At 47.4% G+C, this 410,561-nt stretch overlaps 3 protein-coding genes across 15 annotated transcripts; all 3 read right to left on the reverse strand.

Annotated features, from left to right (window-relative positions):
• Positions 1-37,307: 37,307 nt before the first annotated feature.
• On the reverse strand, positions 37,308-178,220 carry LOC118884252 (mitochondrial intermediate peptidase). The gene is made up of 19 exons (XM_036831773.1): positions 177,660-178,220; positions 174,644-174,817; positions 171,573-171,661; positions 169,075-169,161; positions 162,007-162,070; positions 157,834-158,016; positions 157,137-157,293; positions 152,964-153,012; positions 151,468-151,528; positions 147,575-147,627; positions 131,447-131,600; positions 129,837-129,914; positions 127,804-128,008; positions 126,186-126,295; positions 99,076-99,150; positions 96,112-96,231; positions 64,301-64,422; positions 62,444-62,517; positions 37,308-37,566 (listed from the first exon to the last, which is right to left on the reverse strand). The coding sequence occupies exons 1-19, from the start codon at positions 177,795-177,797 to the stop codon at positions 37,469-37,471; spliced, it is 2,091 nt and encodes a 696-aa protein (XP_036687668.1). The 5' UTR covers positions 177,798-178,220; the 3' UTR covers positions 37,308-37,468.
• Positions 178,221-180,773: 2,553 nt separating this feature from the next.
• On the reverse strand, positions 180,774-199,988 carry C1QTNF9 (C1q and TNF related 9). Of its 4 annotated transcripts, none has more exons than XM_036831303.1 (4): positions 199,914-199,988; positions 187,112-187,293; positions 183,200-183,262; positions 180,774-181,748 (listed from the first exon to the last, which is right to left on the reverse strand). In XM_036831303.1, exons 2-4 carry the CDS (start codon positions 187,275-187,277, stop codon positions 180,976-180,978), a joined length of 1,002 nt encoding a protein of 333 aa, XP_036687198.1. In that variant the 5' UTR covers positions 187,278-187,293; positions 199,914-199,988; the 3' UTR covers positions 180,774-180,975. The 4 variants fall into 4 exon arrangements, with proteins under 4 accessions (XP_036687198.1, XP_036687196.1, XP_036687197.1 ...); XM_036831301.1 differs by lacking the exon at positions 199,914-199,988 and adding an exon at positions 191,244-191,274; XM_036831302.1 differs by lacking the exon at positions 199,914-199,988 and adding an exon at positions 188,023-188,074.
• Positions 192,242-409,108, reverse strand: SPATA13 (spermatogenesis associated 13). 10 transcript variants are annotated; one of them, XM_036831292.1, is made up of 15 exons: positions 408,986-409,108; positions 293,678-293,800; positions 264,737-266,329; positions 241,179-241,544; positions 239,372-239,516; positions 211,149-211,285; positions 209,905-210,084; positions 209,469-209,654; positions 207,931-208,110; positions 206,044-206,276; positions 202,521-202,650; positions 200,422-200,794; positions 199,914-199,988; positions 196,520-198,141; positions 192,242-192,278 (listed from the first exon to the last, which is right to left on the reverse strand). In XM_036831292.1, exons 3-14 carry the CDS (start codon positions 266,168-266,170, stop codon positions 197,963-197,965), a joined length of 3,618 nt encoding a protein of 1,205 aa, XP_036687187.1. In that variant the 5' UTR covers positions 266,171-266,329; positions 293,678-293,800; positions 408,986-409,108; the 3' UTR covers positions 192,242-192,278; positions 196,520-197,962. The 10 variants fall into 10 exon arrangements, with proteins under 10 accessions (XP_036687187.1, XP_036687190.1, XP_036687185.1 ...); XM_036831295.1 differs by lacking the exons at positions 192,242-192,278; positions 196,520-198,141 and adding exons at positions 194,169-194,368; positions 195,785-195,882; XM_036831290.1 differs by lacking the exon at positions 192,242-192,278 and adding an exon at positions 194,169-195,882 and having other exon boundaries at positions 196,673-198,141.
• Between the last annotated feature and the right edge of the window lie 1,453 nt (positions 409,109-410,561).

Raw genomic sequence — 410,561 nt, forward strand, 5'->3', positions numbered from 1 at the left:
AGAAAGAAAGAAAATAGAAGATGAGGGAAAGAAAATTCACAGCAGCCGTTTTCCAGGACCAAGTGTGCATCTCTATAGTCATGCCCTTAGATCCAGGAGAGCAGGCACCCTGCCCTGGGCCCTGCACCTCAGGGAGCCCCGGGGCTGCCAAGTGCCTTCCTCAGGGTTTTCTACACCCCCTCCAGAGGCGAGGACGAGCAGGGCTGGCAGTGTGTAGTCAGGATGCCCAGCGCCTGGAACAAGCCAGGGTGGACCACAGGCCTGGTTCCCCCCTTCAAGGCACTCTCTGGCTCTCTATCTGGCTTATGGGGACATCGAGTCTTCCCCTCTGGGTTGTCCTGGGGCATAATTTAATGCCCAAAATGAACACGCAGGCCCAAAGGTGCACTTGAGTGCAAGAACATCGGTATATGGCATTGCAAGACTCAAACAATAGAATCAATCAAACCACGTGCAGCGTAAGGAAGTCGGGAGGCGAATGATTAGTAATTGAGTTGCGAAGCCTCAGGACTTGGGGCCCACGCAGGATGCCGGCTGCTGCTGGAATAACCAGCCCCCGGCCCCCGGCTCCGGAGCTGATGCAGCTGATGGACGGCTCTGGAGCTGATGCAGCTGATGGAGGGCGGGGGGGGCGGCTGCAGCCACACCTGCACCGAGTACCGGCCATCAGCGAGCCCGGATATCCGGCCCCTCGGCGGCCCCGGAGGAGCACTGCCAAGCGGGCGGGGGCCAGCAGGCCTTCTCCCCGAGGTTCAGGCCGGGGGACGCGGCCTGGGAGCGGCCCCGAGTCCCCACAGAGACCCACACCCGCCGGCTCAGACCCCAGCACTGGGACGCCACGCACCGAGAGCTGCCGGCCAAGCCTTCTCGGCAAGACTGCTCCAACGCTGGTAGGGAAGAAAAGTTGTTTGTTTGTGGGTTTGGCTGCTTTTCTTTTGCTTTTCTTGGGGCAGAAGAAGGCGGAGAGCAGGCAGAGAGAGCCCGCTGGGGACACTGACCTGTCCGGGTCCCTTCCCCATCACCCGCCCTGTGCCCACCCTGCGGGGACCCAGCGCCCTCTCCTTCTGGGACACCGTGTCGGACTCGGGGCGCCAGCTCGGAGATGGTGACTGAGCCGGCCGGACGCCGGAGGTCCCCCGGATGCCTCTGGTCCTCCCGAGGGTCCTGCGCGCGGGGTGCCCGCCCGCCCCGGGGAGCAGCCTGGGTTCGGGCCTCGAGGCAGCAATTAACTCGGCGTTCTTGCAGCTGCTCCTCCCCAGGTGCGCTGCGGGGCTTGATCTGATCCGGGTCCTGTAGCCCGAGGTGGGGGGAAGAATTTCTCCTTTGCTGTGGCTCCTTTGAAGGCCTTGGGCTCGCATTCCTCCGAAGTCCCTCCGGGCACAGCCCGGCTCCCCTGGCCTCCCTTTCCCCGACTGCGGGGCTGAAGCTGAGATTCCATCTCGGACGCGGCTGTTTTCTCACCCAAACGAAGGGCCCCCGGAGCGGGGAAGAGGGAGCAGGCCCGCCCAGTAACCACAGGGCCCCAGGCCCCGGTGTTGACAAGCCCGCCTGGGCCTGGCCCGGCTGCGTGGCTTCTGGGACCATGTCCTGGGGTCGGGCAGCTTCGAGGCTGTGCCGCCCGAGAGCCCCACACGGCCCTGCTCGCTCGCAGGAGGGCCCACGCTTGGTTTCACCCCCTGTTTGCCGTCAGCACCTTGAAACTCTCAGTACTTGTTTGAACAGGGACCCCTGTGTTCACTCTGGATCGGGCCTCAGTGGGGTAGAAACTTGGGCCCAGCCCGGAGCACGTTCACGTGACTACTTGGGGGTGAGCAGACGCGGGGAGACCGAGGGGGAGGGGGAAGGGGGTGGAATCGGAGTCCTCCCCACACTCCTCCCCTGCCCCGACCCTCCTGTGTCTCTCATTCTAAGTGTCCGTTGTGCCTGCTGGGACCAGGGCCTAGAAGGGTGCCGGGCAGCCCTGTCCCCGTGAGCCAAGTAACCCCCGCCCTGGGGACAAGGAATGGGCCCCCTGCCTCTGGTTTTACTGTGTCCGACGCATCTCAAATTACGGTGCCTTGAAAACAAAGATGAAGCTTCCTTTGGATTTCCTGGTATAGGCTAATCAGAGAAAAGCAAATGTCTTCTGAAATGTAGCAGAAGCAGTCAGTGATGGCTTTAAATGCCTGGCGTGACCCTCCGGAGACTGAGAATGGGAGGCGTTTGTGATGCTTTGAGGACAGCAGTCCAGGTTCTCCCAAGAAAGCCTGACTGGTGACTCCACTCTCTCTGGGGGTGGGTTCATGATCTCCGCAGTCTGGGAGAAGGTTGGCCTCCGTATTTACTAACCTGGTCTTTACAAACAAGGGGCCCTGATGACCAGCATGGGGGGCGCAGTGTGGGGAGAAGGAAGGAATGGAAATTGGGGGAACCTCGGAAGACTGGACAAGGGAACCCTAGAATCCTGCCTCTTTCTCTGACCTTACGATGCCTCGGCTCATTCTTTTTTTTTTTTTTTTTTTTATTGGAGTATAGTTGATTTACAATGTTATGTTATTTTCAGGTGTACAGCAAAGTGAATCAGTTATACATATACATAGCCATTCATTTTTAGATTCTTTTCCCATATAGGCCATTACAGAGTATGAGTAGAGTTCCCTGTGCTATATGGTAGGTCCTTATTAGTTACCTATTTTATATATAGTGGTGTGTACATGTCAATCCCAACCCCTCCCCACCCCCAGCTCCAGCTCATTCTCATGCAAACATAAAAAGGCTGGAAAAGTAGCGCTTTAGGGAACATATAGGATTTTGGAAAATTTAGCCCATTCCATGAAAATCCATGCCATTCAATGAGCCTTGGTCTGGGTGGGGTGGGGTGAGAGGTGTGCCTTGCCAACTCAGACGTATGGAATAAATCTGAGAGTTGGAAAGGACTTATGTGTAATCAAGTCCTGACCATAAAAAATCAATATGGGAAAAGTCCTGACTATATTTATTTATTTTTTTATTGAAGTATAGTTGAGTTACAGTGATGTGTTAATTTCTGCTGTACAGCAAAGTGATTCAGTTATATATATATATATATATATATATATATATATATATATATGATTCCTTCTTTTTTTAATGTTCTTTTCCATTATGGTTTATCATAGGATACTGAATATAGTTCCTTGTGGTATACAGTAGGACCTTGTTGTTTGTCCATTCTTTATAGAGTAGTTTGCATCTGCTAATCCCAAACTCCCAATCCATCCCTCCCCTGACCCCCTCCCCCTTGACAGCCACAAGTCTGTTCTCTGTGTCCATGAGTCTGTTTCTGTTTTATAGATAGGTTCATTTGTGTCATATTTTAGATTCCACATGTAAGTGATATCATATGGTATTTGTCTTTCTCTTTCTGGCTTACTTCACTTAGTATGATAATCTCTAGTTGCATTCATGCTGCTACAGATGGCATTATTTCATTCCTTTTTATGGCTGAGTAGTATTCCATTGTATATATGTACCACATCTTCTTTATCCATTCATCTGTTGATGGACATTTAGGTTACTTCCGTGTCTTGGCTATTGTAAATAGTGCTTCTATGAACACAGGGGTGCATGTATCCTATTGAATTATAGTTTTCTCTGATGTATGCCAAGAAGTGGGATTGCTGAATCATATGGTAATTCTATTTTTAGCTTTCTGAGGAACCTCCATATTGTTTTCCATAGTGGCTGTACCAACTTACATTCCCACCAACAGTGTAGGAGAGTTCCCTTTTCTCCACACCCTCTCCAGCACTTGTTATTTGTAGACTTTTTAGAAATGGCCATTCTGACTGGTGTGAGGTGGTATCTCGTAGTTTTGATTTGCATTTCTCTAATAAAACAATGTTGAGAATCTTTCCATGTGCCTATTGGCCATCTGTATTTCTTCTTTGGAGAAATGTCTATTTAGGTCTTCTGCCCAATTTTTTGCTTGGGTTGTCTGTTGTTTTGTTGTTGAGTTGTATGAGCTGTTTGTATATTTTGGAAATTAAGCCCTTGTCAGTCATATCATTTGCAAATATTTTCTCCCATTCTGTACGTTGTCTTTTCATTTTGTTAATGGTTCCTTTGTTGTGCAAAAGCTTGTAAGTTTGATTAGGTCGCATTTGTTTATTTTTATTTTTATTTCTATTGCCTTGGGAGACTGACCTAAGAAAACATTGGTAAAATTTACATCAGAGAATGGCTTGCCTACATTCGCTTCTAGGAGTTTTATGGTGTCATGTCTTATATTTAAGTCTTTAATCCATTTTGAGTTTATTTTTGTGTATGGTGTGAGGGTGTGTTCTAGCTTCATTGATTTGCATGTGGCTGTCCGACTTTCCCAGCACCACTTGCTGAAGAGACTGTCTTTTTCCCATCGTATGTTCTTGCCTCCTTTGTTGAAGACTAATTGACCGTAGGTGTGTGGGTTTATTTCTGGGCTCTCTATTCTGTTCCATTGATCCACATGTCTGTTTTTGTGCCAGTACCATGTTGTTTTGCTTACTGTAGCTTTGTAGTATGGTCTGGAGTCTGGGAGGGTAAAGGAAAGGTCCTGACTATAAACAATTAATATGGGAAAAGTCCTGACTATAAAAAATCAATATGGGAAAAGTGAGACCCAGAGGGGAAAACACTGACTTAGGACCACTTCTGTCATCATGTTATCATCACCATTGACCATCCACACATTCACCGACCACTTAGTCTGTTTCATGCGCTGCATTTGCCACATTTCCTGCGACAGCTGTCCCAGGACGCAGGCAACTGGGGTGTAGTGTTAAGTGTCAGCAGTGTAGGGGTTCAGCTCAAATTGTGCCCTCAGCTGAGATCCCTCCCCGGAGTTGCTGACGGCCAAGACGGTTGATCCTGAAACTGTCAGTTTAAGGTGAGATTTGATCACCGAGGAGGGTGGTTACATGGTTTGCGTGTAAACCATCTTCAGAGTCCGAGAGCAGATGCGTGGAGATCAAATAAGTTTCCAGGATCAAGCACGCCTGTTGTAAACCTGCTCCTTTGTAATTTACAGTGTGCTCCTAAACCAAAATAACTCTGGAGATACTGAGATAAACAGTTACATAGAACAGAAGGAGAGAGTATTATTGAGAACAATGTCCAAAGGGCTGGAATCAAAGCCAGAAGATGTTGATCTAGTCTAAATGTATTAAGGATCCCATTTGACAAGCCTTGGACTTGAGCCCTCCTGATAGAAAAATCTCCATTTTATTTCTAAAGATCATGCAGGAAGAGACTCTCCCTACCAGCACCCGCACTCCCACCCCAGGAAATCTTTCCTTGGCTCCCATCCCATGCCTCAGGATTAACTACGGAGAAACTTTATCTCAAATCTTGTTCTAGTACTAACCCATCTGCATCATGTAAAAGAGATGGGAAACACAGCTAATTTCTGCCCTCGATAGAAGAATGCCTCACCCCGGGAGGAACACTTGGGCCAGAGCGTGAGATCCCAGTCACGCGGTTCTGGTTATTTTATGTCTTCATCAGAGCTCACGTCTCTGTGTCTTCGCAGGACTTCCCCGAGGCCCCAGCGGGCAGGGCCTGGAGGCAGGAGGAGGAGGGGTGTCCATGGTAACATCCATCCCTCTGGCATCGCCTTCCTGCCCAGAAGACCCGGGGAGGCAGCTGCCCATTAACCGAAACTCCATGAGCCTCCCAGTTGAGGATGAGAATAGGATGCAAAAAGCAAGGGGCGATCATTAAGGGCAGTAAATAAAAGGCGGTCCAGGGTGGAAAAAATGCAAGGATTACCCCAAGGAGGACAAGAATCCCAAACATAGTTATTAATGGCAAGGAGATAAAGTGTTTGGAAATGGCAAACACTGAGCGAGAACTCAGGGGAATGAGAAAAGGCCGACAAATTATATGTGAGCTCGTAACGGGATCCAGGGAAACAACCGCACGGAGCACAGCAGTTGTGAATCGCATAGTTGAGGTATCACGTCATGGACCAGGGAAGAGGGCCGTCTCCCCGGAGCCCCCGGAGCCCACAGGCCGGCCCGCAGATGGCGGAGATTTAGCTGAGGTGGAGGGGATGGAAAGAGGGCCCTGCAGAGGGCGAGGGGGCAGGGCTGGATGGAGAGAATTCCCAGCAGAGCTGGTCCCGTGCGGACAGGCCAGCCAGGCCCAGCCCCAGGGGATGGGGAGGCCCACAAGGGCGGGGCAAGTCCTCACCCAGTGCGTGCAGACCCCGAGGCCGTGGGACCACTGGCCGAGCAGCTCTTCTAAGCATGTTGGGGAACAGGCAATACCACAGCCCGTGGGCCTTTGGGGGGTCTGCAGAGCAGCCGTGGCCGTGGCCCCCTAGGAGCCTTGGGTGAGCTCCTCGGGAAGGGATGGGCATTTTCTCAGCCTCTCCAGGCAGCCCTGCCGATGCCATCAAAGGCTGAACTTGGCAGGGACTGGGTAGCCTGTTCCCACCTCTGTCCACCGAGACCCAGGCCTGGTCTTTCTGTCATTTCTTGAGGTCTATTGTCTGCCCATGTTTCAAGCTGAGAGAAGGGCTGGCAGCAGAGGAGACTGGGGATGACAGAGGGAAGCAGAAGCCAAGAAGGCCCCACTCAGGGTGGCCACAGGGTGGGCACAGGGGCCAAGGCGGGGTTCGGGGTAGCCTCCAAGGGCATCAGACAGCGGGCTGAGGCCAGGAAACCATCCCCGGGGCCTGGGCCCGCTTTCAGCCACAAGCAGCTGAGCGCCTCATCCACTGTGTGATACAGGCCTGTCTCCCATGCCTTGTGCAAATGTGTATTGATCCCCTGCACTAGACTCAAAATGCAAAATGACCCATGTGGACCCCGGTAGGGACATGGAATAGGGGGAGATAGACAGGGAAGCAGATGATCATGCTCGGGGTGGTGGGTGCATGAAATGAGACCCCTGGGGTGGGAGTGGCCGCTCGGCCCGCAGTGAAGACCTTGTTGGGGGGATGCGTGGGCTCCTGCAGACCGAGCAGGGTCTGGCCAGGCAGGGGCAGGGGTGAGGGCAGCTCTGCACAGGTGTGGAGTATAAGGTTGAGGCTGGATTCACTCGGCCTGACTTTGAAGCTGTGTGACCTCAGGCAAGCAACTTAACATCTCTGTGCCTCAGTTCCTCATCTGTAAATAAGGATGGAAAATGGTACCTACCTCCCAGGGTCATCCTGAGGATTACACGTGTAGGTGTATGTAAAGACCTTAGATGCGTGTCCGGCACAAAGAAAGTGCTCTTTAAACAGGAGCAGCTGTCTTTTGTCATGTGTTGGGAGAACTTGGGGAAATTCAGTGTGATTGGACGGGACAGAGAGACACACAAACTCGAGGGCTGGGAGGGGGCGGACAAGGAGGGCGACGCCCGAGAAGTCACCTCGGGCAGGCACAGGCCTTGGCTCTTTTGGAGGCTGAGATGAGAAATAGCTTTCTACCTCTCATGTTATAGATTTCTAAGTATATTACTTTCTTCAATATATTTAAAATCATTTTCCAATTCCATGACCTACAAACCTAAAATTAAAACACGCTGCTGTTTTTATATTGCGTCATTCGAGAGCTGTACAAAGCTATTGCTCAAATGTGTATTTACTTGCGGCCAAAAGAACAAACAAAAATGAATGTCAGAGTTTATTATTTGGCTCCAAAAAAATGCATCATGCTAGGGGCAGCTGAAGGAGAAAAAATGAGTTCTACAAAAATAGGTGACCCCAGATGGTAAGATAAGTAATCAAAGCAAAAATCGTTGGCATTTTAGTGCTTATGAAATCCTTCACCTAAATGCAGTGCAAAAAGGTCCTGCTGCCCTTTTGGGCTCTTGGCCTGGGAGGTGCCGGGCAGAGGTGCTCAGGACCCAGGAGAGGACTTGGGGTCAGAAAAACCCAGGGAGAAACCTCAGTAAATCTCTTAGGTAAGGAAGAAGACACTGATTTTTAAATTAATTTATAATAAATTCACCTCTGTTTCTTAAAAATATTATATATACAGACCTTCCCCAAAATTTCTTCAGGTGAGAGATGGGATGTCGAACTTCTGTGCACTCCGGGCCTCTGTAGGGGGCTCGGCCCCCCTCCTCCAGGCTCTTGAACCAAGGCGCAGGAAAGCCGGAGGGGCCAGGTCTCAGTGCGGCCACACGTTGGAGGAGTTGGGCAGTCACTGTTTGTCCTCACCTTCTCCCGTGCGACGCCCTGCCTCAGGCACGGTCCTGGGTGGGCCTCGCCGCCTCTCTCTCTTCTGGGCTCTCAAACACACATGAGCCCTCATAACCTTTGTCCTCCAGTGAGCTAACCCTGGCCCTAACCCTAACCCTAGCCCTAGCCCTAACCGTAACCCTAACCCTAACATTAGCCCTAGCCCCAGCCCCGGCCCCATAAGGCCTCAGGCCCCAGCCACACGCCTGGTTTCCAGAGGGCTTCGCAGCCCAGCACGCAGTAATGTGCTACTTTTGTTACTTGGCCATCGTATTTGGGCAGAGGCCTCCTTCCCAGCATTCCTGCCCAGAGACGGCTGGGACGAAGCCAGCTGCGGTGTTCCTGTGGCCGTGGCCATAACGGCCTCTAATACCAGCAGAACCACCCAAACTGAAGCACCTGGGTCCCCGATCACCACTGGCCCCTCCTCCATCACCTAAGTGCTATGATGGGCAGGCGAGAGGGACACAGGGGATCTGGAAAACCGGACTCCTCTGCCCCACGTTGTCACCGGCGTCGGCCTCAGCTAGCCGCACCGACCCAGAGACCCTGCCGTGCTCTGACGACGCCCACCCGCCAGGCCCTCACACCCTCGGAGCCAAACCACGAGCCCCGTGGGAGCGGCGGCTGTGACCGAGCTGGACGAGCATTTGGAACACAGTGGGCGTCACCAGGGCCTGGGGGGGGATGGACGGTGAGGGGCGCAGGTCAGGACGGCCACGTCTCCCGGCGGTTAACAGACAAGAAGCGGGACCGGCTCCACGGATGCCCACAGGGCCAGACCTCCCTCCGGCCTCTCCTGGGCCACTTAACACGCAGCCTTCATAAAAACTGTGAGCTACTTTATCAGGGATGCTTGGAAATTCTCGAGGCCTCTTAAAGTGCTGAGGTTTGGAGCAGTGACTCCAGAAGCCGGGAGGGGTCTGAGTGACTAATCAACAGGTCGCTGATTTCCAGGCGAAATCCTGGGTGTCCTGATGCCTTCAAGGTGAGATGACAGCTGAGAAGGATCCCTCCTTTGATGGCAGCAGCCGAAACGTAAAGAGTTAAAAAGATGCTCCAAGGTCAGGAAATTCTACCCTGGATTTCGACAGCAGCTCCCCCGCCCACACTTGCCCACTAACCATCTGAGGGCGGCCAGAAGGTCCTGCCAGAGGCCACTTGAAAGAGAGCGGTTTGCTCTGCGTTCCTAGAACTGCAAGTCTGCAAGTCCAGAGTCTCTGATAAACATTTGGCTACAGACTCCCGCTCAGCAATCCCCGCTCCCCCCGGCCCAGATGAAGCGCAGGGCCCGGGTCTCCTGGGGAGGAAGGAGCCTCTCGTTTCCCCCCCTCCCCGCCTCGATGTGGGCCAGAGGCACGTGTGGCCAGAGCCCTGGCCGTGAGACCCGGAGGACTGAAGGTTCCTCCCAGCACACACGTCCAGCAGGGCCTTGCGCCAGGCGCCGTGCGGGGAACTGGTCATCGGTCGCCCACTCTTTCTGGAGGCCTGTCATGCCTGGTGCTGCTCTCCGTGCCGGGGACACACACAGATGAAAACAGTGCTTTGCCACCAAGGGGCTTAGTGGAAAGTGGAGGGCTGTCATCAAGTCCCAGACAGACAGACAAGGTAGATGATGTTTGGTACTGAGGGGGAGATGGGGGACAGGACACGGGGCGGAGGAGAGGGAGCGCCGGGTGGGCGGCAGCCGCAGGGATGCTGGGCCTCCGGTTGGGAGGAAGCAGTCAGCGGGGACCCGTGGGCAGAAGCGAAGCCAGTGGGGGCCCCAAGACAGGCTATGGTTGAAGCCCCGGGAACCGGGCTGAGACGCTGAGAGGAAGGGCTCCTGGGGGTGTGTGGAGAGTGGGACCTGCGGAGGCGGGGTCACGGGCTCGGACCTGACTCTCCCCTGGCTTCGGGGACCCACCGCGGGCCCCCAGTGGACGTGAATCAGGGGTGAAGGAGGCTCGCAGACAGAGAGGACGTGATTCAGGCGGCGCTGCCCATCCCCCGCGCCGAGCTGGAGCCCACACCCAGGCCTCCGTGACGCTGACACCCAAGGGGGCCACTCGAACACCGGACACGACCCTGACTCACACGGACCCCACTGTGACGTAACCCGCCGGGGCCTGGCCGGACCTGCAGTGAGCGGCGTCGGGTGGAAGCAAGTCGGGAAGCGAGGAGGACGGAAGCCCGTCGTGCAGGGCGAAGGGTGAGAGGCGGCAGTCGTGGGCTGGTGGTTGCCTGGCAACCAGGATGCAGCCCTGCTCTGTAGCCGACTCCCCCGCTGTCAACACTCCCATCGGGGCGGTTTCTAGTTACCCAGGGGAAGCCACCGAACGAGGAGTTGGGAAGAGATGTGCACAACTGGCTCTTTGGAGCTGTTCCTACCAATGCCAGCTCGCCGCTGGTGGGGACCAGGGCCTGGAGAGTGCAGAGGTGAAGGGCGTGGACTCTAAAGCCAGGCAGACTGGGTTCAGATCACAGCTCTGGTGTTGATTAGCTGTGTGATCTTAGACAAGTAACCTAACCTCTCTGTGCTTCAGCTTATCCCCTTGTAGAATGGGGATAACAGTAGTAGCTACCTGAGGATTGTTATAAGGATTGAGTGAGTTTATATTTATAAACACCTAGCATGTAGTAAATATTTAAATGTTTTCCAAATAAAATATGGAAGAAAGACGTCTGAGTTCCTGTTGTGAATGTTTCTACGTCCAAGGACTAGTTCACAAACAGGTGCTCACGTACCTGCAAAGAATGTTAGACAGTAGTTAAGTGCGGAAGGAAATAGTTTATTGTTTGCTTTTTAAAATATACTGTTAGTAGTTAACAGAGTTTAGTGCCTTAATATAGACCTCTACAGCCTTCAAAGAGTCAGGCTTATCTCCACCACAGGGCCTTTGCATGTGCTGTTCCCTTGGCTCTTCCCCCAGACACCCCACAGCTCTTTCACTATCCTGTTTGTTTGTTTTTCTCTCTCTCTCTCTCTTTTTTTTCTCTCTCTTTTCACTGTCCTGTTTTAAGTCACTTTCCCAGTGAGGCTGTCTCTGATCGCCCAATTTTCCATTGCATGCCTCTCCCAGATTCCATATTCCCTTCCCTATTTTCCCATAGATGTTGTTACCTTTTAACCTACTACTTATTTTATTTTCCATCATTCCCTGCTAGGATGTAAGTGCCATGACAGCAGAGAGTTTTCACTGTTTTGTTCAACACTGTATTCCTAGTGCCTAAAAAGTACCAAATGCACAGCAGGTGCTTAGTAAGTATTTGTGAAATGAATAGAGGAATACGTTTGTCTCTTTGGGCTCAGCTAAATTCTCAGACTGATTAACTTCATAATAATCATGCCAAATTGCACTAAAGCTTCAGCTGTGAAGTTTAGTAAGTCTGGGTTTTAACTCAAATATCAAGGTGGTTTGGTAGGATTCATCAATAAGATTGTTATCGTATGATGTGCCCTTTGCTTCAACTCAGATAACCCTCCATCTGTGTTTAGTTACTTCTTTGAACATTTATCTTACGGACTTTTCTTCGTACTTATCCCTGCAACTGCATCTGGGCATGAATGACTGTGTACCAGTGTTTCAGGCACTGAGGAAGCAGATTTTTCTCTGACCCATCAAGGTAGTTTCAAAACCCTAGTTTTCCAGACAAGGAGCCTGACTCTGTCCAAGGGGGCACAGCTAGTAAATGGCTGGTTCAGGAATTTGTCCAGATCTACCCAGCTCTGAACCTGTGTTTTGCTGCTCTGTCACGTTACCTCCAAGTGCAAGTTCTAGCTTACTCTAGTTTGCTTCTTGGTTTTTACTTTCTTTTCTTCCACAATAAAGTTAAGTTGATATAGTCAAAACCCAATGTGGTTTTCCTCCCAGAAATATGTTTAGGTATCCACCTAAGTAAGTTAATTAGATAAATGTCACATTCCTCTTTTCTCCCATTATTCATAGGCCTCAAGGTCTTTTGGTCCTAGTATCTTTTAATTTATCTATTTCTCTTGATAATTAGTTTTTAATTTATCTATTTCCCTTGATAATTAGTTTATCTCTATCATTGTAAGTGTGTGTGCAAGGCGTACCTAGCAGGCAGGTGTGCAGCGATCAGCAACAGCCAACTTCTCACAGCCTTTCATCTACAGGTGAAGGAAATTGTGCCTCACGTTCACTCATTCATTCGTTCGGTCATTCAATCCTTTGTTAATTTGTTCATTCATTCATTCACTCATTTGTTCGTTCGTTCATTCATTCTACAAAGTTCTATTGAATGCCAGCTGTGTTGTGTTAAATATGAAAGTTACAAAGACACGGTCCTTAGCCTCAGAAGTGTTCTACACAGTAGGTGGATGTGTAAAGAATTTAATAGCATATCATAAAATTTCTGCAGATTCTCCAAATCAGCAAATTAATAACAAGTGATAATTATTGTACTTGCCATTTAGGTAACAGAGCTTTTCTGCAGCAGAGTCCTCAGGAAATCAGGGCCCCTGCCTCTGGGATACCAGGAAGGCTCACACACACACACACACACACACACACACACACACACACACACCCCACATACATATCCCCGCACACACACACACCACATACATATCCCCGCACACACACACACACACACCACACACACACACACCACACACACACACACACACACACACACACACACACACCTGAGCAGTAATAGAAATCAAGTCAGGATTCCTTTTAATCTATCAAGTGAATGATGTGCACGGCTCCTTTCTGTATGTGCTCGCTTTCAATTAACACATTCTTAAGACATTTACAGTGTCTATAAAGCACTCTGGTCTCACCATCAGATTTAGATGTAAACTCCCATGAAGTCCTTCAGTAACAACCGTGACTAATTCAGAATCATTTAAACTCATTCATGACTTCTGGGAAGGTCAGCTCACACTCTCTGTGGTACATTTCAGATGCTTTTTCAAGATTTTCATAACATAACAATGGCCAGATTTTAAAACCAGGCCCTGACTTGGAAATGTACCAGCTGCTTGAAATTTTAGAAACTCATCCTGAGGTCTTGTCCTGGGACATCTGGGCACCATCGATGCCATCAGCTAGAGACCCACGTCACCAGCTCGGTGCTGGGCGGGAGGCTCCTAACAACCCAGGAGGTCCAGGAACCCCTGAAAAATGGCAGCAGGTGGGGGGCATGTCTTGCAAAGTCCAGGCAGGTACAGGCTGTGGGGCTAGGCTTCCTCTCGTCCTATTCCTTCTTCTCTCACCAGAACATCCAGGGGCCACTGTCACCGCCACCAGCTTGGCTGCAAAGGGGCCCGAACACTCCCTCTTGAGCTTTCATTGCGGAAGCCACCTCTCCTGTCCTTGAGGAGCCCACAGGGTTGTTTGGGGTTTTTTTCTTTGAAGAGTTACCTAGAAACTACAGGAAATTAGAAAGCGATAATAACAGGGTTTAGCACGGGGCTGGAATGACGTTTCACAAAGATATTCTGGCCCGAAATTCATCTTACTGCATTCAGAGCTGGAAGAATCTTCCAACACGTTTTAGACATTTTCAAGTCTGATTTCCAGGTATGGAAATGCCATTGGTCCCCTGGGATTTTGCATGGCCCAGGGCACCACCCCACCCCCGACGTGGCCTCTGCTGTGTGAAACCCCCATTTCCTGTGCAAGGAACTTGACTCCACCCAAGGGGCACAGCTAGTAAACGGCTGGTCCAGGGATTTGCCCAGATCCATCAAATTCGGAGCCTGTTTTGTCGCTCTTACCATGTTGCCTCCAAGTACAAGCTCTAGCTTACCTTAGTTTGCTTCTTGGTTTCACTTTTTCTTCCACGATAAAGTGGAAGAATAAATGTGTCTCTGTTTGGCTCTGTGACCTGCCCTCCCCCCTCAGCCAGTCCTCGAGAGTCTCACGGGCGCATAGAACACCCAGTCAAGCTGGTTGTCAGGCCGGTTCGGCCCCTCGGCGGTAGCTCGTGTCTGATCTGGAGGTGGCAAAAGTCTCAGACCTTCCACCTCATCTGACGCCTTCAGATTCCAGAAGCCGACTCGGTACTTCCCCCCTAAAGCAAATCTCCAGTCCTCTGGTTGGACCCTTGGTGGCGGCTAAGTTACGACATCTTCTGTGACTCTCACATCACCTGCAGGGGAGAGAAGGCACCTGCCTTGTTCTGAGCTTTTGGCAAAGGACCTCGTCCTCCAGCTCCGACCGCCAGCTCCTCTCCCCACCCCCCAGCCCCGTTCTTTTTGTGTCGCGGGTCCCTTTGGGAATTTGAAGCTGCTCTCATCTCAGGCAAATGCACATCCACACAAAGCGCCGCGTACACACCTAGGCGCTCCACGGACCCTACGAAGCCCAGCCACACAGTTAACCTGCATCACATGTATGAAAACTGGTCTCCTTTAATGTGAGGTTGTAGGTGAGACACAAAGAAATCATTCCTTTGCTGAATCAATCGCTTGTGAGTAACCATGATGAGTCAGGTACTTTTCTCGATGCTGGGGATTCGACAGGGACCCGGACAGATGAGACCTCTGCATTAGAGAGCTTTCATTTTAGAGCAGAGACGAGAGGCAAGAAGTCAAATAAATCACATGGTGATCTCAGCCCCTGATAAATGAACGTAAAGGTGTAACCGGTGGTGCCGGGAGACGTGGCACTGCTCCTACAGACGCAGGCGGGGAAGGGGCTCCCGGGCGACGGCATTTGAGCGGAGACCTCAAGGGTGCTGGGCCGTCCAGGCCGAGGGAACAGCCAGCGCGGGCGGGAGAGAAAGGGCCGCAGGGAGGCGCGGCTCACCCCCGGCGTGCGGGACCCCTGGGGGAGGCCAGGCCCTGCTCCGCGCGCCCACGTGAGCAGGGAGGTGCCCCCCGGTCTTCGGCTCCACCCCTTGGAGGCGGGGCAGCATCTCGGCTCCCGCGGCGCCGCCTGCCGGGACCCTGGGGATGGTGGGTGCCGTCAGCGCCTGTTGGGAGAGACCGGCCGGCGCCCCCGAGGCCCAGGCCTCGGCCGGGTCGGTGTCGGGGTCACGTCTGACCAGCCTGAGGTCGACTCGCACGAACGCCAGGCAGAGCGCGCCGTCCTCGGGGGGCCCCGAAGGATGCGCGGCTTAGTGGGTGATTCCTTACAGGTGTGGGTTGAAGTGTTTTGAATATGTACTCGCGCCACGTGGTGAATTTTTTAACCCAAGTTTGTTCACTATGTAAACGATGAAACGTGTAAGCAGGTAAACGTCTGGTGTCGTTTGTGGCAGAGATTCCCCAGGGAACAGAGTGGTGGATCCGGGCCCGCGGCGTTCATGACGATCCTGCCTGTGGCCGGCATCACACACACACAGACACAGACACAGACACACACACACACACGGACGGACGGACGGAGCGCACTGCTCAGGCAGCAGCAGACGGCGTCAAGCGCTCAGTGAGCCCCAGTCACGAGCCGCAGGCCGGTCACCTCCCGCTCTGCCCCCTCCACGCGGAGGCCGGCCCCGCGCCCGAGCTGCTCTGACCTTCCATCCGCCTTTGGGCTGCTCGCCACTGGGCTTTAGAAGGGACCTTTGTCTGTCGGTTTCCTGTCTGCTCTTCCTCGCTAACTTCGAGAAGGAAACAAAGGGGACGAAGACTCAGCCAAGCAGCTCCCAGAGAGAGGCGGGCCCAGATCAGTGAACGAGGCCGGGTCGGGCGCGCCTCCTGCTGCCGGGCCCCGTGGGCTGCTGGCCGTGGAATCGGAGACCTCTTCTAAGGCCTCTGTCTGAAGACACAGGCGAGTCAGAGGTGGGGAACCAAAGACGAACCGAGGGCAACGAGGACGGTGGGCCCTCCCCTTGCCTGGTGAGGGTGGGGAAGGGGACGGGAGGAGCTGACCTGACGAGACGCCACGCAGGTGCGGGGCACACCCTGAAGGACCCTGAGAAAGACCCCAGCGTGAGGGACGCGGGGCACAGAGAGCCCAGCGATGGGCTGATGAGCCAACCGCCAGGTGCTAGAAATCCTGGTGGCCCGGGAGGGTTGCTAGGTGGTGTTCTGGGCAGAAGTCCCCAGAATGCCCAAACCACCCTGTAAGTTACCGCTCCTCCCTGCGTGGCCCCAGGGAGACAGATACATAAACACAAAGATGCGAGGGAGAAGGGCGGCAGCTTTCAGATGTGTCTACCCCACCCTCCTCCCAGGGGCTCTAAGGTGATTCCACAATGGTTACAATTTATTCACTGCCCACCACGGGCCAAGCAATGTCCACACGACTCTCATCCAAAAGGTAGGGACTATTTAGTCCCATTTTATGATTAGGACGTTTAGGCTTATCTTGCCCCAGAACTACTAAGAAATTGTATTTTCTAATGGAAGGCTCCCTTAGACTGCTCAAAATTGAAATAACACTGAGGTGCAGACATTTTGCCATCAAATTCACAAAGATCAACAAGGAAGGACTGACCCAGGGTGTGTGTGTGTTAAGGAAACATGTTCTCACATACTGCTAGTAGCAACGTCCAGTAACACAAACCTTCCAGAGGGAAACGCTAACATCATTTGGTCCAGGATTCCACTCCCAGGACTTTATCTTGAGGAAATTACCATAAACATGGACAAAGATTAATTACAAAGGTATTTAATGTCTATGTTGTCTGGAAACAACCTAAACATACAGCAATAGAGGGTTGGTTCAATGAGTAATGGGACCTTCGTATGTTAGAGGGGACGCCTCCATCCCAGCTGCTGGTTTTGTAGGCTTCTCCTCAATCCTCCTGGCTTCTCTCCCCACCCCCTCCTCTTACCCAGAGAGGGTTGGGAGTTGCAGCCGCTGGTGAGTTATGGGCAGCAGGTGGGGGTGAGCAAAGGCCCTCTGCATGGAGAATTTGTCCCCTTTCTCCATCCCTCTGCACTTGGGCCGATGGGACGCCGGGGGCCTGGGGAGTTGTCTGCTCTGCGCTTTCCCTGGGGTGGGTTCTTGCAAGGTCTGAGCAGAGACTTGCTTCCCCTGGGCTCCTCCAGGCAATGACCACACTGGCCCAGTTTGTTTCTCGTTCTGGGCTCTGCCTTCCATTTAGCCTTAATTAGGAATAGGGTGATATTCTGGTTCTCCACCAGCTGTCTTATCTCTCGATTGATTTGGGTAGGGAAGATGGGGGCTACTCACTGGTTTCTCTCAAAGACCCTCAAAAACATTCGGTAGAATACGACGTCACCATGAAAACTGGTCCCGAAACATACTTATGATTAAAATGGTTATATTTTTACAGCAAAAGAGTCAGTTACAAAGCAATATGTAATAGCTGAGAAAAATGGGGAGATACCCATAGATTGTGGTTATTTTCTTCTTTCTTATTCTGCATTCTCTAAGTTTTTTAAAACAAGTCTTTAAAAATAAGAAAATCTATATTTAACACCTTGCTCCGCTTGAACAATCCGCTCTGAAGCCCTTCTCCGGATCTTCCTGGCTCGCCGGCCTCAGCACTCCTTCCTCTGAGGCCCCGCACACCCGCGCTTGGACAGGTTATTACGTCACTATGGAAGCGTTTATGCAGATACTTCTTTTCCGCTAGGTTGCAAGCTCCTTGGGGGCAGGGACCTTATCTTTTCCATCTCTGACCACAGTCACCAGCAGGCATTGGCTGGTAATTGGTGCTCGCTCAGCTGACGTCCGTCCCGAGTATCTGAGAAGGACAAGGTTCCCGTACCTAAAGGGCGGTGACAGAGGAAATGGCGAGCAGGTGGCTCTTCTTCAGGACAGGACGGAAGAAAGGGAGGGGCGCTGTAAGTAGCTCTAGGGAAGGCTGGCCTCCTCTTTTGCAGACGGTAAACCCAGAAAGCCTGTCACCCACGCGGGGCAGTCTGGGCGTGCCTCTGCCTGAAGGCGTAGTGGGGGTGGCGGCCCGGTGAACACGGGAGTCCCTCCCCAGCTACGATTCCAAGGTGAGGCAAGGGAGACCTTTCCTGCTCATCTCACGGCGCAGCCCCACGCTTCGGCCGCTGTGTGCCGCCCCTTGCACACTGTGGGCAAGCGTCTCTGGGTGGAATCAGCAACCTATGACCCCACCGCTCCCAGGCTCTAGGGGGCTAAGCGTCGTGGTCTCAGGGCTGAAGAAGAGCAGCCGAAGCTGGACACTGTCCATCCCGGCAGAGCCTGGCTTCCCCTTTGCGGCACTTTGTATCACCTGGTCTGCCCCGCAAAGCCGCCCAGCGGGGCCCCTCCACCAGGGCGGTGAGCACCGACCGCTTCCTGCCCGGCATCCAGTCTGCTAACATCACCCACGGTGACCTTTTCTCTCTGCGCGGCCGCTCTGGTCTCGCTCACTCCACGTGTTTCGGATACCCTGCGGCTTCTGCCTCAGGGCGGGGGGGTGGGGGGGGGAGGGGACACGTGGCCCAGACCTCGCGAGATCCTCACGCGGCCGCCGGTGAGCTCGGCACCTCTCCGAGGCAGTGCTTGGCTGAGCGGCGAGCACGTGACCAGGGCTGGTCCAATCGAATCCACCCAGGCGTGGCTCGCGTGGTCTAGCTGGCGCGCATGCTCCATCCTTCCGGCTGAACCTGGGTTGACACCTGCGGCTGCGGCTGAGTTGGTGGTATGGGGCCACCCAGGAGCGAGGACGCAGGACGGAGACAGTTGTTTCGGAAAGAGTAGAATTTGGAGGTTGGTAATGACCTTTTATTGGCTTCTTTGATTTTGGGCAAATGTAAACTATGTAAGCTTATCCTTGGTTAGTAGTGGTAATTATCGTGAAGCGCTGTGTGAGGATCAGATAAACCAGTGTGCATGTGTGAAAAGCCTCTTTCATTTAACATTAGCAGTGATTGTAACGTTGGGAGAAGGAAAACCTCGCGAGGAATTGAGCCCAGGAGGTCGTTTCTTTCCCCAGCCGCGCTAGGGCCTGATTCATAGCAGGACACTGGGTGTGAATTGATCTCTATTAAATGAATGAACATGAAATTGCAAAAGAACAGTGTTTTCTCTGAAGATCATTGCATGCGGATGTCATGTGGTGGTTCTTGGTTTGCATGGGGCTGTGGAAATGTGCTGTTGTCTTCTTCAAGAGACTCTGTCGTGGGGATTCAGCTGACTGGCAGCCCCTGACGCTGTGTTACTGAACCAAACTTGGGTCCCTTTGCCCAGCGTGGTAAAGCCTATCTATGACACCTGTTTGCGGTGAAGGAAGGGGCAGCCTTTCTGGCAAGGCAAGCAAGGAAAGGTTTTTAAAGACAGGGTGAGGGAGAGGGGTAGGGGGGTGCGTGATCAGCTGGTGCACATTCTTGTGATTGGCTGGTGGTGAGGTAATCAGGAGTCAACAGCATCAACCTGGTTCCAGCCCATCTGGGACCTACTCGCTGGTGGTCAAGCAGCAGTTAACTTCTTCCACCTGATGGGGGTTTCAGTATCTGCAGAACAACTCAAGGATGGCTCAGAATATTATCTACAGCCCTGAAGAAGGAACTAAAGGTCTTTGACTTTGTTTAATGGCTAAACTATTACTGTTTGGAATTGCTTGACTGTGTTCCTTTGTTTCTGCATTTTCTCACTTCTCTGATTAAATTTGCTCTTTGGAACCCAGGGAAGACCTAGGAGGCTAAAGTTTTTCTACAGACAAGAAGGCATTTGGCGGACATGGGGGAGAGGGGTCTGCCCCAGGAAGGCCCCATAGGGTCCTTCTCAGTTACAATCTCACCTTTTCTTTGATACTCCTCAGTCTTGAAGGGGAACAGGTGTGGAACAAGAAAGGGAATAAAGTTTTGGATAGAGAGGTTAATCATAAACTCGGCAGAGTAACTTCGTTTTAGGGGGACTCAGTTTCAGCTGAGCTTTGAGGTCCACCGCTGTGTTATTGGGCCATGTTTCCCCTGGGCTCCTCCAATCAGTGAGCATGGACCATTTCTTTTAAAATTTTGAACAATTTAATAGAGGTATAATGCACATACCACAAGATTCAGTCATTTCGCGTGTATAATTCAACGGTTTTTATTATATTCACAGATTTATGCAACCATCACCACTAATTCTAGAACATTCTCATCTTCCCTAAAAGAAACTCCGTACCTATTAGCACTCACTCCCCATTTCCTCCACACCTAGCCCCAGGCAACCACTAATCTACTTTCTGTCTGTATAGAATTGCCTATTCTGGACATCTTATATGATTGGAATCACACAGTTTGTGGTCTTTCTTTCACTTGGCATTACATTTTCAAGGTGTTGTAGCATGTGACAATACTTTGTTTCCTTTTACTGCTAAATAATATTCCACTATATGGATCTACCACTTACCAGTTGATGAACTGTGGGTTGGTTCCACTTTTTGGCTCTTATGAATAAAGTTTCTGTGAACATTCATGTACAAATTTTGGGGTGGACATATTTCACATATATATATGAATGGGTTATATTCATATAAATACCAAATATATTTGATATACTCAATATATTCACATTTCATTTTCTTGGGTATATACCTAGGAGTGGAATTTCCGAGTCATATAATAACTCCATGTTTAACTTTTTGAGTAACTACCAAACTGTTTTCCAAAGCAGTTTTACCATTTACATTCCCATTAGTAATATATGAGGGTTCCAGCTTCTCCACATCCTCACCAACACTTGTTACTGTCTTTTTTATTGTAGCCATCCTATTGGATGTGAAATGGTATGCTATTGCAGTTTTGATTTGCATTTCCCTGGTGGTTAACTATTTTGAGCATTTTTCACGTGCTTATTTGTATACCTATTTGTATGGCTATTTGTATATCTTCTTTGGAGAAATGTCTATTCAGATCCTTTGCCCATTTTTAATTGGGTTGTCTTTTTATTATTGAATCATAAAATTTCTTTATCTATCTGGATACAAGCCCCTTACCAGAGATAGGATTTGCAAATATTTTCTCCCATTCTGTGGATTGTCTCTTCACTTTCTTGTTGGTTTAATTTATAGCAAAATTGAAAAGTTTAAAATTCTGATGCAGTCCAGTTTATTCCTTTCTTTTGTCTCTTGTGCTTTTGGTGTCATATCTAAGAAGCCATTACCTAACCCAAAGTCATAAAAATGTATAGTTATGTTTATAGTTTGAGCGCTTACATTTAGGACTATCATCCATTTTCGTATATGGTGTGAAGTAGAGGTCCAATTTCATTCTTTTGTGTGTGGATATCCAGCTGTTCTGATTTGTTGAAAAGACTATTCTTTCCCCCATTGAATTGTTTTAGCACCCTTGTCAAAAACCGATTGGCCGTAAATGCAGAGCTTTATTTCTGGACTCTCAATTCTGTTCTGTCAATCTATATATCTGTCCCTATGCCAGTACTACACTGTCTTGATTACTGTAGCTTTGTAGTAAGTTTTGAAATTGGGAAGTGTGAGTCCTCCTACTTTGTCTTTTTCAAGATCGTTTTGGTTATTGGGAGTCCATTTCCATACGAATGCTGGGTAATTTCTGTGGGATGCAGAACCCATCTAATGGGCAGTTTTGACTTGGGGACTCCACATTGGCCTGCCTGAAACTTTCTCAGAGCTGTGCTGAGACTCTTCTTGCCTGATATTCCTTCACCCCTCTCCTTTCACAGGGGTCAGACAGACCTTCATCAGTGTCTAAAGGTACTTCCTGCCTCCTTCTGCTATCTCCGGTTTATCCTTTACAGGCATTTCCTCCAGTGCATCTCCTGTCTCAACATCTACTCCTCAAAGAAGCTGAACTGACTCAAGTCCTAAGCTTGGAGTTTCTAAATCCAGTTCCAAACCCTTTTGATATACAGTACTTGGAAATACATCAGTCAATTAGGGAAGGGAAATGTCAACTTCTAGAAAACACGCCTTCTTTTAAGAGATAGGGGCCCAGGACCCTTTTCATAAGGAGAGTAAGCAGGTACAGCTCTGAATGTCCCACCTGTAGCCCTTCAACGGTGAGAGTTGAAGTGGCCAATTTTTCAGTATATGAAGATGAAATACTTTAGGGCTGTTTTTCACTTGATCACCCATGACCATGTGGCATGACAATTTTTTCCCTTGTGGTTTAACCCAGTTTGATTCTAGAATTATGTTATTTGCAGCCAAAGCATCCTAACTATTGCTGACTGTCCATGGGTGGCTTGAAGACATTCTAGCAGTATCTTTATAAGAGATCATCCATTTTATTCAAGGTAGTTCAAGTTTACCTTCTATCATTTGCTATCAAGTGAGTAAGCAAAGTGTTCATGTTTCTAAAAATCGTGTAGGAAGAAGAGAAATTGACAGTTTGCATAGCAAGAGAAAATCAATCTTCATTCTAACTTTCTCTATGTGACAATATTTCATCTATTTCTGAAGGTGTTAAAACTAAATAAAAAGTGGTTATGTACCTTGAAAAGGGAGAATTATGAGCATTAATATGTACTAGGTACTTTCAGGAAGTTATAATTTCATAACAAAATGGAATTGTTTCATCATATACAGAAACAATCACACCTCCAGTCAAACACTATGTTTTGGAGCTTGTTACCCACAGAATAGAGAAAGGAAGTAAACATATCTACCACTTTCAGGAAGAAAACTGTTATGGCAGAAGATCATTTAGCAAGAATTTCCTAATCATCAGTGAAGCTTTGATAAAGATGCACCCAGCTGGGCTGCCATATACAAGGCACTCTATTATTTACTGAATAAATAAAGATGAAAGGATACATATCTGGCTTCACAGTGTAGTGAGGAGATAAATATTGATAAAGTATAATTATAGATTTATTTTTTAAACAGCTTTATTAAGATATAATTCACATACCATAAAATTTACCCATTTGAAGTATATAATTCAGTGGTTTTTAGGCATATTGCATAATTATTTAACTTTATTTTGAATGTCTATATTTTATTTTATTTATTTTTTTATACAGCAGGTTCTTATTAGTTATCCATTTTATACATATTAGTGTATGCATGTCAATCCCAATCTCCCAGTTCATCCCACCACCACCACCCCCCGCCACTTTCCCCCACTGGTGTCCATACGTTTGTTCTCTACATCTGTGTCTCTATTTCTGCCCTGCAAACCGGTTCATCTGTACCATTTTTCTAGGTTCCATATATGCGTTAACAAAGAATATTTGTTTTTCTCGTTCTTTTTTTTCTTTAATTTTACAGATTTATTTATTTATTTATTTTTGGCTGCGTTGGGTCTTCATTGCTGCGCGCAGGCTTTCTGTACTTGTGGCGAGAAGGGGCTACTCTTCATTGCGGTGCGCGGGCTTCTCATTACGGTGGCTTCTCTTGTTGCGGAGCACGGGCTCTAGGCGCACAGGCTTCAGTCGTTGTGGCACGTGGGCTCAGTAGTTGTGGCTTGTGGGCTCTAGAGCGCAGGCTCAGTAGCTGTGGTGCACAGGCTTAGTTGCTCCGCAGCACATGGGATCTTCCCGGACCAGGGCTCGAACCCGTGTCCCCTGCATTGGCAGGCGGATTCTTAACCACTGTGCCACCAGGGAAGTCCTGTTTCTCTTTTTCTGACGTACTTCACTCTGTAGGACAGTCTCTAGATCCATCCACGTCTCTACAAATGACTCAATGTCGTTCCTTTTTATGGCTAATATTCCATTGTATGTATGTACCACATCTTCTTTATCCATTCGTCTGTCGATGGGCATTTAGGTTGTTTCCATGACCTGGCTATTGTAAATAGTGCTGCAATGAACGTTGGGGTGCATGTGTCTTTTTGAATTATGGTTTTCTCAGCATATATGCCCAGTAGTGGGATTGCTGGGTCATATGGACATCTGTTTTTAGTTTCTTAAGGAACCTCCATACTGTTCTCCATAGTGGCTGTATCAATTTACATTCCCACCAACAGTGCAAGAGGCTTCCCTTTTCTCCACACCCTCTCCAGCATTTGTTGTTTGTATTTTTTCTGATGATGCCCATTCTAACTGGTGTGAGGTGATACCTCATTGTAGTTTTGATTTGCATTCCTCTAATAATTAGTGATGTTGAGCAGCTTTTCATGTGCTTCTTGGCCATCTGTATGTCTTCTTTGGAGAAATGTCTATTTAGGACTTCTGCCCATTTTTGGATTGGGTTGTTTCTTTTTTTAATATTGAGCTGCATGAGTTGTTTATATAGTTTGGAGATTAATCCTTTGTCCGTTGATTCATTTGCAAATATTTTCTCCCATTCTGAGGGTTGTCCTTTCGTCTTGTTCGTAATTTCCTTTGCTGTGCAAAAGCTTTTAAGTTTCATTAGGTCCCATTTGTTTATTTTTGTTTTTATTTCCATTACTAAAGGAGGTGGATCAAAAAAGATCTTTCTGTGATTTATGTCAACGAGTGTTCTTCCTATGTTTTCCTCTAAGAGTTTTACAGTGTCCAGTCTTACATTTAGGTCTCTAATCCATTTAGAGATTATTTTTGTGTATGGTGTTAGGGAGTGTTCTAATTTCATTCTTTTACATAGGCTGTACAGTTTTCCCAGCACCACTTATTGAAGAGACTGTCTTTTCTCCATTGTATATGCTTGCATCCTTTGTCATAAATTAGTTGACCATAGGTGCGTGGGTTTCTTTCTGGGCTTTCTATCCTGTTCCATTGATTTATATTTCTGTTTTTGTGCCAGTACCATATTGTCTTCATTACTGTGGCTTTGTAGTATAGTCTGAAGTCAGGGAGTCTGATTCCTCAGCTCCGTTTTTTCCCCTCAAGACCACTTTGGCTATTCGGGGTCTTTTGTGTCTCCATACAAATCTTACGATTTTTTGTTCTAGTTCTGTAAAAAATGCCATTGGTAATTTGATAGGGATTGCATTGAATATGTAGATTGCTTTGGGTAGTATAGTCATTTTCACAATATGGATTCTTCCAGTCCAAGAACATGGTATATCTCTCCATCCGTTTGTATCATCTTTAATTTCTTTCATCAGTGTCTTATAGTTTTCTGCCTACAAATCTTTTGTCTCCATAGGTAGGTTTATTCCTAGGTATTTTATTCTTTTTGTTGCAGTGGTAAATGGGAGTGTTTCCTTAATTTCTCTTTCAGATTTTTCATCGTTAGTGTATAGGAATGCAAGAGATTTCTGTGCGTTAATTTTGTATCCTGCAACTTTACCAAATTCATTGATTAGCTCTAGTAGTTTTCTGGTGGCATCATTAGGATTCTCTATGTATAGTATCATGTCATCTGCAAACAGTGACAGTTTTATGTCTTCTTTTCCAATTTGTATTCCTCTTATTTCTTTTTCTTCTCTGATTGCCATGGCTAGGACTTCCAAAACTATGTTGAATAGTAGTGGCGAGAGTGGACATCCTTGTCTTGTTCCTGATCTTAGAGGAAATGCTTTCAGTTTTTCACCATCGAGAATGATGTTTGCTGTGGCTTTGTCATATATGGCTTTTATTATGTTGAGGTAGGTTCCCTCTATGCCCACTTTCTGGAGAGTTTTTATCATAAATGGGTGTTGAATTTTGTCAAAAGCTTTTTCTGCATCTATTGAGATGATCATATGGTTTTTATTCTTCAGTTTGTTAATACAGTGTATCACATTGATTGATTTGCGTATATTGAAGAATCCTTGCATCCCTGGCATAAATCCCACTTGATCATGGTATATGATCCTTTTAATGTGTTGTTGGATTCTGTTTGCTAGTATTTTGTTGAGGATTTTTGCATCTATATTCATGAGTGATATTGGTCTGTAATTTTCTTTTTTTGTAGTGTCTTTGTCTGGTTTTGGTATCAGGGTGATGGTGGCCTCACAGAATGAGTTTGGGAGTGTTCCTTCCTCTGCAATTTTTTGGAAGAGTTTGAGAAGGATAGGTGTTAGCTCTTCTCTAAATGTTTGATAGAATTCACCTGTGAAGCCATCTGGTCCTGGACTTTTGTTTGTTGGAAGATTTTTAATCACAGTTTCAATTTCATTACTTGTGATTGGTCTGTTCATATTTTGTTTCTTCCTGGTTCAGTCTTGGAAGGTTATACCTTTCTAAAAATTTGTCCATATCTTCCAGGTTGTCCATTTTATTGGCATAAAGTTGCTTGTAGTAGTCTCTTAGGATGCTTTGTATTTCTGCGGTGTCTGTTGTAACTTCTCCTTTTCATTTCTGATTTTATTGATTTGAGTCCTCTCCCTCTTTTTCTTGATGAGTCTGGCTAATGGCTTATCAATTTTGTTTATCTTCTCAAAGAACCAACTTTTAGTTTTATTGATCTTTGCTATTGTTTTCTTTGTTTCTATTTCATTTATTTCTGGTCTGATCTTTATGATTTCTTTCCTTCTGCTAACTTTGGGTTTTGTTTGTTCTTCTTTTTCTAGTTCCTTTAGGTGTAAGATTAGATTGTTTACTTGAGATTTTTCTTGTTTCTTTAGGTAGGCTTGTATAGCTATAAACTTCCCTCTTAGAACTGCTTTTGCTGCATCCCATAGGTTTTGGGTCGTCGTGTTTTCATTGTCATTTGTCTCTAGGTATTTTTTGATTTCCTCTTTGATTTCTTCAGTGATCTCTTGGTTATTTAGTAACGTATTGTTTAGCCTCCATGTGTTTGTGTTTTTTACATTTTTTTCCCTGTAATTGATTTCTAATCTCATAGTGTTGTGGTCAGAAAAGATGCTTGATATGATTTCAATTTTCTTAAATTTACTGAGGCTTGATTTGTGACCCAAGATGTGATCTATCCTGGAGAATGTTACGTGCGCACTTGAGAAGATCGTGTAATCTGCTGTTTTTGGATGGAATGTCCTATATATATCAATTAAATCTATCTGGTCTATTGTGTCATTTAAAGCTTCTGTTTCCTTATTTATTTTCATTTTGGATGATCTGTCCATTGGAGTAAGTGAGGTGTTAAAGTCCCCCACTATTATTGTGTTACTGTCGATTTCCTCTTTTATAGCTGTTAGCAGTTGCCTTATGTATTGAGGTGCTCCTATGTTGGGTGCATATATATTTATAATTGTTATATCTTCTTCTTGGATTGATCCCTGGATCATTATGTAGTGTCCTTCCTTGTCTCTTGTAACATTCTTTATTTTAAAGTCTATTTTATCTGATATGAGTATAGCTACTCCAGCTTTCTTTTGATTTCCATTTGCATGGAATATCTTTTTCCATCCCCTCACTTTCAGTCTGTATGTGTCCCTAGGTCTAAAGTGGGTCTCTTGTAGACAGCATATATATGGGTCTTGTTTTTGTATCCATTCAGCCAGTCTATGTCTTTTGGTTGGGGCATTTAATCCATTCACGTTTAAGGTAATTATCAATATGTATGTTCCTGTGACCATTTTCTTAATTGTTTTGGGTTTGTTTTTGTAGGTCCTTTTCTTCTCTTGTGTTTCCCACTTAGAGAAGTTCCTTTAGCATTTGTTGTAGAGCTGGTTTGGTGGTGCTGAATTCTCTTAGCTTTTGCTTGTCTGTGAAGCTTTTGATTTCTCCATCAAATCTAAATGAGATCCTTGCTGGGTAGAGTAATCTTGGTTGTAGGTTCTTCCCTTTCATCACTTTAAGTATATCATGCCACTCTCTTCTGGCTTATAGAGTTTCTGCTGAGAAATCAGCTGTTAACCTTATGGGAGTTCCCTTGTATGTTATTTGTCGTTTTTCCCTTGCTGCTTTCAATAATTTTTCTTTGTCTTTAATTTTTGCCACTTTGATTACTATGTGTCTCGGCGTGTTTCTCCTTGGGTTTATCCTGTATGGGACTCCCCGCGCTTCCTGGACTTGGGTGGCTATTTTCTTTCCCATGTTAGGGAAGTTTTCGACTATAATCTCTTCAAATATTTTCTCTGGTCCTTTCTCTCTCTCTTCTCTTTCTGGGACCCTTATAATGCGAATGTTGTTGCATTTAATGTTGTCCCAGAGGTCTCTTAGGCTGTCTTCATTTCTTTTCATTCTTTTTTCTTTAGTCTGTTCCGCAGCAGTGAATTCCACCATTCTGTCTTCCAGGTCACTTATCCGTTCTTCTGCCTCAGTTATTCTGCTATTGATTCCTTCTAGTGTATTTTTCATTTCAGTTATTGTATTGGTCATCTCTGTTTGTTTGTTCTTTAATTCTTCTAGGTCTTTGTTAATCATTTCTTGCATCTTCTCAATCTTTGCCTCCATTCTTATTCCGAGGTCCTGGATCATCTTCACTATCATTATTCTGAATTCTTTTTCTGGAAGGTTGCCTATCTCCACTTCATTTAGTTGTTTTTCTGGGGTTTTATCTTGTTCCTTCATCTGGTACATAGCCCTCTGCCTTTTCATCTTGTCTATCTTTCTGTAACTGTGGTTTTTGGTCCACAGGCTGCAGGATTGTAGTTTTTTTGCTTCTGCTGTCTGCCCTCTGGTGGTTGAGGCTATCTAAGGGGCTTGATGGGAGGCTCTGGTGGTGGGTAGAGCTGACTGTTGCTGTGGCGGTCAGAGCTCAGTAAAACTTTAATCCACTTGACTGTTGATGGGTGGGGCTGGGTTCCCTCCCTGTTGGTTGTTTTGCCTGAGGCAACCCAACACTGGAGCCTACCTGGGCTCTTTGGTGGGGTTAATGGCAGACTCTGGGAGGGCTCATGCCAAGGAGCACTTCCCAGAACCTCCGCTGCCAGTGTCCTTGTCCCCACGGTGAAACAGAGCCACCCCCCGCCTCTGCAGGAGACCCCCCAACACCAGCAGGTAGGTCTGGTTCAGTCTCCCCCAGGGTCACTGCTCCTTCCCCTGGGTCCCAATGTGCACACTACTTTGTGTGTGCCCTCCAAGAGTGGGGTCTCTGTTTCCCCCAGTCCTGTCTAAGTCCTGCAATCAATTCCCACTAGGCTTCAAAGTCTGATTCTCTAGGAATTCCTCCTCCCGTTGCTGGACCCCCAGGTTGGGAAGCCTGACGTGGGGCTCAGAACCTTCACTCCAGTGGGTGGACTTCTGTGGTATAAGTGTTCGCCAGTCTGTGAGTCACCCACCCAGCAGTTATGGGATTTGATTTTACTCTGATTGTGCTCCTCCTACCGTGTCACTGTGGCTTCTCCTCTGTCCTTGGACGTGGGGTATCCTCCTTGGTGAAGTCCAGGGTCTTCCTGTCAATGATTGTCCAGCAGCCAGTTGTGATTCTGGTGCTCTCGCAAGAGGGAGTGAGAGCACGTCCTTCTACTCCGCCATCTTGGTTAATCCTCCTGTAGTTCTTCTTGCTTCTGCTGTGTGCCCTCTGGTGGATAAGGCTATCTAAGAGGCTTGAGCAAGTTTTCTGATGGGAGGGACTGGTGGTGGGTAGAGCTGGCTGTTGCTCTGGTGGGCAGAGCTCAGTAAAACTTTAATCCGCTTGTCTGCTGATGGGTGGGGCTGGGTTCCCTCCCTGTTGGTTGTTTTGCCTGAGGCGACCCAGCACTGGAGCCTACCCGGGCTCTTTGGTGGGGCTAATGGCGGACTCTGGGAGGGCTCACACCAAGGAGTACTTCCAGAACTTCTGCTGCCAGTGTCCTTGTCCTCACTGTGAGACCCAGCCACCCCCCACCTCTGCAGGAGACCCTCCAACACTAGTAGGTAGGTCTGGTTCAGTCTCCTATGGGGTCACTGCTCCTTCCCCTGGGTCCCGATGTGCACACTACTTTGTTCCCCCCCGTCCTGTTGAAGTCCTGCAATCAAATCCTGCTCTGTTTCCCCCCATCCTGTTGAAGTCCTGCAATCAAATCCCACTAGCCTTCGAAGTCTGATTCTCTAGGAATTCTTCCTCCCGTTGCTGGACCCCCAGGTTGGGAAGCCTGACGTGGGGCTCAGAACCTTCACTCCAGTGGGTGGACTTCTGTGGTGTAAGTGTTCTCCCATTTGTGAGTCACCCAGCCTGCAGTTATGGGATTTGATTTTATTGTGATTGCGCCCCTCCTACCATCTCATTGTGGTTTCTCCTTTGTCTTTGGATGTGGGGTGTCTTTTTTGGTGAGTTCCAGTGTCTTCCTGTTGATGATTGTTCAGCAGTTAGTTGTGATTCCGGTGTTCTCGCAAGAGGGAGTGAGAGCACGTCCTTCTACTCCTCCATCTTGAACCAGGCACTATTTAACATTTTGAGAAAGCATTTACAACACAAAATTTTCCATTTTAACCATTGTTACGTGTACAATTCAGTGGCATTAATTACATTCATATTGTTGGGCAACTATCACCACTCTCTATTTCCAAAAATTTTGCATCACTTGAAACAGAAACTCTGTAACTCTATGATATTTGCCTCATTACCCCACCCCAGCCCCAGGTAACCTCTATTTTAATTTTTGTCTCTGATGAATTTGCCTATTTTAGATATTTCATGTAAGTGGAATCACACAATATTTGTCCTTTTGTGTCTGGCTTCTTTGCATAATTTTTTGAGTTTCATCCATGTTGTAGCAGGTATCAGAACTTCATTCCTTTTTATGGTCACATGATGTTTCATTATAGGGATATACCATATTTTGTTTGTCCATTTATCTATTGATAGGCATTTAGGTTGTTTCCACCTTTTGGCTATTGTGAGTAATGCTACAATGAACATTGGTGCACAAATATAAATTCGAGTTCCTGCTTTCAATAACTTTGGGTATAAAACTGGGAGTGGAATTGCTAGATCATATGGTAATTCTATGTTTAGATCTTAGAGGAACAGAATTATACGTTTCTGGTAATGGTGGATTAGGCATTTGAACTACCCCACAGAAAACAGTTTTTAAAAACTAGATCAGATGTTTCTTGAAATCTTCTTAAAAACATTCAAGACCTCACCATATGACATGAAACTGGTTGAGATCTGGGGGAGAATAGGAAATTAGAGGGGTGAGCTTGGGCACTCAGGGCATCTTTGCTCTGGAAATATTTGCCAATCTGGAAAAGATAGTTGTGAGATTGTACTGCACTTCTGACATCCCTGCAGGCCATTCTAAGGAGTAAGGGTCAGCTATAAGTATGGGTAGCTCCTCTGCTTTAGAATTGGATACTGAAGGGAGAAAGGAGAACTAGAAGTAAAGTAGCTCCTGTATGGATTTCAGCCCACTTTTGAGTCTTCTGAGTTGCTCACAAAATCATTAGTCCTAAAGTTGGAAGCATGTGATCCAGAATACTAGTATTTGTGTGCTCTCTAGAGAAAGATGGCATTATCATAGGACTCAAACTCTTTCTAGAAATAATTTTGCAAATATAATCTCCAGTACTCAGTGGAAGACAAACAGGCATACATGAAGAAGAACCAGAGAAACAACAGATGTTGGAATTATCAGACAACACTGTAAAGAAACTGTGTTTACCATGTTCAAGAAAATAAGAGTTGACTGTGAAATTTTCAGAAGGAAATTGGAAACTATTAAAACTGCCATGGCAGATTTGAAAAAGAGAACCAAAAACAAACTCCAGAATGGAAAACACATAATTAAGAACTTAGATAGATTTAATAGCATATTAGACACAACTGAAGACAGAATTAGTTTCTACCTGGTGTGTCTTCAAATTTACTATCTAGAATGAAGCAAGGATAGACAAAGGATGGAAAAAAGAGAAGGGAAGGGAAGAGACACAGAAGGTCTAACACACATTTAATTGGAGTCCCAGAAGAACACAGTCCAAAACAATGTTTTAAAAGACAGTGACTCAGAATTTTTCAAAAACAGATGAAAAAATAATCCACAGATGTAAGAATCTTAGTAAATTCCAATGGGCTTAGTAATAAGTAATAAACAAGTCTATAGCTAGGTATTGGGTTGGCCAAAAATTCGTTTGGGTTTTTCTGTAAGATCTTACAAAAACCCGAACGAACTGGTCAACTCAGTACATCATAGTGAAACTACAGAATAACGAGAGAAGAATCTTAAAAAGAGCCAGGCAGGAGGGAATAAAAAGATTACCTTCAAAGGAGTAAGATTCAGACTGACAGCTGACTTTTCAACAGCAGTAATGGAAGCCAAAAGGTAGTTGGCACGGTATAGTTAATGTGATGAAAGAAAAGAACTGCTAACGTAGAACTATCTACCCTGTGAAAGTATATTTTTAAGATGAAATGAGACATTCTTGTAATAAAACATTGGGGAAAAATAAAGACTTCATGATAAATGAAAATGGAGAGAATCTTCAGCAGATCCACATTAGGAAATTCTAAAGGTGATCTTCAATTGCAAATGGAAAGTGAGAGGTGCAGGAAAGAATAAAGAGCAATCAAAAAGGTAAACGTACTTGAATCTTAATACCACCTATATAGATAATAAAAATTATATATATATACACACAACAGAGAATGTATAGTTTCCAAAATAATAGAGGAGATAATAAAAATGGAATAATAAAATAAACAATGTAATGACAAAAAATATCAATAAAGGAATTCAAGAAAGGAGAGAAAAGAGAACATAAAATAGGTGAACCAAACAGAAATCATATAGTAAGATGATTGATGTAAACAGAAATGAATTAGTATTTTATATAAAACATAAATGACCTAAGTGACCCAGTTAAGAGACAAAGAATATCAGAATAAGAAGCAACATAGCATGTATAAAAGACACACCAAATAATTAATGAGATAGTGAAGGAACAGAAAATACATCATGCAGATATTAAACAAAGGAAAACTTGTGTAGTTATAATAAATCAGGCAAAATAGGTTTTAAGCTAAAAGGTACAACTAGAGATAAAGAGAATCACATCATAATTTAAAAATTTACCAGGAAGATATAATAATTCTAAATTTGTTTGTAGTTAGCAATATGGCCTCAAAATCTATAAAGCGAAAACTGACCAAATTACAGTGGTAAATAGATAAATATGCAATTATGGTAAGAGATTTTTAGTACATCTTTCAGATGTTTTAAAACAGATTAAGCAGACAAAAGATGAAGAAAATGCACCTTGCACCTAACAACTAAAAAATACACATTCTTCCCAAGCACATCTAATATGTTTACAGTCAGTATTGACCATATACAGGGCCCTAAAGTGGGTCTCAATAAATTGCAAAAGACTGAAATGGTACAGAATATGTACTCTGACCACAGTGCAATAAAGATACACTTCTAAATTACCCATTAGACTACATTAGATATTTTGAATGAATAATAATGAAAATACTCCATGTGAACACTTCTGGGATGTAATTAAAGCACTACTTCGAAGAAAGTTTATAGACTTGAGATGCACATTTGAGAAAAGAAAGGCTGAAAATTAAAAATTAATTAACCCAAGACGTAAGAAAATGAATAGGAAAATAAACATGATGAAAGTTGGAGGAAATAATAAATAGATCGGGTGCCTGTGGAGAGCAGTTACCCTTGGCCCAGTGCGTCGGGACTGCAGAAGGGCACCTAACATGGTCCTGCTGGTTTCTCTGTCGGTGAGATGGAGAAAGGGGCCTGGAGAAGAGCTCATCACTGCTGGACAGTCCTACTCAAAGGATGCGGATTAAGCAGTTTATCAAACTAAAGGACCGTCACAATGGCCACCCGAGGCTTGTCCTAGCGCTGATTCCCACAGTTTTCTAAAAACATCGAGTCACGACTTAAAGAGTACAAAGCTGCCACCCGCCACCTGCCACCACCCAGTGGATGGCAAGTTCTGTGGAAAACTTTTTCCAGATGGCCTCTCCTCTCTCTCCTCCCACCCCTTGTCCCTCCTGGTCTGATGCTGTGATGTCTCATCGTCTGTCTGTCCACGGGCACAGGCGTCCTCAAGCAGAAAGGCCACACGCGACATCAGGCCTGGTGGGCCCTGTAACCACCCAACACTCTGTCTGAATGTGCACCTGAGCCCCTGCAGGAGATCCACATCCTCTCCTGGAGACCCGTGTGCAGGGGAGGGGGCACAGTCCAGGAGTCCTGCATCGGCGTGACCAGCTCAGCGGCCGACGCATCGCCAGCCTGTCTGCCCCACTGTGGCGACAGAGTCCTGACACTGCCTGCGCCCTGTTATCTCTTGGGTGATGGGTCGCACCTGAGACGACCACGTGATAAAGTTCTTCGTGAACTGAAAAATGCTAAATGAATGTCAAGCACTACTGCTATTCATGTTTTTATCTCAGTTGCTTTGAGCAGATCACGCTAACCCTTGGGTATTAGTAAAGTTTCTGACTGTACGGGTTGTTCCCTGAATGTCTCAGAAACATTTTCTGAATTTGCCTACATCAGCCAAGCATTCCTTCAGAATTGGAAACATGCTTTGAAGTTTAGCTCTGTCATGATTAAACTTTTTGTAAATTTTAAATTATATTAAAGTGAACACGTTGCCAATTTTTTTTTAATTTGGAAATAGAAAATAAAAGGCCAGAATCTCAACACTAAGGACAATCACATTAACATTTTACTCATTATCCTCCAGTTCTTTCTCTAGATTATTATTTTTTTTTAGCGTTTACATATTCATAAGTAGTTTAAACTGGATTTTTGGAAGCTGCTCGTAAACCGTAAAGTACTGGAGAGAATTTTTCCCAGAGGAATTGCTGTGTGTTGTGGGCTTATTCCCATCATAAGGAAAAGCATTCATAATAAAATAATTTGCTGTTATGATTTATCCAGCTGTTGTTGAGAAAAGAGGCAATGACCCCTCAGCATTCTTACAAGTTCCTTAGGGATTTCCTTTGCTTTGACTTGATCTAAATTACTTATTCTTCTAGTGATTTTTAAAGAAAGGTACAAAGCTGAGATGTCTCCTGAGCCCTCGTATATCTGAGAACGCCATTCTGCATCTCAGCCTTTACCTCTGAAAACTTTGTTTCCTTGTGCTTTGGCTTTCACAGCGATGAACAGTTGAATTCTGGGAGCGCTGTCCGTTTTGTTCCTTTCTGTGTAAGCCTGTTGTTTCTAGCTGGAGGCTTTCAGCAGTTAGTCCCCAGCGTTCTGACAAATGTCATCAGCAGGTCCTCCAACAAAGAGGGCAGGCCCCCTCCTCAAACACGTTTGGGAAGTAGGTGTTGTGAGCGCAGGACTGCTGGTGTGCACATGGTGAAAGACAGAGTTAACTTGTATTTTACAAATGTATTTAACACCGGGACCCTTTTGAGTTCGTGGAACACCAGCAGCTCCTGGGAAATGCCCAGTTTGGGATCAGTTGGCTTATAATTTTCATTGTATTTATATTTAAGTTCTCAAAACAAAAGGCAGAGTCTGTCTAGGTGGGGGGTCTCTTTTTACTGTTTTCTTTGTTCGTTTTGATCTGGAATGCAGGATTCTCTTCTCTCTCTTTGCTTGCATTTATTTACTTTGCTTTAAAAAATTGTGGTAAAACATACGTAACAAAAACTTTACCGTTTTAACCATTTTTAAGTGTACGTAGTTCAGTGGCATTAAGCACATTCACATTGTTGGGCAGCCGTCAAGGACCCCCTTTTAAATTACACATCCATTTCTTCCATCTCAAAAGAGTTTCCTTAAATTCGCTGACTCGCGTGTCTTCACCAGAGCTCCTACTATGTGCTGGTCGCTGTTCTGAGCACTGGGAACACAGGAGGACACGAGAATTTGGGTTTTGTTGCTGTTTCTGTTCCAGCCGTCCTGGCTTTGTCCTTGGGATTCTGGGCTGCTTCCTGGCTGCCAGCTTTCCCTGTGTCCCTGAATTTAACCTGTACTCTGAGTGAGATGCTTCTCATTTCTCCTTGGCAGTTTTGGTCTTTTCTGCTTTGATCATGTTTTAAATCACTGCACTATGTTTCAGTTTCTCTGCATTTCTTTTTTTCTTATTCTGCCTGTCTTCTTTTTTAGATTAGCCTATTTTAAATTTCTGCTTGTTCTTTCTTTATGGCTTTCGGCTTCATAAATACCATGTTTCCTCAAGTCTCACTGAGAATGGAAGAGGTGTTTTCTACAGTGTGCCTTAGTTCCTTTTAAAAATAGTGTTCAGAGTTGGGATCTTCCCAAATCTTCCAGGTGATCTTCCCTTCCTTGTTCTGAAGCTCCGCACAGATTTCCTTTTTTGCTCACTCACCCTCAGCTGAAAAGGGAGGATAAAGGCCCAGGGGCTGGTGGCTCGGTACACCTGGGGCTGTTAAAGCACCTTTGCAGACTCACCTGTAACAGACGGCAGGTTGGTGTCAGTTTCTCCGGGCCGTTTCCCAGATGAGAGTTAGCGTCTGTGTCAGCAAGAGCGTCGCCTCCCTCAGCTCACAGACGGTGTGGGTGGGGACAGAAGCAGCTGCTCCTGCCCTGGGCGCTGGCACCCGGCTGTCCCTGTGGCATCACCCCACACCTCCCACAGGGGAGCGACTGCTGCAGGCCTGCCCTCCTTCCCACCCAAGGATTCTCTGCGCTGTGGTTTCCACGTGTTCAAGACTGAGAGAGTCAAACGGGAGGGAGGAGCCGGGAGAGGACAACAGGCCCGCATGGCTAACGCAGAAGCCCCACAGGAGGTGCGCGGGGCCGCGGCTCCTGGGCTGGGGCACGCAGCGTGTTATCTGTGTGAGCAGGAGGTGGGGCGAGAACGGGAGGGTCGCCCCTCCCCTCACCCCAGCATCCAGGTGGACCCGGCACGCGTGGGTCACTGACGTTTCTTCATCCTGTCTCGTCTGTTTCTAGCTTGTAGAAATTCCTCCAGATTCTGTGAGTAGGTTGGACATGTGTCCTAGTTTGGGGGATTTTTTAATCCCGCCCTTTTGCATCATCACTGGTCTTTTAGTGAGAAGCAGGAAGAGGCCGCTAGCAGGTGTCATTTTAAACGAAAGCCTATAATTAAATTCTTGACTTTGAAGGTGGGAAAAACCTATTAAACAGTGTCTTTCTTTCTTTTCTGTTATTAACACATGGTGATACGGTATGCAGTAATGTTTAGGATAAAGACCGGGTTTGAATCCCAGTTTCCGTATTTATCAGTGGCTGCACTTGACACATCATTCACTAATTGTACCTGCACTTATTTTTGTATATTCATCGTCAGGTCAGAAAAGTGTGAGTTCAGGTCCCCTCTGTTCTGAGTCCATCTGTATAGTATACTCCTAAACACACAGGAAAAGCCAACGCCATCGCTTACAAATACTTTGGAAACCACACTTGGTTTCTTGGTCACTGTAACTGACTATTCCAGTTTCAAAGCCACCTGTAAGAAATCATGCAGAGGAACTATATGTGTAATCGTTCTGAAGACTGCTTCAAACTAATTTTGCTTTTTATTACGTCTCTAACCAAGTAAAGGTCATCGGACAGGGAACAGTTCACCGGGAGTGGGGCTGGGCTGCGGGGGTGTCCGGCCCCTGACTATAACACCTCTGTGTTCTGGTTTGTACTCGCTCACTGAATGGATTTCCTTATGTTCAAAAATCTGCCAAACAAACAGGCTAAAAGCCAGCATAATTTTAAAAAATTATTTATTCCAAGTTCCACTGGTTTAAGGTTTTTCATAAGTTATTACAGAACTGAATGCTGAAATCAGAAACAAACGTTCAAAGTTGTAGCACTTACAACAAAACTGATACCTCCGTGACTGATTTAAAGGATTCACGGTGTTCCCATCATTTAGAATCCGTGAGGAAAGTTTCCAAGTCCATATCCAAGTCAGAAACAAGGGCATTTACGAAGTCATCGATAGAAGGACACTTCTGAAGCACACCTGCGAACGAAGAAAAGATCAGCTGACTCGTTCTCTGCAGACAGTACACGGGGACGAAGACATACATCAAATCTGCGCGGTCAGGGGACATTCGGCTTTGTGAACCGAGAGCTTGACTGCGAGGACGTTTCAAAAAGTCCCGGGCAGCGCGTGGGCCCCGAAGCTATTTCTTGTTTTAATGCCTTTTTTACTCTCTAACCAACTCGTAGCTTAGAGATTTAGAGCCAAATATGTTTCCCGGGGGTTTTTATTTTGCACATATTACTATACACTTGGAGTGATGTCAGAAGACTTAATTTTTCAGCTATCTTTGGGCTGATTCAGAATTTAATATGTTTAATTACCTGCCAAGTGTTATTATCAAGTTCTGTGCACTTTAAAATCATTCAACTGTTAATTATCTTGCAGAAGTCTTATATCAGACACAAGTTATTGGCTTTCCTCCAGACTTGCCTGTCTTGGAGAACTCCTAATGTCTGGTTCTCAAATTTCCTCATCTGACATACAAGGTTGCAATAAAGCTAGAATAAGAAGCTGTATTGGAAAGCAGTGAGGCACCCTGTCTAGCGTATAGTAACAATTCAATAAAAAGCTGAATTTATCTCCACTCTTCACTCAAAGAAGCCAAAGACAACATTCAAGCAATCAACCCTGTGGCCCCGACCTGTGCTCTTGGCACGTAATGCTAACTCAAGGTTGGACAGGGCTCTCTCACCAGTATTTAATTTGAGGGATGGATCCTGTAAAATGAATTCCAACACCAAGACATTAAAAGATTACCAGAGTCCCTATTTCCTCTAAATTGTCAGTGCAATTCAGTTAACATGCCTTGAGTGTTTGCTGTGTGAAGGACCAGGCCAAGTCACAATATGAGGGCAAGAAGGACACAATCACAAAAGTAAACCATGTGGAACTGGATAGCCATATGGGGAAAATTAACCTTGACCCCTGTCACATACTGTACATAACCGTTAATGTGAGATGGGCACAGACCTAATTGTAAAAGCTAAAATTATTAAGCATCTAGAAGAAAATATAGAATATGTTTGTGACTTTGAGGTAGGCAAAGGTCTCTTAGGACACAGACGGTAATAACCATAAAAGAAAAAAAGATACATTAGAGTTCATCAAAACTTAAAACTTCCAGCCTTGCAAAAAAACCATTAAAAAAAATGAACAGGTAAGTGACAGAATGGGAGAAAATACTGACACAATACATATGTCACATAGAACTGGTAGCCAGAATATATAAAGGACTCCAACTCATCATAAAAATACTTTTAAAAATAAAAAATGGACGAAAGATTTGAGCAGACCTTTCACAAAAAAGATATCTGAATAAACACGGAACTAACAGGCCCTGAGAAGACACACATCACTGTCATCCAGGAAAAGAAAACTAAAGCCACAAAGAGACACCATGATGTTCCACCAGGATGGCTGAAGTCCCAGGGCTGAAGACACCAAATGCAGTCAAGGCCTTTGGTGCCATGGCTTGTCGTCCAGCAGGGGCAGAGGGTGAGACACGAGAGCCCTTTAGAAAAAGGTCCAGCAGTTTCTATAAAGCTCAGCACACACCTGCACTGTGACCCAGCTGTTTCCTCCTAGGTATTAAACAAGAGAAATGAAGGCACGTTCCCAGCAGCCTAAAGTGGAACAACACAAGTTCCCATTACCAGGCTGCAGATGGACGTTCATGGTGTCTTCACACAATGGAATGGCACCAGCAACGAAAAGGAAAGAACTCCTGACCCAGACAACACCTCGGGCGGGCCTCAGACACAGTGCATTGCACACAAGGGCCCACACAAAGCACATGCTGCCTGTTTCGTTTATATTCACTTCCAAAACGGGCCGGACTAACCCATGGCGAAAAAAAATTGGAACAGTGGTTGCCTTTGGGAGTGGGGATGGCGACCGACCCAGAAGGTCCTGGTGTGATGGGAAAGTTCTCATCTGGACAGTGGTTTGTGACACCCAGGTATAGACCTCGTCAAAATTCAGTAAATGGAACATTAAAGATTTGTGCATTTCACCATATGTAAATGTTACCTCAAAAAGAAACATAACCGACACTGAACTCTAGTTAACGCTATGCACACAGAAGTGTCTGGGGTAAAACATACTTATGTCTGCACCTTGTTTCGAAAAAATATATATATGATGTGTGGATGGAGGAATGGACAGATGGATACGTGACAAAGCAGAGCAGAATGTTAATTGTAGACTCTAAAGGGCAAGTATATGAGTGTTTACAGTTCACGTGACTTTTCTGAATGCCTGAAAAATTTCCACATAAAGCGTTCGGGGAAAAGTCAGTTTGGGGTGTTAATAGCACACAAATCGCAGCCAGTGGGAGAACAGAGGGAGAAGGACGACTTGCAGTGGAGAGATTCCGGAGGCTCCGTGGAGCAGATGGGATCCTGGAGAAACGTGAGAGATGCGGAAGGTTCAGGCTCAAATTAGGGCCTTTGCGGTGGAGAGGGCGGCCTAGGAAAGGCACCCGGTGGGCGGCGCACAGAGCGTCTGGGGTCTAGAGGGAGGTGACCGGGAACAGAGCACCGGGGAACCAACCGCTCATGACGTTTGGGTGCCATCCGCAGTGGAACGCAGAGCTTGGGGCAGGCGCAGGGCTGGACCCACGGACACGGTCATTCCCCCTGGGGAGCACGGCCGTGGCGGAAACAGACCAAGGACTGGCTTGTGCAGTGGACATAAAGCAGTAGCTCCAACACGTGCTTGTCAGCCGCTAACCAGACCTGGTGCAGTTAACAGCAAGAATACTGTACGATTGGAAACTGCTGGCCAAAGTAGTTTCATCTTCGTTCAAGTTCAGATGATCATATCTCCATCGCAGGGAGTATTTGAGGAATAAGGAGTGGCTACTGGAAGAGAATTTCATTGCTGTGTCTTTATTGGCAAAACTCAAGTTTCAAAGCAATTTTCTTTCCACAGTAAAATAATCTTTATGGATGAGAAAGGCCTCTCCTCTGGTCCCGCTGTGTCACTAATGACAGGAATGTGGCAGCTTTGACAATGGCTAAAGCGGCGCATTTCACTTCGTGTCTCTGAGATGCGGGTTTTCACTTAAACAGATGCAGTCAGAGTAATAAATCCGGTTTATGCTTTTCCTACGTGCCAGGTTTCTTAATGCAGAGAACAGTTGTAGGGAAAACACTGAAACGTGGCTGGTCAAATGTGTTATCCTGTTACACCATTTCCTTCCTTGTAATGTTCGAAACATCCCATAATTACAAAGGACTGGCTGTTTGTAATGAAACGGTTACAGAACGGTCAGAGGTGCAGCCGACCGTGCAGTCGAGCTTGGCCCTCCCGCCCTGCGAAGTGTCACGTCCACTCCACAAGCTACCACGTTCACAGGGCCCTGCTCGGTCCTCCGCGGCCGCGCCTCGGGCACACGCCCCCTGCGAGGCCCACCGCCAGCCACTTCTGCGTCTCAGAGAACGGCAGTCGTGGCGACGGAAGGGGAAGAACATAACACGCTCAGGGTAGTTTTAAATAAAATCCGGTCAGAGACGAATGGTTCAGTAATTGTGTGTGTGATGTGACTGGTAAAGCTGAAGGTTCAAAAAGGAGGGAACCAGACCGAGAGGGATGGGGGAGTTACCGGGGGAGGGATTCTCCTGGAATATGGCTGCGGTGTCCTCGCTTTAATTAGATCGAAGTGTTTGGCAAGTGTCAACCTGAACTAACTTCCGCACAGAGAATTAAAAGAGAAACACAATGTTTTCAGGCAGTTCCACAAATAAGAAAAATTGAAATTGGCTTTTATGTATGTGGATGGTAAAAAGATTCCAAGAACTCTGAGGTTTTTACAAAAGCCGACAAACATGTCCCCTTTGTCTTCAAGTCTTAGTCTTAAAAGGGTGGTGATGAGACGTGCAATTTCGCAGGAGCCCCGGGAACCCGGCTGGAGGTGCCGAGTCCACGAGCGGGCGAGTTTACACACGTTTCTCTGTGCACGTCACCTGAGTCGGGGGTCGGGGGGCTGAAACAGTAAAACAAAACCGAGGGCAGCTTCGCACCTGAAAGGGGAAGCGTGGACGGCGATGTAAGAAAAGCAGGTGTGCCGGGCCCGCCGGCCGAGTCCTCGCGGGAGGACGGCGGCTCCATCTGTCCGCCCTCCTCGGAGCCACGGCAGTTGCGGAGGACGACTCAGTTTCTTTTCCTCCTCGTTTTACCAGAGAGGCAAGTGTGCTGATAAAAACTGGGACAAGCCCGAACCTTTTGGTCCTGACTGCTCGCCCAAACCACGTGTCCCGGGGCCTCGAAGGACGGGGCAGCTGCCCTGCAAGGCCTGACGGCCCTGAGCTTCGGTCTCGAGGGCTGCAGGCTGCGTCGCGAGGCAGGAGGGGCTTCTGCCCTGCGCCGGCACGGTGGTCCTGCTCGGAGGCCCCGGCACTGGGGCAGCTGGGGGGCAGGCCTCGCTGCCCAGCTCGGCGCCCGCCGTGCCCCCCCGGGACCTGCTCCTGGGGCGGAGGACGAGCGGCCGGGGACCACGGGGCGGCTGAACGCGGCACCCGGCCGTCCCGAGGAGCTCGTCCGCGCCCTTCGCCGGCCCCGGAAGCCGCTCGCTCTCAGCTGTGTTTCGGCTTCTCCCTTTGACTCCGTGGTGACCTCTGCACTGCTCCCCCAAACTCCTTTTCTGCTTGGTCAGTCTAAGTTGGTTCTGTTTCTTTCAAGAAGATTGCCAGTTGATGAAAAGATGAGTTCACACGTTATGAAGAGGGACTGAGCGATGCCCGGGGGACACTGATATTTTTGTCTGATTAAGGACCAACTTTGTAGACTCAGGGTTTAGACTAGAAAGAAGCAGGTGGTTTTTGTTTCTTCTTTTTTCATTTAAGTGACCATGTCTTCTTTCCCACAGATAAAGTAAACAGGTGACACAAGCAGGCTTTCCTCTCAGATTCCCTCTCTCCAAGCCCACTGGTGGGGAAAGGAGAGCGGCCCTGGCCCGAGAGGGGAGAAAGACAGCTCTGCCCGCAGCCCTGGCCGCTGCAGTGGGAGGTGGGCACGGCGAGGGGGCAGGAACACTGCCCCAGCAGCTCCAGGGTCCTCCTGAAATGGGTGCCTTCCTGGTGGGATCGGGAAAGGGAACACCCTTCTGACTGTAGGCCTCAAGGTGCAGTGGAGGCCCCTGGGTTGGGTGTGTGTCCCCGGCTGCCCCAGAGAGGGAGGTGGGTGTGGTCCTAACCCCTCTCAGGCCAGGCCCTCAATGCCTGAGGTGGTCGGGACACGGAACTCCCCCCCAGTTCTTTTTTTTTTTTTTCTCACATACACAGTTTTTTATTTTTACAAGAGATAAATAGACTGACACCAAGCATTGTACATGGATGACCACAACAAAAGCAACAATGATTGCAATTACCAAACATGAAACACACTCATACTATGTCATAATATTGACATTCAGTCCAGTAATCCTCCACTGTAGCAGCTCCTTTCCTTTGCAGTGAAAATTGATTTGTATATTCTTTTCCTCTGAGCCCTTGTGGGATTTTTTTTTTTTAATTCAAACAGAAAGTCACAAAAATTATACTCATCCTCATCAGTTCACTCAGTCCCATGTAATTAATTTTTTTTTTCATCTTGATCTTTTGTTAGCACTTTTATGAGTTCATCAGTTTTTCATTAGAGTTCTGAAAATGCTTATTCATTCAGTTCAGCAGTACCGTCAGTTACCAGAAACCTGTACTTGTCAGTCTTTTCCATGAATTTCTTGAAGATGAAACCCTTTTATAGGAACATATTTGCAAAAGCATCAGACTACACCCAGAACTGTCTGTAAATGACAAAAGACTTAAAAATGACCATGGTTAAAGATTTGATGAAAGTTCATAATAATGCAGTTGACAAGAAAATTAGTTATTTCTGATATACATTTTAAAGTAATAACTAGGATTATGACTTATAACATTATACCAGAACACATAAGATTTTTAGAAATTTCATGTAATGTCTGAAACATTTATATTAACATATTTCCATACAAATAACCCAATGAAAGTTTAGTATTAGTTGTTTTGTTTGTTTTTTTATACTGCAGGTTCTTATTAGTCATCAATTTTATACACATCAGTGTATACATGTCAATCCCAATCGCCCAATTCAGCACACCACCATCCCCACCCCACTGCAGTTTTCCCCCCTTGGTGTCCATATGTCTGTTCTCTACATCTGTGTCTCAACTTCTGCCCTGCAAACCGGCTCATCTGTACCATTTTTCTAGGTTCCACATACATGCGTTAATATAAGATATTTTTCTCTTTCTGACTTACGTCACTCTGTACGACAGTCTCTAGATCCATCCACGTCTCAACAAATGACTCAATTTCGTTCCTTTTTATGGCTGAGTAATATTCCATTGTATATATGTACCACATCTTCTTTATCCATTCGTCTGTTGATGGGCATTTAGGTTGCTTCCATGACCTGGCTATTGTAAATAGTGCTGCAATGAACATTCGGGTGCATGTGTCTTTTTGAATTACGGTTTTCTCTGGGTATATGCCCAGTAGTGGGATTGCTGGGTCATATGGTAATTCTATTTTTAGTTTTTTAAGGAACCTCCATATTGTTCTCCATAGTGGCTGTATCCATTTACATTCCCACCAACAGTGCAAGAGGGTTCCCTTTTCTCCACACCCTCTCCAGCATTTGTTGTTTGTAGATTTTCTGATGATGCCCATTCTAACTGGTGTGAGGTGATACCTCATTGTGGTTTTGATTTGCATTTCTCTAATAGTGATGTTGAGCATCTTTTCATGTGCTTCGTGGCTGTCTGTATGTCTTCTTTGGAGAAATGTCTATTTAGGTCTTCTGCCCATTTTTGGATTGGGGTGTTTGTTAATTTAATATTGAGCTGAATGAGCTGTTTATATATTTTGGAGATTAATCCTTTGTCCATTGATTCGTTTGCAAATATTTTCTCCCATTCTGAGGGTTGTCTTTTCATCTTGTTTATGGTTTCCTTTGCTGTGCAAAAGCTTTGAAGTTTCATTAGGTCCCATTTGTTTATTTTTGTTTTATTTCCATTACTCTAGGAGGTGGATCAAAAAAGATCTTGCTGTGATTTATGCCAAAGAGTGTTCTTCCTATGTTTTCCTCTAAGAGTTTTATAGTGTCCAGTCTTACATTTAGGTCTCTAATCCATTTTGAGTTCATTTTTGTGTATGGTGTTAGGGAGTATTCTAATTTCATTCTTTTACATGTAGCTGTCCAGTTTTCCCAGCACCACTTATTGAAGAGACTGTCTTTTCTCCATTGTATATCTTTGCCTCCTTTGTCATAGATTAGTTGACCATAGGTGCGTGGGTTTATCTCTGGGCTTTCTATCTTGTTCCATTGATCTATGTTTCTGTTTTTGTGCCAGTACCATATTGTTTTGATTACTGTAGCTTTGTAGTATAGTCTGAAGTCAGGGAGTCTGATTCCTCCAGCTCCGTTTTTTTCCCTCAAGACTGCTTTGGCTATTCGGGGTCTTTTGTGTCTCCATACAAATTTTAAGATGATTTGTTCTAGCTCTGTAAAAAATGCCATTGGTAATTTGATAGGGATTGCATTGAATCCCCCCCAGTTCTTTTAAAATCAGATATGAAAGCAACCATACTCTTACATTTCAGACACAGCGCCAGTGCTTGGTTTAAATGAAGGTGTGTCTGTCAGGTTTCTGTTTGAGGTCCACAGGTATCATTTATTTAGGAGACAACAACCCAGCTCTGAAAGGCGGCAGAAGAGCTGCCGTGCAGGGCGGGGGGGGCGCTGGGCAGGTTAGGGTCTTAGGCCGAGTGGAACATTCCCTGGCTCAGCACAGCATCTTATAATTTAAAATTTCAGTCCATTCTCCTCTCTGACTATCCCGAAGTTTTCCTCTGAAGGATTACCAAGGAGGAAAAGTGTGGAAAGATAACTCTTCCTTAGAAGGCACTGATGCAAGGGCTTGAGCTGCCCCATCAGCCACCTGGTTAGGGACTTCAGACCAGTCACGTAACTTCTGGAACTCCCTTCTTCCGCTAGAAGCAGAGGCAGACTGGTAGAGTGAAATATAATGTTTGAAGATCATAAAATTTGGCATAATGTCATCTACTTTGCTGGATTGTTACAGGGATTAAATAAAGTGCATTTAACTCATGGAAAATGCTCCATAACTGGTAACGGTAACCATCAGATCGCAAGTTCAAGAGCTGAAGGATGAGGCTGCTTACTTTTCTGCACAAGTTCAATTTCAAAACTCTGGTCTTTGATTAAGTATTTAGGGTATTATCATCAAACACAGTCACAAGCTAACTACCCAGCTAATGAATCATTGCTTGCTTTGCTTTTTTCTGGCTTTCGCCATCTGCTTTTTATGAGATAACTGTTTATCTACGGAAAGGTGGAAACAGAAGAAGTAACTAGAGTCGATCCATTTTCTGCCTGTCAGCAGCTGTGATAGAAGGTTTATCAGGAAGAGATCACTGGACAGCAGTGATGATCACACAGGGCTGTGAATGGCAACCACGGTAAATTTTATGTTCTATACACTTAGCCACAACTTAAAAAAGAAGTGATCGCAACTACTGAGCCTGTGATTCGCCTACATGTTCAGCTACCGTGGCTCCGTCCTCTGTCACCAAACATCGGGTTGTCCCCACAGACTGGGCAACGAGCGAGGGGTCTGCATGTCTCCAACACCACCTCGGTTCTAGAACCCATCGTGACAGTTCACGGCTGCTTTTCATGCTGAAATAATTGCGTGTGTCAAACTTGGCTCCGACTGATGAAGGATTCCAGCGCAGAGGCTGGCCTGGCATCTGAAGAGGCTCAAGTGAACTTCACGCGATCAGAGCTCATCCCAGAGCTGCCTCTCCCGGGCCTCGGGCGGCTGGCTCATCTTTCTCTCCTTTGAAGTCCTGGGCTGCAGCTGCTACACCTTTTCCTAAAGGTGGTTCCCACTATCTGCAGTCAGTTCTCGGGAGAACAAGGATGTCAGCCAGAAAGTGAAATTCCTTTCCTCCTCTGAACTCAAGAACTCTCCTGCCCCCTCGGCTGGGCTAATACCTGTCACACTGGAGCCATGGCTCTGCCTCTGGGGTCCCTGCCTGCAGGGCTTCCTGCTGGGTGGGAGCTAACCCAGCAAGGGGAGCCCACGGACGTGCTCTGTTTACTAATCAGTTTATTCTGATTTCATAGTCAGATTCAACAATTCCATTTACCAGTTACATTTCTGGGTTACAAAACATCTTGCCTTTTGAAGCTCCATGTCTTCCTTAAACAAACACACCCACACATTAAACACGTACACACCCTCTGAAAAAATCAGCGCGTTTACAAAAGGGAGGCCTCGGCCTTGGGAAGCCAGGTGTCCGCTTCCACTGCTTTCTTCCAGAAAGCGCTCAGCTACTGCAGAGGCCACGCTGAGTAAATATCCAGACACGCCAAGGCGGAGGGGTTCTATTTACTTGGCTATTATTCAGGGTGCCATCCACCCTGTTACTGAACCTGTGTGGTAGGTCCTGTAGCACCACTAAATGCTAGGTCTGCTTCCCTGATGTGCTTTCCTCACGTATTCCTGTTACTGTGTGCAAGAAAAGAAGGTTTCTGCCAGTGAGTGTGCTGTGAAGTACCACAGCCGGCCCTGCGTTCATGCATTCTCACTCAGCAAATCTTATTTTGCCATAAAACCACTACTATGTGGAAGGCAGCTGACACCTTGTCAGGTCTAGTTCGCATGTGCGGCCTTTCAGATCTGTCTCTGTGATGTCCTGCCCGGAGAACGCAACAGTATCTTCTTTGAGCATCAGTGTACCAGGCAACTCAGTCACCGAAAATTATGAAAGAGCAGAGGGGAGATACAGTGCAACATGCATGCAACTACTTCCAAAGCAAAAGCTTCCTGGTCTGACCTGAATGAGAAGTTTAAGAGACTAGCAGTGCACACAAGACGGGTCGGAGCGCCTGAGTTTGCATACTGGTTCTCCTGCTTGCCACGGTGTGACCTCGGGCAGGAAGAGGTCACCTAAGCGCCCCTGGGACGGCTGAGAGAATGAAACGGGGGAACGCGTGCAACGTGCTTAGCACAGCACCTGGCAAAGCGCCCAGCACGGGGCACAGTGGTTCTCGTTACCGCTACGTTGCCAGCACCGCTCTCCCTCCTGTCCGTTCAACTGGAGAACACCGAAGTAGCAGAGGTTAGTCTTACTGGTAATATACAACAATAAAGTATCTTAGGAAAATCAGTACACAAGGCTACTGCAACATGTTAATAAAATTCCCACCCTGAAGTGAAAAAAAACGTGCAGGAAGAAGACAAAAATGTATGTGGGGCTGAAATTCCAATTATTTTGAGGGTGTGATTTAAGATTTCAAGAATTTTTTAAAGCTCTGTTTTGTTTAAACTGCTTGAAGGGAAAATGTAAGTGGAGTTTAGCTATTGTCCTGACCCTACAGCTTAAACTAAACATACTCAGTGCTATAAGAAGAGGGATTAAGAAACTAAATGTGTCTTATTTGACGTACCCTGACATGTGATGGGGTCAAAAAGGAACTTGATCATGGTAGTCAAATGTTTTGAGATGTGCAAATTCTGAGATTAAGGAGGGATTATTCTATTTTACAAACTTTAATGTAAAGATGAACTGTTAAGCAAAGAAGAAAATTAGGTTTAGATATAATCATGCCTTAATCTAGTTTCATTATTAGTGATGTTACACAATAGTCACAAGGGAAAAGTTTCTTTTAGAGATAGCTGAAAAGACTCAAACACTAGAAGATACCTTGCAAAGGATCTTTCAGGAGATGAACCAGTTAAACCAGGAGAAACTTTCCCATCTCCATGCTCTCTGGCAACATTTCAGGAGGTGCTTAGCAAATGCCAGTTTCAATTCTTCCACTGAAATCTGCTCGAAGTCTCTACCAGTGCGAGTTTGCCCTCATCAGTGGACTCTGGAGTGCAGATTCCTCAGTGGGTGCCCAGCATCAGCCCCGCCAAGGCGCTTGCGGCCCCGAATTCCTTAGCCCTGGAAGCTCTGAGCCCCCTCCTGTCAGCTGGGAGTCTAGGGTGAGAGCTTTGAGGAGGTGACACCTGCTTTTCTAACAGCACACTGGTACCCATGCGCCAGGAACATCATCTGTAACGACCGTCTGTAAAGAACACGTTATGATGTTTCCCCTAAGCAGTCAGAAGACTCCGGAGAATACTGTCTACGTTCCTGTTAGAAAGTTGTCTACGCACCACGATCTGGAAACAGAAACGTTGGTGTTTCTTGGAACGCGTCCCCTACAGGGTACCTACCCAGAAGAGAAAGGCTCTGAGACCTCAGTGCAGTCAGGCTGCAGGGGCACCGTCCCGGATGCTACACAAGGGGAGACGGCCCGTCCCACGCACGCAGCAGGCAGAGAGCAAGTCCGCTGCTGTTCAGAGAAAACGGCCAAGAGGAGCACGGCCCACCCAAAGTGAACAGCGGCTGAAAGCCTGTCCAGGGGGACGGGTGCTGGTAAAGGGCTCTGCACCACCGAGGGGGCCCATCGGCTTCTCTCGGCCTTACCTCTGTTCCCGTGAAGGGAGTCGCACGCCCCCCAGAGCAGCGCGGGTGCATTAAGGGGCCACTGTCCCCGCTCCTCTCTGGAGAGTGGCTCTCCTTGTGGCATGCTGTCATCTGTTATAAACCTGTTATAAAGCAGACTATCTGGAAGCGGGAGGGCAGGAGCAGGGGCTGGACCATGACCGCCAGTGAGCGTGCAGTGGACACACTCGTTCGCTCAGGGCCAGAACCACGCGAGGTGTGCAATACAAAGTGCAGTCAACACGTTACAAGTTAAAATTCTGTTTAAAACTTACTTTCCCAGAGGCTTTTCATCATCTTTGCTAGCAAAAATTATGTTGGTTGAATTTATTCACTGGAACATTTGACAATAAAATAGGGGGGAAAATCCAAGGGTAGTAGAGGCTTCTGGGCTAAGTTAATAGAAGGAAAGGCCTGTCGCTTCCTGGTAAAGGCCGACTCCTCCTACCCAGGTGAAGAGATCAACGCGCATGTGGTTCCCACCACCCTACACCCCAAATTATACAGAATGCCCATCGGTTTCTAGCATGCGGGACGCGGTTATCTGCCTGATGTGTCAACAAGACACCGTAACCCACAGGAGGTGCTTACTCCTGGGGTCCCAAAGTGCATTTGTTCAGAAAAGTGAAAAATGGCACTCTTTCCAGGAGGGCATTTCCCACGTGTTCTCGGGGTTTATCGTGTCTTTGAAACGCCAGCCTTGTGTTTCAGCCTCAGCTCTTCGCATCTCTAACTCTACTATATGTTCTTTCTAAGCTTGACCTTTGCTATTTATAAGCAAAGAATGTGATGAGCTCTAGGAAGGCAGCGGCCCGCCTCCAGAACAGACTGGACACATGTCGGGGACAGGGGGCAGTGGACGCGGCTGCAGACTCGGGTCCGAGGCCTGCTAGCGTGAGGGGCGTGTCCAGAGCCCCCCGAGGCAGGCGGCCTGTCCTGCCCACTTAGGTCTGCACCCTCCGCATGGCCCCTTCCCCCAGTGCTCACGGCCGCCTCGTCCACCGGTGCAGAGAACACGGGTGCAAGGTAGCTGACAGGTCGGAGGGCTGAACCCCCGGAGTCCTGAAGTCCCCAAGCCGTGGGCCCAGTCTCAGCCTGCACGGCCCAGAGGGGCTCCTCTGCGTCATTCCTACAGGACGCTGCACCCCTCAAGTAAATGCAGGATCGCTATCGTTCTTACTTATTTCTGTGTCCCTGAAATGCCTGCTTAGCAGCAAGTATTGATAAATATTTGCTAAGTTAAATGAATTAACTTCATCAACGACTATCATAAAGCTTTTTTCATTCAATCAGATTACTTACTGGTCACTAACACAAGGACACTGCAGTAACACATTTGAACGAAAGCCAGCGCCCTGGACAGCGGTTTCAGTCTCAGGCCCGGAGGTGGTGTGTCTGAGAGCACTCGGCCCCGGAGGTGCCGGGTGGAGCGGGACGGGGTGCGAGGGCTGCGGCCAGCGTCTGCTGCAGCAAAGCCCCGAGAGAGGACTCACCTTCTGTAACAGAGTGCAGTGCCCAGTGCCGGGAAAGAGGAGGCAGAATGTATCTCTGACCTCCCCCAGTAGGAAGTATTCTCCACTTTAATGTCCGTTCCTTAAGTAACTTCAGTAATCTACCAGACTGACCTGGCCCTGCATTAGGTGAATTATAAAACACCAGGGCAGGCCTGTCTTATTACGCCCTGTAGGACGCCAGGTGTGTGTCGCGTAGGAAACACACGCTGCTTCTAGAGGCAAAGCTCTGCAGGGGGCAGAGCACCTCACAGAGCAAGTGGATGGTCTGGAGGGCGGCTTCCTCCTGCCTCCCGAGGGACTGAGGCCAGGGAAGCAGGAGTCCTGCTGTGGGCGAGCAGGGCACAAAGGCAAAGCTGGTGTCCAGACTTCTGAGCAGACGGGGGGACTGAAGTCAGGGCAGAGGGAGACGCTGAGCTGCTGGGTGACAGACGTCTGTCCTAGACCTGTTTCTCTTTTGTGTTATAAAAGTTATATCACAAAAAATATTTGGGCCAACAAAATATTTAGAAAAAATTTCATAATAAGGTGAATAAAAACCTGTCCCTTTTCTAATAATCATCACGATTTTTTTGAAGTAGAGTTGATTTACAATATTATAGTTCAAGTGTATAGCATAGTGATTCGGGATTTTTATGAATTATACTCAAAGTTATTACAGGATGATGGCTGTCAGTCCCTGTGCTGTACAGTGTATCTTTGTTGCTTGTCTGTCTTATACACAGTAGTCTGTATCTCCTAATCCTCTAGCCCATCTTGCCGCTCCCTCCCCCCCACTGGTAACCACTAGTTTGTTTTCTGTATCTGTGAGTCTGTTTCTGTTTTGCTGTATATGTTCGTTTTAGTTTTTAGATTCCACATATAAGTGATATCATACAGTATTTGTCTTGCTCTGTCTTATTTCACTAAGTATAATATTCTCTAGGTCCATCCACGTTGCTGCAAAGGGAAGAATTTATTCGTTTTTATGGATGAATAATAATCCATTACGTGTGTGTGTGTATCACATCTTTTTTATCCATTCATCTGTGGATGAACACTTGGGTTGCTTCCATGTCTTGGCTATTGTAAACAGTGCTGCTACGAACACTGGGGTGCACGTATCTTTTCAAATTAGTGTTTTCGTTTTGTTCTACATATATACCCAGGAGTGGAACTGCTAGATCATATGGTAGCTCTATTTCTAGTTTTCTGAGGAACCTTCATACAGTTTTCCATAGTGACTGTACCAATTTACATTCCCACCAACAGTGCATGAGTTCCCTTTTCCCCACACCCTCTCCAATATTTATTTATACTTTTTGATGACAGTCATTCTGACCAGTGTGATGACATTTCATTGTCGTTTTTATTTGCATTCTCTTAATAATTAGCGATGTTGAGCATCTTTTCATGTGCCTGTTGGCCACAGGTCACAGATGACCTGTATTCAGGTCATCTACCCATTTTTTGATTGGATTGTTTGTTTTTTTGATACTGAGTTGTATGAGCTATTTATATATATTAACCCCTTGTTGGTCATACCATTTGCAAATATTTTCTCCCATTCTGTAGGTTGTCTTTTTGTTTCACTAATGGTTTCCTTTGCTGAGACTGTCTTTTCTCCATTATTTATTCTTGCCCCCTTTGTTGTAGATTAATTGACCACAGGTGCGTGGGTTTATTTCTGGGCTCACTGTTACACTGATCTATGTGTCTGTTTTTGTGCCATTACCACAGTGTTTTTATTACTGTAGCTTTATAGTTCAGTCTGAAGTCTGGGAGGGTTATGCCTGCAGCTTTATTCTTTTTTGTCAGGATTGCTTTGACAATTCTGGGTCTTCTGTGGTCCTATACAAATTTTAGGATTATCTGTTCTAGTTCTGTGAAAAATGTCATAAGTATTTTGATAGGGATCGCATTAAACCTGTAGATTGCTTTGAGAGGTATGACCATTTTAACAATATTAATTCTTCCTATCCAAAGCACTGGGTATCTTTCCATTTCTTTGTATCATCTTCAGTTTCCTTCATCAGTGTTTTATAGTTTTCAGTGTCTAGATCTTTCACCTTCTTGGTTAAATTTATTCCTAGGTATTTTATGCTTTTTGATGTGATTTTAAATAGGATTTTTTTGTTTTGCTTTCGCTTTCTGATAGTTAATTATTAGTGCATAGAAAAAGCAACAGACTTCTGTATATTAATCTTGTATCCTGCAACTTTACAGAATTTATTTATTCTAATAGTTTTTTGGTGGAGACTTTAGGGTTTTCTATATAAAATATCATCATCTGCAAATAGTGACAGTTTGACTTCTTCCCTTCCAATTTGGATTCCTTTTATTTCTTTTTCTTGTCTGACTGCTGTGGCTAGGACCTCTAATACTATGCTAAATTGATGGCAAGAGTGGGCATTTTTGCCTTGTTCCTGAATTTAGAGGAAAGGCTTTCGTCTTTTCACTGTTGAGTATGATGGTAGCTGTGGTTTGTCATAAATGTTCTTGATTATGTTGAGATATATTTCTTCTATACCAACTTTGATAAGAGTTTTAATCATGAATAGATGCTGAATTTTGTCAAATTCTTTTGCTGTGTCTTTTGAGATGATCATTTGATTCTTATTAATGTGTTGTACCACACTGATTGATTTGTGAGTACGGAACCATCCTTGCATACCTGGAATAAATCTCACTTATGGTGTACAATCCTTTTTACGTATTTTGGATTTGGCTTGCTAATATTTTGTTGAGAATTTTTGCATCTATATTCATCAAAGATATTGGCCTGTAATTTTCTTTTTTTGTATCGTCTTTGGTTTTGATATCAGGGTAATGGTAGTCTTGTAGAATGACCTTGGGAGTGTTCCATTCTCTCAATTCTGGGGAACAGTTTGAGGAAGATAAGTATTAGCTTTTATTTGTATGTTTGGTAGAATTCCCCTGTGAAGCTGTCCAGTCCTGACTTTTGTTTGCTGGGAGTTTTTTAAAACTACAAATTCAGTTTCACTACTAGTGATCAGTCTGTTCAAATTGTTTCTTCTTGATTCAGTCTTGGCATGCTGTATGTTTCTAGAAATTTGTCCATTTTTTCTAAGTTGTCCAATTTATTGGCATAGTATTTTATGATTTTTTATCTCTGTGGTATTGGTTGTTATTTTTCCTCTTTCATTTATTGTTTCTTTGGGTCCTCTCTCTTTTCTTCTTGGTGAGCCTTGCTAGAGGTTTGTCAATTTTATCTTTTCAAAAAAAACTCCAGCTCTTGGTTTTACTGATCTTTCCTATTTTTTTATCTCTATTTTATTTATTTCCTCTCTGATCTTTATTATTTCTTCCTTCTCCTGATTTTGGGCTTTGTTGGTTCTTTTTCTAATTCCGTTAGGTGGTAGGTTAGACTGTTCATATGAGATTTTTCTTGTGTTTCAAGGAAGGCCTGTATTGCCGTGAACTTCCCTCTGCTTTCACTGATTTTGGAGAGTTGTTATTTCCACTTTCACTTGTCTCGAGTTATTTTCTGATTTCCTCTTTGCTTTGTTCACTGACCCACTGGTTTTTATAGTGTCCACGTGTTTGTTCTTTTCCCATTTTTCCTTCTGTAACTGATTTCTAGTTTCATACTGTTGTGGTTGGGAAAAAATGCTTGATATAATTTCTATCTTCTTCAATTTTTTGAGAATTGTTTTGTGGCTTAGCATGTGATCTATACTAGAGATCATTCCATGTGCACGTGAGAAGAATGTGTATTCTGCTATTTATGGATGGAATGTCCTGTAGATATCTATTAAGTCAGACTAGTCTGTTGTGTCATTTAAGACCACTGTTACCTTATTGGTTTTCTGGTTTTCTGTCTGGATTATCTGTCCATTGATGTAAGTGGGGTGTTGAAGTCCCCTAAGATTATTGTATTATTGTCAGTTTCTCCCTTTATGTCTGTTAGTATTTGCTTCATGTATTTAGGTGCTCCTGTACTGGGTGCCTATATGTTAATGAGTGTAATATCTTCTTCTTATATTGAGTTCCTTTATCATTGTATAATGCCCTTCTTTGTCTTTTGTTATAGCCTTTATTTTAAAGTCTGTTTTATCTGATATAAATATTGCTATGCCCACTGTCTTGTCATTTCTGTTTGCATGAAATATCTTTTTTCATCCCCTCACTTTCAGTGTGTGTGTCTTTAGCTCTGAAGTAAGTTTCTTGTAGGCAGCATATAGAAGGGTCTTGTTTTTTTTATCCAATCAGCCACCGTATGTCTTTTGATCAGAGCATTTAGTCCATTGACATTTAAAGTAATTACTGATAGCTTTATACTTACTGCCATTTTGTTATTCATTCTCTTGTTTTTTTAATTCTTCTCTGTTCTTTCCTTCTTCTTTTAGTTTCTTCCCTTGTGGTTTGATTATTTTCTTTAGTGGTATGCTTCTGTTCCTTTCTCTCTAGTTTTTGTATATCTATTGGAGTTGTTTGATTTGTGATTACCATGGGGTTTATATATATATTGATCTATAATTTTACCTACTTGTTTGAAACTGACAGTCATTTAACTTCATATTCTAGAAGATCCACATTTTTTACTCCTCCCCCCATTCTGTGATTCTGATGTCATACTTCATAGTTCATGTTTATCACTTAACTGCTTATTATCGTTATAGTTGCTTTTACATTTTTTTTGTCTTTTAATCTTTGTACTGGCTTATTTAAGTGGTTGATCCTCAGTCCTTACTATAGATTTGCCTTTCCTATTGGAGTTTTCCCTTTCCTGTAGATTCTTCTTTTCCACTTAGAGAAGACTCTTTAATATTTCTTTTGGGGTAGATTTAGCATTGATGAACTCTTAGTTTTTGCTTGTCTGAGAAGTTCTCTCTCCTTAGATTCTAAATGAAAATCTTGCTGGGTAGAGTATCCTAAGTTGCAGGCTTTTCCCTTTCGGCACTTTGAATATATCATGCCACTCTCTTCTGGCCTGCAAAGTTTCTGCAGAGAAATCAGCTGGTAGCCTTATGGGAATTCCCTTGTATATGACTGTTTTTTTCTTGCTGCTGCTTTTAGGCTTCTCTCTTTTCTTGCCATTTTAATTATAATGTCTTGGTTTGGGTTTATCTTGTTTGGGACCCTCTGTGCGTCTGTATCTGGATATCCGTTTCCTTCTTCATGTTTGGGAAGTTTTCAGCCATAATTTCTTCAAATACATTTTCAATACCCTTTTCTCTCTTCTGGGACCCCCTATAATGTGAATGTTGGTACGCTTTTATCCAGAGATCTCTTAACCTTTTTTAATTTTTTTACATTTGTTTGTTTGTCATTTTGTTGTACTGGTCAGGTGATTTCCATTATTATATCTTCCAGATCCCTTAAGTGTTCTTCTGTATCACTTAGTCTGCTATTCATTCCTTCTAGTGTGTTTTTTGGATTTCAGTTATTGAATTCTTCATTTATGATTGGGTTTTTTTCATATTTCCTAGTTCCTTGTTAAAACTCTCACTGTGCTCATGTATTCTTTTCTCTAATTCAGTTAACAATTTTATTACCAATGCTTTCAATTCTTTATCTGATAAATTGGTAGGGGGGTAGGGCTGGGGGTGGAGGGGCTAGAGCTGGAGCTGGGTGTGAAGCAAGACTTCCCTTCTGCTCAGTGGCCATCACTGCCCTACTGGGGGTGGGATCTGGCCCCAAGGGTCAGGCCTGAGCTGGCTCTGTTCCCTGTACGTGTGCGCTTTCCCTGCTCCCTACACTGGGACCCTTGCTGCAGAGGCAGGGGTGCTGAAGCAAGGGGGCCTGTGCAGGCTGTCGGCACTCACTGGCTGCAGCCAGAGGTCTGGGCCGTCTCTGACGCACGGCCTGTGCAGTGCCCGCCGTGTTCCCTGGCTCTGTGGAGAAAGCCTCAGGCGAAAGTCCCCTTTGTCCCTCACAGCCGTCCCTGTCCGTGTAGGGCCACACTGCAGGGCGGATGGGGCCCGGGGGGAGCCTCAGTGCACACCGGGCTGTGAGCTGTGGCGGAGCAGCTGCTCTCAGAGTTCTGGGCTTCGGGGGGACGGCTCGAGTAGCTGCCAACACCCCGCCCAGGCTCTGTCCTGGCCCTGGTGGCCTCTGGGTCCCACGTGAGTCCTCTGCCGTAGACCCTGTGCTGCCCTGTGACGTGGAGTATGCGGGGCTGGAGCGTGTGCCGAGGCGGCCGTCGGAAACCTGGCAGGCAGCAGAGCAGCCTTCAACCCGCCCTTTCCTCTGTGCCTCGGGGCTCGTCTGCCCTGTGCTGGATGCCAGGACAGAGGTGCCCAGTCTGTGGCTCTCACCGCTCACTGCCCAGAGCAGGTCTCTGCCTGTGCCATCTTTTCCTCTGAGTCCCCTCCCAGGGGCACAGGCCCAGACCTGATCGCTTTTCTTCCTTTCCTACCCCGTTACCGCCTTGGTCGTACAGGAGTTCTTCTGCCAGTTTCCAGTTAGTTTTCAGTGAGACTCGTTCCACACACAGATGTGTCTTTGATGCGTTCCTCGGCGGGGGTGAGCTCCATGCCCTCCTCTGTCCCACCATCTTGTCCGATCCCCCATAATCACCTTGTTAATGGCACAGGAGACCTCTGCCCTTCCAGGTGAACTCTAACAAACACTTAAGTATGCATTAATGCAGCAGGTACCCACGGATGGTGCGCACAGCGCGGGCCTAGCCGTTTCCTCCTCTCAGAGAGCCGAGGCTCGACTCTGGTGCCCCTTGTCTGTGATGACCTGGGAAGGAAGACCCCAGAGGTGAGGTGCCCTTCTCATCACACCGAGGGTCGTGACAGCACGACTCGCCTTGCCGGTGCTGACCCCGAACACCTGGCCGAGGCAGCGTTTCATGTAAAGTCGCTCTCCCTTCCTTCCAGAGCACGGTATGAAAGGGGGAGGGTCACCGTGTGGCCCACACTCGGCAGGGTGGGGGGGCACCTACAGAAGCCATCTGAACTCTCCTGCACAGGAGGTCTGCCCTGCTGATTCATTCGAGCATTCCTATCAGGGCGGGCTCATGGATACACACTTTATACTTTGTGTTATATCGCAATGCTGCCTTATTTTTTTGCTCAAATTGTTGAAGTTTTGGCTGTTGAGGGTTCGTTTATAGTGGGAGCCTGTCCCCCCTGACACACATGCCCATCCTTGTGTGCATTCCTGAGCACCTTCCTTCCTGGTGCTGCAGGCCAGCCCTGGAATCAGCCCTTCCCCCAAGGAGCCCTGATTCCTCTAGGGGAGAAGGTGTCAAACCAAGCTCCAGGCGCTCCCTGCTCCTAGGACCAAGGAGAGGAGTTATCATTGTACACTGTTTGTAGTAATCTCCTTGGGGGACGAGGGTGACCATTTGGAATATACACCACAAATTTCTGACTTGTTTCTTGAATAAGAGTACTATGTAGTAAGAAGAGATGCTATAGGATAGTTACAGCAACGATGAAGGAGCTTTGAAAGCCACGAAGCTGTGCAGGAGCGTGAGCTCTTGTGATTTTAATCAGCTTACGGTGAGGCCTGGGGCGTCTAGACGCTGGTTCCACAAGTCAGTGTGGCAACACAGAAGAACAGACTGAAGGGAACTTCGCTGAGAATTTATCTACGATTTCTTTTCATCTTATCTGATGCTTCGTCCTTTTTAAAACTCTGTTAAGTTATAATGTTATATCTCTACTTGCCTACTGCTTTTGGCCAAAAGTCATAAAGCTAAGAATTTCTTTTCTGGAAAGGAGAACAGAAATAAAGTTGTTTAATATTTAAAAATAACCACTTGGAACGCTAAAATCTTGGGCTTTAACCTTTCCTTTCCCCACAAAATTCTTTGTGCCAAGGCTGCAGGCGAGAGCACACAGGATCATAACCAGAGGTGGAAATGTGAAACTCGGCGGGCACCGTGCTTACGCGGCTGCGGTGAGAATCATCCCATGGGAACGACTGTGACTAAAAGGGATCATGAACCAAGTTGATAGCTTTGCCACGAAAGTCTAAAGAGCTTACATAAAAACAGATTACGGAAAATTTTACTGCTCGTCAGTGGATGTCAGGCAGGCCTCGCCAGTGTCAATGGGAATAGTTAGGATGTGACATTAAAAACACACACAAACTTTGGGGATCACTGAGGCCTCAAGGCTCAGGCCACTGACATCTTCACATTCTAAAGACCAACTCAGTCTCAAGTCAGCCTTCAAAGATCAACCGAGGAAGACGCGGGCATCAGGAGGAAGGCGGCAGGGAGGAGAATGAGCCTCGTCATCTATGGAAATGGGGAAATAAGACCTACTTTAGAGGGAGTAAATGAGTAGCAAAACAGGAAGCACCTGGCAAGCGGAGATTTTGCAATGTGTTGGTTTTTTCCTAGTTATTTAAAGATAAGTAACATCTGAACCTAAAAACTCAACAAGGGCCATTTACTCAAGAATTTTGGATAACGTAAAAGAAAGATAAAGCAGTCTACAATGGAAGAGATAAAATCCTGCAGGGACTTCACCTGTTGTTCCTGAACTGCTGAAATAATACAGCTCCGACCCCCAAAAGCTGTATAAATCCCCCTCTTCTACCTGCTGTGGTAGAAACAATTCTCGTTCCAGGTGGGTACCAGGTATTTCCACCTCCCTGTTACAAACTCACTGAATGTTTATCTTTCTAGAGAGACATTCATTTTCTGAAATGGTTTTGCAGAAACTGAACTCTGGGTCGTGTTCACCACAGCACACCTAAAAAGTTTTCTAGTATATGTTTTTAAAAATGGCAAAATGAATGAAAATGTCGTATCATCCTGGTTTATTTTAAGCAAAAACTAAGTTCTCTTATTACTAAGAAATGTGATACTTAAACCAGAAAACACTGTATGCAATGTACAAAGAGTTCAACTCACCCCAGAATCCTCGGCAATTAGGAGAGTTGAATTCAGTCAGGTGTGTTGCCACCTTTGTTTTAGTGGAGGATTAAGTAACTGAATATTCTGCTTATAACATCCTTATATATGCTATGGATGTGTTTAAAACTAGATAAGGACACAATTTCAACCTGCAGATTAGAAAGAAGTGTTTTGAAGTCAAATCACATTTTGTGTCCCTTAGGGAAATTGACTTGGTCGAGGAATTTGGCAAGTACCAGAGCTGGCAACTGCAAATCCAATTCTGTTTTACCGTGCGATGTGACCGCTCCCCCACCCCGCCCCCCGAGGAAGGAAATACTTTCTTAACCACTATTTTGTTTTCTTCCAATGGTGTTTAGAGTTTTGAGAGGAAAACACTATGGGCCCTTTAAGAAAAGTCTGTGTTGCCGCACGTGGAGCTTCCCCGAGGCTCCCGGGCACGGAGGTAGGAGTCAGCGCGGGGCGAGGAGGCTGCCTGCCGGGGGCGGTGCTCCCTTCAGACCTGACAGTGAGTCTAAAAAAGGCGAGCAAGCTCAAGGCTCACCTGTGAGGTGTTTATCGTCCAAAGATCAGAAGCACTGTTGCGTTGAGTAGATCGTACAAAGAGCACCAGCAGGACGCACGCCTCCTGACTCTAAGGAAAGGGCTCGGCGTTCACCTGAAATGCTGTGTCTTAAGGAAGGACGTCAACAGAGGTGGCATCTGGTCACAGAGGTACGGATTCTGTTCTTTACCTTCTGCTACTTAATATAATTCTTTACATTTACCTAGTGAGTAGTTAAATACAACAGATGAAGCACCTTTAAAAATTACATTTTCATAAAAAGAATAATACCAACTAGAATGTTTATGCTTTCATATCACGACGCTGAGTAATTTCACAGTCACTCCTCCTAGGGCCACCCCGATGCTATGAGCCGTCATGCAGGACGCTCCTGCTTTGGGGGTGCAGGCTGGCCGGTCACACACAGGAAGAGGGGACGCCACTGCCGATCTTGTCTTACAAACCCAACCCTACGGAGTGACAACTGGCGTAGCACCTGCACATGGCCCCATTCATCCGCCGTGTAACAGATCACGTGAATTAAGGAGGTCCGGCAGAACAACATTAAGGACAATGGTAACACAAGCCGAGCAGTTCTATCGCTGGTGTTAGCTGCGATCTGAATACTTTCTCATTTCTAGTTTGAACCACAGGCTTGTTTTTCTCTCATGAGTGTGAGTTTCAGTGTGGAAAAATATTTTTTCTTCACACACACAAAAATGTTTCATATGAAGAACAGAATTTCCAGAGAGATGATACAACCATCTTGGAAGCAGAGTAGAAAAATACACCAACCAAAAGACAAACACTGAAAAGGATTTAGTATTTTTCTTTTGCTGGAGCCATATGTAAGCTAATATTTATGTGCAGACGGCGTTTAGACCCTGGTGTCAGGAAGGATAAACTAAGCACCACTGCTGAGAGAGCTTTCCCACCAGAACATCCGCATGAGAATGAACCCTGGAGCCTCTTCTGCCCCCACTCACAGCGGGCTGTCCACACAGCACCACAAACTACCAGCCCAAAGGGCGCCATGTAGACCATCATCAGCCAAGTAATTTCACTGTTCCCGAGTCCACAAGGGGCCTGCGGCCAGCAGTCCTACCCAGGGAGCTGCTCAGAGCTCCGTCCCTGTGGTCGGAAGTCCCAGGCTCCAATCCTGGTGGGGCTCCCTCTGTCTCTGCTGCACCACAGGGCCGGGACCTGAGCTGTTCCACCATCGGTAGGAGGGTACGGATCACCCCACCTCAGAGGGTTGCTGGAAGATTCCATCAATCAGTACACGAAACCCACTTAGAACAGTGACTGGACGTGGCAGAATTCAACGAGGGCCGGCAGGATCGGCCAGAGAAGTGGGGGGCATCACAAGCCTCCTCGTCGAGAGGGTGACCCGAGGCGCAATCACTGATGGGAGGACCAGGCGTCACCCCCAAAGCACAGCGGGGCTGGGCTACAGGAAACTGCAGGCAGTCTGGGCTGGCTGACCCGCTTTATACACTGCCTGCGGCAGTGGGCAGACCGAGCCTGGACAAACAAACCCTCCCAGAAAAGCTGACGGAATCGAGGTCCCCAGTGGGACTTTGTCACCTCCAGTGCCTGGCATGTCAGCAGCTCTCAGCCACTGGGCTGGATGAAGGAGCAGCTACAGCCCTGCCCGAGAGGACAGCAGGTGCAACAGATGTGCACAAGGGACGTCACCTCAACCCATCAGAGCAGAACTGCTCTGTTACCACTAGGAAGACAGCATCCCCCTAAGACTGGGAGTCATCTCCTAAATGCACTTTCATCAGATAGTCAGAGGGACCAGCTGCATAGAAATGCCGGCATCCTGAGAGCACCCAATATCACCCACATTTCCTTGAAATATTTGTGAGAACATTCTAAGAAACATCATGACGGTCACTTCCGTTCACAATTAAATTTTCAGTGGAAATACTTAAAAAATTATCCAAAACACATAGGAAAACAAGCATCGTGAGATGTCTAAGAAGACTGAATTAGGTTCGTTTAAGTAAAAAATCCATCCTGATGCCTTGGAATTTCTAACAAATGTATTGCTAGGCTTTCATAAGGGAATAAGAAATGAGTTCTTTAGGCCAGAGAAACACACTGTAACCTATTAAAATCCGAAGGCAAATTTTCTGAGAATTTACAGTAACTTAACAGTTTCCTATTAGAGTGTTAGTAACACTTCGAGAGTTAAAGCCTGAAATTTTTTCTCAATCTAAATAAATCACAGTCACTAACTTATTTGGGACACAATGAAACAGACGCTCAGAACAAAGTGCACAGCTGAAGCGTCGTGTCTTTAAAAGAAAAACAGACAAATAGGAAACATCTTTCATTACAGATGACACGAAACAATACCCAAAGTGCTAATGTTAACACGTAAACCTTAAAAAAAAAAAAAGCGCAGCTCATGTTGGCTTACCTTGCACCATGAGCAGGGGCTCCTTGCCCCCGCCGTGCGCCAGCATCTCCCGGCGGTAGCGCTCCCCCGCCGCCCTGGGGAGGAGAGAACTGTCACTGGAGCCTGCACGCGCCCAGCCACACCCGCCGGAGTCCCCCAGATGAAGCCACACTGATGTCAAGTTCAGAGAAGCTGCCCTTCATTATCTTCTGGCTTCTAAAAATCTCATTCTGATTTTTAACCTACTCTACTAAGACAGACCAGCGGTGATATATTTACTATAAGAGCAAGCATGCTCTTTCTAGAAAGGATTGTTTAGTTTATGTGGTACAGAACAAGCAGAAAATCATACCCCATTCTCCATCATCTTTAAGATTATTTTAAAGTGAGATTTAAAATCATTTATGCTCTTCTCTCAAAAAAGAATTTGAAATGGCACCCAACAGAGAGAAAAATAACACTCGGACCTAAGAGTAAAGCCACAAAAGCTGTCAGGAGAGGGTTAATTACGCCAGGAAGCCTTGGCTAGGGATAACAGAGGACACTTTTGCTCCGTGCTGCTCTTCATCAGCCGGATTCGATAAGGAACAGTGTCCATAACACTCGAAGGCTAGACAGAAATTCTCTAAATTACTGGCTACTCTCTTTTTTTAAATAGAAATGCAATTCCTTAAATGCAAATAACTGAAGTTAAATAAAGTATGTTTTCATTCCACTATTTCTGGAGGATCTTTACGTGGGCAATTTTGTGAACGTGGTCTCTAATTGGAAATGTTGCCAGCACTTCACTCTCAGAAACAGGATGACATCAAACGCTAATCCTGGCTCCACCCTGAAGCGAGCACCGAGGCACCGTGGGCCCCGAGGCAGGCAGCGTGGACAGGGCAGCTGAGAGGCCCCGCCCGGCCTCAGCTCTGCTGCTTCCAACCGGGAGACTTCCCAGAACGGGGATCAAAAAGGATCTTTTGGTAGAGGTTAGAAATTTTCTCGTCCCCTGAGTATTTTTACTAGCTTACTTTTACATGCCCATAGAAGTACAGCAACTGCATGTCTAGGCGAGAATGCATACATAAACAAGATATAAATACTGGGGAATACATGTATTTAAAAGTATGTGGTTTTCTAGTAAAATGTGATTCCTTTAAACAAGATAGTATTTTGCCTATTTTATAGAAATCTTCAGTAAAGAATTATAATCCCCAGAATTGATTTATGGTACTCAATTTTGGCTTCAGAGCCTTTGAAAATAATAAAAATTTAAAAAGCAGACCAAGTGTCTACAGTTCGCAGAGGGTGGAAGACACAGCAGCACGTGGGCACCGAGCTGCAAAACATTAAACATTCGATTACATCAGACTCAAGTTCAAAAGAGCCTGGAACGGAATGTGATGATTAACTGCTGAGAAAACCCAAGCCTTTGCCAAATGACATGAAGAGCTGAGGGGGGGGCGTGGGGTGGAGTGGGGTGGGTGGGGGGCAGAAAGGACCAGGAATTAGCAGACCTGGTTCTCATCTTAGTCCAGTTGGTTCGCTGTGAAGCCTTGAACAAATCACCCCCTCTGAGCCTCAGTTTCCTCTTATGAAAACTCCTGCTCCGCCAAGGCTGCTGGGACTAACATAGTAACCTGCGTGGGAGACTCGAGGGCACTCCCGGCATCTGAGGGGCCACGAGCCTCAACCTGCGCAGTGAGGCCGCCTGACCGTGCGACCTGTGCGGCGCAGACAGGCCGCTCTGAACGGCTGTGAGACCAGGTCTCAGTCAGTGCTTTCAAAGGAAGCTCCTTCTAAGGACCCGTGGAACCAGAAGCCGCTTCCCCGGGCTCCCGCTGGGGAGGAGGCCCAGGTGCACAGCAGGCCGTGAAACCCCCGTCTTCTTACCTGTTAAACGGATCCCGGAGAAAGCACTCCCTCCAGACCATGGACGCCACTGCCCGGGACACCAGGTAGGAGTAGTATTTGGCACCGTAGCCCACCAGGTGGCTGAAGCGCAGCTGCCAGGCCTGCGGACAGACAGGGTACAGGCGGCGCTGAGGCTGCAGCTGGACGCCGTGCGGGCCCAGCGCAGGGAGGCACGCAGGAACTGCAGACGTGCCCGTGACGTGGCACCCTCGGGGGCGTCCCGCACGGGTGGTCACTTCTCACGTGGTGCACACTGAGAGGGCTGCAGTGAGTCCCCTCAAAACCCTCACGCTGAGCCCCGATCCCCAGGCCCCCGGAGTGAGACTGTTTGTGGAGACGGGCCTCTAGAGAGGTGATGGAGGTAAAATGAGCTGCCGGGGCGGCCCTAGGCCACCAGGGCTGGATATGTAGGTCCCCGTACGACGGGGGAGACCACACCGGGACAGGGCAGGAAGGCGGCCTCAGGAGAACCAACCCTGACACCCGACTGTTCTGTACAAGTTCACTGCCACCGGACTCGTGTCTGGCAGAAACAGAGGGAGGACGCCCAGACACGCAGCGCAGCGTCAGGAACGGGGCGGCAACGCGTTGTCCCAGGGTTCCGGCCTGCGGGGAGCCTGGCCGCTGGGTCGGGGGAGGGCGCTCTGGCCTGGCACCGGGTGCCGTCCTTTTCGAGGACGGTGACGTCGTTACTGTAAGAAAGGCCACGTGAGTTCCCAGGGAAGAACACCCTCCCACTGGAAGACTCTTTTCCTGCAAATGCTGTTCTTTTTCTGGACCTAAAAGCTGAAAACAAGTACGTTCTGGGTGGTTAGTAGGAAGAGGGTATCCAAGTGCAAAGGCATAAGCTGCCCACAGCACAGTCATGGCACCACTGCTAGAAAAGCCAGAATTACAGAAGCCATCATCCTCAAATGACACGGTTGTAACTTAAAAATTTTTACTTTACTGAAACAAATCTGACACGCAGTAATACTCTACTGTCTTTTAATGTGTGCTTTAGCTGACGGTAAAATTTTTAGGAAAAAAAATTGAAGCCTAAGTTTTTAAACTAAGGTAATCATTATCTAATAAATCTTTTCACCCCCTGGAAGATAAAGTATAAAGTTTAATCACCACAAATGTTTAATCACCACAAATGTTTAACCACATAAACAATTTCCACCTAATTGATTAAGCCACAAACTAAGCCAACAGACAGTTCCCTGCTGACAGCGGGGCGGCGGATCCGAGGACACCTCGACGTCCCCCACGTGGCCCACAGGGGCCCGGCGCTCTGAGTGGTGTCCAGCACCTCACGAGGGCGCTCGGCCTGGGCTGGGCGTGGGGCAGGCAGGCCAGCTCTCAGGCTAGAGCTGGAACAGGAGGGGTCGGCGGGGGGAACGGGAACCCTCGGGATCCACCCTCCCCTTTCCAACCGGGATGCGACTGGAAGCAAGGGGGGCTCGCGAGCTGTGTCCCTCCATCTGTGTGGGACACCTCGCCCTGCCCTCTGTGAAGGCGAGACCCCAGGGGCGGGGCACCACAACCCAGGGCGGTGGTCCCCGACTCCACACGGCCACCGCTGGTGCTGGGCGGTACACTCGCGAGGCTGTCACAGTAACCAGACCCCCAGGCACAGGTGCTGCCACCAGCAGAGCAGAGGTGCCGAGGCCCTGCAGCTCGCCTGGCACGATCCACACCTGGATACCTGGACACACAGAGTCCACAGCGTCTGCCTGTCACCAGCCTCCCACCTGGACAGAGCTACTCAGGCATGGCGCACACCTTGCTGTCTTGTGCTTAGATGACAGGTTTCCATACCTCAAGACATGCCAAATAAATGATACCGCCTGACACCCTTCATCAGCGGTCTGTAAGTTTATGGCACACCAAGACCTACAATCCCATTGCTGTGTGACCACACATAGCTGAACTCCTGATAATTCAGCCTGATGTTAAGTCCTTGTTACCACTCCACTCATTCACCTGGAAAAATAATAGACAGCATCTCATTTTAAGCTCTGGAATTATGTCATCCTCTTCCTTTTATCTCCAAGTTTCCTCCTTCCGAAAGGGACCTTTGCCAGATGAACAAAAGTTTTCACCCGTCCTTTGAAGCGCCAGGTGAGGAGCTGGTCTTAAGAACAAAGGACTCGGGCTTCCCTGGTGGCGCAGTGGTTGAGAATCTGCCTGCCAATGCAGGGAACATGGGTTCGGAGCCCTGGTCTGGGAAGATCCCACATGCCGCGGAGCAACTAGGCCCGTGAGCCACAATTACTGAGCCTGCGTGTCTGGAGCCTGTGCTCCACAACAAGAGAGGCCGCGATGAAGAGAGGCCCCCACTTGCCACAACTAGAGAAAGCCCTCGCACAGAAACGACCCAACACAGCCATAAATAAATAAATAAAATAAATAAAAATTAAAAAAAAAGAACAAAGGACTCAGAAGCCTTTGCAGTTTCTCTTCTGTTCTGACTAGAGGTGTGGGCCGTCCCATCCTAACGCGAGCCCTCCGTCTGTCTGTCCTGAGTGAGACAATCTCTGTGATCCGGACGTAAGACAAGAACGGGAGCAGGAGCGCGGCCGGGGCCCCGCGAGCGCAGAGTCACCAGCTGGAACCCTGGGGGGAGGCCCTCCGAGGATCCCCATCCGCTACAGCCCTGTTCTCACCCACGACACTCGTCCGTCCACATCAGAGACGGGCCCAGGGATGGAAAGGAGCAAAGCAGCCGTTACTTACACCTGTTTTCAGTTTCAGACCTAGATGAGGGGCTCGTGCAGAGCCAGCACCCAATAGCTACATGTCAGAAGTTGAATGACCAAGCTAATCATTTCTATTATCGTCTCAAATAGCACGTCATTTCTCCACTTCCAGTTACACATGTATAAGTGCATTTAACTAAAATTTTAAAACAATCTTACTACTAGACTATTAAACCACATGAGAACAGAAACAACATCACTGCTTTCTGGGTTTGGGTCACACAGAACTGAAATTTCCTTCAGAGCAAGGTCCACGAGGCCATGCCTGTGTCTGGCATGGGGCCAGCACGGGGCCTGGAGCACAGCAGGAACTCAACAGCTGTCTGCTGGACGGGTGGACGGACAGGTGGACAGATGGATGGACACTGCAGGATTCTGTCACAGCGATGCTCCGTGTTCCCGACAGACTGGACTTTGGACTGAGATGAGGAATCACGTCCAGATCACAAGCAAGAGGACGTCACAGCGCTACAAACACATTTTGGATCTCAGGCTATTAAAAATAGTTCTTTTGTTTTTTGTTTTTTTTAAAGAATTCTTTGACTACATTATATGACAGTTAAGACTTCTGAGGCTAGTTTTGGCACCAAATGTACAGCATCTGTGTGGTGTTTCCTCACGTGTGATTCAATCTCTGTCAAGTTTCACAGACTCAAAACAAGCCATGGGCCAGCAGTACCCCACAGGCTTCACGGTGCAGCTGCTGTAATAGGACTAAAGGACAGCAAGGCAGAAAGCAGCAAACTCGTGAGCTAGGCTCTGTGGGCAGACCGCCGGGCTGTTCACATTCTCCGAGCACAATACTGTTGGCTTGTGGATTATGTCCTATGGTACCCAAGCCTGGGCATCCAGAAGTGTCCACTTAACCACAGTCGGGAGCAGGAGACCCTCCCCCACCTGCCTTCTCAGGTTCGTATTCTCTCTTTCTTAATGTGTGTGTATATATGTTTTCCATGAAGTAATATAGACGAGTACTTCTAATTTAATAAAAAGTCCCCGCTGACATTTTACCAAAACCCATGAAACAACAATGCCAAACAAACAGGAATTCTCAGTTTGGAATAAAACTGAGAATTTATTTTAGATGAAACACAGCCGTTGTGGTGGACACACTCTCAGGTGGCCTCCGTGGATGCCGGTGTGAAATTTCCTCACCGTGAGTGTGGGCAGGACCAGAGCCTTGCTTCTGACCACCAGAACTGGCAAAGAAGGCGGGATGTCACAGCCACAGCGAGTTACTTACTTGATATGTCTGCCAGGCTGCAGACCCACTGCAGAAACCCTCCTGTTGCCCGAGGTCAGCGGCCCTGGTGGGAAAGCCCACCAGCAGGGACCCTGTGGGATCTGGGGGTGGGGATTTAGGACCTGGGGGTGGCCTCTGGGGCCCAGGGGTGTCCAACAGCTGACAGGCAGCAAGAAGTTGGGCACCTCCATCCTACAAGTGCACAGATAAGAATTCTGCCGAGCAACTTCCCTGGTGGCGCACTGGTTAAGAATCCGCCTGCCAATGCAGGGGACACAGGTTCAAGCCCTGGTCCGGAAAGATCTCACGTGCCACAGAGCAACTAAGCCCGTGCGCCACAACTACTGAGCCTGCGTGCCACAACTACTGAGCCCGTGTGCCTAGAGCCCATGCACCGCAGCGAAGAGTAGCCCCCGCTCGCCGCAACTAGAGAAAAGCCCGCACACAGCAACGAAGACCCGATGCAGCCAAAGGTAAATAATTAAAAAAATGAATTCTGCCGAGAACCCAGGTGAAGCAGCCAAGCCCCCAGGTGAGACGTGGGCCCGGCCAACAGCCCGACTGCAACCTTGGGCCCCGAGCACGGGGCGCGGCCACACAGGGCTCCGCCTCCTGACCCGCGGGTGCCGTGAGCTTTGTGCAGCAGCTTTGTGCTGCTGCAGCCACTTGGCGCGGTAATTTGTTCCACGGCGATAGAAACTAACACCGTTATGTATTTCAGCATGAGAGCTGTGTCCAGAAATACTAACAAGAGAAGTAAACGGAAAATATGGAAGGGCACCTATATTTATTAAATGTATACCCCTGTGTCTTCATGGATATCTTTTGAGGAAGGTATTTTTACAAATGCTTCATAATTTTCAGCAGATATTTTAACAGCTTACATTTTACAATAGACTCAAAAGCGTAATTTGGTCAAGGCTGCTGGCAGAGACTGCCCAGTACCCCTCGTCCGTTCAGAAACAGAACTGCCCCTCCGCCGCTCGGCTGGAGCAAGGCCTTGGCCACTGTTCTCCAGGCTTCCTCTGGGCTCAGGGCGGCTGTGCACCTACTTCCTGCAACCCAATGTGAATGGAGATAACGCACTTACCAGGTGCTTCACAAGAAAGCTGCTCGCGCCCTCCACCTCCTTCCCCTTCCTGCTCCCCTTAAAGAAGTAAGACCCGGACCCACACCTGGGACTCAGGTAAGCCACATGCTGAGGAGCCGCCAGCCCACCGGCCTACCTGCCCACCTCTGCCTTGCTGGGCAGGAGGAAAGGAGCTTTATCTTACTGAAATCACTGTATTTGGGGGTCTCTGTCACAGCAACTTAGCCTGTACTCCAACAGACGATCACACAGGATTCAGACCCGGCTGTCTTTCTAATTCAGAGCCCCTGCTTCACTGCTCCTCTGCACTGCACACCCCAAGTATCTAATATGGGACCTACTGCTCCCCACAAATGTGAAAGTTGCAACCGTCTTGATTTCAAATTCCTGAGCCCCCCAGCAGATCCCCATGCCATATTCCTGTGTTTATATTTGACACCTACAACTTGTAAATTAATTTCCATCACGTCAGCTTCAACACATATCAAAACACACCACATAGCTATTTTTACAGTGAAAAAGGAAAGCCCCTATACAAGTTGATGTAAAAGCGAGTATTATACTAAGAATAAGTTAAAATGCTGACACTGCTGGACCCGGGGGAGGACTCGGGGACATGCGGGTGGCTCAGTGCCGACGGCGGCGAGAATGTGGCTGAGGCATAGTGACACCAACCCTAAGCAGAACGGCAGCTACAAGGTTAACGCCGCTCTCCAACAGACAGAGACACGCAGCAGCCACAAACCCCTCCTTCACGTTGCCACAAAGGTCTGAGTAACTTCCAAAGTGCCAATATGAGAATTTTATACGGTCTCAATGACAACTAGAAGCCATTTTCTCTGCTAACGGTGGACTCACGGCTTATTTTAAGGAGACTAGCTAGACCCAGTCTTATAACAAATGACTTCTAACTACCTGACCAAATCTCTTTAGGCAATTAATAGTAACACAAAACATTAACCGTCAATTCTATTTATATATAAATATTGGAAAAAAAAAAAGCTCTGCAAAACAAAATTTAAAACCCCCTGGAAATACCAGTATGTGTCTATCAAAAGCAAATCCATGAGCAGAACAAAGATGTAACCAATTCAAATGGAAATGCATTTATTAGATGAAACATGGGAAGGTAACGTTAATCTAATTAAATGAGATAATGAGGTGAAAAGCAATAAACAGAACTGGAAACTAGACATGCTGGGTTTTTTCTTCCTAATCAAAGCTCCTTAATATTGTTTTTCCCATTGCCTGTAACATCTCAAGGAAAAAATGGCAGATTCTTCATTTTAAAGGAACCCGTGGTCAAGTAATAAGGACTTCCACAGAAAAAGAGAGCCTCTGTGGTCAGGAGGGCAGCCCAGGGGAGCAAGGGGAGCCTCCACAAGGACAAGACACAATCCGGAAGCTCTGGTGTTGGTACTAAAACCACCAAAACACACTCACAAAATGGCAACAGTAAGTCCGTACCTATCAATAATTACTCTAAATGTAAATGGATTGAATTCGCCAATCAAAAGACATAGATGGGCTGAATAAACTAAGAACAAGACCCAACAATATGCCGCGTTTAGCTTTAGTCTTTTCAAGGAACTAGAAAAAGAAGAACAAATTAAGCCCAAAGTCAGCAGAAGGAAGGAAATAACAATCAGAGCAGAAATAAATAGAGACTAAAAAGATGATAGAAAAGATCAGTGAAACTAAGAGCTGGTTTTTTGAAAAGTTAAACAAAACAGACAAACTTTTAGTTAAATTCACTAAGAAAAAAAATGCACAAAGGAGTCAAATAAAATTAGAAATGAAAGAGGAGACACTACAACTGATGCCACAGAAATACAAAGGATCATAGGTGACTACCATGAACAATTAGACACCAACAAAAAGGACAACCTAGAAAAATGGATCATCCATAAAACTCCAAGAAGAAAACATAGGAAAATACACCTTGAATTGGGCTTGGCAGTGATTTTTTCAATTTGATACCAAAAGCAAAGGCAACAAAAGCAAAATTAAACAAGCTGAGCAACATCAAACTAAAATGCTTCTGTAAAGCAAAGGAAACCATCAACAAAATGAAAAGGCAACCTGTGGAATGGGAGAAAATATTTGCAAATCATATAACAAGTGATATATGATATTATATAATATCTAAAATATGTAAAGAACCATACAACTCAACAGAAAACAAACAATCTGCTTAATACAGGGCCAGAGGATCTGAAGACATTTTCTTCTAAAGGAGACAGACAAATGGCCAACAAGTACACGAAAAGATTCTCAACATCGCTAATCATTACGGAAATGCAAATCAAAACCACAATGAGATATCACGTGACACCTGTCAGAATGGCTTAATAATACATACATTAAAAAAAACAAACAAGAAGAGGGACTCTGCTACTGTCTTCATGACCGCGCAGTTCAACAAAGGTGGCGGGGCCACCGTGGAGGCCAACTGGAAAAGACAGGCGTGTCCTTTGTAGACTACGGGACTTTCTGCTCGCGCACGAAGAAGGAAGCACAGAACAGGAACTCCTCGGTGGGGAGACGAGCCAAGAGCAGGGGTGCAGCCCTGGCCTCCGCACCCCGGGGGCGGGGCCGGCATCGAACCGGTGGGAGCAGAGGCTCCTGCAGCTCCGCCTTCCCCCCTCCCAGGGACCCTCAGAGATGTGTAACTATTGTCTCCAACCTACAGGCCGGCAGCCCCCTCTCCTGTGAGATCAAGCTGAGGTACAAAGAGGGGAGGACACCTGGAACCGTCTGATGTCGACTAGGGCTCAGCACCTTCCTGCAGCAAACAGGCCAGGGACCCGGGAGCTTCCCTTGGAGCCCCGGCTTCCCCTCCTCACCCTGCATGCCGGCAGTCAGGAACCTGTGCGGCGCCCTCCCTACTTCCCTCCGTTTCCATTCCGATGACACTGCACCACAGGGCCTTCTCCAGAGGTGATGAAGGGGCACTGCCGACGGTGGGGGACACGCGAGGTCTCCCCCCAGCCCGCCTCGTCCTCACGGCAGCGGGAAGGCTGTGCTGCCAGCTCCCTCCTCTCTTGCTGGTTGGGGCCCTGGCACGGTGTGTCCCCGGTGTCAGACTAGAGTTCTGGGCTCAGGGCCGCCGCCCCCAGCACGGTGGCCCTCTCCCCTCTATTCTCTGGTCAGCACCTGGATCATCCTTGTGGACGGGCTGGGGAAGGTGATCTGCGGACGGGGGAATGAAAACACACTTGCTTCGTATTTTCAAAATACTCCCCCAGTTCCAAAAGAGTTTTATCGTGCCCTTAAAGTCTCCAGAGAGAAAACTGGAGAGGCCGTTCCTCCTTCCCGGACCTCCTGGAGCCCTTGGCGTCTACACCGGCAGCGGCGGCCGGCACCTTAGCCACAGGTGCGCACGTGCTCGCGCTCCCCACCTGGGGTGGGGAGCTTTGGTGTGATGGCTCCAAAGTCGTCCACCTCTCCACGCACGGGGAAGCCTTCACGGACGCCGCCCGCACGGCCACACTGCGGCCGGGGAGGCGGACACTACACAAGGGCCACCCGGCCTGGCACTGATCACTGTGAGGCTCCCGGACCCTCACCGTGACCGCGCCCGCCTGGCAGGGCCGCCGTGCGGATTACACGAGGGCAAGCAGGGAAGAGGCCCGCACTGTGCCGGCCTGGCGCGGCCTCCATTTCTCAGCCACAGACCTGACCCTCTGCATCGGGGACAACACTGTGACCAGCACGGTGTCCTCAAGAGACAGTCACAGAAAGCGGGTAAAAAGGCAGGAAAATTAGAACCAAACTGCTGTAATCTGGACATAACTGACATCTCTAAGTCCAAATTCTCTTTCTGTAATTAACTAGTTTCAATAATCCCTGAAATTATTAAGATGTCAACAGGTAAAAAAAATAATGTACTGACTATACACACACACACACAGTCAATTTCTGAAGTGACAAAACAAAAGATATGTACCCAACTGCCTTGGTTGGAATAACTGCTACTTTGCAAACTCATTTCCTAACTCGCATGGTGAAAGATCCCTCTGCATCACATTAAAAGTATACCTGCTGTTAACTTTCATTTGTGTTGCCTACGATGTGTTAATACAAAAGGTAGATGTGTGCAGTGAAGAAATACGTCTCACTAAGGGTGACGCTCCTGGTGAGATGAGACTGAGTTACAGAGATAGGAACACCCCCCGCCCAGAGCATGCAGCCCCTGCCCCGCGTGTGAGGCAGGCCCTGGGCCCCTGCCAGAAGTTCCTTGAGCGGCAGCACAGAAGTGCAGCCCGGGGCTCACGATGCCATGTCATCTGCAGGTCGTGTCACTACCTGCATTTTGTACAGAGTAACTGACAGAAATAAAGTTCGTGACTGATCCACTGAAATTACCAGGGCTGCCTGCTTTCAATCAACATGTCATCAGTCCTCCCAGATTATCTCGTCTGAAGAATGTCCAAAATTCCTGATGTAACAGCTTTTAGCAATTTCTTACCAAAAAAAAAAACCCCAAAAAACCCCTGCTATATTTGTGGTTGAAACATATGGAAAACCTGGGTAATGCCCAACAGTGCACACTACTGCAACTCAAAACAAGTGCTGGATAAAAAGAATCAACACCTAAGTATTATTACAACTTTCATATAAAAATACTATCAACTAGCATTACTTCACAATGCTGTAATAATAGGTGCTACGGGGAGGCTTTCTTCTCATATTTCCTGAGTTTGAAAGTTCAAGGTGGGATCTTCCAAAGGGTCAGCTGGGAGCAGTGGCTTGTTTAAGGCTGAAATGGACTGATGGCCTTTTACTTCCTTCCAAATCTCTAGGGTACTAAGGCTCACTCCACGTCACAACAGCCAGCACACCTTCTGCGCTAGCTGACCTCCAGCTGGCCTAGGAGTTCAACGTCCTCGTGGGAAGGAGCACAGCCCACCAAGTGTCCCCCATCACAGCCCTGCCCTGCTCCCCGGCGGCTGCCGGCATTCGCTCTGTTTAAAAATTCAGATAGGGCTTCCCTGGTGGCGCAGTGGTTAAGAATCTGCCTGCCAATGCAGGGGACACAGGTTCGAGCCCTGGTCTGGGAAGATCCCACATGCCGCGGAGCAACTAGGCCCGTGAGCCACAACTACTGAGCCTGCGCGTCTGGATCCTGTGCTCTGCAACAGGAGAGGCTGCGATAGTGAGAGGCCCGCGCACCGCGATGAAGAGTGGCCCCCGCTCGCCGCAACTAGAGAAAGCCCTCGCACAGAAACGAAGACCCAACACAGCAAAAAAATAAAATAAATTTCTAAAAAAAATTAAAAATTCAGATAAAATTCACACCATAAAATTTACATTTTAAAGTTATTTTTAGTATATTCACAAAGTTGTGCAACCATGACCACTATCAAATTTTCATCATCCCCCAAAGAAACCCCTTACCCACCAGCACTCACTCTGCACTCCTTCCCCAGCCCCTGACAACCACGTTCTACTTTCTGTCTCTATGGATTTGCCTATTCTGAATATTTCATATAAATGGAGTCATACAGTAACTGGCACTTTGTGTTTGGCCTCTTTCACTTAGCATACTGTTTTCAAGAGTCATCTACGTTGTACTATGTGCCAGTACTTCATTCCCTTTTATGGCAGAATAATATTCCACTGCATGGATATACAATATCTGTATATCCGTTCATCCAAACGTCGACTAAAGTACATTTGGTTTGCTTCCACTTTTGGCTATTATGAATAAAGCTGCTGTTAACATTAGTGTACAAATTTGGGGATAGACATACGTTTTCATTTCTACTGAGTATATACCTAGGAGTGGAATTGCTGGGTCATACGGAAACTCTGTTAACTTTGAGCACCGGCCAAGCTGTTTTCCAAACCTGCTGCACCACTTTGCATCCCCACCAGAGGCGTACTAAGGCTCCAGTTTCTCTACATCCTTGCCAACACTTGTTATTGGCTCTTGTTATTATATCCATCCCAGTGGGCAAAAAGTGGTAAATCTCATTGTGGTTTTGATTTGCACTTCCTTAAGGACTGATGTTGTTGAGCATCTTTTCCTGTGCTCATTGGCCATCTGTGTATCCTCTTTGGAGAAATGTCTATTGAAATCCTTTGCTTCTTTATGTATTCTGGAGATTAATACCCATCAGATGTCTATTATCCCATTCTGAGCTGTCGTTTCCCTTTCCTGATGCTGTCCTTTGAGTACAAATTTTTAAATTTTGATGATTCCAAATTATCTTTTTGGTTTTTTTGGTTGTTTGTGCTTTAGCTGTCAAATCTAAGAAACCACTGCCTTATCCAAGGTCACAAATCATCAAACCTATTGAGATGATCATGTAATTTTTATCCTTCATTGTGTTAATATGGTGATTACACTGATTGATTTGCAGATATTAAATCATCCTTGCATCCCTGGAATAAATTCCACTTGATCATGGTGTGTGGTCCTTTTAATGTACTGTTGAATTTGGTTTGTTAATATTTTGTTGAGGATTTTTGCATCTATGTTCATCAGGAACACTGGTCTCTAATTTTCCTTCCTTGTGTCCTTGTCTGGCTTTGGCATCAGAGTAATGCTGGTCTTGTAAAATTAATTTGAAAAGTGTTCCCTTCTTTTCTGTTTTTTTGTAAGAGTTTGAGAAGGATTGGTATTTTTTTCTTTAAATGTTTGGTAGAATTCACAGTGAAGCCATCTGGTCCTAAGCTTTTGTTTGTTGGGAGAGTTTTGATGCCTGATTCAATCACCTTACTAACTAGTAGCTGGTCTGTTCAGATTTCCTATTTCTTCATGATTCGATTTTGATAGGTTGTATGTTTCTAGGAATTTATCCATTTCTTCTGGGTGGTCCAATCTGTGCGTAATTGTTCATAGTCTTCTTATGATCCTTTGTATTTTTGTATTATCAATTGTAATGTCTCCTCTTTCATTTGTAGTATTATTTGAGTTCTTGCTTTTTCTTGGTTAAGTGTAGCTAACAGTTGTCTATTTTGTTTTTCTTTTCAAAAAACCAGCTCTTAGTTTCATTGAACTTTTCTACTGTCTTTTTAGTCTCTATTTCATTTATTTCTCTCTCATCTTTGTTATTCCTTTCTTCTGCTAACTCTGAGTTTAATTTTGTTTTCTTTTTTTTGTTCTTCTTTTTCTAGTTCCTTGAAGTTTATAGTCAGGTTGTTTATTTGAGGTATTTCTTTTTTCTTAAATGTAGGTGTTTATGCTATAACCTTCCCACTTAGAACCACTTTTGCAGCATCCCATAAGTTTTGATATGTTTTGCTTCCATTTTTGTTTCAAGATATTTTAAATTTTTTCTTTTGATTTCTTTGACCTGTTGGTTTTCCAGGAGTATGTTGTTTAATTTCCACATATCTGTGCAATTTCCAGCTTTCCTCCTGTTACTGATTTCTAGTTTTATGGCATTTTGGTCAGAAAAGATAGCTGGTATGATTTCAGTCTTCTTATATTTGCTAAGACTTGTTTTGTGACCTATCATATCGTCTGTGCTGGAGAATGTTGCACGTGCACTTGAGAAGAATGCATATCTTGCTGCTGTTCAATGAAATGTTCTGTGTATGTCAGGTCCATCTGTATAAAACATGGCTCAAGTCCAGCGTTTTCCTGTTGATTTTGTGTCTGAATGATCTATCCATTGCTGAAAGTGGGATACTGAAGTCCCCTATTATAAGGTTGTCTATTTCTTCCTTCAGATCTGTTAGTATCTGTTTAATATAGTTAGGTGCTCTGATGTTAGGTGCATATATATTTATGACTGTTATATTTTCTTGATGAATTGACTGCTTTATCATTATGTAATAACCTTCTTTGTCTCGTTACCATTTTTGGCTCAAAGCCTCTTCCGTGTGACGTAAGTATAGCTACCCATGCTCTCTTTTGTTTTCCATTTGAATGAACGTCTTTTTCCCATACCTTCACTTTGAGTCTGTGTCCTTAAAGCTGAAGTGAGTCTTTTGTAGGCAGCTTATTGTTGGGTTTTATTTTTTTAATCCTCTAGACACTCTATGCCTTTTGATTGGAGCATTCAGTCCATTTACATTTAGAGTAATTATCGATTGGTAAGGAGTTTTTCATGCCATCTTATTGTTTTTCTGGCTCACTTGTAGTTTCCTTCTTCCTTTTCTGATTAACTTCCTTTGTAACTTGATGATTTTCCACAGCAGTATGCTTTGATTTCCTTCTCTTTATCTTTTCTGAATCTACTGTAGGTTTATGCTTTATGGTTACCATAAGGTTTACATAAAACATGTTAGAGATATAACTGTCTATTTTACACTGAGAACAATTTAACTTTGATCACATAAAAACATTTACCCTTCTTTTACTCCTTTTCTTATATGTTTTTGATGTCAGAATTTACATCTTTTTATATAGTGTATCTATTAACAAATTACTATAGCAACAGCTATTTTTAATACTTCTGTCTTCTAATCTTTATACTCGAGTTAACACCCTGTTGCAATATTGAGTATTCTGAACCTGATCACATGCTTGTCTTTACCAATATGTTGTATGTTTTTATGTTACTAATTAGCCTTATTTCATTTCAGCTTGAAGAATTCCTTTCAGGTTTAGTGATGCAAGGCAGATTTAGTGGGGATGAATTCCTTCAGCTCTTGTTTATTAGGGAAAGTCTTCATCTCACCTTCATTTCTGAAGGACAACTTTGCTGGGTAAAGTATTCTTAGTTGGCAGTTTCTTTTAGCACTTGGAATATTCATCCCATTCTCTCCTTGCCTATAAGGTCTCTATTGAGAAGACTGCTGATAGCCTTATGCGGTTGATTTCTGTGCATGAAAGAATTTTTTCTCTTGTAGCTTTAAAAATTCTTTTGTCTTTGATTTTAGACAGTTTTATTATTATGTATCTTGGAGAAGATTGTTTTGGATTGAAATTTCAGGGTGGCCTATTAGCTTCATGAACTTGGGATATCCAGATCACTCCCCAGGATTGGGAAGTTCTCAGCCATTAGTTCTTTAAATAAGCTTTCTACCCCTTCTCTCCCTCTCTTCTCCTTCAGGGACTCCAATGATAACTACATTACTTCTCTTGATGGTGTCCCATTAAGTCTGTAGGATTTCTTCAGTCTTTTTTATTGTTTTTACTTTTTGGTCCTCTGACTGGATAATTTCGATTGATCTGTCTTCTGTTGATTCTTTCTCCCACTTGGTCAAGTCTGCTGTTGAAGCTCTCTATTGAATTCTCCAGTTACGTTCTCTCTTTGTTGAACTTTCCATTTTGCTCTTGTATTGTTTTCCTCTATATCATTAAATTGTTATTCTGTGCTCTCTTTTAGTTCTCTGAGTATCATTACAATTATTTTGAGTTCTCTGTTGGACAGTTCCTGGATCTCCATTTCTTTGGGGTCAGTTACTGAGCCCTGAGGCATGCATGGCAGTGGAGGTCAGCCCCAGGGATCTAGGCTGGCGTCTTGCACTCACGTAGCTGCAGAGGCCTGAGGTGCAGTTCCCAGGCTCCACCAGGAGGGGTCAGAGAGGAAGTAGAGGGACTCAGGTGTCAGGGCACATGTGTACCTGTGGGAGAACACTGGCAAAACCTACAGGGGTCTGTGCTGTGCTGCCCGTGGTTCTTTGGGTGGCAGAACGTGCTGGTTTGTCTGCAGAGCAGGTCTGTGATCCGCCATCACTCCTGCGACACAGCTGCTGTTGGCGGCCCCAGCTTCTCTTCCTGGCTCCTCGCCATCTCTGTACATCTCACCTTTGCTGGTCTGGGGTGGGTGAAACTGAAGTGGACCTTTGCATGCGTCTGAAAGGCTGAGGAGGCTGGTCACCTCCCCTCCCCTCCTTTCCCAGTGAGGTGCACGCTGTCCGGCGGGGAAGCTCCCTCCGGACGTCGAGTGGGGCTGGCAGGATGCAGCAACGTGCAGCTGCTCCCTTCTCGTCTTGTGAGGTTGTTCTAAGGCTTTTATTTCACTGTTTCTGAAATTTCTTAGACGTTTTCGCTCATGGAGAGCTAACTGTTGGTCTCCGTGGGGGACTGAGACTGGGATCTCCCACGTGACCATTTTGGTGGCTTTACTCTTGAAATTCCAGTCCTGATTACTACTGCTTTGTAGTAAGTTTTGAAATTAGGTAATGTGAGTCCTCCCATTTTTCTCTTCTTTTTCAGGACCGTTTTGGCTACTCTGGGTCCCCTGCATTTCCATATGAATCTATAATCAGCTTGTCAGTTCTGCAAAAAAGGCAGCTGAGATTTCAATAGTGATTGTATTGAATCGCAGGTCAATTGGAGAGAGTGTTACCATCTTAACCGATAAGTCTTCTAATCCATGAATGCAAGACATCTTTTCATTTATTTGGGTCTTCTTTAATTTCTTTCAATGATATTTTATGGTTGTCAGTATACAAGTGTTAAACTTTTTTGTTAAATTTATTCCTAAACATCAATTTATTTTTGATGCTATTGTAAATTGAACTGTTTTCTTAATATTGGGGGTTTTATTGCTGGAGTACAGAAATACAACTGATTCTTGTTATTGATCCTATATCCTATAACCTTACTGAACCTGTTTTTTAGCTCTAATAAATTTTTGTGAATTTCTTTGGATTTTCTATGTACAAGACCATGTCACTCACAATAGAGATAATTTTACTTCCTCCTTTCCAGTCTGAATGTCTTTTATTTCTTTTTCTTGCCTAACTGCTCTGGTTAAAACCTATAATACAATATTGAATAGAAGGCAGACAGTGCTGTCTTACTCCTATCTTAGGCGAAAGCTTTCAGTCTTTGACCACTGAGTAGAATGTTAGCTGTGGGTTTTTCCTAGATGCTCTTTATCAGATTGAGAATCAGCACTGACCCTTGATTCCTTATCCCCAGGTACTGATCAATCCTCAAGTCCTGACAATTTTATCTCAATACATTTCTTATATGTTTCCCTTATATACATACCTACTGTCAATGCCCAGATTTAGAAACTCATCATCTCTTGCCTGGATTGTAAGAGCTTTAGGGCAGGATCTATGTACATTTATTTTTGTAACCAAAAAAGTTGCATTCATTAAACAAGATCAAGATGCTATGAAAAAGAAAGAAGAAGCATCAGCTACTGGCAATAAAAATATAATCATGAAAATCAAAACTAAAACCAACCAAGCCAAAAACAGTAGGAAGAAAAAAAAATGAAGGCAATCTCCCAATATAACATTAAACAAAAGCATAATAGGAAGACCTGAAGGAAAGAAAGAGAAACTGGACGGAGGGACCTCAGTTTTGCTGCACGATGAATGTGGTATTTTGAATAACCCTCCTGAATGAAACAACTGAAATGCTGGATAAAAATATATTTTGTAAAAAGATTTTGTAAATGCATTGCTGAGACAGGAGAGAATGAAATATTGTCAAGATGATCAAGCAGATCATTTTTACAAATAAAAATGGATGTGTCTAAGTATATGGTAAATTCACAAATTATATTTGTTTTCTCTGTTACTTGGATAGATTCTTTTCTCCCTGCCTTCAATCTCTGTACCCTCCACTTCATCCTCTGTATTGAAATCCTAACTTTTCCCTTCTGTTTATATCTGCTCACGTCCCTGCTCCGCTCACAAAGTTCAGACCTCTCCTCTCAGGCCTCCCTGTCCCATCCAGGGGCACATATAAGCCTCTGTGCAGACGTAACATGAAGGACTCTTGACTACCGGATCCTCGTCTGATTTTCAACCCTGAACGCTGCCCCTCCTCCCACACAGAGCCCCCTACTGTCAACAACCCCAGACCAACACATTCTCTACCCTCCTCCTGTCACACGTCACTTGTCCCTCTTCGCCTCCTCCTACCCCGGCTTCAGCTGGGGCAGACTCTGAATGAGAAGTGAACAGCCCAGGTAAGAGGTTATTTCGTACTCCCTGAGGCAAACCCGAGCGCTCCCCGCTCTACAACAGAGCATCCCAGACTGCGTCAGGTCATTTTCCACACTATCTTATACACACACATATCTTTCCTAAAAGACAGTGCCTGTCAGATGAAGTACCACATGAGGAGAAACGGCGCGGCTGGGATCAAATGGGAGTCGTAGTTTATTTCTAAATGACTTAGTTGTAAAGCATCTCTCTCTGAAATGGTCTTCTGGTTGATTTGGGAAAGAAGGGTAGAATAAGCAAAATAACGGGACAAGATCAGTTAACATGGTGTTCTTCAGACTGTGGGACCATTTTCTACAGTGGTTTGTGAAACCAATACAGCAGGTTGTTAACGAGCATTTTAAAAATTTTTTTAAAAAGGGAAAATACTGCAGTACAGTGCACATAGTTAGAGTAACTTTTAGTCTGTGGTACTTTTGCTTCAGTTTTACATACCTAAACGTACATAAACATTTCTATAAAGGACCATAACGTGATGCATTTTGTATTATGGGTTTGGTCAAAATGCTTGAAAGTCAATGAGTTAACAGTTCAAGGACACTGATAAGAAAATCAGTGCTACTGTAAGTAAAGAGAGATGCCAAGGATATAACAACAGATGAAAAAGCTTAAGATGGGTGATCTTAAGATAGTGGATTTCCCCCAACAGGGAAGCAGATGATGAAGAGATAAAGAGCCCCTCCTCTCCGCAGCGCTCTGCATTTAGTGCTCGGCACTCTAGTGATTAGAAAGCAGGCTCTCGGATGATGGGCCAGTCTCTCCTGATCCTGCTTCTACTGTCCTGTCTCCAGGGTGATCATGAAGCCTGGTAATCCTCTAAACTGAACACAAGGAGCTGTAGGTTATAGATTAGGCTCATGAGCCATAAGCGTTCTGAGGTGCACCACCCTGGAAAATGAACGACAGTCAATTTCAGGAGTGACCACAATGAGCAAATGCAGACGTGAAAGTAACTCAGATTACCGAGTAAGGACCGTACCAACGTCGCTTCCCGGACTGGACGATGTACCATGCTAGCACTGGACATCACCATCGGGGAAGTTGGGGGAAGGTACATGGGAGCGATGCCTGCAACTTACGAGTAAACTATTTCAAATACGAGGTTATCAGATATCATCAGGACGAAGTGTTGTGGGTCCTCCCAGGACCAGCGGCCGTGGTTCCCCCAGTGGACAGACGGGCTGGTTACTCGCTCACCCCCAAGACCAACCACCTACAGTGGTTCCCTCATTTCAAACGAGCCCAGCAGCACTTGCTGTCACGCTGCTTTTTCGCGATACTGTGCTTTTCTAAACTAAGCTGTGGCCGGATATTATTCTCCAAGATCTTCTTATGTATTTACTTATTCACTTTAATTTAAATTCCATATAGGACTGGTCAAAATTTTGGAGGATATACTAAGTTTTAAGAGGGAAAACAAGTTAGAAAAAGTGTTATGAGATAAATGTAAACGATCATTTGATTTATAGACCTCCATTGCTTTCATTTAAAGGACTGAGCGTGAAAGAGCTGTTTAGACTGTACGCTGGCTTAAGTGGAAAAAAGTTATTGCTGAAATTGTATAAATCATTTCAAATATTGTTTGATTTCAGCTTTTAAGTGTCGGAATTTTTCTAAATGTTCTGAGAAAGTCTGGTTCACTTTTTACTCTCCATAAATCAGCAAGTATTTCAAAGCTTCCCGGAGACTTGAAAAAATACACACATGTGAAAAGAATGATTACGTCATCACTTAGTTAGGGACCTGAAGAGAAAGTATATTAAATAAAGCAACTAGCTGGGTGCTTGCTTTCATAATTATTAATTATATACATTACAAATCGAGACGTAAACAACTCCAAGGTAAACTATTCTCCTACATGAATAACCTGGTCGGGGAGACAGTGCTGGAGCACATGGCCGTGGGCGCACCACTCCAGGGACGCAGGTGGCCTGGCCCACAGCTGTCCTTGCGGAGCAGGGATCAGCCTCAACATCCTGACCAAACAATGCCGAACACACAGGGATGTCCATCTGCTTTAATGTATTAACTTGCTTCTGCTCTCAGCCATCCTACATGCAACCGATGAAATTATCTTTCCCGCACACCATTTGTATCATTGAAATCCCCCCTTTCAATAATCATGTATTACACTGACAAGAATAGGAACAGCAATGATACTTAACATTTGTTGTGAGTTCACTACGTGCCAGGCACTGGGCTAAGTGCTTCTGACATGCATGATGTCACTCCCTCGCCACAATAACGGCACAGGTCAGAGCTCACCGTCACAGAGGAACATCTGAGGCCCCTGAGCGGGCACCTGAGCCTAGAGGTCCACACGAGCATCGCGCCTGCACACCCACCACGTGGGGTGGCCTCACCCTGGGGGGGCCTCTCTTGCTCATCCCCCCCGCCCCCAAGAACTCCAGCCTCCCTGCCTATGTCCACACCTCACTGCCTCACTCCTGCCTTCATACTCTGAATACACACTCTTGATCCAGGAGTAGTCTCAAACACACGTGCTGGCTCACTTTCAAATCACAGATCCAACCAGAAATATGCCACTGAGACCGTGAACACAACCAGGACGCTCAACGGCCCTAGTATTACTTGGTGCGATTGTGAAAGTTCAAGCCCCTGGACCAGTGAAGGACACCAGGGTCACAGAAATACTGAAAAGGGGCAGCAAAACATTATTTATACATGTTGTGAGGTTTCATCTATACATGTAAATACATATTTAGAGAGAGAGAGCAGTATCTGGAAAACCTCCAAAATCCAGTGAATATGTATCAAAAACAGTAGGCGTTCATTAAGAATGCCAGCCACAAAATTAACAAACTAAAGTAAATAACTTTCTATGTGCCAATGATAAACAGCTAGAGGAAGTGGGAAAGAGGGACTAACAGACCCATTCACAACAGCAAAAAAAAAAAAAAAAAAAGTCATACAACAGGAATACATTTAACAAGATGTATGAGGCACTTCTAAGAAGAAGACCAGTAAATATAAAACGGTGTGACAGGAACAGGCAGATCCATAACAGAGCAAGGCATCTGTGTAAAAAAAACAAAAACAAAACAAAACCAACTGATAATCAACAAAAAACTTGACAAATGATTATCCAGCCTCGGCAGGAGCTCCGAAACGGAAGCTCAGACACAAATCTTGTATACGAAACTCAGCATCTCATAAAGGAGGCCTTTTCAAATCACTGGGGAAAGTGGGTTTTCAAAAACCAATTAGAAAAAGTAAAGCTGGTTCCGAATCTCATACCTTACACCACTAGAAGATTAAATAATCAAAGATTTAAAAGTAAACAATAAAACCACAAGAGTCTAGAAGAAAATATTGGCAAAAATTTAAATATTCTCAGGCTAGCAAGTTATTTTTAAGCGTGACAGGAAACTCAGAGAAAAGCCTGATAGATTTAACTAAAAACAACAATCACCACCATCAAGCAAACTGACAATAAAACCTTCTGAATGTTTAAAAAAAAAAATTACACACGAAGTTGAAAGCTGAATAACAAGATGTGGGAAATATTTACAACAAAAAAGATAAAAGGTTAACATTCCTATAAAAATCAGTAACAACATGGGAAAATGACAAAAATAGGTAGTTCACCCCCTAACTTCCATACAGATGGAAAAATGTCATAGGGGAAGATGTTGGTTTTACTGGTAATAAAAGAATTACAAGTAAAAATAAGTCAGTATTTGTGGCCTATCATACTGTCAAGGGAACGCTATCTGGACTTTAACTTTGCACGTGTGCTGGAGATAAACTGTGCAGCAGCAATCCCACTCTGAGGAATTCACTGTGAGGACAGAGCAGCCGGGCGGGCGCACACAGGTCGCTGTGTCCACAGGGTTACCTGCTCCATCACCACCACCGCCCTGTTGGCTCAGGGGCCACATGACGCCCCCCTCCGTGGGTCCCACTTCGCGCCCTCCCCTCTCTCCCGCTCACTCTCCACTGAGCTCTCGTCGGGAGCAAAACTGCCTGTATTTCCACCTGCCCCCTTGACGGCCCCCTTCACTCTTCTGCTGCAACAGGAACCTGGCTCTCCGCGCGACCTCGGCCCCTCCCCGCGGTGCCGCCCAGCTCCCCGCTCCCGCGGCTGCGGCCACTCCTTGCCGGGGGCTCTCACTTCTGCCTCAGATTGGCTCTCGCCGAGGCTGCTCCTGTCGCAGTTCTGAGGACGCCAGTGACCGCACAGCGACTCCTTAAACGCCCCTCCCCCGGCCTCAGAACCTGCAGCTGCCCGTCCCGTGAGGGAGCACCCCGGGTTACGTGAGTGGCCCCCGAATGCCACCGCCCGCGTCCCTGCAGGGGGGAAGCAGGCAGCTCAAGGGTGGAGGCGACGTGAGAGGGCGGCGAGGTGGCGCCGTGCGGCCTCCAGGAGCAGCCGGCGCACGAGGGGGCCGGCTGCCGGCACGGTGACTTTAGCGCGTGGCTCCTTTCGGCCTCCCGACCTCCAGGACCTCCAGAACCGTGAGAGGAGAAACGCCTGTGCTGCTTTAAGCCACTAAATGGGCAGAGACTTGTGACGGCGGCGACAGGAAGCTCACGGCGCCCGGGCCTCCTGACTCCTTCCCTCCTTCCTCTCCTTGGGGGACGCCGTCCGGTTACGCCTGCGCCATCGCTGTCTCCGCGGCCCTTCCCTCACTCTAGGAGCCGCTCCCAGACGCCGCCGGGACTCGGGACCCGCTGAGCCCGCCGCCTGCGCACAGGCCGCAGCCCCGGGACTCACGTTCTCTCTGCCCGGCAAGCCCACGGTGGGTCACCAGGACAGCTCCGCCCACTCCAAGGCCACCACCTCCTCCCGTGCCGCCGGACCCACGTGGCAGAGCCACAGCTCTGGCCAGAGCGCGGCGCCTGAGCCCGCACGGCCGTGCCCGTGGCCCGGCGGGCCTCGCCTGCCTCCCGTGGGCCCCGGGCCCCTAACGCCGCCTTGGGAGCTAGCAGCGCCATGTCCCCACTCACTCCCTAACGCCCGCGTCCTGAACCACAGCACAAAGCAACCAGAAGGGAACGTCCACCACGGCCCCTGCCGCCCCGGCCTCTCCCCGCGTGCCCCGCACCTGACTACGCGTGCGCCGGCGAGGCTGACCCTGCGCGTCCGTGGAAGATCCACCCCCGGCCACGTCCCCATCACTCTTGGGCAGCGTTACTCGTCAGTCTCTGCAGATCCTTCCCCCCAGCCTCTGCGTGTCATTCCTCTCCTTAAAAACCAAAATGAAATCCAACAGAGAAACAGCCTCTCCGCCCCACGCCCCCTCCAAGCCCCATTCCTCTCCCCTCGCAGGAAACCACCAGAGCGTCCCCAAGTCCCCTCCCTCCGCCCTCTCCTGCCCCGCACTCACTGGGCCTTCACTCCCACGGCTCTACCGGGACTGTTCTCACCTGGGTCACCAAGGACCCAAGAGTACAAACCACACGACAGCCCTTGCACGAGGCTCAAACAGGCAGAGCGACGGGTTACCTCGTGGGGAAGGTGCATCGACTGAGGGGTTCAGTGCCTTCTGAGGTCCTGGAAATGTTGGTCTCCTGACCTGCGTGGTGGTTACAAAGGTCTGTACGTATATAAAAATTCATGGAGCCGTACATCAGGATTTGTGCACTGTATGTAAGTTATGTCCAATAAAAAGGTTAAAAAAATCTTCAATAAATATTTGCTGGGCGTGTACCTTGCATACCGTGCGGGGCCCTGGAGAAGCGGTGAATAAATGAAAATGGGCCTTGCTCTTAGGGAATTTCACTCCCACTGGGACGATAGGAATTAGTCAAATGACATCAAGAAATGAGAACCTGGGGTGAAGGATAGGGAGGGCAGACCTGCTTTCTGTGAGACTGTGCGACAGAGGAAGGCCGGGGTCTGGAGAAGCGGCCTTTCCGGGGAGGTGAGTGTGGAGAAGAGAAGGGGGCTCCGGGCAGGGGCAGGGGGCGCGCCGCAGCCTGAGGCCAGAGTGCAGGACCCGCAGGACGGCGGCAGGAAGGCCCACCCCTGAAGGGTTTCCAGGGCGCACTGAGAAAAGGTCTCGCTGCAGAAGACAAGGGCTCCTCACTAACTGCCCCGTGTAAGGCTGGCCCACCCGGAGCAGAGGCAGATGAGACGCATCTCTGTGTCTGTGGGAGCTGGTTCCATCTTCAGGTGCGTGTGAGAGAACAACGTGACACAGGGTGTCCCAGGGGATGGGGCCAGAGTGGGAGGGAGACCAGCTGCAAACCCTTTCACGCCATCTGATTTTTGGTCACATGCATGCATGACTCAAACATACTTAAAATGTAAGATTAGCATCACTCAACCGGCGGCCTCTTACAGGGGGCTGGTGCTGCCCCCGGAGTCCCAAGGGCACAGGTTAAAAAAAGACACCAGGACAAGCCCTCTGGGCCCCGAGCTCCCTGCATCCTGCCCACGCTCACCATGGACAAGAACGTGACTCACTCAGACGATCACTAGGGCGGAAGCTTCTGGAAATGTAAACAGCATCAAATCTAAAAGACACACGTGTATTATTTAAAACGCAAAGTCTACCTGGTAAAGAACAAATGAATATTCTGGATTTTTAGATTTCATTTTATCTAGCCTATGTGAATTCTATGTGAATTTGCAGGCAAAAAAAAAAAAGCATAGCACTATTCATGAAAAGCAAGATGAAAATGAAAGTCGGTGACTTGGCTCAAAGGACTACATTATAAAAACAACTGGGTAGTCACATAATTTCCTCATGTTTTAAATCAGTGAAATCTAGAGTTGCAGCTGTCCCACAAACTGAAACCATATAAATTTTTAGAAAGTGAGTCAATTGTGAGATTAAAGTTTCAATTTATAACACTTCTGTGTTTTAGTTACAAAGTCATAAATAAATCTAGCATGACAGAGAAGGTAAATATTTTCTCAGTTGTTTATGCAGCCAAAGAGGAAAGGAATTTAACATGCAATTAACCACTTAGGTTTTTCTAGATATGTGCCATATGGTCTTTGTATTTAAGATAGAGAAAAAAATAAATATTGTTTTGTTTAATCTAACATTTGCTTAGCAACGTCAGATACTCCAAACTGTGCCACCTGGGCATGCCTTTACCTCCCAGGAGACTTTTTTCATTTGTACAAGAGCCAGGGCATAAGAATAGGAGGAAATGTAACTTCTTCCGCAGGGGGAAAAAAGAGCTAAATAGGAGAAATGAGAATTTCTACCAAATAATTTAAGTTGAATTCTCTGGAGAGAAAATGATGAACTTTTTAACCACCTTGGGGTCTAGTTCTACTGTTTAATAGACAGTTGTTTTTTTTTTTTTTTTAACACATCGAAAAAAAGAGACCTTTATGCCATTCTTTGAACCAACATCTGAGCAAGTGTGAGGTAAGAATAGCCAAAGGTCAAAAAAAAAATAAAAGAATAGCCAAAGGTCAAAAGCAGCCCTTGGATTTCTATATAAAGGCTCCCACGTGATCAAAGCTTTCTCTCACCAGGCTTTCTTTAAAAATAACTAATAAGAAAACATCTGATTGCCATTTTAATCTAGATAGTAGAAATCATTTAATAGATAACTATTTCCTTATCTTAGTATTTTATCAGTTAATCTAAAATTAGAGCTTTTAAAATAAACTCATTAATGCTTGACGCCACATAAAGTCAATAAGCTGATACAATTTTATTATGAACTGAACTTGTGACATCTCCTATGAAAAGCTTTGAAATATACATTCAAGATTAAAGCTATAAAACTGTAATTCTTCATGTGCTTGAACGCACACACGTCGGGTATCTGCATGCATCTCTATACACACTCACATATATATTTTGAAGAAAGAAGTTCTTCAGTGAGCAGGAGAGAAAATAACCTCCAGCGGTAGCACACCCCAACCGTGGGGAGCAATGACGTCCTCTCGTGGCGAGTGTTTTTTGTTACCTTTCTCCTTTTTGAGACTCTTGCAAAACCAACCAAAGGGAAACACCACAAGGCAAGCACACACAGCCTCTCCCGCTCCCTCCCCTCTGCGGGCTCAGCCCTCCGGGGTCAGCGGGCGGCGCGTGAACGAACACTGACCTGGGTGAGCACCCTGGACAAACAACCGGGTCACCCCTGACTGCACTCCAACTCCCAACTGGTCAACTAGCGGCTGCTGTCCTTTGCACATGCGATCATGACAGCGGCAACACCAGCTTAAGAATCTGCTCGACAACGTGAGCAGTTTCAAGACGGGAAGCCCTCAGACCACGTGTGAGTTGTCTGATGAAAGTTTATCTATCAGTCTGTTCTTTGGGAACTCACAACACACATCCACGATAAATGTCCTACAACTGATGGTCCAAGCTACGTAGCACAATGTAACCCTAAATTAATAGAAAAGGGCACAGCGTTATACTGTAGTAGTGGTAGAAACAGAAAATACGTTTAAAATGTCAGTTTTTGCTGGTATTTGAGGAAAATCTATTTCAGTCAGAAGATCTTCCCCACCGACACCGGCTGACCCGGGTGTGCCGCCTCTTGCAGGTCCCCCCGCTCAGGGGCGCTGCCCCCCTCCACAGCGCACAGCATCCCCTCTGTAGGCGAACGCCGCCCGAATCTACACGGCTCCCGCCAGGATCTGCTTCCTGGCCTTCAGACCATGGATCCAACAGCATCCTCACCTCACACTAAACCCGTCACCTCTGCGCCCCTCCTGTCTTCCTGTTTCACTGAAGCCACCCCTTCCCACCGCGGGGGCCGCCCCCCCCCCCGGCTGAGGGAGCACCAGCTCCAGGTGGGTCTGTGGGCTCCTGAGCCGCTGACGCGCCTCTGCCCGCCCAGCCACCTCTTCCTCCTGGTACCTAACCTCACAGTGTCACCGAGCTGCGCCTGAGGGGTGCTCAGCCCCCAGGGATGCTGGCCCAGCAAGGGGGCCTGATGAAAACGAAGGCGCCTCTTCTCCTCACCCATCCTTCGGGGGAGAAGCCGGCCTCTGGAAATGAAAACTAATACCCCAGCGTAACCTTTGTACCAGCTGTACAACGCATCGGAAAGCCTCAATGTGCTGTAGGTTGTCGTATAGATTATATTTTCCTTTTCTCATTGTTTAATTTGAGGAAATAAAATGATCCGTTGGAGAAAAACAATCTCTGGAGATGAGTAGAGGGGAAAACTGCCCCTCCTCTGGTCTCGGGGGACTCGAGAAGTCTCCTGCCCATCTCACGTTAGAACCTGGCAGTCGCCCTGAACCCAACTTCCCGCCCCGGCCCCGCCAGGCTCCCCACCTTCCACACTGTCCCCGAACCCGCCCGACCCCCCCCCCCCCACGCCCCGGGCAGGGCTGCCAGCAGCGCTGTCCCAACGCGGGAAAAACTTTCCAGCTGGCCCCCCAACCCCTCTCTACCCCATACACGGCAGCCAAAACAGCCTTTCAACATGTAAGGTACGTTCTACATACCAAGAATATATTCCTATATTCTATAGAATAACCAATTTATCAACCACAAGCCTATTAATCAGTTTAAGAAATAAAATATTTCTAAGACTTCTGTGCTCCCCCCCCTTCCTTGCTCCAGCGGTTAGCACTGCCTCAATTCTGGGCTTACTATTCCTTCATTTTCTTTATAGTTTTACTACGTATGTAGAGATCTATGATAATGCACTGCTTAGTTCTGCATGATTTTGAACTTTATATAAATGTACAAAATCTATTTCTTCTGAAGCTCATTTTTTTTTTACTTTATATTTTACTTCTCAAGCTCATCTTCACGATTTCCCTGCTGCACAGTATCCCAGCCGATGAATATGCCCGAAATCAGTCATCTATTTTCTTGCTCACAATCGCGTGGGTTCTTCCCAGAAGCCCCGTCCTTTTCCCCCCATTTACAGACAGTGCTGTTGTACACATTCCTATCCTCAACGCTTAGGACCTAAGACAACACTTTCTCTGGGTTCCATGTAGGAGGTGAACTGCTGGGTCACAGGGTCCATCCTCAACTTTAAGAGGTGACACCCGGCTGATTTCCAAGTAGTCACGGCAAACGCAACTCCGCCCGCGTGTGACTGTGACTCCACAGCCTGGGCAGCACTGGTCACTGTCCGGGGTTTTCTCTGTCGCCTGACGGGTAAGTGAGATGGCATCCTGACGTGGCTTCACCGCATGCCCCAAGGAATGCCAAGGTCATCTTACGCAGTGCATTCAAGGCACCATCTTTTCCAAGATGGTACTTTTTTTTTTGGCTAAATGTCTAAAATTGTACCTACTTTTTTTTTTTATAACATCTTTATTGGAGTATAATTACTTTACAATGGTGTGTTAGTTTCTGCTTTATAACAAAGTGAATCAGCTATACATATACATATGTCCCCATATCTCTTCCCTCTTGCATCTCTCTCCCTATCCCACCCCTCTAGGTGGTCACAAAGCACCGAGCTGATCTCCCTGTGCTATGCGGCTGCTTCCCACTAGCTATCTATTTTACAATTGGTAGTGTATATATGTCCATGCCACTCTCTCACTTTGTCACAGCTTACCCTTCCCCCTCCCCATAACCTCAAGTCCATTCTCTAGTAGGTCTGTGTCTTTATTCCCGTCTTGCCCCTAGGTTCTTCATGACCTTTTTTTTTTTTTTTTAAGATTCCATATATATGTGTTAGCATACGGTATTTGTTTTTCTCTTTCTGACTTACTTCACTCTGTATGACAGACTCTGGGTCCATCCACCTCACTACAAATAACTGAATTTCGTTTCTTTTTATGGCTGAGTAATATTCCATTGTATATATGCCACATCTTCTTTATCCATTCATCTGTTGATGGACACTTAGGTTGTTTCCATGTCCTGGCTATTGTAAATAGAGCTGCAATGAACATTGTGGTACATGACTCTTTTTGAATTATGGTTTTCTCAGGGTATATGCCCAGTAGTGGAATTGCTGGGTCGTATGGTAGTTCTATTTTTAGTTTTTTAAGGAACCTCCATGCTGTTCTCCATAGTGGCTGTATCAATTTACATTCCCACCAACAGTGCAAGATGGTTCCCTTTTCTCCACACCCTCTCCAGCATTTATTGTTTGTAGATTTTTTGATGATGGCCATTCTGACCTGTGTGAGGTGATATCGCATTGTAGCTTTGATTTGCACTTCTCTAATGATAATGATGTTGAGCATTCTTTCATGTGTTTGTTGGCAATGTATATCTTCTTTGGAGAAATGTCTATTTAGGGTCTTCTGCCCATTTTTGGATTGGGTTGTTTGTTTTTTTCATATTGAGCTGCATGAGTTGCTTGTATGTTTTGGAGATTAATCCTTTGTCAGTTGCTTCATTTGCAAATATTTTCTCCCATTCTGAGGGTTGTCTTTTTGTCTTGTTTATGGTTCAAGATGGTACCTTTTATGTCCTGTGTTTTTTGTACCACAATCAAAATTAATTTAAAAAGGAAGAAAATCCTTTTCCAGTTACATGTGTTGAAAACCTCTACTTCCAGTCTGTAGCTTTTCACTGATTTTCACCTGGTTTTTGGATGAACAGAAGACTCAGATTTTAATACAGTGGAATGTATCAGTCTTCCGTTTTACAGTTAATGTCTTTTGTGTTGTCTGTATGACATGAGAGTCTGAGCAGGAACAGAAAGGAGCTATCAGAAAGACACTCCCATCATCTCTACAAATTTAAACCTTTACTTCTCACAGAATGAGACAGATCCAAGTTTCATCTTTTCCATATGGACGATGGATAGCGACAGCACCATTTAAAACAAACCAATCTCTTCTCGGCCCACAGACCTGCAGTGTTATTCAGCTTATGGTCAAGAGGCCGTAGATGTGCTGAGCCAGCTTTCAGGTTCTGGGCTCTGCTCCACCATCTGTCCCTGCAGCCCTTGCAGCATCGTTACACTGTCCTAATTCCCACAGCCTCCTCTGAGTACTAATCCCGACGGGGCAAGCCCACCCACCTGCCACTGTTCTTCAAAGCTGCTCCTTGGCCATCACGCTTCCACATAAAATCATACACTCAGCTCGTTAGCTTCAAGCCAACAAACGAGGAGAATCACATTACATTAAGTGTATAGATTAACTGGAGAAAAAGTGATACTGTTTTTATATCAAATCTTCCTATCTATAAATATGATTCAGTTCATTTATTTAGGATCTGGAAATTAAAGATAATATGCTTTTTTAAAAAGATGTTTGGGGGGGGCACCACCTTATATTTTTTTCTTGCCTTAATGGTATCTTTACACTTTTCTTCTTTGTTGCTGGTAAACAGAGATGGATTAAAGTTTTATGTATTGTTTATCCAGAAAAGTTGCTAACTTCTCATTAATTTTAATAATTTACCTGTACACACTCTGGATTTTCTCAGCAATCAATCATCTGCAAATACTGACAGTTTTGTATCTTCCTTTCCAGTGCTTCTATCTTTTCTTCTCCTTGTCTTACTATCCTGATGGATACTACACTGAAGAATTCCAGTGAGCACCCTGGTCTTATTCTCTATGTTTATGGGAAGGTTTGTTACGGGTCTCATGATGAGTTGACAAATGGATGAGAGGCAGAAGTTGCTACGCAGGAAGAACAGAATACTTGTGCAAATCTAAACCGACCCTCAGACATTAAAAAAAAAAAAAAAAGAAAAAAGACAAGGCTTTAAAGAATGCCTTTTTTCTCTAAATGTAGCTATGCTTCTTCTAAAGACCTCCAAAAACAACTGACACAAAGAGCTACAGCTACTGACCATGAATGGGGGAGGTAATCCCAGTGAAGAGATAAACCTTTATATTTTCTCAAAGGAGTTAGAATAAGGAGAGTGGACTTAATAACAACATCCTTCCTCAGAATAAGAATAGTGGACTTAATAACAACATCCTTCCTTTTAAATTAAAAATAATTTACTGATAGTTGATGCAGAATTGGGTACCAATGTCACCTCATCTTTGTATACTTAATTACTACACAAAAGAAACCTGCATGGTGAGGAAAACTGAGTTCTCTTCTTTTTTATTTTTCTAACATTGTTTTTATTTTTATTTTGGCCATGCCACACGGCCTAGAGGATCTCAGTTCCCCGACCAGGGGCTGAACCCAGGCCACAGCAGTGAAAGCACCGAATCCTAACCACTGGACCACCAGGGAATTTCCTGGGTTTTCTTCTAAAAAGAGACACAGCTCAATTGTTATAAGACTTAAGATAAAGAAAGCTGGGGGCGAGCAACTCAGCCAAGCTGAAGTGGCTTCAGAAAGCATCCCAGTTCCTCCTAACTTTGGTGTTCTATGACTTTACTACCCACCAGTGATATAACCACATGGAATTCAAGTCACACTGATTTTAAAACTAAGCAAAGAAGAATATAAAATGAGCACAAAACCACACAGGCACAAAAGCACGTGGATCAGGCAATGCTCCGTAAACTGGGAAACACCCTTAAACAATGTCTTTTTTCTCTAAATGTAGGCAGTTGATGAAGAATGAGATTATTATTATTACAGATTTTCACTAATATAGATAATTCAAGTACACAATAGTACACAGCACTGGAACAGTAGATTTTTTATACATATGGTCAAAAATAGGTAGGTAATGTGACTAGCATTACGTATCACATATAGATGATGCAGCTTCTATGACAATCAAACCCTGCTGATAAGGAGTCTTATGAAGATGAAATTTCCTGTGACTTTACTTGTCTGGTAAAGATGAACAGTCCCACATGTTCAAGTATTAGGACCTGAAGATCTAGTGGACAGTTACAGTTTACTGATTAACTTAAACTCAGCACAACACATGATGGTATCCAACACTGTAACAAATGAAACCACATTTATTTGGCATTTTACGGCTTACAGAGCGTTTTCAAATGAGCTTTCTTTCTATGAGATGGGCTAAGCTAGACCTTTTGGTGGCCACCATGCCACCAAGTCAGGGCCATCTCCCTGAGAACAAGACAAATCCAGAGAAAGACAGAGCTGAAAGACGAAACAAGGAGAAACATTTCTAACAATACCGTGTAAGAACTAACTCAACCCAGCTAACCGGCAACCAAACAGACCGACCCCTGCACCTTCCAGCCACGGGGCTCAATAAACACCCTTTCTGCTTAAGCCACTAGGAGTCGGGTTCCCATCGCTTGGACCTGAGGTCCCGAGTGATATGAAAGCGCCAGTCTCATGCCCGGACCCAGGGGCACTCTTCCCCGCCACGCAGTTTCCTCACGGAACCTGGGCTGATGAGGACACACGGCTTCAGGGTTGGGTGGGAATCCCAACACCACCGCTCACTACCCACGTGACCCTAGACGAGACACGTAACTGGCACAAGCCCCCCATGCACCCCGATGACGGGTAAGCATCGAATTCATAGGGTCCTTCTGAGTCAGGGTTTTTGCCAAGCAATCGGACGGAGTCTGGCACCTAGTCCTCAGCGAATGGTAGCGATGCGCCGCTCTCCATCCCGACAGGGCACCGAATGACGCCCGTCACGGTCCCAACACGGCACCGAATGACGCCCGTCACGGTCCCGACACGGCACCGAATGACGCCCGTCACGGTCCCGACACAAGCGGGTCCTCAATCAGTGTGGATTCTCTTTGCAGTGAGAGCGGCTGGGGACCGATCATCACGTTCATCTTACATCGCTGTTTTTCTTGTCACAGATAAATAATGAAAAAGAACACAAGACTAACTCCAAGGGCCTTTCCCTAGGAATCTAGAAAAACCCTGCTGGCAGGAGGAAAATAAGTACATGTAAACGGACGGCTGGGGGCAGTAAGTGAGTCGGACGTTTCTAGCACTTGCCCCACAGGAAACCTCAACGTCCAGGAGAGGATTTCACACCCCGCCCACTTGACACGTACACCCATTCAATGGCACACAACAGGGTCGGAACGCCAGACTCACAGTGTTTGGGACGTACGGTAAGCCATAGAACTTCTCCTGGGTGTCCCTGAGGATGTCTGTGGTCGAGCTCCTCAGGGGATGCTTCCCGTGGTAGATCTGATCCAGAGCAGCATAAAAGACCTGGACAGAAGAACGCACCTATTTAGTTTGGGTACCATGCTTACATCTATGATGTAGGTGACCAAAGATGTTACAAGTCTACCAGAATAATAACTGCAAGTCGCAGCTAGGCAGTCACAAGTATAAGTGTATGTGGCTTGAGATGTATTTTGTATTTCATACCACATTTAAGACCATGTTAATGACGAAAAGGAAAGCTCTCAACCTCTTCATGATTAAGGATATTAAAGAATTTTGAACACTATCTATAAGGTACTCTTTCTGTACAGTGTAGTAAATTAAATTTGTGACCACAAAACTATATATATACACACACACACACATATATGGAAATATATATATATAGCTGGAAATATGAAAAAATTAAGTTATAACCCGTGACCCGCTGGAGCTAATAAATACTGTTTGGCTTCTTCCTAGAATCCTGATATAATTAAATGAGAGAAATGACAGGGTGAGAATCCTAGTTTGTTGATGAGAGGTGAAAGGTGGGGTGAGGTGAGGTGAGGAAGCAGGAGTGTCACAAAGGATTCAGGAGCAGCTGTCGGAGAGTCTGAGGCCAGGACCAAAGCAGCCCCCAGCCCTGCTGTCAGGGCACAGAGGAAGCAGCTGCTGGGCAGGGCGACCCTGGCTTAAGGAGGTGACTGGTAGGGAAGGCTCACTCCCCTCCAAGGAGAGGACAGAGGCCACTGAAACATGACAGGAGAGTAAAGCATTAGAAGGAGTTTAAACATGAACCCTGCTGCGTATTTACCAAGCTCTGAAAGCTAAAATTTGCACAGAAAACCTAAAGTAAAGTGCTTTTTCACTGCAACATTTGACTTATTAACATTGTTTGAATTTTACCTGAAGCAAGCGAGTAGAGAATGTTTTATTTTAAAGGAAAAAATTCTGTCATGTGATTATGTTTCCGATACATATCTTTCTGATTCAAAATGGGAATTTGTAGAGAATGTGCAGCTGTTGACTTGAAAGAAGTGAGATTAGTTTGTATAAAAGAAAAAATTTAAATGACCTCTAACTTCTGGCTTCATCTAGATACAGAATTATGGTTCTAAATTATAAAGTCAAGTTTAAACCTTCACTGGAAAAATACAGACATTTCCTAAATATTGCTTTGCTCTAACTGGCAATCTAAACATATACTAAATACAGCTCTTTCCATTCTATGTTCTGTAATGAGTAACAATGCACAGAGAGAATCAGAGGGGCCCACATTACTCATCCATGTCCATATTCTAACAGAATAAATCATTAGAAATTGAAATTCTAAAACTCTAACCTCAACTGAGATGGGGTTTTTTTGCCCCAATCTATAAACAAATCAGAATTTAAGAGTTTCGTTCCTTCAGTTACGCCTTTCACAAACGAAAGATATAAGCATGGAATGCCTTTTTTAAAAAAAATGATAAAAACAGCAAAATAAATGTGTATTGGGTTGGCCAAAAAGTTCGTTCGGGTTTTCCTGTACGCTGTAACGTCTTGCAGACAAACCTGAACGAACTTTCTGGCCACCCCAATATTTCATGCCCATTTGCTGATGAACCAAACAATTCTAAGTGACAAGCCCACCCAGAGGGTCCTGCGTGCTTGGGACCAAGAACCTTAGAGCTGCAGAAAAACAGGTGCTATTTTTAAAATAATGCACAGCAAAAAATAAATAAATAAGAATAATTTTAAAAGGCACAATTTAAAAACCACTATTGATACCTGCTTAGAAATCTGCAGCAACTCCCTTCCGCCCTGGGGTGTCCCCACGGCTCGGGGGACGGCTGCGTGACAGGAAAGCAGCAGGAGCGGCCCTTCGGGCGGGAACTTCCTTCCCTCCCTCCTCCTCCAGCTTTTCAACCCCCCTCTCCCTTTCTCTCCCTCTCTCTCCTTATTCTTTTTGGAGGGCAGGCAGAAGTACAGAAAGGTTGGTTTTCCTTTTTAGAAGAAAATCACTGCAACAAGTGTTGCAAAGGATGCCAGGACACGGGCTTTTAAAAGGTAGGACTCCCACGACAGGTACCAGTAAATCAGAAGACTACTGCCAAGTAATGTTAACCTTTCAAATAATCCAGAAATCTTTTTTGCAATTGTGTGATACAAATAGACACTAAATAATGTAAATCCATGGTTTCGTCTATAGCAGGCATCTTCTTCACTGAAACGTGTATTTTAAGGTCCAAAAAAACAAGAGCACATTCATTACTTTCTAGGAACTGAACTTTATACACCTATAAAGCAATTCAATAGTGACTATACTTCTAAACAGGTGACTGGATCATTAGACAGTGAATACTGCCTGAGATGAAAGATGGGTGTTTAGGCTGTGTTTACATAACACTCAAGATCTGATGAAGAGGAAGAATTCCATAAACAATCTCAGAAATTACAAATAACCTAAACATCTGGTATCACACAGACCTGACATCCAGATGGTTTATAAAATGTTTCTCGTCTTTATCTGGAAACCTGGAACACTGGCTTTGAGTTTTACGAAAAACTAAGTCGTTACTGTTTAAACTTCACATGTAAAAACACAAATTTAAAAAAAGATACAAAGTGAACAAAAAGATACAACTCGGTTGCTGAAATGCACCATTTAGAAGAAGTCAGGTAAAACTTTTCCACGCTTTTATTTTCCACTGAAATTGGGAAATAACCTTTTTTGACACCTACTTCCTTAGGACGGTTGGAAGACCAAATGATTAGTCAAGGTCAAGTTCTCTGAACTCAGAGGAAAGACGTTTTGGAAGCATAACTGTTATAATAAATGGGTAGCACTGGCAAGAATTTAAAGTTATGCATTTACTTTGAATAATACCTGTGGACAACTTCAGAACAAAGGCGCACACCCACCTGAAGCTGCACGTCCGCTGCTGCACAAACCTTTTTAGATTCGCAAAGGCGAGACACCATATTTCTGGGCAGTGACTTGAAAAAAAAAACAATATGTATGTGAGTAAACTGCACTGTGTACTTTTGAGGCAGGAAGGTCAAAAATAACATCAAATGATACAATTTCATTTTTTTTTTTTTTTTTTGTTTTTGTTTTTTTTTTGGTTTAATAATAACGTTGAAATATTTTCGAGGACAAGATAAAGGATGAATACATTCCACTGAATTTCAAAAAGTGCTAATTATCAAATAGGGGTTTGTATGTGAAAATACAGGATTGTAGGGAAGTCAGACATTGGCACTGTTCCTTAAAACTCTAGTTAAAACGTTAGGAAGTTAGTGCTTTTTCTCTTCGTTTGTTAGCAATGAAAGTCCGTTCAAGTGCTCTGTTGACCTTTAAGAGCACGTAATGACTGATGACAGGAATCAAAGGTCACAAAGTCAAGAAATAAACTCTAGTCCATGGTGCCAGTCAGTACTGGAGCCGAACTCATATCCTGACAAATAACCATGATAATGAACTGTGCCGCCTTTTATTTTCCAACCTGAAAGAATTGCAGTGCTTGGAAACTCAGTCTGATTAATGTCCCTATACAATTTAGGGCTTCCTCTCCGAGACTAATTAGGCGTAATCATAAAACATCACGTATTCTCTTACAACTAAACTAATAATGTAGCTGAAGAAGTGCTGTAGCCAATCTTACTCTACTGTTACTCTGCACTACAGCTGTATAGACTAACCATTGGTGAGTGGTCATGTGAGCTGTGAGCCGGAAGGGGAAGCAGGCACTGCCGCGTGTGTGTGCACGTGTGTGCACATCTGTGTCTATATATCTATAAAGATATCTCCCCAGGGCCTAGAACAGTGCCTGGCACACAGCAGACACTCAGTACATAGCTGCAGGAGGAGTGAACTAACGCAAGAATGATCCTGACTTCTGTAGCACAGGATGAAGGCTCAGACAACAAGGCCTTTTCTCTTCTCTTTCCGTTTGGCTATAAGAAAAGCAAACCAGCCAAAAAAAGGTAATTTTTCAAGAGTTAAGACACAGACTGAAGGAAGCTGCACAGTGTAACTTCTGGTGCAGGGAAAAGGCCTGGGTCTTCCCGACATAAAACGAAAATTTCCTGCAACAGCATTTTAAAAAGTCAAGGTTCAGTGAAGTCATACACGCCAGCAGCTTGTATCAAGATGTTCAGGTTTCTTTAAACCTTACTTTATAGTATACCTTCTGTTGACAGGACTGCTGCTGCACTTGGGTTTTTCATGCTTCACAAAGCTTTAATGGTTTTATTTTCATGTAAAAAATCGTACGTGTGGAAGGATTATCAACAAACAATGGGAACTCCAGTGGGCAAGCGCTTTATTAGACCTGAGGGACAGAAAGAGGGGGAGATGGGGTCCCAGCAGCACTGCCCATGTGCGCAGAACCATAAACAGAGCTACAATGAGCAAGAGGAAGGAAAACCCTGCACATGAGTGGGAAACCATAAGCTAGAAGGGCTTGACTGAGGGAACAAGGTAGAAGTGGGACCTACAAAGTGAACAGGCGTGAAGCGGGGATGTGGGGCTGCAGGGAGAAGGGCCCTGAGCAGAGGCACGGAAGAGGGGACCCGGGGGCTCAGCCAGGCAAGGATGGGGTGCCCACCCTCAGATCCTGCAGGAGGCCACTGGTGAGTTTTGACCGAGGAAGTCACCTGGTCCAAGTTGTGTTCTGAAAAGATTCCTTTGGCCGCAGTGTAGACACGCCGTAGGAGGGGGCCAGGAGTGGGGACCAGTGAGACACACACACCACCAGTGACCTCAGCCACAGCAGAGTGAGCAGCCGGGGCATGACTGGGGCTGGACTGAGGGGGAAGAGAGGCAGGGCCGGTCAGGGGGTCAGGGGGTCGAGGTGGATGGGGAGGAAGGCCAGGAGGGAAGGCCCAGGCACTGAGCGGGGAGCGGAGAGGCGTCCATGGCCGTGGTCCCGGCTCTCTGTAAGGTTTACAAGTCCTACCTGGAGACAGTGAGGAGGAAAGCCAATACTGGATCTAAGAACCAAACCCAACAGACCCCTTTCATTTGTAAGTACTTTACTTTGAGGCCAGTGTCTCCCAAGATTCAAACCCATCTAGCAAGGGCAAACAAAGGGACAAATTTAAGGAGGCTTAATTCTTTCCTGGTCAGGTTTACAATAAAACAAAAGACGCAAAGAAAAAGAGCCCAAAAAGACAACTGAAAACAGTTTATCAAAAATTACATATTCAGGACTTCCCTGGTGGCACAGTGGTTAAGAATCCGCCTGCCAATGCAGGGGACATGGGTTCGAGCCCTGGTCCGGGAAGATCCCACATGCCGCGGAGCAACTAAGCCCATGCGCCACAACTACTGAGCCTGCGTTCTAGAGCCCGCGAGCCACAACTACTGAAGTCCGTGTGCCACAACTAACAAAAAAAAAAATTACATATTCAAGGGAATTCCCTGATGGTCCAGTGATTAGGACTTCACACTCTCACTGCCTGGGGCCTGGGTTTGATCCCTGGTCGGGGAATTAAGATCCCACAAAGCCAAGTGGCACGGCCAAAAAGGAAAAAAATTACGTATTCAGAAAACCCACATGTGCTACATAGTTCTATAAAACGTTGGGGGAAATGAAGGTTACATGGGACTCCTGGATTACTTTTTGCAACTTCCTATGAGTCTACAATTATTTCAAAATAAAAAGTACAAAAAAAATCCCCAAACTATGTATTCAAGGCCCACTGTACATATAGTAGTGAATACAAAGAATGTTTACCAAAAATGTAAGGAAACATTTAAGTAGAAGTTAAATACTGTCCTAGTAGAACAGTTCAAAGGAAAGAATTATTAACCCATCAAATCACAAATTAAATAATACATTTATACCATGTGTGGTGTAAACAGGAAAATAGATGTTCTTTTTTTTTTAATCTAGTTGGGTTGTTAATCAATTGGAATTAATAAATGTACTTCAGCTCACGGAAGGGAGTTATATATTTACTATATATACTTTTGAAAAAGTACTGCCTTTTTCAAAATTAAAAAACAATAACAATGATAAAGTAGAACAAAATTTAAATAACATCCAAACTGACCTTAAGTTCTATACAATTTTTTTTTGGCTGCACCACATGGCTGTGGGATCCTAGTTCCCTGACCAGGGACTGAACCCGAGTCCATGGCAGTGAAAGCGCCAAATCCTAACCAATGGACCGCCAGGGAATCCCCTATATACAATTTTTTTTTTAAATATACAATATTTAGAAGTTAAATCTTAAACTTCAAATTAGAAACAATGTTTCCTGGTCAAGATTTTCTTCTGTAAATATCACTTTACCAACCAGAGTCATGGCAACCAATACTGACACCAATAATTCATCCAAAGGTGGATGTGTCCACAGAGTAGCACAGATGTTTCACAGTATTGGCTCCTGAAGTCAAAGTATGGGCTCACTTCTAGTATCAATATATTGAAGAAAGACAGAATGAATACATCCAAGCCAGCAGGCAATGAGCAACCACATAGAAAAGAAAACGCTTTAAAACACCTGAACCTCAAACAGTATTTTTTCATTATGTTAAAATGAAAATTTAACGAAGTCCAAGGCAGTAGAAATAATAATGACTCTCTCACCATATAATCAGCTGTGTGTTTTACCAGCTTCTACTACGATCTTCATAATTTCCAAAGTAGGAAATATCCCTTCTACTGATCACTGAGTCTCCTATCCCAACCATGATGTGAAGTTGTCTGCTCCCCTTCAGATCTGGATGCTGCCGTGTTCATCAAAGAGTGAAAAGCATACGGAGGACGCTACAGATCACGAACAACCTTCAGATTAACCAGTCACAGCGGAGAACCAATCACTGAATTCTCTAAGCCACGTTCTCCTCACTTGTAAAACGTCCATGTTACAGTTTCAGAGAATTAGATGACAATTGAACAAGATAACGTACTTTAAAAGTGTATTATGCCAGGTTTAACAGAGCAGACGCTGACTAAATGGTAGCCAGTGCTGTGCACGATTACAGCTGCTCTACGTGACACAGTAACCACTGACTTTGACCACTTTATTTACATTTTACTGTTTTACCTACATATTCTCTACATATGGTCTGTTTCAGATTTATAAATTCTTAGGAGACAGGAATTATAGCTAAACAGTTCTCTCTCTGTAGCACCTAACAATCAAATTCTTAATAAGAAAATGTAATTTGTTTCCTGTTTTTTTTCTTTTCACTTATAAAAGTCAAGTATGCTTAATGAAATACATGTCTCCTCAAATTACTCAGCTTTAGCAAAGGACACTTTCTCCACTATGTGATCATCTTAAGGCTTTTAGAAGAACAATGAAATCTCGTTTCACTGCGTTACTAGTGTATCTTCCCTATTTCAACATCTGCCACAGAACTTGGTCCTTAACTCACGTTCCGAAAACATTTTCTCACTTTAAGCAGAACTAGCTATCAAACAGTGGGTCAGTTCCTCATCCGCAGGGTCCAGTTCATGTTTAGCGAAGACTGGTGCTAATGAGGAAATGCTCCTTCTGATGATGTTTTAATCAAACATGTCTCATGCTGTGGACCTTGCAGTTCAGACTTTGTCTCTGACGAGCGTTCCTCTATAATCTCTGTCTGTGTTCCTCTGTTGGTAATGCGTCTTTTTTTCTCTGGCTCCCTTCATGGTTTTCTCTTTATCTTTGGTTTCCAGCAGTTTGACTACTATGTGTCTAGGTATATACTGTTTTCATTTATACTGCATGGGGTTCTCTAAGCGTCTTGGATTGCTGGCCTGATTTTCATCATTTTTGGCAAATTCTCAACCATTATCCCTTTGCCTATTTCTTATGCCTTATTTCTCTCATCTCATTTGTGGAATTCCAACTACATGTATGTTACATTGTCTGATATTGTCCCAAAGTTCCTTGGATGCTCTATTTTGCCTTCCCTCCCCCTAACATTCCCCCTGCCCTTGTATTTCTGTTTGGACAATTTCTACTGACCTGTCTTTAAGTTCACACTTTCCTCAGCTATGTCAACTACATGGATGATCCCCTCAAAGGGATTCCTCACATATGATACCATGGCTTTCTTTCCTGCATTTCCACTTGACTGTTTCTCACAGTTTCCATCTCTCTTCTCCATCTGTTCACACATGTTGTCCGCCTTACCCATGATATCCTTTAACACAGTTATTTAAATCCCCGTCCAAGAGTTACTTTAAAATTATCTCAGTTACTAGTTATTTTAAAGGCCCTGAATCTGACTCTAATGGTTTCTTTGTCCTTGAGTGGGAGGCAGGGTTGTGTGCTGCTGAGTGATAATTCACTCAGCACACATTTACTGACTGCCCATTATGGTGATATATCAGTGAACAAAACAGATAAAAATCCCAGTTCTCAAGGGGTTTACATTCTACGAGACTTTGTTAACTTAAAAATTACTATTGATGGAAAAAAGGACATTTTTCTTTATTTCAGTTCCTACAGGTTCAGGAATAAAAGGACAGAGATTTAATGCATTGCCTCCTTTAGGCCACCCAAAAGGATCAAACTGTACTAATTACAATGCTGTTTACATATGCAATCTTTACTCATTTTAAGTTCATTTGCGAGTTTTCCGCGCCATACATTTAGACAATAGCAGGTAGTCAACAAACAGTGTGTGAAGGTTAGCTATGCCTGTCACTGACATTCACACGTTTCCAGAGGGAATGAAGTGGTAAATGCACAAACACATTATCTCAGCATACGCTGACAACACCAATACCCATCCTTCATTCAACAAATTCTCAGCATAAGAATTTAGGTAACACAGGAAGAAGAAAGACAAAACACCATCTCCTGCCCTCAAAAGACTTAAAATTCTGATATCTGCTTTACACGGTGAAGTTTGTGATGCATGTTGTAGTTGTGTGACTTCAGTTTTGTAGATTTATTTTCAACTTATTTCTGTACCCCTCAAAATTCAACACCTCAATTAACGCACAATACCACTTGATAAAGGTAATAACCCTTTGCAAAATCTGTTTTATTACTACTCCAAGTTCCCCCCAAAAATGGATTAGCAGTGGTAATAAAATTTTCAGTGACTATTGATACTAAATACAGGTATTTAATATGTAATTAGAATACAATGAATAGATGAGGAAGTTAGAGACGGGAAATGGAGGTGAAAATACAATGAGGTCAGAATTGGGGTTAGGCACATAAAACTTAAAGTTTCATTCAACTTTCACAGCTGGGCCATGGACAGAGCAGAACTCGGTGATGTCCCTCATTCAGACTGCTCTGACTACAGGACTAGATCCTTCCACTGGAATTCCACAATCCAGAAAGTCTGAGGACTGAAAGTTCTCACCAATTTGACACAAACACATTTGACGGCAGTGCCTGCTTTGCACAAACGTGGACCTCTTTGCTCCAAACCGCCTGTGGATGGGGCCTGAGCCCCATACACTGCCAGCCCCTGACAACCAGGCCACGCTGACAATGTCCACGGCCAGCCCCAAGCCCCCCAGTCTTCTCTTGCAAGGCTCCTTTTCCACAGTAAAGACAAGCAGATTTCCACTGTGCTCTGTTTCAAGGGTCTCCTGCTATCACTGCTGTTCTCACTGAGCCACTTCATTTCAATACAAAAGTACTTCGAGTTATACCCTCAACCACGCTCAGCAATTCGCACCCCTTACAAACTCAGTGCAGAGCTGTTCAGAAACAATTTTCTCAAACAGTCTACACCCCTTTTTCAATGGGGTTGGAGAACATTACTGCAAATTCACTTCAAAATAACACTGACTGAATGAACTTCGCACTTCAGATAATTTACACCCTTGCCTGAGTTTCTTTTATTAAAACACCTGCAGGAGGATTGGTTCAAGATGGCAGAGTAGAAGGACGTGCTCTCACTCCCTCTTGCGAGAGCACCGGAATCACAACTAACTGCTGAACAATCATCGACAGGAAGACGCTGGAACTCACCAAAAAAGATACCCCACATCCAAAGACAAAGGAGAAGCCACAATGAGATGGTAGGAGGGGTGTAGTCACAATAAAATCAAATCCCATAACTGCTGGGTGGGTGACTCACAAACTGGACAACACTTATACCACAGAAGTCCACCCACTGGAGTGAAGGTTCTGTGCCCCATGTCAGGCTTCCCAACCTGGGGGTCCGGCAACGGGAGGAGGAATTCCTAGAGAGTCAGACTTTGAAGGCTGGTGGGATTTGATTGCAGGACTTCGACAGGACTGGGGGAAACAGAGACTCCACTCTTGGAGGGCACACACAAAGTAGTGTGCGCATCGGAACCCCGGGGAAGGAGCAGTGACCCCAGGGGAGACTGAGCCAGACCTACCTGCTAGTGTTGGAAGGTCTCCTGCAGAGGCGGGGGGTGGCTGTGGCTCACCGTGGGGACAAGGACACTGGCAGCAGAAGTTCTGGGAAGTACTCCTTTGGCGTGAGCCCTCCCAGAGTCTGCCATTAGCCCCACCAAAGAGCCCCGGTAGGCTCCAGTGTTGGGTCGCCTCAGGCCAAACAACCAACAGGGAGGGAACTCAGCCCCACCCATCAGCAGTCAAGCAAATTAAAGTTTTACTGAGCCCTGCCCAACTGAGCGACACCCAGCTCTACCCACCACCAGTCCCTCCCATCAGGAAGCTTGCACAAGCCTCTTAGATAGCTCATCCACCAGAAGCAAGAAGAACTACAGTCCTGCAGCCTGTGAAACGAAAACCATATTCACAGAAAGATAGACAAGATGAAAAGGCAGAGGGCTATGTACCAGATGAAGGAACAAGATAAAACCCCAGATAAACAACTAAATGAAGTGGACATAGGTAACCTTCCAGAAAAAGAATTCAGATAGTGAAGACAACCCAGGACCTCAGAAAAAGAATGGAGGCAAAGATGCAGAAGATGCAAGAAATGTTTAACAAAGACCTAGAAGGATTAAAGAACAAACAAACAGATGTGAACAATACAAAAACTGAAATGAAAAATACACTAGAAGGAATCAAGAGCAGAATAACTGAGGCAGAAGAACAGTTAAGTGACCTGGAAGACAGAATGCTGGAATTCACTGCCACAGAACAGAATAAAGAAAAAAGAATGAAAAGAAATGAAGACAGCCTAAGAGACCTCTGGGACAACACTAACACAACAACATTCACATTATAGGGGTCCCAGAAGGAGAAGAGAGAGAGAAAGGACCTGACAAAATATCTGAAGAGATTATACTGGAAAAATTCACTAACATGGGAAAGGAAATAGCCACCCAAGTGCAGGAAGCACAGAGAGTCCCATACAGGATAAACCCAAGGAGAAACATGCTGAGACACATAGTAATCAAACTGGCAAAAATTAAAGACAAAGAAAAATTATTGAAAGCAGCAAGGGAAAAACGACAAATAACATACAAGGGAACTCCCATAAGGTTAACAGCTGATTTATAAGCAGAAACTCTACAACCCAGAAGGGAGTCACATGATATACCTAAAGTGATGAAAGGGAAGAACCTACAACCAAGATCACTCTACCCGGCAAGGATCTCATTCAGATTCGATGGAGAAATCAAAAGCTTTACAGACAAGCAAAAGCTAAGAGAATTCAGCACCACCAAACCAGCTCTACAACAAATGCTAAAGGAACTTCTCTAAGCGGGAAACACAAGAGAAGAAAAGGACCTACAAAAACAAACCCATAACAATTAAGAAAATGGTAACAGGAACATATGTATCGATAATCACCCTTAAATGTGAATGGATTAAATGCTCCAACCAAAAGACACAGGCTCGCTGAATGGATACAAAAACAAGACCCATGTATATGCTGTCTACAAGAGACCCCCACTTCAGACCTAGGGACACATACAGACTGAAAGTGAGGGGATGGAAAAAGATATTCCATGCAAATGGAAATCAAAAGAAAGCTGGAGTAGCAGTACTTATATCAGATAAAATAGACTTTAAAATAAAGAATGTTACAAGAGACAAGGAAGGACACTACATAATGATCAAGGGATCAATCCAAGAAGATGATGTAACAATTATAAATACATATGCACCCAACATAGGAGCACCTCAATAGATAAGGCAACTGCTAACAGCTATAAAAGAGGAAACTGACAGTAACACAATAATAGTGGGGGACTTTAACACCTCACTTACACCAATGGACAGATCATCCAAACAGAAAATTAATAAGGAAACACAAGCTTTAAATGACACAATAGACCAGATAGATTTAATTGATATTCATAGGACATTCCATCCAAAAACAGCAGATTATACTTTCTTCTCAAGTGCACACGGAACACTCTCCAGGATAAATCACATCTTGGGTCACAAATCAAGCCTCAGTAAATTTAAGAAAATTGAAATCATATCAAGCATTTTTCTGACCACAACACTATGAGATTAGAAATCAATTACAGGGAAAAAAACATAAAAAACACACACACAGGGAGGCTAAACAATACGTTACTAAATAACCAAGAGATCACTGAAGAAGTCAAAGAGGAAATCAAAAAATACCTAGGGAAAATGACAATGAAAACACGACGACCCAAAACCTATGGGATGCAGCAAAAGCAGTTCTAAGAGGGAAGTTTACAGCAATACAATCCTACCTCAAGAAACAGAAAAATCTCAAATAAACAATCTAACCTTACACCTAAAGGAACTAGAGAAAGAAGAACAAACAAAACCCAAAGTTAGTAGAAGGAAAGAAATCATAAAGATCAGAGCAGAAATAAATGAAATAGAAACAAACAAAACAATAGCAAAGATCAATAAAACTAAAAGCTGGTTCTTTGAGAAGATAAACAAAATTGATAAACCATTAGCCAGACTCATCAAGAAAAAGAGGGAGAGGACTCAAATCAATAAAATTAGAAATGAAAAAGGAGAAGTTACAACAGACACCGCAGAAATACAAAGCATCCTAAGAAACTACTACAAGCAACGGTATGCCAATAAAATGGACAACCTGGAACAAATGGACAAATTCTTAGAAAGGTATAACCTTCCAAGACTGAACCAGGAAGAAATAGAAAATATGAACAGACAAATCACAAGTAATGAAATTGAAACTGGGATTAAAAATCTTCCAACAAACAAAAGTCCAGGACCAGATGGCTTCACAGGTGAATTCTATCAAATATTCAGAGAAGAGCTAACACCCATCCTTCTCAAACTCTTCCAAAAAATTGCAGAGGAAGGAACACTCCCAAAACCAGATACCAAAACCAGACAAAGATACTACAGAAAAAGAAAATTACAGACCAGTATCACTGATGAATATAGATGCAAAAATCCTCAACAAAATACTAACAAACAGGATCCAACAACACATTAAAAGGATCATACACCATGATCAAGTGGGATTTATCCCAGGGATGCAAGGACTCTTCAATATACACAAATCAATCGATATGATACACTGTATTAACAAATTGAAGAAGAAAAACCATATGATCATCTCAATAGATGCAGAAAAAGCTTCTGACAAAATTCAACACCAATTTGTGATAAAAACTCTCCAGAAAGTGGGCATAGAGGGAACCTACCTCAACATAATAAAGACCATATACGACAAAGCCACAGCAAACATCATTCTCAATGGTGAGAAACTGAAAGCATTTCCTCTAAGATCAGGAACAAGACAAGGATGTCCACTCTCACCACTATTATTCAACATAGTTTTGGAAGTCCTAGCCACGGCAATCAGAGAAGACAAAGAAATAAAAGGAATACAAATTGGAAAAGAAGAAAACTGTCACTGTTTGCAGATGACATGATACTATACATAGAGAATCCTAAAGATGCCAACAGAAAACCACTTAGAGCTAATCAATGAATTTGGTAAAATTGCAGGATACAAAATTAATGCACAGAAATCTCTTGCATTCCTATACACTAATGATGAAAAATCTGAAAGAGAAATTAAGGAAACACTCCCATTTACCACTGCAGCAAAAAGAATAAAACACCTAGGAATAAACCTACCTAGGGAGACAAAAGACCTGTATGCAGAAATCTATAAGACACTGTTGAAAGAAATTAAAGATGATACCAACAGATGGAAAGATATACCATGTTTTTGGATTGGAAGAATCAATACTGTGAAAATGACTATACTACCCAAAGCAAGCTACAGATTCAATGCAATCCCTATCAAATTACCAATGGCACTTTTTACAGAACTAGAACAAAAAATCTTAAAATTTGTATAGAGACACAAAAGACCCCGAATAGCCAAAGCGGTCTTGAGGGAAAAAAACGGAGCTGGAGGAATCAGACTCCCTGACTTCAGACTATACTACAAAGCTACAGTAATCAAGACAACATGGTACTGGCACAAAAACAGAAATACAGACCAATGGAACAGGATAGAAAGCCCAGAGATAAACCCACGCACCTAAGGTCAACTATCTATGACAAAGGAGGCAAGGATATACAATGGAGAAAAGGCAGTCTCTTCAATAAGAGGTGCTGGGAAAACTGGACAGCTACATGTAAAAGAAAGAAATTAGAACACTCCCTAACACCATACACAAAAATAAACTCAAAATGGATTAGAGACCTAAATGTAAGACCGGACACTATAAAACTCTTAGAGGAAAACATAGGAGTAACACTGTTTGACATGAATCACAGCAAGATCTTTTTTGATCCACGTCCTAGAGGAATGGAAATAAAGACAAAAATAAATAAATGGGACCTAATGAAACTTAAAAGCTTTTGCAAAGCAAAGGAAACTTCAAACAAGATGAAAGAACAACCCTCAGAATGGGAGAAAATATTTGCAAATGAATCAACAGACAAAGGATTAATCTCCAAAATTTACAAGCAGCTCATGCAGCTCAATATCAAAAAAAACAAACAACCCAATCCAAAAATAGGCAGAAGACCTAAATAGACATTTCTCCAAGAAGACATACAGATTGCCACCAAACACGTGAAAGGATGCTCAACATCAGTAATCATTAGAGAATTCCCAATCAAGACTACAATGAGGTATCACCTTACACCGGTCAGAATGGCCATCATCATAAAATCTACAAACAATAAATGCTGGAGAGGGTGTATAGAATAGGGAACCCTCGTGCACTGTTGGTGGGAATGTAAATTGATACAGCCCCTATGGAGAACAGTATGGAGGTTCCTTAAAAAGCTAAAAATAAAACTACCATATGACACAGTAATCCCACTACTGGGCATATACCCAGAGAAAACCATAATTCAAAAAGACATATGCACCCCAATGTTCACTGCAGCACTATTTACAATAGCCAGGACATGGAAGCAACCTAAATGCCCATCGACAGACGAATGGATAAAGAAGATGTGGTACATATATACGATGGAATATTGCTCAGCCATAAAAGGGAACGAAATTGAGTCATTTGTAGAGACGTGGATGGATCTAGAGACTGTCCTACAGAGTGAAGTAAGGCAGAAAGAGAAAAACAAATATCGTATATTAACGGATATATGTGGAACCTAGAAAAATGGTACAGATGAACCGGTTTGCAGGGCAGAAATTGAGACACAAATGTAGAGAACAAACGTATGGACACCAAGGGGGGAAAGTGGTGGGGTGGTGGTGGTGGGATGAATTGGGAGACTGGGATTGACATATATATATATTAATATGTATAAAATGGATAACTAATAAGAACCAGCTGTTTAAAAATAAAATAAAATAAAATTGAAAAATAAACCAAAGCACCTGCAGTTTCTGTCCCTGTAGCGGCCCACGAGGCATGAACAGCCCAGGCGGACGCCGGCCCTGCCTCTCTCTGGAGGGACAGAGCAAGCCCAGCAGGCCAGGGAGCAGGGAGGCCCACTGAGCTCCCTGTATGAAGCACCCACTGTGTGCACGGCGCCCTACCCTGCAGCCAGGTACACTACAATGGACCCTTGATCCTGCTGCCAGGACCCAGAAAAGGGATGCATGTCAAAATTAATCACAAGGGGAAACGCCCTACATGCCACAAAGGAGGTACAGGCGAAGCTACGTAGGAATTCAGATGACAGCAATTACTGAAATGACTGAAAGGCAATTACCTTCACAATTATTTATGCCTCTTGTATTACTGTAGAGGAGGTTATTTCTATTTCAAAGATCCATTTTAGCTATAAAATGTAGAAAGACATTGTAGGTTTCCCCCCAGTGAGAAACAGAAAAACAGCAGAATTATTATTCCTACAATTAGAACATAATATGCCAACAGTTAACTATGGTGACCTAATTTGTTCTAATTTATTTTAATAATTCAATATGAATTTTTCCACAATTATCTTTGTTCCTTATTTAAAAACAAAAATGCTGTGCTGAGTTCTGAAGAATTGAGATCTGGCTTTGTGTGACTACGGCAATGACAATGACAGTGCCGCCTGTCAGCAGTAAATGCCAAGGCTCGGCGTCAACACCAAAGACCCCAAGGATCTGCTGGGTGTTTAGTTCCTATTTCTAGCATTTAGTTAATGTCTTCCTCCCAATCCACTGATGCATCTGTGTCTCAAATGTAAATTTCTGGAGCCCCAACCAGACTCTGAGGCGCAGTCAGCTGTCATGGTGTGATCTGGAAGCTTCTTGGAAATACATCGTCTCAGGCTGCTCCACGCCCACCGAGTTAGAATCTGCATTTTAACCAGATCCCAGATGATTTCATGCATATTAAAGTTCGAGATGCCCTGACTCAGAAAAACATAATCACCACAATGATTTGAAAAACAAAGGTGAGCAAAATGAAACCGTCCTAACCTTATGAGAGAAGGAACTGGCTATAGGAAGGCGGCACAGAGGCGGCGGCCGCAGCTGGAGGCTGGCATTTTCTGAGGCTGCTCGTTTGCGTTCTGACAGCAGGCGAGGCTCTGGGCATCCTCCTTTCTCATTTGTAAGACGAGAATTTTTTAAAAAAAAGCTGCAAAAAATTACTATGACAATCTGGTGAGGTAATAGCTAGTCAATCAACTTGTGCAAAGTATTGCCTGATTGGAAGAAACTGAAGTCCCTGCGGGTAGCTCAGGTGTCTTTCTCAGCACTGCCAAAGGGTAACCATGTGTACAGGTGGGCCTGGCGCCTTCAGGTCAGGGTACTGTCATGTGAGACAGAGAATGGCCCTGTCTTCCTTCTTCACAGTGTTCAGGCCTGGAGAACAGATCACACAGCTGCCCCTGTGCAGCGAACTTTCCCCAGAACTTCCTGACTGCCCCGCCTCACAAGGAAGGGCGCGGTTCACTGTATTCTCGGGGTAAACACAGCTGCACTGTCTGCTGACCACACGTGGGAACAGAAATGTTAAAATACTAACAGATTTCCTATTATATTCAGAAAGCACAACATTTTTGGTAAGGTTTCTGAAATACTGTCAAAAGTGCAACTGTGTTAGCAAACTTGGCATTGCTTGAATTCTCTGAATGCTTCCCTGTGTGCTTAACTTGTACACACACAACCCCATACATCTGTCAGACATCTGCGCTCACGTGACAACTCACCAGTCTGGTTTAAATAGTGTCACGTTAAAAGTTTTGGCATCGGGCTTCCCTGGTGGTGCAGTGGTTAAGAGTCCACCTGCCAATGCAGGGGACACGGGTTCGAGCCCTGTTCCGGGAAGATCCCACATGCCGCGGAGCAACTAAGCCCGTGCGCCACAACTACTGAGCCTGCACTCTAGAGCCCGCGAGCCACAACTACTGAGCCCGCATGCCTAGAGCCCATGCTCTGCAACAAGAGAAGCCACTGCAATGAGAAGCCCGTGCACCGCAGCAAAGAGTAGCCCCTGCTCGCCGCAACTAGAGAAAAGCCCGGGTGCAGCAACAAAGACCCAGTGCAGACAAAAATAAAATAAATAAACTAAATAAATAAATGAAAAAACACCATTCACTTAAAAAAAAAAAAAGTTTTGGCATCAACTTCTTACAGAGCCAAGTCACTGCAATAAAATATCTGGCTTATTTATGAGCATTTAGAAAATGTATTACGGTAGAAGCTGCACAAATATTCAAAATTAAGACATCCTCTGGTACAAATCCTTGTTTTCCTACCACCGAAATCCCCTGGGAACGTGCTGGATCTAAAGACACAAACTTGTTGAGACACGGTCCCCTCAAACAAGAAAAGGCTTCAGAGGCAGCAGGCCAAGCACCAAAGCCATCCAGCCCACGAGTCAGCAGCTTCGATTCGCAGCTTGATCCCAGCACCCTGAGCCCTCGACCTCGGCACATGTCTACGGCGGGGAAACCACTGGATTTGGCGTGTCTCAAGCTGCCTGCTTTGCTGGCAGTCAATAATCCGATGGCACATCATCAATACAATGAAAATGCTGCCAGGCCCGAAGAGGCAAAGTCTCAGCTCTAAACCCAGAGCAAACAGCATCACTTCCTACTTACTTTTAGTGGTTTAGTGTTTTCTTACGAACTGAGATGGCATCAAAGAACCTTTAGAAATGCTTGCATAGTATCACAGACTCACCTGACGGACGGCACAGAGAAAGTCGTACAGGGCTCAACATGAAACACTGTAATGTGTAAGAGTCTAACTTCTATTTTTTTCCTAAAAGAAACTGCAGTCATACCTTGATTACAGTTGGCATATATTATTAAATTTGACTGACTAGAATTTTTGATGTGAGTATAGAGCTATTCGTTTTTAGTTTCTAACTTTAAAATTTTTATTTTATACAAAAGAGCAGAGAAGTCTCAGATAAGTTCTGTGACTGATCTAGGCCACCTGCACTGGCAGTGGGGCTGGGGTCAGACCTGTCTCTGCTCTCCGGTTCAACGGTCTTGTCTAGACATAACTGAGAAGCATTAAAGCCGAAAATAAGAAACGTTTCAAAACAACTTAAACTTGCCAAAAGGAATCTAGTTCTAGTTGCACTATAATTTTTACCTTCAATCCTTATTCATATCTCCTGGGAGGATGACAGGAGAAGATTTATTACAAGGCTGTATGTCTCCTTGGAAATACATCTTAAGCAATTTTAGCCTTGGGCTAACTCCCACAAATGAAGGCAACAAGCTAAATCTTATGATGACGCAACACACAACAGTTCTAAAATGAAAGCACTAGAGCTGTGCTAAAAATAACACTTACTATGGAAATGGGCCTGTGTTTTTTGTGAGACGTACTGTATACGAAGCATAAGCCATTTCCTACGATATTAAGGGATTTTTAACTAGGAAAAACTGGAAAAAGAAAACACCCACAATGTTTTAATACTGATTTGAGTACCACTGTGTGACCCCTTAAAATTACTTAACCTGTCTGAGCTTCAGTTTCTACAAAGTGTGGGTAACTATGTACCTACTTCATACACTGCTGGACAGATTAAATAAGAAAAAACTATGAAATAATAAATGTTAATTTCTATTATTTATTGCTTGGTAAGTATTTTGTGAGAAAGATAACTAGAACAACAAACATTTCAGTGTAGTGGCTAATAGACAAAATTATGCAAAAAAATTTAGGTTCTCTTGAAAGTCAACTGACTATATCTCTGGTGATTAGTAATGCAGCTGGGGGTTACAAAATTACCAGAAAAAAAAGAATAAACTTGAAGGCAAGAAGCATTATGAAGATTAAAAGGCTAACAACTGAGGAAGAAAGGAATAGCTCAACTCTATACTTTTGCGCATCTAACAAAATATTCTCAAAATAGAGCAAAAATCAATGAAATTATTTATAGGGCATTGAAATTACTCTGTATGATACCATAATGATGGATACATGTCATTACACATTTGCCCAAGCCCACAGAACGTATGGTACCACAAGTGAACCCCCATGTAAACTGTGGACGTGTCAATGGAGGTTCATCAGCCGTTACAGATGCAGCCTCCGGTGAGGATGCTGATGATAGGGGAGGCCATGCATGAGTCGGGGCGGGGGGTTTATAGGAAATCTCTACACTTTCCCCTCAATTTTGCTGCCAACCTAAAACTGCTTTAAATAAATAAAGCCTTAATAATTTTTAAAAAGAGACAAAACTAAGGGGAAAAAATGATACATCCAGCATCCTAGTGGAAGCCTTACATCTCTCAATTTTTGCTAGGTCATAAAAATTAGTCATATATCAAAGATTTAAACAACACAATTAAAAGGCTAACTTAACAGAAGGGTTTGAAACCCCAAGCCCAACAATTAGAAAATATACAATGTACGCAAGCACAAACAGAACATTTCCAAAAACTGATGACACACTAGGCCATAAAATAAATATCAACAAAATGCAAAATCAATACCAGTCAGACTAATTAATTAGATATCAATAACAAAAAGATAAACAACTCCTTTACAAAGGTTTAAAAATTGTAAACTACACTTCAAAAAAAACTCATTAGTCAAAGAGGAAATTACAATGGAAATTAGCAACATTAGAAACATTTTGTATTAAAATCATGGCATGCAGCTAAAGCACTGCATCCCACAGTTTAAAATTTATAGCATTAAAATGTAAATGCACATGTTAGATAAAACTGAAACTCAGTTAGCTAAGTGTCCATCTTAAGAAATTGGGGGAAAAAACCAAGGAGGGAGAGAATAATCATAAAGACAGAAACTAACGGACTAAAACAAACAAAAGAGGGAGGATAAACAAAGTTTGCATTAGTTCTTTGTAAATACTACTGATACTTATCTTCTGCCAAGATTAATAGAGAAAAAAATGAGAGAAGAATATTAAGGATGAAAAGGACATAAGCCCGGATGTGGCAGGACGTGAAGCATGAAAGAATGCTATAAATAACTTCATGCCAATAAACTTGAAAACTTGGGTTAAATGGATAAATTTCTCGAAAATTACAAGTTAGCAAAGCTTACTTAAGAAGAAAAAAAGGCCAAAGACTCCTGTGACTATTAAGGAAATCAGTCATTTAAAAAATCTTCCCACAGAGAAAATGATAGACCCTGAATGGTTTTATGGCTGAATTCTGACAAAGTTTCAAGAAACCGATTATTACAATTTCATAAAAGTGCTTGTAAGGAAAAGAAGGAGCTCTCAGCAACTCATTTTATGAAATGGGATACACTTAATACCAACACCAGCAAGAGTGGGAGGACCAAGAAAATCACGAGCGCATCTCTCTCATAAACACAGATACAAGAAATCCTCCACACACAAAATATTAGCAAACTGAAGCCAGCACCGTATTAAAAAAATAACATTAAGTTAGGACCAAAGTCATTCAACCCTGGCACGCAAAGGCTGCTTAACATTAATATCAACATTCATGACATTACCAGATAAACAGAAAAGAACCACCCAATTACCTCAAAAGATGCAGAAAAAGTCTGATAAAATGCAATAACTGTTAGCGATTAAAAAGAAAAACAAAACCTTAGTAAACTGGGAATAGGAAAGAATTGCCTTTTCCTGTTATCTCCACTAAACCTACGACAACACACAGCTTGCTTTATGGTAAAACATGAGAAACATTTCCTTTAAAAATCAGGATAAAGGCAAATGATGCTCATATTACAACTTCTATTCCACGTCACTCCTGTACTGGAGGGTCCCGTAACTCGAGGGGGACAAAATAAAGACATAAAAGACCTATGAATGGGAAAGGAAAAATATAGCTTACTATTTGCAGCAAGAGTAACTGTTTGGTTAAAAAACTTTAAAAATTCCATAGACAAGTTATTAGAATTAATAAGAAAGTTTAGCAAGATTGCTAAAAATAAGATACATCCAATAAAGGATAAATTGCACATTTAAACACCAGCAACAAACAAGTAGAAACATAATTTTTTAAAATATACGTTTATAAAGCTATCAAAAAGGTAGGGCATCCAGGACTAAATCTAATAAAAGTTAAGCAAGACTCTTTGGAAGGAAGTTTGAAAACACTTTAAAAGGCTTTTTAAAAGACCTAAGGAAGGGAGAGGTGTGTCACAATTGTGGCCTGGAAGACTCAATATTCAAATATCAGTTCTCCCTAAACTGACCTACAGATTTAATGTAACCCCAACCAAACTCTTACCATAGTTTTTTTCAAGAAAATGGGTAAGCTGACTCTAAAATGTGTAGGAAAAAAGACAAAGGCCCAAGAGTTGACAAGAAATTTCTGAAAAACAAATAAAAAAAGATGTGCCCTATCAGGTGTCAAGACTTATTACAAAGCTGTAGTGATGCAGACAGCACGGCACTGGTGTCGGGTCAGACAGAACAACGGGGTACGGGGACCCCGAGCAGGTGAGGGCACACAGGCGGGCACTGGGCACCCATCCCCCCAGGTCACTGGACAGAGTAGTGGACCCCAGAGCAGGTGAGGGCACACAGGCGGGCACTGGGCACCCACCCCCCAGGTCACTGGACAGAGTAGGGGGCCCAGAGCAGGTGAGGGCACACAGGCGGGCACTGGGCACCCACCCCCCAGGTCACTGGACAGAGTAGGGGACCCCGAGCAGGTGAGGGCACACAGGAGGGCACTGGGCACCCACCCCCCAGGTCACTGGACAGAGTAGGGGGCCCAGAGCAGGTGAGTGCACACAGGCGGGCACTGGGCACCCATCCCCCAGGTCACTGGACAGAGTAGGGGACCCCAGAGCAGGTGAGGGCACACAGGAGGGCACTGGGCACCCATCCCCCCAGGTCACTGGACAGAGTAGGGGACCCCAGAGCAGGTGAGTGCACACAGGAGGGCACTGGGCACCCATCCCCCCAGGTCACTGGACAGAGTAGGGGACCCCAGAGCAGGTGAGGGCACACAGGTGGGCACTGGGCACCCACCCCCCCAGGTCACTGGACACAGTACACGGTGCTCAGACAACTTGGTCATCCACCAGGAAGAAGGGAAACGGCATTTCCACTTCACACCAAACACAAAGAGCAGTTCCAACTTGATTAAAGACCTAAAGATAAGGGAAAGACACTAAAACTTTCAGGAAAAAACAGAAGAATCTCTTTATGACTTCGAGGGAAACAAAGGTTTTTAAAAATAGGATATTTAAAGCATTCACTAGGACGAAAAGATTGCTGGATTCAACAAAATTAAAATGAAGTTAAACCCATCAAAAGATTCCATAAAGAAAGTGAAAAGACAAGCTGTAAACTGAGAGCAGACATGCAGCTGACAAAGGATTATTATTCCAACATGTCAAGAAATCTGAGAAATCAATAGAGAAAGGCAAACGTCACACAGGAAAATGAGAAGAGAAACAGGCATGCGAGAGGAAACAAAGATGAACAATGAAAACATAAAAAGATGTTCAACCTAGACGTCCTCTACTAGGGGGGTACTGCTGGCAGCTGAGGTCCTCGCAGCATTCCATTTCACAGCCACAAAACTGGCAAAATTACAACTTCTGACAGCATCAGACATCGATGAGGATGAGGTGCGAGGGGAACCACTGCCGAAAAGGGTCAGTAAGCATGAACGTTCTGGACGGCAGCCTGGAGAGGGAAGCGGGTCGGAGGAAGACAATCTCCCCGTGATCTCATTTTGGGTGGAATCTTAAGAAAAAAACAAAAAAACTGAAGAGACTGGTGGTTGCCAGAGGTGGCGGGTAAAGTGTACCCACGTCCAGTCATAAGGTGGAAGAGTCTGGGCATGTCATGTACAGCATGGTGACCACAGTTAATAGTACTACATTGTGTGTCTGGAAGCTGCTAAAAGAGCAGATCTTAAAAGTTCTCTTCACGAGAAAAAAATCTTAACTATGTGAGGTGATGGATGTTAACTAAAATTACTGTGATCCTTTCACAATATGCACACATAGCAAATTAAGTTACATACCTGAAACTAACACAGTATGCCAAACATACCTCAATTAAAAAAAACAACATGGCATCACCTCATAAACTTGAAGACGCACACACCTCACAAACCCAGCAATTCCAACCATGCACATGAATATGAGGAGAAAAGTAAAAAAAATGTTCACAGCAGATACACATGAACTGGTAAAAACCTGGAGGAACCCATTTCAATGACAGAAGAATGAGTACATAAATTACAGAATATTATGCTGAACTGAAAGTAAATACACTGCATCTACGTGCAACACTGATGAATCTTAGGCATACCAGGATTATAAAAAGAATCACAGGGCTTCCCTGGTGGCGCAGTGGTTGAGAATCTGCCTGCCAATGCAGGGGACACGGGTTCGAGCCCTGGTCTGGGAGGATCCCACATGCCGCGGAGCAACTGGGCCCGTGCACCACAATTACCGAGCCTGCGCGTCTGGAGCCTGTGCTCCACAACAAGAGAGGTCGCGACAGTGAGAGGCCCGCACACCGCGATGAAGAGTGGCCCCCGCTTGCCCCAACTAGAGAAAGCCCTCGCACAGAAACGAAGACCCAACACAGCCAAAAATAAATGAAAAACAAAAACAAAAACAAAAACAATCACAGAAGGTTAGAAACCGTGTAATACCATATTTTTTTAAAACTCAAATACAAAACTAAACACTATGTTGCTGAAGAATAAATAACGTATGTGTAAAAACTATTTTTAATCAAAAAACTAATAGGAATTCAAGACTGTCCTTACCTCCAGAGAGGAGCATTTGGTAACACTTTACTTTTTGAGTTGGGTGCTGGTTTCCTAGATGTGCATTCTACAGTATGATTTTGCAACATTAAGCATTAAATAAAAACATACTACTTTCAGAGGCATCTCCTTTCCGATCATTTTTGAGATGAATCTACTGGGCTGAAATCAGCTTTATTTGATTCCCATCCACTGTTCCCAGTAATACTGTCTTCTGGAATGACACAGCAGATACATTTTCTTCCTCTACATGGTATCCTTCAAATATTACAGCAGACTGCAGCTTCTTTTTCTGGTCTAAAACCATATTCTTACAACATTCCTAAGAGGAAGGGGTTCCCAACTTTACATGATGTGGCAGCCTCTTCTCAGGGTGCTTTCTAGATCACCGATGTCACAGTCATCCCACAAGGAACAAGAGTCCCCGTAGCCTGAAATGCCCTGGGCTTGGCAGCCCTGCTCCCTGTGGTGCGCTGAGGGCAGAGGCGTGTTGGCGGGGAGGGGGGACAAGGCAGGAGGAGGGGGGTTGGAAACTGAGGACCGAGGACAAAGGGGACGGACGACGCAGACCCTGCGAAGGGAGACAGGGCGTGTGCTCCTGGGATCCAGGAAGAAATATACCTGTGGTCTTCATCCCCGGTTCCTGGCACAGGGCTTCCAAAACCCTCGGAACTTCCTGAGGGGAGGAGTGAGAGAAGCGTCTTTGTTACTCATCACGCCCCTTCCAACCGCACAGGAGTTTATGCTGAGTGATGACCAGACTGTAGCCGTGACACAAGCCGCTCCATCTTGAGCAGTACCGAATCTCTGGCTAGCACAATTCTAAGAACTGGCCTCAAGAGAATAGGATTAACACTATTTCTCATAATAGTCTGTATCTTTGTGGGCATCAAAATAACCGTAGCTTGCTCTGCCCGTACATGTAAGCAGACAACACTGTCAGCAAAGAGATGGTACAGACCCATCTTCTGCTCCGAGAATACAGCGCCCTGTGTCAGCATGAAGCAGTTACAGAAGACGGACCTTAGCCCATAATCCCGCAGAAATGGAGTGATGTCTGACAGTGGGGATTTGTAAGCAGCTTTTTGCAGGCCGCTCCTCGTAGGAAAGAGCTCTCTGCAGGAGGTCCTTTTTGTCTTGTCACTTTAGCAAAGCTATATTTTAACTAACCTCCAGCCCAAGCACACCTTTCAAATCTTTTGATCGCATGATACTTTTTGCCTAACCTGTTGGTTCTTTCCTTAAAGTAGTAGAAATGAAGAGTAAGTAATTAACAGATGACCAGCCCTCTCCCCCAGCTCCCCGGGGGTTCAGTAATCGCGTGAGCAGACTGTGTGAGTAAGACCGCACCTAAGGAAAGACCACAAGGAGTCGACACGGCTGCACGCAGTAGGGGACAGCGACGGCTCTGACCTCAGTGATTAACGGACACCACTTCCCCTTTCCCTTTAAAAACCTTCACGGTTGAGCAGAATCTTCAGAATTGGTTCCGGGACACGAGTCCGCCTTCTCCCCAGGTCGCCGGCCTCGTGAATAAAGCAAACTTTCTGCTCCTACCAGCACTCGTCTCTTAAGTATTGGCTTTTTGAGCGGTGAGTGGCCAAACCTGAGTTTGGTAACAACGGTAGCTGAAAGGTGGAAGCAACCCAAGTGTCCATCAACGGATGAATGGCTGAACAAAATGTGGTCCATCCACACAAAGAAAATCACTCAGCCTTAGAAAGAAATTCTGACACAGGCTACACCTGGATGAACCTTGAAAACATCATGCTAAATGAAATAAACCAGCCACAGAAGGATAAATACTGTATAATTCCACTTATATGAGGTCCCTAGAATAGTGAAATTCATGGAAACAGAGCAGAGTGCTGGCTGACGGGCTGCGGGAGGGGAAATGAGGCGCTCGTGTCTAATGGGGACAGAGCGCCAGTTGTGCAGGATGAACAGCGTTCTGGGGATGGCGGTGGTGAGGGAAGCAGAGCAACGACAATGCACTTAACACCCCTGAACAGTCACTGAAACACGGTGAAGCTGGCACGTTGTACGTTATATGTATTTTACGACGACTAAAAAAGGAGCTGTGTATGAAAATGTTCAAGGGAGGACAAAGCCCGTGCTTCCAGAAGCGTGGAACCGCTGGAAGCAACTGGAAGGGTTAGGCTGAAGGCCAGAACCAACGAGCATGGAGAAGAAAGACAACACCCCCTTTCCTCAGATCCCACAGGTCCTGCGAAGCAGCCTAAGGTCAACCGAGGTTTGGGAGGAACTCCCCGAGACCGCTGATTCACATCAAGTTCACCACGTCTAAAAACCTGGATGTTTCCACGGGAGCTGCTACCAAGTCTGTATTTCTGCTGTACTTGTGCTACTGATTTTAAGATTGATTTACAACTAATTCTGCTTCAGCTTTGATGCTGTAGCTTGTCAAGACGGTTTGAACCTCGAATGAGCACCTCTGGTATTTGTTTCCTGACAGCTGTATGGCACCTGCAGATCTGAGAGGCATACTTCTGATTCTGTGACCACAAGGAATCCACTGGCTCTGGGACGCTCAGGTTCAGATAAAGTACTTTTTAGGTGTTCATAAGTCACCAATACCTTCTCCCTAGGCGGACGGCTCTCTGGAATAGACCACATGACGGGGAAAATTCCTTCCCTGATGTGCAGCAGGCCAGGAAATGAAGCAGAAAGGTGCACCCTGCTACTCCTCTTCTGCTGTCCCTCTCTAACGTCATTTCTTCACAGAGTTAGATTCGAGGGGATTAGCTCCTGCCCTGAGGCTAGAACTGCCCTTACAGTGAAAGCGTCCAGCCAGTTGGTGTTGGATCAGCGACAAGAAGAGGCGAGTCCGCTGCGAGGCTCGAGGGGCCCCGTGCCTCCGGCGCCCTCTCCAGACTCCACGGTCCCCAAACGGTTCCTGCTTTGGAGGCTGCGTCTGCAGTCCCTTCAGCCCACTGGACGCGCCTTCTGAGTCCGAAGCGGGAATTAATCCACAGCAGCTCGCTGCTCGCTTCCCATCTCATCTCGTCTGAAGTGGAGTTTTGGACTTAATATTCTTTTCTTGAAACGATCTGTTCAAAAATGGTTCCTCTGACTGAAGAATTCAGTAATAAACAGGAATTGTCTTTTTTGGGGACATTACACCACCCTCCCAGCAGTGGTCCTAGCCCTTCCTGGCTCTTCTCATTGCTCTGGAAACAGACGACATATTTTTAAACTGGCCTCAGTATCGTGGTGCGTTTCAGCCCAGCACTCGGGTCCGACGCCGACAGGGTCTCGCCACCGTCCGGCAGGCGCCCCGCTCCGCGCGCCCTCGGGAACCCGAGCCCCCCGGCAGCCCCTCTCACGGGCCGCTTCTAACCTCCCCACACGCCGCCCGCCGCCTCCCCACCACTCGGCCCCACACGCCCGCGTGTCCACTTGACTCTGGGTTTCAGGCCGGCGCCGCGAGCCGCCGCGTGGGCAGCAACGCTGTGCAGCGGACATCCAAGGCGAGACCCGTCCTCCTCCCTCAGACGTGGCCCTCCTCCCGGACTCCCTGCTCCCGGACCCTCCCCGCCATGTGACCAGCCGCAGGCCCTTCCCGCCAAGCCTCCAACGGCTGCTCGTCTCCCGGCCCCGCTGCCAGCACGTTGGCTCTGGCCCTCGTCACCGCTGACCGCAGCAAAGGACGGACGAGCCCTCGGGTCCAAAGGTGGACTCCAGGGAGGCTGCCGGCTGGAGGCTAATGAGAAGGGGGGCTGGGGCAGGCTCACAGGAGGGACTCGGCCCCGAGGGGAAGCCCGGGACACAGGAGAACCCCCCTCGTCACCAGGCGGGCGAGCAGAGGGGCCGGGACTCCCGGGGTGTGGGCAAGGCGGGTGCACAGGCAGATGGGGTGCAGGTTCTGAACACGACGGGCGCACAGGCAGATGGGGTGCAGGTTCTGAACGCGAGGACATTCCCGCGCTCGTCCCTGTCCGTCCCCCTACCCCCCCTCGCTGACCCTGCCACACGCGCCGTCCTGCCTGTCTCGGGGTCTCTGAGCCCCGGGGACTGTCCCTCGGCTGGAGTCGCCTTGCCCTCAGCCCTGCTCTGCGCCCCCTGAGACGCGAGGCCACGAGTGCAGGGGTGCTGTCGCACTTACTCCCGGCTGCTTCTCAGGCGCTGAGAACGGAGCCCGTTTCCTGATGGAGGGACTCACCTACGGCCTCAGTGTGTCCTCAGTAAACGTCCTGCAACGAGACGGATGAGGGCTGTGCGAGCTCACTGGCAAGTTGCCACCCGACGTACTTTTTCACGACCCGGTTCCTCCAGGAGCTCCTGGTGAAGCCCGTCCCGAGGCCCCAGCAGAGGGCCGGCTCCCCGCAAGCCTGCGCCCTGTGCCCGAGCACATCCGTGCCCTCGAGGATGGGCACGGGGCGGTTACGGGAGCAGGAGCTGCGCCAGGCCATCCTCCTCCTTCCCAGACCCCAAAGTGTGGAGCCGGGGGAACCAGGCTATTGCCTGATGGGCTATGTGCTTCTATGTCGTCGGCTAAGTTGACATAATCCCCAGAGCAACTCTGCATGTTGATGGGCAGGTAGCTGACTGGATCACAGATATTTCAATTCTGTCCTCTTAACCACAGAAACAGATTATGATGGAGACTAACTCAGATTAGTTCTCCAGGAACTCACCCATTATTCTACAGTTGACAGTAATAGTTAAAGTCAAGTCCAAAAAATAGAAATCGCCAATTCACATTACGCATCCAGAGATACAACCGGAAAGAGAGTCACAAATAAAGGTGGGTTTTGGCCCTTCTTTTTCTGATTCCATTCAGTCCTTCCTTTAATTTCTTTTAGTGCTTTTTTTGTGTTAGGCACAATTCTAAATGCTGAAGATTAAAAGATGAATATAATTGTACACACAGGCACTCAGCGAGGTACAGTTTAAGGAAGAAACACACTACCTAATGTAACAGTGTATCACCAAAATTCTGAGAGAAGAATACATTTTCCATGGGACACGCAGACAGTAAACATACAATGTTGACAGTTAGATTAGAGCTAACTTACCGTAAAGTATCGCTCACTTAATCCTACCTTACAGAACTTAAAAATCTTTAACATTACAAGGCACTATTTAAACCTAAACCTCAAAATTAAGGAATTTTCAGACTTGGCATCATGTAGATGCTACCTAAACACATCGGGGAGATATGGCATCATAGCTTACCAAACAACACACACATTCAGACCTAGAGAATATTCAGAAGCATAAAGGGTAGAGGAAAGAGCAAAGGCTTTTTTGAGGTGAGACAGGCTTTGAGGCTTGTTTCCCCCTCTGGCAACAGGACACAGCACCTTCCTCAGGGGGCAGCTCTGGGGACTAGACGGGACATTACTGGGCATATAATAAAGGGCAGCTACTTGTTGCCCACACATGACTGTAGCTACAGCTGAAGAAAGGGAATCAGGAGATGGTAGAAGGATTCTGGTTCGGAGAAGGTTCTGAAAAAGCAGTAAGAGTACCGCGCTACCCCGCAGGTCACAAAAGCCACCCCCGTGCCCCAGAGGACGGTACAGAAAGTCAATGCTCCCTACCTGCCCCGTCTGATAATGTCGGGCAAACTGGTGAACCACTCGGTAATCATTTGCAAAGTACTCCATCAGAATAGAAGGGACCTCGGCAAAGTCAGTGGGGCACCTGGTCCCTAAAATGGGGGAGAAAGAAAAAAGTTGGCATGAATCACATCAACACGATCATCCTACTACAAACACTCTTTTAAAATTTTTTATTTGTACTTCTGATGAACTATGATAATCTTTAATTCATTAAGTCAATATTTTACTTCTATAAAATTATTGCACATATTCACAGAAAAGTTTGTAATCATCTCATGTATTTTCCCACGTATCAGAAGTAAAACAAAGTATTTGCACAGCTGGATAGAACACCTTGTAAAGCAACGGCTCACACCCTCTACAAACAAAACTGTCTTCAGCTATGCGGGGCTATACCTGAAACACACATTACAACATTCTTACTTAATTAACACAGCAATTGAATTTAATTCATGAATTCCATCACCAAGCGCCCGTATCCTTCATTTGTTTTAAAAGTACTTTATCTGTTGATTGCTTCTGGTAACAAGGTCAATCCTCAATACAGAAAAGCAACATTTCAAACTCAAAATTATTTAAAGAACAAATCCTGGGCTTCCCTGGTGGCGCAGTGGTTGGGAGTCCGCCTGCCGATGCAGGGGACGCGGGTTCGAGCCCTGGTCTGGGAGGATCCCGCATGCCGCGGGGCAACTGGGCCCGTGAGCCACAGCTACTGAGCCTGCGCGTCTGGAGCCTGTGCTCCGCAACAGGAGAGGCCGCGATAGTGAGAGGCCCGCGCACCGCGATGAAGAGTGGCCCCCGCTCGCCGCAACTGGAGAAAGCCCTCGCACAGAAACGAAGACCCAACACAGCCAAAAATAAAATATAAAATAAATAAATTAATTAAAGAAACGTTAAAAAAAAAAAAAAAAAAAGAACAAATCCTGTAAGCACGTCTTGGTGACACTTTATGATTCTGTCCGGCCCATCTACCGCCGTCTTTTCAAATACCTCCTCCTCCCCCAAAATACTGTGTGTAAAGTTAGTTACTAAATACTGAAGACCAACACTTGCCCAGGTGGTCTAAGGCTGACTGACCCTGTCTGACCGCAAGCTTAAGACTCGGAGAGGATAAGGAGGAGGGAAGCCTGGGACGTCACCCGACACAGCAACCCGTCGGCAGGGGGACCACAGCTTTTACACAGGGGAAAGCAAAGGAGAAATACAAAGTACCTGGTCATACCTTTTCAACATGCCTTGAGGTTTTCTAACTGGTTTTGGATAAAAAGAGGCAACGGTTCATTGACTCATTCACTTGCTAAGTCTGTGCTCCTGCTAAGGAGATACGCTTATTCATACCCACGGCCACAGACTGAAATTCCACATAATATACAACAAAATGTAAAATGGTACAAACTGAAAAGACAGGCAACTGAGACGTTCCTTGGTGAGAACTGTTGTCAAGGATGGAAAAATGTAACGGAGATCGGGTAGCATCACAGTTGGAAGGACGAGATGAGGCCATCTGCGATAAATGACCACAGATTTTCTAAATGAAAAGCGTTTTCCCAATTTAAAGTGAAATGTGCATGTTTAAAGTCCCCTCTTCTTGGCTCACCAGTGACATGCTGATAACGAGTCCGTCCCAGCATGGAATGCATGGCGTGTCCCATTTCATGGAAAAGATTTTCCATCATCCCAGGAGTTAATAATGTCGGCAAGTTCTTTGAGGGATGGGGAAGATTCAGCATAAGAACGACAATGGGGAGCTGATAGTCGCCGTCTTCCTTTAATCGGCCTCCACGGATGGTAAAATGGCAGTCCTTTAAGAAAACACGGCAAGTGAGGAGAGGCTGAGGGAACCCCAAGGGTAATATAAAGTTGTATCAAAATGTGTGAGTACAAATTTTACCTTAATTCCATTCTTCTATTTATTTAGTTACAGACACTTTTATCCCAATACTTTTTATTTTGCTAACATATTAATTTTTTTAAAACACCAATAATACATTAAGCTTGTGCTGATGAACTCATTCCTTCGCTCCAAAAGTATGTGTTGAGTGATGCTATACCAGATACCGGAGACAGAGTCACCACTAAGCTTAGCCCTACGCCCTCAAAGTGCTCATGGCAGGTAGGAAGGGACAGCCGTGGACCGCGGTGGGGCACTGATGTTAACGGAGCCCCTTCTGTGTCAGGCGAGGAACCAGGTGTCACTTTCCACACCACCGTCTCCATCACTTGGAGGTGGCGAGCTCTCAACTGTCGCAAAGCAAGGAACCTGGAGTATCTTTCTCAGTTCGCATGCACTTCATCACTTACTCTTCACAATGAGTCTATAAGGCAGGTATTTCATTTTTCAGATGAGAAAACAGAGTCTTGGAAATACTAAGTCACGTGTCCAAGGGCACACAGCTAGGGCTGCGGCATCTCAAACCTGAACCACCCAGGCTGGCAACTAGGAGCTGGGGCTCAGATCACTAACCCGGATTCTCCAGCCTTTCAAGCAGAGAGAAGGATCAGAGGACGCAGAGGTCAACGACCCAGACTCTGGTCCCACCGTCCAGATCTACCAGCCAAATCACCTTGGAAACTGGTTCACCTCCACCAGACTCACCTCCACCCTGTCAAACGCCAGAGCAGCTGCCCAGATTCATAAGCTCAATGTCTGCTAAAACTGCTTTGGAAATTGTGAAATCACTATTTAAATATAAGGTACCATTATTTCTGTTGTAACTTAATAACCCGAATTCTTGACAATTCCAATCAAACCGCCCAAAATTGCTTGAAGCTGATCGACCAGGAAACCTGGTTTGCAGCTCGAGGAACTGAACCTTACTTTATTGTGTAAGGAGTGAACTGGTGGTTGATAGGGTCTCCACAGGGACACATCTTGTGCAATCTGAAACTAGGTCCACGTCAAGTATGGAAAGTGGTGTGTGTGTGTGAAAAAAAAAAAAAAAAAAAAAGTATGGAAAGTGGCTGAGAGCTGGGGCTCTAGTCAGAAAGTCTGGGTTCAAACCCTAGTGCTTCTAACTGTGTGACTCTGGGCAAGGAGGAACCTTACCTCTCTGACCTCAGCTTCCTCACAATGTCAGTGTCCAGTTCAAAAGGCTGACGTGAACTTTCAAAGGTGTGACATGGAAAAGGGCTCAGAGCGCTGGCGGGCACACAGAAGGGCTGGTAAAACGTCAGCTCTCATCATCACCAGCGTTACCATGACCCAGATAAAAATGACACATACAGATTTATGCAATTACCTTCCTAAGTTTTATTAGCTTTAAATTCTATCCTAGTTTCAAATTTATATATTTAGCCACCATCAGTAATGCCTTTTTTTTTTTTTTTTTTCAAAGATTTTTTTGATGTGGACCATTTTTAAAGTCTTTACGGAATTTGTTAACAATACTGCTTCTGTTTTATGTTTTGGTTTTTTGGCCACAAGGCATGTGGGATCTTAGCTCCCCGAACAGGGATCGAACCCGCAACCCCCTGCATTGGAAGGCGAAGTCTTAACCACTGGACTGCCAGGGAATTCCCCAGTAATGCCTTTTAAATATTAGGAACTACAAAAGTGAGGTATAAAGTTCACATCAATACAAATTAACTGCTGATTACTTTAGAGAGACCATTTTGTAAACAAAGCATCACCTGGTGAGGTTTGTCTGCTCGCTGAAAAAAATCACAGTAAATGTACCCCAAGAGTCCTTCAGATTCATGAACCACGGCCTAGGGGGAAAACAAAATGAATTTAGTGGAGAATGAGGCCTTTAGAAACTCTAAAAGAAGAAACACATTCCTAGCACAAGAACCTGTTCACAAAACACCAGAGCCACAAATATAGACGTTTCATTACTTCCTACGTCTCATGTGACCTCGAGGTGGCTTCCCCTTTGCCCTCAACCTCTTCTCCTGCATCTCCAGGACAACTACGATTTGGGAATTCTGTCGGAAGGGGACACCCTCCTCCGCAAGCCCTGCGTCCTGACTGGCAGTCCCCAGCGACGCGGCTCTGCCACTGGGCCCACACCACCCGCAAGAGGTGGGAAGGGGTGCTGGCGGGACCATTTTAGCAACAAAATTATAGCTCCTCCCATCTTAGGATGTAAGGATATGCGAGCACACCAACTATAACCCTGGGACATAGGAACAATACGCAGCGTCTGCCTTCAGCTGAAGAGCAGAACGTGATACCACCACTGACGTCCTTCTCCCAAATCAGGCTTCCAAGAGGCCCAGCTCGCAGGAGAGCTGGTCTCCATCTTTGCACAACCTGGGGCCTCTGCCATAAAGAACGGCAACCTCATGCTTCAGGGCTTCCTGCAAGCGTATGTCCATTACTCCAGCAAACGTCTACCAAACATCTACCTGGTGTCAGGGACTGCTCAAGGCTTCTGGGGAACGGCCGTGAACAAAGCCGCAAGGGGCTCCCTCCTGAGCTGGGGAAGCTCTTCATTGCCCGCATCGTGCCCTTTCCCTCTTTTCATGGTGTGTCTGCACATTACCCACCGCTGTCGTTTTGTGAAGCGCACAGAAGGACGCGCAGTGACGACCACGCTCCCCGCTGATCTCCCGACTCCACCACCACCTGCTCTACGATCACAAAGCGCAGCCAAGAGGCCACAAGACGGTTCACGTTTCTTGTGAACCGTGCGCTAAGCACGTGAGCAAAGAGTAAAACAAGAGAACACCACCACCTAAGGGCCCATAAAGCCTCAAGATCTTATCAGGAAAAAACAACGGTAGTCGCAGCTCACGTGAAGCGGGCCCTGACAGAAGGGTGGATCCCAGGCTCGGAGCGACTGTCCAAGGAGTCTCACCAAGAACACAGGCCACAGGCTAGCATCTGGCGTGAACCTGAGCCCCACGGGCGGGCGGGGAGGGGTAGGAGGTGCCTAAGGGAGCTGGAACTAACAGATGCGACACCTGGCACAGCGGGGACGTGAAGGGCAATGACAAACGTTCGTTTAACCAGGGTTTGTCAACATAAAAGACTCAACCTTCTATTAACTTCCTTAAAAACAAATTTTTTTTTCAGAGAAATAACTCTGCTGTTAAATGTTTACATTAATTTCAGGCAACAACTGATGTTTAGAGAAAAGTGTTTCTTTTGTAGCATCAGAAGTGGCGATTTGGATCTTTCATCAAGCAATGACAAGCGCCACCGGGGCAAAGCTAACTTGAGATGAAACTGCTGTTAACTCAGTACCAAACCCGGGAGACAAGGAACGCGGCTTCTTCACTCCAACCGGGACGCTTACCAGTTTCCGAACATCTTCACACCACACCTCTCCCTTTGCAGGCTGTTCCACATACAGCGAAATCCCAAACAGCCTGTTAAACAAGATATTCAGGCCTTCCATGCACGCTCCCAGGGAGAAAAACGGGCAGTATAAACTGGGCTCGCTGTTGTACCTACAGAGGAAAAGAAGCTCAATCACACTTCCGTTTGCTTCAGTTTCTTGAGGTAAATTCAGCTAACTTTTCATTGACAATTTACGAGCCAAGAAAGGATTGAAAACCTATGGGAGGTTTCTATCTTCTGAGGGACTTTCAGATTCAGTCTTCTTCAGAAGAACAGCAGTCTAATTATAACTGTAGTAAGAGTAATACTAGTTGGAACTATAGTGGTAAAACTCACTCTATGAAATGAGTTATATTCTAAAAAAAATGTCACATGTCACATCCGGTAAAATATTTGTTAATGGAAAAAGCTCCGAAGCTCTGTCATATAAACAATCAGATCTTAATTTATCTTTTTGTTATATATCTTAAATGAAGGATAATATTCTCATAATATTAATCATTCTTCACCCCAAAACAACTTTTTTATGTTTTTTATTCCAACATAAAGCAAAATACACCCAGAATGCGTGATGTGAATGTTTCTGAATCATCACGTCAGGCCAAACCTTATAACCACAGCCAGAAAGAAGAGCTCTAGAATGATAGTAGGTACTGAATCTATTTCTACTTCCTGGGAGTAACCAAATATGTACAAACTTATACTTCTTACTAACTGGGGGACCGGATTTAGTGAGTGAGTATAAACTGCACCACAAGTGAGATTTCGGTACAGAATCCACCAACTTACAACTTAATTTCTGATCACTTTTTCATAAAAGCAGACTCAGTGGAGTAAGAGACTTGAGTGGTCCAGCGCCCTCGCTCACTGATTCGTTCACTCACGCAGCCGTCGACTGGCCCGCTGGACGCCGGGAATGGAAGGGGGCAGAGAAGGAAGGGCCCAGAGCAGCGGGCACCCAGTAGGCTCAGGGGCCGGTGTTGAGGGAGAGAGGGCAGGGCATGCACAGTGGGGCGGCGAGGGCTGTGGCTTCCTTGTGCAGTGGAGATGGGAGGGGAGCCCAGGAGAGGCCACGGTGCCACCAAAGTACGAAGGCACGAGGCAGCAGAGCCACTGCAGTAACCAGGGGGTTAAACAAGAGCTCAGGACGCAGGTAGATGGGAAAGAGGGGGAGAGACGCTGACACCGTGCGTGGGGTCCAGGGAACCGAGAGCCTGGCCCGCGAGCCTGAGGAGGGGGGACTGTGCACTCAGGCACAGGGTCTCCCAACATTCTGATTGTGCATCCCTCTCAATAAAATAACTGGAGTATTCAACCTTAATATGGGTATGTTTATAAATTATAGGCATGGGCTACTGATCTATTACATTTCAAAACAAGACATTTTTATAAGTTGAGATTAAGAAAAATAAATCTAAAGAGGACTAGTGGATTATCCTAAAGAGGATAATCTAATATCTTATGGGGTTGCTTGCAGCCTGGGAGACGTGGGACATCACTTCTGCAGACACCAGAGGAGTGACCTGGTGCCTGGAACCTGCCAGGCTGACGGTGAGGAGAGTGGACGCAGCACAGAGAGGGCGGGGGTCACCCAACGAGGGTCTGAACAGGGGCAACAGCAGGGGCTCTAAGACCAGGAGCCAGATCTAAGTTTCTTTTTCTTTTAGATGAAAAAGTTCCAGGACTGTGCGTGACTGGATTTGGAGGCTGAGGGAGAAAGAACAGCCTAGACTAACATGCAGGTCTCTGGCTTGAGCAACTGCGTGGGTAGGAGCCATTTAATCAGAGCAATGAACACATGCGCGAACACATGCACACACAAAGGCGCGCACACACACACACAAATTGAAGAGGGGAGGGTGGGTGTGTTTGTAGGAGAAGAAAAGAGATTCAGTTTTGAAGACACTGACTCTGAGGTCCTGGGAGAAGTCAGCACAGAGGCTGTTATGGCCGAGGAGAGTGTGAGCTGGAAAAGGAGAAGGGGAGGGGCCGACAGGAGGGTCAAGGGCAGGTCCCTGGACTTCCAGGCGAAGGGGTGGAAAGGAAGACAAGGAAGAAGAGTTAGAGATGGCAGACTGTCATACAGAGTGAAGTAAGTCGGAAAGAGAAAAACAAATATCGTATATTAACGCATATATGTGGAACCTAGAAAAATGGTACAGATGAACTGGTTTGCAGGGCAGAAATAGACGCAGACGTAGAGAACAAACATATGGACACCAAGGGGGGAAGGGGGAGTGTGGGATGAACTGGGAGATTGGGATTGACATGTATACATGAATATGTATAAAACAGGTAACTAATGAGAACCTGCTGTATAAAAAGTAAATAATAAAATTAAGTTTAAAAAAAAGTTAGAGATGGCAGAGAATTGAAAGAAAGGGGTATCACAGAAATGGGGAACGGGGATGTGCTGTAAAACAGGAAACAACTGCCACTTCTGGTCTCCGGTCCAGCACATAAGGACCCTGGAGGGCACCACTGTCCTAAGGACAAGTAAAAGCTGAACAAACTGAAATCGGCAACTCTTCTCAGACCCAGCAGAGAAGTGAGGTCACAGAGCAAATCGCTGTGCCCCAAAACTGGAGAGGCAGGCAGGCAGGCAGATCCAGAGAGCCACAGTTCACAGGAGGCTCCAGGGGAGACGAGTACCAAGGTAGGAAAACAAACTACAAGCGACAAACTGTCTGAGAGTTAAAAATTCCAGGGAGGCCCAGTTTAAGGGGGAATCCCTACACTTTTATGAGTTTTCCCTCCAGGAGCCCCACCAGGTTCTCCCAGTGAAGGTGGAGAACAATTCCCCCATCTTCCAGCAGAGGGAGGAAAAAGTAGCCATTATGAACTACACCAGCACGTTCTGCTCTTCTTAATAAGGCCTGCCCTCCAGAGAGACTCTCTCACCAGAGGGAATATCCACCTCGTGCCCCCCAGCCTTCCCATCTCATCAAAGCGGAGGGGACCGGAAAGCACTTGTGAAAGTCGCAGCTGAGACGCAGGGCCCCTAACAGACTGAGACGTAACCACAGGCCTGCAGATCACATCTCTTCGTCCACACTTCAGCACCACATCAGCGGGGCTCCCGCAAAACAACACGGGACACAACCCAGGCCAGCAGGTCCCAGACCTTAGTTAAGCAGAAGTCTCCGAGAAACCCAAACAAACAGGGGAGACAAAGAGGAGCACACCAAAGGAGAGTTACCTCCAGCCCCAGGGTTAATGGAAAAAAAAGCAAGCAGAGCATGGCCCCCTGGCCAGATAAACATCTAACCTCACAACCAAAGCCCTAATTATCTCAGTTCCTTTCACCCAGTATACCACGTCCAACCTTCAACAAAAAATTTCAAGTCATGCTAAAAGACAAAAAACACAGTTTGAAGAGAAAGAACAAGCACCAGAACCAGATTCAGATATGTCAGAGATGTTAGAATTAGCAGATTGAGAATTTAAAACAACTGTGATTAGTATCCCAAGCACTCTGAAGAAACAAGTAGAAAACATGCAAGAATACATGGGTAAGGTAAGCAGAGAGATGGAAACTCTAAAAACGAATCAAAACGAAATGCTAGAAATTAAAGCCACTGCAAAAAGAAATAAAGAACGCCCTTGATAAGTCATCAGTAGACTGGATACAGCCAGGAAAGGATCAGTGAGCTTGAAGAAACGTCAACAGAAACTCCAAAACTGGTATGCAAAGACAAAAAAGAAAAACAGAGACAAAGAGGATACCCAAAGAACTGTAAGGACAATCATAAAAGGTGCAATGCACACATGATGGGAAACCAGAAGACGAAAGAGAGAAAGGAATTGAAGGAATATTTGAAGTAATAATGGCTGAGAAACTTTCCACACTGAAGACAAACACCAAACTACTACGGATCCAGGAAGGTCAGAACACCAAGTAGGAAAAAACAAAACACAACACTTAGGCAGATCATATTTAAGCTGCAAAAATCAAAGACAAAGAGAAAATTTTCAAGAAGCCAGAGGGAAAAAAGTCACCTCACCTAAAAGCAACGATAAGAATTATGTCAGACTTCTCTCCAGAAACCACGCAAGAGGAGTATGGAGTGAAATGCTTAAAGTTCTGAATAAAAACCCACAAACCTAGAATTCTGTGCCCAACAAATTATCCTTCAAAGTGGAGAAATAAAGGCTTTCTTGGACAAACAAAATGAGGGAACTTCTCGCTAGTAGACCGGACTTATAAGAAATGTTAAAAGAGAGTTCTTCAGGAAGAGAAAAAATGATGTAAAGTCAGAAACCTGGATCCACGTAAATAAGGAGGAGGGTTAGAAGAAATAAATGAAGATATTAAAAACTTTCTATTTCTTGTTTAATGTTGTTCAAATAGTAATAGCAAGGATGTATTAGGTGATTCTAGCTTATGGATAAGTGACACACTAATGACAGCATTGTTAGGAGGGGCTGGAAAGAAGACCTAGGTGCCTGTCACTAACCAACAAGCAGTAAGTACTACTGGGAAGGAGACTCACCACTACTTGTGAATGGATACTGTAAACTTAGGGCAACTACTTCAAACAGTGAAAAAAGGAGAAAAGCTGGAATCATATAACATACTCAATTAAAACCATAAAAAGGCAGAAAAAGAGTGGAAGACAAAAAAAGAAAGAAAAAAAGAAGGTACAGGCAACGGATAGAAACAGTAACAAACATGGTAGATTTTAACCCAATAATATGACTAATCACTTTAAACATCAATAGTCTAAATGTAACAAGTACACTGCAGAGGACTATGGGAATGGATTAAAAAAACAAGACCCACTATATGTTGGCTGTAAGAAACTCACTTTATAGAAAAGAAACATAGTAAAGCTACAACCACACAGCCTATCCATAACCTAAAAATAGGTACTGACTTGCCTAATGCCCACGACACCTACACATGGTAATCAGGCGAAGCTCAATGAGACAATTTAGCTTGGAGAAAATAATTTAAGTACAGAATATAGGCTTCTATAATACTCCACATACTAGTTCAACTCCTGTATACACTAAATGGAACTATTATGAATGCTGAAAAGCAAATGGTATTCATTTGAAATGACTGAGAACAAAGGCATAAAAAGTAATATAAACTCCCTATTTTTTAAAAAAACTCTCAATAACATCCCTGGCTCACTAGTCCCACCATCCAGAAGGTAACCACTTCTTGTGTATCATCATTTTATCTGTGTAACAAGGCTTACGTGTGTGCGTGTGTATACACATCTACAGGTACAGAAATACACATAGATATATATACGTAGACACACATATAGAATCATACAATTCCTATCCTGCAATTCTTTTAACACACATTTTAACAAAAATATGTTTTCCTATAGTTTTCACAAAAATGTACTTTTAAATACTGTCCACTTCGCACATAAGCTCTGGTCCACAACAAGCACCTGCAATAACTTCTCCAAAGCGTCCACTCCCCGGTGTGTGTGGCCAGTGAGAGTCTGCACCTTGTAAGGGAGCGTCCCATCCCTGACATCGTCTGAACGGCCCACACACGGTGATAGAGGAGCTGGACTTCTGGTCGTTTTTGCATCAACTTTAACTTCTCTACAGACAATGCACCAGAGCTGTGCAGTTCAGCTGCTGTTAGTTGCTGTTAGTTCACCTCGGCTAACAACAGCCTACAAACACCCTGCCAGACAGGCGCAGACCCCTCTGTGGAATCCATCCAGAAATGACGACGCTGCATAGGGGATGAGATTCTAGATTTTAAACAGGTGTTGCCAAATCATCGTGCCCACCCCCAAGCCGTGACAAAGTGCATCCGTGCCCCCACGCTGAAGGCGTGGCCCTGGCGCTTCAGGGCTCCCTGCCTCGCTTCCTTTGGCTCTGCGGGCCGCATCTTCCTTTTCTCTCTGGCAATTTGGTTTTGCTCCTCCACCACTTTTAAAATACCTAACTATTTCTTACTGGGCTCACCTTTAGATAACGCTACTGATCCCGGTACAACACGCCGCCGCATGCACTTCACCCTCCTGAATTTGTCTGTTACACAGAGACGGGCGGTGCAGCTATAACTGATGGCCTTGTTCGTTACCAGGTGTCGGGGGGGTAGAGCTCAAGGCCTCCGTTCTTGCCACCTTTCCTGGGTCCCCCAAGAATGCACTCAGTGCAGCAGCAGCCACACTGGTAGCCAGGAAGACGAGGAGAGGAACTCAGAAATGCTGAAGACGGGCCTGGCACGGTGAACGGACACGGTCTAGGAGGCAAAGATTCATTACTTTGGCAAGAGAGGACTCCTTATGGCAAGTATGTCCATATGCCCTAAATTTAGTCTACAAAATGACAGCTTACCCGCTGTCATGTGGGTGATGCTGCGGACGACAAGTGCTCACGAGGACCCTGGGCTCAGCCCTTTATATATATCTCACCTAGCAGCAGAAGCAGCCCTACAGGTCACACTATTACCCCCACGTCACCAGTACGAAAACAGGTTCACACAGAGACAAGTCATCTCCCCGAGGTTACGACAGGACTGAGCAGGAGGGCTGAGGCTTCTTTTTAACTGGACGACGGCAGTCCGGGAGTAAACGATGCCAAGAAGAGAGCTGCGGGCCTGCTTTGTTTGGGCCCAGGCACTGAGGTCCCTCCCACAAGTGTGTTACCAGTGGAAGTACTAAAGGAAGCACTACACCTGGATGTTTGTCCTCAGTCACGTTTCCCAATAGTCGGGAGTCAGAACCCTGAGTTCACTGCTAAAAGCTGCACCCGCGAACAAAAAAGTGCTGCCAGTTTAGAGAAGAAACCAGAAGGGAAAATGAGCAGTGGTGAGAACGTGAGGAGCAGGGGCTGAGGGTCCGTACTGAAGAAGGAACTTCAGGGAACAGGAAATAAGTACCATCGGGAACCGCAGAGGTCGGGGTGTTGAGGGCTAAAGCAAGTGACCGAACTGTACGCGTGGCAGGTGGCGGGTAACTCGGAGAGACCATCTGATCGGCTGTCAGGGCCACAAGTCAGACGACAGAGACCAGAGACAGGAGGCATCCAGTCTGGACTGCTGGGGGAGGTTTGGCAAGAAAAAACGAGGACTTCAATCTCTGCAAGGGTCATGGGAGGGGCGACTGTCTGTTTCATGACAAGGAATATCTCAGCACCTCTGCAGGCAAAGGGAAAGAAGTTAATCAAAAGGAAGAGACTGATGATACACAATAAAGTTAGAATAACTGCTGAAGCAACACCTCTAATGGTGTGAGATAACATTGTCTTAGACTTGCACAGTGCTTCACATTTGCCAAGCACTTTCACATCAGAAGCCTCCCATATTCCTTACATAATCCTGTGAGACAGGTGAGGCTAGAATTATTACTCAATTTTACTGGAGGAAATTGAGACTGGGAGAGGCTGGTGACAGCCCAAGGCAGTCTCAGAGAAAAAGCCCTGGGTTGGAAGTTAAAGCCTTGGCTCTATCTCTTTCTGTGCTTTGAGAGCAAGTTTTTTTTTTTCTGGTTTTTGGGGGCCTCAACTTCCTCACCAGGAAAATGAACTGTTGGGTTTGCCAAAAAGCTCGTTCGGGTTTTTCCATAAGATGTTACGGAAAAACCGACATGAACATTTTAGGCAACCCAATACAATATGTCCCAGGCTCCGCTGATGATCAGACAAATGCACGCAAAGAAGCTGGCACTGTGCCTGGAGAAAAGCAGGCACTCCGTCCATCACAGCGACACTCTGTCAGGGAGCGTGACTTAATGCTGCGAATTAATCACCTACTGTGTGCCTGATGACACTCAGTGTGGACATAGTAGGGCCCCAAAGCCATAAAGAGCACCTAATGCAAGTGACAAGGGACGCGAGTGCAGAGGAGATGAAGACGAGAAGCAAGGGGGGGGGGGGGGTCGGGGGAGACGCATGGGGAGGGAGGGTCAGGGAGAAGCACGGTGGGGGGGAGGGTCAGGGAGAAGCACGTGGGGGGGGAGGGTCAGGGAGACGCGTGGGGGGGGAGGGGCAGGGAGAAGCGGGGGGGGGGGGGGGGGGAGGGTCAGGGAGAAGCACGTGGTGGGGGGAGGGTCAGGGAGAGCACGTGGGGGGGGAGGGGTCAGGGAGAAGCACGTGGGGGGGGAGGGTCAGGGAGACGCGTTGGGGGGGGAGGGTCAGGGAGAAGCGGGGGGGGGGGGGGGAGGGTCAGGGAGAAGCACGTGGTTGGGGGGAGGGTCAGGGAGAAGCACAGGGGGGAGGGTCAGGGAGAAGCCAGGCCGCAGCTTGGCTTGGAGGGAAGGGCGTCAGGGGGAAGGAGCCCCAGGGGAGGGAGTGGCTGCACAGGGCACCACAGGCTCAACTACAAAGACCACCCGCCTCACTCAGCGGCCTCAAACCACAAGGAAGAGACCCCACACGCCGGTGCCCCACCAGGCTCTCCATGACCCTCCCAAACAAGAGGCTATTCCCTCCTGCAGAGCAGCCAGAAAAGAGAGGCCCAGAGAGGCTGTGAGGGATTCAGGAAGCTCCAAGGTATTTCCAGCAGCTACACCCCTGCCAGAGGCGCCCTGACGACCAGGCCCTGCCTTTGTGGGCTCAGCTTACATCCGCAACCCATAGGATGTTCAGCGTCACGGGTCACTGAGCCCCTCCAGGATGCCAGGCTCAGGAGGCAGCCACCCCCGGAAGAACCGAGGGGCAGGACTCGTTCCCCACCCCCGTGCCCCTGGGGCCACCACGCCGGTCACCCCCGCTTGCCATGACACCTGCTCACAGCATGGTCCCCACGATTGTCTTACTCGAAGAGAAACTACTGAGAAAAAAATTTCCTCCATCATCTAGAGACCCCCCCCCCAAACAGGGGAAAAGCACAACAGGTGACACATAAAACCTCAGAGTGCGCCAGAGCCACAGCTCAACCTAAACACAGTAAAATTTAAGTATATTCGGAGGATTTGGTTTCATCACCTCAAACTCTTTCCTAGTTTTGCAAGAAGTTTACTGCTATTTGTTGTAAAGGTGTTCCCCTGACTTGAATGCAGAAATAAGAGATCTCTAGAATCCTCAGAAAAAAATTGGAAGAAGATTACTGTTCATCCACCATGGTTGATAAGTGAAGCTCAGTAAATTCTCTGCTATTTCTTCTGGTTAAAAATATGCTATGTGTGGGTTTACAAATTTTCAGTTATCAAAGAACATATTATAATCAACATGGTAAATGGTATAAATTAGGTCTTTCTCATTAAGAACAATAGAATTTAGCAATATCTCAAAATCCTCATCAGGAACACTATCATTAAAATAAGTACAGAAATACTAGTCAGTAAGAGACTTTCCACTGAAGAATTCATTCATTGTAATTTAAGTTTTTTAAAAAAATCAATGTATCAGTGTCTCTCTGAAGCACGCTCTGTGAGTCAGACTTATATGTCAACTTCTGATGCACCTGGGATGAAGGTAAAGAAAGAACTTGGACTTTACTTCCAAAAGCCTTGGCGCTGAACTTAGTGAAAATACAAAACACAGTTCAGTACCATCAGTGAATCCAGGTTGAAACTGCAGGTACCACAGGCTTCAGTCTCACCCTATTCTATTCAGTAAGTTAAGGCAAGTGTGGGAATCTGCACAGCGGGCAAGTGCTTACAGAGGGTCCCTGCAGGATGAACACGACAGATAACAGACACTTAGGAGGCGCAGACATATATGTGTGACGACACCGTCAGAGGAGCTATTTTCAACTTCACCAAAAGAAAATGAAACACATAGAATGTTTCTGGCATCAGGAATGATGTTCTCGGCAGGATCACAGTGTGACAGCTGGATGACACCGTGAAACGTGTAATCTTGAAGCCACAGGGAGAACGACTGTTTTCTCCAGCTAAATAAAGGTAAGGTAGCAATGAAAGAACCGAAAGGTAGTAGGAACCTGTTTCCCTTTCAGGTAACCACACACTGAAAATATCTTTTTCGTCTCTGTTTCATAAAGAACTGGCCATCGTCTGTTTGGTCCTATCTTGCCTCTGACTCCAGAGGCAAGAAAACAGCTCCAGCCAAATTGCCTGGTAAGGAGGGGGCTCTTTTCCTTACGGTGGAGATTAGATACCGGTTCACTGGAAACTGCTTTTTTTTTTCAAATTATTTACTTCATTTATTTTTGGCTGTATTGGGTCTTCGTTGCTGCGCGCGGGCTTTCTCTAGTTGCGGAGAGCGGGGGCTACTCAGAAGCAGTGGCCTCTCTTGTTGCGGAGCACGGGCTCTAGGCGCGCAGGCTTCAGTAATTGTGGCACGCAGGCTCAGTACTTGTGGCTCGCGGGATCTAGAGCACAGGTTCAGTAGTTGTGGCGCACGGGCTTAGTTGCTCCGCGGCATGTGGGATCTTCCCGGACCAGGGCTCGAACCCGTGTCCCCTGCATTGGCAGGCGGATTCTTAACCACTGTGCCACCAGGGAAGTCCTGGAAACTGCTTTAACACAGATCACAGTACAATTTCATCCTCACCCTAGAGAGGCAGGAAAGGGAACCTTAGGGGAAAGGATGACCACAGTCACGCTGACATGGCACCAGGTGAAAGGATCCCATCATAGAGGCTGGAGCCAAATCCCAGGAGAGCAGGGAGACCTCTATTATGACAGCCTCTCACTCAGCTTCTTCAGTTCCATCAATATGTAAAATCAAATAGCCACACGTGAAACACAAGACAGCGTAACCAACACAATAGGGGGGGAGAGGGGCACAAGATCCATAGTACAGGAAGACAGGAACCAGAGAAATGACCCCACGTGAAGGCAACCAGATCAGTCCACGAGCTCGGAAATTCTGTAGGACCAACGACCTGGTCTCTTTACCAAGTGGCAATGTGAACAAGGTTGGCTGGGGCATGACATGTGGGGACCGGCTCTGGAGCAAGAGACTCAGACAGAAAGCCCAGCAAGCCAACTGGGAAGAAACAGACTGGAGAGCATCAAGGAAACAGGGGTGTAGTCGGGGTACGAGATGACACCCATGAACTGCTGCGAACTTTACTGGGTTCTGGTGGTTCTGGAGTCATATAAGAAAACAGCCACGTACTGAGAGACGGAAAGAACACACAAGAGTGACATGACACAAGGGCTAGGATTCAGCTTAAAATACTTTAGTAACAAGAAGGAAGGGAGAAATAAAACAGACCAGTGAAGCAAACATGGCAAAACCTTGATAATTACTTCACCTGGGAGATGAGTATATGGGGGTTACTTATATTATTCTCCCTATTTCTGTTTATTTTGAAAGTTTTCATTATAAAGGTTAATTTTCTTAAAAATTGAAAGCAACGAGCTCAGTATGCATATACTAACAAATAAACTACACAATTCCACGTATCAAGCAGTTGTATTATCTTGAAACACCACACCATCCTTCTGTGGAAGTCCAATGTCTTATGAATAGTTTAAAACACAAAACATTCCTATTTCATTATGTGAACGCTCCCGACATTTCAGAATATACCTTAGCAAGGAATAAACTATACTGAATCCCACATCCCAATGACATCATTCTATAAAACAGCACCAAATAAGTGAAATGTGATTCACTGAAATTCATCCTTGGCAGAAAAGAAATAAAGTCCTCGAGCATTAAAAACAAAAATCAAATACTGGAAGGATGCATGGAACACGGTGAGAATGATTATTCTAGGGGCAGGGGTGGAAGGAAGGCTCTGAGCAGCATTCAAAATATCTCTCAGTGGAGACATAATGTTGCTTTCAGTTTCTTCCCAACCACGTGAACGTATTAACTCTTCAAAAATAAAAGTTGTAAATAAAATCATTGCACATACACGCTTTTCATAAAGAATTACTTTCACTCTTCCATGAAGAGTTTAAAACTTGAAAAAGAAAAAAAATTAAGGTATTTTTGCTCTTTAAGATTCCCCATCAGCTGCTTCTGCCACTGTTTTCCAGGACTCACCTCTCACAGTTTTAAAACACAATTTCCTATCTTTCTAATAGGTTCTCTCTTCTCTTATGCGAAAATTAAGAAACTTGAAAGAAATCTTAAATGTTTAACATGTAAGCCAAAAAAGTCCCTGGGTAGCTTGAAAAAAAACTCAAATCAAGGAAAGCCCCTTCTGCTTTTCATTTCATGTCAAACCACACATTTTAGTCTTTACTTGCAAGTAGAGGCATTTAACGAGGATTTAGAAATCTTCACTTTGTTTGACCCTTCTAACCTCAAACCCAAACTATTACATTTTCCCTTTCTTTTCTCCTCCACTACCTGCGCCTCTCAGCCTACTCTAGTCAATCAAGATGATTGACACTGCAAACCAAAACTCAATCCTCTGCCTCTTAAGTTACTCAAAATAGATGTTTTAAACCCCCAATTCTTACAATCCCATCTAAAGCATTTCTGCATCCCTTTTTCTGGTTCTTTTCCTGAGTTAACAGCCAAATAAGTGAACTGAAGTCCCCTGTGGCTGTCAGGTGGGTTACACTGTGTTCCCGGAAGAGTGGCGACTTCTACTCTAAGAACCGGCCAACCTGGGGGAAACTTCTCAACAAAGGAGCTTCGTGAAGACCTCCAGAGGTCATGCTGCCTTCAACAAACCTGACCGACGAAAAATGCCACACACAGAAATATGTTTACCAAAACAGTGATCACTGGGTTGCTTTTACTCTCCGGATCTCCAACCACTGGTGTGGACACAGGCTCCAACAACGGCTGCCAACCAGAACGCATTTCCTGGGCCCAGAGCGTGTTCCCCACTGCACTTCAGAGGAGACAAGGCAAACGTTGCTCCCCGCTTCCAGGCGTGGCTGACAGTGAGGCCGAGAGGACGCAGTGAGTGCCCGGCCGTGCGGCACTTGGGCTGTAAGCACAGGCCGCGAGGACACAGTGAGTGCCCAGCCGTGCGGCACTTGGGCTGTAAGCACAGGCCGGGGCTTCAGGGACTCCAGGCACAATGTCACAGGTAGGGCAGGGCAGGAAGCCGCAGCCTCTGAGACAGAAAGGGACCAGGCAGGGGACAGGGTTCAGTTTGGCCGAGGTAACCTGAGGAGGACGAGGGTGGTGAGGGAGAACCAGAGGGCGTGTGTGTATCTTTCGTTAGAGCCACGCGGGCCTTGAGCGATGCTCCAGCTTCATTTTAAAGGCGGTAGTGGGCCTGGGACCTTGAAGACGGAAGGGACCCCTGTGTGCTGTCCTGCCGGCCACAGGCTCCCCCGCCCTGGACACGGCCACCGGGATGCACAGGCAAGGTGGACCCCTGTCCAGTGCTGTCTCTCTCACCAAAAGCTCTCTGATGAGTATTCTGCTACTGATTTAATAGTCATTTACATTTCAGATGAGTGTTTTCTCAGAGAAGCTTTAAGGCAGAACTGAACCTCCTTCAAAAGATTTGAGAGGACAATTACAAAGCATCTCTTAGAGGGGACCATTCTCTAGAAGATGGCCAATTCCACATAATAATGTTATTTTAGTACTAAAAATACAAGCTGGCTGAGGATAAGTCACTTTCCCAGACTGTGCGTAGCGCGTGTCACAGGGGAGCCAGGCCTGTCCGGGGCCTCAGCCCTCAGGGACTCCTGGCCACAGGGCCACGTTGCCCCCGATCCTCCCATCTGGACGAGACCCCATCTCTGTGGTGGGTGCAGAGGGGTCAGAATTCCCAACCTTCGGGGGGCTCGGGGAGCTCTAAGTACTGAGTCCGGAGTCAGGCAGCAACCTAAAGACTTTCCAGTGGTGCATTTTTGGTATAAATGGAGGACTCACTCCCCTTTATTCAATAGCTTCTGTTTAAGATCACTGTCAAACTTCTCAGGGATCGCACACCCTGATTAATGCATACGTATACTTCATAATTGATTCTATCTTTCCAAGTATTCAAATATCCACATGTAATTTCCATAGAACCACCACTTGTGTATGCTACACTTACAGAGCACAGTTAAATGACAAAAATATCGCGTTTAAATTTAAGGCTAAGGTTTTAAAAAATAAGGGATGGGAGGGACTTCGCTGGCGGTCCAGTGGTTAGGACTCGGAGCTTCCACTGCAGGGGACACGGGTTCGATCCCTGGTCGGAGATCTAAGATCCTGCATGCTACGCAGCACGGTCAAAAATAATAATAATAATAGTAATAGTAATAATAAGGGGTGGGGGACATGATGCAGAGGAACACCACATAAAAATCACAGTGGCAGGGCTTCCCTGGTGGCGCAGTGGTTGAGAATCTGCCTGCCAGCGCAGGGGACACGGGTTCGAGCCCTGGTCTGGGAAGATCCCACATGCCGCGGAGCAACTAGGCCCGTGAGCCACAACTACTGAGCCTGCGCGTCTGGAGCCTGTGCTCCGCAACAAGAGAGGCCGCAATAGTGAGAGGCCCGCGCACCGCGATGAAGAGTGGCCCCCACTCGCCGCAACTAGAGAAAGCCCTCGCACAGAAACGAAGACCCAACACAGCCAAAAATAAAATAAATTAATTAATAAAAAAATCACAGTGGCAAAAATTAGAAAGAAACAAGGACATCTAATTTACATTACTTTCCAATGTCAAAAATACAACTAAAAACTTTACATAAATAAGGAACATATTAATAAAAAATTTAACATTCCTGTATGCTACGTCTTTGAAAGGATTTTAAGAGAGAAATGCTATTTTTTTAATGCAACTGTAAGAGCAGGACCTGAAGTCTTGCAGCCATAAAACACAACTGTGAAGTAATGTCTTATTACTAGCATATCTTATGTTAAGCTATAATATACTCTGAGCGCTCACTGTTTATCAGGATCAAATTATTACAGATTCTGAACTACAGTTTACGTGCTTTCATAGAGAAGGTGACTGATGCTGAATTTGGGACACATGTATAAGAAATACCAGCTGACAAAGCATTATTACCTACAGGTTAGGAGACAGACACCTATGCTCTGTAAGTAAGACTGGTGTGGGGAACAGATGCGTAAGGAGAGGCCACAGAGGGGAAACGATGGGAACTCAGTGGGTCAGTGGCTCAGCTCTTGGACACAATGACTGATCTCAGGCCACCTCCTGCTGCCGGGGCAGAAAGAACAGGGAAAGCTACGGGTTTCTGCTTCTATGACAAATGCCAAAAGAAACCATTAGAATAAGCGGCGCCTAATTTTAGTGAGGTGCTTACTACCCCTTGCTTGATGCTTGAATATAATGCATGGTAACCAAAAGACTTTAAAGTTTAATACCAACTGAGTAAGTATATTATCATGATATATGCCAGCACGCTTTAGTAAAGAAAGCGGCTCAAAACTTTTATTCTCCTCCAGGACCTAAGTCAATCTTAACTGCATATCTAAAAAATGAACCATAAGAGAAAAATGTTAAGGATTTGTTAAAGGCTAAGATTCTGAGATTCTTAAAAAATATATTCCTCTTGCAGATATAAAGTTGCTTGGGACATAAACATTTTTGTGTTCACTCTGAACAGGCCTCCATATTTTGTGGGTTTACAAGCAAACATAAAAATGACAGAAATAGGGTATATTTAGGGAAAAAAGCATAGCTCCTAGTTTGCCACAGTTTAATAGACACAGAGGAATACAGAAGCCAGAGGAGTCCCTCTATCAACATAAGTTTCCCAAAGCCTTATTTCATTTATATCCTCCCAGATGTGCCAATAACATGCTGACATGTCCCAACAAAAATTAGAAAACATAAGAAAAGCACACTGTGCCATGCCAAGTACTACCGTATTCCTCTACTGGTTCAACAAATATTTGCCGAGCACCCACCTTGGGCCCGAAACGGGACACGACGAGGGTTCTAGCAAAGTCCCAGCCCCTCCAGCTCAGAGTCTAGAAAGAGCCTGGACAGCACCCACAGGAGGCGGCGGAGGGGCCCGGATTCCAGCCTTTCGGGAGACACTCACAAGGTGTAAACAGGAATGACAGAAGCCACAGAGGGCGGGCTATGGGGGAGGGACCACTACAGGCCTGGGGGAGGGGCTTCCCAGCCCGGATAAGTGACCTGAGGGCAGATGCTGGCCACGCCGGCACAGGGCCTGAGCCTGAGGGGACGCAGTTTGTAACATGGGCACCGAGTGAAGGGACGGCTGCCCAGTTAGCAAGCAAAACGCTCAATACATATGTCTTTCTTCCTTCGCACATACGAGTATTTCTCAAAAAACGTACCTCTCTGCACGAAGCACACCACTGTAGTAGGGGGGATCCCAAGGCATTAATTCCTACAATGGAAAAATTCACTGTTATGAAAGCTGTTGACTATTTCACAATTTCAACAATAATTTAGCCAACTTATAAAATGTATACCTGTTATGATGTCGGAAAAAGTTTTAGAAAAAGCCTAAAAATTCATGACTTGGCAGGAAATACGTGCCTTTTTATTTTGACTTCCCTGCAATCAGTGAGTTGAGAGGTATAAATAAGGCATAATCGCAGAATTTGGGTAAAAGGTAAACAAATGTCATTCTAAAATGTAAACTAATAAAAGTCAAAATTGATAGATTAAATTAGCCACGCTGAAATTTTCCCCAAAATGTAACCCATGTATTAATCCATAAAACATACTGCAGGTAAGATTAGGGAACTAAAGGTGAGACTAGGGTTCTTTCTAAATCTAAGCAAGAAGCTTAGGGTGGATCCCAGAAATGAAAGCAACAATTTAAAACGTAACTAAGGCAGAATTAACTCTAATCTTGGCAAAGAAAATGTCATAAAGAAATACGAGAACCACCACTTTTGACAGCCGGTACGGAACAGTGACGGGAAGCGGGGTAGCTGTGCGGACCACACGCCCCGCAGGCTGCCAGGTGACCGAGAGCGGGGCAGACGGTGGGCCGGGACGCAGGCGGCCTGGGTCCAGGCCCACGTTCCACAGCACGCCGACTCCCAGCGCCCCCCCGCCTGCCTTCTCCCCCCAGCCCTGCCGGCCTCCTGCTGCTCCTCCATCGCAAGGCAGAGCCCTCCCTCCGGCCTCTGCCTAGAGGGCTCTTGCCTGGCTGTCGCCGGCCCCTCACTTCTTCAGGGCTGCTCGGGCGTCATCTTCCCGGGGGGTCTTCACCGCCCAACCCCTGTAAGACAACAGCCTCCATCCGCTTCTCCTGCATTATTTCCCCACAGTCCCTATCCCCACAGGACCAGCACAATCCTGATTTTGTCCATGTGTTTACTATCCCTTTCCTTCCCCTACGACGCAAGCTTCCTGAGGGCAGGGATTTTGCTTGCAATTCCCCCGTTGTATCTTGGCCCCTGAATTCTGCCTGGCACACAGTAGTCCCTCAAGAGTCATCTGCTGAATGAATCAGCAGCGTCTCCCAGACGGTACTGCTAAATGCACTTCAACTGCAAAACCAAACACCTGGCACTGAGAAGAGCTCCGTGAACGAGGCGTCCATCCTTTACCAAGGTCCTTTAAAGGTTCAGTTTAGACATTATCTCCTCTGCCGACAAGGTATTCTTTCTCATGCGCCATGCTCACACTTTTATGAGGGAAGGGAACCAAGGTAAGACACGGAGGTTTCCTTTCTTTCTGCCCATGAGCTCCTGAAGGGCAGGGACAGCACCCCTGGGACTCTGGCCCCTGAGTGATCAGTTCCCGGCACTCATGGCCTCCAACAGATGACTGTTTACTAACTGCTACGTGCCAGACAGAGCGCAGGCTCTAACGCAACAGAGACAAGACACCATCCCTGTACCAAGAGCTGACAACGGTCCAGGCAGCAGGAAGACAAGCAGCCCGCCAATCAGAGAACAGTGTGCCACGTCTATGACGTTGTACCATGCCAAACAGCCCATGAAGGGTGTTAAATCACAGGGGAGGGCAGGAAACGTCTGGAGGAGACAGAGCCTGAGTTGGGTTGTGAAGAATGGGAGCACATAATCCAGATGTACGGCATTTGCTGGCACATAAATGTCAGTTACAATTTAAAAATAAAAGAAAGCACAGCATGGTAAATCAACTATACTTCAATAAAAAATAAAAATAAAGTAAAAGAAGGGAAAGCAAAGCAAAAAAGTAAGTGAAAAGCACACACGAGCATCAGGCAGGTGTCAGTAGTGAGCAGAGAACGCTGACCGGGCTCCCAGGCAGAAGAGGAGGCGGCCAGGAAGATTGCGAAGGGCTTGGTGGGAAAGCTAAGAAATGGGAAGGTGAATCTAATGATTACCTGAAAATGTTAAACAAAAGAGTGCAAGGCCCTATCAGTCTTTTAGAAAAATCCCTCTGGCGGCCCTGCATTCCTTCATTCCCATTCCGAGTAAGTGCACAGGACCTTCTCCGCGTCCAACGTGGGCCAGGCACCCAGCAAAGCAGTTGGAATGCAGGACAACTTCGAGGGGAGCAGAACAAAAGGCTAGAAAACCAGTCACTGTCGTCTTGGGGAGAAGGAATAATGACCTCAGCCAGGGCTGTGGCAATGGGCACAGACAGGGGACAGAGTTCCCAGGAAGGCAGAAGCTGCAGGCCTCGGTACCTGACACTATGGGCGGGGGCGGGGTGTGAACACCTGCAGGGCTCACTGACACACAGCACGTGGCGCCCGAGAGCCTGCCTTTCTACCAAGTGCCCAGGTGCTGCCTCCCAGGGAGCAGTTTCAGAACCCCTGGTCTAGACTTAGTCCAGGGTTTGGCTAGGGGAGCAGGGTGAACGGTGGTACCTTCACCAAAACGGGGGCTTCAGGAGGAGACTGGGCATTTCCCAAACATCCTCAGAACAGCCGGCATCAGTAGCTACATAACATGTCCAGGGCTTCCCTGGTGGCGCAGTGGTTAAGAATCCGCCTGCTAATGCAGGGGACACGGGTTCGAGCCCTGGTCCGGGAAGGTCCCACATGCCGTGGAGCAACTAAGCCCGTGCGCCACAACTACTGAGCCTGTGCTCTAGAGCCCACGAGTCACAACTACTGAGCCTGCGCGCCACAACTACTGAAGCCCACATGCCTAGAGCTCGTGCTCCGCAACAGGAGAAGCCACTGCAGTGAGAAGCCCGCGCACCGCAACAAAGAGTAGCCCCCGCTCGCCGCAACTAGAGAAAGCCCGCGTGCAGCAATGAAGACCCAATGCAGCCAACAAACAAACAAACAAAAACATGTCCAGGGAGAACAATTTCGAGTCATATTAATGAATTAGCTTTTGGCAACACACTTCACCTTTTCTGTTCCTGTGCTCACCAAGCTAAACTCTGATCCACGACCTAGTTTCCCAAGTGGACCTGCCTACCAAGCCGAAGTGGGCGGATGGCTGACCCTAGCTACTCCGCTAGATACAGCTCTGCCTACCAGTTAACAATCTCACGTGCCGCTCCAGAAATCAGTGACCGTGACGGAATTACTCCACTTCATGGTGGCTGGATCTGGGAAGCCGGTCAAGAGTTCCTAACCCTGCTCAGCAGCCACCAGCAGCTACAGGAGAGGGCCCCGACACCCCAGCAATCCTGTGGCAGCCCCGAGCCGGATGAGGACCCGCGTCCCGACACCTGGGATCTCCCCCCTTTTCAGGGCACCCTCTGGCCCTAAGGACACTCAGGCTGACTGGGAGGATCACGCAATCGTTTGATCTTAGGAGTCGGTGTTTTCAGGATGGGTTTCACTTTGCCAGTCAACACTGATCTACTTCACTGAGCTCCACAGGTCAGCAAACAAACGTGTCAACTGCGAGGTGAGCACGGATGCTGAAGCTGCCACCGGCCAGGTCATCCCCCCACGAGCCCCCTAAAGGTGCTTCGCACAGAGACGCCGACTCTCTGTAGAACAGAGGCAACCTCTGTGTGAGCAGATATTAACACAGGTTGTGTTAACAGACAGTATGGGTGCGGGGTGTGTGTGTGTGTGTGTGTGTGTGTGTGTGTGAGATAGCAACTAACCAACAAAAACACTGGATTTCCTGGAATGTCAGACTCGGACATTTGGATCAAATATTTCAATACTTTATTCCCCAAATCCAAGGATCAGAAACTAGACTATATACACCTTCAGCAAATCAAAAGAAAGTTCTAGAGTCAAAAGATAAAGACCTCAGCTGACAGACTGTTTATGTTATAATAAAAATATCCCAAGATGGTCACTTACAGAATTTTGAGGATTTAGTTTCATTTTCATCCCTCGTATCATCTCAAAATCTTTTATAGTTCTGTAAAACAGGTTTATCATTAATTGTTAGGACAAAATTTTCATAATTACATTATAAAAGAACTAGTGTGCTTATATTACTTTCCAATATTCATGATAAAATTAGAAGTAATTTGTAGTGCAAATGCAACCAGTACTAATCCAAATTTTACATGTGCTAGAAGAAATGATAATATATACATCAGTAAATTACTACAATTTCTACCTTTAAAAGCATCTTGGCAGAGATATGTCTTGAAAGTACTAAAAGCCTGGAAAAACTAGCAGTGTTAACAGAAACATGCGAAGTGCAAAGTGTTAATCAGTAAACTTTAAACCACTGCTTTTTGCTACACCTTAAAAAAGAGGCTAACAAATTACTTCCTATAAAAGAATATTAACATAGATTATATTTAAGATTGCTATTCATAATTTTTCCCCTACCAAAAAACTCCAGCTGGGCAATAATCAAATATGCACTTAATATTTGCAGAATATAAAATTTCCATCAGAATGAACTCCTATATACCACTGTAAAACTCTGAAGATAAGTTTGCTCAAAATATAATCTATAGCTACATACAAGGGAAAAAGAATAGTAATGCTTAACCAGCAAGGCAAAGTAGAATAAAGTCTCAAATAACTGCATAATCAACACTACTTCATAATACCAAAGCCACGACAGCTCACTGCATTGAAAGATAACTTTAGAATTTATAAATATAACCCAAACTGGAGAGGCCTGTGTTCTAAGGCGTGAGTTTGTAAAAGAAAATGGAAATTGGAGCTAAAATTAACACACTGGTGCAGTCAGGCAGCAAATGAGGTTTTAGGCAGCGCCACAGAGAGGTCACGGTCTCTCACAAACGTGCCATGCCTCGTCCTAGAGCCAGCGTGTCTGAAGGCTCCTGCGGGGCTGGCCCCCAGACAGAGCACTACCAGAGTGGCCCCGAGGACGAGGGCCAGCCCAGGGGGCTGGGCAGGGAGAAGGCCGGCGGTTGTGACAGAGGGACCGCTGAGAGCGCTCTTAAAGCACACAGCGGGGCAAACAGATCCATCTACCATCCCCACCAGCCGCGCACACTGAGGCCGAAAGAAGGGAAATGCTACATCTCCAGCTGATGAGAAAACTGATGGTACAAGCCAAAACATATAGTGTCAAAAGGTTTGGGAAACTGTAAGAAGTCCCTATCGATGATGAGCTCCTCAAGACGGCTGGCTGGCTCAGCAGAGGGGACGCCCAAGCTTCCGAGACTGTCACCTTCGGGGGACGACTGCACTTTCACAGTAGGGCTCACTGCTCCTCTAATCTCTTGAACAGTCCACAGATCTGACGCAATATTCCAACACTTATATTCTTAACAGGTCACTTACTAATTGTTTTTTTATAAATCAAGTCTTAAAAAAAAAACTAACTAAATAACACGTACTCTAAAGAGTAGAATAAAAAAACAAACCTTTCAGAGAGTTTGTCAGATAGCTTCTCAAGGAACTGCATGACAGTCTCTAAAATGAAAATCCAAAAGAAAATACCTTTAACTACATAAAATAAAATGTACATACCTGTTAAAATTATAATGTGGTGATCATAAATCCACACACTACAATGTCTTTAAAGTGACAATTCTCAAAGGGAAGCTGGGTTGCTAACATATACTAGGCATTTCTGGATGATGATGATCTTTATTAAATAAACAAAATTAAACTGACATAGTAATAATCAAAGCTTTAAATGATACCCCAAAATAAAGAGTTAAGGGGAAACGAAAGAAAAGAATCCAAAGTTTAATCTATTTCTATCTATTCATATGTATAATGGAAAAAAATGTCTGTCAGACATGTCTAATTTTTTTCTGAGTTTTCAACAGATAGCTAGACTCTGACTTGTTCATAAAAATCACTACAACTTAGAAACATCAGATTTTAAAAATCAGTGTTTTTCTGGGTAAATATTTTTATTTTTATATACACAGCAGAATAATCTATTTAGGATCAGTATCCAAAGGAACTATTGCAAAATTAGAACATTAAAAATTTAGGCTCTATTGGAATTTTTTTTTTTTTACTACTTAAAATACTTCAGCCATAAGTCACTATATGGTACAAACCCATAAAGGCAATGTAGTGGATTTACTGTTGTTTCCCATGATAGGAAATTTTTCATGTGACTTTTTGAATTTAGCACTTTTTGCCACTATTTAACATGTACAGAGCTTTCATATGTATTTGAGAGTGCGCTACACACACTGTTTTTCTATTTTCCAGATGGTCTTTTATATGTTTCAGTTTCTTGTTCAGTTTCTCTCTTTTCTGAGTAAAATAAGAGACTGGGGAAAGGACGGACCTAAACCAGGAAGCCAGGGGTCTCCCCACCATCAGTGCTGAACCAGCCCGTACCTCGTAACCTGAAAAACGCTGCCTCGTTTTAGATGGTGTTAAGAAAAACATCTGTTATTTAGTTTAAAATAAAGTCTTTATTTCCAGATATCAGACCAGCTAGCATAGAAAACTGTTTTCAAATATATCTCTGTGTGTGCTTTTTATTTCAAAATAACCATTTTTTACTAACTTTCACCTATTTCGTTTTCCTAGCTCTCTTACATAGGAAACATCTACCTCAATTAATCTACCTGGAATACTGTCGTAGTATTCAATAAAAAGGAATGAGTTTGAAATGGCCTGAGGGCAAATGCATGCCTCGCCGGAAGATGACCCCCTGACACACCTGTCACCTGGGGTCCACCTTAACCGGTGCCCCTCCCACCTCCCTCCCCCTCTGTCGACAGCTCACTGCTCCTCAACACCACTTTCACTTCCCTCATGAGACTTTCAGCAACCATCCAAGCACCTGCAAACTTCCTGTGCTCCTAAAATCCTAGGGCATTGTTTTCCATATTCTATGCATTTGGAACTAAAAAGACACTGACCTGTATTAAGGTTTATCTTTATACGTATACGTCTAAGCTCCCCAACCAAATGTTAAATCCCTCGAGGACACAGGTCACATTTGACACAACTACGCACACAGAGTCCAGCTCCAAGACATTTCCATGCTAACCACCTTGTGAGCCGTGGATCTGAGGGCCATCACCCTGGGCGCTCGCTACTGCGGGGCCGGTGACCTCCAGTGCGCGTCACTCAAGCCGGGGCTCAGTCCCCCACCTTCCCTGGGCCCTGGCTGCCCCCAGCGTCCAGGTAAGCCGACCAGTCTCGTCCCGGCGTGTGTGTGTGCTGCGCCGTCCATCAGTGTTTCCACCTGCGCTGACCACCTGGCATCTCACACCTAACTCAGACCCACCGCGCTCCTGCCCCGCCCCCATCAGCAGGAACTGTCTTCCCGGTGGCTCATGTCGAAGGCCTGGCTCTCCCTTCGGTTCCACACGCCCCAAACGTGACATCCCACCACCTGCACAGCCGCCGTCGGCCTGGAGCAGCCGCGTCCCTCACTGTGGCCACTGCGAAGCACCTCCGGATGCCCCTCCCTGTAGCAGTTCTCAGCCCCCTCGGCGGGGCCACGACCACTGAAGTCCCGGCTCAAACCCACCTCCCCCAAGGACGAGCCTCCTTCACCTGTGACCGCCCCCGCCCCGCCCCGCGGGCTCCTCCTGCTCCTCCTCACGTCCTCACACCTGGGCCCCCATCTGGAGCCTCCGCTCACAGCCTCATCCACGAGCCTTCGCGGACCGTGCGGGGCCGCACACCTCCTGACACGCGCAGTCCTCCCTCCCCTGTACCACTTTCTCCACAACCTGTAGCAGCCAGGAACAGACCGGACTCTTCTCCTGCTTTTCTGTTCTCCTGTCACCTGCACACAAGCAGGGATTCCCATCTGTCCTACTCGGATTTATCTCCAGCGCCTAGAATAACATCTGGCACACAGTGGGCACTTAGGGCATATCTGTCGAACCAATGAACTGAAAGAGCCGATGCAGGTGACACAGAAAAAGGGGCATGTGGTCTCAGGTGGCCTACGGAGGAGCATGAATCGAGAGCCCGGGTTTGGGCTTGAGCTCTGCCACTTCTTAGCAATCAACCTGACCTGCGGTTCCTCATCTGTGAAGTGGATACAACCGTCTATCTCGCACGGCTATAGAGGAATGAAAGGAAATAATGGCCCAGAGTAGGCATTATATAACTATTACATATAGTATAAAATAATAAGACGTCGTTATAACAACGTGGTGACAACAGTGACTACAGAAAAGCACCCGAGGGGACAGAATACCTGTTTGGGAGCTAAAATATATGACACAAATTTTAAGTGTTCTAAGAGCTCAGGGACGAAGGAGTACAAGGGACGCGGAAACGTTTTAACAGGCTTCGTGGAGGGGCGGCGGGAGCCCAGCCCCGACACCCTGGAGAGGATTTTGACAGACAGACACGCAGGCAGCAAGCAGGCCTCGAGCGAGGGAGACGTGCCCACGGCTGACGGGGGGTGAGGCCAGGCCAGGGGCGGCGTGCCCGAGACAGAGAGAAACAAGGCGGTCTGGCTTCAACAAGACCTCCGAGGAGCTGCGGACACCGCAGGGAACACGGGAGGGGCAGAGACAGCACAGAGCCAGGGTGACCCTTCCCGCAGAGCCCCTCCCAGTGTCCCCCGACCCCGCGATCGGCACGTCCGTCCCGACGCACGGCCAGAGGCCCCGGGTGTCCACGGCCGTCTGCCCCTCCCACTCGGCCCGTCACCGAGGCATGCAAACCCAACCCCTAAGATACACCTGGGTCTGAACAGCCCCACCACCGAGGCCACCCTACCCTGGACTCAGTGTCTAAAATGTAACTGTAATCTACTACACACCTTTGAACGATATGCTATATACATTTGTATCGTTTTCACTGCAAAACATTTTCCCTTATACATCATAAATCGTAGAGAACTGAACGGAGCAAACCCAGGAGAGATGCTCCCCCCAGGCCCGCCCCAGCACCAACTTTGCAAAGCAGCCCCCTTCTCTCTGAAAGGAGGGGTTTTTACATGACCCGGCCTACCCTGAACCTTGACTTCAGCAGAAATATTCCCTCTGACACTAATTCTAACCAATCTGGTCAGGCTCAGCACAGAAACCAGCTGAGTTAAAAGGAAAACAATTCAAATCACCATCAGTGAAATTTTAAGTATGATGTGCTCTCAATGCGCACATAAAATACATAGGTCGGGCAGAATACATTCCAAACTATTAGCTCTATTTAAAACTTCTTCCGAGCTTCCCTGGTGGCGCGGTGGTTGAGAATCTGCCTGCCAATGCAGGGGACACGGGTTTGAGCCCTGGTCTGGGAAGATCCCACATGCCGCGGAGCAACTAAGCCCGTGCGCCACAACTACTGAGCCTGCGCGTCTGGAGCCTGTGCTCCGCAACAAGAGAGGCCGCGATAGTGAGAGGCCCGCGCACCACGATGAAGAGTGGCCCCGCTCGCCGCAACTAGAGAAAGCCCTCGCACAGAAACGAAGACCCAACACAGCCAAAAATAAAATAAATTAATAAAACTTCTTCCTAATAAAGAAGCAGAAATCTCAGTAACTGGTCTCTGATTATATGAAAAATAGAACAGTAATTTATAGCTATTTAAAATCATAAGTTCAGCTTCATAAAAACTCTACTTTGTCCTTAAAGTTGGATAAACAGGCTTACCTGGATTTTTAGCCATTGTTCCTTGGAGAGCTCTGTGGGAATATGTAGAATACCCCACTAACTTTGCCAGAAGATCTCTGTTGCTGAGCAATTCTTCTAAACATTTCAATTGACCAGCATTGGGATAAAGAAAAATTTTATAAGCGGCTTCTCGCACCTATGTTTAGAAAGTGAAAGGTAAAAGACATCCGTACACGGTACAAAGTCCTACACCATAATAATATAGGGTACCTCCCCCACTTTGTTCTGCAGGCGAGCAACGCTTTAGAATAATGGTCTCCACAAGGTGAATAAAGCTTCTGGATTCATCACTGGTATGGGAGACACATCATACTCGACTGGGTTCTCTACTATGGGGCAGGGTGGCACAAATTTTAGCCAACACACGTGCCATGAAGCCCCTTTAACCAGGTGACGTGCAAACTACCTGCATTAAAGTCTGAGTCCCTAGAATGGCCATCACTGCTGCTGTTCATCATACTTTGAAAATGAGGAGCCCTTTATGATATAGGAGTAATCAAACCATTTTCATTATTCAAAGCATTTACAGAATTAATCACCCCCAGTTCAACTTTTAGCGCTCAGTGACACTAACGTATTTTTAAAGGTGTGACTATCTTATCACTAAATTTGGGGGTCACAACAGACGTGGCCCCAGTATGGGGACCAAACTGCACGGAGGATGGAGCGCACGTACCAAGTCATCCGGCACTTCTGCACGCAGACCATCCACCAGCACGTGGTCCCCGGCCAGCTCGAAGTGATGCCGAATGTGTTCCGGCAGGAGATGCTTCTCAATCCTGCTGGGAAGGTGGGTTCCCATGAGAAACGCGCTGCTCAGATCCAAGATTTTAACGTTCAGGTCCACCGCTCTTTTACGCTGCACGTGGGGGCAGTAATAAAAGTTATTTAAGTAATATTTCACAACTAACTTAATAGGTAATCTATGAAGACAGCAAATCAACATATATAGCTGAATTATAATTTAATAAGATACTAAATATATTATGTGATAAAATGAATACTGAATATAATTTGTATCATAAATGTTTAATACACAGTAATGTACTACAAATGTTAACTCTACTTTTGACAGATATTTAATATCCTGACCAAAAAGTTATCCTTACGGTTTTTTAGTGCTTCTAGGCTTTAAGACGTATGTAACTTCTAGAGTTCTATTCGAAGTCTGGGTTATACAACGCATCTGTGAAATTAACAATATTGGGAAGTACAGGTCCTCCCCTGGCCCTGAAAACCTCTTAGTTAAGTGAGCTAGGGAGTAGTTGAATCTATTTGATATGATACTTAGAAGTATTTTGAGACTAAAAACATGAAGTATTTGAAGGGCAGATTAGAAAATATTCTCAGTCTTAAAAGATCAGGTACAAGGGCAGGGGAAGGAAGGTATAATTAACGCAGTTCTTCGCTGAAGTGCAGCGAAGGGGCACTTCCGAAGCTCTGCTGGGCACCCACTTGCGGGGTTACAGCAGGACAGCAGCAGAGAGGCGAGGAGGGCTGGAGTCGGGGCTGCTGGGGCAGGACCGCATCCCCCAGCCCCACGGCTGGCACCATCAGGCCTCAGGCCGTCAGTGACAGTGACAGAATGGGGTGGGTTTTCTCGTCAGTCACACCCCTAGGACACCATCTCCTGAGAATACCTGTGCCATCAAAGGGGCGCCACAAATATTTGGGATGAAACTTAAAACTGAGGTCCACATAACTGGTCAGGTCCTCCTGGGGACAAGGGGTGTATTTTCAGGCACTTGTTACAGGAAAACTACACAGGCATCCAGACCTGGGCTCAGGACAGGCTTCAGGTGAAATCACAGGCAAACTTCCCGGCAAGGGGGTCAATAGCTATTAACAGGTTCTAAACTACGCTATGACCCTAAAAAATGATTAGGCAGCACTAGTATTTTTTAAAAGATAACTATGTATGATGCAGATGTACCCTTGATAAGCTGCTGGAAAAAACTTAGTGTATTTTAATAACAAAAAATTTCAATACAGAAAATTCAAACTTCATAGGAAAAATAAGTTTTCAGATACTCCTACATCTTTATCATCCAGACTTCTCTTTGCCTATTTTGTTTCTGATATGGCCATTTGTCACCCCCTAATGGTGACCAGTGGAATAACAAAAAAGAAAGACATCTGGAAATTATACTATAGTTCCAAAAACTTTCCTCAAAGCTTTTACTACTTAAAAAAAAAAAAAAAAAAAGTGATAAAATTAGTTATTTCAAGGAGTTTATCACCTGTTACAATCCCTGGAAAAATAAAAACTGTTTATTTCCCAACTTCACCAACAGTCTGCTAAGTATATCATTTCATCATTTGGACATAATTAAACATGCGGTACTCAGAGCTCTAAGAATGCTATGAAATTATTGTATTTATTAAATGATTGCTGAAGAACACACTTCCTTTAATTTTTAATTATATTCACGAGACCCTGTAAGTAAGGAATAACCTAGAAAGAACGTAGGCCTTTACGGTTTGTAGGTTATGTTAGTGGCTTCATTTCAAGCTCTCTTAAAGTGTGCTATGTCTCCCTTGCCCCCTGTCCTAGTGGAGCACCTCTGACAACAGACACTGAAGTGACAACACAGGAGTTCAGCAGGTTTACGTTACTGCATCTTCAATGTGGGTGGGCTCGCAGGGAGTTACCTGCTAGGAGGGGCAGCTGTCCTATTAAGAACACACATTCGATAAAAGCAGCAAAGTCAGTGCTGGTGAAGCTGACCTTAACCTGACATGTTACTTTTTAATAAAGTTTCAAAAACATCTTTCATGAAGATTCTACAAAATAATAAAACTATTCTCCCAGATTCTCTAATAGCAAACTTCCTCATGAAAATATCGAATCTGATTAATGTTAGTGAGCATCGCTATGATTCTCACACATTCATTATTTTATTGAGTCTAAAACTCCTGTGCATGAAAAGCGAGAACCCACACTCCCTGTCCTTGAGAGGCCTGTGATTTAGATAAGCAACGCGGTAATAACAACCTAAAGATAAATGCCATATGTGTGAAATAAGTAAAATGTGAGTTTGGATGAATACAAAATTCCACCTGGGGGGTTGAGAACAGCTTTGCAAACACCATGGCCTGAAGATGAAGGCTTAATGGGGATTTCAGACAGGCAAACCCAGAGGGGACAGAGGACCAGAGCAGGGAGGGCAGTGCCATGAGTAACACGGGGGTAGGGGCAGGGAGAGCTGGGGATTCTACGTATTAATTGCCATTTATACTCTTTCAATAGGCAATGGGAAGGCACTGGAAGGTTCTGGGTGGAGTGTAACAATTGAATCAGCGCTTTAAGGAAAGTACTCCAATGGTCACAGACAGGTTAGACTGACCGCCAGAAGGCCTGCAGCAGGGCAGCTGGGCAGGCCCTGGAGTCGGCCTGGCTTATGTAATAGCCTCCTCCACCTACAAGCTCTGTGACCTTGGGGAAATCACATGACCTCTAGGTGCCTCAGCGTCTTCACCCATGCAACAGGAATAGTAGTAGTACCAGCCTCAAAGCTGTTATGAAGATCTGATGAGAAATATGTGATTTAAAGAGCAAATGCTTAATCACTGTTACTTATAATGGGTGTAGGAAGACAATGGCTTTTAGGATGGCCCAGGTATTTGGTGATAAGGATCAAGGTGAGTTGTTTTGGGGATGCAGACAGATGCAAGTGAAGCCCTACAGAAACAATCCAAGGACTTGGTCACTGAGATGTGAGAGCACTGAGAATGGAAAAAATGCAAACTGACTCCAAAATTGTATTTGGGTGACTCAGAGAATGGTGGCATTATTGGTACAGAGAAGTATTAATAACAAACTGGTCTGGAAAGGGGCAAATGTGTCCATTTCAGGCAATCTGAGTTTGCAGTAGAGCCTATTAGCCTTGGGGACTGCTGGGTTAGGCCAGGAGTCACGTGCTGAGCCCTTAAGGCCACATAAGCACACAGACATGTGAGCGGCCTCAGAATTACTCACGCTCAGCACCAACCAAAATGATAGCATCTATGTATGTGACACGTATTCTCAATACCCTGCCTTCTACTTTCCAAGACACTTTGATAAACCAAACTCTGTTAATAGGTAAGTGGCTTTATCGTATATTTATCAGGAGAAACATATTTATCTAAAAAAGAAAGCAGCACCGTAACAGTCTAGGCTACAGGCAGGCAGGGTGAGACACTGGAGCAGGCAGCTCTTTGGGTGCTGGTTGAGCCATCCCATTCTTCCAGCCCTGAGCTTAATACTGAAGTGAATAAGCATTCATTGGGATGTCATGTTCTAGAAGAGCAGTGGCCAGGGTGAGAGATCCTGAGGACAAAGGATGGGAACTTGAACAGATCACTTTGCCTTGTTCCCACACCTGTAAAATCAGGGGTCTGGACAAAGAAGGCCCCTCTCATCCCAGTTTCAACACTGTATAACCCATGCTTACTGCTTTCAGAATGAAACTATGGGGGTCTGTCCAAGATAGTTATTACATCAACAAACACACCTGCACTGGGTCTCAACAATACTTCCTGTACTTCTGCAACCAGACCCTAATCTTCAACAGTGCCAGCTTTCCTACTCACTAGCTGGTCTTCCTGATACGGCCCATCTCATCCCACTTCCATGACACCTAAAACGCCCCAACTGTCTCAAGTCATTTCTTAACTCTGAATTATCTTGGGTGACAGGCCAACCTCCAGAGAGCGCTATGTTCAAATACAACTTACAGAAGAATTTCATAACATAAACGACCTAGGTGTCTTTATAATATGGAAATTCAAGCAACATACAAGAACCGCATCAACAATATACCAACTAGATATCAGTAAAACAAGAGGAGCCAAAAAACAAAGTTACCTTTTCTCTGTCTAGATGGATTCCACTGATTTCAAAATCAAACATAAACAGTTCGGCCACTCGCCTGTAAATAAAATAGGTGCCAGGTTAGAACAGGTAATAATAATTATGAACAAAAATCAGTTTTTTGCAAAATAAATCCATCTTTTTCAACCTTACTGCCCAAAAGCCAGATGTTTCCACACACACACACACACACACACACACACACACACACACACACACACACACACACACACACACACACACACACACACACAGTTTGTTTGCTTGAAACCAGAAGCTTAACATCTTAGAAGTCAGGCAAAACAGCTGGCTGACTGACTGGGTTTTAAGCTCTCCTATGGATGATTTGGTATCAGATACACCGTGCTAACTATACAACAAGCCTTAAACTGACAATGAATGACAATTACTCCAACAAGGCCAAATTTTCTGCTTTTTTCTAGAAAGGAAAAAATGGACATCTTTTCAACTGTCTTTCCTTCAAGAATATCTGCTGCAAACCATACACAACGCACCAAATTAAGTCCTTGTGGGACACACACATGCTGCCTGAACTCTGCATGAAGGTGTGCATGCATAACTGTAACACATTTCCTACTCAGCATGTGTACTGAACAGAACGATACTCTGCTCACCCATGAGGCGTGGCCCAGACGGGGATAAGTACTGTTTCAATGAACGAACACAAGGCAAAAGAAATAATAAGTTTCCTAACAGGGGTACAAATAAAGTGCTTAGGGAGTTCAAAGACCATCAGGTGCGCGGGCTCAGTACTTGTGGCTCGCAGACTCAGTAGCTGTGGTGCACGGGCTTAGTTGCTCCATTGCATGTGGGATCTTCCTGGACCAGGGATCGAACTTGTGTTCCCTGCACAGGCAGGCGGATTCTTAACCACTGCACCACCAGTGAAGTCCCCATCTTTCCCTTTTTAGTTATAAGCTAATTTAAGATGATTTACTTTCCCATTAGGGACCAGGGGAATCAAAATACTGAACTCGTGGGCTTCCCTGGTGGCGCAGTGGTTATGAATCCACCTGCCAATGCAGGAGACACAGGTTCAATCCCTAGTCCAGGAAGATCCTACATGCCGTGGAGCAACTAAGCCCAGGTGCCACAACTACTGAGCCTGCGCTCTAGAGTCCGCGAGCCACAACTACTGAGCCCGCATGCCACAACTACTGAATCCCGCGCGCCTAGAGCCTGTGCTCCGCAACAAGAGAAGCTACCACAATGAGAAGCCCGCGCACCACAAAGAAGAGCAGCCCCCGCTCGCCACAACTAGAGAAAGCCTGCGCGCAGCAACAAAGACCCAACGTGGTCAAAAATAAACAAAATAAACAAATTTTTAAAACAGGAAAGCATCCACCTATTCTTTAAAAAAAAAAAATACTGAACTCGTAACATACTAAATGAAAGAAAAACCTGTGTGACCTGGAAACAAGACATTACCATGCTGGGCCACAAAGGCATGGGCTGGGACACACAGCTCTTCAGATCTATTAGGGTGGAAACATGGTCCCTGATGCCCAGGAGACAATGATCTACCATCACTCGTAAGTAGATGTGACTGATAAACATCGGGGGACCAGGAAGCAGAGGTGTACCTCACAGCGCTTCTGTCAGTATTACTAAAATGTAAGTCATGTATAACTGCATATCACAAATTTACTGGCATATGAAAACAGCTCAGCAAATAGTAGCTGTTTACTGGGGGGTGGGAGGGCAATCAGCCAAATTGAGCCCTCTAAGCTTCTCTACCACCATCATCCTAGTCCAGAACGTACTGCCATCACGCTGAACGGGCCACCGTGCCCCAAGTCCGCCACCTGCAGGAAGGCCCTCCTCATGTCCGAAGTCCCTGCGTCGTGAGACACCCTATCCGCCACGGTGAGGTCTCTAAACACTGTCCCCCACCTCCGACCAAATCTGGGGCCTCTGCTACGGGCTCCAATAGCGTTCATGATTTCCACTCCACAAGCTTAAATGTTGGGCAAACACAGAAATGTTTTAATGGTTGTGTTGAGGCCATATGATGCCAAGTCATGTGGCAGGAGACTTCACTGCTGGGTTATAAATGCTTTATGGGAAGCTGAAGCATAGCAGACAAAGAGGGAACAAAACCCAGCTTCAACCAACGTTGAAATAAGCCCGTATAGGTATTGCAGAACATGAAAAACAATTACGATTAGCAGTTCATGTAGGAGCTTATTCTTTTATTCACAGAGGGCAAACCTGTGAATGCCACCGTGATGACTGATTATTTCAACTCCATCCAAATCCCAATAATTAAAAACATAAAACAGTTTATACTTGGACAGTTTTTCAAAGGCTTTCTGCATGAGATTTTCAGTTTTGCTTCCAACTAGTGGCAGCCACTTAGAACAGTAAATTCTCTGATGCTGTACCGTAAGTGGAATCTCTGGGCTAAGGAGAACTGTTTTCTTCCTTCTTAACCCTGCTGCATGCTGGGAACCGAGCTCAAGTGTAACTAACACTCCTTGCTTTCATTAGTTTTTTTCTTTGTTTGTTTGTTTTGTTTTGTTTTGTTTTGGCTGCATTGGGTCTTCGTTGCTGCATGTGGGCTTTCTCTAGTTGCAGTGAGCGGGGGCTACTCTTCGTCACGGTGCACAGGCTTCTCACTGCAGTGGCTTCTCTTGTTGCGGAGCACGGGCTCTAGGCGCTTGGGCTTCAGTAGTTGTGGCACACGGGCTCAGTAGTTGTGGCACGTGGGCTCTAGAGCACAGACTCAGTAGTTGTGGCGCATGGGCTTAGCTGCTCCGCGGCATGTGTGATCTTCCCGGACCAGGGCTCGAACCCACGTCCCCTGCATGGGCAGGTGCATTCTTAACCACTGCACCACCAGGGAAGTCCCAGTAGTATTTTTTTAAAACTACTTTTTTCTGGAATTAAGTTATCCAAATATATGATCTATTCTCCTGCTTTTCTTGACTTTTTATAATGGATATATTCATCTTCCTGATTATTGTGCCAATATACTGAATGAACAGAATTTAAGTTCTTCTAAATTTCTGAAACTTCAACAGACCTTCTTTCTTAAATAATGTAAAGGGCTCCACTCAAGCCCCAGACTGTCCTCGTCATCTCTGTCTCCCATCCATCTCCCATCCTCAACAGTCAACCTAGAACACACCCCTCCTCTCTTCCAGCAAAGGTGGTTTCTGTTTGTTCTAATAAGAGAAAAGAAAGACGGCGGGGGGATCAACTAGGGGTGGGAATTTACTGGGTAATATAATTTTATCGTGTTACATAACATAGGTTTATCATGTAACAGCTTTACTGTAGAAATGCATGAAAAAACTAAAATCACTAATCCTACCAAAGATAACCACTATTAAAATTCTTGTATTTCCTTCCAACATACGACTTTTTCTTTCTTCTTTCTCTTAAGGCTATGAAGAACATGCTTCATTAAATAAGATAGGTTCCAGAAAGCAGCTTGGTGCCCAGCACATAGTAGGTACTTGAAAAAGTTTGCTGACTTTCTGCGTGGACTTAAGGAGCAGTAACTTGATTCCTGGGCTCTGAAACAGCCACTGTCCCCGGGGGCCAGGCTAGGTGGTCTGGGGGGACACCCAACAAGACCCTTATCCTCAGAAGCACAGTCTGAGGTGCATCTTTGGTCTTGTGAAGATACTATCTCCATGGCAACCAACTGTGGCTGATACCACATCCCCCAGCTTCTATCCAATCCACTTTCAACGTGTTACACCAGGACTCCCGCTGGGATACAACTACACAGACTTTTGTATCTTGCTTTTTCTTGTAAAATTATATCACAAACATTGAACAGTTCTCTGTATCTTTAAATATTCTTCAAAAGCATGGCTTTTAGGGCTTCCCTGGTGGCACAGAGGAGAAAACTAAGGCCTGGAGAGCTGGGGAACCAATATCCAGCCAAGGCCTCTAACTCTGGAGACCCATCTCCAGCCATGACATCCCACTTAGTACCAGTGTCACACTACACACTGTTACACGTTCAACAGCCATATGTTGCCATTCCTTACTTTGTGAAATAAGAGTTTCAGGAAGAGAATCCTTTACCCATTTTTCTATAAGAGGGTTCGCTTTTTTTCTTTTTCGGTAATTGGTAACACCTCTAAACATAATAACTATATTAACCTTCATCATGTAAGTAACATCTGTCCCACTGTTTATTCTGACTGAATGTGGAAGGGCTCTGCCAGACCAAAGCCTGCAATTTGTATACGATCAAATCAGTCTCCCCTTTTGTGCTCTGGTTTTGGTATCCTCTGAAGAAAGACCTTCCACATTCCAAGTTATCAATACTTCTAGGATTTCTTTTTAAAAGATATTTAAATCTTAAATTAATTTACTTTTCCATTGGCCTAACATCATCGACTGAAAACCAAGCCTTTCCCTACTGATGAGAAACGATACTTCTATCCTGTGTTAAATACAGTCACACAGACATTTGTGTCTGTGTCTGAAATTTCTCTATTCTCTCATTGACCTTCTGGCCGAAGTATAATGCTCTTAATGCTCTTTTAAATACGGTATTTTTATAATATGTCTTACTATCTGGTACAAATCCCTCTGTAGCATTTTTTCTTTACCAGATCTTTCCTGCCTATTCTGGTATATTTACTGTTTATGACTTCAAAATCATTTTAAATAACAACAACAAAAATCTTTAGATGTAGAATGGATAACATCAAACTTACAGACCAGTAGAGACCACTGAGTTTTCTTTTTCTAATCTAAGAATACAGCATGCTGCACCATTTAAATATCATCTTTCATGCCTTGGGTGGGGGGTGTGCATGTGGAGGTTCTGCACTTTGCCCTCCTGAGGGTACTCCAAGCTGTATCACAGCTTTGCTGCTCTTGTGACTGGGACTTTCCCTCCATTATATTTTCTGGAGTGTGTTTGTTATATTCTTAGCAAACAAGAAAGCTCTTGATGGTTCTGGAAAACCCCAAGTGAAACAGGTTTCTTTATGGCTGGGCTTCCCAGAGACTCTAATACACTGAAATTCTCCAAGAGAGGAAAATTCATTAATATGTCTGATTTCCAAACTTACTGATCAATGGGACCCTTCTGGGAATACTTTCTAATATCTCACAAAACTAGTATTCCGAGGAATGCACCTAAGAATATGATGATGATGGCATTTCTTCTATACGTCATCTTCTCATGACAAAGTAATGTATTAAATCTCTAATACTTTGTTTTAGCCATTGACTTCTCCTTCACCATATGCAAGGTGCTTCCTGGGTTCCAGTCAACACTCCTGATGATATACAAGTGCCATGACAGTTTGATAATTATCACTTCCAATTCTTGTTTCCTTCCACTCACACGTAACCTTTCCTTTCCAGAATATTGATCTTCTACCCAGATTATTTTTCCCAATGTGTTTATCATTCTGTTAGTTTAAAAATCCTGGGCTTCTCTGGTGGCGCAGTGGTTAAGAATCTGCCTGCCAATGCAGGGGACACGGGTTCGAGCCCTGGTCCAGGAAGATCCCACGTGCCACAGAGCAACTAAGCCCGTGCGCCACAACTACTGAGCCTGCACTCTAGAGCCCGCGCGCCACAACTACTGAGCCCACGTGCCACAACTACTGAAGCCCGCGTGCCTAGAGCCCGTGCTCCGCAAAAAGAGAAGCCACCGCAATGAGAAGCCCGTGCACCGCAACGAAGAGTAGCCCCCCCTCGCCGCAACTACAGAAAAGCCCACGCGCAGCAACAAAGACCCAATGCAGCCAGAAATAAATAAAAAATAAATACTTTTTAAAATAAAAATAAAAATCCTATTGGCATCTTAGTAACATCTAGAAATGTGGTACATGTCCAATTAGCACAAGTCCTTTGTACCTCAAATGGTCTGCCAGTCTACTTCCATTTTTATACATTAAATATGGGAAAGCAAATCTGTAGTAAAGTCAGATCATGAACAACCTGTTGTTACTCAAAGTCAGCAGCAGCTCAGTATAAATCCAGCACAATTAGCAGGCATTCAACTTTTACTCATTTTGCTAACGAAGGTAATAATGCTCAAACCTAAAATTATAATAAGACCCATTGCTGTGATTGTACAGCCAGCTTTACCCATATCCTGAGCATCAGGATCAATGAACTGAAACAGGAGCACAGGTAACTGCTTACAGGCAGACAGGTGAAGACAACCCCTCCCTGCTTCTCACACGGCGTGGTCATTCCTACACCAGATCAACATGAGACACCACCACTGACTGATCCCTGCGGGCAGGGCTTCACTTGGGGTCACAGGCCACGTACGGAGACAGACAAGAGAGGAGGAAGCAGACGGGGCCAAGTAAGCACCCCATAAAGAAAAAGGAGATAAACAAATGCAAGAAGGCAGGAAAAGACATTCGTCTCTGTGCCATGACACAAATAACATATAGGCGGGTTAACGACAAACTCTACCACGTTTCATAAACAAATAAATCTGAGCAAAGAAATATAATATCCACAGTCCTGTATCAAATATATTTGTGCACTGAGTTAGAATGAGGTCTTTTCAATTCAGAATCATAAATGGTATGAACCAAAGCCAACCATTTCAAGGATCTTGACATCCACCAGTTAAATAAAACCACTCTGCTTTCAGCTCCTGCTGCAGCAATGACGGAACTTTAGGAATGCAGCTAAATGGCACCGCCAACTGCTCACAGGAATCCATTCCCTGGAGAGGGCCCTGCTGCAGGCCGCGGCTGTGGGGTGCTGAGATGCAGCAGTGAACAAATCAGACCAGGCCCTGCCCTCGAGGAGCTTCCCGTCCAGTGGGTGGGGAAGCTGAGCCGACAAACAGGCAGAGGAGAGAAGGCTGGGAGCGGGAGGACTGAGAGAAGCGGAGCTGGGCAGGAGGCCGGGGTGAGACAGGCACAGAGCTCTCGGAGGAGACACCGTCTGAGTGGCGTCCAAGGAGGGCGCGGGACTCGTCGCCTGGGGAGAAACCGTCCGGACAGAGGGGCCGTGAGTGCAGGGACGCCGAGGGGATGGCTTTCAAGCTCAGCTCCACAGTCACAACCGCGATGAAAGCAAAGGAAGCAGTACCTGGTTTCTGGATCAAGGGAATCCACAAGTTTTTTATCAGCTAATAGTTTTTGCAGACTTTGATATAATTCCACATTTGTGTTCAACCTAGAAAAATTACAAATAAAAAAAGTTAAATGATTTTCTAGTACCTTCTTTTTTTGCTTTACGTGAAGAGAATGGTGTCAAGTTCCAGCATCCACACAGCCAGAGGCCAAAGGTCTGGGGTATTGTTTTGTTTCTTCCTTTGGACCAGGAATGGCATAACCGCAGCTAGTGAGGGACGGGAAGCGTGTTAGTACTAACTGTCCCGGAAAGAAAAAGCACAAACTTAAAGCCACAGTTCACAGCTGGGGACAGAAGGGCAGACAGGACGTGACCCCACTTCCATCGAGAACCAGCGTGTCAGCAACGTGCCGAGGACCATGGCTTCTCTAACAGGAGAGGAGCGGGGACGGGCGGGGAGGGTCAGAGGCAAAGACCCGCAGTCCTGACTGGGCGCCGGGCCTGGGCTGCCTCGGCTCCCCCGGGGGAGCGGCGGGTCCACACCGGGGACAGCTGGAAGGCACAGGCTTCGGAGCCGCACCCTGCAGCCACGTGGGCCCCAGCTACCGTGCCCTTGGTCTGAAAGGGTGAGACCCTTGGCGGCCCCCAGGGTTCAGCGAGACGCTGGGCACGGCCCCCACTCCCAGAGGCAGCGGCTACAGTCCGCGGCTGCACTCGGGCCCGGCCCACCCAGCACTGCCCGCCCGCCCGAGGCACCACCGACAGCTCCCGAGTGCCTCTCCCGAGAGCACCAGAGGCCCGGTGCCCTCAGGGCCGCACGGTGCCTCGGGGAAGGGCAAGGGCTGAGCGCCGCCCGCCAGGTCCACTCGGGGGCTCGCGGGCGGTCAGGTTCCCCAGGCAGCTCACAATCAAACCCCTGCAGGTTCATACGAACCGAGGGGCCTCTGTCGCCACGGTGCTCACGGGCCACCCTGAACCTGAGGGACCAAGGCAGCCCCGGGCGCCGAGAAACGCTCAGCAGGGGGACAGGCTCGGCCTCAGGAACCAGAGAAGGAGAAGATCAGCGCGGACGGCCGCCTCCTCTGGCTGCTCGGCGCCCGGCCGCCCACGTCCAAGGGCAGCCGTTCCGAGGTGGCCGGCCGGACCCACGTCCGAGGTTTGAGCACATCTCCCACGTCGTGTCCTACGTTGCAGGACTCTGAGATAAAGGCTGTATTCTAGTCTGTGTTTGGCATTAATTCTAAACCAATACGTCCAGTTTTATGCTTGCTTTTCCACCACTGGAAAGTCAGTCGATTCTCCTCGGCACCGGAAGGCATCCTATTCAAAGCTGCCCTGGGCAGTTAGGGTGCGGCTCAGGCTACGGGGGAGAAGGAGCCAGCGCCCGGGAGGGCGGAGGGCAAGGCTCTGGGCTCTGTCCGGGGACGACGGCCAGGTCCCTCGGCAGCACCCACGCCCCACCGGGGGGCAGGGCCCGGTCCCAGCAAAGGGCTGAGCTGCGCTCCACGGCCAAGGGGGGACCGCGGGCCAAGCCTCCGACACCACCTCTCTACCGACCGTGGCGCCGGCTGTCCCCCCGCGGAACCAGGAGCCCAGGTCCGCCGACGCAGCACGCAGGCCCCGGGCAGGGGCCCGGGGCTCTCGCTCACCTCCCCAGCAGCCCTCGGCTCCAGCGCCTCCAGCACGCTGGGGTCTGGAGTCTGCAGGGACCAGCTTACCCGTTCAAGGAGCCGAATTTCGCACGCACCGTCCCAAAAAGGCAAACGCTGCCGGGGGCACCGGCCAGCAGCAGCCGTACACCCCACGCGAGCCCCGGGGGACGGAGGGGCCTCCGCTGGGCCGGGAGACACAGGTCCCGAGGTCTTTCCAGCCGGGGGGCCGGGCGCCCGCACTGGCTGACCCCCCCTCCTGGTGGGCACCCTGCCCCCTCCCCATTACTCTGACCAGCATGCTTACATTTACTCCGAATCCCTTTAAGGTGACCGATTTCACCCCAGCCTGCGCCTGCCGCAGCTCCCAGACTGCCTTTACGATGTGCCCAGACGCCCCCAATCCCAGCCCCCAGGGGACCGCAAGGCCACCGGGCAGGGGTGACCACACTGGCCTCTCGCCCTGCGGCCACAGCTCCAGGGCGACAGCGATTCCACCGCACGGCCATCTGCCAGCTCGCGCTGCCCCCGAGACGCTGAAGACCCCTTCAACGAGGAGAACGAGGACCCCGGGCATCCGCCGCGCGCCCCCAGCATCACAAGCCCTTTGCATTTACCGTCTCATCCTCCTCCCAGCAGCCCTGAGACGCGGACCACTCCACCACCCCCGTGACCAGTGAGGAAACTGAGGGACAGCAGACAGGGAGGCGGCCCAGAGTCAGGCCGGGGCAGCCGTGCGGCTCACACACCGACCCCACGCCCCATCCCCCGCCGGGCAGGGACAAGCCCTGCAGACAGACGACCTGGGGCACAGACCCGGGGGCCCCGCGGCCCAGCACGGTCCGGGAGGAGGGGCAGACGTACGTCTCCACCATGGCGCCAATGCTCCGGCAAGCTTCCTCCGCGGCCTCCCTGAATGCTGCCTCGGGGTGAGCGATTTTCACAAAATCGGCCTAAGGGAGGGGAGACAAAAGCAAAAGGGCGTTTGATGGGAAGCTTGCTTCCAGGGTCTGAGGGCGAAAATGAAAACCTGAGCTTTAAAATGTGCCATTTGCCTTGACCCAGCATTTCCATTACTGGAACTTTCCTAAACCAGCGGGAGGAGCAGCTTCTTCCTGAACACTCATTAATTCTGTTATTTCCGGGAACCAAGTCCGTTTCATTTCCAAATACATTCCAAAATACTTTTACTGACTTTATTTTAGAGAAGTCTCCCTCCTGCAAATGTAAAAACCAAGTGAATTCTTCCTACTTCTATCATTCAAAAGAGCAGACTCTCGCTTCAAATAATCCGGAGCTTTCTACCTAAGTGTTCCTACCAGGCTCCATGGAACATCGCTTGGAGGCGCTTCCAGTTAACACTCACACCTGGTGTCCTTTCAAGGCTGCGTTAACTGCATTCCAGCCTTTGTGCAGAGAACAAGGACTGCCTTTAAGTAAATAGGAATCCCCAGCTGCAGCCCACCTGGCGCAGGGCTAGAGCTGCTATTCTGACCTTAGAATTTAAGCCAGAGTCCCTTTATTTTTTTTTAATGAAATCTCATAAAATCTCTAGATTTTAGTTTTCATGTTAACTGCAGTACACTGCAAAAGAGAAATGCAGGGAAACTACAAAATACTGCATATTTTCTTCATTCTCGTGAAGACAACATGTACGGCTATAACGTGAAATAAAATCACCACAAAGTAAAATGTCCTAATTTTATTATCAAATAGTTCTTAATGTAGAAACATATAAATCCATAGTTTGATACAACATTTGACGTAACAGTAGGATAACATCTGCACTAAGGCACCTGAAAAGTGAGCTGTGTAAACTTTAAAAGATGCTATATAAATTACTCATCTGCATGGTGCACAATTTACAATCAATATTAAAATTCAAAACACCAGCATACGTTTTAAAACTCGTTTGTGATAGTGGTGAGGAAAATAATACAGTTCCACAGGGACTGTATTAAGAAAGAAAAACAAAACAAAATGACCAGTTTATAAAACTCATGCCTTACATGGTATTGATCTCACTAGTCGGTAAAATCTTAAAAATTCAAAAAAGGAAGAAGATTCTTTGAGCTTTTTGACCCAAAGATTTACATGTATAAATCACATCCTAGTCTTTTTGAATGAGATATTATCAAACTTCATAAATATAAAAAACTTCAAAAATAGGGCAAGCTGTGGGGCAGAGAAGTTAAAATCTTTTCGTGAAGAGCAGAAGTAGAAATGTGGAAAAAAATGCTAGAACACCGGTTAATTAAGACAGAGGCTAAGACAACAAACAGCCAGTAAGTTCTGGGATTTCTGACCACAAAAGCCAATACTTGATTACAAATAAGTGAAATCTGCTGACCAGCGCTTTCCTTTCAGATTTCAGTGGCACCGTTAAGCAGAGACGGTTCAAAACCTCTTTTCTGACAGTACGTCTCCCACATCCCCCAACAAGACGAGCCCTCGCTGAGCACATCCTGGAGGGGCAGAACCCAAACCCAGAAAAAGCAGGAGCTGACTGCCGGAGCCCTCAGGAAAGCCCTTCAGGATGGATACCCTGCCTATCTCTTTACAACTGGGAAACTTGCAGCAGTGAGTCTAGGACAGCGGAGGTGTTACTGGCTCAGCGCAGAAGCTGAGAGCGAGAAGGCTCTCGAAGAAGGAAAGCACAGACGGGGAGCTGCCACTCTGGTGAAGAAAGTCAGCCTCAGTCGGGAAATATGATTCCACTTAGCTGACACTTAAGAAAGGACAAACTACGGGGATGGAGAACAGGTGAGAGGTGGCGAGAGGCGAGGTGGGCGCGAGGCACAGGGAGCGTTCTGGGGGTGACGGAAGAGTTACACATTCTGACCGTGGGGCGGCTACGTGCGCACAGAGTCCACGTTCACAGACCTGCACCATCCCTTAGGAGAAGTCGATTTTACCGCCCAATAACTGTGAAAAGAAACACTTTCTCACAAGATGGGAGGCGACCTTCCTGCCACGCCAGGTAAGGTTCCATCCGGCCCGGGCGGCAGCAGCCCTGGAAGCGTGGGGAGCGAGGCCTCTGCGGCCAGACGGCCCGGACGCGAAGCCCAGCTCCACCACTCACGGGCCGGGGAACGTAACCTCTTAGTGCCTTTCTTTCCTCGTCGACGACAGGTGGAGACATGCCCAGAAGGTTCAATCAGTCAATCCAGGTGAAGCTCTTACCTGGGTCCAGTGCCAATAAGAGCTACAAGACAGCCAGCACCAGAACATAAGCTCCACGAGGTCGGAGTCTGTGTCTGTCTCACTCGTGGCCGCACTCCCAGTGCCCGGCCAGGGTGGGGCTGCGTGCAGAGTGAACGTGAAGCAAGAGCTGTGCAGACAGGAGCAGGCGTGACCACGACTGGGGACTGGCGTGCCGCTACGATGTCGCGGCCGCCCTGGGCTGCGAGGGGATCCCGCTTCCACCTCGGCCGCGGGCGTCTCAGCTGGCGGAGAGACCTGCGGGCACTTCTATCTCAACTTCAAAACGTGGGGAAAAGACGCCTTTGATACAATCAGTTTGATGTCAAAACCTTATTTTCGATCAGAAAAGACATTCCTGAAAAGGCTTATAAAAACTAGTTTTTTATAAGATTAATTTTATTGTAAAGGTACAGATAAATGTTCTACTAGGATTTTGGTAGACATTTTCATAAATGAAGAACCTCTGTCACATGAAGAATCTTTGCCATGTGCGTCATCATTCTTCCATTACATATTACATATCTACTTTATTAAATATACACGTTAAAGTACGAATACTAGATCTGACCTTTCCTACACGTTCTTCCCATTCAACAGCCCACTTCACTTTAACAGATTACACCCAAGAGCTCTCAAGCATTCCTAACTTTACCATCCAGTACTGAACCTAACACACTGAGCTTAACTTGCAAAAGTGAGAGGTGGTCTGCGGCCCACGCCCGGCGTCTTACCAAGTCGGCCACCCTGCACAAGGAGTCCGAGAGCTCGTCAAAGATGAGCACGGTCTGGGGCCCGGGCGGCGCGGAGCACACGCGGCCCACCAGCTGCTCCGTTTTCCTCAAGGCCTTCTCCTGGGCGACACGGAATCCTTCTGGGGCGCTGAGCTCAGGAACTCCAAACAGGCCCTGAAACCCAAAGAACAGTTCCCATTGATAACTAAAAACATGACCTGGGGGTATTCAATACAAATACTTTCTTCATAAACAAAATCTTGGTTTTCGTTGATATTTCATATCGTGGTGACACCTGTCATCACAGGTATCGCTTTCACATTCCCTGCGACATTCCACATATGACACTAAAAATGTTTTAGAATGTAATTTTTCTTCAATTTTTAATTATTTTATAAAAAACAAAAATAGAACGATATGGGTTCAAAATCCAGCTCTGCTACTACCACAGAACCTAACTCACAAAGTGGCAAGGATTAAACGATACACTTTTTAAAAAAAACATCTTAGTGCCTGGCACACAGAAAGCATTTAACAGATGTCAGCTGTAACCACTATCAGCTGTGTGAGCCTGGTCGAGTTCTCTCTCCTCCTCGGCCTAATTTCTTCATCAGGCATGAAGGGATGACAATATGTGCTGCGTCTCACAGCACGGACACAGGAACAAGGTTAGTAGGTTCTCAGGACCCTGCCCGGCACTGAGTGAGGTCCAGGGCACAGCATCAAGCACTCCACAAAGTATAAAACAGGGACGGTGAGTTGATTTCTGAGCACATATATATTTTAGGAAGATTCAGTAAACAGGCTAAACCAAGTCATAGGCGGAAACTGGCAGCAAATTTTATACCTTCCAAAAGCATTTCAACACCTTGATAAAGATAAAAATCACTAATCTAATGGGAAGGAAGGACCATCTTCTTGTACCGGTTCGATCGCACTTGTTATGACGCCCAGGAAGGCAGACAAAAACCACAAACACTTACTACACATCCACGGCATGCCAAAAGTGTACCATGTACTTTACATAGGTTCTCTCATGTAAATCACACAATCCTACAGCACAAACTATCAATCTCCTTTTTACAGATAAGGTAACACTTTCACAGGTTAAACGAACATGTCCGTGGTCACTAGCGAACAGTGGGAAAGCCGCAACCTGAACTCGCTCCAAGCACCCCTAAAGCCCACATGTTCTCCACGCTCGCGGACTGCAACTGGCATTGGAAAGTCTTGTCTCCGCAGGAGGCCAGCTCCAAGAACTAGGAACCCCGCTCTTCGCCATTTTAACCAGCTGCCCAACGCAGGGCCTAACACAGGCGGGAAACTCACGAATGAGGCAAATTAACAGGGCCAGACCACTGTGTAGACAGCTTTGTATCAAGAGATGCTTAACACGTCAATTGCGGGAAATACCAAGAGGCAAAGCTTTCAGGCCTGACAAGGCCCACTGTTTCTGCAAGAAGGAATGCACGAAGTTGTTAACTTCTTTTCAAAATATATTAACAAGTTGGAGAAAATAAAGACAGGCAGCGGCAGAGCAGAATTAGGAACAAAAATATAGTTGGTTTTTACAATGATTTAGTATGATTCAATTACAGACTTTACTTTCACTTCTCAGCACACCTCCCCTCACTCCTCTTGGGAATTCTAAATCTCAGCCTACCAAGTTATGGTAATACTAGAAAACTACATAAGCCTTTGGGTTTCTTTTTTTAATCAAAAACCAATTCACGTATTTGAAAATCTGATATCAGCACCTAAAATTAAGATGTACAAAAGAAAAATTAATAAAGCTAAAATTAGATCTATTTCATCCACCCATAACCAAGCTTACCCCTCACATCTTTTTGCTCAGTACCCACAGGCTGTGCTCGTTCTCACACCAATTATGTCAATACCAACGTTATTTACCCCCATGGAAGTTGGTGTAGCAAATTTCATTCAAAAATAATTTTAAAACAAAGAAATTTGGGAGTTAAATAAGAAAAACTCACATTATTAGACTCACTGTAATTATATCCCAGACTCATCTTTCCAAGAAAGGCAATAGTAGAAATAATGAAAAAATTTAAAAGGCAAAAATAAAAGTAACCATGCAAAAGTGAGCAAAATCCATAAATGCAAAGTAAAGCAGGCACAGGTAAATCCCTTCCAAGCTTTCCTTCCTTTCACCTTTAATTCAGTCATTCATTCAATAATGAGTTTCAGGAGGTGGGCGGTGGAGGAGGGAAGGATTGGGAGTTTGGGGTTAGCAGGTGCAAACTATTATATACAAGATGAATAAACAACAAGGTCCTACTGCAGAGCACAGGGAACTATATTCAATATCCTGGGCTAAACCATAATGGAAAAGAATACGAAAAGGGATGTATATAACAGTCACTTCGCTGTACAGCAGAAATTAACACAACATTGTAAATCAACTCTACTTCAATAAAATAAATTTTAAAAAAGAAAAAAATAATGAGTGTCTACTGAATGCCAGACACCGAGCGGGCCGCGTGGATACACAAACAACTAGGAACAACACACGAAGTCAGTGATTTTCTGCGGGAAAAATCTACGTGATGGGCTGCACCGCCTTAGAGGACAGCAGACTCTTCTCCAACTCGGTGTTTTAAAGGAAAAAAAACAAAGCCGAAAAGCTTGGGAAAGTATTAATGACGGCACTTCGGGCACCAATGGAAAGACTAATTACACTAATTGACAGAAGCGGGTCCTGGCATCAAGACACCGAGACCGTAGGTGAGCTCACCGCGCGGCCCGCGCCTCACCGGGGCCGGGTCTGAGCTGCAGGGCTGGGAGTGCGGGGGACGCGCTCAGGCCCACTGCACCTGGGGCCCTCGCTGGGCAGGTGCTGGACCAGCACCTGGGGCCGCCCCGCCCCCCGGCACCTGCCCCTCAGAGCGGGGGCCGCCCGCAAAGTCACCCCGGGCAAACGACACCTCCCTCCCGCGCGAGGAGGGCTCGCCGCCCGGACCCCGACGACCCCGCCCGGGCCCCGCGGGCCGCTCACCCGGCGCTCGCCGAACAGGTCCAGGCGGCGTCCCTGGGGCTGGACGTTGAAGGCGGCGCCCACCGGGGACCAGCTGGTGCTGACCCACCGGACCCGGAGCCCGGCCCCGAAGCCGCCCAGCCGCCGGGCGCACAGCATCGCGCCGCTGCAGCCACTCCGCGCCGCGAAGGCCCGCGAAACCGGACTCCAGAACCCGGCCCTCAGCCCCGCCGGAGAGCGCGCCGCGTCTCCACGGCAGCGCCCGCCTGCCACGTGACCCCGCGCTTCCGGGAAGGGCACTAAGCCGCGGGGCCAGCGCACGTCGGCGTCCCCAGGGCCAGAGCGTCGCCCGCCGCTTTCCCGGGCCGCCGCCTCTAGCGCCCCCGCGCGCCTGGAGGGGGAACCGCAGGATGCCCCGCCCTCCCAGGTGGCCGGGCGGGTGGCAGGGTGTGCGGGGGGCCCAGCCTCGCACCCGCTGCCGGAAACACGCGTGGGCGGCGGGCCGACCGCTGCCCGGCACCCTGAACCGAGACCCGTCGCCCTCCGTCGGCCTCCGCTCCAGGAGGGTGCGAGACGCAAGGCACTGCGCCCGCACGTCCCAGCCCTGCAGTCAGAGCTGTCGGTGGACCTCCATCCACCGACTGTAAACTCGCAGTGATCGATAACATAATCGACAACGCAGCTTGTTGGGGGGTGGAATCTGACAAACTGCAGTCACCGACGGAGGGAGTACGGGGGCGGGAGGGCAGCGTCGGAGAGGGTGAGGGGTGGGGCCGGGGGGCGCCCTCCGGGTGTCCGCGAGCGGAGGCTGTGCAGCGCTCGGAGCATCCCCTGGACGGCCCGTGAGGATGACCCTGTTGGAGGACAGCGCGGAGGCTGGCGTGGGCGGGCGGGGAGCCTGCTGCTGGGCCTCGGCTTCGGGTGGAACCGGACGCCCCGGATCCAGTCCCCCAGCGCCCGGCGCGCAGGGCATTGCGTGCCGTGCCGAAGGATGCTTCGCGTCCCTGTACCAAGGACCAGCGCCGACGGAACCTTGTATCTCACCTGAATGCGTGGGCCTGCGGTAGAGTCTGCTCCTGTGAACACCTGTTGGGTGTGAGCAGCCCCGGAACCTTCTCTGAAGTTCCAGAGAGCCAGAAGCGATGGCCAACTGGGGCGGGCTTCTAACCCGCCCCTTTCCGTCCTCACAACAATTTACTGTTAAATGGAGTTTGTTTTCAGTGTAGCCTGGTGGGGAGAAAAAGCCCCAGTGATAAAAAGATAGAGAACAATGAAAATTTAGTAAAGGCAAGTGCCAGGGTGCGCTTACACAAGTCTCTACAGCTTAACTATGAATTCTGCGTTTGTTTGTCTACATATGGTAAGTCGTGATTTCATCTTCTGCTGACTTTTTCATCAAAGATTCCAAATTATTTAAAATCCCCAAAGTCCTAACTCCGTGGTGATTCATACCGCATCATCTGTGGCTGGTTGGTCCTTGGGGCGGCCACCCCACATCGCAGGCCTGCATGGCAGGCCCTTACACAGATGTCAAATCTGCCATGTAAAAATGTTCATCAATGTATGTGATAAAACTACTTACTTTATCATATTTTTTAAAAGGAGTTTCAAATCTGAGAGCTTTTCTTTAGCCCAGAATGGTTCCTAACCATTTTTAATGCAAACACTGAAGCGTAAAAACACCCTCAAAGGATGCTGACTTGTGCCACGTTAACAAGGTGTCTTGTGTCTCAGGGAGCCTGGCGTAGTTAGACTTGTAAAAACTGCAGACCAGATCCACAGACAGCAGATGAGAGAGAATTCCAAATGGCAGATCAGACACCTCCCCAATCAACTTTATCCTTCTGAAGTTCTTTATAACATGCTTTAACATTTCATCTTCTACATTTGCCCTGCAAAAAAAAAAGAATTTTACGAAAGCTTGTATCCAATGTTCTGGTCATAAATTGTACTTTTTTCCTTTATGCCTATCTCACCTATAAAGTTCTGACCCTAAATAGTAGGGAGTTAGTACACGTATCGTTTGGTCCATAACAACACCAGACTTAACACTGGGGAAAAACAGCTTGGCTTATTGCAATTGAAAGAAGCCAAAGCATAAGGACACTCTGGCTCAATAAAGAAAATGATCAGTCCCTACAGCTGGGCCAACGTTAGGGCACCAAGGCAAGTGGGGGACTTGGGGTGTCTCACGTGCTTCACCCGAGTCCTGGCTCTGTTCTAGAAGAAACATATGTTAAGGAAAGCCAATAAAATACCTATAAACAGAAATGATTTCCACATATATCCAAAGTCTTCCAAAACCAAGTAATTTTTCACCTTTTCATCCATAGCAGTGCTGACTGCTTATAATGATAATTCAGAAAATTCCCATTCTCCCAAGGAATGAAGATACTGTCACAACTGCGCTGACTTGGTTGACATGTGGAGAGAATGGCCGTAAGTCCGTCAGAGTCCCAGGCTGTGGTCTGGAAGATGCTGTCGGTTGAATATGCACCGGGCTTGTCTCCTCTTGCTTCTTTATTAGTTGCTCTCAGCTAATGGAAAAGTGTATGGAGTTAACATAAGCATAGTTAACGCTTCCAGAATTTTAGGAGGGGATTATTCGCTGGACCACCGGGCAGTTCCCCTCTAGATTACTTAAATTACCTAGTACAGTGTAAATGCTATGTCAGCAGTTTCCAGGTTGGCAAATTCAAGTTTTGCTTTTTGGAACTTCCTGATTTTTTTTTTTTTCAAATATTTTCCAACCATGGTTGGTTGAATCTGCAGATATGGAACTGTGGATACGGAGGGAAACTAAAACAGAGTCAAGTTTGGCAAACAGTTTACTAACAACTGTTTGTTGAGTTGAATGGTGATGAAAACCCAAGAGAGAAAGCGAGCAGAGTGCCCTGCAGGTTCCTGGGCTGCGCCATTGTCACCAGCCCAGACTCTGATTAGTCACACATGGAATAAACACTTCCTTTTCTTTCCCTGTAATATCCTCAGGAATTCAGATGGGAGATACATCATCACACGGCTCCTTTGAGCACTAAAATGATATCAAAACACTCCCCACAAGGAACGCCCGAGCAAAGGATTCTTCAGATCATGGGAATGAGGGAAAATATCAAATACACTGTAATAAACAGAGCAGGTATTTTTACATTCACTCTTGGAAGGATAGCGAGTTCTATAGACTCAGTTTTAGGAATAACTTTCCCACTTTCACCTTTTTATGGTTATGACAAGTGGTGATATAATTAACGTGGTAAAGTCATCAAACAATGTCTTCACCGAGCTGATTCGGGCGGACGGAGAGACAGAGCTGTAACCGCTCCCCGCCCCCGACCCGTCACGCGCTGCAGAACAGGAGGAGGCCCGTGAACGTGGTGTCGTCGTCCTCATCCGCAAACAAGCCGTTGAACCTCTCCCCTCCCGTCACCTGCAGCCACACCTCGTCCCCGAGCTTCAGCTGCAGGACGATGCCACCCGACGCCTGGTCCTCGGAGCTCATGTAACCGTCCTTGGTGTGCAGGACTTTAACCCCGTTTTTGACCAAAGACACCTGGACGTTCCTGGAGAAAACGGTGACGTGGTAGGTGAAGTAATAGACGCCGGCGACGTGGCAGGTGAATTTCCCCGTGGCCACGTCGTAGTGGCCAAACTCGTTGTACAGGATCCTGTCGAACTTGACGGGCGCGTCTGACGGAGGGAACTTGCTCAGCACCGTGAGCCCCACGGTGAAGGCGCTTTTGGGCAAGACTGGCGTCTCCCCAGTTTTCCCTTTTTCTCCTCGATCCCCTTTCCAGCCTCTCATTCCCCGGGCTCCAGGCTCACCCTGGGGCCCCAAGGGGCCGGCATCTCCCCTGGGACCCGGCTTTCCAGTGGGGCCCACGGGGCCAGGTAAACCAGTTGGGCCCGAAGGTCCAGTGCTGCCCTTTGGCCCTTCTGGACCAACGGGACCCACGTCGCCCTTCTCCCCCTTCTGCCCTTGGGCGCCGGTCTCTCCTCTGAGGCCTTTCTCTCCCATGGGGCCCACAAGTCCCTGTGGCCCGTGTTTCCCTGGGGGGCCTCTTGAGCCCTGATCACCTTTCACGCCCTTTGCTTCAACGTTTCCATCGGCTCCTAGGTAGGACGAGAAAGAACGGAGGAAGAGACGATTTGTGAAACTTTGTTTGTGAAAACACCTTTGGTTTTTCTATTATTGAGCAAGCGAATGAGATAAGGCAGTGCACAGGTTCAGCATATGCTCAGGGTTTGAAAGTTAATTTACTCCTAAACTGTGCAGATACACACGTGTGCACAAAACACCCTTTGACGCTGTCTACTATATCAGCGTCGGGGCTCACGTTAGAAATGACAGTTATTTGGGACTTCCCTGGCGGCCCAGTGGTTAAGAGTCTGCGATTCCAATGCAGGGGGCGCGGGTTCGATCCCTGGTGGGGAACTAAGATCCCACATGCCGAGCGGCCAAAAACAAAAGAAAGAAATGACAGCTCTCTGCCCGTCCCTGAGGGGACACATCTTTGGAAGAGGGAAGAAGGCAAACAGCAGATTCACCGGGGCTGCTTTGGTAGCTGACACGCAGCCCTGATGACGTGACGCCCGCCGAGAAGACCCTCACTGGAGTCAGGTCGTCCTGGGTGGGCGCTCACTGCTCGCCGCGTCTGCCAGCCTGTGTGCCCCGCCAGGCGCGAGGCGCTGTCGTGGTTCTGCCTTCCCCCCTCCCCGGCGCCTCCCGCTTCCCACGCCCTGACTGGACAGCCGTGGTCCGAGCCCCGGCTCTGGAGACGCCAGGATCCAGCCCAGTCTCCACCGCTTATGCACAAGCTGATTCCCCAGCTACACCTGGTTCCTCACCTGTACGGCTGGGATAATAAAGTGCCTCCTTTATAGGCTGTTGTATTGAGTGAGTCAACACATGGAAGGCACTTAGAACGACCCAGTGGGGCGAGAACACTCTTCGTGTTGCCGTGGTAACCATCCTCCCTCCCCCTCGGCGACAGCTGCCAGCAGCCTCCCTGCCTCCAGGGCCCGGCTCAAGTGCCACCTTCCGCTGCAGTGCCACCCGGGGCGCTGAGTCAGAATCCAGCGTCCCTCCTCAGGGCCCAGCGCTAAATCAGGCTTCAGCAAACCATGGAGCGCGGGCCACGTCCAGCCTCCGCCTGTTTTTGACAGCCCGCAAGCTAAGAACAGTTGACACTTTTTAATGGTCACAAATCATGTTCCGAGATTTGTGACAATTATGTAAAATTCAGGTTTCACTGGAACGCAGCCCCACTTACTAAGGCATCCTCTACGCAGCTTTTCCCTATGACGGCAGAGCTGAGTAGTCGTGACTGAGACCCTGTGGCCCGCAAAGCTGAAAATATTTACTATCTGGCCCTTTATGGAAAGTTTGCCCATCTCTGCAGTGAACCCTGAGCTTCTGGAGAGAAGAACCGTGTGGCCTTTATCACTGGAGCATCCTTGGAGCCTCGTAAAGGGACTTGTCCTTGGTTAAGCACTTAATAATTCCTATCCTATCATTGACGGCTCCGGCTGCGGGCACAGCAGGACGGAAAGCCATCTCTGACCTGGTTCTCCTTTCTCTCCGGTCATCCCGTCCTTCCCTGGGCCACCAGGATGTCCTGGTTCGCCTGATGGAAAATGAGAAAATAGGCAGAAGTTAAAATTCTAGCTCCAGTTTCCCTCGATGTGGGTCCCAGTCAGCGATGGAGGGTCCCGGGGAGCCCCAGCCTGACCCGCACACCCCACCCCTCACAGACCTGCGGGGGGAGGGCAGGCAGGGGCAAGCAGCAAGGGTGCTGAGTGTGCCAAGACGCGGGTTGTGAAGTGGATTGGTGGGCTTCCCAAGCAGCCGGCTCGGATGATGATCACGATTGCATGTTTCTCACGCGACAAGGACTTGGGGGGGTGGTTTTGTCATTTGTGCTCCTTTTCCATCACTCTGTGGGGAGTGGAGTGGAAGTACCAGCCTCCTATGAAAGCGCAGATGACCATGGCTACACCACACTACTTGGGATGGGAGAGGGGGTTCCAGAAGGATCTCTCTAGCGCCTCACAGTGGTGGTCAAGGTGCCGTGGAGACCCACTGGGACATCAGGCCATGAGGTTCTGCTGCGCCCAGGAGTCCTGATGCTCAGAACAGGCTGCCCCGAGCACCAGCATCCTATGTCATGTCCACGCGTGTATGTTTGTAAGCTGTGTATGGGTAATGTTCTAAAAACAAGTTCATTATAAAACATACACACGGGACTTCCCTGGTGGTACAGTGGTTAAGAATCTGCCTGCCAATGCGGGGGACACGGGTTCAATCCCTGGTCCGGCAAGATCCCACATGTCACGGAGTAAGCCCGTGTGCCACAACTACTGAGCCTGCACTCTAGAGCCTGCGAGCCACAACTGCTGAGCCCGCGTGCCACAACTACGGAAGCCCAGGCGCCTCGAGCCCGTGCTCCGCAACAAGAGAAGCCACCGCAATGAGAAGCCCACGCGCCGCAACGAAGAGTAGCCCCCGCTCGCCACAACAAGAGAAAGCCCGCGCGCAGCAACAAAGACCCAACGCAGCCAAAAAATAAATAAATTAAAGAAAAAAAATAAAACACACACACAAATACATTTGAAAACGGTAAGACAAAGATTAAGTTAATTTTTAGTGTGAAAAATGTGACATAATATCCTTCTAAGAAACGTGTGTTGTATATAATCTAAATAAACTATATATGTAGCGTGCAAGTCTTAAGGAAGTATGTGAAACCTGAAAGAACGGGGACCATGGAGGAAGAAGGAGAGAGAATGAGTAGCGGAGAGGTAGAGAAATTTGGTGTTGGATACAGGAGCATGTGTCTTCCTTCACTCTCCATCTATCTTCTTCTGTGTGTATAAAATATTTTATAACGAGCGTTTTAAATTAAACCTCCCAAATTTGCAGATAGACCACCCCAGCGCACACATCCGCCCTTGAGCCGGAGAGAGAGGATGAGCGCCAGACGGGGGCCTGTGACCTGGCCCCACCCGCGCGCGCTTGGCCTGCAGAAATGTTGCCTCGGCTCTGGAGCAAAGGGGACTCAGACGTTTGTAGAGAAAGCGAGGCTGTGAGCCCGCAGTCTGAGTCACGGAGACGGATGCGACACTTCCACCGAGAAGAGTGGAAAGGAGAAGCCTCTGCGCAGCGCCGAGGTTCCCTGGGCGGCGGGAGCCTCCGCGGAGCCGGGTGAGAAAACTGCGGCCGCGGAGAGCACGTGCCCCAGCCCCGGGGGTGCAGGCAGCGAGTGCATCGTCCACTCCGAGGGACGATACAGGAGGCCCACAGAGAGCCGCCCAGGAGAAAGGCCAGCATCGGGCCGTCACGCTTGGAGAGCCGCGGAGCCAGATTCTGACAGCATCATCTGAGCGCTGCCTTCCTGCGCCTCTTCTCCCGGCCCAGCCCGCTGGTGGGTCCGAGGCGGTCCTCGCAGTGAGGAGGGGCGTGGGAGTGACGGGGGGGGGGAGGGATCTCGAAGACACAGGGTATCCTGTGCGCATGTGCGGGCACACGCACACACGTGTACGCACATGTACACATACATGTACACACGTGGTCCCAGCGAGAGGATAAGGGATGGATTTCAATAAGATGGAAGGTTTGCCATTCACTTGGACAGGGCCTTTCACTCCCCAGAAATGAGACGGGCCTAATGCCCCAAAGCGGCGTGGACTTACTGGAGGTGTTATCCGGTAGGAGAGCCCAGCGCCGAGCGCAGGGCGGGGCTTGGTGAGAAGGGACACTGCCCCTGGTGACCCTCTGCCCCATCCAGCCCACGCAGTAAACGCTAGACCACAAACGCCCTGAGCAGGGAAACGCCTACAAACACCTGGAATGTCACACATCTGTACAGCAGACTTCCCACACTGAGTAATTCTTGTTTCTCCAAATCTTAAAGGCTTTTTCAAAATCCATATTCTAACAGCATTTGCTGGCAAAGCATTAATTTCAGTCCATCCTGAAATTGCTTTCTGTGTATTATGCCGTTTTAATATTGCCAGAGGAATATCTAATTCCCTGGTATGATTAAGAAATATCAAAAGAGGCTTCTAAATGTTTATCATTAAGTTTGGTGAAGCTTTCATACGACGTACTGAGAAAAATGACAGCGGCTTGTGTTCACGCTTCTCACGAGTCCTGAAATGCCTTACTTAATTGGTGTGCGTCTTCCTATGAGTCTGTGATACCCTTGGGACATCCACAGTCAGGACAAGGGCATCTCAATGAATGTAAATGTAAATTCACCTGCCCACAGTTATAATAATTTCCAGGTTGGGGAAGCAGACATCTTGACAGATCTGACTGACGTTCATCATTATTTTTTCCTTCTAATGCACATTTGAAGAATTCACATTAAGAACAGAAATGGCAGCTCTGCCCTTCTCAGGATTCTTTACTGCTTGCATTATCAAGTTCACCTTCAACCATCAGTTTTTTTGCGGGAGTATTTTCAGCACCCATCTCTTTGTGATAGTTCAACAGCATAATCTGAGAACCCCCTGGTCCAGGCACACTTAGTGCAAAACATCCCAACACGCTGAAGGTCAGTGAACACGGGAGGGTCCCGGCCAGCCTGCTTACACTGTGGGCTGCCACTCTTCCCATGGGACATGGTCCACGCCTCAAATGACACGTGTGTATCTGCAAACCGACCAAGTGAGGCCATTCACATGGATTCATATAGCCAACGTTTTAAAAGCTCAATTTTTTCTTCACCTACATTTATCTTTTAAGATGTCACTAGAAGTTCCGATGTTTTCTTCCTGCACCCAGATAGGTCCTCTGCTTACATCTCAGGTGTATGACCCTATGGTCAGACCAGGGCTCAAGAACCCCATTCAGAAATCAAGCCTACAGATTGTTGTCATGGAAACCACTCACACATCCTGGCTTTTGGGACTGTCCCTCCCAGAGGCTGGATCCTGTCCCCAAGTCCCCAAACCATGGGGCAGGTCCTGGGACACAGCACAGACACCCGAGGAGCGGCTGTGTGGCTCCAGGACCCTTCCTGTTCTCTGGCGTTCTGCACCGCCGGCCTCACGGCAAGGCCTGCACCGTGCTGCGTGCTCTCTGCCAGAGACCTAGCCGCCGGATGTCTCTCCAGGACCCGGTGCCAAAGATCCCTCATACCTGTCGCCTGAGGCAGAAAGATCTAGGACATCACAAGCTCCTGAAAACGGCCCTGTAGTATCGGAGATGGTGGCCAGCAGAGAGGCAGCCCTACTCAACGGGAAAGCCCACGAGGACAGGGGTCCTCATGGCTCGTGCTGCCCTGTACCCCACACCCAGCCTGGATGTGGCCGGAGCAGGCTCTCCATCAGTGTCTTCTGGGCAATGGATGGATGGATCGATGGATGGATGGATGGATGGAGAGGGGTGAGCACACAGGCGATGAATGAATGAATGAGGTGAAAGGAAGGGGGATGAGCGGAGGGCAGCTGCCGGCACAGGTGGTGGGCACCTGCGTCCCCCTTGTCGCCCTTTGCTCCATCTCGCCCACCTCTCCCGGGCAATCCACTGTGACCCGGGTTCCCGGGGACGCCAGGGTGGCCCTGCCCGCAGGTGTCCTGTGAGTTCACCATCCCTGCGCAGACTCCGGAGACGAACAGGAGCCACCAGATCCTCATGGCTCAGATGACAGAGCTGAACGGAAAGAGGGAAACAGACTGAAGGGAGAAACTCTCGTCGCCGGGGCCACGGACAAAGCCTCTGCTCCTTGCGGCGGTCAAGCTTGGACAGCGCGGTCAGGGCGGGTCAGGGTGGCAGCTGGGAGCAGACTGGCCGCTCACAGTCGAAGGACACTGTCCTTGGAAGCGTGTGACTGGGGAGACTCCAATGGTGGGCGATCCAGGAGAGAGCCACGTTCCAAGCCAGGAAACCCCTGCTGACTGTTTCGCTTTGGGCAAAGAAACTCCAGCTGACCATTTCCCTTTGGGCAAACGCCTTTTTGCAGCCAGAGAAGAGATTAATGCTTCCCTCACAGGGCTGCTGTAAAAACCAAATGTGAGCACGTTGTGCATGAAAGCACATCTTGAACAGTAAAGCAAACATGGAATCAGCATTTGCTCCAGCAATCCCACTTCTGGGTATACACGCAAAAGAACGGAGGGCAGGGACTCCCGCAGATATTTCTACACCCACGTTCACAGCAGTAATGCTGTCCACAATCGCTAAAAGATGGAAACAAACCCACGTGTCCATTGATGCATGAGTGGATAAACAAAATGTGGTCCATCCACATGATGGATGTGATTCAGCCTCAAAAAGGAGGGAAATCCTGACACAGGCTACAACCTGGATGAACCTTAAAGACACTGTGCTCGGTGAACTAGGCCAGTCACAAGTGGACAAACGCTGTGTGATTCCACTTACGTGAGGTGCTGAGAACAGTCAAATTCAGAGACAGTAGAAAAGTTGGTTCCAGAACCACTGCAATAAGGTGAAGATCAGAAACAAATTGAGTCACACAAATTTCTTGGTTTCCAGGGCATATAAAAGTTATGTTTGTACTATACTGTAGTCTATTAAGTGTGCATAGCCTTATGTTGAAAAACAATTTACATACCTTAATTTTAAAAATACTTTATTGCTGAAAAATGCTAACCATTGTCTGAGCCTTCAGCGAGTGGCAGTAGTAACATCAAAGATCACAGATCATCAGAACAAATGTAATGGTGATGAAAAAGTTTGAAATATTGCGAGAATTACCCAAATGGAACACAGAGAGACGAAGTGAGCAAATGCTCAATGTAGGGTTGCCACAAATGTTTAGTTTGTGACAAAATGCACTGTCTGTGAAGCGCAATAAAGCAACGTGTGCCTATATGCATAGTAACAAAAACTAGAAGCAAATATATCCAGATGCACATGGTTGCTTTGGAATGGTGAGGTTATGGGAGCTTTTCTTTTTTAAAAATGCTTTTTTACAGTGTCTGTAAAACTATTTCTACATATACATTTTTAAAACCCAGCTAGACTGTCATCCAAAGGATCGCATCGCCATCGTATAGAAGCCTCTATGTGTCTTAGGGTGCAGTTTGATGCAAATAAAAGTATTTTGGGACGGAAAGGCAGATGTTTCCCTTTAAAATCACAAACTTACGCCATTTCAGGAAATTGACTTGAGTTTTCTTAGAGCCAAATTCCATAAATAATCTACACCTTCCTCTTCTATTTAACTCAGAAGTGACTGGTCGTAGTCAAATCTAAATTGCACAGACCAACCTCTGTAGGGGGTTTATATTTTTCCCTTTTAATTTTTTCAAAATGTGTTACAATTATTCCAGTAATAAAAAAGATCAGGAGCTCATATAGGTGTCAAATTGGGATAAACTCCATTTTGCTCTGCAGCCAGAGGAGAGCTGAGATAAAAGCAAACATCCATCCTTCTGTGATTCTTCCCCTGGTTCTGCACACTTGACACGGGCGGAGATGTATCACCCCAGACCCGGCAGCTAGACAAACTTCAACAAAGGATCATGAATAAAAGGAACGCGCTTTGCTCCCAAAGAAGCAGTGAGATAAGCTGTGGCACCATCTCTAAAGAAAAAAATTTTTAGAAGAAGGACGTGACCGTTTGCCCAAGGAATAGAGTAGAAATTACATTCGTGTGTTATTTTTCAAAATAAAAAGTTACATTTGCGTTTCTCACAAAGCCTCTGGCTGGCTCCTCAGTGTCAGTGTTTAATTCCTACTTCTGGTGTTTCTCCAGAACGCACTGGAGCTGGGACCCCGTCTGTCTCCCACCTTGCCCTCCCCCGCTTCCACCCTCCCTCTTGTCTTCTCTGGGTCACTGCCCCCCCCCGCCCCGCCCCCTCTCCACGCAGCACCTAGACTAGCATCACTTATAGGTAACAGCTTGCTGAAGACAGCAACTGCATCTTCCTACTTTCTTATCTTCAGCACTCACAGTCAAATATTTGTTGAGTGGTTGAAGGAATGAATGACAATGAATAAAGAATAAATGAATAAATATTATCCTGGTTCCAACCACATGCAAATCATCACCAGGGAGGTGGCTGGATGTTGAATCCAGTCCTTGTCAGTGCTCTTGGTAGAGGTCGCTAGTCTCTCCAACGCCCCTGCTCACCATCATCAATGGTAACAGAAATGTTAGTTGGCACGTGGCTGCCCGCAATAGACTCATTTCCCAGCCACCCTCGCAGCCCAGGTATCACTGTGAGACTAGATTTTGGCCGGTGGGAAGTGGGTAAAAGTGACACGTGCACCTTATGGACCAGGACCTTCACGGGAAGGGGGTGAGCCCTTCCTCACGAACTGGAGGGCAACACTTCGGGGACAGAGAGATCCTGGTCTCTGATGACAGCACAGACCAGGCCTGCCCTCCCAGCCCATCTTTGACGTGAGAGAGAAATACACGTGCTGCTAACTTGCCCAAGCCCCTTATCTAGGTTCCCTCCTGGAGCTAAGCCTAAGTTTTGATGGATGCAAGGCTTCAGCTGTCAAAGGTGTGGGTGCTCATCCAAAGTGAGGAGGGTTCGACATCTCTAGTCACTCAGCCCAACAAAGTTGCTGAGGACCCACTGGGTCAAAAACCCTTCAGGTGATACATTAAAAATCCCACAGCAGGCCCTGCCTTAGACAGAGCAATACAGTCGGTGTGAACGCAAAGAGAATGGACACAGTCCTTCTGTTGAATGTCAAGTCGGGGGGAAGGAGGGACCCTGGGAAGCCCCTGTGACCCCACAAACCTGACATACGGAAATGGTTAGGGGCAGAGGGATACAGACTGCAAACGGCTGTGGAGTTGCAGTTTGTTAGACCCAAATAAAATAGGTTCTTACTTCTTATTTCTGGGTTGTTTCTCCTATGCTTGATCTACATTCTCCTTCACTACTGAATTTCTTTCTGAAACGTTACTCAGGGCCCCTCCTGATTAATTTTCTCCAAGGACATGTTGTCCCTAATTCACAGCCAAGATTAAAGGTTTCTACTATTCAAGATTCTTACTTGCCCAAATATGAAGATTTAATAAAGACCTGCCAGAACCCAGCTGAGCAATCTTTACTGGGTCTCCAAACCTCTAGCCTTTAAAGGTTGCAAAAAATGCAAGGGATGAGTGAACCCAGCATCCCTCCCAGGCGTGACAGTCCAAGAACCTAAATCTCCAAATTGCCTTCATTGAATACATTTTATTCCACTTTCTCTATACTTTGTACATACGTATTTCTTCTTCAACATATGTTGAAGGCCTTGTTTTAAACTACACTGGGTAAGTTAGTATTGCCATGAATATAAAAAGGTACACGTTAACATTTGTGCAAAATAATCCATGGGCTTCTCTAGAAATCTCTCTAGAAAGGTCTGCTAATTCTCATGATTTATTCTATGGTATCATCCCTCCTCGCAGCCAGTTTGCAGAGTTCTAGCAGAAGAACTTCAAAATCTGCTTCTGTCTCCTGTTTAGCCTCTTAAGAATGTATTTCGGAACTGGCTTAACCCCTTTACTACCCAAAGCCCTGTAGACAGCTACCTACTTAAGCAGGATTATCACACACCAGTAATACAAGTGCTGCTTTAGGACTCTGATGCCTTAAATTGAATTTAAAGAAATTGTTTCCTAAGGCTCTTACCTGAACCCCAGGGCTGCAGGCGGCACCCAGGTGCTATGCAAACAAGGAATCAGGAGCAAACTAAATAAAATCACACCTTCCTGCCACGCAATTCCCTAGTGGATAGATCTGCAAAACAGCAGGAAGGGGAGGGAACAAGTAAGCACAAGGTGTCTTGGAAGAACTTCAAAAGTTGAGGCAACACTTGAGCCAGGGGCATCTTCCAGCAACACCACTTAGTTCGGCCAATTTAGCTCCTTCTTTCCGTCCTTTTTATTTTTCGATTTATTTTATTATAATTATTATTTTTTAAACAACTTTATTGGAGTATAATTGCATTACAATGGTGTGTTAGTTTCTGCTGTATAACAAAGTGAATCAGCTATACATATACATACATCCCCATATCTCCTCCCTCTTGCGTCTCCCTCCCACCCTCCCTATCCCACCCCTCTAGGTGGTCAAAAAGCACCGAGCTGATCTCCCTGTGCTATGCGGTTGCTTCCCACTAGCTATCTATTTTCCATTTGGTAGTGTATATATGTCCATGCCACTCTCTCACTTTGTCCCAGCTTACCCTTCCCCCTCCCCGTGTCCTCAAGTCCATTCTCTACGTCTGCGTCTTTATTCCTGTCCTGCCCCTAGGTTCATCAGAACCTTTTCTTTTTAAGATTCCATATATATGCGTTAGCATACGGCATTTGTTTTTCCCTTTCCGACTTACTTCACTCTGTATGACAGACTCTAGGTAGCGAGAGAAGGTGAGGCAGCTTCCAGGTGGGTCTGGAGGGAGAAGTCCCCATGGCAGGCCCTTCCCCTTAGAGTGACGTTTGTGCCTTTGCTTCTTCTCCGCGATCAATCACGAGCTAATAGGACCAAACTGAAGACGATGCTGTCAGGCCTCGATCGGATCCCAGACCCTTAGAACTGACATCACTTAACTAGATCTCTCTGACTCTGTGTAGTTCCTTTTAGTGTAGGCATTCGTGTGCCTAAGAGTTTAATGCCTGTTCTCTTCTCACACACACACACGCACACACACACACACACACGGCACTAAGAAAAACATGGTGAAACTGTTTTTTCAATCCCATGTGATCACTGATTCTTATCTTTTCCCACCAGTGTCTATTAACATTGATTTCTGACTTAAAAATAGCATCGAGAGAACAAATGCACCCAATGCTGTTTCTCACAGAACCAACTCTGAGAGCCAAGCTGGAATGCAGAGGCCCCCTACCCTCACTGTGCCTCAGTTTCCTTCTCTGTATGCCAGGCAAAACAGTACCAGCGTCACAGGGCAGCGGCGGGGTTTAATTACGTCACAGGTTAAGGACCTGGCCTCTTGACCCCTAACTCCGCCCGGACACCTGGGTCCTTTCTCAGGGGCAGGCGTGTGGGCAGCATTCGGCCCTGTGGACAGTCTCTTCCCTCTGCCCTCCTGTCCCCTTCCCCACCCCGGGCCCCTTCCCCCTTCTCTGCCTCGCTCAGGGCTGAGGCTGGGGCCCCAGGTGCATCTTCACCCCCAGCTGCCTGCTCTCTGCTCAGCCCTCCCCCATCTGCACCCCACCCCGTGCTTCCACCGGGTGGTCCAGACAGTCTCAGATCCACCCTCCACGCCATCCCTTCCTGTATCCGATTATGGCAGCAGCGCCCAGCACCCAAGGCAGAAGCGGGCAGCCACCCAGGTGATGACGGGACCTGCATCCTCGCCGAGCATCCTGACAGCAGCCGGCCTTCTCTCCTTTCTCGTTGTCTCTTTGCTGGATTCTGTCTCGCCAGTCATCCCCCTGCCTCTGGTTTTAAGTCCGCCCTTTCTCTGCCCCTGGAGCAGCTCTCCTCGCCTAGACTCCGCCCGGTGCAACCCAGCGCCCCGGCCCGCAGCCCTGAGATGGACCTTCCACCACTGGTGTCTCAACTCCCATCGCACTTGGATCCCAGCAGCTCACCCAGGGCTGCTCGGGGCTCCCCCTCGGGGGTCTGCGTGGGCCCTGCCTCCTGCCCCAACCCCCCAGGAAAGGCCCCCATCCCTGAAGCCCTTCTAGAACTCAAATGCTTACAATGCACGCTGCGTTCCAGTGATGCCCTACGTGCTTGTCGCCCTGGAGCACACGCCCCATGGGAGGAGAGGATCGCCCGGTTCACCGTCTGTCTGGTGCCCGGTGGGAGGGCGGCTCCCGTGCTGGGCCGTCTCCCCAGAACCCCTCCGAGAATGGCCCTACCCCCAGCCCTCTCCTCCCTCCACGGGGTGCCCTCCTGGGCTGCGGGCACTGCCCTCCGAGGGGGTGTTAGGTTCCAGTGCTTCCACAGCCCCGGCCCCCAAGCAAAGCCCGTTCAGTCCAGCCCAAGGAGGGGAGCAAGGCCGAAAGAGGAAACAAACCGAGCAGGGGCGCTGGGCGACCTCTGCGGCAACGCTTTCCTGATGACGTCACAGCAACAATGGGCTATTTGCTTAACTTTGCTAAGCCGTTAATTAGGGAAGGAAATTCTCATCCAGCCCACTCACCAAGGCTAAGTGAGCCGGGCCACCTGCGGATCTGGAACCCCTGGGAGCCAGAGCTGAGCTTCTCACTGCAGCTTTGGCTTTGCCCGTCTCATTCCGATATTTGGTGGCTTCTTTCAAGTCGAGTGGCCCCTCTCTGTTCCCCTCAGAGCCTTCCTTCTCCCGCACTCACCCCAGCAGTTTTCATCAGTTCATTCATGGATGATTTTTTGCTGAAAAGAAACCTGTCAGTGTCCAGGCAGGGAAGGAGCTGCAAATTCCAGAAACCCTCCTAGCACTCACTCTCCATTTAAAATATGTTACACACACACACACACACACTCCAATGCATTACTAGAGCCAGTCTGGCAAATTAACTTTAATATACAGATACAAAACAACAAATATAGATTCACAGCATTTACAAGAAATCATTCAAATAACATTGTAAATATATATATATATTTTTTTACAAAAACTTCAGAGAAAACACATATCAAGTTACAGCGATCTTGTACAACACAATTCAGCTGTCAACAGCCACTTCGTCTGGAAGCTGTCACTTGACCTATACAGATAACATCACCTTGATGCTGGTGAGTTAGAATTGAAGGAACAGGTCACCAAAAGCCTTGCGAAGTAGGTAAGTCAAACACCGTGGATGCTAATATTTACAAAAAGAGACCAACTGTTAAATTGCAGAATCAGTTACAGTATTTTCTAAATTCAAGTGTCAGATACCTAATAAAAAACTAAAGACAGTAATGTTAAGTTTGTGGTTACTAAATTTGCATCCGATATTTATGCTCCTGGGTTTGGTTTTTTTTTTCAAGATCACACAGTTTCTACTTATTATTTTCAGAATCCTTTGGACTCCACCTTCCTTGCATCCATCCTGAGAAAAGCAGCGTCAGCCAGGTGAAATTTTAACAGGGAGAACAACTTGCGGGCCAAGCTTATTACGGGGACAACTGCTTTGGGGCAGTTTGGCCTTCTCGATGTGTGCCCGGCATCCCTGGCCTGTGAGCCACATTTATCCACGCTTGTTGGCACTGAACTGTGAGGGACACGTCTGTTTCTCCTCTCCTCAATAAAATATTACACCGCAATTTCTTCCCTAACTCAGGTGGTCGGGTTTTTTCTATTCTGGCTTGGTAACTAAGTTGATCTGCACTGAGGAGAATCAGCGGTCTGGGCCTGTAGAGATTTCCAACCGATAAAATGCTGGCGCATGGCTTTTACAAAAGATTTCTATTGTGAAACAGGTTTTGAATTAAATGCACTTTTGCTCTGTGCCTAGACAACAGCAATGTAGGATTGAGGGGATTTTCTGAACAGGCATGGAGCTCAGTCTTTGTATTATGAATAAAAAGGCACGACGATATTCAGAAGGAGCGTGGAGATGGGGGTGAAATGTTTTCAACTACAAAATCAGGTCTACGGCAGGGGGGTGGGAAGAGATCAGATGTACCGAGAGCAAGAGACACAGAAGGTGTCCCAGGAAAGCCCTGGCAAATCCCTGCCACTCTTCTTCCAGTTTGCAGGCCAAAGACAAAGAATGCCATTTCTCCAGGACTTCACAGGTATTCTGTTGTACGATTGCTTACAATCTACTGCAAGGCTGTTATACATGTTAGGCATCATCAAAAACCGAGAAGGCTGCTTTGGACCTCAGGCCATTTCAAAGGTCTTTCAACAGAGTTGGCAAACTCTGAAACATGATAGGGTAAATGAAATTCATCAAAATGTTATGCCATCTTTTTGGGGGGGGGCGGGGGGGCGGTCCACCGATATCACGCAGTGTAGTGTTAAAAAGAGAAAAAGACAGAGAAAGCGAGATTCCCAGTGAAATTCATACACAACCTGTACAGGGGGCTTTTCGTTTTTTCTCTTTTTCTCTCCAAGTGGAACATGTGAGAAATCAAGAAGGAAGTTCGGCAAATGTAAAAACAGAACACCGAGCCATCTATTCTGTAGAGAACGCAGGCATTTGCTAATAAACCCAAGCTAGACACACAAATTTAAAGAGGACAAAGGACGTTCTATCCTTGTAAACGCACTTTAGCAGTTTTCAAATCACCTGGAAATCCAAGCAGGAGCCACCTAGGATGGACATCTGACCAAGGGACTGTCACCACGTGCCCTGGTGTCCGTGCTTCCTGTCCCTCTGTTGGGAAGCTTGAGGGGAGGAGGGGGGAGCCAGGAGTCAGGGCTCGGCCGAGAGACAGACCAGGGCTGCCGACAGCACGTCCAGCCCTTTGTCCCTGTGCTCTGGACAACGGGGGAGATGGAGGGAGATGGGGAGATGGGGAGATGGGGGGAGATGGGGAGATGGGGGGAGATGGGGAGATGGGGGGACATGGGGAGATGGGGGAGATGGGGGGAGATGGGGGGAGACGGGGGAGATGGGGAGGGGGGGGAGACGGGGGAGACGGGGGGAGACGGGGGTAGATGGGGGTAGATGGGGAGATGGGGGAGACGGGGGAGATGGGGGGAGACGGGGGCCCTCTGGGTGCTTCTGCACTGGGGGTGAGTCCTCACTGGAAATATAACATGAGCAACTGATTCTCTTTACTTCCTCAAAGTAATTCTATTAAAAAAAAAAAAAAAAAAGCAACCCAACTGTTCACAACTGCCATATATACAAACAACTCTGTTTAGCACAGAGGCCCGACAATGTTTGCTGAGGCGGCCCACGAAAAGCATATTAAGCATAGTCTTCAAAATTTATCATTATATCTTGTTAGTAAAAAGGTCAGTTATATAAATGCAACGAAAACTGAGAAGCCTATTCAGAAAGGAAGCACACACACACGAGCACGCGGACCCACGGCACCTCCTGAGAAGCTTCCTCACAGAAGCGGCTTCCGTGCCGGGACCTGGGCCCCGAGGTCCCCAGAGGCTGCACCGCCTGGGTCCCCCCCGCCCCCCGGGAACAGCTCTGGGTGTGAGGAGGAGGGGGGCACACCTGGAGTCTCAGGTGTCCCCTCTGTTAGGACCGTACAGGTGTGTTTATTCTCAAGCAGGAACTGGGTAGAAAAGAGAACTTTCGAGGTTTCAACACCAAGAAGAGATTCCCGAGTAGAAAACCACAAGACATGTAACAGGACCCCCGCCCGGTGCATGAGGTCAATGGAAGGGTGACTCTCTGGCAGAGCCTGTTTCCTCCCGGCACGTTTAAAAGCCGTTTTCATCAGAATTTACCATCTAGAAACGGCAAGGAGGTTGCCGCTGACCGGCGTCTGCCGCGTGGCTTTCGCTAGAGAAGGCTGCTGTCTCTGAGTCTGGGTCTATTTCGTGAGGTCTCTTCCATACGGAACCGATCTTCAGAAACCTGTCGACATGCTAATCATGGCACGGCGGACACTACTGCTCGGGGCTGTGGGACAAAGTCGGCTTCAAACATGGAGGAAGCAGGACCCTGGAGCCTCTGGTTTTCAGTGGAAGAAGGTACGTGTCACTGTCACTTGACCGGCGAGGACGGAGGCAGAGGGAGGAACAGGCACGCGGACGCTCTTTTAAGGACACGTTTCAGCTGGGAGGTCTGCACGTTCACTTCGTCATCAAACTACAGGAAATGGGTTTTCCTACTGGAAGTGCACGTGCGTGAAGTTTCTCAGGTTTCTGCTCGGGGAGTGGCACGCGGGCGGGGACAAGCGTACAAAGCCAGCAGCTGGCTCTCTGCCCCGCGAAAGCAACGGCGTCTTGGGAGCGCGTGGGTCTCTGTGCACCGCGGGCCCCGGACCACGTGCGCAGGAGCCTGCGGGAGAGGCCCGCCCACCATCTGGCGACTGCGTGAATGCGGAAGACGCCAGGGGACCCCAGGGCCCCGACGGGGCTGCGGTCACCGCCCGCCACCCCCTGACCCCGGCGCTCCCCTCCCCTTCAAGACCGAAGGCAAAGTGGCCCCGCCTCTCCTCCTCGGGGAGCCCCGCCCGGGACGTGGACCGCAGCTCATCCTCGGCCATGCTCCCGGCTCCCCGCCCAGCATCTCCAGAGCCCACCCCGGTTCCCCGGCGGCGGCCGCCTCGGTAGGCTCACGGCGGCGGGGAGCGGCCCAGGCGACACTGGAGCTGTGCGTCATGCCCCCCTCCCTCCCGAGAAGGCAGCTGGGCCTCTGCGACCGCCGGCGAGGCCAGGTCTCCTCACCGCGTCCCCAGGGGAGGTTTTCAGCACCGGATCCCCATGCCCCGTGCGGAGTAGACTCCTTGGATGGGGCCCAGGAGGGGCACGGCGCCCCCCTCCCCGGCCCCCCGCGTCACTTCCTGAAGGGGGTGAGCTTGTTGAAGGTGTGCCAGAACAGCGACGGCTTCCTCTTGGGCTCCGCCAGCGCGAACACCTGCTGCTGCGGCAGGCTGGCGGGCACGGTGACGTGGCGCTGGTGGACCGGCCGCAGGCTCTGGAGCGGGGGGGCCGAAGGGCATCCTCCGCCGTAGCCTGATGCGGGGGTGGGGAGGGCAGAGGGCCACGGACTCAGCGCCGGCGGCAGCCCCCAGGGAAAAGCAAGCGCCGGTCCCCACGCCCCAGGCCGACCCTCCAGTCACCTCCCCCAAAGGGACCCGGAACAGCCGTCCTGACACTTACACTCAGACCCTGTGTGCCGATCGGACTACCACACTGAATCCTCACTTAAAACCCTCCCAGGATGGTACCGTGACAGCCAAGTGACCGGGAAGGAAACAGAAACCCAGGGCCACTGTGTAAATGTCACCGGCAGGACGTCTGTGCGGGATGAGAAGCCGTGAAGTGCTTTCTGTGAGAGCCCGGAGTTCATACTGCGTGCCACTTACGGGATGCAAGTATTTGGTGCCTCTGAGCCTCAGTTTCCCAATGTCTAAGACCGGGTAACGGTGCCCACTGGGTTGTTACGAGAATTAAATGAGTGAATACAAGTTACGTGCTTAGAGTAGTGCCCTTGATACCTCATCGAATTAACCAAAGCTGTTTCTTTGGAGCTGGCATACAAAACCTGCCCACAGGTGGTCAGAAAGTTGTGTTAAATGAGCTACAAGACCACACGCTAACTGTGAAAGTCAGCATGAAAAGAGGAGAGAGTGGGAGTTTGGGAAGAAGAGAGGCCTGCGTCCACAATTCCTCCCTGCCCCCGACCTGCTGCAAGGCTCTCCTCCTCTTCCAGGGCGGCAGAGAGGATGACATGGGAGAACTCATGGGAAGTGCAGGACAGGCGACCCCCAGAAACATGAGTGCTCCTTCGAACTAGCTGCCTGGCCGCTGAGCCAGTGACCCTTGGAAGATATGGACGGGAACTAGTGAATCCCAGCAAACTGATATTTACCAGTCACCTGCCATCCAAAGTGGAGATGCAAGAAATACTTAAAATGAGATTTTCTGCCTTGAAGATATCCGTTAACTCTGTGTGTGTGTGTGTGTGTGTGTGTGTGTGTGGTGGGTGGGGTGGGGGTGGGGGCGGGAGGGAATTCTGCATTTGAGCAGAGGAAGCAGGGCTTTGCTAAATGCTGTTCTGGTAATAAATTCTTCTCAGCCCATCAGTCCTGGGCTCAACTGGTCCTTGTTTTTGCATTTTCGGGTAGGAAAATACCGAATGGGATAAATTTCACATGAATAAAGTTTGCAAAAATACAACACGTAGTTTTGGAATAAGAATCCTTATTGTTTCATTTCTGTTGGGCTAGAGTATCTGTACTATGCATGTGTGGACTCTGGGGTCCGTGTCCCGGGCCTTGGTATTTTGTAAGAGCTGCCCAGGTCATTCCCTCGGAATGTGCCCGCAGGGTAGAGAATCCAGGCTCTAAAGAAGCCAGAGGATCTTCTTTTGCTTTCGCTCCTTGCTTGACACAGTGAACTTTTACATCTTTTTTCTCATCTGAACTAGGACATGCCTTCAGCTGACAAGCAGTCTGGGGTTGGAGATTTCCTCCTCACATGCCCCAGACTCCTGGGCTGGTTGGCCTGTGGATGGATAATCCCTCCCTCCGCAGGGGAAGGCTCAGAGGGCAGGGCAGGGGCGTCCAGAAGCTCCTCGGCCCCAAGTCAAACACGTTCAGAACCAAATGCAGATTTGGTTTTTAAACCGTCCACTGCTCTGAACTATCATCTTGTTTTACCCACATTTCTCTCCTTCACTTAAGAGTCGGTCATACCTAACAGCTTCGGGCATTTCTCCCCATTTTAATTCCAGTACTGACACACACACACTAAGGAGATGAAAAACCTTCTCCAAAACTTACCTTTTGACTTTCCGTGTCCTGCCTTTTGAGCATTTAACATGGCGAGTTTCTTCTGATTTTCTGAAATTTCCATTCCTGGATTTAGAAACAAATGTGATATGTATTCAAAACAAGTCAAAACATTTCAGAATAAAACCTGCACCGAACCCACATTAACCCTGAGGTCTGCTCCATAACCCGAAGCAAAGAGCCTTAATCCTTCAGGAAGTAAGTATAAGGGGTCGAAGAGAGTGGAGAAGGAGGAGGATTAGCACCAGGACGGCCACATCACCACTCTCCCTACCGGGACACGTGAAGAGTGACAACCCGCCTTCTAAGAGTGGGCGGGTGCCTTCAGCCTCAGTTTCCTCATCTGTGAAATGGGTCCAACAATAGGACCCACGGCACACCTGTCCCTGTCGGTCTCGTAAGCAGGTTTAGGAATATCAGGACCTGCAGTTCCCTGGTCTGTTTCCCGCGGGGAGTGAACCGGGAGAGGCGGGGGAGGGGCCGAGACCCCAGGGCTCACCCATCGCCCGGTCCTCCTGCACCCGCCTGCGCTCGTCCCTGCAGGCCTGCAGCCACCGCACCTTGTCCTCAGGCTTCTTGGCACAGAACAGGTGCGCCTCGTCACCCGTCCTGCTGACCAGCTTGAAGGCGTTTCTGACGCCAAGGGTGCGGGCACCGTCGCGGCCGTCCTCCAGGTCCACGAGTTCCACGGCGTCCATGTCCGTGCGGCCGCGGTAGTAGAGCACGTCCCTCCGCAGCAGGTCCTTCTTGCAGGCCACCAGCTGGTGGTCAAACAGGAAGAACGTCCGCTGCTGGCTCTTGCCCTGCCGGGTGACCCTGGTCAGCTCCCCGGAGTGGATCAGCTCCGAGCTGCGCTCGAGGATGTCCTGGCCCTGGAGGGAAGGGTGGACACATGTCCTGAGGTCCCCCGACGCAAGGTCTCAGGGAACCGGGCATCGGGCGGAGCTGGGGGTGGGGAGGCCCTGGCACGAATCCCCACGGGTGGGCCAGTTACACGAGGCCCAAGCGCAGGGCAGGGCCTCAAAGGCCGGTCAGACCTCGGCCGTCAGGCTCCTTGTGCAGGAAAACTCTTCTCTTCCCTATTCCATGGGAAAATGTGATTGAGCCCCTATGTTACCTGAGGGGTCTCCCTTATCAGAAAGATCTGGTGAAAAATTCTGGATGGGTGGGATCCAATCAGGATCCGAAATGGCAGCTGGCCTGGACCGACCCCCGAGAACAAGGAGACCCCCTGTGGCGAGGGGCTCAGTGCTGCAGACTCGGGGGGCTTCTATGCAGCTCCCCAGCATAACTAGCTCAGGGTCTTGGAAACAAGAGGCCAGATGTCAAACTGCCAGCAAGAAATTGGTGAACTTCTGACAAGAAATTATCCCCTAAATGTCAGAGTCCAAGAACAGGAGGAGAAACACACTTCTGTAATACTTAGGTCGGGTCTAATCCAATGTAACTTTGTGGTATTTGGTATGACACTGGCCTTTGATTTTAAGATTTTACTCTCCTCTAGTCCCAGTTATTCACAATAGTTTTTGGAGGCAAAAGATCTCGACTCCGAAATAGCTTTTCTATTTACTTGCCTACAGCGATTCTGTGCCCTGGATTCTTGGCTCACAGGAGACTTAGACCCACGGGCCCCAAGGTCCCGTCTGAACTCCCAGAGTCCATGAGGTACTTGAAAGAAGAGTATTTCTCTCCAGTGTTCACTGCTGTCACCTGCTTTAGTTAAAAACCTAACTTCTCCATCCAAACTTTCACAATCCTTGGGGAGAGTGAGCTCTGACCAATTGATCTGCTGCAGGATGACTCTTGCTGTGTCTGAAAACCATCTGAACAATGTGGGCTTATTGTCCTCGGTGATGGCCTCAGGTGCAGTGGTCCGTGGGTCCCATTCTGCTCCCTCACCTTTCTGTGCTTCAGTTTCCCCATCTGTTAAATGGGGTAATAATAGTTCCTACTTCATAGGACTATTGAGAGGGTTAAATGAGTTCATATATTTAAACGACTCAGACCAGAGCCAGGCATGTGTGAACACAGTACAGGCACTAGCTACTGTCACTAATGTTTTAATAAATAAAAGCATGTGTGTGTGTGCATGTGCGCACTAGGCCATCACCACAGGCTGTGTATCAAGCGCTACGTGGCACTGTCTTACGCGATCCTCACAACAGCCCTACGAGATAGGTAACGTTTCCCTCCCCATCATGCAGATGGACTATCAATCTCGCCCAGATCATACAGCAGTCGCACGCCCACCGTGACGTAGCCTGCGCTGTCACCGTTCTCCAGCTGCTCTCACGGAGCCACAGTCAAGCAGGAGAGACGGGGTGCACGCAATCAGTTGGTTACAGACCCTCTTCAGAGTACTCCCTGGTGGAGGTGGAGGGTAAAGCGTTTGACTGCTAGCTTTAACAATGTGCATCCAAACATCATGCCATTAAAGCCAAGAGCACAGGGCGCCAATCACGGGACACAAAGTGAGCCGTCGCCTTAGACGACCACAGGTCGGGGGTGTGTGGGTCGAGCTGCGCGCTGAGCAGGGAGGGTTCCCAGGTGCCCCACAGCCCACGATGGACCGCAGGTCGGGGGTGGGCTCCCACGTACCTCCCAGCCCACGATGGACACCTGCCACCGTGCTATCTTGTCTATGCTTTCCAGCTTGCGTTTTCGCTCATTGATCAGACAGGCGACGTTCTTCATGGCCTCGTACGCTGCCTTTATGTTGCTGTAATCGCTGCAAAGTGAGGGGTTAATTTTAACCACGTAATGGGCACCTCGCAAATGAGGACCCACGAAACAATACATTCCATCCGTGACTGTACACTGACAGTCTAGACAAGATGGCCTTTAAACAATAGCCTTTGTTCCCCTTCCCTTGTTCCTTCGTGAATAGGCTACAGTTCGCATAGGTTAAGGGAGCCGACCGAATGCCACCCAGAATTCTGTGGAATAAGAATGTTGTCGTTCGTTTCCCAGAAACCACAGTGAAATGAAGCAAAGGCCACAAGAAATAAGTTTTAGTCACAGTGACGACGGATTATTTTCCTTAATAAAGAAACGACAGGCCTCTGTTATCGCTCTGATCGTCACAGAGCTAGTTCTGCCATATAAAGTACTTTAATGATCCCCACCCATTCTCAAGAGTGGTCATTTGCTCTGAGTCAGGGAAGGAGGGGAGGACACAAGTGAGTTACGTAACTGCGGACACGACATTTCCCTCATCCACGCATCTTTACTTCTGGCGCCTTCCACCGGCCACAGTCAAATCAGACTCACATGTCTCCCCCAGCAGCTCCTCTAACCGTGGAGGCACCAGGAAAACTGAAGCTCCGACCTGCACACAAGCTGCCAGAGAGCGTGTCTGGGGCCGGAAAGGTTTACATTCAAGTCTCGCTTCACGTTAATAATTCAGGGACATGTAAACCGGTCGCCCAGCTAACGAGCTAAGTCTTTTCTTTCCCCCCACACTTTCCTGTGTCTTCCAGTACACACAGAGCCTCTGGGTCCAGCCTCTGGACTGGACTGCAGTCCTCCTGCACAGCCAGGAAAAAAGCCTTGGGAGCAGACTCTGCTGTCCACGCACCAAACACCGCTCAGCTGCACTCCTGGGAGGTCCCTGGGCATCCCCCCTACCCCATTCCCGGACAGACCAGACCCCACTGTCTTCAGACAGAAGCGGAGCAGAAAAGGAGAACAAAGTGACACACAGGGGCTGCCAAAATAATGGGAGCAACCCCCCCACCAGAAAGGGCTCCAGCAATGAAGAAAGTGTGCATAATAACTGTATTTTTTTTCTACAAGTTTTTCTGTACAATTCCAGGAAAGAGGCAGCGTGTAATGGTTTTCTAAAATATTTTGTTTTACTTCAGACAAGGAAATGGGCTTTTTGTCATTTCTTTTAAAATGATTTTTTTGGAAACAGCCAGAGTATGCAAATGCCTCATAGTGAAAAATGCCCTTAAAAGAGAAAAATGAAGCGTTGATGGGTGATGAGTACACTCCTGGCATAGCTTCCCTGACTTTCGAGATGTCCTGCTTCTTAATTTGCTTGTTTCTTTTCTCAGGTTCCTCACCACGATGACTTTTTATTCTTTTTAAAAAAATTTCTTCAAATTTGTGACTCGCTTGACTTTGCTATTTTCTTTCTGTCAAAGTTTTCTGATTTTTCCATCAGAAAAAGAAAAACATACATAGCTCTTTCCTTTTATTTATTTCAATCAACTCCTTTCTCTTATTCCTTTCACCTTAATTCTTGAAACTAACATCATCATCTGGGTATGTTGTTTAGCGACCCAGCTCTTTCTTTCGACCTTCTGATCTAATTGCGAAAAGACCCCTTTCCCAGCCCCGGCTCTCCGCAGGAGTCCGGGCGCAGAGGACAGAAGAAGGACCTGTCCCCCGCACCCTCCAGAGCAGGCGCTGCCGTGGAGAATCGTGCTGCTCTCGGGGCAATAGTTAGATGTTAAAACCCAGAGGCGTGCGGTTTGCTGCAGCAGATTTCCTCTGGGCACAGTTTCTCCCCGCTCCCTTTTCCCACTAGACCCCTTCAAGACTGTCCTTCCAAGGGCTGCAGGTGGAGTGAAAGCTTTGCGCCGTGACACGGATGTCACGGATGAGGTCTGGTTCTCATCGAAAGCAATGAGCTTTGCCCTAAAACCTTGCTGGACGACGGCTGTGTCCCCACTGGCCCGCCAGCTCTGGGCTGCTGAGAACACAGCGAGGACCCCACGGCTGCCGGCGAAAGGGGCCCTGTGGTGGAGACCCTTCCCCACATCTCAGAGAGGGGGCAGGCCTGCTCCTGCACATAATGGGTGACAGCTCACGGACAGTCACAGCACGATCAGACGTTGCTCTGTGCACACGGGGAAGTGAAGAGTTGCTACTCGGTAAGCAGAGGTCAGTGTTTTTGGGTCCCTCAGAAGAATTCACAAAGTAAGCCCCAAAGGGAGATGAAGCATTCCGGTAACCGTGACGAGAAGCCCTACGCTCAGAGCCAGAGGGAACAGGGAGGACGGGACTGGGAGACAGAGCAAGCACCGAGCTGGACCAGAAAGGGCTCAGGGCCCAACAGGATCTCAGGAGGATGTGTCCCCCAAGTAGAGCCCGCACACTACGCCACGCCCTTGAGACTCCCTACTCTTTCGGAGTTCAAATTTTTCTGTGTCCTCACCCCTCTGCGAAGGAACTTTTTGTTCCAGCATATAACGCAGTCAGCCCTGCATACCTAGGGGTTCTGCATCCGTGATTCAACCAGCCGCAGATTGAAAATATTTGGGAAAAAGATTCCAGAAAGTTCCAAAGAGCAAAACTTGAATTTGCCACAGGCCAGCAACTATTTACACAGCATTTACATTGTATTTACAACTATTTACATGGTATTTACATCGTATTAGACATCAGAAGTAATCTAGAGATGAGTTAAACTATCTGGGAAGCTGTGCATGGGTTAGATGTAAATACTGAGCCGTTTTCTATAAGGGACTTGAGCATCCTCAGATTTTAGTGACCAGGGGTCCTGAAGCCAATCTCCACGGATACCGAGGTCTGACTGTACTGCTCTGAGGGTGAGCTGGCCTGAAATATCTTAAGGATAAGTAAGAGGAAAGAAAATATTTCTGAAACTGTATTCACACCAATCTATTTTTTGTTAATTGTTTTTATTCACTACTGAGTAACTACAAAAGAGTATTTATAAAACATATGTCAATTATAATGACAGACAACACAATAAAAATCCCCCACCTGCTCATGACACAGTTTAAGAATTAATTCTTATTTTCTAATATCTCTAGAAATGGATATTCAGGAGCCTCTTCAATGACCCCACTTCAGTAGTTAACAACCTTAAACTTTCTAAACGACCTGGAAACGTCTTCCCGACAGCTGACTGAGAGCATCAGGAGGGCACCGCAGCCCACCCGGCACCGGCACCGCTGCTCTGCGCTCCCGCTGCGCGCCGCCCCCCGCCCCCCGCCCCCCGCCCCCGCGCCCCCAGCTGCGTGCCGCTCCCCCCCCCGCCCCCGTGCCCCCTGCGTGCAGGCGTCCAGGGGAAGCCCCTCCCCTGCGCCCACCCCCCGCGCCCCCTGCGGAAGCCTCACGTGACCCTGCATCCTCTTGGGTGCCTCACCTGTGCTCCTGAGTGGTGTACTTGAGCAGCTCGGCCAGCTGCAGCGGGTACTTGCAGATCTTCTGCACGGGCGTCAGCAGGAAGCCGTCAATGGCGATGTCGATCATCTGCTGCAGCAGCCGGCAGGCCTCGAAGAAGTGTCGGTAGCGGCCCTGCTTCATCAGGCCCGCCAGCTCGGCGCAGGCGCCCGGGTGGTTGTTGCAGTACTCGGAGTAGATGGCGAAGCCCTCTTGCTGGGAAGGGGGGCACAGCTCCGTCAGGACAGGGCAGCTCTGGACCCTGACGAGGACGGACAACACCCAGCGCCCCACCCCCGACCCCCGGGGAGGTTCCTGGACGGGGGGCCCGTGGGAAGGAGCCACATCCAGACCCTGGGGGTGGAGGTAGAGGCTGCCGAGGACGCAGAGCCCCGGCCCATGCCAGGCCCGTTCCACAGACCCCGCCCGAAAGGGCGTGTCGGGCGCACAGGCCGCCCTGGGGAGCGGCGCCCTCTGTGTCACCCCCTGTGTCGCCTGATCCAGGAGAAGAGGGAGGTGCTGTCCCTGCGCCTAGCTGCCGCCTGTCCCTTCTCCTCTCCCGGGCAGGTGGGCTTCTCCACGTGAGCAGGAGGACGCAAAGCCCCATCTCCTGGTCACAGGTCTCCTTCCCACCCTGCCACCTGCCATCCACGTAGGGGCCACCTCCCCCGCCCCAGGCTGCCCCGCCCCCTCTGGGACTCCGAGGGGGCCCCTCCCGGCCCCCCGAGGCTCCTCAGCCCCAAGGCCACCTCCTACACACACGTCCACCTGCCCGCAGCTGCGGTGTCTTCGGCCTGGGTCCTACCCCAGTTCATACCTGGCTGTCCTCTGGCTCACCACCTCTCCAGCCAAACCCCTCTTTCTCCGTCCCTGCTGCTGTCACCCTCGCCCAGGCCCACCTCCCTGTCTCCCCAGAAGCAGTGACACCTCTGTCCCCAAGCTAGGCTCTCCTGTCCTCCACAGCAAGATCCGTGTGCCACTCTGCAGCCTCACCTTGGTTGACCTGGAAGCTTCTCTCCTACGGCTTGTTCCCGTGAACCTCCTGCTCTGGCCAAACAGTTCTCCTACGAAGTCCCAAACAGGCCCAGAGCCCTCACGGGCCCACCCCTCCAGCTGGAGACGACCACCAGCAACAGCGTCTCCAGCCGTTTAAAGACAGTCCACCCGAGGATCGGCCCCTGTTCCACAGCCACCGTAACGCTGCTGGGCCCAGAGGAGCGAGTGCTACACTAGCCCGGTCACTGGTGTGACCGCTACTGGTACTGCGCCCTGACTGGCTGGGGGCGGAATCTTCTTCCTCTGAAATCTGTTGTATTAAAAAGTGACAGTCAGTCACCAGTTAGCGAGCTCAGGCCAGCATCAGGAGACTGTTCTGAGGCAGGTACAGGCTTGGGTCCCAGAGCCGCACGCCTTTGGCCTGAATCCACTTCTGCCAATTACTAATGTGTGACCCTGCGTCACTTACTCTCCGGGTGAAGCCTAGCTTCTGCATCTGGAACACGGGGAAAATAATCCTACCTGCGTCACAGCAGTACAGGAGCTGACATATAGCCCTGAACACGGCGATTAACATACAATAGACACCTGGTAGGTATTACTAGAAACTACCCCAAATACAACCCCTAAGTCAAAACCGCATAAAATTGAAAAGATTTTGAAATAATGGACTTGGGGCACTCAGGTAAAGATCAACCATATATAGCAGTCCCCTTAATTTACAAGTGACACCCTCATCCTGCAGGAAATTAATCCAGCAAACAAAGAAAGAAATTAAAGCGGAACAAAACAAAAAGGACCCCTGTGCTTCAGGGAGAAACATTTGAAAATGATTTAGCCGGACGCTATCAGTAAGAAGCGGAGGGTGACGTACGTGTTGAAGAAAGCAGGACCCTATTTCACTCAGGTGAGGCTCCTCTTTATTGTACTGTTTCTCAAGGTCTTTCAGGAACTTTCTTTGGAATTTGTAAATATCTTCAATGTTTCCAAAAATGGTGGCGAGCTGTGCGACCGTGAACATCGCCGTGTGCTTGCGGCACTGTCGAATGTAGCCCTACAAAATAGGAAAGCGATGCCTGGCTTCAAATATTAGAGCTCAAAAATTGGTACTGTCACACTTCTCCTAAACTCTTAAGATAACCATTCTCTCATTCCGAAGTCCACTTCACAGCCGAGAAGGCCTGTCCAATACAGACGCCATCACTGGCTGGGCCACTCAGTGAGCAACGCTCACTGTCACGGCCCAGAGCCAAGAACGGCTTAGCCGAGGGTTCCACCATCACCCAGTTTCTACAGGACACAACACAGACCCGTAGACATCTAATCTGAGGCCTGCGCTAATCAGAGCACCACTAATTCTCTACGCCCAGCGCCCTGGTTGTACGCGGCTTGGGTAGGATACGGAGGTAGGAAGGAAAGGCCATAAAAACGTGTAACAATTATCCCCAAATGGGCACCGTGTCATTACACAGACTGAACTGACTATACGGTAAAACACAGACCACTGACTATTGGGGATGAATTTTAACAGGCTGTAGGCCAGCGGGTCTGGTTTACGTCTGGGCTTCCTCATCCGTAATGGGGGCGCGTGGGACCTGCCCGTGAGTGTCATGGGGTCGAGTTACGCCAGTGAAGGGCACGGTCGTGCTCAACAGTTATCAGCAGTGACTGTTTCCCTAAAATGCCACTTCAGAGGAACTCCCTCAACCGCAGGTTCACACGGAACAAGACGGCTGCCACAAATACGCGCAACGCCAGGGGGTCCTCATCTGGGGGTCAGTCCAACCACACAGCGGGGCGGGGGCGGGGGGAGCACGGCCCGCACTTGGCCTGCCTCCTGCTGGACCCTCGCAGCTGAACGGAAGGCGCAGGCATCAGCATTCACGGCCAGGATGCCAGAGTGACCAGGCGGGGCGCACGACGGTCTAGCGAAACACTCTACAGAATCCACAGAATCGAAAAATACCACAGGGGAGAGACTTGGTTGCCGAGCGGGATCCCAGACCCTGTAGGACAGAGCCCGGGACGTCACCAGACGTCTGCACCTGAATGACTCAGGGTCTCGCTGTGCATCAGAGATGAGATGCAGTGGTTGGTGGAGGGTGACAAACCTTCGGTTCTTTGTGAAGTCAGCTGGGTCTCACTTAAAGGTGCCGCCTCCCCGGAATGTCACTCCCTCTGAATACCCGTGGCAGCTAAGTCCCGCAAGGAGGTCGCTGCATCTCACCCTGCAAACGGCCGGCCGCTCACGCTGCCCAGGGTGGACCAGCACCTGGTGAGCGAGTGGCCTGTACAGGGACCACGGGCGGGGGTGGCGATGGGGCTCCAGGAACACGCGTGCGCAGAGGGTCTGGCTGGGCGCCGAGGGGCCGCACGGCACGTCACTCGGCGCCACGAGGCCCCCAAGCTCACCTCGCAGATGTCCCGGAGGTGCTTGATGTACACCCGCTCGGTGTCCATGATCTCCTGGATGACGTTGGTCCGCATCTGCCGCTTGCTCTCAGGGTGCTTGTGGCGGCCCCGGCCCGCGTCCTCCGCCGGCTCCTCGCCCGGGCTGCCGCTGGCGCCCTCCGAGAGCTCCTCCTGATTGACCCGCAGCTGCGGTCACACGCAGGGCACAGGTCAGCGGGCGGCACCAGGCCCGCCCCCGGTTTCCACGGTGAGGGGGGGGGGGGAGGGGGCCGGGCCTGCATGCGCCGAGCTGAGCATCGCAAACGCCAAGCCGCCCCGCTGACCCCGGTGGGAGGTCTCCCTTCCCCCACCCCAGCCTCCAGGGAGTCTGGTTCAGAGGATGACGAGGGGACAGTGGCTCTTGCCCCTGAGCCCCCAAAGCCAGGAAGACACTCACTCGGACGAAGCTGGCGGGGAACCAGGCCTCCCTGTCCGCGCTGCGGCCCCACCACCAGTCCTTGTGGGAAGCTTCCAGGACCTGGATGACGTCGCCGGCCTTGAAGCCCAGCTCCTGCTCATCCATGGTCACGTGGTCCCACAGGGCCTCGGCGCAGACCACGCTGCCATCGCTGATCAGCTGGAATGGAGAGGCGGGCGCTCAGCACGGAGCCCGGGGACCCTGGGCTCGCCCGGCCCCCAAGTGTTCACACCGATGGCGCTCAGCGTGTGACGTCACACGACAGGGATGCGGAAGAGTACCAGGCGGGCGCCCCTCCTGTGCTCTTAAAGGAACCCCCAGGTCCACTCATCTGTGCATCAGTCATCCAGCAAGTGTGACTATCTGGACGGTTCGCCCCGGAAAGGGTTTCTGAGCAGCCAAACTAGACGTCGTGGAGCCGAGCCGTCAAAGGCCAGCACACCCTTTCCCGCAAGCCCCTCACGGCATCACCCAGGACCTGCTCTTCGTTCTTTCCTCACAATCTGAGCAGACTCTGCATCTCACTGTGTCCTTTACTGCAATTAGAGAGAACACAGCATGACGTCTGGATGTTCAGCAGGTAATCTAAGCTCGTCCGTGAGCCGGCTGTAGGGGCGGAGGACCGTGCAAGCCCTCAGCTCCCGGGATGTCACGGGGACACCGTGGATCCTACAGCAACAACTGGTGATGCTGCCACTGAGAAGTTACACGCCAGGCGCTCTGTTCATGAGCTCCAAAGGCTGGAGGCGCCTTCTGGAAAGACTGCTGTAAAAAGGCCTAACGATGCCGAGGGGCAGGGAGAAGCGCAGATCCGTGGTGAGAAGCACGTGGTTAACTTCAGCTCTGCCCTCTGCTAGCAAGTGGTTCAGCCTCTTAGTCTCAGAGCGTTTGCTAAAATGTGGACAGTAATGTTCACCTCCTAGATTTATCATGAGACAATAAATGTAGGGAGGGCAAATCCTGAACTGACGGAGAAGCCCTCTCCAAGCATAACGGTGGCTGCTCTGACCAGGAGGGGTGCCTTTAGTTAGCTACCTGCGACACTTAATCACATAAATCATCCTTGAAAATACAAGAAAACCATAACGGTTTTCTAACCAGACTTCTAGGTTTTAGCATATGTTCACTAAGAAATAATCAGAGAGCGAAGTACGAGTGGGTTCCGGGCCCTGAAAACCGGGCCTCCTGCCCCGGCTGCGGCCGTGTGGAATTAAGCCCCGCACCTCGTTGATGGCCAGCTGCTCCCCGCCCGGCTGCAGGTACCGGGGGCTGGCCCGACAGAGGTCTTCATAGCTGTAGTCCTCCTCGCTGCCATTGTCATCCGCTAGGGCAGACGGCTCCGCACCGCCATCAGAAGAAACTGAGAGAGAGAGAGAGAGAGACGGTGCAGTTTAAAGGACCCAGCTAATATCAAAAATATAACCACGAAACCTATGACCTCTGAGAACGTGCCCTCAGCGGAAAGTAACCATTTGTATCTAACCCAGAATAAGAGACCATTAGAAAATGTCCACTGATCTGTTAATCCAAAGGTAGCAGTCGAGGCTAAGGAGAGCCGGGGTTGAGTGTCCCCATCGGTAAGAAAGGGGACATTTCAGAGACTATTGCCAACGGTGACGCACAGGGTTATTTTGCGAGTCAGGATACTGAGTGAACGATGTGTGATTTAGTTGGAAATTTGTGCTCCAAAGTGGATATAAAAAATATAGATAATGTTCAAGTCATGTGTCAATAAGCTTGAGGCGGAAACGAAAGTGGAAAATATTGATACAATCCTTTTTTTAAAAAGTGTCCTGCTTCCCTCGTTTCCCTGCCAGGCACAGCGAGGTGCTGCTAAAATCAGAAGCTGCTGACGGTATCGTATGTGAAGTCATGCACCATGCTTCCTGGTTGTCACAGAGCGAAGGGCCAGAACTCAGTGTCAGAATGAGGAGTTACCTGGCACCTTTACCAAAGAAAGAGAAAGCCCTTAGGAGGATGGGTGTGGCATTTTGGACGGACCACCTGGCACTCCGATCTCCTGCTGGGACGGTAGGCTCCTCACCAAGGCTCGTCGGTCACTGAACGTCCCCTGTGAGGACAAGGCCCCATGGCGGAGGCACCTGCCTCTTGCCTGAGGACGCAGTGTGGCTGGCCTTGGGCACGAGGGCATCTGACAAAGGATGGGGCCGGAAGGCAAGCCTAAGGGTTAGAGCATGCACCGGCGCTGCTCTCGCGGGGCCTGAGCAAGGGAGTGGCAGGTTTGAACAGAGGTCCCCTGGTACCACAGAAAGAAACCAGGTGTTAGAGTCACGAGGCCGGGTCTGAACCGTAGCCCCGCCCCTTCCGGGCGGGGACCGGAACCAGGCAACTCAGACTCTCCCAGCGCCACACCCTTCTGCTGTAAACGGCAGTTTCTTTCTTTTTGCAGAATTAGGTGGGATGATGTGTGTCACGTTCCCAGCATCCCTGGTCCGTGGCTGGGACTCGCTCAAAGGAGCCACCGTGGTGACGGCAGCGAGCGCGGTCGTGGCTGGGCTGAAGGAGAGCGAATGGCCTCAGCACGCGGCGGGCGGGGCGGACGCTGGGCCCCGGAGACCGCAGGGAAGGCGGGTCAGCTGGATCGGGAGGGCCCACCGTGACGCAACACGGAACCGGCCGCCGGAAGCGCCGTGCAAGGACCCGCACGTCCAGCTGACGTGGCAGCAACAAAGAGGGGCAAGTCAACGATGAATCGGAAACTCCCGAATTACTGGGCGAACTTCCCAGAGCTGGATGCTGGTGGGATAGCTCCGTGCGCCCTGCTTCTTTCAAGGACCTGAGAGTCGGGATTTCTAGTAACTTTATTCTCGGGGGATAGGTCTGCTTTCTAAACTGAGGAACCTGTTTTTAAAAATGAGAGATTTTCTTTTTATTTTTAATTTGTGTTTTATTTTATTTTTTAAAGTGAGATATTTCCTAGTCTTTATTTTGTACTGAGTCTTCAAGATCTGATGTGCGTCTTACATTCCCAGCCCATCCCCTCTGGACGAGCCACGTTTCGGGTGCCCTGCAGACACCTGTCCGTCCCAGGACCGGGCTCCCAGCTCTGCACACCAGGCCCCCAGGGCTCTCCTCCTGCCCTCACTCCGGCCCTGCCACTCGCTCGATGCACACCTCCCAGGGGTGTGTGTGTGTGTGTGTCTGTGTCCATCCTCAGGCCCCGTGCAGCCCCTCCTGCCCTGCGCTGTGGTCACAGCGCTCTCAGGCAGAGGACACGAGGTCACCTGGCCGTTGCTGGGGTGCGTCTGGGGGGTGGGGAGAAAGCCCAGAGGAAGCAAACGCACTTGCGGTAAAGGCACGAGCCTTTCTCATCAGGCCACCAGGGAGGTAACGGTAAGGCTGCAACCCTCCTCTGACCGGGGCCCTCGGGGGCAGCTGCCCCAGCATGCGCCCACTAGCACGGTGGCTAACGGCGGGCCTGGTCTGTCGGGGCCCAGAGCATCCCTCCTCCTCCCGTCTCAGCGGGACCGCTGCGCTCAGGAAAGTCAAACACCTGGGCCCCTCCCCACATGGAGTCAGAAACCGCGCTGTCCCTAAAGACCCTCCGAACTGCGTTTCCCAGGAGAATTCTTTACCACCTCGTCTGGCGTTGCTACGAAAATCAGTAAAGGGGAAAAAAGCCAGGTGATAACGTGCAAAGCCAGAGTTCACAGGAGTTTAATGAAAAAAGGATTCCGTCAAAAAAAGGCTGAACCTTTACGGGAGGCAGAGGGTAGAGTTATCTGAAAACAGACGTGAACCTCGCATGCTGGACGGTGTCTGACCGCATCACGAACGCCTGGAAAAGAGGTCCGGCCGAGGGGCCTCATGAGAGCGTTTGGGTCCCTCGGGTCAGCGTGTCCTGAGCCGCGGAAACGAGGTGGTCCCCGTGCTGTCAGCCCGCTCGGCGGGGCAGGGCGGGGGGCCCGGGCGGGAGAGACGCCGTGTGTCCGGGGACCAGCGAAAGAATCGGAGCAAAAGCACCTAGCAAATGTCCTAGCTTGACCAACTTTCCAGCTAAATGAGCTCGAGCCAGCCTCTGGGCCTCTTCCACCCCACGTGCCCATCTGTATGATGGGCACAAGTCCACACGTCCCATCTGTTCAGAGGTCACTCTTCCGCCTCACGTCCCACGTCTGACCCGTCCGCAAATCCGGACCCTCCCCTCAGCGTGTGTCCAGAACCTGCCGCTCCCCACGGGTCCCCACGACTCAAGCCTCAGCCACCTCGAGCTGGGTCACTGCAGCAGCCCCTCTGCGCCCCCGTCCCGCCCCGCCCCCTCCACGAGTCTCACCAAAGCGGCCAGAGTGATGGTGCTAAACCCCCCAGACATCGGACCACTCAGGACCCTGCCCCAAGCCACCCACGGGGGACAAAGCCCAGGTCCTTGAAGACCCCCCAAAACACACACCGTATCTCCCCCCCCCCGACTCAGCTCTGACCCTGACGGCTGTCCGCTTCCTGCACCTGGCTCCCCTCCTCAGGGCCTGCTGTTCCCTCCCCCAAGGCCTTCCCCGACATCCCACCGAAAACGGCCCCGTCTTCTTTCCCGGTTTATTTTCCCCACAGCATTTATCACCACCTAAGATACTTTGCTTGTCATCTGTCTCCCCCAACTAAAAGGTAAGCTAGCCCGTCATTTTTGCCTGCTTTGTTCTCCACTGTACTCCTGGTACCCGGACCACTGCCTGGCACGCAGGCAGCCAGCACTGCCTGGCTTGCAGGCTCGGTAGTTGTGGCACATGGGCTCAGTAGTTGTGGTACGCGTGCTCTAGAGCGCAGGCTCAGTAGTTGTGGCTCACGGGCCCAGCTGCTCCGCGGCACGTGGGATCTTCCCGGACCAGGGCTCGAACCCGTGTCCCCTGCATTGGCAGGCAGATTCTTAACCACTGCGCCACCAGGGAAGTCCGACAATGGGAGTCTTATAAAAAAGGCCAACGATGAACGTGTCCACACTCCTTGGGAGGGTGACGTTCCTCTGTCTGAACCTGGATTTCACGTCTGTGAGGGGACAAAACCTGACAACTGATCCTCAAGGTGAGTTTTTAGGAGAGGACACATCACACATCACCAACAACGGAAAACTTTATCCTGTAACACGCGCCGGAGGTTAAGGCCTTCCTACAGGATCCTGAGTCCCACTCGCGGCAACCAGGCCCCCAGCCCGTGTCCCGGCAGGAATTTTTCTCAGGAAAAATCAGATCTCTCCTGTTTGGCTTAATTTTGCACGTTTAAGGACTTTTGGTCAGAGGGATGGGATTTCAAAAGCACAAGACCTTGCTGGGACCCCAGCCAGGCCCCGTTAGAAAAGGCCCCGAGCTTTCCCGAGCCTTCCTTTCTCTTTGCAGCTGGGGAAAACTGTCCCCTTACCTGTCACACGGGGTCGGGGAGGGCAGGGTACAGATCAGGGGAAGGTAAGAGCTACCACGGCGGGTGTCACAGCCGGGCACCTGCCGTGCAGGCCACGTGGGTGTGGACACCCATCGCCTGACCGGCACAGCATTCTCCAGGGCTGTCCCACTAAAACAAGGGTCGCTTCAGGGAAATTCCCGTACTTAGAATGATCCGTTAAAAACACGGACGTTAGGAAACCTCCTGCCGGTCACTCAGGCTTCCTCAGGTTGGACATAAGCTGTTCTCACGTGCCATCCTAACAGCAGAAACGGCAAAGCCAGGCAGGCGGGCGGGTGGGCGGTCTGAGCTCAGAGCCCAGGGCGGCCTTCACGGGGAGCTGCTGCGGCCGTGTCTGGACCACCGGCCAGGTCCCTGCACCCGGCGCGGCCCCCGAGCCCCAAGATGCAACAGAGGGCATGAACCCGGCCACAGGGGGCCCTGGATGTCAGAACACGCCCCCCGACTCCAGGGCCACTCCTCTAGGGTGGATGGCGTCCCATCACAGGGGGGCGTTCAGAAAACACAGATTCCTGCGCCGGACCAGGGAGCCAGGCTCTCCTGGGGGAGGGGGGCAGGAGGGGGTGTTTGCTGAGAATCTCTTTCCAAAGCTCCCCAAGCGATTCTGACGCCTGGCTACATTTGTAAGCCACAGGCACTCAAGCTAAACTTCCTTCACCCCACGTGCAGGGGTCTGCCCTGGGATGTGCGCTGTGTGGCCCGTCTACACAGCGACAGAAGCTGGAGAACAGTGGATTCTGATCTCGTTGCTTGAACACCTCCGCTTTAGCCACTTTGTGAGCGTTCCCTGCGTTCTACAAAAAGGACGCGATCCTTCGGTCCACACTGACCTGTCCACCGGGAGCGATGTCCCCACCCAAAGAGCCCATCAAGTTCCCCCTTCTCCTTCGGGGCGGCCAAGCCCTCACTCCCTGGTGATGGGTGATGATTTTCCACTCTCCTGCCTACGTTCCCTGCCCCTGTGCAGCAACGGTCTCCGGTTTTAAAACGTTCACATTTACACTGTCATTGTATTTTAGCCGTTGCACTACCATGTCCTCCTTAGCTGTGCGTGTGTCTCTCCTCACACCTGCCCCACTCTTGCCCCAGCGCTGACTTCCTCAGGAACAAGGACCGTGCTTATTAGTGTCAGTTCCCCAATTAAAGCACGAAATTCTTCCTGTCTAGAATCTAACGTTGCTTTTAGGAAAGTCACTATTAGCCTAATTTAGACTTTCAAACCACTTTCCATACATAGTATTTTTGACTCTTTTAAACATGCTGACATTAAGAAGGTCAAAAAGGTACTAGAAATGGACATGCTACCCTTCACTGATAACCTTTTATAATGTCCACGGGTCTTCTGGAAATAGCCCTCCCAGCAGAGAACTTTACATCTGGACTCAACTCAGGGCCTCGGCCACCTCCTGATGCCCGAGCAGTGACGGGAGTCATGTCACGGCGGAACTTAATTTACACCAAACCTCCAAGGTGCACTGTTTCTACAACGAGTTTAAAAAGGTTTGTTTTAAACCACTAAAAGTGAAAATTTTTCCTTCTTCTCAATGTAAAGGCAAATCCTGCCCTAGAGGTGTATCCTATATGCTCTCTATCACCTGTGGAAGGGGCACTCCGAGCCCTGAGACAGGCAGGTTGGGGTTTGGGCCGGGAGCCCCGGGCAGGCACCGCCCCCAGGGTCTCTGTGCTCCTGGGGACGCAGCAGCTGGACAGTCCTCAGCCTCCAACCCAGACCTGGGTTTAGGCTCTGGGTTCCTCAGTGTCCTGCCACGAGCCCTGGCGTTCTACCCTGGGCTTGTCCCTTGCAGTCTGTTTTCTCCTCTCTTCCTTGGGTTTGGCTCTGACCGTGGCTGCCCGTCCGTCCCAGCCTCGCCCCTCTCCTCCGCTCGGCCGCCCCCTGGCAGCTCGAGGCTGCTCACCACGCCCCTCCCAGCTCCTGGCAGCTGCCTTGCAGGCTGGCTGCACAAATCCTGAGGAGGAACCCTTCCAGTCTCACCGCATCCCCGGAATGAGCTCACAATGTGTACCAGGCACTGTGCTAAGCGCTTAAATAAATCATCTCATCCAAGCCATGTACGCCTCCTGGAATTATTACTGTCTGTAAATTAAACAGGAGGAAACTGTGGCTCAAAGAGGTTAAGGAACTGCTCCCCGGCGGTGGGGCTGGAATTCAACCCCAGATCTGTCTGTCTCCCAAGCCATCCTGCCGTGCACCTGCCTGGCCCCGGCCTCTCTGAGCCGCAGTGACTGGACAGCTCCCGCCCCCAGTCCCTGCAGGACAGCCCTCCCGGGAGCCGCCAAGCTGTTCCGTAGGCCCCCTGGCCAATCAGGGATCTCAAAGAAAACAGAGCCCCCCCATTCGGCAAGCTCTCCGCTTTATTTTACGCTGGCATGTCACTTAAGGCTGATTAAACATTGCGTTTGCATCACACGCACATACACGCTTCGTACAGCGAGTACATGAAAGACGGTCCCGGGAACACACCGAACCAGCGGGAAAGAGACGATTCGGGCCGAGCTGCCTCCTTCTTTCTCTGCACAGCCAGGCTCCTCAAAGGCCGGCAGGGCTGGAGTGCGGGAGCCCGAGGGCACACGGGGAGCGGGGCGCGGACCCCACGCAGGAGGCCTGACCAGCTGCGCATCCCAGCGACGGGAGAGCATCCCGCTCAGCGTGGAGGCTGCGTCTAGCCTCCCTCGGCCTCCGCACACTGGGAATGAGGACTGGGACCCGTGCCCGCCCCGGGAGCAGAGGAATGCGGGGGGGCGGCCTCCTTCAGGCCCGGCTGCCCTGGAATAAACACAGGCGCGCACACACCCCTCCCCCGCCCAGGGTGAGGCCGGGCGGCCAGCACTCCTCCACGCCGGACAGTGGGACCACCGGCCACTCAAGTGACAAGCACAGCCACTTGGCAGGCAGGCCTGTGCTCTGAACGCAGGAATATCTGGGCTACTTCTTTTTCTTTTTCTAAATTTTTGTTAGTGAAGAGGCCAGAAGTAGAAGCCCTAACCACATCCCTGTCTGCTGTCAGCCTGCACAGAAAGCCAACCAAAACAAGGAGGAAGCACAAAATACACCCTGCATTGCAAGGCCCAAGGCTGACTTCAGACTCACCTATAATTCCCATTCATTTCAGCCTGAGCTACTGATTTAAGGCAAAAACAGCGACAAGACTTTTTTTTTTTAAAGCATCCTACTGCATCCATGTGTAGCAGTCAGCCAGAATTCTTTCTGTGAAGCATTTTTTCTTACTCCTTTTAAAGAATACATGGGTTCCAATTGATAACTTCCTAGTATCAGAGAACCATGTTTCTTTCACACTTAAATAGGAATTAGTCTAGCTGACAACACTCGCAAAAACACTGACAAGCAAGGTGGGATAAAGCACCATACAGTAACTGAGTCTTGGGCAATAACACTTTTGCAAACAGTCGACAGTATTTTTCAAAAATCAATTCATACCCTTAAACCTCACACACCCCAAATTAGCAAGGAACACTGTTACGGACCCCAACAATAATCTCCTGTATAAAGAAATTTCATGTAACAGAAGCAAAGACTAGCACAACAAAAACCAGATCCGTAACTCATAACGGATAGTCCACGTTTGATTCTTAGTACTTTCTATTTCACACCAACGGCTGTGCTGTAACCCAAACCAGCTTCTCTGATTCACTGTGCCCATGCCTAGAACTGCCCTCAGGACCCCGGACCGGGACAAGTGAGCTTTCTCTCTCTCTCACACACACACACCCGACAAGAAGCAGCGGAGAGAGCCCTGCAACTTGCAAGGACACAGAGAGGAATCGGCAACATGGCCAGACACAGGAGTCCATTCTTTGCACACGTACCCAGGTGAAGGCTTTCCAGACTCCAGAATCTTGCAATTTCCCCTCTAGCCACCATCCTTCTGTTTGGAAAACAGCCACGTTCAGAGCGGGGCTGGGGGTTGACTGAGCATCACGGAGACTCGCACAGGCTCTGGCTGCGGAGACGACAGAATCGCTTATTCACTGCTGACGCCTGTGCCTGCCCGGCCAGAGCCTCACTGCTCACAGCGCCCGCCCACGGGCGGCTGAGGTTACAGCCTCAGACTGGACGGCGGGGAGGAAAGCCTAAACGCAGGCCAGACGGCCACCCAGGAAACCAGGCACCGCATCTGCCTACCAGGGGCCCCAAGGGCCTCCGATGACCGTGGGAGAAAGGCAAGGCGCCTGCTGCTATTCATTACAATCCCAAAGCCCGAGGCAGACCCGAAGAGAACTTTCAAGATGTAAGCTATTATATACAGGATGGACAAACAACCGGCTCCTACAGGGAACTATATTCACTATCCTGTGATAAAGTATAATAGAAAAGAACACTTTAAAAGAATGTATGTATATGTATAACTGAATCACTCTGCTGTACAGCAGAAACTGACACAACATTGTCAATCAACTGTACTTCAATTAAAAAAAATAAAGGGGCGGGCTCAGAAGAAAAAAAAGAAGGAAACTATTTCATGGGGGAAGAAGCAGAGAGGTCACTAGGTTCAAAACTGGAGTTGGGATTTCACGCTAAGGCACGACAAAAATTTCAGTTGTGATGTTACACTATGTTAACTGCAAATCTGTAAACTCATTTTAAAAGTGGGATTTGGGGCTTCCCTGGTGGTGCAGTGGTTGAGAATCTGCCTGCCAATGCAGAGGACACGGGGTTCGAGCCCTGGTCTGGGAAGATCCCACATGCCGCAAAGCAACTAGGCCCGTGAGCCGCAATTACTGAGCCTGCGCGTCTGGAGCCTGTGCTCCACAACAAGAGAGGCCGCGACAGTGAGAGGCCCGCGCACCGCGATGAAGAGTGGCCCCCACTTGCCGCAACTAGAGAAAGCCCTCGCACAGAAACGAAGACCCAACACAGCCAAAAATAAATAAATAAATAAATTTTAAAAATAAAAAATAAAAATAAAAGTGGGATTTGTTTAAAAACACATACGTAAATGTGTGTACCTTCTACGATGTGACAAGGCTATGCATATCTTTTACTATATAAAGTATCTGTTCTATATATTATGATGAGAATTGTCTTTTTTTTAAAAGAGGCTCTCTCTAGCTGACACGGGTTATTTATTTCCTGTATACTTTTTTCCCAGTTATCTACAATGAGCAAGTCATATTGTGAAACGACACCTATTAACAAACAGCTTCCTTCAATTTCCTCACAACACGAAGATGCTGACTTTTTAAGTTAACGAGCAAGGAGACGGTATACACTGAGTAGTGATCACATGGTCGTCCCCCAGTAAATGGCGAAAAAACTGAGCCCGTGAGCGCGTGCCGGCTCTGGGGTGATGGGCGCCCTGGCATCACTGCACCAGTTCAAACCCCCAGGGGCTCCGTGTCTGGTCTGTACAGCGGGGACAACCAGGCTCCGACAGCGCTCTCAGGGTTCCCGAGAACATATCACCAAGTTTAGAACAATGCGGGCACTTTCTTGGGGATAAATGAACAGGACAGATCATGCGGCAGCTACTCTGACAAACCTCAGGTCCACTGACCATGCTCGATGGACAAAGCTGCGTGATCAGTTACGACACCCACGCCGACCATGTGCTTTATCATAGGCTTTTCTCATCTTTAACTATTTGTGGCTGTTTCTGTTGATTTGGTGCATCCCACCTTTAAATCCAGCGAAGGTTTCAATAAACCACACCAAAGGCGAAACCTGCGAGCACACATACACCACTCACAAAACCGATCGGCTTCGAATCTACCCCTTGCAAGTGTTTTTAAACAATGATTGAAAAGAGTAACATTTTTAAAAACGATTAATAGACAGTTCATTCAATAGGGGTACACCTATTCTTTCTTTTTTCTTTCTTTCTTCCTTCCTTTCTTTCTCCCTCCCTCCCTCCCTCCTCCCTCTCTCCCCCCATATATATATATATATATATATATTATATATATATATATATATTTTTTATTGGCCGCACTGAGAGACATGTGGGATCTCAGTCCCTGACCCCCTGCAGTGGAAGCATGGTGTCTCGACCACTGGACCCACCAGGGAATTCCCAGGGCATATCTATTCTTAATAAAGGCAGTGCTTCATTAAATGACAGACTCAAAAGATTCCTTGAAATTGTTTTTCAGGGCAGACCACTCTCTGTGAGGCAAGGTTTCCTACATCCCATGTGGAATACTAGTATAATATGGTCCATGAAAAACGTTTGAAAACCACTGAACACTATATCTATTTCCTGGAAATCCAGAGGATACATCAGTCCCCACAGGCTACAAATCCAGATCGTGACATCTGTGTCACCTTGTTTAACACAGAATTTCCCATAAGGCCACAAAACTCTCTGTTTACAATAACACGTATTACTGCCCCAAAGGGTGCGGTCCGGGGACCAGCGGCGCCGGGTGACTGGAGAGCCGGTCCCTGGTGGGGAGTGAAGATTGCGGACCCCACCGGCCTGTGGAATCACAGCCTGACTTTAACCAGACCCAGGGATCTGGGATCAGAGGCACACTCAGGCTTGAGAAGTGTTAATTCAGAAATGAATGAAGACCATGGAATGCAAGGGTGGACCTGGTTTTCGTTAGAATGAACAAGTGAAACGCTGAATATTGAGACACAAAGCAGTGAAACGGATATTAATTCTGATGAGCATCCTTTCTAACAAAGCTTAAAATCCAGCAGGAGGTAAATAAAATCCAGAGTGTTTTCATTTTCTTAAAATTTTTTTCTGGTTAAAATTGCAAGTTTTCAAAAAGAAAAAGCTCTCTTGGCCACATTTCCTTGGTATTGTCTTAACTTGGTTCTACGGCTCACTTTCACTTTCCCTGGGCAGCTGGTACAAAGGGCAGCTTCTGTTTCCCAAGGACTTTTTCTAAATCCAGAGATGGGGTCAGGGTGCTAGATTAAGGTCCTTGGGATTTTAGGATCTTAAACCAAAGGCACTCACTAAGTAAACTTACTCTACTGCACACAGACTCAAAACAAACATAAAGATAAAAAGAAGGAAAAAAGTAAACAAAAACTGCATTTCAATGGGGCAACTTCTCAAAGGAAGATGACCCAAAAAATGCTTCCAAGATATTTTTGGAAGAAGCTACAGAGAAGGTTAGACTTTAGGTCTGGAAAGTTCTTTAGCGATTAGAGCCTATATTTACCAGATCAATAAGAATACTGCAACAAAGACCTTAAGCATAGTTGAAGGAAGTCTTAACCTCCTCCACCCCCCCAAACCCCTCCCTCCCCCCAACCCCTCCACCCCCGGCCAACACACGAATCTATTCTCCTTGGATAAGATGCTGCCGTATGGTCAGGACTAGGCTGTCACCAACCTTGACTACTGGTACCACGAAAAGAATTCAGCAAGGGATTAAGTCCCACGGGAAAGTGGAGAAATCCAAATTATACATTAATATCAAATATTCAGAAATCAGAGATGATAAAATAAAAGTCAGAATCACGTGGGATGTTACGATCATTTTTACTCTACAGTAAGGCTATTTTCGGCCCAGTGGCCCTAAGACCCCTACGTAGTTACATCCATATGTATGGAAAAGGAGGCTGCTGGCGAGGTAAGTTAGCGGTGGAACCTCAAACTCAAACCAGTGCTCATCCCGCCACCCGTCCAGGACCGGTTCTTGAGATGAGCAGGTGGTCGTTAAGGTTCCATTCAGCTCTGAATTTCTGGTATCTTCTTAAGTACAATACGGTACAGGTTTTCTTTTTCTTTTTTTTTTCTTTGGCTGCATTGGGTCTTCATTGCTGTGCATGGGCTTTCTCTAGTTGCGGCGAGCGGAGGCTACTCTTCATTGCAGTGCGCAGGTTTCTCATTGCAGTGGCTTCTCTTGTTGCGGAGCACGGGCTCTAGGTACGCGGGCTTCAGTAGTTGTGGCTCGCGGGCTCAGTAGTTGTGGCTCGCGGGCTCTGGAGCGCAGGCTCAGTAGTTGTGGCGCACGGGCTTAGTTGCTCCGCGGCATGTGGGATCCGCCCGGACCGGGGCTCGAACCCGTGTCCCCTGCATTGGCAAGCAGATTCTTAACCACTGTGCCACCAGGGAAGTCCAGGTACAGGTTTTCTTACATGGCCACCGTCTGATACTGGGCAGAAAGATCACCAGCACTGGATATCTACTCAGCAACAAACATTTCCCAGCTGTTGCTGCCTCACCAAACTGCAGCCTCCCTGCTTGGTTCAGAGATGTCCTTAACCTGGGAAGATTCTAGAACTTCCCCTCTTTTCTGGGCTTGGGTAAGGCCCCATTACCAAGAGCTACAGGACAGGCACAGGGCGGCAGGCGGCCCCAAGGACAGTCATGCTCTTCTCCAGCCCAGCACTACTGCCAATTTCAGAAAATGAGCTCAAGGCTGGGTGCACATCAGAACCGAGGAAGCCCCTGCCCTCGGCTGGACTGAGCCCCAGCCCAGACCCCCACCTGAGCAACAACCCCCCAGAATCAAGAGGAACACAGCGAGGGTTCTGAGTACACTCCCTCGCTGTCCCCGTTGCTGATACAGGGCTGCAGCTCCCAAAGCTGCGGGGGGGGGGGGGCATTTCTGAACAGGAAGTAATCAGCTACATTTGCCATCAGTTACTCAGACCCACGTTCCCTTGTCTATTAGCATAAATAATGGAGTATCCAGAGGGATGCCTTTATTCTAAATGGATTAAAGACAAACATTAGTACTAATCTACAGGTCACAGTTATGCCATTTTCCAGAGAAACATAAGAAAACGCCACCAGAGACAGTCAACGCAACACATAACGTTTTCGAGCACATACTGACGTAGAACCGTAGACCCCGTTTCGGTAAGCTGCCTGCCCGAGTATGGCTAAGGTAGGCTCCATTTAGGCCTTCCTGAAATATCGTTCAGCAGCCAGACTCCTGGACGCAGAAGGCAGGCCCCGTCACTTAGACACACAGGAAATGGAGCAGGGGGAACATGAGCAAGCCGTGGAGAACCAAAGGCAGAGGATGAAGAGGTGTGTCTTCAAAGCTATTGCTCTTTCACCCGAGGTACCGTGTGCCTATCCACCCTAACTGATGGAAGATGTGCTCTCAACGCCTTAGTGAGCCCTGCCATCCACCCCACCCCATGCCCCCCACTCCAAAACCGCCCCAAACAAGATAGTGGTCCTGGGCTCTGACTACAACTTTTAGACTAATTCAGAAACAGATACAAAATTGTCCTTTAAATGATAAGGTGCCATCTCTACGTTAAGACGGAGGCCTTTCCTGTCTTCTGTAAACAACCATGTGGGGTTTCCATCCTTCAAGGCCTGGGACACATTTCACTTCTTTTCTGTATTTATTTGTCTTTGGATCCTTAGGATATGGTTCAAACATAACAAGAGCAAAACAAGATAATGGATGAATTTCACTTTTTTCTTTGTTGTAATCAAAGGCAATTATTAGGGTGTGGACTTAAAAACTGACACATGGGTAAACTTCTGTGCACATAAATGAAATAACTTTGTGCTCTGTTCCTGCAAAAGCACAGTGCCTGGGAGACAGCAAGTGGAATGGAGCAATGTGGGCTTTGGGGTCTGTCTGATCTGCTTTGATCGCTGGTTTCACTGTCTAGGACTTAGATCTCGATTAGAGAGCGAGTAAAAAGCATGGCATGTTTTTAAGCCTCAGATTCCGTCCGCAAGACCAGTGACACGAGCGGAGGCTGGGTGCTTGGTGGTGGTTTGCTCCAAGTTCAGTTCTCTTGCTCTCCTTCCCCTGACTTTTAATGTTTTCTTTTCCTTTTTTTAAAAAAAAAATTTATTTTATTGACGTATAGTTGATTTACAACGTTGTGTTAGTTTCAGGTGTATGGCAAAGTGATTCAATTGTACATGTATATATAAATATTTTCTTTTTCATATTCTTTTCCATTGCGGTTTATTATAGGATACTGAATATAATTCCCTGCTCTTTTCCTTTTAAAAAATCCAATTTCTGAGACTTGGCATTAGACACATGATATTCTGAAAACTTTTTTAACTCTGTAGTTTAGAATGATTGGAACAAATACACGTCTTAGAACCGAGAAGCTTTTAAATGTTAGAAGATGAGAATTTCAAGAGTTTGCTGGAAAAACGTTAAAGAAACGTTATGATGTTTTTCTGAGACAGGAACTAGAACGCTGTGTTCCTTTAAAAAAAAAAACCAACTCTTGATTCTGGGCACTGATAAGGCTGAGACAGCAGCTAAGTGCTGCTGAAGCCCACACACCTCTCAGACGTGCAGGCCTGCGGTCTAAGGCCCTGGTGTCTGTATCTGCAGGGCCTGTGCCTGCAGATGGAACCCTTTCCTGGCTCTAAATCGGTCTGACCGAGGAGTCCACGTGGTCTCATGGCGTGGTCAGCAGGGAGAGATTTTAGTCAGGACGGTGTTAGGAGGCAGGAAGACACCCGCCTAAAGACAAGAGAACAGAATCATCTTGTTTCACAAATAAATACACCCAGTGCCCGCCATCACGGGCAGGAGAGCGTGAAGCGGACTGGAGATGGGAGAGCTCCAGACCCGACGCACGTGCACACCTGACCATCAGGGCTCGACGTGACCGACACTTCAACCAGCCTCCCGAGAGCTCCGCTACAATCACCCTCCACAGGTCCTGAGCAAGGATGATCCAACTAAATATTTTCTCTCTGATTCATCACTGAAAGAAAACTTTGGAAAAGCAGATGCAGAAAGAGCTCATCCAAACAATAAGAGATCAGACAAGGTTTGGTTAAAATAATCTCAAGGCATCACACACACCCCTCAACACCTGCCATTCCTTTTCTTTTCTTCTTTCCTTTTAACAAAAAGTTGAGAGGCGTCTCTGGGTGATACGCTGGAAAATCTTTGGTAAGGCCTGAAATTCTGGATCAAGAGAGTCAACAGAAAACATTTGAGTTACCTTCTTTTTTCCTATAACCTGAGTGTTTGCATTTTAGATCAGTTTAACCTATATTTGGATAATAATTAAACAGAATATTGCTCTGTATAGACTCCTGGTGCCCTAGGGCCTTAGCGATTAGATCAAGTGACTTGTCAAAGGTTGAACTGCTTGTTAGCACAGTTGAGTTAGGAACTCAGAACTCTGGTTGCAGACGCAGGTCACCACTCACCACTATCCTTGTCGCTAGAACAATTCGTGCTTCTCTTTAGGTCTTTGTAATAATTTACTGCACACCTACTGTGTACCAGGTCACTCTCACCCATCTGTGGGATGGACAACAGTAATATTTCCTATTACAGAGGAGGACACTAAGACTTTGAGGTTAAATAACTTGCCAAGGTCACATGGCTAGTCAGTAGAGGACTGGGACGTCACTGTTTTTTTGACCCAAAGGCTGGTTCATAAGAAAATTAACTTTCATAACAATTATTAGAATAGAACAACGCCAGAATAACAAATTAGAAGTAGGATCAACGACAACAAAAAACTAAGGCAAAGGGAAGAAACCTATATTCTTTGTCTTGACCAAGTAAAAACTAAAATTAAAGTCTTAATAAAGTTATTAACTTCACTGCAAGACTTTAAAAAAAATATGCTTCAGTAATTTCTTACAATGTATTTAATTTAAAAACATCAGAGTTGAAATGGCATAAACCCTTATGATTAAACTGCCCCCAGTTCCTTCATGTTGGGGTATTAGAACAGAATGCTAGATCAAGGAATGGAACTTTCTGGTGTATATTTAACAGACTATTTCCTTCAAAAATATTTAGTACAAATGAACATTGACACAGTCAATTAACGAGCTTTCAGATACGGTAATATAAAGCCAAAATAGTTTTTTTAATATGATAGCAAAACAGTTTTTAATTAGCTCTAGCACCTATGGGAAATTTTCAGCTATCAAATCAGAAAACCAACACCAATAAACAGAATAGATAAAATCCCCCCACACTCACACATGAGGTCTGGACTCCCCGCACAATCTTGCAGACACCCTCCCGCATCCTGGCTCTGCCCTCTCACTGAACTGAAACCGCTTTTCTCAAAACCCACAAGTTCCTAATTGCTGCTGGAGCCATGCGTATGGTTCAGAGCATCCGACTTGACCCTGGGCACAGGTGACATCGTAACCACCACCTCCCTGGAGCCCAGCATCCTTGGACATCTGGACACCACTCACCTATCTGGCCACTCCTTTTCTTTTTTTTTTTAAATTTATTTATGTATTTATTTATTTTTGGCTGTGTTGGGTCTTCGTTTCTGTGCGAGGGCTTTCTCCAGTTGCGGCCAGCGGGGGCCACTCTTCATCGCGGTGCGCGGGCCTCTCACTATCGCGGCCTCTCTTGTTGCGGAGCACAGGCTCCAGACGCGCAGGCTCGGTAATTGTGGCTCACGGGCCTAGTTGCTCCGCGGCATGTGGGATCTTCCCAGACCAGGGCTCGAACCCGTGTCCCCTGCATTGGCAGGCAGAATCTTAACCACTGCGCCACCAGGGAAGCCCCTCCTTTTCTTTTTTTTTTTTTTTTTTTTAAAAAACAGAGTCACAGATTGATTGATTGATTGATTTAATTTTTGGCTGCATTGGGTCTTCGTTGCTGTGCACAGCTTTCTCTAGATGCGGTGAGCAGAGGCTACTTTGATGAGGTGCGCGGGCTTCTCCTTGCGGCGGCTTCTCTTTGTTGTGGAGCATGGCCTCTAGGTGCACGGGCTATAGTAGTTGTGGCACACGGGGGCTCAGCAGTTGTGGCGCACAGGCTTAGTTGCTCCGCAGCATGTGGGATCTTCCTGGACCAGGGCTCGAACCCGTGTCCCCTGCATTGGCAGGCGGATTCTTAACCACTGCGCCACCAGGGAAGCCCCACTCTTTTTCTATCTTCTTTGTGGATTCCTTTCTTTACTGGCTCCCAAATGCTGACCCTCTTCTCACTCCACACACACCGTGGATGGTACCCCTCCCTGAATCAGCTTTGAGAACAACCATCACTTGCTGTTGACTCCCCAGTTTCCCCTCTAGCCTGGGCCACCTTCTCATGAGACCCTCATGGTGAAGGCCAGGGGATAAGATCTCCACCTAGCTGTCCCACCTGCACCTCCAACTTCAATGCCTGGAATGGACCCAAGCCCCCCACTCATGTGCTTTTCTCCTATGCTCCCCCCATCACCGGGCCACCGGGGTGTCTGCCCCCCAAACATCCGGACAATTGTTCGACCTCCACATCTTCGTTTTTCCAGGAGAACCGTCGTGTTCCTAGTTCAGGGCTCTGCCCACTGACTGTCTCCTCTGTCCCCAGGCAGGTCCACAATCTAGCCAGTGACATCACCAAAATGCAAACCTGACCATCGCACTCCACTTAAAACCCTTCTGCGGCTCCTGCTGCCCCCAGGATAAAGTCTGACCCCCTTCACAGGAGGCCCTGAATGGGCAGGCTCTGTCCGACCTCTGGTAGTCTGATCCTTCGTCTGGACCCGCCTCTCAACCCTGCCCCTCAGCTCATCTCGCTACAGCCTCAGGGGCCGCTTGCAAGGCCCTCCCACCAGGTAGTCCGGCTGCCTGAAAGGCCCAAGTCAAAAACATGACACACACATCATGCCCAGAACACCTCAACTTCAACGTACAAAGGTGCAGCTGATTCACCTCTGTTATCATCGAGGACCAGAGGTCTCCCCCTGTGATCACGGGACAGGAATTCTGCATGTCACACCCATGATGCGTCAACTATGATCGCCAGTTCTGGATGCTTTAAAGTAATGACCAGAAGCATTCTGAGTACAGATTCCCTGATTTTTCCATGTTTTACAGCTCTCAATTTTTATCTGACTGAAAATAAGTTTTTAGCAATTCACCTTGATTAAGCCTCTTCAAAGTGTTTAGTTTTCATAAATATGAATCTCTTTTGAGTCTCATATTTACATTTCATTTGTTTACGGAGCTGAACTTCTTCCGTGACTACAGTAATGACTACAGCTGCCAGAGCTAGCTTGGAGCCATGCCCTTGACTCCCAAGAAGGACACAACTCCACCCATGAGAGTGGCATAGAGGGCGCCGCCCCCCCAAGCGAGCCCTGGGCAGGCGCAGGCCTTGTCCGCACCAAGGACACTTCCATCTGATGAGCGCATGGCTGGGTTAAGAAAGTTTCTGAGGGTGACCCAAACCTGGGTTTCTCAAGTTTCTCTCCTCTGGCTCCTACACTCCGCACATGCTGCTCCCCTGACATCTGGGACCCTTTGCTGCCAGGGCTTCAATGCTTGCACCTGGACAAACCTCTCCTCCAGCAAGAAAATACAAAGAAACTTTACGGGACTAAAAATAACTGCATGCACACGCAGTTGGTACAAATTATGGACAAAAAGATACAAAAGACTGAAAAAACTCAGCTGCCGCTTTTGAAGAGCCTGGAGCAATGGCAGGGTACCGCGCATGCCCCCTGCACTGAACACCACCTAAGCGGTGGGCAAACTGCCTAAGCCACCCCTCCAGCCCGACCCCTGGACACACCTCTACCCTCAGCCCATATAAGGAACCAGCTCGCCCCCCGCCCCTCGAGGAATGAGAGAGCAAGGGAAACTGTTACGTGTTCTCAATCCCCCCTGCTGCAGCAGGGGCCTCAGTAAAGCCCTGCCTGGATTTCTCATCTGGCCTTTAACCAATTTCTACTGATTAAGGAGGCCAAGAACCCTGGTCAGTATCACCCCCAGCCTGGAGTACACCTTCTCCCAACAACACACTTCATCTAACTCCAGCTCAGCCCTCAAGTCTCAGCTTTGACGTCATTTTCTGGGGAAAGCCTGGGGACTCCCCAGACGGGATTTGCCTGCTCCGCGGCTACACTCACCTCCTTTGCTGTTGCAGTGGCTTTCCGGGTCTGGACACCAGCCGGGAGGTTCCATGGGCCCAGTCTCGGCTTCCTGGGGGCAGCAGCCTCCACAACGTGCCTCACTTATCAGAGGGCTCATACTGCTATATACATACGTGTTACACAACAGCAGGTGTATGTGTCCAGTGGGTCAATACAAATGAGGTGTCTCCTAACCCAAGAGCATATTGAAAGCTCAAGTCAGAAAGGCTTCGGCGCACCTTGGACGCGTCCTGAAATGCCACTGTTTGACTATGTCCTAATGGCACGTCCTACATCATTTCCTAATGATATTAAGATTATCAACTTCATAATGAGGTTGGATAAACTGGCCTTTACAACCAATACTAGTTCCTAAACGCGGGAAAGTAAATAGGCACATACGTAAGGAAATCTCTCCGTGTCTGAGAAAATACATCTCTGCACAAAACCAAACGGAGGGCCTGGAAGGTGCGGGGGGGGAAGGACATCCCGAGTGATGACCTCAGTTGCCCTTTCAAACTACTGGGCTTTAAAGACACTGCACCGTCCTGACACACGCCTTTTCCCCGGAGACAAACCAACCTGAAAGCTGTGTGGGAACCTTCACCAGAGGAAAGCCAGGCCGGCGTGCGGGCGGCGCGGGGGCAGCGGGCGGCAGTTGCCGGAGGCGCGCGTGCAGCCCCACCCCCACCCCGCGTGCAGGACCCCGTGTGCAGCCCCGCGCGCAGGACCCCACGGATAGCCCCCCCCCCCGCGTGCAGGACCCCGTATGCAGCCCCGCGCGCAGGACCCCAGGCCCTCCTGCGCCGCGGACGTGCGGACGGGGGGCGCGGCCGTGGTTCAGGAGGAGCCCCCAGACTCGGGCTGCTCCCCCCGGGGCCCCGGCGGAAGGCAGCGCCCGTGCGGGGCTCGGGAGTTTACGGGTCCACCCCAGAGAGGTCGCCGGGCTCATGATGGGCTAAGTGGGACCGGCCCGGACCCCCCACGGGAGCTCCTGCCAGGCCTTTCCGCGGACACGGACGGAGGAAGCAGGAACCCACTCGGGGGGACACCTGCCATCCCCTTTCAGACCTGGACGCGTCTCTAAAACGGGCCTCAGTGTGTTCTCGGCGAAAGGAAAAATGCAGCATGCTGGATTTCTCGTCATTAAGTACATTAGTTTGGAAATTTCTAAGTTATCCAATTCCCCACCCTTATCTCTAAATTTATATTCTCGTGGTAGACCCTGATCAGTAGCAGTGCGGTCTGTAGCATTGTTTTCGTGCTTCCTCACTGACGGCAGAACTAGAAATTTCTAAACCTCAGAGTAGGTTTTCAAAATAGCTCCTCCCCCCACCAACACTGGCCAGACCGATGTGCTTCACACCTAGGCGGCCACTTGTGTAATTTGGGTCATTCTTTTATAGAACAAGATATTATTCATATACATCATGCCCTTAAGGACTGGATTTTTTGGTTGTTTCCTAACGAAAATATAATGTACACAGGTGGTTATGAGTTAGAGTTTTACAACGCCATGGGTGACGGCTTAAATGATGACATCATTCTGCTGCAGATCCAGCAATGCTGGCCCAGGTCACTGGAGGGCTACACTGGTTTAACATGATCCTCTTTCCTAGCGTGCAAAGTGACTATATTCATAAGAAATTAAGATGTGAAAAAAAAAATCAAATCAAGCAATCATTTGAGTAATTTTGAAATTTTTTTTTTTAATTCTATTTTTTGGCCGTGCCACGTGGCATGTGGGATCCTAGTTCCCCGACCAGGGATTGAACCCACGCCCCCGGAATTGGAAGCGCGGAGTCTTAACCACCGGACCGCCAGGGAAGTCTTTTTTTAATTTTATTTTTTTGGCCGCTCCACACGGCATGTGGGACGAAATATTTTAAACAGCCATAAAAAGTCCATCAAGTCAACTCATGTTGGTGTCTCCCCAGAAAGTCATATTCTCTATTTTTTATAATAAGTTTTCATTGGACCTAATCTTGCCATTTTCTTTCCTCTGTTGTCTGGCATTATTACAAAATACTCTTAATACTTTTTGGTTGAGTGAAAGCCTTATTGAAAATGTAACAAATATATTTTTAAATGGCATACCCAAATCTACTGGTTCAGTGGCATGCTGTATTCCTTTGCTTGTGACCCTTTAAGATTCCATCCAGCTAAGGAAACTGGATGTCGTTCTTTCTGGGAGACAGTTAAGACAATCACTTCGTTTACATCACAGGAGAGAACTAATCTGAACTCGATGCGTGGGAGGGGTAGAAAGGGAAGCATGAGTAGACCTGAAAATAAGAATTCTGAAGGGCGATCAAATCTGACATGGCAGGAACGGAAATAAGTACGGGAAAATCAGGCTGTGACGGAATAAGCTGCCTTGGATGTAAGAGAAAACATAAAGGCAGCTCCCTAGGAGAACGTCAGCACTGCACAGGCACACTTGCTCAGACCCAAGGAAGAGCAAGGGGCACAAACACTATCGCCAACAAAGCCATGGGGTTTTTATAGGCTGGCACCCTCCCAGCCGTGAACTTGAGGAAAGCACTTCTGAGTGCCACTGTGATTCACGGTGGAATTCTATTATTCCAACACCACACCCGTGCAGCGGGTAAGCGTGACCAAGGATTGCTCCATGTAAGCTCTCCTCAGAGACATATGGGCCAGGGAGGAGGTGAGACAATGAGCTCTAACAAAGCCAGAGAGAAGTAACTGGTTCTGGAAAAGAGCCCAGCACCGTGCCGCAAAGTACTGAGAAGGAGGACCTCACTTTCACCTAAAAGGATTCGGTCTTCATTTCTTAAGAAAAACTAAACTGCTAATGTTCACATTTCTACATTTTAAGAAAATGTTAGTTGTGGGCACTTCTGGGATTTGGAGATTTTGAGAACACTTGACCAGGGCAAAGGAAACATCCTTTTCATTATTTTTAAAAGCTTTTATTCTACGAAATTGCAAACAAACATGAAAGTAGAGAAATTATATGATGAACCCAGAAGGATCAATATTTTACCAATTTTTCCCAACTAGTTCCCAACAATTTTGGGGCTTAAAGCAAATCTCCCATGTATCATTTCGTGCAACAAATACTAGTATGTACCCAAATGAATAAGGACTTAAAATAACTATACTATCATTATCCCAATGAACAAAATTAACAATAATTCCTTTTCTGAATACTGATTCCATGTGAAAATGTCCCCCCTTGTCTCAAATGACCCTTTTTACAGCCGGTTGGTTGGTATCAGAATCCAAACAAGGTTCACACACACTGCATTTACTAAACATAATTCAGATCAAACCGAATCTGTCCACCTGGGCGGCACGTACCAGGGATTTTGCATTCAACACGTGGGCTCCTGAGGCGGGGTTGCCACTCCAGCACATTGGTGGGATGGGAACCGGGACCCGGTGCTGCCCACTCGTAAGGCAGCTGAGAGGCCAGCTCTCGGAAGATGAAGAAGAAGGGGTGCGAAGTCTGGGGACAGAAACGCTGGAGCTGGTGTCAGGTCCTCACCCTCCCCTGGGCTTACCTCCCAAACCAGATGACGGACGTGGCAGCTACATTATAATCAACCTGCTGCTAATCTCCCTGGGCCCAGGGAGCCAGCGGGAAAGGCTTCTATTTCAAGGAGTCCAGGACCCCATGGAGGTGGGATGTCCACCTGGGAAAGTGGGCGTGGCTTCTGCCCTAGGCAGCAGGGCCTGCTCGGTCACTGGGACGGTCTGACCCACCAGATCTCCGGCTGCGCTTCACTTATACAGGGTCCCTGGGGGACAAAACTGATGAGGGCCTCCATGAAGGTACTGCTTGACTCGTGTAGCGGGAAATGGCCAACTCTGGTCAGCAGAGGGCGCACCTGAGTCACCACCACAGGGAATCGAGGGACCTCACTCAACTCCCAGATCTAAGTGGGTTCCAGACTCAGGGCCTCCTCAAGGAGCAGAAGCCAGGGGACCTTGGGGTCGGGGGTCCCATTACTGCAACTCTTCCTTCGAGCCCTCCCGTCACTTCCCTGGTGCCCCCGGAAACGGAAGTTCCCCAGCAGTAAAATCTAAGCGATACTCTGGCCTCAGTGAGGGGTCAGCCTGTGTGGATTCACGGTCAGAGCAAATGGCTTGTCTGAGGAGCCACTGGGGGAGCTTGGAGAGAACAAAATGGGTTAATGGACGGCTTTGGGGAAAGAGTGTGATTGGATACGTCAGAATACACTCAAAGCATGGGAAATCATCTGTCCCACAGGAATCCCACTGCAAACGAGGCTGTTTGACAACCGTGTGACATTATGTCCCACGAGGCAAATGTCCATCTTTGTTCCTGGTCGTCTTGATGCTGACTCAGTGGGTTAAAAAAATAAAATGGCTCTGGTGGCAACCACAGATGCCAAGCCTGGGCTAAACCACAGGGTGTCCCCTCAACAAAGTTAATGATACGGTTCCTTGAAGGACCCAGACGACTACTTGTGGGGAGTTGATTACAGTGGACCCTTTCCATAATAGAGGGGTAGATGGTTTGTCCTTACTGGAAGAGACACTTATTCTAGATTCAGATTTGCCTGCCTTACCTATCAGGCCCCTGCTGGAATCTCCCCGGAGAGAGGGTGATGTTCACTATAGCCCAGAAACGAAGAGGTCAACACAGGGGTTTGGGATCACTTAATAATACATTGACAAAGTATTTTATTTCCATCCGGTAACTCAGCTCTGTCAAAACTGAATTTCTTCCCCCAAGAGAGAAGGTACTTCCACCAGAGCCCCCAGCCCTGGCCCCGCGGACCTCAGAGCCAAGGACTCGCCTTTTAAACTGTCCTCGGTGCTCTGGAAAATGAGCGCCCAGGGAACACATGGGTGTCTTTTGTGGTCGCCGCCACCATCATTTCCCAACTGACCAACGCAATAACCTTCCAATCAGCCTCCTTCCTCTGCCTCCTCTCCCCAGACAGCCTTCCTCTCTGAAGCCCAGCTGGCAACGGCTTCCCCGTTTCACTCGGAACAACCCCGACTCCTTCTTGAGACCTGCGACGCCCCTTCTATCCAGCTTCTCTCTAACCTCCAGGTCTGCACCGTCTCCTCCCATTGTTGATTCCCGAGCTCCAGGTGCCCCGGCCTTCTCGCTGAACCTCAGGCACACCAAGTTCCTGCCTGCTTTGGGCATCTGGTGCTCCTCCGCTGGACCTCTCCTCTCTCAGATCTTCCAGGTCTCGGCTCCAACGTCACCTCCTTAGGGACATGAGGACGCCCTCCGCCACTCCCCACTCCTCCTCCGCCTCGTCCAGCTTCACCTTCTCCAGAACGATCATTAGTGCCTGAGTTAATGCTACTACCCACTTACTGAATCTGTTAAATGCTGGAAGGTAAATGCTTTGTGATGCTTTGTTCTCTGCTTTTCTCCAAATGGTGAAAGTGGTGCCTGGCTCAGAGCGGATGCTCCACTTTTTTTTTTTTTTTTGTAGACTGACTGATTTTTGACTAAGAGAGGGGAATACAGGAGACATGGTGACTCTAAACAAGCAGGACCACTACCAGCTGAGAGCCTGGAGTGAAGGCTTGGAGCACCTCAGCTGGCAAAGACCAGCACAGGCAGGGCTCGGGGCAGAGGCTCCGGGGCAAACAAAGGGGGTCAAGTCGGGCAGAGTCAGGAGTAGCACGTGTGCCTCGCAACCAGAGGCAGAGGAGAGAAGCGTCCTGTCCTGGTATCAGGTGTGTATGTACACACAATATTTATGTATTTTCTATTTCCTTTCCTCCACCTCTTTCCACTAGGGAAGGGTGTGTTGCTTGGACTTACTTCTGGGCATAAACACTGACGAGGCTTTGCAGTGGGGCTGGAGCACAGATGGAGGTACTCAGAGGCCCTGGACTTGGGAGACGTTTGCAGTGACTGGTGAGCCTCCGGGTTGTTTCCCTCCACGGAAGGAGTGAGAGGGTTTTAATTAGACGTGGAATAGGTGCGTCATTGTTAAAACGATGTTCTTGTAAAAACGAATACCCTCTACCTGCTTTATCTTTCTTTACGGTGTGCCACCTGCCATGTTACAGTCCCTTGTTAATTTATCATCCCCGCACTAGAATGTGTGTGAGGTAAAGGGCTTTGCTGTGCTCATGGATGTCACCTGGCATATGGCAGGTCCTCAACAGACACTGAATGAATGAATGAACAAATGGGGCGTCTGTCCAGAATCTACTCCTACTTCCAACACCACTTCGATTTCCTTTGGGGGAACGACCTCCCCTCCATCGTGGTCAGGGAATCCATGCACCTGCCTCCTTGTACCGAAGACAAGGGGTCCATCCCTGGAGGACCCCATCCTCCACTCTGTCCCAGTGCCCCCAGGTGGTGGACACGTCACCTGAGCTGGGGAGTTGAACCCCATCCTGGGACTTTGCCTCTTGAGTGACTTAAGAGGCAAAGACGGACAGACTGTGCCTTCCTCGGCTCCTTGCATGTGGCTCCTCGACTCCCGGGAGCCACCCTGACTGCCACCCACTTCCTAGACAGGTTCCCAGCCACACCATCAATTCTGGGAACACCTGACACCCTTCCCAGACGTTCTCTCTTGCTCCAACTAGATAGAGCTGGTTTTTGTTGCTTCTCAACAAAAGAACACTAAACTCAAAACAAAACAAAACACAGAAGGTGCAGAAATAAGCTGTTTGTATGAGTACAGGGTTGGAAGAAAGACCATCTATATTCCTACCCGCCTAACTACACTATTTTCACTTTTGCGTATTTTGCAAAGGTAAACCTTTGACCACACGTGTACACGCCATATACGGCTGCAATCATGGTATGTTATGGGTTGAATTGTGTTCCCCCTGCGCCAAAGGATGCTAAAATTCTAACCCCCAGTACCAGTGACTGTGGTCTTATTTGGAAATAAGGTCTCAGTAGATGATCAAGCTGAGATGCGATCATTAAGGTGGGCCCTGATTCAACAGGACGCTATGTGAAGATGAAGGCAGAGATAAGGGAGATGCATCCAGGTGCCGAGGCACAGGGGACCCAAGGCCGCCAGGAGAGAGGCCGGCAGAGGGTCCCCCTCACCCTGCTTCCAGCCTCTAGAACTGAGACAATTCATTCCTGCTGTTTAAGGCACCTGGTTTGTGGTACTTTGTGACGGCAGCCCTAGCAAACGAATACAACATTATTTCCCTTTTTCTCACTTTAATATTACATCGGTCATTTTCCACGTTGTTACGGGCTTTCCCTAATGATGCTGTAAACTGTCTGCAAGTGGTCGCCCATATGACACTGCCCTATCCCACTGAAAGTGGACATTTCCATTGTTTCAACTTTTTTTCCATCGCAAGTAACGTTTTGAAGGCATCGTGTGCTCGCAGCCTTTTCTCTCCTTTTGAACAACTTTCTCGAAACGCATCACCAGACGCTGACGACTGGGCTGGAGAGAAGCAACTGCTGTGCAGAAGGATGATGGTGCATCTGTCTCCCAGGGTCCCCAGGGCAGTGGGTTTTGAATCTGGAGTGGAATGAACGTTGCCTATGTAAAGGGAAGGAAGGGGAATCTGTTTGGGCAGAGCGAGTGAGACAGCCGGGCGGTGAGTGAGCGCCGGAGGAGACGTGAGAGGAGCAGACCGTGGCGGGCAGGCGGCAGAGAGCCTGCAAACGCGCTTAAGGGGCTGGGACTCCATTCCAGTGACGCCGGGGAAAGTTCACAGGGAAACAGCAGTAAGAACTGAACAGGAACCCTGACCAGCGTGGGCGGAAGCCTGGCCTGAGGAGGTGGCGGGGGAGCCGGAGGGGCAGGGGCCCCGGGATGAGAGGGAGTGCGATCCCAGGGGCCCCACCTGCTCGGCCGAGAGGACCACACAAGCAAGAGATGCTCGAAAACTCCCTCGGCCTCCAGCTGCCCCCCGGTTCCTCTCTCCTTTTCACCCTGTCTGACGAGAGTCCAGCCTGGATTCCTCCTGAGGCAGAAGCCAGGCGGCACCACGTGGAGGACAGACATTCCCTCACCCTCGCCGTTCACGACTCCCTGACCGCCCAGCGCCGGGCGCGGCCCTCCCAGGACACCCTCTGCCACCATTTCTGGGTCACAATCCATCAGCGACCTTCTCGTCACCATCTCCATCGTCTAGTCACCTCCTCCATCCTCTTCAGGGGGAGGATGAGTGGAGCCTCACCCCGCCTGTTCCCTTTCTCTTCTCCACCCTCTGTGGTCCCCCCTCCACTCCCTCTCCCTGAAATGTAAAGTGGCACCGAGTGACGCCCTCGGCCTCCTTCAAGTCTCTGGAAAGAACTCCTTAAATCCCACCCCTTCTCGCGGCTCGGCTCCGGTCACCACCGTCACGTGGAGGTCGTGCCCGCTGGCCGGTGGGCGGCAGCGCGGCCCAGAACCCAGGCGTCCGAGCGCCCCGTGCGTCACTCACGCTCACCGCACGACGCTCCTTTTCAACGGTAAGACAGCAAACCCGGCAACCGAAGGTCTGGTCACTGGCAGTCTGCTGGGTCTCTTTAGAGCCAGCACAGTCCAGTGGTTAAAAACATGGGCCTGGAGTGAAAATTCTATCTGACTGTAGATTCACGTCCCTTCTCTGCCACATCCTGGGTGGTTCACCTATTTGCACTTGGGGTTCCTGGTCTGTAAAAGGAGGGTAACAACAGCATCCGCCAGAGCATGGAGTTCGCACGGTCAGACGAACTAACCAGCAGAGCACATGGGGCGGTGTCCGCCCCACGGTAAGCGCCGTCCTATTCCTGCCCCGTGCACCCGGCCAGGCCCCTGTCCAGCCAGCGGGCTGGCTCGGACGTCAGCGTGCTCTCTCAGGAACCTGAATCATTCCATAAATTCAGGTCAGCACGTATTTACCGGGTAAGAACTAAGGTAGCATATGAACAACTCTATTAGATAAAAAAACTCTTCCGTGCTGCTCAAACAGTACTGGTGAATCTCAAACACCCAGAAAGAGCTTTGAAAGTCAGGTTAAGACAAATGCTCCCCGGGAGCCCATTCACTGTCAGGAGCTCATTCCTCCACAATAGGAACTCGGTCCCCAGACCTTCTCAAGGTCAGGGTCACCGTGATGGCTCAGAGCCCACAGGGCACCCTCCCTGGACAGGGGGCGATACGCCGGCCCCTGCAGGGGCAGCTCCAGACAGCCGGTGAGTCCTCCCCACCCCGGGCCCAGGGCAGGCGGACGGGGCGCAGCGGCCCGGGCTCCTGCGTTGAATGGAGACCGCCCGGTGGAGGACTCCACCCCCACCTCCGGGAGCGGACCAGGGAGGCCCGCGCCAGCGAGACTCACTGTTGGATGCTCTCATGAGCCGCCGGCGTCCCACGCGGTCCAGCCCGATGGGGGTGCTCTGGGAGAAGGCGCACGGCCGCAGCCGGGCCGACACCGCGCGGTAGGGCGGCACCTGGTGCGCGGGCACGGGCGGCCGGGCAGCCGGCTGCAAAGGAAAGGAGAGGCGGTGAGAAGGGGCAGGAAGTAGGGGCCCCGTGAGCTCAGCATCCTCACCTCGAGGCCCCGATCACAGCCCCGGCCCGGGCTGCACAAGCTCAAGGACGACCTTCCTCTAACCGGAAACTCCAGTGCCGACCCCTCAGGGCATCACGTTTTGGCCACCTGCCAGGACACACCCTCGGGGGACACTCAGGAAAGGCCAGCGTGGAGCAGGGGAAGCCGGGGGAGGAAGTGGTGCCCCCCCTCCGCCCGGCAACCCCCAGGGAAGCAGAGACAACGCCAGCACCCGCGGCCCCCGCCCTACACCCACCCGCAGGCAGGGACCAGCGTTTGCGGAGCACGGCTCTCGTTCACCTGAACTAACAGGGCAGTGGAGGCTTGTCTAAGAGGACAGTTGGTTTTCCACAAATTTAGAATCAGCTGTATGCCCTTGTGACCTTCCATATGAATTGTCCCTACAACTACACTCAAGGCCAAGTCAGTCCCTGCTTTCCGTAGGTTTTCTCAGGATTTTTCTACCCAGTTCCCTAAATGAGCTTATTAGAGTGCACAAAATTATCTTACTCCATTTCTTTTGGACGCTCTGAAGTGAAAAAAATGTCTGTAATGCTTTAGATCTCCCCTAGGCTGTGTTTCAAGTTAAAATAGATTACAGTTTGCTTTCGTTCAGAATTATTTCTTGTGAGCAGAGCCGCCTTCCAGAATTATTTCCTAGCATGCAGACCATCTTAACACAACAAAAAGTCTGAGGTATTCTTCAACATAATTTGTTTTTTACCTTAAGAATTCAGTTTAGTTCAATTAAGCAAGAGGTTTTTGGGTATTTGCTATAAATAAGCATTGTGCTGGGCTTATAGGGAGAATGTAAACATAAAATCCAATACCAATATAGAATTGCCCTTTTAAGAGAATTTATGGGCTATCTGTGATATCAACTAGCAAATTAAAAAAAAAATGAAACTGGCACTTAGTCATGTATGGTTCTGTGAACCCTGGACCATGGCTGGGGTATGAGTCTCACCAAATAACAGAGACTCCTTCGGAACAGGGCCTTTATTTAAATGTTTTGTAGCTTCAAAGGGTTCTCTGGGTAATTGATAAACACTTGTTGAATTACTAAAGTATACTAAGGGAATAATAGTAAGATTTTAATCTATTGTCAAAACAGTTACTGCTGCAACTGATGTGTAAAGAGTAAGAAAAGCTGTAACTGATGTGTAGAGTAAGAAAATGGTAGAAAAAATTATTTTCTCATCTCTAGAAAAAAATTGGTTTATTTTCTTCGTATCTTTACATTTTAAGGATAAGCGACACTTTCTCTTTCCAGATTTCTTCTTTCAGGAAGCTCACTAAATATGCAAGGCTACTTTCCCCAGAAGATTCAGAACAAACAGCAAACCAGCTTCCCGTATTATTCAAGATCCCAGAAAGACAGAGGATTAGTAAGAGACATCCATATGTCAGTGGGTTAGTTCTAATTCATGCATGTTTTCAAAGTCAGGAAGAAAGGCTGTGAGCAGATGACGTCATCCTCGAGGCAGAGAGAAGAAAGGAAAGCGTTAAGTATCCTGGTAAGTTTGCAGCCAGAGGACAGAGGCCAGGCGGCTGGAGGGCTAAGTGGCTTTGGTGGCAGCGTGCCCGGGCTTACTTGGGGCAGAATGGCCTCCCCCTCCTCCGCCTGGCTGCTCCCATAGAAGCCGACCCCGCCGATCACGGAGATGGGGCGTCTTCTCGGCGCCCCCCGGGGGCAGCCCCCAGCAGGGGTCTGGTCTGCAGGGTCGATGGGGGCCCCGTTGGGCTGGTGGTCACCGTCCTCAGTGTCCTCTTTCTGGGGGTCTACGGCGATCGAGTCTTCAGGGATGGACAGACTTAGGCTGACCGGCTGGCCGTAGTCAGAGAGTGGTCGGGGCCTCGGCCTCCTCCCGGGTGCGCATCTCCTCCTGGGGACCCTCTGAGCCTCCGGCCTCTCTTCCTCTGGTGCGGAGGTCCGCCTCCAGGACCCCTCGGTCACAACCTTTTCAAATGCGAACAAGTTAGGTGAGGGCGACTTCCAGGAGGGTAAAGAAAAGGTACGAGCCAGACATCCCCGACCCCTCCCCAGCCCCCCAAGTTGTCTGCGTACCAGAAAGATGTGAGACGTGGATGAGAAGAAGCAAACCCGTCTTTAATCGGAGGCTGAATTAAAACCCTAATTTCATTAGTGATGTTTGGTGACCCATGATGAGCCATGATACAAGATACTAAGAAAATCAGCACCACGGTGAGTTAATAAAAATGACTTTTAACTACAGCGGGTGTCTCCCCAAATATACATAACAACAGGCGGGGTAACGCAGGCCCGTAGGAGAAATGGCCCTAAGGCTGCACTGTGCAACCTGAGGCACCTTCTCTCAGCTACGTTCACAGACAGAAGGTGCTTCGAGAGGATGGAGTCTGGGCTGCTCAGCACGATACTCACGCCTGGGGACTCAGTCTGCTGGGGCGAGCACTGAACTAGGGGCTCCAAGGACGAGATCAGCCGACTAACCGGCCGTGTGCGCTGGGACTAGTCACCACTAACCTGTCAGGAGCTCAGATTCCAGACTAGACAATCCCACAGCTGGAGAGTCTGCAGCCCTGAAGTCGGCAAGACTTTCTAAGTTTTCAAGTAACTTTTTCAGAGGCAAGGCAACGCACTAGGAAAAAGACCACGAGGTGTGGAAACGGGCGACTTCTGTGTGACTCCGGCTGGGCCCCCAGCTGGCTCTGTAGGCCCAGGCAAGGTGCCTCAGGTCTGCAGGCCTGCCTCTGCCCCGTCCCCTCCCGGGTCCTGGGAGGATGAGCCGTGAGCACGGTGAGCCAGAGGGCCGCCCACATCGGCCCTGGGGGATCGCTGCTCGTAAAACACTGTGCCAGGGAACAACCGTCCCAGGCCTCAGCCCACCCGGAGAGGAGCTCTCCCTCCGCGGATCCTCCAGGTCTGGGCTCAGGAGAGGCCGCTGCGGGCTCTGTGGGAGGGAGGGGGTTAGCGGAGCGTGCAGGCGCAGGCGCAGGCGCAGTCCCGCGAGCCCCGTGCCCTCCGCTCCTGCATCCCGAGACGTTCCGTAACGACCAAGTGAAAGCAGGACACAGCCCAGCCCGGGGAGGGCTGGGCTAACCAGGCAAGTCACGTGACTGCAGGGCAGGCAGAGCGGGCCACGCTGGCCGAGTGCCCAGCGGGGCGGATGTCCCGCTGCAGCCCTGCCCTGAGCACTGGCCCAAGGACTCTGGGCTCTCGCCAGTCAGTGGCAACTGAGACCAGAAATGCAGGTCCCGTATTTCCAAGCTGAGACCCGGGGAAGCGAGGTGACTTGCCCAGGGCCACGCAGCCAGCTAGCGGCAACAGAGACACCAGGTATGGGCCTTGTAACCTCTGTCCCCACTAAGCCACGACACTTCCCAGGTAGCAAGTCACCTCTGCCAGAGAGACAGAGGGCTCTAGCAAACACCACTCCCTTGCTACCTGCCAATTCGATTCTTACAGCTTGGACCACTATCTTTAATTCAAGTCACCAGGGATGGGGTCCAGAATACACCACTGTAGCATAAACACCATTTTGAGTGGAAGGCACTTAAGAATAGGATTTTCTTCTGCGTGAAAGCAGAGCTCAGTTGTCGTAAGTCCCCTCCCTTGGGACGGGATTCTCTTTCTTCCAGCCAGGGAAGAATGACTCTTGTCACTGAGGAGAAGCCCTCACCGAAAGAGACACAGGCACAAAACTATCCTGTCTCCCAGCTGTTCACCTACAGGCCCCTTATCTTTCCTAAAAGTCACTTGTTTTCCCGCAAGTGCCTTTCTCCACCTCCTTTCCCCTATTAAGATGTTCTGTAAGCTCCTAGTGCTAACCACTTCCTGGGTCACATTTTCCTGTGAACTCCCACTTACTCACATGAATAAAAATCTGTCTTTTGTCAGTTTAATTCGCACATCTCCAGAAAAGAATGTATAAGAGGGTGTATTAAAACATTTTCCTCTGACACCGTGGGAAAATATGAGAGTAATCATGGAAAAGTTAATATTGTTTTTTTGCAGTACATACATATAAAAAACAGGCTATTATGGATTATTTAACTCAATTACTAAATCAAACGGCACAGACAACTTAAGCACACAGTGAGAATAAACCCATTTATATCATCACCCAGTGATAAAAAGGTTTGGAAACAACATGCTAGAAAAACAGTACAACAAAATTGCAGGCAATAAAGTGGTCACAAATCTATGTGCAGTTGTTGTTTTTGTTGGTGGTGGTGGGGTTTTGTGGGTGTTTTTTTTTTTTTTTTTTGCACGTATGCAACTTGCAGCCTGCTTTCCTCATTGATGCCAAAAAAAAAAAAAAAAAAGAGACAGAGAGAAAGAGACATGGGTTTAGGAAAGCCAGCAGTTGTCTTAGTTCTCAGGTAACAAATCCTTCTGAGAGCAAACAGGCTCCAGGAAGTGATGGGGGCGGGTAAAGGGAGGCGTGCAGAGGGCAGGAAATGAGACACTGATTGCGTAAACCCTCATGCCCACAGGGCAGCACGAGGAGAACCAACTGTGATTCTCGTGTGATACATCAGCACCGTACAGCCTCACGCGAGACCTGAAAGGAGAAAGCATGCCTTCTGAGTGGTACCGAATGTCCCAGGAGGTGCAGAAATTAGTTAATAGAATCATAATATATAAAACTGAAATGTCCATTTTATTCAAAGCAAAAGTACAGAGGGAGGGACAGAGGGATGGGGGGAAATCCCTCAGATTTAAGCTCACATTCAAACAGTGAGGCTTTGCCAGAAGACAGGTACATTCAAATAAAACAAATGTGAACTTTCCTGCAAATTCTAAAGCTGAATCTTCTTTTAGCAAACATTATGTGCTTCTGAAATACACCCTTGGTTCGTCCCGGGGAACACAGCTTGAGTGCGACTCTTCCCGGAAATACAAACACCCAGCAAAGGACGCTCCGCACCCAACGAGCCAGGACCTACCCCAGACTCTGCTACAGGCAGTGGCCCCAGACGCTCTGAAGGGACAGCAGGTGACCACATCCATGCCCTCCAAGAGTTTCTTCCTGCTTTAAAAACACCCTCATTGGGTGTAAGTGGCTGGGCTGGAGCTCTGTTGGTCCAGGTTCTCCTCGCAGCCCAGCAGCCCAGCGCAGACCCACCCGGGACCAATTCACACCCAAGTCACCAACGTCTGTGAACAGACCTGTCCGTGGCCTCGTTAATTTGTGCTTCCCAGCATAGTTTTCAAATACTTTCCCTAGTTGGGGGGCGGTTTGCATTTTTTTCTTCTATGCAAGTTCCCTCCTTTACATTACAAAAGTAAAAGCCAAAATAGATCTCATTACCTCTGCTTAGACACTTCAAAACATATTTTGAAACCACAGTGAAAAGTGAATCGTTAACCTGAGGGAAAAACCCTGATCCCACACACGTCCCTTCAGAACCCCGTCTAACATGAGTCTCCAGGGCCGACAGCAAGAGCTGGGGTTGAACTGTGTCCCCTGAAGATCTACTGGGAGTCCTCACCCCCATACCTGTGAATTTGACCATAGTGGCAGGTACGGAGTCTGTAGGTGCAGTGGAGTTAAGATGAGGTCATACTAGTAGATGAGCCCTAATCCAATGGCTGGTGTCCCTAGAAGAAGAGGGAAATTTGGACACAGAGACAAGGGGAAGAAAGACGTGAGGCCCGAGGCAGAGATCAGAGCCACGCACCAGTGAGCCGAGGCCCCGCAGGGAACCCTGAGGCTGGAAGAGGCAGGGGTCCACCTCTTGGGCTTACAGGGGTGGAGCCCTGCCTACCCAGCCATGACTGCAGACATCTGGCCTCCGCAGCCACGACGATAAATGTCAGCTGTCTTACCCCCCGTGGTAACTTGTTACAGTAGCTCCAGGGAAGCAGCACAGCAAGGTAACTCAGAAGAAAATATTACAGGCAAGCATATTCAGACTGTGTGAAGATTAAAAAATAAAATAAACTAGAGCAAGGAGACTTTCCTCTGGATGAGCCAGAGGTACTGTGAAGATGCAGATGAATACAAAGAGCAAAGTCAGGTTTTCACAGGTTGTCAGGGTCCTGGGTTCCACAGGGGACCCAGCACAGGCACCGGGGCTGGAGGGGGAAGGAAAAGCATCTTGACAATGAACGTGGCAGACTGTGGAACAAGGGTAATGACAGCTGTGACTCTGGAACACCTGTGACCTGCTGGAACCACACCAGGCGCGTCACCGTATTTAATCTTCACAACCACCCTACGAGGTAGGGGCCACATTTTACTGATCAGGACACTAGGGCTACAATAAATAAAATTCCCTGCTCACATTACTAGAGCCAGAAAGGGGAGGGGCCCATTTTATACCCCAGTCTGTCTGATTTCAAAATTTCTGTCTTTTCTGCTCAGCCACCTGCATCCAAGGCATGTACCATTACAGAAGGAAAACAGAACTCTGTAGGTTTTCCAGCCCTTGGCTGTTGAGTGTTTGGAGGGAGCGGAGAGGAGATGGCAGTTATGAGAGGCTCTGATAACTGTGCCTGGGGAACCCACAGACCGCTTCTCAAAATCTCATTTTAAATGCATAAGATAAGATAAAAAGTATATTCCATCAACAGATGGAGGGATAAAGAAGATGTGATAAACACACACACACACACACACACACACACAATGGAATACTATTCAGCAGTAAAAAAAGAATGAAATTCTGCCATTTGCAGCAACATGGATAGACCTAGAGAATATCATACTAAGTGAAGTAAGTCAGACAGAGAAAGACAGATACTGTATGATATCACTTCTATGTGGAATCTCAAAAATAAAACAAAACTAGTGAATAGAACAAAAAGAGACCCGCAGAAAGAACAAACTAGTGGTTACCAGTGGGGGGGAGGGGCAAGATAGGGGGAGGGGATTAAGAGACATAAACTACCATATATAAAATAAATTAGCTGCAAGGATATATTGTACAACACAGGGAATACAGCCAATATTATATAGTAACTATAAATGGAATATAACCTTTGAAAATTGTGAGTCACTATGTTATATACCTGAAATTTATGTACTATTGTACCTCAACTATACCTCAATGAAAAAAATATATACACATTAAACATTTACAGAAAAAAAGACAGATAGTATTATGAATGAAGCTGATTATTTTGAAATGCAATTTTCAAAATATTAAAAGAATCTTGATATAGTAGTATAGGTAATATGAATTAAGAGGACTGGAGATAGGTCTAAAAGCTGTCACACTTTGAAGTACTGTACTGAGGAGTACAAGATATTTTAAGAATATCAGCAAAAACTGTCGTAAGATGTGAAAAAGATCTGTGATTTCCATGGTGATTATATCACAGGTGTTGCTAAAATTGCTCTGGTTTGATGCCTACATTCATAATAGAAGGAAATGCTATCTTTTAGTGAGAAAATAGTGAAAATAATAAAATCCCCACTTCCTGATTTCCACTGATGTAGTCCTTGGATGAACATAAGTTAAAACCTCCTAGTTTAAAATGCTGGAGAGGGTGTGGAGAAAAGGGAACCCTGCTACACTGTTGGTGGGAATGTAATTTGGTGCAACCACTATGGAGAACAGTATGGAGGTTCCTCAGACAACTAAAAATAGATTTATCATATGATCCAGCAATCCCACTCCTGGGCATGTAACCAGACAACTATAATTCAAAAAGATACATGCACCCCTATGTTCATAGCAGCACTATTCACAACAGCCAAGACATGGAAGCAACCTAAATGTCCATCAACAAATGAATGGATAAAGAAGATGTGGTACCTATATACAATGGCATACTACTCAGCCATAAAAAAGAATGAAATAATGCCATTTGCAGCAACATGGATGGACCCAGAGATTATCATACAAAGTGAAGTCAGAAAGAGAAAGACAAATACCATATGATATCACTTATATGTGGAATATAAAATATGACACAAACGAACCTATCTAGGAAACAGAAACAGAATCATGGACATAGAGAACAGACTTGTGGTTGCCATGGGGGAGGGTGGGGAGGGGAGGGATGGAGCGGGAGTTTGGGGTCAGCAGATGCAAACTATTACATATAGAATGGATAAACAACAAGGTCCTACTGTGGAGCACAGGCAACTATATTCAATATCGTGTGATAAACCATAATGGAAAAGAATATTTTAAAAATGTAAATATATGTATGTATAACTGATTCACTTTGCTGTACAACAGAAATTAACACAACATTGTAAATCAACTATACTCCAATAAAAAAGAAAACCTCCTAGTTTACGTAATATCACTTCAGAGTAGCCTGTGGGACCAGTGGTGGGCTCCAACTCCAGAAAATGACATTTTAGACCTTATCTATTATAAAATCAAAATACTAGCATCTCACCGTTTAGATAAATGCTACACATCATTACCTTATTTCCCTTAAGTGAACATGAATGTGTCACAATAAAAAAGCACCTGTGCAGGCCCGTTATATTCGGCTCGGGAGAGTCCCGGGAATGGGGTGTGTTGTCAACACGTGTCCTAGGAATTTAAGTGAGGAGGGAACTCATAAGATCCCAGATCAACTACCACATTTTGAGAAGCTGAAGGCAAGAACAAGGACATATTTACACATTTAGAAAGAGAAAAGTTTGAGCCCTAATACAATTTTTTCCCTTTTTTGGTTACTTTTAAGACCAAAGGGATAATATCTTACATTTACATAAAAGCTATTTTTCCCCCAGTGTTACTGAGATAGAATTGACATACAGCACCGTCTAAGTTCACGGTGTGCAACATAACGACCTGACTCACATATGTTGTGAAATGATCACCACAGCAAGTTTGGTTAACGTCTGTCATCTCATACAGACACAAAAAAAGAAGGAAAAAGAACTTTCTGTTCCCCTGTGAACTTTTAGGGTCACTCTCTTAGCAACTTTCAAACTTACTGAACAGCGGGGTTGACAAGCGTCACCACTGTGTCCACCCCTGGGGCTTATTTATCTTTTAACTAGACATTTGTACCTACAAATCTGAAATTGTCATCAACTTGCTTTCACATCTACCTAGAGTTGTATGTTCACATCAGTCAGGAGGACATTATGCCCCCCATTTTGGAGCTGAGAAGCCAGTCACAGAGCAGGCGATGGGCTGAATGGAGAGAGTTCGGGCACCTCATTTGACGTCATCTCTGCAAGGCCCGGAGACACGAGCCCTCCCTTTGCAGCTGCAGGGAAGAAAAATGCCAACGCGTTTTATGGTTTATGGTGAAAACCCTTTGCAGCAACTTCCCAAAACACTAGACGGCGTGAGGCTGCTCCATCGCGCCCACATCCCTCCACGTGCGGCCCACCTGCCCTGTGACCCCTTCCCCTGCCGGCAGCGAGCACAGCGCTTCTGCCGCCCCCTCCGTCCCCCGCCCCCCGGTCCCGCCCGCAGCCTCTCACCTCCGCTGGCTTCTCTGCTCCCTTCCTGCTCTCTCTTCTCCTCCGAGCCCGAAACTTTCCCTTCACCCATCACACCTGGACCTCAAATAGAATCGGTTTTGTTTCATGTACGGAATCCTACTTGGTTTCTGGTCCTTAGTCTTTAGAACAAGCAGTGCGATAGCCTTTCTCTCTCCGCAGCTGCCTTTTCTCTTCCTGTCCTTAGCGGTAGGAGTTGGGGATCATCCTGGCAGGTGAGTCGCACTGGACACACCTCCCACCACACAGGCTTCCCAACCCAAACCCCGAACTCCTTCAGGGGGTCGTGGATCTTTTCTGACATCACTTAGGTGAGTTAAGGAACAATCAGTGTTGAAGAGGGACTTCTGTAAAAGCGAAAATGCCCAAGGCAGGAGGAGCCCGGAGGGGCAGCCGCTGACTCGGTTCTGAAATAAGTGGCCAAACGCCCTCCGCTTAGCGAACGACCCCCTAAAACCATGCCTGTTCCCTGGCTCAGCTCCACCCGCCACTGGCTTCTCCGGTTCAGGGCCATCTTGGGAGGGGACAGGCATCAACTCGTCTCTCCCCTCCTCAGGCCCCAGGTTTGGACTCAGCCTGGCTCTGGATGGGCCTGAGCAAGAAAGAGATGGGAAAGTAGAACGTACTTTACTGGGTTATTCCTTCCCCAGCTTTTCTACAGGTAAAGCAGCTATGAACGCGGGGTTACATTCTACATTCTTACCACTGTGCTGCAGCTGTGATTTCAGATGCCAGGTTCTAAGCTGTAAGAATCTTTAGTGGCTGTCAGAATTCCAACAGCAAATGAAACGCAAATGGCCAGCCAAAAGCTGCTCTGATTTTTATGGAATGGGATGATACGTGCACCAGTAATTTTGACGTAGCTTTTAAAAATTCGAAAAAAAAAAAGAAGACAGAGAGAAATGCAACGAAACTATTGTAATCTGGAAAGCAGTGGCCTTGTCCCTTGGATTCAGGCCATTTATTTAAAATACATAAGCAATTAATGCTTCTCGTCTCCCTGGAGAGCACAGTGGTGGTAACAGATACTTGAGTTGCCCTAACATGTGGAAAATTGATGATAAAATGTGCTGAAATGAGTTTGTGAGCCTACGGACTTTGTAACTTGTTTGACAGGCAGAATAGGTAACTCATTAAAAATGCAAAATTAACACGCATGCGGACACTTAATTTACTACTGTCCAGTTCTCCGAGCATAAAAAAACCCTTAATAGTAACTATGAAAAATCTGGGCTCTGGAAGTCCCCCCGCCCCTGCCTTTGTAATAATCATTCACAGGAATTCCATTTCTGGGCTTAACTAAAACCCCACCATCCTACCATCTCAGAATCAACAGCAGCACAATGCTAGTTTGACATCCAGGTAGAGAAATGATAAAATTGTAGGTTGTTCTTTTACGTGTGGACTCATGAAAAGTGAAGAGACAGTTTAAAGCCATCATATTATGAAATAAATGCACGTAATGATTCCACCTTAAAACGTATTTTATCTGAAACACATGTTGAAGAATAGAGGTCTACTCAAACTTTTCTTCTTTCAATTAATAAAAAGTATGATTTTGTAAAAATGAACTTGCTTTCCTCTTTAGAAATTGTTTAATGGTTGAGGACAACTGAATATTCCAAATTCAAGAACCATGTTTTGGAGCTGAATATGTCAGAAGCCCACTGTTTTTCTAAACCTTTTTATTTTCTAACATCTTTATTGGAGGATAATTGCTTTACAATGGTGTGTTAGTTGCTGCTGTATAACAAAGTAAGTCAGCTATACATATACATATATCCCCATATCCCCTCCCTCTTGCGTCTCCCTGCCACCCTCCCTATCACACCCCTCTAGGTGGACACAAAGCACCGAGCTGATCTCCCTGTGCTATGCGGCTGTTTCCCACTAGCTAGCTATTTTACATTTGGTAGTGTATATATGTCCATGCCAAGCTCTCACTTTGTCCCAGCTTACCCTTCCCCTTCCCCGTGTCCTCAAGTCCATTCTCTACGTCTTCATCTTTATTCCTGTCTTGCCCTTAGGTTCTTCAGAACCTTTTTGGTTTTTTTTTTTAGATTCCATATATATGTGTTAGCATACGGTATATGTTCTTCTCTTTCTGACTTACTTCATTCTGTATGATAGTCTCTAGGTCCATCCACTTTACTACAAAACTCAATTTCGTTTCTTTTTATGGCTGAGTAATATTCCATTGTATATACATGCCACATCTTTTTTTTTCCAAACTTCTACTCTTTTTATACAGCAGGTTCTTATTAGTCATCCATTTTATACATATTAGTGTATATATGTGAATCCCAATCTCCCAATTCATCACACCACCACCCGCCACTTTCCCCCCTTGGGGTCCATACGTTTGTTCTCTACATCTGTGTCTCTATTTCTGCCCTGCAAAACGGTTCATCTGTACCATTTTTCTAGGTTCCACAAATATGCGTTAATATACAGTATTTGTTTTTCTCTTTCTTACTTCACTCTGTATGACAGTCTCTAGATCCATCCACATGTCTACAAATGACCCAATTTCATTACTTTTTACAGCTGAGTAATATTCCATTGTATATATGTACCACAACTTCTTTATCCATTCGTCTGTCAATGGGCATTTAGGTTGCTTCCATGACCTGGTTATTGTAAACAGTGCTGCAATGAACATTGGGGTGCATATGTCTTTTTGAATTATGTTTTTCTCAGCATATATGCCCAGTAGTGGGATTGCTGGGTCATATGGTAATTCTATTTTTAGTTTCTTAAGGAAACTCCATACTGTTCTCCATAGTGGCTGTATCAATTTACTTTCCCACCAACAGTGCAAGAGGGTTCCCTTTTCTCCACACCCTCTCCAGCGTTTGTTGTTTGTAGAATTTCTGATGATGCCCATTCTAACTGGTGTGAGGTGATACCTCATTGTAGTTTTGATTTGCATTTCTCTAATAATTAGTGATGTTGAGCATCTTTTCATATGTCTTCTTTGGAGAAATGTCTATTTAGGTCTTCTGCCCAGTTTTTGATTGGGTTGTTTGTTTTTTTAAAATTGAGCTGCATGAGCTGTTTATATATTTTGGAGATTAATCCTTTGTCCCTTGATTCGTTTGCAAATATTTTCTCCCATTCTGAGGGTTGGCTTTTCGTCTTGTTTGTAGTTTCTTTGCTTTGCAAAACCTTTTAAGTTTCATTAGGTCCCATTTGTTTATTTTTGTTTTTATTTCCATTGCTCTAGGAGGTGGATCAAAAAAGATCTTGCTGTGATTTATGTCAAAGAGTTTTCTTCCTATGTTTCCCTCTAAGAGTTTTATAGGGTCTGGTCTTACATTTAGGTCTCTAATCCATTTTGAGTTTATTTTTGTGTATGGTGTTAGGGAGTATTCTAATTTCATTCTTTTACATGTAGCTGTCCAGTTTTCCCAGCACCACTTATTGAATAGACTGTCTTTTCTCCACTGTATATCTTTGCCTCCTTTATCAAAGATAAGGTGACCATATGTGCGTGGGTTTACCTCTGGGCTTTCTATCCTATTCCATTGATCTATATTTCTGTTTTTGTGCCAGTACCATATTGTCTTGGTTACTGTAGCTTTGTAGTATAGTCTGAAGTCAGGGAGTCTGATTCCTCCAGCTCCGTTTTTTTCCCTTAAGACTGCTTTGGCTATTCGGAATCTTTTGTGTCTCCATACAAATTTTAAGATTTTTTTGTTCTGGTTCTGTAAAAAATGCCATTGGTAATTTGATAGAGATTGCACTGAATCTGTAGATTGCTTTGGGTAGTATAGTCATTTTCACAATGTTGATTCTTCCAATCGAAGAACATGGTATATCTCTCCATCTGTTTGTATCATCTTTAATTTCTTTCATCAGTGTCTTATAGTTTTCTGCATACAGGTCTTTTGTCTACCTAGGTAGGTTTATTCCTAGGTATTTTATTCTTTTTGTTGCAATGGTAAATGGGAGTGTTTCCTTAATTTCTCTTTCAGATTTTTCATCATTAGTGTATAGGAATGCAAGAGATTTCTGTGCATTAATTTTGTATCCTGCAACTTTACCAAATTCATTGATTAGCTCTAGCAGTTTTCTGGTGGCATCTTCAGGATTCTCTATGTATAGTATCATGTCATCCACAAACAGTGACAGTTTTACTTCTTCTTTTCCAATTTGTATTGCTTTTCTTTTTCTTCTCTGATTGCTGTCACTAGGACTTCCAAAACTATGTTGAGTAATAGTGGCGAGAGTGGACATCCTTGTCTTGTTCCTGATCTTAGAGGAAATGCTTTCAGTTTTTCACCATTGAGAATGATGTTTGCTGTGGGTTTGTTGCATATGGCCTTTATTATGTTGAGGTAGGTTCCCTCTATGCCCACTTTCTGGAGAGTTTTTATCATAAATGGGTGTCGAATTTTGTCAAAAGCTTTTTCTGCATCTATTAGGATGATCATATGGTTTTTCTTCTTCAATTTGTTAATACGGTATATCACATTGATTGATTTGCGTATATTGAAGAATCCTTGCATCCCTGGGATAAATCCCATTTGATTGTGGTGTATGATCCTTTTAATGTGCTGCTGGATTCTGTTTGCTAGTATTTTGTTGAGGATTTTTGTGTCTATATTCATCAGTGATACTGGTCTGTTTCTTTTTTTGTAGTATCTTTGTCTGGTTTTGGTACCAGGGTGATGGTGGCCTTGTAGAATGAGTTTGGGAGTGTTCCTCCCTCTGCTGTATTTTGGAAGAGTTTGAGAAGGATAGGTGTTAGCTCTTCTCTAAATGTCTGATAGAATTCGCCTATGAAGCCATCTGGTCCTGGACTTTTGTTTGTTGGAAGATTTTTAATCACAGTTTCAGTTTCATTACTTGTGATCTGTCTGTTTATATATTTATATTTCTTCCTGGTTCAGTCTTGGAAGGTTATACCTTTCTAAGAGTTTGTCCATTTCTTCCAGGTTGTCCATTTTATTGACATAGAGTTGCTTGTAGTAGTCTCTTACGATGCTTTGTATTTCTGCAGTGTCCATTGTAACTTCTCCTATTTCATTTCTAATTTTATTGATTTGAGTCCTCTCCCTCTTTTTCTTGATGAGTCTGGCTAAAGGTTTCTCAATTTTATTTTTCTTCTCAAAGAACCAGCTTTTAGTTTTATTGATCTTTGCTATTGTTTTCTTTGTTTCTATTTCATTTATTTCTGCTCTGATCTTTATGATTTCTTGCCTTACACTAACTTTGGGTTTTGTTTGTTCTTCTTTCTCTAATTGCTTTAGGTGTAAGGTTAGGTTGTTTATTTGAGATTTTTCTTGTTTCTTGAGGTAGGATTGTATTGCTATAAACTTCCCTCTTAAAACTGCTTTTACTGCATCCCATAGGTTTTGGGTCATCGTGTTTTCATTGTCATTTGTTTCTAGTTATTTTTTGATTTCTTCAGTGATCTCTTGGTTATTAAGTAGTGTATTGTTTAGCCTCCATGTGTTTGCATTTTTTACAGATTTTTTCCTGTAATTGATATCTAGTCTCATAGCATTGTGGTTGGATAAGATACTTGATACGATTTCAATTTTCTTAAATTTACCAAGGCTTGATTTGTGACCCAAGATATGATCTATCCTGGAGAATGTTCCATGAGCACTTGAAAAGAAAGTGTATTCTGCTGTTTTTGGATGGAATGTCCTATAAATATCAATTAAGTCCATCTTGTTTAATGTATCATTTAAAGCTTGTGTTTCCTTATTTATTTTCATTTTGGATGATCTGTCCATTGGTGAAACAGGGGTATTAAAGTCCCCTACTATGATTGTGTTACTGTCGATTTCCCCTTTTATGGCTGTTAGCATTTGCCTTATGCATTGAGGTGCTCCTATGTTGGGTGCATAAATATTCACAATTGTTATATCTTCTTTTTGGACTGATGCCTTGATCATTATGTAGTGTCCTTCTTTGTCTCTTGTAATAGTCTTTATTTTAAAGTCTATTTTGTCTGATATGAGAATTACTATTCCAGCTTTCTTTTGATTTCCATTTGCATGGAATATCTTTTTCCATCCCCTCACTTTCAGTCTGTATGTATCCCTAGGTCTGAAATGGGTCTCTTGTAGACAGCTTATATATGGGTCTTGTTTTTGTATCCATTCAGTCAGTCTATGCCTTTTGCTTGGAGCATTTAATCCATTTACATTTAAGGTAATTATTGATATGTACGTTCCTATTACCATTTTCTTAATTGTTTTGGGTTTGTTATTGTAGGTGTTTTCCTTCTCTTGTGTTTCCTGCCTAGAGAAGTTCCTTTAGCATTTGTTGTAAAGCTGGTTTGGTCGTGCTGAATTCTCTTAGCTTTTGCTTGTCTGTAAAGGTTTTAATTTCTCCGTCAAATCTGAATGAGATCCTTGCTGGGTCTAAACCTTTTTGAACATGAGACTTTGTTAATGCTGTTTGACTTCCTTTGTACAGAGAGAGAGAGGAATCAGGAGGAGGGGGAAAGGGACTTCCCTGGCGGTCCAGTGGTTAAGACTCCGAGCTTCCACTGCAAGGGGCGTGGGTTTGATCCCTGGTTGGGGAACTAACATCCCGCTCGCTGCATGGCATGGCCAAAAAAAAAAAAAAAAAGTTATCTAGAGATGATTTAAAGTATATTGGAGAATGTGAGTAGGTTATATGCAAATAATACACCATTGTATGTAAGGGACTTGGGCGTTCGTGGATTTTGGTATCTGTGAGGGGGAAAGGAGAAGGGGAAGCAGGGCCCAGGTTGCTCTCTGTGGAGGACAACGAAGGCTGATGTCTGTGTTCCCGGCATCAATGCATTTCAAGCCACGGTTGGCAGCACAAATATGCAAATCAACAGCCCAGAATGCCTTTAGAATCAAGGAAACTAAGGGCCCTTGGAGTAGAAGGCAGAATAGCACCTTCATAGTCATGACTGCCTCTGTGTTCTAGCTGAGGAGATCCCGGGTGCCCAGTCGCCCCACGCTGGGCGCCCCTCAACGCTTCCCTCTCCCTCCCCAGCCACAGCTACAGTTAACCTTGGGAGGAATCTAGTCCATCACGCCCCATGGAACAGTCCCCTAACGCTTCCTTGTCTCCAACCCACTCTCCGTCCTACCACTAAAACACACATCAGATCGTGGCTGGCCGTCGCCCAGAACGAACCCGGGGTCATTCAGAACCTCATCCGATGTGCCTTTCCAGCTCTGTCTTCACACGCAGTTATTCACCAGCCACACCACACAACTCGCCTTTGCCGCAGACCACCTGAGGCAACCGGAAATGAGGGGAAGGCTGCCCCCCTACGCTACCTTTCTGCCCGTCAATCCGGAAATTGTATCCTTCAGCATTCAGCTGAAACGTCACCTCCTGCAGGAAAACTTCACAAATCCCCCTGGGCTCTGCGCTCTCTTTCCTGTGCCTCTGCTAAAACCACTGCAATATTTTTACAGCCTTGATTTATTTATCTGGGTGTCACATGACAGCAGCTACTTACATTCTTTCCAAATTATCCAATACCATAGTCACATCCCCAGAGTCTGCAGCCTGGGAAACTGGCAGTTTAAGAAGCTTCATGAATGGGTCAAGGGATGAATGGGTGACTGGTGGACAAAGGAGCAAATAAGTGAGCAGTTCTGGGTGGCAAGGAAGCTGTCCTCAACTTACATTTATATGTGATTTTATAAAAATGAACTTAAGTTATCACTTGAGGATAACTAAATATCTCAAAACCTAAAACAATATCTTAGATCAGGAAATCAACCATCCCATTTCTGTCTCTTTCATAACCGATTTGAATTCCATGTACCCTGGAAACAAGCTGACTTCAATTTTCTTTCCCCCATTGTCAACAATCCTGTTTTAAAGTCTCCTATTTGGGACTTCCCTGGTGGCACAGTGGTTAAGAATCCGCTTGCTAACGCAGCAGACACAGATTTGAGCCCTGGTCCAGGAAGATCCCACGTGCCGCGGAGCAACTAAGCCTGTGTGCTACAACTACTGAGCCTGCGCTCTAGAGCCCGCAAGCCACAACTACTGAGCCCACGCGCCACAACTACTGAAGCCGGCACGCCTAGAGCCTGTGCTCCGCAACAAGAGAAGCCACCACAATGAGAAGCCCGCGCATCGCAATGAAGAGAAGGCCCATGTGCAGCAACGAAGACCCAACACAGCCAAAAATAAATAAATAAAATAAAAATAAAAATAAAATAAAGTCTCCTATTTGGTACCAGACACGTGAGAAGCAAAGTAATACATCTTTTCTAACCAACAAGTTTCCTCTGCTGGTGACAGAGTGTAAAAGGAAAGATTTAGGCCTTTTCAAACGTCTCTTTTCCATATTTTAGGCTCAGCGGGAAGCATCGCTGCATTGGGAGGAGAAAGGGGCCTGGGACGCAATGACAGGAGGCAGTGGATGACAAGGGCGTGGTGACGGGACGGTGGGAAAAGCACTCCAGAGGGAAGTCAGAGGAGTGAGGGCTTTGTGGGGACCTGCTGTTCCTTTTGGTAACACTCACTGACGTCAAATACACTCTGTAACCCCCATCTTTACACTTGAAAGGGTCCAGCCCATGAACCTGAGGAGTCAAGGAAACCCCGAGCCTGATTAGATCTGCTGGTCCCCAGGGCGCTCTGGGTAGAGCTCCTGGGGCTGTGGGAACAAGGGCCACCCCAGAGGGAAGGAAGACCACGTGGCGGCACCAAGGTGCTCCGTGAGAATCGAACGCGCGATGCTGCAAAAGATCTCGAGGATGTTTAGTTCAAAACCTGCAGTAAAAGAATTACAGATGAATAATTTATACTTCAGAAAGAGAAGAAACAAATCCAGACTTACAACGGAACCTGCTCTAAGTAAATATATAAAACATTCATACTGTGCGTTAGGGACTGGATCAGTCACGCACTGTGTCTAAGGCTCCCCGCCCGAGGCTCTGCCCTTCCAGGCACGACAGGGCTCTGGCCCTGGAGTCACAGCCCCTCCACTGTCCACAGCGGCTTCCTGTCCTGTGCCATCGGGTGACCCACCCAAACTGCCAGGAGAGGGACTGAATGAAGGTCCTCAGTGAGCTGCCCAGCCCACCCTAAGCGGCCGAACCCCCCCCGGAAAATCAAGAGGAGGGGCTCTGCTCCGGGCAGGGGCCAGCTGTGGCAGGCGGTGGCCCGAGCTCCGGGGAAGGGATGCTGGACTCAGAGTCAAAAGAGGAAACGGAGAGGAAACGCACCGGGCAGCGACGACACCGGCGTTTGAAAACTGGCCTTTGCCGATCCCGTCTCATTGAACCTTAATAGCCTTGCAGTGGACACTTCAAATTCTGTTCTACAGATAAGGAAGATGAAGAGATTCCACCAAAGGTCAGGAAACCAGCAAATGGTTAGAATTTGTCTGCACGCAGCAGACACTTCCCCTGGGCCTTGGTCCCCATCAAAGGCCTGGCTCCAGCCCCACTGCGGGGCTTGGGAGGGGCCTGTAACCTTGCCAGGCCTCAGTTTATTCACTGTTTAAAAACAGAAATCCAAATCCAAAAATGTTGACCTCCTTGACAGGGTGGCCGAGAAGGATCTTTATTCACTGAAAAACCATCAGATAAACATGAGCGGTTGCTATTAATACTTTTAGTTGTAAGAGCCAATGACATTTTTAAAGTTCCAAAGGGAGTTGGTAAAACTCCAGTCCCCAGCAGAGGGTGTAGCAATTTCTGGTCAACATATTTTAGACCAAATGCTTTATTCCACCATTTATTTCTTGCTTGAAAGGTTTTAATTTCATTCCTGGGGAACTGCTGTTTGTACTCTATAGAGATTCGTATCCAGTTAATAGAGTTCAATGAAAAAACCAGGATTACAAGTCATGTTTAACTCTTTCAGGGGTTAATGCCTCTCTTTCCTAAACCAAGAGTTAGCGTGGGTAGATGTGGAAGAGAAATGCCCAAACCTAACATACAGGATATTAGTACCTAGAGGAGCCTTGGCCTGGACAGCAGGTCTCAAGCTTCGGTGCCTGAGATATTTCCCTGGGTATTGTGTTAAAGGTCCAGATTACTGCTTCTGATTCAGTAGCTCCAGGTGGGGCTCAGGACCCGTGCCTTTACCTTGCATCCCGAGTGGTCCGATTCCAAACTGTGAGAAACTCTGGCTACAAGATGGGAAGTAATTTGCAGAATTTAACTGGTTTGTACTGAAGGGTCTGACCAAAGGTGGCAATTTTAACCAACAATGAATATGATAAAAGCTAATATTTATGCTTTATTGTTAATATTAATGATTACTAATAATAACCAATTGTATAATTTTAATTATAATATATAATATGTAATATAGTGATATTTTAATTTTAATTATAAAATTAATATAATTTTTATAATATTGTTTAATAATATGTAATATTATATGTAATATAATAATATAGTATATAATATAAGATAAACTAATAAGATTAATAATAATGATATTAAGCGTAATAATATTCTACTATGTTCCAGGCACTGTGGTATGTATCTTATACGCATTATTTCATTTACTCCTGATAGGTATTATTACCTGCATTTTTAAAGAAATGAGGCTTAAATAGGTCAAGTATTTTTCTTAAGGACGTACAGCTGGTTAGCAGCAAAGCCAGGACTTGAACTCGGGCAGCCCTCCCACAAAGCCCGACTATTCCACACCAGAGAGCCTCCCCACCACTCAGAAACGCTGGCATCGCTGGCTGGCAACCAATCCTGGGGCTCCCCCCCCATTCCTGAACCAGGGGCGACCCCCTCAGCTGCCCTGTGCTCTTCCTGAGTGAATGGCGCGTTCTAATCGTCCTTGTGTCCTCACACTGTCCCTGGTGGGAGAAACAGAGGTAACAGTCGGTTTATACAGGGACGTGTGACAAACTGTGCTGATGTTGTTCTTCTGTCAATTCATGCCTACGGCCTTCCTTCCGACAGTCACCGCAGACACATCAACGTGAACATGTGTCACCGGGCCAAATGAAAAGTAATTCCCAACCCTGGACGCTCTTTCCTCTTGATTATCATAGGGAAGCTTAAGATGAGAAAAACAGAACAGGAGAAAAACATAGATACTGCCATCAGTTTCTTAATCATCAGGCTCAAATTTCCCCTGAAGAATACTGACACTACTTTTCTACATTTCATAACTTCATTAAGGCCTTATTATGCCTTTGTTAGGCACAAATTAAAACAAGGCACCAAATAAGCAAAAATACTAAAACTTTGACAAATACACTGTGATACTGGTTCATATCATTTCTTTTAAGAATTTCATATACTTTAGAAAACTTAAAATTCATAGCAAATATGATATAGCATATCATTTATACTTGATTACAAACGGTTATTACAGTAATTTTTATAAAAACTAGGCTCTTGCGCAGGTATATAGGTATACCTACAATTGGTGAATTTTGTCATGAAAATTATACCTCAATAAAGCTCCTAAAAATCTTGGGCAGGTTTTCTAGGGTCACTACATTTACCTCTATGTAGGCAACCTCATCTTTCTGGAATTTCTAGGCTCTGTGAAACAGCTGTGGATAATTCTAACCTCTAGCAGAACTGTTTAAATCTCCCAACTACCTATGTAAGTAACCTGGAGAGTAATGTCTAAGTAATCTGCAAAGAGTCAAAATTATGCAATATTTGTGTCTCTGACTAAATTACAGAAAAAACCAGTACCTCAGAACCATCATTATGTATGAAGTACCCCTCGTGATCACATAAAGTTCCAGAGTTCCTAATCCACGCTGAAAATAGGCCTGATTTAGCCCCTACTCACCTACTGGATTGATTATTCCAGTACTAGAAGCTAGAGAGAGGCTTTATTTTAGTGACAGTGTACCTGGTGATGCCACAGAAATCCCCTCCTTTTTCAGAGGCAGCAGCAGAAAGCGGGCAGTGGTCCAGGGGCGGGGGCCGGCGGAGCACATGAAGTCCCCAGGCGCCCAGGCCGGACAGCGCCGGGCGGGGATGGTGACCTTGGCGGGTGGAAGCCCCAGGCAGGAATGACACTGTGCATCCCGCAGAACTAAAGTCTCCCAGTCCAGCGCTCAAATCGTCTCAACTGCATAAGGCTGCATACTGCAAGGGCTTCCAACGATTTTGAGGGCACAAGTCCCTGAGGAAGAAAGCTACAAGACCCTCAAACATTTGAGTGCTGGAGCCAACTGTAAGGCTTGGCTTACTCTATTCAGAAACATCTTTGATTCCTCAATGTTTACCAAGTAACGTATAGACTATCTGGAATCCAAGAGTCCATGATCTGAACCTAACAATTTCATCTTAACTGGGATGGTGCCGCAACACCAGATCAAACTTATATCCTGTTCTCTCAAATCACATAAAATCGCTGTACATCTGACCACTGAAATGCCCCACCTTCCTCTCCGTAACTACCTGCAGAAATCTCACCTTCTTCAAATCAGATGTGATCACCCCTATTAAGCTTTCCTTCATTTGGTACATGGGTAAGAACTACAACTCTTGTGAAATCCCACAGCATCATGGTTTTACCTCTTTTGAGGAATTTAATCCATTCTGCATGTTCTACTATGATTTAGATACATCTTGGGTCATCAATAATCTTCCTCGACATCACCCACTATTCCTTAGAGCTACACCTGAGTGTCTTACACCTGGGAGGTACTCCACAATTTGATGTGACGTGTTACTGAATAAACATATAAATCTCACAATCCTCCAGAAGCCTGTAACACGGTGAGTGTTAACAACCAGTTTTGGAAAAAACTGACCTTAACTGGCCACTGTCTGAAGAAGTCAGGCAATCTAGGATGGAAAAATCATTAAACGGATAGTGAACACCAGACAATGTCAGCCAGTGTGAAGCACTGGGCTGAGTGTTCACCACATAATTTCCTTGGTTCTTACAAACCTCCAAGGCAGAGAAAGCTCTTCCACATTCTATCTTTGAGAAGTTCAAGGGCTTGCCTAACGTTTGGCATCTTTGGAAGGCAGAGCTGGGACCCCAACCAAACTAGAAACATTTACCAAAAGAAGACTTAAGCTCCCTGTAAAGGAGTTACAATGGATTCTCATCACTTAAAAGAGCTTCATCTATGGTACATTTCAGCACCACCAGGAACTAGGGCATCCATACCACAGGACTAAGGACAGGGCCCCCTCCCGCTGACCTAATTCAGCCAGTGAGTTACTGTGTGACTCTGTAGGAACACCAGCAGCGACACTAAACGCCTGTGTCTGCACCTTTATACGGGAACAGGTATAAATGCTCAGCTGCATTTCACAACCAAGTAACAATTTCAGTCTCATTCCCCAGATCATCGTTGTTACAACAAAGTTTACCACTAGGTGGCAGGAGTGCAACGCTAAGGAGGCTATTTTTGGACACAGTCTTGTTAAACAGTGTGCAGTTTTTCAAAGATTTTGTCCCTTTAGGAGTAGTATGTTACAAATGATTCTAAATTTTAAAAAATTATTCTCCCTTATTGAAAATTTCATGATGCTTATGCATCTTAAATAACATAATACACACAGGTTTCAACTTTTTTAAATTCAACCATAACCACAGCTCAAAATAGCTTTAAACATATAGATGAAACCATACTATCAATAAATTAAAAAATAACACAGTGTACATTAAAATATAGTAAAGACTGTTATTTAGTTTTATGGGAGGCTATATAAGACTGATAAATACTGCTTCTAACCCATGAAGGCTGGAACTGTCGCATTTCGCAAGGTGCTTTTTGGTTTGTTTTGTTTGCTTCATTTGGTTTGTACTTTGTTTCTAAATGTCAAAATAAAAGAGGAGGTTTCAGATTGTATTTTGCAAGTACTCTGCAAGTAACACTAAAGACTACCAATATATACAATGCAAACTGGGCAAAATCATCACTATATTTTCTCTTTCTGACATTTACTCTAAAAGCACAAGAGGAAGCTTGATGTGCTACATGAGAATTTTGCGGAAATGAATGCAACCTAAAAATGTAATGAATAGCTTAAAGAAAATCCGTAGAATTATCAACATGCATGCCCTATTAATAACTTGTGTCTTTCTGCTTTCTCTCTTTGGTGATCCCTTGTGGGTAGAAACTAAATGATATAAACTACGAACAGCAAATATGCATGTAAAAGTATATAATGGTCAAAAATTACCCTGGGAAGTAACTAAGTTAGAAACTTAACTCTTGAATATGTTTAGTTAATACGTGTTCAGGAATAAAATATTTTAATGATTTTTTTTTTTTTTACTGGTTTTGTTAAGCAGAAAATAAAATCTCCACCTTAAGCATAAAGAACCCTCTAGAACTAGGCAAATCCCTCTTTTGAAGGAGGAGGGGGGTGTCCTGAACCATCAGTGTGGCAGGACGGGGTGCCTGGGGTAAGGAATTACACTTCATCTCATCATCCAGGGAGACGTGAAGCCCAGACCGGCTCAGGCCTTGATCAATAACACAAACCAGAGCAGAGTCGGGACTCCTTCCCACGGCTGACACCTAGTCTCGTGTCCTTACAAGTGTTCCATGGACTTCTTTGGAAATATGCAAATGAGCAAGTGGTCATCAACACACAGGACCTCTGGAAGACAGACTGGCCGCCCGAGGTCTCCATGCAAACCCAGATCCAGAAAAAGTGAGGCAGCCTCCCTTCTCTGGCTACCCAGGGACCCATGAGGCAGATTTAGATGTCCTGAAAGTGATCTGTGGTAGGCTCTACCTTCTAAGGCTCCCTGCAAAGCAAAGGTTAAAAACAGTCCAGAGGCTGCCTTGGCTTCCAAGTTTGCTGTATCATTACTCATCTGCAGGCAGCAAGGCAAAACTGAGGTCCTCTCCGGGGATCAGTGGGAAGCAACCGTTGCAAGCACCAATTTATACCTGTGATATAGTCTAGGAACTTACGGAGAGAACAATTTGCAATATGGACACATGCATGCATCTCCTCGGCTCTCAGCTCTGTAAGGGACCATTACTGAATGCATTTATAAAGTGAAAATTACACAGTAAGGTTGCCCGGATTCTTGACAGGATATGAAAAGACCTTTGCTCTTGGAGCCTTGACAGTTATTAGTGAATTCAATTCATGAAATGCTTATGTTCTACTCTAAAAATAAGTCCATGCTACTTTACATAAATAGGCTATTTTTAAATTAAAGTATGTAGTTACCAGTAAAAAATAAATAAAAATAAGTACAATAACCATCATAAAAATTCCTTTGAACCATCATCACTCAGGCGTTGACAGGTATCACACTGCATGTTTCTAATTCACTCCCGGAAATAAAGCAGACTTAGAATATGTAATGGTTTCTTCATAAAGAATCTCATTCATATGAACTCTGCTGGAAAGGATATAGAAACACTTTAAAGTAGAAAGAGAAGAAAGTTCTGGGTAATAAAAAAAAAATGTTTCAAAAATCAAGATTTTGAGAGCCCCTATCAGCTAGCTGCATGGACTACAAAAGAGATGTTTTCAACTTTTCTCCCCAAATCTAGCACACGGCTGGGGCACCTGTCTTCGGAAGGAACTGTACGGTAAATGCCATCTCAAGGAGTTTCACACAACAGCAACTCATTTCAGAACAGAGAAAGACTACTCCTGAGCCTGGTGAACAGCAACTTAACAAGAATGATCGTGAGGCCAAGAGAATCAGCTCAGGATCCCGGCCTCCAGGCAAGTGAAGGGACCCGCTGTGCCACGGGCCGTCTCCGGGGAGGGAGGGAGGGAGGGTGGCGCTGTGACAGGCACCCGTCACGTGGCGGGTCACCAAGGATGCCCCGCTCGGCCCTTACCTCCTCCGTCTTTTCTTCTGGACAGTTCGCCCCTCCGAGGCTCTGCTGCGGGTGGCTGCCGGCGCCGCTGTTCTCACTGCCCAGGTCACAGGCGGTTTGCAGCGCATCCTGGAAGGACCCGGGACCTTGCTCCCTCTGGACGGGCCCCTCTGCCCTTTCCTCGCTGTCCACTGAACTCAGGGACAGCGCGCTGACACTGTTGGGACACTTGGCAGGGGCTGCGTCGGGGCTCCGAGGGCTGGGGGGCTTGGGCGTGGTGGGCCTCGCAGGGCCGAGAGGAGGCTCGGGCTCCAGGGGAGACCGGTCGCCAGGGCCCGGTTCCTTGGAGCCTCTGTCCGACACCTCCCGGGCCGCGGGCCCGGAGGAAGAGCCGGGGGCGCGAGGAGCGGCACCTCCGGCAGCCGCGTCCCGGGCCGAGCCCCCAGCACCCGCCAGGCCGGGGTCCGGGGGCTCCGCGCCCCTCCGCCCGCGCTCGGGGCCGGCGACCGCGCGGCGGGAGTAGTCGTCGTGCAGCCGGCTGTACGGCCGCGGCCCGGGCGGGGCGCCCCCGGGGTCCCCCAGCCGGCCGGCCGCGCCGCCGCCCACGAGCCGCAGCACCCGGGCCAGGTCCGGGGCCCGCAGCGGGCTCCTGCAGCGCCTGGGCCCCGCGGGGGCCCCGCCGGAGCTGTCGGAGTCGGCGGACGAGCCGCTCAGCGTCCTCCGCGGGCCCCGGCTCTCGGGCGCGCGCCGCAGCTCGGCCAGGTGCGAGGCCGACTTCCGCCGGAAGGAGCTCTTCTTGAGGAAGGTCAGGCTGTCCGTACTCTTGCTCCGCCTGCAGAAGCCGTTCCTCTCGGGCTCCCGCGCCGGGGCCTCGCGCGCCGCGGGCTCCGGGGCGGGCGGCTCCGGGTCCAGGAGGCGAATGCGCCCCAGGCCGTAGGCGCGGCGGATGCTGCGGGACCGGAGGGCGCCGCGCGCGAAGCCGTCGTCGGGCTCCTCGGGGTCCGAGCCGTCGGACGCGAAGCCCGGCCCCGGGGAGCACCGGCCCGCGGGGGCTCCGGCCGCCGCGCCGTTGGGGACCGCCTTGCCCAGGTCGCGTTCCTCGGCCCCCTCTTTGGCGGCGTCCCATCCCTCCCGGTTCTGAATTCCCTGGAGGACCGAGGTCTTCAGTTTTTTGAAAGACCCCATTTTCCGGAAGGAGGCCAGGGCGTTCCACGTGGAGGAGCTGCCCACGAGGCCGGCGGGCCGGGGCCGCTCGGGGTCGGCGCGCGTCCTGTTCGCGCCGGCGGAGAAGAGGCGCAGGAGGCGGGCCGGGCTGAGCCGCGCCTCCCGGGCGCCCGCGCCGCCGCAGCCGCCGTGGCGACACGCCGGGTAGGTCACCATGCCGGGGTCTTTGGGATCAGAGATGGGACCGGGGACCGCAGCTCTGCGCCCGTGGCCGTTCTGGGCCGTGGTCATGGTCTGGCGGCCGGGAGCCCACGGGCACAGGGCAGCGCGGTTCAGACCCACGCGCGCCTCCGTGTCCCCCGGCTCCGCGCGCACGCCTTCCTCCCCGAGGCCGCCGGCCTGGCCTTCCCGCCTGCCGTGCACATCGGGCTCCGCGGTCGTGGTCACCGCCTGCAGCGGAAAACAAAGCAGAGAGTTAGCGTCTGCGCCCACGAGAGACTCCCTCTATCAACGGGGGCTCATCTATTTTGTTTAATAATTGCTAACAGAAAACCAGGCCTGCCCCCTGACAGGGCCGATCACATAAAACCTATTTTAAATTAAGTTAAAATGTCACTTTTTTCTCCTAATTCATTTCGCATTAAATGAGAGGGAAGAATGCAAATTATGCATTCATTAAAAAAAAGATAATTATAGGTTGTGCATTCAATATGATGGTAAACCCTGAAATCCACTGGAACTCGTTAAAGGAAACTTTTGAAAAACTTCTAGAATGAAAAAGCCAAGGCATCATTCAAGACTATGTCTTCTCTTTATTCGAAATAGAAGACATCTTCAGTTATCTCAGACACACACACGCGCACACAACAAAACCCAACACTATCTCAAAATGTGTCACAGGGAAACGCTGAACTAGGTTAAATTTAATGCAGCTCATAGGAGGCTGAGTGCTTAGTATACAAGAGGCCTCAGGCAAGGATGAGTTGTGATGGAGACCAAGACACTTTTAGCTGCATATTGTCTACAAAATACCCCAAAACTCTAATGGCAGAGCTACAAAGCGCCACAGGGCCACGAGAGCAGGAGGGACCACGCTGAGGTGGCCTCAGGTCAGGCTCTGTGAAGGAAACCGCATTAGAAGGGCCTCTAACTGGCTGGGGAACGGAGGTGAGGATAATACTGAAACATAAGAAATTCAGACACAGAAATTCAGATTAAACAAATACCCGCACCGTCTACCTCGCTCCCTCAGACCCAGAAGCCCACCGCACACCTGCGTCTGTGCTCTCCCCCAGGTGCAAATGCTGCTCCCTTGGCCTTTGCCCATCAGGCCAAGACCTGCTCAGCCCTCAAGGGCTAGCATGCTCCCCTGCACTCACTGAACGATTAGGGAAGGAAGGGAGGAAGGGAGGAAGGGAGGAAGGGAGGGAGGAAGGGAGGGAGGGAGGGAGGAAGGAAGGGAGGAAGGGAGGGAGGGAGGAAGGAAGGGAGGAAGGGAGGGAGGAAGGAAGGAAGGGAGGGAGGGAGGAAGAAGGAAGGAAGGAAGGGAGGGAGGAAGGAAGGGAGGAAGGGAGGGAGGGAGGAAGGAAGGGAGGAAGAAGGAAGGAAGGAAGGGAGGGAGGAAGGAAGGGAGGAAGGGAGGGAGGGAGGGAGGAAGAAGGAAGGAAGGAAGGGAGGGAGGAAGGAAGGGAGGGAGGAAGGAAGGAAGGAAGGGAGGAAGGAAGGAAGGGAGGGAGGAAGGGAGGGAGGAAGGAAGGGAGGAAGGGAGGAAGGAAGGGAGGAAGGGAGGGAGGAAGAGAGGGAGGGAGGAAGGAAGGGAGGGAGGGAGGGAGGGAGAAGGAAGGAAGGGAGGAAGGAAGGAAGGAAGGGGGGAAGGGAGGGAGGGAGGGAGGGAGGAAGAAGAAGGAAGGAAGGAAGGGAAGAAGGAAGGAGGAAGAGAGGAAAGGAAGGAGGCAGGAAGTGAGGGAGGGAGGAACGGAGGAATGGAGGAAGGGAGGGAAGAAGGAAGGGAGGGAAGGAGGAAGGGAGGGAGGAAGGAAGGAAGGAAGGGAGGGAGGGAGGGAGGAAGGGAGGGAGGAAAGGAGGGAGGGAGGGAGGGAGGAAGGGAGGGAGGAAGGAAGGGAGGGAGGAAGGAAGGGAGGGAGGAAGGAAGGAAGGGAGGGAGGGAGGGAAGAGTATGATCATAATCCGAAAAGGCTACCATTTATGAAGTGCTTACATGGCAGGCCCCTGTACTAAGCGCTTTCAAAACATCATGACACTGAGTAGTCATGCAAACCTACAAAGTCCACCGAATGATTTCCATTTCATACACAATCAAATGGACGCTTGGGCAGGTTAGGTAATTCATCTGGGGGTCCTGCGGCTCCCCCACCCCAAAGCCTACGCGCTTCTTCACTGCTTCAAACTAATGAACAAAGACAGAGGCAGAGCTGGGATTTGAACACAGGCATGATTCCAAGTTCAGTGCCTTATGACATAACCCGGACTTAAGTCAAATCCCGGAAGGCCTCACGACGCCAGTCAAGGCCGTTATTCCAAAGGCAACATTAAAGGCAGAAGAGAAGGAGCAAGTTGTATAAAGACCTGAGGTCAGGCCCCAATTTGGCTTATTCCTCTCACTTGCAGAAAAAAAATCTGACCTCAAGCAAAGAGGTCTCATCTGCTTCTTCTCCCCAAATCCTCTGATGGGTTCATTTTCATTTGCCCCTACCTTGTGCCCACTGAGGAGGGATTTCCAGGGAGAGTCATGGTTAAAGCATTAATTCCATCCAGGACCAGGAAGGCTACACGGATGTAGACCCTGGAGCCTTTCTGATGTCCAGTTACCCAGTTCCACTCATCAGAAGATGGATGGGGTGCCCACATGCCCTCTGCAGTCTAATGTTCAAACAGAGAAATGAGGGGCCTGAAGAGCTGTGGGTTGTATTTGAATGAACCATATCAGTAAAATCTCAAATCATCCCGGCACCGAGGGTGGATGTGAACCCTACAACCAGCTGCAGAACGAATCCAACACCCAGCATCACCCGTCCATCCTCACCTACCCTGGGAGGGACAGGGCATGGGGGTTGTTGCAGCTTCTCACAATCTTGAAATGAAGCGGATAGTTTGTGCCAGCTGTCAAGTCCAGTCGCAAGTCAAGTCCACTGACTGCACATTACATAATAATAGTAGTCTTGTTATGACCTGCCCTGGACACAGAAGAGCAGACAGGATCCCTGCCTTGTAGTCTGGCTGGACGAAGACAACATACCGACACCACAAGCAGAGGGCGCTATGAGACCTTCTATAACCAAGGACCCAACTGTTAAGCTGACCCTAAGGGCTCAAGGGGTGCAGGGAAGCGTTGCTTTACTGTTGGGTGGTTAATGATCTGTGGAGGACCAGGGGCCAGGTCTAGGTCTAAGCTGCCACCTGAATCTTGAGTAAAGTCATTTCAGTAATCTGTGCTTCAGCATCGTCTATAAAATAAGAGGTGCCAACATTATGTGTATCTCAAACGACCAATCAATTCATGAGCCTCTGTTGGCCTGTGTTGGATGTGTGTAGGCCCCATGATAAATTCAAGGCGGTGACGAGGTGATTGCCCATTCTAGGGGGAAAATGGCATGGGTACAGGGAGATTGGGGGGCAGTAAGTTCGGGTGACCAGCCCAGTTGGCCCACGGATGGGGTGTCCTCCAGGATATGGGACTCTCAGGGTGAAACCAGGAAAGTTCTTGGCAAGCCGGGATGACTGTTCACCCTACATTAAGGAGAACAGTGTAGTTAGAAGGATGGCTCGATGTAATAGTGGAAACTCGGTGAAAACAGCTTTAGAAAAACCTACCTCCCCTTAGTCTAACTCTGAGACCGTCTGCAGGTGTCTGTCACCCTCTTTGAGAACTCCTTGCTGATCCCCCTAAAGTGAATTAGACCCCTTACTCTGTGGGTTCCAGGCATCTCACCAAATTGCTTTATAAAAGCATATTATACTGATCTGTATTTGTCATTTTAACAAGTTTATGTGGCTGCCTTCAGAACAAGACCATTAACTCTTTGAGAGTAAGAACTGTGATTTGCACACTAAGATTATTTAAGTTTATCTGGATGTGAATTTTGTATCCGTTATCCTGCCTTGTCAATAACGGTACCAAGGCTAACAGTTCATCATTACGCACCACCATATTATTCCAATGTGAAGATGTTCACATTTTTACAACACTCAAAAGTCTAAGTATGTACTTAAAGCTTATACAAGTTTTAGGATACAGATCCAGTAAAATACATGCATATCTGAGTTTCTAATTGGGGCAACATGCTTTTTAAAAGACCAGTGACTTACTATTCCGTGAACAACGTGATTGTTGTCTGCTGCTTGGAATGAAACTGAAAATCACGGAAAAAAGCTTTTCCTGGAATTTCCGAGTAACATACCAACTTGCATTATTTAGAACTAATACTTTGACCTCTATTCACTAACAAGGGTTGCAATTCAATCAGTGGTTTTGTAGCAAGTCTTGTAAATTGTGGGAGCTCAGCCAGAGATATTTATGAACATAACTACAAGAAAGAATTTTAGATGGGAATATTGTGAAATCCATTGTCTAGCAGCTGGATTCTGGATTGTTTGAACTTTAGAAGGGAACATTTCATTCGTAATGAGAATTCTCTGAAAACAACCATGACCAATAATTTTTAAATAAGAACTTGTACTTGAATTTGAAATTCAGGAATACATACCAGGCTAATGTACAAACAAGGAGGTTTTCGTTACATGTTCGGGTAAATTATAGGAAATGGGACACTGGAAGCAAACACTGAAATCTGGATGCTAAAGGGGTGAAAGCACAGAGCCTTGAATCACAGCATGGCAGAACATGGCCTCAGGGAACATCCAACTCCTAAGCGTAAAGATCAGGACCCTTCGTCAGGCTACAACAGGTGAAGGCACAGGCTGGGCAGCAGGGGACTGGGTTCCAGCCCAGGCGCCGCCACGTACTGGCCAAACCCCAGGGTCATCCTAGCCCTCTTCCTTTCCCTCCAGACCTCATCGGTTAGCCTAAGAGATCAGACTGCGCATCTCGACAGTCCTGGCCTGGCCCCCCGCCATCAGTGCGTCCACCTGGAAGGCTTCCCTGCAAGTCTCCTGTCCTGCGGTCTAACTCACCTCGCATTCAGCCGCAGTGTCCTTCCCGGAGTGCAAACGGACACGTGTCACTTCATCTAGGGATGCTGGCTGCCTCCAGACCTCAGAAGGTGTCACATCTCAGCCCAGCACGCCATACCTTTCCCTCCAGGGATGCGGAGTGACTTACAGCCACCGTCCCTCGCACTGCGAGGCCCTGGGCCATTTCCTTGCTGGCTCTCAGAGTCTCTCGCAGCCGTTCTTGTCTCTCTGTGTTAGGGAACCACGGTCCCCAGGCTCCCCTGACCAGTGGCTTCCGGTGAGGTTGGCCAGTGGGAAGCACCGGCGGGAGACGCCATGTGCGGGAAGAAGGGAGATGACGGGGCGTCCCCTCTGCCTGGGCCGCTGCCGGGCTCGTCCAGAAGCTGCTGTGCCCCTCCTCGGCTCTCGCTCCTGCTGGGGTCCCTGCCGGTCCTCGCTCCTGTGCGGGAGGGACACTGGCACCTGTCCCCCGCTTTCCCTCCAGCCTCGGGAGACAGCACCTTCCTGCTACTGTCCGTCTGAGCTCTTCTGGCTTCTCTCGTTTCTCAGCTGAGTAAAATCATCCCTCAGTTAGGGTCTCTTTGGAGTATCTAGAGATGCTTCTCTTTTCCTGATGGATAAACATGGACCCCGCCCGTCTCCAACTCAAGTCAGCTCTTCCCTGGAGCCTCTCTCCTTCCTCCCCAACTCAGATGCCCGTCCTCTGTGGGCTCCTGTGTGCGCTGCTGTTTCAGCACTGGCCACGCTGCTCTGCAACTCTGGTCTCTCTGCTCTCTCCACGTAACTCCGGTGAGGTTGAAAAGTTCTTTGAAGGCAGAGACCAGGTCTTACTGAACTCTGCATCCAGCCAGTGACTGACTAATGAAGGATGGGAACCCCCCTCCTCTTGCACATCCAGGGCCAGATCATCCTCGGCTGTGAGGCTGGTCTGTACATTGTAGGATGTTCAGCACTGTCGTTTGCTGAGCCTGCCCATTTTATTCTCCCCTTTCCCTTCCTGGTAGGTCCTTTCCTTCTCTTATTCGTTCCAAAATCTTTCCCAGAACCTCGCTGAAGTCAAGACTCTGACCGGAGCTCAAATTCTAGCACCCGCACCTTATGAACAGGTTGTATTCTAAAGGGTTACTTATGGGCAATCTATTTCCCCGTAGACTCTGTCCATCAAACTACATTTAACTGTTAATATAGTGAATTTAACCATAATTTATAACATTTCCATAGGAAAATGTATCTAAGATTCAATGGTGGGTTCTAGTTCCAAGGATGAAGTTCCTTTCCCCACTGCCTGGTCCTTAATACAAAACCCTCTCCCTCTCCCTTTCGACCCCCGTGTCCACACCTCAAAGGAAGACTGTCCTTCCCTCATGGATGTGGCATGCTCGGGGTCTCTCCAGGTGAAGACGGGGGAGGATGCTTCAAAAGAGCAGAGCTCTGCCTTCATTTAAATACCGAACCATTTAAGTGTCTAAAAACTGCAAGTATACATAAAACCGTAGCTCGGACAAGACTGAGTCACTGTATCTCTGGGAAGGGTGTCGATTCTATACAAGGTGTGACTGGCTGGCTGGCCTTATCTGGGTTACTAGGCTAAACTGCATTCCTGCAGGTGAGCATGGGGTTTCCCAGTAGGGAATGGATGTTTGCTTTGTCAATTCTGAGGGTTTGCAAAGGCAGGCCTTGGGCCAAAGAGAGGAGAACCTTCCTCTGGTCTCTGAAGTCAGGGGCGGGCAGGTCTAGCCAGGCGTGCTAGGGTAGGTCTGCACCTGAGCTGTGCTTCCTGGCCGTGACCTCAACGCTCAGTAAAGTGCCAGCCTCTGAACCCCCGTCCTGCACCCCACTCTAAACCCCGGGGCTGAAAGAGCCTCGGAAGACTTCAGGAGAGGCACGCCAAGGAGAGAGCTGCAGATGGCCTGCCTTGGTTCCTGCACCCCCTCCCCGCCCCCATCTCTGTCACGTAAGTCTGCAGCAGTAACCTCCCAAGTTCTCAGTGAGGACTACCTCGTGCCAGCAGCCAGTGCCAAAAAGGATGTCACCATAGCAACGGGGCCTGCCCTGCACTGACGGTTCAGAGTAAAGAAAGTTTTCCAGATGGGTGGCCCTAATCTTGAAGGCACTTTGAAGGTCACTGAAGCAGAAGCAACGTTTCTGCTTGCGAGAGGCCGTTCAGCAGAAATCTGGGGCTGTGCGTCACTGGGCTCACCCGGCAGGCTGCACAGAAGCCCCGCCAACGATCAGCACAGCTGATCCCCAGCATTTGGGAAAAACCGTCTGTAAGGGTATATGTGTCGGTGTTGTGTTTTCCCTGAACTTACGCTACCGCTCAAGGTTTTTGGTCTTGTCTTTTTGCATCAAATGTCTTTCTGGGCATAGAACCCCAGCTGATAACACTGCCTTTTGGAGGAAACAAGATCAGCCTTCCACTCCGTTTCCATCCAGTCAGGTCTCGGTTTAGGGCTGTGGGAGCAGCACGTCCTGCCGTCACTGCGGACAGGGGCCCAGGGAACACCTTCCCCGGCTCTGTTCAGTCGGCATCCCGCGTCCCCACACTGTTCGCAGCAAAGCAGTTGCTGAAATGCCCTGTCTGTCGAATTGAAACGTCTTCTTCTCACGGAGCTGACGTCTGGCTGCTGTTTCACGGACGTCATCCCGCAGGAGGCACGCCGGGTACCCAGGTGAACGGAGCAGAGGCGACCGGCCACTGTCCCTGAGCAGGCGCCCGCAACCATGCCTCCACAGCGGGGCGGGGCGGGGGGGCCCAGCCCCACAGGAGCTGCGCTGGGGCCACTCTGTTCCAGGAGGGCCCGTTGTGACGAGGCCGCCCCAGGGGACATCAGCGGCCCCTCTGAGGCTTGAAGAAGGGACGCTGAGGGCCTCAGACACTGTGCTCGAGCACAAAGGAGACCTCCTCTACTCAGGGGGCCCCGGCCTCCCTCTCCTGCGGCTCAGCCCCCAGGCCCCCAGGGCGAGGAAACGTTGACGGAGGAAAACGCCACACGCGTCTCAGGCCCTCGCTCAGTGCGAACTTCTCAGGTCACGTTTCTCCTTCGGAAAGGGACCCGCAGGCAACTCAGGAGAGCTCCTCGGCAGCTTCTTTGGGCTTTTACCGTTCTCTCTACGACAGAGACTTGGGCCAGAAGCTTCCACGGGATCGTGTGGCCTGCTCCATCGCTCGGCTCCTTTGCCACGGGCCCCTGCTACAGGAAGGGCGCCGCTCCCGGGGTTGCGCACACCAAGCCCTCCCCGGACAGCGATGGGTGACGCCCCTCCTGCGCCCACTCTCTCTACCAGCCCACCACCTAGCAGTGCAGGAGACAGGCCGTGCGAAGAGCTCCGTCCCCTAATCTTGCCCCAGACGCAGCCCGCGGGCATCTTCCTCTCCTCCCAGGTTCAGCTCTGACCTCCTCCCCCGCCTGTCCGCCTAACCCGCGGGCGCTCACACCCCCAACCTCAGCCAGCCTCCAGCTCTGCCCGTGGGGAGACCGGCCACCCGGTGGCTCCGTCCCGCTCCTCAGCTCCATTCACCCGACGGGATGCTTCTGGCGCTCTCGTGTCAGAAGCTTCCGGAAGCCCAACGGAAGACAGGAGCATGTGTCAGACTCAGGAAAGCCCCGGCATCACACCCCACTGACACAGCTCCCTTGACACGAAGCTTAATAAGGTTCTAAATATGTCAGACGCTCAGAGGACCTGACATGAAACGAGCATTATATTCTGTCTTTCGTGAAAAGTTCAAAACCAGTTTAGGTGCTAAAAAAAAACTAAAGAATAACAAAGACGGAACTATCTTGAACCTAAAAAAAGGAGAGTGGAGGAAGGCGGGAGATGAGCAAGGTGGGGTGACTTTCCAGGAGGCTTGGGGAAGGTGAGCCCCAGGCGACCAAGAAAGGACACAGGTCTGCTCCCCGCCCCGCCCCCAAGAGCCGCTGCAAAGGACCCAGCGACCACAGACAAGGCCAGGCGCATTCCTCAGTGAGACCAGCCTCAGAGAGTTAGGGGGTCCCCGGGCTGGGGTAACAGGACCCCAACACACCTGAGAGCACCTCACAGGTTGTCAGGAGAAGCAAATGCATCCCAAACAGAATATTTTCATTGGAATATCAGTCACGCTCATAACAGGACACCTCTCCCTGTAGAGCATACATTTTATCGTTATAGGTTAATGTGAAAAAGGTAAACAGGAAATGGAATTCTACATCAAATTTATAGATCAGAAAGAAATGCAATACTTCTCTGTTGGAAATTCAATGGATGTAAGCCTCTTAGAGGCGAATCTGGACTGAGGCAAAAGTAGCATCTCTCATGGGGTCCATGGGGGTGCAGAAAAGGCCCCACCTGCACAGGTCACTGCTTTGTGATCCAAGATCAGAGCACCTCCTCCGCCCTCCAGCCAGCCTGCCCGGTCAAAGGTCACTGCCAGACCGCAGTGAAGGACCAGAGAAGGGATGTCTAAACGTGGATGTGGGGGAAATGCCATTATTTCATTTTTAAACTAGTTCTATCTTTTCTCCCTACAGATGGATAATATATGCTTCAGGACTCCTTTCAACCCTGACTATGACTTGTAAGTAACTGACAGCTCCAATCTGGACACGTGGTATTCTGAATGTCAATGTAGAAGTCAATCGTTCAGAATTTAAAACACATTTTCTTGTAAGATTCTATCATCTGCTCAACCCCCCTTAATTCCTAATGTAAATAAACTATGTTACCAATAGTAAGGAATGTGCTCGCTATATTAATTATCGTTAATTATTAGTGTATTATACTCAATTCATAATAGGAATTAATAAAAAGATGAACCTGATTTCTTTGGCTTAGGGGCTCGTATGGTAGCAGAAGTAGACGAAGGATGGGAAAGCCCCTCTGCGGTACTGGGAACAGGTGGGTTGTCCTTGGCCTCCTCCGGCCTCACACGTCCCCTGCAAAAAAAACACCCTGCCGAAGTCTGCTGGTTCATTTCTTTGCTAACAATCATTTCAGAACTGTAATGATACAGCAGTCCCCGTCATCCCTCCTAGACCGAACGCTCTGATGCAAGAAGCTGTGCTTTGGCAGAAATCTGTCCTCACTGCTTCCGGGCGGTGACACAAGCAGCTCAGGGCCACGTGCAGGTAATGGCATCACCTGAGTGCAGAAGCACGGATGGCTTCCATTTAAATGGGCTTCCTGCGGCTTGTTTTGAAACTTCATCTGGTAACAAGAAAGAACCTCATGTGAGGCATCATCCGTTCCTTCCATCGTTCCAGGAGGTTCCCCTGACGCCTCCTGTCTGACTGGTGTCGGGACAGACAGGGGAGGAGAGCGGGGAACAGCAGACACCGTTTCAGCCACCCCAGACCTCTATCCACTGGGGAGACACATGATTAAACAAGCAATCGTAATGAAGTCTGCATCGTTATGACACCTGGACGGGCTCCTTCAGAAGTGACATCAGTGCCAGAACTGAAGCTGATGGAAGGTGGGAGCACCTGACAAAGGTCTGCATTTTACTCTGCTGACTTGCCCTTGGCAAGAACCGTCTTTCATTCCCTCGCCCCACGCCTTAAGTGTGACAACTGAGTTTCAACTAATCTTCTAAGATTAGAAATTAAATGAAGTCAAAGCCCCTGTCCTCTGGAGACAACTGAGAACATAACTGGGTTTTAACAGAGAAACGGGAATGGGGGCCTTTACGACAATTACTGTTGATGTTTTGGCGATCACACTGCATTTTCAAGCTGAATTCCTAAGTCTGCCTTGGCCCTAAGGATAGCTCTTGATCCCCTCGGTTAGGGTTGGGACACTTCTCACTGTGTCTATCGCTGTCCTAACGGGTCCCTGCGTGTGTGCTGAGAGCTCACCGGTACTGACGCCAAGGTCCACACAGGCCTGTTCTGCAGGAGATTATAATCTTGTCCAGAAAACAAGAAAAACATCATCAGAGATTCCTATTTTCTGGGAATACTGTGTTTTCCACATAATTTTGTAAAACTTTAGGTTAAAAAACCCCCTATATCCAATCTTCAACAAAAAGTGTGTATTCATGTTGAGACTTCTGCTTGCCTTCAAACTAAACCAAGCAGACGAATTTCTGAAATTTCTAATTTTCTTCTCTCTCTACACTTAGAAACAGCCTTCTCTGGATGGCTACTTAAAAACGACTTAATAAATGGAATATTTAGGTGTTTCTTTTGGCCGAGGGGCTGCTTAAGAGACTTTCTGAGAAACCGGGACACATGGACTAAGGAAGTTTGGGACCCTCTGGACCAGGGTTGAACCTGCTCGCAGCAGAGATGAGCCTGGACGGCACCTCCCCCGACGGGGCCTTCATGACCGACTCTGGGAGTGGCTCGCTTAGGAACGTGCATGTGTCCTTGAGGACGGGCCTGTCCTCATCGCCCTTAGCGTCCATGTGGACAGGGAGTCGCTGGCAGCTATCAGCAGCTCAGTAACTATCTGATGAAACATTCAGGGCCTCCTTGTAAACACTGAGTCTGGATGCCTTCAAAGCAACCTTACCCTGTGGGAGAGGCTGCCAGGTCCTTCTCCTGAAGTAACTGGGCACTGTAACATCCAAAAAAATCTTTCTGGCTTCTCTTCCCACCTCTCTACCAAGAAAAATGAGAAATAAGTCTGAAACTTGGAGGGGGCCACTGAATTTAAGCTGCAAAAAATTCCGTATCCCAATTCTCGCCTTTAGGAACTGGCCCTGGAGTGAAGGGAAGGCCCCACGTTACTGAGATCAGGCTCTTCCAACACACACATGACTGTCACCCGCTGGTCACACTCGGAGACCCACACAGGGACCCATGGCCCATCCTTGACAACGGAATTCAGGGAAACCACGCAAAGGGCCAGGGAGGTCTGCCCTTTGCTGAATCTGACACCTGACTCGTCACCAGAACAGACAGTGAAACGAAGCTCGCGTCTCTGTGATGAACTGAGAAAAAGATGGAAAAAGCCGCAATGTTGGCATGGCTTCCTTTCCTGCTGAGGGGTGAGGATGGCCAGGCACCAATCTACATCCTGCCCAGAAGCGTCCTCTGCAAAGAGCCAACTCCAAACGGGTGCTCTTCGGAAGTCCTCACAGAATAAACCCGTGCACGATTCCAGGGGCCGTTTACTAACTCCTAAATAAGTGAGGGTTTACTGTTCCCTTCTCAGCCACTCTACGGCCACAGTGGACAAGCTCGGGGATGCTTTAGCGCACAAAACTGGTGGAGTTCCCTCCACTGTTCTCATCTCCGGTGGGGGGCTTTGTTACCTTTGCGCAGTGAAAATTTCTGACCTCCAGTCATTAGAGATGTACGTGGAGACGCAGAACAGAAGACAAAACCGGTCTAATGAGAGCTGTCAGTGTCCCCACCTGTGTCTTCTGACAGGAATAGCAGCTCTGTTGTCTGTTACCTTGCGAGATCCTTCCTCCTACTCCCTTCAGGTATTAAATCCCAATTTTAACTTTCTTCCCCAATTTGCACATACACACAAAGTCACAGGAGCATTCTAATATTGTACCTCAAAGTACTGGTGAAGCTAAAATACAGGAACTTATTAGGTCTCTGATGGAGGCCAGTGCTGGGGGGTCTATGGACCGTGCTGGCTGGGTCCCCCCCGGCCCAGGACTGGGCTGTACGAGCTTGCTGGCCGGGTGCCCCGTCCGCTCGGGTGCAGAAGAGACACTTGTCCCAGGCTGGTCTCAAGAACGTGCTGTTCCCTGTGGGACCAGCACCCCTTTATGATCATGGGCAAAATATTTACGGCTGTTGGCCACCTATTTAGGGTGACTGTGCAGCTTTACAACCGAAAGAGGGCTTGGGGTCCCCATCAAAGGAAGATCAAACTCTTCTCCACAGTGCAATTATTCATGTCCTTCTGAAACTGAATCCTCGAAGAATTAAGAAACAAACTTGCAAACACACAGCAAAGTGATTATCTTTTAAAAGGAAGAATACACTCAGATGTAGCAAAGAATATAGGAGTCAAGTATTATATAGAGTTACTTATTGTAATTGTATAAAAATAAATGTTACTACAATATGGACAGACTTCAAAAGCTAAATGAAGCCTTAAAGGGCAAAGTGAAGGAAGTCAGCACAGAGATGGCATGCTGTTGGGTTCTGGCGACACTGAGGTGTCCCGGAAGGGTGACTCTACCCAGCAAGTCGAGGGCTGTAGCTGGGGGCTGGGGAGGAAACAAGCAGTGACTAAAATGGCCACGAGGGTCCTTCTGGGGATGATGGTTGTTGCACAGCTCTGTAAAACTTGCTAAAAATAACTGAATCATACAATTGCAGTGAGTGAATTTTATGGTAGGTAGATTATATCAGTAAAGCTGTTAAAAGCACAAAATTGACGATATTAAGCATAATGGCCTCGGGAATAGTCTAATAAACATTCTGAAGAGGATTTAGACACATAATTCAAGGCAAAGCATGTATTTACTCTAAGTATCCAGAGCATGAATTTCGGTCAAAAGAGCCACAGTAACTTCCCAAGTCCCCAACTCAGAAGAGTCACAAGGTTTCCGTCCTCATCACCAACGACCTCAGGAAAGGCCTTCTCTCCTGATGGTTCTTGCATCACTCTTTTTAGGGACTTTAAAACGAAGATTTTGATTGCTCAGTGTTTGCCTGTTTGGACTTCCTAAATTACACAGGAGAGCGACCTCCCTTCCTGTGACCTTCCTGTGACCAGCAGCGAATAAGCCACGAGAGAGACCCTCACAGCAAAGCGACCAGGAGCTCTCAAAACTGGGTGTGAGCCAACGCTTCTCCTCTGAAAGCCAGGCTCCCGGGCCGGCGGGCCCTCCGGGCGTGCACGCAGGAGGGACCATCTCCCTGGGCATCGAGAGGGGCTGCCCGCGTGGGTGCCAGGGCCCGGATGGCGGGGCTGCTGCGTTTCAGCTGATGTGACACCACCCTCAGCCCCCGCCCCGCTAAGCAGGAACATTCACCACGTCTGCCCACGTCCCAGGCCCTGCTGGTCAGCTCCACGCGTGACATCAGTTACAGGCTGAAAACTAGTCCCGTAAACCGAGCAGTCCCCAGAGCTCCTCCACCTCCACTGTCTGCTGCTCTGGGTTTTGTTTTCCATTTTGAAAGACTTCACCCCCATCCTCACGCTCTCGGCTCCGTCCAGCCCGTCTTCCTCCTCCTTCCCCTCCCGCGTCTCCTCCTCTTGGGGACCACAATGTCTCCCACCCTCCTGGTCCTGTTCCTAGTTCTCAGCCGTCTTCACAGACGGGATTTCTGAGGGTTGGAAGCGATAAAGAGTTTTGTCCAATGTCTCATTTTTACCCAAGAGAACAAATCGAAATAGCTGACATGTTTATAGCAGTTTTATTCACAGTCGCCAAAACTTGGAAACAATCAAGATGACCTTCAGGGGGTGACTAGAGAAATGAACTATGGTGCATCCAGATGACAGAATAGTATTCAGTGCTAAAAAGAGCTGAGCTACCAGCCATTTAAAAAAAAACATGGAGAAACCCTCAAAGCATAAAGCTAAGTGAAAGAAGCCAATCCAAAAAAGCCACATACTGGATAGTTCCAACTATATGACATTCTGGAAAAGGCACAGCCATGGAGACAATGAACAGATCAGTGGTTCCCAGGGGTTAAGGGGAGGGAGGGAGGAACAGGCGGAGCACAGAGGATTTTTCAGACAGTGAAGCCACTCTGTGTGACGCTGTCATGGCGGCTACCTGTCACTATGCACTTGTGCAGACTCAGAATGGACAACCCCGGGGGTGAACCCTAATGTAAACCACGGACCCTGGTGATGACAAGGTGTGTCAGCTTGCGGATTGGAACAACTGTGCCAGGCCGATGTGAGATGTTACCAGCAGGGGGAAACCGTATGTCAGGCAGAGGGGTGTTTGAGAACACTGTACTTGCTGATCAATTCTTCTGTAAACCTAAAACTACTCTAAAAAAGGGTATAAATTTAAAACATAAAGAAACAAAGAGCTGCTTAGTAAGTGGGACGGTCAAGCCAGTGACACAGACCTTTCCTGCTTGAGAGCTTTGTGCACAACACAGAGGGTCCCCGCTCATCCAGGTAAGTGCCCAGAAACCTGCCCCTTGAGTCAGTGATCGTGCTCACCTGACCAAGGTCTTGTAAAGGGAGAACCAGCACCATTACATCACCAAGACTCAAGAACACCTCCATCAACGTCCAGACTCTGCGTGTGTCACCCCAACCTGCTGATTTTAAAGTTCACACGGAAGAACAAGGGTTGGGGTGCCTGCCCTATTCTGGGTGGAGGGGGGCAGGGAGGTGCCAGGTCAAGAGCCTCGACTTTATCACAAGGTTAAAATTGGATTATTACACGAAACCGAGCATTTTATTGCAGAAGTGAGTAGTTTGTGTAAACTGGAAGTGACTGTGAGATTCTTATGACCCACAAGTGACAGGGAGAGTCAGGGGACCTACCTGGGTTTTCGTGGAGGTCAGGGAAGGAAAGAAGCACAGAATTAATTCACAGGCCCCATGGGGAGCAGGAAAAACAACTGCCTTATAGTCACATCTCAAACGTTATGCTTATTCAACTAGGAAATTATAAAGAATAAAGTATTACTGAGGAATATTTATCTATGTGGAAAACCAATAATGCAAAGTTAAGGAGTGATAAGCCCAAAATTCAGAGTGATGGTTACCTCTCAGGAGGGGTTGTTAAACTTATACATGTTACAAATATTCTTTGTATAAATTAAATATTTAATGAAGTTGTCTTTTAGAAGATATACCAGTGTTAGAAGGATGAGTCAGCAAATACTAATAAAAATAACATATCTAATAGGACTAAGTAGCTGTACCAATCACTTGGCATCAGACAGACCCATGTTCAAATTCCTACTGCAGATTCAGCAGCCATATAGCCCTGAACAAGTGACATAGTTCCCCCATCTGGAAAAAGGGGGAAAATAATGGTATTCTTCAAGTTGGAGTTGGGTTAAATAGCAAAATGCCTGTTGAAGAGCTCAGAGGAGTTGGGCAAAGAGAATAACCGCTCCCATTCAGATCACTGACCATGTGCCAGGAGCCCTGGGAAGTACCTTACAGGCACAATCCCACTGAATTATCTCAAGGTCATATAGTAATAAACAAAGGAGATAGGATTTGAACCCATAGACAGTCTGACTCCGGTGCTAGGCTAGTAACCATCATGCTACTCTTTCTGTCTGATAAAACTCCTATATTATTATTATTAATGGTGTTGCTTACCATCATAACTATTCACGGTTTAAAAAAATTAGGTTTAAAAATTACCTATATGTGGCTAAGATGGGACTACTTGACACAAAGAACCCAAAGATGTAGAAAGCCGGGTGGCCACTGTGATCCGACATTGTCACGCGACTCTCAGAAATTCCAGTACATTCAACTCCACGCACAGGATAGGAGCCGAGCTCGATCAAAGAGGCAACGGTCTTTCCCAGCCCTCCCCTAACCCGTACCCTGGCCAGTTAACCTGGGATAATACATCCAGTTCTAAGCACCACGTCTTAAAAGAACAGACACACTGCAGATCGGTTTGGACAATGACCTGGTACCCACGTCCTTTCACAAACAGTAGGAGGATCCTGGGATGCTCAGCTTTTAACACAAATTTTAGGGATTTTCCTAGGGAAGGAGTACAGGTTTACTCACATGTGCACCCTCTGGGAGAATCAGTGCATAGAATATGGTTGCTTTCCTTCTGGGACAAAGAATTTACGAACAATCAAGGAATCAGGAACATGCGTCTAGCCCCCAGGACGGCCCAGCGGCCACAGACCGCAGAGGGCCAGGGGGCTGGATCCATCACCTCTGAGGTTTCCTCCACCTTTACGGTTTGGTGATCCTGAAAATACATACTACATCTCCTAAAAATACAATCCTTCCATAAACAGCAGACAGGGCCCTTTGGGGAGGGCACCGCCCACCGCGGACGCCCTCGGGTCATCACTTGGTTAAAGCTCCTCTGACTCTGCGGAGCCCCAGTCACCTCCCAGCGTCCACATCCTCGTGACCACAGGTGGGACAGGCCACACAGCTCCGGGCTTTGCAGAGCAAGGACATGGAGAAGAGACTGGAACAAATGCAGCTGCTCACTTGCTGAGCCAGACGTCCAGTTTTAAGTTCCCGCAAGACTTAACTTAGGAAACTGGCGTGAACTGAGCTGCCCCAAGAATGAGGCAGCACGATGCTTCCACGGTGACCCCAGGCCACACTTCAGCAGACTTAACCGGGCATCGAACCACACGTATCCAGGCCCTGGTGGGAGACGCCTGCAACGTTGTTACTGAGTCTAAAGGATTTCATGACAAAGGGTTTGAGAGACCACTAGCCATTTTTTTCTTGTTTCTGGAACATCCAGCAAAGCCGTCTGTCTCTGAAATAGGCCTGCTGCTTTATTCCTGAGTCCCTGCCTGTACGGGGGGCAGGGATGCTGTGAGGACCTGACGCTGAGTACAGTCAGTTTAGAAACAAAACAAGTGAAGAGGAGAGGATGGGGTGGGGGAGGGGAGGAGCTGGAAGAACAAGGGCTCTGCTTCCAGGAAACTGAATCCATGTCACTGGGCGGCTTGAGCCAGGGACAAAGACCTGCCCCCAGGACACCCCGTGCACGCTGAGTCCCAGGCATCCTGGTAATTTCAGTGATATTAATGGTCCCTCTCTAATCCTTATACACATTTTAAACGCCCAGAAATGGAAACCCAGCAAAGGGTGGCACCTTTCACACCAGAGAGGGTCCAACAGGACCACCCAAAGGCCATTTCATTCTCTAGGAGAATGTGCCTTATTTTGACGTGCTATTTTGTGCTGATCTGGTAAGTTACAGATTAATTTGCAGATTATCTGTGGCCAGTAGAGATGCAAATTATTTCTGCCATGCAAAAAAGATAACCACAAAGGTCACGGTTTTACTGCCTGTAAGGCATTAACTGGTTTTGTCTCCAACTTAGCAAACCTTTCAGCCTTTCCTGCCAGACGGTCTAATGCTCTGATCCTCGGCACCCCAAGCCCCTGCCCTCACTCACCAGCTAGATGTCTTTCACACAAGCTCACAATGGATCTGTGGGCTAGTCACGTTTTAACACTTCGAAAATTGTACCTTGATACATTTAATCTATAGTCAATCACCACTGTCCCATTACTCTTTTCATCCTTATAATCTTCTACTGAGTCTGTGTTATGTCACAGTTTTTGTCACTGTTATCATATACTCTTAACTGTTTTATAATACAAATATTGTAGATTTTGTAGCAGTTATAATAAAAACAAAAACAACAGAAAGTTTTATCACAAAGTTAAGATTTCTAAATAACCAAGTTCCACTTTTCCAATATATCTGATCCCTGCCCACCTACACAGGCAGCTGGTTGCTTATTTCAACCTGGACTCTTTCTCCTCAAATTGGTTCTCTGTTTCTAGATAATCCAGTACTCTAGTTTAATTTAGAAATAATGCCTATTGTTGTCTCTTAAAATATGCTGCTTCCTACTGATCTGCCGATTTCTTTAGATAGCAAATAACATTTACTGAACATTAACTGCCAGACATTGTAACAGACGATCCGTGTGTTTGAACAAACAGGCAAAGAGGAAACCAGAATTGTTTTAAAAATGAGCTGCCATCGGGCTTCCCTGGTGGCGCAGTGGTTGAGAATCCGCCTGCCAATGCAGGGGACACGGGTTCGAGCCCTGGTCTGGGAAGATCCCACATGCCGCGGAGCAACTGGGCCCGTGAGCCACAACTGCTGAGCCTGTGCGTCTGGAGCCTGTGCTCCGCAACAAGAGAGGCCGCGATAGTGAGAGGCCCGCACACCGCGATGAAGAGTGGCCCCCGCTCGCCGCAACTAGAGAAAACCCTTGCACAGAAACGAAGACCCAACACAGCCATAAATAATAAATAAATAAATAAATAAATAAGAATTAAAAAAAAAAAAAAAAAGAGCTGCCATCTTTACTTGACTCTAAAAGCCATAACCCCGAGTGATGATTCTCAAAATCCCCATCTCCTCTTTATGATTTTCTACCCTCTAAGTGCTTGCTATCTTTGTTATCTCTTATTTTTCTATGCTATTATTATTGATATTATATTGCAGTATGGTACATGGACCTACTTAGCTTCTAGAGCTTCTGGAAACAAACATCCCTCTGCTCTGCTCACCCTCCCGATTCCACATCGGATGCCCCCACGGATGCAGGATCCGTGCAGTCTGGTCACTCTTGTTTCTGCTCCACACGCAGCTCTAATTACCTTCATTTCCCCCAGAGGACAGTGGGCCCTGGGACTCACAGGGGGTCCAGGGCTCCCAGCAGGAGGCCCGAGCTGGGCACTGATAGGAGAGCAGCCTGCCTCTTCTCTCTTCTCCACATCACACTGCCTCTCAGCATGGTCCCGGTTCCAGAAATTTCCAATAAGAACTTAACCATGCCTGATCCCTTGGGGGAAGCAAAGGGATGCTTAGAAAGAGCAGGTCACTTGACAGAAGTCACAGAGCAAGCATGAGAACTTGGAACACAAACTCAGGTCCTTTCAGCTGTAAACTGTCATCTTCAATGACTTAGCCACGAATATTTAAGCCCCCGGCCCCCAAATCTCCTCCACAGCACCCCTGCGTCTTTTCATTTCATGTTGACTTGATTTCTTCTATCAGGTCTTAATGATGTTTCCTCAAGTACCTCGTAGGATCTTTTAGGACTAACATATACACACTACTATATATAAAATAGATAACTAGCAAAAACCTACTGTATAGTACAGAGAACTATATTCAGTATGTATTTTGTAATAACCTATAAGGGAAAAGAATCTGAAAAAGAATATATACATACATACACACACACACACACACACACACACACATATATATATATATATATAACTGAACCACTTTGCTGTATACCTGAAGCTAACACAACAATGTAAATCAACTATACATCAATATAAAAAAAATCCAGATTAAAAAAAAGAAATCCTTCACGAAAAAAAATTAGGGATAACATCTCTATACTTTTTTATCCCTAGTTCAGGGACCAATAAACATTTATTAAATAAATGAATGGCATGGAGTAAAAATGTGTTCTATGTAAACTGGAGCATTTTTTAGTGTGCTGTGGAAAGGTGCAGCTATTTTTATTTGATTTTTTTTTTTTTTTTTTTTAACTTTGGATTTATTGATTTATTTAGTTATGACTGTGTTGGGTCTTCGTTTCTGTGTGAGGGCTTTCTCCAGTTGCGGCAAGCGGGGGCCACTCTTCATCGCGGTGCGCGGACCTCTCACTGTCGCGGCCTCTCTTGTTGCGGAGCAGAGGCTCCAGACGCGCAGGCTCAGTAGTTGTGGCTCACGGGCCCAGTTGCTCCGCGGCATGTGGGATCTTCCCAGACCAGGGCTCGAACCCGTGTCCCCTGCATTGGCAGGCAGACTCTCAACCACTGCGCCACCAGGGAAGCCCTATTTGATTTTTTTTAAAAATAAATTTATTTATTTTATTTATTTATTTTTGGCTGTGTTGGGTTTTCGTTGCTGCGTGCGGGCTTTCTCTAGTTGCAGCGAGCGGGGGCTACTCTTCGTTGCGGTGCACGGGCTTCTCATTGCGGTGGCTTCTCTTGTTGTAGAGCATGGGCTCTAGGCGGGCGGGCTTCAGTAGTTGTGGTGCATGGGCTTCAGTAGTTGTGGCTCGCGGGCTCTAGAGCGCAGGCTCAGTAGTTGTGGCGCATGGGCTTAGTTGCTCCGCGGCATGTGGGATCTTCCCGGACCAGGGCTCGAACCTGTGTCCCCTGCATTGGCAGGCAGATTCTTAACCACTACGCCACCAGGGAAGTCCCTGATCTTTTGTTTTTTAAGACTTGGTTTTATAGTAAGATAAATGTCAGTTATCTATTCTGTGCCCATCATGAGACAGAATGTAAACTCCGCGACTGTTAAAGACTGGAGTTGACAGCTCACAGTGACGTTCGCTGGCGAAGGACCTCTTGACGCCAAGCCTTCACCCCGCTGGAGCGAGCGTGTCTTCCTGCTCACCATCGTTACGGGGGCTTCACAGAAAACACCGGAGAGGTACTGAACATGACACCCCCTCACCACATTTGAGTAACACAGGAAGCTCTTGGAAATATTACCCCAGACCCCTTAAGGTGTCTTGAAAACTCTGCATGAAATTAAGTACCGCCACTTTAGTTGAATTTCTTGGCACCAAGAAATTAAATTCAAATGCAAACAGAGGCGATAAAATTAAGTTGCAGTTTCCCCTATACAGTGGTCTTTCAGATAATATGGAAAATAATTAATTTTCAATACTTGCATTAAAGAAGACACAAAATTTACAAATTATCACAGTACCTCAGGACACAGCCCCCGTCCTACAGAGAGCTACTTGCCATTAATCCAAAATATCATGTAAGCTAACACAGTCAGCCTTTCTCCTTAAACCTTTCTGGCCAACTTATTAACAGGTGTTAATATGTACCTACATTAACCAGTTTAACATCTCCCACATTCCCTCCTATCCCCAGGGAAGTGAAACTAGATATTGTTGAAGTGAAACCAACAGGTCAGTTGCTTGGAAGACAAAGAAAGAAAGAGAAACCAAAATCCTAGAAAACCCACCTCACAGATAATCAGTGCCTGAATAATTAGGAGTTTGCTAGAATACTGTATTGTTCTCGACAATAACAAGTGTTGACAAAGATGTTGGAGAAATCAGAGCCCTCTTACACTGCAGATGGGGATGTAAAACGGTGCAACCACTTTAGAAAGCAGTTGGGCAGTTCCTCAAAAAATATGAACTACAAAGTTATCATACGACCCAGCAATTCCACTCCTAAGGTATCTACCCAAGAGAATGGCAAACATGTCTACACAAAGACTTGCGCATGAATGTTTATAGCAACATTATTCCTAAGAGTTAAAAAAGTGGAAACAAACCACACATCCACCCAATGATGCACGAATAAACCAAATATAATGTACCCGTAGATCTGAATACTATTTGGCCACAAGAAGAAGCACTAATACATACTACATATGGATGAACACTGAAAATATTATCCTAAGTGAAAGAAGCCAGTCTCAACAGCCCATATACTATGTGATCCCATTTCTATGAAATGTCAAGAACAGGCAAGTCCATGGAGACTGAAAGCAGACCAGTGGTTGCCAGAGGCTGGCGCTGGAGGGAGGGGATGGGGAAACTTTCAGAAAGCTACACTGCCCTCTTCCCACAAATTTAGCCATAATTCACCCTTACAAGGTGCACTGGTTTATCTCCTGCTCCAACAGGCAAACATCTTGCAGCTGTCCTTGGACAGTACAGACGAAATCATTGACTCACGCCCAGCCGGTGAAGTCAAGACTCCACATACCTTAAGCAGGTAGAATTTTTAAACAGCAAACAAGTGATTCGGCCACGGAAGAAACCCAACTCAGCACAGTGACCAACTCAGTCTGAGTATCACCGATGCAGTCATCAAAGGACCACAGTTCGAAAACGGCCACAGGTTAAGAAGACGTGAAGTAACTGTCTTTTCAAAAGTCATGTGAGGGGGAGGTTGGATGAAAAATCAGTGATCCAACGCCACAGTCTGTGAACGACTCAGATGTCCACAGGAACCAACTACCGCCGTATCAATAGCCGCGTCCCCCCCGCCGGCCACGTCCCGACTCTCGCAGGGCTGCTCCTCCTCCAGCAACGGGCCCGGACTCTCCTCTCCAGGTCCTGCCCTGCTCTTGCAGGCCAGAAGGGAAAGAGAAATCTCAGCGTGATGTTAGCTACATGAGCTTTCCTTTCTTTTTTTTTAAAAAAAATCCTGTTCTGAATGACAAAAGTTCAGGACACCTAGAAATGCACATTTAAACCACCGCGTCTACGGGCACTCACCCGACATAATGTGCATTTCAGCTCCATGTACAACTGGGGTCTCACCACTCTAGAATCTGTTCTTCGAGGACCCTCTCCATGTTCGGGGGAAGCTGCCAGAGCCCACGTAACCAGAGGCAGTGGAGACCCATGAGGCGCCGTCAGGGCCTAAAACGAGGGCCTGTAGGTGGGAAGATGGACAAGACGCTCGCACAGCTGAGGCTCCCACACTCTCTTCTCCAATTCCCGCCCCTCTCCTGTGTCCCTACGGTCCTCAGGACCCCTCCCGTCCGGACTTCTCTCAGTGGATCCCCGTTCCCTGCTGACTCATCTCACCTCGCTGCTCGGAAACGCTACGAGGGACCAGGCTACATGAGCCCTGCCCGTCGCTGTAGCTCCATCACCCAGCACTCATGTGCGTGCGGAGCCCTCGACAGAGGACTGTCCGTGGGGGGGGAACTGCTGCCCGTTTACTCCTGCCGCTGCCTCGCTGCGTTCGGAAACCTCTCTTGCTATACTACTGCCGACGTGCTACTACTGCCCGGCACCAAACCAAAGGCGCCCTCCCCACCTCCCCCCCGACTGCCCCGCAGCCTGGGACACCGTGACCCCCGCTCTTCCCCAGGCTCCTGGCACGCCCCGGCCGCTGCTCTACCTGGCGCTGCTCCCGTCTATTCACCTCCTCATCAGCTGCCCTCTGTTCCACACGGGGGTTTCTCCAGCTCCGTGCGCCCGAGGGGCCACTCACCGCGCCCCCTTCCCTGCTCGGGGAGGAACTCTCCTAAGAACCAGGGGCGTCTCCACCAGGACCCACGGCCTCTTCTCAGCAGCCCCCGAGACAAGGAAACCTCCAGCGTCCCCTGCTAACACTGCCCGTTCTCCCCGCTGTCCACACCCATGGCTGGAGAACACCCCACGTTCCCCCCGCCATGTCCTCACCGGTCTCCCGCCCGCACCCCCAGGTCCTGTGTCCACGTCCACACCCACGCCCCCAGCCTCGGGCTGCGCTACTTCTCACCAAGAGCTGTGATCATTTTCCTGCTCTCCATCCATTCCGCACTCAATGCCATGTCCTCAGGGAAAGGTCCTGAAGTGTGTCCCCAGTCACAGCCGGCACCTGCCACGCTCACGTCCCTTCCCGGGTCGAAAGTCAACCTCCGCAGCCTGGTTCTCGGGCCCTCATGGTTCACACCCGCCCTGACTCACACCGACTTTCACAAACCGTAAGGAACTCCCGGGACGTGCGAGGCCCCGAGCCGGGTGTTCAGAAAGCAGCAGGCGGAACAGGACTGTCTCATCCGGCCCCGTGCGGACGCCCTGCACCTCAGTCCGCCCGCGGCTCGCAGGTCTGCGCTGTCCCCCCCGCACGGAGGCCTCCGCGGCCTCTCAAACTCCGCCGAGACCCGCCTCCCGCGCCTCTCCTCCCCAGACACATCCTCCGCGCTCCCCGCCACCCCGGCCACCCCACCAGGCCCCGGGAGTGGGCAGACCAACTCTGTCCCCTGGAGCCCGAGGCAGGGGACACGGCCCTCTGAGAGCTGGTGGCTGGGCTCTGCCGCCACAGAAGACGTGCACAGAACTGGTTCCTGACTCAGAAGAGCCCCCGGTGTCCCGGGATGTGCGGAGTGAGTGAACGGCTGGAGCTGAGCGGGAGGAGGGCCCCAGGGCCCCACATGCTGAAGGACGTGCCCTCAGCGCGCTGGGGAGCGGGGGCGGGGCAGAGCCAGGCGGGCAGGTGCGCGGCCACCAAGCAGAGCTTCGAGGAGGCCGATCGACAGGCCATGGTTGCAGAGAATCCAGGAGTACCGACAAGAGGCCGTCGATTTGAAAATTCGGAGATCACCATTTAACCCGGAGTATACTTTCACTACTTGGATGACGTACATCAAATTACATCAAATTATATCGACTAGGGCTTCCCTGGTGGCGCAGTGGTTGAGAGTCTGCCTGCCAATGCAGGGGACACGGGTTCGAGCCCTGGTCTGGGAAGATCCCACACGCCGCGGAGCAACTGGGCCCGTGAGCCACAACTACTGAGCCTGCGCGTCTGGAGCCTGTGCTCCGCAACAAGAGAGGCCGCGATAGTGAGAGGCCCGCGCACCGCGATGAAGAGTGGCCCCCGCTCGCCGCAACTGGAGAAAGCCCTCGCACAGAAACGAAGACCCAACACAGCCAAAAATAAAATAAATAAATAAATAAATTTGTTTAAAAAAAAAATTATATCGACTAGAAGTAAGCGCAGGGGGAGGAGAGGGGCGGCTGTTCTCCAGGCCTCTGTCAGACTCTGTAGGAGGAGGCTGCAGGGACACTGGGCAGCACAGCTGGCTGAGAACCAGAGCCAGCTGGGGCCACTCAGAAAGGCAGCCACCGGACCCTCGGGGGCCACAGCGAGCTCAGTGGCCTCTGGTAATGGCCCCCGCACACCCTGAGGCGTCAGAAAAAGAGGTCTGGCACTCTCCCCTTTCTTGGGACAGTGAAGGAATTCATGGGTCTGAAAGCCTGGGAGCCTGTGACCAGTGACAGCACAGGTGACGCTGCTTTGAAAAAAGGAGTTTGCTGCCAAAGTGTCACAATGTAGAGCTCAGCGTCTGCTGGAAGGGCCTCCCGAAGGAAAAGGATTAATAAAAAGCTCTTTGTTGATTCTGCCCCGTTTGCACAAACCCGCTCCTACCCATCTGACCCACACCAAGGCCCTTTTAACTGAACAGCAGACGAAGTGTGACTTTGTGGAAATGGAATCGCTTTCTTGATAAATTAGCCAATTAGAACTTCCCCAGGACGCACAAAAGCCAAAGGCACTATGATTTCCTACCCTATCTCTTGGAATTGCTTTCTTTTTCTCTCCATTTGATGGATTTTTTCCAATAGTCCTGTTGCCCATTTCAAACAAATTGCCCCGTGGAGCCCTTCTCTCTAAAACCTGTGTTTTCCATGCAGAAAATTAATGTGCCCACTCAACTACTGTGCTTTGCTTTCACTTCCTGAAATTTAAGGCTGCAAAATCCTGAAAGGTAACTTCTCTCTAGCGAGGGGGCTGGGCACAGAGGCCTGACTCAGACCCTGATGCCAACCGAAAATCATTTCTGCTGGAGCCTTAAGTCAGGGCGCGTTGTTGAGCTTCCGTCTGTGTGCAGGTCTGGGGCTCTGGGGCACCGGGGCATCACCTTCGCTGGGCCGTTGCCCCTGCTCTTCCACCTCGCACACCCTTCCCTGTCTAAAGGCTACTTTCAGCCCCTGCACCCACAGGACGTGACCTTGGCATATCCTTGACGTGTCCTCCCCTCCTGTCCTTAGTCCCACTTCTCGTTTCTAATCACTGGTGAGGCATCGAATTTTCCTGTGGTTACTCCCCAGCTTTCTAATTTTCCACTTTTACTTTGAAATTAACTCCACATCATGTGAGCAGGTGGAGGAAAGAGAACTTTTTATCGTCCACACAGGTAAACTGTCACATCCATCTCTCCCCACTTGGCGGCAGTGATGGTTAATGTCACGTGTTCGCTTGGCTGGGCCATGGTATCAGTTATTTGGTCAAACACTAGTCTAGATGTTGCTGTGAAGGCACTTTTTAAAAATATGATGAACAGTTAAATCAGGAGACTTTGAGTCAAGCAGATGACATGACCCTCCATAATGTGGGTGGGCCTCATCCAATCAGTAGATGGCCTTAAAAGACTGAGGTCTCCCAAAGAGAAAGGGATTCAGCCTCAAGACTGCCTTTGGGGCAAGACTGCGATATCAGCTCCTGCTAGACCCTCCAGCCTGGCGAGCTGCCCTGTAGACTGTGCTGTTGCCAGCCCTGCAACTGTATGAGCTCATTCCTTAAAGCCAGTCAACTTCTCGGTCTCTCTCGCTCTCTCATTTCAGTTCTGTTTCTCTGGAAGAAACTGTTAAATCCAGGTAATCAGAAATTTTCAATAAAATGCCTCATACGATCTCTAAAATGCCATGCCTTGTATGTTGAGACAAATGATTTGCTTAAGGTTTCTGAAATGAGAGCATATTCAAAGACTAGATATGCAGAATTGTCAATAATCATGATGTCAAAAATGACAGGCTACTAATGGACTCAAAATTGAAGAAGTAAATTATTTCCAGAGGTAAAATCAAAGTCCTAACTTAATTTGGTCCTTGCAAATCTCAGTCCCTTAATTCTCTGCATTGGTTTATTTCTTACAGAATGGATTTCCAAGTAGCTTTAGAGTAAATTATAGCCTTGAATCAGAAAAATCTAAATTATAGGCCCCTAAAAAAATCATACTCATGGCAGAACGTTGCCAATAAATAAAATCCCTTGTGAAAAAAATCTTTCATAAAGCAAGCAATAAAATTTTACCTAGTGCCTGTCATGTGTGCTGGGAACAGTTATAAACAAAAGCATTTACTGTATAGCCCTTGGTCACACAAACTAGCATCTACTCAGCGCCACAAACACACGTCACAGTGAGGTGCTCTGGTCTCCATTATTAGGAAAGGCTTATATTAAGTTACATAAAAGGGGGAAATGCCCAAATTGGTAACAAATACAATTACAGAGTAGGTCCCCTGGAGAAGCAAAACATAATGTAAAATGAATGCACTTCTCGAAAGACTGATTCCCAGCGCCTGCCCTGAAAGGCGTGATTTATTTCCTGGGGAACAACTCATATATCCACTCAAATTCTGTAACAGTAAAGCAATGCTTACTTTTGATACACGCTACCACTTGACCTTAAACTCAGAACAAAAATAAAACAATGGGTTTTCCTTTCACTCCGATCTCCCTTAAGATAACGAAAGAACTATTTCATTTAAAAACAGCAGACTGGACCCATCCTACCTTTCCAAGTCTTCAAAAGGCCACCACCGAGGTCACACCACAGTAGGGATGAATTTATTTTAGGTCCTGGTCGCTCAGCAGGAGAGCTCAGACCATGAAATTATCAGAGCTTTGAACTTTGTCCTGCACAGAACACAAAAACCCACCAGTGTGATTTGTAGGTTCATGCTGCTGCCTGGCATTAAGTTAATGTATAACAACAATTACACATCAGAGAGAAAAAAAATCAACAAGTTAAATATACACTCCAGAAAAACCCAAACTAGCAACAACAATGAGAATGTGATCATCTTGGCAATGCGGCTGGCCCTATCTGTATGTTTCCCCCTCTTTCCCATACGTGGGAGGGTGCTTGCTTGGGACCAGGCAGTGGGTGTGTGGACAGGTGACAGCTGGGCCCACCTGTGACCCAGTCAACAGGGGCGGTTCTGTTCAGCTGCATCATTTGGGTTTCAGGACAAAAGCAGTCTGACTACTTGGGTTTGGGTAGAACCAAAAATTCTTCCCAGAGGATTTTCTGTTGGGAATTTCAACATTCAAAGGAGTTTAACACTGATTTCTCAAAATCAGTCATTCTCAGTGAGCACAGATACCACATACTTCTTCAAAATCAGTCATTCAAACATGGCGGTCAACACTGCCATGAATAAAGAAGGAGCCAGTCATTATATGAGGTGATTTGAAAACAATAATGAATATAATTCAACTCTCAAATTACTACATGCCTTTCTTTCTAGTGTGAATGTAAACTCAGGTTTTTGATTGTGGATACCTCAAAGATAAGAGAAGTCCTTCTATATTAGGTGGGAATCTTTTATATCTAGTTCCCCATGGATGTTTAAAGACACTGTAATGTAAAATGTACAATGAAAATCTAAATGGAGATGATGTTTGTCACTGATTTAAAACATTCCTATAGATCACCATAAGTTAAGCGTTCAGGGAATCATTCTTTGTATTCAACTAAGACAGAGGATCATTCTAAATTTTAAATTGCTTTTTAGGATAAAAAGATGGTAGTTCATTAAAATCCTGATAAACATTCACTAAATCGACAGAAGTCTTGAATATTAGTTGGCATGTTTGAAATAAGTACATCTTCATCGATATCCAAGAAAAGGATAGGTAACTCTTCCATAAGATGTTATAAAATTAATGTATAATACATCCCTGTTTACTAAATAATTAGCCTCCATTTTGTAAACCATAGAAATCACATTTCTCAGATCATTCTACCAGAAGAACAAGAATCCTTCTGAATTCCTGTAATCTTTATTTTGATAGAGAATCACAGGTGGATTGTTAAAGGTTTATTTAGGCTATGTGGGAACTTAATATATGTTAATTAATAAGACTGAATGATTTTTAATACGTTTTAAGAAAAAAGCAGCAGCTAGTGACTCTTCACTTAGTACTTTATGTAACTTCTCACAACAGTCCTGTGAAGGAAATTAGCTTTTCTGGGTGACTTTTAACAAGTTACCTAACCTCCCTGAGCTTAGTCTCCTTCACAGGGTGCGAGTACTAATGTCTGCTCACTGTGTTGTATGTAGGAAGTGAACCAATACATGAAAAACCCAGGTAGCACCATTTCAGAGGATGCTTGCATGATCATTTTAAAAATCGCACAGGGCAAGATCAGGATTTGAACGAATGCTCTAAATTTCCAATCCCAGTGTGGAGAGCAATGCAGGTCACCTCTCTTCCTCCCCCAGGCCAGGTGCGCCAACAGGTAAGGCCACCGTCAGCCAATGGAGAGCGTTATAAAGTAATACATGCCTTGATTTGGATCTCTGAAAACTTTCCACGTAGAAAGAGTTCCAACTTTTGGACATGACGCTTTTTCGGGTACTAAGTTTAAGGAGTGAGGATGCCTGGTCAGATGTTTCTAGTTCTGCCACCAACCTTGGTTTGCTTTGATGGCATTTTCCACAGGGAAGAGTTATGTCTACATGGAAGGAAGTTTGCATTCATTATATTTGACTTATAGGTGAAAAATGTATGTTCAATTTATGTGATTTTTGAAACACTCAGTCCTCTGCTAAAACAACCTCAACATACAAATCAAAGAAAACAAAATGAAGAGATTTAGACTCAGTAAGAGAAAGAACTCAAGAGAGTACTGGAAATAATAACTCAAAAAAAAAAAAAGAGAGAGGCTTTAACGTTTTGCTAGGAAGTCATGTGTGCACGTAGAAATCTTTCTCTACCTTTGCTAGCCAGTTACCATGAGCAGGAAATGTATGTGAGTAGATGTCTTTCTCGAGAAGCCCCATAAAACCCGATCCCAAATGCAGCAATGACAATCATGGTGCCCCTTGCCCCCTGTGAGGCCCCCCGCCAGCACGCAGAACAGTGCCACAACATGCGGGTCACTGCGGTACACACCCCCAGCCCACCCCCCGGGGTCTCGTCAGGTGCGTTTGGACAGACTAGGTCTTGTTTAATGGGTCTGCTTAACGATACAGAACAACACAGTGAGTTTTCTAATGCCGATAAAATCTGCACGGCAAACTGTAACCCCATTAGTAGCACCCAAAATTACTAGAAATGAAGGTTTTGAAAAATTAAGGGATACAGCTTAAGGAAGGATAAAGACAGGACCATAAAAAATCATAGCATTGAAGTCACGCTTATCTCATCTTTACACTAAGGGTGGTGGGAAGACTCAGCCTTTCTAGAAATAGCTTGCATGTCACCCAGCCAGGCTTCCTTCCCAAGGCGGGATTCCTCCTACAGGGAAGAAAAAAAAAAAAAAAAGAAACCGAAGAGGAGTTTTCCACAAGTAGGTTAATAATTTCAACGCAACTTTTCACTCAGACATGTATCGGCTGCGAGGCTATAGCAGGTACTGATGACAAATACGGGAGCACAGTCACTTAACCCTCAGCTCTTACTAAACGCAGCCCCTGTGTGAAGTGCCCCTCATGGAGAACCTCTCTGAACCCTCGGAAAGGCCCTAGGACCTTGGCCCTAGGATCCTGTGCGACAATCAGGGAGCGGGGAAAATCACGCGCCAGTGAGTGCCGGAACTTGGGCCCAGGCCGGCTGACTCTGGAGCCCATGACCTTAGGCATTTCCTCAAGGGAAAATTACATTCTTTTACAACAGCTTCCAGAGACATTCCAAAGAATTATTAGAAAAAAAGAGTACTCCTTTGTCAAAGAATTTAATGAGGAAAAATTTCAGCTAATCAGCTGTTAAAATTTCATATACTGAACCAAATCATCTATTATTTCAAACAAATACTAGAATATGGTTAATACTAGATAAATATTAAATATGAATATTAAAATATGGCTAATATCAGCTTCATTCTTTAAAAGGAGCTTAAGCCATCAGTTATTAACAGTCATTATTTATTGGTAACTAATTGCACAAAGAATTGGGGGTCTGGGGGGAAAGGGGAGTGACTGTTAGTGGGCATGGGGGTCTCTTTTTGGGGCAATGAACATGTTCTAAAATTGACCGTGGGGATGATTCGCATGACTCTGTGAATATAATAAAAACAATTTAATTCTGCACCTTAAATGGATGAGTGGCACAGTATGTCAATTATATTTCTTTTTTTTAAAAATTGTAGTTGTATTAGTTTCAGGTGTACAGCAAAGTGATTCAGTTATACATATCTATCTATACTTTTTCAGATTCTTTTCCCTCATAGGTTATTACAAAATATTGAGTATGATTCCCTGTACTATACAGTAGGTCCTCATTGGTTATCTATTTTATATATAGTAGTACGTGTATATCAATTATATGTCAATAAAACTGTTTAAAAAAGAAACAAATGAGGCTGGTGGCTTTGCTGTGGTGCCAACTCATTCTTTTTTAAAAAATTTTTATTTCATATTGGAGTATAGTTGATTAACAATGTTGTGTTAGTTTCAGGCGTGCAGTCCATTCATTCTTAATAGAGTAAGAAGGTGGTAACAGGCAGGAATGGTGAAGAATGAACCACAGGGTTACAATCTCAGCTCAGCCATTAGACAGAATGTGCCAGCTCAGGTCATTATTTAAACTTTCTGATCTTCAATATGTGCATCTTTCTTATGCAGAGAATAATGCCCTCCCAGCACCGCATGGCACACAGTAGGCATGCTTGTTATGGTACTTGTTATTACTAGTACTGTTAATCACTATATACAAGTAATGTCAGGTACACACTGCTATATTTAAAATAGATAACCAACAAGGGCCTACTGTACAGCACAGGGAACTCTGCTCAATATTCTGTAATAACCTAAATGGGAAAAGAATTTGAAAAAGAATAGATACATGTATATGTATAACTGAATCACTGTGCTGTACACCTGAAACTAACACAACATGGTTAATCAACTGTACTTCAATATAACATAAAAATTTTTAAAAAAACAAGTAATGTCATAATTGTGGAGTAAAACAAGCTCTTACTACAAGAAGACAGATGAATGTTTCTCAGACGTTTCTAAAAGATCTCTATTTGTGGCAGCCATATCATAAAGCAGCTCAGTGAACTGCTGGTAATTCAACACGCATTTTTAAAAGCATGCTCAGGACTGGCAAGCACGGGTTTTCAGCTTGAATTTCATAGCTCTCATGCCGTTTTGGCCTACACGGGGAGTTTTTTAAAAACCGAATTCATTTTCAATATTTAAGAATAGAGAGATTTCGGGCTTCCCTCGTGGCTCAGTGGTTAAGAATCCACATGCCAATGCAGGGGACACGGGTTCGAGCCCTGGTCTGGGAAGATCCCACATGCCGCGGAGCAACTAAGCCCGTGCACCACAACTACTGAGCCTGCGCTCTAGAGCCCGCGAGCCACAACTACTGAAGCCCGCGCACCTAGAGCCCGTGCTCCGCAACAAGAGAAGCCACCGCCATGAGAAGCCCGTGCACCGCAACGAAGAGTAGCCCCCGCTCGCCACAACTAGAGAAAGGCTGCACGAAGCAACAAAGACCCAACACAGCCAAAAATAAATTAAATAAAAAATAAAACATTAAAAAAAAGAATAGAGAGATTTCACTTGCATTAAGATTTCTGGATTCTCTTGGAAAATAAGAAAGTTTGCTAACACTGGGCCACCTTCCCTTGGGACCCGACAGGCAGAACCTACTGAGTTTCCATCCAAACGGCATAGCTCCTGTTACATGCCTGGCCCCAGAAGGCAAACGCATTTGCAGCATTGGGGCTGTCACAGATACAAAGACCACCGGCCACAGCTCTCTACCCACTGGAGCTCAGAGACCAGCCAGAGACGACAGTGAAAACAGCCATAACTAAATAGGCAGGGTCCCTTATGATCACCCAGATTCACTTCACGGACAGGGAAACAAGGCTCAAAGAAGTTACGTGATTTATCTAAGGCAAACCGTATCGGCCAGACCAACGGATACATGCCTGAATTGTTATACAGGCATTTGATCACTTTCTTCCAAATATCTCTAAGAACTTAATGTCACAGTTAAAAATAATGGTGAATCAGGGAAGTACAGCGGTGTCCACGTCCGCCATGCTGTGATTAACTGAGGAATAACAAAGAAGTTGAATAGACCATTTTCCGCTTCTTTTTATACTAGGAAGAAAGGAGGAGGCTTGTTAATAAAATGATAAACAATAAAGCATGAGCTTGTTATTTTTTAACAATTAATAGTCTGTCAACCACCTATAATGGAAGAGAATGTAAAAAAAGAATATATATGTTTATATATGTATGTATAACTGAATCACTTTGCTGTACACCTGAAACTAACACAACATTGTAAATCAACTATATTTCAATAAAATCTTTTTTTTTTTTTTTGGCCGCCCCACGCTGCTTGTGGGATCTTAGTTCCCTGAACCTGGGCCTCCTGCAGTGGAAGTGCGGAGTCCTAACCACTGGACCACCAGGGAATTCCCAATAAAAATTTTTTAAAATAAAAGTAAAATATCAAAAATAGATTATCAACCAATCATCTACCATTTATTTAGATATATGGAACTTCTTTAGAGAATTAACAGAAAACACGGTGATTAAATTAAAGAGCCCCAAGGGGACAGAAAGAAGACAGGACCATTTCCAGGGTTCATGCCAGGTTCCTGTGTGCTTAATCTGTCCTTGGACTGGCCTGGCCCCATTAATCAAAGCAACTGGTTTTCTGGGAGAATAACATGTTTTCGTGATCTGAAAAAGAGATATTAAAGGGAAACTGTGATGTCATTGGGAAAAAGAAAGCAAATACTATGATACATTTAACTGTATTTTCTCACTTTTTGTTGTGTCACATGAAAAGTAATAGACCAAGGTCTTTGCTGCCCTTCTATAATTATACCTGGTTAAACAGGTTAAACTAATAGTGTGTTTACAAAACGATGTGAGGTAACTTCAGTATTGACACTGATACCGGATCTGTTTGTATTTAAATTCAACATGACTTATGTAGATATTCTTTATATAGTTGTGTTACTGAAAAAATGATGTAAATAAAAGTTTTCAGTACACATGGAAGCTTCTATTTCTTAAGAAATAATACATAAAAATGCATATAAGGTTTAAGAAATTTATACTTGGCCTCTATCTTTATAACAATCAGACTTAAGAAAGAAAGAGTACACCAGGGGCTAAGCAAAGCCAGATCTCCTGCACTCACTACAGTGCCTGGCACACAGGAGACCTGCAAGAAATGCCAGGCTTTTAACTGAAAGTGACTATGCAACCGTGTAATAAAACAGTTTCCCTGCACAGCATATTTAATACTGTCTTTCATATTTAAGTTGCAGCATCTGAAACTAAAATCATCTTCAAGGTTTAATTTATTCTTATGTTTTCCAGTAATCAGTCTTTGTGGAAGCCATTGAGATTTCTAGGTTTTTCTTCTGTGGGAGAATCAAAAATACTTAAGTCCATGTCTCTCTAGTTTATTTTTATATTCTCAGGAACTAACACCAGGTCTGGAATAGAGGAATTACATAACAAACTTTTTAGAATAGATTAATAATATAGCTTTTATGTCAATAACCCATGACTCTGCTCTAGATCTAATTAAAGACTGAATACTTAATAAGCAATAAGCCAGCTAACTAATAAATACTATTCAACAAGAAGTAATGTAAACAGCCTTGAAATATATCCTTTTCCTCCAGTCCTGGTCAGCAACTTTAGCTGTCTGACCTCTAATTTTGAGATCAAGCACGGTTTTCTTCAGACTTTCTAATCCTAAAACAATGGGGTAATAAACTGGCCCTCTGGTACCTACATTTTCAACACAGAATAGAAACTCTACTCTTTCCTTGGATGGTTGTCAAAGTCGCCCTAGATTGGCAATATGGAGTTTTAGCCTCCTTATTCTTGCCAGACAATATGATTTCAAATTCTTCACTGTCTAATCCTCATTCCCCTTCCCTCACCAGAAAAAAACAAAAGCAAGAAACAAATAATCACTATTAACATCACTACAACAAAACACGCCAATGCAGGATTAACAGCATTAACCAACAGGATTAGACAGTTATAGCACATTCCACCCTACAGCAACAGAACATATACAGTCTTCTCAAATACACATAGAACACAGATCAAGACAGACAATATTCTGGGCTATAAAACAAACTTCAAAAATTTTTAAAGAACTGAAATCATACAGAATGTATTCTCCAACCATAATGGAATAAACTGGAAATCAATAACAGAAAGATAAAAGGAAAATCTCCAAACATCTGGAAACTAAACAACATACTTTTAAATAATCCACAGGTCAAAGAGGAAGTCTAGAGAGAGATTTAAAAAATACATTTAACCGAATGAAAATGAAAATGAGAATGCAACATATCAAAATTTGTAGAACACCGCTAAAGCAATGCTCTGAGGGAAATTTACAGCATTAAATAAATACATAAGAAAATAAGAAACTTCTCAAATTAGTAGTCTAAACTCCCACCTCAAGAACCTAGAGAAAGAGCAAAATAAACCCAAAGCAAGCAAAGGAAAGAAATAATAAAGGCAAGAACAGATATAAAAGAAATTGAAAACAGAAACAGCAAAAATCAGTAAAACTAAAAGCTGGTTCTTTTAAAAGAGTAATAAAATTTACAAACTTTCTAACAAGGTTGACAAAGAACAAAGAAAAGAAGACACAATATACCAATATTAGGAATGAAATAAGGTAACACTACCAACACTACAGACATCAAAAAGATAATAAGGGGGACTTCCCTGATGACACAGTGGTTAAGAATCTGCAGGGGACATGGGTTTGAGCCCTGGCCCAGGAAGATCCCACATGCTGAGGAGCAACTAAGCCCATGAGCCACAACTACTGAGCCTGCGTGCCGCAACTACTGAAGCCCGCACACCTAGAGCCCGTGCTACGCAACAAGAGAATCCACCACAATGAGAAGCCTGTGCACCGCAACGAAGAGTAGCCCCCACTCAGTGCAACGAGAGAAAGCCTGCACGCAGCAACAAAGACCCAACGCAACCAAAAATAAATAAATAAATAAAATTGATTCTTTAAAAAAAAAAACGATAATAAGGGAATACTATGAACAACTCTATACACACATATTGGACAACTTAGACAAAATGGACCACTTGCTCAAGAAACAAAAACTACCACAATTCACACAATATGAAATAGATAACTTCAACAGACCGTAATCATTTACAGAAATTGAATATATCATTTCAAAACTAAGAAGAAATCTCCAGGCCCAAATGCTCTCACTGAAGAATTCTACCAAATATTTAAGAAAGAATTAACACCAATTCCACCCTTTGTCATCCAGGAAATGAAAGACATTTTCTATTCATTTTATGAAGCTAGTATTACCCTCATACCAAAACCAGATAAAGATAGTACCCTACCACCACCACCAAAAACAAACGAAAACAAATACAAAAACCCAACTACAGACAGACCAATATCCTTCATGAATATAGACATAAGAATGCTTAAAAAAACAGAAGAGAATACAACAATATATAAAAATAATTATACACATGACCAAGTGGGGTTTATTCCATTTGGGTTTATTCCAGGGATCCAAGGCTGGTTCAATGTTTGAAAATTAATCAATATAATTCATTATATTAACGGGCTAAAGAAAAAAATCATATGATCATATCAATCGATAGAAAAAACATTTGATAAAATTCAGTCATCACAAAAAAAACTCTCAAAAAAATGGAATAGAGGGCAATTTCCTCAACTTGATAAGGAGCACTTACCAAAAACCTACAGCTAACATTATACTTAATGGTGAAAAGACAGGATGCTTTCCCGCTAAGATCAAAAAGAAGAGGCAAGGACTTTGCTCTCACCACTCTTATTCAACACATCATGAGAAGTTCTAGCCAGTGCGATAAGGCAAGAAAAGGAAATGAAAGGCATACAGCTTAGAAAGGAAGAAATTAAACCATCCCTATTTGCAGATGACATGACTGTCTACATAGAAAATCCCTAGGAATCTACCAAAAAACTCCTAGAACTAATTAGTGAGCTCTACAAGGTTAAATAATACAAGTTAAACATCCAAAAAAAATATTACTGTATTTCTATATACTAGCGATGAACACATGGACATTGAAATAAAAAATACAATACCATTTACAAGTTCTCCAAAAAATGAAATACTTAGGTGTAAATCTATGCAAACATGAACAGAAATTGCATGCTTAAAACTACACAATGCTGATGAAAGAAATGGAGAGACATATTGTGTTCACTGACTGGAAAATTCAACATAGTAAAGATGTCAATTCTCCCCAAATTCCAGCAAGATTTTTTTGTAGATATGATAAGATTATTCTAAAATTTATGTAGAAAGGGAAAGGAGCTGGACTAGCTAAAACAATTTTGAAAAAGAATAAAGTGGGAGGAATCAATCCACCCAATTTCAAGACTCATAGCTATAGTAATCAAGACTGTGATATTGGCTGAGACACATAGCTAAATTCAACAGAAAAGAGAACTCAGAAACAGACCTACACAAATACGCCCAACTGATTTTTGATAAAGGTGCAAAAGGCATTGAACAGAAGAGGGATAGCCTTTTTAACAAAAAAGGGGCTGGAGCAATTAGACATCTACAGGCAAAAACAAACAAACAAACAAACAAAAACTTCACAAAAACCACAACCTAAATCTCACACCTTATACAAAAACTAACTCAAATGGGTCATGGACTTAAATGTAAAACTATAAAACTTAAAAAACAACAGAAGAAAATCTTCAAGATCTAAGGCTAGGCAAAGAGTTCTTAGACTTGACACCAGAAGCATAATCCATAAAAGGAAAAAAATCAATAAATTAGATCTCATCAAAATGAAAAACTTTTGTTCTGCAAAGGACCCTGTTAAGAGGTTAAAGAGACAAGCTGCAGAGTCAGAGAACATATATGCAAGGCCCATATCCAAAGAAGGAGTAGTATCATCTTCAGAGAATTGTGTTGAGTAAGAAAAGCAATACCTAACACACTGTACGATTCGAATTTTATAACACTTTTGAAATAAAAGGACAACACAAGTGACCCTCTTGGTGATGGAAATGTTATTTAGCTTCACGAATCAATGTCAATATCCTGGCTGTGGTGTTGTACAATATCACGTAAATATCACTGTATTTTACCATGCATGTGAATCTATAATTATCTCAAAATAAAAAAGCTTAATTTTTTAAATTAAATAAGAATTTAAAACTCTCCACGAATACAATTACACATCGCCTGAACTCTCGAATTCCCACTCTCTTCTGCCAATGCTTGCCTCTTCTGGGTCAGATGCTGACTTTTACCAATGTTAGTCCAGCTAAAGAAAACCACCTATGCACCACTGCTGCGTCTTCCACACAGCCAAACACCAGGACTTGGGTATTTTACAGAGACCTTTCCTTGACCATCCAAACCTCATGACTGACGTAGACAGGTTCAGCCGGAGAGCCCAGGACAGATGCCAGAAGTCTGTCTGAATTCCCGCGTAGATACCCCGTCAAGCACCAGCAAGCAGGTGTGGCCACCTCCCTGCTGGGCTATCACCGTAGTTACCAGCCCTCTATAACCACTTCGTTGAAACCATCCACCTCACCCTTGTAACATTTCCACCATCTGGTCCTCCACATGGAAGCAGCAGGTGCTCAGATATGTCCTGCAGGTTCTGAGATGAGGGCCACCACTCCCCCATCTCCCTCTGCCTCTCGCCGAGGCAGCACGGAGCACACAGGCAGCCAATGCGCAGCGCATTCCAAGGGCTTCTGCACTCAGATGGCACCCTGCCCTGGGAACCCGAAACCACCCTGATCTCCTCCCGAGCCCTCAGTGAGTGGATCCCGACACAGGGCTGAAGTTCTCACTCCTCTAAGGTGAAAGCTGTGGGATCCTCCCAATGGGGAAATATCTTTCCATCTAAAAGCCCATGAGAAATGTGTTCCAAGTTAATTCTTTCTGAATCCCGCAGCCGTGAGTTTGTACAAGGAAAAGTTCACTAACCAGGCATGTCTTGTGTAATAACTGGTCACTGCATGACCAGCTCTCTTTAAAACAATCACATAAAAGAAATTCTTCTATTTGGAAGAAACAGTAAAATACACACACACACACACACACACACACACGATTTCAACAGCATTATGTTTTTTAAAAAAATCCTCTCTCAATAATGACCGAAGTGCTTCCCAGGTCTTTTTAGTTGACCCAGAAGCACACACAGAGGAGTGGCTGCCCCGGGTCCGGGTGACAAGGGACCAGGAACCTTCCTGCTGAGCCAACCTTGTGTTCCTCCCAGACCGATCTGCACAGATGGCCACTATCTTCATCTCAGAAGACAAGTGTTCCAACTGACACAAAGCCTTCTTAAAAATCCCCAGCCCAAGAAAAACAGAAGCACTGTGGGCAGAGAAAGACCTAGTTCTACAGAAACAACTTTCCAGGAAAGCCTAGAAAACAGTCCTGTCCTGCTGACAGCAGGCATTTCCTTCTTCCCTAGAGAGACCTCATCCCAGCAGGAAAGAATAACCAAAAGAGATTGGTTGTATCCACCCACAGAAATAAAAAAAAGGATATTAAAGTCCTATAGTAGGAAACAAACAAAAACATAATCATCTAGTTGGACAATACAAATTCAGTAATCCAGCATGTGCGCCGGAATTTAATAAGCCATTTTGCTTCAGAATAGTTGTTGCATGGGGTTTGATTTAATTAATCTCAGCAGGCTTGGAAACAGCCCCCAGGAAATCAGTGTGATAAACTTCCTTCAGATGTGCTAGTCTGAGAATGTAAGTAGCCACGCTACCAACTCGCACATCTTTAGGCAGCGGCAGTGGTACTGTACACTTTGACTGTCCACCTGCAGGCGCTGATCTTGTAATGCTAGAATATTCTTGCTTCCGTGTCCCACTTGAAGGCTTCCGGGTCGGCACCCACTCAGGGTGAGCACCTTGGATGAGGGGTCAGATTAGAAATAAAGACTAGGAAAAGCAGGGAGAGTTCCTGCTTCCTCCGACGAGATTACTTCTGTATCAGAAGGAAGGCAGACGGTGTTCTCTCGGCCTGAGTACTTTTCCTAATTTTGAGTGGAGCCACGGGAAGCGCAGACCAGCAGATGGAGGAGGAGAGCGGGGACGAACGGAGCACCCTCTCCATTCCTCTGGGTACCCCGTCCCTGGGAGCAGAAGATCCTAGCCTGAGAGGAAGTCCAGAGGAGGTTAACGTACGTCACTCCCCTCCAGCCCAACGCAGAATCTCACAAGGGAAGGCGGAAGGCGAGGCTGGAGGGAAGGAGTTGGCCGAGACTGGACAACGCCAGCGCCTCCCCCGGCCAGAAGCACGACCGCGTTTATGGATGGCCCGTCCCTCGTCCCAGTGAGCAGTCATCATCCATGGGCACAGGACACTCTGCCAGGCACGCGGCAGTTCAAGAGCTGAGACTGGGCACAGGGTCTGCCTTCAGATGGCTCAACCGTGAGCGGAGCTGTTGACACTGATGCTGGCGGGTGAGGACAGCCGTTGAAAACACGAATAGAGGGACTCCCCCGGCGGTCCAGTGGTTAAGACTCCGCGCTTCCACTGCAGGGGGCGTGGCTTTGACCCCTGGTCGGGGGAACTAGGATCGCACATGCCTCACGGTACGGGGGGAAAAAGAGGGAAGGGAAGGGGAGGAGAGGGAAGGGAAGGGAAGGGAAGGGAGAAAGAAAGAAAAGAAAAAGAAAACCCCAACATTCAGCCCAGTTCCACAAGCTGCACGTTTACAAATCAGCCTTCTCCCTCACACCTTGCCATGACTTGTCATCAAAAAATCAGTCTTCAAAAGAGGCTGCCACTTTCCTTATTCAGACTTCCACTGCTTCATTTCTCAGGGAGGCCAGAAGTCTAGACCCAACTTAGGCGGGAACGTCACTGGTTCTAAGACACACTGACTCAGCAGAGCACACAGGCTGGCCCTACCCTAGACCTACACACACACACACACACACACCCCAGAACTGGAGCCGGGCCATAACAGTGAAGTCCCCCATCCTTTTCTGGGACGTGCACGACACCACGGTTCTGACAGAGCAGCCTGAGGACTCAGAGAGATACTCCAATGCCAGAGCTGGACTGGACTTGATGAAACAAGCAGGCTCTTCAGCAAGACGGGCCACTCAATCCACTCGGGGGAGTTTAGGTTTGTTTCAGGAAAGTCAAAGGTAGAACAAGCAGAGAAAGCAGGTCGGGCAGATCTTAGAACATACCATTTTGAAGAATATTGTTGACTTTTCCCGATATATCTTGGATTATTCCTTAACCTCAGATTCTTAAAGCTAAAATACATTTTTAACTTTTCTCATTTTAAATACCTAATCCTTTTTGATATAACTGAAGCTGTAGATATTCATATATCCCCTCCTTCTTTATTGTTTCAAATGAAGGTTTGGGGGATGTTATTTCAGAAGGCTCCATGGAATATTTAAGCCAGGGCAATTCCTGTGAAGGCCTGTATTTCTAAAGCCTATTCAGTCTGTGGGTAACACCACTGATAATGTTAAGACCACACAATGGAGGCTAGTCTTTACCATAATACTGAGCTACTTGTGTGCTGGCTACACAAAAGTTTCCCCGGTGGTAGATTTTCACTTAGTAATCAGGCAGCAGAACAAATATAGTGAATCAATTATCTCCATTTGCAACACACATTTAAATGTACTAGGGGCAACCTAAGAGTAAACGTCAGGTCCTTGTAGGCCCTGCACGGCAAAACAAAACCAAAAACAGAATCTAACTTTTCCACAGAAAGAGAACAAATAGTAAACTCGAGATATGAATTCCCCTGTTTCTCATTTCTTTAATTAATTTGGCCAAACCACTAGGACGGACTCTGGACTAAAAGAAATCAGAAACCCCCAGACCTTAAACTGGATTGCAGATTTCATCCTGAGGGTACTGACTGTGGATCACTGACTCAGGGCTCCAGGCAAACTGGATTTTAATAACTTGTTGGGATATTTTAGGATAATTGTTGCATGGGGTTTGATTTAATTAATCTCAGCAGGGTTCAAAGAAGGCCCATGGAGTCAACATGAAAAATGTCCTTCAGATGTTCTATTATTAAAAGTGGAGTAATTACGTCACCAAAACAGACAGGTAGAGAGAAGGCTGCAGCTATGAACGAAAACCTAAAGAAACACTTTCTACATGCTGACAGATACGCTTGTCCTTCCACAGGAAAGAAGGGATGAAACTACCAGCTTGGTGTCTGATGCAAAGCAGATACTCATCAATATTTGCTGAATTAATAAAACAATGAATGAAGGTAGGATGAATATGTGACAGGACAGGGTATGCAAAAAGACTGTTTGTTTTTCAAATAACGGTTAGAAATACATAATTTATAACATAGTGACATTTAGATCCTAGAACAGGGGTCCCCAACCGGTCCGCGGGCTGTTAGGAACCGGGCAGCACAGCAGGAGGTGAGCGGCGGGCGAGCGAGTGAAGCTTCATCTGCCGCTCCCCCTCGCCCTCCTCGCTCACAGTACCACCTGAGCCATCGTGGAAAAACTCCCACCCCCACCGTGGAAAAACTGTCTTCCACAAAACCAGTCTCTGGTGCCAAAAAGGTTGGGGACCACTGTCCTAGAAGACAGTTCAGGTGCCAAAGAGAGATCAAGTCCAGAGATGTTTTGTGTGTCTGAAAACTGACGTCTGGGACTTCCCTGGTGACGCAGTGGTTAAGAATCCGCCTGCCAATGCAGGGGACACGGGTTCGAGCCCTGGTCCGGGAAGATCCCACATGCCATGGAGCAACTAAGCCTGCGAGCCGCAACTACTGAGCCCACGTGCCACAACTACTGAAGCCCACGCGCCTACAGCCCGTGCTCCGCAACAAGAGAAGCCACTGCAATGAGAAGCCCGCGCACCGCAACGAAGAGTAGCCCCCGCTCGCCGCAACTAGAGAAAGCCCGTGCGCAGCAACGAAGACCCAACGCAGCCAAAAATAAATAAATAAATTTAGAAAACTGGCGTCTAAGTTCAAATGACAGATTAGGGCAGGGTCAGAACCCTAGGGGGCCCGATTCCCATTTTCACTGAAAAGCACTGCTCCTTCATGATTTTAGAAGCTGGTTATATTCCGAAAATTCAAGTTATTCTGCACAGAGGAGGGAAAAGGGTGTCCCGTGTTGGGAATGCTGGCTGGGGGGTGGGGGCCTGTGTGCTCTGTTCACACAGGACCTCTGTAGTCCTGCCCAGCGGATGCCCAGAGAGTCAGACCTGGAGACCCACTGTGCTGGGCTACCTCACCCCCTAAGTCTCAGAACAAGACAGAGTCATCAGGAGATCCCCAAACCGACAGGCCCTCGACATCCAACAAGTGTTCACAGAACGAGCAACACAGCTCTGCCTTCTCCCCCACCATCACAGAACCAACAGAGCCTCCCCTCCCCCATCAGACAGAAGAGCCAGGCCAGACCCCCTTCTGAGCACTTCGCAAGTGGGGACTCATCTCATTCGCACCACAGCCTGTGACCGCGGTTCCCAACTTTACCGCCCCTGGGAAATTCCAATGCCAAGGTCACACCCACAACCAATTACAATATTTGGGGATGGGAGCAGGCATCAACCTTTCTTAAAGACCCCTCAGGCAATTCCAACGTCCAGCAAAGTTTGAAACACTCAGTGAAGAGATGGGTACCATGATGTACACTGTTCAGATAAGGCAACTGAGGCAGAGAGGTCAATGCCTCCCCAAGGTCACACAGCGGGCAAGCAGCAGGGTTGGGACCTGAACCCAGTTTACCTGACAACCGCCAAACACTAAGAAATCATGTTATAGAAATAATATAAATTACTACTATGTGATGAAATGAAGCAGGGTGGACAAGAGAAACTGTGAGGTTGTACACGGTGGAGAAGAACGAGAAGGTTGGACAGCTGATGGCTCGAGGGAGGTCTGACGTGTCCAACCAGGCAGGAACACAGTCACTTTGAAGGACAGCCAGGTGGCGATGAAGAGCAGCTGTTTTTAGGATGTCTGGAAAACATACGTTCTAAAGCACTAGTTCTCACACTTCAGCGTGTGTGAGAATCACCTGGAAGGCTGTTAAAGTACAGACACACACCCCAGAAACTCTAATTCGGCGGGTCCAGGGGAGAGCCCTAGAATTTGCTTTTCTAACAAATTCTCAGCTGATGCAGATGCAGAACCACTGCTCTGGGCAAATGGTTAACAGCCATGAATGATGGGCAGAATTGTCTGAGGGTCCCTCATCTCCAAGCTGGGGTCCGTGTCCCCACCTCTGCTTATTCTGTCCCCAGAGGCTACAATGCCTCCCTCTGTCAGCCCCTCCCCCAACCTGCACACTCCTATTCAGCCCTGGCTGTGGTTAGCTCCTCCTCCAGGAAGCCTTCCTGGATCCTCGGCCTCCCATGGGCTCACCTAACGCCCTCCCCGTAAACTGATCCCTCACCTGCTACAGGTCTTTCCTTTCACATGCCTACCACTCCCACCGGAAAGAGTGTGAGCCTCCACAGGGCAGGGGCTGGTTCCATTCCCAGCATCCAGCACATAAAAGAGAAAGGGGGAAGGGAGCAAACTTTCTGAAGCTGTTCTTCCTTTCAGCCGCAGAGAGTCCCAACATCCGAACTGGACAAGTTTCAATGCCCACATGGTTTAAGTGGTTTTAGGACTCGGGCCTCCTCTCTTTTTATACAGCACACGTGGTGGTGACGTAGTAGGGCCTGACCTTGTTTAATGTGACTGTAATTTTAACACTCCACCACAAGACTGCTCGCTGCTTCTATTATGGAGAACAGTAATTGCCAGGAAAGCCTGTGATCAAAGTTCCGATACCAGGAACACATCTCCTCCCTGGCCTCCTGCCCCCTCTGCTCTAAGACAACAAACATGGGGCACCAGCCCCCCCGCACCTGCCAGAGATGGCGGGCAAAGATCCCAGTTTCCTGCAGGCCGCATCTCACCCGCCCACACCTTCCAGTCTAGTCCTTTCGGACCTGAGTTCTATTTTTCTCTAAGGACAGCCTGCCAGGCTTCGGGAACAAACTCTGTAACGGTTCTAATGGGAGGGAAAAGGCTGGCCCCTCCCTCTCCCAGATTAGCAGGCAGGGTCCTCTTAGAGATCCCCAGCCCCATGGCTGAACCCCGAGAGAGAATTGGGGGTCCAGCTCAGATCTGACCAGAGCAAAAGATGTCCTGAGTCAGGCACACAGTCCCTGAAATGACAATGCTGAGCTCGCCTTGCTTCCACAGTGACAAAGAGCAGTCCTGTGTCACAGAAACAGGTGGAGGTTGTTTCTGGCCAAGAAATCAGGTCCTTTAAGGTCCTGGTTAGGTGAGGTAACAGTTGAAGATCACGAGCACAGGATGGGGCATTACCTGTGGCCACGAATGTTGACATCCCGACCACAGCAAATGACCACAGCCATGTATGAGAAACAAGGACCATCTCTGTCCACTTGGGGCTTTGCCGCCCACAGTCAGAAACCACCCCTGGCCCCGAAGGGAGACAGAGGAGGGCTGGTCCGGGACTCCCGCGAGGCCCCACGTGCCCCTCGTTTTCCCTCCTCTAGTTCGTAAAAGGCTCTGGGAAGCTGCTGTGGAGGGTTATGAGCTTCAGAGCAGACAGACGCTGGACGTGCGTGTGGATCTCCTGGGTTTGGCAGCCTCGCATTCAAATCTCAGCCTTGACTCTTCCTACAGGGCTGTGGCCAGGACATTCGATCCCTTCCCCTGTGCGAGGGGAGCAGTAAACCTAACCTGCTCCGTAGTTACACCGATGATCCTCATCCGAACCACGGAGCACAGACAGTGAATGTCTCATCAACTCTCCCAAGGACGCACCGAGCCACCCATCTCACTCTGGAGCATCAGAGAGAGGTTAATTACATGCAACAAACACCTCAGGGCATCAGGGCTGGATTCTGTCAAGAAAGGCAGTTATGGAATGGCTTGAGCAATCCTGGGTGAGCAGCACCCTGCAGGTTCCCCGACGGCTCCTGGAGAAAGAGACGAGCCAGACAGCAGGCAGCAGAGCTGGGAATGGGGGGCTTGGCTGGGAGCCTGAGGCCAGGGGGAGACGGGGCGGGGGCATGGCAGAGCCAACACAGAGACAGCACCTAACTGGACAGGCTTCCCCCTCAGCCCTGTTTTATCTGAGATGCAGAGATGAAGGAAATCACATGAGCGCTTTGTACTAAGGCCTTTCTCTCTGCAAATGAAAATACAATTCATCGTTCCAGTTACTGATTTTCAAATTGCCATGGATTGTATGATTTGCCTCTAGAAAGCAATGTACGTTTGGCGTTCCTGCCTGATGTTCTGGAAGACAAAAATATTTCTTTCTAAAAACATTTGAATTTATACTTCTGCGATTTTATGATCCCATTTATGCCATTACGTATCTTGAAAGCAAACATTTTTTTTAAATGTTTAGTTTTCAGACCAAAAAAAAAAGAACCCACTGACAATTTCCATTCCAAATGAATCCTCCCAATGCCTCTTAGCTCAGGAAAGAAAGGGTTCATTCACTGCTTTGCACAGCAAGCCCAGAGGTCACCCCACCAAGCTGTAGGGCCATGCATGGAGAGTCCTGGACCAGAGGTCGGCAGGTCGGGGATCTACTGTCCCGCTGCCTCCCCTGGACATGTCATTTTATTTCTCTGAGCCACAGTTTCCTCATCTGTGGAATGTAAGGCCCCTTCCAGCCATCAAAGTATAAAACTTTCCCAACACTCTGCTTCAGCACCTGCAAAAGAACAAACACTTGCCTCCAACTTTCAGGAAGGTGAAGGAGATACAGGAACAAGGCTTTAAATTATATAATGAAACAGAAATAAGCAAGACTCATCACATCACAGGGCTCTCAAGGACCCTAAAGATCTGGCCAGCTAAAGTGAAACTGACCTCTCACTGCAGGGGAGGAGCCGGCTGGCAACGGTCTTTGCAAGAAGCTTTCTTCCAGCCTTCCTGTAGCCAAGGGGCCAGGTGCTCTCTTCAGGAAAGTGAGCTGGAAGCCAGCCCAGGCAGTGTCCTCAGTCTTTCTGAGGGACAGGAGGCATTAGGTTTTCCCCACACACTGCTCTACAGTAGAGATATTATGCCCTCAACAGCTGTAAACTGCAGACCAAATAAAACACGCAAATAATGACCTCATTTCCAAGGCCCAATCCCAGCCCACGTATGAGTTCCAAAGTTAGCATGGCCTGGGAGCACAGCCGCCTGGCGAGAAGAGGGGCTCTCCCACCACACAGCCATGAGAAACTGGGCCTGGTACTTACGTTCTCTGAGCCACCCCTTTCTCATCTGTCAAATGGGGCTAGGAATGCATCCACATTACAGGGAAGCAAGGAGGATTCATGAGTTATTACTGCATGTACATCCCTCGGAAGACTGCTCGGCTCCTACTAAGTGTCTGACAACTGCTACCTAATATTCATATTAACATCAATATCAACATAGTCGGAGAACTTGTCTACATACGATACTACTTCTTCAGTAAGAACACAAACAGAACCAGGAGCAGATGGGAAGGTCCTGACGTCCAGAGAGGTCCTGGGGAAGCTGGTTGCCTACTTGTGACACTTTCAGACCTTCTGAAATAAAGACGTCTGCCGGGTAATGGAGGACCAACTGGAAGGGAAGAAAAGGAACCGAGGGGTGGTGATGCAGTAGCAAAATCAACAACCAGAGGAACCGAAACAAGGTGTGCTCTGGAGGCGGGAAAAGCATGGGGAGAAGTAGGTAAAAGGCAAGACAGCCCACAGCACGGGAGCACAGGCAGAAAGGCAGACAGCCAGCCTGGGTGGCAGGAAGATGGCAAATCTGGGGACCAAAGGAGGGGTGTGAAAATTAGAATGCTAGGTAAGAAATAGTCACATAAAAAAAACTCTAAAGGATGGGGGGAGGGGGGCAGAGGCCAAGGTTCAGCACAGGGAGCAAGCATAATTAACAGGACCCCGAGGACACTGCGGTGAGGAAGTTTGGAAGAAGGGGGACATAGAAAAGGAGCATATGTTTGGAAGAAGGGGGACACAGAAAAGGAGCATTTGTTAGGAAAAATAAAATGGGTGAAATTTCTGTACCTGTTAGAGAAGAGCACAGTACTTGGGGACTTGGAGGGGTTAATAGGGTAGAAAACACCAGGCAACACGGAAAATGAGGTGAGATGCAGGGAAAACCGTGGGAGGAGGGGCGGATGATGTATGAATTTAGATGGCCTTGGTAACAAGTGCTAAATAAACTCAAGTTATTCTGTTTATCAACAAGACTGTCCAGTGCTGGGAAGCAACTGACCGAGAGAGTTCTGTTTGTATGGTTGGTTGTTTTGGCCTTTTTTCCGCACCTGGAGGGAGGGGAGGTTTGCCGGGGCTCAGACTGCACAGCCGGATGGTGGCCTCCAGCCCAGGTCACCTGAGCTCCCCGGCCGTAGGCGCAGCGCTGGTCTGTGTCCCCCTGGGCTGGGGTGCCCACTCCCTCACCTCGCCGAACGTGAGTGGAAGCAAACCAGCCCTGGAGCTCATCCCTCCAGTTCAGGGTCGCCGGACACAGGGTCCCGCCTTTCTCGGGAGATGAGGCCCGGGGCACCCGGGGAGAAACTCGCTTTGGGAGAGAAGATCTCCAGCGCATCCCCTGGGCGGCGCGGGCGCCCCGCGCCTTTGTCCCGCCCTCAGCCCGCGGCGGGCACGGGTCAAGTCTGGGGATCCCCAGGCGCGCGGGGCCGGGGGTCCCTCGCCCTCGGGCCGCCCAGCCCCGCAGCGAGCTCACCGAGCGAACTCGGTGTTTGGGCTGCGGGGCCGGCGTCGGGGTAACTCAGCTCCCGGGCTCGGGCTCCTCGCCAACACCCGGGCGGCCGCCCCGCGCCTCGGCGCAGCCTCACCTACCGCGGCCCCGCTCGAAGGAACCTCCAAAGTCGGCCGATCCAAGACGTCCCGGCGACACAGGGCTGGTCCTGGTGCCGCGGAGATCCGAGCACGCCGGGCTCTCGGAGGAGCCTCCGCTCGGGCGCACGGACTCCGGGCGGGCGGCGGGCTGGGCTGCGGGGGAGGAGCGCGGCGCTGAAGCCAGCCCGCCGCTGCCGCCCGGCCCAGGCCACGCCCCCGCCGGTCCAGGCCACGCCCCCGACCCTGCACTCCTTCCACGCCCCCGCCGGCCCCAGGCCACTCCCCAGCCCTAGGCCACGCCCCTGGCTCAGCTACCTTTCCACCCCCACCCCCCCCACCAGCCCGGGCCATGCCACGCCCGGCCCCAGGCCACGCCCCGGTCCGGCTCTCCTTCCACGCCTCCCAGGCCTCGCCCCGCCGGACTCAGGCCACGCCCCAGCCCCAGGCCACGCCCCCGGCTTATCTACCTTTCCACCCCCCCCCCCACCCCCCCCCCGGGCCAAGCCGCGCCCGGCCCCAGGCCGCGCCCCGGCACGGCTCTCCTTCCATGCCTCACAGGCCACGCCACACCTGGCTCCAGGCCACCCCTCTGGCTGGGCTCTCCCTTCTTGCCTCAGGCCGCGCCCCCAGCTCAGCCCCCAGACCACGCCCCTGGCTCGGCTCTTCTCCTCCCCCACCACCAGAATATCCCCCCCACCACATCCCCGCCCCGCTACACTTCCCCCGACCCTAGCTCCTCATCCACCCAGCTACACCCCCCAGCCGGGCTCCCTTCCATCCACCCCCAGTAAGTCCCCCCATGTCAGCACCCCCCAGCCCGGCCCCCCTAAACCCGGCTCCCCTCCACCTCATCAACCCCCCAGCATCCGCCCTGGGCGGGAGGAGCAGCCGCGTCGCCCAGGCAACCGCCCCTCACTGCCCCCCTCGCCCCACCTCTGCCCGGGAGGAGGTCACTCCAGGCCAAGGTGCCCTGGCTATGCTTTTCGTGAAAAAGAAAACCCTAGGTGAGGGCTTCCCTGGTGGCGCAGTAGTGACGAATCCGCCTGCCAATGCAGAGGACACGGGTTCGAGCCCTGGTCCGGGAAGATCCCACGTGCCGTGGAACAACTAAGCCCGTGCACCACAACTACTGAGCCTGCGCTCTAGAGCCCGGGAGCCACAACTGCTGAGCCCACGTGCCACAACTCCTGAAGCCCACGTGCCACAACTACTGAAGCCCACTCACCTGGAGCCCATGATCCACAACAAGAGAAGCCACCGCAATGAGAAGCCCGTGCACCACAACCCAGAGTAGCCCCCGCTCACCGCAACTAAAGCCTGCACGCAGCAATGAAGACCAAATGCAGCCAAAAATATAAATAAATAAATAAATTTATTAAAAAAAAACAAAAAAATACCCTAGGTGAGGACTTTTAAACCCACCCACTTCCCTAGGACCTAGAGCAGGTCTTCTGTGGACTGTTTGGGTGAACACACTCAGAACTCTCACCCTTCCCGAGTGGCTCAGGGCTCAATCATTAAGTCACAGGAAAACCGCAGAGACGAAGGAAACCCTTCTGCGCAAGGATCTGGGCCCTAAAAGTTCCATGACTGTTTCCTGATGTGCACCTAATGGAATTCATAAAATAAACACATTCTTTTAAAAACTGCTCTTTTAGATGATTCATCTGAGTGGTTCTGTGTTGCTAGCACTATAATTATACATGCTACTTTTATAATCAAAGAAGAACAATAACCACTATGTAAAAACTAAAGAACATATAAAAATATTAAATTACACAATGAAAAGTCAAAATTAATTCTATATATGCTTTTTTAAATAGTGGGAAACTATTCTGTGTGATACTCAAACGGTGGGTACATGTCGTTATGCGTTTGTCAAAACCCACAGAATATACAGCACACAGAGTGAAACCTAATGTAAAGTCGTTTATCATAATGTATCAATATTGGCTCATCAATCGCAACCAATGTGCCACACTGATGTAAGATGCCCGTAACAGGAGAAACTGGGGGGATGGGGGTGTGGTACAGGGAGGAGTTGAGGGAATCCACAGGAACTCTCCTTTCCTCCCAGTCTTTCTGTAAACACAAAACTGCTCTAAAATAACAGCCCATTAATTAAAGCACACACACCGAAATACTAATGGTCATTATCTCTGGGTGGTGGAAATATGGGCAAGTTTTTATTTTATTGTTTGGATCTTTATTTGAAATTCTCCCAAATTTTTGACAATGAATATATATTTTTAAAGCAGAAACATATTATATTGGGTTGGCCAAAAAGTTCGTTTGGGTTTTTCTGTAACATCTTTTTTTTTTTTTTTTTTTTTAACAGATACCAGTGCTTTTTTTTTTTTTTTTTTTTTTTTTTTTTTTTTTATAGCTACTTAATTTATTTATTTATTTATTTTTGGCTGTGTTGGGTCTTCGTTTCTGTGCGAGGGCTTTCTCTAGTTGCGGCAAGTGGGGGCCACTCTTCATCGCGGTGCGGGGACCGCTCTTCATCGCGGTGCGCGGGCCTTTCACTATCGCGGCCCCTCCCGTTGCGGGGCACAGGCTCCAGACGCGCAGGCTCAGTAGTTGTGGCTCACGGGCCCAGCTGCTCCGTGGCATGTGGGATCTTCCCAGACCAGGGCTCGAACCCGTGTCCCCTGCATTAGCAGGCAGATTCTCAACCACTGCGCCACCAGGGAAGCCCTTTCTGTAACATCTTACAGAAAAACCCAAACGAACTTTTTGGCCAACCTAAAATAAATAAGCAATGGAAAATTTTAGAGACATAGCATGAAAGGCTAATATCAAATATTTCATTTTATTTCTACTTTCTATAACTTTAACGAAACCTGCGTGAAGCTCTCACAACTGTTAAAAATGATGTCTATTTCAGTATTGTTTTAAAAAAAAGAATATCAAGGGCTAAATTGATAGTTTTTAAATTAGCTCTTTGGAATTAGCACAAATCTGAGGAGAAATTTTTGATTTTTTTTTTTTTTTAAATCTGTGTCTCAGAGGATCATTTCTGCCTGCCTGGAAACTGTTATTAATATTTACATGAACACTGGCTCTCAGGTAAACGGATTTCTCTAGAGCTGTAAAGACTCGGCCTGCTTCCCTGATACCTGTGACCTGGGCTAGCCCTTTACCTTGCTGAGTGTCAGCTTCCCCTTCGGTGAAAAGGGAAACCTACCTCTCTGGATTGGTCGGAAAATATTAATACCAAACTTTAGCCCATATAAGACTCCTGGTATAATACATACAGGTGCTTAATAATCATTAGTTCCTGTCCTTTAAAAAATACAATTTTTGTTTTGTTTTGTTTTAGTGGGACTCTTGAGCTCCTGAGATAAAAAGATATTTCCGGTTTTAGATTATTAACGTATTGGACAAAGCAGGATCTGACGTGGAGAGACTGGGTGCTCTACACCCGGAGCCAGCACTAGTTTAACAGGCATCGAGGGAATAAATCACCCAACTTCTCTGGCTCTCACTTCCCTAATCTGCTACATGAGTGATGGGGCCCAGCCATCTCAAAGTTTCCTGCAGCCTCCATCATTCCATGGGGAATCTCACCGTGGCTTCTGCGTAAAAAGGCTCTAAATCTCCTACAGTGACCTCTCTGCCCACACGACCAGCCATCACTCACAGGCCTGCAAACAAAGCTGACATCTGCATTCTACCTTCCCCACAAATGGGAACTTCCAAAGGTTTCTTTGGACATTTTTCTCTTAGTGATCTGTTGGTACCCAACTCTGACCAGCAGCTTAAACCCTATAATTCTGTTAGAAGTCAGTGCAAAGCTCTCACCAAAGTCATTGTACACCGGCGCTGATAGAAACTACCAGCTCTCATCAAGTCGACGGTGCACTTTTTTTCACATAATAACATCTCTGAAATTATGTGTCCCTCTGTTAACACTTTCTGAGCACTTAACGTTCTATGTCCTTTACATTCGTTCTCTACTTAAAGCCTCAAAGCAGCCCTTAGAGTACTATTATCTTTCGCGTTTTATGGATGAAGAAAACAAAGTCCAGAGAAGTTGAAAGACTCACCTAAGGTCACACAGGACAAGAGAGGGAAGTGTATGGCCTGAAAAATTATGTCCTCAAATCCATATGTTGAAGCCTAACAACCAATGAGATGGTTTTAGAAGGTGGGACTGTTAAGATTTAGATGAGGTCATGAGGGTGGGGCTCCATGATGGGATTAGTGCCTTTATAAGAAGAGGAAGAGAGACCAGAGCCCTCTCTCTGTCTCCGTCTCTCTCTCCCTCTCCACACCATGAGAGGACACAGCAAGAAGGTGGCCGTCTGCAAGCCAGGAAGTGGGTCCTCACCATTCACCGAATCTGCTGGTGCCTTGATCTTGGACTCCAGAACTGTGAGAAATAAATTCCTGCTGTTTAAGCCCCCCAGTCTGTGGTATTTTGTCCTGGCAGCCTGAGCTGCAGTAAGGAAACTCCTTTCTTGCGTTTCAGATCTTTCTCTTTGTGGAGCTTCCACAAAGTAACACTTCCTGCCTCAGGCCCCACCCTCTGAACCAAAGAAGGAGTTACTGACTGGTGGGAGGAACCCACTGGTCCACCTACCTTGATAGAAGAGACCTAATTTATTAGTAATTTAACAGTAATTCTTCGGAAGCACAGAGGAGTCACTCACTCCTTTCTAACCTCTCCACCCAGACATCTGCAGGGAGCCATCTGCAGTCAGTGACTGTCACCTGGGGGATGGGGGAGGGGGTGTGGAACCAGTCGCTGAAGCTCTACAGCTGGCTGTGGGGCAGGGGGCACTCAGAGAATATTAGCAAGAACTCTTCTCAGACCTAAAGTCACATTCTCCAACTGACTCAACTGGCGATATCACTGACATTTTTATCTTCATCTGTCTGTCTCCAGTGTCTTGTTTCTTAATTGGTTGTAAAGGTTGGAGGGGGTCGAGGGGGATGGGCTGGCCCCTGCGGTGGAAGGTAAGACCCGAGAGCCCAGGTCTTCCACTCCAGCCCTGGGGCTTTAGGAAAATGATTTAACCTCCCAGGAGTCTGCCTCATCTGTGAAACCCTGGGGCGAAGATTAAGTGTGATAATGTCCCAGCTCAGAGCCTGGCACGTGGTTAAATCTCAGTAAACGGTGGCTGTTTTTGTTGATTAGAACGGATAAGGAGGATTTGCTGTCTTCTACAGTTCATTAGAGAAGATATCTAAGTTTCCTAGAATGAAAGAATAATGTTTGGCATTCATCAAATTATTTTGGCACATATGTATCTATTAGGGGAAGAGTAGGGGGAGTTTTCCTTGCTCTTTGCCCAGGAATGGGGCACAGAGGCTGACAAAAGGCGGGAGACGTGCCAGAAGCCCGCCCCAGCGTCTGTCTGCAGTGCCATCCTCGTGTGCTCAGCAAAGGGATGCTCTCACACCTGGATTTGGAGGGAACCTGACGGGCAGGGCCGTCCTCAGAAAGAGCAGAAGCAACAGTAAAACAATGTTCCTAGCTCTTACCAGCTGCCCAGACGTTACACAAAGCCACTGGGATAAGGAGGGGAGTCGCTATCTCTACAATGTCCTTATTCCAAAGTGGTTCTGACAGCTCTAAAGACCCTGTGAATCTGGGATTGGGAATGCACATTGACTAGACCACTAGAATGGTTCTCCACAGACTTTCTCTTTGCCCGATCAAGCCACTCCTGAAATCCATCTTCTTTATTAAATCACCTTGACTGAGGCCCTTACCCACCAATCTTTGTTTTACCCCTCTGACCCCTGCATGTGACACAGAATGCCCCTAACCCTCTCCCCGAGGTAATCTCTACCCGGTTGATGGAGCCCCCGCTTCAGGGGCAGGCAGGTCATCAGACTCCCCCTTCTTTCAGCTTTCACTAGCTGGGTGGCCTTGGACAAGCTCTTCTGAACCTTAGCTTCTTCACTTGTAACACAGAAGTAATAGCCCTGCCCTGTTGTAGCGGGGATGAAATGAGAGAATCTCCGTAGAGTCTAGCATCCCCTGACCTGCAGAGAGCGTGGAACATAAACCACCGCTCAGAGCACATCTGCAGGCAAACCCACAACTGCCTGGTGGCACCAGGGACTGTCAGGCTTACCTCCAGCCCACTTCCTCTCTGAAGCCTCCCTGGCTTCCTGGGTAGGGTTCATGACTTCATAGTCAGTGACACCCTAATATGTTCTCAGACACATGGCTGTCTTAGCACTGACCAAAGAGATTATGAGCTCTTTAAGGGCAGTAAATATATACTTTTAAAATTAATAGACTTTATTTTTTAGAGCAGTTTTTGGTTTACAGAAAAATGGATCAGAAAGTATAGAGAGTATAGAGAACTATACTCAATATCTTGTAATAACCTATAATGGGAAAGAATCTGAAAAAGAATATATATATTACATTCAGTTATATATATATATATATATATATATATATATATATATATATATATATATAACTGAATCATTTTGCTGTACACTTGAAACTAACACAACATTGTAAATCAACTATACTTCAATTAAAAAAAAGAAAGTATAGGGAGTCCCCACATAACCCCTTTACCCCCCAACAGTTTCCCTTATTACTAACATCTACATCAGTGTGGCACGTTTGTTACAGTTGCTGAGCCAGCACTGATACATCCTTATTAACTAAAGCTCAGTGTTTACACTGCGGTTCGCCCCTCTTCACATACAGGTCTCTCTGGCTTTTGACAGACGCGATGCCATGCATCCTCCGCCACACTGTCACAGGATAGTTTCACTGCCCTAAAAACCCTCTGTGCTCCACCAGTTCAGCCCTCCCTCCCCTCTAACCCCTGGCACCCACTGAGCTGTCTACCATCTCCGTAGTTTTGCCTTTTCCAGAATGTCATATAGTTGGAGTTATATAGTACGTGTATGTAGCCTTAGCCAGCATTAATTATTTTACTTGCTCTGTTTCTCTGGAATACAGGGATGGAGGGCAAGTCTGGAAAGTGGTCAAGAAGGAGACCCTGCCTGAACCAAGTCCCCCCACCAAGAGTATCCATGTACCCGTCAGGCGCCTAACAGGATGGGATGCTGAAACGTACCTCAGGCGATCACCTGCCCTCCATGGTTGGCAGGAGGTAAGCCCTGCCGTGCTGCCAGCCTGGGGCTGGGATGTGCCTGCGGTGGGCGTGGGGAGGGACGGGTTGGCCAGAGGCTGAACTGAAGCCATGGTCTGAGGCCAAGGAGGAGAAAGGAGGCCTTTCAGACCTGAGGCACTTCCTCCCCACAGCCAGTGCTTCTACCAACTCCCCGTTTCCTGCTGCTGAAATCTCAGCATTAGCCGGCCACATGCTGCTTCAGGACCCACGCCAGGATCTTTCCCCAGACCTTTGCACCTGGAAACAGTCCTGCATTCTCCACCGGGCGATTCCTCAAGACTCAGTCCCCGCGTCACAGGCAGGATTGAGTCCCTCTCATCTTTCCACCCACAGGTCCTTTAGGATCATGTGCTTATCTACATCATCAGCCTGCGAGCTTCGTGGGTCCTTGGTGCCCAGTGTCATCTAGCGTCATATCCAGGATCTAGTAGGCATTCAATAACCATCTGTTGAATTAAATTGGGCTGGAAAAGATTGGACTGGATTGGAGAGAAGTTTAAGCACAATTTCTGTGGCTGACCTGAGATTCAGCTCCAAGTTTTCAGCTTTAAATTCAGGACCTTTCCCTACACCTCAGCTGGCAGACACGCTGGGGTCGGGGCACCTTTGGGGCCATCCTGAGTAGGTGATGGTGGAAAGTTAATAAGCATCGGAATCAACCAGACCATCAACTTAGGGTCTAACAGGAGCCCAATTTGGACACAAAATTCTCTGACTGAAAAGGAAGATCCAGGATCAGAAGGCAGGCGAAATGTCAGAATGTTTCTCAAACTTCCGACAGCAGCCACAGTAAGAAGCATGTGTGACATCGCGACCCAGTGACACAGGGATGAACACAGACACAGGGAAAGAATATTTACCCGCAACGCTGACACTCCCCTCTCGCCATGCATCTGAGATCTCTCCTTCTTAGACTGTTGTATTTGGTGCTGCAGGACCCACTCATGGGATGAATCCCACAGGTGGTAAAGCACTGCAGCGAAATGGGACGTGCTGAAAAGTGAAAACTACAGTGTGGTAATCAGGGGGGGAGCAGATGTGACCCCGCCCCTCTGCCCTTCTCTTCTTGCCTCTCCCTTTATGCCTCCTTCTCGCCCTCCTCTAGAGCAAGATGGCTGGTTTCAGCGAGCCATCCTCTTATGCCCGCCTCCCAACAAACAGACGTTATTTCCCTTTCTCTGGAAAATTCTAGTTGTATCTTTAAGCTACTGGACATTTTATTTGACATTATATGTTCTACGTTATATTTGAAAAACCAAAAAGCGGCTCTTTCTCTTCTGTTCTAATGTTTCCATCAAGCAGCCCAAGAACGCAGAGCTGGAGACTTTTCAGGCTGAACGAGGCTGAGGACAAGACTGATACCATCTCTCCTCAGCCCTCAGGAGCACAAGGCTCCACCTGAACCCCGGGCTCCCGGTGGGCGCCCGAGCCCCTTCCTTTCTCAGTCACAGGTAACTTCACCGAGTGGTTGAAGAGACCCTCCAAGTCCTCCTTCCACGTCTTTTGCTGGTGGCCTGAGTCCGCATTCCAGCGCACCAGTCACCCCGGCGGGTCACAAAGCTCCTCTCTGCGCTGCAAGCCTTTCTTTCCTGGTAGAAACGCTTGCGGAACCCACGGCTAAGAAACAGGCGGCTCTAACCGAAATGGACGGTGACTCTCGCCTCCTTCCTTCCCCTGAGCTGCCCGCTGTGGCCTCCGCCAGCTCCCGGATGCTCTGCACACAGGCTCCTGCTGGACCAGAAGGCGCGTGGTTCCGGCTTCTGCTCATCCAATCTGCTTGGCCGCTCAAGCCTTGTGAACAGTCATGGGCCCAAGACGACGGCTCCCAGGGCTTCTCCACTCTCTGACCAAGCTCCCTCTCGGGTTTCCAGCTTCTGCTTAGTCCTCTTTCAAACGATGATGTCTTGAACTCCTGTGGTGTGTGGCCCAGGTGTCGGGATTTGGTGCCTCGGGTCAGGTGCTCCCCCAAGGGCCCTGGGGGGCAGTTACGGAGGAAGACCCTGGGCTCGGTTAAGTTTGTAAGGTGGTCATGCACTGCTGGACCCCAGCTACTGTCATCCAACTCTACAGGCAGCTCTGCTGTGAGGTGACGCATACATGTATTTCTGAATAAACAAACAAACACCCCTCTTGTTCTGTAAAACTGTGCACCAAGACAGCAGGGCTCATGGGAGGGGCAGGGCTCATGGGAGGGGCAGGGCTCAGCAGACTACTCAGACCCTCACAGCTGTGGAGCAGAGCCCTAACAAAACAGCGATAATCCTAATGAAAAGTCTACACAGTGGGAAAGGCACCTTAGATTCCTACTAAAGAAATGCAAAAGCAAATATAGGCCTTCATCTTTTAAAAGCGGGGAATGAAAAGTAGGGACTCAGACAGACACTTGCACACCCACGTTCACAGCGGCGTCATTCACAGTAGCCAAGAGGGGGAAGCAACCCAAGTGTCCACTGACGACAGGTAAATGCATAAACAACATGTGGTCCATCCATACAATGGAATATGGTTCAGCCTTAAGAAGGAAGGACATTCTGACACCTTTTACAACACGGATGAAACTTAAAGACATTATTCGAAGTCAAATAAGCCAGACACAGAAGGACAACTAGTGTATGATTCCACTTATGTGAGATACTAGTCAAAATCATGGAGACACAAAGGAGAATGCTGGTTTCCAGGGGGTGGGGAGTCAGTGTTTAATGGGGAGAGTTCCAGTTTTCCAAGATGAAGAGTCTTGGAGACGGATGGAGGGGCAGTGGTGACGGTTGCAATCATATAATGTACTTAATGCCAGGGAACTGTGCATAGGAAAATGGTGAAGATGGGAAAAGTTATACTCTGTGTATTTTACCACAATTTTTAAAAATAAGGGACTTCCCTGATGGTCCAGTGGGTAAGACTCCATGCTCCCAATTCCGGGGGCCCCGGGTTCTATCCCTGGTCCGGGAACTAGATCCCACATGCAATCCGCAACTAAGAAGCCCACACACCGCAACAAACATCCCGCGTGCCGCAACTAAGACCTGGCGCAGCCAAAATAAATAAATAAGTAAATATTTTTAAAGAAATAAAAAAATAAGGTGCAGGTAGCTTTATGGAAAGGGTTTAAGGGTTGTGAGTTATGAGGACTGGGACGGAGGGCACAGATGGAGAGAGCTGGGCCCAGAGGGACGTGGATGAGGGAGGCTGCGGACGGGTGTTCTCTCACTCTGCTGCCTTATCTGAGGCACCAAGCACTAATACGTGGAATCTCTGTGAACCAGCGCAAATTTCTCCTTACCCTGAGGTCCTTCCCCAGTCTGCAAGTCGCTTGAGCTACAAAGCCTTACAGAAACCAGCCCCCTTCAGCCAACAGAATGTACCAGGCAGTCACGACCACGTTCCTCATCATCCCACCTCCTTCTACCTTCACCTAACTTCCTACAAACGCTACACCCCCACGGCATCCCCCTCACCGTGCCCGTTCATCAGACTGGTGATTTTCTCACGCGTGGTTTTGAGACGCAGTTTTCACAGTGCCTGACAAGGCATTCCACTCTCACCTTCCCCACCAGGTATCACACTCCCCCTGTCAGAGTCACAGCGTCTGAGACGGTGAAGAATCATAAACTCACCTACAGGCCTACCTCGAGAAGAATCTATTACTGTAGATCAAGAATCACCCAAATTTTCCCTCCCTTTATTTCCACGTGGAATTGCACAGTTATTCTAGGAAGAAAACCTTTTATGTCCCCATAACATCTCTTAAAGGAGGAACTTGCACAAATGTTCAAAAATAGGGAAAGGAGTAAACAAATGTCAGCCCACCTGTGGGATGGGATATTCTACGGTGTTGTAGAAGGTGTATAAGACTGTACAGCACGTAGCCGAGCTCAATGGAAAATGCTTTAATACAAGGGGACATGGTAACTGAATGTATAATGTAATCATGACATTTTTAAAATCCTGAAGGTCAAGTAAGAAGATTATGGGCAATATTTTTTCTGTACACTTCCTGTAATGATCTCAGCTAAAAGAACATCTTAGAGGTTATTTATAGCCTACATTCCTCTACATTAGGTATCACACCAGTTTATATGTTATTTCTTATCATATTAAGGCTACATAGATAAGACTACAGGCTTAGGTACGTTTCTCCTTAGCAGCCATTTTAGTTACCCATTCCTATCTTTAAACTAAGACCAACGAATTTCCTGCCGACCCGCCCACAAGGAAGCCACTCAGATCGCAGGGCTGCTCGGTGCGCATGGGGACAAGGGGCTGGCTGAACTGGAGGGCTGTCGGGTCAGCTTTAGAGCGTCTGGTGCTCCCTTCCACGGCTCTGCTGGGGCTGGAATACTCGCGCTTGACTGGTTAGGATCCCTAGCGAACATTTCCGAATTGGGACCGGCTTTGTCAGTGGGACCAGGATACCCGAAGCCCACTGCCTGAGGCTCCCTCCATCCCGTGCAGGATGGGGACAGATGCTACCTAAAATACCATTTCCCCAGGTGCACCCTCCTCCAATCAGCCAAGATGCCCAGAGCCGTTTTTTCCTCTCCAGCTTCCAGGGCTCTCCCGAAGGACCCCACAGCACCTGTTCAGCCTAAGTGTCTCCACTCCCTCTACTCAGCTGCAGGCAGACCAGGCCTCACAATGCACGCCTGTAATTTGCTGGGGTGGGGGGGTGCTTGTCCGCCTCCTTCCTCCCTCCCCATCGCCTCCGCCAGCACACAGCCTTCTCTGCTCAAGACCCAGCTGGCGTTCTCTCATTCACCAGGTATACTTCCCTCCCCGTCTCCCTCACGCCCCCCCGCCCCGCCCCCGGCCGGCACCACCGACTCTGTTTTTTGTTCATGCATATTTCTCTCCACCTGGATTACGGTGGAGCCTCCCTGCACTGGACAGAGAACTTCCGGAAACATGGATTAAGTCAGCCACATTGACTCTCATCGTGTTAACCTTGTTCCTTTGTGATTCTTGTGTGTGTCACACGAAAGGCAAAGCCACACCCTGTTGGTCGTTAAAAGCTCACGTGCCCGAACCCCTTTTCCCATGGCACGCGCTGGCACTTTCACCAGACGGCCCCCCAAAGCCTAACAAATCTTGTGTCAGATAAACACCTTCATTCTCCAATCTACAGGTTGGGAGCTGGAAGAAGTATTTACTCACCCTGCCCTGCTCTCCTAGCTCAAATCTAGCTACATAATTGCCGGCCTCCCCCTCTGACTCTCCCTGCGGAGGACCGAGATTACTTTCGTTACATGTGCTAACATTTCACTTGAAGTCCTCTGTGTCCTCAGATTAACCTAAGTGTGATGCTCGTGATGCATGTGAAGCGTGGGGTTCGGTGGGTCACGGAACCAGACAGACCCGGGTTCAAATCCTAACTCGATCACTTGCAGCGTGCGACCAGAGGCAGAGGCTCAGCGTCTCTGGGAGCTAAGTTTCTACTCTGCAAGTGGGGATAATAACGAGACCTCAGCAGGCCAGCATTCTGACAGCCTGGGATAGAGCACGCATGGCTCGTGGAAACACAAGGTCCGAGGTTCAGAGAATGGTTGCCTCCCCTAGCCCCCTTCCCCCTGTGCTAAGGGCCTGACCCTGGACCAGGCACTACTCACCGATGTGACCTTATCTAATTTCAGGGCCCACACATGAGGTAGGCGTGATTATTCCCATCTTACAGATGAGGAAACCGGATAAATAATAAGCCCTCCCTCCAGTTTGGGGGTGGCCACAGAACCTCTGGGACCGTCCCTCTGCACAATGTGGAATCAAATTGCCAGAAAGTCTCTGAACAGAGTTAAGCCCCCAGTGTTGGGTGTTGTATGTTTTCATTTGCAGGGTGTTTGGGGTTAAGTGTGGGTGCTACTGCGACATCCGCAAGCTCAGGTGCTACATCTCTCTTTACACCTGACCTCATGGTTCTAAAGCCTGGGAAGAAAAACTACAACTTGGAAAACAAAGACTTTTAAGTTTAAAAAACACATCTTTCTTTTCTACCTTGGGTCGTTCATCTTTAAAAAATAGAACTAGGCATCAACTGGTCCAAAATATTACAGTATAGCAACAAGGATCAACTGTAGAGCACAGGGAACTCTACTCAGTATTCTTTAATAACCTAAAGGGGAAAAGAGTTTGAAAAAGAATAGATATATGTATATGTATAACTGAGTCACTTTGTTGTACACCTGAAACTAACACAACACTGTAAATCAACTATATTCCAATATAAAATAAAAAAATAATTTTTAATGCAAAGCAAAAAAATAAAAAATAAAAGAGTATACCAATGTCAGCGCTGCCAGAGTATCGGAGGATTCATACCTCCACAAAACTTTCATTCTGATGCCCTCCCCTCCCCAGCCCCCATCTTCCACTTGGGATTTTTTTTTAATATTGGAGAAAAGCGGGGTGGAGACAAAGAAGGAGAGGTAGGCAGACACGTGCTGGCCCCCAGGTCTCCAGCACTCGCAGCTGCCTTGAGCACCAGGGCTGCCTAGAGATTCTACCGCAGACACGGTGACCCTCCTCCCAGGGCATCCTCTGGTTTGGAAGGGCCGGAAAGCCAGGCAGCGAGGCCCCTGGGAGCAGCCCTGGCCCGATGGAGGCGGGGGCTGCAGACTGAGCACTCAGTCTCCCTCCCTCCTGCCCTCCGCCCGCCCAGGCTCCCCTCCCAAACGTGACCGAGACCCACATCACTGTCCCTGGGGCAAGGGGGCAGCTTCCCGATGCACCCAACCCCAGAAGCAGTGTGGAGTCAGTAAAAGGCGGGGGTGGAACTGAGAGCTGCGTGGGCAAGAGGAGAGGCCTCTTGTTGATGATGAGTTTCTGCCGACCGGACAAAGAGCAGGAAGGCCAGCTCCGGCATTTCTGATCCCCCAGAGGCAGGGAAAGGAACGGCCTCCTAACGGAATCTTGGTTCATGAATCACGATTCCAAACACTAAGTCACTGAGTGATCTACCAAATTCCTGAGAATCCAGAGATTATAAATACAAAAAAAAAAAAGAGCAGTTATCTTTTAAGGAGCAAGTTCCAGCACTCACACAAAAAGCCAATGGGAAAATTTTTTACATATACTGAGAATGGCGCAATATCTCTTCTGTGGTATTTCTGCCCCAAATGCATAACCTCCATCTAAAGTGAGGAGACGACTTCCCTGGCGGTCCAGTGGTTAACACTCCGTGCTCCCAATGCAGGGGGCCCAGGTTCGATCCCTGGTCGGGAAACTAGATCCCACAGGCCGCGGGGCAGCTAAGAGTTCGCATGCCACAATTAAGGAGCCTGCGAGCCACAACTAAGACCCGACGCAACCAAAATAAATAAATAAATAATTTTTAAAATAAAAATAAAAAAATAAAGTGAGAAAACGTCAGACAAATCCCTGACAAATCCCTGGAAGGAATAACTGATGTGGCTCTTTGAAACTGTTAAGGTCATGAAAGGCAAGGGGACTAAAGAAACATAACAGTTTGAGAAAACAGTTTAGTTTGACAACAAAATGTAATAGGAATCCCAGGCTGGACGCTGAACCAGAAGACGGCATTAGTGGGAGAAACGGCGAATTCCAAATAAAGTACGTACAACTGTGTCAGTGTGAACACCCTCTCCGGATCACAGCACCGTGGTCACACCAGATGTCAACATCAGGGGAAGCTGGTGAAGGATACACAGGACCTCTCTCCTACTTTTATAACATTTTTTAAGGTTAAAATTATTTTAACGTAAAGGCTAAAAGCAAAAGAACAAAAAACAAAACAATGTTCCCTGCAAATGATTAACACTGTCCAAAGCTGCTCTAACATCAGGACTGTAAATCATAATTGGAAAAAACTTGCTGGATTGTTTCCAGTGGAAAGTGAAAAGATGGGGAAGAAAGCACTGCCTGGTCTACTTTTTTATAATCACACAAGCTGGGCATCTGTAGAGCGTTTCTAAGTCATGTTTAGCTCAATCCTGGAAACGCTGTTTCTAGGGTGTTGTTTCTACAAGGTTCCTCTGAGATGCCTGAGCCCGTGGATAAACAGCTCCATGAAGACCCAACACTCCATTGGCCGGCCCGAGTTAAATAGCAGTTTCAAAAAGGAAAACACCAGACTTGCCCAAGTGGTGGTTAGTGTGCCCTGAAACAGCACATTATCGCCCTCGAAGTGATGAATTCAGAAAAAAAATTGACAACGTTCACTTTACAGTACATCTGGGTCTGTTGTTCTCACCCATCTGAGGTTTCACAGTTAGTGACATAAAAGGCAACAATGACCTGCTGTATAATAAATAAATTAATTAAATAAAATTTTTGTTAAAAAGGCAACAATGGTTACAGGTTGTCCTATTTCTTACTACGTAACAAATATCCATTAAATACCTCCTGGATAGAAGGCACTGAGGCTGCAAGGACAAACAGGACCCAGACCCGCCCTCAGGCAGTGTTTATATTCCAGCAGACAGTCATGTTATATGGAAAAGCTCTATAGTAGAGGAACATGCAAAGTATTTTTGGAACATGGGGGAGAGAAGGATTAGCCCAGGTGGAGAGGTCAAGTAAGGCTTTGAGGAATGAGTAGGAGTTTGTCAGGTACAGAAGGGAGTGTGGGCTTGTGAAATCTTATGACCTGTTCACGAGTCGAGGGTGACTAGAACGTACAGGGAAGCAGGAAGTGGTGGGAGAGTCAGAAGCATTGGCCCAACGTTAAAAAGTGACCATTACAATTCCTCAGAACACGTAATAAGTTAACTTTTAAAATATCAATTCTCACCACTCCTCTTCAAGATCATACGAAACAGAGATGCTTCAGTGATCATAACGTTTAAAATGCGGCCGAGAACCATCAGGGGGCCAGAGTGCTCATCAGTAAAGAAGTTAGACAACTAGCCCAGATTTTGTGAGCGCCCCCCATTGTATTAATTCTTGGCTTTTTCACTTAGTGAACTGCAGAGACTCACAAACAATCCCTAGCTTGACTATGGTCCTGAATGCCTCATAAACTACAGAGAGCTACTTCAGAAGGACCTACACACAGACAGAAACACACATGAAACCCAACTTTTGAACAAGAACGTCTGACCTCGGCGGAGAGAGGGTGGCTCTTGATCCAAGGAGTTCTGCTTCGACATCTGACCCTACTTGTTTTGGGTTCCGGAACCTCTTACCCCAGGTCCCACTAAGCCCTTTGAACATGAAAATCCTAGAGTTGAATCACTAGTTCAACTTTCCGACATCAATGAGCCTTTTATATTTTGAAAATATCCTCTCTTCCTGTAGGAAGAACAAAGTGTGGATTGATGTCTGAGCATCTTAGCATCTGTCAGCGCTCTTGACCTTCCCCAAATCCAACACCGTATTCAAGGGTAACAGTGGTTGGACTATAAACTAACTCTAACCTAGACTACTAGGCTTGTGTTTACCAAACACAAGATTGAAGGACCTTTTACCCCTACAAATATACACATGAAAACCGAAGCAAATGGCTTTAACTTATGGCATTTGCAGCCACAGGTTATTAGAATCAGAAAGGGCCTTAACGGTGGTCTATACCCTGTGGGTTACAGACTTTGGAACAAGTATAGTTACGTCAATAAAGCAAATTGTTCTACGTGACATAGCTAAGCAGTGCCAGAACCAGGAAAACCCAGAGCAGCTGACTCTTTGTAGAATGTGTTTACTACCTTTCCAGATTGCCAGAGTTTATTTTTATAGTTCCGGTGGTTAGCAAACAGTATTCTTAAATCTTAACAACTAATTTATATGTGTTTAAAATCCAAATCTAAAATTTTAAAAAACATGACTTTCTGCAGTACCTTGATGTAACGTATGGCAATGAAAGAACCTCTTGCTGGAAGGTGTCCTCCCTCTCTCCCCAAAATAGGGTGAAGTCCTAACCCCTGTGGATGTGACCTTATTTGGAAATAAGGTCCTTACAGATGTAGTCAAATTAACATGAGGTCATACTGGATCGGGGTGGGCCCTAATCTGACTGGTGTCTTTGTAAATGTCGACAGAGACCCATAAGGAGAACACCGTGAAGAAGGAGGTGGGGATTGGAAGGAGGCACCTGTAAGCCAAGGACACCAGGGTTGCTGGCAACCAGCAGAAACTGGGAGAGGCAAGGAAGGGTACTCCCCTGGAGCCTTTGGAGAGAGCTGTCTCCTGATGCCCAGGAGAATTGGGTGATTTGCCTGAGGTTGTACAGTAAATAAATAAGGACGGAGCCAGAGCGAGAACTCAGGCTGCCTGCTCACGTCCTTTCTCCCACAGGGCGGCATAAACCAGGCTTGCGTTTGGCCAGCCACGCAGACCTGATGACTGGTCATGCTGGCTTCACTCAATAGAGGTTTATTTTTCTCCCATAACAGGAAATTTGGAGAAACGCCACCCAAGGCTGACATGGCAGCTGTATCATGTAACCAGTTTCCAGGTTTCTTCTATATTCCTGTTCTGTCACGCTTGGCAAGACGGTTCCCATCTGTAACTACCAGCTCTGTGTCCTGGGGAGAAGGGCAAAGGGCAAAGATCAAAATGATGCCTGGCAGTTACTTCTCCGAGAAGCTTTCCTGCATGCCCCGCCCAGGGGCTCCACCTGCATCTGATTGGCTGAAACGTGTCACCTGGTCAGTCGTAGCTGCAAGGGAGTCTGGAAGGCTGGGTGCCTTAAGTGCACATCACTGCCCTGAACAAAACCTGGGCTGTTACAAGGAATGGACAGTGGGCTGTGTTTGCTACAACTGCCGACGCCTCGAACCTGCCTTCCGCTATTTCACGTTGCCAAGTAACAGTCATCTCCTTGTCCCCTCTCTCCCCAGTTCCCCACCCACCACCAGTGTTCCGATGATACACCAAGACAGCCAAGCTCCACAGTTGTCACTCCTGTTTCTCAGCAAAACTTCTATTTTCCCAGAGAAGGGTTCAAAGCAACCATCTCTTAGAATAATTAATATGACCATGTGAAAGCTGTGTTCATCCTGGATTTTCTGTTACACTTCCCATTTCAAGTCCATGGTCCTACGGTTCTCACAAACAGTTGGGATTTATATCTTGTAAATCCCAACATTTCAGCATCCAAACTGTACCTCCTAGATGTCTGGAAGTAGCACAATGCCCCTTTATCCTACATGTCTGGATTCTGAGCTACTGACCCTGCCCTCCAGGTGCTCTCTGTCTGGAAGGGAGACATCCCGGGCCCTGGTCAGGTAAGTGGAGGGACATGGGTGTCTGCAGGAGTCCAGGAAGTGTTCCAGGAAGAGGACCATTGATGGGACAAGGTATGCACAGCATGTGGTACGAATTCTCTCTTTTTTTGCTGTAAGCAAATGCAGAAGAACTTAAAAACCCAAGTAAACTTTGGTTTCTTCAAAGCAGCCACCAAGTGGGCTTTAACAATGCAGCCTTTGTTCAAAGCATTCCTTTGCAAATGCAATTTGTTCAAATGCAAGTCCTTTTCTGAATTACTTTCAAGACTATATAAAAATCTTTGGAGTTTTTCTCACTGGAAAATCCTTGTCCCTTAGGATGGGTTTTATTTTCTGGACATAGGGGAACAGAGGGACAGGGAGACAAATACGTGAATCAGGATAGAGCAGGTGAACAGCTCTGCTAAGAGCTCACCACAGCTATCTTGTAAGAAGCTTATCTGCAGAGAGGCCCCGCTCCTTAGATCACATATGCAAAGCCCACAGAGAAGAAAGTAAAACATTCAAAAGGCAGTGGAAATTTGAACAGGCCTTTATTTAAGTCCAGGACAATAGTGTGTTTACTGGGTCTGTGGATTTCTGTCTTCCTGGTCAGAGGACAGGTGTTTACGACTTCACACGTGGTCCGGGTTTTATCCTGAGAAGCTGTTAAACCTTCAGCACCAAGAACTGTTCCCTTATGTCCGCAGGGTCGTGGGTGTGGAAGGATTCATCCCCGGGAAGCAGGCCTCCTCTCAGCTTCTGACCCCGCCTGATAAGCAGCTTGCCCTCTTGACACCCAGTCGTGAGTTGAAATGTGGCCCATGAATCAGCAAAGTCATTTTCCCCCCATGTGCCTCCAGAGTTCTCATCAGCTCCACTTTGCTCATCTCTGACCTTTCGCCCTATTCTCTCCTCTGTTCATGTTTTCCCTCCTCCCAGCTGGATCCCGGGATGGTGGTCTGAGCCCTGTCTGCTATGCAGTCTCCTTTTCACCCACTTATGGGCGGGTGTCCGTACGGCTCACACCGGACACTGGACAGCTTTTTCCTTTCGGCTGAGGAAGCTCGGGGCCCCACTTAGTCACCAGCACCGTCGTCCTGTTTGTGCAAAGCCGCCCTCTGCTGCATCAGCCGGGGGCTCCGAGTGGACTTCGACTTCCCTGGCATGATTCCCTCACACAAAGTGCAAACACACCTCCTCCAGCACCTGGCCCCAAGCAGGGGATGAGGGCAGTCTGAGAGTTCACTGCCAGCACAGGGCAGAAAGCAAAATTCCTGAAGGGAAGGGCTGGGTGGGCAGCCTCCAGGCACCTCACCCCCTCTTTGCACTTCCCTATGATGCCAGGGTGTTGGAGGGGCCCCAGGTGAGGTTTGTTTTTTTTTTTTAAACGTCTTTATTGGAGTATAATTGCTTTACAATGGCGTGTTAGTTTCTGCTGTATAACAAAGTGAATCAGCTATACATATACATATATGGAAGCAACCTAAGTGTCCATCGACAGCTGAATGGATAAAGAAGATGTGGCACATATACACAATGGAATATTACTCAGCCATAAAAAGAAACGAAATTGAGTTATTTGTAGTGAGGTGGGTGGCCCTAGAGTCTGTCATACAGAGTGAAGTATGTCAGAAAGAGAAAAACAAACACCGTATGCTAACGCATAGATACGGAACCCAGGTGAGTTTTGCATCAGGAAAAGACCACAGGTCATCGGGAAGCAGCACAGGGCGCCCCAGGCTGGGGCTGCAGGGTCCTCCGGGGCCCGGACCTCTGGCCCAGGGTCTTGGGATTTTCACCCACCCCTCCTTCCGGTCCCAGAGCTGTTGTGTGGTCCTCAGTCCCAGGAGGGGTCACTGGCAGCCTGGCACCGGCCCCGCTCACCAGGCAGGAAGAGGGGCGCTGGGGTCAGTTCCTGGCAGGAATTCTGCGGACAGTACGTTGTGTGTTCTGAGTTATAAACATACGTCCATCATGCAGTCCTTGGGCACACACACTCAAGACACAAAGCACACACGGCCAGAGATCCCTGCTGGGGTCAGAAGCCGCCAGCTCTTCCTTTCACCCCAGACCTGGAGAGCCCTCCTTCTGGGCTGACTTCAGGCCAGCACCAGGGCTGTGCAGCAGGACAAACCCAGCTCTTCCTAACTTCAGGCTCAGGGCTCCAGCAAAAGTCAGGCTTAAACTTTCGGTCACACCCTCAGCACTCCTACAGACCAGCCCCAATCTGTGTTTTCAGCAGTTTTTTTTTTCTTAAATCCTGAAACACAAAGGGTTAAAGGATCTACCTGGGAATTTAAGGATTAAAGTCAGGCGCGGATTCCCGTCCGCCCCCCACCTCCCATAGGACAGATTTCTCCCTGATTCTTTGATCACTGGATGTTCCCCTGACCCCCACCATGTCACCGTGTCACCGAGTCAGTGAGGGCTGGGAAAGCGGGCCTGGCACCAAAGTCCACACAGGCCCTCTGACAGCAGGCACCGCCGGACTTTGGCTCCAAGGCCCACATTGCAGAAGCCGCCCCTTCAAAATCAGTGGTCCCTCGAGGGTCTCCGTAGTGGATGGCTCGGCCACAGGCTGACAGCGGAGGGTGCTTGTTTTCCTGGTGCTGAGTTTATCTCAGCGTTTGCAGGGGGCGGATTAGATGGGTGCTCCACTGCAACCTTCCTGTAACCACTATTGTCCTAAATAAAGAAAATAATCTGATTTTGGCTGGCAGAGAAAGTTTTCAAAGTGGTCAGTTCACTTGTTTTCCTACCAGCTTTTAAAGATCAACGTGTCGTGAAATGTATTGAAAATGTAAGCATGAAATTATTTCATAAATGAGATAAACTAAAGGCTAACCTTTCATTCATATTTTCATTGGGAAATAAGCAGGTTCTTAGACTAGAAGGTAGGACATCTTTATGCTTAAATCCTCTTTAAATATATTTTTTTGCCCTGCTTCCAGGAATCCTGTTGCCAAATCAAGCCCGGATGTCACGTCAATGGGGAGCTGTAAAACTGCAGATTCCTGGGCCCAGGAACAGCTGGTTCCCAAGCCTTAGCTGGGGACAGTGAAGAACAGGCTAACCAGCAGTGACCTGAGGCCCAGGGGACTTTCCTGTTTGCTCTGCCCACTATTGAATTACCTGGGCTTTACCCTTGTCTCCAAACAGCTACCAGAAACCAGAAAAATCTGGCCAGGCATGGGGTTAGAATACATTAAAGCTGCTGCTTCAGAACAGTTTGAAAATCTTTACGGAGCAGGTTAGGCAGGTTCCCAAGCAGAAGGTCATTCCCCTCCCGGGCTTGACAAGTGCACGTGTGCAGTCACCCCACAGAGCACAGGAAAATGTCTGATCGGCCACCAAGGAGTCCAGTTCTAAGGGCAAGGGCCCTGGTCTGGGACACAGCCCTACAGGGCCGCCTGTGAAGATCGCGTTACTCCCTAACACCCCAGGCCCCCGCGGCATAACAATGATTTGTTAGAGGTTCCATCCACCCAGAGCCTCCCCCCACCGCCAGCAAGAGCCCCTGCGACTTCGGAGAAAACACGCAGACATCAGAGACAGCGTGCAGGGGTGAGCAAGAAGCCCTTGGATGCAAACTCATCGGGGGAGAAAAAGTAAGAAACGGATAAAGCCATAGTTGTTTTCTATTTTATCTCCATCTGTGACGCACCACTGAAATGTACAACACCGTCATCTTTGAATACACCGTGCTTCCCATTCCCTTCCGTCCCAATGTTACACTTGCTGGCAAGGCAGCATTTCGTGCCCTTCCCAGCATCTGCTTACTGTTCAGCAAACACTGATTGGCACGTACTATGTGCACGGGATGGACTAATGCTTTGTGGCTAAACAAGATGCCTGCTCTCCAGAAACGTTCAAGTTCCAGGCTTGACAGGCTCTCAGCTGGACCAGAAGTGACGTGTCCCAACAGCTCTCATCTCTGGAGCCCTTCCCGAGCCGCGTGGCTTCTGTTTCAGCTACAGCTCACCTGCTCCACCCCGCTGCCTCCCTAGAGGCTGCCCTGAGCGGACTGCACCCGGGCTTCCATGCCCTCGGGCTTCTGCTGGGTTTGCACAACTGGGAGCCCAGCCAGAAGGGAAGGAGGGAGGGAGGGAGGAGACAAGGAGACCATGGCGCCTGCAACGCAGCCCTCTCCACCTCCGGGTCTGCAAAAGCCCCCTCCTGGGACTGGTGCCTCCACGGCCACCAGCCAGGGTGGGCAGGCCCTGTGGCTCCCCTACCTGGCGAGTTACTCCTTTTTAAACAGTTTTTTTTTTTAAATTAATTAATTTATTTATTTTATTATTTATGGCTGTGTTGGGTCTTCGTTTCTGTGCGAGGGCTTTCTCTAGTTGCGGCGAGCGGGGGCCACTCTTCATTGCGGTGCGCGGGCCTCTCACTGTCGCGGCCTCTCTCGTTGCGGAGCACAGGCTCCAAACACGCAGGCTCAGTAATTGTGGCTCACGGGCCCAGTTGCTCCGTGGCATGTGGGATCTTCCCAGACCAGGGCTCAAACCCGTGTCCCTTGCACTGGCAGGCGGATTCTCAACCACTGCGCCACCAGGGAAGCCCTACTCCTTTTTGACACATTCTTCATGTCAGCCCCTCCCGCCAGCCCTGACAGGCGTTTCTCCCGTGACTTTGGGGTTATTTAATTAAATCCTCAAACAGCACGATGAGGTAAGTATTGTCAACTTCACTTTCCAGACCCTGCAAGGGAGTCTCCGGCGGGTTAGGGGATCTCCCCAAGACCACAGGTGAGAGAGTGGACTTGCTGGAATTCAAACCCATTTCTGCTTGGCTTCACAACCTCTGGTTTTCCTGATAATCGAGAGAGAGAGAGACAGAGACAGAGACAGAGAAGATTCGTGGTACAGATTAGTGAAGAGCTGACAAGTTAATAATGAAAATAATAATGCCCATTTTCTGGTCTCTTTCCCTGATTCTGTCCAGGGAAACTCCAGGCTGAACACCAAATGTCACTGGCTTCAGAAAATGACTCAAGTCCAACCTTTCCAGAGAAGGAATCTGTCAGCTGACCGGCTGATTAGAGTGTGGCAGTAGTGAGACCACTTTGAGCCCCTCATTGCCTTTCTGGTTAACTTAATGCTCTGACAAGCTGTGTCACAGGCCTCAGGCTGCACCCCCCAACCCCCGGGGGCCCCGCCCAGACCAAGCACCCATCACCGCAGCACAGACCCAGTGGCCCTGCCCCACTGCCTGCCCGGGAGAGGCAGCCCTGCAGCACACGGGGGCAGAGAAGGGAGCGGAACTGCAGCGGGACCAAACCGCGGACTAGGGGTGGCGGGGAGGATGTTCCCCATCACTTCTAGGCCAAGGCTGCCCTGTCTGCACCCGGTCCGCCCCCGACTCTCCAGGAGCCGCAGGCCCGGCCTGAAGCAGAGCTGAAGACAGCTGCTCTCAGCTGCTGGGAGATTGATCGCTGGGAAAAGGGGATGTTTGAAATCCACACTCCAGAGTGGGCTCACTTTCCCCTCCTGTTGGTCCTTCATTTACTTGGCCAATGAATTGGCCAGATGCCTATGCAGCGTCTATGATTTTCAAGAAGAGTGCTGGGCTTCCTGCATCCTTCTCCCACCTCCTGCACCGTTTTCTTGGGTCGACCAAAGCACTTCTACCCCCTCCCCGACTTGCTCTTCACCTCCAAAATGACCCCTCTCCCCCTTCCCCCCTCCCCGGCAAGACAAACTTCATCCCTGGAATCTTGAAAATCTTAGCCATGTATAAGGAAAAAATTCCCTGGTTATTAATTCAGCTGGGTGGCCTGACAGCTCTCCTGAACTCTCCCTGGCTCCTTAAACCAACTGGACCTCTAATTGGTGACTATTACGGAAGTTTAGGTTGCTCCCTGGGTCCCCTCAAGGGGTCATTGCATTCTCTACCTGTGCTAGAGAAGGAATGGAGAACCCCCTCACCTTACCACAGCTTGATCACTCACCAGCTTCTGTCAAGAGGCAACCATCTTCCTCTCATCCCTGTCCCCCCTCTGACCCTTCCCTGGACCCCGAGGCTCCGAATGTCCCTTCCCCAGTGCAATGAGAGGACTTGACCCTCATTAGGAACGGAGCCTCTAGACTCGTCTGCTGAAGAATCCAGAGGAGGTGGGCTCAGAGCCACCAAATGCCAGCTCCAGAGTCAGTGCCTTTACAAGCCGCCTCTACGTGCAAGCTTAAGTGACGGGTGGGGGTGGGCAGACACTAGGAGCCTTACAGAGGACGCAGGATGGGCCGTGGAGCCATCTGGGCACAGGGTGGAGAGAGCCCACCTCGCACTGCAGCCTCCAGGCCTCGCCTTTGCCTCCACCCCTTCTCACCCTGTGAATGAGTTTCAGTTCCTTTCAGACCCCTGCCCCCATCTAGGGGCTTGCTCTCATAAACCTGGTCAGGCAGGCTGGCATGGAAAAAGAAGCTGATACTATCCTAGGAGCATCTGGTCCCTCTGCAAACAACTGGACAAGTCTGCACGGAATGTCAGAAACCAACAAAATGGGCCAAACATTGACTATATAAAAATACATGTAAAAAGAAGACAGTTAAGTTGGAGTAACTGGACCCCCTGCTGTGTGTTACAAGGGACAACAATAGGATCTGTACAGTTCAAGGCAACTGAACGAAATTTACAAACAGGAGTCAAATGTTTCTTTAGCTTTCGAAAGGCTGATATATCGCCTAATATTCAGGTAGGCTTGTTTGCTGGCCTTCGAGCAAATCCACCTCCAGAATTGCCATTTCCACCAGAATCTCTAAGGCAGCACAGCGCTCTAGGAGGGGGTCCGCCCTCGTTTGGGAAGCCCTGCTCCCCTGGAGAGGCAAGCCCGGCGCGGCTACGGTACTCCTCATCTCACGGGCGGGGAACAAGAGGGATTCTTCACCACGTGGTTAAAACACCCCAAACACGCAACACAAAAACTCTAAAACCCCCAAATCAGTTTCTCATCAGCTGTTTTCCCTAAAAGAACTCAGACAACTGCTTTCTTGGTGACCTTACATGCTTTCTGATGCTTGAAGGCTCAGCCCTGAACAGGCTGGGCCTGGCAAGGAGGGAAAGGAGGTTGGTTATGATTCCGAGAGTCCTGGGCTTCGTGCACGCCCGCCAGCGTGGACCCTGCCCGCCTGGGGCCGGCCACATGGTACACGGGTCGGATCTCCCGGGCATTTGAGCCATCCTTTCCCAGGGCCCGTGCGCCCAGCTTATCTCAAAAGCCGAAAACAGGAAATCTGTTAAGGAATTAACAATGGTTTTCTCTGGGTGGAGGAGTTTTAAGTGACTTATTTCTGCTTTAAACATCCTTGTATATTCCCCAACGGGCCTTCGTTGCTTTCATAATTTAAAAAAAAAAAAAAAAGCAAGCCTGAGACAACTCCTACTTCCTCTTTATCATTTGTTATCTTGCATTTTTCTGTCCCAGGAAGCTTCCGTCCACCTTTCATGGAAGTGCCAAGCCTACATTCCCATTTGTAAGGAGAACGCAGCAAACTTCTCTCTCCGTACATGTGTGGTTCTCTCTCTTCTATTAAACTGCAATTGCCTGGTTGGCAAGGATTCCAAAACACCAGGCAGCCCCTCCAGCTCCTAATCTTGCACAGAGACTTTTTTTAGCTGATACTTTGATTCCAATTTTAAGCATTTAGTAATAATGACAACAACATTTATGGAGTGTTTATGCCAGAATCTGCCTAAGCACTTCACAAGCATTAACACTGAATCCTCAAGGAACCCCAGGAACTGGGGGCCACTATGATCCCCATTTTACAGGTGAGACTATGGAGGCACAGAGCAGCATAGTAATTTGCCCGAGATCACAGAGTGAGTGAGCGCACCAGGGCCAGAGTTGGAATCCAGGCAATCTGACCCCAAAGACCATAGTTTACGCGTAGAAGATGTAGATAAACTTAACTTACTTTCCTTGCAGCTCCTCCTGCTGCTGGGCATGGTGGGGACAGAGGCAAGGGAAGACCACTCACGCCATAAATCTTCCCAGAAATAACAGCAGGACCAATGTGAGTAACCCAGGCCATGTGCCAGAGCGGCAGGAAGTCTTTTGCATTCTGCAGTGTTTGGCTGCAGTCACACGCCAGTTTCTTGATAATCACTAACTAGGAAATTAAGCAGCAGTCGTAGAATCCAACTTTTGCAGAGAAGCAAACACTCCCAGGAGTTTGCAGGACGGAGGAATCTCGGAGCCAAACACAGATCACAGCAGGGCGGGAGCCCATCACCTTCCAAAAACACACCGACGGCGGCATTCGGTGGTTGCTCCTCATTGGCACGTTGGGGGCACATAACTAAGAGACCACAGGCTGTTGGAAGGGATGCCGGCATTTGATCCCCAGGGGTAACGCTGGCAGGAAGAAATTCTGTCTAAAACGCCTGGGTATTCCGCTCTGGGATGCTCTCTCAAAGCACTCTCCTGGGGACACGTGGACGGACCCGAGCGCATCGGTGGACCTGCCCTCGAGGGTCTCCACTCATCTTGGGCTTTGAGAGGCTCCCTCCCCGGCTTTGGGCAGCTGGTGCTGGTCCAGCTCTTGGGAGGGCTGGTTACAGAGGAGACAGGAGACAAGACTGCCCACAGGACAAGTTCGGATCCTCGGCTAAGTTAGGAGACAGACTGGGGAAAGCTGTGGTTCTCTGAGCAAGTGAACACTTTTCAGGACCCTTTGTAGGGGCAGCTGCTCAGACCCAGCAGAGGGTGTCACAGATGCTCACCTCAGCGGGAGCAAAAGGAGTCTTGAGAAGAAGCTCTGGTAGCTGCCCCACGAAGGTGATTCCCTCGACACCCGGGTCCATGGGAAACCATCCACCAGATGCTGAGGAAAGACTTGCAAAGGCAGGTTTGGTCAGTATTTTTCCTCCTTCAATATCAATCTGAAAACTTTTCTGTTGAATTTGTATAGGATTCTCGAGTTGTAAACTATTCCTGGGTTTATCCTTGGCAAGGACTTGATAAGAACTTGCAAACAATGGCAAAGAAGAGAACATTGCCTGAGGATCTCAGTTTTTCAATTCAACCCCCGAACACCTCTCCTGGCCCCCTCCACACTGGCGTGGGGCTGCAGGCGTGTTACCGCAACTCTCCAGGGCTCCACGGTTCTCTCTGTGACATGGGGATAGGGTTAGTGTCTCCCTGACGGGGCTGTGAGAATTCGACGAGGTAATCCCTGTAACGTTCTTCCCTCGGGGACGAGCGCATCGTAGGTACCAAATAAGAGCTGGTTCTCCATCCTGCTGTCGTTGTCAGGTATCGAGAGGCAACCAGGTGCAGGCACAACGCCACGGTTAGAGATGGCCAGATGACAATGTGGTCCCTCCCCTCGGGAAACAGTCCGGCACGTGGTTCCCAAAGTCTGGTCCCCAAAGCAGCGGCACCAGCATCACAGGGCCTTGCGGGAAACACCAACTCCCAGAAGCCACCCCAGACCCACTGCATCAGAGCCTCCGGGGGTGGGCGGCAGGGCCGGCCACCTGCGGTTTACAAGCCCCCAGGTGACTCGCAGCTAAAGGTTGAGAGCCAGGACAGAATGAATGGTGCGCATCTGATGTGCTTTTTGTCATGATTCTGAATTTTAGTGAATTGAGTTTCCTGTGCTTTGCGCTCCCTTGGTTCCTGAACACACCCTGTGTGAAGAATCCACGGACGCCAAGAGTTGCCCAGACACACTTTTGGTAACTACCGTAAATGCATACGGAGATTGGCACACGTGGCATTTCTCCAACTCTGCGTTTTCCTGCTGCAAATGAGGAACAACGGATCAATTAATTAGAGAGAAGTAGGCCCCGGCTGGCAAGCTGAGAGGGTGCGGGGCGTGAGCCCTCTCAGGCATCGAGGAAGCGGGATGAGGGACGCCAGGCAGCCTGGCTCAGACCTGCCTCCCGGTTCCTGGTGGGTTCTACCTGGATTCGTGTGCTCTGCAGGACCGCCTCACGACGTCAGGACTTTCGTTCTCTCTTTCAGAGTTTTTACCAACCAATTTATGAGCTGTAGTTGGTGTAACAAACCAACCGAATAGCCATCAACATAGATTACTACTGCAGCTCCTTCACGGCCACTAACACTATTCAAGTCCTTCTAAGTCCCCTTTTGGCAAATGAAAGGGTAAATTTTACCACGTGAGTTTGACAGGGTGGGGTTTTTACGGACCACAATTATAATGTTGAAGCAGAACAAAATATGCCTTACTAGTACTTTTAAAGAATGTGAACAAAAATCGTTTCTTCACATAAAGACCCTCCAGCTCCAAGCTGTATCTCTGTAGCCCAAACACGAATGAATGAAGTACAGAGCAAACTAGGGGCTGCTGAAGCCCTGGTGCCATCATAGGTCTGGGATGGTTTCCTTGCTCTTTTCTCATTTTTTTTTTTTAATTTATTTTTATTTATTTATTTATTTTTGGCTGTGTTGGGTCTTCGTTTCTGTGCGAGGGCTTTCTCTAGTTGCGGCAAGCGGGGGCCACTCTTCATCGCGGTGCACGGGCCTCTCACTATCGTGGCCTCTCTTGTTGCGGAGCACAGGCTCCAGACGCGCAGGCTCAGTAGCTGTGGCTCACGGGCCTAGTTGCTCCGCGGCATGTGGGATCTTCCCAGACCAGGGCTTGAACCCGTGTGCCCTGCATTGGCAGGCGGATTCTCAACCACTGCGCCACCAGGGAAGCCCTTTCTCATTTTTTAAAAGGAATTTAAGGACCGTTTCAGGGAGCTTCCTCCTGAGGCAACAAAGCTCAGAGAAAAATCACACGCTGTAGACAGTTCTCGAGAACCGGAAAATGAACACACCTCTGAAAGTCCCATAATTTGTTCAGATCTACGCAGTGATTAATCCAATAAGGGGATCCCTGAAGATGAGGAAATATATTTGACACAGTATTTTACTGTTGAGACTGTGAGAAGCTGCAGGCAAGGTTGGGAATGATCCCAGGGCATAAGGGTCCAGAGACGAGGCAGTTTGGATGGACCAGCAAGGACAGAGGGAGCTGCAGTAAAGCAGCGGGAGGAAGAAGCAAGCCCACACCCCCCAAGCGGTGGCATCTGCTCACTCCTCGCGCAGCCGGCCAGGGGTCCCCGTGCATCGGTGGACGACTCCCTCGGTCAGTAAATCTGCATTCATCTCCCAGTTCAGTCTGCAGCGCAGGTACTGCTGCGCCACTGCACGAAGTGTCCGGCGCCGTCCGGTAGGAATTAAAGCCGAGCACAGTGCTGAGCTCCTCCGGCTTCAGGGACGGCCGGGCCTCGCTGGGAATCCCACCTTCACCCCTTCCGTCTACAAGATAGCAGGCCAGCGGCTCACTCTCACTGAGACGCTTCACGTGTCTTCATCCGTACGATGGGGGGACACTGACCACCAGCAGAGCCGTCGTGAAGATGCTCACGAAGATCCGGTGCTGATCCGGGCACGAGGCGTGGCGCGTGTGCCCGGGGTGTGATGGTGGCGGCCAGCCTCCACGATGTCCCCCCACCGCCGCCCCGTGTGCTGCCCTCATGGGGGACATGCCGGCCTGTGCCACCAGCACGGCCCTGCAGAAACGGGGGGGGCGTGACTTCTGAGACAAGGTCGTGACAGACAGACACAGCGCTGGCCTGGATCATTCTCTCTGGGGGACACCCACCAGTGACGTGGGGACACCCAGACCACTGCTTGGAGAGGCCGTGACATGAGGCACTGGGGCCCCCCGCCGAGAACCAGCACCCGCCTGCAAGGTGAGTGCGTGAGCATCTTCGATGTGGCTCTCCCAGCTGCGGTCCAGCCCTCACAGTGGGGCAGCCTGAGCCGACCTCTGACATCAGGGGACCCGGCGTTGGAACCACCCAGGCGGGCTGCTCCTCAGCTCCTGACCCCCAGACACCGGGTTATTACTGTCACAAGCGCTAAGCTGGGGGTAACTTGTTACGAAGTGAGCGGTAACGGTAACCACCACGCTGGGAGGCTCCTGGTAAACACAGCTGATGCTTGAGGTCACCTCCTCCGGGGTCCCTTCCTGATGAGAAAAGAACTCAAATGTCCTTTAAGAAGTATTTATTTATTTCCACCATCTCGAAAGGGCAGACCTGAGGACCTGCAGGGTCCCTTCCTTTCCCGTGATCCTCCCCTGTCTCCTCCCCCAAGAGAACGTTTCTGGAAACTCCTCAGCCAGACTCCAGACCCATCCTGGGCTGGGGTTGGGAGGCTTCAAAAGCAAAGTGAGACGGACGAGTTGGACTGACCTCAAGTTGCTTCCAAAAGCAAAAATCAAAACTGGAAGAAACCATCTGAATTTAGAAAAACTGAAACATGACTGAGGCAGCACTGCTCTTAAAGTCAGAGGGCTGGTGAGCCGGGGAGGGCCGTGGCCTCGCGTCTGTGACGTCCTACACACACACACACACACACACACACACTGAGCTGGGGAGGGCCGTGGCCTCGCGTCTGTGACGTCCTACACACACACACACACACACACACACACACACACACTGAGCTGGGGAGGGCCGTGGCCTCGTGTCTGTGACGTCCTACACACACACACACACACACACTGAGCTGGGGAGGGCCGTGGCCTCGTGTCTGTGACGTCCTACACACACACGCACACACACACACACACACACACACACTGAGCTGGGGAGGGCCGTGGCCTCGTGTCTGTGACGTCCTACACACACACACACACACACACACACACACACACACACACACACTGAGCTGGCTTCCACATCCTCACGTACTGGTTTCCAGTCGGTTCTAACACTCGGGAAACAATGCGGAAACACACAATCAGATCTGACAGACCCCCAGCAAGAGGAACAACAATCCTTCTCTTGTCGACCTTCAAGGAACTGACTTCCAGCCTCTCCAGAAGCTGTTTCTGGGGAGCCCCTGTCCATCCTCGCTGTCCATCTGACTTAGAAACCTGACCGAGGTTGACATTTGTCCATCAGGCTGCGGCTGACCTGTGCGCTGCTCAGAGAAGCACGAAAGAGAAGTGAAATTTCTCTTCCACATCCAGACTTGCAGGCAACCTTTGCATGACTCAAGCGATCTGTACGAAACGGAAAACCCATAACCCCAGAGAATACTCTGCAAACTAACAGGACCTCCTCCTCGCTTGAGTGGGTGTTTCTATAACTTGTATTATTTCCTTGTCTCATTTAAAAAGGTAACCCAGCTGCGTTACAGAAGTAACTTATTAAACCACCAGTTCAAAAAAGAATTGATGTCACCACTAACGATGGTTCGAACGAAAACAACTTTTGCCTAAAATATTAAATAACTGAAGTAAGAACGTCTCGGTATGCGCACGAAGTGGTTTAGCTACAAAACTAAAACTCAGAGTGGGCGTGGTCCAGATCGCCTCTTCAGAATGTTCCAGGAACACGTGAGGGAAGAGGACCAGGAAGTGCCCCGGAGACAGCGTCCACCCGGCTGCCCGGGGGATGCTGCCCGAGGCACCCCAGCTTCCAGGAAGCCAGGCTTCCTCGACTGGAGGTCATCACAGTAAGGAGCCCCTCCTGCTGAGTGGAGTCTGTGAGGATGAACTATAGAACAATTCTAGAAAGCGTGCAAGGCCATCTGAACCATACAGAGGAGGTCTTGGCCGACACAGCAGGAGAAAGCACAGGAGGGTAAATGCACGGGTAAGAATTTGCAGCAAGAGCAGACAAGATCATATACCACAGCTAGGTACTGAAGACCCTGCAGAGGGAGGCTGAGGCCCCGTCCACGGAGGCCAGGAGCCAGGGGAGACTGTGGACCAAGACAGAAAACGCAGCGCAGGCCTGAGACTTAGCGAGGGCTGTAGTAATTTAAACAGCCTGGTGACAGAGACAGAGACAATTACACCAGTGGAATAAATAGCAACTCTAAGCCGGACCCTTGCTCGTATGATCAATTAGTATACGTCCAGGTGGCATCAGAATGTCTGGTTAGAAACTGGTAGGATAATAAATCGCACATCAGATCTGTAACGAGCTGTCTGTATTTAACAGATCAGAACATTCCGTTCATTTATTCAACAAACAGTGCCTGCCTGTTTCCGTGGCTGGTGCCACACTCGGCGTGGAGATGGCAGTGAAGAACAAGGCTCAGCGTCCTGGAGCTCGTGTTCTGGTTGGAGACAGAACGTGCACCTTTAGTTATGATGCATCGTGGTGAGCAGGGCAGAGGGATAAAGCGCTGTGGGGCAAGGAGCTCAGAGCAGAGAACTGACCCGGCAAGTTCAGGGAGTGAGAAGACGTTCAGGCCACACCACTTAGCTTTGTCTGCAAGGCCAGAGGAGAGACAGCCGTCCTCACCAGCGTCCTGCCACGAACGTAGTCCAGGTCTGCAGGAAGGCGTGGTGGGCAGGGGTGCTTCTGTCCCAAATGAGCGCCTTGTGGGGGCCCAGGAGACAAGTGGAGGCGGCCACATGAATGCTGCTGCCATGAATGACGGGAGAGGAGACCAGGAACCAGCACTTCGCAAGTCCTCGAGGACAGCGATCCTTAAGTCGTTCAGACGGACCCAGAGAACAGAAGGGATGAGAACGCCCCCCCACTAACTGGACGAGCCGAGTATAATCGTCACAGCAACTTCAAGCGGGGACAGTGTAAATGACAAAGCTACAAGCCGCTCTGGATCACGAACGTGGGGGCAAAATCACCAAAATAAGATACCACCGGGCAAATTCCAAAAAGGTATTTTTAAAAAAGCTATCGCGACCGAGTAGGAATTGCAATAATGGCTCCACATTAGAAAATTTATGTGTAATTCACCCCGTTAAGAGATAAAAGGAAAAACAAAAAGCTTGGTTCATTAGATGCAGCAAAAGTATTTGATTCAGTTCAATAACTATTTCACCACAGATAGTGAAATGTTCCTAGTTTACTGTTAGTGAACTAGGAACTCAAGAAATATTTATTAATTTTATATAGGGCATCTTTCAAAAATCTAGTGCAAATATTGTCTTTAAAGGTAAAATATTAGGAGCTTTCCCTTCAAAAAAAAATAAAGAGCAGAGATCTGCGATTGCTGATTCTATTAAAAATTACACTAGTGATCTAGCCATAAGACAAGAGAAAAAAGAAATGTAAGGATTGAAAAGAAAGAAAAAGCTGTCATTAACCACAGAGAATGATAGTCTAAATTAAAAATTCCCAAAAAACCCTGGTATTTATAAACTATTAAACCTAGAAAAGGGTTCTGCAAGGTTGCTGGCTGCAAAATCAATTCATGAAAACCATAGCATTTCCATATACCAACAACAAACAATTAGCATATGGGACCTCCCTGGTGGCGCAGTGGTTAGGAATCCGCCTGCCAACACGGGGCACGGGTTCAATCCCTGGTCCGGGAAGATCCCACATGCCGCGGAGCAGCTAAGCCCGTGCGCCACAACTACTGAGCCTGCGAGCCACGACTACTGAGCCCGTGTGCCACAACTACTGAAGCCACGTGCCTAGAGCCTGTGCCCCACAACAAGAAGAGCCACCACAATGAGAAGCCCAAGCACTACAACGAAGAGTAGCCCCCGCTCACGCAACTAAAGCCCGCGCGCAGCAACGAAAACGCAACACAACCATAAATAAATAAATAAATTTATATTAAAAAGAACAATTAGCATAGGTCACTAAGAAATCCCATTCACAATAACAAAAATTTATGGGTACCTAGAAATAATTCTAAGAAAAGATTTATGAAATATTTGTATAGAAAATGATAAAACTTTACTGAATGAAATTAAAGAAGATATTTTCAAAATGGTGAGATTTATAATATTTCCAGATGGGAAGATTCAATATCATACAGATGGCAGTTTTCTCCCAAATAATCTAAATTATCAGTGCAATTTCAATCAAAAGGCCAGCAGGATATTTTCAGGAAGTTGACAAGCTGTTCTTAATATTCATATAGAAAGTAAAGGATCAAAGATAATCTTGAAAAAGAAGTAAGCATGACTTATTTGAAATGAAGACGTATAATAAGGCTATAGTAATTAAAACAGTATGATAACAGAAACAGAGACAATTACACCAATGGAACAGATGGAGAATCCAAAAGGATGGACCCACATACACATGATAAATTAGTACATGACAAGGTGGCGCTAGAACTTGGTAGAAGTAATGGACCATTCAATACGTGGTTCTGGGACAAACAGCCATCACACACGGGAAATTGTATCCATATCTCATACTATAAAAGTAATTCTAGCCAAATGAAGACATAACTAAACGTACAAAACTGAAAGTAGAATATATATGACACTGGGGTACAGGAAAGAGTTTCTCGAATAAGACAAAGCACAAACAATAGAGGAAAAAAATGATAAATTAGTTCACATAAAAATATGGCGTCCACAGGGAACTATATTCAATATCTTGTAATAACCTATAATGGAAAAGAATCTGAAAAAGAATATACATATATGTATATAACTGAATCACTTTGCTGTACAACCGAAACTAACAAAACATTATAAATCAACTATACTTCAATTTAAAAAATATATGGAGGGCTTCCCTGGTGGCGCAGTGGTTGAGAGTCTGCCTGCCAATGCAGGGGACACGGGTTCGAGCCCTGGTCTGGGAAGATCCCACATGCCGCGGAGCAACTGGGCCCGTGAGCCACAACTACTGAGCCTGCGCGTCTGGAGCCTGTGCTCCGCAACAAGAGAGGCCGCGACAATGAGAGGCCCGCGCACCGCGATGAAGAGTGCCCCCGCTTGCCGCAACTAGAGAAAGCCCTCGCACAGAAACGAAGACCCAACACAGCCAAAAATAATAAATAAATAAATAAAAAATTAAAAAAAATAAATAAATAAATAAATAAATAAAAAATATATGGAGTCAACAAAAGCCCCCACGTAAGGGTGGATTCCAGGATCCATGTTAGAGAGAGAAAATCATGAGCATCTGAATTAAGATACTGGCAGTAGAGGTGGAATGGATGGAAGATGTTACAGTTTATTTTCTTGGAATTAGAAATATTTTTTCCCTAGTCTCTTTTTTTATTTTTATGAATAAAGAAGGAGGCAAGAATGTTATACTCACAGATAACACAACATATTTCAGTCTTTATCAGCGGTCCAAAAGCCTTGGTGTCAGCTCACCCGATTCCTCACACCCTTATCTGAAGTTGGTTATTGACTGGAAAGATGTACCCCGCCTCTGTGTACTCTGCTTTATGGGCTATAAAATTATCACTCCATTATCATAGGCTAAATATTTATTCCCTAAATCGTTTTCAAGCACCTTGTCAGCAAGGATGTATTTACTTTGTTTCTATGTCCCAGGATCTAGCACGGTAGGGGCTCAATAAAGGCCTGATAATAAAAAATTATAATAAATAATAGATATTATAATAAATAATTATTAATAAATAAATAATAAATGGTCATTTACCGCCAAACCCTGCTCCTCCCCTACCTTCCGCTAGGTATTAGCCAAGCTGAGGCCTAGATCAGGGTAACAAGTGCTCAGGGCTGCAGACCCAAGGGACGCGCCTGGCCTCCCCAGCAGCTCAGGAGGTTCAGGGGTCTGGATTGACCCATGGACTTATTTTAATATTCAGTGAATGTGGACCTAGCTCCCTCAATCCTGGCTCCAAAATGCAGTCCACTCCTCAGGTCTGTCCTCACGTTTCCCTTATTCCTTGTAGCATCCACTGGACGAGGGGGAATGAGGTCTGATCCACCAGCATTTCCCCCCTCTTTCCTGCCCCCTGACCGGCGCTCCCCCGGCTGAGGGCTGAGGGCTCGGGGAGAGCAGGCTTAGGCGGCAGGGGACACGGCAGTACTGATTCTATGGGCTCCCCACTTCCTCTGTGGGCAGCCAGTAAAGGTGAAACCAAGTGCCACGATTCCTCATATAGCTGGAACTAAATAGTTAACAATAGAGTCACAAACTTAAAATAATATGATGTTTTTGCCTGTTGAATTTGCAAGTTTAAAAGTGTAATGACATCCAGGGTTGGTAGAAAATTAGTACTGGCCTAGAATGGGAGTGAGAAACTTATATAAACTTTCTGTAAGGCAATTTGACAATGTGTGTCAAAAGCCTTAAAAATGTGCAACCCTTTCATGAAAAGATGCTCAACATTGCTAATTATCAGAGAAATGGAAATCAAAACTACAATGAGGTATCACTTCACACTGGTCAGAATGGCCATCATCAAAAAGTCTACAAATGATAAATGCTGGAGAGGGTGTGGAGAAAAGGGAACTCTCCTCACTGTTGGTAGGAATGTAAATTGGTGCAGCTACTATGGAGGTTCCTTAAAAAACTAAAAGTAGAGTTATCACATGATCTCAGCAATCCCACTCCAGGGTATATATCCAGAAAAGACAAAAACTCTAATTTGGGAAGATATATGCACCACAATGTTCACAGCAGCACTATTTACAATACAATAGCCAAGACATGGAAGCAACCTAAGTGTCCACTGACAGATAAATGGACAAAGAAGATGTGGTACATATAGACAATGGAATATTACTCAGACATAAAAAAGAATGAAATAATGCCATTTGCAGCAACATGGATGGACCTAGAGATCATCATACTAAGTGAAGTAAGTCAGAAAGGGAAAGACCAAATATCATATGATATCACTCATATGTGGAATCTAAAATATGACACCAATGAACTTATTTACAAAACAGAAACAGACTCACAGACATAAAAAACAAATTTATGGTTACCAAAGGGGAAAGGAGGGGAGGGATAAATTAGGAGTTTGGGATTAGCAAATACAAACTACCATATATAAAATAGATAAACAACAAGGTCCTACTGTATAGCACAGGGAACTGTAATCAGTATCTTGTAATAACCTGTAAGGGAAAAGAATCCCTTTGACTCAGTGATTTCACTTCCCGTAATGTTTCCCAAGGACATAGTCAATGATGCCTCAGATGACACTACCACAGATATTCACTGCAGATGATTTTACTAGAGCAAAATTTACAATCAACTGAAATGCCTAGTAATGGGGTGCTGGTTAAGTGAATTACAGTCTATCCATATAATGGAATACTATGCGCAAATTGAAAAATAATAATGATGTAGGAAATACTTCAAAACATATGGCTAAGGGGGGTAGAAGAGCCTCCAAAAGAGTATGTATGGTACGAGCTCTTTTTTTAAAGTGTCCATTAGTTCTCACTCTGATTCCCTATGGCTGACTCAGGACACGTGTACACACACACACACACACTCACACACACTGGAGTGGGGATTGTCATCAGTGGAAGAGAGATTTTAAACCCTTCTAGAAGACAGAGCCAGTGCAGGGGTGTTGATGGTTAAAACTGAGAGCAGTGAGCTGCGGTCCAGAACACTCACAGGAGGGACCAGGGTGGGAGGGAGGCGGGCAATCCTTCTGGCAAAACCCCGGGGAAGCTCTGGGCTTGGGGCCAATGGGCTTAAAGAGAAGAACAAGGGAAGGTGCTGAAAACCAGAAACCAACTGGAAGTCGTCCCGGGGAAACCTCAGCGCCGTCTCCCCAACCCGGGCGCCATGGAAACCAGCGCATTTACTCCACCCCGCAGTGGAGGCTTCTTCTGAAGAGAAGCTAAGGACACTGCCCAGGGAGAATCCCCTCTCTCAGGGTGAGCGATTCTGCACAGACGAGCAAGTCCCTGCTTCCAGCAGGTCCTGCCCAGGTGGACTCCCCAGGGGGACACGCTGCACAGCCCAGGCGTCCCAGGGGTTGACTGAGGCCTCAGCTCTGACAATAAACAGGCCACATCTTACACTGGGGGGTCAAGTCCAATGTTAGAGGAACAAGAAACAGAGGTTTCAGCCTAGGCACAAAGGTGCGAAGGTGACCAATAGAAGAACTACACATAGTAAGCATTAAAACTGGGAGAAGAAGAGCGCAAATGAACTTCTTTCCTACCAGAGGCTCAAGAGACACCCTAAATCCACATATGAATGTATAGATAACGAACAACATCAGCGTCTTATTTAGAGTCACGGGAATTACCACCAAAAGGTCTAAAGCAAACATGATTACAAGAAGCTGCCCCTTCTCAACTCCCTGATTTTTTTTTTTTTTTTTTACCGTGGACATATATAACTTCAATAAAATTTTAAAAATAAAGGGAAGAGACCGTAATAGAAATGACCGCCATGCTTTTCTATTTCCCATGAGTCATTCAGAGATCTGTAAACATAAAAATGCTGAAGTCAGCGTTCAGGTGCCTTTGGTGAGAGGGGATGATTTTTCTCTGTGAATTTCCATAAACACAGAGCAGACACCACTCATTTTTAATGTTTTAATGTCTGAGAGAACCAGCTTATTTAAATCAAAAGCTAGTGCATTTGCTTCTGTTTTTATTCCTCGCTAGGGCCTCTGTTTTGTTTGTTTTTTTCAAGTTTGGCAAACCATTTTCCTGGCTTCTTGGGACTACACAGCAGTGCATTTGACTGTGAACGCTCCCCGTTCTGGGTACAGCTTTCACTGTTTCCTGTGTACATAGGAGATTTTCACCAGCAAAACCCAGGTAACTGGGACTGAATAGAGAGCCAGGGCCTTACAATTTTCTGTCGTGAAAGGGAGACTTCAAAAGGGCATTTGAGTACCCAGCCATTTTGTAATCATCTTGGATTTCACTCTCTCCATCACTTAATATATCTACTTTAATTTCTAGTATTTCCTTCCCCTGATAGAGTTGTAAAAGCTTTTTTCATTCCCTCCACTGCTCTGGCAAGTGCACATTCCTTCCCCCACTATTTTACTGCCTTTATCTCCCCTTCGCGTTTGTGCCTAATCTGAAGGTTCCCAGAAATATAGCTTTCAGAGAGGAAATGCAACTCAAATCCTATCAGTCGATTCCTCAAATGTTCAGAAAGGCCCGCAGAGGTGTGCACATGGTTACCTTTCGAATTCGCGTTCCCACATTTGCTCAAATGCACCTGATCCACTTTATCTGGAATCTCGAGTGAATTCAGGAACAAGATTTTTCTTTTGTTGTCTGTTTCTCTACAAGCTTACCTATTATTCCCGTTTCTTTTAGCAGGTTCTTGGCTTTGGACCTGCAGCGTGGGGTATGTGTAGAGGGGAGCTGGCCCTCACCTTGAACTTGTCTGTGGTTTGCTCTGGAGCCCGAGCCAGCCGGTGGAATCGTTGGGACTTAGACCCAGCGAGACACAACGCGGGGATTGTCCTGCACGCCGCTCGCTGACCCACGGCTACGCGGGAACCAGCAGGGCTGGTCTCCACTCAACAACTGTTCAACAGACATGAGAGGAAAATCTGTCATGATTCCCACCAGCTCCAGTGGTGGAATAGTTCACATTTCCATATACAAGGAAAAGTTGAGGGTAGAGAAAAGATAACTCGGTTTCTAACAGATGAGAGATGAAAGATTCCTATTAATTAATGTTAAGCAGATACTCAGTGGCTTAAAGAACAGAAATCTATTTTCTCACAGTTCTGGAGGCTGGATGCCCAAGCTCAAGGGGTCATCAGGGTTGGTTCCTTCTGAGGCCTCTCTCCTTGGGGTGCAGACAGTCACCACTTTCTGCATCTTCACATGGTCTTCCCTCTACCTGGGTCTGTCCTCATCTCCTCTTCTTGTAAGGATACCAATTGTTTTGGGTTAGGGCCCTTCCCAATGGCCTCATTTTAACTTAAATATCTTTTCAAAGGCCCCATCTCCAAATACAGTCAGATTCTGAGGTGCTGGGGGTTAAGGACTTCAGCACACGAATTTTTTGGGGGGGAAAGATCAGCCTATAACAGAGACCTTTCATGTTCTTTCCATGTCTATCCTAAAACGCATTCTCTGTAGGCTTATTTTAGCTCATTTCATATACCCCCCTTTTCTCTTTCTATTCCCTCAACATTTATTTATTGAGTTTCCATAATACTGAGTTTCCATAAATATTGATTTTCCTCACACTGTGCTTGGTGCTGGAGATCCCAGGATGCCTCCTGTCACTGAGCAGAAGTTGACACGTAAAAATATCATGAGAGCCCAATTAGTACCGTAAAGAAGGGACGGATAACGTTTCGTGGCAGTTCAGAGGACCAGCGACGCCTGCCTGGGAGCAAACAAGTCTGAGCAGAGGAGATGCTAAGCAGGAAGCTTCAAAAATGATGCTACGAGTTCATGAGGGAGAGACACGGAGATCACATGGTTCTAGAAAACAGGAACACACAGTACTCTGTGCTGAAGCCCGACAGGGTATGTACGGCACAGGGGTTGTGAGCGGGGCGGATGGCAGGGAGTGGACACGATGAAGCTGGAGAGGTGGGTGGGAGCCAGGCTAGGAGATGAGGACTTCAGCCACAGCAAGTCCACGGATATTTACAAACAGTAATTAACTAGTAAATTAATATATTAAAATCTAGTTCTGAATGCTTTCTAGGTTTCTGAATACTGTCGTCTATTACTGAGCCTTGAGTAATTTTCCTTGCCATCTAGACTCCTAGCTCAGGGACTGCACACCTTTACCTGACACTTCACTTGCCTTCCCCACGCTCCTGTCATTGTCACCATGAGTGAAAACGTGAGTAGATGAACAGGAAGCCTTTTCTTTCCAAGAAACGAGTGTCTCTGTGCCTGACGCTTATCCACAAAGACAAAGATGCTCGCATATGTATGTGTATATAAAACACTTTTCCTTAATATGTATACTTAAGGGAAAGTGTTGTAAGGATTTCTGGATTTATGCCGGTTCTCAGAAATTTCAAATCAGAACTATTTAAAAAATTGAGCTGGTTGCATCCTTCATTTTATAGGCTGATGGAACCAGGGTCCCTTTAAATTAACATGAAGTGAAATCAACATATCCTTTTTGTCAAACACCAAACACCCTTTTCTTAAAAAGGCCCCATTCGATCTTTATACTGGTCAACAAAACAAGACTGTTCGCCCCACAGGGCCCGTTCCTTACTGGCATTTTCTCAGCATTTATGCATGTGGTGGACAGCCTCACACTTGTTACATATTGCTCAGATAAGTAATTTCCTTTATAAACCGTTAAAAGCACAACATTTGTATCTTTCCATTACCCACAGCACCTGGCCTACAGAAAACAGTAATGGCAAACACAGTACCTGGTGCCCAATACTTTATGGATCAGGAACTCTTCTAATTCTTGTAATAATCTGTGAGGTAGGTACCATTATTATCTTTATTTTAAAGACGTAAAAACTGAGGCACAAAGAGGCTGAGCAAGGTGCCCAAGGAGCGACAACTCGGCAGCAGTGAGCAGGAGATGTGCCGAGTTTGGCTCTAGGGTCTGGATCTTGATCACACGAGTTAGAAGGTTTCCTGAGTATTTGTTCACACTCAGCACATCATCGGAGCCCAGGGACTAGTGACGGGACTGGACCCCTCCGTCCACTCGGCTGCTGGGCGAACCGGCAGCGAAGGGCTGGGCTCCCAGGACAGTGCCTGGCAACGCGTCCCACCGCGGCGCCCAGCTCCGTGCCAGGCGCCGAGCCGTACAGCTGTGCAAGGTCAATAGACCTGTGTGTGCGGCCGGCACGAGGCCACTGACAATGGTCTGCTTTCTTCTCCCTGAGCACCAGCAGATACATCACCAAAAGCCTTTTGTTTTTATAAATATGGCTCAAAGAGACTATGAATGGAGAATGGTGGTTATCATAACTTTAAAATTTTTTTCTAAAACTATGAAGGATAAATTATGGTTAATAATAATAATAATAATAACTACCTTGATAAATGGCTGGTACTGGGCCAAGTGCTTTATTGCACTCTCATTTAAACTCCCCCAAGAACCCTAAGCAGGAGGAACCAGCCTCCCATTTACAGACAGGAAAGGAGGCTCAGGGGTCAAGGTCACACAGCTGTACACGCAGAGCCCTCTTCCTCCCCCTCCGTTCCCTCAGTCCTTTTCTGTCCCCTCCTTTCTCCCCGACCCGACTTCAGACCCTGTCCATTTCTCTCTCTCTCCTTATAAATTGAAGTATAAGTGACAAGCAGTAAAATACAACTTATTTTTCATTGTCAATTTTGTTTAGAATCAAATAGCATTGTGGTTACATATTTTCTTTTAGATCCTTATCTCTTAAGATGCATAATAAAGTGTTTACAATGAAATGGTAAGTTGACTACCTTATATAAAATATTTTAAATGAGGGTATAGATTAAACAAAAACAAAAACAGAACGTATCTTTATAGTACAGCTCTGTCCCGAGATCTAGGTGGGGACATTTCCAGCACCTAGAGGAGCCCAGCTCTTTGTGTCTACATTTACTGCCTCTTGGAAAGACCATTAAAGTCCTGGTGAAAATTCACATCAAAGCAAGAGCTTCTGGGGGTCAAGATTCTTCTGGAACATCGGATTTTATCAGCAAAGCTTTCTGTGGCTGAGATGCAGTTGAGATCAATAAAGTTGTTGACCCACCCAGGTCAGGCTTAATTTGGACTTCAGCAGCTAATTTCAATTTCAATTCAATTCACCAGAAGTGATCGTGCATTTCATAAAGCAAGATGCCCGGAGCCCCACTTAGTCTGTGCTCGGACAGGACCCACAACCCAGGAGAGGAGCCTTTCCTCCTGTCCCTCCGGCTTCTGGCTGAGTGTGGAGGTGGCCTGGGGAGGCCCCAGGGCCAGTGATTACCACAGGGCCACTATTATTGCTCTTGTGCTTAACTGTGCTATAAACATAGTATAAAACTTGTTCCCCAAAACTGTGTCACAATTTTTTAAATGCCTTAAAACTTTCTGTAAGTGTAAAGTAAGGTAACAGATTGCTTAAAAGTTTATGGATACCCTTTTTTTTGGACAAACAACTTTTAGATTCTATCCAACTAGTTAATCAAATTCAATGCTATCAAATCTGGTTAAGACTCTAGAATGAAGATTGTTTGTTAAAGAGCTTTGGTGAGTAAGGCGGCAAGCGTTCCTGCTGTTGGAGGATAAAAACATCAGTATCAGGGAGAGGACTTGCTGACGCGGAGCTGAGCTGAGAGGGAGGTCCACTTCTGGTGTGTGTTTTTTAATGTAGCAGGATTATTTAAGGCCGTTGAAATTTGAAAGGTTGCAGGGAACAAATGAAGTAATCACTGAAAAGTGCTGAAATCAGCCCTACTTACAGCAACTCCTCCTCAGCTAATAAGCAGGAGAAGTCACATACTGGGCGTGCCGCAGCAGCACAGGGGGACGACCACCTTTGCTATTCTTTTCCCCCACAAGAGTGATGAAACGGCAGTTCTGGATGCAGTGCTACATCTATGAAAAAGGATGAAAATCCCCCGTAAAGGGATACATGCCTGAGTGTGGGCTTCTCCACAGGGAATCCTCATCTCATTCCTCCCCCATCCTTCCTCCCTGCCCCTCAGACACCACACCTGAATCCCACCTGGAGAACAGACGAACCCGTGTCTCTGAGCTGTGCGTCACAGAGCAGCCTCTCATGCAAAGCTGGAGACACAGCCCCTGCGTTTATTCGGGCGCTGCGAGGAGGCATGGGCTAAAAGGAGTAAAGAAAGACTTTTCTGTAGTCCAGGGCGCCAGACGACCTGAACACACAGGGGAGATAGTAGTAAGTGCTGATTCTGGGAGGAGAAAATGCGTGTGCTTCCATGGTCCTGAGCATGCACCAGGGCTTGTGCACATGACAGCTGCCCAGGGCATTCAGTCCTGTGGTACAGAGCCCGGCTTCAGGGGGCTCCAGTTGGGTGCACAGCTGGCCCTCTCCCGGGAGCCCCAGCCAACACTGTCCTGCATCCTCGACTGTGTGTGGGTAGAGTCTCTCTAACCCCAGTTCAAGGAGAGAACACGACGGGGCTGGAAAGACCTCTGTCCTTTCCCCGCCTGGAGAGATTATGAGAGGGATACTGAGTTGACGTTTATCTTCAGAAGGATGTTTCCTGCCACTGGAAAATATCACCTTCTACCAATTTTGTTGGATATATATTTATATTACATATATAATATATGCATATATTTACTCATATATACAATTATATATAGGTATACATATATAACCTATATGTTTCAATATATTTTGGTACTCTGGCTGTTTTGTACTATGTGTGATAGGACAAACCTGTAAAGTCTGGAAGAGGAAACCACTTACTCAAATACACAGATACCAATGCAAGGAATGAAGGACCACGAAGGATTAGGTAAACATGACACGACCAAAGGAAACTAGTAAAGCTCCAATAACTGACACTAAAGAAATGGAGATTTGTGAACTCTCTGATGAAGAACTCAGAAAAATCCTCTTAAAGAAGTTCAGCAAACTATAAGAACACACAGGCAACTACATGAAATTAGGAAAACAATACATGAACAAAATGAGAAATAGAAACATCCAAAACAAACAGAAATCCTAGAGCTGAAGAATACAATGGCTGAACTGAAGAATTCAATGGAGAGCTTCAAAAGCAGACCTGACTGAGCTGAAGAATCAGTGATCTGGAAGGCAGACAATTTGGAATTATGCAGTCAGAGGAGCAAAAAGAAAAAAGAATGAAAAACACGTAAAGAAAGCCTACAGGACTCATGGGACACCATCAAAAGAAAATATGCATTACAGGAATCTCAGAAGGAAAAGAGGAAGAGAAAGGGACAGAAAGTATATTTAAAGCAATAATGGCTGATACTAATGGGGTAAATGGGTGAAGGTGGTCAAAGGGTACAAAATTCCAGTTCTAAGATGAATAAGTTCTGGGAATCTAATGGACAGCATGGTGACTACAGTTAAAACACTGTACTGTATACTTGAAATTTGCTAAGAGAGTAGGTTTTAAAAATTATCACCTCAGGCTTCCCTGGTGGCGCAGTGGTTGAGAATCTGCCTGCCAATGCAGGGGACACGGGTTCGAGCCCTGGTCTGGGAAGATCCCACATGCCGCGGAGCAGCTGGGCCCGTGAGCCACAGTTACTGAGCCTGCGCGTCTGGAGTCTGTGCTCCACAACAAGAGAGGCCACGATAGTGAGAGGCCTGCGTACCGCGATAAGAGTGGCCCCCGCTTGCTGCAACTAGAGAAAGCCCTCGCACAGAAACAAAGACCCAACACAGCCATAAAAATAAATAAATTAGTAAAACAAATGCTTCTAGTCATTCCCATTTAAAAAAAAAAAATTATCACCTCACACCACAAAATGGCAATTATCTGTTAACTAATCTTATTGTGGTAACCATTTAACAATATATACGTATGTTAAAACATCATGCTGTATACCTTAAACTTACGAAACGTTATACATCAACTGCATCTAAATAAAGCTGAGAAAAAAACCTGTGCAGCAAAGGAAACAATGAATAGAGTGAAAAGGCAGCCTATCAAGGGAGAAAACATTTGCAAACTGTGTATCTGATAAGGGATTAATATCCAGAACATATAAAGAACTCCTATAACTCAACCATAAAAAGACAAATAACCCGATTAAAAAATGGGCAAAGGACTTAAATAGATCTTTCTCCAAAGAAGATAAACTAAAGCCAAAAAGCATACTAAAAGATGCTCAAAATCACTAATCATCAGGGCAATGCACATCAAAACCACAATGAGATATCACCTTACACCTGTTAGAATGGCTGTTATCAAAAGGACAAGAAATAACAAGTGTTGGTGAAGATGTGGAGAAAACAGAGACCTTGTGCACTCTTCGTGAGAATGTAAAATGGTGCAGCCACTATGAAAAACAGTGGAGATTCATCAAAAAATTAAAAAATGGAAGTACCATACACTCTAGCATTGCCAGTCTGGGTATATATACAAAAGAATAACAACCAGATCTCACAGAGATAAGATATGTCCACTCCCATGTACGATGCAGCTTTGTCCACAGTAGCCAAGAGGTGGAAGCCACCTAAATGTCCATCGACAGGTGAATGGATAAACAAAATGGGGCATAGCCATACAGTGGAATATTATTGAGCCTTAAAAACGAAGAAAATCTTGTCATACGCCACCATGTGGATGTACCCTGAGGACGCACGAGATAAAGTAAGCCAGTCACAAAAAGACAAACACGTATGATTCCACTTCTATGAAGTACTGAAAGAAGTCAAACTCATAGAAACAACCAGTAGACTGTGGTTACCAGGGGCTGGGGAGGGAGGGGAAAACGGGTGGGTTTTCAGTGGGTGTAGAGTTTCCCTTTTATAGGAAGGAAAGTTCTGGAGATCTGCAGTGTAACAACGTGCATACAGCTAACACTGCTGTACTGCACACTTAAAAATTGTTAAGACAGTAAATTTTAGGTTATATGTGTTTTTACCACAATAAAAATATAGAGTAACTGAATACATAGCAGTATTAAACAGGGTTAAAGGAACAAAAAATATTAAATTTGATGGCAAATAATAAACCATGTAGGTTAGCATTAAAACATGAAAAAAAATCAAGTCCAGCAGGTGTTCTCAAATTGAGAATAAACTTCTTATCCAAAAGTAGAGAATGCTCAGGGCACATCTGTGTGATGAAGTGGTGTGTGTAAGAAAAAACTCAGTTTCCTCCTTTGCCCTCTACTACTATCATGACACTTCTTCACTTCTGGCCACCAAATGTATGGGGCTTTTCCCCATGCTGACCAATTCTCCAGCACCAACTGGGTGTCTAAAATTCAATTTAATTCTGACACTATCCATCTGGAGTTAGCACAGGGCTACTAAGGGCTAAGGGCTCCATCTCACTGCGCTAAGGGCTCCATCCCACAAGACCACCCCCCCCACGGCTTGAGTCCAGGCTGTCACCTGTGCTTCTGGCCAATTGTCCATAAATGGGAGGTTCCTACAATCCCCCCCTTCGGGGTTGGTCATTGGCTAGAAGGGCTCACAGAACTCAGCACCACAGTTCACTCACTACATCCCCGGTTTATTTATAAAGAAGTCAGAAATGGCCAAATGGATGAGAACACAGGGCGAGGTACAGGGGACGGGCACGCAGAGCTCCCAGGCCCTCTCCGGGTGCACCACCCCCCAGCACCTCCACCAAACTGGAAGCTCTCTGAACGCCACGCTTTACAGATCTGTATGGCGGCCTCGTTACCAGGCAGGACGGATTGCATCAGTGGCCACTGGTGACTCACTCCGCCTCCAGCCCCTCTCTCCTCCCTGGAGGGCAGGTGCGGGGCTCGATGTTCTAACCCTCCAATCACATGGCGGGTCCCCTGGCAACCAGTCCCCATCCTGAGGCTCCCCGGGACCCCCCGACACAGGTCATCTGGTTAGCATGCAAAAGACACTCGACACAAGGGTTTCAGGAGCTGTGTGCCAGGAAAGGGGGGCGAACAGAGACCAAATACGTATTTATCATTACGTCACAGTAGGTAAACTTTAAGGGCATTTTTTGAAAATCTTACGTGTCTGTGAGTGTGAGTAGAGAGGGGGGGAGAAGGGAATAGATGAGAAAAGGAAAGGACAGAAGGGTGGAGAAGAGAAAAGAGTGGAGGGAAAGCAAGGGCAGGATCAACAGGCAAAATAGAGTCAGATATTCATGGTGGGCGATGGTTTTCTTTGTACTTTTCAAGATTTTCTAACAGGCGTGTGATATGCCATCCTGGGAAAAACGGCTTTTAAAATGTAAAAGGACATCAGATTAACTAGAGGAACAGAAGGGAGCCCTGGGCGGGGATGTCCTTGTGGTCGAGGGGAGCTGGCCCTTGGGGGCAGCAGCTGCACAGGGAGGGGGCACAGAAGCCCAGGACCCCCGAGTGGGGGGCAGCCGAAGGGCCCATGGCCACGGAGGCGCAGAGGCACCAACAGTCACACTTCACCTGCTGCGGTTTCTCCCGGATTCCCACGGGGACGTGAACTTCCCTTCCAAAGGGTCCACTGAGTCCTTATTACATGTGACTCGTGCCCTCTTATGGTGGCCGTGTTTCTCAGTAATAACGCTGCGATATCGTTGGTCACACCAAATAGATGTTTTTCCCCTTCTCAATGCTGTGAAAGCCAGTGGAATGCACCCTTGAAATTACTATCAAAACACTGGCTCAAAGGCGAGGGGTCCTTGGCAGGAGGGTGAATCTTATCAGCAAAGGTGAGAAGTGCGGGCGGCAGAGAAGCAGGGAGCGCAGGTGAAAACAAAAAGCTGTCCTAGTCTAGACAGAGGCTTTTGAAGAGAAAGCAGAACCGGGGGATTAGAAAATCAAAGTTCCAGTCCCCAGCTTTGCTCCAATGAGTTCTGTGACTTTTTCATCCTTCTACGGGGCTCAGTCCTTGTAAGTGACTATTAGAGAGGGTTGAGTAGAATCAATCATCTCCGTGTGTTTTCCAGCAGAACATTCTACCAGCACTAGACAAGGCAATGTACAAAGTGCCATGTTCTCCTGGACAGAGTTGACAGAGGGAGGGCCGAGAACCAGGTCTCAGCAGCACGTTTCCAGACACGTGAGCCACAGAAGAGCAAAACCATCTGAAAATGAAATGCACAAGCTGACAGCAGGACCAAATGGAAAGTCACCTTTCTCTCCTTTACAGAGCTGGTTGGTACCTTAGAGTGAACAGAGTGTAATCTTCTTAAATGTTAATGCAGTGGAGGATACGTATGTCACTTAGTAAAAAGGTTAGCTAAGGAAATTGAAAGGTCGTAAATCACAAGAAATTATCTTGTCAGAGGCATAGGGCTCTGATGAGGTACTCCTAGGTTCCTTTAAAATTTTTTTTTCTTTTATTATAAAATAAAACATAGAGAAAGCCATAAAAAGCAAAAGTCACAGCGCCCTGGCTTAATGAGCTATTGTAAGACGAACACTTTTGTTATCTGCACCCAGCTCAACACACAGAACCTTGTCAGTTCCGTCAGACGGTCAATAGGTAGTGTAAAAATTTTTTTATTTCAGAAAATTTTTCTTAAAAGATAGTTTTTATATTTGCTTTGTTCCCTTCTTTGCTTTTCTTCTTCAGGAATTTTCAATATTTGTAGGTTGTATCTCTCTTTTGCTTCTTTAAAAATATTTCTCATTTTCTCTCAAACCCTTTTGCAAAAGTCATTCCTTTCATTGCTTCTTTTTCCTAAAGCACACAATTCCTTTCTTCTTAAAGCATAAAAAAAATTCTTCCTTCTCACATTCTTTTTCTCTTAAAGTATCATCTGTTTTCTTTACTGACTCTCAAGTTCCTTTCGGTTGGTTCTTCATTTCTGAAATGACTTCTTCTTTTATTTCTAATTATTTCCTGTTTTGTTACTTCTGAGTTTTTCCATTTTACTTTGCATTCTTTCATGTTATGTATCACTGTATTAAAAACTTTTTTAGATTGCTTTGAAATGGAAACTTCCTTTTTGATCTGTTCTGTGAATATAGCTTTCTCTGATGCCCTTGTTTTTTACTAGGGTAACTTTGTAGGGACTTGTATCTGGTATTTTCTACTGACCATTTTCATGTGAAATCAGATTTCCTGCTCAGCTAGGAGGAGGCCTGGTCAAAGCAGCTCTGACTTCCCAGAGCTCCTCTTACTTCTTGCACGTGGTATCAACACTACCGACTCTGTCCTTTCCCCCACTTCTGTCTGGACCTTCTCTTTCCATCTCTGTTGTCCCTGTTTTGTTCAAGTGTGACTCCACTGCCAGGTTCCTCCTGAGGGTGGGGCCCTGGTATGCACTGAGGTTGGGGAAAACCTCATTTTCCACTGCTGTTCTCGGGTCGCCCACCACGCTTTCTGCCGACCGCCTGCTGGCGACGTTGAGGTTCTCCTCTCCATACGTAAGTTGGTCAGGTGCCCCGAGAGCCCCACTCCTCTCTCCATGCAGGTCCTGTTTCTTTTGGTGGTTTGGCTCTACCCGCTTGAGTTTGAGCGACATCTTGCACCTGGTTTTGTTGTAACTGTGGTCCCTGGAGGTGGTTGCTTCTCCAGTCTAGTTGCTTTCTCTGATTTCATGCTGGGATTCAGGAAGATGCATAGACTCTGCTGCTGTTGCAGGCATCTCCCCGGAATCTCTGAGCCAGGAGGAAGCGGTCGTTGGGCGAGTCACAACTGAGCTCTGGCTCTTTTCTCCCCAGTTTGACTTTCTTCTAGTCTTCCCATAAACTTTATGTCCTGGAGTCCACAGACTAGGTTCTGAATTTCCTGACCACTTACTAGCCATGTGACCTCAGGATAGTTATTTAATTTCTCACTCGTAAGCACCCACCCCACGGGATTACTGGGAGGATTAAGTGGGTAGCGTAAGGTGTTAGCACAAAGCTTGGTGTGAACGGTCCATGTATAAGAGCTATTAATGCCTCCTCTGGCCACCCCGTGACTCCTGCTGGGGCCTGGACAGCTCCCTCTCCCTCACGCTTTCGGCACGTTTCCACCAGGAAGCCTGTTGATTCTACCTCCACTTCGCCTCGACTCTGCCGGCACCGTTTCCGTCTGTGCTTGGACTGCTGCAGTGGCCTCCTAACTAGACTCCCTGCTTCCTCCTTTGCTTCCTCTCCCACCACCATCAATCCATTCCACACGAGGCAACCTGAGTGACCTTTTAAAATTTAAATCTGACCATGGCACGCTCTTGCTTAAACCCTGAAAGGCACCCCCTTACACGGGGGACAGAATCCAGAGTTCTTTGCATGGTCTCCAAGGCCCGGCACGAACTGACCACACATAGTGCACCTCGGTCTGTGGTCCAGCCACACCGGCTTTCCACCGAGCTCCCTCCTCCGCGGGGCGTGCGCCCTGGTGCTGCCTCTGCAGGGAATGCTCTTCTCTTCCCCATCTCTTCCTGGCTAACGTCTGCTCACCCAGGACTGATCAGTTAAAACACCACTTCACCCCAAGGCCCTTCTCCGACTCAGAGCCTACATAGGGGACAGCATAGCAGGGAAAGTTAACCTGGGGGCCAAATTTTCATGTAGGAAAAACCATGTCCCTTCCACCTATCCAAATCACCTCCTGGTGATTTTCAGTTGTAACACTGCTCTTCTTTATAGCTCTAATCATAATTTTAAATTCTATATTAATTTGTTTCATGTCTATATCCTCCCCAAGACTATAAGCTCTAGGAGGGCATGGGCTGCATCTCTTTTTTTTCTTTCTTGTGTTTCAAGGCTCAGCCTAGTGCCTGGCACACAGCAGGTTCACAATGAAAAGTCACTGAACAAAAGCATAAAACCAGGCATGGCCGGATACAGTGATGTCGATGGTGAGAGCTGAGAGATAAGGAACTCCACCCAGGCTGAGCTGGGATGTGAACAGCTGAACAGGCTCTTAGTGGCAGGCAGAGTCATTGTGTTACATTTCTGCTGCGAGAAAGAGCTAGATCTAGCCTCGACATCTTCTGGGTTCTTGTCACAAGAACATGGTTGAGCTAAAGGGCGTCTGAGAGATGCAGTGTTATGGGTCTGTTAACACCAGACAAGACCCATCTCAAAGGCAGAAATGAGAATTTTTACAACTCAACCAATCGAAGCACTTCTCTGGGACGGGAAGACTCTTCTGGGACAGGATAGGTGGGACGGTTAACCTGGGAAGCCACATTTTCATGCAGGGAAAGGGAGGTGTTTCAGGTTCTCTGTTTTGAGCTTCGCATCCACAGAGGACAGGAGTTTGTGGATAGAGGCAATACCCAGTATAATTTTATTGACTACCCAAGGTGGATTTTAAATTTTTTTAAAAATTTTAATTGTGATACAGACATAGAGAACAAACTTGTGGTTGCCAAGGGGGAGGGGGGGTGGGGGAGGGAAGAAGTGGGAGTTTGGGGTTAGTGGGTGCAAACTATTGTATACAGGATGGATAAACAACAAGGTCCTACTGCAGAGCACAGGGAACTATACTCAATTATCCTGTGATAAACCATAATGGAAAAGAATACGAAAAAGAATGTATATATGTGTATAACTGAGTCACTTTGCTGTACAGCAGAAATTAACGCAACATTGTAAATCAACTATACTTCGATAAATTTAAAAATTTTAATTGTGATGAAACACACATAAAGTTTACCATCTTAACCATTTTAAGTGTAGAGTTCAGTAGTGTTAAGTACATTCACATTGTTGCACAATGTCCAGAACTCTCTGTCTTGTAAAATTGAAACCCTGTACCCATTAAACAACAACTGCCTATCTTCCCCTCCCCTCAGCCCCTGGCAAGTACCATCCCACTTTCTGTTTCTACGAGTTTGATTACTCTAAGTACCTCATATAAGTGGAATGATGCAGTCTTTGCCATTTTGTGACTGGCTTATTCCTCTTAGCATAATCTTTTCAATCTTATCCACATTGTAGTATGTGACTGAACCGCCTTCCTTTTTATGGCTGAATAGTATTCCACTGTATGTGTAGACCACATTTTGTTTATCCATCATCCATCAGTGGACACTTGGGTTGCTTCCACCTTTCAGCTGTTGCAAATAGCACTGCTATGAATGTGGGTGTACAGATATCTCTTCAAGACCCTTCTTTCAATTCTTTTGGGTACATATCTAGAAATGGAATTGCTAGATCATATGGTAATTCTATTTTTAACTTTCTGAGGCGCTGTCATACTCTTTTTCGTAACAGCTGCGCCCTTTTACATTCCCACTGGCAGTGCACAAGGGCTCCAGTTTCTCCACATCTTTGCCAACACTTGTTATTTTCTTCCCTTTCTTTCTTTTCTCTCTTTCTCTCTCTCTCTCCCTTCCTTCCTTCCTTTTCTTTCTTTCTCCTTTGATAATTCTAATGTGGATGAGGTGGTAAGGTGGCTTTCACTTTATGAGTCTGAAAAGGCTATCACAGCGTGACTTTTGTTTATTTATTCTGAAATAGTTTAAGCATACTGAAAAGAACAGGGACTAACACAGCGAATGTCTGTGCGCCCACCTCGCGGCCTCGTCAGATGCCACCCTCCCCACTAGGCTGTGTGCTGGCATTTTGAGAGATCTTGTGGTGGGAGATTTTTCAAGTTACATAATTCTCCTCAAAAACGTTCATGTGTTTTTCACAATTATCTGAGCAAGCAGAAATATTTATTCTGAATCACTGAATGCACCAGTGGAAAACGGGTCCAAACCTGGGTGTGCCACACTCACCCGATCTCCATCCACTGGACACCACACGCTCCCAAAGGCCTCGTGGCCACGTGGCCGGAGGGACACAGACATTGGTGGGGTTGAACTGCTGCGACAAAGCACTGCTTTGGGAGAGGCCGGGATGGCAGTTTGGCAGCCAGAATGTGCCCACGTCAAGCTGTTTGTGCTCTTGTCCCAGAGCTGACAGCCTGGGTCTGTTCCAGAATTTCCCAGGTGCCCGGGAGTCTGGCTCATGCTGACATCCACAGTTCACGCCTGCACCCCAAGGAGGGGGTCTGCAGCACGACGAGAGCATGGTGACACCCAGTCTAACCTCTGGGCTGGGGACAGGCCTGAAATGCAGAATCTGGGTGCCGCTGGGGCCACATCAGGTCTCCCCGCCTCCCCCAAGACCTGCAAACACACCTCATCCGGGTGAGGACCGCAAACGCCGCGAGCGCCTGGCAGACACACACACTGCGGCACTCCTGGGCCCAGGAGAACAGGGTGCGGATGTAGTTTAACGCCCCCAGGGGAGGGCAGATTCTGGAGGACCCTGGGTGTGTGGAAACTGACCGATTTACTAAGATAATAAATACAGCTTTTCTTATTAAAATCCCTCCGAAGAATGACTATAACCACTTTTTTAAAACATTTCCATTTAAATCTCAGGGCAGACAATAAATCTGCCAATTTCTTGCCATTTTACTTAAAAGCCAATGTCCCTTTCGCCTTCACTGAATGACAAAGCATGCTTTTATGATATAGATGATCATGCATTCTGGTCTGTGAAGAGCTTCTCTTTTCCCGGTGCTACGTCTGGTAAGAACTGCAAAGCTGTCCTTGACTACAGGAATTAAATGTCTCTAGGAAAGTTCTCTCAAAGGTGGGCTCAGGACCCCAGAATCACCTGGGGTGGGAGGTGCACTTGATTAAAAGACAGATTCCTGGGTCCGCCTCACATTTACTGGTCAGTAGCTGTGTGGTTACTGGAATGTCTATTTTTCCAAATCCCCAGGGGACTCCTACGCCTTTTCGCTACCCTTCAGGTGGCTGCTGGAAGGTGAAAGATGACACAGGTGATGACAAGGTGGTTTAAGTGCAGCAACGGGGGAGGGGGAGGGATGAATTGGGAGATTGGGATTGACATATACATACTACTTGATAAAAAATAGATAACTAATAAGCACCTCCTGTATAGCACAGGGAACGCTACTCAGTACTCTGTAATGACCTATATGGGAAAAGAATCTGAAAAAGAATGGATGTATGTATACGTATAACTGATTCACCTTTTTGTACACCTGAAACTAACACAACATTGTAAATCAACTATATTCCAATGAAAAATTAATTAACTAATTAATTAATTAATTAAACATAAATAAATGCAGTGACTGAGCTCAGGTCATATGTGGATAATTGAGAGACTCAGGGATCTGGACTTAGAGACTCACCCTTTTTAATATCAGTATAGACAGAAATGTTCTCAGTTCTAGGTGATTCCAGAACTGCCCTTAACTTTTGCCATGAGGCAAGGACAAGAAGAAATAAAGACTTTTTTTTTTTCTTCGTCTGGGAAGACAAATGAACCAAAAAGGGAGGGCTTAAAAAATTATGGAGGAGGTAACATGTTTATAGGGAAGACTAGCAAGAGCTATGAAGATGGTTTAAAGAAGCCAAGAGAAGGAGAAAGAGAACTGCATGAAAGAAAACATCTAGGAAGCAGAGGTTGTCACAGTTAAGAAAGGAGAGAAGCAGTTAGTATTTAGCTTGTGCTAGTATTTAGTTTGTATTTAACTTTTGTGCTCACTGGGATATTAAGTTGCTTACAAGAAGAAACTAGGAGTTCCATGAAGTTGTTAGTTGGTGGTTCTCAAACTTTAGAGTGTATCAAATTCTGGTAGGGTGACTATTAAAAATAAAATCCCAAGTCCTAGATTTTGGTTTATTAGGGCAGGGAAAGACCCAGGAAGCTGTATTTTAACAAGCACACAGTTTGTGTATTCACACAGTCCTGTGACTCATGCCTCGAGAAAGATAGCTTAAAGTATTACGACCCAAATACTGAGTTTGCTTCAGATAAATTTTTTCTGAGGGAATGTATGAGTTTCAGAATTGAAAATAACATTCTCAGCTAGATCTGACGTACCAAAACTTGTGTTTTATATGTAACATCAAGTTTTATAAAAACTATGTAAGAATATATTTACCTGTACACAAACTCACTGTGGAATTCACAGTTTTTGAGATGGAGGGATAACTTGAAATCTGTGAACACCACCCATAAATGTTTGACTAGTCACCGGAAAAAAAAAAAAAAAAAGTATTACGACCACAAGCTGGCTCTTTCTCTGTATGTCTGTCCTGTATTTTAATGTTAGAACCTAGACTCTTGGTGCTTAAAGCAGCTTGGCTTTTCTTAAAATTGTAACATTAAAAAAATTCAAAATATTTAAAACAGACCTGTCTTGCACCTTCCTCCTAGTCATCAAGCCAAAGTGACTCTTTCTTCTCCATGACATTGCCTCTTCCCAAAATCACTCCACTTAGCAGACAAGAGACAGGTCAATCAGACTTCAAAGAGCATTTGGGCAAGACCTTTCCGCTGTCCTTTGGGAAATGTGCTTGAACTTTGCATTTGTGTTGGAACAATTTAGCAGACTTCTCCTCCTAAGGTCCACCTCAGTTTTTAGGAAGTCATTTTACCCGACCACGTACCTAGATCACTAACTGTAACGTCTCTTTTAAAATTGGCAAATTACTGTAGAGTTTTTGCATCCCCTGCGGCACAGAACAATGGGATCCTGGCGGATGGACAGGGAAGTCCAGCATTTCCTGACTTTCATGCAATTCGGGAAGGATGAATAGCCTGAGTGAACCCAAAGATGTTTATTTTCACCCTTTATAAAATATATTCAAAACCAGGCTCAGTCACGAAGAGAAACAGCAGATTCCCATTGATGTTTCTCAGTGCGGTGGCTGGCCTTTTAACCCCCTGAAATATAGGGCCTCTTTATTAGGGTCAGGGGGAAAATGGATGGATTGTTAATTGCTTTGGAAAATAATACAAGTAAAATGTGACCTCGCTAACAAAATGTGATCACTCTCACTGTTTTACCAGGATGCTCTGAAAAAATAAGATGAATTATCCCAGGATGCTATTGTGCCCTCACATCCCATTTGAAAGAGAATGGTCATCCTTATTGTTAATGAGCAGACACCAAACATTAAAAAATCCAGCTTAATGTTAGTGCTTCAGGCTCCATCCAGCAATCTTTCAATTCTTAGCAGCTTTTTCAAGAAGTCGACACAGAGTCTGCGGAGTGTGAAAGTTCCACATACAGATACCCAAATATGATTACTAAAAATGGCCGCCTTCTTTATAAAGCGACAACTTTAAACACGTAGAAATATTAAGCTGACAAACATGTGGCGGTTTGCAGGGGAATAACTGGTACATCAGGAGAGCAGTATGCTTTCAAGGCCAACAGAAAGCATCCCATGGTGCTACCCACATACAGTCCATTTCCAAGAGACCCTAAGGTCAGGTTTTCTAATTAATCACCTTTGACAATCTTATTTCTAAATTGTTCTTCTCATAAACTCTCTCACTCTTCATTACTTCTCATCTTACTTCATTACCAACACTGTTTTAAAAATTCTGCCTCTCATTGACTCATCTGCTTTGAAAATCTAAACCATTATCTTGTCATTCAGGTGATATGGATTGGAATCATTCAACAGCCATATGCAACAGCAAGGAAGTAATGAAAGCCTACTGGGGGTGTAAAAAATAAGTGAAATAAACACCTAACCCTTTAACTGGGCCCAGAGGCACTAAGAATCCCCTTCCTAAAATTGCTTCCCTCCTACGACTGCCAGGGTGCCCCAAAACACCACATGACTATGACTTCCTGCTTGAGAAAAAAGACAATGTCTAAAAAAGCCCTCTAAAAAGGTCAGTGCTGGATAAGCACTTCCAGAATAGTGGAGTAAGGACCTTCAAAACCCTCCATAAAAACGAGAAATTGACAAAATTTGTCAAAAACACCCTTTTCAGAACCCTGTAAACTAATTGAAAGATCACGACAACTTATGGAGTCTTTCTTTATTCAAGGAATATGACTGAATCTCCGTAACAAGAGGGAGCTCTGTGGCATTTCAACTTGCCCTGTTCCCATCCAACCCCACCTCCACGGTAGCCTTGGAAACTGTCGTGTGCCTTGGTAAGTGTGAAAACCTAGCAGCCACAAGAGGGGGCAGAATGGGTCTGGAGCTCCCCCAAAGCCATTCCCAGAAATATGTCATGGGAGCTCCCTGAAAAGCTCCATTCTCAGGGTTTGCATTTATTCGACCTTATTCAGAGCAAGTTCTGCGCAAGGAGCTGTATCCCCAGGGCAGTTATGAAACACAATCAGTGGCAAATGTTTAACATGGCAGCTGCTTGAGGTGGTGATAACAGCTGAGGCTAACAAGAAGCTGAACAAAAAATTGAAAAGGAAATTCTGGGGCGTGCAATGTCTACAGGGGGCTTTGTAAAGCTGTGACACATTACTGAGAATCTAGAAGGCCACACGCATGTGCAGGGCTGTGTGTATGCCCAGGCAAGATCCCAGAAGGCTTCATCTCTGACTTCGGCTGACAGAGTATGTACATGTAGGGCGTGACGGCCAAGGCAGAGATGTAAACAGTCTGCTGGAGTACTGAAGGTACGCCCCAACACACCCATACACACACAGAGCTCCTTATAAAAGGCTGGGAGACTTATTCCTTCAATGCATTTAAGGAAATCTGTCTCCAATCATTAGGCAACGAGTGAGCAGACTTCACTACAGGCAAATGACAAAGAACGCATACTTTATAAAATTAATGCAGGAAAGTCACTAAACAAGCAAACAGCAAGAACAACAACAACAATCAATCCCAGGGAGAGGGGGATATTTAATATTTAAGACATCTAGTTTTCAACAAAAGACTGTGAGACATGCAAAGAAAAAGGAAAGTGCAGTCCACGCACAGGAAAAAAGTAATTAACAGAAACTGTCCCAGAGAAGGCATAGATGTTGGATTTACTAAACAAGGACTTTAAATCATCCATTACAAATATGTCCAAATCACTAAAGGAAACCATGTCTAAAGAATTGAAAGAAAGTAAGAAAATGATGTCTCATCAAATAGAGAATGTCAGTAACGAGATGAAAATTCTTAAAAGGAACAAAATAGAAATTCTGGGTTGCAAAGTGCATACTGAGATGAAAAATTCACTAGGGGATTAAGAGCAGATTTGAATGGGCAAAAGAAATAACCAGAGAATTTGTAGATTGATCAATCCAGATTACAGAGAGACACCTATAGCTATAGTTGCCTACATTAAAAAAAAATATCTCAAATCAATAACATAACCTTCCACCTTAGGAAACTAGAAAAAGAAGAGCAAACTAAACTCTAAGCAAGCAGAAAGAAAAAATATGATAAAGATTAGAATGAAAATAAAATATGGAATAGAAAACCAATAGAGAAAATCAACACCAAAAGATAGTTCTTTGAAAGACCAAAAAATTTATAAAACTTAGCTAGACCAACCAAGAAAAAAAAAATAGAGAAAACTAATTAAGTTACTAATTTGAGGAATGAAAGAGGCGGCATCCCTACCAACCTTACAGAAATAATAAGGAAATACTGTGAACAATTGTATGCCAACAAATCAGATCATGTAGACAAATTCCTAGAAAGACATAAACTACCAAAACTGACTCAAAAAGAAATAGAAAATTTTAGTAGACATATAATAAGTAAAGAAATTGAGCTAGTAACCAAAAAATTGCCACAAAGTAAAGCCCAGACCTAGATGACTTCACTGGTGATTTCTACTCTATGTTTTTAAAGAAGAATTAACACCAATCTATCACAAACTGCTCCAAAAAACAGAAGATAAGAGAACACGTTCTATATCAAAACTGGACAAAGACATCACAGGAATAGAAAACTACAGACCAATATCTCTTATGAATATAAATGCAAAAATATAAACAAAACACTAGCAAACCAAATCCAGTAACATATAAAAAGAATTACACAACATGACCAGGTGGGATTTGTCCTGGGAATGCAAGGTTATTTTAATATGCCAAAATCAATTAATGTAATATTTTTAAAATTAACAGACTAAGGGACAAAAATATATAGTCATCTCAGACACAGAAAATGAATTTGATAAAATCCAATACCATGTCATGATTTAAAAAAAAACAAAAAAAAAACCCTCAAACAAACCAGGAATAGAAGGGAACTTCCCCAACCTGAAAAACCCACAACTAACATTGTACTTACTGGTGAAGAACTGAATTTTCCCCAGCGTCAGGAGAAAGACAAGGATGGCTGCTTTTGCCACGTAAACATTGTACTGGAGTTCTAGCCAGGACAAATAAGCAAAAAAAAGAAATAAAGACATACAGATGGGAATGAAAAAAGTAAAACTAAATCTATCTGCAGATGACATGATCTTGTATATAGAAAATGGTAAGAAATCCACAAAGACCTATTAGAATTAATAAACAAGTTCAGCAATTTTACAGGGTGCAAAAATATACAAAAGTCTGCAGGATACAAAAATGTACAAACATCAACCCTACTTCTAGACACTAGCAATGAACAACCTAAAAATAAATTAAGGAAAAATTCTAGTTTACAATAACTTCAAAGAGAATAAAATACTTAGAAACAAATTTAAATAAATACATTTAAGAAAAGAGGTGCAAGTCTTGTACACTGAAAACTACAAAACATCACTGACGGAAATTAAAGAAGAACTAAATAAATGGAAAAACATCCGATGTTTATGAATCCCAAGACTTATTAATGTTACAATGGCAATACCTCTCAAACTGATCTACAGATTCAGCGTAATTTCTATCAAAATCTCAGCTGTCTTGTTATAGACACTGACAAGCTGATCCTAAAATTAACATGTAAACTCAAGAAATTTAGAAGGGCCAAAAAAAAAAAAAAAAGAATCTTGAAATAGAAGAACAAAATTGGAATAATTACAATTCCCAATTTTAAAACTTACTACAAAGTTAAAATAAGCAAGACAGTGTGGTACTGGTATGAGTGTAGATATACAGTATACAGATCAATGGAATAGAACTGATATTCCAGAAACAAACCCTTGCATTTATGGTCAGCTGATTTTTGACAAGAGTGCCAAGATGATTCAATGAGGATGACAGTCTTTTCATCAAATATGGAAGAAGTGCATATCCACGTGTGAAAGAGTGAGGTTGAACCCCTTACCTCACACCATATCCAACAATTATCTCAAAAATGGATCACACACAGCAAAGGAAACCATCAACAAAATGAGAAGGCAATCTAGAGAATGGAAGAAAATATTTGCAAGTCATATATCTGATAAGGGGTTAACATCCAAAATATGTAAAAAAGTCATACAACTCAGTAGCGAAAAAACAATCTGATTTAAAAATGGACAGAGAATCTCAATAGACATTTTTTCCAAAGAAGACATACAGACGGCCAACAGATACATGAAAAGGCACTCAACATGGCTAATTATTAGGGATTCACAAATGAAAACCACAATGAGATATCACCGAACACGTGTTAGAATGGCAGTTATTAAAAAGACTAGAAATAACCAGTGTTGGCAAGGATGTAGAGAAAAGGCAACCCTTGTGCACTGTTGGTGGGAACGTAACTGGTGCAGCCACTGTGGAAACAGTGTGGACGGCAGTGTGGAATGCCAGGTGCCCCCACCTCCAGTTTCCAGTGGTAAACCAACAGCCCCTGGACAGACAAGGCCATTAAGAGCTTGCCGGCCTCTCTAGCAGAAGTGTAACAGGCAAGCTCACCTGCAGGTTTCCAATCACCTCTAACATCCATTGTCGTCAGAAGCAAGAAAAACTACGAGACTCTTAGAATCACTGCCTTGATTCAGCTATTGAGCTGAACTGAAGGACCGAGCTGAGAATTCGCAGACTCAGGCTTCACCTGGGCTACATGCGGGCGACATCACCGCTCAAATCCACCTGCTCCTCACAGCTTAACCGACACCGGGTCTGCTCACTCCCTGAGGACTGGGGTCCCCAGCGGCCCACCATCACCCCTGCCTCTGCCAAGCCCTCGCCGTGCTCTGCTGACCATTACATGAGAGACACAATCCTGCCCCCTACAGCTCCGTCCGCCTCTCCCCTCTCGCCTTGCCCCCTCCCGGGGCTCTCTCTGCCCTTCCGGTCCTCACACGGCGACCTGTTTCCCACCCACAGGCTTTCACACACGCTGTTCCCTCCGCCTGGAACGGCTCCTGTCTCACACCGTAGGTCCCGGCTCCTGTGTGCCCCCTCCTCATCACCCACCTACAGTAAGGGCTCCTGCCCGTCCCCGGGCGCGAGATCGTCTGCTTCCTCTGTGATACAAACCACGATCTAATTATCCGTGTTTGTTTACTTGTTTGTTTTCTGCTCCCTTCTCTAGATTACAAGGTGCCCAAGGGCAGGGCTCCTATGTCTGGTTCGATGTTGTACCCAAAAGCCCAGCACAAAGCCTATCATTCAGGGCCTTGCAGACCCTGCTGAGGATTCTGGGCACTGTTGTGAAGAAAATGAAATTCATTGCCCGGCAGTGACACGATCAGATTGGTATTTCCAAGTGATGTCCCCATCTGACTGCTGCACAGGGTGATTTAGAAAGAGAACAACAAAGAGACAGTCTAGACAAGAGGCAATGTGCTCTAACTGGGGTGTGATGGTGGAGTGGAAAGCAGAGAAATGGAATCACAGGAACCAAGCTAGGCAGAGAGTCAGCAGGACGCGGGGCTGATGGCGAGGGCGAGGGAGGAGGTGTCAAGGTCAAGGCTCCGGCGGTGATACCACCACGGAGGGCGACAGCAGAGCTCACGTTTGTGCGAAGGTAATTTCACTTCAGAAAGCTGAGTTTGAGGCTGGGACATCTGGGCAGAGATGTCAATAGAGTTAATCGCACAGGTAGGGTGGCTGGGACGGCGATGTGGGCTGGAGCTACAGAGGTGGGAGCTCCATCAACATCAAACACTGTTCACATAAGGCATGTGTGCGTGAGACCCCAGTGAGACCAAGCAAGGCAGCTGCCACATGTGAGTTTATAATGGGAAACAGGTGCAGGTCCAGACAGGGATGTTCAAATACGTGTAACTGGGTGGGAATCTGATCGATGTCATAAGAATCAGAGTTGCCAGATTTAGGAAAAAATACAGGGTGCCCCGTTAAATTTGAATTTCAGATAAAAAACAAATACCTTTTTAAAGTATAAAGTATGTCCCAAATATTGTGTAGCCATACTTATATTAAAAATTATTTGCCCTTCTGATGATCTGTGGTTATTTCATAAAAGACATTTATGTTATACAAATCCAATCGTAACACTACAATTAAATTTGCATTTCAAATAAACAAATATATTTTTTAATATGACTATGCCTCATGCGATATTTAGGACATATTTATAGTAAAAGTTATTTGTTGTTTATCTAAAATTCAAATTTAACTGGGCATTGTATTTTATTTGCCAAATCTGACCACCCTACCCCTTACCTATGAAACAGAAGTCAAACTGACTCGTATGGCATTTCGGGCTTGCTGCCGTCCGACCTTTCCTAGGACCTTCTCCCACTGCACCTCACTAACTGTCTACCTGCACTTTGGCAATAATCCTCCTCCAGCCCAGAGCTTCCCTTGTTTACATCAGACCCTCCTTTGAGCTCCCTTTCTTCCATGACCCTCCCCTGACCCCTCTGAGAACTAAGAGCCTGGGACGCTTGTTTACTGCTGGCTCCGATCGGGTTAAGACATTTGCGATATGAACAACACCCTGGGACCCAGTAGCACCAAGAGCCAGGAAACGCCTGCGCCCCCAGGGGCACCCTGCCCCTCACCCGGGCTGACGTCCCCACAGGAGGCCAGCCGCAGCTCCACTAACACTGAGTGAGCAGCTCACTGCCCAGCGCGACCCTGCAGAACTTGCGAGGAACACCTGGACCATGGGGAAGTGAATAAAGGCAGGAAAGGACATGTGCAGCATCTCCACGAGGCACATTATTGCAGACGGGGGACCCAAGGTTCCTCGGGCTTCCTTCTTGGGGCCGGGCACCCCAATTCCCGCGGCTGCCCTCACCCACTGGGGCTCCAGCCTCTGCACTCCCCCCCGGACACTCCCAGGCCCATGAATGCTGCTCCTCGAAAAGCAGACACAGAACGGGATCCCGCACTCTGCTTCCAGGGCTCCTCGACCAACACTAACATCAAAAGCACTGTCTCCCCTTGACCTGCCCCTGTGCTTCCGAGAGCTCCCCTGAGATGGAGTTAGGTGTCCATTACCCCCATCACCCCCCAGGCTTATACTTAGCTCTGATTCAGCAAAATCCCCAAACCTCTTTCTCATAAATGGTGGTCAGGCTCGCCTTTCTCCCACCTCCACTGGACTTTTCCACTGGAAATCAGTGCTGTCACATGTCTCCTGGGTTTTAGGGCAGCGTTCAAAACCCTTTGAAACCTGGTTCTGACCACTCTTGAGCTGGTCACCAATGGGCCCCAGGCGGTCAGAAATTCATCTCCAGCTAAAGAACTGTAGACTGTATTTCTTCCCATAAGAAAAACAAGACAGCAGCTTCCCGCATGTTTTGAAAGGGAGACCGTGCTGCGCTCAGAGGGCTGGGGGCCCGGAACCCAGGCTAGCCGGCCCACGGCCACTGCACACGTTTAGAAGCAAACAGTGAAGGATTCAGACGCCCTTCCCGGGCATTCCACCAGCCGTAAAGTATCCCTGCAAGCAACTTCTCCATCACCCGTGGGCCAGCTCCGCCCTCTGCCTGCTTTCTCAAAAGCAGCACAACTGCACGCGCAGACTCCTTCTCCACCTAGCAGACGCCTCCCTTAGTGTACCCGGGGCGCTGGGGTGCCCTGTTCCCTTGCTTCCACCCACATCTTACCAGTGAATTGAAATTGTTCCCCATTCTTCTTCTCTCTTCCAGCACGTTGCTAGGTTACGGAAGACAATTAGGCACAGGTCTGGGAGCTCATTACAATTCCAGGCACGGTTCTCTCTCTCTCTCTCTCTCTCTCTCTCTCTCTCTCTCTCTCTCTCTCTCTCTCTCTCTCGCTCTCTCTCCCCAAGGAGCAGGGGAAGCAGCAGACAAATGTTCCTTAAACTGAAATCAAGCAAAACCTTTCATTTTTGGAGCAGGCAACCCAGGTGGCAGGCACAGCACGGTGGGCTCTTGCAAACTGTACAGATGACCCCATGTTGCTGCAGAAACCCCTGAAATCCTTCACTGGACCCCAGCCCTGCTTCACAGAAAGTGTCAGGAAAGCACATGCGCTCGGACGGGACTAATGGCCCAGGGAAGAGGGTGGGAGAGGCCAGGAAAGGAACAGTTAAAACTTTATAAAATTCTAAAGCTGCAAGTGGAACCAGTCTAATCAGCATTTGGCTGAATCTGGTTTCCCAAACCAGTAAGGGCAGTGTTTCTGTCTGAAAAGGGACCCCTTTTGATTTCCCAAGCATCCCTTGCAGGACACATCAGAGGAAAGTGAAGTTTTAATCCACTCTGATTAATGTTACAAAATGGGCTCCCCTGACACCTGGAATATAATTCTCTGAGCAGATGATGAGAGGGGACAGGTCACCGTCGTCCCCCGAAGCTGGCCCCGCCGTTAGCTGCTCAGGCCCACGTGGCGAGGCGTCCTCGGCCCAGACAGGCGCCCTCCGCCCTGACGCCACCGCATGCTTGTGGTTTGCGGTCCAGTACCCTCTCTGTCTGGGAGGCACAGCTGAGGCTGGCACCTGGGCCAGGTAGCCTTCGCCAGATGCCGGGAGCTGACGTCCACCACCCGTGTTTGCCGCTGGGCATCTGTCTCTGTCCTGGTTCCCTGGAAGCTCTACATCTGCTGGTGCAGGACTTCCTCGGTCCCCAGATTATTCACTGATGCCTTTCTCTCTTCAGATTGTAAGCACCCCGAGACTGGAGAAAGTGCCTCATCCATCTCGGCAGCCGTAAAAGTTTCTCATTAAACAGATGAGTTTTCACCCTCACTTGGATGCTCTAATTTCTGGTCCATTTTTAAAGAGGCTTAGGCAATTGCAATCATTAAACATTTATCGTAGATTTATTCTCTGAAACCCTGATAACAAATTGTACATAAATGCAATTCTTATAAATTTAAGAGGAGACAGCCCTTCCATACTGAGACTACTGAGAAGTTTAAGTATGTTTCTAGGAGCTGAGGAGACACTAGGAAGGGTGCTGGAGCTGGCTGTCCAACCCTCAAGAAGGCTGGTTTACTCTTTGGAGGAAGACAAGACTTAAACACATGAGGCCAGTCAATAACAACCCGCCAGAGCACACAATAAAGCACAAAGTTGACAAGTGCCTTGGGCCCTGAGCCCTATAGAACCGGAAACATGACTGTGGCTCCATGGTACGTGGTACACGGTACATGCCTCCTTGCAGCATGATTGATGCTCTGTGACATCAAGGACGTCGGCCAGATCCCAGACCTAATTGCAAATTTGAGGGGCAATTCCCTTCTGAAAAGACATATGGCCCGACAGAGCTAATGGATTCCAGAGTCTACTGGGCTCAAATTCCCAACTGCAAATGTGCTCAACGTGACCCTGCTTTTCCCTTCCTGCCCCACTCTGTATTTATAGGGTGAGAATGGGCCTTTGGGGCAGTTTATGCATTTTGAGGCAATGAGGCATGCCACGGTGGCGAGCGATTGGAATCAAGCAGCAGGTCTAATCCTTTGCCTTAATTTCTGATAAGTCGTTGGTACCTAATTAATCTCGTCACCGTCCATTTATTCCACAGCAGGAGACTTTCCAATTTGCTGCGATGCCCCAAGTTGTTTGCTTATAGCAATCAAAGTCACTGGGGTGTGTTTTAGAATCTTATTCTAGGTACTTCTGTGTTGACATACAGACAGTTAAAGGAAAGAGATGGTTGGAGGGCAAAGGTGAACTTGGTGTTAAAAGGGTTTGGGGTTTAGATTGGCCTGTTGACGATAAAGAACCCAAGAAGCAAGATTTTCAGAATTCTCAATCTCCTCCTCCTTCATTCTGGTGTTATCGAATATTTTAATTCAATTACTTCTCACTTCTGGTGTCATTTCTGTTTTGAGACGTTGGTGTCTACAAACAGAATCCCAAAGCAAGAAAAGCTGTCAGATCTTGATTTGAAAGTCTTAGTATCTTCAGAGAGATGCTGGCTGGAGATACAGATTGATTTTGTGATTTATTGTAAATGGCATGTGAATATCCCCAAGAAACATCATCCTCACCTGAGAGTCAGAAGCAGAGACCAGGAAAGTACTGGACCGCACACCTGGTCGGAAGGGCCTCCCCTTCTAACCCTCGGGAGTCTCCAGGATGACACACCTGCACATCTTACTGAGTCTCAAGTCAGGATGATAAGCTAAACCTTCTAGACAAGACTCCCTGAGAGCAATCAGAAACCTGGTCAGCAAAGAAATTTCACCCAGAGTCTTGCAAACGGAAAGGTCCAGACCAGGAACCCCCTACTCCTCTCCACCTCTGGCCTCTCTCCAATCCATTCTGCATCGTGAACCAGAGTGGTCTTCTCAAACCGTAACCTGGGTCACGTCACCCCCTCCCCAACTTTACCTCTGTTTAAAACCCTTCCACAGTCCCCCAGTGTCCTCGGTATAAAGATAAAACCGCTCAGTAGATGACAAGGCCTTGGACGGTTGGTCCCTGTTTGCATCTCCAGCCTCACTTCACCCCGTACGGTTTCTGCTTTTACACGTCATGCTCCCTCACACCCCAGGGCCTTTGCACACGCTGTCCTCACTCTTCCACGGCCTCTATCCACCCTTCAGTTCTCAAGTAAACATCACTTCCACCAAGGGCCCCTCCCTGATTCTCTGGTCACATCAAATCCAGTGACAGGCTTACAGCACGCTGCACCATCGTTCACAGTACTTGTCAGTTGTAACTTTACATTTACTGGATGACAACTGGATTGGTTTCCCCACTGGATTGTAAACACCAAGAGGGCAGAGACTGTGTCTGCCAAATTGTTGTGTCCACAGTATCTGGTACAGTAAGGAACCAGAGGATATTTATTTAATAATTGCCTTGATGGATAAATGAATGAATGAGCAAACCAGGGCTGAAACCTTCTCACACACTTGGGCCTCTGGACTTGGGGCAGATCTGGGAAAGCTGTGTAGCAGTCACAGGATTATGGATTTAGGAACACGCTTTTATAGATTAGGGCAACAGCTATTTCCCAGGCACACCTACCGGGAGATGGAGATCTGGACGGACAGAACTGCGTATGGCAGTGATTTCCTTACTGGGGCCTCCCGCATGCTGGGCCCTGGCTGGGAGCATCACACGTGCCATTTCTGGAGGCCGTGAGTGCAGATCTGAAGTCACACCAGGTTAGAATCTTGGCTCCGTCACTTACTAGAAGTGATTCTTTAGGCGAATCACTGAAGTGCCAGTTTCCTTTCCTTGTTTGTAAAATAGGGTCATAACAGCATTTACTTCAGACTGTTATTGTGAGGTTTAAGGGAGCAAACACAAAGTTCTCACAATGGTATTTCTCTCATAGTAAACACGAAAAATATCACAGCTATTATTCTCATCATCATCCCCGGTCCAAACAGAAGGAACGGGGGGCCCAGGAAATTTGATCATAAAATAGATAACTAATGTATAGCACGGGGAACGCTACTCAATGCTCTGTGGTGACCTAAATGGGAAGGAAATCCAAAAAAGAAGGGACATACGTAAACGTATAGCTGATTCACTTTGCTGTACGGCAGAAACTAACACAGCATTGTAAAGCAACTATGCTCCAATAAAAATAAAAAATAAAAAAGAAGACAGAAAAGAAAATTCGATCAGTTTGTTCAAAGCCCCACAGCTGGTAAGTGGTCGAGCAAGAACTCAGACCGAGGTGTGTCTGGTCCAAAGCCCTTCCTCTCATGACCCTGCCGGGTTGAGGAGGTGGCAGCACTGAGCCTCCGGGCTGGGGGTCTTTGGTGTTTGCAGATGGGCTGGATGGGGACGGTGAGAGCGGCAGCAAGCAGGGGTCCAGGTGGGCCGGCAGCCAGCACGGCTCTGGCCACAGGGGCCCAAACAGAGTCCAAGTCCCAGAGACCAAGTGACCAGACTGGGAAGCTCCACCAAAGCTCACAGCGGCTGCGAGCAGTCTGCTAGGTTAGTGGGGGATGAGCAAGGTCGCTGAGGATGCCATGCCCGGCCCCAGGGGCCCTGGGATCAAGGGTGGGATTCTTCCCGAGCCTGTGGTGGGCCTGAGCCCGTGGCAGGGGGCGCTGAGGGACCAGCGGAGGGGTCAGAGTGGTGGCCGCTGGATCAGTGGCCCCAAGAGCAGTGCGGCCACCTCCTGAGGCTTCAAGCGAGGGTGAGTGAGGGCAGGGAGGGGTCAGAGAGCAGCCTGAGGACCCCGAGCCTGACCCCCCGTATTGGGGCGGGCGCTGCCTCTTCCTGGAGAAACAGCGTTTGCAGTTCTACAGCACAGCACATCCCAGGTCTCCCTGGGCAAATCCAATTTCCATATTCTCTCCTATTGTTTCAGTAAGAACATGTTTGCTTGTCGAATCAAGCATCCCAGTTTTGGGCTCAGAAAACATGGCCCCTGTAACTACAGTTCGGCTCTATTGTAAATTAAACCAGCTCTTGTGGGCTGGAACTGGGCTCTTAATTCCTGTTTCTATTTCCTGTGGGAAAATTCCTTTCAAGTTCCAAAGAACTTTTGGAACGGAACCCATTCCTAGGTTGGGCAGTGCCTACCCGCTGGAAAAATCCATTTGCTGTTATTAAGTTCAACTATAACGACACTGTGCTCTTCCTTGACATAATTCCACTTTCTCTTTATCCACAAGGGATGGTATTTTAACAAAAAGCAGTCATGGTGAAAACTGTGGCTTGACAAGGAACCCAGGGTCCCCTCAACAACGTCTGAATTAACAGGAAGGAGTTTGCCGTTTTCTAACTGAAAGCTAGTTGTTCTTAAGAGCGGAGCAGGGCTAATGGGGGTCATCGCCTTGATGACCCAGCAGGCCAGCTAGCCCCTGAGAACGAGAGGGGTCTTGTCTGCACGTCAGGGGGACCCCACGTGAACTCTGCTCTCAGCCTGTCTTCAGCTCGTCATCTGCCCCCTCTTTCTGGGGGGAAGCAACTTCCTTTTGATGAAGCGTGACATCCTGGATTTTCTTTCTTCTTGTGAACAGAATCCCTCCCTCTGTGTCCCTCCCCCCATCTCACCGAGTTACCCGTGGCCTTAGTTCTTGCATTTCACACCCACTGCAGCATCACCCCAAAACATAGGCAACCAGAGCCATAAGACCCTATACGGCCTTGAGTTTCAATGCCCCAGGTTCTGCTGGTTTGTTTATATTTACTTTTTCCATTAACAGAGAGCTTTGTTTCACTTTTTGCACAAATGATATCAAAATGAGCATAAAGACACAGAACAACATAAAACCTGTCAACCTGACTCTCCTTTGGAACACCCACCTTCCCCCAGTCCTCGCCCAAGTGCAGACTTGGATCTACTTAGCCTGCATTTACCACTCAGGTGGGGACGGAGCACCCACCTGGCACAAAGATGATCACCCTTTGCCCAGGAGGAGTTCAGTCTGCACAGTTTATAATCAGTAGGGACACTGCATTTCATACAACTTTAGTGAGGAAAATGGGATAAGTTATTCCCAGTGGGCTAGGCCTACTCCTCGTGTGTGAAGCAGGCAAGGGGAGGGCTGCGTCCCCTGCCAGCTCCTTATGTTTCTGTCCTGGGCACGACACGAAATCGAGTTTGACTGAACATCTGGATTCCTAGCCCTGACTTACAATGTAAATGTCCTGATTTCTAATGCAGTGGGGTCCAAATTGTCTTCCTTGATGCATTAGTTATTTACATAACTACAGTTTAGTTACGCTCCACATCTGTGCCAGTTCATGAATGACTAGAACACGTAACATGCTATGATTCTGTGTTTGTACTTGGGGAGCTCTGAGAACTTTCCAGAAAGAAAAATGTACATTGATGGTGCTTATTATCTTTAATGAAATCCAAAGTAAACACGTTCTCTATTTTACAGATGGAAAAACACGTTTGTATGAGATAGAAAAAGAAAATGGTCAACTTAATTTGGGCAGCTAGAGATTGACAGGAACAGGTTTTAGAGTAAACGGAGTGTTTTCCGCCATATGATTTCTTAGTTTTAGGTACTTTTTTTCTATTCTAGTCTATTCTGGCCCTAATTTTTCAACAGAAATCCTTTCTTCTACGGGGAGAATTTTTCTTCCACGGGGAGAGAATGTCAGTTAAGGGAGAAAGAAAGGTGGTAAATGACTGGGAGGGCCTTGCTTCCCTCCCCGTCCCACACTGACACTGTGACACCCGGAACGCAGCCCTGGGACCGGCAGCAGAGCACAGAAGCTCCTATCCAGGAACTCTTTTGCACTCCCGATTCAGAGGGCAAGGAGAAAAACTTTCACTCATTTTGACTCCAGCTGAAATTACAGACAATCTCCATGCTTCTTTGAACTAAATACTTAACTTTTACAAAGCTGGATAAGCAACTTTGTCATAACTTTTCCGATTCCATAAAGTAGAAATGATGCCAGCATTACAGCTAATCTAATCAGCAAACGCAGCTAGCAGGTATCAGAATATCACACGGTCATTAGAAACAGGAGAATATTTTAGCAATTGTACTTAACTCTTGAGCTTATTTAACCTCAATTAAATAAACTCAAGAAAGATTTCCCCTTTATTAACATTTAGTTTTCCTTTCAATTATATCATTGTAAGATTCTAAGTTGCCAGACATCCATTTATGCGTCCATTAATTGTTTTCCGCTTATTGACTCTGTACCTACAACTTGCTAATCAAGGTTCTAGCATGGGGGTGTAAACAGTAGGAAACAAGCACAGGCTTATCCTTTCATGGAGCTTACACTTCAGCAGGAGACTGGTGGTGAACAAAAAGTCAAAGAATAGTAAAAAGTAGAGAGTAAGAAAGGCTAGGCAAGGATTTAACACAGGTGCAGTGATGAAGAAAAACTGCATGGTCAGGAGAGGCCTTCAACAGAGGCGTAAATGGCAAGAAGGAATCAGCTGTCACAGGTCAGAGGGACGATCCGGCCCCGGAGCAGCACACACAGCATCAGACACTGTGATACTCTGAGGAAGTGACCAAGGCCCAGGGGCAGCGTGCTCAGAGGCTGCGGACCAGAGGGTCTCGACTCACAGCCAGGCTGGGGCATTTGAACCCTGGTTCCACCACCAGAGTCAAGCAGCCAGGACCAAGTTCCCAACGCTTATGAGGGTTTTTTCTTCCCTCTGTACGTGGCTTTTATTATTTACATAATGCAGCACAGCATCGATGCTGTATAGCATGATTACCTGCAGTACCTAAATATGAACTATCGGTACACATCTGCACACCTGGCTCAGAATGGAGCTATGTTAAATTGAAAGCAAAACCAAATGCCTGAAGAATGAAAGTAAAAACTAGGACTGAACACTGCAATAAATCAGAAGTAGGGCCTCGTGTATGTACTAAACTATTTCCAGATGAAAAGGGGCATTGTCACAACATTCATCCAACTACACCCATGTGTATATAAAACACACAAGTTTCACACATCACAAAAGACCTTCCATTATAACACAGACATGATATTCCCAGAGGAGCATTCGTGACACGTCCTGCCTCTTCCGGTTGTTACTGTGCAATGCTGTAGACAAGGCAGCGCATGCAGTCCTCACTGGTAAAATACGGGTAATAATAGTTCCCAACTCATAGGCTTGCTTCCAGGTTTAAAGGAATTAATATATGTTACAATAGTGCCTCAACAAGGACCTGCTGTATAGCACAGGGAACTCTACTCAGTATTCTGTAATAACCTGTAAGGGAAAAGAATCTGAAAAAGAATGGATATATGTATATGTCTAACTGAATCACTTTGCTGTATACCGGAAGCAAACACAACATTGTAAATCAACTATACTCCAATGTAAAATAAAAATTAAATTAAAACAACAAGGTCCTATTGTATAGCACAGGGAACTATATTCAATATCCTGTGACAAACCATAACGGAAAAGAATATGAAAAAGAATATATATATATATATATATATATGGTTGAGTCACTTTGCCATACAGAAGAAATTAACACAACGTTGTAAATCAACTCTACTTCAATAAAATAATTTAAAAAAAAGAATAGTGCCTTACACAGAAAGTGCTACATAAGGGATAGTCATTATTTTTAGTATTAAAAGTGCTAGGTATATACCCCCATGTTCACAGCAGCTAAAAGGTGGAAGCAACCCAGGCGTGTAGCCATACAATGGACTATTATTAAGCCTTAAAAAGGAAAGACATTCTGACACCTGCTACAACATGGGTGAACCTTAAAGACATTATGGAGAGTTAAATAAGCCAGACACAAAAAGACAAGTAGTGCATGATTCCACTTCTATGAGGCATTTACAGTATTCACATCCATAGATATAGAGAGTAGAATGGTGGGTGCCAGGGGCTGGGGGCAGGAAGGAACAGGGAGTTATTGTTGAGTTGGTGTAGAGTTTCTGTTTGGGAAGACGATAAGTTCTGGGGATGGTGGTGGTGACGGATGCACAACAATGCGAATGTGTTTAACACCAGTGAACTGTGCACTTAAAAATGGTAAAGATGGTCAATTTAATGTTATGTGTATTTTACCATAATTTTTTAAAGCACAAAATCTAAAGTACAACGCGAGATCAGATCAGGGCAGAGACAGAGCAGCAGCTGAGTGGTAGCAAAGATCATCAGGACATGAGAGGCTGTGTGTCCCCAAGAGTTTCCATTCACACCAGAGGTGCTGAGTTCATAGCCTCCCTGGATATTCATGGGGACCTGATGCGATTCCCACTTAACACTCTTTCTCCCTCCCATACTTTCCTGATATGCTAGTCAAGATTCTTGTTGCAAGATATTACATAGGCTTGAGAACAAGGCTCAAGGCTAAGCTTCCAGGAAGAGACCCCAGATCACGTTGTCATACAGGGCTGGTGAGGAGACCAAGCCACTGATGTCACCAAGTCCCACGGGCTACCATTTACACAGATGCAGCAGTAACTGCCACCACCGTCTGCACCAACGTCACATGGGTGTAGGGACAGAGTCTACCACCCCCAAGAACTGCTGGCCTCAGCCTCACTCTCATCAGCAAGGGTAAACTCCCCATGGGACTTCCTGTTTCAAATTTCCAACTTGCACACTGAAATCTCGCAAAGGCGATTCTGACTGGTGGATGGAAGCTGCCCATCTGTGCCCTAGGCTGGCAAAGTGAGTTTCTGGGTTCTTTCTTGAGATAGTGCGATTCATAAATCTGGAAATTTTACACAACAGCAAAGGTGAAAAGTACAGGGCAGCCACAGTGTTGGCAAATGTTCACTGCAGTTCCCCACACCACCCCTCCATCTTCCAGAATCAATATACTCTCCCCTCCCTCACTTAACACTTTTCAACCATAACGTCATCCACAAAATGACCAGGAAGCTCCCACCACTGTCTGGGAGAGAAGAACTTGACATTATCAAAATATCAATGATCCCTACATAAACCTTTAAACTTAAGGAGATAAGAACTAATGGGTCCGCCCTACACTGTTGGTGGGATGTGAGTTGGTGCAGCCACTGTGGAGAACGGGTATAGAGGTTCCTCAGAAAACTAAAAATAGGACTACCATATGATCCCGCAATCCCACTCCTAGACATATATCCAGACAAAACTCTAATCCAAAAAGATACATGCACCCCTATGTTCATAGCAGCACTATTCACAATAGCCAAGACATGGAAACGACCTAACTGTCCATCGACAGATGAATGGATAAAGAAGATGTGGTACATATATACAAAGGAATACTACTCAGCCATAAAAAAGAACAAAATAATGCCATTTGCAGCAACATGGATGCAATCAGAGATTATCATACTAAGTGAAGTACGTCAGAAAGCGAAAGACAAATACCATATGATATCACTTACATGTAGAATCTAAAATATGACACAAATAAACCTATCTGTAAAACAGAAACAGACTCACAGACATAGAGAAGAGACTTATGGTTGCCAAGGGGGATGGGGGGGTGGGGGAGGGATGGAGTGGGAGTTTGGGATTCGCAGATGCAAACTATTACATGTAGAATGGATAAACAACAAGGTCCTACTGTATAGCACAGGCAACTACATACATTCAATATCCTGTGATAAACCATAATGGGAAAGAATATTTTAAAAAGAATATATGTACGCATGTGTAACTGGATCACTCTGCTGTACAACAGAAACTAACATAACACGGTAAATCAACTATACTTCAATTAAAAAAAAAAGAAAGATAGAAGATATTGTAGCCAGGGACTTCCCTGGTGGCAAAGTAGTGGTGGTGTGCACAACTACTGAGCCCACGAGCCACAACTCCTGAGCCCGCAAGCCACACTACTGAGCCCGTGCACCACAACTACTGAACCTGCGCTCTAGAGCCCGCGTGCCACAACTACTGAGCCCGCGTGCCACAACTACGGAAGCCTGCACACCTAGAGCGCGTGCTCCGCAGCAAGAGAAGCCACCGCAATGAGAAGCCACCGCACTGCAATGAAGAGTAGTCCCCGCCCACCACAACTAGAGAAAGCCCGCGTGCAGCAACGAAGACCCAACGCAGCCAAAAATAAATAAATTAATTAATTTTTTAAAAAAGAAGATACTGTAGCCATGAAACAAGAACAGGATACATTTTTAAAGAAAGAAGCCATTTGAGAATATAATAAATGTTTTATAATTGGTAGTAAAAAAAAAAGAACTAACGGGTTCAGCGTTGGGTGAGCTCAGTTGGAAATGCTAAAGGGAAAGTCAGGTCTGGAATTCGGGAGATGGTCTGGTTTGGATGTGGGAGCTGAGGAGTCGTTTGTGCACTGGGTTTAGCGCTGGATGAAACCCTGCGTGACACTTAAGGAAGGTGGTAAAAGAAAAGGAGCCAACAATAGACACTGAGGAGGAGCCATCGAAGGCTGGAGAAGAACCTGGAGAAAAGTGGAGGAGTTTTCAGAGCTGCCAAGAGCGTCACAGCACAGAGGGCGGCACAGAGGGAGAAAGGAGACTCTCTGGTTCGGTACGTGGATCCCTGGTGACGTTCCAGAACGCGGTTTCAACCGAAGCTCGAGAGTGGAAGCCAGAATTCAGCGGACTGAGCTGAGCAGGAGTTGGAGGTGCGGGGTGGGGGGGCCCATCTATACGTGACGAAGTCTGTCTGTCAACGGAAGAGAGTATGTGGCAGGAGCCCTGATGTAACAGGGCGGCTGACATCACCCCAAGGGCACCCACGGTGGAGGTGGACAGTGGGGGGTCAGTCTGAGCATCCATCGCCTGTGTGCTCAGTTTGTATGTGGGCTTGGGTTTCCATGTCTCTTTATCTTCCTGTATCTCATCCAGCATCTTTCAAAGGCTCCGTTGAGTTTATCCAGGCGTGAAGATTCTAAAGACTGTCTCAATTCAGAATAGTTCTGCAGATGGGTACTTACTTAAATAGGGACAATGGCTTTGACAATAATTTAGGGGCTTCTAAAAATAAATTTGCATCAGTAACTCCACATGTCTTGTTTTGTTTTTTCTAGGGTTAGTTACAAGCCACTTCTTGTGATTCTGAGAAAACATTTACCCTGTGACAAAGAATAACTATTTTCCTCATATACTTGTGTGCTCAATTTTAGTTTCCCCAATTCACTCTTACTTAACATCCTTGATTGGATATGTGCACTTCTTTTATTTTCTATAAAAAATGAGAAAAGGGCATATGAGTTGAATTATCAATATAGCAGGCACATGTTACAATCTAATTATGCCAAAAAACCCAGCAATAACTTGCTGTATCCAGTTGCAAATCTCATTTCGTTAAGTCCTCTGGCTTCTAGAGCACCAGGGACGGCTGCTATAAAGTGAGCTTGGAGAAAATCCCCTTGCTCAAATATTCTTTACCGTCTTGCAATGTTAAAACTTTTGCCAACATAAAAACACAGCTAACGGTCTTCCAGAAAGATGGTAAAGTGGGTGACAATGCCAAGAATCTCCTCCTCACTCACGCTATTACACGTGGACAACAAAAAATGCTAGCAGCAAGGACGCCTCCGTGAACGTTAAATCTGACCCGGCACAGTGCGGGGCAGGCCCGCTTGGATGCACAGCGCAGAGATCACTGGGATAAGCTCCAGATCCCGGAATCAGACCAACATTCACATCCCAGTTCCACCTCAGAGAAGCGATTGGGCATGTAGGGCAAGGTACTTCCTTTCTAAGCCTTAGCCTCCTTGTGTGTAAATTCTGGGTAGTCAGATCCACTTCACAAGTTTCTTACGAGGACTGAACATGGCAATGCAGGTAAAGGCTTTCTCCAATGCCTTGCACCAGTAGTGGTGGTGGCACTGCTATTATTCCACTTTGGGTACGTCCACCGAAGCTCCTCAGAGCAGGCTGAACCCCAGCTGGCTTCTGCATCAGTTCTCACGACGTTTGCCTTCCTGCCCTTCACTCTGGCTGCCCTCCATTCCCATGTGTCTAGAATGAGTTCTAGGCTCCCGTGAGTCTCCTGAGATGCAGACTTCCCTTCTGTAAGGGGCTAAGGCATTGGTTTTCTCAGCACCTCTAGTTCCCCTGATGTACTAAAGCCCTTCCCTGAAACATAAGTGTGTTTGGGTTTTCCAGAGAAACAGAACCAATAGGATATCTATATAAATACAGATATAAAGAGAATATATAAAGAAATTGGCTCATACAACTATGGAGGCTGGCAAGTCCCAAGAGCTGCAGGGTGAGTCAGCAAGCTGGACACCCAGGAGGGCTGACGGTTTCATTCCAAGTCCAAAGGCCTGAGAACCAGGAGAGGCCATGGGTTTGAAGGCCTTCCAGTTTGAAGGCTGCCAAGTTTGAAACCCAGGAAGAGCCAGTGTTTCGGTTTGAACCCAAAGGCAGAAGAAAAGCCAATGTCTCGATTTGAAGGCTGTCAGGCAGGAAGAACTCTCTCTTACTCTGGGGAAGTGCAGCCTTTTTGTTCTACTCAGGCCTTTAACTGATTGGTTGAGGCCCACCCACATATGGAAGAGCAATCTGCTTTACTCTGTCTACCGATTTAAATATTAACCTTGTTCGGAATAACCCTTACAGACACACCCAGAATAATGTCTGACCACATATCCGGGCACCCTGTGGCCCAGACAAGTTGACACACAGACTTCCCATGACAATAAGCATAGAGTCCCAGGGCTCAGCCTATGCTAATCAATAAAAGTCCTCTGGTTCAGGGTAGACACCTGACAATACACTAGTGAGACAGCCCAGAGAAGTCACATGCTGTGGACTCCTGGGAAGGACATCCTCTCCCTCTCTTCCTTCCGGTGGGATGCCTGGACCCACCGCAACTGTCCCCTATCCAGAGGGAAGCCAGTGCGAGGAGGAGAGAGCAGGACAGGAGAATCCAAGGAGGGCGCTGCAGCCTTGATCAAGCCATGTAAAGTCTGATCGTCTTGGGATGTTTCAGCTACCCAGGCGGATCCACCATCTCTACCGTGTAACCCAACTGGTTGGGTTTTCTGTGACTCGCGGCGTGAAGTCTAATGGGTCTGCTTCCTCCAACACCGGGACTGGTCTTGTCAGCAATGCTTCTCCTGCCCCGGAGCTCTGTTCCCCGCACAGCAGGCAGTATCTGGGACACTGCCCGAGCTAAACGATAACCGGAGCTGTGACAGTGTCCCTCAAGGTCACCTCTGCCTTGTCTTATCTCATGAGTAGCTCACCAGGACGTCCCCCATCTTGCCCCCCAAATCTCAAGCAGATAGCAATGCTGTCCCAGAGTGAACCCACATTTGGAACATCCCTGAGATTTGAGCCACTGGTCACCTTTTGGGGGTCAGGCCCCCCAACCCCGCCCATTCCCACTTTCTCCTTTCACAACAGCCAGAGCCATCTGGTCGTGGATTCTGAGCAAACGTGGGAAAGAACTACCGAATTGGTACTATGACAGGAATAACAAAATCAACGATTAAATAGAGAATCAATGATTAAATAGAGAATTGTTGTTGGCGAGTATAATTTTTGAAACAAAACAGTATTAGGTCAAATCAGTAGCTTTTTCTCTCCCAAGATTCTTTCCTGAGGAAAGAAACAAGAGGTAGTTTGTGAAAGAGCATAATAGTTGCTTTCCATGCTGCTAATTTAAAAAGAATTATCAGCCTTAACGTCCCATGACAATGACTTTTCAATTTCATATTATTGCAGATCTGTCATCTGTGAATTTATTCATATAACCATCCTCAATCTATTTACATTTTTGACCAGGTTTAGGCTTAACGCTGGGTATTTCTTTACATCTTTTTATTGAGCCACCTAGTTTTGACGCTCTGAAGTTTAATGAAGAGATCCTTATTCAACCTAATCATAATCCTTCAATTTACAGACAGTATTTATAGCTCAAGAACAATGACCACGAAGCAAGAGTCAGGGATCTAGGACTGGTGGGATGTCCAGGTGTTTGCTGCCTGGATTACGGTCTTTACTCATGAAAGTCACAACTGAGTTAAATTCTGACCACGGATGAGAAAGGTGTAAAGACTTAGAGGTTTGGTCTAGGAAGGGCAGCAGTGCCTGGGTTGGGGACAACTCAGTTCGGGGACAGAAGTAAGTACAACCAACTTCATCTGCTCCAGTGTGGCCCTGAACTCTCACCTTCAGGACGGCGTTGGGTAGAAGCCCTGGGTGCGAGCAGAGGTTAGCAGAGGCGGCTTTAGCTAGGATCTTGCAAATGGCAACCCCAGGCTTCTTCTTGGATTGGTCTGTCCTCTCCCAGGCTGACGTTCTGAACCTCATGCTGCAGAGGGTCCGTGCTTGCTGGAGTTTGAAGGCTGACAGCCGGGCTGGCGCTGCCAACTCATCGTGGAGCAGAAGTTACCCTGGGTCTGCTCACTGGTTTTAAGCTGTGCTGCGCTGGCAGCGGAATCCTGTTTGAAAGATCGACGAGGGGAACAGAGCTGGAGAGGGAGCCTGAGGGGTTCCGGCCCAGGAAAGAGAGGGCCCAGGCCAGCGATGAAAGGGCTTTCGTGGGCACAGCCAGGCACCTGCTGCCACCTCCACGCATGAGGCACTACCGCCTCGGAGAAGTGTCTCCGCTTTCAGGGGCAGTTTAAAGGCAGTTCTGCCCCAGAGGTCCCAAATGGCAGCTGGCTCATCAGGGCCTGACACCGGAAACAAACGTTCAAGCCCTGAGATTCCAACCTCCTGGCTGTAGGACTTTGGGCAAATCATTTAAACTCTGAATCTCGGTTTTCCCATCAGCAAAGTTGGGGAAAGAACGCTTGTTCCCAAGAGTTTTGAAGAGGATCAAATGAAACAAAGTATGTGACGTATTCACGTGTGACATACTCGGATAAAACAAACCTTCCTGAAGCCACCGACCTCTGGTGGGGCGGGAAGGGGTGGGTAGAAGGATTTCCTTACCAGCCTGGTCCAACCCCTTCTGATCATAAATTGACTAACTCATCTAACCTATATCTGGGTCCATCTGTAACCTAAAGGTACATTACAGGTACCTACCTTAATAATACATAATAAAAAATAATGATAATAGGTTACGTTTATTTCACACATGCTCTGTTCTTCGCACTGTACAAAATACTTCATGCGCACTCTCTCATTTAATCCTCATAACAACCCTACGGAGACCACAATAAACTCAAAGCTACCAGTGACAAAATTTAAGCCAGATTGCTTAAGTGGTCTAAGATCACCTAGGTTGTGTGTGGCAGAGCTGAGATTCGAACCCCAATAATTTGACTCCAGAGACCATGCTTTAGAACTTAGAATCATTATTACTGTTTAAATGAGAATAGAACGCACAACGTTATGAAAAGAATTACGGCTGGTTTACCAAACTGTTGGCTTCATCATAAACATATACAAAACCCCAACGCAATACCATGCGTTTCTAGCGTTAATCTTACATTCTCATCACTAAGGAATTGGTATCTTCAGCCAGGTGTGGCTCAGGGACCGTGCTGGGAGGACGTTCCATTTTCATTATCCCGATTCCACTCTGAATGGTCGGGTGAGTTCTCAATGCTTTACTGAGGTGAGACTTGCTCCAAGGCAAGACTTGGATTCAGAGTTATGGGGATGTTATTTCCAGAGGCCCAGTCTCACTTTCTTGAAACTGCTGCTGCACAGATCCGCGCGGCAATGGAACCCAGGCAGGCTGGCCGTCCTCCAGTGCCCGCCCTACCTCCTACCCGCTCCCCCGCTGTGGAGCTCGGCACCCAGGGGGTCTTAAACATGCCCTCCAACTACACGGTGGCCTTGGTGCCTGACCGCCTCCTAAAAAGATCTTTCCTGCGCAGCTGTCATCGAATATGTTTTCCATTCCACGTGCATTATCGGACAACCTGCTGACAGGTACAGCATCCTAGAGTTTTACTACCGAACGATTTATTAGCTTTGTCCATCAGTTAAAGTTATATAAGTGTGATGAAGTTCTATAATACAATGCAGGTATCAGTAGCGCTGAGGTAGGACAGTGAGATCCCAGATTAGGATACTCTACAGGTACTCTTGGCTGAAAGCTGGGTTGCTTTTCCTTCTTTGTGCCCCACGGTGCCCCACGGTGCCAAGTCACTCAGTGTCTTCCCGTACTTGTCTGTCTTCTCTACTGACTGTGACCTTCAAGATGGGATGGACAACATCTGTCTTACCCACCACTTTCTCACCAGCATTTCACACAGTGCCTGGTCTGGAGTGCTGGTCAGTACTGGACAGACGGATGGGTGGATGGATGGATGGATGCATGGATGGATGGATCGATGGATGGATGGATGGATGGATGGACGGATGCATGGATGGATGGATGGATGGATGGATGGATGGATGGATGGGTTCTCCGGTCTTTCTGGCCTCTCGGAACTTCCAACCAGAGTATGGTTTCAGTTCCTTCTGCAGGTTCTGTCCTGCCGTTCAGCACAGTGTTTGGGGTGAGGAATTGCAGGGGGGCCCGGTGTGGGAGCCTAGAGATCGCTCTGCCCTGGCATAACTGACTCGGCACAAAGAGATGCTGGGACCACCAGAAAGGGGTCTTAGGTAAATTCAAACTTCATTTTTGTAAATAAACTCTTTATTTTGGTAAATGTGGCAAAAATAGTGCAGAGAGTTCTTGTACGTCCCTTACCCAGTTTCCCCCCTTGTTAACACTTTACACTTGTCACCACTTTACACTTGTCACCTCACTGTCAAGGGCGCTTGTCACGACTACATAACCAAGATGGGTGCCCAGCTATGACCTGAGCCCTGGCGTGGATTTAGATGCAGCCAGTGACCGCCCCTCCCTTTGTTCCGGGCTCCTGTCCGGACGCCACACTGCATGGGGCTGTCACCTCTCCTTAATCTCCTCTGGCTTGGGACAGTTTCTCAGGCTTTTCTTGTTTTCCATGACAGTTTTAAAAAGAACTGAAATACTTTATACAATTTCCTCCGATCTGAGTTTGATATTTTTCTCGTGATTAGACCGGGTTTAGGTTTAGGGAATTATCGCATCAGGGGTACATGCATCCTCATGACATCAGTGGTGACATTAGCCTTCTTCACCTGGTTCAGGTGCTCTCTCCCAGGTTTCTCTGCCATGCGTTTCTCCTTTCCCTTTGATTTACTTGTAATACCTTTTTTTTTCCTTTGATACATTTATTTATTTATTTATTATTTTTGGCTGTTGTTGATTCTTTGTTGCTGTGCACAGGCTTTCTCTAGTTGCGGCTCGCGGGCTCTAGAGCGCAGGCTCAGTAGTTGTGGTGCACGGGCTTAGTTGCTCTGCAGCACGTGGGATCTTCCCGGACCAGGGCTCGAACCCGCATACCCTGCATTGGCAGGTGGATTCTTAACCACTGCGCCACCAGGGAAGCCCTACTTGTAATGCTTTATGTCCAAATGTCACCGAGTCACTAAGTCATAAGATATGGGCTTGGTGGAGCTGTGAGTCACAAGCCATTTTCGGCAGAGTTTCGTTGCTTTTATGCTGATGTGCTGACTGTGACCTTGAGAACTTACTCAGTTTTCTGGAACAGGATGGTCGATTCACAGGGGAAAGGAGTCTGGAGCTGGGTGTGGTGCAGCTGACGAGCAGGTGCAAGAGAGATTAGGAGAGGAAGGGCCGGGAGGGTGGGAGGTCGTGGTGGAGGATTGAAGACTCTGAGGTGGAGCAGCTCCAGGTGTGGCCACGGGAGGCCCGCGGAGCCGAGGCAGAGCCACCTGGGACACCGGGCAACTGGGGAGTCACTGCATGAAGCTTCCCAGAGTGACCCTGGGACCTTGAGTGCGGGAGGGGTGACGGGAACGCCACAAATGGCGCGGGCAGCTTCATGAGCCCACGACGGGCCGCAGGCAGAGGGTTTCTGTTTCCATTTGTTTTACAAAAGATGAAACTGAAGCAGGGGATGCTGACCCCTCTTTCTGACCCTGAGGTTCAGAGGACGTGGGGAAGGAGGGGCCTCGGGGCAGCGTGTTCTTGGGTGACAGCCAGGGTTGAGTCCAGGCGACGAGGTCGGGGAGCACTTAGGGATCATGTAGGGGACTTTGCCTTCCTGCAGCCAGCGTCCAGAGGGTAGGACAAAGCGCTTGGGAGGGAGACGCCGGGGCCCCTGGGCCAGGGGAGAGGAAGCCCAGGCCAGCTAGGGGTCAAGGCCAGAGGATGGGGGCTGGCCAGAGGGCTTATATCTTGGGCACGGGTCCAGAATTACAGTGATTCATGGGCTCATCCCATGGGTATTTACTGAGTGCATCCTCTGTGCCAGATGGCAGCTTGGCATTGAGGATGCATACGTGACCCGCCCCAGGGCCTCACCACGCGGCGCCTGCCTGCTCGTGGGGCAGACGTGGGCCTGCTAAGCAGACAGCCAAGCAAGAGAGCGCGGGAGGCGGTGCAGCCGCGTGGGGTGTGGGGAAGGCAGCTGGGTGAGGGCTGGAGGCCCGTGTGCGAGGAGGGAGGGGAGGAAAGGGTCAGAGCAGGCAGGCCCCTGAGGCCCTGGCCGGTCTGCAACCTTGGTTCTGAGCGTGACCCCAGGCCAGGGGTGCTCTGCACGCAGACGTGCCATGATCTGACAGCATGTCACAGGCCCACGGCCCAAGGCACCAGGAGGACGCTTGTGGCCCGGCTCCCAGGAGGCAGCTCCGTGCTGGTCTCCTTCCGAGTGAGCTGGCAGGAGACAGTGGGGCCTTTGGCTTCCAAGACTCGTGAAGTATGGGAAATGGACGCCTTCTGGGGAGGGGACTACGGCCTGTGGGATGGGCAGCCTCGGCCTTGATGGGCTCTCAGCGCCAGGGCGCCCACCCTCTGTGGGCCCAGGGGAGTCCGGGTCCCCGGGAAGACTCACACCAGCCTTACCGATGTGCGTCTGTGTTGGTTACACTGGCTGCAAAGAAAGGCCTTCGGGGTCAAGGCTGCCACCCGGGGCTCCAGGCGGTAGCGAGAAGTGTGCCCCGTCCTTGCTGGGCCCCAGCTCCCGCCCGCAGGCGTCGCCGTCCAGCCAACTGGGAGGCCTGGCGCCCGCAGAGGCCAGGGTCAGAGTCAGAAGCTCCGACTCTTCCCGTACTTAACCTCACGCGGGTTGGGTCCTAGCACTGTAAGAACGTGGAAACCAGAGCTGGATGGAAGGAAGCCCTTCAGTCACCCGATCCAATGCCCTCGATGTCGCAGGTAAGAAAGGTAGCCTCCAGGAAGGCGAGGTGACCTGACCAAGGGTCATGGACCCCTGGGCGGGCAGAGCCTCCTCACTCACAGCGACTGCCCTACACCCACTGCGGGGAGGTCAGCACGTCAGAAGGCCAATTCCACACGGTCCTGTGCCCCAAAGTCTCCCCATCCCCTCACCCAGACCCGCAGCCATTCTGGTTGTGCTCAGTAAATAGAGCTTGGTGACCACGAGAAGTGGGCGTGGGGCTCGAAGTTCCCACAGCTCTTCATGGAATAGCATCAGCATTAAAAGACAGTAACGTGCCCAAGGTCACAGCAACGCACGCTGACATGTAACCAGACCTGTTAGGATTTACTCCTGCAAATGACTATGCTCTCCTTCAAAATACTCCCATTGGGAGGTTACGTCTCTCTCCAGCTCTGGGCCTCCTCTTCCAGACAGCACCAGCAGTGCAAAGTAGGTTTTGAGTCCAAGGCACCTCAGTTAAATCTTAGTTCTAAAACACACTAGCTAGCTGTGTGACTTTGGGTGAGTTACTTAACCTCTCTGAATCTCAGCTTCCTCGATTATACAATGGACAGAATCATGGTTACGTTACAGAACTGATGTAAGGATTAAGTGAGATAATGGAAATGAATGTACCTGTGCTTGGTACATAACAGACTCTCAGAAATGTTTCCTTTCTTCTTCTTTTGGGAATTGCCCTCAAAAGTGAAGCATTAGTTTAAGTAACTTAACGGTGCCAAATCTTTATTTTCTGAAGATGAATTATACCTTTGAAAATGCCCCAAAGCTATAGGAGATAAATAAGACCAGTAACTGAGCAGACAATGCAGGGTGGGGCTGCTGTGTGAGTGTGAGATTGATTCCTGGAGATCAAAGACACTTTTCTTGACGGCCACCGTGTTCCAGCGCTGGGCTGGTGGTGTGGCCACAGCAGTGACCGGGCCCTTGTCCCGTGGAGCTCGCGGGGCTGCGTGAGCTGCGGCGACATCGCCGCTGGAGAAGACAACGCCCCGCTCCTCAGAGGCAGGCTCTTCCCAGGTGATGTGCGTGGGGTCCAAGACAGCCCAGAAACTGTTTAGAAACAAGTTTTGCTACTTCATACGTTAAACAATGGACCTGTAGCATCCTTACCTAAGTTGTAAGAAAGAACAATTCGACAATTCCCCAGATAATCAGCTATTCTTCACTGACCTGGCATGGTTTTATCAAGCAAAAATAATTAATACATTAATTGAATGTCATAATTAGGTGGCATTTTCCAAGCCTTGGGCTTCAAACCAAGAAAGTTATTGATAATTTCCTTTGCTAGGATCTCTAATAGGGTCGTTACTACTTTAAATGACATGTAGCTCGTATAACCTAAAGATGAGTCGTAAACTTGAGAACTGCTTTCATCCCGTGTACAGCCATAGCACCCTAGGTAGGGAGTCTAAAGCCCTCTGTTTTGCCTCGATTTCCTCGCTTTTGGAATGGAGGTATTAGAATCGCCTTCTCTTAACACGGTGGTGAGGTGTGAATGAGCCCATACAATGTAAACGGTTCAAACGCTGCCAGGAGGAGAGAGAGCCCGTGCCGCTGCTGTTATTTGAATCTGACGCGTGGACCATGCTGTCACATCATGGGATGCAGACAGCTTCCTGCTTTGGGAGCCTATGTTCGTTCCCCTTGTGATGAAGAGATGCCCTCCAAAGTCCACTTTCTGAGTGGTGGGGGGTGGTGGTGGTGGGATGAACTGGGAGACTGTGGTTGACATATATACACTAATATGTATAAAATGGATAACTAATAAGAACCTGCTGTATAAAAAAAATAAAATTAAAAAAAAAAACAACAAAGTCCACTTTCTGGGTTTCCCTTCACAGTCAGCAAAACTTTATGTAGCATGATAATTATGAAAAGAGAAACAAATATAAAGATGTGACTCTCCCCCGCCCCGTGTGGCCTCGGATGCGCAGGACGTCCACGTGGTGAAACGGGGCTTCCTCTTGGATCGCCCTGGGCGCGTGAGGACCCACGGCGCTGCGCGGACGGCAGCTCGCCAAGTGTGAATTTGACCTCGAACGTTCCCTTCTGAGTTCTACAGTCCTCTGTCACAGTGTCCGTGGGATAAAGGTACAATAACGCACTGAGATCAAGGAAAACGGGAGGAGATGTGGGGAGGAGACCTCAGCCTGACTGCCTCTCACTGGGCCCCGGGACCCCAAGGGCAGGGCCGGCGGGGAACCTCCTCTGCCACTCACTGCAGTTTGGTGTAGGGTCACAGCGCTCAGAGAAGAGGAAAGAAAGCAGTGACAGTGACACACCCGGTGTGGAGATTCCGAAAGGCCACGACCGCCAGCCTCCAGGACTCTGGGTCTCTAGTAACATGGTGGTCGGCTGCAGCTGGTGGGGGAAGGGCAGAGGCGGAGGAAGAGCCAGGAGAACAAAGAAATACTTTATGTCCCAACACGGAAATCAGCTTCCCTGCCCTGGACCCAAACCTTCAATGCCTTCCGTGTTAGATCCACAGCCACGTGGTCTGACTCGACGTGGTCCCAGCACCCGGGCACAGGACTTCCCTGAGGCCCTCTCCGTGGGGGGAGCATCAGGAAGCCCCTCCCCAGACAGAGAGGGAAAATTCAGGACTTCCTTGAGAGGACCAACCAGTGCAGGGGGGTAGCAAGGTGCCAAAGCTGAGGAGCGGGCCAGGTTAGGCCAGAGCTCCATCCTCCTCCCCCGTATGTCCAACTCAAGGTTCCTGGAAGCGGCAGTAGGTAAGGAAGGCCACTCCCCTTTCACCTCAAACAATCTGAGGAGCAAAATCAGACCCATGACTTGATCAGTTCACTTGTCTAGCCAGACACACAGAGCAACTTGCTTATTCTTAGTTTCACTCCTCTTCCAAAACAAAGCCACTAAAACACACAGACATAGGTAACGGTCTTCTAAGCAGAGTATGCACAGCTCAGAAAATGAGTCGCTAAAAGAAGCCATCTTTCCATTCACTCAAGGTACACACGTGTATAGGTATTCTCCACCTGGGTGCTGGACACTGCTAGCTCCAAGGGGACGACAGTGAATGATCAGATAACACCGCCACCTCCACAGAGCTGACATGCAGGACAGAAGAACAGGGTGCCATGGGAGAGTGTAGGAGGAGGATTGAATTAATCGTATATTTTGTATGGAAAAGGCATGATGAATCTGAGGTTAAGTTTACTCTTTTACTACTTTAAAGGCAAATGGATTTGCTGAGCCAGATGTGTAACCTTTGCCTGCCTGCCCCTTTCTGGAACTTTCAAAGCATCTCTAAACGGATTGTAAAGTACTTTCAGATGGGCAAACAACAGACCCTATCTTGAAGCTGTTCTGGGCACTTCTATTCTTTCATCAGTTGTAGTCTTAACTTTATCTATTTATTCATTTGGTAAAAAGTGACTAATTTCCTCCATTCAACTGTTTCAACATCCATGAAACGCCTAGGAGCTGCCTCTACCCCACTTCCCATTATGAAGACCAGCTAAAACGTCTTACAGGGCTTTATGCTGGTTCCCTACAGCAGTAAAACCTGTTGTTAATATACTCCCTAAACTGTCAAACCACTAATCTTAATATGTGATATCCTCATAACTCCTTCCAACCCAAACACTCAAAAGACACTTTCCCTACTAAGATTTGACACTGACGAGGTCATTTACCTAATATGTCGCAATTGCTCTATTCTGAGTCACGGCCGGGGGAAGACAGAAGACCAGGAATCTCCATGAGGCCACCTGGCTGAGGATTAGGACTTCCAAGAGTACTTAGAGCTGGAACATAAGTTTGAGATTACTGACTCCATCTTTACCATTTGACAAAAGAGAAAACTGAGGCCCAAGGAGGTCGGGTGACTTGTCCAGAGTCACTTGGCTAGTAGGGCCAGTAGCACCCGAGGACCGGTGTTGGGGCCCTTGGTCTCGAGGGCTCGTCTCACCAGCACTGAATGCCACAGCCCGGCACAGTGCCTGGTACGTGGCACCAGGCCACACCATGCGATACATGCTTCAGATGGACGAGGCCGGTAGCTGGGGATGTGTCAGGTGTTCCGGGCCCTGCGTGCAGCATCAACTCATTATTAACTCCTCACAACAACCAGCGGGGTCAGAACCTTTATATCTTCAATGTGCTGAGTCACACGGAAGGTAAGGGAAGTGCCCAAAACAACACAGTTAGAAAAGGACAGAGGCAGTATTTGAACCCAGGCCTCCGAGTACCAAGGACGAAAGGATGGATACAGAGCAACGTATGTACCCTGAAGGAGGAAGGGAGACCGGGGACAGTTTAAGAGCAACATGGAAACTGAGTGTCACACGAAAGGACAGTATTACCACAAACACATACGCTTCATACTATCCACACGTGGACCAGAGGCCGAGGCCCCTTTACCCTAAGTGAGACTTCACCCTCCGGACTGATAGAGACCATAGGTTTGCTGATCCAAACCGCAAAGACTATGTAAAATAAGACAGGGCACAACGTTTGCTTTCTTGGCATATAAATTTTGAATTATAGCAACTGGCATTCTGTTGTTCATAAAAAATTTGAATTATAAATGTAAAATCATAGTCATAATAACACCTTCTGAAAGGTAGCTAGCTGAAATCTACTTCTTTTTTAAATGGCAAAGGGCATAGTATCACAAGGAGTTAGCGCTATTCTTGCATGAATGTCAGGATTACAATCCTTGTACCATCATACAACTTCCCAACCTACACTGGAAGGTTCTCTCTGGTGCTGACATTTCTAAGGTCTCACCATCGACACCTCCAAACGTAGCTTGGTGGTTATTCCCAGGAACCCTCCTCCTTCAAGACTCACTGGGGTAGAGCTTATTTTGCTAAACTTCACATTTGTCTGTCCACGCTTATGGCAAATGGATGTGCAGGCCTCATGAACTCCCCCCCTGGAGGGTTTTCCCTTCTCTCCTGGCTAAATGAACCAGTGGCCCACCACCCCGGGCTGCTGTGGGTGTGACGGGAACTGGGCCCTCCCCTGTGGGAAGAAGCATAGGAAGGATCTGGCACGTCCTTGAAGTGACGGCTCTTTGTGGGCTTTTTACATCCTCCCCTCTGCACGCTGCCCCGAGCACAGGGCACCTATTATTCGGGGTGACCCAGCACAGGCAAAGCTCTGCAAGAGTCCCCGCAGACCCTGGACACAGAGGGAAGCCTGAGCCTGCCGCCTGCCATTTTATTTCTAAAGGTGTCTACACATAAATTGTATAAATAATCCATGATAACGCTTCCTTTGTCAATGTGTTCATGTTTGAAAAACCCTTGTAAATTCCTATTTCGTGGCCCACACAAAAATCCATCCCTGAAAGGGTCTGGTTCCCAGCCCGGTTTCAAACAGCCATCAGGAAAATGAAGGGAGGGGCTTCCCTGGTGGCGCAGTGGTTGAGAATCCTCCTGCCAGGGCACACGGGTTCGAGCCCCGGTCTGGGAAGATCCCACACGCCGCGGGGCTACTGGGCCCGTGAGCCACAACTACTGAGCCTGCGCGTCTGGAGCCTGTGCTCCGCAACAAGAGAGGCCGCGATAGTGAGAGGCCCGCGCACCGCGATGAAGAGTGGCCCCCGCTCGCCGCAACTAGAGAAAGCCCATGCACAGAAACGAAGACCCAACACAGCCAAAAATAAATAAATAACAATAAATAAATTTATTTAAAAAAAAAAAATCCTCCTGCCAATGCAGGGGACATGGGTTCAAGCCCTGGTCCAGGAAGATCCCACATGCCGCAGAGCAACTAAGCCCGTTTGCCACAACTACTGAAGCCATCGCAATGAGAAGCCCACGCACCGCAACAAAGAGTAGCCCGCGCTCCCCTCAACTAGGGAAAGCCCGCACGCAGCAACGAAGATCCGACGCAGCCAAAAAAATAATAAAATAAAATTAAAAAAAAAAAAGAAAAAGAAAACAAAGGGATTGTTTTGGTGTCTCTTAAAATTCTTGTCTGAGTCTGGATGGCTGAGTCACCAGCCCCCAAATATGACAAACATGAGACCAAAGCATCGCCCTGCTCACATCTGAGGAGCTCCCGAGCTCCCAGGGAGGACAAAGCCGGCAGGGGAGACAGCCCCTGGCCTCTCGGGAAAATCACCCCCGCAGGTGTGTGCTCCTCGGACACCTCGTGGCCGGGGAGAGAAGTACCGTCCTGCACCTGCCACCTCACAGCAAGGCAGGTCCAGAAGGATGGTCAGACGGCAAGCTGGCTGACCCTCCTCACTTCCCGGTGAGAAAGCTGAGGTCCAGGGTTAGAACCACCCAATCTCATGGCTCCAACAGGTGGTGTTAGCACCTCTGTCCCACAGATCATTTCTACCTGAACATGAATATGCAGCAGCTCCAGGCAAATCACCCATGAACCGTGAGCGTCGAGAGGGAGTTTCAGCGGCTCAAGGTTCACTAGGTATTTGCATCTAAATGCAGTGATTTTTCCAAATTCTATCACTCATCTTTTATCGATCATGGCACTGCTTTATGAAAAGGAAAAAAAAATTGAAACTCACATTCCAGTCTAAAAGAAAAAGAGGTCAAAATAGTCTTGGAGAAAACGTCTCAGGCAGTGCCCTAGCTCTGAAACTCTCTGCAAACATCCCTCACACAAAACCCTTTCTGCATTTCACGATAATAAAATGCAAAAGCCGACAGAATGTTCTCGCGCCTCAAACACTTGATGCTTTAGATCCAAAAGGAAAATACCACGGAGCTAAAGATATCTGTGCTGCAGGTCTCCTAAACTGAAAACAAGATGCTAAAGGAGACTTGCTGTTTTTTAGCCTAAAGAGCAGCAGGGGAAGCAGAAAATTCAAAAGAATTAGGCCTCAGAGCAGTTACGTCACGTAGAGGGGAAAAATCAGAAGCCAAGGTTCTTAGTCCCCAAATATCCCTGCAGGAAGCTCAGTGGAACAACTTTCCACGGAAAACAGGAGACACATTCTTATAAATAAAAAGCTGGGCAAGACTGTGAGTCAAACAAGGAGCCCAGCGTGGGGAGGGGGGGAAGCGGCCGGGCAGGCTCTGGGTGCAGGCCTCCCGCCGCGCAAAGGGTAGGGCCGGGGGGGGGGGGGGGGGTCGTCCAAGGCCAAGACGCTGAATATTTATGTTCTTCTTGTCAAATGTGTCTTTCATAGAGAAATTAGTCACATTCTACTGTGTCCAAAGAGTCCCCTAAAGTAAGACCCTTTTACACCATCCGTCTCCCCCTGTCATCAGGCTGGTGTCCACGGAGACCAGTTCTCAGCTGCAAACGGGGGAGTCAGGCAGAGATGCTGCGCTGGCGAGTCCTAGCAACCCGCCGGGAACACTTGTTCCTCAGACAACGGATTAAAAGTACACACACACACACACACACACACACACACACACACGCACAGAGTCTGTATCAATAGGAAGGACCCTGACTTAGGTGAAGGTCCATTCTGAATTTAAATATACGATCATTTCTTAATGACAACCAAGGAACAAAAACGTTAGGATCAAACTGTGCCACTGAGCCCGAGAGAGCCTTTGGAATCAGGCTTGGTCCTCCCGTCCTTCCACTGGCAGTTGTACGGAGAGCAGAGACCCGAGGGGCCCCGAGGCCCAGCAAGGATGGGGCAGGGAGACACAGCTGAGCTCTGCCTACAGCCATTGGGGCCCCTCAACGACCAGGCAGGTTTCCATCTGCATGCGGCAGAGGAGACATGGGGGGAAGAGAACACGACAGAGAAGCCAGGACTCAGAGGCGAGCAGCAGGGGCTGCTCCGGGGGGAGGAGCCAGAACGGGGGCCTGCTGCCTGCCCCCCCTCAGCGCCCTCCCTGCCCTCCTCTGGTCCTGGGGAACCAACCATCCGCAGGCCCCTCCCCGTGATTCTGACGGCGCTGCCCCCTCTGCATCCAGTCCCGCCCCTCCTCTCAGCACCTGCCCCTGAAGCCACCCACTCCTCTCAAGATTCAGCTCGGAGCCTCTCCCCCTCTGTGGAACCTCTCCTCTCCTCCCCTTGTCCCTGGACCAGCCCTGACAGGGACCACTCTCTCGTGACCAGCGGGGCTCCTCCCCTTGTCCCTGGACCAGCCCCGACAGGGACCATTCTCTCGTGACCGGCAGCCACAGCATTATTCAAGGCTTCCTTCTACCGACCAACCCCCGGAGACTAACCTCCCCAACGCGCTGGCTTGTGCACGTGTGCATGCCAGGACTCCCACGTCCCACGCCCGGGCATCGTCCAGGAGCCCCCAGCAGGAGGCGAGGGGCGTGACCCTGGGGCAAGACCCTGTCAACTGGTCCTGGTGAGCGTGGTCAGAGCCTGCACAGGGGACTCAGCAGGTGTGGCTGCAAGGGGGCCAGCCAGACAGCCCGGAGGCCACCCACGAGGGGTGTCTGATGGCACAGGACAGGCTGCACCCGGAGGGCATGGGGGGAGGGGACCCTGACAGGGGTCAGTGGGGGGCCACTGGGCAGGAACAGCGAGGACGGAACATATCCGGCGTCTGAGGAAATGTCATCTCCTCCAGGATAAGGTCATCCACCCAAAATGTCCAGACAAAGACAGACAATCTTGATGACCACAGACACAGCCTGTCTACCGGACTGGAAATTGCATCTGCAGGTCACGTCCTCATGGCAGGTCACAGGGACCCTGCAACAAGGCACGAGCTGTGTGGGGAGAAAAGAAAGGGAGAAGCTATGGGGGTTAGTGCCAAAGCGTCCCGTACAGGTCACGGACTCTCCCTTTCACATATGTCGAGGAAATCCAGAGAAGAGAAAAGGCTTTCTTTTTTTTTTTCCTTTTTGGCTGCGTTGGGTCTTTGTTGCGGTGTGCAGGCTTCTCATTGCGGTGGCTTCTCTTGTTGCGGAGCACGGGCTCTAGCCGCGCGGGCTTCAGTAGTTGTGGCGCATGGGCTTCAGTAGTTGTGGCACACGGGCTCAGTAGTAGTGGCGCACGGGCTTCATTGCTCCGTGGCATGTGGGATCTTCCCAGACCAGGGCTCGAACCCGTGTCCCATGCACTGGCAGGCGGATTCTCAACCACTGCACCACCAGGGAAGCCCCTCGAAAAGGCTTTTTTATGGCACCCCAACCAGTCCCTGGCAGACCTGGATCTAGAAGTCAGTTTAGCTCACAATACACTCACCTGGAAGAACATGATGGGAAAAAAACCCTCAAGCACACAACTTAGATGGTTTAGTTCAGAAGTTAACAAGTAGCACGTTTCTGAGAAGTGGGGAGGCCTCCTGGGACGTCACAGAGGCACCAGTGCAGGAGGCTTCCCTCTAGATGTCGAGTCTATGTTGTGCAAACCACCACCTCCAAACGTGGGCGGCGCGCAGCTCCTGCCCACAGAGCCTGCAGGGCGGAGCCAGCCCTGCAACCTAGAGACGCCAACTGCCAACATGACACGGAATCCTGAATTTGGAGCTGGATGAGGACAGGTTTCACGCAACATCAGGAAAGTACAGTACCATCCCTGTATTTAAACCCCTGCCTGAGACGCAGCCCAGAAAACGGCTTCACCTCGGTGAGTCCTCGCCCATGGCTGAGACCGAGCCCGCTGTCCCATGTCCCAGGCTCCCCTCCTCCTCCCCCAGATGCTGCCTGAGTCAGGGAGAGTGGCCCCTGCCCGATGGTACATGGTGGGAGCCGGCCCCTTGTCCTATAAACATAAGGCACCTTAACTGTGCTGCCTGCGTTTGTTCTGTTTCACTGGTCTCGTCTTTTAACAGGGATGCTGGTCTCTCAGGAGAACTGGTCCAGCAGGGAAACTGGGCTCTGGGAATCTGACCAGTCAGCATTATCAGATTTCAAGGAACCAGAACTCACCGAAGATTGTCATCTCTTGTTACTAACTGAGATCAACTTTATATCTGCTTTCTAATATCTACTATAAACAAGGAACCTTATGAGAATTTCTCATAAATTTGCGGTTAACATCCATCCTCCGACTTCTACAGATAGTTCAGAAAGAGTCTGAACGTGTCTGCAAACACAAATAATCAGACTCACCTCTTGTTGGCTTGTACGGCCCCTGCAGGCGTCTGTCTATGCGGCTCCGCGGTAAAGGTGGTTTAGGAACTTCCTGCAGAATATCCTCACACGCGGTGCGGAGGCCTCCGTGAGGAACAGAGCTCCCACGATCCCGTGAAACGCGCGTGCACTTTTGTGTCTGCAGTATTCCAAAGCGAGCGTCTTGGCAGATGTAGACAGGAAATCATGATACTTACAACAATACTGCCTTTTTAGACCTTACTACGACCACTTACACTGTCTTGGGTATTATTTCTGCTCCAGCTATTGCTCTTTTACAGCAAAGGAAACAAAATAACCAGAGAGGCAACACATTTGTCTTTAGGCCGCTCATCTTGTCCAGGGTCAGATTCAGGTATTTTGTTCACCAGCAAAGCCCACTGGGGTCCTCAGGAAAAATAAGCTGGAATCTAGGTGATAAAGTCCAACCTCCCTTTTCGTGCTTAGTCCAGTTGCACTTGCCTGTAGGGCCGTGTGCAGGCGCCTCGCACCCCAGAGCGCAGCGGGCCCGGGGCAGAAGCGCCACCCATGACGCTCAATTCAAGATGGCGGGCGCAGTGGGCCGTGTGCAGAGAGGCGGCGCCCGGCACTGCGTCTGGAACCTGAGCAGCTCGGATGCGCCTGCGCCCGCCCTGAAAGAACCCCGCCCACAATCCCGCCCCTCCCATATAAAGCAGCCCCCCCGCACAGCCTGCCGGGAGAGCGTGCGCTCCAGAACTCGGCTTCTCCTCGTTCTTTGATCAAAGAATGAAACTTTCCTTTGCTTTTGAACCGAGCTCCGTCTCGTTGTGTTGTTTCCAACGACACCGTCAGGAGGACCCTCGTTGGGCCTGACTCCAAAGGGTTGGTAACAATTTCTGAACCTAATACTGAATTTCCGTAGCCAAACACTTAATAGTCCTTGTGTTTACTCCATTATTACCAGCTCCTATCTGTTTCCTTTTCCTAGATCCTTCGGGTTTGTTTGCTTATTTTTTTTCTTCCAGCATCTTAAAATGAATTCTAACCTGTATTTTAAAAATTCCTTCTAGGGTCACGAAGGTATTTAAGGCTTTTTCCTTGAATTACAACTTTCCTTGGACCCCATAGGTTTGGGATAAGTTCCTCTAGTTTTAATGCGCACTACATGACTTGTAATTTCACCCTCGACTTCCTCTTTGCTCTACTGGTACTGTATGAGTGTGCTCCCTGATTCCCAAGCATTTTGATTGGGTCTTTACACAGTTCATCTAATTTTATTGCATTTTGATGAGAGACCAAGGGTTCTAAAATCTCGACTTTCGTGAACTAGTTGAAACGTCCTTCATCATCAAGTACCAAATTGAATTTTATAAATTTAATTTTAAAGGACAAAACAAAACCTAAGGGAAAACGATATATTATGTATTTGTAGGATACAAACTTCACGTGTGTTATTACATGAGATTGTGGATGTGTGAGGATCCTATTTATCTTTTATTATTTAAAGTTTACTAGATCCGCTGCATTGCAAAATAAGAATATTTACAACCATTCATTATATTTGTGCTTTATCAAGTTCTGCTTATATTTCTAG

The sequence above is a fragment of the Balaenoptera musculus genome, chromosome 18 (assembly GCF_009873245.2).
Source record: "Balaenoptera musculus isolate JJ_BM4_2016_0621 chromosome 18, mBalMus1.pri.v3, whole genome shotgun sequence".
Lineage (NCBI taxonomy): Eukaryota > Metazoa > Chordata > Mammalia > Artiodactyla > Balaenopteridae > Balaenoptera > Balaenoptera musculus.

Excerpts from the sequence above, each read along its gene's own strand:
- SPATA13 (XM_036831292.1), bottom strand. The coding sequence starts at position 266,170 with ATGACCACGGCCCAGAACGGCCACGGGCGCAGAGCTGCGGTCCCCGGT. Across the intron at positions 209,655-209,904 it reads TCCCCGCCAGCTTCGTCCGA|CTGCGGGTCAATCAGGAGGA; the intron begins GTGAGTGTCTTC and ends GTGTGACCGCAG. Across the intron at positions 208,111-209,468 it reads ACCTCCGGGACATCTGCGAG|GGCTACATTCGACAGTGCCG; the intron begins GTGAGCTTGGGG and ends CCTATTTTGTAG.
- C1QTNF9 (XM_036831303.1), bottom strand. The coding sequence starts at position 187,277 with ATGAGGATCTGGTGGCTCCTGTTCGTCTCCGGAGTCTGCGCAGGGATG. Across the intron at positions 183,263-187,111 it reads GGGCGACAAGGGGGACGCAG|GCGAACCAGGACATCCTGGT; the intron begins GTGCCCACCACC and ends ATTTTCCATCAG. Across the intron at positions 181,749-183,199 it reads CGGAGAGAAAGGAGAACCAG|GAGCCGATGGAAACGTTGAA; the intron begins GTCAGAGATGGC and ends CGTCCTACCTAG.
- LOC118884252 (XM_036831773.1), bottom strand. The coding sequence starts at position 177,797 with ATGCTGTGCGCCCGGCGGCTGGGCGGCTTCGGGGCCGGGCTCCGGGTC. Across the intron at positions 147,628-151,467 it reads AACTAAATCCTCAAAATTCT|GAATTAATGCCTTGGGATCC; the intron begins GTAAGTGACCAT and ends TTTCCATTGTAG. Across the intron at positions 96,232-99,075 it reads CAGCGGACGTGCAGCTTCAG|GTCTTTTATGCTGCTCTGGA; the intron begins GTGGGTGTGCGC and ends TCTTCTGTCCAG.